This window comes from Aedes aegypti, chromosome 2 (assembly GCF_002204515.2).
Source record: "Aedes aegypti strain LVP_AGWG chromosome 2, AaegL5.0 Primary Assembly, whole genome shotgun sequence".
Taxonomy (NCBI): Eukaryota; Metazoa; Arthropoda; class Insecta; order Diptera; family Culicidae; genus Aedes; species Aedes aegypti.
The window spans coordinates 309271186-309709170 of NC_035108.1; the positions used below are offsets into that span (position 1 = coordinate 309271186).

A 437985-nucleotide genomic window follows, 5' to 3' on the forward strand; every position below is an offset into this window, starting at 1 on the left:
ATCACAGATCACAGATTTTTGGGATAAAAAAGATTTTTAATATTTTAGGATATTACCCGAGCTAAGCACCCAGTTTTGGAAGATATAAAGCAGAAAAGCCATTACTCTGTTTATTTTTTTTTTTCTCAAAAATTTAACTATTTGAACTTTAAGAAGCAATTATGCATCTTTAAATTACTACACTCAGGCAAATGGGCTATCGAAATGCATAGGGAACCACTTATGAAAATTCGCCACAATAAATCGGGTTAAAGTTCATAGCTTTGCCTTATGAAACCAAACTTTGAAAACAATAAAATGTTCTCGCGGCAACCTGGAATCGAACCAAGGACCTTGCGATCGTTAGGCCCGTTCGTACACTACGCGCCTAACAACGCATTGATGTAAGTTGATGCTAAAACGATTCAAAAAGCGTTTGTATTCCAATAACCGTTCCACTTTGCATCCTTGCATATAAGGCAAAATGTATGCATTTCGAAATTCTAGTTCACAGCATAATAATACGTTTGCAAAGGTTCTTCTCGATCTAAAAACATATATTTTGGATTTTTGCACGACACAGATTTTTACAAAGATTTGTGGAGGTTGACCTAAGATACAAAGATTTTTTCGGCCGAAATCACAGATGAGATTTGGAAAAAATGTGGCAACACTGACCGCGAGCAAGAGTTTTGCTCGCTTCGAAGAAAGAAAGGCAAACACAAAGCTCGTCGAACTTATAACTACTTGCTACGACTAGCCATTGATGGACGGATAATGTGTACGGAACAAGTGAAACAAAGCACCAGTAAAGAATTGCACACATCGCATCGCACATCAACTGACTGCAAAGCGATCACCTTTTGGATGAACGAGAACGTGGCACGAGCCCCGAATTCAGCTGCCTACCAATTGAGTGAAATGCTTCATTCATGAGTCATTCTGTCCGTCGTCGCTTCGAATCGTTGGCGAAATTTGAATGAAGATGGTATGAACGGCCTTTTTTATGCAATGGACGTAAGCTGACCAAATTTGTACCGAACGTAGCTATGACGCACTGGTCAATGCCCATGGTGTGGCGTTTGGTACAATTGGGTAGCAGAAGTAATTTAATATATTGTTATGGTCACTGATGGATGGGCGCTTTCAAACGATTAGTTTAGATTTACAGTTGGGAAATGTTCAAAGTACGGTTTGGTGTAAGTTTGTTGCATTACCAAAACGATGATTGTCCTCCTCGGACACAGTCCTGAAAAAAAACTCTGAAATGGTATCTTCTTAGATTATGGTTGTAACCACAAACAGTAGGAAAGGTGAATTGCTAAATCGTAACCTAGATCCTTCAAAAAAAAAAAAAATTAAAAAAAAAATGTGGATAACTAAATACTGAACTTCAACAAATAAGTGGTCAATACGGTTTTGCTTTCTGGGAAGTTTTATCTACCGGCAGCTTCAGTTTTTAACCACAAAGAAATATTCAAACAGCGATAATTTTTTTGTTTTCCGATATTTTTGCATCATTTTTACACAAGTCCTAAAAAACTCTTCCATATTAAGAATCTGTGTTGATATTGACCATTGGGCATCTGATTCCGGAGATATTCTTAAATTTCTTGGGGGACCGACATTTTGACATAATTTACGTAAATATCTCAGTCTACAGATGTTTCTCATGATCGTTTATTCGCTGTTCGAAACTACACTCCAATGAAGGTTTATTGTGAAAAAATGAAGCAAATTGGTGCAACCGTTTATGAGTTTACCGTACCGTTTATGAGTATGTAACTTTAATTAAAATTCAACCGATTTGTATGATTTTTGCAGGGGAGCTCCTTATAACCTGACATTGCATAGTCCACATTTTAGTTATTTGATAAATTAACTAAAAACAAAATGTCAGTCAAATAAATTTTATATGCCGAATGTCGGTCATCCAAGGAACATCTGAATATATTCAAAACCATATGACCAATGAACAATACTGATACAGATTCTAAAAATAGAAGAGGCTTGTGAAAAAATGGTGCAAAAATATCGAAAAACAAAAAAGTTATCGCTGTTTGAATATTTTTTTGTGTTAAAAAAATGAAGCTGCCGGTTCATGAGCTTAGGCACGTTTTATCGAAGTCTAAGGTTGATATATCGTGCATTACAGAGTCTTGGCAGAATCGCGCATTTTGCCTCACTTTATTTATGGTGATTCGTTTCTAGTAAATCCTGGTGCAGAAACCATAAATCAATTCCACGTAGCACTTAATTTCCAAAAGAACCTCCCTGGCTGTCCATTCCAGAAGTTTTACGCATATCGATCCTGTATGCTTATGAGATAATTTTATAGCTACGATACATAACAACTCATACATTCTATTGTAAAAACCTCATACACGGAGCTACAAATCAGCCCAACTTTGATTTCTTTTGAATCAATTCGGCTCTTCTGTGCGAGGGAGGCAAAATATCCCAACCATGTGTAGAAATTTAATGCAATTTATCCTAATTTGAGTTTAAAGAACCTGTTTTTCGGATAGTCTGATTGCTCCGTGTATACAATATATTATACTGTAATCGTATTGTTATTTAACAATATACTGTATTGTATTACCATTATTTCAAATGGAACTTTCACAATACGTTAAATTGTATTTGTATTCTATTTTTTATCCGGGATATTCAGCGATTATTTAAAGAAAAGTGGACCACATGGAGCTTTTTTGATGTAACACTTTAGAATTTTATTTGTGTTATTTAAATAAAAAAAAATAAATTTAAACAAATTAATATAGGGGGAGATCCCCCAGTGCCGGACAGCACCCAATACCGGACAAAGTCGAAACATTGAGAAATCATGGTCCAATCAAGATGGTGTATTAGTAGAAAAGAAAGCGCTTATGTAAACTAATGTTTGCGTAGAATAACACATCCTTGAAATATTCATGCCTTTTTAAAAAAGTAGAAATGTTTGAAAATCTTTAAAAAATTGACGTATCTTCTTAATTTTGAGCCTATTTCTCGATTACTTTTTCAAATCGACGTAAGTAACATCCATACGGTTTTGAGAAAATTAATTTAGAAGAATCAAAACCTATCTTCTAAAACTGTTTTAAAATGAATCACCTTTTTGACATTTTTTCGCCGTGTACATTGCTTAAATTTTGCATTCAATAAGCTCGCATTCAAAAACTAGGGAGTTCCTGTTATTTCCCACACAAATTTTATAAAAAAAAAGATAAGCCGATTTATTCAGTTACTTTCGACGTTTTTGTACCAGTGTAAAATCGACTCAAGTAGTGTTTTGTTTTGATTCGTGGTTAAGTCACTTTGTCTCTCCATACAGCGGAGCGGCGAAAGTAGTGGTTAGGTAGCGAAAGTTGAAAATCTTACTTTCGTCGTTTTGTAAATCCGGAAAGTAAACGTTCTAGAAGTGAAAAATCGAGTTGGTTTAGAGCAAAATGTGTAGAATTTGGTCTGCGGAACACGTAGAATCGATAAAGTAAGTTTGTATACTTTTTTGATTTGAGTCTGTTTGAATACGTTTTCGAGATTTAGTAATTATTTTGAATATGAAAAAATACTTTGGATACCGCAAACATGATCGAACATAACCCTAATTTGATAGTATGAATGTATTTTGTATCATAATTGAAGTAAATATGTACAAATTACCATTTTGGTTAAGCACCTCCTGTCCCTCAGTTTCGGACAGCTTGATTTGTTATATGATATCTTTGTAATTATTGCATCAGTGTCTCAAAATACTTTCATTTTTTATGGTTTCCTTCGATCATGGTATCAAACATGCAATAAAATTAAGAAGAATGAACATTCAGAACAACATCGTAAAATGTGCTATTTTTCATCATATATGAAAGAGGTTTTTGATAGGCATCCTACAAACTAAGAAAAACTCAAATTATTCTTGTAAATGTTGCAAATGCATTCAATTGGTAATTATAAACTATTCCTATAGTGTACTCATTCAATGATGTTCAAATTTACAGAATTTTAGGCATTTCCAGATCGTGTCCGGTATTGGGTGCCACCTTTCAAGATCGAACAATTTGGTACTAAAATACATCATCAAAATGCAATGTCAAAATTCATATTTATATTTTCAAATTTATTTTTGTACACTATAAAAATGATGATATTTATCATAAATGGGTAACACGAGCCCATTAAATCAATATTTTTCGAATTATGAATTTAGTGGCTTATGTGTCCGGTACTGGGGGATCTCCCCCTACTCATAAAAAATTCTGTTATACATTGCAAAAAACATTATTTGTCTGATTTTTTTTTAATCTTATATGGTCGGTATTTAGACAGACTGAACCAAATGCATTTTAAAGGTTTCAGGAAAACGACCCCAGGCATTTGAAATGCAGAAATATTGTTATCATTCGCTGTAATAATGTAACTTATCTATTTGATGAAACATCTCCATCAAAACAGCATCAAAAAAATCAAAACTGATGGAGTCCTTAACGCATATCTTTAGAACGCCAAAATATAATTTAGTCCGGTCTGTCTGAACACCGACCATATAATTATCTGATTACTTCCTAGATCGAAAAGCAGGTAACATAATGAAACCAATCTTTGAAATCACATTTTGAAATAACATTTCATTCAGAACTTACAATCATTCAATCGAAAAAGCCTCACGTGATCCCATTTTTTTTCTTCGCAACAATGAGGCTATTACTCTGGACTGGAATAGTTGTAGATAAAAATTAAGCTGCCTCCTTCCGCCGTTTTCATGAGTTATTAAGGATTTTGTAAAACACTGTTTTGGACTCTTTTTATTCAAAGTTCCATTACAGGGTGATTACTATTTCCTGTCAGTAAAATGAATGATCATAGAAAAAAGGATGCTTGCATGAATTTTAATTTCCAGTGTATATTTTGTTTTGAACATATCTAACATTTTTTTTGACTATATTTCATTTTTTACCTTATTTTCCAACGTGCACATGCATTATTTTAAATTTTTATTTTAAATTATTTCATTTTAAACAACGACCACATGCATTATTTTAAAACAGGGTTTCCCAACCGGCGGTCCGCGGGTCGCGACGACTTCTCAGGGGGTCTGCGAAGCAATGTAAGGAATCTCTCATCTGTATTGTTTTGCAAGAGATAATTGTAGGTGTAGTTCAGATTTGAAATATGAAATATATAAATAATGGCAATGAACGTATTTACTAAGAAAATAATTGCAATGCCATTCTGTTAATAGGAGATTCAGTGAATATTCCTGGAAAATTTTAGGCCTAACTCTTGGCAGATTTCGCTGGTTTTCAGGCAAGTTTCTTCTCAAACTATTGCTGAAATTTTCCCGAATCAATCAACAAGATTTTCGATGAAAGACATCCAACATGTTTTTTCGATGAGTTCCTCGCGAAATCTTCTTCCAACCTCTATGAACAGGCTTCTAAAAACCCCATTGTAATTATTATTGTCCTTATCAACGAGATTTTCTGCCCTTGGCTTGTTCGTCTCGTGTAAGAGCCCATTGGAAATGTGGTTATTAAATACTGAAAGCAGCTTGCAGCGGGAAAGCCTGGTGGATTATTCACCTATCTAAGGAAAATTTCTTGACGAGAACTCAGCGGATTCTGGTTGAACTTATGGGTATACTCAAAGAAATCTTTTGAGTATTGGTGAAAGTCTTTTGGGATGGTCCAACAATCTTCTTCGTGCTCCTAGGAATATTCTTGGCAAATTTATGCCGATAGTTTTGTTGAGAATTTAACCCTCAATTATCTGGTTTTTAGTTAGATTTTGATAGATCCGTTTTGACAGTTCCTTAACGGACTTATGGAAAAATGTTTGATAGACTCCTGTTAAGATGTACACTAGATGATGTTAAGAGAATTTTTGCATAATCTTAAGATCTATAGACGAAACTTTTGTTTGTGTCTGCCAAGGATATCTGTTTTTTCATAATCGAACCTCTTAGAAGTTTTCATAATTTTTCGTTTCGTTACCATCCACTTTCAGGGGTCCACGGTATGCTTATTAAACTTTGAAGGGGGTCGCAGCTTCAAAAAGGTTGGAATCACTGTTTTGAAAGTCAAAGTCAAAGTTGGCATACACGTTATCCAAGTCAAAGTTGACATACACGTTATCCAGAATCATATATTTTAACCACTAAAATTTTCCATATCTAGTGGCTGTTCGGATCAAAATTCAAATCTGTGAACAACGCATATGTCTAAAAGTTATGGTGAATGAAAGAAAATCTATACTGTGTCCTGTCGAACGCTATACATATAGTATACATATAAAAACAATAGTACAGTGGAAATTAAAATTTATTGAAAATCTTTTTTCAAAGACCTTTAAAAGAAATAATGGCAGGAAATTGTAATTACCATGTACTTTAGATAAAATTGATATGAGATATTATAAATTCACTTTGTTGTTGTTAAGTTTTCAAAACTTGATGACAAAATATTTCTTTATAATGTTTACACTAAAAATGGTCAGAATCAATGTTTTTTAAGAATGTTCAATTAGAAGATAAAACCGATTAAGATCAGTTACAACTTATTTAGATCAAATCCGACACTTTGTCGAAGACACTAAAGCTCTAGAATGCATACCCATACTACTAGAGGTGTTGACCATCGAAAACAGCGATCTGCCCAGTGTGAGCCGTTTGATTGGAATGGTGATATGGTGACTGATTAACAAATTGGGCTATAAGGATTTATGCCTTTGTTATCAGTGATGTTATGGTGATTGTGATTATATAGAGTAAGGTGCATACTAAATATTCAAACAAAAAATCCCAAAACAGGGTAAATGTGTATACACCCAGAATTAGCAGTTTTTTCGCAAAGCAAAGTAAAAAGTTAAATTTTAGTGATTTTTTTTCATTGGAGTAAAAGTCTTTTATTTGATTGGCGTTCGAACCACCATAACATTTATAATATTTTTTTATTAATTGAGCTAGAAATCTTAAAACAAAAATCTTGTCCCACTTTACTCTATAGATACAAATTTGCATGAACCTAGGGTATCTGATCCAGTGGTAGTGGTGGTGTCCCAATAATAGTGGTAGTGCGGTTTCAAGCGTGCTATCGGAAATTTGTATTGTTATGTTTATTTTTCTAACATTGAGCTATGTTAAGAGGATATGAAAGCGTATAAAAAAATCTTGGGAATTAGTAAGGAAATAATAGAAAACAATTAAAAACCTTAACTTTTTTGCTCTTTTGCACCAGTGAGGCGTTCCTATAATAGTGAGTTTCATTGGAAAATCAAAGCAAACCACTATTATAGGAACAGAAGTTAGCAAATACCACTTCTACTGGACCATATTCCAGTAATGGAGGAAATGCGTTTTTGAAAGATTCAATGATTATATCGTTCTAAGATTATTTTTTCTGTGTAAAAAAATAAAAAAGCGTTCGAATGACGTATTCAGATATAATAACGACCTTCCGTTATTTTCTAACGATTTTTTTATTCCTCAACTCGTTTCTATTTCTTCTATCACTGATACAGATGCGCTATTTGATTTTGATTGATCCTAGCTATCTAGGCTTCCTACAAACCTATGGGGCTCTGCACTGTTTTGATTTTGTATGCGATTTTGACGTTTACTGACCTTGTTGTTTACAAATCTTATGTAAGAGTGAAGGAGAGAAGATGATTTTTGTGCAGTGACCCATAAGCTACAAACGATAAAAGAATAGCAACCAGCTGTTCAAGAAAGTGTCCTACATCTACAGGTTGCACCATCGAAACCATTCTTGTTTTAGTGGCTCACTTCCGAGCATAAAGACATGGTCCCTGATTTCAACATCTCCCATCCAGCGGAGAAGCAAAAGAAAAGACCCACAAAAACAAAACTGCAAAATTGCCCGCCACCGCACGCCGCGCCATTGTCGTTCGGTTGAACTGCCTTCTCTTCCGACGCGTCGGTATTCGTCGACGAAAGTGTGCGGTTGGTGGCTTTTGTCTGCCCAGAGCACGCGAGCTCCAATCTCCAACCCAACCCAACGAAACGAAATCAACCACCCAGTCAGCCAGAGGCAAATCGGCCGGCCGCCATCAGATACCGATCGTCTTGCCGTCTGTTCGGACGTGTGTTCGCGCGCGCTCTCTGCAAGTATTGTATTTACCGAATGTTCAAATTCGTCGCCGTTGTCGTGTGCGGAAAGAACCTTCTTCGTCGTCGTCGTCGTCGTTGTGATCGTCAGTAGACGCGAGTGGTGCTTCCCTTTCTTTATGTTTGCGGTCTTGAATATTATTGTTTTTATAATATCTTTCGCAACGCATCGTTGACGCTTTTTTTTTGCTCTTTCTCCGATTCAGATTCCGTGTTTAGTGCTACTCGGTCTGTTTTCCTGCAACGGCAGTAATTCAGACTCTCAGTGATGGTATTGTGTATTCATCCGTTGAAAAAGTGCGTCGATAGTGACCTTTGGAGGTCTTTTACAATCCAATCCTGTTCCCTGTCAAAGTGTCCATAAGAAGAATTTATCGAGTTTTACAATCAAATCGAATCACGTTTTCGTCCACTGCGAGTTGGTGTGTGCTGAGTGTATGCAGCAGTAAGTGCACTTTTTGATTCACTTTGACCTGACCGCGCACAGACCTACATTCGCACGCGTCGTCATAGCACAGTGTTTTAATTTGTCGATTTCGTGTTTTTTTAAATACTGTAATCCGTGGAACATTGATTAGTTTTTAGGATATTTCTTGAAAAAATGCAGTTGAAAATGCAAATGTTAAAAGTTTTATATTGTTAAAACAAGTACCGGTACTATGACTTTATACTGTATTTTGTTTGCTGAGTGCTCTAGTTATGTATGAACAAATGTCAGCGTTTTCTTACGTGGATGATATGGGATGGGGCAAAACCGAATGTAAAGAATGTTCGGTTATGTTGAAAATGTCGTTACTTACTAAAATTTATTTATTTATTTATTTATTAATTCAAACTACAGTAGCACAAATAATCATCTATTGATTTTCAAAGTATACGTAAATACGTACGTAAATCATGGTCCCTTGAGCAGAATTAAAGGCCAAAACCCTACAGTTCAATTACAGTCGAATTCCGTTTGTTGCACTATCTTTAGCTTGGCTTTGTTTTAATTGGGCTCCCGTTAGGTGGGCTAAAGCACACTTAAAACGAAGACAAACGTTTGTTTTTGACAAAAAGTTTGATTATTCAATGCTGGTATCCCTGAATTTCTATTGTATTTGAAATTTTGACAGCTGAAAACTCAGCCCGATTAGTGAAAGTTGTTCACTAGGTGGGCACCTTTTTTAGTGCAACGTACTAATTGAGTTATTTTAACCTTTCGGCTGTCGCGCGAATTTTTGTAACGCGAGTAGTCGCGCGTTGTACTTTGTACAACACCCTTTTGCATGTTCAACATGAAATACCTCGCAATCTAGATTGAATATAGTTAAGGAGATCAAGGGCTGACATGAGGTGGTGATTAAGATGCGGTATTCCGCCACCAGGCGGCGCTAGTGGGCATGAAAGTTTTATTTAGTAAATATCTCAGGAACCTGACCACTTAGAAATATGCGGTTATGTTATATTTTCGTCAAACATACATTGGAAGATTTTTAACTGCTTGTTGATGTATCCTAAATTTCTACAGTATTTCTGTAGACTCAGCATTTAGCCGAATTTTACGACCTTCAGGGCACGTAAAATCTCGGAGAAGCAATTTTTAAGTTTTCTCTGATTACTAATTAAATCCTAGAAAAAAAACAGAGGGGATGGCGGTTCTGTCCCAAACCTGTAAAATTACAAATATTCGTGTTCAAACTGAGAATGTTTCAAAACCTGCAATGCCGATTTATTTTCGCCGAACTGCGTATAATAATCGCAATGTTTTCTATTGCTCCTTAATGCAATGCATCTTAATGACATCGTTAAAAACATGATAAATATTTAGGGATGAAATAGGCAGAGTGATTGAACGCTATCAGGCTAATGACGACCTTTTTATTTCACAAGGGATGACGATTTTAATCGTTATAGAAATGTTCAAATTTCGTATGGACTTTTTTAACCATTTATATTAGAAATGTAAAATCTATTCTTATTTTTAGTCCATCCACCACAGGCGTATTTTGGAAAATTTCAAACCGACTCTTTTCAACTCGTTTTGTAAGTTTATATAAAAAGGAATACTTGGAGTGGACGAGAGAAGCTAAAGTTTGCATATGTTGTTTACTCCGTTTGAATGATAGTCTAAAAATATATTTATATTTTTCCACTTTCACTACCGTTTTACCTTCCTATATGCTAGCTATCGGTAGGTAATAAAAACTTCTGTCAATAAGAGTATTTTCATGCGTTTTCATTATCGAACAAATATGCCTTATAAAACGGTAACGGTAACTTCTTCACTTCGAGAAAATGACAGTTGCGTAATCAGCAAAAACACGTTTTTCAATTTTTGATAATCGAAGTGAAAAGTTATGAACAAAAATAGTTTTAAACAAGTTATACATTTGTGCGCAAATTAAGTTGAAATTATCATAACTGCAATCCAAGACTTCCTTATTTTCTACAGAGCTGTTAAATTTTTAAAACATTTGTTTCCGTTACTGACAATTTCTTGAAGTAAAGAAGTTATTGATTGATTTGTGCATCATGAGGCTTATTTGTTTGATAGTTTTTTTATGAACACTGTTGTAGACAAAACACTTAATTGCCAAAGTGAAGATGTGTTTTTTCGCGCCATTCTGCACTGGAAGCATTGCAGACCTGCCTAAACTTATTTTAAATAGTAATTCATGAATATCTTTGTTGATAAGCGAACAAAAAATAAATGGTAAAGCATTGAGAAAAACTTTGATAAAACATTTGATTTTTAATGGTCATTCACATACAACGGTTTGTTCACATACAATATGAGGAAAATAAATCGTATCTTCGACAAAATTTATTTTTCTATAGCTATTCATATCTAGATCTATATATAGACTTCATCAAAGATATCAAATGTCTCTCTGAACAATACAAGAAAAAATCTCTCTCATTTCTAGGTTGTTTCATCACAAAGCATTTTTCATCAAAAGATTTGGTATAGCTTGATTGTTTTCAAAATAAACTGTAGTATTGGATAATACATTTGCCATTTTTTATATTTTACATGCAATATAGTCAAGTTTGGTGGGCTATGTCTTAGTTTTTTTTATGAAACGTTTTGCCTGATATTTTTTTCAATCACAAGTAATAACGATTTGAGAATTTTTTGGCGAAAAATTATAAATGAATTCTCTCGAAATATGTAGGACCTACGCAAAAAGTGTATTCAACAAAATTTTTCATCTTGGAGCTATTTCTTATTTTTTTTTATATTATATTTTCAATTTTGTCAAAATAAACGTAGTTTTAGTTATATCGTTAAGCCTGTGAACTCGTGAAAGAAAAAAAAACAGTGAAAATATATGATTAAATGAGTATACCCCATTAGGCATATATACGTTAGGCATAAAATACGTTAGGCATAAAATACGTTAAGCATAATGGACATTTGGCATAAAATAGTTACAGACTTTGAATTCAAGGAATCTAAAATTAAGCTTAGCGTTGTATGAGCACTTCCAAAGTTATTAATCAAAAAATTGCTTTACCAAAGTAGCCATTGTTTTTGCATGCTTATTCATGCACGTTACACAAACACGATTACACTTCTTCAAGGCCAAGTAAGTGAAGAAAGCAAAAAGATCATGGATCAACTAGGAAATGAACTCAGATGCCTTCAGCATGGCTTTGCTCTATGGTCGCGGAAACTACCACAAAGCTAATAAAGTCCCAGTACAACATATAATCAAGTCTTATCCTAAAAAATTACCTCAAGTTATTCACAACTTTGGGACGACTGCAAGACGATCGCTTTTCAAAAGACACATTCATGATCTCTGAAGCCCTTTACATGAATAAACAAAGTCAACTCACTTTTCATTTCAATGATTTCATTTCTCGTTCTGGAAATTATGCCTATCCATTATGCCTAACGTACATTATGCCAAACATCCATAACGCCAAACGTCTATTATGCCTTTCGTATGTATGCTTATCGCACTTATGCCTAACGTCCGTATACCTAACGTATTTTTGCCTAACGGAGTGCACTCTGTTGCAATTCACGGTACACGTATCAAAAGTGCAGTGAAAATTTCATTCAAATCGATCAATAACTTACATCTAATGCTAATCTATGGAAAATCGGAAAAGTTGCTAATGTGTTGTTCGTTCCTGTATAGGGTAAAAACACCGGTTTTGGCCAGCCTAAGAGAAAATGTCAATAAAAATTAAATGGGAAGCCTTATTTATACAACAAATATGTCAAATGCAAGCTTTCAATCCATACTATGTGTATAAAATATCAAAACTGAGCTAAAACCTTTTTTTCGTTTTGAAAATCCCGTTGGTCAGTATGGGCCAACGAAACCAGTTTCGGCCAGAAATTTATCTTTGGTTTCTAAATTGGCCAATTGCATTGATTTTTCACGAGAGTGGCCAAATTAGGTGTGGTTTATGTATGGAATCAATTTGGACGAGTAAATGTATGTAGCTCTATCATATGGATGTTATCTACTGAACACAAAGGGTTTCATGCTGATTGGCTGTGTAAAACGGTGTATAATCCACTATGGCTACAACTGGCGTATGTCCAAAACCAGTGCTTCTACCCTATCGCTAAAACGGTTCAAACGCTTTTCAAAAAGCGCACAAAATCGACAAATTGAAACACTGTGCATCATTACCGTCGTGTGGTCACCCAAGTGGGTGTAGATAGGCAGTGAGAGAGGCTGAGCCAAGCCGAAGTTCGCCAAACATGACCGCGTGTGGTTTTGCTATAGCGATAGATGTTGTCACAGTTTTCGACAGTCGTAATCCACTAACATAACCGGCTGCAGCCAGTGGCCTAAAAGCCATTCTCGCTCATCACAATCAGCCACAAACTGCGAAGGAGGTGAAAGTGGTGCATTTATCTGCTCTCCCTTTAGGGGGAATAACTAGAGTGATTGTTGCATTTTTTTTTTCGGTGGTGCATTTCAACGAAGGAAGAGACTCAACTGCACTCGCATTGTTAGTGTCGGTTTACTTATTTGGGTACATGTTTGAGAGCGCCGTAGAAAGTGTATTAAATCATCAAATATATGCACACTAAATTATTCCTAATGTCATAGTAACATATTTGCTTCTTAAGGAGTGTATCGAAATGTAGTCGCAAATATTCACAACGCACAATATATCTCAGAGCACAGTTGATCTTTTTCAAATTTTTTGTCAAGCATATCTTCATTATGTCATCAAGTTCAGAAAATAAAAGAACAAAAAAAAGTATTAGAAAACATGCCGTCCAAATTTAAATACATAAAGATTTATTCAGAATTTAAAATAAAATCAAACACAAAATGGGATTTTTAAGTGTTTTCTGAAGATTCGATGATTATATATGTACAAAATTTATATGTGTACAAAATTTATTTCAAATGAATAAAGATGGAAAGGTTATTCTATCGGCAAATATGATTACTTCATTGACCACTTAAAACGGATTAAAAAAATAAAAATCGCTCCAAAAAAGTTAATTTCTTGAAATAAGTTCTGTTTTTTAAAGTAACATCCTAACACATAGTTTAGAATCATTTCCAAACAAAACAAAATGTTGTTCTCATCCACATTTTCCCAACAATTCTCCTATGCTCGGTTTGAGCACAGCATGTTTTTTTTTTGATAGAATTATCGCACTTCTAGCAAAGCTAGCAACTCTCCCCTAACCCGGATATCTGGGGAGCACATGGGGTTAAGGCTCTGTGGTTCTCACTTAATGGTCTATTACTCAATTACTGTGCATGCACGTCTCGAGTGCGGTAACAGAGAAAAAAGGGGAAACAACCCTGTACCACGCCACTTTTCTTTGGCTTAGGCTACAAGTCCGATGACCCCCTGGAACTACCTCATGGTATTACCTCAGGAGACAGAGAACTTGTTGATGCCTCTACGCCTTTTCGTCACCTCTTGCTTTATGCGATCTGGCTGCAATTTGTCTCTTCAACGTCACTCACATTTTGGGGCCGCCTGAGCAATGTGAGACTTTTTAGATGGATGCTACTGTGTTTTGTTGGTGCGCTTGACTCCATTTTTCTGCTCATCATGCTCTACGGGCGGACCGGTTGGATGCCGAGGTCTGTCTTGCGATTCCGGTTGACGGGTGACTTCCGGTTCGCAAGCGCCCCGACGACCCAAAGCCGGCGGTTCGTCGTGATCGATACTACTCGGGTTGGTTCCCGACGGTGAAGCTAGCATACTCCGATGAAGAGTACCTCGACGGAGGAATATTTCCCGAAACCGGTAACGTTACGCGTTGTTCATACTCCGTTGTTGGCCGATAGAGTGCCGAAGTCGGTACAGAGATTCCGGTGCACTCAAGCCGATGATACGCTCGCATTACTCAGAATAGTCCCCGACGTTGGATCTATCCTACTCCGACGAAGATTTCCCCGGCGGCGGAAGATCTTCCGAACCGATGCGGCAGATGCCGAGGTCGATCCTGCGATTCCGGTGGAAGGAAACTTACGGTTCACAGGCGCCCCGACGATCATTTGCCGGTGCTGTTTCCTGATCTACTCAGCTAGTCCCCGACGGTGAACTTAGCCTACTCCGAAGCTGGCCGTGTAGATGCCGAGGTCGGTCCTGCGCTTCCAACGGAGGGAAACTTCCGGTTCACAGGTGCCTCGACGACCATTTGCCGGTGCTGTTTCGTGATTTACTCAGTTAGTCCCCGGCGGAGGATCTAGCCTACTCCGGCCAAGTGTAAGGGTCGGTTCTGCAATTCCGGTTGGAGGGTGACTTCCGGTTCACAGGCGCCTCGATGACTTATTACCGATACTACGTTACGCTCGTTCTACTCGGTCTAGTACCCGACGGAGGATCTAGCCTACTGCGATCGCGCCCGATGGTCTCCTCTCATCAACAGACTGACTTATCGAGTGCAGAGGTCGGTTCGACAATTCCAGTGGCAGGTTGGCTTCCGGTTCATCAGCGCCCCGACGACCTGACGTCAAGCTCTGCTCCCTCCGTCTCGTTTCGTTGCTCTTCTCGCCAGTTGCGCTGTAAGCCAGACATTATTTGCACCACTTTGGTGGTCATCATATTCCAAAGATCGGGATCGCTTATTATTCCGTGTGTCACACATTCTACGCAGAAGTACTCACCAAAAGCAGCCGCCACCGTGTCTCGTTCTATGTTGAACCTCGGGTAGTTGAAGACAACATGTTCTGGCGTTTCTTCAATCTTCATACGCTCAGGACAGAATCCTGAAGACGCATGACCTAATCGATGCAGATACTGCTTGAAGCAGCCGTGATCTGACAAGAACTGTGTCAGGTGGAAGTTCACTTCTCCTTGCTCCCTGTTCACCCAGGCCGATAGATTCGGGATGAGCCTGTGGGTCCACCTGCCTTTCTCGGAGGCATCCCATTCTTGCTGCCACTTAGCCAGCGAACGAATTCTTGCCAACTTCCTCGCCTGCCTAGTTTCTCTTCGCTGATAGCAGTCGATGTCTTCGGACAGGATGATGCAGATCGGGATCATCCCAGCGATTACGCATGTCGCCTCCGACGATATAGTCCTGTACGCGCTCACCACTCGCATGGTGATGACTCGGAACGTGCTGTTTAACTTATCCTGATTCCGCTTGGTCTGTAGCGCCGCGCCCCAGGCTGGCGCACCGTATCTTAGTAGCGATGTTGAAGTCTTGTGAGCGCATTGTTCGCCCTCGCCGCCTTCTCGCATGCATAATCAACGTGACTGTTGAAGTTCAACCGATCGTCTAGCATTACGCCCAGGTCTTTCAGCTGTGATGCTATGGCATACTCCCCGATGCCTCACCGTGCATGCTGCATTGTAGTTGCTAACTAGTAGCATCTTCGTTTTGTAGTGGGCTATTTTCAGCTTGACTCCCTTCATCCAATCTTCAACTAGACCAATTGCCTCCGTTGCCAGCATTTCTACTTCCTCCTGCGTCTCACCTATTACCGATAGGACGACGTCATCAATCTCGACCCCCTTGGGTAGCTCCAACGATAGGACTCCGTCGTACATCGCATTCCGCAGCGTTGGTCCCAGTATGGAACCTCGTGGGTATCAGAAGGCCGGCTTCAAAGGCACGTTCCTCACCAGTTGGGAGATTTGTGCCATCGTCATATTTGAGCCTATTTCATCATCTACCCGATGGGAGAGGAAAGGGAAGGGAAAGATGGGAGGAAATAGGAGTGGGGTCCCTTGAAGAGGGAAAATCGCATAAGCGAAATGAGAGCATGTAGCTCCATACCACAATGGGTTCAAACAGCGCCCTAAAAAGGGCACTGCAAAACGCATGAGCGTAGAGAGCCTATAGCTCATTACCACAGCGGGTTAAGAATAACAGAATGTCCTGAAGATTCGCGCTGTTGAAGTGCTGATTGCACTCTACACATAAGAGCAAATATTTCCGCCTGAAAAACGGTGCAGTTTCTACCAAGTGAGTAAAACTGATTCAGCCTTAGCTCACGAGAATATACTCCTGCACCAGCTCTACCTTCAAGAAGGGAGCCATCAGTGTAACATACTATATTGTTTGATATACTTCTTTCCAAATAGCCAGACGTCCACTCTTCCCGTGAAGGGAATTGTGTGGTAAATGTCCTGTAAGGAAAGTGACAAGCAATTGTGAGATCACTTGGAGCAAGGACAATTTTGTCCCAATTCACCAAAAGTGGAAACAACGAAGTGTGTGTAGATCTACGATTCACTGGATTTTTCTCCAGTAGATCCAGTACCCATAAACGGTAAGAGCAAGAAAGTGCTTCTTGTTTAAGATATATGTGTAGTGGTGCAACGTCGAAAATGGCCTCGAGCGCTGCTGTGGGAGTTGTAGAGAACGCATCAGACATCGCCATCAAGCACATCCTTTGGAGATGGCCCAATTTTGATTGGATTGTTCTCACTTCGCCCTTTTGCCACCACACAAGACATCCATATGCCAATATTGGTCGAACAACTGTTGTGTAAATCCATTTGATATATTTGGGTTTGAGGCCCCAAGTTTTACCAAAGGTTCGCCGGCATTGACCGAAGGCCATACAAGCTTTTTTGACTCTGAAATCAATGTGAGCTGTCCATAAAAGTTTGGAATCTAGAATGACTCCGACATACTTTACTTGATCAGTCACATTAATCTCAGTGCCAAAAAGACGTAAAGGTCGAATTCCATCGCGGTTTCGTCTTTCCGTAAAAAGAACAATAGATGTTTTATTCGGGTTAACCGAAAGGCCATATTGGCGACACCAACTCTCGGCTACCTGAAGAGCACTTTGCATCAGGTCGAATAGGGTGCTTATGCACATACCAACTATCAGAGCTAGATAGTAGTCGGCAAATCCATAAGTTGGAAAACCGCAATTATTGAGTTGCCTCAATAGCGTATCTGCTACGAGATTCCACAAAAGTGGTGACAAGACTCCCCCTTGGGGGCATCCGCAAACACTCAATTTTCGAATCGCTGCTTGACGCAATGTCGAGAAGAGATGTCGGTTTTTGAGCATTTGATGAATCCAATTGGTAATTATTGTAGGTAGCCCATGGTTTCGTGCGGCTTCCAATATGGCATCGAAAGACACGTTATCAAAGGCACCCTCAATATCCAAGAAAACACCCAAGCACGATTGCTTCTGAGCGAATGCTTTCCCGATATCGTATACAACTTTGTGTAAAAGAGTCACAGTGGACTTTCCAGATTGGTAAGTATGTTGATTCACATGAAGAGCCCAGACAACCAGAATGTACATATAACGAAAACACCTTTTACGTTATGCGATGCTTATATGCGCAAAGTTTCACGTATAAGATGTTGCGAAAAGGCCTTATACGTACAAAAGTGAAGGCGATATACGTGCATATTTTATATGATGAAAAATAACATGCAATGCGAGTGTGTAAATTTTCTTGCGAACTGGTCTGTACTCTTTTGCGATTTAATTTATCATAACAAAATTGATTTGACATCTGTTACGGATTGATCCGACTTGCTTTGTATATGTATACGGGACGAAACGAAATGTACAACTGAACTCAGAAAATAGCGTTTTATGCGAGGAAACTCTTCGATCAAACGATATAATCCACCATGTAGTGCGGGTTTGATATATTTTGTGTAAATAAACGACTTTGTTCGTAAACTGTTATGCGACTGCTGGTTGTCTGGGAGGCATATTTGCCAAATAAACATCACGGATGTGATGATCGATAATGCGTTCCAGACATTTCAGAAGAAAAGAGGTCAGACTGATTGGTCTAAAACTCTTCGCTTCCTCATACGACGCACGTCCTCCTTTTGGGATAAACTTTACAGTAATATCACGCCAGGATTTGGGAATATACCCGGTATCAAAACTGCTTACAAGTAGCTTTTTCAAAACATGTTTGATAGACTCAAATCCTTTTTGGAGCAGAACAGGATAAATCCCATCCGCTCCTGGAGATTTGAAAGGAGCAAAACTATTAAGTGCCCATTGAATCGATTCAGTAGTTACGATACTGCGAGCCGAGGCCAGAGACTCGTAACTACATGAAAAGACATTTGGTTCATCCGTAGATGCTATGTCCACACATCCGGGGAAGTGTGTATTGAATAAACATTCTATAACTTCTTCATCGGAAGAAGTAAAGTCACCATTAGGTAAGCAAATTTCGTTCACTTGGAAATCCTTAGATTTTGCAAGGATTTTGTTCAGCCGACTGACTTTACTCAAACTGGAAACATTTGTACAAAGGTTTTTCCAGCCGGATCGTTCAGCAGAACGAAGAGCCTTCTTGTAAGCCTTGCGAGCCGACTTAAACAACTCTGATCCAGCTGAACGGCGTCTGTTCCAATCCCTTCTACATTGTTTCCTGAGTCTAGTCAGATCGGAATTCCACCATGGGGTCCCTCTTGTAGTCTTTACAGACCGCAGAGGACATGTTTCTTCAAAAGCTTCCATAATGTAGGATGTTGTAGTATCAACGGCATCATCCAGATCACTTGGATTTTCAATGGACGGAGAATATCCATGAAATTTGGTCGCAACCAATTCAATATAGAGTTCCCAGTTTGTTGACCGGGGATTCCTAAAACGCAAAGTCTGCGCAGTTACATTTGAATGTTCAAAGAAGATGTAGCGATGATCAGATAATGATTCCTCATCTGATACATGCCAATTCGTCAACTCGTGACTGATTCTATTCGAGCAGAGCGTTATGTCTAACACTTCTTCTCTATTAGAAACCATGAAGGTTGGGCGATTGCCTATGTTAAGTAATCCAAGGTCTGTACTAATTAAGTATTCCATCAGACTGGAGCCTCTCAAATCGATATCCGAGCTGCCCCAGATGATGTGATGAGCATTGGCATCACTGCCCACAATCAGCGGAAGGCCTTTTGTTACGCAGTGTACGACAATTCGTTTGAAGTCATCCGTTGGGGATGGTTCATCATGTGGTAAATATACCGAACAATAGACGTATTTCCTGTTGAGGTCACCAACAGAAACATCGATTGTGACAGCACATACATCTCTGGTAGTTAACTCAGAAATGAGTGTAGCAACGATTGCTTTATTAACGAGCACGCATGCGCAGGGCATGGAGCGCGAGTTTGCCATTTCAAGTTTGCTAAAAGTAGGAAAAACTGGGTCCACAAGGTTACCTAGATAGAAGTTCCCTCTACGAAAGTAGGGTTCTTGAACTAGCGCCACTTGGGCTGCACCATTTTGCATGAGTCTGCAAAGATTGATCGTTGCTGTTCTTTTATGCTGAAGATTGATCTGAGCTAACCTAACCGTAGCCACTACCCAAACTAGGCAGGATTAAGCTTTTTGCAGTCTCAGCACGAAAAAGACCAGCAACGTAAAAACCAGATCGGTATCTATTTAAAGTCGCCAAAGGCGAAAGAGCACAGAATACACTGTGTAAAACGCATAATGCGAATCCATATAGGTGATAATTTAAATTAAATGTCAACATATTCATAATCCCACCCTTATTAAGCCTCAGGATAGAGACTGAAGAAGGGCAGTCGATTATCTCGGAGAAACACAAGGTCACCTGCACCATTGCTCCGGGTAGCACAGGAAGGACTCAATACTGTGGAGGGCGCCCTGGTACCCCACAGGCTCCGTCAGCGGTTAGGTTTTATTTAGACCCCCCTAACCATTAATTCCTAGGCACGGTACGCATCACACCATAAAATAGGGGTCACCTGTGAGGTGGACTTTTACCACCGGAACAGGCAGTCCGTAGTGTTAATTCTTAGCCAGTTTAAACAACCGCTACCGACACTACGCGGCTATCTAGGCTGCTCGGGAAAAGGAGGTTAATATTGATGATTAACTCCTGACGTGCCCAAGCAGCCGGTAAATTTCTACTTCCTCCTGCGTCTCACCTATTACCGATAGGACGACGTCATCAATCTCGACCCCCTTGGGTAGCTCCAGCGATAGGACTCCATCGTACATCGCATTCCGCAGCGTTGGTCCCAGTATGGAACCTCGTGGGACTCCAGTCGTTATTCTTAACTCCTTCGGGCCGGCGTCGGTTTCATAACTCAGCACACGGTTTTGGAAGTAGCTCTTCAAAATCTGGCACAAGTAGTCGGGAAGCCGCATTCTGTGGCAATGGCCTCCCAGCTGGCGCTGTTGAACGCTTTCTTCACATCTATCGTGACCACGATCTCCTCTACGCTTTTGTGCTTTCTCGGCCCTCTCCAGCACTGTCCAAATTGCGTCCACTGTCGACCTTCCTTTCCGGAATCCAAACAGCCTTTCTGATAGTCCGTTCTCGCTCTCTGTGCATTTCATCACCCTGCTGAGGATAACCCGATCCAAGAGTTTACCGAGTGTATCCAATAAACATATAGGCATATACTGTCCATAAATGCATGTCAGTCCCATGTTTGCTGGATTTCCTATTCACAAGGGACAATTATGCGTTTATGGCCAGTATAAGATCGTGGATCCCTGGGCATTTTTCCTGGCTTCGGCAGTTTCTGAATTTTCCATATTTCTGGGAATTGACCTTCGTCCAGGCATTTCTGCATAACCTTCCTTACCATATCTGGATACGCAAGGACCGTTGCTTTGAGTGCCACGTTGGGGATTCCGTCCGGACCCGCTTGGCTGTCACCGTCTATGTTCCCCTTGTAGCTTTCTACATGTCCATTTCTGCTGAAACTGCTTCAGCCTCTACCGTTTCATCGACCAGCAAATGTTCCTGTTGGTCATTGAGGTTGGTGTTCACTGATACGGTATTGTATGTACCGTGCGCCAAATACCGTATCTTTAAACCTTCGTATATCGTTCCGACCCATACAGTCTTGCGCTTCATCTATCACCATTGCTTCATTCCTTGCCATTTATCATAATTTTAAGTTGATTGTCCCATTTTTAATTGCTATTCAATGTCCCATTTATCTTTGTTCCAGGTTGGCAGCATTTTTCGGTGCGATTGAAATTGGAATCATTTCTCTCCGCTCCGAGTCTGAAACAGCTGTGCAGTCGAGCTCCATGTGTGACTAGCTATCTAGCTATAGGTAGGTTAGCTGCAGCTTAAATCGCGGTGATAGTGTGGTCGCTGTACCGTGGCAGCTCCGTTAAGTGCTCTGCTCACCGAAGCAATGGATTGCGCTTGAAAGGTTCGTCCATGCCAGAGAAGAGGCCAAGGAATTACGGAAAATAATAGTGAAATAAATATTCCGGCAACGGAAGCCAAGTTGTTCTGAGAGGCTTCCCGAATAGCATCTGGTAGGCTGCCGCCGTCGTCGTCTCCCTGTTGCAGTAGTTATTGTGAAAGTGTGTCTTTGAAGGTTACTCACTAGGTAGTGCGGTTTACGGTGCGCTTTTTGCGCCAGTAGTTTGTTACGGCAAAAGGTTTTTGCGGCTATTCGAAAATGAAAATGCTCCATAGAAAGTCGAAAACGGATCCATGATAAATGAAGCTATTAACCATTACAATCATATATCATGTTCCATAAATAAACTAAACCGTTCCCAAATAAAAACTCAGTGGCACTGGTAAAACAAAAAATTTTCTTAGTTGATGTTGAATCCAATTGCACGATATACAATGTAATCTATCCATAAAAAATATCAATTTTAAATAATAAACTATTGAAACTATTATCTTGACAGCAAAATTATTGTATCTTACCTTGCACCTAAATGGCTTCAGCGAAGCGTTACGCCATTGTCGGGCGTATTGTAGAGTTCCAACTTCGTTGGTCTTGGACGGTACTTCTCCAGTTGCTCCGAACGAATAGGGTCGTCAGGTCCTCTTCCAATGCATGCAGCCAGCGTATTCGTGTTGTTCCACGGAGTTGCCGACCCGTACCTGGTTCTCTGCTAAATATTATTACCGCAACTTTTTCTTCTGACATTCGCACTAAGTGACCAGCCCACCAGAGTATGTCGTATTTCAAACGCTTAATAATATTCGCATATCTGTACACTTGATACAACTCGTGATGCATGCGTCTGCGCCCACCTGCGGGCCGCAACCAGGCCGTGTCTTCTTTTGTACGGCCCGCGAAGAGTTTGAAGAATTTTCACATATCTGGCCCTTTGGCTACTCAACCAACATAGAATTAGAGTATATCAATACTAAAAGCATTAAATTTCATTCCAATATCAAGCAATCTTATTTATTTATGGAACATATCATTAATTGTAACGGTAAATAACTGCTTTTATGATGGAGCAGTTTCGATTTTCTTTGATGCATTTTCACTATTTTATTGGTGCATTAAATAGGCTGTCGTTTGTGACCACCGACGGAAAGAAGAAATATACCAAGAAGAAATAAGATCATTAATTAGTTGGTGAATTGAATGAAATCTGGCATCAGGTTTAGCTACCGGGTACCCTGAAGAAGTACGATTTGTTTCGTCTAGTACCTATATTGTAGCTGGGTGAATGTGATGCTATCAAGTGTAGTGTAGCGATTTTGTGTGAGCAGTTGTAAACATCGCTCTAGAGTATCATGTGGAACCAGTTGTGTTTGTTTACGAGAATCGCACTGGAGAGATAAATTTTGACAAGTGCTATTTTTTTGTTGCTGGTGGGCGCTAACACGCTTAGTGAGTGGCGGTTTGTTTGCAGAGTTGTACAGCGGTGTTTCATCGGTTGAAGAATCATTTTGAAGCCGAGTTGTGTTTATTGGTTACTGGATCGTTTACGAGATACCAAGGTAAGCGCAATAAACTTTTGATGTTTAAAGCAGTATCTGGCATTTTTCTGTATTGGGTTGGCAATGAGTGCAACTTTCATAAGTCGATATTTATCGAAGATGGCTTTGAATCCTTCAAATATATTTTTTTAAGGAAAGCACTCAAGAACACAATCATGCTTTCAGGTAAGGGGCATAACATTTCGCTTTCAATTTTGAATGGTGAACGCCTCACTCCATAATTTTTTTCTGGAATGGAGAAACTGCATGGTACTATATAAATCAATGCCTAATATAGGGTGAGCAATGGCATACCTCTTACGCGCTTTAAATCTTAGGTGGTTCCTGAAATGTTAAATATATTGACGAGCAATCATTATATTGAAACTAAAAGCTTCCTTCGCCAATTGATTATTATTTTTTTCATGTGTATACCGTGTGCAAGTACGTAGATAATGTATGTATGTAACTGAATAAATGATATACATCATTTCCGAAGGTTGACAAATAAGACTGATGAAATGAGTGAAGAGTAAAATTGAATTCAAAACGACTAGACTCTTTGGAACTCTGATATAAATTTTAATGGTATTTCCATCTGTTACACTCAATGCTCGCATAATCAAATTGATCAGGGTTACATTGAAAAAACGACAATGTAAATGACTATCTCTTCAAAACATCGGTTACACTCGTTTGCCTCACGAAATACATCGTCCCTTCCTGTTTTCCTGTTTTTTTTTTTCTTCCCCATAGGGGAAACAAGAGATCTCATTAGAATACGGGCGGCGGCAACATCTGTGATCCGGTGTGCTCTGGTTATTTGATCCGACCCGAAACAAATACGACTTAAACAGTCACCAAAACGTGCAATGCGCCCTCCAACCGAAAGAAGGCACATTGAGAAATATTTATGTGAAAACGACCAAACAAATGCTAAATAATAGTTTGGTTATTCATATAAATGTTGTCGCTGAATGTCTGTATTCACTTATTAAAAGAACCTTGAAACTTTGTCGTAAGAACAAGCTTTTGATCTTCAAACAAATGTATTTTTACCCTTCGTTGATGAACTTATAGAGTTTCCTAACAACATTTTTCCAATAAAAATGAGAATTAGTTTTGAAGAATAATGTAAGACATAAAATTAAAACAGCATATAATTTATTTTGGAGCTATTATTAGAAATGGAGTACAAGCACTTCACTGTTTCATTCACTTTTACAAAAAAAGAGGATTTTATGTTGAATTTTAAGGATTTGTAAAATTAATTGCCTTAGAAAAAAACATTTCAACAAAACAAAACCAATAGGGTTTTGAAAACATATTTGTGGTTATTTGTTCCATTCTGCATAAGTTATTTGAAGCAAAAATATTGTTGGTATAGTGTTCAAGTTTTAGATGCCAAGTGAGATTTACTGTGAAATGTGATAGGAAAATCGAAAAAATATGTGCCTCTTCGAAAATTGATATATTTATAAGAGTTTTGCGCATGCAAGAATGAAAAGGGCAGATGACAAACAAAAAGCATTTTGCAGTCCTTACTTTGTTCTTGCATTTTTTTTACATTGTTCTACAACTAATCAGTTAATAATAATTATCTTGTGGCACAAAAATGTAAGTTTGAAGAACAATCTCATCACAAGAAACATAAAATATAACTGTTTCGTAAAGGTTAATCTATCGGAACCCAAATAAAAGTATTTAGGATACGGTTGAACATGAACTCAGGTTTAGTCACAAAGTTCTACTTTAATTTCAGTAGATCAATGCTTTATTTTTTGAAATTCCTGTTATACTGGGAGGAGTCTTGAACAATTCTAACAAGAAGCTGATCCTAAATGGATTCTGATAAGAATCCTAGAAGCTTCTCATGAAATTCCTGAAAAATTTCTGATAAATTCCTTGGAAAGTATCTGACGAAGTCCCTGGAAGGTTTCTAACATGCTAGATAATCGTCAACGTCAAATGGAAAAAGTCTGCGACGAAACTAAAAGAAGTATTGTCACCGTCACTAAACCAGCGTCGGATGACGATTTTCCGCAAAGTTCTGATCACGTCATGACGAACAAATACGATTCCTTCGTTACGGGCGAATCTTCGTTCGCGAGCACTGAGCCGACTTAATATATGAATCGTGTCGTCGACAGATTAAGACCATTTTTTTTTAAATAAAACAATAACAAAACAACAAAACACATCTGGAATCTAACAAACGATCTCTGAATCGTCAACTCCACGCGCTTACAAATAGAGTAATTGTAGAATCATGAGGAGAGCGGGTTCATTTGCCAATACAAGCAATTATGTGATGGCATTCGTTGGTTGGTGCGAAGCAAGCGATTATACAGTAAACGCCTTCTTCTTGTGAGCAAGCGTAATAAAGAAAAATTTGCTCGTTGACGATTTTGGATTGAAGTTATTCGATGACGAGACGACGACCTGTCAGAGTTATTATACTGAATGACGATGTCTCTTTTTGATTTCGTCACCGCATGGTGACGAATCTGACGATTGTCTGCCCTGGTTTCTAATAAACATACTGGACAGTTTCTGGTGACAATACTGGAAGGTTTCTGATGAAATTCCTGGTAGATGTGTTTGGGAATCCGGAAAATATTGTAATGGAAGAATTGTGATGAAAAGAAGAGATCTCTGCAATGTTTCTGATGAGATTGCTAGATAGTTTGGATAAGAATCGTGGAAAGATTTAAAGGAAATCTTGATAAGATTATGATTAAATCTGAAGTTCGTAGACACAAAAGTCAATTTGGATGAATTGAGATGTAAAATTGTAAAAAAATAATGGAACCGTTCTGATGGGCTTCGATCCCACGACTCCCAATACTCTAGACTGGGCGCGTTAACCAACTACGCTACAGGGTTCTGAAGGAGAATATGGGGTAGTGAGGGACTTTGGTTTCAGATTGGCCGATTGCGCTGCAGAATCGTTACCCTGAAAAAAAAAAATGAGAAGAGAAGAGAGGATTCTGATTAGATTGCTGAGAGGATTTTTTTTTTAATTTCTTCCTTAGTATTATTTCAAACATTACATTCATTTCTCATACCGTTTTGATTCATATTACGGACAGCTTTTAATTCCGGACACTCTACTTTGTATGGGAAACATTTCACACGAAATGTTTCAATTTTTGCCGTTCGAAAGTTCACAATTTCGAGGCTCGTTTTAATAAGCTATTTAGATAGATATCAATGCAAATTTATAATGCACAACTGCCTTAGACGTCTCTTTAGTGGTTTAACAATTTCATTTGATGATTTAACCTTTCTATTAATGATTTTCATTAGATGTCCGGAATTCGAATCAAAGTGTCCCGAATATGAGGCAAAAGTGAGGACTCGTCCGGAATAAGAATCATCGAAAGGCTATACATTTTGATTTATTTAAAATTATTCAAGTTGCAGAAGCGTATTCTTTACCCATGATTTGAAAGTTAAGGGCTTCCGGCGCTCGATAACGCTGAGGAATCATACAGAATGATTTATTTTGAATGCTCTATGCTGTTCTATCCTTCACTGAGGCCTTAAATGTCCGTAATATGAATCAAAACGGTATCTAGGTGTTCTGTGTTATTCGACAACACTATCATCCTAATTTGGTCAAACAATTTTAAGATTTTATTAACATCTTGTTAACAACATATTACATTTAATGTACTTAACCTAAATACATGACGCATTAATCGTGGCAATAGAAGAATGTAACGATTTTTGCCTGAAATTATTTATAATTTCATTTGACATTTCAACATTGGATATTCTATGAACCTCATTGGTACTATACCAGGGAGGAAGCTTCAGAATCATTTTCAAAATTTTATTTTGAATTCTCTACAGAGCTATCATCCTGGTATTACAACAGCTAGTCCGTATTGGTTAAAAAGGGGATAGAGACATTTTACATATTTGTACATTTAGCTCAATGAGATTTTTGAAAGTTAAATTCTTATCTAGCATGAGCCCTAGATCAGTGGTTCTCAACCTTTTTGAAGCTGCGACCCCCTTCAGAGTTTTAGACCCCTAAAGTTTATGATCTCAAACAAAAGTTCATGAAAACTTTTCAAAGTTTATTCATGAATCAACAGATATCCTTGACAGACACACGGAAATTTTTTTTCTCTGGAATCAAACACAGATTATGGAAGATTTTTTCCTAGATCATTCGGAGTCTACTAAAAATCATGCCATTAATCTTTCATACATCTTTCCAAGAATACGATAGATATCTTTTAGAGGATTTTACAAAATTCTCCATTAAATCAGTAAGTTGAGAAAATTTCAACTCCAGATATTTTTTCAAAAATATGTCTAGGGGTACCAAGAATGAAGTTTATCCGAGAAACATCCTTATTATTCTAACTAGATTTGAAAGATTTCTTCGGTTATACTAAAAATTACAACAGAATCCGCAAAATTCTGTTTTTTTCTAAAAAATAATAGAATTCAATAGAATAAACATTTCTATTGAGCTTTCTAGAAACCAGGCAATAGCTGTTAATATATATCTAACTAGTGGTCCCGTCAAACTTCGTTTTGCCATCAAGTAGTCTGCCGATAAATCATATGCAATCTCCCATAAAAATCGACAGATTAGTTTGTTAAAATTCTGCCAAAAAATCATGCTTTTTGATTTTGCTGGCAGGATTTTTTATGAGATTTTCAGAACATGTTCATAGCAAAGATTCGTCAAAAAAGAAAATGCTAAACGGACATCTGACGAAATTTTTGAGACTTATCTATATAAATAAAAATGGAATCTCGAAGACTTATTCAAACAGACTCAAGTCAAAAAAGTTAGCAAACTTACTTTATCAATCCTACGTGTTTCGCAGATGAAATTCTACACGTTCCGCTCTGAAACAACTCGATATTTCACTTTTAGAACGTTTAATTTCCGGATTTACAAAACGACGAAAGTAAGATTCTCCACTTTCGCAACCTAACCACTACTTTCGCCGCTCCACTGTATGGGAGACAAAGTGACTTAACCACGAATCAAACCAAAACACTACTTGAGTCGATTATACACTGATACAAAAACGTCGTAAGTAACTGATTGAAACGGCGTATCATTTTGTCATACAATTTTTGTGGGAAATGATAGGAACTACCTAGTGTTTTAACGCGAGCTAATTGCATGCAAAATTTAAGCGATGTACACGGTAAAAAAAATGTTAAAAAGGAGATTCATTCTAAAACAGTTTTAGAAGAAAGGTTGTGATTCTTCTTAATTAACTTTCTCAAAACCGTATGAAACTTACTTACGTCGATTTGAAAAAGTAATCGAGGAATGGTGTTTGTATGTCACGAAATGGCTTAAAAGCGGGCTAATAGACTTACATGATTATTTCACTGTTGTATTGGTCAAGTGTTCCGACGTGTTTGAGTGAAGGAAACGATTTGGAAAATTCTCTGGAATAACGAAAAACAACTGGAAACTAATCTGTCGATTTTTATGGGAGATTGCAATTTTTTAAGTGAAAACAGTGAAAACTTTCATTTTTTTTCAATCCCGTGAATAGTTTGCTTAGGAACTTTTAATAAACTTTTTGGGAATCTCACTAGGTAGGTGGCAAAACATGTCAAGGATCAGTTCTGAAAATGCCAGAAATTGTCTACATACATCGCTAGGAAATATGGACATGATTGCATAACAAATATTTTTTCAGTAGCTGTGGGTGTACATGAAAAATATTGAACATAAAACTCCACTATTATGAATTCTTGCATAACAATGAAGAATTACTCACCTTTATTAATCAATACAATAATAACACTTACAATAATGACCCCCTGAGAAGTCTTCACGAATTTGGAGCATTAAGAGAAATCTTCCATCCGCAAACAAGGATTTTTGACATCCATGAGGTAACTCCCAAAATGCTGCCCCCCTGTGGTCCCAAAATGCTGCCTAGGGGAACACCAGCTCCTACAGGAAGTCTTTCAGATCTGGAGTTCTGATAATTAACCTGAAGTGTACGGTTTGACAGATAACTTTGAATTATTCTAACAATGCATGTTGGAAAATTAAAGTTTTTTTTTTAATTTTACGATCATACCTTCATGTCAAACACTGTCGAATGCTTTTTCTATATCGAGAAGAGCAAGACCAGTAGAATAGTCTTATGATTTGTTGGAACGGATCAAATATGTTACACGTAAAAGTTGATGAGTGGTCGAATGTCCATGGCGGAATCCGAACTGTTCATTGGCAAAAATTGAATTTTCGTTGATGTGGGCCATCATTCTGTTCGAAATAACCTTTTCAAAAAGTTTAGAAAAGCAAACTGATTGGACAATAGCTAGAAGCTTCTACAGGATTTTTCCCTGGTTTTAAAATTGGTACAACCTTAGCATACATTTGTCAGAAAAATGTGCCTACTGAAAACATTTGTTAAATATCAACTAAGAATGATAAGCTTAATGAGGATGTAGAAAATTCCATCATCAGTCCTGAGTAACTTGAACTAGTAAATCCTAAATTAAAATTGTGCGCTTTCAAACTGCATAGCAAGTTTCTGAGCTTTTTCGTAATTAGTTAGTAATAATCTTTCATTGCTGGTATTGGCTTCTGAAGTTTTTTTCTTTTCAAAATTTTAGATAATTTACAAAAGGGGGTGAAAGCCAGGGTCCATTTGAGAAATCTTATCTTCAAAATTTTTGTTTCTTGATTTCTTTCTGTAAATCCTGCCATATAATATTCATAGTAGGATCGCGAGTGCGTTGAAATTGCTTTCTCCTCGCGTTTTTAAGACGGATTAAGAGTTTAAGATCATCGTCTATAATCACGGATTTAAATTTTACTACACATTTTGGAATTGCAATGCTCCTGGCTTCAACAATGGAATTTGGTAAAGTTTCAAGTGCATTGTCAATATCAATTTTTGTTTGTAAATAAATGTTAACATCGAAATTACTATCGAGATATGTCTCATATATATTCCAGTCGGCTCGAAAATAATTGAAAGTGGAGCTAGGATTGAAAATCGCCTACTGTCAAACTAGTAAGGACATTCAAATTCTTTTTAGTTTTGGCCAATTTTGTCTACAACTTGTAGACTTCTTCAGTGTCGAGTGCATCAATTAAAAACTAATGATTATAAATAATCTCAGAGAACTGAATAATAAACTTACTTTTAAGAATTTTGTTTTAAAGAAAGTCGTTCTTTTTTTTTACATGACAACATAGGCAGCTTTCAAGAATCGTTTTGAAAATAAAAAAAAAACAACGTATTTAGTAGTTATTTTAATTGGATAAATTTAGATAAATCTCCATATTCGATGTTTCTGAACGATTTAATCCAAAAACTGCCCATTTCGATCACTGTATGGAGGGACGAAGAGCGCTAAAAAAAATATTTCCCCCCTTCCATTTGAGAATAATCACACCTGTGTCACCCAGCTGATGGTGGAAATTGGAACCTTGCGTTGCGAACCGGTGATAGGTAGCGTTGCACAAACACATTGCGACATTAGATATGGCACTAACTTCTCCACTAAGCTATAGTGGAAGAACCGATAGCGAGAGAGAGAGAGGATAACGTCTATTATAATATAAAAATGCGAGGGTGGTGAAAAAGGTGCAAAACAAATTATATTCACACCAGGGACATCATCATCGTTAGTTTGTGAACTTGTCATACCGACGACGGATGTTTGACTTCAGATGTCATCGATGAAGATGAGCCATTGATGAGCACATACGTCGTAACAGTAGAAGTCACACGGTACTCTATGCTGCTTTTAACAAGTTTCAAGTTCAATGCTAGGATCATCGGAACAACAACTTTCCATCGACTGACAGTAGTAACAATAAATAGGTGTATACAAATGCAGGGCAAGGGCTTCTGAAACAGTGCACATGCGAACTCAATCATTTGCAATTCTAGCGTCGTAATAAAATCGTTACACGATGGTGCACAATTGTTATTGCAAATTGATTGATTGAGGCTAATGATGGTCTGGATTGCGGAACCGGTTGAGTACACTCAATAAAGGGTTTCAAACGAAGTGTTGTTGATTTGATTTGAGTTGATATACGAATTCAGTGAAGATATTTTTTCTATTGGACAACGTTAGTTTGTGGTGTTTTCTTACAAATTGGGTGATGAAAAAATTTAAAGAAATTGACGACATTGTTAGGTTTTTCGTTTTGGTTCGTCTGTCTTGTCTACTTGAATAAGTTGTACCGTTACAGGTTGTCGACATGCCCTCTCTACGGTTTACCTGCATCAATAATGTCATGCACTTCATTGCTGAACGTCAACAAATGATCCTGAACCCTAAGCCTTGCCTAAAAAAATGTATTTCGTAACCTCGGTAAAACAGCGAGTTTACAGCAAAACTGACACAGATTAGTAAAAAGCAACTACGAGTTTGTAAAAGTTCAATTTGGCTCCGTTATGTTTTGTCGCACTTGACCCTGTGAAATAAAAGTTTAAAAACTGAGGAAAATTGATGTCGTCACATTTCCAAAGGAATATTGCTCCTTTCAAAGGCTAGCCTCAAATCATTTAAATTTTGTGGAGCCCTATGCCCAGATAGCCGTAGCGGTAAATGCTGCTGTTCAGTAAAACTATGTTGAGGGCCGATTTCTCGACTTCCCAAGGTATAGAGAATCATTTACAGGGGATAGGCAAAATGATTATGATAGGTAATATTTAGCTAAAATAATGCTAAATGATGATGATGATGATGCTCAGAACTTTTTGAAAAATGGATGCATTCGATGACAAATTGGGAGTACCAGATGGCAAATTGAGCACTCCGGAGATGTTTCGGATGTTCCGAGGTCATGACCAAATCACATTTTTTCTGTAATTTGTAATTTTATGCGTTGTGAAGTAAAGTTTTATATATTGTAATATTTTACATAGAAACTAGTACCAGTTGAAGATTGAATGCAGGATGCACTAAGATTCGTTGAAATATTGATGTTTGATACCCATATTAATATGATTCCAGACATGGACGAATCACTTCTCCCGGGACTTTTCTAACCTACTATAGAGTGGCCATAGCAGCCGGTGGTTCTAAAAAAGCTTCCGGAAGCCTCAGCTTCAAAAATCTTGACTTTTGTTACACATATTGATATAATTCTGGACATCTTTTGAATTGGAATCCCATGCGGCACTTGGAACCTACCAGAGGTTTTGGAAATACTTTAGAACGCTTAATTTTCAAAAATATTTAAATTTGTTACCCATATTGATATGGCACCTGACATGTTCCTAATTGGCCATTTCATTTTGATGATTGGAAATACAAACGCAACTTATCATATCACCCAGAACCAGTTTTACGGAAATAGTCATATCTCGGATGGTTTCCAACGAATGCGCCCAGCTGCATTCAATCTTCTATTGGTTCCAATTTTTTTTTGAAAAATATTACCATTTATAGAACTTTACGCCGCACAAAATTACGAGCGGCAGAAAAAAAAAACTGATTTGGACATGACCTTGGAAAATCCGGAACATCACCGGTGTCCGGTGGCCAATATGCATGGCCAAGCAAATTACTAAACCAAGACCAAATTTGCCATCGAATATTTCCGGATGCATCCAATTTCATCAATTTTTCAAAAAGTTATGAGCATTTAAATTTGAGGAAATTTTTGCCTATCTCAATCATATGCCCTGTACATATACTCCAAACATAAAGACTAGTTTTCAGACATTCACAACCGTTGAGCTTTCTACAGTTGCTTAATATAATGTGAATGCATTTTCACATTTCTGAATGTTTAGGTAAAGTTTTTGGGTCCACATGGGTTAACCGTGATGCTTTCTAATAATTTGATGATAAATTGCATGATCCATTTTATCTGGTATGCATGACAAGTGGTACTTTACTTCACGTCCCTTAGAACAATGATTTATTGTAGATCTTGAAGCTTTCAACTTGATAATAATTTGCATGACGCACGGTGTGCTGGAACACACATATTATCGAACTTGCATGAACCTTCGATTTTTTTCCATTGGAAGCTTGCGACATATTAAAAAATCTTTCATCGGCAAAAATTTGAAAAACGTCAATTCTTGTATTTTTGCTGTTTTTCCATACATGGGTTCATAGGAGAATATTAGAGTTACACTAATTTTGAAAAATTTCTACGGATTAAAGACCACTTCAACATTTCTTGAACATGGATGAATTATTAGATGTTTCAAATTGAGCATAATTTTCTACGTACACTCATAGAGTAGGGTCCCAGATAGCCGTAGCGGTAAACGCGCAGCTATTCAGCATGACCATGCTGAGGGTCGTGGTTTCGAATCCCGCTGGTCGAGGAGCTTTTCGTAAAGGAAATTTTCTCGATTTCCAGGGCATAGAGCATCTTCGTACCTGCCACACGATATACACATGCAAAAATGGTCAATCGGCATAGTAAGCTCTCAGTTAATAACTTTGGAAGTGCTCATAAGAACACTAATCTGAGAAGCAGGCTTTGTCCCAGTTGGGACGTAACGCCAGAAAGAAGAAGAAGAAGACTCATAGAGTATGCCCAGCCCATGGCAGTAAGTCGCATTTTATATGTTAAAAAAATACTTTTCATTTCTGAATAGCTTGCTAGTCATACTTTCTGGTAAAACTTCCCAACTTGGACAAAAACGATGACTTCCAACTCAGGATTCCACAAGCACTTTCACAATCATTCAGCATAAACTGTATCAAAGATTTTTAATAAAATGAATGCCCTTTAATTCTTTTGATTTATAGAAGCTTAAATTTGCTGTGTTTTACGTAAAAAAATGGTTTTAAAAAATAAGCTCGACAGAAGCGATAAGATGATTAAATCATCAATTGCGATGAAAATCAAAAGTTACTGAGATCATCCAACGTTCTCTGCAGTGATCACAAATTATGAAAGTTTTTTTCTATCAGGTGTCCACATTGCGGCTATAGATTTGATCATAATAGCTGAGTCGAAGCAATACTTGCATATTGACGTATGCGGCAGAGTTTTCCTATTAGAGCTTGAGCTCGCTTGAGCTTTATTGGCCGTCCGTGGATGCTACTCCAGTATCGCCAGATTAGCTGCACTAACACAAGGAAACAACCGAATGACTGCCATACATTAAGTTTGGACACTTGTGAATCGAATTTTACGTTTCTTACCTTTAGATTGTGATGCGAAACTGCTATAGCTGGCACACATGGTTATATTCTACCCACTGAAACTAAATTTGTTGCACAATTGCACAGTTTTCGTTTCTTTCAGCTTCTTCCTCCATTCTTGAAGGCATCAATTTGGCAGCGAAGTTTTCACTGTATTTTTACGCATAATTTTAAAGTAAAAATCGATCCAAATGTAATCACTACAACCGCGCACATCTAAATTTTCTATACCTTTGATTAAAATACCGAAAAAAAACCTTGCAAATCACGTTGTACTGGCTTCATTTTTCCAATTCCAATTTCACTTTTAAGCCTGATTTGCTGCTAAAAAGGAATCGCTAAAGAAATTTCTCGTCGATTCCTTGCAGAAATTTTCTACAGCGGCTCCCATTTGAACTGACATTTCTTTCCAACTGCGTACTGCGATCAGAAAAATGCAGGCCCATGACAACCATATATCGATACACAGTGTTCTTCGTAGCCAGGATGTCCCGGGCGATAAGTGAATATCGCCCACTGTCAGTTGTAAGAACTGTGAAAATAAAGACCATTGTTTTGTTTAATTGTTTGTTATGGTTTGATTATCAATTTATGATATTGTTAAATCAGCTAATAATGTGCCAAAAAGTTGAAGCACAGTCAACATTTCGATGGTTTTGGAAAGAGAGCAAACATTAAAAGGCATCCTGCAAGCCTCCAAGCAAGCAATCAGTGATTTGATTGCGACTCTTGCTCGATTATGGATCATAAACATTAAACAAAACTTCGCATTCTGATTGCACTCTCGATTCAAATTACCCAAAATTTAGTAAACACTTGGAGATGTTGACTACGCTAAAAGTCGTCCCGTGCCATGGGCCTGGAAAAATGCATTTTCTTGATCGTTTACTTGCAGGAATATCCCATGCATCAATATAGGCCAAGAAATTACTTGTCAGCAGCGAATCAGGCTTTACGGAGTGTAAATACTCGCAACGGTGACTATAAGCAGTCATGTTGTGTGGTAGTATTGGTGACTTTTCTAGCAGTGGGGCCGGAATTGTTTCTAAATAATTTATACAAATCACATATATTTGCCGTATTTCTTAGACATTGTTCTTCAAAAATTAAAACAATTTGAAGAATGTTTTTTTTTTTCATTTCAATGTATAGGAATAAATCCGGATAAAAGTCAAGTTTGAATTTTTTTTTTTTTTAAACACATTTATTGGAACTTCATTTAACTAGACGCATACACATTTTACATTTACAAACAATTTAAAACAAATTTCAACGCTTGGACAGAGAGATCGTTGTTGGTATCTAAAACAAAATTTACGTAACCGATAAATAGCTTCAGCATCCGGTATTTCCTGTCGCTGGCTACGTTTCCCAGCTCTGGTAACCGGAGATCGTTGAATCCTATCCTCCTACCTAGGGTTGCTTCCAACCGTGGTTGAAGATAATTCCACAATGCATTCGTTCGTAGGCAAGTAGTGAATTTATGTTCTAGATCTTCTACGCTGCTTGGACACTGATGGCACATAGGACTTTGTACACGGTTTTGTCGGTATAGAAGTTCAGCATGTGGAATCTTCCCATTCACTAGTAGGTAGTACGTAGATTGTTCCAGAGATGTGAGTCCTTTTGTTCGTATATTTCTCCAAATTCTCTTCCAGTTTGCTCTTGCGTATTCCTCCACTATTTTTGGCCTCCTTAATTTCTCACGGTAATAGTTGTGCAGAGCAGATGTCGAAGGATTTTCTCTAAGTTGTCCAGGCACGTAAGGGAGTTCCTTGGCGATGCTCTTCAAGCAGGGATAGAGAGCGGGGATTGCTGCTACATTTGGTGGATTTTGAAGGCAGTAATTGAAGGACCTAGCGAACGGTGTGTGTTGCTGATCTTTGATAAATCTCGTGATCAGCAAAGCCTTGCACTTATGCATTGGGAGATGCAAGTTAAGACCACCCATAGCTTTAGGCAGAGTGAGCTGTTCAATTGGAATCCTGAGAGAATATCGTTCCCAGATGAAGTTTCCTATATGCGAAGTAATGCGTGCTATAGCTTGATTCGGAATGCTGAACACAGATGCTAGAAACCATAGCTTCGATGTGACGAAAGCGTTAAGCACCACAACCTTCTGCTGTATGGTGAGATTTCTTGGCTTGAACAACCACATCAACCGAGACGTATTCCTTATGACTTCGCCCCAGTTGAAATCAATTGTTTGCTTTTGCGAGTTGAAGAAAGTTACTCCTAGTATCTTGATAGATTCACGCACTCGTGGCCATACAGCGTCATTGTTATGTTGGGTCCCGATGTTAACAGCAAAAGATTTGTCGAAATTCAGGAGCGACCCTGAACACCGGCCGAAGTCCAGAAAAGCTTGCTTAATGAGGTTCAATTTGCGCATGTCAGTTATCACGATCGATATGTCGTCAGCATACGCTACTACCAAATCTAGCGGATGATTGCATATGGTGCGTAACTTAACCAGGAGGGGATGGAGGTAAAGGACAAAAAGATGCATACTCAAAGGGTCTCCTTGCCGGACGGAGCGTTGGATGGGGAACTTGGGAGTTAGATTTCCATTGATGAGCAAGCGAGAGTTTGAAGCGGACATAATCTTCCCTAAGAGTTCAAACGAAAGTTCCGCATCACAACCAAAAGATAATCTTTACTGACGCGATCAAAAGCATGATCGAGGTCAAACGAAATCAATTTTCCGGAAACACGGCGGCAATTAAGCTCTGCAATTCGATCTTTGATCGAATGAATTGCTTCAAAAATATTATGTTCAGAATTTGAACATTTTTGACTAGGCGTAAGAAGATTATTCTCGATCATAACATTTTCCAGACGCTGTTTAAGTATTCTTGATAGTAGCTTGTAGTCATAGTTCAAGAGACTTATTGGCCTATATCCTTTTACCGTATTGTCATTTGATTTCTTTTTACACAAAACGATAACTCCCTCAACAAATTTCTCAGGGATATTTCCTCTTAAAGCTTCGTTCATGATTAGGTTGAGTTGGGGATGAATGATATCGAAAGCCTTCAAAAAGAACTCTTTGGGTATCCCATCGTTTCCGGGGGATTTTCGAGAAGCACTTTCTTTAATCGCGAAAAAAATTTCCGCGGTTGTGATTTCGTTCATCATGACAGTATTTGTATTTGAATCAGGAGGGATCACTCGATTGGTTGGAAAATTTTCACCATTATTGAGTTCTTCTGCAGAATACAGATCTTTAAAGAACTCGTACACATGAGTTTCTATTTCAGAAACATCGGTTAGACAATGTTCATGATGATGGATGGAACTGATCACAGTTTTCTTCCGATAACGTTCAGCTATTTGAAACACAGAAACTTTTTCCCCGCACACAAATCGATCATTCAAACGTTCATATGCTTTGGAAAACCGGCTTTGAACGTTTAACATTTTTGCTTTGATTTCGTTAACTTTTGTCATTCCATTCGGATTATGATACAGTTCACTATACGCATCTCGTAGTCGACGATACAACAGTTCATTTGTCGCATGAAACTCGCGGAACGATTCATTAGTTTTCCATCTGAAAAAGCTACGAATTTTTGGCTTTGTACATTCAATCCACCACGACATCCAACTGTTATAGTTTCGGCGTTCGCGCAACCAACGATTCCACTTTTGTCGAAACTCATCCAAATTTTCCTCATTGAGAACATGCGCACGGATGGACCAATATCCTCTCCCGTGTGGTTTACCCAGATTTGGAAGACAGCAACGAATCTTGTATGCTTTATGATCTGAAAAGGACGTAACAAACAATTCGGAGGTGCGGAGATGCGGAACAAGCGACCTTGAAACGTATATTCGATCTAAACGAGAGGCAGAGTTTGGGCGAACAAAACTGTAATCAATAGAGCTTCCATGGAGACAGTCCCACGTATCTGAAAGATGCAGATTATCTACTAATTGCTTAAGGGACTTGCTAAAATTGCTTGTACCTGTGGCATCCTTGGCAGCGATCACGCAGTTAAAATCACCGCCTACTATCATATGTTCAGCAGAATTTTGCAGATAAAAGGGTAGTTGTTCTCTGAATAGTTTTTCACGAGCAGAAAAGTTCTGGGTGCCGGAATGCGCATAAACATTACAGATTGTAACGGAATCAGAAACCTTAACTGTTAAGATACGGCTATTCAGACTTCTCTGGACATTGGAGTAGGGTATATGGGTTTTTAGAGCGATTGCGGTACCTCTTTTATTCTCGTCTATACTGGTGATAACGTTATAACCAGGGATACACATGTTTGCAGATTCAACCTCTTGTAGAAGAATAATGTCTAAATCCACCAAACGAACGAATGAGCGGAGCGAAGCAATTTTATTTTGGTTGGAGACAGCGTTTATATTGATCGAACCAATATTGTAGCTTCGGATAGGGTGGTTCATAATATCGTGTTACAAGACGGGGAGCCGAACATACTCGCGGCTGACTCGAGGTTAATAATTTGGATGGGATTAAGGTGCATCTGATTAGTATTTAGTTTAGGTCCATCGGATAACTTTCAGAACATCGTTAGTATTTTTAGGCAGAATCGACATACATAGGTAAAGTGACGTCCAATTTTTGCTTTTTCGGACGCCCCCTTGCACGTTTGACCTTTGTGAATGGTCCACTTTCGGTGGACGATTCGTTACTTTCGCTTTCGGAAATCATCATGGAAGTGGGATTGGATGGGATGGGATTTGTGGGAATCTTAAACGCACTCACATGACAGGGCGCAGTAACGTTGGCATCAGGGCGAGTCTGCTCATCCTGTTGGGTGGATTGATCCACCGATGAACCATCAGCAACAACGGGGACAGCAACAGCAGCAGCAACAGCATTGACATCGGGGGCAGCGGTAGCATCAGCAACAACAGCAGCAGCAGCAGTAGAAGCGGATTCGACGGTGTTTACCACGTTTACCATTTCTTCGTTCTCGTCCATTCGTTCTTGGTATTTGGAGGGTGTGGAGACGCTTGCGCTGGAGGACGCAGCAGCTTCATCAGTTACTGTTTGCGCTCGAGATGAGCGAGCGGCTTCGTTCAGTTGGTTTAGATTGGTACCAACAAACTCAGGCATAAGCGAGGCTACACTTGCCGGCTGGTGTAGCACGCTGGCGTAGCTCGACTTGTTTTGCGCTGCTTTCAGCCTGTTGTTGAGGTCGATCTTTTGTCCGAGTAACTTTTTGTTCTCGACACATGTCATCCCTGGATGTGATGGGTTCGTACAATGCTTGCACCATTGAGGCTGATTCCGGTAAGAAATAAGGGTCTCCTCGCCACAAATGGTCACAAACGATTTGATGTGACGTCGCAGGATTACTTTTGCCACTCGAACTCCGGATGACACGCCTTTGAAGGCGAAATTTTCTCCCCAAAATTGTTCCTTGATTGAAACAACGTCTCCAAATTGCGTCAGGTATGACGAAATGTCCTCATTCCGAACATTTTCGGACAAGTCGTGGATTTTTACCTCCACGCCTCCATCATCCATTGCCAAGCGAACTTTGATTTTGGTTTTGTTGACTTCGAACTCGTGTCGGTTGTTGTGACGGTCAACCACATCCTGAGCAGTTTTCAGGTCACGGCACTTAACATGCGCACAATTTTGTGCGTGGTTCATCTGCAGGCGCAGCACTTGGTCCACGGTGAGACCAATCGTCTCATGGATAAATCCATGGATTTCTTCGAAAGAAGGACGCTTCGGAAAGTTTGACAAGTCTACCTTGAAGGTATTCTCGCGGGCACGCACGGCGGTCATGGTTGCTAACGCGTTGGATAGCACAATACTTATCGCCAGAAAATCTGACGCTAGAAAACGTTCTCCGCACCGCAGTGGGAGACAAGAAGCGAGACGAAAAAAAACCGATACGGAGTAAGATTGAAAAACACGTCTGGTTGCAGCGATAGCTTGAACCTAACTGTGAATAACTTTCAAATAATTGAGAACATTCAGTATGAGCTTACCGCAACACTGCCATTAAGCTAGCTAATCAAAGCAAACTTTGACAGTTTGTTCTTATGGTGGTATTTGTAACATGAGTCTTGTTCTAACAAATACAATCACTATATGGGAAAAAGTTTACTTTACCAACACTCATGCATTTTTTATGTGGCTTCCTTTTATAATGTCCTTAACAGGCATCCTCAGTGTATAAGTGCTGGTGATCTTCTATTGTTAAGCGACAATGGTGCCTGCCACGTCAGAATACAGACCAATGTGGGGAAGGGGGAGGAAATGATGTTACATTTATACTAGCCCACTGTAGACCGGGGAGTCCGACTGCATCTACGCCAGTTCATGCGGGAAAGCATGAATTGGGGGAAAGGCATGGCAGAGAGGTTTGCTTTTGTGGTTAGCAGCCTTTGTATCAGGCGTAAGGAAAGGCATGCGCGTGGAAGAATGGAAGCGTTAGGGAAACGGTTTCTCGTCCGTCTCTGGTTCTAGCGTTTGCTATGATAGTGTGATAGATTAAGAATGGAAGACAGAAGCAAGTGAGAGATATACAACTACAAAGTACGATGAAAGGGACGCGCCTGGGATTGAACCCATGACCTTCTGCTTATGAAGCAGAAGCGGTAGCCATCAGATCACCAACCCCGTTACGGTAGAGTTTTCCTACTAGGGATGGTACACAAATTATGTCACGCTAAATTTCAACTTTTTTGACCCTTTCCCCCCCTTCTTTGTCACGTTTTTTGTATGAGTCCTCCGAAATTTTTGTAAGGCTTGTCACGCTTAGCTTGACCCCCTCCCCCCCTCGGAGCGTGACGTAATTTGTGCATGATCCCCTAGAATTAAAAATCTCTAAAATGAATACACATAGGCTACACACGGCAGTAAAGGCTTTATTCATGTGCTAATACGCAAAAGTCTTGAAAGATGGTTCACTTTAACATAATTACCTGTGAATGGCTTAGTCTAAACATGGCTTCAAGCTCATCATAATACAAGTTTTGCGCATTCAATAATCTACTGATATATTTCGCATTCCGTACATTATGTTGGGTATGGAGTCCCCGATTCGAAATAAAAGAGTAGTGAATTCACCGCAATCATTTGCAAAAAATTAAGAAAAATGAAGCGCTGATATCAAATCGATCCGACCAGCCGCACTTTTATTTACGGCTACACACTTATGGAGAGCACAGTTTGTAAAACAGACACAACAATTTCTATAACTACAGTCAACTCTCCCTGACTCGATATTTCATAACTCGATGTCGATTTTGAGAACCATAGTTATGGATTTTATGGCAACCTCGATGGCCCCTTGTACCACAGTTGCACTGGTTTTGCATTCTGTAACTTGATGCCTCACTTATTCGATGTCCTCTTCAATATCGAGTGATGGATAGTTGACTGTAACATGAAAACATAAACTTAAGTATTTGGTTTTAACACATTGTTAATGTTTTTGTAAACCAAGTTGCTGATTTTCAGTGCAGAACGCTGAAGTTGATTTTTCAAGTTTGATTCAGGTTTCTACTGAAACTCAGCAATTTGATTTGATGAAAATATCAGCTATTCAAATTTCATCGAAATATTGCTTATTTCAGCGAAACTATCTACTATTTGAAGAAAGCTTCAAGTTTAATTACGTTTAGAAACAATACCAATTATCCAGTAGAATTGGAAACATTGATTAGATTGATGAGTTATGTGATGTGAATAAGTGAAGTCGTTATAGAACGGCAAATCACCATGGGCTGGTCATATTGTGTGAGTGCAGGTAGAAATGATGCTAAATTTGAAACGATAATTCATTCGTGTTCAAGATATGTTGAATTGATCTTAATTCCGTAGAGATTCATCAAAACTAGTGGAACCATAATATTATCCTATGAACCCATACATGAAAACAGGGCAAAAATACAAAAATCGACTTTTTCCAAATTTTTGCCGATGAAAGATTTTTTAATATGTCGCAAGCTTTTTTTGACAACCGAAGCCAACATTTAGTGAACAAAGATCGGAAATTCATGCAAGTTCGATAATATGTGTGTTCCAGCACACCGTGTGACGTTAGCCGAGTGGTTAGAGTCCATGGCTACAAAGCAAAACCCGGTTGGTCCCTGATCTTTTCGTAATGGATAAAGAGTATCATCGTACCTGCCGCACGATATACGAATGCGAAAATGGCTACTGTGGCAAAGAAAGCTCTTAGTCAATAACTGTGGAAGTGCTCATAAGAACACTAAGCTGAGAAGCAGACCAGAGAATGAAGATGTTATGCCAAGAAGAAGAAGACGTCAAATAAACCATATTTATGGCGTGGAATTATGAAATTCAACGCAAATTTCTAATATAGAAGATAAAAACTTATGGAAAAATATGTGCAAAATATCTGTTGGCGCGTTAACCCGTGGCCAACTCCGGTCGGGTCGGAATGGACTGTATTTCGGATGAAAGAATTCGACACCACTGATTCACTAATCACTACACTTTATTTACTACTTCACTTTCACTGTTACACTTTACTTAGATCACTTTTCACTCGGATATAATCACGCGGTGGATAAAATATAAAACTGACTTGCTACGCGAACGGCTCGCGTATTTATAATACCGCGCACACATTCTAGAATACACGCGGAAGCTTCAAGAATTGCGTGGAAGCATCGCGATGCGCTGGCTGCTATCGTCACTGCCACTGCATGATGAACTCTCGGATGAACCATACAATGAGTGCCACGATGACGATGACGCTGATTGTGGGACACTCACTGTTAGCACTCACTCTCGATGTGGAAACTCTCTCTCTCAGTGACGTAGGCAGTGTGGGTCGTATCAAGGGCTGCAATTGAGTGAGTTTATCGTGTGATTCAGTGACGATAGAATGTGTGTCGCTGTTTTTCATGCTAGTGCGGCAGTGATTGGGGACACTCATTCCGTACGGAACAATATCGGAAAACAAGAAAGTTATAGCGATTTGAATATTTTTATAGCAAAACAATGATAATGCGCTTAGATGCGCTAAAAAACGACCAGGCTAACCACATCGTAGAAAAAATATTGTCACTGTCAATTGTCATTTGTGTACGTATAGATTTTTTTTTAAATTTTCATATAGTTTTCAAAAGTAAGCCAATGTCGGTCGTAAATAAAATATTCATGGTAAGTAGATTAACCTGAGAATTTAACAAGTTTTGAAGTGATACTTAGAACTGGATCATTTTTTTTTAGTGATAGGCACCTGAATTGGCTTATGAAATTTCCCGAGATACATGAGATCGCCAAACAGTCCCTTTCCAACGCACAACATACAGCTGTCTCAGTCTGCCATTCGATTTTCAAACCAATGTGTTACTATCGTCAACAAGATCGTAAATATTCGGCTTAATAGGAAGTTTAAGGCGAAGTAGGCCGTCATTGAAATTTTTACGCGTCGATTGATGATTGTTACTAATTCACCTCACGATTTCGAATCAAAGAAAATCAGTTGGTTTTGCACTGACACAGCTGAAAAAGTACCAGCATACTTTATGTATGTTGGCGCGTACAGTGATACTTTTTCAAGTCAATATAAGATATCAAGACTGAGTTTTATAACTTTGAAATGCAAGCTGAAAAGTCATCATTGTTGCCAAAACGAATGACGGGATACTTAGCCTTAAAGAAAATTAGATAGAATGAGAAGAGCTACTTTGGGCGTGATAGACATCGGAAATGAAAATCAAAACCATTGAGATATTGGATGTTGATAGGGAAGCTGGGCAGCCCAGTAAAGGATCCTATTTAAATATAGATAACAGCAAATAAATGATTAAAGTCAGAAAATTCTGACAGTCTAAGATTTTTATTTTTTCATTTTACCGACCATATAGTTATTGCAAAATATTACCGAAAAATCCGTAGTCCAAAAACCCAGTAAAATTGTACTGGGGACGATAATCAAAATTAGCTGCACATGAAACACTTGCAAAAGCTACGACACCTTAATGGTTGATAGAATCCACAACATTTCTAAGGTACAGACTGATTTTCATTATATCTAGTTCGCTGTTTATCATCAATCATAACGCCGATAAGCATAGCATAGCATAGCATGACTGACTGTACATGTCAATGGTTGCTACTCCGTGATTGATCGGAACTGGTAAGAATTGCACTGGGATCCAAATGAATAAGGGATGGGAGTTTCCGCTTACTCTCGAAGTGCAATTTTAGCAGATCTAATATTATTGATCAATAACGGCGCCGGCCAAGTCCTTACAGTCAGTTGGGATGGGGAAGGAATGTTAGGGTGTAATGATTGTTGCTTCTAGAGACCGAGAATACCTCTGCATCTCCACAATCACCACGGGAAGGGTGTTTATTAGTGGGGGAGGAAAAGATCTGGGAGTCACCTTTGGTCGGTGATGCGATCCATGGACAAGGGGGAAATATACGACTTACATTTAAAACTAGTTTTGTATTTTTGTCTCGAGAAGTTTTTAGTAGTAGATTCAAAAAAAAAACGTCAACATCTATAATATCGAACAATTCAAAAGAAGTTTTTATTAATTGCGAAAACTGAGAATTACATTATATATTTTAAATCATATGAAACAGCAATAATGCCGACACTTGTAGTGACGAACCATACATAGTTTGTTTGAAAATTACATATGAGTATTACTGTGCATTTTTGTCTCGAGATGGTAGAATTTTTAAAAAATACGTCAACATTCACAATGTCGAACATTTCAAAAGATATTTTTAATAATGTAAAAAAGAGAAAAATATATGTATATTGAAATTGTGTAAAACAAGCATAATGCCGACACTTATAGTGACGAACCAAACAAAGTTTGTTTTAATATTACACAAAAGTTACACTTTCAAGAAAAAATGTGTTATCATAAGCATGAAACGAACTCACCAGTTGGTAATCCATCCTCGACTGAACACAAATATCTCTTCGCAACACAGTGCGAACAGAAAAACTTCTTGGCGTCCCGAAAACAAACCGTTTTCACGAAGCACTATCCAGCAAGACGCGCGAAAACAGGGAAAAAAGAAGTTCTCCATCGACGAAAACACGCGCGAAACCGAGAACAAAACCTATCCGTCGACGCAACAACGATCCATCCTGCTTGGGCTTCACGAAGCACTACCCAGCAAGACGCTTGAAAACAGGGGAAAAAATTTTCTCCATCGACGAAAACACGCGCGAAACCGAGAACAAAACCTATCCGACGACGCAACAACGATCCATCCTGCTTGGGCTTCACGAAGCACTACCCAGCAAGACGCTTGAAAACAGGGGAAAAATTTTTCTCAGACGACGATGAAAACACGCGCGAAACCGAGAACAAAACCTATCCGACGACGCAACAACGATCCATCCTGCTTGGGCTTCACGAAGCACTACCCAGCAAGACGCTTGAAAACAGGGAAAAAAAAAAAAATTCTCCATCGACGAAAACACGCGCGAAACCGAGAACAAAACCTATCCGACGACGCAACAACGATCCATCCTGCTTGGGCTTCACGAAGCACTACCCAGCAAGACGCTTGAAAACAGGGAAAAAAAAAAATTCTCCATCGACGAAAACACGCGCGAAACCGAGAACAAAACCTATCCGACGACGCAACAACGATCCATCCTGCTTGGGCTTCACGAAGCACTACCCAGCAAGACGCTTGAAAACAGGGGAAAAAAAAATTCTCCATCGACGAAAACACGCGCGAAACCGAGAACAAAACCTATCCGACGACGCAACAACGATCCATCCTGCTTGGGCTTCACGAAGCACTACCCAGCAAGACGCTTGAAAACAGGGGAAAAATTTTTCTCAGACGACGATGAAAACACGCGCGAAACCGAGAACAAAACTTATCCGACGACGCAACAACGATCCATCCTGCTTGGGCTTCACGAAGCACTACCCAGCAAGACGCTTGAAAACAGGGGAAAAAAAAATTCTCCATCGACGAAAAAACGCGCGAAACCGAGAACAAAACCTATCCGACGACGCAACAACGATCCATCCTGCTTGGGCTTCACGAAGCACTACCCAGCAAGACGCTTGAAAACAGGGGAAAAAAAATTCTCCATCGACGAAAACACTCGCGAAACCGAGAACAAAACCTATCCGACGACGCAACAACGATCCATCCTGCTTGGGCTTCACGAAGCACTACCCAGCAAGACGCTTGAAAACAGGGGAAAAAATTTTCTCCATCGACGAAAACACGCGCGAAACCGAGAACAAAACCTATCCGACGACGCAACAACGATCCATCCTGCTTGGGCTTCACGAAGCACTACCTTTATCATCAATCATAACGCCGATAAGAAGATTAATAGAAATCACTCCTTTATTTTCAGAGAAGACAGCTCTAGAAAGCTAAACAGTGTTCTAAGCTAGACTCTTGCTTAACAAGTTACAACCAAAGAGTATCCAAATGGTCAAATTTTCAACGTAAACTATTCATTCTCCAGATTTGTGCTTTTAAAAACTCAAGTTTTTTTTTTCTTTTTCCTTTATTTGTTATAAATATATGCATTTTGTTCTCAGTCAGATCATCCCAGAAGTACTTGTAAATGCCCCTGTGTCGCTTACATCGACTCAATTTGACTTGAAGATCGATGTGTCGTATGATCATTAGATAAACATCCCTTTTCAGGGTCCAGGATATCCCTTAAGTTCTTGTAAATGGTCCTTTGTTGCATACAATTACTCACATGCATTATATTATACTTCCGGTGACAAATCTTGAAGATTGATTAGTGACATGGTTTGGTTTGTGCTGATCAAATTTTGAATCTCAATTGAAGCCCCAGGAATCCTAATGAGTTGAAACAGTCCAAATATACTAATGGTTTATGACTCAACTGCAAACACAGCAGTTTTATTTGCTCCGTGCAAAAAATATTGAAATATATCGAACAAACCCCACGGGATCACGAAAAGTTTTGAAGTTGTGAAGAATAGGTCAGAAACGCAAAAGTTAATACACATTTTTTAGCCATATAGGTAGTTCTAATTTGCGAACAGAACATATTATCGAACTCTTTTGATGTTGAGGAGTATTATCAAGCCTAACGAATACATACCCCTTTGATAACTTATTTTGGCCTTGTTTGGAAAATGTGGAACCCAGAGACCTTGAAGAAGGACATCAATCCTGCAAAGTTTATTATGCGACGCTTCAATACTCATAGTTTCTACCCGGAAGTATAATATAATGTAAAATGAGGAATCGCCTTCAGGATGTTCTGTAACGCAATTAATGTAGCATATCTTGAAAAAATCATTTTTCTGCAAGCACAACGGTATAAAACGAGACGCTTTTACAAAATCACATCAAATCGTAAATTTTTGCATAGTTTATGGTAATGCCCTAAATTTCGTAAACAATCAAGTTTGTAACTCGTTGTTTCAGAGCATTTTATTGGCAATGAAGAGAAGAAGACCATCCAGTATCTCTCAGTGTTATTGGTCTGAATGTTTCTTGATTCATTTGCTCAGTAACATGAGCTACACATTTGGTTCCAAATGGTTCTAAATTTTTCTCATAAATTATGCAAGAATTCAAGCATAATTACCTCGATCTGACTAGCAGGCTGTTACTAAGCTGCTACTATTCTAGTTCTAGTGTAGGTCATTATCAAGCTGGTAATGAAAAAACCGCGAACATCGTGGACGATATCGCAAACAGATAATGTTGCGGTTTGACACCTAGTATAAAGTGGGCACAAGTTATCTCGATGCACTTCAAACAGTGGCCAATCGGTCTGTGCGAGGGTGTGAATTCCATGATGATAACCGCAAGCGTCATTGTCATTGTATACAGCTGTAGGGTGTTGTTATCACTACTCAGCAGCTTCACTTAATGAAGGTACGGCCGTGTGTTGTTATTAATCACATGAACTTTGAATTATCATTCATAGACGTATAAAACATCAACTGTTTTCGTCATTTGAAACTAAAGTTTTTGAAACTTTAGGTGTTTCTGTTGAAACACAGCTTGGTAAATATACTTTCATAGCTGCCTATTTGCCTTTTCAATGCTCTGGTCAGCAAATTAATTTGCTCCAAACTGACTTGCGAAAATTGACTCGCAATAAGTCAAAAAATTTTGTCATTGGTGACTTTAATGCCAAACATCGGTCATGGAATAATTCTCAAAGTAATTCCAACGACAGAATTTTATTTGATGGGTGCTCTTCAGGATATTTCTCAATTCAATACCCTACATGTTTTTCCTCTTCTAGAAATCCATCTACGATTGACTTGGTCTTAACCGACTCTAGTCATCTTTGTAGCCAATTAGTTACTCATGCTGATTTTGATTCTGATCATGTCCCTGTTACATTTCAAATATCGCATGAAGCGATTCTCAATCCTATCAGCTCCACTTTCAATTATTTACGAGCCGACTGGAATATATATGAAACGTATGTTGACTCTAATCTTGATGTTAACATTTCTTCAGAAACTAAACTTGATATTGACAATGCTCTTGAAACTTTAGCAAATTCCATTGTTGAAGCCAGGAGCATTGCAATTCCAAAATGTGAAGTAAAATTTGAATCCGTGATTATAGACGATGATCTTAAACTCTTGATCCGTCTTAAAAACGTGAGGAGAAGGCAATTTCAACGCACTCGTGATCCTGCTATGAAAATTATATGGCAGGATTTGCAGAAAGAAATCAAAAAACGTTTTGCAGATTTGAGAAACAAAAATTTTGGAAATAAAATTTCTCAATAGGATCCTGGCTCTAAGCCCTTTTGGAAATTATCTAAAATCTTGAAAAAACCTCAGAAGCCAATACCGGCATTGAAAGAGAAAAACAAATTATCACTAACTAATTGCGAAAAAGCTCAAAAACTTGCTATGCTGTTTGAAAGTGAGCACAATTTTAATTTAGGACTTACTAGTCCAATTGAAAATCAAGTTACTCAGGACTTCGAAAATATTCTCAATCAAGAGAACGTTTTCGAAAATGCCTGGGAGACTGATTTGGAAGAAGTGAGAACTATTATTTGAAAATTCAAAAATATGAAAGCTCCTGGCGATGATGGAATTTTCTATATCCTCATCAAGAAACTTCCAGAAAGTAGCTTATCAGTTTTGGTTGATATATTCAACAAATGTTTTCAATTAGCACATTTTCCTGGCAAATGGAAAAATGCTAAGGTTGTTCCAATTTTAAAACCAAACAAAAATTTTGCAGAAGCTTCTAGCTATCGTCCAATTAGTTTGCTTTTTGAAAAGATTATTTTGAACAGAATGATGGCCCACATCAACGAAAATTCAATTTTTGCCAATGAACAGTTCGAATTCCGCCATGGACATTCGACCACTCATCAACTTTTACGCGTAACAAATTTGATCCGTTCCAACAAAACTGAAGGCTACTCTACTGGTCTTGCTCTTCTAGACATAGAAAAAGCATTCGACAGTGTTTGGCATGAAGGTTTGATTGTAAAATTGAAAAACTTTAATTTTGCAACATACATTGTTAGAATAATTCAAAGTTATCTGTCAAATCGTACCCTTCAGGTTAATTATCAGAACTCGAGATCTGAAAGACTTCCTGTAAGAGCTGGTGTTCCCCAAGGCAGCATTTTGGGACCAATATTATACAATATTTTCACATCTGACTTACCTAAGTTACCTCAGGGATGTCAAAAATCTTTGTTTGCGGATGACACAGGCCTCTCCGCCAAAGGACGAAGCCTGCGTGTCATCTGTAGTCGATTGCAAAAAAGTTTGGATATTTTTTCTTCATACTTGCAAAAATGGAAGATTTCTCCTAATGCTTCCAAAACTCAAGTAATAATATTCTCACATAAACCAAAAGCTCTTTATTTGAAACTTTCAAGTAGACATGTTGTCACGATGAGAGGGGTTCCAAAAAATTGGTCAGATGAAGTTAAGTATCTAGGGCTCATGCTAGATAAGAATTTAACTTTCAAAAATCACATTGAGGACATTTAAGGCAAATATAACAAATATGTAAAATGTCTCTATCCCCTTATTAATAGAAAATCAAAACTTTGTCTTAAGAACAAGCTTTTGATATACAAACAAATTTTCAGGCCAGCCATGTTGTATGCTGTACCAATATGGACTAGCTGTTGTAATACCAGGAAGAAAGCTCTGCAGAGAATTCAAAATAAAATTTTGAAAATGATTTTGAGGCTTCCTCCCTGGTATAGTACCAATGAGTTACATAGAATATCCAATGTTGAAACATTGGAACAAATGTCAAATAAAATAATCAATAACTACAGGCAAAAATCGTTACAATCTTCTATTGACACGATTAATGCGTTATATGTTTAGGTTTAGATAGGTTAAGTATATTGAAAACGTTTTTTTTCTCTTATAAGCAGGTGAAATCAACTCACCTGTAAAAAATCTGAACTGCTATGGCAAATGAAATGTAATATGTTGTTAACAAAATGTTAATAAAATCTTAGATTTGTTTTACCATATTAGGATGATAGTGTTGTCTAATAACGCAGAACACCTAGATATAAGAAAGAATGAATGTAATGTTTGGAATGATACTTATAAAGAAATTAATAAAAAAAAACATGAACATGAACTTTGTTTGATTGTTTTTAATATTGCTTCAATTGAAATGCAGATGTATATAATAACATTAAGCTCGATGTATTTTCTTGATTGATCGTTGTTGCCAGATGTTTAAATAAATTCAATCATTATTATTCAAAAAGGAACAAACTATCGTTTTTCGGTACTATTTTTGTTCATAGCTTTTATTTTGAATAGACTACTTCCTAGCATTTGGGGCATAATTTTCAAAGAACCCCTAAAATAATTAATCACGTCAAACTAACAAAGAAATACCTTTTTTTTCTGAAAATAAAACCTTTGAAAATTGTTTTAGATTTTAGCTATTCAATATCTGTAAAACAACCAAATAAGATTTTTGTAGGAACGAAATTTGTTTCCATAGGTAAATGTTTTGCTATGCATAAATGCTTATATACATTTATCTGAGAAGCAAGTTTTAAGAACAAAATATATCAATAGAAGTACTTATGAGCTATAAGTGATAATAGCTTACTATTTATTACAAATTTGAGTAGTTTCGGTTTATCGGCTCCTCACGAATTGCAAGGGTGCTAGAATGAACACTAGGGCGATTCAAAATTGAAAAATGTTTGAAAATTCAATCTCCCATATCTTGCTTATCATCCTTACCATAAAAATTATGTTCTGTGAAATTGTTAGCTTTTTCGGTGTTAATTTGAAGGATAAAGACAATATAGGTTTATATGAAAATTACTATGAAGAAATTTTGAAAAATGTTTCAAACACGTTAGTATTGTAATGTTAGTACAAACTTAATATCCCATAGTGAAATCTATCCTATTCATTACATTGGATTGAATTACCCTTTTCAGTTAATTTCTTTATTATGGTTTGATAAATGAGTTGTCACTATGGGATGATAAGATTGTACTTACATTCCAGTACAAACGTGTTTGGTTGGAACATGTTTTAAAACTTCTCCATAGTAATTTCCATATAAACCTACAACGTCTTTGAGCCACCTTTTTATCATCACCTAGAAAGCTGAAAATATCACAGAATATTTTTTTTATTTGCATTTATATGTTGATATATTGAAATTTATCAATTTTATGTAAATAACTAAAAAAATATCAAAGTTGATAAAGAAGACAAAGACAATTTACACCGTCTTCAGCCAAAGGCTGCACAGACTGAACATTACTAACATTAGACAACGGACACATGGAACGACCAGTGGACCAGTGAAGAATTTTTCGTTTGACGAAAAGTTTTCTCCGACTGGGGCGGGAATCGAACCCACACTCCGTAGCGCAATACGCCTAAACGACTGACGCCGCTAACCGCACGGCTACGAAGCCCATGATGAAATGCTTTACTCGTTCTTACACGACCAAAATAGCCCTAATCCGGTTTGAATTAACACCGACCAGTTGACCTAATTAGGAAAGAATGAACCACTTGATTTTGAGGAATTAAAAAAGAATCGCCGATCAGAAACCGGTACCATTAAGAGCAGTGAACCGATATCCCCAATGTCGTCGCCGGTAGCCTATGCGGGAGGAAAAAATCGTTTTGCCATTTAAATAAAATAACAGGAGGGTAAATTTATACATTATTTGCTTGTAAAAAGTGCCAAAAGGACAAAAAAATAATGGATTTGTTTTTGACAAAAGGACTAAGTAAAATCTAAATTTTCCAGTTTAAGAAGAAACCAACAGAGAAAGTTTGGTTAAATAAGAACTTTTAAAAACATAATCAAGTTATTAAAAACACAAAAATTGCAGAATCATTTATATTGTTGGCTGAGAACGGAGCCGTCCATAATTGATAGAGCTTTTTATGTGGAGTAGAGAGTCTTGGATCTCGGAACCATTTTTTAGATAAATAGGTTATGATAGAGGAGAGGCACGTCAACTGTTGTTCCGTTTATAAGATTGTCAACATCCCAGCAACAACGAAATTAGTTCTGATTGCAAAATTTATTTCTATTCTCAATTTGATTTGCCATTCACACGGGTACGCTGTTTGTTAGTTGTAACACACATAAAAATTTTCGCAAAAATTAACCCTACAAAAAAGGTTTACTTTCTCAAATATTTTACTGTTGCAAGTCAACTTCTTGTACTTCAGGCTCATTCGCGTTCGTGGCATTGTGTAACTTATGGATTAACGCTGCAAGAAACGGTAGCCGTCAACAAGAGTCGCTAAAATATATAAGGCGCTGGAAACCAGTTTTCGGAACTTTTTTTTTCGACCGGTTTCGGTTTCGGCGTTGCGTTCCCTCTAAAATAAATTTACACAAATTTGCCCTCACATCCACAACTCGGATAGGATTTAACTTTAAAAGTCGTTTATTTATACAAAGTACATCACAGTCGCATTACATGGCGGATGAAATCGTTTGATTGACAAGTCACCTCGCATTAAACGCTACATTCTGAGATTATTCGCCAAGATTTATAGTGTTCTGTATACAAGTCAGTCGCATCAATCCGTAGTAGCAGTAAAATCCACATTGTTATCATAAATTAAGTCGCAGAAGATAACATACTTATTCGCAATTGAATTCATACACTCTCATTGTTTACCATTCTCTATCATAAAAATTATGCACGTATTCACCTTCTTCTTGACATTACGTTCTCACTGGGACAAAGCCTGCTTCTCAGCTTAGTGTTCTTATAAACAGAACTTCCACAGTTTTTAACTGAGAGCTTTCTTTGCCAAAGTTGCCATTTTCACATATCGTGTGACAGGTACGATATACTCTATAATGCCCAGGGAAGTCAAGGAAATTTCCATTACGAAAAGATCCTGGACCAACAGAGAATCGAACGCAGACACCTTCAGCATGGCTTTGCTTTGTAGCCGCAGACTCCAACCACTCGACGTGAAACTCTGCACATGTATAAGCTTCATGATGACTGCATTTTGCGTATACGTTGGAGAACTCGATTTTGTGCGAATCGTACTCAATGTTGTGTATCTTAGTTTAAGCGTGTTAATTCGCAAGGCCAGATAGATTTACCGCCTCGGCACGGAAGACAACAATCGTGGTTACGATCTGTCGTCATGATTTTGTCGGGAAGACGCGGACAGAAGAAGGATCCGTTTACTTACCGACACTGCTTGAAGTTTGGACGTTGATTGCTCATACTACGCAAGGTCATCTGTTTCTTTGCCTGACTGGCACCAATCACGTGTCTACACGTGGGAAGGGCCGGCTTACCGGTTTGTGTTCACTTTTGTTGTGTTCCATACAGACTGAAATAGTAAGGGACCGTCCATAAATGACGTTGCATTTTTTCACTGATTTTTTACACCCCCCTCCCCCCTCGTAGCAGTTCGTCACAAATGCTGATACCCCCCCCTTGGAAAATACGTAGCATATCAAGCAACCCCCCCCCCCTACAATTTTTTTCTTTATTTTCCTTAGCAATTGGGTTAAAACAAAAAATTGGAATTCGGAAGTTCAATACAGATTTTGATATTTTTTTTGCTGACTGAACCGTAAGGATAATCAAACGAATAAATGTTTGATTTGCAGTAGCGCTCAAATGTAATTTGGAAAACAATTTAAATTAACTTTTTCCTGTTTAAGTTGTTGGCTAAATTGTATTACATTTGCTGTTGTTACCATGAAAAAATAGTTTACAGCTGACAATATAGGAAAAAGGAAAAATCTTTGATTGGATTTATGAAGCGAACAGTAACGAGTTAGGGTACAATAGATTTTATAATATGTTTATAAGACATTTAGTTATATTAGAGGATTGTTTTTTAATTATTCGTTGTTAGATTTTGATGAAAATTTATTCGTCATTATTATCCAAATTCAAATCCATTTAGCAATCAGGTGCCAGATGTAGAAAAGATTACACATATAATAATTGGAATGTTCAGAACATCTTATCGATTATTATTCAAGTTATTAAACTTTATTAATATTTCAGCTTTATTTCATTATCGTTCCCCATACTGAAATAATCTTACACAACCTACAACGAAACATTTAAATACTAAAAATAATCTTTCTTCAAATTACCGAGTTATTGAAAAAAATGAACGATAGAACAATTTCGATAACATTCAAAACTATTGTCCAGGCTTTTCCATCAAGTTTTATTCAGGCTATTCCATCAAGAGCATTGATATATCAAAACAAATCGATGAGCTGATTGGGTGGAGATCTTCTGCAATATTGAGAGCATAATTCACGGAATGAATATCTTGTTTTAATGTAATATTTGCCAAAGCGAACATATGTTTTTTAAAGATATAAGCTCTAACAGAAAATATGTATAAAACTGAAACAATGTTTTCCAAGTCGTTAAAGCCTTGATTTTTAATTATTTTTTTTATCTTTCAATTTATATATTTATAAATTAATTGATTAATACATGAATATAATGTTCACGAGATGGGGCCTTCCTTAGCCGAGTGGTTAGAGTCCGCGGCTACAAAGCAAAGCCATGCTGAAGGTGTCTGGGTTCGATTCCCGGTCGGTCCAGGATCTTTTCGTAATGGAAATTTCCTAGACTTCCCTGGGCATAGAGTATCATCGAACCTGTCACACGATATACGAATGCGAAAATGGCAACTTAGGCAAAGAAAGCTCTCAGTTAATAACTGTGGAAGAAGCTGAGAAACAGGCTCTGTCCCAGTGAGGACGTAATGCCAAGAAGAAGAAGAAGAAGAATGTTCGCATAATTATTTAAAATATGAAAAAAAAAAAATGAAATATTTCTTTTTTTTTTCAATCGTGTCATATGAATGTTTGGAAGCTGAATCATCATTTTAGAACCCAACTTTAGAAGTCAAACAAAGAAAAAATAATTTGATAAAAAAATAATTGCATGTCATTTTTTTCAGCGCCTCTCATTTTATCGACGTGATTCAAAATGCTACGTCCACTAGCTAGGACCCCTCCCTCCCCCTCGTCACACATCGTCACAAATTCGTGAAGACCCCCCTCCCCCCTAAGAAGCTACGTCATTTATGGACGACCCCTAACCGGGATGGCATTGATTTATCGTGATTGAAATGTTGGATAATGTACATTTGCGGTGGAAATGTCTGTGAGGAGTGATTTTGTCAATGTCCAGGTTTTGTGTTCCGCAATACACATTTTTTTTCTTGGCATTACGTCCTCACTGGGACAGAGCTTGCTTCTGAGCTTTGTGTTTTTATGAGCATTTCCACAGTTATTAACTGAGAACTTTCTTTGCCAAAGTTACCGTTTTCGCATTCGTATATCGATGATACTCTATGCCCAGGGAAGTCAAGAAAATGTTCATTCGGAAAAGATCCTGGACCGATCGGGAACCGAACCCAGACACCTTCAGCATGGCTTTACTCTGCCCCTATATAAATGTGCTTGGTTTCTATAGGAAATAAGGCCATACTACAAAACTGGCATATAATAAATCGATCTTCCATTTTTTGAATGAATTTTCATTTTAAAAGCTTAATCCGCTTTCAAAAGCTTAACGCGATAATGTTTTACTTTTTGATATTTTTGAACAATCTCTCGACCAGTTCTTCTATTTTTGGAATCTGTGTCGATTTTGATAATTGATTACTTCGTATTGGAGATACTGATTCCACTGGATTAGGTGTAGTTAATAAATTTTATAGCGCCGCCCATAAACTTTCGAATTGTTCCGTATTAGTCTCTGAATGCGCAGTGACATATTATTGTTTGCTGAAATCAGTATTCAGAGATGACATTTTCAGCAAACCGAATTGCTGATCTCCAGTGCAGAACGCTGATACATCAGCAGGTTTCTTCTAAAACTCTGCAATTTGAAATGCTGAAAACATCAGCATGGCAAATACTGCTGATTGATTTCTGATCAACACTCAGTACAGTTTCAGTATACTAGCTAGAGCAGCCTTTCAGTCCTTTCAGCCTTTTCGGCTCGCGGAGCATTTTTTGAAATAAAATTTGTGCGCAAAGCACCTGCTCTTCATTAACGCTCCATTTGAAATCTGGATTTTTTACACGCTTGAATCGTCCCTATAATTTCCATGAAATCCTCGAAGTAAAATTTGTGTTGTTCACTCTTTCATTTTTTTTTTACTTCTAACTTGTGTAACTAGTAACAAACTTTTATTTATATAGTTGTTCCGGTAAACGTTGTGTTGCCACGAAGTAGGCAATTTTATATTTACGCAAACGTGTCGTCACAATATTGCTGAACTGCATTAATAAGGAAATTTCACAAATTATGTTTTAGGTCGAACAACTGAACGAGTTTCAGTGGCGAAATATTTCTTTTTTAAGCTTCTAATAATGTGAATGGCTTAACCACATGTTCAAAGTCATGCAAATATTCATAATTTTAAGGAAAATCATGATACTCCTAGAGTTGTTTCACGTTATCAATATCTTGGTTATCATCACAATGTTTCCCAGATTTTTTTTTTCGACGGGGATAAGTATCCTGACAAAACATTCATGAACTGAAAGTTTCAAAAATTCTGTCTGCAAAAATTGTATTCCTTAAACTTGAAGGATTGTCTTCTATACTTACCCAGAAAACCCAAATTGTCATCTGAAACTGTCCCTGTCACTGTGACTGTGACAAAATGTGGTGGGAAATTTTCGCCAACAGAATATGTTTAACCTTCCAATCACAAAATCGAAGCCCAAATGCTGATACTTTGTAAAAGTATACGAGGTACATAGAAGTTCGATTTTAATCGAGATTCTGACACCATGGGCATGAGATAAATTTCATTACGCCGAAAATGGTAATTTTTGACACTCGTTGATCCCTTCTTAATGCTTTTTGTAAGATTATCATATTAAGTTTGTATGAACTGTAAACCCAGAAGACACCCTCCAAGTCACAATGAAAGCTGAACAGCATGAGTCTTTGCTGAACATTGACTAGTTGCAGGTGCTAATCGTTGAACACGGTAAAAGCTTAACACTAATATGAATAGAAAGGTACCTCTGGAGTTCTTCCACATTTTCTCTTTTTTTCTTTTTTTTTGAAGTGTTAGCACGTAAAAAAAAGAATTACTTCTGTGTGATCTGAAGGAGATTCCTTGGAAATCATTGAAATAATAGATGTTTCACTGTATACTTAAGTTATCGGTATCATACTGTGACGACAACAATAAATATAACAAAAAGTTAAAATAATCCATAGCATTTGCATGAATTTTCAAAACGGTGCACCTTCCAAAGCTTTTCGGAGCACCAAGTGTTCCGAGGAGCACGATTTGAAAACCGCTGAGAGGATATTCGTTGGTTGGTAAAGCACTCGTTGTGTGTCATACGGGAAATACGATCAATTTTAAGTGCTCTTTCGAATTACACATTGGTTTGGGTCCCTCCTTATTGTTCGATTACGGGCAATGAAAGAGCAAACTTGCTTGCCAAGGTGCGTCTATGGAAGATGATACTTACGAACAGCGTACTACCTTTAATGATTCTTTCCGCCAGGCAAGTCAAGATCATGAACAGTTGGCAACAGGTATCGAATATTTCAATGTATATGCGATTACGGTGAAATTAAAAGGTACAATACTCGAATAGATTTTTTTTATTCTCCTTATTTTTTTTATTCTCTTTATTGAGATTCTGCTCAGAGAGTTCGAATACCTAAAAGAGCAAGTATTATTAACAATATTTGAATTATACAACCCTCGAGAGCAATGTTGAGTAGTAAATTCGGAAGTTTGTTCTCTTGCTTCAATCTGTCTGACGCCATAAGCTTTTGCGTAGCTAGGATTTCTTTCTGGAGGGGTCCTAGGGGAGGCCTAGCAAATTCTTGTCTTACAGAAGTCGTAATTTACCATGGTTTTCACAAGTTTCATAATGTGCATAGATATGTTTTTATGTGTGTGTGATATTGTCTCATTTCGCTGCACATCAGTGATATTTGTAAATTTAGGTTTTCATATATTGTGTAATCCCGTAAAACAGACATTCAAGAATTCTTCCAAAGAACTCACGAGGAATATCCGTTGTGATTCTTCTACGAAATTTTCAGTTATTTAAACATGCGCTTCTAATAGGTTGTACTTAGAATTACCACGGAGATTCCGTCATGAATTATATCCGTACTTTTTCAGTGTTTTCTCTTAGAACTTCTTTACCAGTTTTCACTAAGTTTCTCCTGGGATTCTCACGGGAAATCATTCCCGGGTTCAGTAGTTATTATCCAACAGATTGTTCCTAATTTTTTTTAAGAATTCTGATCTTACCAGTAATTTTTTCGAAGAATCCTTATCAAATTGCTTAAAAATCTCTCGCTTTTATTATCAATCTCCGTCAGGGAATGCTTTGGATATATTTCGAAACATTTCTTCAAGAAGGTCCTTGTAAGAACGTATTGTTAGTTATTAATTCCAATTGTTAGTTTGAAACATCATCGAGTTGTTCATTCATAATTTGCTTATGATTCTCTTGAATTACTAAGGAATTCTCTATGAAACAGTACAACATTTTCTAGAAGCCACCAAAATTATCTGCAAGATCACCTAGCAAGGATTTTTTTACATTTTTTTCAAATATTCCACCAACAGTCTTGCCTTTGAAGTTCTTCCTAAAGTTTTCCTTCAGATTCCTTCAATAAATACTTTATTAAATCTCTCAGCAATTCTTCAAGGATTTCTCGGAAAATTTGCAGCAAAAATTATCCAGGACGTTTTGCACAAAAACAGCAAAAGATGCTTCCAGGTGTTTTTCTAAGGACTCCTCCTAATATCCCACACGATTTTCACTAGCAATTAAAAAGGATTCATTTGAAAAAATGTTCTTAGTGATTTCTATCTGCATTTTTTCACAGAACATTCCCTATGTTTTTCTTTAGATTTCTCTAAAAATCTCTCGAAAATATTATTTAATTTTTTTTTCCTAAGAAAATGAAAAAATTTTACTTTCCTATAAAGTTTCTAGCGAAATACGTTCAACTGTTCTAATTTTTTCTTCAAAAATACTGAAAAACTTCCCATGCAAATTTAGGGATATGTTTAGAGAATTATGCATTTAACTCTCCCTTACTCGATATTCTGTATCTTGATATTTACCCTAGCTCGATGTAATGCGCGATCCCTTCAATCTAGCATACTTTGATCCCTCTGTAAGTCGATACCTCTCTAACTCGATGTTCTCTAACTCGATGCGATATGTTTCAGTTTCCTTTACAAGTGTACCTTTCTAACACGATATTTCAATAACAATTTTCAAACATCCTCCAAATGTCAATAAATTTCATAAATTTGATAATTATGATTACAGTTATAATAAAATTAAAGTTGTCAAGATCACTCTAAAAAAATATTTTTGGAGACTATGCCAAAAGTATCACGTTGCTAAATGTACTAAAAAAAAAATTGTTTTCTCATTTAGTTTACTATTTTGAATGTACTTTGCCGAAATTATGAAAATTTAAGAACAAATTTAAAAACAAAAACTTAATTCCAGTCGGAAAATCACAGAATTCACCGAAGAATTTCTGAAGCTTCTTGATAAAACTTCTGACCACAGAAATGCTTAAGTGGTTTATGTATTATTCTTGTTCTTTTTTCTTCGTTTTTATAAAAGTCAATGAAAAGGGTTGAAACGGGTAGAATTTATTTCGAAAGTATTTGTATCTAACATCTTAGAAATGTTTTGCATGAACTTTTCAATCCATCAATATTCCTTCGAGAATTTAATTTTTTGTACTTTTTTTTTATATCTTTGGAAATAATTCAAATTATTTTTGGAATTTCTCCCAAATTCAAAACATAAAAAAATACTGTCAAAAATTGAAACAATATGAAGGAAAGAATTTCTTGCTTAAATTTAAATCTGTGGTCGATTTTGTTGGGCTTTATCACACGAATTTAATTATCTGCCATCCATTTGAACAAAACTTAGCCAGGTTGGAATTTCTTGAAATTATCTGTTATGAATTAAGCTTTATATTTTGCTACAAATTTCCACCATATACTGTATAATAAATTCGTCTATGATTTTGCCTATTTTTTCAATTAATTTTGTCTGGCATCATACGAGTTGTAGTTAACGTCTCGAGTGAATTCTCATAAGGGAAATCATCACCTGACACCTCGAGCATTGCATCCTCCAAAAATATGGGAAATCATAGAGCAGTTAATATGCTGCTTCATGCTATAACATTTTAAACATCATCGCATCCCCCCCCCCCCCTGTTCCTATGCCAGTGGTGACGCGTACACATCGTCTGCATTCAAACATTTAAATTTGATCCATCCAGCACTGCACGTATCAGCCTAATTAGTTTTACCGGAAAGCCATGTTCAGCCACAGCTTATTCATATTTCTTTCAACTGAATCGTACGCTGCCTCGAAATCATTGAATAGTCGTTGAGTCCGTAAGTTTAACTCCCAGAATTTAGGTCAAATGATTCGCGAGGTAAAAATCTGATCCGTTGTCGAGCAGCATACACTATGGCTTATCAGGTGGCCAATAATCAAAAAAGTGATGTGCCTCAAATTTCAATTCCTGTTCGCCATTTCATTGTAAACATGTCTCATAAGAAATCCCCAAAATATTAGGGCATGATTTGCATTGCACACTCAGATATGAGGTGCCAAAGTCGAGCCTATGGAGAAAAACTTGTTTTATTAACAAAAACTATGGTTTACTCAAATGAATATAACTTTTTTTCTATAATACTTACGTAAAATGTTTTTACACCATTTGAAAGCTTACAAAAAAGAAACAATAAAAAAATAAAAACAAACTTCAAAATAGTGGCTTTTATGATGTTTTTTTATAAAGCGTTTAAAAAAAAATTAATAAGCTTATAATTAACACATCGAGTACTTTTTTGTCCCAAGTTGTCCCAGGCTTAAATTCAGTTCCAAGGGTACTTTGAGATGTAAACTTAAGGATCGTGAAGAATTTAGCTGCACAAATTTGCACTTTTTTAATTTAAGGCTTTTTGAATGTTTCCTATATTTTTAACCATTTTCTATTGAAAACAGCTAAAAACTTATTCAGAAAACAACTGAATTTCGCTAAATCATTCAAATCATCATTTCTATGTTAGTTTTAATATTTATAATGGTTTGCACAACGTTAATCGCATAAATGGCTTAGATGCATTATAAGTAACAAAGTTTAATATTTCGCTATAGGCCCTATTCAAAAGTTAGTCTCGAAAACTTGTTTTTGAAAATAAAACATCAAATTTGTATCATAAAACTCATAAATACGACATGAGATGGAAAAAATATTTTTGGCCGCCAGTTTGTATGGAAACCGCCCATAGTGGCATAGTAGGATGCCGGTGCCAACGGTTGTAACATACCAGAAGATTGGACTATGGAATGAAACGTATATTTTTAGTCGAAATATTGTCTCTATCTTGGGTTTTCGCAAAAATTTAGCTCCCTTGCATCAGTAGTTTCATTGTTGCAGTAGTGGATCAACAGGTTTTTAAATAGTTAAGGAGTGTATCCAAAAGTAGTCTCAAACATGCAAATCAGAGCATTGCTGATCTTTTTAAAAGCTTTGTTCAATCAAATCTTCATCATGTCATCAAATATTGAAGAATTTATAAAAATTGAATAAAATGAGTCTTCATTTAAAAACAATAAGGTTTATAAAGCATTGAAAATTAAATCTTGCACAAAATTGCATTTTTCAATGCAAACGACGATGAAAAGGTTGTTTTATTGGAAAATATTTTTACTTCACACAACACGTAAAATATATTAAAAAAAATATATTGCTCTAAGAAAACTCAATTATTACCAAATAAAGCCACTTTTTAATAACCATCTATTGAAGCTCTTTCATATACAGCGGCAATCATAATATATTATAGAGTACCATTTTATGCTTTCGTTTCTTCATAAATATGTATAGAAACTTTTTTAATAAAAACCATTTATTTTGTTTCACTTCAATAGGTCGATATTGCCAATAACATATTGAAAAAAAAAAAATCCACTTTTTTCGATTTTGAAATTTGCTCTTAAATGCTGTTTAGCGAGAACATTATCATAAAAAATGTTACTTTATTGAAATAATATTACCATCTCATCATTTTAGGTACTGAGAGCTTTCTTTGCCAAACTTGCCATTTTCGCATTCGTATATCGTGTGGCAGGTACGATGATATACCCAGGGAAGTCAATGAAATTTCCATCACGAAAAGATCCTGGACCGACCGGGAATTGAACTCAGACACCTTCAGCATGGCTTTGCTTTGTAGCCGCGGACTCTAACCAATCGGCTAAGGAAGGCCCATGGGTTGCATGTATTGTCATGCAATAGTTTTCAAACCAGTACTGGTTTGATGTTTATCGAATTGTGTAAACATAATTTTGACAAAGTTATATAATCTTAACAAAAACAATTTTTGGAAATCAAAAAGTAAAATTTTCGATTTTGGGGTGAAGTTGATCAATTACTGCGAAAGCTTTCCAAAACTAAAGAGATATGGTGCTCACAAAATATGAGGTCACTGAATCAACTTTCAAAAATCTTACAACTTGTTATTAATTCTGTTAAATTTAGAATTAAACTTTAAGAATTATATGGCTTTGGCAATAGCCGGTTGTTTCGAGATGAGTCCTTCAACAGTTAATCAATTTTATCTAAAAAAAATTCTGTTTTTCCATAGTATATGTATTTATTTTTATTGTCAACCTAAATTGAGGAAAATCAAGAGTAGATATCAGATAATGCGACACAACAGACATTTTGATAATTGAAATCAAATTATAGCTCTCTTGACAGACTATGCATGTGGGTTCAAGAATGATCAACTTCTCCCCACTGATCAACTACACCCCGAATTACGGTACTTCTGATCTTAAAATTGTTTGTGAGTTCAACTCAATATTTTTGAGACGGTTATAAATGTTTGCGACTACTTCTCGATAGACTCCTTACTGGAGCAATAGCGCAACTACTGGAGCACGTATACAAATAGTGAGCTCAAACAATAATTCTATCGCTCTTTTTATATATTTTCCTTATAGAAGAGATTGAAATCTTCCGAAATAACCGAAGCAAACAGCTTCAGAAATTTGCTTCAATCTTTATTGCTCCTTGGTCGTATCTGTGTTGGCGTTAACAATGGTTAGAATATTTGAGGTTTCCAACCATTTTCCCGTTCATTTTAAAGTGCCATCAATCGAAGAAAATCAACGAATGATGCCATACTTAGACAAGCTCTTGAAAAAATCCCACACTGATTAACGCGAACGTACATTCGCAAAGTAGAAATTCTTTAGTTTGATTACGCTGAATGGAGTACCTCCATGGTAGCCTATAATGCCGCTTGACACAATGTCGTGAAGCCATGCAGAGCAGCAATTAGGCACAACAACAGGAGTTTTGGTACCGTAGGGAAATTATACTAATGACAAGCTACTTGAGAAGAAGTCGTTATTTATTAGAATGTATTTATTAAATTTCTTATTTGATATTATTTTGATTTCCTACATCTATATGAACTGTTTTAGGCAATTCGGTAGAAAACTTCTATCGGAATCCTGAAAAGTGACATCACTCATTGCAAAAGTGTCATCTTAAACTGTTTTCGATAACTCTCAATGATTCTGTAGCAAATTCGATTTAATTTGACAATCAAATAATCCGTTTTTTCATCCTAAGACATCGATTCAGATCAATTCCGATGACCAGGGCCATCAAACACTCCATCTCATTTCGCTTTGTTTAGAACGCTGAAATGTAAACTTTGTATCCATCCTGTCCATCATTTGCGATGAACAACGTCGAACATGTTGCAAGTTATATTACATTAAATTTAGATCTCATTTATTGCCTCATTCAGGCTCATCGTAAAAGCAGACGGAGCTGTTTCCATCGGCGAACCGCGCCATAGCTCTCGAGGAAGTTGATGGATTGCGTAGTATAGTAAAGGTTCGAGTTCTTTTCCGTCTGCCGTCCGTGCTAAACAACGTCAGCAGGCTAATGGTTAGTTTATTTACCTAGTAATTTCCAACATCACGCTAATACGTACGGGGGCTCACTTCAATCAGTTTCATTTCGCCCATCCCAGTCAGGCTCAGGACAGGAGAGGCCATCTGTAGATGATGCTGCGCCGATGCCGTTGCACAGTGGCACGCCTTTAAACAAAGGTTGGACAAAGTGCACCAAATCAATCGAAAACCAACTAGTAAGGAACGAATGACCTTCGGGTTACAGTCCCTCTAAAACAACAACAAACAACTAATCTTCATATCTAAAGTAATCTTCATAAAAATAATCTCAATTTTTAGAAGTATTTTGTCCACATAACAAAAAAAAAGAATACGCTCAACGCTGTATGTCTTAGACGGAAATTCCTAAAGAACTCCTTGATGATATTTAAGAAGGCTTGGAAAAATCTTAAAATTGAAAACAAATAATAGAAGTAAATGAAAAACTGAATTAAGTACCTACTTTACCAATTAGTTCCGCTAGAGTTCTGGTACAGTACTGAATTAAATTTTTCATTTATTTATATATTCCACTAAACAGCTTGAAGATTTATTGTAAAATTCAAAGAAATTTTCTGAGGAACTGATAGACGAATTTCTGGAAGAATTCTTGATGGATTTCCAAAATCAACCTGAAAGAATTTCTGAGAACTCATTGGATAAATTCATGGAATAGTTTCTAGAAGAACCCCTGGATTGATTCTTGAAGAAATACGTAGAGAAATCTCTGAAGGTATTTCAGGCGAAATTTGTGGATGTATCCAAAACTATTTATAAGAAATCATTCGAAAAACTCCCTGATGTTTTTTTTTTTCGAATGACTTTAGATTGGTGAACAGGAATTTAAATTTATGAGGTTTTATCCATTCAAGCGCTACTGTGTCGTAGTTCGTCTTAGGTTCCTAGTTGGGAAGTATCTTTCGTGTTGTGGCATCTTTGCCATCGATGTTTTCCAGGAAATAACAATTACTTGCCGGGTGTTATGACGTTTGCGCGGGACGAAATTACCGTCTATTTAATCAGTCTGCTCCAGTTTCTGTTGTTTTGTTTCTCCGATGCCATTCGTTGCCAGTGGAAGACATCCTCGTGATCTGACGTCGGGATGGGTTTGTGTGGCTAGATATCTGCTTTCTATTCTGTTGCAAATGGATGATGATCTAACGTGAAGCACTAATATGACGCTTTTTTCTCTCTCGGGATGTTTGCGCAAAAGTGTAAGTGGATATCCAGTTTTATTTGCATTGCTTCCGCAATAAATGTGCTTTCCACTTCTTTACACAATGTAAAATGTTCCACTGTACTATGTTATGTCATTGAACTTTAAGTTGAAGTTATTGTATTTGAAGGAGTCGAACGATAACTCGAGAATCGAGACCGTCTGCGTCTTCGGCCATTGCCATCGCCACCACGCTCATGTTGTGTACTACAAGCGTCCTTTCTTCTGGTGCGCCCGGTCGTAAGATGCATTGGATTATATGATCTTCTTAAGGAGCTTGTCGTATATCCTTGAGTGAGTGCCACACATTTACAATGCTTTAAATGGTGTACCTACCTTTATCATATGAAAATAAATAAATAAATAAAGTAATAATCGATAATTATGATCAACAAATTTGGAGTGCCTTCCTAATTAGAGTGGTTAGAGTCCGCGGCTACAATGCAAAACCATACTGAAAACGTCCGTCTGAGTTCCATTCCCGCCGGTCCAGGATCTTTTCGCAATGAAAACTTCTTTGACTTCTCTGGGCATACAGTATCATCGATATACTCTCTGTTAATAACTGTGGAAGTGCTGAGAGCTGAGAAGCAGGCTCTTTTCCGGTGAGAACGTAATGCCAAAATAAGAAGAAGAATAATGAATAAACATTTAAGATTTAAAAATAAATATGTGTTCAAAATTCTTGTATGAGTTTTGTTCAGTAGCACCAAACTCATCAAAGTATGCTGATAAAATATAAATGATTATTCAAAATGGGATATAATAGAGCTGTAACCGCTCAACCCACGCTTTTGCATAATCCTTTTAAACGGACCTCATCTTTTCATTACGCCCCTCGCCCCCAACCCCGAACACCAATCAGCTTAATTAATTAAAACGATACCTTTGCGGTTGTGAATAATTCACGGGCTGATGTCACGCCAAAGCTACAATTAATTGAATTTCTCTTTGTTATCATCAACCGAGCGGTAGATATGGCTCCGAACATGGCCGGTAGCTTTTACGTATACCTACGGCACCTTTTAGAACCAATTTAATTAATTTCGACCCACTAACTGGCTGACTGACGGAACCGGCAAACTGTCACTCAGAGTGGTTTGTTGTCGCTTTCGGTCTGGTTAGGGGTATTAGCCAGACTGTTTTCCTCATTGTTGTGCCAGTTCTGCAATCGTCGGAAGGTGGGTCAGGTTCAATACCAATTGGATTTTGAATATTTCAGATAACGAAGCAAGTGGTTTAATCGGAATTGTTCAACCCCCATAAACCTGCTTCTGTGATGGTTTCAATGCTCACATAAATGCTGTTTGATTTAGAATTCATATTTGTTTCGTATTTGTTGATTTGGGGACTGTTTGGTACGTTAGAAGTTTATTATCTATATTAACTTCCATTTCCTGATCAACCTGAAAAGCCGTGTAATAGTGCTTTTTTAAACTACTACAAGTTAGCTGCAGTGCTTACGTTCTTAATTTTTTTGCTTATGTCTGACGTTTCAGACATATGTATTGCGCTTTTTTAAGGAACACAGCTAATTTTTGAAAAAGGCATAATAAAACTGAAAGCCATAACCTCTAACACATATACATATCTGCTGTTTTCGCTGATGATCTTTCTCGTGTTGAGATTGCAAAAGCCTATTCCTGCCTATTTTGGGTAGTGGCTACGGTTAGGTTAAAGGCGGTCCATTAATTACATAAGACAATTTTCGGGCTTTTTAAAGCCTCCCTCCCCCGTGATAAGACTTTTTATATGAAATCTAAAAATAAATTATAAGGCGCGTAAGAAATCTCAGGCCCCCCTCCCCTCATAAACCCTTACGTAATTAATGGACGGTCCCTTAGCTCATATCAATCTTTAGCACGATCAATCTTTGCAGACTAATGCAAAATGATACAGCCCATGTGGCGCTAGTTCAAGAACCTTACTTTCGTGAGGGGCACTTATGGACGAAGTTTTTGCTACTTTCAGTAAACATGAAATGGTGAACTCGTGTGCGAAGCAAGGCATGCGTGCTCGTTAATAAAGCAATCGTTGTTACCCTCATTTCTGAGTTAACAATCAGAGATGTATGTGCTGCCAAAATTGATGTTTCTGTTGGTGATCACAAGAGGAAATACGTCTATTGTTCGGTTTATTTACCACATGATGAAGCATCTCCAACGGTTGATTTCAAACTAGTTTTCAAATGCTCATCACACCATCTGGTGCATCTCAGATATTAATTCGAGAGGCTCCAGTCTGATGGAATACTTAAGTAGTACGATCTTGGATTACTTAATATAGGCAATCGCCCAACCTTCATGGTATCTACCAGAGAAGAAGTGTTAGACATAATGCTCTGCTCGAACAGAATCAGTCACGAGTTGACAAATTGGTATGTATAAGATGAGGAATCATTATTTGATCATCACTAAAATTTCATTGAACATTCGAATGTAACTGCGGAACTCTTTATTATATAAATTGCTATAAAATTGCATGGATACTCTCCGTCCTTTGAAAATCCAAGTGATTTGGATGATCCCGTTGATACTACAACATCCTACATTATGGCAGCTTTTGAAGAAGCAGAAGTCATCTGCGGTCTGTGAAGACTACAAGAGGGATCCCATGGTGGAATTCCGATCTGACTAGACTCAGCAAACAATGTGTGTTCTGCTGAACGATCCGGCTGGAAAAAACCTTTGTACAAATGTTTCCAGTTTGATGAAGTCTGTCGGATGAACCTAATCCTTGTAAAATATAAGGATTTCAAAGTGAACGAAATTCGCTTACCTAATGGTGACTTAACTTCTCCTGAAGAAGAAGTTTTAGACTGTTTATCCAGAATGTATTTATGTGGAAACTTTGGTTGTATGCTGATAGGGAAGGGGAGGTTTGTTTTTGCAAACCTGGAGCGTCTGTAGTCCATGTTAGGAGCGGCTCACAATAGCGTCTGTTCCCCATTGCAGGGGCAGCTGATCATCGCCCGAGTGCCAGAGAAGGACTATAAGCTAAGCTGTGCACTATGGCCCTCCGAACATCTAGGGGGTTGGTGTCAGGCCCTGCAAGCCAGCCGTAAAAAAGTCAAGCAACGAATAATAAATGAGAGAATACGAACCTTCACAATTGGTGAAGACCACAACGACGTAAAGGGACTAGCGATTGGAAGCTCGGTACGTGGAACTGTAAATCTCTCAACTTCATCAGGAGCACACGCATACTCGCCGACGTGCTGAAGGACCGTGGATTCGGCATCGTAGCGTTACAGGAAGTGTGTTGGAAGGGATCAATGGTGCAAACGTTTAGAGGTAACCATACCATCTACCAGAGCTGCGGCGACACACACGAGCTGGGAACAGCTTTTATAGTGATGGGTGATATGCAGAGGCGCGTGATCGGGTGGTGGCCGATCAATGAGAGAATGGGCAAGTTGTGGCTCAAAGGCTGGTTCTTCAACTTCAGCATAACAAACGTGCACAGTAGACTAATGCAAGTTTTGAAATTTTTGCTCCCCCAAGCTTAAACGGTGTCAATTATGGTAAAAATCATTCTCCCAAAATTTGAAGTGATTTGGAAGAAATTTGGTTGTGCACAAACCATCTGAAGTTTATATGGAAATTATTATGCAAAAGGCAAAGCTTTTGTGTTCAGTTCTATAACTACCTGAAATAATAATCTATGGAAAAGTGAATAAAATCTTCTCATGTGAAATCTTCCAGCTTTCAGCTACAACTTTGCCGAAGACCACATTTTGATGGGGCGTAAGGATAATTTGTTATTATTGATAACAAAGTCTAAACCATGCTGAGATGATAATTCACTTACTTTCAGAGCAACACTGCTTTTTTGCTGTAGAACATAGTAGCCTGGATTACTTTGATCTATTCTACCCACCAGGAGCACCACTGTTGCCTGCCGGGCAGTTGGTTCAGCATGCAAAATGCATACACAGTTTATGATTATGAATAGCAATTTATCCTGACGTCCAATCAAAATAAGTTGTAGATGAAAGGATTTCACACGAGAAGATTGTGTTCACTTTTCCATAAAACATTATGACGAAGATGTAGAGGGCTGAACACAAAACGATGGCATTTTCCATAGTAATCTCCATATAAACTTCAAATGGCCTGTGCATTTCACAGTCAATTTTCTTCAAACTTTGGGAGGATGCTATTTGCTATAATATACATAAGTCGTTTGAGCATCTTCTTCTTCTTCTTTTTGGCGTTACGTCCCCACTGGGACAGAGCCTGCTTCTCAGCTTAGTGTTCTTATGAGCACTTCCACAGTTATTAACTGAGAGCTTACTATGCCAATGACCATTTTTGCATGTGTATATCGTGTGGCAGGTAGGAAGATACTCTATGCCCTGGGAAGTCGAGAAAATTTCCAACCCGAAAAGATCCTCGACCGGTGGGATTCGAGCCCACGACCCTCAGCTTGGTCTTGCTGAATAGCTGCGCGTTTACCGCTACGGCTATCTGAGCATAGGGGAGCCAAAATTTCAAAATTTGCATCACTCTAGTGCACAGCCCTCACTCCGGAAGTACTGATGAGGATAAAGACGCTTTTTACGCGCAGCTCGAACGCGAATACGACAGCTGCCCAAGCCATGACGTCAAAATCATCATAGGAGACCTAAACGCTCAGGTTGGCCAGGAGGAGGAGTTCAAACCGACTATTAGAATGCTCAGCACCCACCGGCGCCCAAAACTCTCCGTCATTAATAACGTACGGTACCGACGGCCGCCCGGTATGACCTAGACAGAGTTGCACAATATCGATCATATCAGCTGATGGCTGATGGACTAAAACTATCAATATCAGTTGCAAACTATCAATATCACTTGGATCTGACAACCAACAGCTGTGATGCGACATCGCATTCTAGCTCACAATCACTGTAGAATGAGTGATCACGTGGTAATTACCCACGCTATTGCAGCACTATCAAGAATATCATACTGATAATTTGCTATTTTATTTGCCTAATTTAAGGCTAAACTTGAGCCATCAGTAATATTCATAGTCTATCGCCATCAATCCACTGTGATGGAGTACACAGCATGATGTTGATGTGATATGGAATGATCCGAATTGTATCGCAGTCGGCCTGTACAAATCAGCAAATTTCACGCGTTGATAGTGACAGCCAGCAGCTCTGGACCTAGAGCGGCTCAAGCAACCGGATGTCGCAGCGGCATACACGCAGCACCTCGAGGCTGCATTACCGGAAGAGGGTGAGATAAATGAAGCCCCTTTTGAGGATTGCTGTAGAACAGTGAAGGCAACCATAAACAATGCAGCTGCGAGCAACGTCGGGTACATGGAACGTAGTCGTTGGAAAAATTGGCTCGACGAGGAATGTAGGCAGATTCTGAAGAAGGAGAATGCAGCGCGGGCGGTCATGCTGCAGAAAGGGATCCGACAGAACGTGGAACGTTATTGACGGAAACGGCAACAGCAGACCCGCCTCTTTCGGGAGAAATACCGCCGGCTGGAGGAGACGGAGTGCGAGGAAATGGAACAGCTGTGCCGGTCTCAAGAAACACGTAAGTTCTATCAGAAGCTCAACGCATTCCGCAAAGGCTTCGTGCCGCGAGCTGAGATGTGCAGGGATAAGGATGGGAGCATTTTGACAGACGACCGTGAGGTGATCAAAAGGTGGAAGCAGCACTTCGACGAGCACCTGAATGGCGCTGAGAGCACAGGAAATGAAGAACGGGACTATGGAGGAAATGCCTTCATCAGTACTGCGGACGATGGAAACCAACCAGCCCCCACTTTGAGGGAGGTTAAGGATGCTATTCACCAGCTCAAGAACAATAAAGCTGCTGGTAAGGATGGTATCGGAGCTGATATCATAAAAATGGGCCCGGAGAGGCTGGCCATTTGTCTGCACCGGCTTATAGGCACATTCTGGGAAACAGAACAGCTATCGGAGGAGTGGAAGGAAGGAGTAAGATGCCCCATCTACAAGAAAGGCGAAAAATTAGAATGTGACAACTTCCAAGCGATCAATCCGGCTTCGTTGACGGCCGATCGCCAACGGACCAGATCTTTACTGTAAGGCAAATCCTCCAAAATTGTCGTGGATACTAGGTCCCAACGCATCACCTATTCATTGATTTCAAGGCGGCATACGATAGTATCGACCGCGTAGAGGTATGAAAAATCATGGACGAGAACAGCTTTCCCGTGAAGCTCAGGAGACAGATAAGAGCAACAATGGAAGGTGTGCAAAATTGTGTGAAGGTTTCAGGCGAACACTCCAGTTCGTTTGGATCCCACCGGGGACTACGGCGAGGTGATGCAGCCAGGGTACGGTTTTCACGAGATCCAGTCAATTTGTTTGCTTCGCGGATGATATGGACATTGTCGGCCGAACATTTGAAAAGGTGGCAGACCTGTACACCCGCCTGAAACGCGAGGCAGCAAAAGTTGGACTGGTGGTGAAGGCGCCCAAGACAAAGTACATGCCAGCTGGTGCGGCCGAGCGCGCAGGGCTTGCCTAGGTAGCAGTGTTACGATAGACGGGGATACGCTTCAGATGGTCGACGAGTTCGTCTACCTTGGATCCTTGCTGACGGCTGACAGTAACGTTAGCCGTGAAATACGGAGGCGCATCATCAGTGGAAGTCGGGCCTACTATGGCCTCCAGAAGAAGCATAATGGAGCATGACTTCATAGGCTCTGAGCCACCTATTCTAATTGAGAAGTGTTGGGTAAAGCTTCAGATTAATTCTTGCACTACAACTCAGCCCAAACAAAACTGGAATAATTTGGAGTCGTGTTGTCAAACAAAATTGTACCATATTGAGCTATCTCCGGGGGTGGAAAAGTATCGAGCTGATAGTCTACAATCGTCGAAAGGTGGGTCAGGTTTCGTACCAACAAGTTTGTCAATATTTCAGATAATGAAAATCTACTTACAACCGGAATTCTCCTACCCGGTATACCTGCTTCAGTGATGAGAATGAATATGAGCTTCTGGTTGCAATGCTCACATACCAAGATGTGATTCGATTTTAAATTCAGATTAGTCGTTTCGCATTTGTTCGCCGCAAACGTTGGCTGGCCATTGGCCGGCCGTTCCAAGCAGGGATAATCCTAGTGTCAATTTGCCGTTGTTCGTTCGGTTCGTTGACGCTTTGTCACGATATTGGCGAGATGTTTGCACCACCATTCAAACTAAGCAGTTCGTGGGGGAAAATGGATACTGAATGATCGTACGGAATCGCATACAAACAGACAAACAAACAAACCATATGCTTTCTTGTGCGGTAAATATTTATCACGTCAATGATGACGGCGCTGGAGCATGACTAGGTGGCACCCAATGGATTTAGTCACACGCAAGATTATTCATCGAGCGGTACGAAGTTGGTTGAACTGGTTTGGAATGGTTTAGTCGGTCGGTTGCTAATATTATTCTTTTTGGCATTACGTCCTTACTAGGACAGAGTCTGCTTCTGAGCTTAGTGTTCTTATGAGCACTTCCACAGTTGACAGCTTTCTTTGGCAAAGTTGCTATTTTCGTATTTGTATTTCGTGTGACAGGTTCGAAGATACTCTATCGAACCCAGACACCTTCATTGCTTCATAAAGCTTCGAAAATTTTACCTTCTTATTCTAACTTTTTATTTTCATGAAGAAAACCTCATAGAAGAAAAAAAAGATAAAAAGATATGTGATCAATATTTCTCCGAGTTGTTAATGTATATCAAACATATTACCATTGTTTTTTCTAATGGCTTATCTGCATTCATTGATTTCTTTTCATCGTTGCTCTCATTCCGTTATTGCAGAAACCTGATTCTTTTTTTGTAACATATTGTTGTACTGTAAGATAAATAATCACTATATCTTGCTTCGTTAACAAGAAATTTTCATCTTATTTAGCGAAGTTGTTACTGTTTTGTTGTAATCCACTGGTAGGAATTACTTCGTTGTTCATTCAGTTCAAACTTGTTCCTCATAGAATGCGAAATTTGTTCGCATTCTGGTTGCAGGGCTGGTAGTGACTGAGTGTCCTAAAAAGAGGAACTTTAGAGTCCACGTGCCTGACAAAAGAGACTTGAATAGTAGAGACTAAACAGGAATCAAATATCCAAGAATTGCTTTTATACAAGTTATCTTATGGCCGAATACCCCATCAAAATAACAAAACACTTCTACTCAAAGGTAGTTGTGGGAAATGCAGGAGATTCTCTGGTTTTCTAGTAACAAATGCTATCCAATTAACATTGATTTCTTCCTCGGTGGAATGTACATTGAATATAAATTAAAAAAAAGCTTGAAGTCAAGCTTTAATCTATTTCAATAGTTTGTAAATGATGTGAACTTTACTAATGAAATTACTCGAGAATAGTCTGGAAGGACTGCGGGAATTATTCTTGCATGAAAAGCTCGGTTTATTTAATTTAGTGGAGTTCTTTCATGAGGACTCTATGATGCAATTTATTGAGAAAATCTTAGAACAAGTTTTTTTGGATAACCGGGATTTATGTAACTCCTAGAAGAAACTGTGGGAAAATTGTTAATGAAATTTATATGAAACTGGCTGGAACAATAACTGAAAAACCGGCGTCGAGACTCCTGGAGGATTTTTTGTTGGGTGTGTTAGAAAAATCGTTAATCGATTTTTTTTTAAATTATTTAAAATATTCAAAAATCTGAAATATACCATTGTTGATTCTTTTGAAAAAGTTTCTGTACAAACTGGAGAAATTGGTTGACAATTTACTGAAAATGATTGCAGAAAGGTCTGGAATAATCCTTTGGAAAGAGTAATTCCTGTAGAAATTATTGAAGGTCGTAATGCTAAAGAATTTCTTGTGGAAAATTCTAGAGAAATTTCTTCTAGCGTCATACTTTACATTAAGCGAATACTTTTAAGAACTATTTAAGAAATATCTCAAGATATCGCTAGAGAGATTCCTGGATGAGTACCTGATAGTCTAGAATAATCCTATGGAAAACAAAAATGCTAGAAACATTCTTGAAGCATTTCTTTGAGAAATCCGTAAAGAAATTCCTGAAAACCTGTGAAATAATCACGCAAAAATTTCTGAATGCATCTCTGGAGCCTTTATAATTTTGCACGAGGATTCATCCACGAGAATAAAAAGGAAAAAAGGGACTTCAGAGACCACTTTGGCGATAAAAAGAATCCTTCTAGACCTGCCATTAAAATAAGAGATTTTTTAGAGACTTGCATTATTTATTTATTTATTTATTTGTTTCTAACCTTCATCGGACGTAAAGTCCTTATGAAGCCTGGCAGGGAAAAGCCTATTTGAGCTGGCCACATCGTTTGACTTGCTCAAATAGGCATAAAAACCCCACATCTTTTAAAGAGAAAAAAATACAAATACAACATAAAACTAAGAACAAATAACTTACAGTACAACAAACAAATAGTTCTTAAATTCTAACAATAATCAGTTTTGTGCTATAAAAAGAATAAAAACATTGTAATTTGATGAATTTTTCGGTGTTTCGTTAATGGTTCATTCGCCGAAGCCTTCGTTTGAAACGTTCAGCAGAAGCGTTGAAGTCGAACAACTCGTACACTCCATTAAACGTTGCTGCCATAAATCTGATAGGATCATGTGAGCCATAGCCTGTGTTTCTGGATTCCAACATTAGGAAACCACGTTGTCGTAGCACCCGCGTTGGAGCATATATATTGATGCGGTTCAGTATTTTAGGAGAGTCCAACTCTCTAACAAGATTTTTGCAATGAATACACTGCCCTTCTACGCATATTTGTCCCGCGGTCCATAAGGTTTACATAGAACATGGGACAAATAGGCATAGTAGGACAGTACAGCCTGTGAATTATTCCTTCTTTGCTCAAGCGTCTCGATACCTAGCAATCTGCAGCGGTCTTCGAAACCTTGGCAGATTCGTAGGATCATGCCATGGAAGGCTACGTAGGGCGTATCTCACAAACTTTCGTTGAACAGCTTCGATCCTAGAGATCCATGTTGATTGATACGGGCACCATACAATAACATTCGATTCCAGAATAGACCGAACAAGTGCACAATACAGAGATCGTAAACACAGAGGGTCGTGAAACCCGTCAGCTATTTTAAACATAAACCCGAGCTGCCGATTAGCTCTGGAGATCATATCGTTATAATGCACCCGAAAGGTTAAGGCAGTATCTAATGTTACGCCTAAGTCACGAGCCTCGGTTACACGTGTTAGAGGTTGATCAGCGATGGAATAGTCAAAAGTGATGGGCGTTCGCTTACGATGGAACGATATTACATGACATTTTTGTAGACTCACTGTTAACAAGCTACTGTTGCACCAGTCGACGAAGTGATTAATGGACTGTTGAAGATGAAGACAGTCTTGGAGACAGTTGATAATCATGTATAACTTCACATCATCTGCATAGAACAAACGGCATCCGGGTGGTAGCACATTAGAAAGCTCGTTGATGAATATGGAGAACAGCAGAGGACCCAAGTTGCTCCCTTGTGGCACTCCGGACAAATTGAAAAACGGTTCGGATGAGTCTAATCCAATTTTAACTGTGAGTTGACGATCCGTGAGGTATGATTTGAACCAGTGAACGAGATCACGTGAGACGCCAAGTTTCTCAAGTCGAGCGAGTAGTATCCCATGGTCCACACGATCGAAGGCGGATTTCAAGTCCGTATATACTGCATCTATTTGCGACCCAGAGTCCAAGTTATATAAGCAGAATGAAACAAACTGGACAAGATTTGTGGCAGTTGATCTTTTAGGAAAAAACCCATGTTGATCTGGGGTGATGTAGTTTTTGCAAGAAGCAAACAACATGTCATTCATGATAATCTCGAAAATCTTGGAGCAGGCACACAGTGATGTTATACCGCGGTAGTTTTCAACATTGCGCTTGTCATCCTTTTTGTGCACTGGAAACATTTCAGACGACTTACAACTGGTAGGAAATTTGCCCTGCCGCAATGAGGCATTGAATATCGATGTCAACGGTTGGATCAAAGCATCGCTGCACTTCTTGAAAATGCACGACGGAATTCCGTCTGGGCTGACATAAGAGAGCTTAAGCTTCAAGATTGCAGTCTGCACATGTAGAGACCAAGATAAAATAGAGACCAAGTCTCCAAAAAGAGACTTGCTACCAGCTACAACTCCAGGTAAAACTACTAACGATACTTGAAAAAATCTAGTCAAAAAAGTCTATTTCTTGTCATACGAGTCAAAGCTTCGATGCTTTTAAATCAATAGTTCTCTTAAAAGAACAGTTAGGTGTGAAATTTTGCACCATTTTATTCCAAGTATTTTCGGTGGAACATTTTCAAATCATTGACAATGCTTCTCAATTTTTTATTTCAAAATAACTCATGTTCGGCTTCTGGGACCATGAATTAAGTTATTCACGGTGTTATACTTTCATGACACTTACCAGCTCTCATACCTAGCATTCTCAACACTGGTTATCAATGTTACCTCATATCAGCAAAATAGATTTAGATTGGCTTCTTAAATTTTAGTTTTTGTTTTTGGATTCGTTGGCGAATTGGTTGAAATTCTGAACCCTGAACTCCCAGAATTACTTAAATAATGTTCAAGTGATATTTTCAGAAATTCGGTGTTCGGCCATTTGCCCGAATGCCGTTTGGCCGAATGCCATTTGGCCGCAAGGGTCATATGGCCGAATTCCTTTTGGCCGAATCACGAACTAAAAGCTAATTAAATTGTTAAATGCTGAAGTGTATGATTTATAGGTGCGACCCAATGCCTGATCAGCTTTTTAGTTTGTAGATTTTTTTATGTTACCGTTATGTTATGTTGGTCACTGTATAAAGCACCAAGAAAAGCATAAAAGCGACATGTAAATATAGGACGAATCTTTGAATTCCGCACATGATTTCGAGACTCTTAGCTAATGGCTGGTTCTCTTAGGGTTATCAACATCGTGCTAAAGTTAATGTTTATAATTTCTTCAGATTTTTTTCCTTCTTTTAAGCATAGGCTATTCTTTTTTAACGAATTCATCACTATTGACATAAAATCGTTTATGTTTCAATTGGGCATTTTGCCTTCCTTTAGTCATTGGCAGTTCTTTGTAACCATTACTTGTATTACACTTGTTCAAGGTGAAGATTAATCGAAGCCAAACTTCAAATTTTTAAGAGCACAAATCTAAACAACTAAACATCCGTTTAAGCTTAAAACTTAATCGATTGGTTACAAGTTGGTGGTTACCAATCGATTAGGTTTTCCGCTCTAATGTGTGTTCAGTTCTCTAGATCTCTGCTCTTGAAAATTTGAGGTTTGGCTTCGATTCATCTTCACCTTAATCTTAATAAGAGATTTTTGCTTCTTTTGTTCTTGTAAATAATTATTAGAAACCTCATTTTCAAAAGAATAACCTATGATTTATTTTTTTAAATGAGGTTTCTCATAATTATTGACATTAAAGTTTATTATACGCTAATGAAGAGACCTATTCAAATATAAGGAACGAGAGGGATAAACAATTAACATTTTTGAGCCCTGGTGAAGGTCCGTTCCCGGACCGAAACGTAGGCGAAGATAACAAATCAGTCAATGTTGTCGGTAGAAATGTTAAGTTACGCAGGGATGTCATTCTTTTAGAAGACCCAAAAATTCTTTAAGGAACCTGGAAGCCTTTCAGAATAAAAAAAAATGACAAAAAATTGTTTGAAGGAAATCATGTAATTTGTAAGTAATGTAATTATTGTGATTCTTGAAATTTCTATTAAAAGTATTCTCAGAATTATTTATGGACCAGCCCTGGAGTTTCTGGAATCATTGACGGAATAATATTTAGATTATTTCTATGAAAAATATGATTTTCTTAAGAAATCCATAGAGGAATATGTCAAGAAATTTGGATGATATGCGTAGAGGAGCTCTACGTATCTGATAGAAAAAAATATCTGCTCCGAGATTTTGCGCAACAACTTAAAAATATTCTTTGTCGTTTTCTCTAGATATTGATTTTGTTCAAACCACCGTTGGGTGGAGCCAAATGTTTGACGAACTGATCGTACTGTCTGTAGGGATATTGCACGATCATCGACATCAGCATGTCAAATTGAAGCTTCGACGCGATGCAGATGGGTGGCTGAAATTCCTCCAGAGATTCCATCAGGAGATTGTACCTGGATTCTATCAGGAGTTCCTCTAGCAATTCCGTTAGAAATTCCTCCAGGGCTTCCATCAGGAGTTATTTCAGAAGTTCCGGCTGGAATTCCTCTAGGAATTCCACCAGAAGTTCCTCTAAGGATTCCATCAGGAGTTCTTCAAGGGATTTAATCAGGAGTTCCTTCAATGATTTCACCTGGAATTTCTTCAAAAAATATTTAGTAATTCCTCCACAGCTTCCATCGAACTTCAGGGATTGTATCTTGAAGAGTTCCTAAAGGGATTCCTTCAGGAGTTCTTATAGTGATTCTATCGTTCTCATGATTAAGGTTTCCATGAGAATGTTTCTGGGGATTTCATCAAGAGTACCTTTAGGGCTTCCATCAGAGTTCCTCCAGGGATTTCATCAAGAGGTTCTTCAGGAATTCCTCCTGAGATTCTATCAGAAGTTCCTCCAGAGATTATATCAGGAGTTTCTCAAGAAATTCCATCAGGATTTCTCCTATGGATATCATAAGGAGTTCCTCTAGAGATTCTATTAGGAATACAACCATGAACCTTATGAAGAATTCCTCCGGGGATCACATCGAGAGTTCCTATACGGATTCCATCAGGGATTACTCTACAGATTACATCAGAAGTTCCTTCAGAGAGGTCACCTGGAATTCCTCCAGAGATTAAATCAGGAGTTCCTCAAGGACATGCATCAGGATTTCGTTTATGGATTGCATTAGTAGTTCCTCCAGGGATTCCATCAGTAATTCCTTTAAGAATCTTATCAGTAATTTCTTCAGAAATTTCAACAGGAGTTCTTATAAATCTCCTGATGAAACAGGAGTTCATCTAATGATTACATCGGAATTTTCTTCAGAGATTCCACCTGAAGCTCCTCCAGTGTAATGACAGAAGTTCTTTTAGAGATTACAGTAGGAGTTCTTCAGGGATTTCATTACTATTTTATATACCACCTGGAATTTCTCCAGGTGTTCTATCAAAAGTCCAAATGTCAAAAGAGATCCTTCAGTGATTCCACCTTGAATTGCAACAGGGGTTCTTTCAGAAGTTTCTCTAGGGATTCCATCAGGAGTTTCTTCGGAGATTGCACTAGAATTCCTCTAGAGATAATATCAGGGGTTTCTCAAGGAATTCCATCAGGATTGCTTCTCGAGAATTCATAAAGGGCATATTATCAGGAATCTCTCCAGGAATTTCATCGAGAGTTCCTATAGGGATCCCGTCAGGAGTTCCTTCCTAGATTCCATAAGAGTTCCATCAGAAGTTCTTCTAGGGATTACAGCAGGAGTTCCTCCATGGATTCCATCAGGAGTTCGTCTAGAGATTTATCAAGACTTCCCCCAGCGTTTCTATTAGGAGTTGCTTCTGAGATTCGACCTGGAATTTCTACAAAAATTCTATCAAAAGTTTATCTCATGATTCCATTAGGAATTCCTCAAGGGATTACATCAGAAGTTCTGCCAAGGATTCTATCAAATGTTTATTTAGGGATTTCACTATTAACATTAACATTAACTTCATCGGGACTTTCTGCAGGGATTCCATCAGAAGTTCTTCCATGGATACCATATGAAATACTTCTAAGATTTCATTAAAAAATCCTCCTGGAATTCCATCATGAACACCTTTTGGGATTCCATCAGAAGTTTTGTCATGGATTCTATCAGAAATTCTTTTAAAGGTTCCATCAGGAATTCCTTTGAGGTTGTTTTGGGTTCCATCGAGCTATTTTTTACGGATTCCTCCCGGAATTTATTGGGGAACTCTACCAGATTTATTTTCCAGGGGTTTCTCCAGGAGATTCTTCATGAAATTCCTCCAGGAACTCTTCAAGGGAATCCTTCCGGAATTCCCAAAGAGATTTCTCTTGGAATTAATCAAGGGATGCATCCTGAAATTACTCAAGAAATTAATCCATAAGGAATTCCGGAATATCTCCAAGGATTCTCAAAGGTTATTAGGAATTCCTACAGATTTTGTTTTATAAAGACAATGGATCTTCGAGATGAAAAATTTTGCTCCTACACAGCTCCCGTCAAATTTTTCAGATTTCGATTTTGAAATTTCTTAATTGATTCAAATTTAAATTCTGTTGTTTAGTGAAAAGGTGTGAGAAAGTGACTAGCCTTGCTAAGAAACATCATTTTCCGGAAGGATTTGGAGTTCGCACAGGAGAAAGGATTGGGCGTTGTGTACACCAAAAAGAAGTGCAAAGTGCCCTACAGCAAAACATCCAATCACTGGCATTAAAACACAGGCGGAAGCCAATATCCAGGAGGGGATTCAAATGATGGTAGACGACTGTAATATGGTGAGATCGTTCATTATTAGTATAGTCTTATGTTAATTGTTTAGATTCATTATTGTTTTGTTAATTTTCAAAATCTCCTTCATTTATGAAAGCTGTTTCTGTTCCGATCGCTTTCTCAAGCATTTGAAAGGACTATTATTATATGAATTAAATTTTACATTAATCGATGCATCAATGCGCTGGATGCATATATTTAAATATTTATGGGCGTTGATGACCAGACCTAACAAACTATCGTAATGTTTGAATTCTATATACGATTTGCGATTATATATGTTCTGCAAATAAAAAAGGGGTGGGATAGTCAACCTTAATGTTTTCTTCTCGTTTCAGAGAGCGAGTAACGGCGCTTTAGCCAAGGCTTCCGAGCCAGGACATAAGGAAGAAATACCTGTGTCCCATCCCTGAAAGAAGAGCATCGACAACAATGGAGTGTGCATTAACATTCTTAGCAACGCCACTCCCAACAATTTGAACTTTTCCCCTGAAATGAGACGGTTGGTACGGTTGTCCCCGTTTCTTCATTAAAACAATTCAAACATTTACGTCTATCACATTATTCATAAGTGGATAATCTGATCGCCGTGAACTTTTGAGTTATCTTCAAGACCAAGTCTGCACAGTGGGCCTGGCCATTTTAATATTTGTGTAGTATCACCGATATTCCGCAAACATTAATGCTGACAAGAAAATACTAGAAGAAATTCCAGTATTTCCAGGATGCAATTCAATATTGGCTGTGCAAGCGCTTAGATTAGATTAGATTAGATTAAAGACAATGGATCTTCGAGCTATTTAGTGGAATACCTATAAATAAATAAAAAAAAACGAATTTAGCATTATGCCTTTGACACTGAAGACGGCCTCACAGTCGAGGTCGAAATACGCGTATCTGGCTAAGGAAACCAACTCTTGAGAAATCAAATGGCATAGTACTAAATTCGATTGTTCATTTATTTATTATAAGGATTTCATCACCGGAATTCATGAATAGGTTCCTCCCGGAATTCCTTAAGTAATCAATTCCGGAAATCCCCGAGGGATTCATCCGGATTTATTCAATTATTTCTTATCTTCTCGCGGAATATTTTCATGGATTCTAGAGGGTTCCCAGGGATTCCCAGCAATTTTACCATAAATTTCTTCTAAGGATTTCAGTGATTTAGGAATTCACCAGTATATCATCCAGAGAGTCTATCAGAAGCTCCTCCTGGGATTCAAAACAGGAGTTCCTTCAGGGATGAGGGAGTTCCTGAAGGAGTCTCTAAGGTTATTCCTGGTGGATTCTTCGACAAAAAATTTTCATGAAATACTGGAAGAAAATGGATTAATTCCTTTAGGAATCCTCGGAAAAATTTTTGGTAGATTCTTGCAGTAATGTCTGCATAAATCACAGGACGAATGCCTTTTAGGTTCCCTTCAGAGATACAAGGAAAAATCTTTGAAGGAAACACTGGTGGAATTGATTAATGAATTTATTGAAGATTAGAAGATATATATAGAAGAATACCGAAGGATAACCTGGGGAACCTCTCAGAAGATTGCAAGCGAAATGTCTGAAGGAATTCCTGTTGATGTACCATGTAGGAAGATTCGATGAATAATTTTTCAGTACGTCTCGTGGAATCCCTGAAGGCTTGCTGGTAGAATCCTTGTAAGAATTCTTGGTGGAATCTTTGGAGAAACGTCTTGATGAATCCTTGGCAAAATTCTAGATAGAATCGTTGTAAGAGTTCCTGCAGTAAATTTGTGCATGTACAGTATTGGACAAAACATTTGTAACTTTTTCGATTTTCCATACAAAATGACCAAATTTGGTAAGCTAGATCTCAGTTATTTATAGACCGATTTGAATGAAATTTTCACAGAACATCAGATATAACTTGAATTTTAACATATATTTTTGAGTGATTTTTCCAATCACGAGTTTATAACGGTTTATCTATAGTGTAATTTTCGACGAAAAATTCAAAACTTTTTATCTCAAAATCTGATAGCCCTACACAAAAACTGTCTTCAGCAAACTTGTTCACCTCGTTAAAATCTACAACTTTGCTGAAGATACCATGAAGCTATTCCTTCAATATGTTCAGTTATGTCATTTATAAAAGAATGTCAAAAAATTGACTTTAGTCAAACCGTTACTGCTTTTGAACTTGTGATTGGAAAAATTACTCAAAAATATATGTTAAAATTCAAGTTATGTCTGATGTTCTGCCAAAATTTCATTCAAATCGGTCTATAAATAACTGAGATATAGCTTACCAAAGTTGGTCATTTTGTATGGAAAATCGAAAAAGTTGCAAATGTTTTGTCCAATACTGTATTTCTGTTGGAATTTTTAAAGGAATTTCTAGAGAAAACCGATGAAGGATTTTCTGGAGGAATTTCTGATCGGAAATCACTAGAAGAATACTTGAAGACTTTTGTTGATAGGAGCATTTTACGGTGAAAAATCTTGGTGGAATTTTATGTTAATTGTTTTAAGCTTGTTAATTCCTTAAAATGGATTTTTTGAGCAATCTCCTAAAAAAAATCTAGAGGAATTTCTGGTGGAATCGCAAGAAAAAAAAATCCTGATAGAATATTTTAAGGAATTTCTGAAGTTTCGATGAAAGAATTCTTAAATAAATCTTTGGAGGTGTTTTTGGTAGAATTCTTGAAGGAAGCATTGGATGAATCACTGAAGAAATCCCTCGGAAAGATTCTGTATAAACCTCTGGAGGAATCTGTAGAAAAATTACTAGAATTTATCTCTGAAGAAATTTCTGGTGGAAGTTCTGAACCCACTCCTTGTGGAGTTTAAGGAGGAGTCATAGGAGAAAGCCCTGAAAAGAAGGCTGGTGTAATTCTTGGGGGTATTTCAGGTGATGAATTTCTTGATAAGTATTTGAAAGAATTCGTGATGTAATTCCTGGGTAATGTGTGATGGAATTAACTTGCAGAGGAATTCCTGAAGGAATCGTTGAAGCAATCTCTGGAGGGATTCTAGGAGGCAGCCTAGGCATAACTGGGGAAATTACTTGAGGATATTTTTGGATTCAGTGGAGAAAAACTTCAATAATTTGTAGAGAAACCTTTGAAGGAATCTCTGGAAGAATGTTACCTGAAGGTCTGCCTAAAAGATTTTCCCCGGAGGAATTTCTGGTTAAATCTATGGATAAATTTCTAGAGGATTTATTGATAAAATTGCTGATTGAATCCCAGGAAGAATTTTTGGTGGAATCCTTAGTATTACCCATAGATTCCTGGAAAAACTTCAGAGTATAATAACTAGATGAAACCACTTAAAGATTCAGGAGAAAATGTCTGAAAATATTTCCATATCTCATTTATATATTTCTCATATCGGTGACTGCTCAGAATAATCCCTTTCAGAGACCCCTCATAATTTAAGAGTTTTACCGGAAAGGAATTACAACTGGAATTCCTTATCCATAAACATTTTTTCCGGTATTTAAGTTTTGAAAGTTCTGCTCTTCCTTACTACGATTATTGTCCAAAAATGGTTGGGATATTATCCCCACAGCCAGACTTGATAGAAACTCCTCTGTTATGCAAAAATGAGGCGATTTTGACATTTTTCTGAGGAGTGAATCATGCTTCAAAAGAGCTCTTGAGTTATACGCCCGACCAAAACACGAAAAAAATCACATATTCCTCAGACTTACCGAGATTCATAACATGCGAAGTAATAAAGTGTTGCTGCAACGATCTTTGACAGTCGGTTAAACGGTTGCATCAACATGAATCGGTTTGACTAACTTGAGGGGAAAGTCAATGTTGGTCAAACCGTCTTAGCGTCTGTGGGCTGCATAATTAGCCAAGTGTGAATTGCATCTGATTTCAATCTACTAGAACTACTGAAGCCGAATCTCAAAACCAGATCGAAACCTTTTTTTAGAGCAAACTAAAAACAAATGACTTTGATTGATGTACGAAGATCGATTGTCGTTCTAAACAAAATCCGGACTGGAGGATTAGTCAAATTATCAATTTATCGATCGTAAATATTACTGTATTGGAAATGAGTTGGAAACATTCATGGAAACATTGATCTCCAAGATGAATGAAGACCATTTTTTGGATTTTCTGGCAAATATTCGCAATTATATAAAGTTTTAGAGCCAATAAGCTTCTTAGAATGTTGGCTTTCGGTAAGGTAAACAAAGATGTACTACCCTTCAAATATGGGATTCGTGAAAAACGCAGATTTCAAGATATAATCCTTATTATTGGCAAAAGAGCTGGTTATGATATTACTGATTTTTGAAACCCTGCTATGAGCATTTTTTTACGAAATATGATGGATTTCTTCAAGTCAAGTCTAGTACACGACACTGAAGAGTTGAGGTTGAGGTTGAAATACGCGTATCTGTCAAAGGATGCAAATTCTAGTGGAATTAAATGGTACACTAATAAATTCGGGCTTTCATTTATTAAATTAGATAGACATCTAGCTATATAGATGTATTTAAATTCTGAGTCGCACTATCTATTCAAAGCTCCTAGGAAGGGTGGTGAAAGCTCCCAATTTGCGCCATCGGTGCTGACATCTGCTTCTGATACAGAGGCAACGGATTGTCCCGAAGCGAGCTTTCACCACCAACTCCAGTAGCATGCAAGGGTGAACTTGAGCCTTACGATGCTTTGTTGTTGTCTTTGGCCCCGGTAAATGATAACTAAATGCGTATAAATAAATAAAAGAGAGACACCGCATTTGTGACGACTTTTACGGTTTACTTTATCGCTTCGAGTCTGTAGTAAACGAGCTTGATGAAGAGTAGCTACAAATTGATTCACTTTTTTCCCTCTCTTTTGTCATCTTTCAGATTTGTTATCAGCAGCACTCTCGGCGAGTGAGGGAGAACAATTATTTGCACAAACGGTAAGTAGTGATTTGTTCCGTTTGGGATTCAGTCCAGACTGATTCAAAGCGGTGTGGCTTACAGTCACAACAGCTTTGAAGTTGTAAGTCATGAATCAAAGATTCAACCATTACCAATTTAAATGCTGTCGTATTATTTCTGTATTGATAGGATGTTTTATATTGATCGAACTATTAATCCAAATCATTGTCTATTCAAAACCTATATCTGCACGAATTTTGTAACTGCTACGAATTGTTACAGTTACTAAAGAGATGTGCAATTATATGATTTTGATTTTCTTGCACACCGATATCATATGGTTCCTTAAAGAAATCTAATGTAATTCTCATAAAAATCCTCCGAAGTTTTCTCCAGGTCTTTCTCAACGGATTCCAGCAAAAAAAACCTGTCTAGGTTTTAACAATAATTTCTCCTGAGATGTCTTCAAAATTATTCTAGAGATTACTCCAAGTATTGCCTTTACCTATTCAAGGAACTTCGAATGATGCATCTACAAGAAACTGCGGAAGAACTTCCAAACATATTTTTTTAGCTTGTATGTCCATGAATAAAATTGAAGGAATAAAAATAAATATTATAAAGAATAAATTATTGTAAAAAATATAAAGAAAAACAGAGCATACAAAAGCAACTTTGACAATTATACAGCCATTCCATGAAAACCCGATCTAGTGGGTCTCCGAATACCGTGAAAATTTGCTATTTAGTTCCTTATCCGAAATAAGGATACACGTATTTTTGGATTTTTTGATTAGGGTGACCATTTCCGAAATAGGGTGACCAGAAAAATCGCGATTTTGCAAAATTTTATTTTTAAAAAAATTATTACTTATGAACCGTTTGACCGATTTTCAATCTTTTTGAACGAAATGAAGGCTAAAGATTTTGAAAAGTCTTTCAGGAAAAATATAAAATTTCACAAAAATTGTGTTTTTTACATGGAAAAACTCAATAGTTTCCGTGTTTTGAAGGCCTCGGGACCAAAGGGGCTATCGCTGTTCTTATTTTTTCTTGAAAGTTCAGATAATTTTACGTATACTGTCAAATTTTCAGCAATGTATGTTTTTTGGTTTTTGAGATATATTTTTTTGAAAATAAAAAATCAGTCATTTTTTATCGGCACACACTGTAGGTCTCAGCGCATTAGATTTGTAATGTTTAAAAAAAAATTATAACTTTTAAACAGCTTAAACGATTTCCAATCTTTTTGTATGGAATGAAAGCTTAAAATTTCAACTACTCAGACAAAATTGAAAAATTTGATAAAAATATGTTTAAACGTGAAAAAATATAAAAAATTCTAGTTTTTTTTTAAATTTTCATATATTTTAATGTAAAATTTGTTTTTCAAAGTTTTTTATTTTCTTTTCTCTTTTTTTATTTTCGACTTTTGCAGTCAGCTATTTTTATTTTTAGGGTAAAGGTATTCAATATCGGCAGATAGAGATATGTTTGCCAAATTAAGTGTAATTGTGGTAACATTGTGCTAAAAGATTATGTAGCCGGCGGGACTTGAACCCACAATTTCCATTCTGTACACGGACGCATTACCAATTATACTACCGCTACGCTACGGTAAACTGAAGTATTTGGCTAATGACCTTTGTAGCATCCCCAAGCCTCACAATCCTACTAGTTCAATATACCACACTTATCCCTCACCATATCTCTATCTGCCGGCATTGAATACAGTCGGTGTGAGAAAACGCAACACTATTGTACCTACATTCCCATATGATCGCACGGGTTGTCGATTCGGCTGAAGAATAGGTGCGTGGCTGCTGCCGTACACACTGACCAACGACGGCTATGATACATCCGTATCAAAGGGGTTTTTTTATTTTTTTTCTATTTTTTTGAAAAGTTGAGAGCTTAAGCTTTCATTCCATAAAAAAGATTGTAAATCGGTTGAGCTGTTCAAAAGTTATGATTTTTTTTAAACATTACAAATCTAATGCGCTGGGATCTACAGTGTGTGCCGATGAAAAATGACTGATTTTTTATTTTCAAAAAAATATATCTCAAAAACTAAAAAACATACATCGCTGAAAATTTGACAGTTTATGTAAAATTTTCTGAACTTTAAAGAAAAAATGAGAGCAGCAATAGCCCCTTTGGTCCCGAGGCCTTCAAAACACGAAAAAACGGAAACTATTGAGTTTTTTCATGTAAAAAACACAACTTTTGTGAAATTCTATATTTTTCCCGAAAAGTCAAAATCTTTAGCCTTCATTTCATCCAAAAAGATTGAAAATCGGTCAAACGATTCAAAAGTTATATTTTTTTAAAATAAAAAAAAATGCAAAATCGCGATTTTTCTGGTCACCCTATTTCGGAAATGGTCACCCTAATTAAAAAATCCAAAAATACGTGTATCCTTATTTCGGATAAGGAACAAAATAGCAAATTTGCATGGAATACGGAGACCCACTAGATCGGTTTTTCATGGAATGGCTGTATAATTAAAACTTTTTTGTGAAGCATGTATGAAGCGTACATCATAAAAAATAAGATTATTTTCAGGAGGAACTCTATAGATGTCCGTTGTCTCAGGAAATACTTATTATATTTCTTAGAAGCAGTTGCTTTAGTTTTAAGAGTGTGTTTTATGTGCTCTTAAAATAACCGTCGTAACACATATTCGCGATTTACACTGGAATTTCTGAAATTTATCTACTTGTGGTATGTTTGAGAAATCGTTATTTTATTTTTAAAAGAATAAAGTTTACTTGATTTCATGGGATAATCAACGATCTTGTCAGATCTGTGTAATTGTTTCTGGTTGAATCATCTGAGCAATCATAAACCAGCCTTGGGTGAGTAAATGAAGAAAAAAAAAAGATTTTGAAAAAGTGGAGAAAGACATTTCTGGAATTCTTGCCAATTTTCTTCAATAACTCATGAAGGTTTCTTTGGAGCAATTCCTGGAAGATTTTATGATGGAGTTTATGAGGAGTATGTTTTTAAAATTATTCCTTGGAGAATTCAAGAATGAATAACTATGAGAATGTTAGACAAAAATCTGAGGAAGTTTACTTCAGTTTATCTTTATTTGAGTGGTATGATCTTTTTGAGAGATCCTTCGATATGTCATAAACATTCCTGAGCAAAAATATATATATGTAATGTCCGTAGGGTATTCTATTGGAATTATTAATAGATGCCATTCGCCTATGTTTTTTCTTTGCATTTCGAGTCATGACAAGCACAAACTGTTAATGCAAAATCAGTGTTGTATTGATATACGTTCTCGAGTGTTCGAGGGTCATGACCGAACTAGAATAACGCCAACTTTATCATCTGAAAGTTAGCAAATAAAGAAATGGAACGAGCAAACAAACGCTAAATGTTAAACAACACCCAATACATAATCGATCAGTTAGTGGGAATCTACTGTTTTACCACTAACAAAGCACTGTAGCTATCGATTTTATGTGTCAGTGGAACATCTCTCTTTTGCCAAACCTGTCCGTTATCGATAAGGTGTTATCGTTTGGAATTGGTACTGAATGGTTAACTGGTGTTACCTTTATCATCTAACTGTCGTTGTGGTAATGATACACAAACTAGCGCGTAGCAAAGGTGGGAGCAGATCTTATCGCACTGTTACATGTAGTGAGTGTGCTCTTTTCAAACGATGAATGACGACAATGATTTGAAGTTTCTGGATGCGAATGGAAATGTAGGAGAAACTGGTTCAAAATGAACACCGCAGTCCATTAAGTTTTAGTAATCAAAACCATTTTTGAACACTCTTATTGCTTTTATTTTTTGGAGTCAAAGGAGGTATTTTATGACCAAATATAAAAAGATAAATTAATTGAGCGACCTAGTGTCCGAGTTTGGTGGAATATGATTAGTGATTTTAAAGTTCTATCTTCAGAAGAATAGTAGAGGATACCAGCATACATTTTTTTTTTCGTAAAAATGAGAATTTTTGTAACGTGAACAAAAAAAAAATAGCTTTTAACGAAATTTTGTTTTATTCTTCAATCAGAAGCATTTTGTAAGATCTTATATTTTCATAACATCGTCAAATGGTAGTTGAATCAGTGGCGTACCCACGGGAGTTTCTATTATTATTTTTCATTTATTAATTTTAACTTTGAATTTAGAAAAAAGGGGAAAGCTCCTTCGAGTGATGATCTTTTCAAATCTATTCCATTTTTTGATCTATTCAGGTGACTTATAGTCACTTGAGAGACCTTTCAAGACAACTTTGAACAAACGTTCAATTTTGTCGTCATAAGTAAAAATTTGTGCTTCTTCTCTTCAAGATGTTTGAGAAGAAGTTCGCGATCTTTAAGAGTTTCCGGCAAAACGCGACAGTTTCCTTTCTTTGCGATTTGGAAGGAAACCTTGATTCCCCTAATGGATTTCAAGATCTCCTGCCTAAATCCCCCAAATTCGGAACAACTGACCACGATAGGCGGCACTCTTTGCTTCCTCACTTGAATCAAAGAGCCTGGGCTAGAGGCTGCTTCGATTTGGTGTTCGGAACATTTGTCTAGAGCATCGAAATGATTGCGATACAATTATCAACATTCTTCATTTCGGCTTTGGGACATTTGGTCGAATGACGTTTAGTCGAATACATTTCGAGAAAAGGACATTTGGTCGAATGGACATTGGTCGAATATCGTTTAGACCATCGTTTCTCAACCGGTGGTCCGCGGACCCCTGGGGGGCCGCGGAGCCTGATCAGGGGGTCCGCGAAGCCTTTTGACGCGACCATTCCTTTTAAGCAACAAATTTTCCGCAAGATATTTCAAAAATTGAAAAAAATAATTTAAATGCACTTATAAATTTGATACAATACCATTTTTTAACAATATTTGCAAAATTTGCAGTATTCTATCCAATATTAATAAGATTTTTGCAAACCAGAAAAATTTAAAAATTCAGTTTGCAAAAAAAAACGCACATGCTATTTTTGTGTCAAACTTCATTGATAACATTTGAGGTATTCATGAGATTTTGGTAATTGAACCGGCACAGTGGCTTTGTCGTAAATGCTGTCCCGTATCCCCTTAATGAAAAAATGTCATTCACAAAACTGGCCGGTTGAGCTTTGCATTATTCGTTTTCGCTCTTTGCAAAATTCGTAGTGAAATTAACGTTTGTAATCAATTTGCTTCGTTGTATTTTAAACGTTCGCTCGAAATCCGCGGTAATTTTATCAATTCGTGTGAGTAAAACACTTTTTGATGAATTGGAACAGCTACCAGTGTTATTTATTACAGGCGCCGCAAAAATGGATAAAGTACTGTGAAGAATACTTCAAATATGGATTCACGGTTCTTACCATCAATTGAATTGACAAGCCACAATGTGTATTGTGTAATATCGTGTTAAGTGTTGAAGCACTGAAACCATCGAAACTGAACCGGCATTTGGAGACGAAACATCCCGAGCACATTCAAAAGGACACGGCATTTTTTCAACGCCATGAATCCGGCCTTATACGATCGCGATTCGGCGCCACAGGCAGCATTCAACAACAAAATACCGCTGTTCTTCAGGCGTCATATGAGGCAGCATTGGAAATTGCAAAAAACAAAAAGCCACACACAATTGGCGAAACTCTGATCAAGCCCAGCATGCTGAAAATGGTAAGTTTGGTTCTTGGCGAGGCAAGTGCTGTCAAAATGCGACAAGTATCTTTGTCAAATAGTTCTGTGCAAAGACGAATAGCTGATATGTCCGAAGACGTTAAAATTCAAATCTTGGAGGAAATCAAGCAGTCCCCTTTATTCGCAATCCAAAAGGATGAATCTACGGATGTAAGCTCATGCGCGCAGCTGTTGGTGTTCGTAAAATACGTTCACCTTGATAATTTGAAGGAAGAGTTTCTTTTCTGCAGTGATTTGGAAACTACTACTAAAAGTGATGACATTATGGCTAAGGTAAAAACCTTTTTCGATTCCAATGGTTTGCAGTGGGAGAAACTTTGCGAGGTTTGTACTGATGGTGCTCCTGCTATGCTTGGATCTAAATCAGGGTTCCAGAAAAAAAAATAAAGAACTCGCTCCACAAGCTAAAGGTTTTCATTGCATGATTCACCGATATGCCCTTGCCAGCAAGACACTGCCGAAGGATTTGCAAAAAGTGCTGGATTCCGTAATAAAAATCGTAAACCATATCAAGCCTGGAGCATTGAACACTCGTTTATTCAAAGAACTCTGTAAGGAAATGAACTCAGATCACGAAACTCTTCTTTTCCATACTGCTGTTCGATGGTTGTCGAAAGGTAATGTCCTTAATCGTGTTTTCGAATTAAAACACGAGATCAAGACATCCCTAGAAACGCTGGGAAAAACGGATCTTCTTGGTAACTTCTACGAAACCGGATGGAACAAGCGTCTCGCCCATCTGACAGACATCTTTGATCAACTCAATTCATTGAACTTGAAACTGCAAGGAAAACAAACCAATCTTATCCTTTTCCAAGACAGCCTGCAACTGGGAGAATGCAAAGTTGATTAAAAACGTCAGAAAAACATCTCACTTGAATGCATGGGAGTCCATGTATATCGCAACATCTGATCGTCCTCTAATGAATGAGGACGATGCTCCAATTGTGTCTCCACTCTTCCACCTGACTAAGCTGAAAATGCAGTAACCTTCAACACTTCTCGACGTATACTGACTACAGTACGAATACTAGTGTTAGTAAATTATGTAATCAGTCGGACATCGTCCCGTAGATGGGCAACATCGAGCCCGAAACCGGTCGACTAAAAAGGTAATTTTAACTCCTTTTAATCGTTGTAAGAACAATAAGTGTTGTGTCCTGTCTCACGTCGCGTCTTATAAGTGGTGTCGAGGTTCTTACGTTAGCACAAACCCCAAGAAATTGAGCCTGCAAGCATTTGTGGCAAATATCAAAAACTGGCGTCGAAAAGTAAAGGCTAATAATGTCGCCATGTTTGAAAGACTTTGCAGTATGCTTGATGAAGAAGCTGAAGAAATAGAAACGGAACTCAAAACAGAAATCATTGCTCATCTGGATTCACTGAACGAGCAATTCTAGCGCTATTTCCCTGAATTGACGCAAGAAGAAGCTGCTTTAGTTCGAAACCCGTTTTCTCCTTCATTGGATGTGGCAAGCCTTCCTGATAGAATTCAGTATGAATACTTGGACCTACGTAATGATTCCTCGGTTCGTGATTTGTACAACGAGAAAAACTTGAATCAGTTTTGGTGTACTATGTACAGATCGTACCCCGCAGTCTCCTTGCAAGCTCTGAAGATTCTCGTTCTATTTGCATCAACCTCTGTGAAAGCGGATTTTCATGCCTACTCCAAATCAAGACAAAAGCCAGAAATAGACTGAATGTTGAGGACGACATGAGATTGGCGCTGTCAGATACGCAACCTCGGATCACCAAACTAGTATCACAAATGCTAACTCAACAATCGCACTAAAAATGGTTCAATGATCTCAAATGTAATATTCCTTGAATTTAATTGATGTTTAAATATACGCCTAATAAAAATAAAACAGAGTAATAAATCAAAAGTGTGCTATGTACTTTTATTGAATTCTGTCTCTGAAAATTTCAGGGGTCCGCAGCTTAATTGAAAATACGTCAAGGGGTCCGCGATCGCAAAAAGGTTGAGAACCACTGGTTTAGACATTTCGTTCAATAAAATTTGGTTGAATGGAAATTCGGTCGATAACTTGTATGGAAATGGTTTATTGAGAGATCATTTGATAAATATTGTTTGCTACGTTTATGCGACGTTGACGACTTAACGTATTCTTTTTAATAATCTGAATTATCCATTGGTGTTGAATAAAAACCTGGATGGTATATGTGGCTTTAGGACATTTGGTTGAAAAACATTTGGTCGAATGACGTTTGGTCGAATGACATTTGGTCGAAAGTACATTTGGTCGAAGGGACATTTGGTCGAATGGACATTTGGTCGAATGGCTTTAGAACTGTTCCGAAAAAATATTGTTTTGGAATCGAGTGTTCTTTTGGTTCAATAGATATAAAATCAATCTAAAATGTTTGCACAATAGATGGCTTTACGGTTATTTTGAGCAAACAAACTATTTTCAGAAATCAGAATCTATCTACATAATTATTATTATAAGTGTCTATATGGGATGAATTACTCTTGTAGATGCTCTTATTCTGTAGTAAATTTTGGATTGGAAGACAGGAAAAAGTCCGAAGGTAATCAAGGTATGTTGATTTTTTATTCTTCCAAAATATCATCATTCTTTGGCAAGAAACCTCAAATTTTTTCTTCGTTATTGGTATATTAAACTTTGTTGAATTTTTTATTCTTCCAAAATGCCATCATTCTTAAACTGTGGATCTCTATTCAAAAACAACTTCCAGTGTGAGTGCTTGAATCTTTTTTTAAGTATCAAGTTTTATAGCGTACGACCGTGCGTAAGAGTTTGGAGTATCCTGATGAGCATTGAACATATTGGTCACCTTGAATTATCTGCAAATAATGCAATTTTATCCGAAGAATAAAGATACTATCAACTTTTAGTAAAAGTTTTTGATGAATTGCATCAACAGTTCCACATGTAGGATTCGTTTTCCTACTCATGATGAATTATTTTTGTGATTGTGACTTCCAGCTAAATTGAATTCATTGGGATAACATGTAGCTTTGATGGCGGAGTCGATGTAGTAAGCTAAATTGATAATTAGTTTAATCGAAATTGTTCAAAAAAGATTATTTTATTTATTATGTGTACCATGTGAGATAACACGAGTCTTAGGTAATACAAAATTAATTGCTTCCATTCCAGATTAATTTGTCGCGATTCATCCAGTTCGCAGAAAATGCCGGAATGACAAAAATGACATAATGTAACGTTAACGACGTAAGGGTTCAATCGATTTTGTGAGTGAGTTTGGGATATCAACTGGAATCTCGAAATATCGCTCGACACTTATTGAAGGCTTGAGGTTTGTTCAACAAATACCAATGTAGATTTACTGCACTTATTAATGTTGTTCTATCATATACATCCTCCAGTAATAGCACCTACAATACCTTTCCTCTTTTTCAATGACACAATTACTGTGTATGAACGTCAGAATGTCACTCTGTAAGATCATTCTATAAATCCCTATTCCACTAATTTTTCAACTAAATGTCCTTTCGACCAAATGTCATATTCATCTGAGGCAATTAAATTATTTTCGACCAAATGTCCATTCGACGAAACGTCCATTCGACCAAATGTACTTTCGACCAAATGTCATTCGACCAAACGTCATTCGACTAAATGTCTTTCGACCAAATGTCATAGATTCATCTGTATAACTTGAAATCACAAAAATATAGATGTATGATGTTTAATATTAGGATTACATAAACCGAATCTATGACATTTGGTCGAAAGACAGGGTTTTTAATGATTCATGTTGTTTTTTCGTTCAGGCATGTTCTGCGATTCGAGATAAGCTGATCCTAAATGGAAGCAAGCCAACTTTTGTTTCCTCAGTCAACTCGTCATCACTTACCCGATACATAGAATTAGCACAAATTTTTATTTTCAACAATTCCTAGCTTCAACAGCAAACTCTGTTTTTTACTCGGTCATTAGGTCATCATTTTTAGGTCATCAACACTGCCAGCAAAGCCATATATTTGCTTACTGGATGTCACAATAAGCCAATTGGCCATAAGTAGAGTGACCGACAGATAGCGTTCATTTCGTCATAAAGGTTTTCCTTAATGTATTTTTTTTCCTGCCGTTTTAATTCTGATTTCCGTATTTAAAAATCTTACCTACGTCCGTAAGCTGCAAGACCCGGAATTCAAAGAAGGATTCCGAGCACTTACTCTGAATTCTTCCATCAAATAAAGATCAGTAGTTCATTACGAAGAACGATGACAATTTAAAAGAATAATAAATAATGAAAACATTATGCTCACATCGTTGAAAAATAAAATAAAAACTTGTTGAGTATTCGAAGAATGATTATATTTTCAAAGAATAATAAATTCACTAGAGCTGAATGTTTCAGTCAATGTACAACAAACCCTATTTCTAAAAATTTAATTTAAATAACCATCGAAATCCAAGATTTTGACAAAAACTTCAAATTACAAATCAAAAGATGTATGGAATTTAAAAATAAGACTACATAAAATGTCCCTTTTTTTATTCAACAACAGTTAATGATTCAGATAACTCCAAAGAATACGTTATCACGTCTTATCAACTTTGCAAAACTAAGAAAAAAATAATCAATTTTACCAAATGATTCCGTTCAACTAAACATCATTCGACGAAAATAAATTACATATACATATATTTTGAAGTTATGCCAAAATCTAAGATTTCAATGATTATTCAAATGTACCTTTTAGTAGTTTTTTTGTCCATTTACTGAAATTTTTAGCTCAAGTGAATATATTATTCTTTTAAGATATCATAATTTTTTGAAAAACTGCTTAACAAGTTATGTTACTACTCAACGATGTGAACATAATGTTTTCTTCAATTATTATTCTTTTGAAATATCATCGTTCTTCGTAATGAAGATCAGCTCTGGTGGAAGCATTCGGAGATAGTGCTCGGATTCTTTCTTTGAATTCCGTGTTTTGCAGCTCACGGACGTGGATAAGAATTTTGAATGCGGAAATCAGAACTCTACTTATGGCCAATTGACTGATTGTGACTTCCGGCCTATGAACATTCCTCAAGCAAACATATGGCTTTGCTGACAGTGCTGATGACCTCGGGTGAATAATAGAGTTTGCAGTAGGAGCTTTCAATTATTAAAAATTAAAACTGTGGTCATTCTATGTATCGGTTAAGGGAAGACGAGTTGACAGAAGTGAAAAAAGTTGGCTTGTTTCCATTTAAGATCAGCTTATCTCGAATCTCAGAACATGCCTGAACAAAAACAGTATAAAACATAAAAAGCGTAGATGTAGATTAATACCTTGGAAGAGCATCTATGAAATTGAATATCAAAGTTTTGCTGATATAGATTGTTGGTAAAATGGCTGATATTTTTTCAATGATTCAATCTCTCTAGCATTAGTGACAAAATGCAACATACTATCAAGACACGAGCATTATTGTTTCCACGAAATGTCGGTTCGACCAAATATTAATTGCTTTCCATTTCAACTAAACCTTTTCGACCAAATGTCCATTCGACGAAATGTCCGTTCGACCAAACGTACTTTCGACCAAACGTCATTCGACTAAATGTCATTCGACCAAATGTCTTTCGACCAAATGTCATAGATTCGTACGATGATACTCTATGCCCAGGAAAGTCAAGGAAATTTTCATTACGAAAAGATCCTGGACCGACCGGGAATCGAACCCAGACACCTTCAGTATGGCTTTGCCTTGTAGCCTAACCACTCGGCTATGAAAGAGCTGTACTATAACTAATTATTGTAGCATTCACGTAACCGTCATAAAACATCAATGAACCCACACGATAGCCAAAATGTTGTTGAATTGTTACTTGGGAGCTTCAATGTTGTACTCTTATATCCTATAATAAATGATCACGTGCTCCATGGGAAAAATCTTAACCTTCGGGCTGTCGCGCTGTTGTACTTTGTACAACAGTTGTAATTTATATGCTATCATGTTGCAACAAAGAGATCTATCGACACCAAACCAAAATGTATTCCTCAAGAATCTCCTTAAGAACAATACTCGACAGTTTTTATTCACAGTATGGCCATTTATAATGCGGTAAAATAAACAAATGTACATAGAAGTCGCATAAAAATGAACGCACTATATACGGTCCGAGTAAACCACAGTTTGAAATCGGTATATCTCTAAATCCAGATAATTTATAGACTTGGGGTCTTTAGTAAAGTTGTTCTGGAGGTGAAGCGCTATCTCATGGTACCTCATTCAATTTGAAATTTGACCGCTAGGTGGCACTAGTGGGCATGTAAGTTTTACTATTGTTTTGCAGATATTTCAAGATGCTGACCATTTAGAAGGATGGCGTCTTCGGTAAAGTTGTTTAGTAAGTTAAGGGCTATCATTGTTTGAGCTAGTTGATTCAAAATTTTGCCACTAGGCGGCTCTAGGGAGCATGAAACTTTTTTTTGCAGACATCTCAAGAGTCTGACTACTTAGAAAAATAGTGTCTTCGGCAAATTTGTTCAGTAGCTCAAAGGCTATCATTATTTGAGCCAAGAAATAGGATAATTTGCCACCTGGAGTTGCTAGTAAGCATGAACTTTTTGTTTTATTATCTTCATTATTTTTATTATCGAGACTTTCAGCCTGTGGCTGGTTCGTCTCCATCATTGTGTACTTTTTGTTTTACGGATACTGCAGTATCTTGACTTTTTAGACAGGCACCTTCTGCATAGTTGTTCAGAAGCTCAGGGACTATCATTATTTTACAAAATCTCGATCTTCAAGGATTAAACAAAGAAAGAATTTGAGCTACTGAACAACTCTACCGAAGACGCCAAATTTCTAAGTGATCAGGCACTTGAGATCTTTGCGAAACAAATGTTTAATGCTCACTAGCGCCGCCAGGTGGCAAAATTTTGAAATCTTTCTAAATGGTCAGACTCTTGGGATATTCGCAAAACCCAGGGTGTTGTACAAAGTACAACGAGCGACTACTCGCGTTACACAAATTCGCGCGACGACCAAAAGGTTTAAGCGGAAATTGAAAAAGTATGATTGTTTCTGTTATAATCTTGCCGAAGATTCTATGAGATTGTGCTCATGATTATGTCAGATTTTTTTTTTTGAAAATTCTTCCCTGAACCTAGCTACAATTTTGTCCATGATTTAAAAAAAAAGATGTTCAACATTTTCATGAAAAATTTGGCATACATTTTCGGATATCAGAAATTTTTATTGGATTTTATCAGAACTTTTCAGAAATCAATTTTTTATAGGATCCTGTCACAATCTTATCTTGATAATCTTGTACAGGTTTTTGTAGAAATAATGTACTGGATTTTGTGAGAATCCTATGGAAGATTCTGTGAAAATTATCGTCAGGATTTCGTCACCCATAACTTATTTTATAAATTCTGTTCTTTAGAATCTGTAGAAGTTGGTCTTGCTCAGAATTTTGGGAATCTTTCCTAGTATTATCAGAATCGATGCTAATCATGACTTGGTTTCTGTGAAATCTTGTTATGGATTCTGTGACAATGTCGCTCGGCATTGTGTGATAATCCTACCCAAATTTATCCGTGAAATTTATGTGAGAATCATGTATTAGTCAAGCTTTAAGTCTGCCACTAGATCTGCATAACATTTATTTTAATCTTTCTCAAGCATAAAATTCATGTTCAGGACTTTGTGAGAATATACTTCATGATTCAGTAAGATTTTGTTTGGCCTTTAAGTTGTTGTCGAATGTTGTGGAAATTGACATATATTCAATTTTTTTCCATTTACTTTTTCAATTTAATTTCTTGTATTAAATTCCCATATCATTGAGTTATGTTTAAAATTAAATGATTAGTATAGAAGTAAAAATTATGGCAAAAGTGTTAACAAAAAGGGATTTTCTGATTGTACCACTATATAATAACGGCTAATATTAAGAGGAATGATAAAAAAAATTGTTTTTTGAATTATCTAGAACCTGATCAGATCATTCTTGCAATCCTCTTCGAAAAAAAAAATACAGTTGAAAATCTCGCCTCACACATGTGTCACTTTATTAGCAGTTTGCTAAAGGACACCCGTAAGGAAATTTATGTTTTCATCCGGTAAAACTACTTCAAACGATAAAGGTTTGTCGCCTAGTGAGAATAAATGAACAGATTTAACTTGTGAACAATTAAATTTTCCGTATTAAATTGAAAATGGGCTTATATCCACTGTTATAAAGAGTGTATAAGAGCCCAATTATGGAGAGACTCTGGAGGCGGTTTGTTTGCATTTTTCAATGAAATAAAAGAAGTGAAGCTATTTTACGGATAACTTCCATGACGGGATGGTCTTCAAGTTTTGTGCTAAATTACTAGGATTTTCCAGTGCGCATCGTACCTTCGTGCTGTGCGTACACGAATTCTCTCTGCTCTTGGAAGTTTTCTTAAAAACTACCTAAAGCAATAAAACAGTACTTTTCAGTGCTACATAAACAGTACTTTTCAGTGCTAAAATTAAAAAACGGTACTTTTCTGTGCTACTTAAACAGTACTTTTCAGTACTATTTTTTCTACTATTGATCCCTTTACGATCCTTGTTTGGACCCGTGCCTTCGATTTTTCGTTGGACCCGTTGGCGAAAGCTAGCGGTGGTAATCCTTCTTGGACACCGTCTTGGGAAAAAACTAAACATGGTATCAACAACTAACAAAAGGAAGGGTGAATCTCTGAATTCACTACTTCCTTCCAAAAAAGTGGGTTTAAAAACTGTCACTACACGTGGCAAGAATGGAAGAAAGGACGCTTCCCCGGAATGCAAACTTTCTTCCAAGGGTGAAATGAATAATTGTATCGAATCAGCAATCAGCAATCAGTTCGATGCTCTAGACAAATTTACCGAACACCAAATCGAAGCAGCCTCTAGCCCAGGCTCTTTGATTCAAGTGAGGAAGCAAAGAGTGCCGCCTATCGTGGTCAGTTGTTCCGAATTTGGGGGATTTAGGCAGGAGATCTTGAACTCCATTAGGGGAATCAAGGTTTCCTTCCAAATCGCAAAGAAAGGAGACTGTCGCGTTTTGCCGGCAACTCTCAAAGATCGTGAACTTCTTCTCAGACATCTTGAAGAGAAGAAGCACAATTTTTTTACTTATGACGACAAAACTGAACGTTTGTTCAAAGTTGTCTTGAAAGGTCTCTCAAGTGACTATAAGTCACCTGAAGAGATCAAAAATGGAATAAATGATGTACTTGGATTTTCCCCAGTCCAAGTAATCATTATGAAAAAGAGAACCCAATCTGGCATTGTTCGGAAAGGGCTTTCTCAAGAATATTATTTAGTTCACTTTAACAAAAAAGAACTAAATAATATTAAAGCTTTAGAAAAAGCTAAACTTATGTTCGATGTCCGTATGACGTGGGAACATTTCCAGAAACCTGGAGGAAATTACCAGAACCCCACTCAGTGCCGTTGGTGCCAAAAGTGGGGTCATGGTACAAAAAATTGTCGCATGGATGCTAAATGCATGATTTGCGGAGGTTCTTCTCACGCTAAGGACGTCTATCCTGTGAAAGAAGATACCAGAAAGTTTGAATGCGCCAATTGCAAGGGCCCTCATAAAGCTAACTTTTGGGAATGCCCTTCACGCAAAAGGGTCATTGAGGCTCGTGCCAGGCAGATGAAATATAATATCCGTTACGATAACGGTCGTTTCCGGAATTTGCCTGGTAGAGTATTGAACAGTGCTCATTTTTCAGTTAACGATCGCTCGATCATGAATCATACCCATCAGGAAGATCATAATCATGCTCATTCACAAACTAATTTTAATTCGTCGGATAGCCGTTCGAATCTTTCAATTTCGAATGTATCTACCCACGGTAAATCCTTTGCCGATATCGTAGCAGGAAATTCGAACTCCTCCCCTGTTCGATCCATGGGTACTCATTCTACTTGTTTCAAATCAAATGGAAAAAACCCTACCGCCACAGGTAACTCCGCTTCTTCGTCTACCGGAAATTCTAATGGGAAATCACATGACATGTCTGCCTCTGATTTTAATTTTCTAACTGAACAATTGAATCTAATGATTGATGCAATGTTCAAAGCCACCACTATGACTGAAGCAGTCCAAGTAGGAGTAAAATTTACAAATCAAATTGTTATTGGATTACGTTTTTCTAATGGATCCAAATAATAATTTAAATATTTTAAATTGGAATGCTCGTTCTCTGAATGGTAAAGAGGACGAGCTGTTTAATTTTCTTACGGTTAATAACGTGCATATAGCAGTTATTACCGAAACGTATTTAAAACCTGGATCTAAACTCAAAAGAGATCCTAACTTTTTTGTTTATCGTAATGATCGACTTGATGGGGCATGTGAGGAGTTGCAATCATCATTCATAGGCGTATAAAACATCAACTGTTTTCATCATTTGAAACTAAAATTTTTGAAGCTTTAGGTGTTTCTGTTAAAACACAGTTTGGTAAATTTACTTTCATAGCTGCCTATTTGCCTTTTCAATGCTCTGGACAGCAAGTTAATTTGCTCCAAACTGACTTGCGTAAATTGACTCGCAATAAGTCAAAAATTTTTGTCATTGGTGACTTTAATGCCAAACATCGGTCATGGAATAATTCTCAAAGTAATTCCAACGGCAGAATTTTATTTGATGAGTGCTCTTCAGGATATTTCTCAATTCAATACCCTGATAGCCCCACATGTTTTTCCTCTTCTAGAAATCCATCTACGATTGATTTGGTCTTAACCGATTCTAGTCACCTTTGTAGCCAACTGATTACTCATGCTGATTTTGATTCTGATCATGTCCCTGTTACATTTCAAATATCCCATGAAGCAATTCTTAATCCTATCAGCTCCACTTTCAATTATTTACAAGCCGACTGGAATATATATATATATATATAAAACGTATGTTGACTCTAATCTTGATGTTAACATTTCTTTAGAAACTAAAATTGATACTGACAATGCTCTTGAAACTTTAACAAATTCCATTGTCGAAGCTCGGAGCATTGCAATTCCAAAATGTGAAGTAAAATTTGAATCCGTGATTATAGACGATGATCTTAAACTCTTGATCCGTCTTAAAAACGTGAGGAGAAGGCAATTTCAACGCACTCGCGGTCCTGCTATGAAAATTATATGGCAGGATTTGCAGAAAGAATTCAAGAAACGTTTTGCTCAATTAAGAAACGTAAATTTTGAAAATAAAATTTCTCAATTGGACCCTGGCTCTAAGCCCTTTTGGAAATTATCTAAAATCTTGAAAAAACCTCAGAAGCCAATACCGGCATTGAAAGAGGAAAACAAATTATTACTAACTAATTGCGAAAAAGCTCTAAAAATTGCTATGCAGTTTGAAAGTGCGCACAATTTTAATTTAGGACTTACTAGTCCAATTGAAAATGAAGTTACTCAGGAGTTCGAAAATATTCTCAATCAAGAGAACGTTTTCGAAAATGCCTCGGAGACTGATTTGGAAGAAGTGAGCACTATTATTAAAAAATTCAAAAATATGAAAGCTCCTGGCGATGATGGAATTTTCTTCATCCTCATCAAGAAACTTCCAGAAAGTAGCTAATCATTTTTAGTTGATATATTTAACAAATGTTTTCAATTAGCATATTTTCCTGACAAATGGAAAAATGCTAAGGTTGTTCCAATTTTAAAACCAGACAAAAATCCTGCAGAAGCTTCTAGCTATCGTCCAATCAGTTTGCTTTCCTCCACCAGTAAACTTTTTGAAAAGGTTATTTTGAACAGAATGATGGCCCACATCAACGAAAGTTCAATTTTTGCCAATGAACAGTTCGGATCCCGCCATGGACATTCGACCACTCATCAACTTTTACGTGTAACAAATTTGATCCGTTCCAACAAATCTGAAGGCTATTCTACTGGTCTTGCTCTTCTAGGCATAGAAAAAGCATTCGACAGTGTTTGGCATGAAGGTTTGATTGTAAAATTAAAAAACTTTAATTTTCCAACATGCATTGTTAGAATAATTCAAAGTTATCTGTCAAATTGTACACTTCAGGTTAATTATCAGAACTCCAGATCTGAAAGACTTCCTGTAAGGGCTGGTGTTCCTCAAGGCAGCATTTTGGGACCAATATTATACAATATTTTCACATCTGACTTACCTGAGTTACCTCAGGGATGTCAAAAATCTTTGTTAGACATGTTGTCACGATGAGAGGGGTTCCAATAAATTGGTCAGATGAAGTTAAGTATCTAGGGCTCATGCTAGGTAAGAATTTAACTTTCAAAAATCACATTGAGGGCATTCAAGCAAAATGTAATGAATATGTAAAATGTCTCTATCCCCTTATTAATAGAAAATCAAAACTTTGTCTTAATAACAAGCTTTTGATATTCAAACAAATTTTCAGGCCAGCATACATACAACATGTTGTATGCTGTACCAATATGGACTAGCTGTTGTAATACCAGGAAGAAAGCTCTGCAGAGAATTCAAAATAAAATTTTGAAAATGATTCTGAGACTTCCTCCCTGGTATAGTACCAATGAGTTACACAGAACATCCAATGTTGAAACATTGGAACAAATGTCAAATAAAATAATAAATAATTTCAGGCAAAAATCGTTGCAATCTTCTATTGCCACGATTAATGCGTTATATGTTTAGGTTAAGTTAGGTAAATATTCATATATTATTCATATATTATTATATTATTATATATTATATTATAGGTATATTCAAAGCGTTTTTTTTTCTCCTATAAATAGGTGAAATCAACTCACCTGTAAAAAATCTGAACTGCTACGGCAAATGAAATGTAATATGTTGTTAAGAAAATGTAAATTAAATCTTAAATTTGTGTTACCAAATTAGGATGATAGTGTTGTCTAATAACACATAGATATAAGAAATGAATGTTATGTTTGGAATGACACCACAAAAAAAAACACTAGGATTTTCCAATCATATCATATGTACGTTCGCAAGTGGCGAATTTGAGGGTAGAGTGGGTTGTTTCAGCAATTCTCGATTTTGGAATGTTCGCTCTTATTACCCATAATCATGGACCGGAAAGGTAATGTGAGTTCAATAATTCTGTGTTGCATATTTTGAAATTGCACTACATTTCGATTCCTTTTCGAAAAATTTATTTGTTCCCTGAACTCATTGCAATAAATTCTATTCAATTTAATGTAATTAATATCAACAAGTCATGCTTAAGTTTTAGAAACGCGGTTAAAATCTGATTTTTATCCATACTGTTGTCTTATTGCATTCATAATTGCTACACCTATCCTTCAATAATTAAAATTATCAAGCAAATCAAGAAGATCGTAACAAATATTGTCAAGAATTTTTGAAATGAAATAACCTAGAATTAAAGAATACAAAGTTGTAGTAATTTGCCTTGGATTGTTAAAACATCATGTTGATGGAGTAGCAAAAGGGACAGATCTGAGATGGGTCTTTAAGCTCTTCGCGGGCCATACGTTGGGTAGGCCTGGCATAGAGTAAATTATATACGAATACGAAAAAAGGAACTTTGGCGAATAACGCTCTCAGAAAACTTAGGTCAGAAGCAGACTCGGTCCCAGTATGGACATAATGCCAAGAAGAACAACAATTTAGTAATTCTTCAAGGAACCCCACTTTGGTCAACCAACAACGCATATACTCTTCTACTCGGAAGTGGGTGTGCGAAGAGATAACACGATAGACAGACAAGGTGACAAGTAAATGGTGAGACTCATGTGCCTTCCTCGCACATTGCTTCCGCTCGTGTAGTTGAGCGTAATCAGATGAGTATACAACTACAATCTTCTTCGATGGTCGTCGCCGTCGATTTGGGATATCCGAGCAACTAACTGCACGGCAATGTCAACCGCAATGGGAGCCGGACTAGTATCAGTCATCAAAGTGTGGTTACTGCACTGACGTTCCCCGGCCAGAGTGACATTCGCAATGCAAATTTACGCCCGCGCGATAATCGTGCTTTGCTCGTGCGGAAAAAGCTGATCGCCCGATCGCGGTTCGGCTACCAACTTCGATTGATAGCAGACTACATTGTAAGAGTGAAGAATCGGTTGAATGGTCGGCACTTGATATTGAGTGGCGACCGACAAGCACTATCAATCGGATCGGAACCGTCCTCGATCGAGTGTGACTTCCAACTGAGTCTCTAGACCGCACTCGGACTACGGTGACTCAGCTGCCGAGGCACTCGCGCTGGATGCATTCTTTTACGACGGCTGAATGGCCGGGAGATCTCGGGAATCTCGCTCGTTGGATCCAGTCCAGGCGCGATAGCTGTGTAGCTGTATTTCTCTGTATGCAGGCAGGGCTCTCAAGTGTGTGCTGTGCACTGCGCTGCGTTCTCCTCACTGCTAAAGTGACCACCGAAAGGTGTATACACAGTTCGTCGCGGTATCGAGCGATTCTGGTTTCGGTCTTCAGCTGGCTGTAGCTGCGTGGAATTTTGACGGAAATAATCGAACGAACATAAGAAGGAAAACCTATTGTCTCAAGGCCTGCCGAATAGACTATCTATTCGTATCTGTACTAATGTGAAAATCGTCGGTTCGGAAGAACTAGTGTGCGTAAAAGTAGAACATCTAATTTTCGCCGAGGAAATCTATCTGCGAACAAAAGAATAATCAGTCGGTAGTGTTTGAGGTGATTGAAAGTTGACAATCGTTCCTTCCAGAGACGATGACTCTTCCGTCAACTCGAATGACGATCGGAACCTAATAGCTGTCGTCGTTCTCGGAACAGCGCATTCTTGGTCTGCATTGCGGAATAATTGTGCGGTTTTTGTGCTCCATACGGAACCTGTGATTCTATATCATCGCGCAGTACAAAGCCTCGGGATCAAACAGTCGGAGGGTGGGTGGTTCCTGGTGGGGTGGGGCGAAAGCAGGCGCCCGTTCGGGACATTTGCGACGTTCTCTGTTGTAGTGGTGATACTTAAGTGCGCGAGTGACGACAACGAAAACGACGACGACGACTTCGCGGCGCACATGTGCAGTGGTGACAATACTCGGTCCAGTTTAGTTTAGTGTGTGGTGGATTTGTTCACGACGGGCCCAGGATTAGTGTTGGTAAAGATCAGTTTTTCGTTTTATTTATTTTTGCGCGATCAAACACAAACGAAGGCGAGCAGTTCAGTTCAGGCAGTGTGGAATGGAGCGAGATTATGTAGAGATGGGTGGGTACTTCAAGCAGTGCTCTGGTCGTTTGGTTCAGTATGGGTTGAGTACGAATGCATAGTGTATAAGGGGAAATAAAAACAAAAACTAACATGCTGTGAAAAGTGCCTATCGCTACCAATACGAAAGTCGTAGAAACGAAAACAAACCGTCAGAACCGATCGATGGGGAGTGATTAATACCGTGATTGTGAAATGTGCAACGTCAGAGCTGTATTGTTGTTGATTCATAGTGTGGAGAGCTGCATATTCCGGGCACTTGCTTTAAATGGGCTTTTATATTGTCGCACCGCCACCAAACTGGATCGCGCCAGTGAGACTCGCGACGCGCCTCAACTCGCGACATTTCGAAATCAGTTTTCTAGTGTGGCGCTGCATTCTAGCGATTTCTATGAACACAGCGCTTTATTCACATATTAGCTGCGACGCTCAGGGCCCGAGAAAAAAAATAATTTCAAATAAATGTTGGTGTTGATTTCTACCGGATGCATAATATTTCATTGTATTATATGAAACATATTTTCAACGTTCTTTTTTCGTATATATTCATAACTTTTTTGTTCTTCTTTTAAAAATTACTCCTCCAATGAACTCTGATCTAGAATGTGTGGCTTATTTTTCGCAAGTTCTCAAAACTAAAGTTTCGTATGCTCTTCTTAATTCAAATCACATAACATGAGAAAGCTTCAGGGCCTTCTTTAGCCGAGTGGTTAGAGTCCGCGGCTACGAAGCAAAGCCATGCTAATGGTGTCTGGGTCGATTCCCGGTGGGTCCAGGATCTTATCGTAATGAAAATTTCCTTCCCTGGGCATAGAGTATAATCGTACCTGCCACAAAATATACGAATGGCAACTTTGGCAAAGGAAGATTTTAGTTAATAGCTGTGGAAGAGCTCATAAGAACACTAAGCTGAGAAGCAGGCTCTGTCCCAGTGGGGACTTAAATGCCAAGAAGAAGAAGAAAAAGAAGAAGAAGAAGAAGAAGGGAAAGCTTAAATTTTGCGACAAAAATAAGGGAACATGGTCCAATTCGGACCTAGCAACAGTTTTCTGGCCATATCTTTTCAGCACGATGGACGGCAGGAAAAGTTTTATGTTTCCGTGAAAGCCTGATTCAGCTTGCACAATTTTTGCTCAGAGAGTTTTGTGATATCTCCTACAGGACATTTGTAGACATGTTTGAACAACATTCTCCAAAAGATCTGAATTGGACCAACCCTGGTCCAATTCGGGCCCCTCATATTCTGATTCGGGCCACCCTATATTTTATCGTTGTTCTTCTGTGGTACCGTCATTTCGGGTGAAATTGATCACTTTTCATGGTTTTTCTTGTCTGATTTCTATAATATTGACAATGCCAAACAACTGAATACAGGAAAACAAGTATGAAGGTGAGCCTCATTGACTCAAGTATCGAAATTTACTAACAAATGTAATTTTAGTACTAAAAAATATGTCTAAAATAAAAAATCGGGAGATCTCATTTCGGGGTGAAATTGATCACTTATCAATGCCATTATTGTTAGTTCTCAAAACAACTTTACTTAATAAATTTGAGCTCCCTGAATCCGAATATACTTTCCAAATTCTTAACAATACAATATTTATAGAAATAATGAATGTTTAAATTTCAAGAATAACGCAGAAAACGCCTAAATGTATGCAATTTCCTAAGGAATTTCCTGATATATACCAGAAACTCAATTATTTCAACCAAATCAACGAATTAGTACGAGTTTTGGTTATGAAATCTAGTTTGGGGATATATTTTAAGTATCCTCACAAACTTTCAGGATTATACTATGTCCAAATCCTTGTCTAGAACTAGAAGCTTATTAATGTTTGTCAACACTGCACCGTACAAGATTTTGAAATTTTACATTATTTTAATAGAAATGATCATTTTTTAACGCAAAAAACTTCACAACACACAATTTGGACATACTTACGACAAACAACGTTCATTCACTGCCCAGCACATTGATATTTGTGCTCCAATAGGAAGAAATAAAATCGAGTGACACAGTGATCAATTTCACCCTACTGATCAATTTCACCCGAATTTACGGTAGTTAAAACATATAACTGTTTGGTGTCAAAGGTTGTTGAATTTCTTCTATAAGTGCAAGCATAACAAATTAACTCAATGCGTGAAAAATTTCAATTTAGTTCGAGAAACAACTAGTTCAAGTAAAATGTGAATTTCATTTAAAAAATCATGGGTGAAATTCGAAACTTGTTCAAAATGAATACTTGAGTGAATTTTCCCTAACTCGATTTTAAACTGATCATCGTGTATTTTTAAATTTTTGAGCTTTATTTTATTTTTACAAAATACATTGGAAAAAGCCATTTTTGCTTAGAATATAGTGGCACGGTAAATGACTGGGCATTGCGTACCATTGCTACGACGCGTACCTGCAGGAATAAAATAGACCCCTTTGTATGTTCCTCAGCCTCTTGCTCAGCAACTCCTATCCCTATTTCCTCGTGGCCGGGGTACGAGTAACCTTGGGGAAGATCGGGTCGTATGACAAGGACGCATTTTACGCGCAGCTCGAACGCGAGTACGACCGCTGCTCAAGCCACGACGTCAAGATCATCATAGGAGATTTGAACGCTCAGGTTGGCCAGGAGGAGGAGTTTAGACCGAAGATTGGAAAGTTCAGAGCTCACCGGCTGACGAACGAGAGCGACCTACGACTGATAGATTTTGCTGCCTCCAAGAATATGGCCATTCGTAGCACCTATTTCCAGCACAGCCTCCCGTATCGGTACACCTGGAGATCGCCTTAGCAGACAGAATCGCAAATCGACCACGTTTTGATCGATGGACGGCACTTCTCCGACAAAACTGACGTTAGAACCTATCGTGGCGGTAACATTGGCACCGACCACTACCTGATGATGGTAATACTGCGCTCAAATCTATCCGTCATCAATGATGTACGGTACGGAACCAGACAACGGTTTGAGCTGAAAACTTAATTGATTGGTAACATGCTGATGGTGGCCAATCGATTAAGTTTTCAGCTTGAACGACTATTTAGTTCTTTAGATTTGTGCTCTTGAAAATTTAAGCTTTGTCTTCGATGCATCTTTACCTTAAATTACAACTAGTATTAGTAAAAGTATTTTCTCTGTGTTTTTCTTCACAGAAAAAAAATCCATGTAAATTTCAGCGTAAAATTGTGCACATAAAGGGAATGCCAGATTTATCGCAAATTTACATGACACATCGTGTAAAAATACATCAACAGCATGTAACTTTATGCCATTTGTCGCGTAATCGATTAGAGTCCATGCTAGATTACACGATGTATGGCGGAAACTTACATGATGTTATTGTAATTTTACACAATGTGACATGTAAATTTCCGGCATTTATGGCATTCCCTTCATGTGCATGATTTTACGCTGAAATTTACATGGATTTTTCTTTCTGTGTTCTTCTTAATTATATCCCAATTTTGTTAGAAAATAACTTCGTGGAAACTGAACCGAATTGAATTCTCGTTACACGAGGGATAATTTTTGATTTTTGATTTTAAACTGTGTGAATGAAGTAAGGAAAAAGTTTTGACTTTGTTTTTCAACAAAACCTACCTAAAATTAAAACGTTTAATGAGAAGATCAAATGTAAATTGTTTGTGTTTGATATATCTACCCGAAATTATATTGTTACAATCGAAATTAGTTAGGAATCTTATTATAACTACAGTGAATCCTCCTTGAGTCGATGTTCCATGACTCGATATAGGCTCAAGGAACCATACTAAAAACAAAACTTCATGGTTACTATGATGGTCCCCTCATACAGCTTTCTGAAGCTTTTCTGTTCCATGACTCGATATTTCCATGAGTCGATGGTCCCTTCATATATCGACCCATGGAGTTTTGAATGTTTAACTAAAAAAGCTTGTATCTGGTCCCTGATAGACTAGCGATAATCGCGCATCTATTCAGCAAGACCAAGCTGAGGGTCATGGGTTTGAAACCCCGGGTTGAAGATCTTTTCGAGAAAGAAATTTTCTCTACTCCCCTACATCACGACTGTGTATGGGCTTATAAGAACATAAAGCTTACAACCACTCACATTCCCAGTTGGGGCGTAACGCTAAACCTAAACCGTAAACTAAAACCAATATTTTTTAAAATTATTAAACATCATTATTGAAACTTTTGCAGGATTGCGAAGGTGGAGAGATCCGGCCACGAACCATTTATTGTGGCGTTAAATTGTTGGTTCAGTGTTATCTGTTTAGATGTTTACTAAATAAATGAATGAGAACCTTTTGTAATCATTTGACCGAGTATAATTACTAGTTTTACGCATAATACAAACATTAAACTGCCAAAAGTTAAAAAAATGATATTTTTCATATATTGACATATATATTGAGATGTTTAAAGGTGGAAGCAGCACTACGATGAACACCTGAGTGGCGCAGAGAACACAGGCAACGAAGATCAGGACACCGAAGGCGATGGCTACGTCAGCACAGCGGACAGTGGAAACCAACCAGCTCCCACGACGGGGGAAGTTAAGGATGCCATGGTTCTCCGACATTACCCGGAAAACCATTACCCGGAATGCAATTACCCGGAAGACCATTAACCGGAAAATTATATCTCCATTTCTTGACTTTTCTGATTAACGTCCTTTTAACCGTTTTACGTTCATTCAGTTCAGTATGTTGACTTAAAAATATTTAAAATGACCAACAACGACAGGGAAGGTTCTTCCTTCAAAACACATGAGCATCGAAGAGGGGTTTAAGATATATTCATACTTGATTTTGTCAATTTGCACCATCTTCATATATTTGCATTTCATAGATGATTAACCCTTCTTTTAAAAATAAGCTATTTTTTCTACTTATCTTTTTAGCTTGTCATGGCTGAACTAGCTAAATTTGGCTACAACTATGTAATATTACTTTTAACATTCGGCCATCGGTTCTACAAGTATGCAATTGATAATAAATAAGCATGGATATAATTTTTAATACGATTGGTTTTTACTACATCAACCAACCGAATGCAAATGCCCCGTATATCCCTTTTTCTAGAATGACCCATTTCGGGTCATCTGATATTCACTCTTCTTTATTTGGTTGGTGGTTCTTTCGAGTTCCTCCGATTTTTGGCAAAATGTGCTTAGTCGAAAATGACCAAATATCTCCTGCTTTTGATTGATTATTGTTTTTTTTTCTAGTGTTTTGCCCTGGCATTGCATTCGGGATACAGACAAATAGCACAATCAGAAAAATCAAAGGAAAAGTAGATCTATTGAGTTTCAATATTTCGGAATCCAAAGATGGACGGCTGTGCCTCTGGAGCATGATTGTCCGTTGTCTGGTGTTAAGTTACAGTCTGCTAAATGATTGAAGACGGTGTCCGTGTGTTTTATAAACTCCACACAATTTTAAACATTTTTAAACATATTTCAATGCTGAGATGTTCCATTTACTCAAATGTACCCTACCATATTTGTTTTTTTTTATTTATATTGACCACGTTAATATTTGGCATCAAATATGTAAAAGGCTGATTGATACAAATATTAATTTTCTTTTATAGGGAAAATGGCGATTCAGAGGACGATTGAAAAAAGTTCAACAATTAACGTTAAATATTAAACTTAAAAAAACTTCTTTTTCATTTTATCTTTTTTGTTCGTTCCTTATATATTTTTATCTCCCCCCCTCGTACCATCCAAGTGGTATCGGACATAAAGAAAAACAATATTTGAATCAGCCTTACAAAAATAATTCTTTTCATTCTTTCTATCCTTGCCTGTAATGTTTAGTTTTATAGCCTAAATTTGAAGACATAGTTTTCTGATCTATATCAGGCGATATGGGGGGCCCAGATAGCCGTAGCGGTAAACGCGCAGCTATTCAGCAAGACCAAGCTGAGGGTCGTGGGTTCGAATCCCACCGGTCGAGGATCTTTTCGGGTTGGAAATTTTCTCGACTTCCCAGGGCATAGAGTATCTTCGTACCTGCCACACGGATATACACATGCAAAAATGGTCATTGGCATAGTAAGCTCTCAGGTAATAACTGTGGAAGTGCTCATAAGAACACTAAGCTGAGAAGCAGGCTCTGTCCCAGTGGGGACGTAACGCCAGAAAGAAGAAGAAGATCAGGCGATTCTTTTCTAATTAAATCGCCAGAAAAAAAAAAATACATGTTTAATTAAATTTTGGTATCGCAATATTCGTTCATAGCTTAAGGCCTACGTTGCGGCAAAGTGAAGCTATTCAAAAAGATCAAACAAAGGTTGGTAGAATTGAATACCGCCGGTTCAAAATTAATTCTGGTTGGAAAATTTGACGACGTTTCAGAGCTAGAGTACTTACACACTTGTCAAACTATGAACGAATGCAAAATTTAATGGCTCTCAGCTATTAACTGTAGAAATGCTCCTAGAACAGCTGAGAAGCAGTTTTTGTCCCAGTTGAGTCGTAACGCCGGCAAGACGAATTACATATTTGGTAATAGCTGTTTGGAGATGTCTTTTGAAATAGTGTTTATGGAAATCGAGGGGATCGAGAATATCCATGGTTAGCGTATAATTTGTGCTGAGCATCAATGAAATAGAATAAAAATTGTGTACAAATGTACTGATAAAGGTCGTCGAAAATGGAACATTTGGCTTTCCGGGTAATGGTGCTTTCCGGTAATTTGTGCATTCCGGTAAATGGTTTTTCCGGGTAATGGTACATTCCGGTAAATGGTCTTCCGGTAAATTGCATTCCGGGCAATGGTATTCCGGGTATTGGTATAGAATCGATGCCATACAATAGCTCAAAAACAACAAGGCTGCTGGCAAGGGTGGTATCGGAGACGAACTCATCAAGATGGGCGTGGACAGGTTGGCCGCTTGTCTGCATCGGCTGATAGTCAGAATCTGGGAAATGGAACAGCTACCGGAGGAGTGGAAGCAAGGCGTTATATGCCCTATCTACAAGAAGGGCGACAAACTGGAGTGTGAAAATTATCGTGCAATCACTATCCTAAACGCCGCCTATAAAGTGCTATCCCAGATTCTCTTCCGTCGTCTATCACCTATAGCAAACGAACTCGTGAGAAGTTACCAAGCAGGTTTCATCGACGGCCGCTCTACAACTGACCAGATCTTTTCCGTGCGGCAAATCCTCCAGAAATGCCGTGAGTACCAGGTTTCTACGCACCATCTGTTCATCGATTTCAATGCGGCACACGACAGTATTGACATGAAGAGCTATGGAAGTTCATGTACGAGAACAGCTTTCCCGGGAAGCTCATAAGATTGATTAGAGCAATAGACGGTGTGCAAAACAGCGTGAATATCTCGGGCGAACATACCAGTTCGTTCGAGTCTCGGCGGGGACTACGACAAGTTGATGGACTTTTGTGCTTGTTGTTCAATATTGGGCCTGAAGGTGTCATGCGGAGAACCGGACTTAACAGTCGAGGCACAATTTTCACGAGATTCGGACAATTTATTTACTTCGTGGACGACATGGATATTATTGGGAGAAATTTTGAAACGGTGGTAGATTTGTTCACCCGCCTCAAACGCGAAGCAATAAGAGTCGGGCTAATAGTGAATGTATCGTAAACCAAGTACATGCTGGTAGGCGGAGCTAAACGCGACAGGGCCCGCCTAGGAAGCAGTGTCATGATAGATGGGGTATCTTCGAGGTGGTGGACAAGTTCGTCTACCTTGGGTCATTGCTGGCGGCTGACAACAATGTTAGTCGGGAGATACGAAGGCGCATCATCTGTGGAAGTCGTGCCTACTGTGGGCTCCAGAAGAAACTGCGGTCAAGAAAGAATCACCCCGGCACCAAATGCACGATGCATAAGACCGGTAGTCCTTGCAAGCTCTTGGGGTTTACGAACGCCGAGTGCTAAAGACTATCTTTGGCGACGTGCAGGATAACGGCGTATGGCGGCGAACAATGAATCGCGAGAGGACCTGGTGTAGTGGTTAGAACACACGCCTCTCACGCCGAGGACCTGGGATCGAATCCCATCCCCGAGATAGTCACTGACAGGAAACTAATAGTTACGACTTCCTTCGGAAGGGAAGTAATGCCGTTGGTCCCGAGATGAACTACCCTAGGGCTAAAAATCTCGTTAATAAAGACAGAAAAAAAGAAAAAAAAAAAATGAATCACGAGCTCGCTTAACTCTATGGTGGACCCAGTATCCAGAAGGTGGCCAAGGGCTGGGCAGGCCATGTTTCAAGAATGCCGGAAAACAGCCCTGTTAAGATGGTGTTCGGCACGAATTCAGCACTGCAATACCAATCGATTTTCTTTAACTAAAAATTGTGACTTTAGTTAGCAACAATCATCAACGACGCGTAAAAATTCCAATGACGGCCTACTTCGCCTTAACCAAGAATTATTTAGGAAACAAGACTTTTTCGATTTATGACCACCTGATCCCCCATAGTGCATCCATAGCTAGATTTATATTTTCATATGTCCAGAACATTCAAACATAAAGTTTATGTCTCTCGGTATGGTCATAGAGACATATGCCATTCAAAAAGCCGCAGACCTGCCCTACAATTTTGAAGCGCGGGCCAAATTGCAGAAACAATATTGTGTGGCGGGCTATTTTTTTTAAATGCACGTATATTCGTATGAAATCAGCTTAACGTTAGTAAATGAAGCAAATTTCTTTAGGAGAATTCGACGGATATTGAGAGCGTCCCTTTCGAAATCATGCAATAATCTGGCACAGAATATTTTGGAGAGTCTACCCAAGGAATTTAAGACTCTTGGAAATTAATGTGACCAGGATTTAATAGAAATCATAGCCATAATAGGTATTTCGTACGTGAAAGTCGTGTCTAGAATCCATGGAGAATCCTGTTTAAGATTTTGCGAAAAACAAGTCTATATTTTCAAATCCTGCCAAGGATTCTGTGTTTATCACTCCCAAAAGTTAGTTCAGATCATTTTTAAGATTCTGGGAGAACATTATTCTATGATTCAGTACAATTGTGTTTGAAAATTTAGTCGTTTGGCAATAATATTTGCTCTGCCGTACTTTATCGAATGATGTTGAAGGAAGTCATAGTTAAATAATATTGTAATCAAGATTAATCTTATAAACTTTATTTTTACACAATGAACCTCAAATCTCTTGTGGATCAGTATTAGCCGGTTTTGAAACTCCAATCGACAGTTTCTGAAATTAGGATGCAAAGTATTTAAAACAAAGATTTTGAATGACTCGAAAGAATTCTAATGATTTGATAAAAAAAAATACAAGCAAATGTTTTTTGCTTCAAGCTAAATTAAAAACTAAAACAGTTGGTAAGAGTCAACGGGCCGGCTATGAGAAGTACCTACGTACGCGGGCCGTACGTTGAGCAGGCCTGAACTATGGAGTTTAGGGCTTCCTCAACTAATTTCTCTACAGTTATCTCTAGTCTGTGTATGTATAGTTTACACTTAATGATATATTATTCCCTACGATTATTTTAGGATCACATTGTACTTATTCTTCTTCGTGGCGCTACTTTCTCACAGGAACAGAGCCTGCTTATGAACACTTCCACAGTTATTAACTGATAGCTTTCTTTGCCAAAGTTGCCATTTTCGTATATCGTGTGGCAGGTACAATGATACTCTATGCCCATTGAAGTCAAGGAAATTTCCATTACGAAAAGATCCTGGACCGACCGGTAATCGAGCCCAGACACCTTCAGCAAAGCTTTGCTTCATAGCAGTGGTCTCTAACCAATAACCAGGAAGGGCTCAATACATTGTACATATTTGGTTATTAGTCTCAACATATTTTTATTAATATTTTTTTCAATTATTTTCTTTTGATTTTGTCACACAAAGCTGCTGAAAATATAACGGCTTACACTACCTAGTTTTTTTTTTCTCCAGAATATTTAATCCCAGGAAGTCTAGGAATTTTCAAGATCGAAAGTTACCCAAGGATTACTCACCGCAGCGACATTTGATTACGCTTAAGACTGTGATAAACCGGGTGTTTAATAAGAGTAGCTCAGCGAGATAATTCATTCATAGGTTCCCCTGAACAAAAAATAAAATCATAACTGTCGTAGTGACACTCGTGAGTGCCGACGACATCTCTCAGATTTTCACGCTATTCGTTGGCCATACACTGAGTGGTGTCCGTCAGTCCGAAGCTAGTATAGGCATATATGCCATTCCATAGCCCGCGAGATACGGTAAGGGTCAACACATGAGTGGAAACTCCCTAAATTGAGCGGTACTAGATTGCGCGCACGCGTACATGCATCTGCGCAGTCGGCCCGTGTCTCTTCCAGAGCCATCAACAACGACGACGAGAACAAGGGTTTTGTTTTGGTTTCAAACCCATCATTTGTCGGTCGCTTTCGTTGATGGTTTTGTAGGTTCTAATGACGGTACAATACCAGCTTAACTAAAAACGATGCGTGTGCGTGTCGGCTAAATGGTTTTCTGAGCGATGCGAACGAGGGCCATAAATTAGCTTGATTGTTTTGTTTGAGACTGGCCAGCAGCAAAACGATCGAGGAAGAGGCGCGTGTTCGTTTTGGTTAAAGCAAGAAGGGAAGATATTTAATAGAGGAAAGGCACACATTCTTGGCAAATAGTAATTTTGGGTATAAAACAAAGTCTTAAAATTGTTACTGAAACGAGAAAACAAAAGCAAATAAATATGGAAGAATCTCTGAATTCACCAAGAAACCATTATTGGAGTCACTTGAATAAATTATAAACAAGAATCTTGGAGAAATTCCTATGAACGTAGGAGATTTTTTTTTTCATTTGTGAGCGAGATTCTAATCCGTTGCTGGATTAATGAATAAAAAATCATGAAAACCTATTTTTTTTGTTCCATGATATCGTCATTGTAAATATAAAACCATGATTATTCTTAATGAATTTATGGGCATTACACAAATCTGTCACTTTTTCCATCTTTTCCAGTTTGTTCATCTCGGAACCAGCGTCTTCACTTCGTCACAACCAAGCATGCAAAACATTCACTCGATTATAGGGTGTCCCAGAAAGTATGGGCACGACTTTGATAATGAAAATCGTAATACTTTTACAAACAATCAATTTTTTTTTTAATTTTTGTATTATTCTATAGGCTATTTCAACCAGCATCTGTGATAAATTTGTTCGATTTAATAAGCGTTTACATTGAAAAATTTATTCATAGAAAATCAATTCTTATCTGGTCAGCACAGACCCTACATTTGGTTTTTGTTGTAAAATAACTAGTAAAATATGTTTTTATGAAAATCTTTTGCCGTGGTGAGTTCAAGTACATTGAATCAAGGATGTTTTACATATATTTTTGTTTGAACTTTTATTTGGCTTTGTTAGAGAACACTTGAAAAAACAAGTAAAATTCGAAAAATTTCGTATGTTTCTCTCCACATAAGACAACATCACGAATTTATAACTCTTCAGGTATTTTAAATAGTAATGAAAATAATACATTTCAGCTCTACGAAAAGAGAATCCCTATTCTCTTAGATAGTCAACTTTAATTTTTGATTTATTCATGTTTTTACGTAAATATATGGATTTGTTTTTGTTTTTTTTTTATATGAATTTGTGAATCTTATTTTCTTTGCACCGAAGTGACCCGGTTAATCGCAAAAGTTTTTGAGAGAAACTGAAAATGCTTAGTAAATGTTACATCGTGCTGAAACTCCATCAAATATTTCGCTGGAATTTCTTCAACAGTTCTACAAAAAAAAAACATCTCTCGAAATATCTCATAATCTGCTCTAAATATTTTTATGAATAACGCCACAGAATATCAGTAGGAATTTGATCAAATCATTTTTAAGAGAATCAGTTATGAACTACTACCAGGAATTTCTACGGCAATTCTGATTCAGCCAACAACTTCCGGAGTGTGTACTGAGGGAGTTCTATAGGAATTGCTTTGAAAATCTTCAATAGATTCAGTAATGATTTTATAAGACTGATCGCACGTATTAGATTAATCCATTACTTCCTTCAATAATCTTCTTATAATACTCTATAAATATTCCAAAAACTTCTCAAAAATTACTTCCAGGAATGCTCACGGGAATGCGTCCCAAATCATATACAGGCTGGGCAAAGATATTTTAAGAGACCATTAATTTATTCATTCAGAAATGCCGTAGTGGATTGCTCCATTTGTTTTCCAACGGTGCCGCAGAAGTTTCTTGTAGCATTTATTACAGTTAGTTTCTCAGGATTTTCACTATAGATATTCCCAATCGTTCTGCTCACGAGCCAGAACTTTTGGGGTTCCTCTTTTTCACCACGTGAACCACATGAACCACGTGATTATTGAGTTTAAATTGAATTCAGGTTAACTTCTGCATCCATGAGTCCTCTCGTGGTGTAGGGGTAGTGCGTCCTCTAGTGAACACGGAGTCTTGAGTTCGATTCTCATCGAGAAGACGTGTAACTTTTTCGCAAATTTCACATAGATCTGTCCATTTAATCCGATTGCAAAGTATATGTAATGTTTAGTTTTCCGGTTGGTGGTAAAATTTCCAATCTCACTTATTCCGTTACACCACACAAAACGTGTAAACCATTAGAATCGATTTCGATCTACGGATCATTTCCAATTTATCACATTCATATAAACTATAGTAGATAGGTTCCATCAACCCACCTCTTCACCTCTTCCACCTGTCACTGAACTGCTCCGATCCCTCGTTTGGCGCACCACCCACCTCGTTATGGAAACTCGAACCGACCAGAATCTGTATTAACCCGGATTTTCCTGCTTTCAGCAAGTGCCGATCCGCATCGGTCAACAACAACAAGAGCGACCAGGAGCAGCAGCAGCAGCGTTTCGCTAAGTGTGTGATTCGAGATGTGATCGTCATCTTTGCTAATGTGTGAAAATGTAAGATAAAATCAAGACGGTGCTTCTGCCGTTGACCATGATAATGATGATGATGATGATGAAGGAAAAGATGATGATGATGATAAGCAGATATTTTTAGCGTGAAGAACGCGGATGAAAAACGCGAGTGATGTGAAGCAGAACGCGTGTGGAATCGGAAGAAATCTCGAAAGTGGTGCTGTTTATTGGAGCTAAGGAGAAATTTACAGCGCGGGTGGATTCTTCTTCACGGTTGCCGTTCGGCGAGAGCATCAGTGTCATCGAAAACGAGTGGAATAAAATTTGTGATTCTGGGCAGGAAAATTGGGTCGAATGAAAAATTATGAGTGACAGTGTTATTTTTTTGGTTGGGAAAAGTGCTGTTTGAAGGAAATTGTCTCCAACGCCAAAAGTTGTGATGTGACGAATCGCAAAGTGTTTTTTTTTTGTGTGGGTTTGATATTCCGGAGGCTAAGTGGATTAGGGTTGAGTGAAGAATGAAAATTTGATTGAAGTACGTGACGGACCGTTTACACCTTGAAAGTGTTTGCCGTGTGCTCAAAATCATCGTTGTCCCTGGAGTATACACGACCTTTCCGAATATGTAAGTCCGTTTGATGAATATCAATATTTAATTGGTTCGCATTCAGCCTCAATACGCCACCGCAATCGATTCGACCTTCGATCAATTGGTGATTTCGCCGAGTCGCAAAAATATGATGCCTTTGACGATGACGATCACACGCAGGGACGTAGCGGGGAAATATCATAAGGGAGCTAGTGTATTGGAGGAGATTTCTACTGCTGCTACTTATTCACTGGTTTATGGGTGTAGTCAGGTTTTCTATCTGAGGGACGGGCGATCGCAGAAGTTTATACACGAATTCTATGCAAAATGATCATTATTCACAAGAACATTCGTCCTCCTTGTTCTTTGACCAGACTGCCCGGGCAGAAGAAAACAACTATTGAATACCAAACTAAGGTAATCCTTACCAGATAATTTCCAATACTAACAACCTGAATGAGGTATGAATGAGCCCTGCATAAGAGGTAAAATACCTCAAGTAATACCTTCTGCATATACTACAAATACCAAGCTGATAATTAGACCAGGTATTGTAGTTCAATACCTCCAGCAGTCCTCAATAGCTATCGAATACCAAAATTTAATTGTTTTAAACATTTTTTCCAATACCATTATAATACCAGAATTAGGTATTGACAACTGATGAATACATTATTATAGTATGATACCAAAATATGGTATTCATAAGTTATTGTGAATTATATTTTGCTCCCTGGCTACACCCACGGTTGGTAATTCTGCTTACGAAATGTTATGTGTGTAAAGTTCGATATTGCACATGCCGGCTGCCACCGGCGTCGCTCCTGGTCATCCATGGGTCTGTATGATTATTTGCGATCATACACACCGATGATAGACTGCGAGGCACGCTCATTGCATTGTCGGTGGCCGGTGGATCCAGCCAGTTCGATCGATCATATTAAGGAGATCCATTTGTTTTAGCGAGCAGTTTGTATTCAGGTCATCGTTTCTGCCGTCGTCGCCGACTTATTGCCACTTGTTGACAATATTTGTTTAGTCTTCGATTTCTGCTCGGTCGCTGAAATCCATATGATGGTTTCTTCTTCTGCTTGTCAGTCGATATTCTCGTCGTTTGCATGCTTGGCGTATTAGCGATGAACGTGAGAAACGATTCACATTGGGCAGAAATTTGAGCGCTTGAACATGGCATAACTGTTAATGGGATGTCATACAATTCAATACTTTTACGATAGGTTCGATCGAAATAAATAGTCATATGTTCTTTTCTATGAGTTAGGAACATAAGATTCAGTGGAATGCAAATATTTTACTCAGAAATATGTTTGAATCTAGTATCGAATTTTTGGGGCCTTCCTTATCCAAGTGGTTAGAGTGCTGAAGGTGTCTGTTTTCGATTCCTGCTCGGTGAAGGATCCTTCCGTAATGGAAATTTCCGTGACTTCCCTGGGCATAGAATATAATCGTCCCTGCCACACGATACACGAATGCAAAAATATGACTACTTTGGCAAAGAAAACTCTCAGTTAATAACTGTGGAAGTGCTCATTGGACACTAAGCTGAGAAGTAGGCTCAATCCCAGTGAGGACGTTAATGCGAAGAAGAAGCAGAATCTTCTTCTTTTTAGTTTTATGCGTTGCGTCCTGGGACAGAGCTTGCTTCTCAGTTAGAACACTTAACGAGCATATCCAAAATCCAAATCCATTCATATGATATAATTTTTGCATGCGTATACGCATATATATTAGGTCATCCCTTATTTTTCGAAAATGCGAAATGTTATAAGTTTGTCATTGTAAAGTGTTCGTTTTGCTAAGAAAAAAATCAGGTAAAAATTTGAAGTCCGTACGTAGACGCTAAGTGGTCCGCCAACGACCCTAAAGGTATTAGGTGTAGATGACCCCCATGCGCCAAATCGAGCTCGCTGCTCTAGTGTTCGTAACATGAGTACGAAAAGCCACTGTTAATAAATTTATAATCAGCATAGAATTTAAAGTAACATAATATTTTATACTGTGGATACCTCCATAACACTGCACGCTGACAATAAAATTCAGATCTACAAAGCGATCGTTCAAATATTACATTACGAATCCTTGACCGATGTGATGAAAAATACAACGAGCCATGTTAATAGCAAAATAATATCAACTTATGTTATTTTAACTGCTGTTGGAAGAGTTCTGACAAAAATTACCTCCCATGGCGTACGGTGATTAATTGTTCCAAGAGCTATCAAGAAATTATTTGCATTTACGTCATTCGTTGGTTTTTTTTATAATCTTTGCAGTAACTTAAATGTTCGACCTATACTATGATACATAGAGCGCAGAATGTAAACTGTCCAGAAAGCCAACTTGAAACAATGAATGGCGTAATCTCAAAAGCGATGACGTTCTCCTGAATCGGATAGTGTGCGTTGTGCCAGAGAACTCCCTCGGTGGTCTTTTTGCCAACTGAGGCCTACACTAAAGATGAAATTGCGATGAATTATTCCACGAATAGCCAGCGCGCTTTGAAGTCTGGAACTTCAGCAGAATTTGCTCGAATCGTTGATCGTTCACCGCACTTAATTCAGAGGCGAACACTTTCCGCAGAATTTCTCTTTCATCTTGGCTGCATTAACCCACATTTCACTAGGCGCCGGTAGCTGCGGGGCGTTGTACAAGCTGTTACCACGATGATAAATCTTCGCCGTTGTAGGAATTTGCATTTCTGCATTCCATAGTCACCGGGCTCGTGCTTTGATGCTACTGATGATGATCCCATGTTCAACACCCGGCTAGGCGCCACCGTAGGACGAGAATAGTTAACTGTCGTCGAATCACGCGCGACAGGTACAAAAATGTTGATCATGATTCGATTATAAACGGTCAGACACTGCATAGTGGGAAAATACGTATCCAAAACCTCAATTTTTAAAAGCTGTAGGTAACGCGTTTTATATACACTCGAACCTCATTTACGTAATTCCATTTCTATTTACGTAATTCCATTTTCATAGTATTAGCACATACCTAAAAATTCGGACATTTAAGCTTGTGCTGAAACGGAAAAACATCTTAAAAGTAATTACATCCTTAGCCATGATCAAAGATTTGACTTTTTGAACTCAAGCAAGAACTCTTTGGAGATTCAGATATGCAAAAGTAATCAATAAGCATCGAGAGGTTTGTTAAATTGTTATCTTGGGGCCTTCCTTAGCTGAGTGGTTTGTGTCCGCGGCTATAAAGCAAAGCTACGCTGAAGGTGTCTGGGTTCGATTCCCGGTCGGTCTAGGATCTTTTCGTAATGGAAATTTCTTTGACTTCCCTGGGCACAGAGTATAATCGTACCTACCACGCGATATACGAAAATGGCAACTTTGGCAAAGAAAGCTCTCAGTTAATAACTGTGGAAGTGCTCATTAGAACACTAAGCTGAGAAGGAGGCTCTTTCCCAGCGAGGACGTAAATATATCAGATGTGAATCAGCCCATATGTTCCATTTGTGAACTAAACAGCCATCCACCCCACCCATCAGCGCGCGATTGTCTATCTAAAGCAATGGACAAACATGCTGAGGGGAGGAGGTCAAGATGTCTGAATAAGAAATAGTTATACATAAAGGGTGACCACGATAAAATTGCCACACACAAAATTGATTCGCAAAATTCGAGTTTTCATCCGATTGCCATCAAATTTTCAGGGATTGAAAAATAACTATTAAACTTCACCATTTATCATTTTAGGGGAAGTGGTGGCAAAATGAACAGGGGTGGTAATATGAACACCGTGCGTGTTACCGAGAAAAATCAAATTTCGATTAATTTTTATCACGCACCGGCGATTTAGGGCATAAATCGGAGTGTCCAAGTTTATACGGAGGTCAATTGAAGCAAAAATATCAACGAAAACTAAGATTCTAGAAAACCACGTTTGAAAATTAGAACTGACGTAACTTTGGCTCGGAAGTCTTGAGGTTTTTGAGTGAGGTGAATATCGTTATGATATGATATCAAATCTGATACCTTTAGAATTCTTTTTGAAAGGGTTACAATTATTAATGAATACATTTTCGGAAATGCAGTGAATTTTTTTTTAATATTTGTTTTGCTCACGTTTTTTGCATGGTGTTCATTTTACCACCCACAGCTGTTCATTTTACCCACATAGTGCAGGTAAAATGAACATTTGCATCCGTTTTTGCTAGCGATAAAAATATGTGATAATTTAGCTATTTTAGTCTGAACTCGTGCCGCTGCTATAGATAACATCCCTATTTTTGATGTTGTGCGGTAGAAGTATACAAATTCCTCGTTCTATCAGAAACAAAATGAAATCGTTAAGGTGTTCATTTTACCATCCCTTCCCCTACTCGTATTTTATTTACAGTCCATACGCAAATACCCGCACCTTGGCCTTAGCCCCGGCCATAAGATTCTGCACAACCTGTGAATCAACCGTTTTTTGCATGTAAACCCATACTTTCTTCAGTTCAGCGACTGTCTTCACTACCTTAGGTCGTTTAAGAAGGTGCTGCTTCATAATCGCCCAGTACCGTAAGGACGCCATTCACCGCTCATTTAACAGCATTTCAACACATTAAATTCTGTCAAAAATCGGTTTTTCGATATTTTTCGCAACTTTTTGTGCTAGACGCAAGATAAAACTTTTGTTTTTGTAGGAAAGAAGTTGAAATGTGAACAACGTATAATGGTAGCGAATAACACATATGCCAATGATACATCTGTAGGGCGCCATTCACCGCTCATCCTAAGTATGAGGCTCTATATACACAACTAGTTGGAATTAATTTACTTTCATTAGCTGGTTGTTATCTTTGTACTATAGTACAACAACTTATTAAAGCGTGGCAGCTTAAAAGCATTTATCGATCTGCCATAATAAAATCATTGTTCAACTCATGTTTACCACCTTAAACAGCCTAAAATTATTATTTTTAAATAGTATATAATATTAAATCATATGAATTTCATTCTGACACAATCCATTCTGGTATACTAATACATGTTGATGATTTTTATTGCGAAAATTTGTTCAGATTTTTCAAAATAACTCAATGAGCGGTGAATGGAGCATGAGCGGTGAACGGTGTCCTTACGGTACTTCTCGATGGGGCGGAGCTCCGGAGTCTTGGGAGGGTTGAACATTTTCGGCACAAAATTGACCTTATTGTCCGCATACCACTTCAGCACGTCCTTGGAGTAGTGCCATGAGGCCAAGATTGTTGGGAAGTTGTGGGCCTTCAGGAGAGGAAGCAGCCGCTTATGGAGACACTTTTTCATGTACACCTGTCCGTTCATCGTGTCCTGGGTCACGAAAGGTGCACTCCGCTTCCCGCACGTGCAGATGGCTTGCCAAACCAGGAATTTCTTCGCAAATTCGGACATCTTCTGAGTGCGGACATGTTCCGGAACGCTGAACTTATCCATGGCCGTGAAAAACAGGTTGCCGGGGATCTGTTTGAAGTCGGCCTTCACATATGTTTCGTCATCCATGATGCAGCATTCAACTTTCGTCAGCATGTTGAGGTAAAACTTCCTGGCACGGGTTTTGGCGGACTTGTTCTGCTTCTCGTCGCGATTAGGGGCCTTTTGTACCTTGAACGTTCGAAGCCCAGCCTTAGTTTTGGCCTTCTGGGCAAAACTTCGGCTTAGGTGCAGGTTCTTAGCCACATCCCGAGCGGAGACGTTCGGGTTTCGGTTGAAGGCCCCAACTACGCGGTTGTGATTTTTGGTGTTGTACGGAATATTTTTTCCTTCACTTCTGGGCTTCCGATCGGTGGTGAATCGTTCCTCGAACCGCTTAATCACTCGCGACACCGTGGAATTCGCGATTCCCAACGTTTAAGCGATGGAACGATGCGAGAGATCCTTGTTCTCGTGATGAATGCGCAAGATTTTATCACGCACGAGCTGTTCTTTCGACTCCATTTCCGCGAGTTTTGATCACAGGATTGTCAAATTTGCAGGATGCAAATAATGCACTATGAACTAAATCCATCCAAATTTTCATTAAATTCTACCCAACGGTTAAAAAGTTAGAGCAATTTCATAGTGTGGCAATTTCATCGTGGACACCCTTTAGTACTGCCAATAATAGTCAAAAATAGAACTGTTTCAATTCATATCAGCCCCTCACCCATGTGCGTTGATAGCCTTAATGTCCAACATACAGGGCTGGTAGCAAGTCACTTTTTAGTGACTTGGTTACTTTTTTCGACCTGGTCACTAAAAAGTCACTATTTCCAACAAAAAGTCACTAAAGTCACTTTTTTCAGGAAAATGGTCACTAAAGTCACTTTTTCGTGATCTGATGATAAAAAAATTCAAGACTGGGTTAGCTTTTCAAACTCAAACATCAAGAAACAGATATTTGTTATTGTAAAGACAATAATAGTGTGATTTTGAAATCAAAGTGTCAAGATTCTTGACTCAAACAAAAAAGTAGAGTCCTGGCCAGTGTTGATAGACTCACACTCCAATCTCAATTCGCAAATCTCACGCTTGAGATTTTGGTGAAAATCACTCAATCAACTCAAACCGTAAAAAATAATTCAGTTGCAAAACTCGTGAAACCCGAATGTTGTTGTTTACGTTAGAAAGGATTACTATAATTCTACCAGACTAACAAGAAATTGTGGAAATATAAGACAATGAGTCAGAAAGATGAGCCAACTCATCCATGATTTTTTGACTGTTGAGTTGCGTGATTGACAACTCACGCATGAAAAATTTCAAGCGTGATTTATGAGAAATTGACTTTTTCACAACACTGCTCCTGGCTAACTATATTATTATTGAATCTTTAGTTCAGCCCGAGGCTGGTTCATCCCCGCCCTCCTGGCTAACTTTTTGGAAGAATTCAAGTGAATATTCCGACATTTCCGATGGAAAATTTGAAAATTTTCTGGGAAAAACTTTGGAGAACATTTTGGCAAAACTTAGAAAGCAACATTGAGATGAATTTGTTGTCAGGAATATTTTATTAAATTTTCGCAAAACCCAGGAGCAATATCTGATCTGAGTAATCTACGGCTATAAAAGAAACCCAAAACCAGACTCTGAAAAAAACATCATCAAAACTCCTCCGGAGGATAAGCCATAGATGGCTAGGAATAACAACCAAAATAAATTCAAAGAGTTTGTTAGAAACTCGTTCATGACTTGAAAAAAGTACTATTTTTGCTGGAAATCAGACATCAAATCAGAAATACCAACAACTAAAAATATACGTTTCCACTATCCCTTGACACTGTTTTTACAAGACTTTGGTCAACTATTACTAAAAAAAAAGTTTCTATAAGGAGAGACAGAACATTGTTGGGCGATAATAATTAATCACTAGTGTTATCAGTTGCTATTCTCTAACGTCAATTATGTGCTTTCTGTCGTTTACTATTTGATTTATTATTTAAATTTGCAAAATTAGGTATTTCAGAGTCGTAGATCAGATAGTAACGTGAGTTTACGAGTCGCCACTGAGTAATGTGATTATTTTCAATAATTCATTTATTGAAATGTTCAGTTGAAATTCTAATTCTTTATGCACGATATTCATATAATTTGATTTTTTTTCTCGATTTCGTTTAAAATCCATTGTGTTCTGCAGTTATTTTTTATTTGGATTCTTTATTTTACAGGAATTCTGCCACAAATTTAGCATAAATTTCTATTTTTCGTTTGTTTTTGATATTTGAATTCTGTCAGGATTTTTTTCAAAATGTTCTGAAATTTATTCTCGCTTTTCGCTATAATTTTGTCTACAACCAAACATTTTCCCTCGATTTATTCCACAGCTTTGTTAAGAAAAGCTTTTCATTTTGCATCCCTACTTCAAAATCTTTCCAGTAAGTTCCTTAGGTACAGGAATTTTGCTAAGAATTCTAACACGAATTTGTTTACCAACGTTCATGTATTTTATTTTATTTTTTGACGTAAATCAGAATTCTAACATAGTTACCTTATTTAAGCTAATGTTCGTCTTGTAAAAAATGATAAATTGAATCTCGAAAACGCTATTTTTTTTCCATTGTCATAATCAAGTCTTATCTCGGACAGATAACTGTTAGGAAAGATTTAACATTACTGCAGCTCTCTACATTCTAAATTCGCCTAATATGTAGAAAGGTTATATACACACAGAACGTATTTTCATTTCTAGTCATTTTGATGACTAATACTTGTAGTTTTCAAGTCACTTTTTGGTCACTTTTTTATCATTTTGGTCACTAAAGTCACTATTATTTTGCTGTCTGTCTGCTACCAGCCCTGAACATGTCGCAAATCCGTTTTCAACCCCCGTCTTGGTCGGGTGTTTTAAAAGTCGGTTTTTATTTAATTACAGTAATACCTCGATAGAATGTAACTCGAATTTTATTTTCGTTACGTTATATCGTATTACGTTGTATTGAAACAAAACATTTTTTTTTCATACTTTAATTCAACGTGTATTTTTGAAGAGAAAATGAATCTAAATTATACGTTATTTATCCGGCAGGCATTTTCAGTCTTCACTTATTTCTCAATATTTTTCCCAAGAACTATCCTTGAGGGATTTTACAAGGAAAAGTTTCTGAACAAATACCTGGTGGGGTTATCGGCGGTATTCTAGGTGAGTTTTGTGGGACATCTGGGGTACTTGATCACTTTTTGGAGGAATAACTTAATAAATTTTTGCAATAAAAAAAATCTGTAAAAAATCTCTAGACGAATAGTTGAAGAGTAACTTAGAGAACTCGCTAACAAATCATAGAGATTTTGTTTAAGAAACTCTTGATGGAATCAATAAAGGATTTCATTTAACATAGAAACAAATTGAAGAAATTTAAGTTTTTCATAGAATGGTTATTGAATAAACAGTTAGAGAAACTTCTGCAAAAATTCATAGTGAAATTGATGAAGATATTTTTGACTCGAATTATTACCAGTATCTCACCAGTGTTGTACAAAATACAACAGCGCGACGGCTTAAGAGCTCTTGGAAGGATTCATGCCCAATGCAGGAATACTTTATGAAATTATGAAGCTTCTGCAGAAACTCCGGAAAAAAATTAAGGCGAAGGTTGAATGGTTTGAGTAATTCAAAGTAGAATCCACTTTATAGCATGGAGAAATTGCATGCTGTAGTTTTCGATCATAGGAACAGTACAATTTGTTGATTTATCTTTTATAAAACCATTGCAGAAATTTTAAATCCTTGAATTCAAAATTCCTAGAATCCTCAATTCCTTCGAAACAATTCTTGGACATATTATAGAGCAATTCCGTCAGAAATATTTAAACTATTTCTTGGTGGAACTCAATGAGAATTTGCTGATTGAATTCCTCAATAAATCTTCAAGACAGGAATCCGTTAAGTCAATACTGGTCAAGTATTTCTAGGAACCATTTCTGAGGATAATCTCAGAAGTTTTTATACATAAATATCAGGAGGGCTAACTAGAGAAATTTCTGGAATTCTAGAAAAAATGGTATCAAATAAACGTTACATGGATCGGCGCACAGTGTGTTGAATGTATGGAGATGTGGGACAAAAATCAAAACTGGAAGATCAAGCCGTTTGAGCATCTAGGTACGGTAGGGAAAGTTGTTTCTGGTCAAAAGAGCTACAAATGGCATAAATGGCATTTAATATACGCATAATCGCGAAACTGTCCCAAGTGCCAATTTAATTATTTTCCAAGAAAATCCTTGCAATTTGTACTATTATTACTCAAAATGACATAAGAAGTTATTTGCAAAAATGCATCTTTTTACTCGTAGCCGCAAAAGTGACATATATGCCTTTATGTAAAAAAACACATAACGTTGCAAGATAGTTGAATTTTTTTTATCAAAAAACTTATTTTCATACTTATACTGGTTAAGGTATATATACAAAAATAAAAAATAAAATTCGCATCGATCCTCAACACATCTCAGTCTCTGTTAGACTGCATCTTGCAGTTGCCAATAGAGGATAGCTAAGATTAATTTGTATTGAAAACAGTGTTATCATAGTATGTGCTAATATAGGATTGAAACGAAAAGTGAACTATTGTGTTCTATTACGGTGAAGTTGAATTAATCGAAAATATCCTAATTACTGATTATTTGTGGTGAATTCCCGGTATCCAGATTAGGAAGCAAATAATTTGACTGCTTCTAAACCCGGATGCACACGAATATTTAGTGAAAATGGAGCTTAATTCATATCAATGAACAGTTATTTTGGAACATTAGAGAGAAGAATATGTACATATTTCTGGTAAGTTCAATCAAGAGTATTATTCGAAACCAAATCATTGAATTGTGATTCCAGGCCCTAGCATAAGATGAGTCAAGCAATTTTGCCAACACTTTCTGTACCTTTCTGGCAGCTTTAGCGTTTATCACGTTTCTAGACTTTCGTGTTAACGTGTAGCAAACTGTTTAAAATCATTAAATTAAGAGTTGTTGAATTTAACACAAAATAAGCCAATATTTAGTAAAAAAGTGTCCGGAATCCGAAGCAACATATTAATAGTTCGCTGTTTTTATTCACCATAACAAAATATTGCTTAGCTTAGCCTTTAGCTTAGACTGACTACACATATCAATGGTTGCTATTCCGTGATTGACCGAAGTCAGTGAAAATGCACAAAGAATCAACTAGAAGATCGGCTGGGATTGGCCATAATCTTCTTCAGTGTGCATAATTCAGTGCCTCTATTTATACATGGTCAATAACGGCGCCGGCCACGTCCTTGCAGTCAGGTGGGATTGGGGGAAGGAATGTTAGTGTGTAACCCTTGCTATTTGGAGACCGTGTTTGCCTCTGCATCTCCACAAAGGTTACTGGGAGGGATGTTTATTAATGGGGAGGATCGTTGGGTCACAGGATTCACTTTGATAAGCGATTAGACCATGATAAATAATTATTTGTGAGATATAAACATGCTTATATGTAAATATAAAATTTTCATTTGATATGAACAATATCTATAAAGAGAAAAATTATGCCGACACTTGAGGTGACGAACCTTTCAAAGTTTATTGAATAAAGTGAACCTTTCGCAAGTCTACACTTGTAGTGTCGAACCATTCAAATTTTGTTTTTAATTACATAAATTAAGGTAAAAAGAAGGTGTTTTGAAAAAAACACAAAATTTAGACATAAATAATTTATGAATCAGAGTTTATGTCGACACTCACAGTGACGAACCATTCATAGTTTGTTGAAAAATCATATTTACGTCTCACCGTTGTAACGATTAAAGGTGCATTCATACATGCATTTTATAGATTAGAAATAGTAGCATGAAACGAGCTCACCAATTGATCCGTCATCCTTGAGCAGCAACAATTCACTTTCAGCTTCACTCGTTTGCTCGGCTATATAAAAGCACTCAGAGAAAAAAGGCGCGCGACTCGAGAGGGAAAACAACTGACGACTGCTCGGGTTTTCTTGACGCACTGCTCAGAAGCAAGCGTCAACGTCGATAGATCAAAAAAAGACTAATCGAACGCGACACTTTTTCACTTTACTCGACCAATGTGCGACATGTTTATCTTGCCCTCATCGCCCGCCCCCACAGGAGCAAGCGTCAAGATCGAAGGATCAAACACAACTAAAGGATCACGCCACTTTTTCACTTTCACTCGACCGATGCGCGACATGTTTGATCCTGCCCTCATCGACGGCCCCCGCAGGAGCAAGCGTCAAGGTCGAAGGATCAAACACAACTCCCAAAGTTGTTGAATATAATAGTACCAAAAACTTTGTAGAACATAGTAGGCTGCTAAAATGTGTAAATAAATTACTTATGAGTGAAAAAATGATTTTCTTCATTTTTTTACATAAAAAGTTAATTATCTCAGAAAGTATAAGAGAAAGAGAAAAAGTTTGTTCTTCAAAGTTTTTTGTATTAAAATATGCTACAACTTTGCTGTATATACCAACTTGCTATCTATTAACATAAAAAAGTTGTCGTATAGGACACTATTGCGATAAGTGCAGAAAAAAATCCCTTTCGTACGAATTGTAGTACAACTAATTTCGAGACACTTCTGGGAAGCAACCTATACTCTAAAACCACAAAATGATCACAAAACTTTCTATCTGGATCATTGTGCAATGTGGACAGGTTCCATAAAAACTGCCGACCAAAATTATTTCTGCCATCTTATGTCAAAATCATTTAATCATTTGTTTTGTTATGCAAATTTCTGTTAGCAAAAAAAAAAACAAGTTTTTGGACAAACTTTTGAATAGGGTCTATAGATAAATATTGCGTTTTATTACTAATGATGCATATATACCACTTGTGCGATTAACGTTGCGAAAACCATTATAAACATTAGAACTTACATAGTTATGATGATATGAATCATTTCGCGATATTCAATTCTCCCTGAAGTAATCTTTAGTTGTTATTGTAGAAAACATGTAAAGTTTACATCTTAACTAAAGTACCCGTTAAGTAAAATTCTAGCCTGGGATAACTTAGGGCAAAAATGTAAAGGATGTGTATACATTTTATGATGAATTCAAATTTATTTCAGTGTTGTTTTTACACTCGAACTAAACTACGTAATTTAATTTACCATTTTCCAAATTATTTTTTTTAAATCTACTTGAATTTAATGTTGATTATTGTGACAAGTCTTTATAATGCTCAAATAAATAAGGATACTCGATTGCTATTGAAATTGTGCGCATTTTCACTGAATACAGTCAGTGACATAAGTTAGTAACCAAATGCTGTTTTTCCATACAAAATGCCCAAGTTTGGGGTGCTGTATCTCAGCTTCTGGTTGTCCGAATTGGCTGAAATTTGGATGACGAACTACACATAATTTGAAGTTTTACCTGTAAGGGAATTATCACATTGCAGTCATTTTACATAGAGTTTCAGAGGGTTGTTCAAAGACAAAAGTAAGTAACCGAGAGACTTTTTAATTTAATTCGAAAACCGTAAGTCGTGGAAAGTGACTGTATATTGCTTATTTTTAACATAAAACTGATTCCTTAAATAGCATGCAAAAATTTAAAAAAATGTGTTAAAGATTTTTCTTATAAACGAACTGGTAGCATTGGATGCTAATATAGCAGTCGCGATTGAGCTGTCACATCTTGTCATAGGTTATTCATAACTATCACTTACTGATAATGTTATTGAAAATATTTGTTCATTTTTGAATTGGTTTAATTGGTCCCAATCGGACATAACATTAAATTCAAATAATTGCTATTATTTTTCAGCAACACGATAATCAATAAAATTCCGATTGTTTTGCCATGTAAAATTTATATATGTATACAGTTAGTTTTTTCCCGTTTATGCCATATTATGATTATTTTTATCATAAGACAGAAATAGACAGATGTTAACGCTGTGATCTTACGGAATCTAAAAGTTGAGATTTTCGATTCGTTATTGCCCACTGTGCACTGCATCTACTACAAGCATATCGAGTTGGCTCAACTAGTTGCTTTTCCAGCGAGAAACTTAGACTTGGCCATAGTTGACCAGATCCACACTTTCCGATAGCTACGAAGCGATCGCTGCTGGGGCTGGTTGGCGCTCGTAAATTCCGATGAGTGATGAATGGAAGCGTGGAAAATTTATGGCCCAGAGACAATCGTGAGTAATTTTAATTGATCGCATTAAACTGTGTAATGAGATGCCAACTCGGCCGGATAATTAAGATGCGGGAGATTGCGAACGGGTAAATAAAGATGCTTGGCACTGCTTCTGCCATGTGACCGGTAATAGGAATGATTAGTGGAGTTAATGGTCACTAAACGTAATCGGTGCTCTGCACGGTTCAATTCTGCGCAGTTTTTATTGATTTTGAACATCGCTACTTGATCAAAAAACTGACAGAACTTCTAAATGTCTAAGGAAATAAAACAGTACTTCAATTTCTCAATTTATTTTTCTTCTTCTTTTTTTCTTCTTTTTCTTCTCCTTCTTTCTGGCGTTACGTTCCTACTGGGACACAGTCTGATTTTCAGCTTAGTATTCTTATGAGCACACTTCCACAGTCATTAACTGAGAGCTTTCTTGCCAATTGACCAATTTTTAATTTGTATATTGCGTGGCAGGTACGACGATACTCTATGCCCTGGAAGTCGAGAAAATTTCCTTTAGATTCTCGACTGGTGGGATTCGAACCCATGATCCTCAGCTTGGTCTTGCTGAATAGCTGCGCGTTTACCGCTACGGATATCTGGGCCCCAATCGCTTAATTTAGTTTAACCAAATTAGGATAACAGTAATGCGTAAAATAGAACACCTAGATAAAAGAAATGGATGTTATGTTACTAGACGAACATTTAATTGTTTATTTGATACTGTTTTTAAAGCAACTTCATAACAATTTAAAATTTTCTTCAATCTTCACACGCTCGATTGTAGAACGGAGGTTGAGTACTGGGGTTCAATCCAGTGCAAGCCTTCACTGAAGCAGATCTATCATTACTGGTCGACCGAGCTACATCCTGCACTACTTCCAAAAGTGGTATGAAGTGTGCCAAACATTTCTGAAATCCTTTGATCACTATCGATTCATGACCGTTAACTTTTTCTGTATGCACTACGTTCGCCAGACACTGCTCCACGTCAGCTTTCAGTAATTCTTCTACTCCGAATTGTGTGAACAAATTCCGCAAATCGAATCCTATCTTGGCGTTGTAGAACCCTCCTCGGACGAAGATAAAGTATAGTACTGGTGGGAAATGTGGTTCGTACAGTATGTCATTGGTAGCGTACTGAGCTGGTACGAACCAAGGAAGCTCAGCAACATTCAAGGCCATCTCAACCAGCTGCTTCAACTCGTGCGATCCAAATGGAACAAATCGCTTACTATGCAGCTTGAAATTCCCAAACTGCTGATGGTAACAAAGAAACGCTACGTAAGCCGGACTCGAGACGTCTTCAGTGGTACTCTTTCTGATGCACTCGTTAGTTCTTCTGACGTGATCACGATCATTTGGATCAATCTCGAAAAAGTTTTCAATCACATTTCTCCGCATTCCTGTGATATCGTCCCAGCAGCCTAGTAGCATCAGCGAGCAACGAACAAGTTTGTGTACCGAAGGATCATCTGGATACGAACTGCTAATGTACTGCTGCAGAAGATTTTCGGAGATCTGAAAATACTCGGCACACTCTTGGAGTGCTGTGTAGAAACTTATTCTTGTTACGTAATGTGGTGGTGGCAGTTCAACTGCTGACACGCACAGTACCGATAGAACTAGTAGAGTGGAACTGACCCACATGACTGGTTGCGACGAGTGTGGACTTTGATGAATTCAAATGCTAAACTGAAGTAGCGTCTGAGTATGAAGTTTATTTAAGTTGCACGTAGATGACATAACATAAACCAACAACTGGTTCGTCGAGGTCTGAAGTTTAGCATTTCAGTACTTTGGGTTTACCGATGTGACAATCTAAACTTGTTTCCCGGGAAAAATTCTAGAATTTAACAAATATCTCATCCAAAGATTTCACCAAAAAAACCGGGATTTCTAAGCAATTATATGGCGATTCATTTAAATACTGCTCAGGAGGTTACTCTAAGATTGTCTTCAAGTCTATTGAAAGTTCCTCTAAGATTTACTATGGATATTTTTCAAGCATTTCCACCACATATTTCCTCCAGGAATCTTTTCAAAGATTCCTCATAGGATTCTTTAGGAATTACTGAAAAAGCTTCGTTCGGGGATTCTGATTTAATCAAAGTTTATCTTGAAGCTGTATAATTCAATACAGTGATGACCCGATTTTGTCAGGCTCCGATTTTGTCTACCCCTGATTTTATCTATCCGATATTAGCACCTTTTTTGACCCGATTTTGTCTACCTCCGATTTTAGCATGCTTTTTGCCCGATTTTGTCAGCCTTAAAATTGATATTTATTTTAATCAGAGTAAACTCGTCTATACTGGTAATATTGCGTGCATAAAGTCAATTATGACCTTGGCCACGTCTATACAATCATCTAAAGACCAAAATTTTGAAATCTGAAATTTTCAATAATTATTCATAAAACTGATCAATATTACCTTGCATCACGGTAGGGTAAAAGTACCAATAGTGAAGATACTAAGCACGATCGAATTTCATTTAACCGCCTAAATTCAAGAAGCGCAAATAATGTAAATGTTAATGTTGTAACTGAAAGTAACGACCATTGACTTAATGAGAAAAATGATTTCATCGCAGTTATCCACGGCATGTCAGTGAAAAATAATACCTCCACTATTGGTACACTGTTCCTTTAGTTGCGGTATATTTTTAATTTGTGCTCCTATAGTTGCGGTATCCGTGGTTTTCTTATGGAATCCTCCACTATAGGAACACTTTACCGCAACTATTGGTACAAGCAAGAACAGTTTTAGCATTTTAGTGATATTTCATCAGTTTTAAAGCAATTTGAACGCTCTTTTCAACTATTCCGTGTATCAACAAGCCAGTACATCGATTGGCAGTGTCGGTTCTGTGGTTAATGTAATAAAATCAATAAAAGCGGCCCTACCTCAACTATAGGAACACCCACAACTAAGGGAACACTTACCCTTCATAGAAAATTGAAGTGAAAAACACAATGTTTATATTAAAACTAAGTCCTTAAGTTAAAAAAAAAAACTTGAAACCTGTCGAATTTTTTTTCCCGCTTTTAGCTCTTTTCCGATTTTGTCAACCTTAAATTCAGCATGGGGCTGACAAAATCGGGACATTACTGTATTTCTTTCAGTTCTTAAACGAGATGCTTCATGGGTTATTTTCATAAAATTTATAAAAAGATTTTGACGCAAACCCTACCAAAAAAAAATCTCGTATGATCCTTTTGTGAATTCAATTTGCGAATCAAAAAATGATTCATCCACACTTAAAATACATTTGTTTTTTTTTTTTAATATCGAAATCGTTTATTTGAACTACGAAATTATTCGTTATTTTCTGCAACTAAACAATTTCATAGCATGTATGTAACCAGCTTAGTGATAAAAATCAATCTTCAAGTTGAAAACAAACAAATGTTCTGTTGCACCAAGCATGTTGTAATTCAAATCTATTTCCCATTGAGAACGTACATTGAAACATAATGTACAGATCCTTTGTAAAAACATCGCGAACTTTTAGAGCTTTAGTGTATTTGACGAAAACGGTTTGTGCATTTTGCAAGAGATACGTTGGCTGGGATGAAATACAAAGTTTTCTACGAAATGAACGTTTTCGTTGCATTAAACAACAAATGCTTTCATTTAGCAAAGGTTCATATATTACTTTTGTTGATCTGGATACTATATTTCAGATAATAAAACTTAGAGCTGTTTAGTGGAATGTAATGAGTATAAATAAATAAACGCTGAACATAGTACTATACCAATTAATGACATTAGAGTTTGAATACTTTGACAGATCCGAGTATTTAGACCTCAACTGTTAAGCGATCTTCAGTGTCGTGTACTACACTTGACTTAGTCTCGTCTAGTAGGTACGCGACACTGAAGGCGGCCTTATAGTTGAGATCGAAATACGCGTATCTGTCAATGGATACAACTTTTTCTTCTTCTTGACATTATGTCTTTACTGGGACAGAGCCTGCTTCTCAGCTTAGTGTTTAATGAGCACTTCGACAGTTGTTAACTGAGAGTTTTCTTTGCCAAAGTTGTCATTTTCGCATTCGTATATCGTGTATATGTGTGATGACACTTTATGCTCAGGGAAGTCAAGCAAATTTCCAGTACGAAAAGATCCTGGATCGACCGGGAATCGAACCCAGACACCTTCAGCATGGCTTTGCTTTGTAGCCACGGACTCCAACCACTCGGCTAAGGAAGGCCCTTACCTGCACTGTTAAAAACAAATTTATTTCTATCATTATTGAGCTGTCGTTATACGCATAATTGTCCCATGTTACTTTTCTTGCATTTTTACTTTTTGTCATCAAACAGTTTATTTTTACGTATAGTTTTAGAAAACACTTACCTAAAATCAAATTTGTTCGGAAACTCAATGAAAAGCAAGCCAAGTCAATTTGTCCCATTGTTGAATTTCCGCGCATAACTGTTCCACTACTGTATTTCTACGCATAACTGTCACACTATACAATTCGCTGCGCTGATCTCGAACAAAATAGTCAGTAGGCAGTTTTGAATTAGCTGGTGTTTGGAAAAATCGTTTTGAACACCTTTTTACGTTGGCTTTACATTCCATGTAGAACACAACCTTTTTTATGTGTTTGTATTATCGGGATGCATTCATCATTCATGCGGGCCTGAAGTCAGATTTGATTGAAATTTTCAATATCAACATTTTATTTCCCATCCATTTTTCAATGAATTTCAGTTGAATTTCCAGGATCGATCACAAATTTTTTCTAGTTTTTAGAACCATGGGCATCGATTAAAAATTTACCGTAATTTCGGATTCATCACGGGTAATACTGAAATAATCCCACTTGAAGAATCAGTAACCACTTTAATTTCAAGTCCATGGCTTGCGACAAATGATTTAGCAAACCAAGTCTAAATAAAAATAGTTCGACCGTTTTTGGATGACTTGGCCACATTCTGGGTTGTTCCGAATACCGGTTCATTGGCTGAAGTGGCCATATTATATTGGCGAATCTAAAACCTGGCTTGCGACATATCAATTTTCATGAATTTGCAAATCAAGTCTAAAGGTGGTTCAAATGTATTTGAATGACTTGACCACATGTAAGATTGTTCCGAATTCCCGGTTCCCTGGGGGATATGGCCTCTAAACCATCGGTTCTAAAACCTAGCTGGCTATATCAAACTACATAAATTCCCAAATCAAGGCTAAATAAGGGTAATTCAAAGGTTCTTGGATAACTTGATAACATGCCAGGTTGTTTTGGATACCCTGTTCTCCAGGGAAGGTTACAATTATATTGGCGATTCTGAGACCTATCTTGCGTCATATCAAACTTGATGAAGTCAAGACGAAGTCAAAGTCAAGTCAAAAGAAGAATAGTTTAAGAGGTTTTGGGTGACTTGGCCACAAACTGGGTTATTCTGGATAATTGGTTCTTCTGTACAAGTGGCAAATATGTTGGTGGTTCTAAAGCTTCATTTGCGATGTATCAAATATCAAGATTTTGCAAATTAAGTCCAAAGAAATGTCAAATCGTGTGAAGATTTGTGTCGTGAATTTTGAGTTGAATATTTACTTCGCAGAATAACCTTGAATTCACATATGAGTTCATGTCAAGCCTGCAGCTGGAAGTAGGGACGTTCCGATATGAGTGATTTTTTGATTAAGCTGATAGGAGGTAACATTGATCACCCTTGAATACAACGTTCAGTAATATTGAAAATATATTTGCTTAATAAAATCGTGGTACCTGAAGCCGAATATGAAGACCACACTCTTACAAGTCATTTACTTTTTGAGTTATTTCAAAATTAAATACACCATGAATTGTGAAATACGCCTAAATGTAGGCAACTTCCTAAGGAATTTCTGCATTGCTTATAGTAATTTGTGAGTTATGCTTGACTGAACATATTTATGAAAGTTTTTACAACGGAAACGTTTTCAGCGATACCATTTTTAGTAAAAACTGCATTTCTTCTGCTCATATCGTTTTCAGAACTCATGTGAGGCATGATTCTTCGAGCGTTTCATCCATAATCATGAAAACCATTGTTTCCAAAAGTTGAAAAATTTACGCATGAATGCAACTCATTTTTTGCAAAAACCTTAATGAGTATTAGCTCATGAATAGAAGGAAGGGAGTCACCATTTATACATTGAAAACATTGAACTTTTTAAGAGGAGGGTCATTGCGATCAATGTTGCTACGCTGATCCATGTTACCATGGATTAGGGAATTTAAAAAAGTAGTTACCATTTGAATTGTACTATAATGTATCTCAACAGAAGATGTTTATGTGCATATCGGCCAAAATACTAATAATCTTGAGTATTCAAAGATTTTTTTTTCGAATCTTAGGAAACAAAACGGCATGTCTCTGAGCGATTTAGGAATTTCGCTTCATTCAGATATATCATATGATATTCTGATATATCGATATTTTGATTCAATATATCGGTGGTATCGATACTTTGATTCGATAATCGCATCGAATCAAAAATCGATACTTTGCAATACCGGAACGTCCCTAGCTGGAAGAGTCGATATATGAATTTATAACATCTTATAAACTCTCTAACTCACTCATCCACTCTTTCTTTCACTAACTTATACATTGTCTCACACATACAGAAAATTTTGCTTTCCATCCCAAACTGCTAAATCGTTTTTTTTTTTCACTTCCCCACACGTGGCTCCGTTTGGCACATGTCACTTGAGCCGTCATTAGGTGCCTTAACGGAGTCTTGAGGATATACGTCCTCTACCTTCGGTACAATCTATGCGTAAGAACGGTCATCTACTGCAGTATGCTTAGCACATAATTGGTCACTACCATCAGTGGGACTGTTATGCGAAGAAATTCACCAAAACCCCCGTATTTCTAGGCACAACAGTCCCACTTTGAATTTCGTAGCTAAATTTACTTTATTCCCGTAATAAAAACTCTTGACTCTAATAAACACGCTATTTTTTATACTGTTGTAAAGATTTTAATTAAATTTACCACACACCTGGACAATAACCTGCCACACGATATACGAATGCGAAAATGGCAACTTTGGCAAAGAAAGCTCTCAGTTAATAACTGTGGAAGTGCTCATAATAACACTGCGCTAAGAAGCAGGCTCTGTCCCAGTGGGGATGTTAATGCCAAGAAGAAGAAGATATTAAGAGAAAGTTCAGGCAAGTTAGCCCCTTTGCGAGCAGCATAATTTTTTACAACAAAAATATATTCACATAGCGATAACTTTTTTATTTTTCAATATTTCTGCTCCATTTTTTACAAGTTCTCCAAATACTATTTCACTAATAGAACCTGTTTCGAATTGTGTCAAAATTAAGCCTCACAAAGTTAGCGGAGCAAATGACCACTCGCATTCAATTCCAAAAGAGTTTATTACTAATTACATTTTGTTTTCTTCTTCCAGGACCATCGTAGGCTGTCACGCTGGCATCCCCGGGTAATACCGTTCCGCCCGTTCTGTGGCGTGCACGACGAAAAGCCGGTAAGCATCATTTCCCTTCCTTAGCTTTAAAGCAAACGTATTGAATGAATTTAAACCACCTTGAACTGCTATCAACTATCCCTTACAACTCATTTTTTCCACCAACTGTTACCAACACCAGTCGCCTTTACTTTACTACTTTTATACGGCAAATTGATAACATGCCACAGTGACTTTCAACATGTATATCACTAGTTATTGGTGGCGCTATCCTGATAATGTCCTCCAGCAAGTGCATTGCACAGGTACTACGTTGGGGTGGAAAATACAAAAAAAAAAATGAATAAATACAGTTGGACCTACCCTACAGACAAAGCGTGGCAGCAGATGATACGGAGCAAAAAATTTAATCAATAGGGGTAAAAACACCCGGTCCACCCACTAATCAGCTACATGGTTTCCATTCAGCTCCAAGGTCGACGCCCCTTGGCAAAGCTTTGGTCGCTGGTGGTCGGCGGCCGAGCGATTAAACGCCACGCCAAGCTTTGTTGTTGGGTAGGTACCTATCTACTGATGATACGTTGCGTTGGTCGGCTGGCTGACTGTTGGCTTCCACAGCAGAGAGACTAAATGCTTGCCGCTGCAATAATAAACTTAATGGATCTTTTTATCCTCTCGAGTGTCGGTCGGGTGTCGAGTATCGTTTCGGTGGGATGAAGCCTCCCGAGTGCACTGAGTGCGATGAGTGGTGTGGTTGCTTTCGATAGTGGTTCGAATACGTTCGTATCGGGACACTAGTTCAGTGTTTCGCCACGAGTTGGAAGCAACAATTGTTTCATGGTTCATATATTTTTCAAATTATTTTCGGTATCATTTCAAACGTTACACTTTTTTATATCAAGTTGTTTTGTAGCATAAACAGGAAAAAAATCTAACATGAGTCCTGGATACATACTACATTTGACCAATTTATTTTAACTCTCTCGTTATGACAACATGTCTTTTTCTTCTTGAGATTACGTCCTCATTGGGACTGAGCCTGCTTCTCGGCTTGGTGTTCAATGAGCACTTCCACAGTTATTAACTGAGAGTTTTTTTTGCCAAAGTTGCTATTTTCGCATTCGTATATCGTGTGGCAGGTACGATGATACTCTATGCCCAGGGAATTCAAGGAAATTTCCATTACGAAAAGATCCTGGACCGGGAATTGAACCCATCCATGCACCTCCAGCATGGCTTTGCTTGTAGCCGCGGACTCTAACCACTCGGCTAAGGAAGGCCCCAGTAAGACATTAGAACACGTTATCGATTTTTTCGTGGAAGAGAACTTTTACTTTGTTTTAAAGAAAATGTTCCTAATTTTTATCGATTGAGAGTCACTGACAAACTTCAGCTTGTCTCTCGAAGTCGAACATCTGGGCACACCGATATGGCTGATCCTGGCCTAGTCTTCCGCACTCAACCACCGCACAAAACAGCGAAGGTGAACCTTGAAACGAAACATTTCTTGACCTTTGTCTCGGTAGACACCTACATCTCTGCTGCTAGTTGAGGTCTGTCAGCCGCACTTCAACTGCGAACCAACATCATGTGTCCAATCGATAAGACTAAAAATAGTCTTTCTTCATTCACATTCACCACGCTGCGCTGCACTTGAGCGACCCGACGTCGAACAGCAGAAAACACGTGCTACCAGCAGTGCTCCTATCATCTCCACGTTGCTTCTCTGGAAATTCAAACGAATCTTGTTCCACCGGATGAAATTCTTCTGTCCTGCGAGATCGCTCTCCGGAACTGTGATGCCTGCAAACAATTGACCTGGACGCGCCAATGGTTAATGGTCCGTTGGATTTTATTTGATTATCACCACGGAGATCCGCTCTCCCGATTCTCCTCACACCATGTAGGTATTCTGCACACGCTGTGAACTGGAGTGTGCTTAGATAAAATGACATCCCGCTGACCGTTGCTGGTGATGAGATTCACTCACGGTGTTCTCCGGACTGTTATTAGCAGATAAAAATCTTCATCAAATCTCAGAGTGAACAAAAGGCTAGATGAACTAAAATTCACGTAAGTAAAGCCTTAAAAATCCATCGAATCTGTGGTCACAAGTTGTTTTCTATGGTTAAGTTGCATTCAAAAAACAAAAACTTTGGACCCATTTTGATGTTATGCCCTTTAGATAATTTAAATTTACAAATTTTAAGGAAACCAGATATTTGAAACTTATCTTCAATACTGAGCTTGAGCTTGATTGGTCGCCAATGGTTGCTCCAGAATTGTCAGATCAGCATCACTTACACTAAGAATCGTCCAGATGAATGGTTTGAACTAACAGGCACCCTCAGTGTATAAGTGCTGGTTATCTTCTATTTTTAGGCAACAATGGCGCCTGACACGTCAGAAAGCAGACTAATGTGGGAAATCGGACATTCGTGTGCATTATCTCCATTTTTAGCTCCATTTGCACTTGGGCCATAGGTGTGATGAGTATAAGATAGAGTCAAGTGAGAGATATAACTATAAAGTACAAGGAAAGCGTTGAGCCTGGGAGTGAACTCATGGCCATCTGCTTATGAAGTAGAAGTAATAATCATTAGATCACCAAGTCCACGAAAAAAATCTTCGATACCTAGTTGAGAGTTCTTCTAAGAATATCTACAAAATTTCTATTACGCCGTAAGCATGGTAAGCATTAATTGAAAATTGGAGCATTCTGATATATATTCAAAGACGTACACTGATGTGCAACAGAGTAGCCCCTCCACCTCTGACCGACGAATCAAAATCAAATAACAACTCTATTTTGTTTGAATTGTTGAAAGATAGACTATATGATTCATGTTTATGTAAGTTATCACTCTCAGCCCTTTGATTCTAACCTTCTCAACTAAAACCAGAAATATGCCGAAGACATTACCAGGAATCATTAAAAGATTTTATCAACAGTCCGTAATATATTAAGCGAGAAATTTGCCATGAACCTCTAAAGGTTTTAGCCACGCATTTAGTAAGTTATTTTTAAATTAATTTACGCAGAAGCTTTTCAAAGAATTTGTCAAGAAGTCCGATAAGGAATAACTTCACATATTTGTTAGACTTCCTTCTGAGCTATCTCTTTAAATTTTATATAGATATAGATCTTTTAATTTTATATAGTTTCTTCAAGGAATTTATTGAAACCTTTTCCAATAATTTATTCTAAAAATCATTTCAATCAGTAGGGGAAGGGGCGGTAAAATGAACACCTTAAAGAAATCATCTTGTTTCTGATAGAAAAACGTGAAATTTGAATAGTTCTATCGCACAACATCAAACATAGGGATGTTATTAAAAGTACCGACATGAATTCAGACTAAAAAAGCTAAATTTTCACATATATTTATCGCTAGCCAAAAACGATTCAAATGTTCATTTTTCCTGCACTATGTGGGTAAAATGAACAGCTGTTGGTGGTAAAATGAACATCATGTGAAATACGTGAGCAAAACATGAGCATTTCTGAAAATATATCCATAGATGGTTGTAACCCATTCAAAAAGAAATCTGAAGGTATCAGATTTGAAAATCACAAGGATTTTTTTTTCAAGACACCTTAGTTAATTTATCTTTTAAAGCTATGCATCATTAATTGTTCCAGTTATTCTACCAAAGAACATGTTGGAAAGTTTATAGGATTTCCTTCAAGTATCAATCAATTATGCACGCTTCGGAAATCCTTCTACATAATTATACGAAATTCTGTAGCATTCCTTTTTGAACTTGATCAAAAATTACACTCATAATTACGCCTTGGAAATTATATTTTTATGAACTTCCTCAAGAAATGCGTCGAGTTGTCTTCTCTTGATATCTTTAGTAATTCCTCAAGATGATTTTTAATTGATCCTGATAGCTCCCTCGGGAAACAGCCTTCAATGACTTCATAAAGGTCTTCAAAAATCCATTTTCCTAAAATATTCTCTGGAAAGCCTTGATGAAATGCAACTTGCGATTAATCGATACTTTTGTTAAATGAAAGCTTTGGGAACACCTCCAAAAAGCCTTTTGGAAATTTTACATGACTTCCATTTTCTTTTTGTGATTAGTACAGAATTTATACAGGAATTTAAATGAGATTTGCAGTAGTTTGCCTTGAGGAAAGTTAATAATGTTTTCTCAGGAATTTGAATATCTATTTCCCCAAATATTCCTTCCAGGAAGAACATTAAAACATCTTATAACGATTCTTGTAAAAATATCTCTATTCGTTTCTTTTGGATCCTACAAAGGATTTCCAAAGAACGGAAGCTATTATCTCTTATACCTCCGTTAGATTTTTTTGGGATTGACAGTGGTTCTTGATTTTTGGAGTAGTTGTTGGTATTGATTTGGAATTCCAGACTGAATTCCATAAAGATTTTCGATATAAATAATGGAAGAATTTTGACAGTTTTTCTCAGAGCTATCCATGAATGGAACTTTTGGAGAAATGAAGTCATTGAAATAATAGAATTGCTTTTTACTCATTCATCTATCTGTCACTATCTTACCCCCATTGCCTTCTCTCTTTTTCATCTTTATAAATTATAAAAATTTATAAATTTCTCATCTCTCATTTTATTATCTACTATCACTTTGTAATTGTCAGTCATTAATTCAACCACCATCACTTTCATCTCTCTCACCACTATCAATTATTTTATCTCTCTCATATTTATCTTCTTTTTTATCTCTCTCATCTCTCTCAGTTCTCTCATTTCTCTCATCTCTCCCATATCTTTCATCTCCCTCATGTCACTCCTCTCTCTTATCTTCCTGATCTCCCTCATCTCTCTCATTTCTCTCATCTCTCTCATCTCTCTCATCTCTCTCATCTCTCTCATCTCTCATCTCTCTCATCTCTCTCATCTCTCTCATCTTTCTCATCTCTCTCATCTCTCTCATCTTTCTCATCTCTCTCATCTCTCTCATCTCTCTCACATCTCTCATCTTTTTCATCTCTTTCATCTCTCTAATTTCTCTCATCTATCATCTCTCTCATTTCTCTCATCTCCTTTTCCTATCTCATCTTTCACATCTCTCATAAGCACTAACACCTCTCCTTCGAAGCAATACTGCAAGGTGGTGCCGAAGGGAAAGTCAGGTGATAGGGATCCTAGGAGAGCGATTTTAGTGGGCAGGCATACAAGTGAATCCCACCCAACGCCAATCCGTACACTGCACATTGTTCCCGAAGCCATATCTAGGAAGAAAAAAATGATTGCGCCTAAACCGTGGATTTTAGTTATATGGTGACTTCGGCAAAGTTTCTCCATATTTTTCAGATATTTATTTTCAGTTATGTGAAATTAGGGTGGCCCGCATGGTTTGCGAGATCAGCATATAAACTTTTTTGCTGACGCATTTAGGCATGTTCTACAATGTCTTAGAACAATCAATTTGGAGCAACTTTGCCGATAAACCTAAATTTCTATCTCTTATGGTTTGCGTGTCATGTAATTTTTTTTACAAATAAGTTAGGGTGGTGCTGAAAAATCAGTTTTTTACGATAATTCCACGCAAAAACATTGTTCTGAGCACTTTTAAAACTTTTGATTGCGCAACTTTCTGCCAAAGAACTACTGTTCTATCTCTTATGGTTTTCTTCGTAAAAATTGATGTTTTCAAATGCCGATATCTTTGAAAGGTGCAAACGGTTTCTCAATCTTTTGTCACCATTAGAAAGATTATTCTTTTTTTCTGTTTATGATGGAAAAAAACTCTGAGGACGGTTTTTGTTTGAAAAGATAAACAAAATTTTGAAAATATTAGAGTAAAGTGGGGAAAAAGTTCGAGTGGAGCAAGAGTTTCTTTTTTTTTCTTGAGATTTGGAAAAGGTATGGCTATTTGTTATTTTTCAACGTAAATATTGTAATTTTTGGTCAAACCTACGACGCATGGCACCAAATGAAGATAACATATTTTTCAATATTTTATGTAAGGGCGTTTCTAGAACTATCATAAGGATGTTTTGAGGTGTATTAGTTTTTGCATAAATGTTTGGAAACGATTTTTGGCCCATAGTGGTGCAAAAGTTCGAATCAGCGAAGCAAAAGTTCGACCTCTGTATAAATTCACGGGAAATTTTGCAAATATCCTAAAATCACCATAATATCATCAAATATTTCACATGAAAAGTTTCAATTTTTTTTGAGAAACATGAATAAATTACTCAAAAAAAAAAAAGAGAAATACAAGTTTACTGGTATGAAAAAAAATATATACAAAAATACAAATTATTAACGAAAAAAAAGGAAATTCCATCAGATTTGCTTTATTTTCACGTTTTTGAAAATTACCCGGGATCCCGGGATTTATTTCCCGTTTCCCGGGAAGTCAAATCCCGGGAAAATTGGAAACTCTAGAACCAATGTACACTGGCATGTGCATGAACAATACACACAATAGGCAAGTCTTTAGATGTTTTTTAAACTCTAAGATTCTTGCAAAAAAAATCTCTCTCATCTCTCTCATATCTCTCATCTCTCGCATCTCTCTTATTTTTTTTTTCAAGCATCCCTTGCAGAACTGAACATCGTGTATGGCAGAGTCCAAAAAAAAGGAATAGGAAAATATCTTATGAAACATATTAACGGTATCCCAAGTAACAAAAATATATGAAATTTGAAAAGATTCTTGGATTAATTTGGAATTAATTGCTTGAATAAACATTGACGATATCCCTGAAACAATCCCTAGGAGAACTTCGAATGTAATTCCTGAAGAAATACAATATATATCCGAAGACATGTATGAGTGGTGGCAATTTAAGAAAACAAATAGGAATCTAGTAACAATACTTGAGAAATCTTCGGAGTAGCTTTTTGAGGAATATTTGCAACAAATATTCGTTTAAATCCCATGAACTTATGCTTTTTTGTTTAAACTTTTAAAGTCGTTCGTCATATCGGCCAAATCTTTTGAAATTCGGCAGTAAAGCAAATTCGGCAGTAAAGCAAATTTTATGCTAATTGTAATAATGCAAATTTTGAGCTGAACACATTTTCTGAAAACCACCCATGATGAAGATAACAAAGCTGCCGAAAACACAACAAGTCACCTCATATAAATAAAACATGGAATGGTGTTTGTATGTCACTAGTTGGCTTCACAGCGGGTCAACGGATTTGAATAATTCTTCCATCGCTTTTGTTCAGAACTTCGACACACAGTGGCGCTGGGCCGGACAAAATCTCAATATTTTATGTTCTTAAAATTATTTGTTTATATTTTTCATAGGCTTCTGTACCATTGAGTGATGATTTCTCAAAATTTGCGATTGATCATTATTTTTTTCGATTTTTGGTAGCATCTCATAAGTAGAAAAGTCAGCAAAATTGGACTGCTATAAATTCATCAACTTCAATTTACCCAGCAAACTTCAAACAGCTAAATCCCAGCTAAATCATAATCGATTTGAGCTCAATAGGCAATTAATTCGAATTTGAATTAATTCGGTTTAATGACAACTGTTTAATTTTTACCAAAAATGTTTTTGTTTTAATATTTCTTCAAAATTTTGTTTAGTTATCAAAACTTCGCCCATTTTATGTGAAGTGTTTCGAGATAATGAGTCACCCACTTTGGGGCCTTCCTGAGTTACCCACTTTGGGGCTGAGTGGTTAGAGTCCGCGGCTACAAAGCAAAACCATGTTGAAGGTGTCTGGGTTCGAATCCCGGTCGGTCCAGGATCTTTTCGTAAAGAAAATCTCTTTGACTTCCTTGGGCATAGAGTATCATCGTACCTGCCACACGATATACGAATGCGAAAATGGCAACTTAGGCAAAGAAAGCTCTCAGTTAATAACTGTGGAAGTGCTCGTAAAAACACTACGCTGAGAAGCAGGCTCTGTCCCAGTAAGGACGTAAAAGCCAAGAAGAAGAAGAAGAAGAAGAGTCACCCACTATTAAGTGGCGAATGATCCATACTTTCAAATGTACAATAGTTTTTCTTGCTCCTTTTTGCCCCTAGAGGTAAGAATCTCGTTTTAATTTTTCCTTATAATATACCTATTTAAATATTAAAAATTATTAAAATGAAGTTGAATTTGTATAGGGTGCGGGTACCAATGGTTGTAATGTACCAGTAGATTGGACTATGGAAAACACGTACATTTTTTTGATAAAAACGACATGTGCTATTTTTGGTGGATAGATCGTCTCTAGTTTAGTCAATTTACCAAATTTCAGCTTTTATTTTATCAATTAGTCATATAAATAACTATTTTATGCAAAAAATTGGTTGCCGTCATGTTCCAGTAGTGGATCAACGGATGGAAGCACTTTTTAAAATGGATATATTGAAATGAAGAAAAGCCCCAGAGATGATCTTTATGCTTCATTCGAAAGATATTACTTGCTGTTCCGAAGGAAAAATGTTAAACCTGTGTAAAAATTTACCATTTTGTTTAAAATTCCTTGTATCATTCCCAAACTTCTACTATTGAAGCAGTAGCGCAACTACTGCAACACCAATAGTGTACCAATAGTGGCTCAAGCGATTTTATGTTAAAAAATTAGTTTCATCACTCTTTTTATTTTTCCCATATAGTAGAGGTTGAAATCTTTCTGTTAACGCCAAAAGATCTCTGTTAATACTTTTCGTGATTTTGTTATAATTTTTTATAGCTTAGGTAGTCCACTAATGGCATCGGCACCCTATCTAGTTTAGGTTTATGCACAAGTTTTTGCATTACAACCTAAATGTATGTAAAACTATGATTTCTCTAGAATTTGTTGGCTTCATAAGGGACCTTACATAGCAATTTATCAAATTCTACTTTTTTCCTAACGATAACGGTTCGGGGAGCACACCATGTCCCATTCACAGCGTTCTTTTCCTAGTCATTTACATTCACTTCCTTCTGAGTGGGATCAGGGGGGGGGGGTGGGGCGATACGGTTGACATAATGTCCTCTCCAGCCCTGCCGTAGATGTGGCAGCTCCGTGTCATGGCGTTACCGGGACTCGCGCGCTCTTGTGGATTCTGGCTTACCACTTTGGGTGTCAGATTTAACACAGTGCAATGCAAACTGTGAATATCAAATGAAATTTCCACTGCAGCGTGTCGGAGGTTAAGGCACGATAAGTTGTGGATGGGTATGGCAGTGCATGGGAATTCCGAGCATCCAGCAAGCGGTCGGATCGGGGACAAAATTTTAGTGCTCGTCAGCTGGTTTACGAGTTCAGGCTTTGTCAGAATGATAAAAATTATGATATCTATGATTTAAGGAAGGTTGTTAAACGTTTATTATAACAGGAAGCGCTTGACGCGTTTCAAGTTCGGGGAGATTTTTTTATTCGTAATTAGTATCATTCCAAACATTTATTTCATATATCTAGGTGTTCTGTGTAAGAAAACACTTTCATTCTAATTTGATAAAACAAAATTAGGCTTTTATTAAAATTTTGTTAACAACATATTACATTTCATTTGTCGTAGCAGTTCAGATTTTTTAATGATGAGTTGATTTCACCTGCTTATAAAAGAAAAAAATGCTTTCGATTAACTTAAAATAACTTAACTTAGATATACAACGATGTCTAGAAATGTTGGTTCGAAATTTATTCCAAAGTTTCAACATTGGATATTCTATTTTACTCACTACTACTATACCAGGGAGGAAGCAGCTTCAAATTCATTTTCAAAATGCTGTTTTGAATTCTTTGCAGAGCTTTCTTCCTGGTATTACAAAAGCTAGTCCATATTGGTACAGCAAACAACATGGCTGACCTGAACAATTTTTTGAATATCAAAAGCTTGTTCTTAAGACATAGTTTTGATTTTCTATTAATAAGGGGGTAGAGACTTGCAAACATGTTTGAAGAAAAAATATACAAACTTTTTTTTCAATCTACGTCACGTAGGTTTCGCCCTTTTTTGTAGAGTCCATCCGCAAACCAAAATTTTTATTATACCTGAGGCAACTCAGGTAAGTTAAACGTGAAAATTTTGTAAAATATATATCCCTATGGGCTGCCTTGAGGAACACCTGCTCTTACAGGAAGTCATTCAGACTTGGAGTTCTGGTAATTAACCTGAAGTATACGATTTGAAAAATAACTTTGGATTATGCTAACAATGTTTGTTAGAAAATGATTTTTTTAATTTACAATCAAGTCTTCGTGCTACACACTGTCGAATGCTTTTTCAATGTCTAGATGAGCAAGACCAGTAGAAAAGCCTTTTTATTTGTTGGAACAAATTAAATTTGTTAGGGTAGATGTACCAATAGTGGAGGTACTAAGCACGATTGAACTTCATTTAACCGCCTTAATTCAAGAAGCGCAATTAATGCACATGTTGATGATGTAACGGGAAGTATGAAGCAAGGGACATTGAGGTAATCGAACCACCGACACCGCTCCTCAAAATTGATTATCACCATAAGCCGCTGATTCTTCGTATGGACTTAAACGATGCTCGTATGCAGTTTGCCGAGGATTCGAGCCAACAGCGGGACTTCGATTTTCAACGCTGTGATTTTGCGGAGTTGAACGATGCTATTTCAGCCATTGACTGGGAGATAGCGTTTGACGGTAGGGGCACCGACGAGACGGTATGTATTTTTTATGACATTCTGTACGGAATTTTGGACGAGCACGTCCCTCGTAGACGACGCACGCGTTGTTCTTACAAACATCCTTGGTGGACATCCGAATTGCAACATCTTCGCAATGTTGTTCGCAAATCTCGAAGACGTTATTTTCGAGCGCGAACTGATGAAAATCGAAACAATTTACGTCTTATCGAAACCAGTTATAACGAGTGTCAAACTGCTGCATTTCGAAACTACGTCGCTCGTTTGGAGACGACCGCTAAGCACGATCCCACAGCCTTTTGGAATTTTATTCGAAATCGCAAACACACAACTCGATTTCCTGCTGAAATGATTTACAAAACAACTATCGCTAGCTGCCCTGAAGATGTTGCTAATATGTTTGCCGACTGCTTTAAGAACGTGTACAGTTCGAATCCACCAACGTTTTCATCGGACAACCTCAGAAATTGCCCAACTTACGATCTGAATTTCGCGCCTTTCGATATTTCGCGGCAAGATGTATATTCAGCTTTGAAAAATCTGGACGTTACCAAAGGGGCTGGTACTGACAATTTGCCGCCGTTAGTCTTAAAAGAATGTGCAGAATCGTTGCAAATGCCGCTGGAGATTATCTATAATAAGTCGCTTCGTAATAGCACTTGTCCGTCGATATGGAAGAAAGCCTCAATCACTCCTATCTTCAAAGCTGGTTCTTCTCATGCTGTCGAAAACTACCGTGGCGTTTCAATTTTATGCTCCGTAGCTAAAGTTTTTGAAGGTTTAGTTCACAATGTTCTCTACGCTGCATCTACCCCAATAATTTCGGAACTCCAGCACGGCTTCGTCAAAAAGCGATCAACGACAACTAACCTTATGATGTTCACTAACTTCCTATCGACAGAAATCGAAAAAAGGAGCCAAGTAGATGCCATATACTTCGATTTCTCCAAAGCGTTCGACAAAGTGCCACATGAACTAGCAATAGCGAGGCTAAGTCACTTGGGCTTTCCGGATTGGATAACGGAGTGGTTGCGATCGTATCTGACGCAACGCGTAGCATTCGTCAACATTAATGGCACACACTCTAGCGTTTTCTCTATTGCTTCTGGTGTTCCTCAGGGAAGCGTTCTAGGGCCACTGATTTTCATGTTGTTTATAAACGACCTATGCTTCCGACTGAAATCGGGAAAGTTGTTCTACACTGACGATCTAAAAATATACAGAACTATAGCATCTCATCTGGACAGCTGTGCGCTACAAGCAGATATAAAGGAACTCGAGCTGTGGTGCATGGAAAACGGCATGGAGTTGAACATCAAAAAGTGTAAGTCCGTTGTATTTTCCCGTCGACAATCGTGCATCGAATTTGTATATTCGATTGGATCAGAACCATTGGAACGCGTTGAGTCAATCCGAGACTTAGGTGTTATTCTGGACAGTAAACTGCGGTTTAATGAACACGTCAATGCTACAACTGCAAAGGCGTTTGCAGCCTTAGGATTTGTTCGACGAAATGCTAGCTGCTTCAAGGACATCTATGCTCTCAAGGCGTTATATTGCTCGCTTGTTCGTAGTATTTTGGAGTATGCTGTATGTGTATGGTCTCCACAACATACTACCCACATTATCCGGATTGAAAAGGTCCAGCGTAGCTTCATCCGCTTCGCCCTTCGGCAGCTGCCATGGTCGGATCCGTTTAACTTGCCTGATTACACGTCACGCTGCAGACTCATTGCTTTGCAAACACTTTCTTCGAGACGCAGTAACCTACAAAGGCTTTTTATGTTTGACTTGATCAGAGGAAATCTTGACTGTCCATCGCTCCTGCAAAATGTTTCGTTCTACGCACCAAACCGACATCTGCGACAACGTGATTTGCTGCTCATCAGACGGCATAGAACTTCCTATGGCTTCAACAATCCGTTATGTGTATGTTCTCGATTATTCAATAGTGTGAGTGACTTGTTTGACTTTAATGTATCCAAATCTGTGTTTAAAAATAGAATTAGAGTTTTAGAGTAAGAGACAGTCTGGGGAATCGTACTAGATTCAAGACAGTGAATAAATAAATAAATATTTTCGTAACGGGAAGTAACGACCATTGACTTAACGAGAAAAATGATTTCATCGTAGTAATCCACGGCATGTCAGTGAAAAATAATACCTCCACTATTGGTACACTGTTCCTTTAGTTGCGGTATATTTTTAATTTGTGTTCTTATAGTTGCGGTATCCGTTGTTTTTTTATGGGATCCTCCACTATAGGAACACTTTACCGCAACTATTGGTACAAGCAACAACAGTTTTAGCAATTTTAGTGATATTTCATCAGTTTTAAAGCAATTTGAACGCTCCTTTCAACTATTCCGTGTATCAATAAGCCAATACGTTGATTGGCAGAGTCGGTTCTGTGGCTCAAGCAATAAAATCAGCGAAAACGGCACTACCGCAACTATAGGAACACCCACAACTAAGGGAACACTTACCCTACACGTAAAAGTTGATGAGTGGTCGAATGTCCATGTCGGAATCCGAACAGCGGCAAAAAAATGAATTTTTTGGTGATATGGTCCATCATACTGTTCAAAATAACTTTTTCAAAAAGTTTACTGATGGAGTAAAGCAAACTGATTAGACGATAGCTAGAAGCTTCTTCAGGATTTTTTTCGGTTCTAAAATTGACACAACCTTTGCATTTTCCCATTTTTCAATAAAATTAGTCAACTGAAAACATTTATTAAACTTTATCAAACAAAAATAGTTTTCTTTGTTGTTCTATTTCATAATATCATTTAGTCTTTTCTGGGCTCCATTCTTAGCTTATCAAAGTATATCTTTTGTGTCAATATTAATAACGAGAACCGTCCAAAATGCCAGCAGCTACAAGAAAGCCATAAAATTTCGTTACACTCACTGCTTTTCTACCAGTCACGCAAAGCTCATCCTCCGATAATTGAAAGTAAAAGCTCCATCGCCCCGGAAAATAACGGTGCCTTCTGGTTAAATGGTTACCAGCACGTGAAACAAAAGCCATATATTCCTAATCCATAAGAGTCTTCCACCATCTCTCCCAGGGAGGAAATAAACCCATTAACCGAATTCTTGGCCCTGATGGACGCCCTGACACGCTACGTTGAAGTTGAAAGGAAACCGTTTGGCTTAAGGTGAATTCCTATAGGCAGGTGGCTCTGTACTGATAGGGAAGATTGGCTTTACCGTGTGTTGGGATGCGAAAAAAGGTCATGCATCCCCATTTTGGCTTTTCCTTTTCATAGGAGCAACAGCTATTTTTTGTGATTTTTCGACTTCGCTTTTAACCCTAATTCTTAACCTTCATAGCAGTAGCTTTATGGTCTATAGATGAATCTGTGTAAGGTGTAATAACCTTTGTCAAAATTAATTTATCGTGTACAATTTCTCTTTTCAAGTCTATTACAGAAAAGAAAGGTAATTTGATTATTAACATTTCGAAGCACAGAAATTATTTCTGCTTTCGAAAGTTTTTGAAACTACCTACAATAAAAAAATAAAACAGTGCTACTTTTAACACCTATTGATCCTTTTTAGATCTTTGTTTGGATCAGTGCTTTCGATTTTTCGTTGGTTGGTGGTAATTCTACTTGGACAAGGTGGAGGAAGGTGAATCTCTGAATTCACAACTTCTTTCCAAAAAAGTTGGTTTTTAAACTGCTACCAAATCTGGAGAAAATTTCCAAAACCCCACTCATATGCCATCAGTGCATATAGTGGGTTCAAAGTACCAAACATTGCCGCATGTATGCTAAAAGAATGATTTGTGGAGGTTCTTCTCACGCAAAGGACGTCTGTTTTTTGAAGGAAGATACCAAAACGATTGTCTAATTTTCGGGGTTGCCCTTCGCGCAAACGAATTGTTGAGGTTCGTACTAGGCTGAGAGACGGCAACATTTTTCGCATCCGGAATCCCCCAGACAGAATCTCCAACAATTCTCATTTTTCAGTTAACGATGGCTGGCTTAAAATCATACCCATAATGTAAATTATAATCATGAGCATTGACAAGCTAATTTTCTTACATCGGGTAACCGTTCGAATCTCTTAAATTCGAATGAAAATACCCAAGCAAATTTCTAGGCCAACGTTGTCGCAGATAATTTCAGTTCCCCTGGATTTTTCTATCTGAAACAGGCTCCATCTCTAGTTGTCTAGGAAGTGAAGGTGCAAAACTTAAGAGTGATTAAAGGAAGAAGGCGACCAACAGGTTATTTATCATGGGAATCCTTTAGGAATTCGCCCAAGGATCCCATCACGAGTTTCTAAGGAAATGCATCTGAAGATTTCTCAACAATGTCCTGCTAAAGAAATTCTAACCAAGTTCCTCCGAAGTGCCTGCAAAAATTCTTCCAAGATTTATCCGGGGATTTCTTCCAGGAATTCCTCGGGGAATTTGCTCTAAGAATCCTCGGGCAATTTGCTGTAAGAATTCTTCTAGGGAATACACTCCTTCTTCCGGGTTTTTCTTTAGAAATTCCTCCGGGAATTCCCCCAAAACCTCTTCCGGGGATTTGCAATAACACCTCCGGAGATTTCATCCAGGAATTCTTCTGGAATTGTTTGCAGAAATTCATTAAGAAATAACTCCACGGATTATCTCTAGAAATTACTTCGGGGACTTTTTCAAAGTTTTTATCCGGAGATTTTCTCCAGGGGGGATATCCCCCAAGAACACTTTCGGAAATTTTTTCCAAGAATTCCTCAGGAGATTTTTCATAACAATTTCTCTAGTGATTTCGTTCAGAAATTAATCCAACGATTTCCTTCTAAAATCCTCAGGCGATTTGCTCCAAGATTAACCAATTTTCTTCAGGAATTCCATTGCATATTTTTTCCAGAAATTCCTCCGTAGATTTTTCCAAGAATTCCTCCGAGGATTTCCCCTAATAATTCCTCCGATTAATTTCTCCAGAAATTTTTCAGAGGATTTCCAATAATAATTCCTCCGAGGATTTCCTCCAGAAAATCCTCTGCGGATTTCCTCCAGGCATTTCTCCAGGAATTGCTTTGGAGATTTCAGAGGAATACCTCCGGTTATTTCGTCCAGGAATATCTCCGAGAATTTCCTCCATAAACTCTTCTGACGATTTTCTCCAGGAATTCCTCTGGTGATTTTTCCCAGGAACTCTTCTTCCGCCAGAAATTCCTCCGGAGATTTCCTCAAAAAAAATTCCTCCGGAGATTTCCTCGAGAAAAATTCCTCCAGCAATCCCTCGGAAGTTCATCCAGATTTTTTCCAGAGTTCTCCCTTAAATGCATCTGGATTACCTCCAACGATTCCTCTAGATGTTATCCAGTAATTCCTAGAAAGTTTCTCCATCGAAAATTCTTTCGAATTTCCTCCATAGTTTCTCCGGGAATTTGTCCGGGCATTTTCCTCAATAACTCTTCCGGGTATTTTATCAAGGAATTTTTCAGGGAATTTACAGTTAATCCTCCGGAGATTTCATCCAGGAATTTCTCTGAGGATTTCGTGCAGAAATTCATTAAGAAATTACTTCGTGGATTTTCTTCAGAAATTACTTATAAAATTAAAACGATTTCCCCCAGAAACTTCTTTGGCAATTTGTTCTTGGACTAAATTCGGCAATTTCCTTCAGGAATTCCTCTGGGGACTTTTACCAGAATTGTGATTTTAGTATTTTATTTTTTGCAAAAAGTGAAGTGTTTAAGTTCAATTAGTACTACTGGAATTCTTTCAAAGCTTTTGTTGGAAATTCCTTCGGATTTCCTGCTACCAGGAGTTCTTTTGGAGTTTTTCCAGACAATCTTCAAAGTTTCTCCGAAAATTCCTCGGACTTTCTCCTGGAATTCCTTTGGAGATTCTTCTAAAATTTCTCTGGAGTTCCGTCGAGTTCCATCCATACTTCCTTTGAGAATTTCTCCGTAGTTTTTCTCAAAACATTCCGCAGTTCCTCTAGCAAATCCTTCGGGATGTCTTTAAGAGTTCCGTTTTAGATCCATAAAGAACTTCTTCAGAGTTCCTTATAGAATTTCTTCGGAGTTCTTCCGGGAATTCTTTCAGATTTCCGGCGGAAGTTCCTTTGGAGCTACACTGGGAACTACTTCATATTTCTGCCATATTTCCTTAAAGGTTTCTCCATAGCTCGGAATCCTCCAAAGATCCTACGGGAGTTTCTCAAAAGTTTCTCCTAGAGTTCCTCCGGATTTCCATTCTTGGAGTTCCATCTGGAATCCCTCTAAAGTTCCTCCAGGAATTACTTTCGTCCAGAAATTCTTCCGTAATCCCTCTGGATTTGATCCAGCAATTCCTCGGAAGTTCCTTTGGAGCACCACTGAGATTAGTCCACCAGAAAACCCTCTAGAGTTCCGCCGCAAAATCCTTCAGAGCTCCGCCGGGAATTCCTCATAAGTTACTCCGGGCATTCTTCCAAAAAACTTTCTCAGAGTACTTCCAGGATTTGCTTCAGAGTTTCTCCAGAAAAGTTTATTTAGAGCATATTGAAAAATCAACCTTTTTATAAAAAATCATAACTTTTTTGTTATTGATTTCTCCATCTTGACCCACTGTGCAAAAGACTTCATTTTTTGTCTATTTCAACATATAAAAAAAAAATCATAAATACAATTTTTGAGAAAATTGATTTTTAAGCTTTATTTTCGATATATAAAAAATTACAACATTTTTTTTTACGGAAGGCTCCAAACTGATCGGACAAACCGTTTCTAAGTTATACTACAGTGAAACCTCCATGAGTCGATATTGAAGGGACCATCGACTCATGGAAATATCGAGTCATGGAACAGCAATCCTTTGGAAAGCTGTTTGAAGGGGCCATTATAGTAACCATGAAATTTTGTTTCCAGTATGGTTCCATGAGTCGATATCGAGTCATGGAACATCGACGCATGGAGGGATCACTGTATAATGACCGAAAATAGAAAATTATATCATAATTTTGTATTAAAATCGCTGTATCTTTAAAACGGTAAAAGTTAGCCTGATTTTTCTGTATACCTTTTTTGTTGTAAATTTTACGTACTTTCGTAAAATCGAGTTGAAAAATATTTGAAAAGTTTATCATGACCATTTTCAAAAATTCACCTTTTTTCAAAAAATCATAACTTTTTTGTCCATGATTTCTCCATCTTGACCCACTGTGCAAAAGACTCCATTTTTTGTCTACTTTAACATATAAAAAAAAATCAAAAATACGATTTTTGAGAAAATTGATTTTTAAGCTTTATTTTCCAAATAAAAATAAATTACAAATTTATACTATGTATATTTTTTCCAGATAGTTCCAAAAATAACCCAAAACTTTGCGGAAGACACCAAACCGATCAGACAAATAGTATCTGAGTTTTAATTTTTTGAAAATTGTTAAGGCTTTTTTTCTTAGGCCCTTCTCAAAAGTAACGCTAGGGTAAAAATGGCGAGCAGATGATGCAAATAGGCATATTTGGGTATAAAGAAAGCATATGCCAAATTTCAGCCAAATCAAAAAATACAAAAGTAAACCGACATTCGAATTCAAATGGAACCGCTCACCAGCGAAATGAAAAAAAAAGCGAAAGAACGCGGACGAGGTAAACGTGACACAACATTCAAAACGCAGCCGCCCGCGCGCATGGCTTGCTGCGACCTCCTCCTTCAGAAAATCCTCGAAGTTTCTCCAGAAATTCCTCGGGATTCCTCCAGGTGTTCCTTTTGAGATCGTTCTAAAATTTTTCAGAGTTCCTACAAGATTTCCTCCATATTTCCTATAGGAATTTCTCCGGAGTTTCTCTAAAAACATTCCGCAGTTCCTTCAGCAAATCCTTCAGAGAACCTTCAAGAGTTTCTTTAGAGGTCCTTCGAGAACTTCTTCAGAGTTCCTCATGGAATTTCTTCGGAGTTCCTCAGTTTTCCTGCGGAAATTCCTTTGCAGCACCAATGGGATTTCCTTCGGATTTCCACCCTAGTTCCTACGGGAATTCCTCCAGGAATTCTTCATAGTTCGGAATCCTCTAAAATTCTTCCGGGAATTTCTCAAAAGTTTATCCTAGAGTTCATCCAGAATTCCTCCAGTGATTCCTTTCTTCCAGAAATTCTTCCAGAGTTCTTCCAGCAATTCCTCTGGATTTGGACCAGCAATTCATCGGGAGTTCCTTCGGAGCTCCACCGGGAATTATTTTGGATTTCCTCCATAGTATCTCCAGGAATTTCGCTCCGGAATTCCTTTACCAAATCCACTGAAGTTCCTCTAGGATTATGTTTTCAGGAATTGATTCAGAGTTCCTCCGGGAAGTTCTTTAGAACTCCACCGATAATTCTTTCAGATTTTCTTCATAGTTCCTCCAGCAATTCCTCGGGAGTTCCTCCAGGAATTCTTCAGAGGTTCCTCCAGGAGTTTCTTTAAAATTCATTCAGATTTCCTCCGGGAAATACTCCAGCTTTCCTCTGAAAATCCTTCAGAGTTCATCTGGGAATCTCTTCGGAGTTCTTCCAGGAATTCCTCTATCTCTATACATTCATCCGAAATTCTTTTGGAGCTCCACTGGGAATTTGTCAGCAATTCTTCCGAAAAAGTCTACGGAGCTTCAACGAGAATTCCTTCGGAATTCCGTCGCGATTTCCTTCGGAATTTCTCCGGGAATTTCTTTGGAGTTCATCCGAGTACTCCTTCGAAAATCTTTCGTTTGGTAAAATATTGGTTAAAATTTGGAGATATAAGAAATGAATGTAATATTTGAAATAGTACAATTGATAAAAAAATAAAATAAAATTAAGAAAAACTATTTGAACAAATGTCGTACTAGTAATGTTATGTGAATTTTATTTTGAATCTGAATCAATTTTCAAATTATATTCATTTGCCTAGAGCTTCTTAATAACAGCAAAATCTTTTATCGTACCACAGTATTACGCGTTGCAAGAAAAATTTTGATTCCTGGAAAATTCACCTACATCGAGCAGGAAATTTTCCAGGCAAAAAATCAAAGACAGCTATGCTCGTTACTAGGTTGTTAATTGTTTGTTTTGATTGATGACATTGAGAAATCTTGAGGATGATCGTTACGACTGTGTATTGCATGCTATGGGAACTGAAACATTACTATGTCTCGCATAAAAATGGCATGTTGACCCAACTACAGCAGCTGTGGAGCGCACTTATTCTGTTTGGTAAGGTCTGGAAAGGTTTGAAATAAGTACCATCCACTCATTCAGAACCGCGTCAATAGAAATTCAGCACGATGCGATTCGGTTGTTCTTCTTATCACTTAAAATTAGATACGGGGTGCCATTTATGCGAATCATGCGATGTTAACCAACGTCCCGTATCGAGGAAAATCTGTATCAACAACATTGCAAATCTTTGAAAAGTTTCGACGGCAAGTTTTCTTAAGCAATATTTATTAGAAATCCGCGACAGGAGAGGGCCCCCAGTTAAGGGGACACGGGAGACCGTGTTATTTTCCCTATCTTTCGTCTCACTCTAACAATAATCATCAAAACTTTGTAGAAGCAAATCTCGAGTTTTAGTGAACCGATGAAGCTGAAAATTTATAGGGTTGTGCACTACATATATAGAATCATAGTGATACATTTTCGCATCGATATATGGAGTGGTTCTTGAGATTTGCTTCTTGAAATGGATAGGGTGATTATGATGACGTCCCGTGCGGCCTTAATGACTAATTTCACGATAAAAAGAAACAAGTTATTATATACTTAGCTTAAGGCCTGGAAAGGTTTGGAATAAGTACCATCCACTCATTCAGAACCGCGTCCATAGAAATTCAGCACGATGCGATTCGGTTGTTCTCCTTACGCTGGAGTGAATTACTGGAAATAAGATACGGGTTGCCATTTACGCGAATTATGCGAACGTCGAGGAAACGTTCCGATGGCAATTTTTCTTAAGCAATATTTGTTGGAAATCTGCGATGTGACATGAGAGGACCCCCAGCTAATGACTAATTTGATGATGCTTCTATCAAACAGCACGCAAAGCACACTTTGTGAATTTTGTTCTGTGCGGAAATAGCCCGGTGCGCGTTACTTCCGCGAACCTATCCAAATTTTTAAATTTCCCAGCAATAATATCACTTTAGTTCATACCCTTGAAAACATTATGTGTAACAATAATTGGTTTATAAACGGTTATAGCAGAGCTGCAAATCGAATCACTGAAAGTTTTATCCAGCACGTCCCAAACGTTTCCTTGTGCCTTTAAAACAACCTGCGTCATACATCTAATCATCTCTCGCCTCGGAAAACTCCTTACGCCCATTGGCCCCGGTTGTTCACCTCTCGCTGCACGGATAATCACGTAGCCTAACGGTCCCATTGGTTGATGACTGTTTCCTAGGGTGCGGCTTATTTTACGAAAATTCCTGAAACCGAAGATTAGTGTGCTCTTCTGAATCCAAATCACATTAAAAGAGAAACCTTAAAGTTTGAGCCAAACAAATTAACATTTAGAGGTGGCGTAAACGACTTGAAGGTTTATATTCGGGCTTTAAAATGTTATCTCTAGTTAAGTTTACATGACTTTGTAATTTTTCAACAAATTTTGAATCTTCTTCTTCTTCTTCTTGGCATTTACGTCCTCACTAGAACAGAGCCTGATTCTCAGCTTAGTGTTCTTATGAGCACTTCCACAGTTTTTAACTGAGAGCTTTTTTTTGTCAAAGTTGCCATTTTTGCATTCGTATATCGTGTGTCAGGTACAATTATAGTCTATGCCCAGGGAAAGCAAGGAAGATTCCATTACGAAAACCGACAGGGTCTCGAACCCAGACACCTTCAGCATGGATTTTCTGTGTAGCCATGGACTCTTACCACTCGGTTAATGAAGGCCCCCGAATCTTTTAGCGTAATTTACTTTAAGATTTAATTTTTAAAAAGTTTGCACAACTTACATAGTTTTTTTTTTTCAAACAACAAACGTTTTAAGTTATATGTTTTATCGATTCTGCTAAAAACACTTGAACCAAAAATCAAAACCATATTAAAATACTTGGTAACTGTTGAGTATTCACGAAGTTATGGTCAAACCATGTGAATTTTTTTAGTAAAATGAGGAAAATTTTGGAGGAAAATAATTTCTACTAAAACAAGTTTTAATTTTAGACAAGTTGATATTTTACAAAACCCATAAACTACTTCTAACTATTTTTGATGAATATTGTGTTATTGAAAGAAAATATATGAACTTCACTGAACACAATATTTTATAACTTGAAAATCCACCTTCAAGTCACTAGCGCCACTTCTCAATCCCAATTTTGTTGGTTAAAACTTTGAGATTGTGTTATGAATTCAAAACAGCCAACAAACTTATGATTTTGAGATTTTTTTAAGTATAAGACGCACCCTACATTTTCCCCAACTGCCTTTGCTGCACTAAACAATATTTCTTTCCCACACTGCGTTCCGCTTCATTCACTCGGAAAAGGAAAATCTTGCGTCATCAATTAAAGCACAGGCGATGTGCTCATCGCCATACGATACGATACGGTTCAGTCCACTCGGTCAACGGGAGCCAACCTCAAGAAGTGCCGCGTTAGGTTTTTGGATCCGATTCGCCGTAACTGGACCACACAAACCGGTTGGCAAGATTCCAGAAAATATTTGCAATGACTACTGGTACCTACTGTCGTAGACGCTGACCTAAACTACACAGCTGACCAAGCGGATTGAATTGGCTATAATTTGCAGGGAAGATGGGAAGGATTAAACAGGGGCAAATGTGTTGATTGATTTTAGGAAATAAATGACAGCAAAGTGGTGGGTAAATGAAAGTGTGTTTTAAAAATTAATTGCATACAATGAGTTGAGGTTATTTTTGACTTCCTGTAACGTGGGTAGAACACCCTTTAGTGATTCGTTACGGGCTTGAGAACTACTAATGAAGCTGATCCTACAACAGACAACAACATTTGTTCATAACGAACTGTAAAATTAGACTACTATTGTGCTACAAACAAAAAAAAATTTCGAAAATTTTTGGATGGGAATTTAGGATCATCAACAATTTGATCAGGGAATTTCTAGGAGATCGTTTTCAGTATTTCTTCGTTGATTTATCCGAGTAATTCCTGATAATGGGGATTATTTATCTAAAATCTTTTAATCCCTTAATAAATTTCAACTTCAATAGCACGTGCAGTAATTTAAGCGACTATTCCAGCAGTTTTCTTCAAGAATTTGGACTTGAAATAATCTCGAGATTCTAGCTTTCTATTTTAAAATTTCTGGAAATTCCCAGTATCCGGTGATTTTTCTATTTTTTCCAGTGGTCGAAACGTTGCAAAAGAGCAAACATTTTGCTATATTCAATGATCATACTGATTCAAACATTCCAACAGCGGACAGCGGAAACCAACCAGCTCCCACGATGGGGGAAGTTAAGGATGCCATTCAACAGCTCAAGAACAACAAGGCCGCTGGCAAGGATGGTATCGGAGCCGAACTCATCAAGATGGGCCCGGACAGGTTGGCCGTTTGTCTGCTTCGGCTGATAGTCAGAATCTGGGAAACGGAACAACTACCGGAGGAGTGGAAGCAAGGCGTTATATGCCCTATCTACAAAAAGGGCGACAAACTAGAGTGTGAAAATTATCGTGCAATCACCATCCTAAATGCCGCCTACAAAGTGCTATCCCAGATTCTTTTCCGTCACCTATAGCAAACAAGTTCGTGGGAAGTTATCGAACAGGTTTCATCGACGGCCGCTCGACAACGGACCAGATGCCGTGAGTACCAGGTCCCTACGCACCATTTGTTCGTCGATTTTAAGGCGGCATACGATAGTATCGACCGCGTAGAGCTATGGAAAATCATGGACGAGAACAGCTTTCCCGGCAAGCTCACAAGATTGATCAGAGCAACGATGGACGGTGTGCAAAACTGCGTGAAGATCTCGGGCGAACACTCCAGTTCGTTCGAGTCTCGGCGGGGACTACGACAGGACGACGGACTTTCGTGTCTGTTGTTCAATATTGCGCTTGAAGGTGTCATGCGGAAAGCCGGACTTAAGGTGAAACATCTCGGAAACCAAAGATGGCCGGCACAATGGCCGACTCCCCCTACTCACGTTTTCGAAGGCACAAAACTGGAGAAATAGTTGGCAAACGTTCCTGATCTTCTTATTTTAAGCTTTCTGCTAGTGCACAAAGCCAAAATAAAAAGTGCACTGTTGTGGGATGCTTTCTTCGCGAGATTTGTGCCTTTGAAGTTTTAATGCAATCTTAGAAGTTGATTCCAAACTGTTTCACCTTAACAGTCGAGGCACGATTTTCACGAGATCCGGACAATTTGTTTGTTTCGCGGACGACATGGATATTGATCTGAGAAAATTTGAAACGGTGGCAGATTTGTTCACCCAGCTGAAACGCGAAGCAACAAGAGTCGGGCTAATGGTGAATGCGTCGAAAACAAAGTACATGCTGGTTGACGGAACTGAGCGCGACAGTGCCCACCTAGGAAGCAGTGTTACGATAGACGGGGATACCTTCGAGGTGGTGGACGAGTTCGTCTACCTCGGATCCTTGTTGACGGCTGACAACAATGTTAGTCGGGAAATACGAAGGCGCATCATCAGCGGAAGTCGTGCCTACTATGGGCTCCAGAAGAAACTGCGGTCAAGAAAGATTCACCCCCTCCCACCAAATGCACGATGTACAAAACGCTCATATGACCGGTAGTCAGGCTTGATAATTCTCCTCAACATCATCAGAGTTCGGTGACATACTCTAGAGCAGCGCGCTGCCAGTGCCTCTTTGCGAGGGAGCCAAAAAATGCTAAGCAGCGAGGCAACGAAAAATGAGCGAGGAAGATGAAGCACAAAAAAAAACCGAGTTAAATTCCATCAAAAAAGGGTGCTCTCACAACTCCCCGAGGACTGTCTGTTCGGGCGGCAGACTCGAGAGTTCGTTTGAAGTGTGAGTGATGGTGAGCATCGCAACGAGAGAGAGAGAGTGTCTGAAAAAATCCTCGCATTTTTCTGCACTCTCACTCGAATCGCTTGAGGATCTGTGTTGAAAATTTATTTTTTTCTCCTCAGAAAAACGGCAAAATCGCCTCCTCTTTGCCTCGCAGAGGAGTTTCTATCAAGCCTGCCGGTAGTTCTCTATGGGCATGAGGCGTGGATTATGCTCGAGGAAGACTTGCAAGCTCTTGGGGTTTTCGAACGCCGAGTGCAGGCGGCGTGCAGGAGAACGGCGTGTGGCAGCGAAGGATGAACCACGAGCTCGCTCAACTCTACGGCGAACCCAGTATCGTGAAGGTAGCTAAAGCTGGAAGGATACGCTGGGCAGGGCATGTTACAAGAATACCGGACAACAACCCTGTAAAGATAGTGTTCGCTACGAATCCGGTCGGAACAAGAAGGCGTGGGGCGCAGCGGGCTAGGTGGATTGACCAGGTACACCAGGACCTGGAGAGCGTGGGTCACAGTCGAGGATGGAGAGAAGCGGCCATGAACCGAGTGAATTGGCGAAATATTGTTGGCGAGGCTTTATCAAGATAATTGATGTAAAGCCAAATAAGTACTGATTCCAACATATGATGAGTATTCGGAAAAAATGTTCAGCTTTGTCAATTCATATCGAAATCCCTACTATTCCATAGGTATGTCACATATATGGTATTGACTAAAATTTGAAAATACCCCTTTTCGATGAATTACGATGTATGCGTACTACAGACAACAACATTTTGTTTTTGAAACAGTTTGATAGACAAATTTTGGTTCAAGTTTGTTGTAAATCCACAAAAACCTCAAATATGAAAAGAATTAACTCATTACGCGTGGTAGTTCATTAATTTAATAGTCATGCGGATTAGATTACCGAACATGTTAATATATGTATCAGTATACTCAAATGTGAATTGGTTTGCAACGTTCTGACCAAACACCGTCCAATTTATCTAGGATGTTGAACAGATATTGTTCATGGGATCCGTTCACAAACTCCTACAGAAATGTATCGAACATAAGTTTTGGGATTTCTTTAGGAAATTTCCTCAGCCCATTCTACCAGGAAATTTTTATAGTTATCTCTTGATATTTTTGTAGGGGTACTTCCTCTGTTTTTTTTTTAGGAGCTTTCACCAGAAACTTTTTCAGTTCAGGTCTTGGCTTCCCGAACAGTGAATAGCAACAAAATAGTATTTCAATTAAATCAAAGTTTGTTGCAGATAAAAAAAATGTTTCAGACTGATTAGAAGCGCTTTGAGTTGCATAACAAATTTTCAACGTAATATAACGAAATTGTTTTCATTAAAAAAATATAACTCTAACATTTTCCATATAAAGACTTTGAGAACAAATACTCATATATAATCAGTACGATTTCACGTTGAGAAAATAACAATGTTTGTTATAATTCAGTTAAGATAAATAACACACTAAGTTATATTGTTGCTTATATTATAACAAATTTTGTTTGACATAGAAAAGGCTTTGAAATTTTAATTACTTACTAGCTAGAATTAAAACCTAATTTGTTAGGAAAAATGTGTCAACTTTGTTACAAACTTTATTATTATTCAGTTAGAATCAAATGATCTTTTTTGTCAGGGTTTTCTATCATTTCACCAGTGTGTTTTTTGCTGTTCTTAAGAATATATTCAGAAATATTCCTAGGAAATATTTCAAGAAATTTATAACAATTGCAACGAAAATACTACCAGACATTTTTCATTAATGTTTTTCTTCATCTTATCAAGATATCAATCTGGGTGTTTCCCAGAAAATTTTTCAGGTGTTTCTCCGAAAATTCCTCTAAGTATTAACCCTCTAATACCCAACCCCACCTATAGACGGGGTACACTTTGGAATTTAAGTAGCTCGGAAATCAAAATCATTATATTTTTGGCTTAAGCCGTGGCTCATAACACGCTTATAAAGTAAGTTTTTTATGACTTTCAAAACTTTTTTTTTGTATATTTGAAAAATGTTTGAAAAATTGTATTTTTTGTGACCGAATAATGCTTGGGGCTGATTTAACGAGCAATACAAAAAATCATACCTTTTATATTTTTCTACAATCAACCTACCACAGAAGAAGAGCCTGGAGGCATTATCATAATTTCATACCTGTTTTTCCGTTAGTTACACAGAAAATAAAACATGCTCCGAAAAAAAAAAAAATAAAAATATAATATTTTCAAGAGTACTACAAAAATTTATATTTTTATTATTGCCAAAAAGAGGCTTGAGAAAAAATGAAAAAAGATAGGAAAGTTCAAAATTTTAAATATAAAAAATCAAAAACCAAAATTCAAAAATTTTCGAATTAAAATAAATTATTGTCTAAAACGTGTTTAGAACGGTTCAAGATAACGAGTAATATTTAGATCAAAAACAAAAATGTGGGTATTAGAGGGTTAATTGGGCACTTTCTTCAATTTTTTTCTCCAAGATTTCCCTCAATACTTTTGTTCAAGGTTTATCTTAGAATTTCCTTAGGAATTCCTTCATGAGTCCACAAATTTTTTAGTGAATTTTCTTCTACTCTAATTTTTACAGGCATTGTTCAATGAAGACCTCTAGGAATTTTAGTAGAAATTTCTGAAGTAGATTTTGCATGGATCTTTAGAGAGACTTTGGAACCCTTAAGGATTTACTGGTTGAATATCCGGATTTATATTTATATGCCTGAAAATCCTGTTTTTTTTCTAAAAATCCTTAAAGAATCTAAAGGAAAATATTCTTCAAGGATTTTTTTCGTTCCTGGGAGAAGCAAGCACGAATTTCTCCATCGCATTTTCAGCGATATCTCAATATATTTTTCTGGTTCCAATTTTTTACAGAAGTTTTTTTTAAACGCCTTTAAAAATCACCTTTTGAATGTTCACAAGACATGAAAAAAGTCACAAACAAGGAATTATGTACCATAAATTGTTCCAGTATCTCAAGCAAGGAACATTTTGGGAAGCTGTAGGAATTCCTCTTAGTATTAGTTTAAGATGCCACCTTCGGGGTTTGTTTCTGCAATTATTTTAAGAAAATTTCTTCAGCATTCCCTTTTGAAGTTGATTGTAAATAACACCCATAGTTACGTTTCAGGAATTATATATTTAGCAATAATTTAAAGATTTTTTTCCTTGTAAAATTTATCCAGTTTTTATTTTTGTCCATGTGTCTTCAGTAATCCCCCAGGATGATCTTGCTTTTTATGGCTCCATGAATTCATTGAAAGATCCCTTTAAAAATTGATTGTCATAAAAATTTCTCTGGAAATCCTTGATTAAGTAAAATTTGTGACATATCAAAAAGTTTGTTCAGAAAATCTTCAGAGGACTCCTCCTTGAACTCTTTTGAGTGAAATTCAAGTTCCCTTCTGGAATAAATACACAATTAACATCAAATCTGCAAATATTTCCAAGCATTACTTAAGGCCCAATGGTTTCCCAAAAAATACTGATACTATTTATCCTATAAATTTCTCCAGGCCTTCTGATGGACCTTCTTCGAAGAAGTTTGTAGATTTCTTCAGATAAAAGGAATAAGCTTTGAAGCTTTTCATAGCAATCCTTCTCGGATTATTCTAGGAACTATTCCAGGTATCACATGACAAAATCCCATATCGACTTCATCAGAGATTTTTCCAGTAAGTTTATCTAGAGATTCTCTTTAAACTTATTTGTGTATAAATTCTTGGAGTACTTTCTAAAGGAATTTCTGAAGTATATTTTGAAAAAAAAAATCCTGGAAAAACTCCTGCATGTTTTTTTACGAAAATTATGTAGAAAACATTTTGCATTTATTTCTCCAGAAACTAAACCCGAAATTTTCTAGATTATTTTTTGTCCAGACATCGAGTCAGGAATTCTTCCAGATCCACATTAAAAATGGTTCAAAGATTTTTTTATTCAGGATTCCATCGAATGCTTCCTAAGAAGGAAAATTCTCTGAGTCCTTGGAGGTTTTTCTGAAAGAAGTATTTCAGAAGAAATTTTAGATTAAACTCTTATATGTATGTTAGTTATCATTGGGATTTTTTTTTAGCAATCTCATGAAAGATTTCAGGAGGAATATTGTAACTTGTGCTCGTAGGAATTCTTAGTAGAGAAATTCATAGAGAAGTTTTTATATGAATCTAAATGACAGTTACCCGAATGACCCATTTCCCCGAAAGCAATTTCTCCGAGTGACCCGTTTCCTCGAAAAATGACGCAGTTCAAAAAGGTGAAAAAATAGTCCTTAGTGACAGGGTGCTGAACTAGAGAGAATGATAAGCAATCGAATGAATGAGATATTTAATCATCCTTGATTAAACACAACGTGCCAAAAATGCTAAGAACGGTGAAACTCGAAGAATCGCTTATCAAGTGATGAAGGATGCATATAAGATAACCGATTCGTTCACCACCTTGAAAGGCAAACAGTTATGACAATTATGAATGCTTAAAACGTTTCGGGGAAGTGGGATATTCCGGGAAAAGGGGTATTCAGGGAACTGGCATTCGAGGAACTGGCGTTCGGGGAAACGACATTCGGAGAACCGACATTTGCGGAAAAGTAGCACAACCGAATATTCGTAGGGATTTTGTAGAATTTTTAATTCTTCGAGTAGATGTCCATGTTAATTCTGAAAGAATATTTGAATGTATGTAATTGTGTTTCATCAACAAAAATTTTGAAAAAAAATTACGATCCTTCCCAAAGATATCCCTGAAAAACTTTTGGGAATATTCTTAGACGTATTCAATAGAAAAAAAAAACAAGGTAAGCCAGTGCGTGTTTTTGGGCTCCACTTTATTATTGTGAATGAAGAAGAAGAATAAATATCTTTCATAGTTTAACGTTTCATGCTAAAACGATGCAAAGTTGTATATTGTGATTGTTTTTGCGCCCTTGACGAAAATCCTGGCTGTGGCCATGCGGAAGGGTGCTCATGAAGAATTATTAAAATATCTGAAATCATCGCTAGGAAATATATCGCAAGAGGAGGTATTCCAGAGGAACTAATAAACGATAGCAATCTCTGGAAAAAGATCCTCCAGAAGTTTTTGCAAAGATTCCTGTGATAAATCTTGCAAAAACTTCATCACGGAACATTCTCATGATTTAACATCAATTCGTGCCTTTTCATTAAAATTTCTCCAAGATTCCGCACAACATTTTCTCTGACTATTTTTTTGCAAAATTTCTAATTTTCTTGAAGATAAAATATCCAAACTTTTTTGCAATCCACATCAGATGTAGACTTCGTCATTTGGCGGAGTGGCCTTTCTGCAAACATAGATTTTTGACATCCCTGAGATAACTTAAGTAATTCAGATGTGGAAATATTGTATACTATTGGTCCTTAAATGCTGCCTTGAGGAATACCAGCTCTAACAGGAAACCTTCAGAGTTCTGATTATTAAGCGAAGTTTACGATTTGACGGATAGCTTCGGATTATTAAATAACACACCTATAATTTTAAATACTGCAAAAATTTAGAACTTGTTCATACAGTCTTAAGTAAGAAAAGTGAACAAATATAATATATCGATCTTATGTGTTTCTCAGACGAAATTCAACAAGTTCCATTTTAAATGAACTCAATTTTTACTTTTAGAACGTCTAATTTCCTGATTCACAAAACGACGTAAGTAAGATTTTCAACTTTCGCAACCTAACCGCTACTCTCACCGCTCCATTGTATGGAGAGACAAATTGACTTAACCTCGAATCAAAACAAAACACTACTTGAGTCGATTTTACACTGATACAAAAACGCCGTAAGTAACTGAATAAAACGGCTTATCATTTTGTCACATTTTTTTTTTTTTGCAGGAAATAATAGAAACTACCTATTTCTTTTAACGCAATATGATTGTATGCAAAATTTATGCGATACACGGTGAAAAAAAGGTTAAAAAGTTGATTCATTTTAATATAGTTTTAGAAGACATGTTGTGATCCTTCTTAATTTTTTTTTTTTTTTAAAGCTTTATTGGCTCTTTTTTTTAAGGCACTCTGTGCTCGTGGCCACTACTGTGCCGGAATCAGTTGATCTGTAATCTGTAGCTTCTTTACCGATACAGATCTATTTTTAACTTATCTATATTTACACCTTCTTTCACTCTCTCCTACTCTTTTACTCTCACACCGAGCAAGTAGGAGAGAGCTCTGCTGTTAGTGAGGCTAGCTGCCGGCGAAGAGGGTCAGTTTGTCTCAGTCACCATCTGATACTGACGGAGGATGAATGTGCTCCCCAAAGCACAGTCCTCCGTGAGGCGTCTTCTGGTGGCTGGACGGGTTTTTTGTGGAGGGGCTGGGAATCGAATCCATGACCTTCCGCTTATGAAGCGAAAGCGTAACCTCAAGGCTACAGACCCCCCCTATGATCCTTCTTAATTAATTTTCTTCAAACCGTATGAAAGTTACTTACGTCGATTTGGAAAAGTAATCGAGAAATTTCTTTGCATTACTTCACACTGCTTTGATCTCCTAATAATTGTTTTTTTTTCTTTTCTTTGTTTCAGGTAAGTCTACGATCGTTGTTCGTCGTTGTTGGATGGTACAAGATGTGAAACTGTAACGCCAATCAACAGCACTGTTAATACATTCCTTCCCCGATGACATCGTACAAATGTATTTGCTAGATGTATATTTTGACATCATTGGGCTCCCACATACCTCCAAAAATCAGTCTCACTTCCAAACATTCACGTACAAATACCACTTCTTATGATTTTAGATGTTAATTCTTCTTTTGCTTCATCACTATTCCGAGGTACATGGTTGTACAAACATAGTTCCATTCTAATGTTGTAGCACGTAGACCATAAGCCATATCACACATGAGCTCATTCTATTCATTTGCAATCCTTCGCTCCATCGAAATGGGTTTGTTTCAACAAATGAATTAAGCATTTTTGATTTGTCTTGTCCAGAAATGTTCTCCAACAGACTGTACAGTTTTTTTTTTTGCTCATATTCTGTGGTTTTACATGCAGTATCCTACAAGAGTTCACAATCAAAAACACAGCCCTCTCATTGACATTTTCGACCGCCACTACACCGGACGATACATGTATCCTAGCCCATCCGATTTGACCGAGGTCAGAGAGAGGTGCCACAAAAAGCTACATGTTTCATCGCATTATTAGACCAGTCCGCAGTCGGGGCAGCAGCCTCAAGTCAAGCCTATCCTGCGGGTCAGTCTAATGGTGTGCCGGCGGTAGAATGTGCGTGTACCCAAACGAGTGTGTACACTGAACGAAAGCTCCTTCCTTATATTGAATGATTTGTAATACACATTACCGTAAATATTCATATTCCTTATTTTGAATGACTTTTGAAGAATATGATACATTCACCGACTACTGAACAAAAATCATCCAATTCTGAAATGACTTTTACTGTAATTCCGTATGACAATAAGTAGACAGTTGAATTAAGACACCACAAATGAGTAACATGCAATAATTGACGGATTTTATTTTCTACCATGCCTCTAATCAAAAATCATTCAACTATCGTCTGAAATATCATATGGAAAATTAACGATCCTAAACGTCAAATTACTCTTGCAATGTTTACCAAAAATATGATGGTAGCAGCGTGGTGTTTCAAGTTTTGTCTCGTGGTTTTTACAGGTAATTGCATTCTGTGAAAATTATTTCTATAGAAATTATGTTTCTTACTTTCAAGCTCGCTTCAAAGTGCACAAATCGTGAATGCCAAGGCCTTCCGTTCAAATTCTGGAGTCATATCAGCAGCCGATTTATGCAGGTGTCTGCGGCCCATGCGGCCATGGGATAAATTATATCTGGATTAATGTGATTTTCTGATGTTGATAATTAACAATAAAATAGAATGTGTATAAAACTATTAACGTTAGGTTATTATTTGAAGTCGATTTTTATATAGTTTTTATACCAAGCATGTGATGGGGGTTGTTTACATTCACGTATGAAAATCATTCAAAATCAAGCATCTTATGAAAGGATGAAAATACTTTCAAGATAGTATGATTTCCATACAGTGCGATTTGTAAACAGATGATTTCACCGAAGATGAAAATCATCATGAATGTGTCTGAAAATAGGTATGGGGCTCGGATGAGGCGAAAATCATTCAATATATGGCGGGAGATTTCGTTCAGTGTAATCACAACTGTCCGATGTTCTTGCTCTCTCCCGATCAGAAGCGAATGTTAAAATTGATACAACCCGAGATAACACAGCGTAACAGAAATGACATGCTGGAGTGTCTCAAGGATCAAATTATGTGTCTCTAAGGGATTTGGACTTGCACGTCACAATTTTTAAAACACGGTTTTCATTGATGTTTACATGTTATTTAAAGTATTATTTATCATGTTTTGCTATCGTGGATTAGAGTGCAAAATATGACTTTAATTTTTATATAATTTGGTCAATGTCAACCAGATTAAATCGATTTTTCCAAAACAATAGCAGTCTCCATACAAAATTCTTCGTTTCTCTTGTATAACAAAATTCAAGAGATTTCGAAACTATCAGGAAATAACTGTTGAGTATTATAAGTATTATAAGCTTTGATAAGTATTGTTATTCAAATGAAGATTAAATTATGTGGCTAATTAAGCGAATAAATTGCCGTACAAGCTGGCAAACTTACATGCAAGTTGACTGAAATAGTCAAATTTTGCATTTACAACATCTCGAAAGCTAGATGTAGTATGATATTTTTGAAAAAGGCAATGGATTCAGCATCCCTTAATTTAGTAAATAGCGGTGTTTTGGTGTTTGAAACAAAATCGTGTTTCGTGGTGAAATATTTCAAACGGATTTTTTATCAGATTGTGTAACAAAAATTAGTAAAAGTCCATGGAATGATATAACAATTATGAAAGGCCATGATATAGTTTCATGCGGATTGAAATAAAATTAGATTTCATAAAAACAATGGTTGTTAAGATATGTTAAATTTTGATGAGAAGTTATTCCGCGTGAAATAATATCTTAGGTATCTTGTTATAATTAAACTATAATAGTAGAGTGTTTTTTGATTTATACTGTACCTAATACCTAAATTTAACACACGTTGATATAAATAACATTTACTATTGTAATTGAGTTATTTTTCTGTAACGTCTTTTTGATCGGGTCCCTTCCTGGTTTGTAATGCTATGTGTGTGCTTGTGTGGTTTCTGGGTCCTGTCGTGTGTTGTCCGGTCACTGCCGGAAACAACCTCCGGAGGCCAGCTGCATCGGTCACAGCACAGGTTTTGTGTGGGATGTATTTTCCCAGCTGAAATTTGCATCCAATAAGCATCTGGCTGGTTGTCGGAACAATCACATCACACAACAGGAGCAGTCTTGTTTGATTGGACACCGCTGATCGAAACTTTGCGAATATTCGCTTATTCGAGTACTAACAATAATTTTGAATTCACTAATCACCACAAGTTTCCCCCCTTTTTTATGTACATACAATACGAACCATTAAAAACACAATTAGAAATACATGATAAAATTTACATTAACTACACAAAACCAATCGTAAAAGTCATATCAATTTTCAAGCCATGATGTCAAATCTAAAAAAAAAATGTGATTTGAGTGTGCATTTTTATAAAAAGGGCACACAAACTTTCAAATGGAAGAAATATTCTAAAGTTTTGAAATAAAAAAAAATATAATTATATACAAATGATAAACGTGCATTTTTTTTACTTCATGCTTTTCAATAGCAAAAAAGTTGAAAACTAAATTGCGGCTTGACAATTTTTTTTTTTTTTGCAAAGATTCTTTTCAATTTCTCTTGAAATTAAACGTCAACTTTTCGTTGGAACTGCTAAACTATACATTTTCGTTCTTCTTCTTCTTTCTGGCGTTACGTCCCCACTGGGACAGAGCCTGTTTCTCAGATTAGTGTTCTTATGAGCACTTCCACAGTTATTAACTGAGAGCTTACTATGCCAATGACCATTTTTGCATGTGTATATCGTGTGGCTACTTTATGCCCTGGGAAGTCGAGAAAATTTCCAACCCGAAAAGATCCTTGACCGGTGGGATTCGAACCCACGACCCTCAGCTTGGTCTTGCTGAATAGCTGCGCGTTTACCGCTACGGCTATCTGGGCCCCATTTTCGTTAAATGACTCAATTTGAATCAAAACAATTCATTCTTTCAAAAGTATCTTGAAACATTTGGTATGGAGTGTGCAATAATATGCATCGAATTGGTGGCCATTTGGATCAGGCGTGGATGTTCATATTCAAAACTCAAAATAAATCTAACCAAATTACAGATTTATTGTGATGCCAACTACTGAATTACCCACTTAAAAGTTCTAAATTACAGTGATTATTTTAAGTCGCGTATACAGAAAGCCGACATTCCAAAAGTTAAACTTATGCTTCAACTTGTACTAGTAATAAACAGAAATTACAACATGACAATTTCATGGAAGATTATTTTGAGATAGGGAAACATCTGACGAATTCCATCCAGAATGAGTCGAAAAAAATAAAAATCGTGCTCGATAGTCTTCGATATGGATTGAATTTTGCACATGTTTTTGGTATGGTAGAATAAGTGTTTTCCATAGAAAAATTGATCATTTTGACTCAAGGGTAACTTATGAAAATGGCCTATAAATTTTTGCCTAAAACTTATTTGAAAAATTCTAACTCCGAAACTGTTGATTTTAGAGAAAAATGTTCTATGAAGAAGTTGTAGTGAACCATTTGGACTATAAGAAAAAAATATACACTGAAAAAATATTTTATTCATTTTCATAGAAAAATCAAAAATAAAACTTACATTTTAAATTCCACAAAAACCCCATTTTTAATATTTTTCAAATTTTCACCATAGAATCTAAATAGTAAAAAGATGTTTGGGACAAAGTTTCATGATGGAATAATTTTTAATAAAAAAGTTTTTCTTAGAAAAACTTTTGGTCGATTTTAAAAATTTTGATTTTTTGTCAAAATAAATACGTTCTGATGATACAGTAAGCATCTTGAAATGATTCTAAGCCATAATGATCATATGAATAATTTCTCTGGAAGTAGCCATTTTCGAATTATATCGAGTTTAATGCAAAAATATTGTTTAAATATTAAAATAGGCCATTTTTATTAGTTATTCGTGATTCTTCAATATAAGAAATAATGAATGTAATGTTTGGAATGATACTAATAAAGAAAAAAAAAAAAAAAAAAAAAAGTCAAATGCTTTTTCTATGTCTAGAAGAGCAAGACCAGTAGAGAAGCCTTCAGATTTGTTGGAACGGATCAAATTTGTTACACGTAAAAGTTGATGAGTGGTCGAATGTCCATGGCGGAATCCGAACTGTTCATTGGCAAAAATTGAATTCTCGTTGATGTGGGCCATCATTCTGTTCAAAATAACCTTTTCAAAAAGTTTACTGATGGAGGAAAGCAAACTGATTGGACGATAGCTAGAAGCTTCTGCAGGATTTTTGTCTGGTTTTAAAATTGGAACAACCTTAGCATTTTTCCATTTGTCAGGAAAATATGCTAATTGAAAACATTTGTTAAATGTATCAACTAAAAATGATAAGCTACTTTCTGGAAGTTTCTTGATGAGGATGTAGAAAATTCCATCATCGCCAGGAGCTCTCATATTTTTGAATTTTTTAATAATAGTTCTCACTTCTTCCAAATCAGTCTCCCAGGCATTTTCGAAAACGTTCTCTTGATTGAGAATATTTTCGAACTCCTGAGTAACTTCATTTTCAATTGGACTAGTAAGTCCTAAATTAAAATTGTGCGCACTTTCAAACTGCATAGCAAGTTTTTGAGCTTTTTCGCAATTAGATAGTAATAATTTGTTTTCCTCTTTCAATGCCGGTATTGGCTTCTGAGGTTTTTTCAAGATTTTCGATAATTTCCAAAAGGGCTTAGAGCCGGGGTCCAATTGAGAAATTTTATTTTCAAAATTTTTGTTTCTTAAATCTGCAAAACGTTTCTTGATTTCTTTCTGCAAATCCTGCCATATAATTTTCATAGCAGGATCACGAGTGCGTTGAAATTGCCTTCTCCTCACGTTTTTAAGACGGATCAAGAGTTTAAGATCATCGTCTATAATCACGGATTCAAATTTTACTTCACATTTAGGAATTGCAATGTTTCTGGCTTCAACAATGGAATTTGTTAAAGTTTCAAGAGCATTGTCAATATCAAGTTTAGTTTCTAAAGAAATGTTAACATCAAGATTAGAGTCAACATACGTTTCATATATATTCCAGTCGGCTCGTAAATAATTGAAAGTGGAGCTGATAGGATTGAGAATCGCTTCTTGCGATATTTGAAATGTAACAGGGACATGATCAGAATCAAAATCAGCATGAGTAACTAATTGGCTACAAAGATGACTAGAGTCGGTTAAGACCAAGTCAATCGTAGATGGATTTCTAGAAGAGGAAAAACATGTAGGGCTATCAGGGTATTGAATTGAGAAATATCCTGAAGAGCACTCATCAAATAAAATTCTGCCGTTGGAATTACTTTGAGAATTATTCCATGACCGATGTTTGGCATTAAAGTCACCAATGACAAAAAATTTTGACTTATTGCGAGTCAATTTTCGCAAGTCAGTTTGAAGCCAATTAACTTGCTGTCCAGAGCATTGAAAAGGCAAATAGGCAGCTATGAAAGTATATTTACCAAACTGTGTTTCAACAGAAACACCTAAAGTTTCAAAAACTTTAGTTTCAAATGACGAAAACAGTTGATGTTTTATACGCCTATGAATGATGATTGCAACTCCCCCACATGCCCCATCAAGTCGATCATTACGATAAACAAAAAAGTTAGGATCTTTTTTAAATTTGGATCCAGGTTTTAAATAAGTTTCGGTAATAACTGCTATATGCACGTTAATAGCTGTAAGAAAATTAAACAGCTCGTCCTCTTTACCATTCAGAGAACGAGCATTCCAATTTAAAATATTTAAATTATTATTTGGATGATTATGATCTTCCTGATGGGTATGATTCATGATCAAGCGATCGTTAACTGAAAAATGAGCATTGTTCGATACTCTACCAGGCAAATTCCGGAAACGACCGTTATCGTAACGGATATTATCCTTCATCTGCTTGGCACGAGCCTCAACGACTCTTTTGCGTGAAATGCATTCCCAAAAGTTAGCTTTGTGAGGGCCCTTGCAATTGGCGCATTTAAATTTTCTGGTATCTTCTTTCACAGGACAGTCGTCCTTAGCGTGAGAAGAACCTCCGCAAATCATGCATTTAGCATCCATGCGACAATTTTTTGTACCATGACCCCATTTTTGGCACCGACGGCACTGAGTGGGGTTCTGGTAATTTCCTCCAGGTTTCTGGAAATGTTCCCACGTCACACGGACATCGAACATAAGTTTAGCTTTTTCTTTTTTGTTAAAGTGAACTAAATAATATTCTTGAGAAAGCCCTTTCCGAACAATGCCAGATTGGGTTCTCTTTTTCATAATGATTACTTGGACTGGGGAAAATCAAAGTAAATCATTTATTCCATTTTTGATCTCTTCAGGTGACTTATAGTCACTTGAGAGACCTTTCAAGACGACTTTGAACAAACGTTCAGTTTTGTCGTCATAAGTAAAAAATTTGTGCTTCTTCTCTTCAAGATATCTGAGAAGAAGTTCGCGATCTTTAAGAGTTTCCGGCAAAACGCGACAGTCTCCTTTCTTTGCGATTTGGAAGGAAACCTTGATTCCCCTAATGGAGTTCAAGATCTCCTGCCTAAATCCCCAAAATTCGGAACAACTGACCACGATAGGCGGCACTCTTTGCTTCCTCACTTGAATCAAAGAGCCTGGGCTAGAGGCTGCTTCGATTTGGTGTTCGGAAAATTTGTCTAGAGCATCGAACTGATTGCTCATTTCAATACAATTATTCATTTCACCCTTGGAAGAAACTTCGCATTCCGGGGAAGCGTCCTTTCTTCCATTCTTGCCACGTGTAGTGACAGTTTTAAAACCCACTTTTTTGGAAGGAAGAGATTCACCCTTCCTTTTGTTAGTTGTTGATACCATGTTTAGTTAATAAACGAGAAAGACGTGACCTTCGAGAGGTTTTTTCCCTAGACGGTGTCCAAGAAGGATTACCACCGCTAGCTTTCGCCAACGGGTCCAACGAAAAATCGAAGGCACGGGTCCAAACAAGGATCGTAAAGGGATCAATAGTAGAAAAAATAGTACTGAAAAGTACTGTTTAAGTAGCACTGAAAAGTACCGTTTTTAATTTTAGCACTGAAAAGTACTGTTTGTGTAGCACTGAAAAGTACTGTTTTATTGCTTTAGGTAGTTTTTAAGAAAACTTCCAAGAGCAGAGAGAATTCTTGTACGCACAGCACGAAGGTACGATGCGCACTGAGCATTCGACAGTGTTTGGCATGAAGGTTTGATTGTAAAATTGAAAAATTTTAATATTCCAACATACATTGTTAGAATAATTAAAAGTTATCTGTCAAATCGTACACTTCAGGTTAATTATCAGAACTCCAGATCTGAAAGATTTCCTGTAAGAGCTGGTGTTCCCCAAGGCAGCATTTTGGGACCAATATTATACAATATTTTCACATCTGACTTACCTGAGTTACCTCAGGGATGTCAAAAATCTTTGTTTGCGGATGACACAGGCCTCTCCGCCAAAGGACGAAGCCTGCGTGTCATCTGTAGTCGATTGCAAAAAAGTTTGGATATTTTTTCTTCATACTTGCAAAAATGGAAGATTTCTCCTAATGCTTCCAAAACTCAACTAATAATATTCCCACATAAACCAAAAGCTCTTTATTTGAAACCTTCAAGTAGACATGTTGTCACGATGAGAGGGGTTCCAATAAATTGGTCAGATGAAGTTAAATATCTAGGGCTCATGCTAGATAAGAATTTAACTTTCAAAAATCACATTGAGGGCATTCAAGCCAAATTTAATATATATGTAAAATGTCTCTATCCCCTTATTAATAGAAAATGAAAACTTTGTCTTAAGAACAAGCTTTTGATATTCAAACAAATTTTCAGGCCAGCCATGTTGTATGCTGTACCAATATGGACTAGCTGTTGTAATACCAGGAAGAAAGCTCTGCAGAGAATTCAAAATAAAATTTTGAAAATGATTCTGAGGCTTCCTCCCTGGTATAGTACCAATGAGTTACATAGGATATCCAATGTTGAAACATTGGAACAAATGTCAAATAAAATAATCAATAATTTCAGGCAAAAATTGTTACAATCTTCTATTGCCACGATTAATCCGTTATATGTTTAGGTTAAGTTAGGTTAAGTATATTAAAAACTTTTTTTTTCTCTTATAAGCAGGTGAAATCAACTCACCTGTAAAAAATCTGAACTGCTACGGCAAATGAAATGTAGGGTAGGTGTACCAATTATGGATGCAATATGTCAACAGTAGTAATAAAAATCAAATTGTAACCGCGTTTCTAAAACGCAAGCATGACTTGTTGGTGTCAATTACTAGTTTAAAGCCTTGCGAATCTGTTGATTTAAACAGTTTTAGTACTAAATTGACTTTAAACGTCTAAACATGGATTTTAAAAAGCGTTGTCTTTGTACCAATTATGGCAATAGCGTTCCTAGCATTCGACATAAAAGTGTACCAATTATGGACTATCGAATATTTGCACGAAATGAGCTCAAACGCTATGAAGAGCGAATGATAATGCAACGCTTATATGTAATGAAGATATCGCTCATAAAATTTTCCAAAAATTTTGGGTTAAATATATGTTAAATCAATTTTTTGCAATGGGTTCATGGGAGAAAATTAATTTTCGAAAAAGAAGTCAAAATGTAGTGTAAATGCAAATTATGATACAAAACAGCATTAATGATCTCACATTACCTTTCCAGTGCCAATTTTTAACGAAAAAAGAGGGAAAATTCAAAAATCGAGTGTCGCTGAAAACCCCTCTCTATCATGAAATTAGCATCTTCCGCTCGCGAACGTTTTCGAACGTGTGATTGAAAAATCTTAGTAATTGAGTACAAAACATGAAGATAATGCCTTACCGAACCGTCCCGTCGTGGAAGTCACCAGTAAAATAGCTTTACTTCTTTTATTTTACTGATCAAAAAATGTAAACAAACCGCCTCCAGAGTATTGCCATAATTGGGCTCTCATACACTCTTTGTACCAGTTATCGACATAGTGGAAATAACACGATTTCCAACTTAAAACAGTAGAATTGATTGCATACCAGCTAAATTTATTCATTTGTTCTCACTAGGTAACATACATTCATCGGTTGAAACAGTTTATCCGGATGAAAACATACATTTCGTAACGGAGGTCCCTTAGCCAACTGCTAAGAAGGTGACATATATGTGAGGCAAAATTTTCAAATGTTCATTTTTCGAAGCTTATTGCACGAATGTTCTTTTCAAGGTTTAGTTACCATCAAAAACAAATTGTTTAATCATTCCTGTGAATATAAGCCATTATAGTCTAGTGAAACAATAAGAAAAATCTCTTTTTGTTCCCACTATTGCCATAATTGGTACTATAGCCATAATTGGTACTTCTACCCTAATATGTTGTTAACAAAATGTTAATAAAATCTTAGATTTGTTTTACCAAATTAGGATGATAGTGTTGTCTAATAACACAGAACACCTAGATATAAGAAATAATGAATGTAATGTTTGGAATGATACTAATAAAGAAATTAAAAAAAAAAAAAAATAAATCAATCTGTCTGATTCCTCGGCGCTATCGAGTCTTCAAAACACTTAACTTTCGAATGTTGAGAGAATATTTTGTTTCTGATACATGAATAATTTTAAATAAATAGAAATGTGTGGACTTTTAATGATTCTTATTCCGGACGCTTCCTTACTTTTGCCCCATACTCCGGACACTTTGATTCAAATTCCGGACAGCTCTTTCTGTTTGCAAGTATGAATAAAAAATATCCAAACATTTTTGCAATCTACTACAGTTGACACGCAGGCTTCGTCCTTTAGCGGAGAGGCCTGTGTTAACCGCAAACAAATATGTTTGACATCCCTGAGGTAACACAGGTAAGCCAGATGTGAAAATATTGTACAGTGAAACCATGAATCGATATTGATGGGAGCATCGACTCATGGAAATATCGAGTCATGGAACAGCAATCCTTTGGAAGGCTGCTTCTAGGGACCGTCATAGTAACCATGAAATTTTGTTTTCAGTATGGTTCCATGAGTCGATATTTCATGGAACATCGACTCATGGAGGTATCACTGTATAATATTGGTCCCAAAAATGCTGCCTTGAGGAACACCAATAGAAATATAAGTAGTTGAACGCTAGTGGCGCAGTTATCACAAAATAGAATTATATTATTAACTAGTTGTCCCGGCAAACTTCGTCTTGCCACCAAATCATCAAGTAGTCTGGTGATAAATGTCATGGTATCTCTTATACTAAATGACGTATTAGTCTCCCCCGTTTTACCAAATTTTCCGATAACTTCCCTAAACTTTTTCGTCACACGAACACGTCGGAGCCCTTCAAAAAGACAACAACGAAAGAATTGTGTAAATCGGATGTCCTGTTCTCAAGTGATTTCGTGACATACAAACACCACTCCATTTTTATTTATATAGATACCTACTATTGATGTTTTTGATTGTTTGTTTAGTGCTATGTTGTAGAGAATGTTTTATTATGGTTGAAAAATTTGATTTGACACTTATTGACCCGGTACTCAGACTATCAGAGCGTGGCACACTAGATGTTGGTCACACGAACAGTCGCGACATTGGCCTTCTACGACTAATGCTTCTACTGGAACACCAGTCCTTACAGGAAGTCTCTCAGTGATGGAGTGTACGATTTGACAGATAACTTTGAATTATTCTAACAATGTATGTTGGAAAATTTAAGTTTTCAAATTTTACAATCAAGCCTTTAAGCCAAACACTGTCGAATGCTTTTTCTTTATCTGGAAGAGCAAGACCAGTAGAATAGCCTTCGGATTTGTTGGAACGAATGAAATATGTTACACGCAAAAGTTGATGAATGGTCGAGTGTCCACGTCGGAATCCGAACTGTTCATTGGCAAAAAATGAATTTTCGTTGATGTGGACCATCATTCTGTTCGAAACGACCTTTTCAAAAAGTTTACTGATAGAGGAAAGCAAACTGATTGATCGAAAGCTGGAAAGATCCGCAGGATTATTGTCCGGTTTTAAAATCGATACAACTTTGTCATTTTTCCATTTGTTAGGAAAATATGCCTACTTAAAACATTTGTTGAATATATCAACTAAGAATGATGAGCTTCTCTCTGGATGTTCTTTGATGAGTAAGTAAAAACTTCCATCATCACTAGGGGCTTTCACATTTTTGAATTTTCTATACTACTAACTAAAGAAACGTAACGTAAAAAAAATGATGATGCATTCGAATCACACAGGCCAACAGACAAGTTTTTCATTGGCTCCCAAAACCATGGGAACGCCAGGTCCTTCATATGTTTCCACCACACAGCATGGTTCCACAAAATCCCCCAGTAGCCAACAGCCAGCATGTGCCATTTAATATGTGGCTCCAACGAACAAAGAGCAAATAACCTTCTCAGCTGCCATGCTCTCGCTGTTTCTCACAGCTTCAGCAGCAACCCTTCACTGTTTGTGAGTCAGTAGTGCGGAAAACCCTCCCACCGCGCACCGGCAGTCACAAGGAATGCCGCTGAAAGTGAAACGCGGCCCACTCAGATGTTCCGATCAGATGTTTTGCCGAACGTAAACAGAGAGAATATCCACTTCAGCTGGTCTCCATCGCGGTGTGGAGAGTGCTTCCTCTCTGAAAATGAACACCGAGCGGGTCCCCATGTGAGCTCTGGGGGAGAGTGAACGATGAATGTGGAGCAGCTGCTTTTGGCACAAGCAAAATCATGTTTACAAGACTTTTCCCGTACCTCAATCGATTTTGGTGAGAGTTCTCAATGCGGTTTGACGACGGAGCGTCAAATTGATTTTTTAATTCAGTTGGTGAATAAAGACTGTCACAAACTGAGCTTGAATAAATTCAACGTCCCGTATCCGTTTTATTAGCTTTACTTTCACCCTTCAAATGTTATTGAAGTTTGGGAATATGCTTCAAAATTATTGTACTATGATTGAAAGTTACTTGCACTTATTTTTTTCATTTTTGACAAAACATCATACAAACTCTGCCTTGAGATTCGAAGTATGATTATGTGACATCATGTTCATGGTACAATACATACAAATTTCTCAAACTTTCAGTTTCTCTTTGCGAAATCTCTGTCAATGAGCTGAAAATATGCAATAATAGAGTCGTGCTTCTCTATCTACGTATTTTTTCTATCTTTATTAACGAGATGTTTAGCCCTGGGCTAGTTCATCTTGGTACCAACGGCTTTACTCCCCCTCCGGAGGAAGTCATCACTGAAATTTTTAGAGACTATGTCGGGGATGGGATTCGATCCCAGATCCTCGGCGTGAGAGGCGTGTGTTTTAACGACTACACCAGGTTCGTTCCCAGGGACGTTCATGTTATGAGCACGAACTAAATTTACTAGCTTTTCAGTGAAAAAAAAAACGAATTTAGTACTATGCCATTTAATTTCACTAGAGATGGTATCTTTTGACAGATACGCGTATTTCGACCTCAACTGTAAGGCCGTCTTCAGGTATACCGCTAAACAGCTCGAAAATTTATTATTGTCTTTTCATGAAAATAATCAACTTTAAAATACTATTTCTCATTCGTTTTCCAACGAATGATCAGCGTTGATCACGAAATTCTCACAAAATTGTTGGAACCGCGGTCATGGATTCAAAAATTCTGGGTTTATCATGGAGGAAAGAGTCAGTAATCACTTTAATTAAACATGGCTCGCTGCATATCAATCTTCTTGGTTTGGAAGTCTTAAGAGGAATAGTTCAAGCTTGCTTGGATGACTTGGCCACATGCTGGTTTTTTTTCGAACACTCGGTTCTCTGGCGAAAGTGGCCATTTGAGTGATGCAAATTTTGGAATTTTGGCTGCCCTATGTTTAAACGACTTATATTATGGTAAATAGCATCCTCCCAAAGTTTGAAATGAATCGGAAGAAATTTGACTGTGCATAGGCCATTTGAAGTTTATATGAAGATTACTATGGAAAACGCCATCTTTTTGTGTTCAGCCCTCTATCTCTTCGTCATAATATTATATGGAAAAATGAACAACCTCTGCTTATGTGAAATCTTTTCAGCTACAACTTTACTGAAGACCACATTTTGATTTTGACCACTAATGATCTAGTAAAGTTCAAAGAAGATCTAATCTTGTGAAGATCTGTGTCGTGCATTCTGAGTTAAATATTTACTCCGCAGAAGAACCTTGAAATCGCAAATGAATTTCTGTCACGCATGCAGGAAGAGTCGATACTGCAATTTATCACCTTTACTCAGTCTTATAAACTCTCTAACATACTCATTGACTTTTTTTTCACTAACTCATACTTTTTCTCATTAGGGTAACGTGTATAACTTGAACAAGCATATAATTTGGACAGGCTTGTCGTTGTATGCTCATTTCCTATGAGATGGTTGCGTACCATCGAATGCCATTTTGTTCAATATTATGAAATCTCACATTTGTGGAAACAAATTTTTATCCTTAACCGATGATGAACAAGTGAAGATTTGTAATGTTTAGATATTGTTTAATCAAGTTTTCTGGCGTTACGTCCCAATTGGAACAAAGCCTGCTTCTCAGATTAGTGTTCTTATGAGCACTTCCACAGTTATTAACTGAGAGCTGTCTTTGCCGATTGACCATTTTTGCATATGTATATCGTGTGGCAGGTACGAAGATACTCTATGCCCTGGGAATCGAGAAAATTTCCTTTACGAAAAGATCCTCGACCAGCGGGATTTGAACCCACAACCCTCAGCATGGTCATGCTGAATAGCTGCGCGTTTACCGTTACGGTTATCTGGGCCCACTAAGGGCGTAAGTAACATTATCTTTTTCTCTTCACTCGCAGTTGTGCAAGTTAATTGGCAGTTTTTCATCTCAAGACGCAAGATTATATCTTTGCCAAGCGTCCTGAACCTGCTTGAAATTAATAATAAAGTTTCAAATATCGGCAATATGCATAAAAAATAAGTCTGCAACTACAAAATGTGAAGGATTGTGACTGTCTTTACCTTTTTCTTCGTTTTCAGCACTAGCTTACTTTGTCCCACTTCGCTATATAATCTGATTTTTTTTTTCCGAAGTTAAATCGTTGTTGATTTATCCATTCATGATTAAAACTAAGTGGTTTCAAACATTTTAAATCATCGTTTCCAAACACCTGTTTTAAAATTCAATTTGTGGCTTGGTTTAGTAAACATGTTTCACATAACGTATATTCATGAAAATAGTTGAGATATATAAGAAAATTGGTAGAAATATATGAAACTGGTGTTCTGGGGAGCATGATAAAAAAAACACAGCTCTAGATAGTTAAAACCAATCTCAAATTAGGCTCTACCCATTTCAGATCTTACAGTTTCCCTAATCTTTCAGAACCTTTTCTGTGGCCTCTACAGTATGTTCATCAAGTGTGGACCAATGCACGAGTTCACTAATTTGACGTTTGAGCGGTGCCGAATTCACTTGTTTCCATGGTCACAATGGATTCACAATGGAGATACAGTGAGCTTCTTTGAAGAAAGTGTTCAACGAATCGATTTACTGCTATAGGATAAGTGTTCCCTTAGTTGTGGGTGTTCCTATAGTTCCGATAGGGCCGTTTCCACTGATTTAATTACATTAGCCACAGAACCGACACTGCCAATCAACGTATTGGCTTGTTGATACACGGAATAGTTGAAAATATCGTTCAAATTGCTTTAAAACTGATGAATTATTACTAAAATTGCTGAAACTTTTCTTGCTTGTACCAATAGTTGCGGTAAAGTGTTCCTATAGTGGAGGATCCCATAAGAAAATAACGGATACCGCAACTATAGGAACACAAATTAAAAATATACCGCAGCTAAAAGAATAGTGTACCAATAGTGGAGGTATTATTTTTCACTGACATGCCGTGGATTACTGCGATGAAATCATTTTTCTCATTAAGTCAATGGTCGTTACTTCCCGTTACAACATCAACATGTGCCTTAATTGCGCTTCTTGAATTATGGCGGTTAAATGAAGTTCAATCGTGCTTAGTACCTCCACTATTGGTACATCTACCCTACTCAAGCAACGGGCAGAGTTCAGTACACAAAGAGGAGAACCTCACCTAAGTGAACCCTTGAGTCAAGAAAATATGTTCTGAATAAGATTCTTTATGATAATATGTTCAAACTTTAACTCCAATAACTGTGAACAATACTTAACTTATCTCTTGAAAGAACAGCCTATGATCAAAAGCAACAAAAATCTCCTATGAAAATTTATGCAAGTGTAATGCTTATAATCGTGTATCAGTATAACTGCATAGAACTGCCGATGATTTAAAAAAGGTAGAATTTCTTATTGAAATATAAGCTCAATTATTGCCGATAGAAATTAAACTATTTTAACTCGGAAGATTATCCTATGTGTAAGAGATAACAAAATTTCTGATGAAATCATTAAAAACACTTGAAACACTATTACACCGCTGGTTATTTTTTATTCCAAAATCAAAATTTTAAAATCGATTTTCTCCAGAAACGCAGTTTCGATTTTTTTTTTTATTTTTGGATATGTTTTAGGGGACAACTTATGTGATTTATTGCACAATGTTTCAAAATGGAAGAATTATGGACAAAAAAGTTATGATGTTTTAAAAAATTACAGATTTTGAAAAAAAAAAAATCGAAAAAGAGGAAAACAATATTTTTTTATGTGATTATTTGAAAGTACAGAAAAATTGCAAACGAAAAGTACATATTTTTAGGGTAAAGGTATTCAATATCGGCAGACACGGACGCATTACCAATTATACTACAGCTACGCTACGGTAAACTGAAGTATTTGGCTAATGACCTTTGTAGCATCCCCAAGCCCCACAATCCTACTAGTCCAATATACCACACTTTTGCCTGTGTTAGTAGGTGGAAATTGTGGGTTCAAGTCCCGCCGGCTACATAATCTTTTAGCACAATGTTACCACAATTACACTTAATTTGGCAAACATATCTCTATCTGCCGATATTGAATACCTTTACCCTAAAAATAAAAATAGCTGACTGCAAAAGTCGAAAATAAAAAAGAGAAGAGAAAAGTACATAAGTAAATTTTTTCTAGGTTGCATCAATTTTGAGATATACTCATATTTATATAAAATTTTCAAATAAAAATAAATAGAATAGGCCCTTTTCAAACATATTTCGTGTTTCTCCATTCCAGAAATATTTTATTTTGATTGAGTGAATCGTATCTGAATTGTTTATTGTTTGATCAAAACCTATATACTAAAGTATTTAAAAAAGTCTGCACGGCAAAAAAAAAATATGAACGAAATTTTCAAATGAAAATTTGAAGTTCATTGTTCTTCTTCTTTCTGCCGTTACGTCCCAACTGGGACAAAGCCTGCTTCTCAGATTAGTGTTCTTATGAGCACTTCCACAGTTATTAACTGAGAGCTTTCTTTGCCGATTGACCATTTTTGCATGCGTATATCGTGTGGCAGGTACGAAGATACTCTATGCCCTGGGAATCGAGAAAATTTCCATTACGAAAAGTTCCTCGACCAGCGGGATTCGAACCCACGAACCCTCAGCATGGTCATGCTGAATAGCTGTGCGTTTACCGCTACGGCTATCTGGGCCCCCATTGTTCTTATAAACCGCAAAATTGATGTTTCTAATTTTTGGATATGTTTTGCAGCATATTGTTCTTAATTTCTTGCACAATGCCTCAAAACGGAAAATTTTTGGATAAAAAATAAATTATTTAAAAAAATAAATAAAACGAATTTATGTAATGTGGCATTGTGATTCTATCACAACGGTGTACCTTTGGTCCCCAGGACTAAGCCCGGCTAATGGGTAAAGCCCTCTCATCGCGGCAAGATCGTACAACCATGGAGAAGGAGTTTGTTTTTGTTTTTTTTTTATATATATACTGCAATATTATTTCTTAATTATATCAACTACTTTCTTGTTATCGTCACAGCTCGAAAATTGTCTAACTTCAATTTGTGTTTCAGAGATAGGGATAAACGAGTGATATTTCTGATTGCCTTGAACTATTTTTAACAGTTTTAAACGAAAAAAACACAAATTTTAAGCTTACTATTTAATTTACACACTTAAACAGAGTGTGCGAGTTCGGTAAATAAAATCACCGAAACAAATCGGTAATTCACGATATTACCGATGTTTCGGTAATCAAGCAGTTTTTGACAGCGTGCCAAAAACAAAATTACCGAACTACGGTGAACTGTGGAAGATCTGTCAAAAAAATTACCGACAGATCTGTGAATCGGTAATATTACCGAAACCTGTAAAACATTTTACTGAAATTTCGGTAAACGGACTATTAGGCTACCGAATTCTGTAATTTGGCTGAATGACAGCATGAATTCATCTTGTATAGTTGTTTCCCCGTTGCAACGAATCTCTGTGGTGTATCTAAACGATTATTTTTATCATCCGATAGATTTTAGGGACACTTCGTTATGTTTGAGGTGAGTAATATGAACAGAATATTTTATCCATCATTTAGCATCATTTCTTGCAGTCCAGCCATCACCTTCCGCTGCTCTCTCGTTGTTCTCGGCGCATCGAACTTTGTGGAAACTGAAAATGTGACACCGCACCCGACGTTATTTTTTTCTCACATCTTACGCCGGATTATGATTATGCTGGATCCGGGAACATATTCCTCAATATTTATAGAACCCAATTACTTAGTAATAAAATTGCAATGAACTAAAAACAACGTTGATATTGTTCTTTTTTGTCTAAAAATTGGGTTCCGACGAACAAAAAATCGGTTCACCGTGTTTACAGTTCTTCGGTAAACGATTACCGATCATTCGGTTGTTTTGACAACTGGGATCGAAAATGCGAATTACCGAATGGTCCGTAATTTATTCGTTTACCGAACCGATTACCGACCATTCAGCTGTTGAGATTTCGGTAAATGGATTACCGAATTCGGTGATTTGATCTAAGTGTGTATTCTGTTCAGCAAATCCCAACAAAACCAATTTCTGAATATTATCTTCCGTAAGATTTCGACAATGTTTAGAACAACTTTGTTTGAACACAAGTCAAGTTAACACAAGATGTATTAGAACTTATATAACTCATTGCGAAAAAATGATAATTGTACAGCTTCACGCACAACAAAAATAAATACCTCTGTAAAACGCCTCCTTAATCCAATTATAATACTGTATCTTCTTTTGTAGCACGTCAATTTCACAGGCAAATAAACGTCATCTTCAATCACTGAACAATCACTGTTGATACAACACTAATGCTCTCACGGTTTCAGACTTACCTTATATACTACATAGGTACTTCACACCACGAAGTTTTTGTAACGCATTTTTTTCAATGATGATTGCTACAGTGATAAAACTTGACAACATAGCGCATTATTTTTGTGCCCATGAAGTACGTTAAAAAAAAGCATCGTTTTTCTTTTATTCATTTACCATGTCCAAATGTATGGGTATGGGAAAAACGTGTTTGTTCATCATACCTACTAACACAGGCAAAAGTGATGAAAACCCTTGTGAAGCCTGTTAAGTAGAATGCCTGCAAATATACAAAAAGATGAGTAGTACTGTTCCTTTTAATTCTACTATTGTATCCTTCGACAGATACGCGTATTTCAACCTCAACTGTAAAGCCGTCTTCAGTGTTGTGTACTTGACTTGACTTGGTTTGTGTTGTTGAAATCGAAATAAAATTTTCCGGAATGGAGAAACACGAAATATTCTTGAAAAGGGCCAATTTTTCTTTTTTTTATTTGAAAATTTTAATATAAGTATGAGTACATCTCGAAATTGATGCAACCTAGTAAAATTTTACTTAAGTACGATTTTTTTCAAAATTTGTAATACAGTATAAAATTATAACTTTTTTGTCCATAATTCTTCCATTATGAAACATTGTGCAATAAATCACACAAGTTGTCCCCTAAAACATGTCCAAAAATAATAAACATCACAGATGCATTTTCATAGAAAATCGATTTTAATTATTTTTATTAAAAAAATCTGTCATTATTTTTTTCCAAATAGTCCTAAACAATACCTACAACAACCGCAAAATATATCCAAAAATTTAAAACATCAATGTTGCAGTTTTTAAGAACTATTAGCTTAAAATTTTCATTTGAAAATATCGTTTATATTTTTTACCGTGCACTTTTTTTTCAATACTTAAGCATAAATGTTTTGATCAAACGATAAACGATTTAGCTACGATTCGCTCAATCAAAATAATTTTTTTCTGGAATGGAGAAACATGAAATATGCTTGAAAAGGGCCTATTTTTCTTTATTTATTTGAAAATTTTATATAAATATGAGTATAACTCAAAATTGATGCAACCTAGAAAAAATTTACTTAGGTACTTTTCGATTGCAATTTTTCTGTACTTTCAAATAATCACATAAAAAATTATTGTTTTCCTCTATTTCGATTTTGTTTTAAAATTTGTAATTTTTTAAAAAATCATAAATTTTTCGTCCATTATTCTTCCATTTTGAAACATTGTGCAATTAATCACATAAGTTGTCCCCTAAAACATATCCAAAAATAAAAAAAAAAAATCAAAACTGCGTTTCTGGAGAAAATCGATTTTAAAATTTTGTTTTTGAAAAAAAAAATTATCTGTATTTTTTTTTTACCGTGCATATTTTTCTCCATATAGTCCTAAGCAATACCTACAACTTTGTAGAAGATCTCAAATTGATCGGACAAACCGTTTTCGAGTTACAGTTTTTTAAAGATTTGCCATGCATTTTCCAATACGCCCTTCTCAAAAATAAGGCGAGGTTCAAAATGGCGGTCTGAAAGTGCATAATGGCATTTTTGGCCATAAAGAATCTGTGTGCAAATTAACAGGCGATTCAAAAAAAAAAAATAATCGGGTTTGCGAAACGGCGTGGAACCGCTCACAGGTGAGTTGATTTCACCTGCTTATAAGAGAAATGAAATCAAGCATTATTTTACTGTAACTCAAGGGCTATTATGTTCGAGAAAGTTGATTCAATATTATGCCACCAGGTGGCGCTAGTGAGCATGAAATTTTTGTTTTACAAATATCTCAGGAGCCTAACAACTTAGAAAGATGACGTCTTCGACAAAGTTGTTCAGTAGCTATCTTCATTTTAGTCAATTTTAAATTTTAAGGCTTAAATAAAGATAGCTTTAGAGCTACTGAACAACTCATTCGAAGACTCTTTCTAAGTGATCGGCATGCTGAGATATTTGCAAAACAAATGTTCATGCTCATTGGCGTCATCTGATGGAAAACATTTGAAACAACTTACTCGATCAATAATTGCCCTTGGCTTACTTAATAACTTTACCAAAGACCCTATCTTTCGAAGTGGTGAGGCTCCTGAGATATCTGAAAAACAAAAGTTTCATACTCACTAGCGCTGCCTGGTGACAAAATTTCAAGTCAACTGCATGTAACAATGCATTGTCAATGACAGTCCTTAATCTACTGAACAACTTTTCCGAAGACGCTATCTTTCTAAGCGGTCAGGTTCCTGAAATATTAGCAAAACAATGCTCTCATGCACACCAGCAGCGCCTGGTGGCAGAATTTCGAAACTGAATAATTACCACATGTCATCCCTTTTCATGTTAAAAAGAAAAAAACAAGGGCGTTAGAAAAAAATGCGTGACAACCGAGTGGTTAATTTGAGGCTATATGATTCGCATCCTGATCATGTATCTTTTGATACCTCCCACTATCAGAACTCCTTCCTATAATGTGAACACCATGGAGATGCAGAGATGACCTCGGTCTCTTGTAACAATGGACGTCACACTAACATTTGTTTCCCTCCCCTATGTTCATTAGGACGTGGCCGGCACCGTTATTTACATTACTGAATTTGGAGTCCTCGAAATTGTACATTGAAGATGTATGCTACACCCCAGCTACTTCTGTGTAATTTTGATTATTTCAGTCAATCACGGAGTAGCACGAATTGTACGGTCATCACAGCCTCTAATCATCATTTAAGAGCCTTTGGTTGTATACTAGCTGTTCGTAACCCTCACTGCTTACTCGCTGCTTGCTCTAACATTTTAGTCTGTTGTTTTCATTTAGCCTTGAAAAACAGGTTAAAACTATGGCAACTGTTCCAACAAATTGTATTATCGTGGAAGTAAGAGAAGGAAACATTTCATTATATATCCCATTCACATGCCTATTTCTACTTAAAAAAAATAAATCTATCTTACCTTAATATGCATTCATAATTCGCTGTCATTCATGAAATAATAATTGTTGATGGTTTTCCGTTTTTTCACGAACAAATCTCTTTTTGAAAATGTTACCTGAAAACACTTCGATCGAAAACATTTGATTAAAAAAAAACTCTGGTTTGCGTAACGCTTCAAGTTCCCAAATTTGTTAATTGATTCATTATTTGCCATATTTCAATCATGAACTCATGCATAAGTGTCATGGCTATCATGATATCATAAAACCTAAAATTGTATGGTTTCATGGCTTTTTTGCCGGATTAATCGCAACTGATTTTTTTCCGTGTAGTGTTGGACACTGAGTACTGTCACTGTTATTAACTGAGAGCTTTCTTTGGCAAAGTTGCCATATTCGTTTTCGTAGATTATATGCCTCTATGCACAAGGAAGTCAAGTAAATTTCCATTACGAAAAGATCCAAGACCGATCGGGAATCAAACCAAGACCGTTTCAGCATGGATATTCTTTGTAGTTGTTGCAGTCATATTTAAACAACCAAGTAATTTGCCTGGCTAGACTCCGATAACGAGTCATTTGATGTAGTCATGTCATGTTACGGGATTTTGAGAGTTAAGAAAAACTAAAACCAAAATAAATTATTTTTGGGGAGGGAAAAGAATCGAAAAGATGTAAGGAAAATTAAAATATCGGAATAAACTACTGGAGCCATATAATCTTAAGAACATTGAAAAATAAGATAATAACAAAGACAAGACTAAATACTGCTCCGTCGGTGTTGCTCTAAAATCCCCCGGTTCACCGATGGGCATTTGCTTGTCTCCACGCTCTCCCGGTCGGTACTGTGCCATATTTTGCTGGTCTGGTTCTCACAAAATGCGAGCCGAACCGGCGACATGCGGCTAGTAGATATCCATTCCGTCCGCTTCGAGTACAACGACTACGACTACGACGACAACGCCGACGACTACGGACGGATCATCATTCCTCAGTCGAGCTCAGTTTGGTTCATTCGGTGCTCGGAAGCGGCAGTGCGGTCCCAACGTTCAACGGCAAGGGCGCTTTATTTCGCGAACGTCTAGCTGCCAATTCGGTCGTCGGTTGCGCGTATACGGTTCTGCGGTGTCTGCGTGCGTTCAACAACTCATCCTCCGGTGTCTGTCCGGTCGTCTGGATTCAGTTTTTTTTGGGGGATGAGATGTTCGGTGTTTGCAGTTTCTGTCCATTGTTATTGGGGGGGATGCGATTGAAAAAAACAGTTCGCGGCTGCTGTTCAACAGCTGATGGAAGAGGATTGCGTTGAACTCGCGTTGTGTGAGTCTTTTGTAATGAAATTACGAGTGTTGATGTTGTACTTCGCTGCACTCCAAAGGCCCGGTCCCTAGAATGTGCTCAGGACGAATACACGATTTCGTAGCAGTGACTTGTGATGATGATGATGTTGTTTCAGCCGCTGCTGGCTGTGGTGAAACAATCAAAAATTAGCCAGGAGCTCACCGGGTAACGCTCTTCGGTTGGATGCTGCGGCGGTAGCAGGAATCAGAATTGTAGCACGTTCCGCACGTTGTCGGTTCAGCTCAACCGCCGCGCCGCGCTACGCCACTAGACTGCGCTGCTAGTGAGGGTGAAATTAAGTGATGTATTCTTTCTTCGTGCCGTTTCGAAGAAGAATGTACACACGGTGTCGTCTGGCGGTGAATTTGTGATAAAATTAAATGATACCGCGCACACAGTCTTGCAGTTGCTGCTACCGTTGTCGACCGTACTGCGAACTGTAGTGGCTATCAAGTACGGGAAAATTTATGTTCGCTTCAAAGCCGGCGATCCTCGGGAGATACGAGAAAATTCAAGTTCCATTTTTCGGTCGCCTCATTACCCGACAAGATGGAAGGAACAAGATAATAACAGAATGTGTTGCTCTGATATGTTTTTTTATTATTCTACCAGTTGTAGCATTAGTAGTAAAAATAACAAACTTGCAATTGCAGCGTCGAAAACATAGCAAATGTTGTAATATATCTGTTCCAAAAATGAAACTATCTAAGAACAAAGCACTTTTGATAACAACATTATGTCAACTTTTGTTATTTCTCCCGATGTTTTTAGAAAAGCGTGTAATAATCTTGTTATGTGATTCTGGTCGGGTAGACCATGAGCAGCTAACACAGTCTCTTCGGATTGTGAGAAGTGTAAACTAACAAATTGAGTTTGCATTGGTATTTGAATGTCGCCAGTTGCTACACTGGTGGTGGTGGTGATTGTGTGTTGATTCACGTATGATTAGCGCCTTCACGGTTCGAATGGACTAGACCAACGCTGGATGTGTCGTTGAGCATTATCTAACCGTTTCGTGGGGGATTATTCCCCGACTCTTATCGTTTGTTGTGATGATCAGCGTTTTGTCTGGTCAGGAACTAAGATACTGGAAAGGCTTCAATGTTGTTTCGAAAGTAACATTTCGAAAGAGATAGCATATGATTATCATTCGTGCATGGTGTTGTTTTGGAATATTTTGGCAATATAGACCAGTTATAGCAATGAGGAAAAAGAAGTGTAAAATGAGCTTAATTAGTAGTTTGCAAGCTGAATGATTTCTTTATAGGAAGTTATTATCCATAACCGGTCAGACTTAGGATAGAGCCTACTTCTTAGCATAGTGTTCATATCCGCACACGAATAAAAATTTGATTCCCAAATTATCATTTACCCATCCAATGATTCCCATGATACCAAATCGTAATGTATTTTCATAAGATTAAAACACACTGGAATCATGATGTCGGGATGGATAATCATTAGTGCCTTCGATTTTTTGTTGAACCCGTAGCGAAAGCTAGCGGTGGTTATCCTCCTTGGACATCGCATTGGGAAAAACGTCACAACAAAAACTGAATTCACAACTTTCTTCCAAAAAAGTGGGCTTCAAAACTGTCTTTGAACGTGGCAAAAATGGAAGAACAAACGTTTCTCTGGAATGCGCGCTTTCTTTCAAGGGTTAAATGTTTGATTTTGGTTGAAATGAGCAATCAGTTCGATGCTCTAGATAAATTTTCCGAACATCAAATCAAAGCAACCTCTACCCCAGGCTCTTTGATTCAAGTAAGGAAGCAAAGAGTGTCGCCTATCGTGGTCAGTTGTTCCGAATTTCTAGGATTTTGAACTCCATTAATTCCCCTAAGGCAAAACGTAACGCCAGAATCTTTTAAAGATCGCGAATTTCTTCTTAATCATCTTGAAGAAAAGAAGCACATTTTTTTTACCTACGTCGACAAAACTGAACGTTTGTTCAAGGTCGACTTGAAAGGTCACTCAAGTGACTATAAGTCACCTGAAGAGATCAAAAATGGAATCAATGATTTACTTGGATTTTCCCCAGTCCTAGTAATCATTATAAAAAAAAAGAACCAAATCTGGCATTCGTCGAAATCTTCAAGACTATTCTCAAGGCTTTTTCAAGAATATTATTCAGTTCACTTGAACAAAGATGATCTAAATAATATCAAAACTTAAGACATAGGAACAATTCCAGAAACCTTGAGAAAACATACAGAACCCCATTCAGTGCCGTTGATGCCAGAAGTGGGTCATGATACCAACATTGTCGCATAGATGCTAAATGCATGACTAGCGGAGGTACTTCTCACTCTTAGGATGCTGTCCTGTGAAGGAAGACACCAAAAAGTTTGTATGCAAAAAAATGCAGGGGCATTCATAAGTTGAATTTTTGGGATTGCCCTTCGCGCAAACGAATCGTTGAGACTTACCAAACAGTTGAACGGCAACAGTTTTTCGTAGCCAGAATTCCCCAGGCAGAGTCTCCTCATTTTTCAGTTGACGATTGCTTGTTGAATAATCATACCCATCAGATAATTGTAGTCCTGCTCATTCACAAGCAAATTTTCTTTCGTCGAGTAAGTTTATTCTAACTGACATGCGAAAATTTACTCGGAATAAGTAAAAAATGTGTAATTGGTGACTTTCACCTTCCTAATTCATTGAGAAAAAGTTACACATTGTGCATTAAGGGTAAAAAATGACCCATGACTTTTAAATGCTCTCAAATATCAATATTTGATCCGATTTTGGTTCTTTAGAATTAAACTCCAGATATTTTTTGTGAGTATGGCCATTATGGTGCGGCTTATTTTCCAAAAGTTCTCTAGCTTAGCTTAGCTTAGACTGACTACACATATCAATGGTTGCTATTCCGTGATTGACCGAAGTCAGTGAAAACGCACAAAGAATCAACTAGAAGTTCGGCTGGGATTGGCCATAATCTTCTTCAGTGTGCATAATTCAGTGCCTCTATTTACACAGAGTCAATAACGGCGCCGGCCACGTCCTTGTAGTCAGGTGGGATTGGGGGAAGGAATGTTAGTGTGTAACCTTTGCTATTTGGAGACCGTGTTTGCCTCTGCATCTCCACAAAGGTTACTGGGAAGGATGTTTGTTAATGGGGAGGATCGTTGGGTCAAAGGATTCACTTTGATAAGTGATTAGACCATGATAAATAGTTTTCTGTCAAATATAAATATGCTTTTATGAAAATATTACATTTTCATTTGATATGAACAATTTCTATGTAAAGGAAAATTATGCCGACACTTGAGGTGACGAACCATTCAAAGTTTGTTGAACAAATATCTAAATGTAACATTCCTACAGCTGTCAGGACGAAAGCATGTGTTATTACATTTTACCTATTTGAAAAGAAACAAAAACTCGATTGGCTGGAACATCATAGAACACTCTTATTCTTATGCCGACACTTACAGTGGCGAACCATCCAAAGTTTGTTGAATAAAGTGAACCTTTCGCAAGTCTACACTTGTAGTGTCGAACCATTCAAAGTTTTTTTTTTTTATAATTACAAAAATAAAGATAAAAAGAAAGGGGTGTTTTGAAAACAAACAAATGTTAAACATAAATAATTCATGAATTAGAGTTTATGTCGACACTCACAGTGACGAACCATTCATAGTTTGTTTGAAAAATCATATTTACGTCCTACCGTTGTATCGATTAAATGTGCAGTCATACATATTTTATAGATTAGAAATAGTAGCATGGAACGAGCTCACCAATTGATCCGTCATCCTTGACTGAGCAGCAACAATCCACATTCAGCTTAACTCGTTTGCTCGGCTATATAAAAGCACTCAGAGAAAATAGGCGCACGTCCCGAAAGGGAAAACAACTGACGACTGCTCGGGCTTTCTTGACGCACTGCCAAGGAGCAATCGTCAAGGTCGAAGATCAAACAGAACTAATCGATCGCGGCACTTTTTCACTTTACTCGACCGACGCGCGACATGTTTGATCCTGCCCTCGTCACCCGCTCCCGCAGAAGCAAGCGTCAAGGTCGGAAGATCGATGCGGCTTATTTTCCAAAAGTTCTCTAAACCAAAAATTCATGAGCTCTTTATGAATTCATATCCCATTAAAATACAAACCTCAAAGTTTGAGTTAAAAATATTAAGATTTTGAGGTGGCGCAAGCGTCTTGAAGGTGAATTTTCAAGTTATAAAAAATGGCCTTCAGTAAAGTCATCGTAATTTAGTTATTTCCTTACCAATTTTCAAACTTTCAGCGCCATTATCTTCAAAACTAAATTTACAAAAAACTTCATAGAACACCAAATTTGTATAAAATCAAAGCTAGTTTAAATTAAAAGTGTTTTACTCCAATTTTTTCCTCATATAACTGAAAATTTTAGCTCTGTGTGATCATAATTTCATGAATACTCAACCGATTCCAAATCATTTTGTATGCTTTCGAAGCTAATTTAATTGTTTTCAAACAATTAATACAACACATTTTTCTGAAGAAAACGTTCTGACAAAGTTATTCAACAAAAACTGCACAAAAATATGATTTTTGAAGAAAAACGTCAGACGTTTGTTATTTTTTCAAATTTTGCCAGTTTGCCAGTTAAACGATATTTCTATAGCTGAAACTGGGTTTTCTAATTTGTTAAACCTTTGAAAAGGACCTTGCAACAATTTTTTAAATAAATTAGAAACAACAATATTTTTGCACATGTTAAAAATTATATGCACTATTCAACTCGTTTTTAAAACAAGATGCTTTATAAACTTAAGTTTAAAAGAAAAAATGCAATTTCTGACGAAAAAACTTAAATTATCAAAAAAAAAATATTAATATTTTTCATTTAAAAAAACCGTTTATTTGGGAAGTTTTTGTCAAATAATTTAGTCAAAACTATTTTTAAGAAAAATGTGTTATATGAACAGTTTAAAACAACTAAATTTTCTTCCAAAATGTCAAAAAATTTAGAATTGATTAAGTATCTATAAAGTTATGCTCAAACAAAGATGTTTTTTTAGTAAAATGAGGAAAAATTTGGAGAAAACTATTTTGAAATAAGACTTGTTTCGATTCAAGACAGATTTGACGTTCTACAAAGTTTTCATAAATTTAATTTTGAAGATAATGGTGCTAAAAGTTTAAAAATTGATTAGAAAATAACGAAGTAATGGTGACTTTACTGAAGACATTGCTTTATAACGTGAAAATTCAGCTTAAAGACGTTTGCATCACATCTAAATCTTGATATTTTTAGCTCAAACCTTAAGGTTTCTCTTTGAATTTGATTTGAATTTATATAAGCACACGATTTTTTTGGTTTTGAGAATTTATGAAAAATAAGCCGCACCCTAATGGCCATTCTGGACACCACAGCACTAGGGCACCTGGAACATATTTCAGAATATTTCATTTGCAGCAGTTCACAAGCATGTAAGGTACGACGATTCGAATTCCATGCGGTTTTATTCCGATTTACAAGAACATCAAGAAGACCAACAATTAGATTTGGCTTGATTTCGCCAGATACCTCCGGAATCGGTCCCAAAGGATGTCATGTGGACATTTTCAGACCATCATATAGTTCTATCATGCGACAGCTCAAACGCCATGATGTTTGAACAAGATCTAAATAAACACCATGCACATAAAATTGTTCTTCTCATATCTGACATTACGTCCCAACTGGGATACAGCCTGTTTCTCAACTTATTGTTCTTATGAAAACTTCTACAGTTACTTACTGAGAGCTTCCTTGGATAAATGTACATTCTTCCATGTATATATTATGTCGAGAACATTTTCAATGCAAAAAGATCCTCGACCGGTGAAATTCGAACAGCGTTTACAGTTACGATTATATGGGCCTCCCAAGTATAATTCTTTATATCCGAATATCATATCCGTTACGACCAAATTAGAAGAAAAGTAATAATATAAGGAATAGACAGCATTGTATGGGGCTGTCCATTAATTACGTAAGACAATTTTCGGGGTTTTTCAACCCCCCCTCCCCCCATGGTAAGATTTTTTGTATGAAAATGAAAAATAAATTGTATGGCAAGTAAGAAATCTCAGACAATGACGCTTTCTAATCCCAGAATCTGTCTGTCAGTAACGCTCTGAATTGTTTCACAGAAAAGCTTCATTGTGCGCTACAACAGCAATTTAAGAGTACTACAACAGTCTATTTGAATGTTAGAACATTAGAATTTCAAATTGTAGAACACTACAACAGCTATTTTACAGAATATTCTAGAGTTTTGTAGAACATTGTTTTTTTTTTCTAATTCGTAGAATATTTTCAAGCGCTCAATCATTTTCGTTTTTATTTATATTGGTTGGTGGTCAAAACGTAAACAAGCCAATTGTAGTTCGATCGAACATGAATCGGGTTGTGGTCAGAGTTGCTCGCTGTCACTATCAACGCTTAAAATTTGCTGATTTGTACAGGCCGACTGCGAAACAATTCGAATCAATCTACATCATATCAACATCACGCTGTCTACTCCATCACAAGTGCATTGATGGCGATAGACTCTGGATATCATTGATGGGTTAAGTTTAGCCTTAAATTAAGCAGTTAAAATGGCTATTTATCAGTACGATAATTTTGACAGTGTTGCAGATAGGTTGAAACTATTTGTTAGTCACTGAAAAACAGTAAGAGCATGGATAATTACCACGTGATCACTCATTCCGCAGTGATTATGATCTAGAGTGCGATGTAGTATCACTGCTGTTGGTTGTCAAATCAAAGTGATATTGATAGTTCGCAAGTGATAGTGATAGTTTTAGACCATCAGCCATCAGCTGATATGATTGACATTAAGCAACTCTGGTTGTGGGGACGGACCTGGTGTAGTGGTTAGAACACTCGCCTCTCACGCCGAGGACCTGGGATCGAATCCCATCCCCAACATAGTCACTTATGACGTAAAAAGTTATAGTGACGACTTCCTTCGGAAGGGAAGTAAAGCCGTTGGTCCCGAGATGAACTAGCCCAGGGCTAAAAATCTCGTTAATAAAGTCAAATCAATCAATCAATCAACTCTGGTTGTGGTTGCATATGTGATTCAGAACGGATTTCGCCAGTTCCACTCAGGTTCATAAATGAACTCGACCTATGCAAGAGCAAGATTGTTCGTCAAATATTCTTCTTCTTCTACTTGGCATTAACGTCCCCACTGGGATAGAGCCGGCTACTCAGCGTTGTGCTCTAAAAGCACTTTCACAGTTATCAACTGATAGCTTCCTTTGCCTAAATTTCTTGGGGACATGGCTAGTGACGTATGGTTTGCTAGTTTCTGATAAAATTCCTAGAAGAAATGTCAGGACTACCTGAGGAAATTCTGGAGAAATTAATAGAGAAATATCAAAAATAATCTTTGAAGAAACTGAAAATCTCTGCAATAATTCCTGGAAAATTTCCCTGAGGAAACATTGCAGAAATTCCTGGAGAAACCACAGTGATGATTCTACTGGAGGAATCACTAGTAGAGTCCCTGCGAAAATTCTTGGAATAATCTTTCGAGGAGTCCCTGAAGGAACTCCTGGTAAAAACCCTGAAAGATATTAGATTTCCCTGAAAGGTATTTATTGAGACCTATCGGAATCGGTCTAGAAAATCTGGTAGCGAACAAAAGTTATTCCTGGAGGAATCTCTGGCAAAACTGCTAGTGAAGTCCCCGGAGGAATTGCTGCAGCGATTAGAGAAGTTGGAGAAGTTTCTGGTAAAATTCTTGGAGTAATCTTCAAAAGAATTTCAGGAGAAATCTCAGGAAGAGTCTTTGAAGATATTTCGAGAGGAATGCTTGAAGACATCTCTGGAGGTTTTCCTGTAATCTATTTGAACTGGTCTCAAAATTTCGAAGGACGAAGCCTGCGTGTCATCTGTAGTAGATTGCAAAAAAAAATTGGAATTTTTACTTCGTACTTGCAAAAAATGGAAGAGTTCTCCTAATGCTTTTTAAATCAAACTTTCCTTTATCTTTTTCGCAATTTTTCTTTTGAATCAAAGAGATAAGAAATTTAAAGAAAAAAACATCAGTCAGTATCACAATAAATGATCGAAGTCCAAGGAAATTGTTCTTGCAAGTTCATCAGCCCTCCACGCAAATTCAACCGCCAGACGATTTAAGCTCATTATATTTCCATCACCGGCAGCCCCGTAGTCATCGTCGTCGTTGCTGACCGAAAACTTTTTTCTCCCCCCCCCTCCGGATATCGTGCGTACGGTCGTCGAGCTCCGCTGTGACGTCAGCTCCGCTCCAGTGCAATCGGAAGCTATTCTCCTGTTCCCCGAAAAAGAATAAAAAAAAAACTTGTGGTGCCATCCTATGACCGCACGCCCGGAAGCAACTGTTGACTGGAATCATCGTCGTGGACCTGAAGTGTGGTGACCAGTACCAGGATTTGGTGGAAGTGCCCCCGGTGAAGTGTGTAATATAGCAAACGGAAAGAAGATTACTGGGGAAGAAGATTGGCGCCCAAAGCGCGGGTGTTGTGAGCAGGAATCAACTAGGAGAAACTAGAAGAAGAAAACGTGAAGAAGTTATTGGGGTTGTGACCGACGTCGACGGCTACGCGACGTCGTCAGAGCTGGCGAGTGCTTAGCGTGTGTTCGTTGTTATCAGCGACAAATATCCTAAGGCAAAATTGGAAGAGTTGGGTTGGGAAGAAGATGTGTTTGACGCGAAAGAAGAAAGAAGCGAAAATGTGGTCATGACGGATAGCCGACGAAGAGATAATATGGAAATTGTGGCAGGGAAAATTCATCCAACGGTTTCGATGAACTGTGGGAAAACAATGACGTTAAATGGCTAAAGTTCAATCATTTCTGGTTCTTGCTCGGTTTCATTTGATTTATAATAACTGTGGTTATTTTTTTATGTATAGTATTAGATTTATCTCAATTATTTCTATGTTACTCTTTTAATTTTTGCAGACAAATTATGTCTACAAACATCAAAATTTTTTTATCAAGTTATCATTTATGTTTTGAGATCAGTTCAAACATAACTCCAGGACTTCCTTCAGGAAAACCACCAGAGATTCCATCAAGAGTTCCTTCCGAAATATCTCCAATGTTTCCACTAGACATTTCTAGAGACTCGCTTCCAGAGATTTCTCCAGGAATTCATTCAAAAATTCCTTTAGGGATTGTACCAGAAATTCTTCCTATATAATCTGTTTCGTAATATCTACAGCGATTTTTCCGAAAATTCCTCAAGGAAATTCTTTTGATCGTTATAAGATTTTTAGACCTATTTCGACAAGGCTCTAGAAATACATTAAATTCCTCCGGGAATTTTGTCAGAGAATCCTAGGGATTCTAGGGATTCCTCCAAATATTATTCAAGTAATTTCTGCCGGAAAATCTTTACAAGGATTCTCATATAGATTTTGTGAGTAATTCCTTCATAGGTTTCTCCAGTATAATCCTACTGAGATTTCCCTCGAGGAGCTTTTCAAGCAATTATTGGAATCCCTGGAGATTTATTCAATAATTATTCAAAAGGATTTCACCTGATACTCCTATAGAGCTTTCTCCAGAAATCTCTGCGTCCAAAGATTCCACCATGAAAATCGCTACAAAAGTTCTTGGCTTTAACCAGGAATTTCTCCAGAAATCTTAAAGAATTCTTCTTCTTCTTTTCTGGCGTTACGTCCCCACTGGGACAGAGCCTGCTTCTCAGCTTAGTTTTCTTATGAGCACTTCCACAGTTATTAACTGAGAGCTTACTATGCCAATGACCATTTTTGCATGCGTATATCGTGTGGCAGGTACGAAGATACTCTATGCCCTGGGAAGTCGAGAAAATTTCCAACCCGAAAAGATCCTCGACCGGTGGGATTCGAACCCACGACCCTCAGCTTGGTCTTGCTGAATAGCTGCGCGTTTACAGCTACGGCTATTTGGGCCCCATCTTAAAGAATTACTCCTGTTATTTCTCCAGTGATTTCAGCAGAAAGATAGGCCTCTCAAGAATCCTCCAGGAATTATACCGGAGATTTTTCAGGGATTCCACCAGGAATTTCTTCAGAGGTTCCGCCAGGGATTCTACAAGAAATTGCTACAAGATTTACGTTCAAGTATTTTCTCAGGAATGTCTCCAAGAAAATCGTTAAATTAATCACTCCAAAGATTTTTACAAGTAATCCTCAAAAAATTCCCCGCGAATAGTTTCCAGCGATTCGTTTTCGGCCTCCGAACATTTTGTACAAATTCCTCTAGAGATGCTCTTAAACATTCCTCCAAGGATATAATCAGAAATTACTTGAAAGTGCCTCCAGGTATTCCTCCGATAATTTTTCTACAAATTGTCTGAAGACTCCTTTACGGAAGAAGTTTTTGAAAAGCTCCTGGATAAATTCCTGGAGGAATCGCTGGAAAAACTCTTTGAGCCATTCCTGGAGGAACCACTATCAAAATTTCTTGAAATTTTAAAAAGTAATCCCAAGATATCCGTGAATGATCTTATCTAGAAAAATATATGGAGAAATCTCTGTACTATAAAATAAAAGAACCCTCAGACTAATTTCCAGAAGAAAATCTGGGAGAATTCTTAGAACAATCCTTGTCCAATCCCAGGAAGATTCTTTAAGGAATCCTTTGAAAAAAATCTTGCAGGTGTATTTTCAGATCAAATTCCTGGTGGATGATTCCATGATTAATGTTTGAAGAAATTTTTAGATGAATTCTTGAATGTTCCCCGGAGGAATTTTTAAAACTCTGAAGAAATTTCTGAGGTAATCCATAGAAGGTTACCTGAAAATTTCTAGGAGTAGTTCACGTAGTGATTTTTCAGGGGTATTCCTTAAGGAAACCCTGGAGAAATATCTCAAAAAATTCGTGAAGTAAAGAGTCCCTGGAGGAATTCCTGATGGAACCCCTGGACGAATCCATGGAGCCCTGAAGAGGATTACCCTGCAAGTATCCTTGGAGGAACCCATGGATGAATTTCTGATGAAATATCTGGAGTTATGCTTGAAGAGATTGTGATAGTGTAATCCCTGGAGAAAGACTTGAAGGCATCTCTGCAAGGTTTCGTTTAGAGTTTTTCCTGGATAAATCCTTGAATGCGTCTCTGGAGGAATCTCTTAAAGTATTTCAGAATAAATCGCTTGGACATCCTAGAGAAAGTAGGTTGCACATAAATGCCAATTTGTATCATTCGTATTTTTGTGAATACTAATTGGAATTTGGAATTTTGCAAAATTCTAAGCTGTTTGGTCACATTGTTGCTATCCCAGTAAACACACGATCCTTATGATAACATATAAGAGTTTGTACGTGAAGACGACATATGTACATTTGTACATGTACATTTAGAAAGAAGATTCTTCTTTTCCTGTGGGTTTCGCGTAAGTGTCTCTGCTCATAGGTCCGCTACCCTCTTTTGGCCCCTAATACAACGGTATTATGAAATCACATTGATTATGAAAATCGACCACTGAAACCGCATGCAGAGCATACGTACAGTCTTTCACGATTTTACGTTTGTTGGGTTAATTCGAATGTAACCAAATTTGAACAAATATTTATGAAGATCTTCTTTTACTTCTTTTTGGCATTATGTTCCTACTAAGAGCTTTTTTTTTTTGTATTTGTGAATAATGTGTGAATAAAGGCCAGAAACCGAGTTATTTTTTCTAAAGTTTTATATATTTTCATAAAAACAGTTGATACATTGTGCAACAAAATAACGTTTTCTTAAAATTTTCATAAATCAACTACTTTGTTTATACATTTTATTATAATTAAATCCATGAAACTAAATCTTCAAGTTGATTAAGTCTTAGAATCATGTTAAGGCCGAGGTCTAAATTTAGTATATTTTCTAGATATTTTTAGAATTTTCGGCTATATTTTTCTCTGTTTTCTTTATTTTTTTAATTTTTCCAAAATCCATTGATGTTATATTTTACCTTTGCCTTTAAATGCATCTTACTGCGAAATTTCAAACGATTCTTCTTGAAACTATACCTTTACTATAAATAAATGACATATATTTGCCGTTGAATTTTGAATCAATCCTTAGTAGTAGTTGAATGCGGATAGGTAGTTCAAGTTATGATTTTTTGTTGGAATTATCTGGGAAGCCAACGATACTTCGTCCATCTGATAAATTATTAAGGGGCCAAACTGCTTTGTTCCCGCATCAAATTTTGCGCTTATTGTTTTGTGATATTTAATAAAACAACTATGGATTCAGTGCATTAATTTAAGTACATAGCGGTATTTTGGTGCTTGAGAGAAAACTTGTTCTGCTGTCACCGAACAGTTCAGCAGATGCAATTCGGTAAATTACACCATTATGTATAAAATGTGCTAAGTTTGTGTATTATATGCACTAGGAGAATCGTACATTGATAGAACAATTTCAGGTTTTAAATCAGTTTTTGAACCATGACAAAACAAGTGTTTAATTGAGTAATATCGTATCTTATTCCGTTTTTAGCTTTATTTTATTGCTTTTTGTCTTAGCTCGTCGTATCGCAGTTTTGTATAAAATATTGCTTTTCGTATGATCCTGCATACGATATAAAATTCTGAAAAGTGAACCAATAATTGCTCAAAAACCATCATTCATATAATTAATGGCCTTTTATCGTCATTTTTTCCCACTGTGCAGTCGCAACTGTCAATGCTCAATAGTGGATATAACACAGAACCTAGGAGAAAACGAGTGTAGCAACTGCATCTTCAACAGTGAACCAAAAGGCGCGAAGAATACCAGCGTGGTGTGGGGACCGCTGATGTGACATCTCGTTCCCGCAACAATTGTCGTCGGGCCAAGAAACAACTCAGTCGATCCGTTTGGTCTAGTGTTTTCCGTGTTGTTTTTTGCTTCTCCGTTGCTGTAAGTTGTGATACGCGCCCCGCTAGAGTGGATAAATAAATTAATGGTGGCGACGGCAATCGATTTGTCTTCTGGTTGTCGGACGGTTGTTCGCAGGACGACGACGAGGACTTTGGAACCTGAATCCTTTCAAGCGGTAAATTAAGATATTGATTTTTTTTCTGTTTTTGCGAGGAACAACGGATATATATTGGAAGTCGGTGGTCACGGTGGGAGTTCACATTTCTTCATTATGAGTTTGGGGTATTTTTAGAAGTAGTGCCAAAAATAAAAGCAACAAGTGGTGCGATTGGCGGTCTACACACCAAAAATTTGGTTTGCCTTCCAGCAAAACAAATTGCTGAACGCCTATCAGCAAAATAAATATTGCTGGAAATTCAGTTATTCATAGTTCGTTTGCTGGTAATTCAGTAAACTATCATAGTTACTGGATCAACCAGCAAAAGAACTGTCAAACACTTAATGTATTTACAATTTTCCGGACAGTTGTTTATAGGCCGCTGTTGAAACGTTGAAATTTCAACAAAAAAAAACAACGAGAGTTCCAGATGTTCATTACTAGTAAGTAATTTTAGTTTATAATTAATGTTGTAATCAATCTGATAATGTTTCTTTATAGTAAATGACGAAGATGTTCCAGCACTGGAGGTACTTCTATGACGATGGAGGAGGAGGATGGCTCAACATGGGACTCCAAAATTCAGTCAGTTTGTTGTGCTTTCATAACAGAAAAAGTGTTACTCTTTATTTAAAGATATAAATATAGTTTTAAACATCAAACGTCGTTTGCTAATTCAGTAATTATGATAATAAAAATGATTAAAATTATATTGCTGATCTTTCAGCAAAACGCACCTGGAAATCGTAACCAAGATTGCTGAAAATCCAGCAAAACAACTGTCAAAATGTATTGCTGGAAATTCAGCAATTTTTATTTTGCTGGAAGGTTTGCTGGATGTTCAGCACAAAAAAAATCAGCAAAATTTTGCTGGTTAGCAGCAATAAAATTTTGGTGTGTAGGATTAGACTCATGAATTGCTTCTATTGGTGAAAATACCCCGTAACAGAGATACAGAACTTCCAATAATATGTTTTTTGGTAGTGTTAACAGCATGTGGTGAATCTTTTTGGATGAGAAATCGGGCTTAATATGGACCACATCATGGGAAAACTGTCCTGAGCAATTCAACTTGCTGACAAATGAATCAAAAAACGTATAGTTAATTATTGACTGAACTTATAAAATGCTTTCAAAACTATGAAGTATTCAAGACAATCAGAATGTACGTATTACGAAAGTTTGGGTTCACCCCCTAAAAAACATACAAAAGTGTTTTGTCCATATCCCCAATTGTAACTCTCTATGGTGCTTTCGAAAGGCAATTCTTACTTCGTAGGTATTTTTCCAAAAACAATTGTTCGAAAACGCATTAAAAAAACATGGCTGATTTCCTCAGCATTGGATCGACAAAAATTTAAAATCAATGTGTAATTAGAGTCGTAATCTTATATTATTTGAAGAGCACTTTGGCGAAAAAATCTGAAAATCATTTAAAATCAATGAGACAATCATTCAAGTCATCGTGCAAAAGTTTGGATTCACCTCTTAGTATGACGTATGAATCGTGCAAAAGTTTGGATTCATTTTAAAACTCAAGGTTTATCCAGAACTTTTGAGGGTTGATTGAAATAAACACGCCTCAAAATGACTTGAAGTTTTCGAACAGATTTACCAGCAGTTCTAACAGGAAAGACTGTATTGTCAGCAACTTAGTTGTTTTAAAATACTGGCCATTTGAGTATGCAATGTGGATATTCCTTCTTCAAATTGTCTAAAAATGTTTTTGTTGAAATAAGTTCCTTGAATCTCGCAGATTCAAACCTTGAGAAATACTACAGCCAAGATACTGTAAGAAATTTCAATCTTTGCTCATTATGTTCCACTGTTGACAAATCAATCGTAAACCATCAATTGCCTCGGTACTTGCCTCCAAAAGGCACGGGAGGTGGTTTCCATCAGCTTGTGATAGATAGATGCAGAGATAGATTACCGCCCGAAGGGGGAACGATAACAGTATGTAAACATCAAACAAGACGTCTCCGTACGTCTTTTGCTGCCATTACCTACCTACACACATTCCTCGGTGTCAATCATCGTGTGTTGCTGCTGCCACCTACAAATGCATATCTGCAGCCGCACTGTGCAACGGAGAACGTGACACGGAGCGGGAGTGCAGTGGGGATCCACAAAGGTCCAGATTTAGTGAAAATCAGGGCAAAATTCCATATCTGAAATATTACACTATTGTTATTCATCCAAAGTGTTTTTGAACATGATTTAGGGTGGAAGACCCTATTTTGGGTAGAGTCACAATTTTTTGGTTCATGGCGCACAAAATTCTAACAAAATTACTGTTTTTATTACATTTTGTGATTCTTTACCTAAAAAAAACTTACATTTAGGCAAACTTAGGCAAGAGGAATGTTCTTATATTGATTCTTTAGTCTTGGAAGCGCTTTTGACCAAAATATTGCTCGGTATAAAACTTTTGACCGTCAATTATATGACCAGGCTTGACATTGGGCGGTATGAATAAAATGTAGTAAAGTGAAGTTTACTACATTCTGGGTAGTAAATGCTGTATGTCCAACACGAGTGGAACAAGTTTGTGTAATTTTATTTCATTACACCTTTCGAACAAACTACAAACAACGCATTGGTATGAATAAAAGTAGCATTTACTACAAAGCTACTGATAGTTAGTAGAGATGGTCGGGTCTCGGGTTTTCAAACCCGAAACCCGACCCGAACCCGAACCCGACAGGTTCGGGTCGGGTTTGAAGGCTACAAAATTATCGGGTACGGTTCGGGTTCGGGCTTACAAAAAGTCGGGTTTGAGTCGGGTTTAGGTCGGGTTTGGTGAGAATTGTGAACAGAGTGAAAACCTAAAAGCTTACCAATGCATCAGAAACGATTAATTTAATGAATTTTCAATCGCGGGTTTTATTCGGGTTTTTCTTACAAAAAAATTTCGGGTTTCGGGTCGGGTTCGGGTTTACACAGCAAACATTTTTCGGGTTCGGGTCGGGTCCGGGTTTGCTTTTCAATTATTGTCTCGGGTTCGGGTCGGGTCCGGGTTTGAAGATATAAAATAAGTCGGGTACGGGTCGGGTTCGGGTTTGAAAAATGTGAAACCCGACCATCTCTAATAGTTAGCTTCAAAGGTTGCTACTCATGCTTTGAGATTGTTAGATTGATTGGAATAACTGAAATTTGAGTAAAAGTCATGTGAAAATAATGTAATAATGTCAGCTTTGGAAAGATGTTTCGAGATCCTCGTAAACAATCTAAGATGTTAAAAAGAATTCTGAGATTCCGGTAAAGTTGGAATTTTAAATTTTCACGTGAATTTTGGCATTTCGATAATTATGTTGTTTCTAAGAAAACCTTGGATGTCTGTGGGAACTCAGGTATTTATAAAGTAATATTGAACTCTACATGAGGCATGTGTTATCCAACATTTTCGAATTTCTTTTGGAATTACAAAATTCGTGAAGAAATTCTGGGATTCCGTTAGACATTCTAGATTTGTTATAATAATTCTGGAATTCTTGTTAAAATATGAAAAATTTGGTATTCGATTCGATTATTGATCTATTGAAATTATTTTGGTTTCTTTAAGAAGGTATTTCTGTAAGAATCTATGAGATTTTCTATTTTTACATCAAAATCTCAGTACTGATATCTAACAAATTTTAAAATTCTATAATTTTATGTAATCTCAAGATCTCTTCATGAGATACAGATTTCTAGCTAAAATTTCAAAATTTTCAGAAAAATCTTCGATGTCAAATCATTTTTAAATTTACATGCACATAAAGGAAATGTCAGATTTATTTCAAATTTATTCTACAAATCGTGTAAAATAACATAGCTTACATGAATTTGTGTCCATGCTCGATTACGCGATGTATAGCGTGAATGTAGTTATATTCGTATTTTAACATGATTTGTCGTGTGAATAAGCGACAAATTTTGCATTCCACTTACTTGCATAACTTTATTAATTTAACGCTGCACTCTGAATGGATTTTTCTTAACGTGCAGCATCACTCTACACTCTGAATGGATTTTTTTTAAATGCAGCATCAGTTACTGCTCATGTTTGCAAGTAGTATGTACTACATGTTCGAAAGGTTTTTTTATTCATACCCAAAGTCAAGTAAACTTTGTGGATTTTGTTTTCGAGTAAATGCTACATGTAGTGAAGTTAAGCAATTTTTTATTCATACCACCCATTATCTCATCTGCGCTGCAAAAATGAGGCGATTTTGACGTTTTTCTGGGGAACTCTATTGAACCCAAAATGCTCAACACAGATCCTCAAATGATTCGAGTGAGAGTGCAAGAAAATACGAGGATTTTTCTGGTACTCTTTCTCTCTTCTTGCTATACTCGCCTTTACTCACATTTTAAAGTAACTCTTGAGTGACCCGCCCGAACAAAACAGTCCTCGCGGAGTTGTGATAGCACTCTTTTCTTAATGGAGTTTTGCTCTGTTGTGTTTTATGCTGCATCATCCTCGCCCATTTTTCGTTGCCTTTCTGATTAGTTTTTCGCTTCCTCGTAAAGATGCGAAGGCATCACACTGCTCTAGAATTTGTCACCGAACTCAGGTGATGTTGAGAAGTATTACCAAGCCTGACTATAACAAGTGTAAAAAACCCTCTAAGCCCCGAGAAAGACCCTATATTTGCAATCGACTGGTGCTCAGAAATAAATAATTTTAATGAAATGCGTTTTTCACTATGATCGATGGGTGAGTCTTCCTGCGAGTAGGGCTTTCAAACCAGAAGTTCAGGTCTGCACATGTTTTTCAACCGGAAAATGTGTTTCCCGGTCACATTTTTTACATCTTTAGCAACGAAACCAATATTAAACAATAGGGTTTAGTCATTTTTAGACTTTAACCTATTAATATGCCCAGTGATCTATTTTGAGATTAAAAATCTCGAACGTTCTGTGATCTATTCAGAGATGAATTACTTTTGTGAATACAGTTATTTTTAACACAAAATTAAAGGATGCTATCTTCGACAAAGGCGTGAAACAACTCAAAGGCAGTCTAACGACAGGTTTTTTGCAATTCATATTTATTCCACTAGGTTGCGCTGTAAGCATAAAATATTTGATTTTTGTGTGTGTGTTTTTTTAGTTGCTTTTTGGCATCACCACGCTCATTTCTTCTTACAATAAATGCATCCTGAGGTTGCAGTGTGGATCTCGGGATTCCAGTGTGGATTTGAGGGCTCCAATGCACATTGTATCTCTTATGGTTCGCGAGTTATGATTTTTCTAAACAAATGAGTTAGGGTGGTCCTGAAATATCAGCTTTTTCTTGATAACTTTGTACATGACAATTTCATACAAAAACTTTGTTTCGAGCACTTTTAGAACTTTGGATTGCCGAAGAAACTACTGTTCTATCTCTTGGGGTTGCCGTGTTATCAGAGATTTTTTTTGCAAAAAATGGTTGTTTTCAAATTTTGATATCTCTGAAACGCACAAACGGATCCTCATGCTTTTGTCGCCACTAGGAAGATAATCTTTTTCTCTGTTCATGGTCAAAAAAACTTTTAGGACGTTTTTTCTTTGAAGTGATAAACAATATTTTGAAAATAATCGAGATGGCTCTTTGATAGTTTCAGCAAAAATGTGCAAAATTTAAAGTACAAAGAATTCATAACAAATCAACGCTTTGAGATATATTTACCATAAACCAAAATGTCTATGGTAAAGAAAGCGAAAAAAGAGACATTTGCTAGAACAACCGAAATAACTGTATGTAGAGTTATTGAAAATTGAATTTACGTGTTTCAATATTATATCGATCCACAGTAAGCGGAATCTAAGAAGTTCTAAGGAGGAAAATTATTTGCTGAAGCAAAAAGTTGCACAATCAAAAGTACTAAAAGCGCTCAGAACAAAATTTTTACGAGAAATTATCATATAAAAAGTTACCGAGAAAAAATGATTTTTCAGGATCACCCTAACTTATTTGTTTAAAAAAACCCATAACTCGCGAACCATAAGAGATAGAAATTTGGGTTCTTCGGCAAAGTTGCTCCATATCGGTTATTCCAAAACATTGTAAAAAAAAAGTTTATATTCTGATCTCACAAACCATGCAGGCCACCCTAATTTCACATCTCTGAAAAAATGTATAAAAAATATGGAGCAACTTTGCCGAAGACACTATGTCTCTAAAATTGACGGTTAGGCGCAATCATTTCAGTGTTCTTCCTAAGATTGTACGTAGTGTGTAATGTAGTGGTTCAAAAAATTTCAATGTGGAACATGGGATACTAATGTTGATCGTAGGATTCTAGTGTAGATTAAGGAACTTCAGTGTAAATCCCGGGAATGCAATATGGATCGTAGAATTTCGGTAAAGTTCCTGGGATTGTAGTGTGGATCCCAGAACTCTAGTGTGGATTCTCGTATTTCAATGTGGATCCCTTTATTCCAGTGTGCACCCAAGGATTAATATGTAGATCGTAGGATTTCATAGTGGATCCTAGGACTTTGATTTGGATCGTAGGATGACAGTGTTAATATTGGGATTCCAGTGTAGGTCTTGGTATTCCAGTGTGAATCTTGGGATCTCCGTGTAGATCGTGGGATTACAATCTGTATATTAGGATTAATGTGTGGATTCTGAGATTTCACTCTGTATTCTGGTATTGAGGTGATGATCCTTTAATAACATTGTTATTTTTGAGATTACAGTATGTATCTTAGGACTTCAATGCGAATTACCAGTGTGGATCTTGGGATTCCAGTGTGGATCCAGAGATTGTAGCGTGGATCGTAGGATTTTGATCCGGCGATTGTAACGTGAATTGCAGAATTTCAGTGGTTGTCGGCATGGGCATCCTTGGTTTTCAGTGTGGACCCATAGATTCACGTGTAGGTCGTGGTATTATGGATTCTGGGTTTCCAGTGTGGTTTCTGAGGTTTTAGTGTGGATCCTGGTGTTGCAGTGTTGATATTGAGGTTAAAGCGTAGATCATGGAATTGTAGTGTGGATCTTGGGATCCCAGTACAGGTCCTTGAATTACAGTACCGACCCTTGATTTCCAGTGTGGATCCTGAGATTGAAGTGGTGATACTGGAATTCCAGTGTGGATCCTGGAAATTAATTTTGCATCCTGGAACTCAAGTGGGGAACTTGGGATCCCAGTATGGATCTTGAAAGTCCACTATGTATCTTGCGATTTCAGAGTAGATCATATGATCCTATGTTTCATAGGTCCTTGGTTTCCAAGGTGATTTCAGTGAACAGAACCCTGGGATTTCAGTGTAAATCCTAGGATTTCCGGTATGGATCCAAATATTCCAGTGTGGATTTTGGGATTCTAGTATGAATCTCGGTATTTCAGTGTGGATCCTGAGATTTTAACGTTAATCGTGGAATTCGAGTGTTAAACTTGAAATTTCAGTGTGGATCTTGCAATTTAAGTGTGAATCCTTAGATAGGAACATGGGGCCTTGGTTTCCAAGGTCAATCCTGGGATTTATGGATCATAGAATTTCCGGTGTGGATACTACGATTTCAGTGTAAATATTTGGATTCAAGGGAGAATTTTGAGTTTCCAATGCACAATGGTCCAAATTCACAATATAGCAGGAAAAAAGTGTTTTCTCTGTTCTCGTTCATTTTAGACGTTCGATGTCCTCAAATTAGAGTTTTGCATCTTCTAAAAAAAATGTGAATAGGGTGGCCCTTATTGAGGTTAAAAATTTGGCTCAAACTTTTTTTTTATGGAATTTTTGGCTGTGCTCTTCTGCAAACTTTTAGAAAATGGGATTTTGAACAACTTTGTCGACGACACTTTTGATTTAAATCTTCATTTGAGCTAAGTTAATTGATTCTGAAAATTTCAACTTAGGGTGGACCCGAAAAATCAGTTATTTTGGTGTAACTTTTTTTGTTTACAGTTTTACGTGAATGTTCACACAACAGAGTTCATGATAAGAAACTAGGTGTGTAGGTTCATTCAGAATTCCTCCGAGAATACTGTTTCAATAATAAATCTTTTTTTTTTTCAAAAATGTTTAAAAAATAATTTCATAAATTGTTTTAGAAACATATTGGAAACACTGCAGGGGGCTTTCGTCTAAATTAAAGTTTTTTCATGCATTTACTCTTGAACTCGACCACAACTACACTCAAAATTTCTATAGAAGTATTTTTTTTTTTTATTTGAGGAATGACTTCAATAATTATCTTCTTTTACTCCTTGTTAAATTCTTTCATTTTCTTTTCTTCAGTATGTTTTGAGATATTCCTTCAAAATTTGCTTCTTAAAGTTTTATTGAGATTGTGTCTACAATAACTTCATAAACTCTTTCAAAGTCCTTTCAAAAATAAGTTTTGTTGAAGCTTTCTAAGGATATTCTTGAGGATACCTTGGATTCATAAAAATATATTTTCCTATAATTCCAATATTCCTATTTAAACTGTTTTAAAGATTCCTTCAGAAATATGTTTTTAAATTTCTGTGCTCTATCGACGGATTCCTAGAGGAATTATTTTACGAGATTTTTAGTAATTTGACCAGAAATTTCACCAAGAACATTTTGATGCATTGATTTATCCCATAGGTAAAGGAATAATTTCTGATATTTATTCACGACTTTATGTAATGAAATTTATGTACACTTCTGCGCTAATATTTTTACATACATTCTAGGCCAATACCTTAAAAAATGCGTTTTAAAAAAAAGTTTAGGAAAATTTATGTGGAAATCTCCAGATAAAATCATCTTTGAATAAAACTTAATGGAATTCCCAGTAGAGCTTCGATGTATTTATTTAAGGTATTTGAAGTAGTTTCTAGTTTGCATAGGATTAAGTGGATATCTTGCATAGTTTTATGTTTCAAAATACAAAAAGGGTGCATAGGTAGTGTATAATGATCGTTTTGGCGTGAAAATCGTGAATGAAGTGTTAAGAATCGATATTTCCCATAATAAGGGGAGGGGCCTGATAGAAAAATCCTGGCTACGCCCATGTGCATCGCCCCCTTAAAAGTCCATGTAACCTTGTTAAACGTCAAAATTTGAAAAACAGGAATGACCCGATTTTGTTAGGTTCCCCATTTTGTCAGCATAAAATTCATCGAGGGGTTGACAAAATCGGGTCCTCACTGTATTCCTAAGGGAATCCTAAGGGAAATTATTTGGGAGTAAAAATCCCATAAGATCCATGTCCATGTGAGAATTCTCTTAAGAGTTTGTGCGTAACCTTAAGGAATTGTGTGGGAATCGGGAGAATCTTATGGAAATCCCGCTTGGCTTTATGAGTGTTCTGGGAGAAATTCGGATGGAAGTTATGTCGAAATCTGGTGAATATTCTATGATAATCCTGTGGGAATATTGTGGGAGTACTTTTGGATTCCTAGATGAATTCTGTTAGAAACCTTCAAAAGTCCTATGGGAATTGTACAATAATACCCTAGGAGTCCAGCTGAACACTTAGTGGTTTTAATTCGACAAAATATTACAATATTCGTGAAAATTGAATGTATCACGTGAAAATAAGTACAGGGGATAGGTAAAATGATTGAGATATGCAAAATTTAGCCCAAATTAAAATGCTTAGGTCTTGTTTCAGTAATTCACTTAGCCACCGGACACTGGAGATGTTCCGGATTTTCTGGGGTCATGTTCCAATCATATTTTTTGTCGCTTGTAATTTTGTGCGGTGTGAAGTTCCAATTGAACCAATTGAAGATTGGCTGCTATGGCCATTCTATAGTTGGTTCGAGGAGGATGTGGAAAATTCAAAACATGTCCAGAAACATATCATACCCCACTTATTACCATTTTGGTTTGAAACTCTGCTCGCAGAAAGATTAAATTATCCCATTGATCATAATGAAAATCGCATTTCATTAAACTTATTTTTGACTGATCACAAGTTGATTGAAAACATAAGATCTGTCCCGGGGCTTTGATGAGATTTACAGCACTTGAAAATAAATTTGCATTCAGGAATGCTGAATCTAGGTAAGAAACTCGAAACACCGAATTGAATTGATGAAACACAGCTCGAAGATTTATTATCATATTGTAACCCTAATTTGCACAGGTTTTGGTGAAAATGAAGTAATCGAGTCGTGCACAAATTACGTCACGCTCCAAGGGGGGGGGGGGTCGATCCAAGCGTGACAAGCCTTACAAAATTTACGGAGGACTCATACAAAAAGTGTGACTTAGGGGGGGAGGGGGTCAAAAATGTAGAAAATTAGCATGACATAATTTGTGCACCATCCTTAAGCAAAAAATATGGTTTCTAGACACGTGCTGCTATTTAGCGTCCAAACAAGATGAAAAATGTATTTCTTTTTGAATTCTCGTATGTATTCTTAACCCTCTAATACCCAAATTTTTATTTTCGATCTAAATATCATTTTTCGTTATCTAAAATCGTTCTAAACACGTTTTGGGCAATGATTTCTTTTTATTCGCAAATTTGTGAATTTTGATTTTTGAACATCCCTATCCTTTTTCACTTTTTCTTGAAGCCTCTTCTGGTTACTGATTTTTAGCAATAATAAAAATTTAAGTTTTCACAATACTTTTAAAAATATTTAATTTCTAATTTTTTTCTGTAATATTTTGTATTTTTCGTGTAATTAACGGAAAAAAATAGGTTTGAAATTATTTTAATACCACCAAGCTCTTCTTCTGTGATAGGTTGATCGTAGAAAAATATAAAAGGTTCAATTTTTTATAAAGCACGTTATATGAACCCCAGGCATTTGTAGGTTATATAGAAATACTATTTTTAAAACAATTTTCAAAAATAGTAAGTAGTTTCAAAAGTCTTTAAAATGCATGTTATGAGTCTAGGTTAAAGCCACAAAATTCCAAAGTGTACCCCTTCTAAAGGCGGGGTTGGGTATTAAAGGGTTAACTATCTGGAATTTTAGATAAATGTTTGACTTTGTTTTTCAACTATTCAACAAGCTATGTGCGGAAATTGGATATTTTCCAGCTTTTTGAAAAACAGTACCACTGTGGAACCATTCCTTCCACACGGAATGCGACGGAGTGTGAGTGGGTTGGTCCTGATAAGTCGGCAGCACGTGTTTGGTGCTTCAAAGTAAAACCACAGATAGTGCCTGGGTTGCATTTACAAAACCCTATATGCAGTGCTATCTAGTTTTAGTAAGTACATGTGGTGGCAGAGGAAGGCAGTAAACGTACGCGTGGGAGAGGCGAGCTTTGAGAAGACTGTCGCAACGGGAAAGGCAAAGGAGCTACTGCTGCAGTTTGCGGTAGTTTTATGGTTTCGAGCGTGTTCCGATCAATGGCAGAAAATGATGCAAGACTGTTTCAGCGTATTTCGGTGTATGGCTGCAGCATGTAAGCCGACTCATTTTGGTCTGTCAGAATGGCAGGAAATCTGCAGACAACGTTCTGAAAAGTTTTCCACAGTTTGAAAAGAATCGGGACTGATGAAAATTGATGCTCGACTTTTGGCGCCCTCGGGAATGGAAAATGCATTAAAAGGTAATTAGTGTAATTTCGCTGGCAGATAATTGATTCGGAGAAATTTTTTTCTCAAATTATGAACAGTATCCTGGAAGATGAACAAGAATTCATAAAAGTTTATCAGCTCGCGGAATTGTTGCTCGTGAGCAAAACTAACGTTGCTAATAGTTTCTAGGTGTACGATTAGTCGTTACATTCTATACAGCGCAGATACTCGGTAAAACCATGTAGTGAACCATGTTTTACCAGTCGAGAATCTTTTCGGTTTGGAAATCTTCAAGGCATCCTAACGTTGGTGATGATTACTATCAAAATTAATCATCGATTTCCAATAAATCGAGAACCAAGCCAACAAAGTATCATGACATCCATCTAACCATATCATAAATCATATCTCCAAATCACCCGAATAACAACAATGATAATCCCAGATTACCACAAATTACACGTGTAAGCACATCTCAAAGGTACGGTGACGTGTCGTGATCATATTGAACAAAGCTTCCCAGCGTCTTTCTGCTGAATGGCAGAACCTGTGGAGGATTAACTCACACGAAAGCATCTGCGAGACAAAAAATCTTCCTACAATGTAATGAACCTCGAAGGGAAGATGAAGTGAAATGTCGTACGTCAAAGCATGTATCTAAGTAAATCTTGTTAATGTGGACGATTAGGGGTTTGTTTCATCTTGAAACATTTATCGATTCTACTAGAATTATGGAGCAATCGGTAGAATGCTATAGCTACAGGTTGCCTTCGTACCAACTGTGTCAAGTTACGCACGAGGAAAGTAAGTTTATCTTACGTTCATGCTCGTAAAGTATTAGATGTAAATTGACTGGATTCAACTCAAACTTTGCGTGGGCAAATACCTACCACAGAGAAGAACTTTTTTGAACATCCTCCCCTTCCTAGTTACATATTTACATCCTTGTAAACTGTGGTAGCGTTTAACTTGGTCTTGGTCTTCGTTGTCGTTTCTTCTTCGCAGATATCACGTCTGTTCAAGCTAGGCACATGACTACCGTAACGATGCAAACTTTGATCAGTGACAAAAATACAACGTCTCAATGTGATAGGTTTTGAATCATGTGCAGCTAGAGGATTTGGCCGCACAGTGCAAAAACTAAAGCAAAAACCCATATAAACAAAACACTCCAAACATAAACATCTAAAACTACCAATAATTTGAATTGCGAATCTTGACGGTACAGAGCTAAGAAGGCCAAACGAGCGGAACCCTTGCGGATGATTCCTACTGCGTGGATGGAAACGCATAGTGTAAGCAGGGGCAAACTTTGCCACAAAAGTTCGACCTTAGTAGAATAATCAACATTTCCACAAAAAAAAAAACAATAATAATAGAAATGAAATAAATAAATACCGCACAGTGAACCTTGACATAGTTTGCAGAACAATCTTGTGTCTAAATATGTATAACAATTTTAAAATTGATTGTCTTGAAAGAAACTGACACAAAAGTTCACTGACTGAATCATTGAATTTTGCATTGGGAGTACTATATACCTGCTAAGAAATTATGTTTTATTACAAATACACACTAAAGCAATCCAACTTGTTTTAGGTAGGAGTATTTTACTTCGAACCGCTATAACAATCATAACATTTGTTTTGATTGTTTCTTTTTTAAATCATGGAAAGATACTTTTGCCCCACTTTACCCTTCATCGGGGATGGGGATGATTGACTCTACGTCTCGAGCGCTACTGTCGGGCTCCTTGGGTGATCAGAAGTTCCGAGAAATGTAACAGACAATCGTCCCGGAAAAGATAGATGGATACATACATGTGTGTTTCCCGTACATTTGAGGAATTGGTAAGATGTAAACAAATTAGCGCGCGTGGTTGGCGAAAAAAAAAATTCCTGTGACTTAGACGAAATTTGCACAAACATATGTTTAGTCGAGTGTGTCATCGTGTTACGACGAATCGTGATGAATTTAAGCCGATTTAAGCGTTTTTTTTAGAAACAGTTGCGTTGTATGACTTGTTTATAAAAGGCTATGCATCGAATTCATGACTATCAGCTTATGAAGTGGAAGTGGTTGGGATGTGATTATAGAAAAACAAAAATATATTACGGTGAGTTTCAAACGATAATAGATGAAATTGATTTACAGATCGATATCATGGAAATTGACGTGGTAATGCTCATAATTAGGCAAATTTTCAGGAAAGTTCCTAGAATCAGCCTCTTTTTTTAAACATAATCAGTAATGAACGATGCTTATCCATCATCATCGCTCTCACCCGCTCACTCTCATTGACTGTGTCAGTGTGCTGTCGACTCCGGGCCGCTCCATATGTCTATTCGTTTATTATCATTTATAATTTATATCGCTAATTGGATTACACGTTGCAAGTAGCAGCTTTACGAGATTAAAGCCAATAAATAACTGTACACCGCAGTAGGTACACCGTTGATGCACACATGTTTGCCCGAACCAAGCCGAAGAAAGTGCGCCCACACGCTGACGCAGTATAGGTGCAGCGACTGCCGGTGGTAGATGCACACACTTAAAATGCTATCGAGCGGCATGACGATGTCAGGGCTGGTAACAGATCTCTTTTTAGAAGCTTGGTCACTATTTTAATGCAAGTCCCAACAAAGTCTCTACTTTACTGGAAGATCTCTAAAACATCTATTTTGACCAAAATGGTCTCTTAAGTTGCTTCCTTATTCTACTTGTAGTGAATCCTGGAGCAAAATTCAATTCAATTCTATTCTAAGTGCTTGAACAGCCAATATTGAAAAGCATCCTGGAAATACCGGACTTATTCGAGTATTTTCTTGTCAGCATCAATATTTGCAGCATATCAAAGATATGTCATTAATATTAAAAAGGCCAGGCCCACTGTGCAGACTTGGGTTTCGGGGCCAACCGTATCAACCGTTTCATTTCAGGGAAATAGATCTAATCGTTAGGAGTGGCGTTGCCAAAAATGTTAATGTACACTCCATGTGTTGCTTCTCCTTCTCTTGGGATGGGTCACAAATATTTCTCCCTTGTGCACTGGCTCAAGAGCCTTGGCTTAAGCGCCTTTCTTAGATATTTAGAAAGAGACCAAACCGCTCCCGCTATGCCATAATCATACATAAGTAATGAAAGTTCATTAACTCCTGTCCTCGACTACAAAACACATTTGAAAAGTGAATATATCGGAACGAACTCACCGAATTCTTGAAGTTAACTTTGCTATTTAATAATATAGTAGTTGTTTCAATTTTAATTTTGTTTCACTTCTTCTTCCAAAATTATTATATCACAAATGTTCACGTTCAAAACAATTATGATTTTAATTTTGTTTTTCACTTTCATCAACCGAACTCCACCGTGAAATTTCGAATATCTTTTTCACCAATCACTTTTCGACCATGGAACTGCAGCGTTAGGTATAATTGTGAAAAATAGTTATCTCCGTTAAAACGGAGATGAGACAAGTCGTGACAGCTGGTTTGAAACACTTCCAATCGCGCGCGCGGCTTCCCGCGATTTCCCGAATCCTGGAGCAAAATTCGATTATCAGAAACTATGATGCGACTATTCCACAGGTTCTTATCAGATTCTTCGAGGAAAAACATCAGAGATGTGTCTAGGGATTTCTCCAGAAATTTCTACTGGAGTACTTTCAGGAATGGCACTCCTCCAATGATCCCTCCAGAAATTTCTTCCTTTGCCAAGTTGCCCAGGAATTCTTACTATAATTTTCAAGAGAATTTATGCAGAATTCACTCCAGGGAATCTTCCAACACTACTACACCCAAACACTGACTATAAGATTTCTATGGAATTCTGCATGAGAACCATACAAAAATTGTATAATACAGTATTTTTATTCAAATCTTAAATTTTTCGTAAGAAATCCATACATATCCTCTAGATGCAACGATATTTTACAATTTTTTTTGTTAGCCTTGTTGTACCTTCAGTAATTTACACAGGTTTTTTCCAGATACGTTTCCACTAATTGTTTCTCTAATTTATTATGGAATTTTCCAAGGAACCCTTGTAGAATTTCTACATAGATTTTTTAGTTATTCTTTAGGATAATTTTCACATGTATTTCTATAAGAATTTATCTACGTTCAATTTCAGGGACTGCTCCAAAAATTCCTCCTGAATTAAAGGAGAAATACTATGAAGTACTTTCCCAGGAATCCTTGGATAAATTAGAGCTAGCATTCCATACGATTTCCTCAGGATTTTTTTTTCAGATCAGCCTCCAAAATTTAATCCAAGGTTTACTCCTGCAGTTTTCCGAACATTTCTTGAGTAATTTATCGAATAAGAGAATCAAAAAAGTAAGTTTGAGTGTTGTATTTTTTGATTCTATCCTAATTGCTTATACGAATACCACTTGTAGTCATCTCAATTGTCAGTTACTTGTAGAAGACTATCAGTGGTAGTCCAAATACGCATCATCTGTCAAAAGGTAGTCCATAAGTGCGGTAGTATCATTTAATACTTGAATCTATTTTTTTCATTCTCTATATTGAGATGCTACTCAGATTGAACCCTCTCTTTTAAGAATTTGTCAAGTAAAATCTCCATGGATTGTTTAAAAATTCATTTGAAATTTCACCACAACATTTATTCCAGTAACTCCATTCTATCAATCATACCTTCAGAAAATCCTGCGGAATTCATTTTATTTTTCAATTGGAGGGCCCAAACACAAAATACTTTGTAAAAAAATTGTACTACGTTGTGATTCCTTCTTATTTGATTTTGATAAGATAAGTTAATTTAGATAATTTTTTTCTTGTTATAGGAGCATCCAAGCAAAAAACTTTTTTTTTTGCAATGTTATTCATTGAGGCATTTTTGAGATTTTTTTTTCCAAAGACACTTATGCCCTATCACTGAAGGAGTGGCGCAGTTTGAAATTTTATCAAAAACAGCCAACCAAATCGACTTTGCACATTTTTCCTTATTTTTTTATTTTGTCATTGTATTTTAAAACTTTAAAGTTTTTTAACAAAATAAATTTACATCGTTTAGTGGCAAAATTGTAAGGTTTTAGGATACGTTTAGTTAGAAAAATCAAAACAAACGTGTTTTTAAAAATCTTAAATAACTCTTGAGGAGGCATTTCATTTGTTGTCTATAAATAGTCAAGAACATTAGCTTAATTGTCCCGAAGACGGAACAGTGGCAGCGCTTGGAGCTTATTTGCTAGAACAATTTTAGATTCAGAAAGTTGTTTCAATATGTGATGTAAAATGAGAAATTTATCATCAAATCTCAAATAATAGAGAATGATAGATTGGCCGAGTGGTTAGAGTCCACGGCTACAAAGCAAAGCATGGCTTTGTACATAGGTGTCTGGGTTCGATTCCCAGTCGGTCCAGGATCTTTTCGTAATGGAAATTTCCTTGACTTCCCTGGGCATACAGTATCATCGTACCTGCCACACGATATACGAATGCGAAAATGGCAACTTTGGCAAAGAAAGCACTCAGTTAATAACTGTGGAAGTGCTCATAAGAACACTAAGCTGAGAAGCAGGCTCTGTCCCAGTGAGGACGTTAATGGCAAGAAGAAATAGAAGATTTAGAAACAAAATTTATGAACAACACAATTATCTCAATAAAAAGTGAACGGCATAGATACATATATGGAAAATATTATATTCAGTAATGATTTCTTGTTAACAATTATTCAACATTCAACATGCATTTTTTTGATAATACAAATTCATGAAAATTTAATGGGATACAAGTATTTCAACATATTTTGATCTATAGTTGAATCGGTTACAACAAAAAAAGCCCTTCGCGGCCCCATGTTTCTTTCTTCCGTACAATGTTCTTGACTAGAAGTAGACAAAACATTAGCTGCCGCTTCATAATTTATTCAAAATTTTATAGAATACTGTCTTCTTCTTGGCATTACGTCCTTACTGGGACAGAGCCTGCTTCTCAGCTTAGTTTTCTTATGAGCACTTCCATAGTTATAAACTGAGAGCTTTCTTTGCCAAAGTTGTCATTTTCGCATTCGTATATCGTGTGGCAGGTACGATGATACTCTATGCCCACGGAAGTCAAGAAAATTTCAATTTCAAAAAGATCCTGAACCGACAGGGAATCGAACCCAGACACCTTCAGCATGGCTTTGCTTGGTCGCCGCGGACTCTAACCACTCGGCTAAGGAAGGTCTTTATTTTAATTGATGTTTACATGAAATTTATCTATATTTAATCGATTCACTAAACTTGTTAGTGATTCAATTCATCAAGTATGCTAAATAGGACATAATCTTTCGTTATAGTTTGCTTTTAATTGCACGATAACATTTCCGTTTAATCGAGTATATCAACTTGCCATGCATTCTCCATACAAAATTTTTCGTTTTTATGTGGCAAGAAACACTATTTTTCTAAAACATGAACAAACTTTTGAGTATCGTAAGTGTTAAGATCTTTTTTGATAAGTATTTTTTTACACATTTACAAGTTTAAATTTTGTGGTAAAGTTTGCAAAAAATCTCTATACAAGCTGGTAAACTTAAACGCATGTTGACTTAAATTACCAAATACTGTATTTCCAACAGTAAATATCTCAAAAACAAGAAGTTATATGATTTTTATTTTTTAAGAACGAGCGGTGTTTTGGTGCTTAACAAAATATGTTCTTCTTGCTGGAAAATGTCATTGTCCCTGGAAGAATACTTGAACAAATTATTTTAAGACTTCCTTGGGAGATTATTCAAAGAATTTATGGGAAAAAATCCTACCTGGACAAATTTTTGAAGAAATTTTTAGAGAATTTCATGAATGAAATATTTAAAATTTCATGAAATTCATGATTGAAATACTGAATGATAGTTCTGTCGAGAATTCTAAGGAACAAGTGGAGGTGTCTCTGAAGAAATAACTGGATGAGTTCGAGAAAATATTATAAATGGGAATCTAGTAGGAGGTGCTAGGGAATTCAATGGAAAAAATCTAATGATAAATCCCAGACTAAGCCTGCTTGACTTTTTTGAAAAATTTCTGAAAGTATCTATTTTTCCAAGAGTTGGTGTCAATTTTGTTCAGACAAGAATTCTCTTAAGTTACTTTTTCAAAGACATTCAGTCGTTACCAGCCCTGCGTTGTAGTTATCAATAACATCGTCACCGTTTAGGATCGACATCAATTCTGTAGCATTCAACTAGCGTAAAAATCCTCCACTAGAGACCAACATAGCAACGTCGAAACACGATTAGTAGACCTGGCAGATGACGCTACCGATCTATGAGTAGGTACCTACCTAGCAGCACAGAGTGCCATCAGATATAAAACTATGCAAGCGTATCGCACTCCCAACATGCCTAATCCCATCTCCTGAAGGTAGGGTAGATAGGTAAAAGCATCGACTTCAACAACGACGAAGCCACCGCTGGCAGCGGCGCGTATCCCGATCAGAAAGGAATATTGAGATTACAACAACCAAAGATATTACTCTAAATGGGTTTTATAACCAAATAAGTTAACCGGTTCAGTGTTAAATATCTAAATTTTCTACAGTTCGATCATGACTCAAACAAACATTTCTATAATAAAAGCAAAGGAGGTTACCAATTAGATATTATATTTTGATGTAAAGTTGCACTTCTTATCTTGGTAACATACTTCGTAATAATCATGATAAAAAAATTTAAAGTTTCTAAGATTGATACTCAGCAAAATATAAGCATGAGTATGAGCATAGATGACCGTACAATCCGTGATTGACCAGAACAATCGAAGTTGCATAGAGATTTCATGAATGGGGCTTGGGATTAACTTACCATTCTAAATGTGTACAAAACGAGAGCTCAAAATTTAAAAGTCAATAACGGCGCCGGCCACGTCCTTACAGTCATTGAGGAAGGGAAGGAATGTTAGTGTAACTATCGTTGTTACTAGAGACCGAGATCACCTCTGCATCTCCACAGTTGTCATGGAAAGGATATTGGGTTAGTGGGACAAGGAATTGATCTGAGAGTCACCAATGCTGGTGATGATATGATTACGCCTAACCGAATCCGCGAAATTATTCAGTAATCGCATTGTATGCCGAACAAGTGTTCATGGCTCGCCCACGCAAGAGCAAGCGACACGATCAATAGATCAAACATAACTAAGCGATCGCGGCTCTTTTTCACTTTTACTCGAAGGACGCGCGACATGTTTGATCCTGCCCTCGTCACCCGCTCCCGCAGGTGTAAGCGTCATGGTTGAAGGATCAAACACAAATCGGATTTGTACTCAGCAAAATATATAAAAAAATATAACATAAAAAAATTATATAAATATCAAAAGAGATATAAATATAATTCGTTTTTTTTTTGTTTTCAATTCTGATCGGGACACAATATCGAGTCGGGTTGTTGCACTATCACGACGAAGGTGCAACACCACGAACATGAGCTGAGGCAAGAAGCCGGCCGCTAATCGCATCTCGTGAGCTGCTGCTGCTGCAGTCAAGCAATATGACAGACAGACGGGGCATGTTAATTATACCATTAGTGTTTGCATTCATTTTGATAAACATTCCGACATGCCCGGTCCAAGTCTGGTCAGAGCGAGTGGTGTGAGGGAAGTGAAGGGAAGAGAGTGGAGTGGACATCTTGAGGGTGGTAGCCTAGATATGTACTTGTAATGGAGAGCGAAAAGCATTATGGAGCTAGTCTACGCACGGTTGAAAACATGTCGTTGATGAGCATGGTAAGTCCTTTGATAGTGTGACAAAAAACACTGTAAGTTTACAGTGTTGAATTTCAGTTTTAGTGAAAATTATGCTGACCCAAAAGAGGCAAAAATTGCATTTGACAAGCCTTGTTTGTTTATCTCAAATGGCCAACAAACGAATGAAAACCGATCGGAAATTAAAACACCAAACATGTCGTCAATGTGACAACATGACAGCTCCGTAAACCGCATGACTTCGGTGACCTTTAACTTGATGTCCAAACAAAAACAAGCTATTCAAAAACATATCTATAATTTTGCATGATATTTCAATAAATTGGAAACAATTTACCATACCAAGCCTGATCAGTCGCTCATTCAGCTCATCCGATTCCCGATCACATTTTAAATGCAAATGTAAGCAAACACTCCAGTGCTTTGCTCCCCGCGTTTCTGAAGCAAAAACACATCTAGCTAATAGAAAATCTGTGGGATTCCCTGGCTTTGCGAATGGTGACCAACTTCGGGGATGCGGTCGACCTCATCGGTGACACACAAATGGAATACTTTTTCACCAAAATTGCCATCTGAGTTCAGATTCATTCGCTCGAGTGGGCACATGTATGGGCAGAGATAAAATCGGTCTATATGAAAAAGCCATTTCAATGTTATCAAGAGAGAATGAGAATTTTCGGACAATAACAAGCCCGACGTCTAGCAAGTGGGGAACTTTTCCGATGCAGTGCTGATCTCTCGGAGTCAAATGGAATGAAAAACCAACATCCCTCTGGCTGGGTGAGTGTACCGGTGAATCATGGGTTGCATCGTTGTGATTTTGCTCATCAGAATTAATTTATTTATTTTTCCGACCAGATTTAAAAATAGCATATTGTTTTCTTCGTTGGGGCAGTGTTCACAAAAAAGAGACATGCCGAAAAATATACTGAAACGTAAAAATATACGTATCATCTGATGTTTGCTGTATGCTCAAGTGGGAAGTATTTCAAAAAGACGTGAGTCAATGATGTGCTTTCCAATTGGATTCAGACAGTTTGCAGACAATTCAATCGAAGAAAGGGCTTGCAAAAATATCATCAACTAACTTTTGAAAAGATAGAAAAGTTTTGAAATATATTTTATCGATTAGTTAATAATGAAACCTTGACATCATGATTGAAATACCACATTCATTTCCCATATCTAGGTGTTTTAAGTTGGATGACCTTAAAGGCTATTTTTTCATTTATTTATTAGTATCATTCTAAACATGACATTCATTCCTCATATCTAAGTGTCCTGTGTTAGAAAACACTATCAAACTAATTTGGTATAACAAAATTATGATTTCGTTAACATTTGTTAACAACATATCACATATGATTTGCGCGAGCAGTTCAGATTTTTTACAGATGAGTTGATTTCACCTGATAATAAGAAAATAAAAACGCTTTTCATTAACATAACCTAGATATATAACACATTTCTCGTGGCAACAGAAGATTGCGACGATTTTTGTCTATAATTAATATAAATTATTTTCGACATTTGTTCCAATGTTTCAACTTTGGATATTCCATGTAACTCAATAGTACTATATCAGGGAGGGAGCTTCGGAATCATTTTCAAAATTTTATTTTGGATTCTCTGCAGAGCTTTCTTCCTGGTATTACAACAGCTAGTCCATATTGGTTCAGCATACAACATGGCTGGCGTTCCAAAATGCTGCCTTGAGGAACACCAGCTCTTACAGGAAGTCTTTCAGACCTGGAGTTCTGATAATTAACTTGAAGTGTGCGATTTGACAGATAACTTTGAATTATTCTAACAATGTATGTTGTTTTTTTTTAAATTGTACGATCAAACCTTCATGCCAAACATTGTCGAATGCTTTTTCTATATCTAGAAGAGCAAGACCAGTAGAGTAGACGCCAGATTTGTTGGAACGGATCAAATTTGTTACACGTAACAGTTGATGAGTGGTCGAATGTCCATGGCGGAATCCGAACTGTTCATTGGCAAAAATTGAAAATTTCGTTGATGTGGACCATTATTTTGTTCAAAACGACCTTTTCAAAAAGTTTACTGATGGGGGAAAGCAAACTGATTGGATGCCTGCTTGTGCAGGATTTTTGTCTGGATTCAAAATTGATAAAACCTCAGCATTTTTCCATTTGTCAGGAAAATATGCTAATTGAAAACATTTGTTAAATATATCAACTAAGAATGATAAGCTACTTTCTGGAAGTTTCTTGATGAGGATGTAGAAAATTCCAGCATCGCCAGGAGCTTTCATATTTTTGATTTTTTAATAATAGTTCTCACTTCTTCCAAATACGTCTCCCAGGAATTTTCGAAAACGTTCTCTTGATTGAGAATATTTTCCTAAGTAACTTGATTTTCAATTGGACTAGTAAGTCCTAAATTGAAATGGTGCGCGCTTTCAAACTATATAGCAAGTTTTTGAGCTTTTTTGCAATTAGTTAGTAATAATTTATTTTCCTCTTTCAATGCCGGTATTGACTTCTGAGTTTTTTTTTCTATTTTAGATTATTTCCAAAAGAGCTTAGAGCCAGAGTCCAATTGAGAAAATTTATTTGCTAAATTTTTGTTTCTAAATTGTGAAAGACGTTTTTTGATTTCTTTCTGCAAAACCTGCCATATAATTTCCATAGCAGGATCGCGAGTGCATTGAAATTGCCTTCTTCTCATGTTTTTAAGACGGATCAAGAGTTTAAGATCATCGTCGTTAATCACGGATTCAAATTTTACTTCACATTTTGGAATTGCAATGCTCCTGGCTTAAACAATGGAATTTGTTAAAGTTTCAAGAGCATTGTCAATATCAAGTTTCGTTTGTAAAGGAATATTAACATCAAGATTAGAGTCAATAAATGTTTCATATATGTTCCATTCGGCTCGAAAATAATTGAAAGGATTGAGAATCGCTTCATGGTATATTTGAAATTTAACAGGGACATGATCAAAAACAAAATCAGCATGAGTAACTAATTGGCTACAAAAATGATTAGAGTCGGTTAAGACCAAATCAATCGTAGAAGGATTTGTTGAAGAGGAAAAACACGTAGGGCTATCAGAGTATTGAACTGAGAAATATCCTGAAGAGTACTCATCAAATAAAATTGTGCCGTTGGAATTATTTTGAGAATTATTCCATGACCGATGTTCTGCATTAAAGTCACCAATGACAAAAATTGTTGACTTATTACAGAATGGCCCATAAAAAAATGCGAAAATCGTCATATCATGCTTAATGGTAGTTTTTACATAGAAAATGTGAATGAAACATAAATTTTATTCATTACTTGTATTGTTTAATCTATTTAGACTCAGTTTTTCGCTTTGTACATGATTTTAATCTGTTACTTTCACCTCTCCAGAGAGGAATTGGAAGCATACCTTCAAATTTTATCATGCGGACGTCGAGTTCAATATCTGTGTGATGAAAGCTTTTAAAACATCCACGATGGCGTGAGATTCTTCACAAGCCTTGTCTCCAGCATACGCCCATATTAAATGATAGAATTGATTCATACCTGGGTCATTGGAGACTTTAACATATTTTCGAAAAAAAAAACGGCTCATTTTGGAGAGCTTCGATTGAACCTTCATATAAGTGTGATAAGCGGCTCCGTTTTGCTCAAAACTTATGAGCTAGTATTGATATAAGTTGTCTCTAACCAAAGGTACAAATTTCATCCTCAAAAATCTGTTATAGGCCTCCGTATTTAATTTTTATTCAACTTAAACAAAAAATAAAGGCATATCAAACCTATAAGACGCAAATGCCTTCAAAACTATGACCCTGGCAAAATATCCTCTGAAGCCAAACAAACTAAAGTTTACAACAATAAAGTGTGATATTTGAAGGTGGAAAGTTTATCACCAGAGTATACGACAATCAGACGCTGTTTCTAGCTTTGTGCGGAAAAAACCTTTGAAGTCAGTTTGGAGCAAATTAACTTGATGTCCAGAGCATTGAAAAGGCAAATGGGCAGCTATGAAAGTATATTTACCAAGTTGTGTGTCAACTGAAACACCTAAAGTTTCAAAAACTTTAGTTTCAAATGACGAAAACAGTTGATATTTTATTCGCCTATGAATGATGATTGCAACTCCCCCACATGCCCCATCAAGTCGATCGTTACGGTAAACAAAGAAGTTAGGATCTTTTAAAGTTTGGATCCAGGTTTTATATGCACGTTATTAGCTGTAAGAAAATTAAACAGCTCGTCTTCTTTACCATTCAAGAAACGAACATTCCAATTTAAAATATTGAAGTTATTATATATTGGAACCATTGGAAAAACGTAATTCAATTTGATAAGTAAATTTTACACCGACTTGGACTGCTTCAGTCATAGTGGTGGCTTTGAACATTGCATCAATCATCAGATTCCATTGTTCAGTTAGAAAATTAAAATCTGAGGAAGACATATCGTTTGAAGTGGATACTTTATCCGTTGATTTCCCGTTAGAATTTTCGGTAGACGAAGAGGCGGAGTAGAAGATTCCTGTGGCGGCTGGGTTTTTTTTTCAATTAGAACGGGTACTCGTAGTATGAAAAAAAAGAGGGGTACTAATTACCTGATACGATATCGGCAAAGGATTTTCCTTGGGTAGATACATTCGAAATTAAAAGATTCGGACGGCTATCCAATGGATTAAAATTAGTTTGTGAATGAGCATGATTCCCTGATGGGTATGACTCTTTATCAAGCGATCGTTAACTGGAAAATGAGCATTGTTCGATACTCTACCAGGGAAATTCCGGAAACGACCGTTATCGTAACGGACATTATCTTTCATCTACCTGGCACGAGTCTCGACGACTCCCCTTCGCGAAGGGCAAGCCCAAAAATTTGACTTATGTTTGCCCCCGCAATTCGCGCATATGAACTTATCGGTATCTTCCTTCACTGGACAGACGTCCTTAGCGTGAGAAGAATCTCCGCAAATCATGCATTTAGCATCCATGCGACAATTTTGTGTACCTTGACCCCACTTTTAGCACCGACGGCACTGAGTGGGGATCTGGCAAATTCCTCCAGGTTACTGGAAATGTTCCCACGTCACACGGACATCGAACATAAGTTTAGCTTTTTCTAAAGCTTTAATATTATTTAGTTCTTTTTTGTTAAAGTGAACTAAATAATATTCTTGAGAAAGCCCTTTCCGAACAATGCCAGATTGGGTTCTCTTTTTCATAATGATTACTTGGACTGGGGGAAAACCAAGTAAATAATTTATTCCATTTTTGATCTCTTCAGGTGACTTATACTCACTTGAGAGACCTTTCAAGACGACTTTGAACAAACGTTCAGTTTTGTCGTCATAAGCAGTGCTGCAAACATTCGATACTTTGTGCGACTTTCGTTTCGTTGCCATGGTCAGCAGTCACAGCACAAGCGGTAAAATGAACGTCGACAAACACAAAAAAGTGTCAATTGAATGTCGTCTGATACGATGAAATTTGTATAAATCATAAGTTTTGCAAATAGTTCAGACATGGATAGTTTGATCCTGTCTGTTATGTCGAATTTGACACACATACAGTGAAAGCAGAACAAAAACAAACAAAACCATAACGCTTCCAAGCGAAGCTATCGTGGTCGTGGCATTCAATTGACATTTTTCTTTTCGACATTCGTTTGATCGCTCGTGTTGTGAATGTTTAAGAGAAGCGCTGCCGAATATCAACGAAAACGTGTCGACTACCTTGATTGCTTACAACACTAGTCATAAGTAAAAAAGTGCTTCTTCTCTTTAATATGTTTGAGAAGAAGTTTGTGATCTTTAAGAGTTTCCGGCAAAACACGAAAGTCTCCGTCCTTTGCGATTTGGAAGGAGACATTGATTCCCCTAATGGAGTTCAAGATCTCCTGCCTAAATCCCCTAAATTCAGAACAACTGACCACGATAAGCAGCACTCATTGCTTCCTCACTTGAATCAAAGAGCCTGGGCTAGAGACTGCTTCGATTTGGTATTCGGAAAATTCGTCTAGAGCATCGAACTTATTGCTTATTTCGATGTAATTATCAACATTATCTATTTCACCCTTGGAAGAAAGTTCGCATTCCGGAGAAAAGCCCGTTCTTCCATGCTTGTCACGTTTAGTGACAGTTTTAAATCCCACTTTTTTGGAAGGAAGTTGTGAATTCAGAGATTCATCCTTCCTTTTGTTTGTAGTTGCAACCATGTTTAGTGAATAAACGAGATAAGACGAGACCTCCTAAGAGCTTCCGCCAACGGGTCCAACGAAAAATCGAAGGCACGGGTACAAACTAGGATCGTAAAGGGATCAATAGTAGAAAAAATAGTACTGAAAAGTACTGTTTTAGCAGCACTGAAAAGTACCGTTTTAAATGTTAGCACTGAGAAGTACTGTTTTATTGCTTTAGGTAGTTTTTAAAAAAACTTCCAAAAGCAGAGAGAATTTGTGTACGCACAGCACGAAGGTACGATGCGCACTGGTTGAGACGAAAAAAGTTGATGTTTTATACACCTATATATGATGATAGCAATTCCAACACATGCTGCATCCATGCAATTATTTCGAAAAACAGAAAAGTTTTGGATTTTGTTTTTTGTTTTGATCCAAGTATCGAATAGGTTTCAAATATAACTGATATTTGTAAGCTAATGAATCAGCTTGGCGTTTTTCAGTTAAAATAAACTAAAATTGAATTTGGTTAGTTAATTTTATCAATCGTTTGTCACAATTGTTTAGATAAGAAATTATAATCAGGGCTAAATCGTTAACATAAATAGGTACATTTCGTGGATTTATCTTTTAGGACGTGACATATTTGAGATTATACATACCCACAGCAACAGGTAGCTTACATACGGTCGAAATTTTCTCTGTAATTTATAATATATATAATAAAATTGTGCTCCGAATTTGTCGAACATTTCTATTTGTACGGAAAACGCGTTTAATAATGCCAAATTATTGCACTGATTCCCACCCCTGCCACCTACTCTAGCTTCTTAGAGCCGTCGCCGCCCCAAATCAACAATCACCTCTCCGAGATGTTTCCAATTTAAAATCGATTCACAAGACGATTGCCGGCTCCTCCACCCTCTCCCGCAGTTCGGTTGGATGCTTGTTATCGTTATTATCGGTTTCGACGATTGTTTTCAGCACGGTTCCGCCCAATTACCCAATCGACAAACCGTTTGCTCCGTTTTAGCGCCGGAACCGACTTCGAGGGTCCCAGATAGTTGGAGCGGTACACGCACAGCTTTTCGGCAAGACCAAGCTGAGGGTCGTGGGTTCGAATCCCGCCGGTCTCAACTTTGTGCTTGTCATACAATATACGAATGCAAGAAAAGGTCAATTGGAAAAGAAAGCTCTCAGTGAACAACTGTGGAAGCGCTCATAAGAACACTTAGCTGAGAAGCAGGCCCTGTCCCAGTTGAGACGTAACGCCAGAAAGAAGCAGGAGCCGGTGAGCGAGATTCGGTTCGTAGCTGCCAATAGTGTTTTGAAAACGACTCGAAGAATGAAAGAAGTAGGTACAGCAGCGTTGATTGCTCGCGAAAATTTGCTGCAGATGTTGATGCCGATAGGTCAAAGCCGCCCGTTCGTTAGCCAATTTACACGGATTGAGTCCAATCATTTGGCAATTACGTATTGTTAATCGGAGAGGGGCGGCGGCTCCCCTGTTTGAAGTTTTCGGGAATTCGAATTGATATGAATTTTAAGTTTTTTGTTAGACGAAATTGCGAGTTGAAAGGCGAAATGTTTACGACCTATTTTCGTTTTACTATGCAAAACATAAGCATCTTCAATTTGGTTTCATATCGATCCTACCTACGTATATCGAATGCTCAATATCAGCATCCATGCAAACAATAACTATTTCGATTTTGCTTGCAGATTACCTATTCTAGTGAGGTTGTTCGTTTGTTTTTTGTTATTGGACAGCATCCAACTATAGAAATTGGAGAAAATCCTTACATTCATTGAGCTTGTTTCTTCGGCATCATTTTCCGTCTACAGATATCCGTCTATTGGAAAGATAAACCCAATAATCTGGTATCTTTTACGAATGCTATTTGTGGAATATGTCAGGTCCTAAATATAAACGTATGCTCAAATACGTAGAGCTAAGCCATGAAGAGGCTTTGCAAAAGCTCAATTTGGTCGAACAAATACCTCTCTGCATCCACACTGACCCTGCATTCGATTGTGTGTCCAATCGATTGCATGTTATTTGGAATGGCTTTCGAAGCTACAAAAAGGAGGTGCCTATCATCTATTGGCTTTTTGGTGTCTGTGTTTCGGATATCCCAATGGTGACCATTTGTGGGTTTGGTATTTGATTGACTCACTATACTCGGGAAATGAATTGTACAATTGGTTGTTTGGATTTCAATTTGTTTTCAAAAGTGGATATTCATTCGGATCAATCTTATCACTTTTGATGGCAGCAGTGATATACAGCTAGTGGCCTTGTGATTACTATAATTTGAGTAACGATGGTGTTTTTTTTTCCTGTAACGACTACGGCTAGAAAAAGAGTGTTTCTGAAGTTCAAACCCTTCTGGCTTTACAATTTCTAGGTCTACCTTAGGAATACTCTATCACCACGTCAGCAACATGACATACGAAAAAAAAATATTATATCATCAATTTTCGAAACAGTCGCTAGAATTCCACCAAGCATTATTTTTTTTAAATATATTTCCAAGAAACCTGTAAGCAAACTCATCTCGGGATTCATTCAAAGATTCCCATATTATTTTTTCAGGTGGTTCTCCAGATATTTGGAACTCTTCCAAGAATTGTTTAACGAAAACTTAAAAATATTCTAGCGAAAATATTGCTGGAAAACTGAATTAATCACTTCAAGAGTTTCTTTGTTACTTTTAGCTAACATTCCTTTATTAACTACAGCATGAAATTCTCAGGAAATCTTCATGAAATTGATGAAATTGATGGAAATTTCTCATCATATTTAGACTTTTTTTTTATTTTTTTCTCAGGAATCACACCCGTGATTATTCTGGGAATTGTTTCAGGATAACCTCCAAACAACTTCAAGGTTGCCGCCATGGTTCTCTGTTCAGAAGAATTTCTCTGGAGATTCTTGATGAAATTCAGAGATTCAATCGAAAGTGCCTCCAGCGATAACTCTGAGAAAATTTCTAAGGCTCTATTTCTTAATCTTGTCGTAAGTCGTAAGCCACGTTTAACTATATGGTTAAGCTAGGTTCATAGCCTAAACGGTGGTGAAGAAAGCCCTTGTAAGAGTTCTTTCAGGCATACCCTATTGGATTCATCCTATATCAACACTAACTACTATTCCATAATTCTAAAGCTTTTTTCAAACAAAAAAAGAGGTGCATCGAAGATTACTTTATAAATTCCTCCACAATATAAACAGTAAATAACTTTTTTATTTCTTAAATTGTTCCGATCAAAAACACATTGGGTAAAAGTACCGGTTTTGGCCAGCTTAAGATTAAATATTTCTGAAACATATACGGAAAACCCTATGTGTACTGCAAACACGCCAAATGAAAGCTATGAATATGAATTATTCTGCATGAAAAATATCTAAACTGAGCAGACAACTTGTTTCGCAATGATAAACGCGTTGGTCAATATAGGCCACCAGAATCAGTTTCAGGCACATTTTTAGGTTTGGTTTCTGAATTGGCCAATCTCATTGATTTCTTATGAGAGTGGGTAAAATAGGAATACCCTGGCCAAATCAGGTGTATAGAAGCTTAAGTTGTAAGGAAAATGAATTATTTCGTTTACATTTATGAGCACATTTGGATTGCTTTATCATGTGAATGTGGTCTAATTAACACAAAAAGATTCATGCTGAATTGTATTGTGAAACTGTGGATAATCTACTCTGGCTACAGCGTGTGTATGGCCAAAAACGGTACTTCTAACCTAACAGAATTAAAAAAAAAAACAGTTATATCAACTGTTGATATTTAATATCAAGGTTTGTTTTATTCAGATAAGTTAATGAAAGTTGTTCTGCAAACATTACCATCTATCTAAATAAAAAAATGGAATGGTGTTTGTATGTCACGAAATGGCTTGCGAACAGGTCAACGGATCTGAATGATTCTTTCTCAGTTTTGTTCGTCAAGGGTTCCGACGTATTTGTGTGTATAAAAATCCCAGGATATTCGCCGGGAAAGTCGGACAAACGAGCGTGAACGGAACTGTCATTTTGTATGGGACGATCAACAGCCTACTTGATGGCAAGACGAAGTTTGCCGGGCCCACTAGTAAAAATATAATCAGAAAAAAAAAATCAAGTTATTATACATTTTCAATTGATGTCGCAGGGCTCTTAAAATGTATAGCTTCAATCGACATAGGTTGGATTTCTCCAACATTATGACAAATTTTGAAAACTTCGTCCGTTTTATGTGAAGTGTTTCGAGAAAACAAGTCACTCACTATGAAGCAGCAAATCATTCGTACTTTCTGACGTGCAATAGTTTTTCTTGCCTCTCTCTGCCCGTTGCGGTGAAAATTCCATTCTCATATTCCATTATAATTGATCTATTTCATCATTTATATCAGTATAATGTGTCAGAACTTGTTTCAAAATCTACGGAAATTACTACAAGAAACAAAAGTATTTATCTCTAGTTTATGATTATACACAAATTTCAGTATAACAACATTTTTTCATAATGAATAGGCTATAATAGGTCATTTTATTCGATTGGATAAAAAAAACTTAATTTGGGCAAATTTCACTAGAAAATCTAATCTTTAATTTGACAGTTATTTCCAACGGAATGATATCAGGTATCCAATATAGTTAATAGATTACCATAATCAAGCGATTTGGGACGTATTTGAGGTTTTGTCCGACCTGTGTATGAAAGCCCACCACTGTGCGGTGTACAGACATGCTGAGAAGAGGAGGTAAGGATGTCTGCATCGGAAATAGTTGTAAAATGTAGAACTGTTTCGATTCATATCAGCTCCTCAATCATGTGCGTTGATGGTCTTAATTGTAGAAGCAGTGTCGGACCAGTAGCAGATCTGAGTACAGTTCCCGTCTTAGTCAGGTTTTTTTAACCTGAATTATGATACTTTCAAATATAAGTAATCACAAAAGATTTAAAATTTTATTTCTTTTTTGCTCCTCTGATCGGGATGCTTCATGAATTCGTCAAAAATCCTACACGCAGAGAAATATATTGTAAATATAAATAAATTATGAATAGATTCAACAAATTTTATTATTGACTCACGGCTTACCAGTGGGTGCAGGTCGTTAGGCCGAATGCTATTTGGCTGAATATCGTTAGGCCGAATACCATTAGGCCGAAAGGGACGTTAGGCCGAAATAACTATTGATCATTTACTTCTATTTGAAATGGCTAACACGTTCATAAGTGTCTTTTCCTTCTTTTAATCAAGAGTTGTTCTTTCTAGTTGTTATTCACAGCGGAAATTGTGCGCTTCTTGGTAAACACAAATTATCCTGATCGAACAACTTACAATCTATTCGACCTAGAAATTCATTCGACGGCTTCTAGGTTATGTAAATTATCCTAACCTATCTCTGTTAGTAACCGATTTGACCTCTCGGTTCATTAGAACTATCGGCCATTTTCGGCCTAATGACCCTTCGGCCTAACAACCCTTTCGGTTTAACGACATTCGGCATAACGGCATTTGGCCAAACGGGATAGAACCCTTACCAGTGACATATTTAGATTTGATAATTGTAGTTATTTCTTTCAACAAAAGCATTTGTTAAAACTAAAAATGCTAAATATTAGTCAACTGTCATGAACAAAAAGAAATATTATTGATTTAAAAAAATCATTTGATGAATCTATAAATATCGTACATTGATATAACTCAAGTGATTTTATTGAATCTACAAACGGTAATTGTTGTTTCAATAATATCATATATAACCTCCAAAATATGCAAACCATTGAATTAAAACTCAGTAGTTTGTTATTGTTAAGTAATAAATAATATTGTCATTCAATTTTATTCATTTCACGTTCTACGCTTTGAGTTTCTTGGCTTTTACAGAAAATGTTGTAGCGGAATGCTTCTTTTTTACATTCAGATGTTCATTCACCATCGAATCACCTGATCTGGGAAACAAGGTCAAGAATAACTTGTTTTATAATTAATTTTAATGGCATTTTATATGCTGCTTTCGTCATGGATCGTACCATTTAATAAAAAAAAATCGCTGAACATTCGTCCTATACTGAATTGTTAATAAATGATCAGTATAGGAAATTCTACGAAAATCCAGAGTTGAAAACAATTTTGCAGAATTCAAAACTTTTATTAATTCTATGATTTTTTACATATTATTCGTAACGTTTGTTTTATGGAGTTTGCAATTATTCTTCACGCTGTTCGATCGTTCAATGGACAACTACAATATGGCGATCAAATTTGAATCGAAAAACAATATGCCTTTTGATTCTTTAAAGCTGTTATGTAGAACCAAAACAGTTATTTTCAATATTTAGTTAAATTGTATAATTTGTTGTTTTAAAAAATATGGCTGTATAAAATTGAATCAATGGATGAATTGATTTGATGCATACCGAAGTTGTTGATTTAAATCATTAAATCAATAAAGTTTTCAGGTTCAACCCAGCTATATTACTCTGCGTGTACTAAAAATTTGTTTACAATTTCTTTCAGAATCACTCTAGAAATATTTCCAATAACTCTTATAAGGATTTGTCCTGGAATTGTTCTAAGAACATCTCTTACCTACACCGTTTTCTTTTCTTAATTTTTCATGAAATGATTGATAATTTTCTTGGAGATTCTTTAGGTATATTACATAGCGTTACAATGCACCATACACATTGGTAAACTGCAAACTTGCATGCAAGTTGAAATAGCTATTTAATGCCTTTACAACAGCCAATATCTCAAAATCTAGACGGGCTTTGTAATTTTTGAAAACGACAATGGTTCCGTAGTGTTGTTCAAGGTATCTTCGAACAACTTTCAGTAATGAAACCTAAAAGAATCAATTCCTGGAAAAACTTAATGTTTTACAATGAAATTTTTGATTAAACTTTTCAAGAAATCCTGAAAAAAATATCAGAGGAGTTCTAAGGAAAAATCGCCTAAATTGTTCCGCATAAAAATGATTCACAGTATTTCAAACAAGCTACGATAGTATGGCTACAGGAAATCAAGAAATACTAGTTGGACGAGAACATTAAGTGTATCTCCTTTTTAAATTTGTGGATTTTTTTTATTTCAAATGAACTTTCGTAATTTATTTCTGGGAATTGCTTTTCCATCTCCAGAGAACAATATCAGATAAAATAGTTGAACAAATCTCTGGAAATTTCTGGGTGATTTCAGCTGAATGTTTTATGTTTGCAGCAAAATTCAGGAATTGTTGAAGTCACAATATAAATGGGCCGTTCTAGTGACACACACAATATTAATTATACTCCAGTTTATTTTCGAGGTAATTCTACATCAGGATAGCCGCAATCAGTCATAACTGCCTTTTACCACTGAAAAAACTGTATATTTAGAAATAAATAAGGCAAAACTGACACTTTCAAACAATTTCGGTGAATGAAACTATCCTCATTCGATTCCTTGATGTTTATGTGGAATTTATGTTCTACTTTTACCCGGATGTCGGTTCCCCGAATAACCCATTTTCCCCGAAAAGTATTTGGCACTCATAAGTGACATAACTTCATACCTTTCAAGGTGATGAACGAACCGGTCATCTGATGTGCACCTTTCTTTATTTGATTGGTGAGTCCCATCGACCTCGACAATATTCGTTTAGTCAAGTATGACCGAATATCTTCATCTTCTGATTGCTTATCGTTTTTACTAGTTCACCACCCTGTTACTGAAAATTATGTTGTACTTATTGGAACTGCATCACTTTTCGGAAAAACGGGTAATTCGGGGGAATGGCATTTGGGGAAAATGTCATCCGGGAAAACGTCATTCGGGGAAAAAACACAATCGGAATTTAGTGGTCTTCTTCAACCACAATTATCCGTATGAACTTGAAATTTTTTATCACTTTTCATTTGCGATACCATGTCGCGCCAAATGATTGTAGAAACTGGTAGAACTTTTTTAACTTTTTGGATATGTAGTAGACCTTGACTAAATAAGTCATTTTATATACTTAGTTATTCAAAATTTAAGCAGACTATCTTTGGAAAACGGCCAAACTCTTAAACCAATTACCGTCGTTGGGGGTGACAATGGGTCAAAAAGGGATATGTAGGATTTATTTATTGAATGACTATCGCAATTTAACTCCAATAAACTTCAAATTTGATGTGTATGTACTTTGATGGTACATTAACAACTGTTCAAAACATTGAAGAAAAATATTTATTCACAGCTGCACCACAAGTGAATGAAAAATGACCCAATCTCACCCCATAGAGGGGTTGACATTGGGTCACTGTAATTGAAATAACTTGTTTTTGATAATATGATTGCAAAACCATTCACAGCTGAAGAATATTGATGAAATACGATGCAAACAAGATGATAAAATATCTAAGATGTTTCACAAGTATGATAAGCCCACTTAAAAGAACGATTATACAAAAAAATTAAAGAGCTATGAGAAAAAATATGTAAACACAACATTCATCGTCAAGTTTACATAAATTTTCTATTTTTCCCACTCGAATTGTCTTCAAAGTCCCCTCCCCATTGCCATGAAGCCTATTCAGTTTCCCCAAAGGCGTACTGAAACAGTGATTATTTTAATACTTCGCAAATAGTTAAATTTCAGAGCGACATTCTACGATCAACACATTTCAGGCAAATGTTGACGTCATAATCACGATATTTCAGTGTTCCAACTCATTTGTGACTTCCAGGAGATGTTTCTATAATATGAACACTAATAAATAATTAAATTAAAAAAAAAACAATCCATTTGATAAAATTTTACGATGTTTCTGCGCACGAAACACAGTTGCTGGATTGACAAGTTGTCAAAATGCGTTGCATTGTTATTCAATGCACGGAATCCTCAAGAAGACTAGTTTGATGTTTTAGAGGTGCTGTATTTTGAAAGAATAAACACATCTTGATGAAAAAGAGAACTACCGGCACCGTAAAATGTCAAAAAAAGACTTGCAATTTAATTTACTGTCGTTCTTGCTTGACCCAATCTCACCCCCATTTTTGATGTTTTAGACACCGTACCGAAAAACATGAATTTTTTGTTGAAAAATCAAATAGATTCCGGAAAATACGTTTGACGTGTAATGGAAAGACTTTAAACCTTCTACTAATATAACGATAGAGTTGAAAGTACATGCGTAATACTTTGCACAGGAGAAATATAATGTTGTAAATTTTATCTTATTTCAACATACAAGTTTATAGATATAGTAAACAAAAACTACTATTTCTAAAAATGTACATTGTGATGGTTTATATGTAAAAATATGTTCCCTCAAATATGAATTATTAATATAAGTAATATCAACGTTATAAGCTGAAATATTTCATAAATAATATTTTTCCGTTTTGACCCAATCTCACCCTCCAGACCCATTGTCACCCCCATCGACGGTACTAAAAGAAATATGTTTCTACGAAATGTGTTTTCGCGTTTTTGGATATTGTTCAAGAGCACTGTGTGGTCTTTTGATTTCAGTGCATGTTTCTGTGGAGTGAGCTACAGAATCAAGATCAATCGTGTCCGGTTTGTATTGTGCGATTGATAAAATATATTCGTAAACAGTTGAGGATGGATTGCCTACTGATGAGCAACTTTAATGCTTATGATAACACATTTTTATCGTGGCAACATTACGCTTACGTAATCTAGAAACAAATTATGGGTGGTTCATCACGGGACAGAAATGCAAAACTAATTTTAAGTAAGAGTCTTATTTTTCCTCTTTATCCATGGATCGCATCACCGACCAAAGGTGACTCCCAGATCTGTTTCCTCTCTCACTAATCAACACCACCCTCCTCGTGGTGATTGTTTAGATTCAGAGGTATTCTTGGTCTCTAGAAGCAAAAATCACAACACTAACAATCCTTCTTCATCCCAACTGACTGTGAGGACTTGGCCGGCGCCGTTATTGATAATAATATGAGAGCTAATAAAATGTCCACGATGAGAGGAAGCGGAAAGTCTCATCCCTTACTCATTTTGATCGAAGGGCAATTCTCACAAGTTCCGATCAATCACGGAGTAGCAATGCGTATGCCATGGTATTCTGTTTTCAGTGAAATATTCCCCATATACAATTGAACTAACAAACGATGCACAAGCAAAACGGCCATCAGCAGCGAGCAATGATTATTGGAAATTCAATCATTGATTTGTCCCGGAAAGCAAAAGCAAATCATATCGTGAAACCACTGCAATGGGGGATCTCACTTCAAACGTAAGATAACGCAATCATGGCAGGACTGTTTCTGATATAACTGGATATTAAAACGGAATAAACTGCATTCCTACTATGTAGGATGGAATCGATTCTACGAATCCTTTGTCTGGCTCGTGTATGCAATTCCTTTTGAAGCGTCACGATTTGTTGGGAGAGGAGGATCAAATGAACTTAGGAGGGTAAGATGGCTCTGCTGGAAACTGATTCTCAGGATTTTATCAATACTATTATCTATAAATCTATTTCAAGACAATGAGACCTTAAAGTATCCTTCTAAAGATTAAATTATGGAAACACATTTACATTTTTAGTAACTACGCATCACTATTTTTTCTTATTTGACAGAAAGCTATGGAAAAGATTGTAGTTTGAAATAGTTCTTTAATTTCGGTATACAGCTATTCAGACAGAATCTTTAAATTTTTGCGATTCGCATGTTGACGTTAACTACGTCTTACGGCAATATACTGGGTGTCAATTTAAAATCTAAAATGTTGCGACCGTCACGAAATTATGTAAGATTTTGAATGGTAATAACTCAGCCATTTATCGGTAGATTTTCAATATTTTTACACCAATCAGTCGGAAATTTATACAACATTTTACTCAAATGGAGAAATTTTTTGATTTTGACGATAGACTGTCGTAAGTTGGGAAAATATCGACCCCTTTCTTACGCAACCAAACTCGTTCATATTGTCTTCCACGTTCTTTTGGGTTGGCTAGTGCACTATAAAAGCAGACCAATTTCTGCTTCTTCGCGCATTCTTCTTTTGACGTTAACTACGTCTTACGGCAATATACTGGGTGTCAATTGAAAATCTAAAATGTTGCGACCGTCACGATATTATGTTAGAGTTTGAACTAAAGGAAGGCTGCAACTATGACAATCGACTAAAATTCAAATGCAAAAAATCACTTGGCGTAGTTAACGTCATGCGGTCGTGTTCTGTACACAACCCCCTCTGATTTTTTTTAAACAATTTGGTTTTGAAAATAATACATTTTAATGGATAATTTGTTCAACAAACAACATTCTCTTACCAACTTAATAATCATGTTGAAAGGTATATGTTGTTAATTTAAAAAAAAGATTATCAGAATTACGATTACATAGAAAATTCTGTCAACAAAACATTTAAATTTTCATCAAGTTTTAGAATTTTGATCATGTTTTTGAATTGCCTAGGCTAGCGTTATTCTGTTCGTTACTGCAGTCACTATTAACCCCTTTCATTAATTTCGATCGGAATGAAAATCAAATGGAAGTAAATTGTTGGCATAGCATCTTTATCCACTTTTCCTCTACGAGTATTGAATGCACCAATGACAACAAGCGAGAAGGCGCAGATACTGGATAGGTATTGAAGTTAGCTTTGATGTCACACAGAAGACATTTATATGTGGTTGCAGAGTATGCAGATCCGTTGGATCTGGTCAAGACTGAAATTGATGTTGTTACTAATAGAATGAGGAAAATGGTACTATGTTCTGATGTATTTAATAATTATGCTCAGCATGATGGAGTATCTTCGATAATTGGTAATCAAATTTTGAACACACTTGTTTATTATTTCTACATAACTCATTATCATAATCATCTCTTAAAATAACACATGAAGTCGTCACCAGCTTTTAGTCATCCGTAAACTCTCTTTATCGTTATCAACGTCACTTGTCCTATTTCCGTTTCCGTCATCGGGCTCTCCATTGAGGCTCCTTCGAATGTTTAACACTTATTCGTGTAACACGCAACCCTCTCCCAGCTTCCGATGTACTCAAATCCTTTCTGTCCTTGTCCGCCTGTCTTTCCGTGCGATTTCCACACTCTGGTACACTCTCAGTGGACTGCATTCCACCTATGAGATCCTATGGTGCTGCATGTTCCATTAGACTGGTTCAAGTTTGGGTCGTGGATCATTAATTTTGAAAAAAAATCTTCTCTGCAATATTCGATAATATTTCACTAGAGTGCCGGTGCCAAAAGTGGATTACCTAAGCAAAAGAATTCATAACATAATAACGAAAACCCTTAAATAGATCTTTTTACATCAGTTGAAAAATTTCAACCTCTACTCTAAGAGAAAAAAAGTTCAAGTCATGATAATAAATAAAATTGGTGCACCTCTTTGAAATAATCATCATGAAGTAATGAAATCATAGCATTGGTAACGCCCATGCCGTTTAGAAATGTAAAAATATAGAAAACAATTAATTTAGTAATTTTTAGATTTATTGTAGACAACCCAACCATTTTGCGTGATTTTTTTAGATGCCCTTAGGGTCGAAACATCTCAACATTGCCATCATTAGATTCGTCACAATGCAATACATTGGTCACGTCCTTACACGCGTTTTTAAAGGCGCCAATCTCAAAAAAATAGTGAGTGAGCAAAACTGATTTTCTTTGCCATAAACTTTCTACTATTGCATAAGACCAACATTACAATTAAACTACTGTCTGTGGCTTCCTTCGCCCTTATAGTTTCGGTACAATATTGATGTTGGATTCTTAGATGTTTCATCTTAATACCTGGAATGCATTACTGTTAGATAGACTAAAACGAAGAAAATTTATATGGAGAGTTATGGTCTCCCAAGAATTATCAGAATATCTCCAAAACTAGGTGATCAATGGTTTAAATCGACAAATATTCTGGAAGCTAAGAGTTTTTCTCAAGAACTTTCGCAAGAACGGTGCACACATATCAATTATAAAGGAGGGTCTTAGGGTGTAACGCTGCCCCTGGACGATATTAATATATTGATGGATTAATGTAACTCTTCAATTTATTGATGTCCTCTTGGTGTGACATCAATATGTTGAGACAACCATTGAGATGAAATCAGGAAATTTTGATATGAATTTCCCCTCATTTCCCCTCTCATTTTAATCTCGGCAGCCGATAGCAGCCGAGGTGAAGTATATTTTGAGTTCGTCGGGTTTTTTGTTTTAATCGAATTCATAAAAATTAACGAGTTTTGTGCAGAGCCATCCCACGTGGCTGACTTAAACTAAAGCTTGAATAGTGAAGAAAAGTATTGACATTAAAAATATGTGTTATCTAGGGTCTGCCTAAAATTCATTCCTTGTCTTACACAACTCTCAACAAAATTGTGATTGATGACAAAAAAAAAAACAAATTATTTTTTTTATACTTTGAACCAGTCTACTCCTCAGCTTTTTTATCTCATTGCAGTTCATGTGTCGTTTCTATGGTTCCTTCCATTCCACACATCCGATCGGCTTTGGGGAATGATTTTCTGTGTAATTCCAACATTCCTTTTCTCATCTACTCTCACCGCATGCCCTATACCAAAGTGCATGTATGCATGTGTGTATGTGGTTGACCAGAGACTATTTTATAATTAGATTTCCTCAAGCTTTCCAAAAGAGCACCATCCGTCCCGTCGTCACCGCAAATAAGAGCGAACCACAGAGAGTTCTTTTTCCGTATTTCGTACGTCTCCCCGTTTGTGTACTTCTAGATTCGCAACGCAAGCATCGGAAGGCGGGCCAAGACGAAGACCTGCTGCTGCAGGTTCAGGATCAGCCCAGCACTTCTTCCGCTGGTGGCGCTTCAGGAGGAGGCGGAGGCCATTACCAGTCGGCAGCGTACCGGCAGCACCACTTTTACTATCACACTTTGCAGCAGCACCGGCTTTGGAGGACGCATGACGCGGTCACACTGCTCGGCTCCAATTGGAAGGCTGCTCAAAAACTAGGTAATGGTCGGTGGGAAGGAAATCGAATCAGATCGTTGTCGGATGTCAGCATTCGAAAATCGAGAGGGATTTTGGGTTGCGGTTTACCGATAATGATGGGGTGGATAGTATTCAAGTTTTGGGCAGAACTGTACAGTTTATCTACAATTAGATATCGAAGGTGCAGAATGAATTGCCTTAAACATTCCATTGTCGTTTAAAGGGAAGATGCAGGGAAGCCAAGCCTCGAATTTTGAAAACCACTAATCTGAAGAACCAGACAACTGTTTTGGCTGATGATTTTATCGATTGGTCACTTCTGATGCTGACCAATGGATTCAATTTTCAGCCCGAACGGATTTCTGGTTCTCTGGATTAGTATTCTTTAGAATTCGATGTTTGGCATCGATGTATCTTCACCTTAAAGAAAACTTGTTACTCAATATCGTAGTAGGGTAAGTATACCAATTATGGATGCAATGTGTCAACATAATAATTTAAAATCATACTTTGGTTGTGTTTCTAAAACGAAAACTCCCAGAGGGTAGCTGAAAGGGACTATTGCCCTCCACTCCGCCCTTGGCTGACAGGAAAAAAAAACAATATTACCTGCTTGTTTTTAATTATGAATCGTGGTTTGACGGCTAACCAGCCGAGTGGAAGTTTAACAACTACCGAAAGCTAAACATTACATATATTTTGCAATTGGATTAAATGGACAAATTGATGTGAAGTTTTGCAAAAAAGTTACACGTCTTCTCAGTGAGAATCGAACTCACGACTCCCTGATCTCTAGTTAGGGCGCGTTACCCCTACGCCATGAGAGGACTTATGAACGCAGAAGTTAACCTGAATTAGATTTCAGCTCAATAATCAAGTGGTCCTTTTTCGCAAAATGCACCTCTTTCGGAAGAATTAGATGCCCATCCAAACACAACGCTTTCTACATATATCCAATGCCTAGCCCGAGAGCGCATTGTTTTTTAGGTATAGGAATAGCACACTACACTAGCCAGCAACTGCGCTGGCTGAGGTTTCTATTGTGTGTTAAACTTCCGATCGGCTGGTAAGCCGTAAACCACGATTCATAATTAAAAACAAGCAATGATAGAGTAAAGTGGGGCAAAAGTTCGAGTGGGGTAAGAGTTTCTTTTTAAGATTTCTAGCTCAATTCAAAACAAATCTTATAAATGTCATTGTGGTTCGAATGCGATTCAAGTAAGAGACTTTTACTCCAAATATCATAGAAATCGATTGAGATTTGGAAAAGCTATTTGTTGTTTTTCGACGTGAATATTGTAATTTTTGGTCAAATTTTCATAGCATGGAATCAAATGAAGATAAAATCTTTTTCAATATTTTATGTAAGGGCGTTTCTAGGCCTATCATAAGGTTGCTTTGAAGTGTATTAGATTTTGCATAAATGCTTGAAAACAATTTTGGCCCATAGTGGGGCAAAAGTTCGAATCAGCGCACAGTGGTTCGATCTAGAACAAATGTCGGACAAAACCTAAAACTCTCTTTAATATAGCTGAAATCATATATTTGGCATATATTTTGCAATATTTAACTATTATGGACTTTTGTTTTCGATTTTTTCTTGTTTTGGACTGATAATTAGAATATTCAGGTTTGGACAATACATATTCAACTTTTTCAATTTCCCATACAAAATGGTCAACTTGGGTCGGGTAGTTCTCAGTTATTTATTGATGGATTGAAATGACATTTTCACAGCATGTCAGGCATTACTTGAATTTCAACATATATTTGTGAGTAATTTTTCCTTGCTCAACTCCAATAAAAAAAAAACAACTAGACTAAAGTGAAATTTTTGACAAAAAAAAAAACTATTCATCTAAAGATATGGAAGCTCTACACAAAAACCCTCATAAGTAAACATGTTCACTTCGTCTAAATGTCCATCTTATATATTTAATACGCCAATTTTTCAAATTTGTCAAATAAAACACTGCAATGAACTCGTTTGGATAAATCACTCAAAAATATATGTTGAAATTTATGTGATGTCTGAAAAAAATAAGTGAAAATTTCATGCATATTTGTCCATAAATATCTCAGATCTAACCCTGCCTTGATGCAAGTATCATCCATTTAATCAATTTCAGCATGATTGTCATGTCTAAAGCTTCAGTCTGTTATCATATTTGTTTTAACAGCAAAATCAAGTCCACGTAAGGAATGATTTTTCAAAATTTGTTTCATTTTATCTGGAGGCTGCATGTCGAAGGAAATAGCTTCATTCAACCATCCAAATAAGCCGACATAATTAGCAAATTTGTTATATTATTAAGTGACAGTTCTAATTTAAATTAAAAGTACCGTAATCCGGGGTAACATTGATCATATTTTTGAATATTTCTTAAATATTTTGTTTGAAAATGCAAATGTTGCAAGTTTTATATTTTTAAAATAAGTACTGACACCCATAGCTCGTGACTATATACTGCATTTTGTTTTTTGAAAGATTTAAGTATGTTTAAAAAAATGTTTTAAGTGATTTTTTGATTTAGCTGATATGGGGTAACATTGATCACCTATGTAAATAACGTTCGGTAATATTGAAAACATCGTTACTTACTTAAATCATGGTCCCCGCAGCCGAATATGAAAGCCAAACGCTTACAAGCCATTTACTTTTTGAGTCATATTAAAATTAAAAACAACTCGAACCACGGAATACGCTTAAAGGTAGGCAATTTCCTAAGGGAGTTCTATATTCTTTACAGTAATTCGTTAATGTTGCTCAATTGAGCATATTTATGAAAGTTTTGACAACGGAATCGTTTTCAGCGATGCCATTTTTAGTAAGAACCGCATTTTACTTGCTCATATCGTTTGCAGAACTTATGTGAGATATGAATCTTCGGTAGTGTCATCCTTACCCATTGAAATCATTGTTTCGAAAAGTTGACAAATTTACGGATAATGTAAACGGAATTTTCGCAAAAATCCCCACTTACATTAGCTAATGAATATAAGAAAGAGAAGCACCATTCGTGATTTGGAAATGTTCCATCAATATAGGATGATACGAACTCTTTACGAGATGAGTCATTCCGATCAATGTTACCCCGCTGATCAATGGTACCCCGGATTACGGTACTTCAATACCCTAATAATATCAAATATAGCTGTGGAAAATATTCAATTAACCAAAATATTGTACAATAGGAGCCCAGAGTCCTAGCGGTATACGCGCAGATATTCAGCTAGACCAACCTGAGAATCGTGGATTTGAATCCCACCAGTCGAGGATCTTTTGTTAAAGTAAATTTTCTCGACTTTCCAGAGCATAAAGTATCAATGTTCCTGCCACACGATATACACATGCAAAAATGGTCAATCGGCAAAGAAAGTCCTCAGTTAAAAACTGCGGAAGTGCTCATAAGAACACCTGCCTGTTTAGAAGCAGATTTTGTCTCAGTTGGGACGTAACGCCAGAAAGAAGATAGGAGCGAGTTTTTCGTTCCTTCTCGGGATGCAATTTATAGCTACTGCGATTGCAATGCACGTACTAGCGTATCACAGGATTATTATTATTTAATTAGATTGCACTCCGTACACCTTCAAACGCGTTGAAAGTGGTATATCGCAAGTTTTCGCAGAATAATTTGTACCTTACTTGAAATCTCTTATTTTTAGCTTTCGAATGAACTTATTCTCATCGCGGGCATTCGCGGGCTACTAATGTCTTAAGGTACTTTTATATAAAAATATATGTTTTTTGAACAATTTTTTCTGTAATTCACTTTGTATGAATTTAATGAAAATTTGTATTCAACTCAGGTGTACTTTATGTTTACACAAACAACTTCTCTGAAGATACCATTGCGGCTTGAGCTCTCTTTTAATTCATAAATGCCTTGTGGGAATGGATCGCAAATATAAATTTTCTTGAAAAATCATGTCCACGGTCCACTCAAGGAGCTGTAAAAAATTCAAAATCCAATGAATCTGCTTCATACTTTGGATTTGAACCACAGAAGTGTTAAGAAAGCCGGGAAAAATATTACTGTTCGGATAAAACAACTTTGATTTTTAAGGTTTTGGCTGCCTTCGGACCATTGTGCAGCGGGGCAAAAGTTTGACCCATGTATAAAATAACGGAAAAAATCCACATATTATCTTCAAATGTAGTTAAATTTGTCTGATCGTGTGAGAACTGTCACCAAAATTTTACATTTCCACTTAGTTTTGCGAAAAACTGCTATTTTTGAGTATATTACAATTAACCCGGTTTTGGGCAATTTTTTGATGACAATTTAGTGTGTATTTTTCGGCAAACTTAAGTTCACAGCTGGTGTAAAGTATGCCTGTCATAAAAGGATCGATATTTTGTGTTTTACCCTGCGAACTTTTGCCCCACACTAGATTCGAACTCTTGCCCCACCGGTGGGGCAAAAGTTCGAATAAGACAATCAATTTTGAAACTGATATAACTAAAAATGGGTAAATATTTTGACACAAGTTTGTTAAGCAAAATTATAGCTAGTATGTTGAAGGTTCACTGTATGGTATTTGTTTTGTTTCAACTGCTATTGTTTTCCTGGAAACTTTGATTATACCACTAAGGTCGAAGTTTTGCCGCACCTTACTCTATGTATTTTTTTAATAATTTGCCTTTAGATGTCTAGTGAACATGTTTGAGCAAGAATTGAAGTTTAGATTACACTCAAAATTTATTTTACTTTAAAAACTAGGAAACATCAAATTATTTAAACTCTTTTTACCTTAAATCAAAGCTCAAAGCGATAACATGTTTTTTTTTCGACCTAAGTTTGTTTGCATAACATGTTTATACAGAAATAAAACAATTGACGAGTGATCGCATTAAAGTTTGGTTTAACAACAACTAGTTAGAATATGCTCTCTCGTAATTCCAGTAAAATATCTCCAAGTATAATAAAAATTTTCTATTTACAACCAGCAACTTTCAATGAACTTTTATAAGCTTATTGATATGATAAAAATTACAAGTCTTTGTTTTATTTATTTAATTGGATAACATCAACAGGAAAAACGGATTCAAGTGATGAATAACTCATTCTAGTTTAACAATTATTACCAGTTACTAACTAAAGCACAATTCATGACAAAAATACAAATATTATTCGCCAAGAAATAAAATAAAAATAGCTTCAAAATTTCTCCGGATCGTTTGTCGGTGAACGTGGAAGTCGAATAAATTGTTTTTTAATTTTTGATTTGCGATTTTGTAGTTTTTGGCCTAAAATAAAGTTTGAATGCACTCAAAAATTTTATTTTCTATTCAAACATGTTCACCAGACTTCTATAATAAAATTTGTAGCGACAAAACAAGATGTCATCGTATAAAATTTTGATTTATTGGAAAATAGTATAACAAATGGAATATTCGTAAATTTTAAAATTTAAATCAATTTAGAGTGTAATCAAAAACATATATTTCTGCATAAATATATTCAATAGACTTCAGCAGTCTTGCTTCAGTCGCGAAATCCACCAGTTATTTCTTTAAGTTTGCCTTTATAGGCAAACAGTGTAAAAACATTAAATTCTTTATCGTTTTCAATTAACTGATATCTTGAGTGTAATCAAAAATTTATATTTGTGCCCAAAAATGTTTGCTGGGATTCTGCAATCAAATTCATGTAGCAAATCACTACATGTCACAGGGTCGAATTTTGATTTACAGGTAAAAAGATTTAACAACAGGGGTAAACAATTCGAGTGTAATCAAAAATTTATATTTCTACTTAAACATGTGAACTGTGGTTCCGGGACTTATTTTCATCAAGGAAACCATAATTTACCGCCTTAAATATTGTTAAATTGCTTAATTTGTGCCACAAATCCATACCAAATAACACTAAGAAGAACATTTTGTTAAAAAAAAAACTTTGGGTATACTATCTTTTTAAACATATTTTAAATTGTTATTGAAGTCGAAAAGTGGCTAATTCCATTGCTGCAAAATAAATTGAAAATCGCTTAGAAAACGACGGAGATATGCATTGTCAAATTTGGACTTTTAACTTTTTCTGGACCCCTTGTTGTAAGCGTAAGTTTTCTCCCCCGTGGTAGTAAAAGAGTTGAACGTTTACAACCGAAAATATTTTTTTCAACGCTTACTGTTACTAAAGGTAACTGGCATTAATTTTGTCTTAATAGGAAGCAAAATTAATGCTATAAAGCTATTACATATCGACGACACACTTTTAAGATTTTTTTTGGATCCTCACCAAGTGCAATCACTTTCCAACCAACATCGTGCAACTTTCAGAAAAAAAACCGTTAATTGTTATGGATGATTTGTGACAAAATAATATTTTTCGCTCCATAAAAAATGGTTTCGCCATCGTTTTTGTTGCTACAGAACACAAACTGTGAACTATACGAACGACATTGCAACAAATTACTCCTCTGTATGTTACCCTTGGGTGCCACAGAGAATGTTCTAAAGCTATTACACCAATCGCTTAACTTTATAATAGTTATAGCTTAGTTCAACGACTCTCATGTTCCGCCCCATGGTTTTCCTTCTCACTTGCACATGACAGGGCAGCCCATCAGTGTAATTTAAACAAGTGGGCAAATTCCCAAGAAACCGATTTTCATTTCCCTACGAGTGTATCACGGTGTAACACACATAATTCGAGTGCCATTCCTTTTTGGCGACAACTAGAGGGGAGGAACTTGCTTCCAGCTTCTTCCACTGCAGCACTTGTCCTTCTAAGTTGGCAAGCTGCATCACTTGGAAATTGAATTAAACGCACCAGCAGGAATAAGTTTTGGAATTTGGGGCGGTGGAATGATGTTATAGCTATCGTTGCCGTCGTTTTGAGGGCGAAGAAAGTTATTTAACTTGGAATGGCATTTGAAACGACTAGATCCATTTATAGAGTGATAAATTTAGAAGTTAATAGGGTTCCTAGCTTTTATTTATACACAGATTAGTCTTCAGCTAGCAGGAAGTGTAACACATTCTTCAATGTCATTACTAACTGCTTGCCAACCGTTTCATCTCGGAACAGTGTTGTAATAGGGGGCTTGACTGGTTGACGCTGGACTCGCTGTAATGGCACAGGGAGCGTTAGTTGAACTCCCGGAATCGCCATTTCCACAAAAGGGCTCTAATCCGAGTAGTTGTCTGGACACACTCTGCGTCAGCTCCAATGTGCGCGTGATACCCACAAGACAATTCCGGAATATTCGGTACACTTGATCTTTGTCGTCGGCTTCACATGGTAGCGAGTTAACCGCAGCTTCAATGCACTGTTCCGTCTGGGGAGACAAAAGCTCCGGATTGCCGAACTGAATGTAGAGATGTTGGGGCACTATGCGATCCTGGTAGAAACCAACTCGAACGTATAGGGTGTAAAGGACCGCTGGAAACTCCTTATTATCTAGAATATTTCCTTCACTGAATTGAACCAATGCTTCCTGTGACACCTCAGTGATCGATAGCACAGAAATCATCAACTGGTCCGATTCTTCGTCGGTAAAGGGAAGGAATTGCTCGGTTTCGTTCAGATTGCCATACTGCCGATAGTAGCATATGAACGCATCGTAAGCTCGAGTCTGAACATCGCGATCTCCCCCCGGAAGCTGCCGGGATCTCTCGATACAATCTCGCGTTCGGTTCAGATAGCACGTGTCCTCCGGTGTGGGATTGAAGTAACTGTTCATGACCTGCTCCTGGACTCCGGTGGTGTCGTTCCAGCTGCGAACATTGATGAGGGCGCAGCGTATCAGCCTTCGAACATCCGGTTCATTTGGGTAGGATTCCTGAACGATTCGGTTTAACGAACAGTTGGATAGTTCGTAGTACTGGGCACATTCTGCCAGTGCAGAGGGAAAACTCTTATAGATTGTGTAATGAGGAAGGTGGGGTTGTGCGTCTTCTGAGGAAACGATGGATATCATAGCTAGTAAAACTACTACGGTGGAATGCATTTTGAATGAGGAATGAGTACTGGAAATGGATGTTATTTGTCAGGTGTATTTAAGACAGATAGTAGACGCGTTTTATGATGTAATACTGTCTAAGTGAGAAGCAAAATATTTTCATAATTAACATAAACGATATGGCTGCTTCATGGAAGCCACTTCAGAGGGGTGCTGTGTCGTGACGCGCGTCTTCCAAATAGTCAACATAGTACAAGCGATGCGTTTTTTTGTTCATACCATTCAAAAGCTTTTGGTGTGCACGTTTGATAAACTTTCACATCATTTCTGAACATGTTGCTCAATTGTCTTCAGAGTATGAATGAACATGTTGTTGCCAGGGAGATTCTTGATTTATGAATGAAGATCTAAACTTACTCAACTTTTGATTTTACATCTTAAAAAAAACAGTGGAACTTGTGTGCTTTCAAAAAGAAGCAAACTTATTTGTGACTCGGGTGCCGCCGTGTTAGCGGATATTCTTACGCTCTAATGACGGAATTCTTTTGTTTACTTTTCAATATGCGCATTTGCGGTGGGATAACTATTTAGGCATCTTGTTCTGTGCACTCATTATAGATCTTATCTAGATTCTTAAAGAACTCATATTTCTTATTCATCGGTTTTATCGTCCGTTAGCGCATATGTTAACCTTCATTCCCAACGTAAAGATTCGGTCCCTCACCGGTATCAAACAAATTGCTCGTTTCATTCCGGCCCAGTCGACCCAGTTATTGTGGCTGAAGTCTGCCGTCAGGTTCACTGGAGACCAGTAACCTTAAACCTGTTTTTTTTCGCATTCTCTCAATTAAATGGCGTCGGCGGATTTAGTCTACTTCATCGGAGAGATTACACAAAGCTTGTCACTACGATTGTATGACTAGGTGCCGTGGCCAGTTAAAGCCATTAAATAAAGATAGAAAAAAATAATGCAAGCCTTAGCTAAGTCGGCAAACAAATTTCATGAGATCTCAGCAAATGAGAGCTGAGTATTAGTTAACCCTCAAAGCCCCGGGACCTTTTACTTTCAATCGACTGGTGCTCAAGAACAAATAAGATTAATGAAATGCGGTTTTCACTATGATCGATGGGATGAGTTAGACTTCCTGCGAGAGGGGTTTTGAAACCGGAAGTACAAGTCTGGACTTTTTTTTAACCGGAAATAAGTGCTCACTAGTCACATTTTTTACAACTTCAACAACAAAACCAATTTTTAACGATAGTTTTTAGACGTTATTCACCGGACCAAGGCTAGAATACATCATTCGGTTTATTTTCTCGCATGGGACGAAAGCGGAAAACTGGTTCCAAAGGTACTTTCCGGGTAGGAGCCGAGGTCAAGGAACACATGGAAATTTGGTTGTAGGGTCACTTCCGGTAAACCAGAAGACAAATATGGATGAAGGTCAAAACTAGGCATGAGACTGCTCAAAAGCGTCTATGTCTATGCGTTGCTGTAAGAATATGATTCTTGCCTATACGGACATTTCGACCAGATTGCCAAACATTGAATGGATTTTGAAATAACTTCCGGTGAATCACGTACAAACATATATAATTGGCAAAACTAGGCATGCGACCATTCACACTTCATGAAATAACCTTAGCGTTGCTGCAAGAACATGCCTTTATACCTGCCATTGTCTGTTCATCAGGCCGCAGTATCAATTCAAACAGAAATCAATACAAGCATAAGAACATGTATGTTCACGAAATTTGAGCGGTCGCTTGCGTAGTTTTGTCAATTATATATGTTTGTACCTGATTCACCGGAAGTGAGTTCAAAATCTGGTCATTGTCTGGTCACATGTCCGAAGCATCGGCACAGGCAAAAAGCATGTGCTTAAAGCTACGCTGAGGTTATTTCATGAAGTCTGAGCAGTCACATGTCTAGTTTTACCTGTTATTTATGTTTGTCTCCAGATTCACCGGAAGTGACCTCAGAATCCTGACCATGTTTGGAAGCTCCTACCCGGAGAGTACTTTCGGAACCATTTTTCGTCTTTTGTCCCATGCAGGGAAATAAACCGAATGATGTATTCTGAACTTGGTCCGTTGAATAATGTCTAAAAATGGCTAACACCTATCGGTAAACATTGGTTTTGTTGTTAAAGTTGTAAAAAATGTGACCAGGGAACATTTATTTCCGGTTGAAAAACATATCTAGACCCGAATTTCGTTAAACTTATTTATTTCTGAGCACCAGTCGATTGAAAATAAAAGATCTGTCCCGGGGCTTTGAGGGTTGAAAAGAACGAACTCTTTCTTTTCTCCTATTGTATCTTATTCGTATCTCGGATTTATAGGCCTAGAATAATTATAGCTGAGAAAAGTAGATTATGTATGAGCATTGACAAGCATTCGAATGACAAGGTCATCAACTTCTCCTAGACTTTTATAACGCTTGACACGTGCCTTGCTTTGCACGCCACTCCACACATGCAAGTAAATTTTGCTGCTGCTCCTTGCTCTCAGCGCTCTCAGCATAGACAGACAAATTTGCCCCGCGCACTCACATTACAGGCAAACAAAAAAAAAGAGAGTGAGAGCGAGTTTCTGGGAAAGAATGTACGGAGAATGCCGAGGCAAAAGATCGTACAACACATGGCGCGTGAGTCGTGCAACATTGAATGGACCGTTGAATCCGTTCGTTCGGTTCAGTTCGCTCTTCCTTTACGAGCCGCTGAGCCACTGAACCGTCCGTGTTGCCAGCTACATGTGTATCAGTGGATTGCAAAGCGTGCAACATCAAGGACTTCAAATTTGGCTAGCAATTTAGAAAATAACGATTTTCATACAGGCCTTCCAACCTTTTTGAATCGCGTGCTTAATTTGAGAAAAGTAGTGTACGGTGGGTCGAACTTTTCAAAAATATCAATATTTTCATTAAAACGAACGAACGTGAATCATTTAAGTTATGTTTGCAGGAGATTTTAAATAAAGGTTATTGCTACAAAGCATCTTGCTCAGGATTATGTGACAGTCCTTCCCTGGATTTATAGATTATCTTGCCCAGGATTCGGTTTTCTTTATTGCATTAGGATCCAACATGATACATAATCCTCGAGCTGTTTAGTGGAATACATATAAATAAACGAAAAACCGAATTTAGTACTATACCATTTAATTCCGCTAAGTTAGTATCCTTTGACAAGTCGAGTCTAGCCCACGACACTGAACACGGCCTTACAGTTGAGGTCGAAATACGCGTATCGGTCAAAGGATACAAACTCTAGCGAAATTAAATGATATAGTACTAAATTCGATTTTCGTTTGTTTATTAGAATCCAGTACAAAATTGTTATTTAAATACAGCCATGATAATCATGTCCAACATTAAATATGAGTAAGTTCCAGGCTTCTGTCAAAAACTTGACAGGGATTCTGTAAAAATTCAAATCTGGTACGAGAGAATCCTGCCTTAGATTTTGCGAGGAGCCTGCCAAAGGGATTTATGAGAACTTCAACAGAATCACTCTGGCAGAACTCTGTCCGAAATTGTGTGAGCATTATGTCCCAGATTAGATGATTAGCATGGCTAGGATTATGTGGAATCATGCTCAAGATTACATGAAAAAGTTGTTGAAATTTCCGACAAAAATCTTGTTTAAGATTGTGTAAGAGTTCTTTACAATACTTTATGAAAGATTCATGTTAAATCGCTCTTAGGATCGTGTTTAATTCATGCCCGGTATTCAGTTAAAATCCAGGATATTATTCAATGAGACTGTGGTTGATGAAAACAATGGAATAAAAATTGTTCTTGTAATTCTTATAGAATTAAACTAATCATTGAAACAGCTTAGTTTGTTCCGTACATAAAACAGATCTTCGCAAACTAGACTTACAATTCTTGAAGTAAATAGCATTAATATATTTGAGTTTCAAGTCGGCAGAAAAGTCAACGGGCCAGATGTGAGAAGATTCTCCAAGCTCATCGCGGGCCGTACGTTGGGCAGCTCTGTTTTAATGGTTCTCTAATGTTGGAACCTTAAGAGTATTGAATGGTACCGAGTAATGTGTGGTCTTTCGATTGCTTTGCATGCTCCTGTAGTGTGAGCGACGGAATCAAGACTAATTGTGTTTGGCCCGCGTTGTACGAGTGCGAAAAAGAATTGCGTTTCTCAGTTAGGGCCGATTTCTTCACCCCCGCTTAGGCCTTAAACCTAGTTTAATCATATGGGTAAACGTGGTTTACGGCTTAAGTGAAGGTGAAGAAATCGGCCCTTGGTCTGTATGCTTTAAGTGAAACTGAAAGTGGATTGTGGCTGCTCAATCAAGGATGAAGGATCAATTGGTGAGCTTCATGCCTTTTTTTAAATCTGTAAAATATGTATGACTGCACATTTAGTCGTTAGTGTCAGTGTGAGTGTCGGCATAAACTCTTATTAATTATTTATGTTTTACATGTATCTTTTCATGACACCCCTTTACTTTTATCTTTATTTTCGTAATTAAAAAAACATTGAATGGTTCGACGCTAAAAGTATATGATAGCAAAACGTTCACTTCATTCAATAAACTGTGAGTGTCAGCATAAGATTGTTCTGTGCAGGTCCAAACAATCGAGTTTTTTTTCTTATCATATGAGTAAAATTTGACAATACATGCTTTCGTCCTGATAGCAGCAGGAATGTTGCGTTTATCTATTTTCTCAACAAACTTTGAACGGTTCGTCATTTTAAGTATCGACATTATTCTCTTTTACTTGGAAATTGATATGATACAATTGAAAATATTATATATAAGCATGTTCACATCTCACAAATAATTGTTTATCATGGTCTAATCGCTTATCAAACTGAATCCTGTGATCCAACGATCCTCCCCAGTAACAAACATCCCTCCCAGTAACATATGTGGAGATGCCGAGGTAAACGCGGTTTACAAATAGCAAAGGTTACACACTAACATTCCTTCCCACCTGAATGCAAAGACGTGGCCGGTGCCGTTATTTACCCTGTTTAAATAGAGGTACTGAATTATGCACACTGAAGAAAATTATGGATAATCCCAGCCGAACTTCTAGTTGATTCTTTGTGCAACTTCTATGACAGTAACCATTGATATGTGTAGTCAGCTAAGCTAAGCTAAGCTTAAGGATATTTAATGGTACCTTTAAAACTTCCATGTTATAGGCTCTTTTGATGGTAATCGTTCACTGTTGCCAGAATTTCATATCATGCTAGCTATAAGGCCATGCTTCAACATTGCTTAATATGTAGGATTTGTTTTTTGCCATCTAGTCTTTGCATTTTTTTGTAAACGTAGTTCAAGCTTAATTTCTCGCTACAATTGATTCTTTTTAAATGTAATCTCATGCAAAGGTCTAATCGTGAAGTTATCATTTGGATTGTTTTATTCGCAGCTTAACTAATCAGAACAAATATCCACCCGTCCTAAAAGGAGCAATAAAACAAACACCATAGCAATATGTATACCAAAGCACAACGCCCAAATTAATTTGCTCGTCATCCACCGAAAGCTTCCAAAATCCGGATAAATCGTTTTTATCGACCAGATTCGCAGACGCCTTAGCTCAGTTAATTATCGCAGATTTGTCTTTCGCGAAAACTCCAATGACTCGTTGTAACACAGCTCTCGTACAATCGAGCATCATCACTTCTCCTCCAGACAAGGTCTGTTTGCGAGATTTATCAACAATTCAATCAGAAGCGAAATGTTTCGACGAAAAGAGCAATCTACGGCCGGAATGGTGATTCCCTACTCCCGCAGAAAAGTATCCATAGACACAAACTGCTTGCGGCTAGTTTGGCTTGATTTACGCCTTCGATTTGTCGGAAACAAAATTTCCTCTTAATTTGTGTGGTGGTGATATCTTCGAATCGTAGCTTACAAGATGGTGCAAAAGCAGTCCATTATTTTGAATAAGGCCCTGATTCTAATGCTTACAACAATATGTATTCTTCCTAGAAAGATTAATTACACTGTGTTGATAGAATGCAATACAACCCAAACTTCTAAATATTTGCAACTAAAAAATAAACAATCAACAACTTGGTAACTGAAAGCGACATATCGGTCCCGGTCATAACTGAATGTTAGCAATGCAAAGTGGCCCCGTTATCACACGTTTTTCAACCTATCAGAACTATTTTAATTTCGGCAGTTTTGTTTAAGTACGCACTCAGTTTCCTTTTTTACCCCTCGACAGAACGGTGGCTTGGAAATCAAATCGTCACCATGTGGATCTCCGCAGCTTGTCTTATTCTGGCGTTGAGCTTCACCTCAACATCGCACGTGTTGGGCCTGGATCATTACTTCTCATACAAAGAGTTCGATTCCTACTTCCACGAGTGCGGTGAATACTTTGAGGTGCCCAATTGTACCTTAGACGAATACACCGCCAATGCTTTCCCTGACGACCCGGAAGTTCGGAGGCTGATACACTGCACTATGGTAATTTTCAAAGGATGGCAGGACGGATTGGGTGTCGTAGAGTCCGTCATGTCCGACTTCTTCAATCCTGCTCCGGAAGACACCTGCTACGCTGACAGGACTCGAGATTGCATTCAAAACTCCCAAGCACCATGTGACAGTAATTCAACGCTTGCCTACAAGGCCTTCCAATGTTACTTCCGTCAGTACGGAAACCTTAACCAGAGCCGTCAGTTCATGCCATACACTCTCCGCGAAGAGCAGGTGTTGATCGAGACTGCGATCGCCATCGTTAACGTACCAAAGGACGAACTAGTGAACTACAGCAACGGAATTCTACTAGATCAACCACACTTTGCGGATGTGATCTACGTAGTTTTCGTCCGAGGGGGTTTCTATGATGTTGTCCAAGGACTTTCCCTTGACAATCTCTACACGCAGTGTGGAAAGCCTGAGCTGCTGACCGCAGAAACTCAACAATGCGTGGACGCAGCTACGTCCGCTTGGGATGGTAAAAGTCGAAAGGATTTGGTTTATGCTTACTTCGTGAACTGCCTGCAAAATGTTATAACGTTTGCACAACGGATCCAGGAGGTGGCGACCTATTTGGTGGCGGTTCCACCATCACCTTGCCCTCCAGCACCGAGCACCCCATGTCCAACGACTACGACGACTACCACCACAACTCCACCACCTCCCAGTACGGTTCCCCCGTGCTACAATGTAAGAAACTGAGCCGTTGGTGTTCTGACGTTTAAATATTTTTAAATAAATATGGATAATTGAAATTGAAATGAGACATTATTGATTTTAAAAGCATGTGTGGTAAAATAAGGCTACTTAAATAGTTTTAAATAGTCGTGGGGCCTTCCTTAGCCGAGTGGTTAGAGTCCGCGGCTACAAAGCAAAGCCATGCTGAAGGTGTCTGGGTTCGATTCCCGGTCGGTGCAGGATCTTTTCGCAATGGAAACTTCCTTGATTTCCCCGGGCATAGAGTATCATCGTACTTGGCACGCGATATACGAATGCGAAAAATAGCAACATTGGTAAAGAAAGATCTCAGTAAATAACTATGGAAGTACTCATCAGAACACTAAGCTGAGCAGCCGGCTCTGTCCCAGTAGGGACGTTATTGCCAAGAAGTAGAAGAAGAAATGGTTTTTGTAGAGGCAAATTGTAATATTTTCGAACACCGTCTTGAAAATTATCATTTTAGGGGAATTTACGTATTCTCGACAGTATATGCCGATGTTGCGCTTCTTTTGTAAATTTATCAGGCATAAGCAAACAAATTACATGCTTGTTTTCATTTATGCACTGTTCAATCCTTTATCGATTCACACCGACAGACTTAAAATTAAAATAATTGAAAACATTCTTATAACGCTTCGATCATCTGATGTCAGTGTGGATATAATAGGCAGCCTCGTTTTCTTCAGCAGCCTCATAATCTGCTCTGCAGCTCCCAATAAGCCGCATTTTGAGGCGTATTCATTTGAATTGATGACATCTCTTTCGAAATTATGTGTTCAGTCTCGTAAATCTCAACAGCAAGAAGCTGATAAAATAGACAATCATCCGAATGTTTTTATTGGCGTGTTTTGGTAGAAAAGACTGTCAATTTGGCGTTCTAATTTTGATTGCCGATAATAGTCGAATGGTGCCAAAGCCGTAAATTACCCTATATATTTAAAACAAGAACTGATATCTTGGCCATGAATTTGAGTTACAGGCGGTTATCAGCTTATTTCCTTAGGTCCTCTGCTCTTTTTATTGCCCAGATAACCAGAACTTATAACGAAATCATCTTTTGCCTTGAACAATGGTTATATGTGCAATGATTCCGTATTAAATTTCGTCAAACATCTACATATGTCATAGGCGTCGCGTGCCCGAATTCACCACCTTTTCAACATGAAATATTTTGAACATTGCTTATTCAAACAGTTAATTTGTGATTAACCAGCTATAAAACTTATCAGAAATAACAAAATGTGTCAACGTGTGTTAAGGGGCTGTCCATTAAGTTCGTGGTCATTTTTTTTTTCAAAGCATTTTGCCTTCTGTAGTGTGAATCTCAGAAGTTTTCCTAACTCTGATTTTGACCTCAACTATATGTCCGTCTATAGTGTCGTGTACTAGACTCTTATTTATTTTTAAACTGTTTTCCCTATATTCAAATACATTTTTCTCATTCCCCAAGCATTGCAACTAATATTTATGAATATGTAGTGTACTGTGCGCTTGGAAAAATTAGGAATACAGTGCCATATTTCAAACAAGATTACAAATCAAAGCAAGTTCGAGTGAACAATAACCCTTTAAAGACCTTTGCGTAGCTTCTGTTTATATTCCTCCAAGAGTTTCAATAAACCGCCGTCATCTCTGGAATGCAGTCTCCATGCTCTCATCTCCAGTTTTAATACTGGGTGATATGAACTCACATGGTACTGGATGGGGCGAATCTTATGACGATTATAGAGCGGCTATTTTCTATGACTTATGCGACGATTTCAACTTGAACATTTTGAACACAGGTGAAGTGACACGTATTTCATCCGACGGCAAAGAAAGCCGCCTTGACCTGTCTTTGGGATCAAGTTCACTATCATTCGATTGCATGTGGAAGGTTATCGATGATCCCCATGGTAGTGATCACTTGCCCATAATAACCTCTATCAGAACTAATTGTGAAAGGTCAGAACAGTCAATTCAGGTTCCTTTTGACCTCACTAGGAATATCGATTGGCAAAAATTTGCATCAGCGGTAACCTTTGGTATCGAATCATTCAACACTCTCCCACCGTTGGATGAGTATCGATTCCTAACAGAATTGATTTATAAAAGTGCATTAGAATCCCAAAAGCAACGAGTTCCAAGTGCATCCTTCAAAAGACGACCAGCCACACCTGGTTGGGATGATGAATGCACTCAGTTGTATCGAGAAAAATCTAATGCCTTTAAAGCTTTTCGTAGATATGGTACCTCAGAACTTTATTTAGAGTACTCGAAGCTCGAAAAAAGACTGAAGAATCTTATTAAAGCGAAGAAGCGCAGCTATTGGCGACGTTTCATCGATGGCCTCTCACGAGAAACTTCAATGACGACGCTTTGGAGAGTGGCTCGCAACATGCGAAACCGCTCATCCTCAAATGAGAGTGACGAATACTCCAATCGTTGGATATTCAACTTCGCGAAAAAGGTCTGTCCAGACTCAGTTCCAGCTCAACCGCCATTCTGGGAAACCCAGAGAGACGATGCGTTGGACAGTCCATTCACTATGCTGGAATTTTCTATGGCTCTTCTTTCATCAAACAACTCCTCTCCGGGACGCGATATGATTAAGTTCAATCTTCTTAAAAATCTCCCTGATATCGCTAAAAGACGGTTGCTTGACCTGTTCAACTTATTCATGGAGCACAACATTGTTCCACCTGAATGGAGACAGGTCAAAGTAATAGCTATTCAAAAGCCTGGGAAACCAGCGTCTGATCATAATTCGTACCGCCCGATCGCTATGTTATCATGTTTAAGGAAATTGTTAGAAAAAATGATCCTATCCCGACTCGATCACTGGGTCGAATCAAACAACATGCTTTCCAGTACACAATTTGGCTTTCGCAAGGGCAAAGGAACAAACGATTGTCTAGCGTTGCTTTCATCAGATATTCAACTAGCCTTTGCGGACAAGGAGCAATTGGCTTCGGTTTTCTTGGATATTAAGGGCGCTTTTGATTCAGTTTCCATAGAAATATTGTCAGAAAGCCTGCACAATAGTGGATTACCTGGAATATTGAATAATTTCTTGTACAATCTGTTGTCAGAAAAACACATGAGCTTCACTCTCGGTCAACTGACAACTTCCAGAATTAGCTATATGGGCCTTCCCCAAGGCTCATGTCTGAGTCCCTTGCTTTATAATTTTTATGTTAAAGATAGTGACAACTGTTTGGAAGAACCATGCACGCTAAGACAACTTGCAGATGATGCTGTGGTTTCTATGAAGGGCCCACGAGCGGAAATCTTGCAAAGACCATTGCAAAATTCCCTTGATAATCTATCCACTTGGGCTAGAAATTTAGGGATCGAGTTTGCTCCGCAAAAAACTCAACTGGTCGTATTTTCAAGGAAGCGGAATCCTGCCCAACTAAAGCTTAAGCTTTTGGGAACAGACATCGACCAGTCTTTGACTTCAAAATACCTTGGGGTCTGGTTTGATTCAAAAGGCACTTGGCGAACTCATATTAGGTATTTAACGGAAAAATGCCAACAAAGGATCAATTTTCTACGAACAATTACCGGAACATGGTGGGGTGCTCACCCGGAAGACCTCATAAAACTCTATAAAACAACCATTCTCTCTCTTCTAGAGTATGGCTCTTTCTGTTTTCTCTCAGCAGCAAACTGCCACTTGATTAAATTGGAACGAATTCAATATCGTTGTTTGCGTATCGCCTTAGGGTGTATGCACTCGACACATAATGCGAGCCTAGAGGTTCTGGCAGGGGTTTTACCGCTACAAAACCGATTCTGGGAGCTCTCGCTAAGAATACTTATTAAGTGTGGAGTGAGCAACACACTCGTCATCGAAAACTTCGAAGAATTGCTCAAACTGAACACTCAGTCAAAATTCATGAGAGTTTATCTCTTCTACATGTCATCTGACATTAGCCTTCCATGTTATAACCCTCCACGTGTACGCTTCACCAATGACAGTTCCTCTGTTGAATATGATCTGTCCATGAAACAAGCTATTCATGGAATTCCAGATCAACTTCGATGTATAACTATTCCACGTATTTTCAATGCAATGTTCCAGAATGTCGATTCCTACAGGAGATATTTCACTGACGGGTCACGTATAAATGGATCCACTGGCTTCGGTGTCTTCAATGAAAACTCTTCCGCCTTCCGAAAACTTCAGGAACCTTGCACGGTTTATGTTGCTGAGCTGGCAGCAATCAACTTCGCTTTGGGGATGATCTCAAACATGCCCGCAGACCACTTCTTCATCTTCTCGGATAGCCTCAGTTCTATTGAGGCACTTCGATCGATGAAACCTGTAAAGCATGCATCTTACTTTCTTACAAAAATAAGAGAGCAGATGTGTGCACTGGTCGAAAGATCATATAAGATTACCTTTGTATGGGTCCCCTCACATTGCTTAATTTATGGCAATGAGAAGGCGGACTCTCTCGCAAAGGTGGGCGCTGAGGAAGGTGAGATATATGATAGAAGAATTTCACACGATGAATTGTTTCATTTAGTACGTCAAAGTTCTCTTCACGGTTGGCAAAGCGACTGGCTAAATGACCAACTGGGACGGTGGTTACATTCCATAATCCCTAGAGTTTCCTTGCGAGCGTGGTGGAAAGGTTGGGATGTAAGTCGAGATTTCATTCGCGTGATGTCAAGACTTATGTCCAACCATTACTCGCTAGACGCACATTTGCACAGGATCAACCTCGCGCTGAGCAATATATGTAATAGGTGTGGTTCCGGTTATGATGACATCGATCACGTAGTTTGGCAGTGCCCGGATATGGACGCCTCCAGAGCACAACTTATGGATACCCTTGTGGCCCGAGGTAGACAACCCTATGTTTCAGTTAGAGATGTGTTGGGCTCCCGCGATCTCGTCTACATGTTGTCGATTTACGATTATCTTCGCTTGTGTTGTATAAAAGTTTGATTCTCTTGTGTTCTCTTCCCCAGTTTTTTTTTCTCTCTGTGTTATGTCCCATTTGTGTTGGATTGATGTTCCTGGCCATCCGGCAATCGAAAACCCACATGAAGTTGGTATACGCCATGATACGACAAACGAGCAACCATGAAATACCACCCGGATGAGCTGCAAAGAACCCTGTAACCCAATCCCAACCTAGCCCTTCCTAAAAATATTTGTGACCACTAACCTCGAGCTGCCACGAGTACCCTGGCTCCAACCCGGACTAAACTTGGTACTTAAGAAGTTAAACAATTGTAAAAAAGTACAAAAATGAATCTCGGCTCCGTAAAGCGTTAAACGCGATAGAGCCTTAAATAAATGAATTGGTAAAAAAAAAAGAACAATAACCCTTTTCTAATGAACAATATAGATCTCTCAATAATTTATAGAGAGAACAAATAAAAAGGAAATAAATATTATACTAAAATGTTGATCGGAGCAGTGTACGAAGAAATAAACTATTGCCCTACCCTATTTAATTTCATTGAACTATAGGTATTTTTCCTGAGCTTTTATCATCTTCCTCAGTCTGTTCAAGCGGCTGCTTGAACGTGTTGAGAGAAACGAGAGAAGCCGACGTCGTATTGCATGAAAGTTTGCATCATCTTTGTATGATTTTCACTCTAACAAGTTTCCTTATTGGCTGTGCTAACTTCGCCAAAGTCCAGTATTTGCTAGTCTTACATTGGATGAATAAAATTTAGATGTATATAGTATGCCTCAAAGGCACCATCCACAAATTACATGACACTCTAGGGGGAGGACATTATTGCGGTGGGAGAGGAAAGGGTTGAAAATTGTCAATTTTCCATCATTTTGATTTTGATTATTATAACTTTGCAAACTATAAGATGGATATCCTTCTAAGTTAATTAACAAATACTCAATCTGTTTCGAACAAAATATAAACATAATAAAATATTAGGAATCTTTTTAGCGTGCACGAATCTGACGAAAAAGTGATACCTGTTCATTTTTTTCGTAGAACACGTTGACTCCACACATGTATGCTACAGAGCGTATACGTATCACTGAGCTGTGAATGTATATGGAAGCTTAGTTATGCGAGGAAACTCGTCAATTAAATGATTTCGTTCACCGTGTAATCCGAGTGTAATCCACCAACAAAATACTGGTTGGCTTGGCATCAGAGCAATTTATACATTGATGGAGGAAGTTTATGCAGAATCAGATAATGTTATATGACATATAATATTGAATTTAAAGAAAAAAAAACATGTGTGAATGAGAGACGAATAATCCTGCGATAATAGAGCAAATGAAATTATATGAGAATGTGATTTTTGAAGGAAAATAGAACAAAAACTTTTAAAAAAATATTTATATACAGCCATATCAATCGCTTCTCACGTTTTGATATTGATTTCAGTTTTATTCAATCTGATTTGCAGCTGAAAAAACATAGGGCGTCTGTGCCAATGATAGATTACTGTTGCAAAGGACCAAAAAAGCTAAGGTTTTTATTTGTTTTCTACTGTTGCCTTACTAATTTCCAAGATATTTTTTTACACATGTTAGAAAAATACACACACAAATAAAAATCGCCTATAACACGCTTAAAACCGCACTACCACTATTATTGGGACACACACTACCATTGAATCAGTCACCCTATATTGAACAAATTAATTGGTAATGCATCGTGATATGAACTTATAGCATACCTTTAGGCGTTAAGAGTATGAAAATATCTAACTTTAAAGTTAAAACACAAAACCGGTCAAAAAATTGTTGTGATAGATGATATATTTGACAAACGCCAGAAAAAAAAAATGTTCATTTTAAGACATTTACATCTAATACCGTTATTTTGTCAAAATTGATGACGAACTCTCCATAACATGATGCAATCAAAACTAAAACCGTAGGGCAGATTAATTTACTATAATACGATTGTTTACAATCACTTGCATAAAAAGCTTCGAATGTTTTTTATTTCAGTTGCATTCGGATATGAAGCGTTAAACTTCAGAAAAGAATAGTTTACTTTAGCTTATTGACAAGTAACGTTAGTGTTTTTTAAGTCTAAATAGTGTTCATAATGTTCATTATCACGCTACCCGACCAGTGAATAACAACAGAGTTGTAACAGATTTTGTTACTCAGTTAGCGCGTTTTTTCTATCAAAATAATGTTATAATTAAGTTGAAATAGCAAACAAAAATGACACAGTTTCCTCTACAATAAACAAAATTTAAACAAAATATGTTATAATTTTAACAAAAATATAATTCATTATGATTTAAATAAATCAAAATTATAACTCATTTTGTTTTTTTTTTGCATAAGTGAATTATAACAATATTTCTTATAAGCAATAACCTTCGATTTTTTGTAGCAAATTTTTGTTATAATTAAGTTTTCAATTGAAACAAATTTGAAACAGCCTTTGTTTTTATTTCTGATTTTGTTTTAGTTATGTTATAATTTCCTCCATCAACTCAAAGTGCTTCTAACAAAAATGAAACAAAATTTGTTATTTGTAACAAATCTTGATATGAATGTGCTATAATTTTGTTGTAATCCACTGGTCGGGTACTTACCCTAACATTGAAACGTAATCAACTTTGGCTTATATTTTACAAGGAGAAAGTATTCAATCAAATGAGATACTGCAGGGTGTCCTTAAATTATCCGAACAACAAAATATGTGGAAGATTATTAAAAACCATTTAGGTATCTTCATTAATAAATCTACAGTATCGGACATATAAAATGCACCAAAGCCGTTTTCTCATACAAAATGATCAACTTCAGAGAGCTTATCTCAGCCGTTTCTCAACCGATTCTTTTCATTTTTTTTTCTTTGACGAACTACAAATTTCCTCGATTTTCGAAAACTATTCTAAAAGTTGTGTGAAAACTGTTGATTTGAAAGTTACAGATAGGTTGTATTTTGACATGAAAAATGCACCAAGACACAAAGTGATGTAGCAGAAAAACTACGCGTCGTAGCATCTTAGTGTCTTCAGCGCATTTATTTATTGCGTGATAAGGACCAAATGCGTTGAAGACACCGAAAGGATACGACGCATAGTTTGTCTGATACATTACTTTTCGTCTCAGTGCATTTTTTATGTCAAAATTCAACCTATCTGTAGCTTTTAAACCCATAGTTTTTACACAAACTGTTCAATAGTTATCAAACATTGAGGTAATTTGTAGTTCGTCACAGAAAAAAATGAGAAAAATTGGTAGAGAAACGGCGGAGATATAGCTCTCTGAAGTGGACCATTTTGTATGGGAAAACGGCTTTGGTGCATTTTATATGTCTGATACTGTATATGTTAACACAAAATAGAATTTCTTAATATTTTTAAGTAATAGTTCTAACGGAGACATTATCCCTAAGGGCAGAGATATTTCCTTCCGATATTCTAGAAGATATAAATCTTAATCATCTATTAATGATAGAGATTATCTACAGGATACATTTTTTTGAAGACACCGACATTCGATATTATGTAGGGCCTTCCTTAGCCGAATAGTTAGAGTCCGCGGCTACAAATCAAAGCCATGCTGAAGGTGTCTGGGTTCGATTGCCGTCAGGTCAAGGGTCTTTTCGTAATGATAATTTCCTTGACTTCCTTGGGCATAGAGTATCATCGTACCTGCCACACGATATACGAATGCAAAAATAGCACCTTGATCAAAGAAAGCTCTCCGTTAATAACTGTGGAAGTGCTCATTGAACACTGCTGAGTCCAGTTTTAAAGTATCCTAGCAAAAAGTGGCAAAAATTTAAATTTTAACGATGATCTGGTTTTTGCTAAAATTACTCTGTGTAATCGCTGGAGTTATTGCTGGTAGAATACTTTGAAAAATACTTAGATGATTTTTTTTAAGGAAATCATGAAGCAATCTTTGTTTCATATCCTGAAGCAATCCTCGAAAAATCTATCGATAAATTCCGGGAAAACATCGAATACATGTTTGGAGGAACACCTGAAAGACTATCTGGAACAGTTCATGGCAAAACTCGTGAAGGTTTGGTCCTCGGCAAGGAACCCACTCCACTATGGGCCAGGGACGCAATCTGGCGGGACAAAATTAATAACTCAGTAACGAAGCGTTTCCGGTATTTGGTGTCTTCGGCAAAGTTTTTTGTATCAACGAGGACCATCTACTGACATAAATGGATAGTTCGTAAATCGTCCGCATAGGTGGCGCCACAATCTAACTTTTTACAATTAAACTTTTTAAATTTAAAAATCTCAAAAACACCAAAATATACCTCTCTGGAATTTTGACATCCGTTTCATCAAGTATTGCTCTATGTTGCCTGAAAATTTGAGCTTGCGTTTTTTTGCGCTTTTGGAGATATTAAGGTTCAAAAATTGCTCTATTTTTCAAGTTTTTTCATGATTTCTTAAGTTTAATGCGTCGTATTATTAAAATTTTTCCACCAGAGCTTGCGTTTGTTATATATTTATCAGCAACTTACTTACTTACTTATTTGGCTTTACATCAATTATCTTGATAAAGCCTCGCCAACAATATTTCGCCAATTCCCTCGGTTCATGGCCGCTTCTCTCCATCCTCGACTGTGACCCACGCTCTCCAGGTCCTGGTGTACCTGGTCCATCCACCTAGCTCGCTGCGCCCCACGCCTTCTTGTTCCGACCGGATTCGTGGCGAACACCATCTTTACAGGGTTGTTGTCCGGCATTCTTGCAACATGCCCTGCCCAGCGTATCCTTCCAGCTTTAGCTACCTTTACGATACTGGGTTCGCCGTAGAGTTGAGCGAGCTCGTGGTTCATCCTTCGCCGCCACACGCCGTTCTCCTGCACGCCGCCGAAGATCGTCCTTAGCACTCGGCGTTCGAAAACCCCAAGAGCTTGCAAGTCCTCCTCGAGCATAGTCCACGCCTCATGCCCATAGAGGACTACCGGTCTTATGAGCGTTTTGTACATCGTGCATTTGGTGCGGGGGTGAATCTTTCTTGACCGCAGTTTCTTCTGGAGCCCATAGTAGGCACGACTTCCGCTGATGATGCGCCTTCGTATTTCCCGACTAACATTGTTGTCAGCCGTCAACAAGGATCCGAGGTAGACGAACTCGTCCACCACCTCGAAGGTATCCCCGTCTATCGTAACACTGCTTCCTAGGCGGGCCCTGTCGCGCTCAGTTCCGCCAACCAGCATGTACTTTGTTTTCGACGCATTCACCATTAGCCCGACTCTTGTTGCTTCGCGTTTCAGGCGGGTGAACAAATCTGTCACCGTTTCAAATTTTCTCCCAATAATATCCATGTCGTCCGCGAAGCAAACAAATTGTCCGGATCTCGTGAAAATTGTGCCTCGACTGTTAAGTCCGGCTCTCCGCATGACACCTTCAAGCGCAATATTGAACAACAGGCACGAAAGTCCGTCGCCCTGTCGTAGTCCCCGCCGAGACTCGAACGAACTGGAGTGTTCGCCCGAGATCTTCACGCAGTTTTGCACACCGTCCATCGTTGCTCTGATCAATCTTGTGAGCTTCCCGGGAAAGCTGTTCTCGTCCATGATTTTCCATAGCTCTATGCGGTCGATACTATCGTATGCCGCCTTGAAATCGATGAACAAATGGTGCGTAGGGACCTGGTACTCACGGCATTTCTGGAGGATTTGCCGCACGGAAAAGATCTGGTCCGTTGTCGAGCGGCCGTCGATGAAACCTGCCTGATAACTTCCCACGAACTCGTTTGCTATAGGTGATAGACGACGGAAGAGAATCTGGGATAGCACTTTATAGGCGGCGTTTAGGATGGTGATTGCACGATAATTTTCACACTCCAGTTTGTCGCCCTTTTTGTAGATAGGGCATATAACGCCTTGCTTCCACTCCTCCGGTAGCTGTTCCGTTTCCCAGATTCTGACTATCAGCCGATGCAGACAAGCGGCCAACCTGTCCGGGCCCATCTTGATGAGTTCGGCTCCGATACCATCCTTGCCAGCGGCCTTGTTGTTCTTGAGCTGTTGAATGGCATCCTTAACTTCCCCCATCGTGGGAGATGGTTGATTTCCGCTGTCCGCTGTGCTGACGTAGCCATCGCCTTCGCTGTCCTGACCTTCTGTGCCTGTGTTCTCTGCGCCATTCAGGTGTTCATCGTAGTGCTGCTTCCACCTTTCGATCACCTCGCGTCCGTCCGTCAAGATGCTCCCATCCTTATCCCGGCACATCTCAGCTCGCGGCCCGAAGCCTTTGCGGGATGTGTTGAGCTTCTGATAGAACTTCCGCGTTTCTTGAGAACGGTACAGCAACTCCATCTCTTGGCATTCCACCTCTTCCAGGCGGCGCTTTTTGTCCCGGAATAGGCGGGTTTGCTGTTTCCGCTTCAGTCTGTATCGTTCCACGTTTTGCCGCGTACCATGCTGCAGCATTGCAGCCCGCGCTGCATTCTTCTCCTCTAAAACCTCCTGGCACTCCTCGTCGAACCAATCGTTTCTTGAGCTCCGTTCCACATATCCGACAACGCTTTCGGCAGCGTCGTTAATGGCTGCTTTGACTGTCCTCCAGCAGTCCTCAAGAGGGGCCCTATCGAGCTCGCCCTCATCCGGCAACGCTGCCTCAAGATGCTGCGCGTACGCATTGGCGACATCCGGTTGTTTCAGCCGCTCGAGATTGTACCGGGGCGGGCGTCGGTACCGTACATTGTTGATGACGGATAGTTTTGGGCGCAGTTTCACCATCACCAGGTAGTGGTCGGAGTCAATGTTGGCGCCACGATAGGTTCTGACGTCGGTTATGTCGGAGAAGTGCCGTCCATCGATCAAAACGTGGTCGATTTGCGATTCTGTCTGCTGAGGTGATCTCCAGGTGTACCGATACGGGAGGCTGTGCTGGAAATAGGTGCTACGAATGGCCATGTTCTTGGAGGCGGCAAAATCTATCAGTCGTAGGCCGTTCTCGTTCGTCAGCCGGTGGGCGCTGAACTTTCCAATCGTCGGTCTGAACTCCTCCTCCTGGCCAACCTGAGCGTTCAAATCTCCTATGATGATCTTGACGTCGTGGCTTGGGCAGCGGTCGTACTCGCGTTCGAGCTGCGCGTAAAATGCGTCCTTGTCATCATCAGTGCTTCCGGAGTGTGGGCTATGCACGTTGATTATGCTGAAGTTAAAGAATCGGCCTTTGATTCTTAACTTGCACATTCGTTCATTGATCGGCCACCACCCGATCACGCGCCTTTGCATAACACCCATCACTATGAAAGCTGTTCCCAGCTCGCGTGTGTTGCCGCAGCTCTGGTAGATGGTATGATTACCTCTAAACGTTCGCACCAATGCTCCTGTCCAGCACACCTCCTGCAGCGCTACGATGTCGAAACCGCGGGTCTTCAGTACATCGGAGAGTATGCGAGTACTTCCAATGAAGTTGAGAGATTTGCAGTTCCACGTACCGAGTTTCCAATCGCTAGTCCATTTTCGTCGCTGTGGTCTTTGCCGATTGTTCCGGTCCGTATTCTCTCGTTGACGTTCCTGTGCTGATGTGTTTTTACGGTTGGCTTGCAGGGCCTGACACCAACCCCCTAGATTTCCGGAGGACCATTCCCCCTAAATGTTCGGAGGGCCATAGTGCGCAGTTTAGCTTAGAGTCCTTGTCTGGCACACGGACGATGATCAGCCGCCCCTGACATGGGGAACAGACGCTGTTGTGAGCCGCTCCTAACGTGGAGTACAGACGCTCCAGGTTTGCAGAAGCAAACCCCCCCTTCCCTGTCAGCATACGACCAAAGTTCCCACCGGGGGTTGGTTACCCGATCTTCCCCAAGGTTACTCGTACCCCGGCCAGTACCACGAGGAGGTAGGGATAGGAGTTGCTGGGCAAGAGGCTAAGGACCGCACAAAGGGGTCTATTTTATTCCTGCAGGTACGCGAGGTACCAATGGTACGCCATGCCCAGCCATTTACCGCGCCATATTTATCAGCAAAAAATATTATATGACATGATTCTTAGGAAAAATGTCAAAATCGGAGAAAAAAATCGTTTATTCATTATTTTTTTCTAAATTTGCCAATAACTCGAAAACAGTAGGCTGTGGAATTTTGACGTCTTCGAGAGAGTTGTTTATTTTATCAAAATGAACAACTTTGTCGAACATGTCAAGTCTCTAGAACGTCACTGTAAAAAGTTAGATTGTGGCGCCACCTATGCGGACGATTTACGAACTATCCGTTTATGTCAGTAGATGGTCCTCGTTGTTACAAAAAACTTTGCCGAAGACACCAAATACCGGAAACGCTTCGTTACCGAGTTATCAATTATGTCCCGTCAGATTGCGTCCCTGGCCCATAGTGCACTCTAGTCATGGTGAAAAATCTATCAAACGATAGTACTAAGTATTATGGTCAATCAGAATCGGTCTCAGAATATTCGGATTCCACCAATCGCAATTTTATACAGGGTAAAAACGTTTCTGCTGTGGTTTTAAATAAAATGTAATGTTGAACCGGCAGGACTATTAGATGCAAATGCTATTCCGTATGTACCATGTTCTGGGTTAACTTTGAAATAGACTATATACGTCAAATTGAGTAATTATTAGTAAGTTTTATATGTTTAAAAAAGTTTCGCAAAGAAATCATGCTTCAAAATCAAGAAGTTCCGTAGGTCCATTTGAAATCCATTCATGGAGATGCAACAATAGCTCTTAAAAGTGTTTTTTTTATGACCCATTCGTGTTGTTTCTTGCTTAAAATCGTGTACAATTGTTCCTGTTACTTTATTTTTAAGCATTTATTTTCACAGATGTTAGAAATATATGAAATAATATGTGGAGTAAAATTCCACCCAAACGGCTTGTGATCAGACAGTCTTCATCTTTCAATTTTTAATACAGGGTGTCCGCAAATTATCCGTACAAACTTTGAAGACAGGGTTCTATACAATCAAGCATAATAAATTCAATATTCTTGCATGGTTTCAAACATTGACTTATTATATTCTTAAAAAGTAAGTTTGACACATTTCCGATTTCAAATAATTGCATAACCAACCCAAATGTATTGAGGTATCTCAAAGGGAGCTGTTTTCCGAGCTTTATGACGGAAGGAAAATGTCTATAGAACTCACTGGATCTGAACCGTACAATTTTCTATTTCCAGTCTAACTTGAAGCCACTAACCTGTAGATTACTTAAAATAATAATAGGACATTTGGATTCATCTCTTTTAGGTTTAAGAGATAACACATCTCCAGTATGACTAGCGGCCCTCAGGAAAAACGTCTCCGAAAAATTAAAATTTGTCTGTCTCAGTAACAAGCTATCATTTCGAAATTTTGTAAAGTTGTATTTTGTGTTAACATATAGATGTGTTATAAAAGGAACATGGACATTGATTTTTCATTGTTTTCATTTCGAGATTATCTTTCCAATATTTTGCTGTTCGGATAATTTGCGGACACCCTGTATTGTAGCACGGTGGAATCGTACTGGGAGGTGGTGGAGTGGTGGTGGTAGTTGTTGTGGTCGTTGTACATGGGGTGGCCGGAGGCGGACAAGGTGGAGGTGGTACCGTCACCAACGAGGTGGCCACCTGCTGGATCAACTGCAACCAAGGAGTGATCTTCTGCAAGCAGTTTACCAAATAGGCGTACACTAAATCCCTTTGGTTTTTACCATCCCACGCGGCAGTTGCCGCATCTACGCACTGTTGCGTTTCCGGAGTCATCAGCTCTGGGTGTCCGAACTGAGTGTAGAGGTTTTTCAGGAGAAGTCCTTGACCGGGATAGTAATAACCGCCTCGTAAGAAGATAACGTAAATCAGCTCCGCGAAGTGCGGTTGATCCAGTTCAACCCCGTTGCTGTAGTTCACCAACTCATCATTTGGTACGTTAACTGCAGCAATCGAAGCCTCAATCAAGACTTGCAGCTCTCGCGCGGAATTGGGAATGAACTGAAGACATTGGTTGAGATTTCCGTACTGACGATAATAGCACTGGAAAGCTTTGTAGGCAAGTGTCACGTTGCTGTCACAGGGTTGCTGTGAGTTTTGTATGCACTCTCGGGTACGGTCTGCGTAGCACGTGTCCTCGGGGCCAGGATTGAAGAAGTTGGACATGACGTACTCCACAACACCGATTCCTCCCTCCCAACCTCCAAAGCTAACCAAAGCACAGTGGATCAGCTTTCGCACTTCGGGTTCATCCGGATACGCATTGACAACGTATTCGTCTAGGGTGCAGTTGGGAACTTCGAAGTATTCGCCGCACTCGCGGAAGTAGGTATCAAAGTTCTTGTATACCACATAGTGTTGTAGGTTGTTTTGGGCGAGTGATGCAGATATCGCACAAAGAGTGAAAATAAGGCCAGTGGTGATGATTCGCATGGTGGTGGAATATGGCTTCGCCAAAGGTGTGAATGGACGTACTGACTGTGTGTTTTTTGGTAGGTCCGTATTTAAACCTTACCCAATGAGAACAGTTCAAGGTGAATGTGAGACGTGCGTTAGTAGCATGCTCCTTTCGTTTAGCCAAAATTGCCGGTAATGTTATGAGAACGGATGTGGTTTTAACAAAAACATAAGTGTAATGTAATCGCATACTTTTGGTAATGTATGACATAACATTGTTCAAACAAGACTCACACCTTTGGTTTCATTCCAAATTATACTTTCCTCACCTATGAGAACCTTGGGTAGTTCGTTAATCTATAATCAATGGTCGAGCTTATTTGCATATTTCATATTTTATTTAAGGATATTGCATTGAAAACAATAAATAACAAGTGTAAAGGGGCACACCTATGAAACAAAATTGATCATGCTCTCTAGCTATTAGCTTCTGATATTGTAGCACGGCGGAAGTGTACTGGGTGGCGGTAGAGTGGTAGTTGTAGTCGTCGTAGTGGTTGTGGTTGTAGTTCTCGGTGGTGGGCAAGGGGGTGGTGGAACCGTTACCAAAGAGGTCGCTACCTGCTGGATAAGTTGCAGCCAAGGAACGATCTTTTGCAGGCAGTTCACGAAGTAGGCATAAACCAAATCCCGTTGTCTTTTGCCATCCCATGCCGCAGTAGCTGAATTGACGCATTGTTGAGTTTCCGGAGTTTGAAGCTCGGGGTTACCGAACTGGGTATAGAGATTGTTCAGAGCGAGAGTCTTATCGTCTGTGTAATAAAAGCCCCCGCGAATGAAGATTACGTAGAGGAGTTCCGCAAAGTGTGGTTGATTCAGTTGAACCCCATTGCTGTAGTTAACCAGCTCGTCCTTAGGTACGTTTACCATAATGATTGAAGTGTTTATTAAGACTTGTAGCTCACGGTCCGTGCAAGGCATATACTGGGAACTTTCATTGAGGTTTCCGTATTGGCGGTAATAGCATTGGAAAGCTTTGTAGGCCAGCGTTATATTACTGTCACAAGGTACTTGGGAACTCAGAATACATTCCCGGGTTCGGTCAGCATAGCAGGTATCTTCCGGACCAGGATTGAAGAAGTTAGCCATGACGGACTCAATGACACCCGATCCATCGTGCCATGATCTAGATCCTACCAAAGTGCAATGAATCAAATTGCGAACTTCCGGCTCATCTGGATAGGCATTGACGGCATATTCGTCCAAGGTACAGTTTGGCACTTCAAAGTATTCACCACACTCGCGGAAGTAGGTATCGAAGCTCTTGTATCCGATGTAATGATCCAGGCCGAGCACGTTAGACGGGGATATGGCACACAGTGTGAACACTATACAAATTATGGTGTTTCGCATGGTGAATTTACTAGAGTAATGTTCCATTGAAGGATGAAAACTGGATTCATATGTAAGGAGCAGGCGGTATTTAAACCCATAAAAAAATGACCATTATAAAACTAGCTGTGTGTAATTGCAGCATGCTTTACAGCTAAAACTGCCGGCCATGTTTTGAAAACGAATGTGGTCTAAACTAAAATAACTGGGTTATGTAATTTGAATGAAAAAATGGGGTGGGTAATGTCTGTTACATTACCACGGGGTTGACGTAGGACTACTATAAACATAATTTCGAACTATTCTGGGTCAGACCGTAACAACAGTGCGGTAGCTTTTTGCAGATGATAGGATGTTCGATTATAGATGATAGGTGCTGTGATTGTGAGTATTCAATTACGTTATGGTTTTAATAGAGATCTGGCATTTGGTTTGGAATTTTTTTCAGAGTTTCGGATTTCAAAGTTAAATACTTTAAAAAACCAGTCAGGGTTGTGTACAAGACATCAGTCATCAATATCGTCATCGCCACCAGAAATTTCTATTTGCCGTATTGTCAGTTCTTCTTCTTCTTCTTGTCATAACGTTCTCACTGGAACAGAGCCTGCTTCTCAGCTTCAATGCTTCACATTGAACATTACCAGCACTTCCATAGTTATTAACTGAGATCTTTTTTTTGCCAAAGTTGCCATTTTCGCATTCGTACATCGTGTGGCAGGTGCGATGAGACTTTATGCCCAGGAAAGTCAAGGAAATTCCAATTACGAAAAGATACTGGACCGAATGGGAATCGAACTCTGACACCTTCAGCATGGGTTTGATTTGTAGCCGCGGACTCTAACCACTAGGCTAAGGAGGGTCTCTACTGGCAATTGTCAATTATACATAACAAATCAGATATTTTACGATGCTACGAGAAGAAGCTCTATCCCATTTGGCATAAAGCCATTTGGCATAAAGCCATTTGGCATAATAAAAAAATATTGTATTTTTCTTTCACATTTCAAAACGTTAATTTTAATGCTTGAAATGTTTGTCTAAGACAAGTGAAGTTAACTGGAAGAAAGAAAACATTGGTAGAGCCATGAGAAGAATTGAGAAATGAGATTATAGCAAGTATGTGGTAAAAACATAAGGAAATATCACACAAACTCTTTAGTACACATTTGTTGGCCCTGAAAAGGGCCGATTGAATTGTTGAATCCGAGTAACACGGACACATTTTGACGGCTCACAGGTTGAAATCCTTCACGCCCAATGAGGTTTGCGGTGCCGGTCTTTGAAACTTGGTGCATTTTTGCTTAGGACCTGCTTTCTTTTTCTCCTCCTCCTTCTCGGATGCCAGCCACAGTTTCCCGGGATTTCACTTAACTCGTGCAAATCTTGCCGACATCGGCCGATGTATTTCTCGATCACCTGCAGGGAGGACCTGTTCCATTCGTTTAGGGCTGCGATGACGGCCATAACCATCTCGTTCTCCTGTGGACTGCTTCCTCTTCCTCTTCTTCTTCTTCTTCTTCTTCTTCTTCTTCTTTTTCTTCTTCTCCTTCTTCTTCATGACGGCGGTAGCGGTGATGGCTTTGGCTTCGGACGGCATCTTCTCTCAGTCGGCCGACGCTCAGTTTGATTTGAGCCAAGCAAGACAAACGGGGGCGTCCTTCGCTATCGATGTCTGTGCCAGAGAAGCACGCCCGGTCAGAGCAAGCCAATCTGTTCCCTGCTGAGATGCGATCCCAGCGGAGAGTGAAAAGCAAATGACGCCAACTTTTCTCCAGAACCCCTATTTATAGATTGGCTCAAAATCAACGTTCTCTTTTGAAACAGTTTTTAAACTATTTGGACAGGTATTGGTAACGCTCTTGGTTTTGAAATTCCAATTTCACTCCTGTATAGAGAAAAAAGACGTAGAGTAGTGTTTGATCCTTCGACCTTGACACTTGCTCCTGCGGGAGCGGGTGATGAGGGCAGGATCAAACATGTCGCACGTCGGTAGTGAAGCGGTGGAAAAGTGATCGGTTCGTTAGTAGTGTTTGATCCTTCGACCTTGACACTTGCTCCTGCTGGGGCGGGTGATGAGGGCAGGATCAAACATGTCGCGCGTCGGTAGTGAAGCGGTGGAAAAGTGATCGGTTCGTTAGTAGTGTTTGATCCTTCGACCTTGACGCTTGCTCCTGCTGGGGCGGGTGATGAGGGCAGGATCAAACATGTCGCGCGTCGGTAGTGAAGCGGTGGAAAAGTGATCGGTTCGTTAGTAGTGTTTGATCCTTCGACCTTGACACTTGCTCCTGCGGGAGCGGGTGATGAGGGCAGGATCAAACATGTCGCGCGTCGGTAGTGAAGCGGTGGAAAAGTGATCTGTTCGTTAGTAGTGTTTGATCCTTCGACCTTGACACTTGCTCCTGCTGGGGCGGGTGATGAGGGCAGGATCAAACATGTCGCGCGTCGGTAGTGAAGCGGTGGAAAAGTGATCGGTTCGTTAGTAGTGTTTGATCCTTCGACCTTGACACTTGCTCCTGCGGGAGCGGGTGATGAGGGCAGGATCAAACATGTCGCGCGTCGGTAGTGAAGCGGTGGAAAAGTGATCGGTTCGTTAGTAGTGTTTGATCCTTCGACCTTGACACTTGCTCCTGCTGGGGCGGGTGATGAGGGCAGGATCAAACATGTCGCGCGTCGGTAGTGAAGCGGTGAAAAAGTGATCGGTTCGTTAGTAGTGTTTGATCCTTCGACCTTGACACTTGCTCCTGCGGGAGCGGGTGATGAGGGCAGGATCAAACATGTCGCGCGTCGGTAGTGAAGCGGTGGAAAAGTGATCGGTTCGTTAGTAGTGTTTGATCCTTCGACCTTGACACTTGCTCCTGCTGGGGCGGGTGATGAGGGCAGGATCAAACATGTCGCGCGTCGGTAGTGAAGCGGTGGAAAAGTGATCGGTTCGTTAGTAGTGTTTGATCCTTCGACCTTGACATTTGCTCCTGCGGGAGCGGGTGATGAGGGCAGGATCAAACATGTCGCGCGTCGGTAGTGAAGCGGTGGAAAAGTGATCGGTTCGTTAGTAGTGTTTGATCCTTCGACCTTGACACTTGCTCCTGCTGGGGCGGGTGATGAGGGCAGGATCAAACATGTCGCGCGTCGGTAGTGAAGCGGTGGAAAAGTGATCGGTTCGTTAGTAGTGTTTGATCCTTCGACCTTGACATTTGCTCCTGCGGGAGCGGGTGATGAGGGCAGGATCAAACATGTCGCGCGTCGGTAGTGAAGCGGTGGAAAAGTGATCGGTTCGTTAGTAGTGTTTGATCCTTCGACCTTGACACTTGCTCCTGCTGGGGCGGGTGATGAGGGCAGGATCAAACATGTCGCGCGTCGGTAGTGAAGCGGTGAAAAAGTGATCGGTTCGTTAGTAGTGTTTGATCCTTCGACCTTGACACTTGCTCCTGCGGGAGCGGGTGATGAGGGCAGGATCAAACATGTCGCGCGTCGGTAGTGAAGCGGTGGAAAAGTGATCGGTTCGTTAGTAGTGTTTGATCCTTCGACCTTGACACTTGCTCCTGCTGGGGCGGGTGATGAGGGCAGGATCAAACATGTCGCGCGTCGGTAGTGAAGCGGTGGAAAAGTGATCGGTTCGTTAGTAGTGTTTGATCCTTCGACCTTGACATTTGCTCCTGCGGGAGCGGGTGATGAGGGCAGGATCAAACATGTCGCGCGTCGGTAGTGAAGCGGTGGAAAAGTGATCGGTTCGTTAGTAGTGTTTGATCCTTCGACCTTGACACTTGCTCCTGCTGGGGCGGGTGATGAGGGCAGGATCAAACATGTCGCGCGTCGGTAGTGAAGCGGTGGAAAAGTGATCGGTTCGTTAGTAGTGTTTGATCCTTCGACCTTGACACTTGCTCCTGCTGGGGCGGGTGATGAGGGCAGGATCAAACATGTCGCGCGTCGGTAGTGAAGCGGTGGAAAAGTGATCGGTTCGTTAGTAGTGTTTGATCCTTCGACCTTGACACTTGCTCCTGCGGGAGCGGGTGATGAGGGCAGGATCAAACATGTCGCGCGTCGGTAGTGAAGCGGTGGAAAAGTGATCGGTTCGTTAGTAGTGTTTGATCCTTCGACCTTGACACTTGCTCCTGCTGGGGCGGGTGATGAGGGCAGGATCAAACATGTCGCGCGTCGGTAGTGAAGCGGTGAAAAAGTGATCGGTTCGTTAGTAGTGTTTGATCCTTCGACCTTGACACTTGCTCCTGCGGGAGCGGGTGATGAGGGCAGGATCAAACATGTCGCGCGTCGGTAGTGAAGCGGTGGAAAAGTGATCGGTTCGTTAGTAGTGTTTGATCCTTCGACCTTGACACTTGCTCCTGCTGGGGCGGGTGATGAGGGCAGGATCAAACATGTCGCGCGTCGGTAGTGAAGCGGTGGAAAAGTGATCGGTTCGTTAGTAGTGTTTGATCCTTCGACCTTGACACTTGCTCCTGCTGGGGCGGGTGATGAGGGCAGGATCAAACATGTCGCGCGTCGGTAGTGAAGCGGTGGAAAAGTGATCGGTTCGTTAGTAGTGTTTGATCCTTCGACCTTGACACTTGCTCCTGCGGGGCGGGTGATGAGGGCAGGATCAAACATGTCGCGCGTCGGTAGTGAAGCGGTGGAAAAGTGATCGGTTCGTTAGTAGTGTTTGATCCTTCGACCTTGACACTTGCTCCTGCTGGGGCGGGTGATGAGGGCAGGATCAAACATGTCGCGCGTCGGTAGTGAAGCGGTGGAAAAGTGATCGGTTCGTTAGTAGTGTTTGATCCTTCGACCTTGACACTTGCTCCTGCGGGAGCGGGTGATGAGGGCAGGATCAAACATGTCGCGCGTCGGTAGTGAAGCGGTGGAAAAGTGATCGGTTCGTTAGTAGTGTTTGATCCTTCGACCTTGACGCTTGCTCCTGCTGGGGCGGGTGATGAGGGCAGGATCAAACATGTCGCGCGTCGGTAGTGAAGCGGTGGAAAAGTGATCGGTTCGTTAGTAGTGTTTGATCCTTCGACCTTGACACTTGCTCCTGCTGGGGCGGGTGATGAGGGCAGGATCAAACATGTCGCGCGTCGGTAGTGAAGCGGTGGAAAAAGTGATCGGTTCGTTAGTAGTGTTTGATCCTTCGACCTTGACACTTGCTCCTGCGGGGCGGGTGATGAGGGCAGGATCAAACATGTCGCGCGTCGGTAGTGAAGCGGTGGAAAAGTGATCGGTTCGTTAGTAGTGTTTGATCCTTCGACCTTGACACTTGCTCCTGCTGGGGCGGGTGATGAGGGCAGGATCAAACATGTCGCGCGTCGGTAGTGAAGCGGTGAAAAAGTGATCGGTTCGTTAGTAGTGTTTGATCCTTCGACCTTGACACTTGCTCCTGCGGGGCGGGTGATGAGGGCAGGATCAAACATGTCGCGCGTCGGTAGTGAAGCGGTGGAAAAGTGATCGGTTCGTTAGTAGTGTTTGATCCTTCGACCTTGACGCTTGCTCCTGCTGGGGCGGGTGATGAGGGCAGGATCAAACATGTCGCGCGTCGGTAGTGAAGCGGTGGAAAAGTGATCGGTTCGTTAGTAGTGTTTGATCCTTCGACCTTGACACTTGCTCCTGCTGGGGCGGGTGATGAGGGCAGGATCAAACATGTCGCGCGTCGGTAGTGAAGCGGTGAAAAAGTGATCGGTTCGTTAGTAGTGTTTGATCCTTCGACCTTGACACTTGCTCCTGCGGGAGCGGGTGATGAGGGCAGGATCAAACATGTCGCGCGTCGGTAGTGAAGCGGTGGAAAAGTGATCGGTTCGTTAGTAGTGTTTGATCCTTCGACCTTGACACTTGCTCCTGCTGGGGCGGGTGATGAGGGCAGGATCAAACATGTCGCGCGTCGGTAGTGAAGCGGTGAAAAAGTGATCGGTTCGTTAGTAGTGTTTGATCCTTCGACCTTGACACTTGCTCCTGCGGGAGCGGGTGATGAGGGCAGGATCAAACATGTCGCGCGTCGGTAGTGAAGCGGTGGAAAAGTGATCGGTTCGTTAGTAGTGTTTGATCCTTCGACCTTGACGCTTGCTCCTGCTGGGGCGGGTGATGAGGGCAGGATCAAACATGTCGCGCGTCGGTAGTGAAGCGGTGGAAAAGTGATCGGTTCGTTAGTAGTGTTTGATCCTTCGACCTTGACACTTGCTCCTGCTGGGGCGGGTGATGAGGGCAGGATCAAACATGTCGCGCGTCGGTAGTGAAGCGGTGAAAAAGTGATCGGTTCGTTAGTAGTGTTTGATCCTTCGACCTTGACACTTGCTCCTGCGGGAGCGGGTGATGAGGGCAGGATCAAACATGTCGCGCGTCGGTAGTGAAGCGGTGGAAAAGTGATCGGTTCGTTAGTAGTGTTTGATCCTTCGACCTTGACACTTGCTCCTGCGGGAGCGGGTGATGAGGGCAGGATCAAACATGTCGCACGTCGGTAGTGAAGCGGTGGAAAAGTGATCGGTTCGTTAGTAGTGTTTGATCCTTCGACCTTGACGCTTGCTCCTGCTGGGGCGGGTGATGAGGGCAGGATCAAACATGTCGCGCGTCGGTAGTGAAGCGGTGGAAAAGTGATCGGTTCGTTAGTAGTGTTTGATCCTTCGACCTTGACACTTGCTCCTGCGGGAGCGGGTGATGAGGGCAGGATCAAACATGTCGCGCGTCGGTAGTGAAGCGGTGGAAAAGTGATCTGTTCGTTAGTAGTGTTTGATCCTTCGACCTTGACACTTGCTCCTGCTGGGGCGGGTGATGAGGGCAGGATCAAACATGTCGCGCGTCGGTAGTGAAGCGGTGGAAAAGTGATCGGTTCGTTAGTAGTGTTTGATCCTTCGACCTTGACACTTGCTCCTGCTGGGGCGGGTGATGAGGGCAGGATCAAACATGTCGCGCGTCGGTAGTGAAGCGGTGAAAAAGTGATCGGTTCGTTAGTAGTGTTTGATCCTTCGACCTTGACACTTGCTCCTGCGGGAGCGGGTGATGAGGGCAGGATCAAACATGTCGCGCGTCGGTAGTGAAGCGGTGGAAAAGTGATCGGTTCGTTAGTAGTGTTTGATCCTTCGACCTTGACACTTGCTCCTGCGGGAGCGGGTGATGAGGGCAGGATCAAACATGTCGCGCGTCGGTAGTGAAGCGGTGGAAAAGTGATCGGTTCGTTAGTAGTGTTTGATCCTTCGACCTTGACACTTGCTCCTGCTGGGGCGGGTGATGAGGGCAGGATCAAACATGTCGCGCGTCGGTAGTGAAGCGGTGGAAAAGTGATCGGTTCGTTAGTAGTGTTTGATCCTTCGACCTTGACACTTGCTCCTGCGGGAGCGGGTGATGAGGGCAGGATCAAACATGTCGCGCGTCGGTAGTGAAGCGGTGGAAAAGTGATCGGTTCGTTAGTAGTGTTTGATCCTTCGACCTTGACACTTGCTCCTGCGGGAGCGGGTGATGAGGGCAGGATCAAACATGTCGCGCGTCGGTAGTGAAGCGGTGGAAAAGTGATCGGTTCGTTAGTAGTGTTTGATCCTTCGACCTTGACACTTGCTCCTGCTGGGGCGGGTGATGAGGGCAGGATCAAACATGTCGCGCGTCGGTAGTGAAGCGGTGGAAAAGTGATCGGTTCGTTAGTAGTGTTTGATCCTTCGACCTTGACACTTGCTCCTGCGGGAGCGGGTGATGAGGGCAGGATCAAACATGTCGCGCGTCGGTAGTGAAGCGGTGGAAAAGTGATCTGTTCGTTAGTAGTGTTTGATCCTTCGACCTTGACACTTGCTCCTGCGGGAGCGGGTGATGAGGGCAGGATCAAACATGTCGCGCGTCGGTAGTGAAGCGGTGGAAAAGTGATCGGTTCGTTAGTAGTGTTTGATCCTTCGACCTTGACACTTGCTCCTGCTGGGGCGGGTGATGAGGGCAGGATCAAACATGTCGCGCGTCGGTAGTGAAGCGGTGGAAAAGTGATCGGTTCGTTAGTAGTGTTTGATCCTTCGACCTTGACACTTGCTCCTGCGGGAGCGGGTGATGAGGGCAGGATCAAACATGTCGCGCGTCGGTAGTGAAGCGGTGGAAAAGTGATCGGTTCGTTAGTAGTGTTTGATCCTTCGACCTTGACACTTGCTCCTGCTGGGGCGGGTGATGAGGGCAGGATCAAACATGTCGCGCGTCGGTAGTGAAGCGGTGAAAAAGTGATCGGTTCGTTAGTAGTGTTTGATCCTTCGACCTTGACACTTGCTCCTGCTGGGGCGGGTGATGAGGGCAGGATCAAACATGTCGCGCGTCGGTAGTGAAGCGGTGGAAAAGTGATCGGTTCGTTAGTAGTGTTTGATCCTTCGACCTTGACACTTGCTCCTGCGGGAGCGGGTGATGAGGGCAGGATCAAACATGTCGCGCGTCGGTAGTGAAGCGGTGGAAAAGTGATCGGTTCGTTAGTAGTGTTTGATCCTTCGACCTTGACACTTGCTCCTGCTGGGGCGGGTGATGAGGGCAGGATCAAACATGTCGCGCGTCGGTAGTGAAGCGGTGAAAAAGTGATCGGTTCGTTAGTAGTGTTTGATCCTTCGACCTTGACACTTGCTCCTGCGGGAGTGGGTGATGAGGGCAGGATCAAACATGTCGCGCGTCGGTAGTGAAGCGGTGGAAAAGTGATCGGTTCGTTAGTAGTGTTTGATCCTTCGACCTTGACACTTGCTCCTGCGGGGCGGGTGATGAGGGCAGGATCAAACATGTCGCGCGTCGGTAGTGAAGCGGTGGAAAAGTGATCGGTTCGTTAGTAGTGTTTGATCCTTCGACCTTGACACTTGCTCCTGCGGGAGCGGGTGATGAGGGCAGGATCAAACATGTCGCGCGTCGGTAGTGAAGCGGTGGAAAAGTGATCGGTTCGTTAGTAGTGTTTGATCCTTCGACCTTGACACTTGCTCCTGCTGGGGCGGGTGATGAGGGCAGGATCAAACATGTCGCACGTCGGTAGTGAAGCGGTGGAAAAGTGATCGGTTCGTTAGTAGTGTTTGATCCTTCGACCTTGACACTTGCTCCTGCGGGAGCGGGTGATGAGGGCAGGATCAAACATGTCGCGCGTCGGTAGTGAAGCGGTGGAAAAGTGATCGGTTCGTTAGTAGTGTTTGATCCTTCGACCTTGACACTTGCTCCTGCTGGGGCGGGTGATGAGGGCAGGATCAAACATGTCGCGCGTCGGTAGTGAAGCGGTGGAAAAGTGATCGGTTCGTTAGTAGTGTTTGATCCTTCGACCTTGACACTTGCTCCTGCTGGGGCGGGTGATGAGGGCAGGATCAAACATGTCGCGCGTCGGTAGTGAAGCGGTGGAAAAGTGATCGGTTCGTTAGTAGTGTTTGATCCTTCGACCTTGACACTTGCTCCTGCGGGAGCGGGTGATGAGGGCAGGATCAAACATGTCGCGCGTCGGTAGTGAAGCGGTGGAAAAGTGATCGGTTCGTTAGTAGTGTTTGATCCTTCGACCTTGACACTTGCTCCTGCTGGGGCGGGTGATGAGGGCAGGATCAAACATGTCGCGCGTCGGTAGTGAAGCGGTGAAAAAGTGATCGGTTCGTTAGTAGTGTTTGATCCTTCGACCTTGACACTTGCTCCTGCGGGAGTGGGTGATGAGGGCAGGATCAAACATGTCGCGCGTCGGTAGTGAAGCGGTGGAAAAGTGATCGGTTCGTTAGTAGTGTTTGATCCTTCGACCTTGACGCTTGCTCCTGCTGGGGCGGGTGATGAGGGCAGGATCAAACATGTCGCACGTCGGTAGTGAAGCGGTGGAAAAGTGATCGGTTCGTTAGTAGTGTTTGATCCTTCGACCTTGACACTTGCTCCTGCTGGGGCGGGTGATGAGGGCAGGATCAAACATGTCGCGCGTCGGTAGTGAAGCGGTGAAAAAGTGATCGGTTCGTTAGTAGTGTTTGATCCTTCGACCTTGACACTTGCTCCTGCGGGAGCGGGTGATGAGGGCAGGATCAAACATGTCGCGCGTCGGTAGTGAAGCGGTGGAAAAGTGATCGGTTCGTTAGTAGTGTTTGATCCTTCGACCTTGACACTTGCTCCTGCGGGAGCGGGTGATGAGGGCAGGATCAAACATGTCGCACGTCGGTAGTGAAGCGGTGGAAAAGTGATCGGTTCGTTAGTAGTGTTTGATCCTTCGACCTTGACGCTTGCTCCTGCTGGGGCGGGTGATGAGGGCAGGATCAAACATGTCGCGCGTCGGTAGTGAAGCGGTGGAAAAGTGATCGGTTCGTTAGTAGTGTTTGATCCTTCGACCTTGACACTTGCTCCTGCGGGAGCGGGTGATGAGGGCAGGATCAAACATGTCGCGCGTCGGTAGTGAAGCGGTGGAAAAGTGATCTGTTCGTTAGTAGTGTTTGATCCTTCGACCTTGACACTTGCTCCTGCTGGGGCGGGTGATGAGGGCAGGATCAAACATGTCGCGCGTCGGTAGTGAAGCGGTGGAAAAGTGATCGGTTCGTTAGTAGTGTTTGATCCTTCGACCTTGACACTTGCTCCTGCTGGGGCGGGTGATGAGGGCAGGATCAAACATGTCGCGCGTCGGTAGTGAAGCGGTGGAAAAGTGATCGGTTCGTTAGTAGTGTTTGATCCTTCGACCTTGACATTTGCTCCTGCGGGAGCGGGTGATGAGGGCAGGATCAAACATGTCGCGCGTCGGTAGTGAAGCGGTGGAAAAGTGATCTGTTCGTTAGTAGTGTTTGATCCTTCGACCTTGACACTTGCTCCTGCTGGGGCGGGTGATGAGGGCAGGATCAAACATGTCGCGCGTCGGTAGTGAAGCGGTGGAAAAGTGATCGGTTCGTTAGTAGTGTTTGATCCTTCGACCTTGACACTTGCTCCTGCTGGGGCGGGTGATGAGGGCAGGATCAAACATGTCGCGCGTCGGTAGTGAAGCGGTGAAAAAGTGATCGGTTCGTTAGTAGTGTTTGATCCTTCGACCTTGACATTTGCTCCTGCGGGAGCGGGTGATGAGGGCAGGATCAAACATGTCGCGCGTCGGTAGTGAAGCGGTGGAAAAGTGATCGGTTCGTTAGTAGTGTTTGATCCTTCGACCTTGACACTTGCTCCTGCGGGAGCGGGTGATGAGGGCAGGATCAAACATGTCGCGCGTCGGTAGTGAAGCGGTGGAAAAGTGATCTGTTCGTTAGTAGTGTTTGATCCTTCGACCTTGACACTTGCTCCTGCTGGGGCGGGTGATGAGGGCAGGATCAAACATGTCGCGCGTCGGTAGTGAAGCGGTGGAAAAGTGATCGGTTCGTTAGTAGTGTTTGATCCTTCGACCTTGACACTTGCTCCTGCTGGGGCGGGTGATGAGGGCAGGATCAAACATGTCGCGCGTCGGTAGTGAAGCGGTGGAAAAGTGATCTGTTCGTTAGTAGTGTTTGATCCTTCGACCTTGACGCTTGCTCCTGCTGGGGCGGGTGATGAGGGCAGGATCAAACATGTCGCGCGTCGGTAGTGAAGCGGTGAAAAAGTGATCGGTTCGTTAGTAGTGTTTGATCCTTCGACCTTGACATTTGCTCCTGCGGGAGCGGGTGATGAGGGCAGGATCAAACATGTCGCACGTCGGTAGTGAAGCGGTGGAAAAGTGATCGGTTCGTTAGTAGTGTTTGATCCTTCGACCTTGACGCTTGCTCCTGCTGGGGCGGGTGATGAGGGCAGGATCAAACATGTCGCGCGTCGGTAGTGAAGCGGTGAAAAAGTGATCGGTTCGTTAGTAGTGTTTGATCCTTCGACCTTGACATTTGCTCCTGCGGGAGCGGGTGATGAGGGCAGGATCAAACATGTCGCGCGTCGGTAGTGAAGCGGTGAAAAGTGATCGGTTCGTTAGTAGTGTTTGATCCTTCGACCTTGACACTTGCTCCTGCGGGAGCGGGTGATGAGGGCAGGATCAAACATGTCGCGCGTCGGTAGTGAAGCGGTGGAAAAGTGATCGGTTCGTTAGTAGTGTTTGATCCTTCGACCTTGACACTTGCTCCTGCTGGGGCGGGTGATGAGGGCAGGATCAAACATGTCGCGCGTCGGTAGTGAAGCGGTGGAAAAGTGATCGGTTCGTTAGTAGTGTTTGATCCTTCGACCTTGACACTTGCTCCTGCGGGAGCGGGTGATGAGGGCAGGATCAAACATGTCGCGCGTCGGTAGTGAAGCGGTGGAAAAGTGATCGGTTCGTTAGTAGTGTTTGATCCTTCGACCTTGACACTTGCTCCTGCGGGAGCGGGTGATGAGGGCAGGATCAAACATGTCGCGCGTCGGTAGTGAAGCGGTGGAAAAGTGATCGGTTCATTAGTAGTGTTTGATCCTTCGACCTTGACACTTGCTCCTGCGGGAGCGGGTGATGAGGGCAGGATCAAACATGTCGCGCGTCGGTAGTGAAGCGGTGGAAAAGTGATCGGTTCGTTAGTAGTGTTTGATCCTTCGACCTTGACGCTTGCTCCTGCTGGGGCGGGTGATGAGGGCAGGATCAAACATGTCGCGCGTCGGTAGTGAAGCGGTGGAAAAGTGATCGGTTCGTTAGTAGTGTTTGATCCTTCGACCTTGACACTTGCTCCTGCGGGAGCGGGTGATGAGGGCAGGATCAAACATGTCACGCGTCGGTAGTGAAGCGGTGGAAAAGTGATCGGTTCGTTAGTAGTGTTTGATCCTTTGACCTTGACACATGCTCTTGCGGGAGCGGGTGATGAGGGCAGGATCAAACATGTCGCGCGTTGGTAGTGAAGCGGTGGAAAAGTGATCGGTTCGTTAGTAGTGTTTGATCCTTCGACCTTGACACTTGCTCCTGCGGGAGTGGGTGATGAGGGCAGGATCAAACATGTCGCGCGTCGGTAGTGAAGCGGTGGAAAAGTGATCGGTTCGTTAGTAGTGTTTGATCCTTCGACCTTGACACTTGCTCCTGCGGGAGCGGGTGATGAGGGCAGGATCAAACATGTCGCGCGTCGGTAGTGAAGCGGTGGAAAAGTGATCGGTTCGTTAGTAGTGTTTGATCCTTCGACCTTGACACTTGCTCCTGCGGGAGCGGGTGATGGGGGCAGGATCAAACATGTCGCGCGTCGGTAATGAAGCGGTGGAAAAGTGATCGGTTCGTTAGTAGTGTTTGATCCTTCGACCTTGACACTTGCTCCTGCGGGAGCGGGTGATGAGGGCAGGATCAAACATGTCGCGCGTCGGTAGTGAAGCGGTGAAAAAGTGATCGGTTCATTAGTAGTGTTTGATCCTTCGACCTTGACACTTGCTCCTGCGGGAGCGGGTGATGAGGGCAGGATCAAACATTTCGCGCGTCGGTAGTGAAGCGGTGGAAAAGTGATCGGTTCGTTAGTAGTGTTTGATCCTTCGACCTTGACACTTGCTCCTGCGGGAGCGGGTGATGAGGGCAGGATCAAACATGTCGCGCGTCGGTAGTGAAGCGGTGGAAAAGTGATCGGTTCGTTAGTAGTGTTTGATCCTTCGACCTTGACACTTGCTCCTGCGGGAGCGGGTGATGAGGGCAGGATCAAACATGTCGCGCGTCGGTAGTGAAGCGGTGGAAAAGTGATCGGTTCGTTAGTAGTGTTTGATCCTTCGACCTTGACACTTGCTCCTGCGGGAGCGGGTGATGAGGGCAGGATCAAACATGTCGCGCGTCGGTAGTGAAGCGGTGGAAAAGTGATCGGTTCGTTAGTAGTGTTTGATCCTTCGACCTTGACGCTTGCTCCTGCTGGGGCGGGTGATGAGGGCAGGATCAAACATGTCGCGCGTCGGTAGTGAAGCGGTGAAAAAGTGATCGGTTCGTTAGTAGTGTTTGATCCTTCGACCTTGACACTTGCTCCTACGGGAGCGGGTGATGAGGGCAGGATCAAACATGTCGCGCGTCGGTAGTGAAGCGGTGGAAAAGTGATCGGTTCGTTAGTAGTGTTTGATCCTTCGACCTTGACACTTGCTCCTGCGGGAGCGGGTGATGAGGGCAGGATCAAACATGTCGCGCGTCGGTAGTGAAGCGGTGGAAAAGTGATCGGTTCATTAGTAGTGTTTGATCCTTCGACCTTGACACTTGCTCCTGCGGGAGCGGGTGATGAGGGCAGGATCAAACATTTCGCGCGTCGGTAGTGAAGCGGTGGAAAAGTGATCGGTTCGTTAGTAGTGTTTGATCCTTCGACCTTGACACTTGCTCCTGCGGGAGCGGGTGATGAGGGCAGGATCAAACATGTCACGCGTCGGTAGTGAAGCGGTGGAAAAGTGATCGGTTCGTTAGTAGTGTTTGATCCTTTGACCTTGACACATGCTCTTGCGGGAGCGGGTGATGAGGGCAGGATCAAACATGTCGCGCGTTGGTAGTGAAGCGGTGGAAAAGTGATCGGTTCGTTAGTAGTGTTTGATCCTTCGACCTTGACACTTGCTCCTGCGGGAGTGGGTGATGAGGGCAGGATCAAACATGTCGCGCGTCGGTAGTGAAGCGGTGGAAAAGTGATCGGTTCGTTAGTAGTGTTTGATCCTTCGACCTTGACACTTGCTCCTGCGGGAGCGGGTGATGAGGGCAGGATCAAACATGTCGCGCGTTGGTAGTGAAGCGGTGGAAAAGTGATCGGTTCATTAGTAGTGTTTGATCCTTCGACCTTGACACTTGCTCCTGCGGGAGTGGGTGATGAGGGCAGGATCAAACATGTCGCGCGTCGGTAGTGAAGCGGTGGAAAAGTGATCGGTTCGTTAGTAGTGTTTGATCCTTCGACCTTGACACTTGCTCCTGCGGGAGCGGGTGATGGGGGCAGGATCAAACATGTCGCGCGTCGGTAGTGAAGCGGTGAAAAAGTGATCGGTTCGTTAGTAGTGTTTGATCCTTCGACCTTGACGCTTGCTCCTGCGGGGGCGGGCGATGGGGGCAGGATCAAACTTGTCGCGCGTCGTTCGCTCAGAGAAATGAAAAAGCGCCGTGGATCGCTAGTAGTGTTTGATCTATTGATCGCGTCGCTTGCTCTTGCGTGGGCGAGTGACGAACACTTGTTCGGCGTTTAATGCGATTATCGAATTATTTCGCGAATCCGGTTAGGCGTGATTATATCATGGATCGCATCACCAAACATTGGTGACTCCCAGATCTTTACCTTATCCCACTAACCCAATATCCTCTCCATGACAACCGTGGAGATGCAGAGGTGATCTCGGTCTCTAGTAACAACGGTAGTCACACTACCGTTCCCTCCCTTCCCCGATGACCGTAAGGACGTGGCCGGCGCCGTTATTGACTTTTAAATTTGAGCTCTCGATTTGTGCACATTGAAGAATGGTAAGCTAATCCCAAGCCCCATTCATTAATTCCCTGTGCAACTTCGATTGTTCTGGTCAATCACGGAGTAGCAACTACGAATTGTACGGTCATCTATGCTTATGCTTATGCTTATGCTTATGTATAGAGAAGAAAGACGTAGTCCTACGTCAAAAAAAAAAAACTGTCAAGGCGCTTTTCGTACATCATGAATCGATGATTCACAGCGCCGCAGTAGTTATAAAAAAATATGTATTAGTTCCCAATGTGTTCGCAGTTACCAAAAGTTTTCAAGGGTTTATTTGAGTCTCCCAAAAAGAATCCTGGTTGTTTACAAGTGATTTTCAATGATTAGCAAACGGTTTTTATCAGTTCCCAAAAGGTTTTCTGTGATAATAAGACATTTTTCAAACGTTTCCAAGACTTCTCAAGAAGGCTTCCATTGTTTTCTAGAAGAATTACTGAATGGTTCCAATAGATCTCACGGAAGTTTCAAGTGGTTGGGAATTTTGGAATTTCTTGGAAAACTCTTGTAACACCGTGGTAATCCGCTTGAAGACATCCAAGTATCTTTTGAATATCTCAAAGATTCCCTGGGAAACCGCTGTGATATTCTTGAGAACCTCACATTACCAATGGAAACTATTTGGGAACTCCTTGAATATCGCTAGTAATGTATTAGAAATGATTGTAGACTAACATGTGACAATCACGAAACCACCTTCTCACGTGGATTTAAAGCATATTTCAACTAATTCTGTGGTAAGCTCACCAAAGTTCAGGAGAAAAGTCAGAAATAGTATTGGAAAAGTTTCGAGTTGCAAAGGTATTTCCGGCATTTCACATGTTAATCTAGAATTTTAAATCTCCTGAGAAACGTTGGGAACTCATAAGGAACACCGGAGAAATTCTTGGAAACCCCTTGATCACAACTATGAACATTTTGGATACGTTGAAAATCATGCAAAAACCTCTGGAGATCATTCGGGAAATTCTCGTAATCTCTTGAAAGTTGTTTTTAATGAAAGCAATTGACTTGTCAACGCTCCTGAATTGAAATAGCGCTATCTTTTTTTACGCTCCTTATTGAAAACAACGCGTCTTTTTTAAGGATTTTCTTTTTCACACACCTGAGAGCAGCCTTCAAAAATTGTTTTAGTGTTACCTATTGCAATAAAAATCTTAGAGAAGTTTTTAGCATCTCATTCTTATTTACTGTAAATGTGCACTGCATTCAATTTTGTGAACCATGGTAATTTTTTACTTCCTTTTCAAATATGACGCGGTGTCTTTTGACTCTAGCAATCTTGTCCTTTGAATTAGATTCACAATTTAGATTAACTTTTCAATTACTTTCTGCAACGAAATCAAACGCTACGTATCGCTTAAACACGTGATAACCTCATTTTTCACATTTACTTCTCAGAATACATTCATAACAATAAATAACATTGGATATCGCATTACATACAAATCGCGCTCACTTTCCATAGATTCGTCAGTTCCCAACATTATAGCATGGTTGAACCGCACTGGGAGTGGTACTTGTCGTAGTACTCGATGTTGAGCATGGTGCGTTCGAACCCCTCACCAAACCAGTCGCCACGTCCTGAATCAGCTGCATCCAAGGGGTGATCCTGCGCAGGCAGTTCACGAAGTACGCATGTACCAAATCTTTTTGCCTTTGACCGTTCCATGCGGCGGTAGCAGCATCTACGCATTGCTGCGTTTCCGGAGTCAACAGCTCCGGATTTCCAAACTGGGTGTGGAGATTGGCCAGGAAGAGACCCTGTCCGGTAAAATAGAAGCCCCCGCGAAGGATGATTACGTAGATTAACTCCGCGAAATTCGGTTGATCTAGCACAGCTCCATTGCTATAGTTCACCAACTCGGCCTGAGACACGTTCACAATAGCGATCGAAGTCTTGATCAGAACTTGTAGCTCTTGTGGAGAGCAAGGCATAAACTGCTCACTGTGATTGAGGTTTCCGTACTGACGATAGTAGCAGTGAAAAGCTTTGTATGCAAGCGTCACATTGTTACCACCTGGCACTCGAGAGTTTCGAATGCAATCTCGTGTTCGGTCAGCATAACAGGTGTCTTCCGGACCGGGATTGAAAAAGTTGGAAATGACGTGTTCGACGACACCTGATCCATCATGCCAGGACTTTGAGCCTACCAGCGTGCAGTGTATCAGGTTTCGAACTTCAGGCTCGTCAGGGAATGCATTGGCAACGTATTCGTCCAGGATGCAATTGGGCACTTGAAAGTATACACCGCACTCTCGAAAAATGGTATCAAAGCGTTTGTGTCCTACGTAGTGATCGAGAAAGGCGTAAGCTGAGGTGCACAGCGTAAAAATTAAAAGCGTTAAGAATAGTTGCATGCTGGTTTCACACTGGAAGCACGTTTCGACGAGAGAATGAAAAGAAGACTGAAAGATGGCCTTTTGACAAATCCGTATTTAAATCTCATGTTCCTGAAAGAGTCATATTTAAAAATGGGATGTGCTACTAACTCAAACAGCTGCGAGTTGCACATCAACGTGTTGATGCTATTTTTCTTTGTGACGTAAGCTTAAGACAAATAAAAGCATTTTTTTTATTGCTCATACATCATTTCAAGGGAAGATTCAAATATGACGTCCATCGCTTTTCAGAACTTCTAGCCTCTACTCTCTCCCCTCTATCACGCTTTTTCCAATTCCTACTCATGCACTGCCACACTTTCGTAGATCCCTCCCCCCTTCTCCCTAATATGAGTGTCATTTTGGAATGATCCTCAACTACTGTTTATGGGTGGATTGTGAAATGACTTCCTACCACCCGAGTCACAGTTTGCGATAACCTAAGCTGTTCCTCGGAGACGGAAGCCCAAACTTGATTGACTTTGCTAAAAGATTATTACGATACGAGACCGGAAACCCAAAATAATAACGCCTGGGTACATTCATCCCACGCCTTGCTTGCAGATCTGGAGACAAATTTGATCAACATTTTGGCTTCAAGACCACTGCTGGATTTTTTTTCTTCACGCCGATGTAGAAATGATTTCTATTCTAAAGCTTTAACTTTCCATGTTTTACATGGCAGGGTTGTGAACTAAAAAGAACGATTAGCAATCAGAAGAAGGAGGTATTGGGTCATACTCGGCCTGGACGAGATTTTTGGCTTGTTTTCAAGAAATGTTTGAAAAGATCTTCACGAATTCTTACTGAGATCCTTGGTAGATTGCTAAGGTTTCTTCGACGAATATCGGAAGAAATTTTAAGGACTGTTCGATTTTATAAAGTTAACACCTTGTTTATGCTATAACTTTTTTATTCATTGATAAAATCGTAATCTGTTTTCTGTGCATCGTTCAACTATTATTCTCCAATGCTAGAAAAATATCACAAAATACTTTTGGTTGAAGATATAAATAGTATTTCCAAAAACTCCTAGGAAAAACTCTTCATCAGAGTTAAGTACTATTTTCCGCATAACAAAAATCCTTATTTTTATTAACAAATTGTGTGTTAGTATTTAAAATATATATATTCGAATATAGGGAACGGGAAAATTTTGAGATTCTTTTGTAAAATACTTTGATGTACTACTGGGAATTTCCAAGAATTCATTAAAAAAGGAATATGATTCCTGATGTAAAATTCATGAGGAATTTCTTGGCATACTCATGGTGTCTTTTTTCCAGTAGTTTTACAGAAATTTCCAAAAATATATGTCAACATATTTTCTTCAGATTCAACAAATATCTGTAAGCACTGCTTAAGGTGAAGATAAATCGAAGCCAAAGTTCAAATTTTCAAGAGCACGGATCTGGAGAGCCAAACATCCGTTTGAGCTGAAAACCTAATTGATTGGTCACCACCAGCTAGTAACTAATCGACTAAGTTTTCAGCTTAAACGGATGTTTGGTTCTCCAGATCCCTGCTCTTGAAAATGAGATTCTTTGTAGTCTACTCTAGAAGTTGCTCAAGAAACTCTTTTCGAGATTCTTACATTAGGTTGTGAATATGCTTTCCCCAGAAATATTTTCTGAGATTCTTTATTTAACTGCTCAAGGAATATCTTCCTTGATTGTTCAAGAAATTTTTCAGGGATTTCTCTCATATTCCTCCAGGATAACTACAAGCGAATGCTCCATGAGCTAATTTAGAGATAATTCCAGAAAATACTCCAAAGATTCTTTCAGAAAACTGCACGGGAGTTCTTATAAATTCAAATCTCAAGTAGTTGATTCAATTGAGGTAGATTGATTATTAATTGATTAAATAGCCATAACTCCGTTGAAAAGCCTAAATTGTGTTACTGGGATGGATTCCTGCTGAAACTACTACAGTGATTTTTGATTTTATTCAGATATTTTTACCTTTTTCTTCTGTTATTGCTTCTCGTGATTCTTCCTACAAATCTCTAGGAATTCCTCGAGAAAATTCAACTCGTATTCCTGCAGAAAAAAATAAAGCGTGTTGCTCAAGAAATTCCTACAGATTTTCTCTCTGACATTTTTTCCATGTGATTCTACAGAAACTTCTGAAGGCATTCCATAGGATTTGAATAAAAGTTCATCCGTTAATACCTGCTTATTTCTGAATGGTCCAGAAATTTCTAAAATTATTCAAAAATTACTGTAGCCATTCCTTACAGAATATAGGATTTGAAGATACATAATATTCACCAAGAACTTTTTGATTGGGTTTTACAGTTCCAATCCTAATTTTTTTTTCTTCAAATTCTTCAGTATTTATGATTTAGCTTGAACTTGATTGGTCGCCCGTGGTTCCTACTCCAGTATCGCCTGAACAGCTGCACTTACACAAGGAACCAACCACATAGGTCATTTGGCATGAAGTCGTTTGGCATCAATCCGTTTAACATAAAGTCGTTTGGCATAATGATCATTTGGCATAAAGTCGTTTGGCATAATGACCAAGAATTTCTTAAAATGATATTTGTTTTTACGTTTCTGTTGAATCTTTCTGATGACATCAGGCTTGTTTTGGAGTCAATTGATACAAAATTACACTTTGTTCAACAATCATATGCTCTGCAATAAACTAAAGCATATTAGGAAAGTTTTGGAATAAGCCAATAGTATTTTATTATTTATCCAGAAATTCTTTCGAATATTAATTCTTCTTTTGAGTTCCGCTATTGGCATATTTTTTGCACTGAAGTGTTCTATGTTTTTTTTCCAAATATGATGTAACCATAATTATAGGTATAAAAACTGTTGATTTAAAATTTAAATAAATTTCACCCTCTTTTATACAAAAACTGTTCTTTGGAGTTTTTTTGTTTCCAACTGACGAAAGGGCGGCAATCTATAACAATGATCTGCTCAAGTTATCAGCGAAAAGAAAAATCGATTACTGCAGTTTCTTCGATGGGTTGTGCTACTATTCCTCGAATGCCAGTTCACCGAATATCCCGTTTCCCCGATTAGCCCACTTAGCCGAAAAGTTTTTAGCACTCATAATTGAAGTAACTTTATACATTTCAGGGTGGTGAACGAACTGGCCGTCTAATATACACCCTTCTTTATTTAATTGGCGGTTCTTTCGAGTTTTAACCTCATCAGCATTTTTGCCAACATGTGTATAGCCGAGAATGACAGAATACCTCCTTCTTTTGATTGATTATCGTTCTTTCTCTTTCACTATCCAGCCACTGAAGACTATTATAGCACCTATTTAACACCTGCAACACTTTTCGTGGAAACGGGTCATGCGGGAAAATGGCATTCGGCGAAAAGGGTCGTTCGGGAAACTGGCATTCAAGGAACTGACATTTGGACATTCGGGAAAAATTAGCACAATCACTTCGATGATTCTGAACGCATTTTTATATATCTTTTCGTTTTATTCTGCCGCAATAATTTCTGTCGTCTAATATTCTATTGGTTTAATGATAAATTTTGCCTTCTTTATATTTATACTGTTTTAAATTTTATTCTTTTGTAAAGCTAAATGCTTAACATCTTTATATTTTGCTGTTTTATCAATTCTTGAAAAACGTGCTGTTAGAATGATAATAACTTTAAAACCTGCCAATATCCTACATTTTTTTTTGCAAACGCATGATCTCTTTCCGAGTTATTTTGGACAAAATATTATTTCAATCATTTTTTTTTCTTCTTTCGATAATAGACGGTATTTTTAAGTACACTTCCAAAATCAAAACTTATGTTGAACCGTTGAAAAGTTTAGCCAAAATAGTTTCTTATAAAAAAGTGTTGTTCATTTGAGTTACGCTGTGAGAAGATTTGTTTGCGTTAGAGCCTTAAACATTCTAAACAAAAATAAATCTGCTCTATTATATGGGCTATTTTTGCATTATCCTGCATTAATAGATCTTTGGATTAGAGCTTTCACTATTTTCCCTTATTTTATCAAGTAATTTTCATCATAACACCAAACTGGGACAGAGCTTGATCTGCAGCGAAATATTCTATGAGCGTTCCCTTTATTCATAACTGCGAATTTTCTTTGCCCATTTACTATTTTCAAAAATGTATACCGCAACAAGCTCAAAGATACTTTATGTTCTGGGAAGTAGAGAAACTTATTATTCCGAAAAGATTTTCCACCCACTACGAGTTTTATTTAGTAATGCTCTCTACTGTTCCAACAATTTTTGACATTCATAGCTTACAAAATCTCCAAATGAGTACCACGCTTGTTGAGAACCTACCAAAAATTTTTGCTATGGGCTCGGTGGTGTTGATCTCGGTTAAAGCATCAAAAATGACGATATTCATTCTAAGTCAATCATTATTCCAAATGACCATTATGCAAAGACCGGATTTACCCCTGTATCTAAGCCAAATCATGCGGGAAGGCGTAGGGCTGGTAATTTTATGGCATAGTGTCTTGCGATTGAACCCATGACCTTCTGCTTATGAAGCAGAAGCGGCAGACATTTCGCTAATAGTTGTGAAAATACTATTAGAACACAAAACTGGGGAACAACCTGAATCTATGAAAAACAAAAAGTCGAAAGACAGAAGAACAAATGATCTAAGAACAAAAAATAGTGGTCAAAAGTTCGAGACATTTTTTCTATTAGGAAAAAAATCCCACCAAGAAATTCGACAATTTTTGACCTTTTGTCCTTTTGGCGTTTTTTCCTTTAATCGATCTTTTGTCAATAAAGCTTAAACATGAATAAAGCTGAGCCAAGGAGCCAACAATACCCGCCACCTTGTAATGCAGTAAACAGATAAAGATAATTTAAAATTTTTAAATGGAAGTGTGTGTCTTTCTTCTTGGCAAAGCACACACATTGTTCGATGTAAGACACAGGCACGAAGCACAATACGCCGAGTGGGTGGTCGCCGAATCGTTTAGTTTTATGTCTTATTGCTTTCTGAACTGTTACGGCAGTGCTATCGATTGAACGCCATTTGGAGAACCGATTCATGCTGCCCATAGAGTTTATCGTGCTGCGAATGCGTAACGAGCACTTGCAGATTATCGTATCAGAAGCCATTGAATGGATTGAGGGGATCAGATAGCCGTAGCGATAAACCGCAGCTATTCAGCAAGACTAAGGCGAGAGTCGTGGGTTCGAATCTTATCGACGGGGGATCTGTTCGTAAAGGAAGTTTTCTCGACTGCAAACGCAAAAATGATAAATTGGCAAAACAGGTCTCAGTAAATAACTGTGGAAGTGCTCATAAGAAAGCTGGCTTTTTTTCTAGTTGGGACGTTAAGCCAGAAGGAACAAGACTCCATTGAATGAATGAAGGCAACGATTTTTCCATCTCAGAACGTTAAGGATGTTTGTCTACTGAAATTTAATTTTCTTTAGCCTGAGCGCCAAACTGACTATAATTCAAATTTCGGAATAACGAAAAATGTGCTCCTATGAGCGAAAAACGTCTTCCACTAACGATCCACTCCCGGACGACAGTTTTGACAACCAGGTGGAGATCTTTTTTTCCAGCAAACAGTGCCCTCCAGCAGCACATTGCTATTTATGTACAAATCATTACCGGTACAACAATTCCCCAACTAGCATAGCGGCGTGAGTAATTACCTTTCTGCAACAATCTGTTAAAAGTCATAAAACTTTCGGCAGAAGCCCCCATCAGCGCACATGAGTTGAGTTTTTATTTCGCTTGTTCAACCAGCATCCTGCTGCAGCAGTCGCTACAGGAAGGTATCGTACTTTACGGGCGGATAGAAAGTTTACGATTTTTGCGCCATTTCCTTTCGACGGAGCCGAGCCAGGAGGAAGGATTTCGTTAGAAACAGGCTCCATAACCCCCGCCTTTAACATTAGCAAGCAGCAGCAGAAACAACTCGGAACAGCAGCATCACACAGGTGGAAAATGAAACATGTATGTTGCGGGCATCTGCCGGAAAAAGAATGGAAAACTTTTGTTACTCAGGATGGCGCACAATAGCTGCCAGATGCTGGATAGAACGAATCCTTTCGCCTTCGTCAACCGTTCGTTCAGGTGGGAAGTGAATGTCGCTGGCAGCAAAAGTTATCTTCAGACAGGCTGCTGCTGTGGGGGAGCTTTTATGTGCCTGTCGGACACGTTGCTATTTGCCGTACCGGATCCGGAAGTGGAAAAGTTTTGATCCATTCTATTTGCGGGGCGCGCTAATGCTGTCAGTTCCATTCGGTCTCCAATCGTTAGTGTGGTTTGATTCGGGATTATTCTTCAGTCTTTGGAGGTTTGTTGTTATTTACTTACGATTCTAGATTCTAGACATATAGACACATTGACAATTTCTTCTTATGTTGCTCCTCACTCTTGCCAAATTGGTCTGCTTACCTAACTTGAAGTGATCCACACCTGAATCTGAAGCAAACGCCATATATAAAGGTGAAGATGAATCGAAGACAAACCTCGAATTTTCGAGGGCACAAATCTGAAAAACCCGACATTCAATCACGCTGAAAATTTGATCTATTGGTCACTACCTGTGAGTGACCAATCGAGCAAGTTTTCAGCTTGGAAATATAACTGGGTCTCCAGATTTGTGCTCTTGAAAATTTGGAGTGTGGCTTCGATTCATCTTCACCTGAAGGTCGGCTGTCCGGAATTCTTGAAACATGCTCTGTCCACCGTTCGCCAGAAGATTTGGGCAAGCATGTGATTTATCCTTCGTCGTTACACGTTGTTCTCCTATACTACTCCTAAGATGGTCCTGAATACAAGAGGTCCCAAAAAGGAAGGAACGAACTTACTAAGATACTCTTGTTGTCCAGGAAGAATACTGAAAAGAATGAGTATGTTTGAACACTTGTTTTGAGCAATTCTTGTAGAAATACTGGAAGAAGTTCATGGATTAATTTTTGTGGACATTTCTTAACTGACTATACGCTGCATATCTAATTAATTCTCAAAGCCTTGTGACGGACCTTTAATTTACAATTAACTGGTGCTCAGAAATAATTAAAATCAATGAAATGCGGGTTTCACTATGAATGATGGGATTAGTTAGACTTCCTGCGAGAGGGGTTTTCAAACCGGAAGTTCAGGTTTGGACATGTTTCTCAACCGGAAATAAGTGTCCCCAAGCCACATATTTTAATTTTTTTGCATTAAAGCCAATATTTAACGATAGGTTTCTGTCATTTTTAGACTTTAATTAACGGACCAATGCATGAATACAATATTTGGTTTATTTTCTAGCATGGAGCGAAAGCCGGAACCTGGTTCCGAAAGTACGTTCCGGGAGCCTATGTAACCTTGTCCCGAAGCAACAATGCGGCTACTTGAACATCATGAAATTATCTTAAAACTCAATCCAAGACATCAACTCTCAATATTGTAAGTTTTAGCATATGGCTAGGGCTGGGTTGATGAGTCACTTCCGGTGAACCAGGAGACAAACATGAATAAAGCCCAAAACTAGGCATGCAACTGCTCAAACTACATAAAACAATCTCAGCATTGCTGTAAAACATTATTCTTGTCTGTATCGACTCTTGGAATAGATAACCAGACTATGACCGGATTCTGAGATTATTTTCACTATCACTAGTGAAATTCTTAAGAAAGACCTAGAACAGTCCTTGAAGGATTTACCTTGGAAAAGTTCATGAAAAAATACCTAATAAAGCTCCAGTAGGAATCTTTGACGGAATTCCAGAAGAAATCTTTGGATCAATACTTTCCGGAGGAATTACGAAATATACTCTAGTGATAGAAGAAACTGGTGGAATCCAAGGAGAAATTTCTAAATAATTCAATGGACGCATATTTTATGCATTTCTTTGATTTTTTTTAAAGAATCTCAGGACAAATTTCCTAAGAAAACTTATTGACATTTTTCTGATAATTTTCTTTAAAGAATTCATGAGTAGTAATTAAAGAAAATCAAACAAACCTAGAAATCAATTAACAAAATAAGGGGAGAAACCAAGATAAGCTATTGGAGAAAGTTTAAGAAAGAAGAATAAGGAGGAAACATTTTTGAATAAATCTTTTACAGATCTTTCGAAAACTTTTAACAGTATTGTTGAAGAAAAATTAATAAATTAATCCTTGAAAAATTTTAATTCTTGGATAAATCTTTGGACAAATTTCTGCAAAATAATCCTAATCAAATTCCTGCATACATAACAAAATCTCTCGAAGATTTTTTCAGATTTTCAAAATAGTTCTTGATGGAGTTTTTAGAAAAAAAAAAAATCGTGAATAATTCTTGGAAAAATCTGAATTTACTTTTAAATTTTAATGATTAATTTCGCAACAAATTTTATATGTAGCTTTTTTGTTATTTATCCGGATAGTATTTTCAGCAACCAAAATAATTTTGCATTATTCACCTCGTATGACGTTAAACCAGTATGGGATTTGATTTCATTCAACAGGTTTTAACCTTCAATTTGACGTCTTGCAGGGGGATCGGGATTAGATAATTCATGCTCTAGTACCACTCCGTTTATAGGCCATTTTGCTGAACAACACGGTAGTTGTTTCGAAATCCATACATAACTTATGCTCAATGCACTCAAATTTCAATTGTAAAATTCCAACTAGATTACTCAAATTATTCACTGATTGATCAATTAACTTTACATAGAGTAGATGTACCAACTATGATTGCAGTAAGTCAACAATACGGATAACAATTAGATTTTAACTGTTTTTCTAAAATGTAAGCATGATTTATTGATGTTGATTACTGTTGGTTACAAACATTTTTAGTACTGAATTGCCTTAGAGCAGGGTTTCTCAACCGGTGGTCCGCGGACCCCCAGAGGGTCGTGACGACTTTCCAGGGGGTCCGCGAAGCCATTGTAAATGTGTGCCGTGCTCTTCGATCGATGAATAGATGTTAACTTGTTTTACTAGAGTTCATTATAATATTTTGGTGCGTCCTTTAACGTCCGTTTAAGCCAGGTATTCCCTTACCTGCGTTGCTTGAATGAAACTTAGATCATTCCTGGAGGTATCTTTGGAAGGTTTCTGGAATATTTTTTTTATTCTTTTCTAGATTTGAACAAAAATCTATCTTTATCACTAACTTCATGGCCATAAATCATTCACTTTTCCCACTCCAAAAATTGGCGGAATCTTCTTAAATCTATCAGTAGGATTTTTTATTAAATTTTTCAATGATATCTACAGTTGTTGCAAAATTTTGTAGTAGTTTCTGGTGAAATTAATAATTGTCGATGGTGTACTCAGAAAAAATATCTTTTTTCCTAAAGCATAAATAGCAGCTTCCGGAGCTGATTTTAAGGGTTACCTATTTTTTTTAATTCCTTGAAAGGTATTCTTGGATTACTGGACAAACCTTGGAAAATATCCAAGAAAATATTGAAATATTTTCGAAAATCTTCTAAGAAGAAATGAAGAAAGAAAGTTCCATCGAATACCATTGAAAAGTTCTGTTGGAAATATACGATTATTTTCATATTTGTGAAATACATTTTGCAGGTTAATTATTGGTCGTTGTTCACACAACAATCGTCAAAATGAGAGGTTTATGATTACTTAAAACTTCGTAATAATTACTTAAACTTCGATTTACTTAAAACTTTGAACACCGAGATCCAGGTCTCCAATTCGTATTTTGTTCAGTCCAGAACTGTACTTGGTAGACTCCTGGCTAACTTTCTACTGAAGTTTCCCTCAGGATCATAGCCAAATTCTTGCATTACAGTGCAATGTTTGGGATTGTTTGCCAAGTATATCTATTGATTTACTCTGACATCTATGGTAGTTTTCCACTAATCTAATATTGTGAACAGGATCGAATTGGTATTTTTGGTGCTTAACAAGATCATTCGCGAAAATCCCGCAAGATAGGTTGCGTCGCAAGATCTTAGCTATTACAGTCATTCTGTTTGGTTCTCAATTTGAACATTGTTCATTTGAGTTACACTATGGGCAAATCTTTCGTTTTCATAAGCATCGGTTTCCAGATCATCTATTCCCAGGGGTCCGCAAGGTGTTTGTAGACCTTCTAAGGGGGCCGCAACTTCAAAAAGGTTGAGAACCACTGCCTTAGAGCTTCTAAAATTGGTTTCGAAAAGCTTTGCCTTTGTACCAATTATGGCAATAGTATTCCTAGCATTCGTCATTATAGTGTACCAATTATGGACTATCGATTATTTACCGGGAATGAAGTCGATGGCATTTGACTGACTGATGAACGAATGATAATTAGGATGTCTCAAAATTTTGTAAGATAACTTGGGGGGTCAACCTCCAAATGGTAGCTAAAGTTATAACAATTAAACTTTTGTTTGGAGGCAACTATAAGAAATGTCGTTTAGAGGTTGCCCCATCGAGATTTTTGAAAAAAAAAAAGATTTTCGTAAATTTTTCAATACATTTTTTCATATCGCCGAAAGTGGGTATCAAACTGACGCTTGTATAATTCTTAATTAACGGAAAGATGGGAAATTTTGTAAAGAAAACCTTTCTGGAAGACATCATACCCCTAATTTTGCGCGTTTTAGGGATTTTTTGCGCGTTTGCAAGATTTCACATATAATTGTTTTTATGTAAGGCTGGGTTTATAACTTGGTGGAAATGTTTTAGCTATTTAATATCGTACAAGAACAGACTGTTGTTTTAATTTAACAGCCATCTCTTTTACTTCATGTAAAACGTCCATCACATTTGAATGGTAATCTGTTAAAAATACCAAAATGTCGCATTTTTGCCAGCAGTTTATCTCGAATAACTACAAAACTCATTAAATTAGGGGCATGATATTTTAAACGAAGTTTTTCCTTATTAAATTTCTCATCTTGAAATAATAATGAAAGAATAATTCTAGCGTAAAGTTTGATACATACTTTTGATGATATAAAGTAAGAATGTACTGAAAAAATCATGATTTTCGAACATTCAAAAAATCAGTGTGCAAAATCATCGTGCAAAACATACAGTGAATGATTTCTACCAGATAGTTTGGACTCTATGGGATCTGCAAATAAAAAACTATGGGTTTTGCGAAATTTTGTTGCACTAGAAATATGTGTTTAACATAACCAACCTCTAAACGTTATTTCTCAGAGTTTGATTGAAACACTTTTGCTACTATTTGGTCGTTGAGCCCACGAGTTATCTGACAAAGTGAAATTTTGGGACACCCTAAGGATAATGCAGCACTAATAAGTAATAAAGTGATTGCTTATAGAATTTTTCAAATATGTGGTCATAAATTGATACAAATCAATTTATTGCAATGGAGTCATAGCAATAAATAAATTTTCGGGAAAGAGTTGAAATCAAGTAGCACGCGAAACATCATCCAAAGAGATGCTTTTCAAAAATGGTTTCAATCGCGTATCATTAAAAGCATCCGTAACTTACATAGTTCTAATTCGGTTGCATATCAATATCAGAGCTCATAATGTTTCATTGCTGTTCCTATGAGCATGCATTTCACTTCTTGTTTGACGTTCAACATTTTTGAAACGACAAGATTTGCTGCAAATCTTCTTCTTCTTCTTCTTGGCATTAACGTCCCCACTGGGACAGAGCCGGCTACTCAGCTTAGTGTTCTTATGAGCACTTCCACAGTTATTAACTGAGAGCTTTCTTTGCCTAAATTGCCATTTTTGCATTCGTATCTCGTGTGGCAGGTACGATGATACTCTATGCCCAGGGAAGTCAAGGAAATTTCCATTACGAAAAGATCCTGGACCGACCGGGAATCGAACCCAGACACCTTCAGCATGGCTTTGCTTTGTAGCCGCGGACGCTAACCACTCGGCTAAGGAAGGCCCGCTATTTGCTGCAAATGTCCTTTGCAAATAACAATGAAGTCAAGTTTATCAAGATGTTTTTAACAATTTTTCAAACAAACTCTTGAAGCTTCTCCCAAAATGCCGGTTTTAATGTTATGTTCAAATTACTTTCATTTAACGCATCCGCAACTTGTATTCAATTTTCGTTCCCATACCCACAACTCAAGAAGAGTTATCCCAGTTGCGAGAAAGTTGCACTAAACTACGTGTATGACAGCTAGAAGTTTGTTTGTTTCAATCCAGTTGCAATATGGTTGAGTTGCATCTTACGTACCATCTTACAACGAAAACATGGTCTAGCAATAGTTTGTTTGTTTAAAATATGTTTTTCATGTGTTGCGCAGAAGTTTTTGTGAAAAGTTTAGATTATTTCAGGCGTGGCCTAATTTCACCAGTAATGAACTTGTACTCCGAAGGATGCAGTAAAGCTATAAGCAACAAGCTTTGATTAATGGGCCATGTGGTCACTTTTATAGTGCTATGGCGAAGAAATTGTCCGAAGGGTTGGTGGAGTGAGTAGAGGAGAAGATTGGTGATCTTGAGATTGTATGTTTGTTTCTCGTTCATATTTTTGTTTTAATTTTTTTCTTTTATATTTTTTTTTTTGCAACATATAAGCAATTTTGATATAACTTAAATATGTTGCAAACAGACTCCGCCTCTTGCGCTTTTTGCGTTGCTATTCAGTGCAATTGTAAGTCTTTCTTTCATCAATTGAACACTCTGATTAGTTTCATGAGATAATTTTATTCTTGAGTTGAAATAAACAGTGCTGCCCGGGAATGTATTGAAAATTCAGAATATGATACAAAACAGCAGAGTGAAAAATTCAAAAATCGAGGATCGCGTGCGAGCATTTTTGATCGTATGATTGAAAAATCCTAGTAATTGAACACAAATCTTGAAGATAATGCCTTACCGAAATGTCCTGTTAACCCTTCAGTCGTCGCGCTGTTGTATTTTATACAACACTGCTGAAAAAACCTCGCTTTTTGTTCACAACAGCAGCAGTTCTGACGGTGGCAAACCGCGCGACGACTGGAAGGCTGAAGAAGTCATCCGAAAAATAGTTTTGCTTCTTAAATTTCACTGAACAAAACATGTAAACAAATTGCCTCTAGAGTATCGCCATCTTCTTCTTCTTCTTCTTAGCATTTACGTCCTCACTGGGACAGAGCCTACTTCTCAGCTTAGTGTTCTTATGAGTACTTTCACAGTTATTGACTGAGTGCTTTCTTTGCCAAATTTGCCATTTTCGCATTGTGGTAGGTACGATTATACTCTATGCCCAGGGAAGTCAAGGAAATTTTCTTTACGAAAAGATCATGGACCGACCGGGATTCGAACCCAGCATGGCTTTGCTTTGTAGCCGTGGACTCTAACCTCTCGGCTAAGGAAGTATCGTCATAATTGGGTTCTAATACACCCTGTGTACCAGTTAAAGCCATAGTGGATTTAACATGATTTTCAACTTAAAACGGTAAATTTGATTGCTCCCCAGCTAAATTTGTCCTTTTTTTTTACTAGGCAATATACATTTATCGTTTGAAAAAGCTTTACCGCATTAAGAAGATTTCAAACGGGTGTTTTTTTACTTAACTACTAAGAAGTTGACATATGTATAAGACAAGATTTTCAACTGTTCATTTTTCGAAGCGCAGACCTTTATAAGTAGGACTAGTTATCATCGAAAATGATTAATTTTATTATTCCTGTTAATATCAGGCCTTATATTCTAGTCAGTGGAACAATAAGAAAAATCTCTTTTTGCTCCCACTATTACCATAATTGGAACTGTCGAAGCGCGTTCTAACGACATCGCAAGGGACCGTCGCAATAGAGAAAAGTTGTTATAGAGAATAGATATAACATTGAATTATTTTTCAAGGGACCAAACAATGTCGCTATAGAGAGCGTTTGTCGTTATAAAAGTTGTCGTTATAACGAGCTTCGACTGTATTTTGAAAAGATTGAGAAAAAAAGAATTAAAAAAAGTGTATTACTCCAGATTGCAATAGCTCAGAGGATTCGAATATGTAGAAAAAAACACATTTCAAACCGATAAGGCCATAGCAACAAAGAGTGGATTTCAATGATGCCACTAATGATGTTCAGAATTGTTGTAACTTAAAATGATCTATCGACAGTAGCATCCCCATTACTAAACTTTCAAACAAGCAAATACCTCGTATTCTTTTCAATTTGAAGCTGCGGAATAAACTTACTCAGTAATCGAAAAGTGGGAAATTGAAAAACTTACGGATTCCAACACTTAATTGTTTCTACGATGACAAGTGTTCCATGACGGACAAGTTGTACAGTAATTGACATTGACAAAGTTTTTCTTCCTCGTAAGCCCTTGAAACCCTGCGCAAAAAAAAAACATCATCTCTGCCACCAGAAATGATTATTCATGGCAACGCAGTACAATTTTCCCGGGGTAAACTTTTCACTTTTGTCTGTGCACAATGTGGTTGCCTTTTCTGGTAGGTTCCAAGATCCGACAAGACCGCAACAAAAAAGGAACTAACCACAGCGTGACCAATGTTGCAAGAAGCTTCGAAGCTTCGTCCTTGCTGTAGAAGTACTTTTCATCATTATCTCTCCTACCATTACTGGTTGTGAGGCAAAGTTAGTTCAGTTTGGAAACTCGATGCCAAAGTGACTTTACCCATCATCACCCGTTTACACTATGGGCCGGTTTCATATGGGCTGGTGGCCAAACATTTTTGACCTCTCGTGTCATATTTATGAGTGTTGTGTTCCAAATTTATGGTTTAGTTCGTCAAAAACGAGTTTTCGAGACAAACGTTTGAATATGACTCATGATTTATTACTGAGTTTTGCGAAAACTTTAAACATTAGAATTTATGTAGTTATGCAGCCATTCCATGAAAAACCGATCTAGTGGGTCACCGAATTCCGTGAAAATTTGCTATTTCGTTCCTAATCCGAAATAAGGATACACATGGTTTTGGATTTTTTAATTAGAGTGACCATTTCCGAAACAGGGTGACCAGAAAAAGACCGATTTTCAATCTTTTTGGACGAAATTTAAGCTAAAAACTTTGAATTTCCAGGAAAAATATTATATTCTACAAAAAATGTTTTTTTTTACATAAAAAGAAAATCAAAAATTTCCTTTTTATCGGGGTTTGAAGGCCTCGGGATCAAAGAGGCTATTGCTGTTCTCATTTTTTCTTGAAAGTTCAGAAAATTTTACGTTTACTGTCAAATTTTCAGCGATGCATGTTTTTTAGTTTTTGAGAATTTTTTTGTAAATAAAAAATCAGTCATTTTTCATCGGCACAAAAAAGTTGAAATCTCAAGCTTTCATTCCATAAAAAAAAAGATTGGAAATCGGTTGAGCTGTTCGAAAGTTATGATTTTTTTTTAAATAAAAAATCTAATGCACTGAGACCTACAGTGTGTGCCGAAGAAAAATGACTGATTTTTTATTTTCAAAAAAATATATCTCAAAAACTAAAAAAACATACATCGCTGAAAACTTAATAGCAAACGTAAAATTTTCTGAAATTTCAAGAAAAAATGAGAACAGCAATTGCCCCTTTGGTCCCGAGGCCTCCAAAACACGAAAAAACAGGAACTATTGAGGTTTTTTATGTAAAAAAACATTTTTTGTGAAATTTTATATTTTTCCTGAGAAGTCAAAATCTTTAGCTTTCATTTCGTTCAAAAATATTGAAAATCGGTCGAACGGTTCAAAAGTTATAATTTTTTTTTAAAATAACAATTTTGTAAAATCGCGATTTTTCTGGTCACCCTATTTCGGAAATGGCCACCTTAATCAAAAAATCCAAAAACATGTGTATCCTTATTTCGGATTAGGAACAAAATAGCACATTTTCCCTGAATTCGGTGACCCACTAGATCGGTTTTTCATGGAATGGCTGTATGACAATATGATTCCTTTCACGATATTCAATTTCAGTTTTTGAAGAAACATTCTTGTAAACCTTGTTTTTGCATTGATTCTTCTTTAAACTTTAACTTTGACATACTGTATCATTCAAACTACAAAAGATTTTGCTCTGATATTCCAGGAATGACTTAATAGAAGTGTTCACAATGGAATGATGTACAAGTAAAACCAATCAAATCAAGTAATTTTTTTTTCGAATATTAGCCTCCAGATCGCCCATAGTAGTTCAATGGCAGGCGTGTGGCGAATCTTGCATCGCATAGCTTTCCTTCTGCTAGGCATCTCGAGTCGAGAACCGACAAAATTGACGGCAGCCAAGAATGGGTTTAAGAAAATGAGTTTTCACTTTGAAAGTTGCCTCCAACCGAAACAGCATCGCGTTCGCTAAGGATGTAAGGGAATGCGATATGCAATATTTTAATGTATGTCAATACGAAACGAAAAAAAAACAATACTTAAGATCTTTCTTTAAGGTTTATAAACAATAATCGTAACAATATAAGTTCGGAAGTATACTATATGAGTTTTACGATCATTCAAGGTTGTATAAGAACTATTTTGAGTATAGGCCTTCACTGCCCATAACTGCATATTTGTAACATTCGACAAAGGTAGGCATTGAGTAAATGAAATACCAAGTGTGCATTTTATGGCAGTATGAGAGGTAACTAAAATTTGTAAAAATCACCAGGAACTTAAAAGTGCTTATTTGAGGCTGATATTTTGTACAATTCATATCGCATACTAAGTGAACAGAGTAGTGTTTGATCCTTTGCTCGCGTTGCTTGCTCCTGCGGGGGTGGGTGATGTGAGCAGGATCAATCGTGTTGCGCGTCGCTCGCGCGGCATGAATAAAGAGTGGCGTGATTCGCGGATAGGGTCAGTAGTGTTTGATCCTTTGCTCGCGTCGCTTGCTCCTGCGAGGGCGGGTGATGTGAGCAGGATCAATCGTGTTGCGCGTCGCTCGCGCGGCATGAATAAATAGTGGCGTGATTCGCGGATAGGGTCAGTAGTGTTTGATCCTTTGCTCGCGTTGCTTGCTCCTGCGGGGGCGGGTGATGTGAGCAGGATCAATCGTGTTGCGCATCGCTCGCGCGGCATGAATAAAGAAAGGCGTGATTCGCGGATAGGGTCAGTAGTGTTTGATCCTTTGCTCGCGTTGCTTGCTCCTGCGGGGGTGGGTGATGTGAGCAGGATCAATCGTGTTGCGCGTCGCTCGCGCGGCATGAATAAAGAGTGGCGTGATTCGCGGATAGGGTCAGTAGTGTTTGATCCTTTGCTCGCGTCGCTTGCTCCTGCGGGGGCGGGTGATGTGAGCAGGATCAATCGTGTTGCGCGTCGCTCGCGCGGCATGAATAAATAGTGGCGTGATTCGCGGATAGGGTCAGTAGTGTTTGATCCTTTGCTCGCGTTGCTTGCTCCTGCGGGGGCGGGTGATGTGAGCAGGATCAATCGTGTTGCGCGTCGCTCGCGCGGCACGAATAAATAGTGGCGTGATTCGCGGATAGGGTCAGTAGTGTTTGATTCTTTTGCTCGCGTTGCTTGCTCCTGCGGGGGCGGGTGATGTGAGCAGGATCAATCGTGTTGCGCGTCGCTCGCGCGGCACGAATAAATAGTGGCGTGATTCGCGGATAGGGTCAGTAGTGTTTGATCCTTTGCTCGCGTTGCTTGCTCCTGCAGGGGGCGGGTGATGTGAGCAGGATCAATCGTGTTGCGCATCGCTCGCGCGGCATGAATAAAGAAAGGCGTGATTCGCGGATAGGGTCAGTAGTGTTTGATCCTTTGCTCGCGTTGCTTGCTCCTGCGGGGGCGGGTGATGTGAGCAGGATCAATCGTGTTGCGCGTCGCTCGCGCGGCATGAATAAACAGTGGCGTTAAACGGGTTAGGCGTGAATGTATCATGGATCGCATCACCAATCGCTGGTGACTCCCAGATCTTTACCTTATCCCACTAACCCAATATCCTTTCCATGACAACTGTGGAGATGCAGAAGATTCTTCGGTCTCTAGTAACAACGGTTGTCTAGCTAACATTCCTTCCCTTCCCCGATGACCGTAAGGACGTGGCCGGCGCCGTTATTGACTTTTAAAATTTGAGCTCTCGATTTGTGCACATTGAAGAATGGTTAGCTAATCCCAAGCCCCATTCATTGATTCCCTGTGCAACTTCGATTGCTCTAGTCAATCACGGAGTAGCAACTACGAATTGTACGGTCATATATGCTCATGCTCATGCTCATGCTCATATCGCATACTAAGTGAACAGTCAGAAAAAATTTCTGATAGAAATATTATTGCTATGACATTACGAGGCTGGTTTATAATCTCAATGTGACTGTTATGCGGTTATAATTACCAATGTGACAAAACAACTTGGTATTTTTTTCGAATTTTCTAGAACAATCTCACAGATTTCAGTAAGTTGATCAAAAGTATAAACTCCAATTTATCAAAAATGTCGAATGTGACTGTTATGCAGTTATGGGCAGTTCAGATCTACCTTAAATAGGATATAACCTATGTTTAGGTCTATTTAAAATCGTAAATTTTGCCATATTGAGTTCTATGGAATTTCTCGGACATTCGTTTCCAACGTCATTTGATGTAATCATTAAAAATTTCTCATACCCTTACTAAGGAGAGGAAGTTTTCTCTCATCCTGGGAGGTAAACAAGAGCACACTTCACAAGACTGGGTAATATACGCTCCAAGACAAGACGATAAACAAGCTTGGCTTATCGCCGCCCTTCGTTTCGTCAGGCGCATAGCCGTCAAAGGCGAAAGGAGAAGACGATCGACGATGCCTTCTGGAAAAAGTTTGCCGCTTCGTCGTCTCCAAAGGATATGAAGCCTTGCATGTTTCAACTCGATTTGCATGAAATTATGAAAAGTCGTTTCATCTGGCACTACTCCCGGGTTTCTCTCTCTCTATCTCAGCAGCAGACCACAAGAGATAATGGGAGTTGCGAACAAGTTTCGTTCGATTCAGAAGGTACTTTTGAGGAGCAGCTTAGAAGACACTTCGACTAAGCGGGACTTCGGGAATCAATCCAGCAAGCAGTATTTGCGGTTATATTCAATGGCTGCTATCACGAGCTAGGAAGGTATATATTGCACTTCAAACGGAAGCGTGTGCATAGAGTAATGTGGGGCAAACATTTGTTTTTAAAGATTTTTAGCTCAATTCAGAACGAATGTGATAAATATCATAGTGGTTCGACTGATATTCAAGTGAAAGACTTTCACTCAAACTATTATAGAAGTCAATTGAGGTTTGGAAAAAGTTATGGCAGTTCGTTAGTTTTATTCTTGAAAATTGTAATTTCCCGTCGATTGTTCATTGCATAGAACAAAATAAAAATGAAATATTTTCAATTTCTTTGTAAGGGCGTTTCTAGGTATATTAGTTTTTGCATGCATACTTGGGATCATTGCTAAGCGAGAGCAATGGCGCTTAAACCTAGGACATTCATCCCGGACAAAAGGTGGAAATATCTTTATCCCTTCTCAGATAATCAGGAACAATGGAGAGACATGAACTTTCTTAGCCACGTCACTTCCAATGATAATGCATAACCTCTGAATCTGAAAGGTTTTTTTTTCGATTGACCCCGTTTCTGCTTTTATAAGATACAAAAACCCAACTCTGCACAGCGTGTCTGGCCCTATTTTTTAATATTTGCGTCATATTTCTTACACGCTGTAAATATTTATGATGACAAGAAAAATAATAAAAGTAGTCGATTCTATCATTTTCCATGACTATTTCAAGTACTGGTATTCTTCTAAAGTCAAACTTTTGCCCCACCCTACCCTATGTATGTGAGCCGGAAAACACGTGCCACTCCATGTCGAAACGTGGGCCTTCGCTTGAAATGCAGATAAACATCGTTAGTCGCAAATTGAAACTAGAGTGCCATCATCGTATACGACTGAAGAAAGTAGCCCATGGGTAACTTGCTGTTGTTGATGGCTTGAATTTAATGATTGTTTTCTTATATTTGTTTACTGGTATCCCAAGTAACAATTTCAGTGCTTTTTGATCTTAGATGTTATTTATGGAGGTTTTATTAGAGATGTATTCATTCCTAACAGATTTAATAAAGCATTGCAAAGTGCCAAACGTTCTTTTCGGTAAAACCCACTATTAAATGCTTTGTAGATATCTACAAGAGCTCCCGTTAAACTTATTTGCTGGCCACATTTGTTAATAATAAATTGTATTTTGAAGGAGCTGTGTAGTGTCTATTAAAACCTATATTTAAAACCTCATCTTGCTTGTCTTGTCAAGGCATAATTAAAACTTCTAAGACTATGATAAGTCATGTTAAAGCCTTCTTAAATCTCAACTGTCTGTTGCATGTTATTGGAATGCAGTCTGGGTGTGGTTATCAATATCATTATGTTGATAATGACCCAAACATAAAAAATGACAAATATTCCTCTCGAAGGATTAACAGACTATCGCATACTTTTACCATACCTGCCTGAACTTCCCGTTCTAGTGGGACAACTATGCTGCACACAACAGCTGAGCTACACAAAAAAAGCTTTCATTTTTCAGACACTTGTCACTTACCGTTTTCTGCATCAGTACAACCGATCAAGCACGACGAGCTTTATTAAAACAATTATTCCTATAAAACAGCTAGATACATAACGGCAGGAATTTAATTAAAAGGAATTGCATCACAAAATTGAATCTTCCGATTTGTTTACCTTTTTGACAGCACCAGCTTTCCTGAGTGCATTAAGTTTAAGTCAAGGCTCCCAAAAAAGCCAATTTAGCCAATGAGGGTTTTGCGCACGGGCTTTTAAGATCAAATGCGTTTATGAATGATTATATTGTTCGGAATAATCACCAATTGATCATAAACCATCCCAGACAAGACCACCAAGATTTAACTGGATGGAATCCATTTTTATTGTCGCCGTTTCGGATTCATAATTACAATATGCGTGGGAAATTTCATTTTATGATTGAGATGAGCATGAAATCATTCTAAAAATGGAATGGAGTAAAATATTGGATAGCCAATAATGATGTCGTAATTGTGGCGCGTTGCTGTAAATCGAAAAATTTTATGTCATTCCACAGGAAATTTTTATTGGTAGGAATTTCACGCGATCGTAAGGAAATTTTCTGCCACGCAAAAAATGATTATATTAATTGATTATTATGAGTCGGCAGACATCATGATGATTTCAAAACCAAAAAAAGGTTATGGTTTATAAACAAATTATTGGTTGATGTTTGTTCAATCATAAGCTCTAAACATTGGTTTTATTCCGTGTATAAGGATATCGTAAAAGATTTAATACCGCAAGTTGAGCTCAATAGGGCTATACAATAGCTCTTATGAATGTTTTAAAGTATACTACAAGGGTAGATGTATTCATACGATACAAAACTAAGAAGGTTTGAAACGGTTTCAAGGTATAGTCTTAACAACCTCCTGTAGTGTGGGCCTTTTCGGGCTTAACGAAGTTTTATCAGAATTTTATTAAGGTTATTAAGACTAATAAGTTCTAAAAAGAGTTTTAACGATATGGTGGTAACAACAGCTTGTAGTAAACGAAAAAACTAAAAATGTTACTTGGGATATGCATGGTGTGATTGTAAGAACTTTTTCATGCCTATTAGCTGAGCAAAACGAAAATTGGTACTTTTTGAACCCCGCTTCATCAGCTTAGACTTTCATAGATCAACAATAACAACGATGTCATTAGACGTAAAAAAACACGACCCACAAAAATTTTGAAAAACAATATCCTGAAATTGTTTTTGACAGATTGAAAAAAAAAAATCTTTGACATTGTCGTCATATATGTTTATTTTCAATTCCCTAATTTAATATCGATGTTCTGTCGAATGAGAAATTTTTATTTCCCAAAAAACCGACTCCACCGAGTTTGTCCACCATGTTGCACTTCAAAACACAAAACTTCCCCTTTTTATTCATAAATTGATCGAATAACACCAATGTTTCGAGCAATATCAGCAGATCTCTTTTTTTTTTCAATTGAATAGTAAAAGAGGTACCAAACTAAGAAATGAAATCAAAATAATAGTAATTTCATTATATGTTTAAATGTAATGAGGTGAGTGTTGGTGAAATAGGATTTCTGGAAACATTGCACTTAAAAGTTTTGTTGAATCTTTTATGTATTTTAATAACGACTAATTCTCATATCGATCATGCCATACCAAGTGCTCTTAAAAAGTACAAACGTGTAATCGATCATCACTACATTTTGATCACATGTTCATTAACTGCTTCAATAAATAAGTAAATCCTAAAAAATGGGAAAATTAATGAAGTCAAATGTTAAAGCCGATCGGAGCACCCCTCGGCCCATGCGAAAACTCCCCACGGTTGCAAATTTGAGAAAAAACCGACGATTTTGCTTACATTTCTATATTTATATTTTCTAAACTATGGGACTCTGCATTGTTTTGATTTTGCATGGGACTTTGAATTTTAATGGCCTTGTTGTTTACAAATTTTATGGAAGAGTGAAAGAGAGAGGAAGATTATTGTGCAGAGCCCCACACACTGGGGCAGATTGCTGTTTTCGACGGCCAAAACCTCTAGTACTCGGGATATGCATCCCAGAGGTTTGGTGTTTTCGACAAAGTATTTTAGAATAACTTGTACTACATTTTGACTCATTCAGATTTGATCTAGATAAGTGAAAACAGATCTAGATCAGTTTTATCTCTAGATAGGAGCGTCCTAGAAAAAACTTTTTACAGCAAAGTTGTTCATTGAGGCATTTTTGACATTTCTTCCGAAGACACTTACATTCTATCACTGACGTGAATGGCGATATATGACAATTCAGTGAAAATAGTCAAAAAATCGATTTTGACCATTTTTTCGTACGAAAAAATATATTGTCATCAAGTCTTAGAAGCTTAACTATAACACAGTAAATTTACATAATTTTAGATTCAATAATGTTTTTAGTAAAAACAGTCTAAAAATAGTGTTTTCCAAAATCCAGGATAGCTCATTAAGCGGTAGATGACGGCAGCTAAATTTTGTGTACGACTAATCAAGAACATTAGTTTTATTGTCGTAAAGAAAGAAAATTGGGGCCACCTGTTTTTTTTTTTTTGTTGTGGTGGTTTGAAAACATGTTAAAAAATGCTTATATTTGATAAAATTTTCATGAATTTTTATTTTTCAAATGTATTTCAGAAACATATTGCATGTAGACAAAGTGTTTTGATGGAGTCATCTCTGGTGTTCTAATAAACATTCAAATGGAATTCAAGATAATTAGTTTCATATGTGTATCTACCTATCTATCTCCACGATGAAATTTCCACACACAAAATTGATGCGCAAAATGCGAGTTTTCGTCCGATTGCCATCAAATTTTCAGGGATTGAAAAATAACCATTAAACTTTATTTTACCATTTTATTCGTATTTTATTTACAGTCCATACGCAAATGCCCGCACCTTGGCCTTAACCCCGGCCATAAGATTCTGCACAACCTGTGAATCAACCTTTTTTTTTTGCATGTAAACCTATACTTTCTTCAGTTCCTCGACTGTCTTCACTACCTTAGGTCGTTTCAGGAGGTGCTGCTTCATAATCGCCCAGTACTTCTCGATGGGCCGGAGCTCCGGAGTGTTGAGAGGGTTGAACATTTTCGGCACGAAATTGACCTTATTGTCCGCAAACCACTTCAGCACGTCCTTGGAGAAATGGCATGAGGCCAAATCCGGCCAGAAGATTGTTGGGACGTTGTGGGCCTTCAGGAGAGGAAGCAGCCGCTTATGGAGGCACTCTTTCATGTACACCTGTCCGTTCATCGTGTCCTAGGTCACGAAAGGTGCACTCCGCTTTCCGCACGTGCAGATGGCTTGCCAAACCAGGAATTTCTTCGCAAATTTGGACATCTTCTGAGTGCGGACATGCTCCAGAACGCTGATTTTCCTGACCGTGAAAAACAATCCTTGGCAGCTGAATCCTTGGCCGTGAAAAACAGGTTGCCGGGGATCTGTTTGAAGTTGGCCTTCATCCATGATGCAGCATTCAACTTTCGTCAGCATGTTGAGGTACAACTTCCTGGCACGGGTTTTGGCGGATTTGTTCTGCTTCTCGTCGCGATTAGGGGCCTTTTGTACCTTGAACGTTCGAAGCCCAGCCTTAGTTTTGGCTTTTTGGACAAAACTTCGGTTTGTATGCAGGTTCTTAGCCACATCCCGAACGGAGGCATTTGGGTTTCGGTTGAAGGCCCCAACTACGCGGTTGTGATTTTGGTGTTGTACGGAATACTTTTTCCTTCACTTCTGGGCTTCCGATCGGTGGTCAATCGCTCCTCGAACCGCTTAATCACTCGCGACACCGTGGAATTCGTGATTCCCAACGTTTTAGCGATGGAACGATGCGAGAGATCCTTGTTCTCGTGATGAATGCGCAAGATTTTATCACGCACGAGCTGTTCTTTCGACACCATTTCCGCGAATTTTGATCACAGGACTTTGACACTTGCTAGATGTAAATAATGCACTATGAACTAAATCCACCCAAATTTTCATTAAATTCTACCAAACGGTTAAAAAGTTAGAGCAATCTCATAGTGTGGCAATTTCATCGTGGACACTCTTTATTCTCTAGATATGAAAGCAGATCCCATTTAAAATCACATACTGATATAACTGTTTTTTTTTTTATCCCTTAAACTTATGTTCTTGACTAGTTGTGGAAAAGCCCATAAAGCTCACTGGATTTGAACCGTATATTTTTTTATTTCTAGCTGATCTTGAAGCCAATGACCGGTAGATTTCTTCAAATAATAATAGGACATTTGGATTCATCTGTTTTAGATTTTGGAGAGAAAATAGTTCCGGTATGGCTAGCGACCCTCAGAAATATTGTCTCCAAAAAATTTAAATTTGCCTGTCTCAGTAAGAAGCAATTATTTTAAAAGTATTTAACATTCTAATTTGTGTGTTCATATAGATGTATTGAAAATGGCACATGGATATTGAGTTTATATTGTATTCAATGTGAGGTCATCTTTCCAATATTTGGTTGTTCGGATAATTTGCGGACACCCTGTAGAGGTTTTGGCCGTCGAAAACAGCGATCTGCCCCAGTGTGCCCCATTGCACATAGCGGAAAATGACCAGTGTCACCAAATATATTTATTTCCAATTCATCAACTCTAAATTGATTGGCATTTTTTATTCTATAGTATTTATTAGGCATTTAACAGTCGAAAACACTAAACTACTCGAAGTGTTTTGAGCAAAGTTTAAAATCTTGTATTTTGAAGTTAAAAAGTCCGAAATATTGGATTCACACAAAAAATTAATGCAATATTAGGCTATTATAGGCTGATCAAGCACTAAACAAATAATATAAATTTAAAAAAAAATGACAACAGTGTTGTAGTTCATCCATTTTAACAATTTTAATATTTTATTTAAACAAAAATGGAATGATGTTTGTCACGAAATGGCTTGAGAACGAGTCAACGGATATGAATGATTCATTTTCCGTCTTAATTGTCATGTTTTCCGACGTATTCGTGTTAACAAGAAGAATTTAAAAGTCGAGAAACAGTCAACTCTCTCTAACTGGATATTGAAGGGACCATCGAGTTAGAGAGGTATCGACTTACAGAATACAAAACCAGTGCAACTGGTTTACAAAACGACAGTAAAACGTTTGCTGGGCCAACTAGTTTTTGATAAATAAAAACGGATTGGTGTTTGTATGTCACTAATTAGCTGGAGAACGGGTTGACGGATATACCTGATTATTTTACAGTTGAAATTGCAAAGGGCTGCGAAGTGTTCGTGGGATGGAAAGTTTATTAAATTCTTCAGAATAGCAAAAAAAAACGAAAGCAAGCTTAAGTGTTATTTTGTACAGGTGTTTTTCATAACGTTTTCAATAGCCTAATTGAAGGCAAGATAAATTTCGCCTGAACCACTTGTTTTTAATATATTTTTCAAACCTGTTTTTAATATACTTTTCAACTCTAACGAGACATGAGATGGCGGTGTAGCCAAATTTACTTTATTTTTTCAATAATAAACGGGTGTTTTATCTCTTCAGACAAAAAATGAATTATATATTGTAATTTTTTACTTTTCAATCATTTGTTAAATTTTAAACGTCCCAGACTGTTTTAATTTAGCATTCGGCAATACATTTTACGTCGAAATACAGAATTGATTGGTGCTTTATATGAAAAATTTAGACTTTTTAACATACGAACGCAATTTCTCAAGGTTGACACAAAACAACTAAGAGAGTGAAAGGTTCATGACATTAAAATATTTAATATATAGTCGATGGCATCCAAATAACAAAAATATTTTTAAAATCTTAACTTTTATGGCTCCAAATTCGTGGTTTGGCTTTTCATGTGATTAAAATTCAGAAGAGCATACAAATTTTTGATTTTAAGAACTTTTGAAAAATAAGCCGCACCTTTTTCTACATGCTTTAATATTAAGAACATTTGACCAAAATTTGTTTAAAATCAGTGATAGTCGATTAAAATACATTGAAAATACTATGGGTATCTGTTTCCATTTCTTACTGTTTAATGCTTGTATAGTTCTTGAACATTTTAGAATCTTCACTATCAACAATCAAACATCATAAAATTAAAATGATGAATTTTTAATAGAGTTTAGGGGAAACATTTGAAGTATGTATATTTTTGTTATTCTTATTTTTGTCTTCTCCTATGATTTAGGAATACTGAATTTAAACATGTAGGTAATTTTGTTTCATTAGGCATTTCAGTATTGAGCATGCATTCTGTGTTCGATATAATTCTAACAATCTATGCTATCACGGTTTGCTCATATCACCTCATTACCTAAACGAAACTCTGACTACCCCTATGTTGGTATTCAGCTAATACTTAAGAGCAGCGGAATTCGTTCTCAATTAAATACGAAGCACGATCAAAGCAAGCGAAGAAAAACATCGCATCTGTTTCGGTCCATGGTCGGCAATGTTACACAAGTTGTATTTAACAAGCTTGATGAATTGCAGCAGCAAATGAGAGCCCTAAGGAGAACGATGGTAAAACCCATTTTTCTCTCTTATTTACCATTAAGGGTAGGTGTTCTACTTTACTGGCATGATATACAATCCTCGTTCATTCGATAGCAATGGTGTCCCTCAGGTTAGAAGCTTGTTAAGATAGGTTTTTTCATGCACTGTTATCCGTCCTATGTAATCAGAGCTGTACTAGTAGACGATAAACAGACTCTTATGATGTGTTGCGAATCATGATTCTTACAGAGAGCGATAAGTGAAAGTAACTCTCAATTTTCTCAGAATTAAACCCCTGCTCAAGAGTGGTCATCATGACTTGGTAATCATTTTATTGTTGGGAAAAACCTATTATTATAGATAATAGATAATTATAGATAATAGATAATATATTATTATCAAAGTTTGAAAAAGTAGCCATCTTCTTCGAAGTCATGCAACTGTTATACTTATCAGCCTTTGTTCTTGGAAGAGGACTGATAACAACTTTACTATGCCAAAAGAAAAGCCCATTTTCATATTTATCAGCGGTAAGAAACTCCCTTTTCCCAATCCAATTCAATCATATATCCTTCAACCTAGAGGTTCTTCAAAAATGCACAACTCACTCGGATACAGAAACATTAGAACATCCCTGTTCCAAATACAAACCTTCCAATATTAGATTCCTTTATTCCGTGAAAAATTCAACTCTTCTGATACAGCACGTTTTCTTCCGGGAATCGAAATGCTTTGCTGCGAAAATACTTTACGAGTGCTGCTGCTACCAGCGCAAAAATATCTTCTCACAAAAAAAAAATCATCAAATTGAAATCCATCACCGAGAAAAGCGCGCGATTCAGGATGAAAGTAACAAAGGTCCCCGGTCCCGGAGAACAAAATCCAACCCATTCTTTTCCCTGTCAATCCGGTCGTGACGAAGCAAAGTGAGTTGCGAAAACTGCTTTCGTCACCACTCGAGGACGACACTCCGAGCCAAAGTCAGTGCACGGACAAACGGACGTGACACTGACGAAATTTACATCGACTATAACTGATAACGATCATTTCAATTCGGTATGTTTCCAACGGTAGCCTATTTTCCTATCTTTCTGTCTTCCTATCTTTCTATCTTCCTATTTTCTTATCTTCCTATTTTCCTATTTTCCTATCTTCCTCTTTTATTTCCTTATTTTTCATATTTTTCTATTTTCTTATCTTTCTATCTTTCTTTGTCCTTATTTTTTTTATTTTCATATCTTCCTACCTTCTGAGAACTAGGCGGTAGATTTTAATGGATGTTGATTCTGTATGCTACGTCTGTTTGTCTATGCTCAATCCTTCCCCAGTGTTCCGCTGCACAGATCTCCGGTAGTGGAGCCACATGGCAGGAATCAAATTTCCTTCTGAGCTGCAACCCGATAGCGCTCGGCGACTGCAGCTGCTGGAGATTAAACGAATTTTTCACTGGAAAACGAGCGCTTAGTGGGATTTGTTTGCGCTGGAATAGAAACGTTTCCCTTCGTTTGTTCCCTAAGGACGCATGCGGGTACGGTCTCTCCCTTGGGGGGATCCTTTGTTGCTTGAGAGATGATTGTGACTTTTGGGGAGTTCTGAAGATACTATCACATTTCCCCGAGTACCATTCGACCGAATTTCAATCGCCCGAATCAAATTCGCCAGACTAGATCATTCTCCCGAAAAGACTATTTTAGCACGTTTTAGAATCAAGTTTTCAGAAATTACAATGATAAAAACAAGTTCAAATATTAACAACTACTATTACAGAACTATTTACTTTTGAAGGAAATTATTTAAGGAATCTATAATAAAAGTCTTTTAGTTGGATACAGTGTTGCCGAACACAATTATTTACAATTTCAAAACTTCAAATCAATTTTCTGAGACATTTTACAGTTGAAAACACTTAACTTTTCGAGGTGTTTTGAGATAATATAGAAAATTACGTTTTCAAGAAAAAATAGACCGAATTTTCCATAAATTCCAGTTTATTGTTCAAATGCAAATTTAAGGTATTCTGGGCTGATTAAAAACTATCCGATAAGCAATGAAAAAATTAAGCCAAACCCATGGAACACACATGTTATAATTGATGCAGATTACCTCTTATAAGACTATATTTAGTCATATATCAGTTGACATGCCTTAATTACAACATGTGTGAAGGCACTACTTTTGATCGTCTTGATAATTGTCAGGTCTTGGGGTTTAAATCTATCGTTCTTCACTCTTAAGACAGAGATACTCACTAGGCAGTTTAAACCACTCGATCTTTTGCCCCACTATTGACCAAAAAAAGGCTTCCAATCATTTATACAGAAACTAATACCCTTCAATGCATACGATAGGCCTGTCTACACCTCTGCAAAACAAATGGACAAGATGTTTTTGTTCTAAGCAATGGCCAATTGACCGATAGTTACAATGTTCACGTCTAGAATCAAAAAATTGCCACAACTTTTCCAAATATTAATCGATTTCTTTCTTATTTAGAGTGAGAGTTTCTTATTTTAATAGTATTCAAACCGCCATGACATTCATCACATTCGTTTAGCATTGAACTACAAATCTGAAAAAGAAACTTCTGCTCTACCTTACTTTAATGGATACTTCCTGGCACCTTACATTGAACGAATTAAAATGTGCTCTGGCGCTAGCTCATAGCAATATTTTTCAGGGCCTTTTTTTACATTCGGAGGTTTAGAATTCTAAAAGTTATGGCTTATTGTTGTTTTTAGATATGAAAATTATATTTTTTGCTCAAACTTTCATTGTATGGAACAAAACCAAAACAAAATCTTATTCATTTTTTATGCAACGGAGTACTGCCTATCGTTAGGATGCTTAGACGTGTTTTAGCTTTTGCATGAATGCTTGGAAACCATTTAAGATCCATTCGCCATTATAAATAAGAGTAATTTTTCTTGATTTATGAATCTCTTACCACGCTTATTTTGCAAATTATTAGCATGCACAGCACAAAATAAATCAATAACGACTGACATAATACTTGATTATGTATCAATAATGGGACAATGGGGCCCAGATAGCCGTAGCGGTAAACGCGCAGCTATTCAGCATGACCATGCTGAGGGTCGCGGGTTCGAATCCCGCTGGTCGAGGATCTTTTCGTAAAGGAAATTTTCTCGATTCCCAGGGCATAGAGTGTCATCGTACCTGCCACACGATATACACATGCAAAAATGGTCAATCGGCAAAGAAAGCTCTCAGTTAATAACTGTGGAAGTGCTCATAAGAACACTAATCTGAGAAGCAGGCTTTGTCCCAGTTGGGACGTAACGCCAGAAAGAAGAAGAAGAAGAAGATCAATAATGGAACGTAAGCAAACTCGATCACATAACTTTACATCAATATTACGCTCAAAACGCAATCGGTTCGATCAAAGAAAATGCCAAGGAATCCATTGCGAATAACAACACAAAATTGTAGCTAATTGTTTTTTTTTTTGTTTAGTGAAGTAGATGAGTGGTATTGTGCGTAATTCTTACTCACAAGACAACGGTTCGAATCTCTTTCAAACTTTTGCATCTTTTTTGATAACTTCTAAAACCGGTTCTATCGACTGCTACACCCCAATGTTTAGCAGTCATCGGCTGATTTTATACGTTTAATAAATTATATTTGCGACTGAACTTATGTGCAGCTAAAATGTTGCGATATTACAATTTGTTTTTTGCTATGTGGATCAGATTTTTATTATTTCGAATGTTCTAGAAATTTAATTGATTTAGTTTTTGTTATCCACACAATTACTGATAAAATACTTTGTGACGTCATCCTGTGTATAAGCAGTACAATATCATAATTTTCCTAAGCGACTGCATTTTTTTTTCAGCGTAAACTTGAAAACATCCTTCCTAGAAGCATCTTCAGTCAACATTTTGGTTGGTATAACTTTTGATTTACATCATTCTATATGAATCAATTCAATCGTATAGAATGCATGAAAAGGCTATATACCTACCAAAGTGGAGGCTATATGCGTACTTGGCACGACTTTTTCAGACTTTCTATGATCAGACTTGCACCCTTAAGATTGAAGGTTCAAGTCTGAGTTAGGCGGAAACTTTTATTTAACCTTTTTTATCATTTCAAATCAAAACATGCAACGTTGAATTCACAGGATGTATTTTTACCAAGATTAAACGATATTCAAATACAAGTGCAGATCTATTGATATCATGGTGCTCATTTTTTACCGTGTATGAGAAGACACATTTTCAATTTTGAATGCTATTTTCTCAATGTCTACTTTTTTATGGGGCATTTATGCTTTTATGGGCATTGACGGGGTCGGTGGTTTGATGGCTGCCACTTCTGCTTTATAAGCAGAAGGTCATGGGTTCAATCGCAGATCCATCCCCTTCCTAGTACTTTGTTGTTGTATCTGGCAGGGAGGTCTTGCACCAGTTAAGGAATATTTGCCAGAATGAGGGCCAAACAACATGCAAGTAATGTTTCGAAACACGAATCTAGTTGGTTTCTGTCCTCCCTTCGTGGCACAATGGGGCAGATCGCTGTTTTCGACGGCCAAAACCTCTAGTACTCTGCATATGTATCCTAGAGGTTTGGTGACTTCGACAATGTATTTTGAAACAGTTTGTACAACATTTTGCTTCTTCCGAATTTCATCTAGATAAGTTAAAACTGATCTAGATCATTTTTGTCTTTCGATAGGAGCCTCCAACAGTGCGTTGAATGTATGGAGATGCAGGAAAAAAATCAAAACTGGGAGGTCAAGCAATGTGAGCTCCTATGTATGGAAGAGAAAGTTGTTTCTGACCAAAAGAGCTAAAATTAGCATAAATGACATATAATATTCGCAAAACTGTCCCAAGCGCCAATTTAATTATTTTTCAAGAAGAAAATTACAATTTGCAATTTTATTGCTTGTAATGATGTAAAAATTTTTTTCGAATATTTCTCTTCCCATTCGTAGATGTTTTTTATTTCTCAGTTTTAAATAAAAAAAACTGAATAAATCTTTGAAACTACATATATTTAAAACATATGTTTAAAGCATAAACTTATTCTGGTGTAATTTCTGGTTGAGGCAAGACCGCTGTTTAAGGAGTGCACCTACAAAAAGTAAAAAAAATCTGTAAAAAAAGCTCTCCGCAGCCCACTTTTCTTTCTTCGCTACAATGAAGCTACTGGTCTCATCTAGTCGTAGACAAAAAAATTGCTGCCGCTATCTGCCGCTTCATGAGTTATTCTAGAGTTTGTAAAACACTGTTTTTGGACTTTTATTTTTTAAAGACACGGACACCGTCTTCAGCCATTTAGCTGCACAGACTGCAACTTAACACTAGACAACGGACAAGCATGCTCCAGCGGCACAGCCGAGAAACATTCCTGACGAATAGTTTCAATGGCTGCAGCGGGAATCGAACCCACACCCCATGACACGATACGCTTAATTGCCTGACGACACTAACCGTTCGCGGCCACGAGGCCCACAACTCAAAGTATCATCAAAAGTAACTTACTAAAAGTATCATAAAATCTAAGAATGTTACTGTTAGATGATGTAAATTTACTTTGTTATTGTTAAGCTTTAAGAATAACATATTTTTAACATTTTTTTTTTTTTTTTGTACGAAAATACTTATGGTCAAAATTAATATTTGGGCTGTTTTCAATACAGTGCCATCCACGTCAGTGATAGAGCATAAGTGTCTTTGGAAGAAATGTCAAAAATGTCTCAATAAACAACTTTGCAGAGGAAAGTTTTTTGCCAAAACGCTCCTATCAAAAGATAAATAGGTTCTAGATTAGTTCGAACTTATCTAGCTCTAATACGAAGGAGTCAAAATGTAGTATAAATAATTCCAAAATACTTTGTCGAAGACACTCAACCTCTGGCATGCATATCCAGAGTACTTGAGGTTTTGGTCGTTAAAAACAGTCTTTTGTCCGTACGCTGGTAAAGAATTCAAATCACATAACTTTCATGATTGTAGGTTATTTCGCCAAATCATCTCATCAACAGCTAACCTGGTAGGGGAAGTGGTGGCAAAAGGGGTGGTAAAATGAACACCATGCCATTTACCAAAAAAAAAAAACAAATTTGATTGAATTTTTTTCACGCACGGACGATTCAGAGCATACTTCGGAGTGTGCGTGTTGATAGGAAGGTCAATTGAAGTGAAAATATCAACGATTTTAGAAAACCACGTTTGAAAATTAGAACTGACGTAACTTTTCGCTCGGGAGTCTTGAGGTTTTTCAGTGGAGTGAATCTCGTTATGATATGATGCCAAATCTGCTACCTTTAAATTTATTTTTGAATTGGTTCTTCTTCTTTCTGGCGTTACGTCCCCACTGGGACAGAGCCTGCTTCTCAGCTCGTGTGGCAGGTACGAAGATACTCTATGCCCTGGGAAGTCGAGAAAATTTCCAACCCGAAAAGATCCTCGACCGGTGGGATTCGAACCCACGACCCTCAGCTTGGTCATGCTGAATAGCTGCGCGTTTACCGCTACGGCTATCTGGGCCCTGGAATTGGTTACAAGCATTAATAGATATATTTTCGGGAATGCAATGAAAATTTTCAAAAATATTTGTTCTGCTCACGTTTTTTGCTTGATGTTCATTTTACCAACAATCGCTGTTCATTTTACCCACATAGTGCAGATAAAATGAACATTTGAATCGCTTTTTGCTAGAAATAAAAGTATGTAAAACTTTAGCTATTTTAGTCTGAATTCTTGTCGCTGCTATAGGTAACATCCCTATTTTGGAAGCTGTGCGATAGAATTCTACAAATTCCTCGTTTTTCTATCAGAAACTAGATGATATCCTTAAGGTGTTCATTTTACCACCCTTTCCCCTATCTACCAATCTGTCCCATGACTAAAGATTGTAAAAAAAATCAATTCATCACTCTCAAAATAACAAGCGAAGTGATCGAGAAAGGTACATCAGAATTGTGCTCTTTGAAATTAGAGTTCTATATTCTTGTTTAGGTTATCAAAATGTATAAAATCATCAGGGTATCCACAGTTTGAAACATTTCATCAACTGTTTAGTACTTTTTAATCATAACTGGTTTATTTCAGAGAAATAGACGAGGTTCGTTTTGCCCTGACTGTGTATATTACCCCAGGAACCCTACTTGTTTCTATCTTCTTCTCTTAATATAGCTCACGAATAGTTTGTAGCATTTGCTAGAACCAGAGACGGACAAAAAAAAAACTGGTTCCCTACGCTTCCATTATTTGATCCTTATAGCACGCCTTTCCTTACGCTTGATACATAGGCAGTCTGCTAACCAAGAGCCAGCCTTGCTGCCATGAAAAAGACCTTACCCCTATATCATCCCGCATGAACTGGCGTAGAGGCAGGGAAGCATCATCAATTCCTCCCCCTTCTCCTTATTGGGCTGCACGTGGCAGGTACCATTGTTGCCCAAAAAATAGAAGATCATCAGCACTTATTTACTGAGGGTTAGGCCATCCCTAATTTTTCCAAAATACGAAATGTTATAAGTCGATCATTCCCAGTAAACACACCATCGTATATGAAGAGATATAAGAGTACAAATGTGGCGGCGATATACGTACATTTTGCATGCAGCCTTATGGCGTATGTACGTATATCGCCTCCACATTTGTACTCTTATGCGCTATCGTATACGACTTTGTGTTTACTGGGTTGTAAAGTGCTCATTTTGGACGCTAAGTGGCCACCAATGGCTCTGATGTTATAAGGTGAAGATTACCCCCTTACGCAATATCGAGGTAGCTGCTGTAGTGCACGCAACATGAGTACGAAAAGCCACTAGTAACAAATTATTTTGAGCGCGTCGATAGTCAGTTTATTTGCTTTTTAATTATGAATCTTATGTCGACTAGCTTTCTCCAAACCATGTCATCGGAGCATTATGCAATACAAATACTGAATAAGAACTTTGTAATTTCTTTATTTTGAACGATATTAGGCATCATCCATTTATAACGTAACGCTAGAATTGGAAATTGGTTAACGCCATCCCCGTCCTCCGTAACGCTTTTTGTATGGACATTTTCGTAACGCTTGAGCCTACCCCCCACCCTTAGAGCGTTACGTAATTTATGGTCGCTGCCTTATCTTCTTCTTCTTTTTGGCATTACGTCCTCACTGGGACAAAGCCTGCTTCTCAGCGTAGTGTTCTTATGAGCACTTCCACAGTTATTAACTGAGATTTCTTTGCCAAAGTTGCCATTTTCGCATTCGTATTTCATGTAGCAGGTACGATGAAACTTTATGCCCAGGGAAGTCAAGGAAATTTCCATTACGAAAAGATCCTGGACCGACCGGGATTCGAACCCAGACACCTTCAGCATGGCTTTGCTTTGTAGCCGCGGACTCTAACCACTCGGCTAAGGAAGGCCTCAACTGCCTTATACAATACTTGTATGGTTTTCATACAGAATTGTATTGAAATCTTACAGTCACTGATTGGGTGCACAATAGGGTCCTAAAGGCCTGTTTAGTTTAGGCTAAAAACACATGTTTACTCAATTTTTCAATGTTTTTCTTTTGTTAAAGTCCAAAAAACATTTTTCTAGATTTTGTCATACTCCTTGGCTTCAACTCAAATTTTGGGTGTACATATTTTGCTTTTCGTGTCCCTTCCAAAATGTCAGATAGGAACCCGGATAAAAAATACAATACAAAAACAATATAACGTATTGTAACAGTATCATTCAATATATTGGAAATACAATACAGTATATTGAAAAATGACAATACAATTACAGTACAATATATTGTTTTGAACAGTTCACAGAATGGTATATAAGATTTTTGAAATATAATGTATGGGTGGTTAAGTATCGTAACAATACAAATATAGATATTTTCTCATACAAACATTTTGAAAATATAATACGATGTATTGTTCATGTATTGTCTTGATTAGCAATTCGTGTATTGTTTTACAATACAAAAACAATTCAATATCATGGTTGCATTCGTCGTTACAGCTAATGTCAAGTGACTTCTAAAAAACTACTTATTTTTACTTTTTGAATATTTTTCACCCAACATTTCTTGCTTTCTGAACTTGTTTTGTTTATTTCTTTCAGCAAAGCTACATAGAAAATAGCAACAGTTGTTTTACGCGAAAATAGGAATTTGACCAAAATTGTAAGGTATAAAACCAATTAAAAACAATACAATGTTCTGTTACAATATATTATATTGTTTTTGAATTGTATATCCAAACAAGATTAATATTGCTTCGACATTCAATTACAATACGCTGTATTGTATCCAATACGTTATATTGTACATTAATGGTTTATTCCATTCACTGAATGATACGTTTTTATCCGGGAACAACCCCAGTGTTAAAACTAAAACCCCTGTGGTGTTTTTGTCGATTAAGCGAACGTCAAACATGATCAAAAGTGTCAAGGTTCATTTATGTACCCAATTTTTAAATTAAAGTTTAAATATATTAGAGCCGTTATTTGAGCGGGAAAAATTGCTAAAATAGTTGCAGCAATATGCTCTTTCGTATCATTAAACAAAAACAAGATTTCATCAAACATTTTAGGACCCAGTTGACATATTGCACCGTTTCAACTTACACGGACTAAAAGATTTCTGGGAAATCGGACGAATGATTTTCGGGGAGATGTGATAGCATCCTTCTGAGGGATGGAGCGGTCTCGTTGATTCGATTTAGATAAGTTTGAGACAAAGGTCAAATGTCAACCGGCGATTGCAAACGGTGAGTATTTTTGGACCGGCGCCTAATTCATTGCTGAAATGAAAATTTGCTTCGTGGAAATATCCTCTACCGATCCATTTTCAAGAAGTTTTAGGGGTGGTCCATTAATTACGTAAGAGTTTATGGGGGGATGGGGGGTCTGAGATTTCTTACGCGCCATTCAATTTATTTTTGATTTTCATACAAAAAAATCTTACCATGGGGGGAGGGGGGTTGAAAAAAACCCCGAAAAATGTCTTACGTAATAAATGGACAGCCCCCTACAGCATCAGCCACTGAATACCCCGCAGCATCGCATGTTCCTGATTGAAAACACAAATCGCGTTTAACGTCATCGTAGCTACGCTTTTTTATTGCGCTTGAAACTATATTTTGATGCAATTTGCGTCGCATTTCCAATCAATCGCACGGAAAAAATAATAATTTTTTATAGCTTCTAGTCAAACGAAGATTGGCCTTTGCCAGACAACAGCAAGCTATACCGGCGGTGCGTTGCGTTGTCAGTCACTTCCAAGCCGTTGCGCTTTCCGACGGAGATGCGACTTGTGCAGTTCGAAATGCAATTGCAAACATCGTCCACCTCGTCGAAACGGCGCTGCCATAATGTGTACGGTTTTAAATTTTATGCTCACCCCACTCAATTTGACACATAAATGTGTTTACGGGCAGAGCCTTCTTCCTTTTGGAGTACCATCAAACGTGCAACGGACGACTGAGATTATTGGGGCACTCGGCACTTAAGGGAAAATGTTTTACAAAACCACTTTTGCCAGACCAGATTGAATCCCTCGGTGGTACATTCTGCTGGAATAATAGGATCCATGTCATGAATGCTAAAGAGGACTGAAGTGGCAGAAGGGTTTACCCCAGACCATGTTACTGTGGGAATATTTCCTGTCGATGATTTATACGGGCATCGGTGATTTATGATCTGTGCCGCCAAATGGGGCACACACACGTGGCAGCAGATGTTTGAAAAGGATAAAGTTTATGTTTTGCTGTGGCGTTCTTTTCAGTGAGCTTGGAGTGGTTTGAATCATTCGGTGACATGGTTTGGAGAAAGATTGATGGACTTTCGTGCTTTGAATAACTTGCTAACTTAAGGGCAATCGAATGCCCTTTCTCTTTTCTATCTGCTATCTTCCTCTTTCTATATCTTACGATCTTCCTATCTTCATATTTTTCTTTTTTATCTTTCTATCTTCCTATCTTCCTATTTTTTCTGATCTTCTTATCTTCCTATTTTTTATCATCCTATCTTTCTATCTTTTTATTTTCTTATACCCATATCTTCCTATTTTTCTATCTTTCTATTCCCTAATTTCCATCTTTATTCTTCAAGCGTCTATTTTTCTATCTGTATTTACGTTTAACTGTAGTATCAAGTCATATTTTGTATTCATTCAATTTCAATTTTCACCAATACTGATGACAACCAAGCCCACCGCAAGCGCCATCACGTACTCGCTCGACGACAACTGGTGGCAACTTGCTGTGAATATTCAATGGGGTAACGACTTTGCTTTACGATTTCAATTATCATCCACGTTTATGAAAAATTAATTGAGTCTCTGTTTTATGGTTCCCCTTTTTTTGTTTCAACTCAGTCGTAACATAATATTTCGGAATGCCGTTGGGACGACTTTTACGGTTACGCACAAACTGCTATCATCGTCGACCAGTGACTTTTTGGTTGGCATCGATATCGTGAGGGGTCCTTACCGGTGCCCGAACCGAATGGGCGGGAAAGCAAATGGCTGATTCATGTTACACCCTTAATGGTTGGCATTGCATTTTTTTACGGATCGTCTGCCAAAATTGTTTAATTGCTTTGTTTATGATCGGTCTGCACAAATCGAGAGTGAAATATCGATTAAGAAATTGGACCCGTAGTAATTGTTATGGGATGTTTAGTGTACTATTGTTTTTTTATTGGAAATTATTGAAATTTTTCTAATTGTCGAAATGGATCATTATTGTTGTACTGATTATATTCACACACAGAAAATTATTTCATATCCCAACAAAAAACATTATAAAACTCTTGGAATGGACCTCCTACATTGCATGATCAAACTACAAGTTACAAATGAGAAGTGCAACATGACACACCCATTCTTAACTATGCGTGTTTCTGGGATGCAAATACTTTCCACACTGAATTAAAAACAAATTCAATTCCCTATTGGTGGCACCATTATTGATGATCTACATCTCTCCCCAAGTGCAATGACGGTGCCCGCGAAAATTCAATCTGATCCAAATCCGATAACTTCTTCCAAAACAGCAGCGGGTCATCGTTGTCAATATGGATGTCATCCCACATACTCTACCTACTCTTGTTGATTGGAAAACTTTCTGCCAAAGCTTTTTCACGAAAGCTGCTACTTGCTGTTGCCCGCGAGCGAGGTTTGCGTTGTCATTCTAACATTGTCAGTTCAGCACATGGAGGTAGCCAGAATTTTAGAAGGATTGTTTTCAGAATGCTTGTTTATGTAAAACTGCGACATGATAAACTTTTTTCATAAATCTTGGAGTCCAAATTAAAATCAGACTTCTGTCATGGAACATACCAGACATCATTGCGTGGGATCTGCCAGTAATCTGATAAGAAGCTCAAAAAGTTTTTGCCAATTATCTGTTGACTTATCTTGAAAAAAATGCATCCAGGAAATTCAGAAAATTAGTCAAGGGGGTAATAGGAGATAAATCAACGTATTTGCTTAGAATCTCTCCTGTAACTCCTTTTAATTTTCCACTGAACATTTTTCTTTGGATTGTTCAAATAGTTTCTATAATAACCATTTCAATATTTTATTGGGAGTGACGGGGCCAAGAAAGTTGACCTCACTTCATTGATGCGGAGCTCTTTGAGCTATGAAAATGGTATTTCCACCTTTTTCTCTGGCTGAATAGCCTAGGCTAAAGCGCCATCACTTATTTATTTCACCGGAAAATGTTTATGAAATATCTACAAATATTTCATTGTTCTCGTGATTGAATGTGATTACATTCTAACATAACTATGCTATATCATACAATTTCTGTCATATTTATTTTTGATTAACCTTCTTCTTCTTCTTCTTGGCATTAACGTCCCCAATGGGACAGAGCCGACTTCTCAGCTTAGTGTTCATATGAGCACTTCCATAGTTATTGAACTTACCATTTTCGCATTCGTATATCGTGTGGCAGGTACGATGATACTCTATGCCCAGGGAAGTCAAGGAAATTTCCATTACGAAAAGATCCTGGACCTACCGGGATTCGAACCTTTGGTTTCGCTTTGTAGCCGCGGACTCTAACCACTCGGCTTAGGAAGGCCCCGTTTGATTAAACTGAATAATGTAATATTGTATGAAAGGTTGAAGGTTTTGTTCTCTAAGAATCAGAAAAAGCGTTTGGTTGTCCCATACTCTAGTGATAAATTTGCCACTTTCGAAAATCACACTAAATTTTTGAATATATTACTTTTCTTGTATCAGAAGATATGGAAGGCCCTTCAGAACGTTGTTTTTATGGTCACTATAGAATATTTTTCTAGGGTAATGATTTTGGGAGCTCTTGCGTCGTATGGGTTTGTTGTGCTTTTATTGTTTGTTAAACTGCATTAGAAAATGAATACATGGTCTGTACATTTTTTTGAGGAAGAAGTTTATTCCATAGATATTGAACTCGATGACTGTACGATAAAGTTTGGAGGTATGCTACCAATTCTTCTCAAGTAAGAAGAAAGTAACAGATGAAAATAATATCCAAATCTCAAAACATAGTTTGAACACATCAAACATTACAAATCATAAATGTTTGTTGCTTCGTTTTCGTTTTCCCCATGAAAACTATCTTTAAATAAAGATACGACGATTTTCGCATTTTTTATGGGCAGTAGGGATTTCTCAAAATATCAGCCTAAAATTTTAGCTTCTGGAATTATTCTAAATATTTGTTAAGAAATTCATTCATGCATTTCCCATCTCACTTGACCACTAAGTCCAAACCCATAATGAAGTTTGAGGATTATTTTAGGAATCACCAATCTTTCGTTTCTTATAAAATTCGTCCAGTTTTTCAAATATCTTTAGTATTCTTCTTTCTTTCTGGCATTACGTCCCCACTGGGACAAAGCCTGCTTCTCAGCTTAGTGTTCTTATGAGCACTTCCACAGTTATTAACTGAGAGCTTACTGTACCAATGACCATTTTTGCATGTATATATCGTGTGACAGGTACGAAGATACTCTATGCCCTGGGAAGTCGAGAAAATTTCCAACCCGAAAAGATCCTCGACCGGTGGGATTCGAACCCACGACCCTCAGCTTGGTCTTGCTGAATAGCTGAGCGTTTACCGCTACGGCTATCTGGGCCCCTCTTTAGTATCCTTCAGTATTCCTCCAAGATATTTTTCAAGTAATAGATCGTGGCTACTCTTTCGGGATTTTACCTTGAATTACTCCATGAAGTCTTTCAAAAATCCATTTTGTTAAAATTTGCTCCGGTTAATCTTTGAAGAAAACTGTGAGAACTCGTTCAAGAACTTTTTTTTAATTCTTCAATAAAATTCATTTCCATTCTGGAATTAACCTATAACTTACACCAAACCAGGAATTTCACTGAGAACTTCTAAAAGCATTGTCTTAGGCAGAGATTAATGAAGAATTTCTTTTGATATGTGGTGCCTTAAGTGGTTTTCAGACACCATCCTAGTAATTTTGATACTCTTATGAAATCCTCTTTTGATCATCCTAGTAATGCTGATTAGGCATAGGCTTCTTCAAGGAAGTTTGAAAGCTTCCTCAGATTTGGGAAGGAAATTTTCCCTGTATATTTTTTCCAAGCATTCCTTCTCTGATTATTTTACGAATAACTCCAGTTATCACAAAATGCAGATCATATAACGGTCTCTGTCGGAATTTATTTAGGCATTTCTATGGGATCCTATCAGGGATTTTTTAACAATTTTCTCTTGAAATCCTTGTTGCTCAAAAATTGATTCAGAGGTTTACAGTATTGGACATGTAAAATGCACCAAAGTCGTTTTCTCATACAAAATAGTCAAATTCAGAAAGCTATATCTCCGCCATTTTTCAACAGATTCTTTTAATTTTTCTACCACGAACTACAAATTACCTTCATTTTTTTTATAACTATTAACAAAAATGTCTGAAAACTATTTGATTCAAATGTTACAGATTGGTTGAACTTAAACAAAAAAATGCACCAAACCACAAAATGGTGTAGCAGAAAAACAACGCGTCGAATCATTTTGGTGTCTTCAGCGGATTTGTTCATTGAGTGATAAGGACCAAATGCGCTAGAGACACTAAAATGATACAACGTGTAGTTTTTTTTTTGCTACCTAAATTTTTGTCCTGGTGCATTTTTTTTGTCAATGTTTAACCTATCTGTATGTTTTGAACCTATCTGAATCTTTTAAATTACCCTCACAGGAATGCTAAAAATTGCTACAGAGAAAAAAATTGTTAGAAGATTCTTTGAAAAATCTGCAGAGCAGCTTTTAATTGAACTTCTGTAGGAATTTCGGTGGTCTAAATGTTATTTTTGATTCTTGGAGTAGTGGTTAGTGTTATTTTTGAAAGTAGCCTTAAAATATGCCAGGAAGAACTTCATAGAAAATTTATGAATTTTCACAATACTATTTTTGTTTCTTGGAATATCGTTAAAACATTTTTTTATACATTTTTTTTTCTAGAACAAGTATGGCATAATATCCCAGAATTTCATCATGGATTCTGCAATCGATCCCTTTGAAGTAATTCCATTAAAAGTTTTATTAAAATACATCCAAAATTTTTTTCAACAGTTCTCTTAATGCTTTCTTTGAGAGAGCATCCCCATCAAAGATATCATTGAGAGAACTCTTTGAGCAATCCTCAGATGAATTTTAATAAAGGTCTTCGATGAAATTCCTTCAAAGAGATGGATGCCAGAACCCTTGATAAAATTTTGAAACATGTAATACTAGGAGTAATGTATAAAAGAATCCCATTAAAATATAAATAGATTAAATTTTGAAAAAAATCTTGAAATAATTTTGCATTGATTCCTGAAATAATCATTGACTGTATCCCTGAAACAATCCCTAGAGGAATACTGTGTGTAATTGCTGATGGATTCAAGAAGAAATCTCGCATTCAGTATCATAAGGGCGTAACTGCAGTGATCAATTTCTCTTCATCGATTTTCTCTTTGGATAATTACTTGGCCGGGAGAAAGTTTTCGGCCAATATTGTTGATTCAATAGGAAGTGCTCATCGTCCTACGTCATTCTGCATCGTTAAATGTTCCGAAAATCGATCGAATTTCCAATACTAATCCAAAGAGAAAGTCGATGAAGAGAAATCGATCACTGCAGATACGTCTATATGGTACTCAACGCGAGAAATACTCAAAGAAATATTTTAAGAAATTGAATTAATTATTTATGTGTCAGTGAATCATCGATTTGTTTTCGGCGAGAATTAACGTACAAATAAATTGCCAGATTGTCCGGACGTTTCGGTCGTTTTACTGGCCTAAGACCATCTTCTGCGGACTCTAAAATATATTTTTTAACATTTAGAACACATCAAAAACATAAAATTAACACCTTACAATCTTCTAGCCGTTTGTTTACAGTTGGACGGCCATAACTTTTACAAACATCATAATACATAAATTTCTACATACAACATACATACAAATATCTTCTGGTCATGTGTTGGTAATAGATTTAAGCTTAGTTATAATAGAGTTGTACGCCGTCTTAAAATTGGCAGAGTCTTTCTGTTTGTTTACAACATTATCATCGCCTCGTATCTTAATGTGAAAAGTTTCTGTTATTAATCTAGTGTAGCTATTTGTAACTTTGTCAAGTATTTTTGTCTTGTCAAAGTCGAAAATATGTCCTTCTTCTATAGTGTGTAGTGACAATCCTGTACCAGATATGTTTTTTGTTTTAACATTATACTTATGTTGACTTAGACGTTTACACAAAAATTGACTTGTTTCACCAACGTACGATTTTTCACATGCACCACAAGGAATCTCATATACTACATTTATGTTTTTGTCTTTAGATATTTTGTCTTTAGTTTTTGTAAATAGTACATCCTTAATTTTGTCAACTGGTTTATAAGCCACCTTAACACTTGTCCGCCTAAGATATTCGTCACTTACACGGACGACGAAGCCTCAAAATCAGTTGGAACGCTAAATTCAACCCACTATATCTCGGCTGTTCTAAGCCCGATTTACAAAATTTTGGCACCTACAGAAATGTATGGGCTTCTAGATTCATGTCAGATTTTTGAAATATTTTTGGGAACTACTGTTTGATTTGTAGTACTTAAAACACCGGAGCAAGTCCTAAAAAAATTTCTAACCAGGCGGTAATTGGTAGATAACTTAGAATTTATCGCGATAACCTATAGATTTTTTTATTGTATGATGATCATATTAGTGTAATCTAACAATTGGCATTGAATTTTCGATTGTTAGCCGTTCAAAGAACTACAATATATTCACAAAACTGCGTAGAATACAGAAAAAAATACATTTTCAATTATAACTTGAAATTCATCGCGATGACCCAAACGTTTTATGATCTTAAAATATACTCATACTTAAGGCCATCACATTCGCAGAACACTGATAATGAATTTCTGTTGGGTGAGCTACAATATTTTCACAAAATAGTGAAAAATACAGGAAAATACAGGTTTTCTACAGTAATTTCATACATATCGCAATGAGTCATCAGTTTTATAATTTTAATCTCATTGTTTGTTCATGAGAATCAAATTTTCTGAACATTTTTGATCGCTGTTTGTTCAAAGAACTACAATATATTCACAAAACTGCGTAGAATACAGAAAAAAATACATTTTCAACTATAACTTGAAATTTATCGCGATGACCCAAACATTTTATGATCTTAAAATATACTGATATTTAAGGCCATCACATTCGCAGAACACTGACAATGAATTTCTGTTGGGTAAGCTACAATATTTTCACAAAATAGTGAAAAATACAGGAAAATACAGGTTTTCTGCAGTAATTTCATATATATCGCAATGAATCATCAGTTTTATAATTTTAAACTCTTTGTTTGTTCATGAGAAACAAGTTTACTGAGCATCGTTGATCGCTGTTTGTTCAAAGAACTACAATATATTCACAAAACTGAGTAGAATACAGGAAAAAAATACGTTTTCAACTATAACTTGAAATTAATCGCTATGACCCAAATGTTTTATGATCTTAAAATATAATCATATTTAAGGCCATCAAATTTGCAGAACACTGATAATGAATTTCTGTTGGAAAATGCAGAAAAATGCTGGTTTTCTACAATAATTTCATATTTATCGCAATGACACATCAGTTTTATAATTTTGATCTCTTTGTATGTTCATGAGAAACAAATTTTCTGAACATCGTTGATAGCTGTTTGTTCGAAGAACTACAATGCTTTCAAAAAATCTTGTATTGTAATTTTCTGTATTAAATTCTGAAATTTCTTCTACAATTTATTGGTTGTCTCTAAACCTTATCAATTTAAAGACAATGCTTCAATGGTGAGATATAAAAATAAACATATTTTAAAACGTTTTTGACGTTTTTCAAAGAACGACAACTTTTTCGCAAAACTGTGAATAATGCAGGAAAAATACGATCTTAACAACAGTTTGATTTTTTTGCAATGATCCATGGGTGTTTTGATTTTAAAATATTCTCATATTTAGGGTTGTCAAGTTTGCACAAAATAATAGATGAAATTTTATTGAAAGAACTACAATATTTTCACAAATTACCGTATAATACAAAAATATTCTGTTGCTACCGAAGTTTGAACATTTTATCATCTGTATAATTTTCTAAATTGTTGTAAATTTTCAAGAAAAATAAATGTGCTCGAAAACCATGTATAATACAGAAACATTCAAAATTTCTCCTGTAATTTCAAAATTGCTGCATTTTCTTATAATCTCCACGGTTTAGAATTTTTCAGATTCATATATAAATTGATAGAACACAACAACAAACGTTGAATGTCAAAACGTCGAAAGGAATAACACATCGAAAAGAAAAAAAATATCGAATTATTTATTCTTTCGGAAGAGAATAATTCTTCCAAAATCATTTCGTTCTCTTCCAATTCCCACCTTTCGACGTTTTGTCAGGCAAATGCAAATAACTGATTGCCTCCAGACCATATAATTTTAAGAGTTTGGAGCATAATTATATATAAAAGTAAATATATCTACAGAACATTTTTAGTGATTTCTGAAGAACTAAAACATTTACACAAAACTGTGGAAAATACCAGAAAAGTTAGATCGTAATAAAAACCTGAAATTGACCACAATGTTCCATGGATTTTATGATTTGTTAATGTTAAATAAAATGTTTTCGTTTAGAGTTGGTAAGCTTGTATAAATTAACCGATGAAATTTCGTTAGAAAATTTCAATATTTTCATAAAATACCATGTAATACAAGAATATACTATTGCTTTTCTTGTTTCATATTATTCAAGATGACTAATTGATTTTATTATTCGAAACCGTTATTAAGTTTTGAAAAAAAAAAACAAACTTTCTCAACAATTATAATGGCTATTTGCTCTAAGAACTATCAATATTTTCACAAAATCACGAATAATACAGAACAGTTTCTGACTATGGTTGCGTTTTCATAATAGTTGTGTTTACGATTTGAAATATTCTCAACGTAATAAATATAAAAAATAGAGCAGTTATTATTTCTGTTTTCAAAGCACGACAAACAGTTTACAAAATTGGTAATATAACAATTTCTATTTATTGATAATATTTGCACAATATTGTATTATTATTTATTATAACAGAAATGGGGCCCAAATAGCTGTAGCGGTAAACGCGCAGCTATTCAGCAAGACCAAGCTGAGGGTCGTGGGTTCGAATCCCACCGGTCGAGGATCTTTTCGGGTTGGAAATTTTCTCGACATCCCAGGGCATAGAGTATCTTCGTACCTGCCACATGATATCCACATGCAAAAATGGTCAATTGGCATTAGTTAATAACTTTGGAAGTGCTCATAAGAACACTAAGCTGAGAAGCAGGCTTTGTCCCAGTTGGGATGTAACGCCAGAAAGAAGAATAAGAAGAAGAACAGCAGTATATCAGATTTCCGTTGCAATATAATAATTGTGGCAAGGAGTTATCATTTTAATGATTTTATTATATTTTTTCATATTATAAACCATAAATTAACAGAGCAAATTTTATAGTTTCTCCAAAGCATTAAACCATTCTCAAAAAAATGTAAATAATACAGAAAAATACCTTCAACAATCTTACTTCATATTCACCGCAACGACCCATAGATTTTGTGGTTTTAAACTATTCTCATATTTGAGACTTACAACTACAAATTGTAGCTAATCTATTATTGTCGTAATGACATCATTTTTTAATTTACTTATAATAACGCAATTAATGATATTTTACTTACATGGATGACGGTGTTAAAAAAAAGTTGATCGCTTCAACCCTAGTTTGTCCTTATTTGTAGATTCATGTGCGGTTATAGAAATGTGCTTGGAATCTATTGTTTGATTTGTAGTACTACAAACACTGGAGCTAGTCTATAAAAATTTAGCGTTTGTTTGTACCAAACATTTTTCATTGTAATTTGTACATTTAACGAATTACAACATATATATTAAACTGCGTAGCATATGGCAGAAAAAAAAGTTTCAGCAATAGTTTAAAATAATCGCTATTACCCATGAATTTTACAATTTATAAATTTTCTCATATCTAGTGTAGTTTGATATTCATTGCGATGAAGCATTGATTTTATTAATTCAAACCATTTTCATGTTCACGAGAAAAGAATATAAATGAAAATTGATACGTGTTAGTTCAAAGAACTAACATATTTTCATTAAATAATTTATTCAAAACTAAGGACTCTTTTGTAATTTAATAATTTCACGCAATGACCTATATTTTATGGTTCAAAACTTTCTCATAAAAAAACAAGAACATATTTGATGCCATCTATCTAATAACCTATAATAAGAATTAAGAATAAAAATATAAAGGTAAGTATTTCAAATATGCAGTTACCCTAATCACTGTCTCAGCTAGGGCTTAATTGAAAACCCATTTTCATGTCACTTTTTCAGATCCATTTTTATTTTGTACTAATAGCATATACTTTTAACTACCATGTAGTAAGTTAAATAGTAAGAATCGATTCAACCAGCTTTACTCTAATAATATTTGAACATGACACATCTTAAAAAATCTGCTTCAAAATACTATCATTTTATTCTTAAAAGAACTACAATCACAATAGAATGTTGAACGCAATAAAATACTTTCGTTTACCTATTGCTATGGAAAACTTACAGATATTTTAATGTTTAACCACATCGTACTGTTTACTATCACCGTAGTTTTCCTATTTCGCAGGGAAAAGAAATAGAGTGTCATCTGTGCACCATATTCCCCTCATTTAAGGGAAGTAAGGTGTTCAAAGGTTAATTTTAAAATAACTATTGAGTCGATCAATACTTTTTTTATGTTACAATGTAGCTCCAAGTATAGATGATCAGCGTTAATATAGAAATTATTTTAAAAACATTCATAAAACATATTTAATTGAAACTGTTACTGCATCTAAGTGTTCCTATTCCGCTCACGGTAAACAGATTTCGTGACGAACATACTGGATAAAAAGCATTACATAATTAGAATTTCGTTATTTATCGTGCTATTTTGTATGGTCAAATTATACCTACTTCAGCAAAAAGAATTAGTATACATGATAATTTTTGAATGAGCGATTATTGAAACATAAAAAATACCTACTGATCCAATAGCCGCTCAAGGTGTCTTGTGTTTTTAATATATAGAATAATTTTACCACATAAAAATAAAGTCAGACGACTTCATTTGAAAGTTGTCAATATTGCTAGAATATATCACGCTATGTCTAAATCAGCAGATTATGCAAATCGAATGTACCTCGGATTTATTTCCGCTACAATTCAGTAATTGGGTAATGTTTTCATAATTAGAAAGTTTTACAATATTCCAAAGGAACAAACAAACAAACAGCTTCTAATAATTTTGAGCACATTTATTTTTATTGAAAATACACAACGATTTAGAAAAATATATAGATGATCAAATTTTCAAACTTTGGTAGCAACAGAATATTTTTGTATTATATGGTAATTTGTGAAAACTTGATAACCCTAAATATGACAATATTTTAAAATCACAAAATACATGTATCATTGCAATGAATTTCAAACTGTTGTTAGGATCGTAATTTCCCTATATTATTCATAGTTTTGTGAAATTGTTGTAGTTCTTTAAAAAACATCAAAAATGTTCTGTAAATATATTTATTTTCATAACTAAAAAAACTTCAAATCTTTTAATTGCTCTAGAGGCAATCAATATATTGCAGCAGAAATTTAAGATTTTTCTGTATTATACAAGATTTTGTGAATATATTGTAGTTCTTTGAACAAACAGCGATCAACGATGTTTAGGAAATTTGTTTCTCATGAACACACAAAGAGTTTAAAATTATAAAACTGGTGAGTCATTGCGATATATATGAAATTACTGTAGAAAACCTGTATTTTCCTGTATTTTTCACTATTTTGTGAAAATATTGTAGTTTTTCCAACAGAACTTTATTATCAGTGTTCTACAAATTTGATGGCCTTAAATATGAGGATATTCTAAGATCATAAAACGTTTGAGTCATCGCGATAAATTTCAAGTTCTAGTTGAAAATGTATATTTTTCTGTATTCTACGCAGATTTGTGAATATATTGTAGTTCTTTGAACAAACAGCGATCAACGTTGTTCAGAAAATTTGTTTCTCATGAACAAACAAAGAGATTAAAATTATAAAACTGATGACTCATTGCGATACATATGAAATTACCGTAGAAAACCTGTATTTTCCTGTATTTTTTACTATTTTGTGAAAATATTGTAGTTTTTCCAACAGAAATTTATTATCAGTGTTCTTCAAATTTGATGGCCTTCAATATGAGTGCATATTTAGGTTATAAAACGTTTGGGTCATCGCGATAAATTTCAAGTTATAGTTGAAAATGTATATTTTTCTGTATTCTACGCAGTTTTGTGAATGTATTGTAGTTCTTTGAACAAACAGCAATCAACGGTTTTCAGGAAATTTGTTTCTCATGAATGAACAAAGAGATTAAAATTATAAAACTGATGATTCATTGCGATAAATATGAAATTATTGTAGAAAACCTGTATTTTCCTGTATTTTTCACTATTTTGTGAAAATATTGTAGTTTTCACAACAGAAATTTATTATCAGTGTTCTGCAAATTTGATGGCCTTACATATGAGTATATTTTAAGATCATAAAATGTTTGGGTCATCGCGATGAATTTCAAGTTATAATTGAAAATGTATTTTTTCTGTATTCTACGCAGTTTTGTGAATATATTGTAGTTCTTTGAACGGCTAACAATCAAAAATTCAATGCCAATTGTTAGATTACACTAAAACGATCATTATACTATAAAAAAATCTATAGGCTATCGCGATAAATTCTAAGTTATCTACAAATTTCCGCCGGTTAGAAATTTTTTTAGGACTTGTTCCGGTGTTTTAAGTACTATAAATCAAACAGTAGTTCCCAAAAATATTTCAAAAATCTGACATAAATCTAGAAGCCCATACATTTCTGTAGGTGCCAAAATTTTGTAAATCGGGCTTAGGACAGCCGAGATATAGTGGGTTGAATTTAGCGTTCCAACTGATTTTGAGGCTTCGTCCTCGGTGTGTTAAAGTCGTGTTGTCTTAGATATCTAGATAGCTTTTCACCTAGTCCTTCAATATATGGTATCGTTATAAAATTGTTCGTAGCGTTTTCCTTGTCTTGTAGTGTATTTTACATTTTGTGTAGTCTTTCCCTAATAACTTTTTCTACAAAGAAACACGGGTAGTTGTTTCCTGTGAGAATTTGTTTAACCGTTTTCAATGTGTTTACCCGATACTTAGCATGAGTTAACTTTAAGGCTCTATCTACTAGTGTTATTATTGTATTATTTTTGTGTATGAAAGGACTAACAGAGGTAAAGTCTAAATATCTACCGTCTGCATCTTTCGGGAACCACTCCGTTGTGATCGTGTTGTCTTCGCGCCGCAGAATCATGTCCAGAAATTTCAGTTTTCCTTCTAGGGGGACATGGGGCAAGAAGGACACCCGGGGCAAGAGTGCCACCTCTAATTTTACGTAGTTCAAATCAATTTTTTTTATGTTTAACGCAGGATAAGTATAAATTGAGTACTAATTGAGGGTTGTGTAAATATTACAGTTAAAAATGTTTAGTACAAAAAATTAGAAAAATGTCTTTAACTCACCAACGCAAAATATGCGAAATATTATAAGAATGTAAGGCTGGAAAACAAGGTTTGACTCCCAATCAATACAAAACATATTGATTTTTCCGCACAGTATTGATGATTTTCAATTGTTTAATATAGCTGTGAGGATTTTTTTTCGAAAAAGTCCTTTTGACATTAAATTTTACATATATAATAACAGTATGTCTTATGGGGCAAGAGGGACACCGCAATTTTCTCATATAAAATCAAATGAACTTTTATTTTTCTTGTTTAATATTGCATTCTATCAATGTTTCCTACTGAATAAAATCAAAATCAACCAACTTGGTCATTCAAAATGGTTTCTGAAATTTTTTACTATTATTGTTACATTCAAATAAGATGAAAACTAAATTAATTTTGTAAAATTACTTATTAACTATAAGTCAACTTTTATCCCTCAGTTTTTATCTTTACTTACTCTACAATTTATCCTTTAGGCGGGGAAATAATAATATACAAAATTTGTGGCATTTTGCTCTAGTGGTCTTCTTGCCCCATACGAGTGGCACTCTTGCCCCGTGCCTAGTTTAAAAACCTCATAAGAAGGGACATTTTCAAAAATCTCAAATCATCATGTGTTTCTTATATTTTTGAAATCTATCGATAACATCATTTAGAAAAAGAGCTGAGCTTGCCCATACACTGGAATAATCTTCAAAAATTGTGCTAATCAACCATGATTTGAACCTATATATCTTAGGGTGTCCTTCTTGCCCCCAGCCCCCCTACTTCTAATTTAACAGTGAACTGCAGCCGTTGATGGAAGCCATTGAATTCGTTCAAAATTGCCTCCACTTCCTCCTTTCGCGCACACAACAAACAATCATCCACGTACCGCTTGAAGAAACACTACAAGACAAGGAAAACGCTACGAACAATTTTATAACGATACCATATATTGAAGGACTAGGTGAAAAGCTATCTAGATATCTAAGACAACACGACTTTAAGGTGGCTTATAAACCAGTTGACAAAATTAAGGATGTACTATTTACAAAAACTAAAGACAAAATATCTAAAGACAAAAACATAAATGTAGTATATGAGATTCCTTGTGGTGCATGTGAAAAATCGTACGTTGGTGAAACAAGTCAATTTTTGTGTAAACGTCTAAGTCAACATAAGTATAATGTAAAAACAAAAAACATATCTGGTACAGGATTGTCACAACACACTATAGAAGAAGGACATATTTTCGACTTTGACAAGACAAAAATACTTGACAAAGTTACAAATAGCTACACTAGATTAATAACAGAAACTTTTCACATTAAGATACGAGGCGATGATAATGTTGTAAACAAACAGAAAGACTCTGCCAATTTTAAGACGGCGTACAACTCTATTATAACTAAGCTTAAATCTATTACCAACACATGACCAGAAGATATTTGTATGTATGTTGTATATAGAAATTTATGTATTATGATGTTTGTAAAAGTTATGGCCGTCCAACTGTAAACGAACGGCTAGAAGATTGTAAGGTGTTAATTTTATGTTTTTGATGTGTTCTAAATGTTAAAAAATATATTTTAGAGTCCGCAGAAGGTGGTCGTAGGCCAGTAAAACGACCGAAACGTCCGGACAATCTGGCAATTTATTTGTACGTTAATTCTCGCCGAAAACAAATCGATGATTCACTGACACATCAAGTCGCGGCGATTGAACCATTGATATCAATTAATTATTTAGTGAATTGAACTAATTATTTAGGTTAATTCTTGTGGGGTTCATTGTTTAATGGAACTGTTAAAATTCTTGGAAGAATCCAAAGAAAAATTACTTAAGTAATCTTTGGAGTGATTTACGGAGGAATATTTGAAACAAATGTAAGTAAGGTGACGTGCCAATTTCCATCGTATAATGCTGTTATCAGTAAGAACTGTCTATTTTTATAGTGAAAGAAGCTGATACAACCCAATTTCAGACAATTAGTTCCCAAGATGGCTGTCGCATTGTGAAATGCTGTTTTGATTAATCTTGATCATGTATGAATATAATGCAATTACTTATCGTTGCGTATATCCGTCGTATCCATTTTAATTTCCGTCACAATCAGTTTTTATTCGTCTTGTAACTTAGGGTACACTGTAATATAGTGAGTGTTCAAAATAAAACACTTCGTCGCTGTTATAAAATATTTTACTAGAATGTTCAGATGTACGGGTATCTCATTCTTACAACATGATGAAAAATGTGGATTTCCTTTAAAATTTATTGGCGCTATCAAAATACAGCTCCATTATACAAGCAGAATTTTGTTTGACTTTAGGCGGCATCCACAAATTACGTAACGCTCTAGGGGGAAAGTGGGAGTAAGCTTAAGCGTTACGGCTCATATGAAAATTTAAAATTTTTCATACAAAAAGCGTTACGAAGGGGGGGGAGGTGGTCAAAAATTTCCAATTTCAGCGTTACGTAATAAATGGATGTTGCCTTATGACAGCTGCTCACCTTTTTTGACAGCTACTCATAGTGCAGTGGAAATTTCACACCGCAATCAAAGGAATCATATTCTGTGCCGAACATTACACAAATTGATGCCAAATAAGTTTTTTCTTAGTCGTGACAATGAGAACCTTTGTTTACGTTCTCAGTTACATGCCGTCGTGGAAGATATTTATTACAATTTCGTAGTTATAGGCAGCCTCATTTTTTACCGCCAATTTTTTTCAGATTTCCTCAAGAATATTTAACCGATTTGTATGTTTTTTTTCAGAGCAGCTCCCTATTATCTGGCATTGTATAGTACACATTTTATGTTTTTGATAAATTGACCTGAAACAAAATGGTTGCCAGACATTTTATATGGATAATGTCGGTCCCCCAAGGAACATCGGAATATCTTAAACTAGAAAAGTTTTTTGAGGTCTTGTGAAAAAATGGAGCAAACATATCGAGAAACAAAAAAGTTATTGCGGTTTGAATATCTTTTTAGCGGTAAAAAATGAGGCTGCCGGTAGATGGGTTAAAGGCGTGCAAATGGATTGAAATCCTTCAGTGTAGATTCACAAAGGTGTCTCATATTATAAATAAATGCCCGATGAATCAAGTTACACAGGAGTGTGGGGAAAAATTGTTTTCACGGTACGTCTTCGTCCATGCGACTTCGGTAAAAAAATGCAAAGTGGATCATTGAACTGCTTGAGTTTTTAATTATTGTTAAAATACATTGGTTCAATTGGATTTTTGGTGTACAAGAATAAATCATAACAGCTCCCACAAAATTAAACTTGGAAAACAAATCTATATGGTAGGTAGTTCAAATATCCGACGTATTGGAAAATTATAAGTTTGATACGACGGGAATTAGAGCTTTCGCTGAAGTAGATTAAAACTTTATAATATTTATTACCCTTTACCTTTCGAACTTATTCCAATATGGAATATTCTAAGCATCCTATGGACATATTATTTGGAAAACAAATTGATTCAAGACGGTTTTTAACTCTACTTTGCTAACTGCGAACGAAAAAAGAATGTGAGTGTTCTTCATAACACAGCGTAAAAAAAAATGAGAATCAAATTATGTGTCTCCAGTAGATTTGAGGTTACTGGATTTGAAGCCGTTCTCAGAAGTTTTTCAGCATGTCACAATTTTAAGTAACAGACCACCAGAGTTGTATAAAACACTGAGTTCATCAATGTTTACATGAAATTTAAGGTATGATTTATCAAATGTTTTAATAATCTAAAGCTCCAAGCATGCAAAAAACGACTTCAAATATCATTGAAGATATAATTTATTTTAATTTCACGTTCAAATTTAGACTTAATCAATCTTTTCAACATGCTTGAAGTCTCCAAACAAAATTCTTTGTTTCTCTTATGTGGTATTAGACAATGCTTCTAAATGTTCAAAAAACAACTTTTGAACATCGAAAATATTATGATGAGTATTATTAAGCATATAAAGTTCTGTGGCAAATTGAGCAAATAAATTGCCCTACAAGCTGATATACTTGCATGCATATTGGCTGAAATTGTCAAATTCTGCATTTTCAACAGCCAATATCTCAAAAACTAGACGTGCTATGACATTTTTGAAAACGACAATGGATTCAGCCACCTAAAATTTAATTAATAGCAGTATTATGATGCGTGGGACAAAACAGTGTTCCACAGTGTAATTCAAAGTTTTATGCAAAAAGGATGCAGTGGTTATAAGTAATGATCGTTTTGGCGTAGAATTCGTTAAATTCGTAAGTAATTGTTGGCTCCCATGTCCCCTGACGGAAATCCTGGCTACGCCCATGGTTCACCGTCCTGCTGAGACAGTATAACAGATCTCCGTGCGGTTCCTACCGGTCGGAAGTTGGGTGGAGCAAAAGTTTATCTTTTCCAATGGTACCTACATGGTACGCGCGGGACACTTTTAGGGCTTCTCAATGGCAGCACATGAACACATAAGAGTGTAATAGAGTAAAAGTTGGATAGGTTATGTGATTGCTAAATCTTGTGGAAATTTATGAATTTATAGAGCATGGGAAGGTTATTGGCGATACACTCAGAGGACATTGCTGCCATAGAAGAGTGGGCAAATGATGAGCGTTGTGTGTATTCTGACTGGATTGAAACTCCCAAAAATTTTGTTTAATCAAAAATTTTCAAGAAGCTTTCGACAAATGTATCTATTGTAGTAAAAAGTTAATTTCGGATTAGAAACTTTCCCAATATCCGTAACAATGTTCATATTCTTAGTTTCTAGTTTGTTACACACAAAACTAATGAGATGTCAGCAAATAAAGCCAAATATCAATATCTCAATTAAAATGGAAAAGTCTAGATTTGCACAACTGAGCTCGTGTATATCGTGTGGCAGGTAAGATGATACTCTATGCCCTGGGAAGTAAAGGAAATTTCCATTACGAGAAAATCGAACCCAGACACCTTCAGCATGGCTTTGCTTTGTAGCCGCGGACTTAAACCACTCGGCAAAGGAAGGCCGATGTCTTGTCCATTCGATATTTTTCGTTCAACTTTTTATCCATTCGACGTCTTGTTTAATGGACCATTTGTCCATTCGGCCTAATGTCCATCCAAATGTCTGTTCATTCTGGCTTTTGTTCATTCGCCGTTTCGTCTATTCAAGCTTTTGCACATTCGACTTTTCGTCTATTCGGCCTTTTGTCCTTCGGCTGCTACCTTTATAATTCCTAAATTTCTGCTCTAATTCTACGAACGGAACGAACTTCTTTTTTTTCTCGAGTCATCGAACGGAATGAACTTCGACAACATCATCAAACTGTCTGCAAATGACGGTGAAACGGTGCAAATTGCCAACAGGGTGCCCTTCCTTTGCTATTTATTTCGTGCAATTAGTGCTTCCCATAAATCATTAAAATTAACTGCGACATGATGCAGTTATGCTCCTGCCCAGCGCACAATTTGTGTACTATGCTCTGTAAGAACGGTCTCCGTTTCCCTGTGGTGACGTTGTATATGGCTTCTGACTGGCAAAAGGCTTTGTATGAAGTAACGAGCTGTGGCGAAAATAAGCTGGAAAATATTTAATAGCCTCATGAGAAGTTAAGGGCCTTCCTTAGCCTAGTGGTTAGAGTCGGTGGCTACAAAGCAAAGCAATGCTGAAGGTGTCTGGGTGCGATTCCCGGTCGTTCCAGGAACCTTTCATAAAGGAAAATTCCTTGACTTCCCTGGATATAGAGTATCATCGTTGGCTGCTACACGATATAGGAATGTGAAAATGGCAACTTTGACAAAGAAAGCTCTCAGTTAATAACTGTGGAAATGCTCATAAGAGCACTAAGCTGAGGAGCATGCTCTGTCCCAGTGGGATAGAGTGCCAAGAACAAGAAGAAGATGAGTTGATTTTACATATATTCTAATAATTCTAAACGCTGTATATTAGTGTTGTTAAAAAATACAGTAAAATTATATTTATTGGCTTTGTAATTTCTTTTATGTTTTGTCAATTTTTGTTGAAATCATTGCCTTTTTGTAGAAATAACTAACCCCTCAATACCCATGTTTTTGATCCAAATATCATTTCTCGCTTCCCTTACAATCTAAGAAGTTTTGAACATATATACAGTTTTGGACAAAACATTTGCAACTTTTTAGATTTTCCATACAAAATGACCAACTTTGGTAAGCTATATCTCAGATATTTATGGACCGATTTGAATGAAATTTTGGCAGAACATCAGGCATAACTTGAATTTTAACATATATTTTTGAGTGAATTTTCCAATCACAAGGTCAAAAGCAGTAACGGTTTGACTAAAGTGAATTTTTTGACGATTTTTTATAAATGACATAACTAATCGTTTTGAAGAAATAGGTTCATGGTATCTTCAGCAAAGTTGTAGCTGTTAACGAGATGAACAAGTTTGTTGAAGACAATTTGTGTGTGGAGCTATTAGATTTTGAGATAAATTGTTTTGAATTTTTCGTTGAAAATTACACTTCAGTTAAACCGTTATAACTTATAAACTCGTGATTGGAAAAATTATACAAAAATATTTGTTAAAATTTAAGTTATATTTGATGTTCTGTGAAAATTTCATTCAAATTGGTCCATACACAATTGAGATCTAGCTTACCAAAATCGAAAGAGTTGCAAATGTTTTGTCCAATACTGTACATATATTATATTAGTGAACTTTTGAATTTTAGTTTTTGAAATTTGAAAAAAATCATTCCGGTACAAACTTTGCAGTAATGCAAATAACCTTATAAGAAATAGCCAGAAGATATTTGATCGAATTCTTTAAGGGGGCAGGATCCGTCATTAATTTCGGAATTTTCAAAAGCAGTTTTTTTGTTCAAAACCAAGAAATTTTACAGGAAAATGTGTTCAGTGTATTCTGCTCTCCAACTGAAACACAGTGAACACATTTTCATCGAATAATTTTTAGTTTTGAACAGAAAAACTGCTTTTCAAGTTTCGATGGTGACGATGATTACGATGACGGAGCGTTGATCGTTAAGGGATTTCATCAAAGAACCCCCTAAAGAGAAGATGAAGATTCCTTCATAAACTCTTTCAAGAATTCATCTATTAATTCCTTCAGTGATTTGTCAAGAGATTGCTTGTGGAATTACTCCACAATTCTCTGCAGGAAATCTATGAGCTCTCCAATGCATCTACATCCAGAAATTTCCACAGGAGTTACTCTGAACAATTTTGCACGAACTATGCCAGGATTCCTTGCAGTGATTTTACCAGTAGTTCTTCCACCGGTTAATTCAGTTGCCACTATAGAAGATCTTTAAAACATTCATAGAGGAGTTCAATTTCAGAGTTTCTAAAGGATTTTTTCAGAAAATCCTACAAAACTTCTATCAGAGTTTCTTTATTTTGAGATTTTTTTTCATGGAATCTATCAGATGTTTTCCAAGGAAGGAGATGTTTTCAGGGTTTAGATTGATTAAATATTCAGCTTATTTTTGGACAGATAACTTGGTTTGATAAATAAGTTCGGAACTTGATGTGGCACAGAGAGTTGGAGAACTTATATAAATCCTTTAAGATTTCTTCACGGATCCAAAAATGCTTCCAAGCATCCTTACAAAAGTTCATCAAGAATTTCAACGGAAGTTCCATCAGAGATTACTTAAAGATTTCTTTTACAAATAGTTCCCAGGTTCTTCAGAACGAATTTCTTCAATAATTTCTTTGCAATGCGGATAAATCTGAATGCATTACTGGAGAATTCGCTGAAGACTTTCTTGGAAAAAATCAGAGAATTACTGGAGAAATTCCTGAAGGAATATTAGAAAGAATCTCAGGACTAACTTTTGAAGGTATCCAAATAACCATCAAGTATTTAACGCTCCAAATCGGCGATATAGTGCTAGTGCCGGACTTATAACTCATTCAATAGTTCCACATTATCACTATTTGCTGGTTTTGGTGAAATATAGGACTTTGCCTTAATATTTTCTGTCAATTTGACGTAATATCTTTTCCAACGTTATTTTTGATCTATTGCCACATAGAACAAAGCTAAAGAGTGTTCTGCTGTTTGGCTTTTTTTTGAGACTTTTGCTCATTAAACAGAATGAGTCTGAAGTCCTTAGATGCATTAATTTTAAAGTTATCATTGTTTGAATTTTACAAATTAAGTTCGTCACAGTCCCTACCATTTTCTGCTTACGTTGCTTTATAATTATGTATAGAATGTTTTTTCTTTGTTTCGTTTCTTTCGGTCTATTGACATTAATGTATATTTAGAGAAAATCTTTCAAATGCCTTTCAATATTTTTTTGGTAAAATTTTGTAAATTTTGTCACGAGACAAATGCTATATCATAAGAATTTTGCTAAAGAATATATTAGGACAGACATCGAATATTTTATCCTCAAGTTTAACACATTTTTTAACATTTCATTTTTTTAGAGGTGTGCCAGATTTTCTTCGCAAGATTTTCAATCATCATACAAAAATCCTTTTTATTGCAATTATATCACCACTACATTATAAGATATTTCTAATCATACAGCCATTCCGTGAAAAACCGATCTAGTGGGTCACGGAATCCCGTGAAAATTTGCTACTTTGTTCCTCATCCGAAATACACGTGTTTTTGGATTTTTTGATTAGGGTGACCATTTCCGAAAAAGGGAGACCAGAAAAAACGCGACTTTGGAAAATTTTTATTTCCTAAAAAATCATAACTTTTGAACCGCTCAATTTTCTCAGACGAAATGAAAGCTAAAGGTTTTGACTTAACAAGAAAAATATAAGATTTCACAAAAATTGTTTTATTGCATGAGAAAATAATAAAAAAAAAATCCGTTTTTTCGTGTTTTGAAGGTTTTGGGACCAAAGGGGCTATTGCTGTTCTCATTTTTTCTTGAAAGTTCAGAAGATTTTACGTTTAATGTCAAATTTTCTAAAAATGTATTTTTTCTAGTTTTTTGAGATATATTTTTTTTTTGAAAATAAAAAATCAGTTATTTTTTATCGACACACACTGTAGGTCTCAGCGCATTAAATTTTTTGTTTAAAAAAAAAAAACATTATTTTTGTACAGCTCAACCGATTTCCAATCTTTTTTATGGAATGAATGCTTAGGATTTCAACTTTCCAGAAAAAATATAAAAATATAAAAAAATATATAGCCCCTTTGGTCCCAAGGCCTTCAAACCACGAAAAACGGAAATTTTTGATTATTTGTTCACGCAAAAAAAAAAACAATTATGGTGAAATATTATATTTTTCACGAAAAGTCAAAATCTTTAGCTTTCATTTCATCTAAGAAAATTGAAAATAGGTCACACAGTTCAAAATTTAATTAAAAAAAACCTTTTGCAAAGTCGCGTTTTTTTCTGGTCACCTTCTTTCGGAAATGATCATCCTAATTAAAAAAATCCAAAATCACGTGTATCCTTATTTCGGATAAGGAACAAAATAGCAAATTTTCACGGAATTCAGTGACTCACTAGATCGGGTTTTCATGGAATGGCTGCATAATGAGTTCATATCAATAATTAGCCATCAACCTAAAATCTGCTTTATTCCATTGGAATCCGCTAAGAAATTGCGGTTGGACGAAAAACAAATTCCATGTCAAATTGGTCAGTCACAGAACTCGATCATCTTCGATTTGCAGTAAATTTTGCACATGTTTTTGGTATGTTACAATAAGTGTTTTCCATTGAAAAATCGATCATTTTCACTCGAGAATAACTTTTATAAATCGCTTATATTTTTTTACATGCAACTTGATGGTTTTAGATAAAAATGTTCTTCGAAGATGTTGTAGTGAACTACAAGTAAAAAATATACACTCAAAAAATATTTTATGTTTTTTCTTGAAAATTTCAAAAATAAAACTTACATTTCAAATTACAAAAAAAAAAACATGTTTAATATTTTTTAAACTTTCGCCATAGAATCTTAATAGTGAACAGATGTTTAGGACAAAGCTTCATGATGGAGAAATGTTTATTTTTTTTCTAAAACCAACTTTTGGTCGATTTTTAAATTATGTTTTTTTTTGTCAAAATTAATACGTTCTGATGATACAATAAGAATCTTGAAATGATTCTTAATTATAATGATTATATGAATAACTTCTCTAGCAGTAACCATTTTCGAATTATATCAATTTTAATGCAAAAAATATTATTGAACTATTAAAATAGGCCATTTTTATTCGTTTTTCTCAACTTTATTTATTTCCACTCATTTATTTTCCTTGATGGAGAATCACGAATTATAAATGAATATGGGCCAATTTATAATTTAATTTATTTATTTTTTGCATTTAACTTTAAATAATTCGGAAATGGCTACTTCTAGAATAACTTCAAAATTCTTATTGTATCATAAAAACGTATTTATTTTGACAAAAAATCAAAATTTTGAAAATCGGCCAAAAGTAGTTGGCCTTGTCCGAAACATTTGTTTACTATGATGATGGGGTTTTTGTGTAATTTAAAATTTGAATTTTATTTTTGAATTTTTCATCACAAAACCAAAAAATATTTTTCATTGTATATTTTTTCTCATAGATTAAAGGTCAACTACAATTTCTTCGTATAACATTTTCTCTTAAATCAACAGTTTCGGAGTTAGAATTTTTCAAATACGTTGCATGCAAAAATATATAGGCCATTTTCAAAAAATATTCTTGAGTCAAAATGATCATTTTTTCTACGGATCACACTTATTCTAGCATACCAAAAACATGTGCAAAATTTAATCCAAATCGAAGATTATCGAACACAATTTTTTATATTTTTTCGGCTCATTCTGGTTTTCTTTTTGGAGGCCGTATTATTTATACTTTTGCCCAGCATTACTATAATGTTCCAGTTTCAAACATGCCAGTCAACAACCTTTTTGAAAGACGTAAAAGAAACCTCATAAATTGTCATCATAAATCAAGAACGATACCTGTTGACGCCAACGATATCTATATTAAACGAACCGTTCGTGGGTGTGGGTGTGGAAAACCGTGGAAGGTTTTATTTTCCATCCAAAATTGATTCATTATAAGGTCAAACGTCCGAATTAATCAGGATTGGACTTCCTGGAATAAAATCCACTTAATTGGCCGGAAGCTGTCTCTACAAACCGTTCCACCGACTTCCAATTACATTGCTGACATGCTTTGCTAACGTTCTAAATTTAGTGTTATAATTTCTCAAAAGCAGTAAAAATGGAAAGTGAACAATTGAAAAAACCAGGTGCTCTGCAAATTCATTACTAGTGGAGTTCAAACAGGATAAAATCTAAAACGAAACGAAAGACAAAGTGCTCAAATGGAAAGAGATCTGCCACGTGGCAATACGGGTGGAAGCAACAGCCACCAGTGGGAGTAATATGAACAGCTGATCCCTCGTCAGCTGCCGGCAATGGTGGGAAAAATGAGCTGCCCCCTCTTCGGCTTCCCACCCATCGTTTTCCTACTGCCGGAACCGGATGTGTTGAACATTGTGACTTTATTGTGGTAAGGTAGCCGCCGCCGAAGAGACGACGACGACGAAGCTATGCAGCTGTGTAGGAGTTGGAGTTTTACCGAACACGACCGGAGATTGCCTCGAACAACGGTTTGGTTGCTAAAGTTAGACGTAGGTGAAACTCAGATATGGTGGAACGTCACCGTTGATAGAAGTGGACTTAGTGGTGGTGGTATGTAGTTTGTAGTGAACCCCTTTTGGCGAGAGCTGGTCTCCGAATGAAATAAATCAACGCCGGAAGTTTGCCGAATCGGAAGTGGACTCTTACATTAGCAACGCTACCGAAGGCCCTGATGGGCCAGAGTGCTAGCATGTGTCGCTTCAATGGTTGCCGTTACAAGAAAAACAAGCAAGGTAATTATGAGCGAGATGTTAGGTTGGAGAATATTTGAAATTAGGCATTCACATAGTCAAATTCAAAAGTATGCAAAATTATCTGGAATCAGTTGAGTAGAGTTTGATTTTAGTAAAATTATTAATGTTCCCTTGAATGTTTCATTCACAATAAATTCTGAATAGTGGATCTGTTAGAGCACAAATATTTGATAAATAATTCAAGCTGGGTACAATTAAAGACCTCAATAGCAATTTCAAATATTTGATCAGCTCTTGAATTGTTATGACTATATCAAAGTCCACTTCAGATTTTTAAACAGATCCCCATTTAAACACTTGTCCGTCCAATTTTAATTACCGATCGTGTCCAGCATTCCATCGACAATGGAACTGATTTCCATCGCATTCTAATTAATCTCCACTCTGACAAAGTCAAATTGTATCCGACCAAAACTATTCCAATATGTAAATAGAGCTTAAATTATTGGCGGTATTTACCGCTCGGTCTGCTCTCATTCCCTTTTCGAATTCACATTCCGAAAAGTGTTGGGGGCACGTGTCCCACAATGGACCGCAACCACGCGATAAAATACCATGGTAGGTTCGAATTTCGAATATGTTCCAAAATTCACTTTTCCATATATATTTTTAACAATCATTATTAAACTTATACCTATTGAAGAATTGAAGAATAAATTTTTACTTTGGCATGATAAATTTTAAACTACATTACAGAACAAACTTTTTCAAAAAATCATTCGATATCCGTATGAACTTACTATGACTTTGAGACAGAAAATGTTAAAAATTTCACAGACCATTATTTTTTTCATAAGGATTGTACGGAAGATATAGGAAATTGTATTGTCACACATTTTCTGCAACTTGATCCACCCTAATCCCACAGTCTCTATTTCAGTTGCCGATTGGTTTTGAAATTTAATTAATGTTTGCCTGTTTTTTTTCTTGTTCCATCCGTTTCGGTAGGCCTGCACTTGCGCAGTATAGAGGAGCCTCAGAGCAGAATGCCCGCCGAGCAGGGGGGCACAGTGGGGCTCGATACTTCGTTGGGCTCTCGTTCTGGTGTCCCCCTGCCACTTCAGCTACAGCCAGCTCCAAACAGCACCTCCGGCCAAAATCACCACCAGCTGGGCCTAAACAGTCATCATCACCCGCATCATCATCACCATCACCATGTGCACCATCAGCATCATTTGGGCAGCAGTGGGAACAGCGGTGGCACCAGTGGAGCCGGTGCTATGTCCGTAAGCGCTGGAACAAATGCTAGCTACGATGCCGAATTCGCGCGGATGGAGTCCTGGCTGGACGAGAATCCGGAGTTCATGCAGGATTACTTCATACGGAAGGCCACCCGGAACATGGTTGATGGGTGGTTGGTTTCGCATGCCACACCGGTGACAACAGCTGGCGGGAGCAATATGGATTCTCCTACGCATGGTGCCGGGGGTCAAACCAGTTCCTCACGAGCAGGCTCCGGAGCGACTACTCCAGTGAGGTAAGTTTACCCGTAACTAGGAATCACCTTGAGATGTAATCCTGACTTGTCAACCTTAACCCAATGGTATCCTTACGCATCAGTAACCAGTTATTATTCCGGTTATAATTCGCAACGAAGTATTTCGGCAAAACTTTAAAATTATAAGGGATCTCTATCGGCGATTATTTTGAGGAGTCATAGATATGGGAATGGCTATGGGATTTTTTGTCAAACATTCTATCCTGAATCTTTTAGTGGTTTCCTCTAGTTATTCTACTTCGAAGTTTTCCCAGGAATCCATGGGTTATACTAGAGATTCCATCAAAAATTATTCCTGTGATTTTACCAGGAATTTTATCAATAATTCCTCTAGAAATTTATCCACAGATTCAACCAGAAATTCCTTCGAGGAACCAGAACCAGAAATTCCTTCAGGTGGCATTCTTCTAGAGATTACTTCAAAGATTCCTCCACAAATTATGCAGGATTTTCTTTGCTGAGTTTTTTGAAGATCAGATTCTATCAGGATTTTTTTCCTGTGATTTCACAAGAAATTTCTATAGATATTCTTAAAGAGATTGCTCAAAAAAATCCTCCCAAGAAATTAATACAGGAATTCCATTGAAAATTCCATCAAGTACTTCCATCTGGAATTGCTCCTATTAAAAACCTTCCAGTGATTCCTCTAGCAACTCCCCTAGTAATTCCTCTACAGAATACTCCAGAAAATCGTTCACCGATATTCTTTCGAAATTGCTTAAAAAATTCTTACAGAAATACAGGCAGAGGATTGCTCCAGGAACTCTTGTAATGATTCTATCCAGTATTTCTTCAAGAATTCATCGAAGAGTTTTTTCACGGATTCCATCAAGAATTCCTTCAAGGGTTCCACCAGGAAGCCTTCAGGGATTCCACGAGAAATGTTGCTGAATTCATCACAACATCCTACACGTGATGCCACCAGGAATTCCTTTAAAGATTCCGCTTGCAATCTTTTGAGAGGTTCCCCCAGATTATCCTATTATTTATTATTATAAATTCTTTTGTAAATTCCACCAATGTTTCCTTCAAACATTGTTCCTTGTATCTATGAAGGGACCCTGCGAGGCATTCGTCCAGGGATTTATGCGGGAATTAGTTCAAGAATCGACCAGAAAATTCCCGAGGATTTCTAAAGGAATCTATTCGGGTGAAATTCTGGTATACTTTTCTTGTTTCTAGCGAAGCTCTGGTGATACTCCCAGTGTTAACCCTAGAAGAACTCCTGGTGAAATTTCTTAAAAAGTCATCTCTCGACAAATTATTGGTTAAATTATTAGGGAAAATACTGGTGAAGTCTCTGCAGGAATTACTGGTGGAATCTTTATAGGAAATTGTGGTCAAATCTCATAAGAAATTCGTAATGGATCTAGGTGGAATCCTTGGATGATTTTTCCAGAATATTTTGGAAGAACCTCAAGATGATTTATTCTTAATTCCCGGTTAAATCATCGGAAGAATATTGATGAAGTTGCTGAGAGAATTTCTAGTGAAATCCCCATGAGAATTTCAGCTGGAATCCTTGGAGGTTTTCCTGATGGAAATCCTGCAAAATTACCCAGGTGATTTCCAGATGAAATTCATGGAGGAACTTCTGATGGAATCCTTTAGAGAATTTGTTTTGATTCTCTGGAGAAACTCCTGATAGACACACTGGATGGTGTACTAGTGGATTTTCAAACTACTGAGATCCTCATAAAAAATGTCTGGTGTAATCTTTGTAAGAAATTTCTGGTAAAATTGCTAGAGGAATTCCTTTAAACTCTCAAAAATCCCTGAAGATATTCTGCGAGAAATTACTAGGAAAAACCAGGGAGAATCCTTTGAGGATTTCAGAGATTGGTTTCTGATTAAATGCCGGGAGGAATCCATTGATGATTTCCGCGAGGAGGCCTTTGAGAAATTCCGGAAGGAATCTCTTGAGTAATTCCGGTAATAGTATCCTTAAAATAAATTTCTGGTAAAATCCCTGGAGGAATTGCTGATAATCCTCGAGAATCCTTGGAGATATTCTGGGAGGAATTTTTCAAGGATTTATTCATTGAGAAATTGTAGGGAGGAATCCCTTGATTTATTTCCGGGAGAAATCTCTTCAAGAATTCTGGGAGGAATCCCTTAAGGAATTCAAGAGTTCCTGAAGGAATCTCTTGAAGAATTCCCTGGATAAACCCCTCGAAGAGCATTCTGGTAGAATCCCTTAATAAATTCAGCAAGGAATCCGTAATAAAAAGCTTGATGGAGTCCAATATAATCCTAGAGGAACTCCTGAAGGAACCTTTAGAAGAATTTCTGACAGAATCCCTGACAGAACGTCTGATCGTGATGGAATGCCAGGAGGATTTAATAATGAAATCTTAAAAGTATTTCTAATGAAATTCGCTGAGGAACTTTTGATGGAATTCCTGCAGATATTCACTATGAAATCCACTGAAAAACACTGAAAAACTCCTGATAAAATCTCTAGAGAAACTTCTGATAGAATTCTTGGAAAAACTTCTAATGTAATCCCTGGGAGAAATCCTAATGGAATCATACGAGAATCTTTTGATAGAATTCTAGATAGAAACTCTGAAGGAATTTTTAATTGAAATCATGGAGAAACTTCTGATAAAATCCCTCGAAGTATTTCTGATAAAATCCCTGGAGGAACTCCAGCTGTAATCCTTAGAAGGGTTTGCTGATATTATGCCTTAACTTCTTAATCCCAAAGATAAATCCTGATGTAATTCCCAAGAGAAACCCCCGGGAGAAAATTCTGGTAGAATGTTTAATTAAATTCCAGGAGGAATCCGTAATAAATAACCTTATGGAACTCAGAAGAACCCTAGAGGGACTCTTGGAGAAACCTCTAGAACATAGTTTCCCAAACTGTGGGTCGCGACCCCCAGGGGGGTCGTGGGCTCATCTCTGGTGGGTCGCGAAAAAATTTTGTTCTTATTTATTTTGTAGGTTTCTTAGTGTCCTCTCGATTTTTAGCAACTGGTTTTTAACAGTTCTCATTTATATTTTGGTTAATACTTTTGATCAAGATTGAATTGATCATTTTACTTGAAATGATTTGTAACTTTAATATCTGATTTTGGATTTTTCAGCAATACGACCAAGAGAAATAGATTTTTATCAAGAGAATCGGCTATTTATTTGAAAAACTCTGCAAAAATATGTTGTTTCTTAAAGATACAGTTAGAATTTTCACACATGATAACTTTGAAAAATAATTCAATTAATATCATCACAAAGGTTCATCGGATTTCAACGAACTATCTGCACTCCTTGTGCTGAAAATTTTCGCGTGGCAAATAACTAACGAAAAAGCGTAGTTAAAGACGAAATTACATGTATTGTAGAGCTACGTTCGGAACAAGTTAACTAATTTCAAATAAGGTCGCCATTAAAGCCAATTTTTCTACTGTAAGTCTTAAACCTAAGAAGCCAAAAATACTGAAACGAGCTTTCCGAAAAATGTTGGAACTGAACTTTTATCTTGGAAGTTTGCTTTTTCCGAGAAAACTAAATATGTTATCTTTATTTTATGATAACGATTGTATTTTTCATAATTAAATGATTTTATTAAATGCATTTAATTATTTAGGAAAAATCAATTTAATGTAAGTAAAGTTGATAAGTTGTGAATATTGAAAACATCGCGCACCTTGAAATTTTATGTGGAGTTTGTCTATATCAACTTTCGATCGATACTGATCGATAACGAAGTTACGAATGATCTTGAATGTTTAAAGTAAAAATCTCACACTTTCTGGTGGGTCGCAAAAAATATGCCTAATCGCTAGGTGGGTCGTGCACTAGAAAAGTTTGGGAACCTATGCTCTAGAAGAATTCCTCATAGAGTCTCTGACAGAACTTTAGATGGAATCCCAGAAGGTGCTCATGGATGAATCCTAAAAGGAGTTTATAATCCCTGCAGAAACGCCCAAATAAATCTATTTAAGAACTCCTGATGAAATCCATAGAGAAACTTCTAATGAAATCCTTGGAAGAATTTCTGATGTAATCCCTGAAGGTATTTATGATGGAATTATTAGAAAAACTCTTGATAGAATTTCTGTAGGAATTCCTGGTAGAATTTCTGTAGGAACTCCTAATGGAAACATTGGAGGAATTCCTTATAAAATCCATAGAATAACTCCTGATGGAATACCTGCAGAAATTCCTGCTGTCATTTCTAGAAAAACTTCTGATGTAGCCTCTGAGGGAACTCCTGACGGGATCTCTATTTCTTATGTAATCCCTAGAGGGATTCCTAGTAAAATGCCTAGTGGAACTCCTTCTAAACCCCCAAGAAGAAATCCTGATGGAATTCCTTGAGGAAACCCTGATAAAATCTCCAGAGAAATTCCAGGTGCAATCTCCGAAAGAGCTCCTGATGGAATCCCTAGAGAAACTTCTGAAAGAACTCCTGTAGGAATTCCAGGTGGAATTTCTAGAGGAGTTCTTGATAGAATCACTTGAGGAACTACTGATGTGGAAGAACTTCTGTTGTTGTTCCTTTAGGAATTAATTGAAACTCTATTAAGAATTCCTGGTGGAATCCCTCAGGAACTCCTGATAAAATGCTAACTAAAACTCTTGTTGAAAGACTTAGGAGAACTCCTGATGGAATCCCTACATAAACTTTTGATAGAATCCTTGGAGGAATGCCAGATGGAATATTAAAAAAAGGTAATTAAATATTTAAAGGAACTCCTGATGTAATCCCCAAAAGAACTCCTGATGTTATCCCTAGAAGAACTTCTTATGTAATCCCTGGAGGAGTTTCAGGCGCAATCTCTGAAGGAGCTTCTGATGTAATCTCTAGGTCTAGAGAAACTCCTGAAGGAATCTCTATATGAACTCCTGACAAAGTATCTGAAAAAATTACTGATAAGATTCCTAAATAAATTCCTGATAGAATCTGCCTTTTATGTGGAAAAAAACTCCGTATTTTGGCTGTAGTTTGAACCACTATCGGCTGGTTGGATATATCAAGGCTGCACTTGAGGTAAACTATGCGTTTATATACATATTTTTCATTATGCTACGTACAAGAGAACATGACAATCTTATAAATGTGATTCAAAGAGGGAAAAAACAGTTTTTTTTTTTAATAATTCACATTATAAAACCACTGTACGGATTTTGATTCCAAAGTGTCCGGATTTAATAACAAAGATTTCTTCAGATGTCCGGATTTAAGGACAAGACATGCCATTGTATTTTAATGATTTTCATAGCATAATTGTGATTTTTACCATTTATTTATTTATTAACACAATAATCTGGTTTAGAACTGTTGGAAACATAAGGTGACTTTATTTAAATCCAAAGCAAACATCTTTAAACTGAAGTTTGAACAATTGTCTCTGGTTAAGCGTCCGGGTATTGATGCAGCACGGTAGTTCGGGTGTGATCGTATTTGTATAAACAAAAGACTTTTTGTGAACTATTATGCGATTTCTGGTTGTTTTGGTTCAATAAACGAACTTATTCATAAATAGCCCATTTTGCACATTAAAAGTAATGTTAGAAGTGCGGGATTATGAATAAAAGGACGTAATCCCTATCGGCATGGTATCTCCATCGCACTCGTTCAAGCATAAGATGGCGAATAAGTTCGGTAATGGCACCAAACTTATCTGACGTAATCTCACGCTAGTTGGCAATGCAATGTATAGTACTCCGCTAGAAGGGAGACACAGATATTGTCTGTTTCATTGACAACAACACGCGCCGCCATTTTTCAAACAGACCGAAAAAATCATCGCCAGCAAACAAATCAAAGAAAGTCATTTACCGTTATGTTGGTAAGACTGGTGAAACGTCAAATTAGCAGCGGTTTATTAGCTGGAGACAATTTTGGCGATGATTCCACCAGCGACGATTACAAATCGTCGCGTTCGGTAAGGTGTAAAATTTACAATACTACACACGAAATATAAATCAAAACTATTCCAAATTGCAAGATAACTGCCGCTCACAAACGACAATCAAGGCAGGCTTGGAAAAAATCGCTAATATTCTTTTGCTGTGTTCCTTCGACCTTTCTCGACAAACATGCAAAAAGGGCCATAGTATTTTGTGTATTTAATTTTCATTTTGATCGGAAAAGAGTAAAACGATGCGTGTTTCAATACTTAATATTCGATCAAATCAAAAGGTGCTCTCGTGGCATTGCTATTGTGGCATTGCTCTTGAGTGTGCAGAAATTGATTGATGGCAGCTTTGACAAATTGCTAAAATATGTTTTGATAAGTGTCTGCATATTTTAATAAACAGTCAACAACGCCGACACTCAGTAGGATCTGTCATTGTTGAGTTCTGGAGGATCTCCATATGCAATTCCTAAAAGAAATCCTGATGTTTTTCCTTGAGGAACTCCTCATATAATCTCTGAAGGAACTCCTGGTGGAATCTCTGAAGGAACTTCCGATGAAAATTCTGGAGGAACTCCTGATGGAATCCCTGGAGGAATTCCTGATAAGATTCCTGATGGCACTCCTGATAGAATCTCTAGAGGAATTCCTTATCCTTATCCCTAGAAGAAATCCTGATGGAAATCCTCGAGGAACTCCTGATATAGTCTCTGGGGGAACTCCTACTCGAATCTCTTAGAGGAATGCTAGGTGGAATCTCTGAAAGAGCTCTAGGTGGAATCCCTGGAGAAACTCCTGATGAAATCTCCAGAAGAACTCTGATGGAAGCCCTAAAGGTACTCCTGATAGAATCCTTGGATGAACTCCTTATGCAATTCATAAAAGAAATCCTGTTGCATTTTCTTGAGGAACCATTTCCTTGTTATAAGGAAGGAATGTAGGAATTTCAAATGGAATCTCTGAAAGAACTTCTGATGAAATCTCTAGATGAACTCCTGATGGAATCCCTATAGGAACCCTTGATCAAATCTCTGGAGGAATTCCTGATAAGACTCTTGATGGCACTCCTGATAGAATCTCTGGAGGAGTTCTTTATGATATTCCTAGAAGAAATCCTGATGGAGTTCCTCGAAGAACTCCCGATATAATATCTGGAGGAACTTCTGATAGAGTCTCTGGAGACATGCCAGGTGGAATCTCTGGAAGATCAACTGATGGAATCCCTGAAGGAACTCCTAATGAAATCTCCAGAAGAACTCTGATGGAAGCCCTAAAGGAACTCTTGATAGAATCTATAGGAACTCCTGATAGAATCCCTGGAGGAAATCTTGATGGAATCCTTGGAGGAACTCCTTATGCAACCCCAAAAAAAATCCTGATGCATTTTCTTGAGGAACTCCTGCTGGAATCCTTGTAGGACTTCCAGATTGAATCTCTGAAGGAATTCCTGAAGAAATTCCTAAAAGAACATCTGATTGAATCCCCACGAGAACTTTTGATGGAATTCTTAGAAGAACTTCTGATGGAATCCCTAGATGAGCTTCCGATGGAATTCCTAGAGAAACTTCCCATGGAATCCCTAGATGCACACCTGATGAAAGCTCTGAAGGAACTTCTCATGGAATCCTTATTGGAATTCATGATCAATTCTTTAGAAGTACTCCTGATTAAATTCCTGGACGAACTCATATTTAATTTCCTAGATAAAATTCTGATCCCTAGAGGAACTACTGATGGAATCCTTGGAGGACATTTTCATGCAGTTCCTGGTGGAATCTTCACAATAACTTCTGATGGAAACTTTTGAAGTTCTCCTGATGGACTCCTCGAAGCTCTTTTTAGCAATTCCTAGATCATCCCCTGGTGGAATCCCTTAAGTAGTTCCTGGTGGAATCCCATAAGGAATTTGAGGGGAAATTACAGAAGGAATTTCCAAAAGAATTCTTACAGGAATTCCTTGCTAAATCACTGGATAAAATCTTGATGAAATTTCTGAAGGAACTTCTGGTGTTATCATGAAGGAATTACCGATTAATTCTATAGAGGAATTTTGGTAGAATTCCTAAAGGAATACCTGCATATTTAACGGGAGAAATTACTGTAGGAATCCCTTATTAAAGTAATTAACTCATTACGCGTGGTAAAGATGGACAAATTATGGGTGAAATTATGAAAAAAATCCACGTGCTCGGCTGGGATTTGAACCCAGGACTCTTGTATGCTAGACGAGCGCTTACCAACTAAGCTACCGAGCCACTTGGTGACCCAAAAACTGAGTTGGTTACAAGTGTAGAATTCAGATCCCTACAGACCACGCGGACCTCTTTCATAACCCATATCCATCCATCTCATGCGAGAAGAGCGAGTGCGATTTATTTAGTGTTGAAACTGTTTGCCTATCGTACCTACATCGCTTCCACAACAACTGTATTGTGGAAGAGTAAACATGTGGGAAGGCTATCAACGTGTCGTTCTCACTCAAGTGACGACATGACTACTACAGATAGGCAGTAACACTCTTATTAAGCTTTTGTTACAATCAAAGCTAGAACTGCTGGTGGAATTTCTAAATAAATAGGTTAAAGATTGTAGGAAATCGCTAGTGGAATATATAAAAAAGGGGGTAACTCGAAAACCTGATAGTTTTTAGTTTATTATCTGGTTTGATTGTTATTTATATCACATGAATCATGGAAGGATTTCCACTTAACTTATCGAACACATTTACTTCACAAAATTCTCCAAAATGAGTTAGAAATTTAAATAGCAAAACTACATTAAAATTGCTCTCGTGAGCGCTCTGTCATGACGACGTGACGAATGAGTACATGAAATATAGCTTCGTCTAGTGACAGTGAATTGACTCATCTCGTCAGTGTCGTAAGTCGGTCATGATTCTTAACACCCCTGCACAATGGTCAAAAAAAAAAACGAAGTATTGCCAAAACTAGGTTTATCGCCTTAACCGATGAAATATGTAATCTAAATGTGTTATTTGGCATTTTTTATTGTTTCAGAAGGGGTTATTCACATATTACGTAACTTTTTTATATATTTTTTTCATTAAAAATGCAATCAAATTTGGCTGAAAGCACAAATTTTGTTCGTATTTTACCGAGTTTGATCAAAATATGTATAAAGAGTGGTTGAATATATTTTAAATTAATTTTGTATGAAAAATATCGTCAAAATGTATGAAAATATTGAATTATTTAAATTGCTCTAACTTGAAAATCAACAAATTTCTGAAAATTTTTTAACCTTTTTTGTGAGATCAAAGGATGCTTTTTGATGTGCAATATTCGAAATGGCGGCGACATGACGCGACAAGAGTTGTTTTCCATGTTCAAAATCATTAAAATTACTAAAGTGTAATATTAAATATTACTAAAACTTTAACCAAATATTTTTTTCCATCCTCATGCTCGATAAAAGTGTTGAACCATAAGCTTTCAGGTAGTGTGTAACTTTGGGAAAATATTGCATTCCTTAAATAGAAATTTTGTACTTTATTTCATTGTTACATTTTTTAATATATTGACTTTAGCCAATTTGACGTCATAAACGTCAAATTAATTTAAATTTAAGTTCAATTTCAGTTAAGGATCATAATATTACATGAGGTATATTTAAAAATGATAAAAACCATAAAAATCTCAAAAACATTTTTGGTGGTTTAGGCAGCTCCTTTATATGGAGCCCGACCATTGTGCCCTGGACGCGTGTCGTGCAACAGGGAGTGAACCGCTCTTCATCCATTAACTAGGTTCATTTCGCTCATTCCTTGCGCTGAGCCAATGAACTGTTCGAAAGATCCGGATCATTAAAATTAGTGTTTCGGAGCTGTATTTGTTCGAAATCATCCGTTGGGGATGGTCCATCATGTAATAACACACCGAAAAATAGACGTATTTCCTATAGAGGTCACCGACAGAAACATCAATTGTTACAGCACATACATCTGCACATGCACAAGGCATGACCATTTCATGTTTACTGAAAGAAACAAAAACTAGGTCCACAAGGTTTACAGACATAAGCTCCTCTCACGAAAGTCAGGTTCTTGTACTAGCGCCAATTGAGTTCTCATGAATTATTTGAATAAAGTCTTAAAATATCAAAATAATTTCATATATTACTGTGATGGCGATGTTTGTTATTCTTTAGATATTTAATGTTTTTTTAGTATTTTGCACAAATAACAAATTTTACCATGAAGTATATTTTGTTATTGATTAGTTATTACATGACTTTCAAGAAAAACAGTTCAATGACAAATTTTGCTATAATTGTATATTTTGCTATTGATGAGATATTTAATGTCATATATTAATAACATAATAATGGTTGAACTAGATATGATTACAAAATTTGTTTTTATTTTACCATTATTTTGTTATTCACCTCTATCCGGGAAGGCAGCCGATTATCTCGGATTACAAGGTCGCCTGTACCATTGCTCTGAGTAGCACAGGAAGTGCACACTACTGTGGAGGTTACCATGGACTCCACAGGCTCCGTTTGCGATTAGGTTTTATGTAGACACCCCTAACTATTTACTCCTAGGCACGGTAACATTAAGCCGCATGTCACCTGTGAAGTAAACTTTTACCATCGGAACAGGCAGTCAGTACTGTCAATTCTTAGACAAATAAAAAATTCACTATCGTCCTACGTGACTGATCGAAAAAAAAAAGTCAATATTGATGAATACCTCTTGACGACCCCATCAAGCAACCTGACTCCGATGTTACCTTGAGATGTAATCCTGTCCCCCTACTCAACCTTGACCCATTGGGTTCCTTACGCATCAGTAATCATCGGTAATGGTCTGGTGTCGCGACAGGCACTCGAGACCTTCCGTCGTCAGACGGGCAAACGGTCATACGCAAAATGAATATTCATCACCTTTCGACATGATAATGATTCTCGCAATGCCAAACCCGAACGAAGAACGCTTACACACTGACTGCAGAGTTTCAATGGCCAAATGGCCAATTCCGTTTCTTTGTCCCGCCAATCTAGCCATCGCAAAAAGAACTTTGCCCAAATAACAATCCAGCCTGCCAGACAGTGCCGTTCCTTTATGATAGTGTCGAAGCATTATAGTCGGACTGCCGAATATGTGCAGCACTGAGAATCGCAATATGCCCCATTTGTATGATTACACGACATGTATTCGGTATAATCGTACGGGCATGAAAACGACCGAAGATACAGAATGGATGCTGAACACACGTTGGCTTTCAGGGGCACATCCCTTTGTCGGTGCTTTTGGGTAGTTTCCGTAACGACCTTTAGGAGAAATAAACTTCATTATCTATTTTATTTTCCAATTATTTCCACCCTAATGACTATCGTTTCATAGTCGATAACAGGGTTTTGTCTATCCTGTATCATCTCGGCGATTGTTTGGAGAGAGAGACTTAAACCTGTTGGTTATTCATCTCTTATGGCAGAAATAAAAAAAATAAAGGCGCATCAAAACGCATCAGTGAAAGCAGAGTCCTTAGCTGCTTACCACAACGGATTAAGAACACAAAAATGTCCTGAAGATTCAGGTTTCTTAAATGGTTGAATGAATGCTGAAAATTCAGAGTAAGTAATTCAATATTTATCCTTCGTAAGTGTCTCATAAATAGGACTCAAATAAAATAATTCAAGTCATTTGATTGTCCTTCAAATGCAGAGCAGTCTCTTCACACATTGATCCTGCTTACAATCGGAATACATTTGATGACACTCCAATTCAAATTAAGTGCATGAGTATCATGCATTACCGTACTTAAAGGAATTAGCATCCGGCAAACATTGGATTGTGGCATTTCAATGCCACAAACATACAGATTCCCACAAAACCACGCATACATTGCTAATCGTTTTCCCCCGTGTCTATTTCTGTATCACGTTTTCCAGGAAAATCTCGGCTCACGAGTTCGAGCGAGGAGGCCTGCTGAAGCCCATCGTGAACACCATCGACGGGACGCCCACCTTTCTCAGCATCGGGCTGCAGAACGAGTGTCTGCTGTCCGGCGGAGGTCCCAGCCATCAGAACGGAGGTGCTCTGGGGTTGCCGAGCGGAAGTCAACGACCCCAGCGGTTATCGCGGAATGAACTGCGACAGCTGGACGAACGGGAGCTGATATTCGAGCTGGTAAGTGTGTAGCGCATCAGGTGCAGAGGTTCTATCATATTTTCCCGAAGGCCAAACGCCTGAAAGTCATTCATGTAATGAACACCAGAAACGCTAGTAGCATACCATAGCATAGTAGCATAGAGACTGACTGTACATGTCAATGCTACTCCGTGATTGATCAGAACAAGTAAGGATTGCACTTCGATACAAATGAATAAGCATAATTCCGCTAATACTCTCGAAATGTACATTTAAGTAGCTCTCTTATTATTGGAAACTGCATAAACGTTACTTCGCAAGTATAAATATTGGTTATTATAATCATGAAATGAGCTCACTATTTGGCAAACTGTTTTGTGAACACTACAGAATCAACGGAATATATTATTTAAATATTTCCAATTATATTATATTATCCGAACATTTTATTTAAATATTTCCAATTCAACAAAAAACATGCCATGTGTACTTACAGTATTTTTATCATATTTATTTCAGAAATTATGGTTCCAAAATATGGTAATGAACTTTTCGGGAGAATAGTCTATTCAGGTGCATGGTTTTCGGGAAAATGTGATTGAATCAATGCAAAATGGTGATTAATGTATCCAGCAATAATTCAATTTTGTGTATCTCTACCCCTTACTCCCACACAAATAGGTGAAGGACATCTGCAACGACCTGGACGTGCGGTCGTTGTGTCACAAAATTCTGCAAAACGTGTCAATTCTACTGAATGCGGACCGGGGGTCGCTATTTCTGGTCCAAGGCAAGAGTACCTGTGGCAGTGATAATACCAAAAAGTAAGTACGTACCATTCGTTCATTATCGTTTGGGATTTTCACGAGCTAGCCATAAATCAGCTCGAGGCGTAGACCCTGATTACCAGGCAGGCTAATGATGACGAACAATGCATCGTGTTGTGCACTTCCTGCGAAGTAGATCCCTTTCATCATTCAATGTAGGCGCCCGGTGCACAGTGGTTCAAAGGTGACAAAAACCTAAAAAAATTAAATAGTTTTCTCCAATCAGTATTATGTTTCTCGTCTTTCCTTACATTTTCTGATTTAAATCCAAAGTTTGATGCAAATTCATCGAGTTTAAAAAATTATTTTCCTTTTTTTAATCTGCTAATCAAAGGAAAGTGCTTTCTTCGGAATGCATTATATTTAATAAAAATATTTTAGAGTCCGCGGCTACAAAGCAAAGCCATGCTGAAGGTGTCTGGGTTCGATATCCGGTTGGTCCGGAATCTTTTCAAAATGGAAACTTCCTTGACTTCCATGGGCATTGAGTATTATCGAACCTACCACACGATATACGAATGCAAAAATTGCAACTTTTGCAAAGAAAGCTCTGAGTTAATAACTGTGGAAGTGCTCATAAGAACGCTAAGCTGAGGAGCAGGCTCTGTCCCAGTGGGGACGTAATGCCAAGACAAAGAAGAACTTTTGTGAGAAAGGATGTATATTCCAACTAACAAAATTTAAGTGTGAACAATAATATTTACTTATACTAATATTCAGTTCACATCAAGAAATATCCTTAGTGCTTGAATATAGCAAAAAATGTCTAATGTATAAATACAACAATATTGCCTAATAAATTGAGATTTTGACCAACAATCGTTCTAGACCGAACCACTGTGCAATGGGTAGATGTGATGAATTTAATTCTGTGGCACCGTCATTTCGTCGGAAGCCACTGGAGACGGATGTGAACCATTTCGCCAACGTCCGCAGCGTATAATTGAAATAGGACATTTGCTATGAGACATCCAATGACGAGAGCATTATATGTAGTGTGAATGCCCACAAGGGGTGATTAGTTCATGATGTGCATCTGAAAACACAAAGCAGGCATTAGGTGCTCTTCAATGGCTTTATTGATTGATGGAATCAAATGGATGGTTCTGGGAACCGAGCACAGTGTCAATCGAATCAGCGGTGTACATCCCGTCTAGCGATATCATATATTCAAAGCGATTGATATAGGTCGAAAGATGGGCAAAACTTCCGGTTTATCAAGTGCAGCACCGTTGGTTCAAAGATATCGTGAGCAAGTGAGCCATGAATTGATTAGGAAGGTACACTCTCCAACAAAATTTCACAGCAGAATGGAACTGTTAACTTTGCTGTAGAGCATTTGCAGCTCAACATGCAAATGAAACTGTTATTGTCAGACCAAACAGTTCTAACGAAAATAAATCTTCGAGGGAAAAAGGAACCGATTAACCTATCCCAGTTTTTAAATTTACTTTAATCTGTTATGTTTGTTGTGTTATGAGATGAGCTAGAATATGTGGCACACGTTTCTTCTAATCAAAGACTTTATGATTTACTCTATTCCAGGGTTTTTATTCCAACGTGCACAGAGTACACATAACACATAACTATGTCGTTTCAGACGCACAACATGAGCAACCATGCGTCTCCATGCAATCAGAAAATTAACGTCGATAGGGGCAGTATGGGCCAAATAAGTGAAAGGTTTTGAAAAGCATTTATGTTTGAAATGTCTCCCTTCTTATCACGATTGCATTTTGTATAAAAAAAAACTTGGAATTGGAAAAAAATATTGATTTAATTTATTTATTTATTTATTTTAACAAAAATTTTGGAAGAGGGAAAAACCCCTTTGAGTGATTTCGTACCGAAATCTTTCTCAAAGAGGCACAAAACCTCTTCATCTTTTTATACAACATTACAAAACAAGTTAAACATGAACTTAAAACTAAAGGCTCATACGGCAAAAATATGACCATAGCAGAGCCACAAACTGCAACATGAATCCATTGTTAAATGAAGTATGGGTTGACTTCCAAAACAGGATGAGGGAGGGGGTCTGCCAAAAAAGAATCCATCTTCATATCTGAAAATAAAAATAAAAAAACACACACAAAGCACGAGTATCAAGCAATATATGAGATTTCATTCAAAAAACCAAATAAGAGTTTAAGTATATGATAACATCTTGTACCCAGTATATCCCGAATAGATACAGGAATTGGATGACCATAATTTATTATATTATTAAATAGTTTATTTCTCGGTAGAATGAACCTAGAACATTGAAGTACAATATGAGCAATGTCTTCATAAGATTCACCACATACACAGAAATTTGAATCTACCATATTGATACGATATAAATGATTGTTACAAATATAATGATTTGAAATCAATCGCGAAAATGTACAAATAAAATTTCTGGATCCTGGTATATTTCTAAACCAAGGAAAATGATTGACTTTTGGACAAATTGAATGACACCATCTTCCTTTATTACTGGAGTTCCAGCAAGTTTGCCAATTATCAAGGGAATGTATTTTTAATTTAGTATAATGTTCAGAAGGAAAAATATCACGATCATAAGTTATACCCCGATCAACACCAAGTTTAGCCAATGAATCAGCCTGCTCATTACCGTATATTCTACAATGAGCAGGAATCCACACAAATTTAATGATAAATCCTTGACTATGCAAATTGAATAATATTTTTTTCATCATTAATAAAATATGATGAGTTTTGAAATTGAAAGAGATGGAACTCAAAGCACGAAGACAACTCAAGCTATCAGAACATACAATGTTAACATTTGGTGGGCAATCCTTTATCAAGTTACAGGTAAAGTATAATGCAATCAATTCTGCAATGAATATGGAGCAAGGAGATTTTAATTTGAAAAAATGAGCCAAAAATTCATTGTATACTCCAAAACCCGCGATACCTTGAGCTAAAGATCCATCAGTGAAAAAAAATTGTGAAGAAGTAATTCCATCAAATTTACGCATAAATAAAATATTGGCAAAAGAAGAATAAAGATGGTTTGGATTTTGTTTCAGTTCATGGAATAGAGAAAAATCAATCAAAGGTTGAAAAGTGTGAATATTAATTTCAAAATTATAAAAACTATTATATGAAATTGGTACAATATTTTCAGATGAGCAATGAATGTAAGATTCCAATATTTTGCTCGTTGGGTTAATCTCAAATAAGGACTTCAAAATATTGATAATTGGATGATTATTTGATAAACAATTCATCAAAAATTTACAATTCAGTTCTTGAAATCGAATTTTAAGTGGTACAACACCAGTCAATATTTCTGTTGATTGAGTATGAGTTGAATTCATAAGTTTCAAACAAATTCTCAAACAACGAATTTGTATTTTTTCAAGTTTGATAAAATGTGTTTGTGCAGCACTTCCAAAAGTGAAACAACCATATTCCATTACTGAACGAATGGTAGTTTTGTAAAGTGTAATCAAATCAGATGGATTAGCACGCCACCAAGTACCTGTAATAGTACGGAGAAAATTGATTCGTTTCGAACATGTTTTTTGAATTTGTTTAATTTGAAAGTTCCAATTTAATTTAGAATCAAACCATATGCCAAGGTATTTAAATTCATCAACTTGTTCAATTTCGATTCCATTTAGATATAAATTAATGGAAATGTTCGAATGTTTTCTCGAAAAGATTATATATTTAGTTTTTTGAACAGAAAACGAAAATCCGTTCTCATGAGCCCATGAATCAATATTATTCAAGGCACATTGCATAAAATGACTAATGACTTCTCTACTTTTGCCGCTGATAGAAATAACATTATCATCAGCAAATTGAAGCAAATAACAGCCATTAGGAATTGTTGATGCCATATCGCTGGTAAACAAATTTTATAAAAATGGACTTAAACATGATCCTTGTGGAAGTCCAAAATAACTATATCTTAATAATTTTGAGTCTCCATTATGGAAAAAAATCATAATTTTGAAAGAAAATAAATTATATAAGAAATTAGAAAACATACTGGGAATTTTGAAATTATTCATCTTTTCAAACAATAAGTCAATTAGAACAGAATCATAGGCTCCAGAAACATCAAGAAAAGTGGAAACTAAGTCCTGTTTTTTATTAAATGAAAGTTGAATTTGTGAAGCTAAAAGTGAAACACAATCGCGAGTACCACGACCTCTCCTAAATCCAAATTGAGATGATGAAAAAATGTTATTGTTTTCAGCCCACAATTCAAGACGATTCAAAATCATTCTTTCCAAAAGTTTACGCAAACAAGATAATAAACTAATAGGTCTTCTGCTATCAGCTGAAGATGGATCTCTGCCAGGCTTTAGGATACTGATAACTTTGATAAAGCGCCATTCATTAGGAATGATATTTTGAGATAGGAAAGTATTATATATTGAAAGTAAACGAATTTTTCCATCATCAGGTAAATTTTTTAACACAATAAATTTAATGTTATCAATACCTGGGGCAGTATTTTAAGTAATTGATAATGCTAAATTGAACTCGGGTAATGAAAATGGACAACAAAGCTCAGGAAAATAATTTAGTGAACTATTTTTAAATTTAATGGAACTTGGGGCAAAATCAGGACAAATTTTTGAAGCAAACTCATGTATCCATTCTTCTGAATATTCTAAAACAGTAGGAACGGCGGGATCATAATTTCTTAGATTTCTGGCAACAGTCCACAAGGTAGATAAAGAAGTTTCTCTATCTAAATTTTGAACAAAATTTTTCCAATAATTTCTCTTTTTGGATTTAGTTAGTCTTATGAATTGTGCTTCAGTTTTACGATATGCAAAATAATGATTTCTGGAGCCTGATTTACGAAATAATTTAAAAGCATCAGATTTAGTTTTCAAAGCAATGGAACATTCATTATCCCACCAGAAAGAAGGGCGATTTTTTTTAATAAATCGCGAAACATTTTTTTTATTTTGTGATTTGAGTAAACAATCAATTATTAATTTTGAAAAATTATTGTAATTGTCAATTGGAGATACCGAATCAATAAGATGAATTAATGAAAAGGATACAAGATCAGTAAATTTCGTCCAATTGACATTGTTACATATATCAGGAAGATTAGAGTCATTAACTAATTTACCACGAACAGGATTTTGAATTTCAATTAAAATTGGTAAGTGATCACTACCATTAGGATCGTCAATAGTTTTCCAAAAAGATTTAAAAGATAAACTATTAGAGCATAAAGACAAGTCAATGCATGAATGATGATTTGGTGGTACAACAATCCTAGTAAAAGATCCATCATTTAGGATATGCAAATTTAAATCATCGATTAAATCCATAATCAATGAACCTCTACCGTCCGTCTTGTTACTACCCCAAGCAAAATTATGTGCGTTAAAATCGCCTAATATATAAAATGGAGGAGGAACTTCATTCAATATATTTTTGATTTGCGATAAAGAAAACGTAGAATTTGGAGGAATATAAAAGCAAATAATTGAAAATTCACACTTTTCTTTTTTAATAGAAATAGCAACATATTCAACTTGTGAATGCATTGATAATTCTAAATATTTGAATTCTATATCATCACGAATTCCAATAAGAACTCCTCCATATGAAGAATCTCTATCTTTTCGAATTATATTAAATTTTGAAACATGAAAGAATTTGGCTGAATCTAACCAGGTTTCCTTTAAACAAAACAAATCTATATTATAACTGCAAATCAAAGCTTTTAATCTATCAAATTTTGGAATAATGCTACGGCAATTCCATTGTAAAATGTTCATATTATTTAAATTAATCGAAGCCATTACAGAGAGAAAAATGAAGATAAAAGAGGACCAAAAGAATTCAATTTATTTAAAAAGGTAGCCAAAATAGGTAAAAATAATTTAATTTTTTTTTTTCCAAAAATCGTTCAATCCCAAAAAATCTACTATTTCTTCTAAAATGCTCAAAATAGAATTATCAGTATCCTCTTTTGCTTTCTCTTCCGATAAATTGTTTGTATTTTGATTTTTACTGTTAGATGTAGGATCTGTCTCTATTTTATGAAATCCGGGAATGTTTTTAGAAGAATTAGTACCATTTAAAGGAGGAAAACTAACATCGAAAGAAGTAGACGGTTGAGGTTCAAAAAATTGATTATGATTGTTAGAAGTTTTATTGTTCGATCTTTTTCTTTTGCTAGGAGGTTTGTAAACATAATTGCCAAAATTTTCTTGGTTAGCAACACCGTCATCATCTGACAAAATTTCAAAAGTATTTGCGGAAGTAATGTTATCTGTCGATTTCATTACTTCTGCATAAGATAGAAGATTTTTATTTTTAATTTTTTGATTGAATTTTGATTGATTTTCAATGTAAACAGCACATTCTTTCAAAGAATTGTGTTTCTGTTTACAATAAATACACAAATTAGATAGGTTTTTACAAGTGGATGAAGAATGAAATTCACCACACTTTGAACATTTTTGTTTATTTGAACAAAAATTTGAAGTGTGACCAAAAAGAAGGCATCGGTCACAATGCATGAGCTTTGGGTAATAAAGTCTCACGCGAAAAATTACATTATCAACATTTACGTAATCTGGAAGTACAGATCCAGAAAACGTAATCTTTATGCAATTAGAGTGTACATATTTGGAATTATTACCATCAATAAATAATTTCGATAAACGGACGCAATCCAAAATCTCGACAGGAGAAATAGATTTGTTCCGAAAAAAACCTGAACCATGATTCCTAATGTCATCACAATTCAATGATTCGTCATATATAATTCCATTTATTTCGCATGAATCGCAAGGCGCATACACACGATAGGAATTAAAAAACAATTTGGATTCCAAGAGAGCATTAGCTTCATCTCGTGATCCAAAAACTATTCTCAATTTATCTAAAGAAAGTTTTTTGATTTCCTTCACAGATTTATACTTTTTATAAATCTCCGAGGAAATCAGTAAAACATTAATGGGTTTCTCCTTTTTTCGGAAATATACGACAAAAGGCCCAGAAAAACTAGAGGGATAAACTTTTACACGAAAAGGCTTGGTCAAGGAAGTGGATTCTGAACAATCAGTATTTTCTTTAGGGTCCCCCTCATCCCCGTCAGTTTCCATAATGAAAACTGATCACAGAAATTAAAAACTATGTCTAACGAGAAATACAAGAAAAGGAAAAGAAATAAATAAATAAGATAAAACTATACTCAAGGTTTTGCAGCGAACGAAACTCCAACAGCAAAAGTAACGAAAACTTGAAATCCAAATCCTTGGTTTACAACTCTTGAGCGGCAAATTCGGATAAGGCTTCAAATAACTTCGGCAACACCAGTAAAAAAAAAAAAAAAAAATATTGATACAAAAGACAATTTTATGCAAAGGTTTTTTATTATAAATTCTTATTAGATTTTCGTAGTAGCGACAAATTTTCATATTATCGTGAATATATGAAGCATAAAACCAGGATTAAACACAAAAGATCTTAAGATTCTTGAGGTTAAAATCAATTTTTCTAGCGCAAATAAAAGGTTGCCCATATTGCCCGTCTACCCCATCTTTACATCATCATCGTTATTATGCAAACTTTCCGAAAGTTTGAGTCAAATTATGTAATAATTGACATATTTAATGTATGCAATAGCCAACAGCCATGTACAAAAAAACATGCAAAAAAAACGTAAATATTGATTGTCAGTATAGAATATGATTTTTCAAACACATTCGCATAAGTTGTCCAAGAATATTTTACTTGCCTACATAAAGGATCATAAAAGAAATGGTTTGGAATTTGTTGCTTTGAGTACAAAATTTTTATGTCGGTATGTTCTATTACTCGATAATTCTACAAGTCGGTGGTCCCTCCAACATAAAGTAATCGATAGTCTACTTTAGATGATTTTAGGTGATGTTTTTTATGCACAATATATTGTATGTTGAGCACTCTCTAGTATGGTTGAAACTGCTGAGCTGTTTAGATTAAACGATTTTACCGAAATTTAGTAAATTACCTGTCAAAAACACCAACAAAGTTCTTCATGCCACGTGGAGTCCAAAGCATATCCAACTCAAATTAGCTGATGCAAATTTATTTATTTCGCCGAGATTCATCTGGCGATTTGATCTCCGTACCGTATCATCACCAATCATGTGCTTTCAATATATTTTCCACGTTTGCTGCAATCGCAACATCTACTTACGAAACGGGTAAAACTTTTGGTAATCTACTGACAATACACTGTCAATATGCAGCCATTCGATGCAGCCACGACGATCTAGTGGGTCTCCGATCTAGTGGGTCTCCGAATTCCGTACAAATTTGCTATTTTGTTCCTTATCCGAAATAAGGATACACGTATTTTTGGATTTTTTGATTAGGGTGACCATTTCCGAAATAGGGTGACCAGAAAAATCGCGATTTTGCAAAATTTTTATTTTTAAAAAAATTATAACTTATGAATCGTTCGACCGATTTTCAATCTTTTTGGACGAAATGAAGGCTAAAGATTTTGACTTTTCGGGAAAAATATAAAATTTCACAAAAATTGTGTTTCTTACATGAAAAAACTCAATAGTTTCCGTTTTTTCGTGTTTTGAAGGCCTCGGGACCAAAGGGGCTATCGCTGTTCTCATTTTTTCTTGAAAGTTCAGAAAATTTTAGAAAAATTTTTTCAGAAAAAATAGAAAAAAAATAGAAAATTTTGAAAAAAAAAAAATTCACATTGAAATATATGAAAATTTCTAAAAAAAAACTAGAAGTTTTTATATTTTTTCACGTTTAAACATATTTTTATCAGATTTTTCAATTTTGTCTGAATAGTTGAAATTTTAAGCTTTCATTCCATACAAAAAAAAAAATCGGAAATCGGTTAAGCTGTTCAAAAGTTATATTTTTTTTTAAACATTACAAATCTAATGCGCTGAGACCTACAGTGTGCGCCGATAAAAAATTACAGATTTTTTATTTTCAAAAAAATATATTTCAAAAACTCAAAAACATACATCGCTGAAAATTTGACAGTATACGTAAAATTTTCTGCACTTTCAAGAAAAAATGAGAACAGCAATAGCACTTTTGGTCCCAAGGCCTTCAAAACACGAAAAAACGGAAACTATTGAGTTTTTTCATGTAAAAACATAATTTTTGTGAAATTTTATATTTTTCCTGAAAATTCAAAATCTTTAGCCTTCATTTCGTCCAAAAAGATTGAAAATCGGTCGAACGGTTCAAAAGTTATAATTTTTTTAAAAATAAAAATTTTGCAAAATCACGATTTTTCTGGTCACTCTGTTTCGGAAATGGTCACCCTAATCAAAAAATCCAAAAATACGTGTATCCTTATTTCGGATAAGGAACAAAATAGCAAATTTGCACGGAATTCGGAGACCCACTAGATCGGTTATTCATGGAATAGCTGTATGTAGATGATGTAACATTTCATAGATGCACCTCAACTTTGCGCAAATCGCGCACCAGTTATTGAGAGACTTTGTTTTATCAAATTTGTGGTAGGGGCGGTTCATAAATTACGTGAGACAATTTTGAGTAATTTTCAACCCCCCTCCCCCCAAGGTAAGACTTTTTGTATGAACATTGAGCTTGAGCTTGAGCTTGAGCTTGATTGGCCGCCCGTGGATGCACTCCAGTATCGCCAGATCAGCTGCACCTACACAAGGAACCAACCGAATGACTGCTTGGGACTAACAGGCATCCTCAGTGTATAAGTGCTGGTGATCTTCTATTTTTAGGCAACAATGGCACCTGCCACGTCAGAATGCAGACCAATGAGGGGAAGGGGGAGGAATTGATGATGCATTGAACTGACTCCCACGTAGACCGTATATGCCACTGCATCCACGTCAGTTCATGCGAGAGTGTATGGATTGGGGGAAAGGCATGGCAGAGAGGTTTGCTTTTGTGGTTAGCAGACTGCCTATGTATTAGGCGTAAGAAAGGCGTGCGCGTGGAAGTAGGAAGCGTTAGGAAACGGTTTCTTGTCCGTCTCTGGTTCTAGCGTTTGCTATGAACGAATAGTTTGAGTGTGATATATTTAGAATGGAAGATAGAAGCAAGTGAGAGATATACAACTACAAAGTACGAGGAAAGGGACGGGCCTGGGATTGAACCCATGACCTTCTGCATATGAAGCAGAAGCGGTAGCCATCAGACCACCAACCCCGTCTGTAAGACTTTTTGTATGAACATTAAAAATAAAGTGTATGCTGCGTAAAAATCTCAAACTCTCCCTCCCCCCATAAACCCTTACGTAATTAATGGACGGCCCCTAGGACAGAAATAGCGTAAAATAAAAATCGGAAAAGTATATTTATCAGTGCCGAAACGATTATTTATCAAACACTCACTTATTCAAACTTGAATGTTGAACGTATGTATATGAAATCTGAACAGCCACAAAAAAATCTCATTTCAGCTGCGGTCGGTTTAAAAATGCTCAAAAGCAAATCTTAATATTTTGCTTTAAATACGCATTAATAACAACATTTGTAATCTATCTTAGCGTATAAGGATTTGACTTAAATGGCTATGGGATGTGTTATTTTTGTTCCCTTGGAAAATAGCAGAAAAGTAAAAACTTCGTTAAGTATCGTATATAGAGGGAAGAACTTTTTTTTTTAATTTTACTTTTATTTCAAAAGTTCTCTCGGGCAAATCTGGCTCTTTGAACCAACACCAAATTTGTGTTATTTTTACACATGCTAAAAAAATGCTCATATGCCGTTTTTTTTTTTTTTGAAAAAGACAAAGAAGAAACCATCACAAGAGATATTTTTCAGCAGGTGTAAAAATTGCACAAATTTTATGTTGGTCCGGTAGGGCCCGGTTTTGTGTGAATTGTACTTGTTTCTGAGTTATTTTTAGTGTGTACTGCCATCCAGTTTCCGGTTGGCCAAACACAGCATTGGGCGTAAATGTTCAAGAGTTTCTGGAAAATTATCTCGAGAAATAACTTATGAAACTGTTAAAGTTTTCTGAAATGGTCGCAACTAGAGTAATTTTAAGACCATTTCTTAGCAGCATTCCTGGATGATATCTTGAATGTATTCTTAAAAACTCTTGAATGAGGTTTTGGAAAAAAAATCTTAAATGAATCCCTTCCCAAATTTTATTCAAAAAAAAAAACTAGGACAACCTGAACAAAAGAGTGCATATTATTTTTCAAGAGTTCTAAAAATCAAAAGTTTTTGTGTTTTTCTGATTTCAAATCAAATAAAAATGGAGCCTCAAATTAAGAGCCAAAAACATTAGGGGTTTAGAGGTCGATGAAGCGACTTGAAAATGATTTTACATGTTATAAATATGACCTTAGGTAAAATATGCATAAGTTTGTATTTTTTCAACCAAACCAGACAATTTTCTCAAAAAAGAGATTATGTAAAGTTTGTACAACATCAAGTTTGTCTTACTAACTTAAAACAGTTTGCCCTAAAAAAATAACTTTGATTGACCATAGCTTTATGAATATTCAATAGTTCTGAATATTTTAGCTTATTTATTGAGCATGAGCATAAATGATCGTACAATTCGTAGTTGCTACTCCGTGATTGACCAGAACAATCGACATTGCATAATGAACCAACAGACGGGGCTTAGCAGTAGCTTACCATCTTCAGTATACATTTTCGAGACTTACAAACCTCACAAAGTCAATAACGGCGCCGGCAACGTCCTTACGGTCATCGGTAAGAGTTTACGTTAGTGAGAAGGATTCAAACACTACACAATCTGGATTCACTTTGGTAAGTGATGCGATTCATGTAGCCTCAACTGAAAAAGTTATCTATTGACATAGAAAACGACTAAATATCAGGGTTGTTAACGTTGATCAACGGTTAACGCCGTTTCGTTGATTCGTTGACGTTAATTGTAACGATCAACAAATTTTGCGTTGATTTTTCGGAGCCGTTAATCAACGTTAACGTTAACGCTTGGCGTTGATTTAACGTTAACGGTCAACGTTAGTTTTTTGCGTTAATTATGAACTTTGTACTCCAAATTTTCAGCAAATTCCAGAGTTTGTTTCAAGAAACATATGTAATGTAGCGAGAGGCAAGAAATAAAACAGCAAAAAAGTTAGAAATAAATTTTCGGTTCATTTATCTGTTGTGCTCAGACTTTAATAAAAAACATGTAGTTTATTGCATTTTTTTTTTCATAATGAGTGAACTTTTTTTTTTTAATTCAGTCAAAGACAACAGCTTGTATCCTGTTTTTCCGTACAAAATTAGCAACTTTGAGGCACTGTATCTCAGTTTAGTTCGAATTGCCATGAAATAAGAGTGATAAACTATAAATAACCGGTTTTATTTTTAGTGAATTTATCACATTGCAGTCATTTTTGAAGAGTTTCAGAGGATTGTTCAAAGACAAAAGTAAGGAGCTGAGATTTTTTAATTCGATTACAAACGGTAAGGAGCCGGATCCTATTCTTGGCACTTCAGATTCACTTCAGCAGTAGATTTTTGGAAACTACTGAGCTCATATTTGGCCACAATATGAGTCGTATTGAATTGCTTCCTATTGCAAAGTTTCAGACGATTCGGCCGAGAAAAAAAAAACCATGCCAAAGTGGTTCATGGAAGTGCCCAAGTGGTATGTTCTGCAAATTTACGTAACTTCTGAATGTGAACAACTTCGGTGAACTTTGGAGATCAACCACCCAGAACATATCGTTTTTGAATTAGGTAAAAGAATCTCTCAGTTGCTTTTGTCTTTGATCAACCCTCTGGAACTCTTTGGTAAATGACTGCAATGCAATATAAGGAATTCGCTATAGATAAAACTTCAGGTCATTTGTAGTTCGGCATTCAAATTACAGTCTATTCGAACTACCAGAAGTTGAGATACAGGTCCCAAAACATAGGCATTTTGTATGGAAAAATAGTATTTGGTTACTTACTTTTGCCACTGACTAGATGAACTTATTTTGCAGGAAATAGCTTCGTGACCACCAGATGATTTTCCACATGTGTATGTTCAAGCCTATGTAACACAATTTTCAATTGCTTAGGTCTGGGATGTGAGCGGCAATAATTTTCATTTGTCCTTATCCATGCAGTCATTCAACCATAACATTTATGATTTGAAAACGCCTTTACTTCCCGGAAACCAGTGTCAAGTATTTTAAAATTTCCTCGGCGAAAGGACCACTTGGTCACATGAATTGGTAGATCTCAATTTTTCCCCCTTTCATCGTCATTGACTTGCAACACGTCCGGATTTCTCTTCCACTCGTACAAAATTGATCTTGACCTTTGCTGCTTGCATCCTTTTATACCCGTAAACAAGGTTTTATTTTCAATTTCCTTGGTTACGGTATTTGCATGGAGACAACTTGTTTATCACCGTATCGAAAATTTTCATTGCATTTACACAGGTCACCCAGTAGGGTCGATGTACCAATAGCCGCATAGCTAAGAACAAATATTCGTATAAAATCGAAAAATAAAGCCTGCGGGATTATTTTTAGATCATCTGAAAGCTTTTTATCTTGGCTTTGTGGAAAAATTATGAAACATAAGAAAACTCATGTTTTTGTATTTACTATCGCCTGTGCCACTATAGGAACACATGTGCCTATAGTAGCACTATTCCTAATTTCTGTTCCTATAGTAGCACTAGTCTCACGGAATAGGCAAAACACAAATCAAAATCGTATTTTTACAAAACTTTTATATTTTTCCTTTGAAGTGTGGATCAAAAGCGTTCGATTGATGTAAAAAAGTTTCTAATTTATCAACTATTTTGTTTAATAACAAAATAGTTTCTCTTAGCAGTGCTACTATAGGAACAATAGGTTAACTATAGGTGCAAGGGAGCTAAAATTTTAAGCAAAACTATTTATTTCGATCATTTTTTGAACAAAATCGATCTGTGTGTCAATGGTACTTAGATAAATAGCTACTGATCTTCATGTCAAAAAATATTTTGCTACGATTACCAGTGAAACGGCCGTAAAACGCCACTAGTGCGACTATAGGGGACCGTCCACTAAGGGAACACCGACCCTAATCAACGATAAGATTAACCCGCAAAGTGCCGGGACGAACCCAAAATTTTCAAAATGCTCGTTCTCAGCAATGCTCCAACCGATTTTCAAGATTTTTGGCTTTTAGTGAAGGGGAATAGTTGTACTAACTTTCACCGTTGGTGCCGCCCCGCCGAAACCCTCCCCGTTTCTTGGAGATGCAAATATGTCTGTGTTTTTTCCCGTTTTTCACGCTAAGCTGACCAAACAGCTTAGGTTTTTAATGGATTCGTCGGCCAGTTACCCAAATCTTTTCAGAGAGGTGCCATTCAGTGAGGGGATGGTTACACACATCTCGGGAATAACCTGGCTCCGATGGTAAACAACCTGGTTCTCCGGAACATCCGGAATATCCGTGAAAACGGTCAATTCATGAAAGTCGTCCTAGACAGCTGCGGTTTTTTTTTGCAAATTCATCGGAATTCATTATCAAAGAACGTAATAGATGATTGGATTGCTTCTCCGCATGGGTGGCCACTATAACGGCCACCGGAAGATCCGGAACATCCTTAAAAATGGTCATCTGGTGAAAATCATCCTAAACCACCGCGATTTTTTCCAATGATATCAGAATTCATAATTATAGAGCATAATGGATAATATTGATTGTTCACGGACATATGTGTCCACTATATTGGCCCCTGGAAGATCCGGAACACCCGTAAAAATGGTAATTTCGTGAAAATCATCCTAGATCACCGGGATCTTCCGGAGCCCAATATAGTGGACACATATATCCGTGAACAATCAATATCATCTGTTATGTTCTATAATTATGAATTCTGTTATCATTGCAAAAAATCGCGTTGGATTAGGATAATTTTCACCAGCTGACCATTTTTACCGATGTTCCGGATCTTCCGAAGGCCGTTGCAGTGGTCACTTATGTCCATGAGCAATCCAAATCATCCATTATGTTCTACGATTATGAATTCTGATATCATTGGAAAAAATCCCGATGATCTAGGATGATTTTCACGATATGACCATTTTTACGGATGTTCCGGATCTTCCGGAGGCCAATATAGTGGACACATATGTCCGTGAACAATCAATATCATGCGTTATGTTCTATAACTAGGAATCCTGATATCATTGGAAAAAATCGCGATGGTTTAGGATAATTTTCACCACATGACCATTTTTACGGACGATCCGGATCTTCCGGTGGCCGTTATAGTGGCCACTTTTGTCGATAAGCAATATAATCATCTATTACGTTCTTTGATAATGAATTCCGATGAATTTGCTAAAACCGCAGCTGTCGACTTTAACGAATTGACCATTTTCACGGATATTCCGGATGTTCCGGAGAACCAGGTTGTTTACCATCGGAGCCAAGTTATTCCCAAGATGTGTGTAACCATCCCCTCACTGAATGACACCTATCTGAAAAGATTTGGGTAACTGGCCGACGAACCCATTAAAAAAACCTGAGCTGTTTGGTCAGCTTAGCGTGAAAAACGTGAAAAAACACAGACATATTTGCATCTCCAAAAGACGGGGAGGGTTTCGGCGGGGCGGCACCAACGGTGAAAGTTAGTACAACTATTCCCCTTCACTAAAAGCCAAAAATCTTGAAAATCGGTTGGATCATTGCTGAGAACGAGCATTTTGAATATTTTAGGTTCGTCCCGGCACTTTGCGGGTTAACGATGTTCGTTGACGTTAATTCAACGCAACCCGTTGACGCTAACTTAGCTTAGCTTAGCTTAGCTTAGACTGACTACACATATCAATGGTTGCTATTCCGTGATTGACCGAAGTCAGTGAAAATGCACAAAGAATCAACTAGAAGTTCGGCTGGGATTGGCCATAATCTTCTTCAGTGTGCATAATTCAGTGCTTCTATTTATACAGGGTCAATAACGGCGCCGGCCACGTCCTTGCAGTCAGGTGGGATTGGAGGAAGGAATGTTAGTGTGTAACCTTTGCTATATGGAGACCGTGTTTACCTCTGCATCTCCACAAAGGTTACTGGGAGGGATGTTTGTTAATGGGGAGGATTGTTGGGTCACAGGATTCACTTTGATAAGCGATTAGACCATGATAAATTATTAAGGATCGAACACTACCAACCTGCTTCGCGAACCGCGCCACTAATAAATCATGCCACGCGAGCGACGCGCGACACGATTGATCCTGCTCACATCACCCGCCCACGCGAGAGCAAGCGACGCGAGCAAAGGATCAAACACAACTAACCTGCTTCGCGAACCGCGCCACTAATAAATCATGCCACGCGAGCGACGCGCAACACGATTGATCCTGCTCACATCACCCGCCCCCGCAGGAGCAAGTGACGCGAGCAAAGGATCAAACACTACTAAATAAGTCCGCGAATCACGCCACTTTTCTACACTCCCCCCCCCCCACTGCACTGCGCGCGAGACATGATTAATCCTGCTTGACCGCTTCACCCGCCCCCGCAGGAGCAAGCGTCACGGTCAAAGGATCACACACTACTAAATAATCCCGCGAATCACGCCACTTTTCTCCCCCACACTGCACTGCGCGCGAAACACGATTAATCCTGCATAACCGCTCCACCCGCTCCCGCAGGAGCAAGCGTCACAGTCAAAGGATCACACACTACTCACAACGCAACCCGTTGACGCTAACGTTAACAAACATAAAAATCAACGAAACGCCGTTAACGTTGATCACGAGAAAAACTAACGTTAACGGTGTTAATCGTTGATTAACGTTAACAACCCTGCTAAATATAAAATATGTCGACACCTATGATGAAGAACCATTCAAAGATTTTGTAAATACAGAAACAGACACGTGTGTTGTGTTTTCATGGTCGTTACATGAAGAAAAAAATGTTTGTGATTTCTATTATTATTAGAGACCGAGTATACCTCTGCATCTCCATGATAATCTCAGATAAAGACTTCTTTTAGTAGGGAGAGGATTCACAAAAAAAACATCATATTGTTTTAAAAGATAGCCCTCTATCAATACTCAAAAAAATCATCGACACTCTTTGTATCGCAAATTTCAAAGTTTCTTTTTTTTATTTCAAAAACAAAGGTAAGGGTACGTTTGTTTCAAGTAGTGGCGAACTAACCAATATTTTTGATAAATGTAAAAAGGTTAAATTAAAACCGTTGTCACAAAAAGATCTGTGTTTACGTATATAACTTAATTGAAATAAAAGAATAAAACGAGCTCACCAATGTATAATCCATCGATGTTAGAGCAGTTGCAAAGCACTTTCAATTCCATCACCAGCACTGCCCAGCAAATCGCGAAACCCAAAAAAAACTCTGCGGCGGTGAAAACAAAGCAACTCGTTTGCATGGGTTTCCGAAGCTTACTGCCTCTGAATACTTAAGCTTATTTATTCAACAAAAACTTCTCAGAAAACCTCATTTTAATGCAAACATCAATTTAGAGGATAACACCGGATATTTTGCTTTGTTCAAGTACACAAAAAGTCCAACATTTTTAACTTGTTTTAAGATACAACCATGGACATGATGAAAAATATATTCATTTTATTCAATTTAATTTATGTACCGTCGTTGGGGGTGACAATGGGTCAAAAAGGGATATGTGCGATTTATTTTTTAAATAACTATCGCAATTTAACTCCAATAAACTTCAAATTTGGTGTGTATGTACTTTGATGGTACATTAACAACTGTTCGAAAAATTAAAGACAAATATTTATTCACAGCGGAACCACAAGTGAATGAAAAATGACCCAATCTCACCCCATAGAGGGGGTGACATTGGGTCACTGTAATTGAAATAACTTGTTTTTGAGAATATGATTTCAAAACCATTCACAACTGAAAAATATTGACAAAAAAACGATGCAAACAAGACAAAAAGATATCTAAGATGTTTCACAAGTATGATAAACCCACTTAAAAAAAGATTATACTGAAAATTGAAGAGCTATGAGAAAAAATAATTAAACCCAACATTTATCGTCAAGTATACATAAATTTTCTTGGTTTTTCCCTCAAATTGTCTTCAAAGTCTCATCCATATTGCTATAAAGCCCAGTCAGTTTTCCCAAAGGTGTACTGAAACAGTGATTATTTTAAACCTTCGCAAATAGTTAAATTTCGGTGCGACATTCCACGATCAATAAATTTCAGGCAGAAGTTGACGTCATAATCCCAGTATTTCAGCGATTCAACTCATTTGTACTTCCGTGAGATGTTTCTATAATATGAAAACACTAATAAATAATCAAATTTAGAAAAAAACACCCTTTTGATAAACATTTACGATGTTGCTGCGCACGAAACACAGTTGCTGATTTGAGAAGTTATCAAAATGCGTTGTATTGTTATTTAATGCATGGAATAATTAAGTAGACTTGTTTGATGTTTCAGAGATGCTGTATTTAGAAAGAATAAACACATCTTAATGAAAAAGAGAACTACCGGCACCGTAAAATGTCAAAAAAGTGGACTTGCAATTTAATTTACTGTCGTTCTTGCTTGACCCAATCTCACCCCCATTTTTGATGCTTTAGACACCGTACCGAATAAAATAAAATTTTTGTTGAAAAATCAAATACATTCTGGAGAATACGTGTGAAGTGTAATGAAAAGACTTTAAACCTTCTACTAATATAACGGTAGAGGTTAAAGTTTATGCGTGATACTTTGCACAGGAGAAATTTAATGTTGTAAATTTTATCTAATTTCAACATACAAGTTTATTGATATAGTAAACAAAAACTACTATTTCTAAAAATGTATATTGTGATGAATTATGTGTAATAATATGTTTCCTAACATATCAATTATTAATTTTAGTAATATCACCGTTATTAGCTGAAATATTTCATAAATTATATTTTTCCGTTTTGACCCAATCTCACCCCCCAGACCCATTGTCACCCCCATCGACGGTAGTTATAATTATACAAATGTTTAAACTCGACCCGTATCCAATCAAGTTGAGATTTTTCTTTTTTTCTAATTGGTATTGTGAATGTTCAGTTCAACAAATTTAGATGCGGATTTCACTACATGCAATCGAAAGGCTTTTAGTTTCATATGCAGGTAAAAGTGGACAAATTTATTCCCGATGGTCGGTCTAGTCAGGTCGAGTAAAAATTCGAACAACTTTTTTTCCTAACATTTAATCACCTCAGTATTAACAGGTCACCTTAAAGTCCTCTGGAAGATCTGCAACATCCGTAAAAGTGGACATATTTACCTAGAGAGCTGGGAGTAATTTTTACGACTTATACGACATTTACGACTTGTATTGATGAGCTTTCAATTAGTTTAATATTGTTCCCTCGGTATTATCGGTATCATGGGCATTTTGCGGATTTTCCGAAGTAACACAAAGTTGCCATTAATGGTCATTCAAGATCTTACCGAGGTACCTCGTAGCCAATCACTGCAAGATGTCTGGAAAAAATGGGACTCCCCATGCCAATTTTCAAGAAATGCTCATTTTTCCTGATGTTCCGGACCTTCCGAAGGACGCACAAGGGGATTTTTTTTATTTCCGTACGGGTTTGGGCCGAAGGGTCCCAGATTTTCATGAAACTTTTTCCACAGGCAGGGCTCATCAATATGTGAATAAAAATAATTGAGAAAAATTCAGGGTCGCCTATTTTCCCGGAAAACTCAGTTGGAAATTTTTTGTTTTCCCCTGACACTACTTACTTTGAAAAATCATAACTCAAGAACGAAGCATCATAGAAACAAAGTTTTTTTTTATGAAAATGAAAGCAAATTTTCTCAAGAATAAAAAAAAATATTAACTGGAACAAGTTTTCCACAAACTTTTCCACCGTTGAGAAAATTCGTAAAGAAAAGCCGGAAAAAACTATGCTCCAATCCGTGGAAAATTTTCAAAAAAAATATTTTTGAGAAGATAATATCATAAGCTTTAATCGCTGATAATTTTTGAAATGTACTTTTTTTTCGTTTTTGGGTTATGGCCAATTTTGTGGAAAATTACCATATAAGCCTTTTCTTTGAATACCCATATTTCAATCGAAGCATCGGAAAAACAAAGATTTTTTATCAAAGCAATTGCAAATTTTCTAAAACATCTGAAAAAAAGATATGGGATTGGTTTTAATGAAGCATAAGTCGGAATGGATGATATTTTTCATGACAAATTACACCGCTAAGAAAAACTGAAAAAAACTGTTTCTGCCTCAATTTTTCATTATACTGAAAAGGGATTCCTTCTTTTCTATGGTACAAATAACATTATTATTATTTTTTTTAATTTTGTTTATTCAATTATTCAGTATATAACTTACATTTTCATCTTAATACTATCTATTTTTTCAACCGGGAAGATTGTCTTTGGTTGCTAACACCAGAAGATTTTCGTTTCTTTGTATTTTTAAGAACAAAGCATGCTGTATTTTCTTGGTTTTCATGTGCATCTGGGAATTCACTAGCAAAAATGTCAGTTCGTCTTTTGGTATAAATGAATGATATTTTTTTGTTCCAGGAATTGGATCTTTCCTGAAGAAATTTTTCAGCCTCTGAATAGTCATTTTTTGTTGCATAGATAAATTTCCAATCTTTTTTAAATTGGTCTTTCGCCTTTTGCGACACAGCCAAGTCGAAAAATTGTTTGGCGTTATTATTTTCTGCTTAACCTTCATAACTTTCTGCGATTAAAGCTTATGAAATTATCTTCTCAAACATATTTTTTTGAAAATTTTCCACGAGTTGGAGCATAGGTTTTCCGGCTTTTCTTTGCGAATTTTCTCAACGATGGAAATTTTTTCCAGTTTATATTTTTTTTTTATTCCTGAGAAAATTTGCTTTCATTTTCATAAAAAAAACTTTGTTTCTATGATGTTTCGTTCTTGAGTTATGATTTTTCAAAGTAAGTAGTGTCAGGGGAAAACCAAAAAAAATCCAACTGAGTTTTCCGGGAATATAGGCGACCCTGAATTTTTCTCAATTTTTTTTTTTATTCATATATTGATGAGCCCTGCCTGTAGAAAAAGTTTCATGAAAATCTGAGACCCTTCGGCCCACTTTGTACGGAAATAAAAAAAAAATCCCCATAATGAACATTAATGATCCTACGATGGCTATTACATTGATACGATGCTACAACAACGAATGCAATTTGTTTGGAATAAATTATAGCTCTCTAGATCAACTGTCCACTTGACCAAACCGTGATTATTAAGGTTCCTCAAAACTAACTTAGTACGTGAGGAAAAAAATAAATTTGTAAATCAAATCCAATGAATTCAGCTTCGTAATGCCTGAGGGTGCCTGAGTCTACTTAATAAATGTTTAAGAAAAAAAAAATCATTTGAAGCGCAGCCCTCAATGCCAATTAAAAAATAAAACTACTCTTCCGGATGACCCGGATCTTCAGGAGGACGACAAAATTGCCATTCAATACCAAACATTAATTAAATTCTGAAATCACGCATGCAAATTGTTTGTAAGAAATTGTAGCTCTGTGGGCCATTTGTCAGCATATGTTCATTTTACGGATCTTCCAGATTTTTCAGAAGACCAAGAAATGGCCATTCGAGATCATACCACGGCAACAGTGGTACCGTAAAATCGGGTGTAATTGATCAGAAGGGTGAAATTGATCATCGTATCACACGATTTTATTTATTCGTAATGTAGCACAAATATCAATGTAAGCTGCAGTAAATGAACGTTGCTTGTCGTAACTATTGTCGAATTGTGTGTTGTGAAGTTTTTTTGCGTTAAAGAATGTTTATTACTGTGAAAATAACGTAAAATTTCAAAATCATGCACGGTGCAGTATTGACAAACACCTATGAACTTCTATTTATAAGCAAGGATTTGAACATGTTATAAACCTGAAAATTTGTGAGGATGCTTGAGATATATCCCTAAACCAGATTTCATCACCAAAACTCGTACCAATTAGCTCATATGGTTGAAATAATTGAATTTCTGTTAAATATAATTGAATTTCTTAGAAAATTGCATACATTTAGGCGTTTTCGGCGTTATTCTTGAAATTTACTATTCGTTATTTATATAAATATTGCATTGTTAAGAATTTTACAAGCATATTCGGATTCAGGGAGCTCAAGTTTATGATATAAAGTTGTTTTGGAAACTAACAATAATGGCATTGACCAGTGATCAATTTCACCCCGAAATAAGATTCTCTGATTTTTTATTTTAGAGCATTTTGTTAACACTAAAATGACATTTGTTAGAAAATTTTGGTACATAAGTCGATGAGGCTCACCTTCGTACTTGTTTTCCTGCATTTAGTTGTTTACCATTGTTCTTCTTCTTCTTTCTGGCGTTACGTCCCCACTGGGACAGAGCCTGTTTCTCAGCTTAGTGTTCTTATGAGCACTTCTACAGTTATTCACTGAGAGCTTTCTATGCCAATGACCATTTTTGCATGTGTATATCGTGTGGCAGGTACGAAGATACTCTATGCCCTGGGAAGTCGAGAAAATTTCCAACCCGAAAAGATCCTCGACCGGTGGGATTCGAACCGACGACCCTCAGCTTGGTCATGCTGAATAGCAGCGCGTTTACCACTACGGCTATCTGGGCCCCCTATCTGGCATTGTTAACATTATAGAAAACAGACTAGAAAAACCATGAAAAATTATCAATTTCACCCGAAATTACGGTATACTGATTTGAAGCTCATCATTGCGAGTGGTTTGAAAAACCTTGTTGGTCATCTTTGGATTCCGAGATGTTTCACCTTAAGTTGATAGCTTCACATGTAAGATGTCCACGAAAAGTATTATACTTGCAAAAGTAAAAACCATATAATTGTGTTTTGAATGGTAAAATTCGTAAAAATATTCAGAATGAAACAAAACTCACAATTAAAACTCTGGTTCCCTGGAATTTTGAAAATTATCGAACATGTTGAAAAAGATTTTTTTCCTGCGTTGAAACAAATATTATAAACTAGTTGATCCGACAAACCTTGTTTTGTCCCAAAGTAGGCTTTGAATTTGAAACAAAATTCTATTGAATAAACAGTTGCCTAGTCCCGTTTTTCTTAATTTTCTCATAAAGATCTTTGATTATTTGTACACACTAGCACGTCGGAACACTTCAAGAACCTAACTTTAAAAGAAACAGGTAAATCCGTTAAATCGTTTTCAAGTTATTTCGTGACATACAAAAACCATTCCATTTTTAATAATATAGAATAATATCGAAAAAGCATTAAAGTTGTTATGCAGATTAACAGTGCCGTATAATTACAGAGGGGCTTTGGGTAAAAATGTATGCAATAATAAAAAAAATGCTTGACATGGTGACTTCTGTATTTTTTAACCTATTTTTATCACCTATTTGAAGCACTATCTACCGAAAGGCTAGACAATATTTCTCATATGCGATAAGTCTGCCACTCGCAGTTCCAACACAAAGCTTACTCAGCCACATGGCAACTCAATCGAATTATCGTATGACATCCGTCACTTTCGCATCCTGAAGCGGTTTGTTTTCCACCTACGATGTGTAGGCACTCACGCACATGTTAAGAGTAACTTCCTTTCTGTATAGAGTCTCTAATGGAAATTGATGATACTGGTTGCCCCTTTTCCTCTGACTGCCGGTCGGGATGGATCAGTGGTTCCCAACAGGAGACCGCGGAACCGTTACACATGTATTGTTTTTTTAATCTTCTTCGTAGATTACGGAAATCAGTTGTCTGGTTTTTAAATTCATATTTGTTGCAAACATAACATGAATCAGCTTGTTTCCAATCAAGCTTTTTCTCAGTAATGATTTTCCAAGAAGGTTTGCAATGTCAAGAACATTTGTTAAGGATACCTCAATTTAGCGAGTTCCCATTACTATTTCAAATTGATTCTTGCCTCTTATCATTCTTTGCACGTACAGATTCATAACGTTATCCATATTGGTGTAATGATATGAGCCATCTAGGATTTCTAACAACGACTAGAAGCACTTCTGACAAGAACCCGATCTCCTGACATGATGTTTTGGTTTTCCTTTGGTTTTTGGCTACAAAGTTCTCATAGGACTCCTGGCAGAATCCTCTTTGATAAGACGAGTATAGTTTGCAGGCACCTGGTACCATGTCCAATCATTTTGAGTTTTATATTGTATCTACTCAGCTTAATTCTTATAATTTAGACAAGTTCTACGTTTCCAACAGTTTTTTATTTGGTTTTGAAAACTTTAGAAGTCACTTCTTCTAGGGGCAACATAATATTTGTAGAATTCTAAATAAAAGGGTCGCAAATCCGCAAAATTAGAGAACCACTTGCATAGACAGTTCTCGGGCAACAAAACACCATTGAGGCGTAGATATAGGAAGGCATCCTGACAACGGTAACATGTTGATGCTAACATCGCTCTCGGGCAGTACCTAAGCATGTTTGTGCACTGGATGTCCATATCGATGCTCATCGGGAGTTTCTGCGATCCATTGAATTCAATGGAGAACATACCTACTTTGTCCCCGTATGAAACTTTGAACAAAGCGCCCGTGAGGGACATTTCAGTTTAGAAAACTTAGTGAACGAGTAAGTTGCTAGCGATAGCACAGACCAACACGCAGGTCAGTTTAAATGGGAAGGAGATGGGGTTTCATTTCGCACTGGTGCACGCTAACAGTAATGCACACAAGGCTTACTTCAAATTCGAACAGGAATATAAAAAAAATCTTTCATGCCTCACAATCTCTTAGTCTACAGGAATACTATTTTAGGGAAAAAAATCTGAAAGCTTTTGGATTTTGTTAGTTATAATTTGAGTACATTAGTTTCAAGGTGGGAAATCCTACTACGAACAGGGCTGGTAGCGAGTCACTTTTCAGCGACTTGGTCACTTTTTTATAGCCATATCACCAGTTTTTGCTACACTGAAAATATATATTGTTTTATATTACGAAATCTTTCGTTTGAACTACGAAAATATTCATTGTTTTCTGCAACGAAACAGTTTCGTAAAATGTATGCAACCAGCTTTGTAATATAATTCAAGCTCGAAATCAAAACAAACAATGATTGTTATAATGTACAAAACATTTCGTAATTGAAATTCGTTTGTTTCGTATTTAGAACGAACATTTATACGCGCTTCTTTTTACCTCCATCGGCTGCGGTCGTATCATGTTGTATTTTACGAAATGTGTCTACGAAACTTTTCGTTGCAGAAAACAACGAATGATTTCGTAGATTAAACGATCAGTTTCGTGATACTAAACAATTCGTATTACAAACAACACGATAACGCACATCTACGAATTGTATATCGTACATCTTACGATTATTTCGTAAAGTCACTGAATCGCGAAATTCAGTCAAGTACAAATAATTCGTACAATGAATGAAAATAGCGTTATATGTACGAAATCTTGTTTTACGAAATGAATTTTGGATAAAATACGAAGAGATGATTTCAGTGTACCAGCCCTGCTCAAACGCAGAGGCTCCGTTCTTGGATGTCGCGAATGAAGCAAACACCGGCAAAAAAAGAAGTGCGATGTTCAGTCAGGATGAGCTCTTTTTTTGTGGTGCTGATTGGGGATTCAACTCGATGGTTACGTGAAAACACATGGTTACACGTTATCAGAATCCCTCGAAAGCGACGCCGGTTCGATGCGGAGGCACAAACGATAGACGAAACCCGGCGAGATGAATAAATTTTCATTAGCTAAATTGAGTTGGATTAGCGTTTTTACTCAGCGGGCCATGAACAACAATGTTCTCATTTTTCACATGGAATTATGCGAACAACCCGTATTAGTTACAATCAAAGCACTTTCCCTGAAATTTTGGGATGGTTTTATGCAACGTGGCAGCGCTAAATCTATTTTAGCTGTACGGATGAATTTCTTCGAATATGATATGCTGCCTTTTTGTATGTTGTTCCAAATGTTCAAAACTGTTATCAACATTGAAAAGACATTCAAAAATTCTCACAGCGAAAGCTTGACATATGAAAATATGTGAGAAAAAAAAAATAAAAACACATTCCGTAAAACGACGCGAATGAACAGTTTGATACTATTATAACCTCTTGGAGCAACAATTGGACTGAAGAAGCAAAGGACATGGTGCTTTTATTTCACATTTTCCAGTTGTAATGTATTGCCTAATGATAAGCTTGTCCGTTTACCATTTTGAAGGTAGAGGTTTTGATGCCAGTCGTCAACCGTTTTTTATTCTTCGCCTGACATATAGCGAAAAATTCGGATAGTAAATTTGTTCGTCAATCATTAAACATGCCAGTTATTATTTTGATCTTATAATATCTTAACAATACACTGTTCAATACTTCTCCACACTTTTTTGCTATTATTTCTTCTATCTCTTATCTCCAACAAACCAACAGCTATAATTAGCAGTTATTTACTTCAGAAAAAAAAAAGATCTTGTGCAGATTTTCAATTTGCTCGGGTATTATAACATAGGTGAAGGTTACATAGTCGAAACAGAAATCAACCACCTTCCTTTTGACCTTGCTCATATCCAAACGCTCAACAAAAAAAGCCCTCTATCTAAGCAATTAGAGTGTCGAAACAGAATCCTTTGTAAGGAAGAAAAAAGTGCCGGATCAACAACAGCGTTGAAAACTCATCTCAGCTTTAACGGAACGTGTCAGCCAAACCACCATCCCAAAAATATCCATGCTCCGTTTGTCGGCGCTCGGGTTCTGCGTAGGCTGGTAATTGAAATCGAAAAGACTCACTTTTTGACCGGACTAATTTATTTCGGTCAACAAGTCGCTGGCTGCGCCTGGAGCGCGTTTGAGAAGGGAAATGTAATCTGCCAAAGCCACCCAAAGAACACGTTTCGCGAATGTTTAACGGACGCAGGCAGGTCCCAGTCTGCACGTGAGCTTCAAATGACATCGAGTTACAAATTGGAGGAATGATCCGTCTATGCTATTTTGGGTGGTTTGTGAGCAGGGTCGTGCAGGAAACTTAATTGGAAGGATTGTCAGAGTTTTAAAGATTAAATACAGTGGTCAATTTAAGATTAACTTTAGAGGGATTCCAACAAATGTCCATGAATTAGATTCAACGCTGTCAGATAGATTTGTTTTTTTTTAATTCTTTATTAGTATCATTCCAAACATTATATCCTTTTTGTATATATTCTGTGTAAGAAAGCACTATCATCCTAATTTGGTCAAACTAAATTTAGCTTCTATTAACAATTTGTTATCAACATATTATATTTCATTTGCCATAGCAGTTCAGAATTACAGGTTAGCTGATTACACCTGCTTATAAAAAAATAAAACACTTTCAAATAACTTAACCTAACTTAACCTAAAATTATTAATTATTTTATTCGACATTTGTTCTAATGTTTCAACATTGGATTTTCTTTGGTAAAGAGTTATATACCGTGGAGGAAGCTTCAAAATCATTTTCAAAATTAAATCCTCTGCAGAGCTTTCTTTCTGGTATTACAACAGCTTGTCTAATTTGTAAGAGCATACAACATGGCTGGCCTGAAAATTTGTTTGAAGATCAAAAGCTTGTTCTTAAGACAAAGTTTCGATTTTTTGTAAATAAGTGGGACAAACATTTCTATCTATCTTTATTAACGAGATTTTTAGTCCTGGGCTAGTTCATCTCGGGACCAACGGCTTTACTTCCCTTGCGAAGGAAGTCGTCACTGAAGTTTTTAGTGACTATCTCGGGGATGGGATTCGATCCCAGGTCCTCGGCGAGAGAGGCGTTGTATGGAAACTTTTTTTTTGCACGGCCGTGTAGAAAAAATCCGTGCAAAAACAGAATCGTTTGTATTGTATAATATTGGTCCAAAAAGCTGCATTGAGAAACACCAGCTCTTTAAGGAAGTCTTTCAGACCTGGAGTTCTGATAGTTAACCTGAAGTGTACGATTTGACAGATAACTTTGGATTATTCTAACAGTGTATGTTGGATAACTTAAGTTTTTAATTCAATACTCAAGTCTTCATGCCAAACACTGTCGAATGCTTTTTCTATGTCTAGAAGAGCAAGACCAGTAGAATAGCCTTCAGATTTGTTGGAACGGATCAAATTTGTTACACGTAAAAGTTGATGAGTGGTCGAATGTCCATTGCGGAATCCGAACTGTTCATTGGCAAAAATTGAATTTTCGTTGATGTGGACCATCATTTCGTTCAAAATAACCGTTCCAAAAAGTTTACTGATGGAAGAAAGCAAACTGATTGGACGATAGTTAAAAGCTTCAGCAGGTTTTTTATTTGGTTTTAAAATTGGTATAACCTTGGCATTTTTCTATTTGTCAGAAAAATATGCTAATTGAAAACATTTGTTAAATATATCAACTAAAAATGATAAGCTACTTTCTGGAAGTTTCTTGATGATAAGGTAAAATAATTCCATCATTGCCGGGGGCTCTCATATTTTTGATTTTTTTATAATAGTTCTCATTTCTTCCAAATCAGTCTCCCAGGAATTATCGAAAACGTTCTCTTGATTGCGAATATTTCCGATGTCCTGAGTAACTTGCTTTTCAATTGGACTAGTGAGTCCTAAATTAATTATGTGCGCTTTCAAACTGCTTAGGCAGCTGCAAATAGGCAAATAGGCAGCTATGTAAGTAACCCAAGTAGTTCTCATTTCTTCCAAATCAGTCTCCCAGGAATTATCGAAAACGTTCTCTTGATTGCGAATATTTCCGATGTCCTGAGTAACTTGATTTTCAATTGGACTAGTGAGTCCTAAAAAATTATGCGCGCTTTCAAACTGCTTAGGCAGCTGCAAATAGGCAAATAGGCAGCTATGTAAGTAACCCAAGTAACACAACTTGTTTTATAAATGTATAAAGTACTTGTTTCAGACATATCGGTATGTTTTGTGATGAACACGGATAACCTAATTTCGTTCACTTATATCACCGAAACAGTGTAAAAAAATGGCGGCTTTTTAAACATCTATCATGTCTTAAAAGATGTTTCCCAATACATCATTAGAACATATAATTATGTGTACACATGTTTTACATAACATCACCAACACTAACTTGTTATATTAAAGTTAAGAAAATGTATTGATTTACAAACAACATATATTTTTATTTTGACAGCGTCAGTCCAAAACAAAAACGAAATTATGGAAGTGATTGTTTTTTTTTCATCGCGAATGAATAGAATATTTTGATAATTATCGATTATTAATTAATTGCCCTTCTGTTGATTCAAGTAGTATACTCAAAGCATGTCTGCTGCTTAAGATTTATTGTGAAAAGCTTAATTTCATGCATCGTCAATTCATGCGCCTTACATGAGATGTAAAAATATAACAAAATATCCTAAAAATGTGTGCGCCGTAATTTAATTTGTCAGCGGATCAATTCCCAATTTCAGGAACGCAATATGGCGTCTTCTTTACGAAGCCAACAGTGCCGACAAAAATTGTTCGGATGTTTACCGCCAAATATTCTAAACATATTATCGAAGACAACTTAGTAAATAATATCCACAGTTATGTCAACCGAACTACCCTAAATAACACACTACTTGTAGATAATCTTAATGTGTATACAGGGTGTCCTTAAATTATCCAAACAGCAAAATATGGGAGAGATGATCTCGTATTGAAAACAATAAAAAATCAATGTCCATGTGCCTTTTTAAATACATCTATATGTTAAAACAATATACACCTTTAAATAATTTGGAAATGGTTGCTTCTTACTGAGATGTGCAAATTTGAATGTTTCGGGTGCGTTTTTTCTGAGGGCCACCAAACATACTAGAGATGTTTTGTACATAAAATCTAAAAGAGATGAATCCAAATGTCCCATTACTATTTGAAGCAACCTACAGTTTAGTGGTTTCAAGTTAGACTGGAAATAGAAAATTATACGGTTCAAATCCAATGAATTCTGTGGACATTTCTCTTCCGTCATAAAGCTCGAAAAACAGCTCCCTTTAAGACACCTCAACACATATACCTTGGTTTAACCAATATTTAAAATCGGAAATGTGTCAAACTTACTACCTAATAATAAAATAGGTGTATGTTTTAAACCATGCAAAAATACTGAATTTATTCTGCTTGATTGCATACAGCCATGCCTTCAAAGTTTGTACGGATAATTTGCGGACACCCTGTAGTTTGTTTTTTGAATTAATATTTGAATAGCATGGAATTAAACAGCTGTATACACTTTGGCGTGGATCTTTTCTTTTGACCGTCAATGTTGTAAACGGTAAATCTTTACTTTGTATTCGAGACTCTGAAGCGCTTGTATATTTTGTCTGATCAACGTACTATAGACGTAAGAATAACATGCATAATTCTCAAACCATCAAGTTGGCACAAACATGTGTTTATAAATGTGCTACAGATGTTTTACAGAACATCTCATTTTGAAAAAAGTTAATGAAGTCACATAATTGTGAAATCAACGTATTCGTAACTTGAATTTTTAAACTTTACAATGACTGTTTTCCAACACAAGATGATTTTTAAACGGGATTTTAATACTGTTGTAACACATAATATATCAATCCCGCATAGTATCGAATGAAATCGCAGTAGCGTGTCAAAAATTACCACCCAAGCTTGGTATCTGATGATGACCGACTTCGATGAAGCAAAGCCAGTGTCACTGTATAGGAAGGTTGCATTTATGTTGGCAAACAATCTTACTCCGATTATGAATTACTTGATGGTGTAGTGTTGCGGTGTCGGACTGTGAATCCGAAGGTCGCGTGTTCGAATTTTTTTTTATTTTCATAATTTTTTGTGACATTGTATTTCTGAGTGCAAAAGTCGGGGAAAATCGTGCGATGTACGTTAATAGCCTCTACCTTGCTTCAAAACTTAAATTTAAGTATTTCGTCAGCATACGGAAGTGGGTTCAAATGGTCTGAGTCAATATGAAGTTTGATTATAATTGCCGAAATAAATGTAAAATGTAAAACCAAAAAATAAAAAAACGGAAATGGTTTAACCAGAAATTGTTTCATCTTACAAGTAAGAAGCAGGCATGTTACCACTAAATCAGTTTTCACAAATGATTAGTATTGTGAACAAACTGAATCAAAAAGAGCTCATGCCTGCCTTAGTGGCTGTCAAGTGGTGTCACAAAAAAAGGGGAAATGTTGATTACTGAATTATTGGTTGCTATTTTACGTTAGTATGCAATTTCTTGGGATATTCTGATAACAAATGCACCTCACGATAGGTAATCTATTCTTAATGAGTACCTATCAAAATCTTTGGAAATCGCAAATAACATTATTATTACATTTTTCACAGACTTCGACATAGGATCCTGATAAACCGACTAGCTCATGTAAGACCACTTACATGTCAGTGTCCAACTGTCAGTGTATTACTGCTAAGAGTTCATTAGACCAACCAGCCCATATAAACATAACAGACACATTAATTTTCCGTAGTTATATCTTTGTTGAAATCAAATGTTACTGGATTGCATTACTCATTGCTTTATCAAATGGAGCAAAGAATTAAATCCTTATCAAGCATCTTCTCGAACCTATAATAATTATTATATAATGAACCAGATGTGTGGAATAGAAAAAAAATAGTATTTATATGGTGCACATCCTCATGTGCTTGTTTAATGATCGTTAACATTCCAAATTCATATATAAAAATGATGCCAATATTCTTCGGAAATGGTGCACGTTTCCCTGAAGCGATCTAGTGCTAAAAAATATTGATTTGACTAATTCAATGGTTGAATAATTGATTTTGAAAATATATTAATATTTTGCTTATTACGCTTTTTTAGCATAGCATAGCATAGACTGACTGTACATGTCAATGGTTGCTTACTCCGTGATTGATCGGAACTGGTAAGAATTGCACTACGATCCAAATGAATAAGGGATGGGAGTTTCCGCTTACTCTCGAAATGCAATTTTAGCAGATCTAATATTATTGATCAATAACGGCGCCGGCCAAGTCCTTACAGTCCGTTGGGATGGGGAAGGAATGTTAGGGTGTAATGATTGTTGCTTCTAGAGACCGAGAATACCTCTGCATCTCCACAATCACCACGGGAAGGGTGTTTATTAGTGAGGGAGGAAAAGATCTGGGAATCACCTCTGGTCGGTGATGCGATCCACGGACAAGGGGGAAAAATACTACTTGTATTTAAAGCTAGTTTTGTATTTTTGTCTCGAGAAGTTTTTGGAAAAAATAAGTCAACATCTATAATGTCGAACAATTCAAAAGACGTTTTTATTAATGACGAAAACTGAAAATTGCATGTATATATTTTAACTTGTATGAAACAGGAATAATGCTGACACTTGTAGTGACGAACCATACATTGTTTGATTGAAAATTACATATGAGTATTACTGTGCATTTTGTCTCGATATGGTAGAAGTTTTAGAAAATACGTCAACATTCACAATGTCGAACAATTCAAGAGATAATTTTTAATAATGTCAAAAAGAGAAAGATAGGGTGCCGGTACCAATGGTTGTATTGTACCAGTAGATTAGACTATGGAAATAAACGTACATTTTTCGATAAAAACGAAATGTGTTAATTTTGGTGGATAGATCGCCTCTAGTTTAGTCGATTTGCCAAATTTCAGCTTTTTATTCTATCAAAAAGTCATATAAATGGAAAAAATTTGCTCCCTTGCACCAATAGTTGCCGTCGTGTTCCAGTAGTGGATCAACGGTTGGAAGCAGTTTTTAAAATGGATGTATAAAAATGAAGAAAAGTACCAGAGATGATCTCTATGCTTCATTCGAAAGATATTACTTGCTGTCCCGAGGGAAAAATGTTAAACCTATGTAAAAATCTATCATTTTGTTTAAAATTCCTTGTATCACTCCCGAACGTCTACTACTGGAACACTAGCGCAACTATTGGAACACGTGTACCAATAGTGGCTCAAGCAATTTTATGCTCAAAACAAAATTTTATCACTCTTTTTATATTTTTCCCATATAGTAGAGGTTTAAATCTTCCTGTTGACGCCAAAAGATCTCTGTTAAGGCTTTTCGTAATTTTGTTATGAAGTTTTATAGCTTAGGTAGTCCACTAATGGCACCGGCACCCTATATGTATATTGAAATTGTATAAGAAAAAAGCATAATGCCGACACTTATAGTGACGAACCATACAAAGTTTGTTTTAATATTACATAAAAGTTACGCTTTCAAGAAAAAATGTGTTATCATAAGCATGAAACGAACTCACCAGTTGGTAATCCATTCTCGACTGAACACAAAACTGACAGCAAAACTTCTTGGCGTCCCGAAAACAAACCGTCTTGCTTGGGCCTTCCCAAATATGTACCCAGCAAGACGCTCCAAAACAGGGAAAAAAATTCTCCGGCGACGAAAACACGCGCGAATCCGTCAGCAAAATCAATCGGACGACGCAAAACCGAACCGTCCTGCTTGGGCTTCACGAAGCACTACCCAGCAAGACGCTCCAAAACAGGGGAAAAAAATTCGAAAACGAAACGAAACACGCGCGAATCCGTCAGCAAAATCAATCGGACGACGCAAAACCGAACTGTCCTGCTTGGGCTTTACGAAGCACTACCCAGCAAGACGCTCCAAAACAGGGGAAAAAATTCTCCGGCGACGAAAACACGCGCGAATCCGTCAGCAAAATCAATCGGATCTATTTTGCTTATTACGCTTTTTTTTGATAAAAAAGGCAAAATTTTCAAACCTTTTCAAAAAATAATCCAAAGGTGCTGCAAATCATTTGAAAACGGCCTCTTTCTACACTTTTCTTGCACTTCAAGATCCATATAAACGCGTCCCTGATCCATCCAAAAAAAAAAAATTGTCGAGCAGTGTTATTATGTTCGATCTCTACGGTTAGATAATTGAAACGGTTTAGAATCCAACTAATCTATAGTCGGTTCTTTAGGGCATTAAGCCCAAGTTGCCACATCCAGCCCCATCCACATTATAAACAGCGCTTACCTCTTCATTTATAATGTTGAATATCAGATCCTAATGATTTACGCAAAATATAATTATTACCATTGCAAATAAATGAAGACAACTTGGTGTGTCTCAAAAAACAGCCCTTTTTTACCCGACCTGACCCTGTGACCCACCAAAATATCTTCGACCACAAGAAATTTCCAAGATCCCTTGTCCACTTTTAGGAACTAGATATGAGGGCCAGTATACTGACAAAACATAATTTAAATCCGTTAAGTATTCGCTGAGCGGTGAGGGTTTTAGTATTTTTGCTTTCACTCAGGCCTATACTGCCCATACTCATTATTTTATTACAAAAATATTGAAACAAATCTACTCCCGTCAGGATTTCTAGACTTTTGCATTATGATTTTCATTCCTACAAAAGAAGAAAAAGTACAATAACGGGGATAGAAATGATTTATAAATAACAACATTACTTATTCTTATGTATTTTAATGCCATCTTCACTGAAGGGGTAGATTTTGTTCTTGCCAGCATCAACTATAGCAAAATTAATTAAATATATACATTTTCTCTGAGTCCGCAGACTATCTATTGCCCTCTGATCCATAATCAACTTACTCGCTGGCAGGATCACCATCTAACGGTATGTAGTGACAGCTTTTTCGGACGTCGCAGAATTTTGAATTGTTTGTGATGTAATGGGACTGGTATGCGGGTATTTTTGCATTTGACTAAAGAAATACTCGGATAACGAGTCCCATTTGATTTAATTCCCTTATTTGGCTTTTAAAAACCAATGATTCAATTTATTTTAGTTGTTAACTATTGTTTTCTATTGCATTGAAAACATGTTCAGCAATGTCACTAATTTCAACTTCTACAAGTAGCGACAAAAGATGAAAATGGCACTCATGTTTAAATGCTTTTTTCTCGACACGATGATTTTCATGATGGGACTGTATTGCGAGTATGGTTAAAGTTTTGCATTCTAATTTACCCTCATTTGTTTTCTCTTCTATTGCAGATGTTTAGTATCTAAATTATTCGACGTCTGCTCGAGCAGTACGCTAGAGGAAATGGAGCAGCAGGACGAGGTGAAGGTGGCGTGGGGCATGGGAATCGCAGGTCACGTGGCCGAGAGCGGGGAACCCGTCAACATACCGGATGCGTATCAGGTAGGTATCACACACCGCATGCAGCATCATTCCACCATATCCTTCCATATGTACCATGAACGGGAGGCCTTCTATAGTCTTGTGGTAACGTCCACGGCTACAAAACAAAGCCATGTTGAAGATATCTGAATTCGATTCCCGGTCGGTCGAGAATTTTTTCGTAATTTTCGACTTCCTTGATTCCCTGAATACCTGCAAGATATATGTACAATTATGCGAAAAATGGCAACTTTGACAAAGAAAAATCTCAGTTAAAAACTATGCAACTGCTTGAAAGAGGACTCAACTAAGAAACAGGCTCTGTCTCATTGGGAACGTAATACCAAAAAGAAGAAGAAGACATACCATCATTGGTTGCGGAGGACGTACGGTAATGAACGGAACTGGCATGTGTGCCTTGTGATTGATGTAACAAAAGCTGTTGAATATTCTAGTATTTTGAGTGAAGAGTGTTGATGAGCATTCGGGGTGTTATTTCTAGGCAGACACCCTAATGGATTGATAAATGAAGATGCTTCCAGGGACTACATACCGCCCATTCATTTTGAAATCAGAAGCAGCTTTATTTGATGAAGGTGGGAAGCGGTGTAATGACAACATACGCCATCCATTATGTGTGGCTAAGAGTGCTTTTGACTGGAGCAATGAGTCTTTAAGTACGTTGATAACAGATAGGTAGAAAATGACGTTGAATGCTGCTGAAAGATACTGATAGTCAGTCTTTTTAACGTTACCGATGAATTGATTTTTGAAGGCCATAATTCACAAGGACTTCCTAGCATCTGATTTGTCAAATAGACCTTGACTGATTATGATCATACAGAGTTAGGAGGACTTCTTGATGTTATTTTAAAAAGGTTCGAATATCAATCTAAATGAGTCCAGTGGTACAAAAACTAAATGTTAATTGACTTAACGCTTCTTCCAGCTTCGAACATACGTATTTGTTGGAAAACATGTTCATTGAGTGTATCCTTTATACCTCTGAAAACTTCACTATTTGCGAGTTTTAAGAGCAGGATGCAGGGAAAAGCAATGGGAAATGCAGCATTTAACGAAATTAAAAACTTTAAGCTGTAAGCCGGATTAGCTGTCAACTTCGTAATATAGATCCTGTGAGATTGTGGGATCCAGAGTGCGAATGGAAATGAGTGTGTTTCTGATGTTCGCACTTGGTTGAACGAGAACACAACTTCCATTAGCACTAAATTTGCCTACATCCCTTAATAACTTTAGTTTGGAGAGAACATAATTTATCACGTTAGGCTTTGGGATTTGTGTATTGTAGTGTCAGTGAAGTTGAAACGTGGGTGTTTTGTTTTGTCTGACAAATTACGAAGCAAATTCGTTATTTTATCAGTACGGGTCTGCTTTGATTGTATGACCATCGCATTTTACCCTTTTGGTAGTGTATGTTGTTCAACAGTTAATGATTAATGCCCTTGTATGTTTAAAATGTCAAAAACAGAAACATACCACGTCACCTCATCATGGAAGCGTTTTGATGTGCGTTGAATTTCTTCTAATGACAATGACGGACTCTGAACCAATATAAGCAACAATGACAATGTTTTCATCTGTACTGTTTAGAAAATTCTACTTCTTTTTTTCCCAACTGAAACATAATTTGCTTGTCAGTAATTAACTGAGAGCTTTCTTTGCCAAAGTTTCCATTTTCGCATTCTTATATCGTAGGTGGCAGGTGCAATGACACTCTATGTCAAGGGATGTCAAGAAAATTGTCAATACGATAAAATCCAGGAACTTCTGGGAATTGAACACACACACTTTTAGCATAGCTTTACTTTGTTGCCAAGGACGTTACCATAAGACAAAGAAAGACCCCATTTGGGATAATCACATTCTGCGAAACACATTGTCTATACTTGAACAGAACAGGAAAATGGTCGTACAGAGTAGAACAATGTGCACGTGTGGAACATCAATGTTCGCATTGAAATTATTAAGTGATGCGTTGCGAAATTTTCTGTTTTTTTTTCTAATTTGTGATTGAACTAAAAAGGTACTCAAAAGAATTGATTCAAGGGTGTACACACATAGAAATGTTTTTTTATTTATGCAGTGTTACACTTCAAGAGCATAGAAGAATTAACATATTTGTGAAGTGTGTGATTTTTACCATAACATTCATTGCCATTCATCACAAATGTTTACATTCCCCTATTGTTAATAAATACATTAGTTCTAACATGCATTTTCTTTCACAACCAACAGGACGAGCGATTCAACCGGGAAATTGATGTACAAACTGGCTACCGTACGAAGGCACTGCTCTGCATGCCCATCAAGGACGGCTCCGGCGATGTGGTTGGAGTAGCACAGGTTATCAATAAGCATGGAGACCAGTGCTTCACAGCTGCCGATGAGAAGGTAAGGTTTATTGGGTAAAAAATAATACACTTTCCATACTTCAATATTCAGGGGACGACTTATAGAATTATCGAGTTGTAGAATATACAGACACGAAATATCACTTCTGTCAGAAAGCAATATATTATTTTGTTGATAGTATTTTACAAACTGGATGTATGGAAATAAATTTACCTCTCACGTGACATCTACTTGTGGAGATATCGAATTATAGAAATATATATTTCTGGAAAGCACGATGTATGGAAATTTTAAAGGAACGAAAAATTCAGAGAGTAATAGAATATCGAGTTGTGGAGAGTCGACTGCATTTTAAGAAGAGTTACACACATTTGTAATAGTTCAAGTAAGTTCCCCAGGAAATCCAAAGTTCTTTCTTATCGTTTCACAATATTTTTTTTCTGTTCGGGATGAACCACTGCGACCAGTTTTCTTTGATCTTTTGTGGTATACCCGTGTCCTTTGTTTAGTGCATGTCGTTCTACTCCATTACTATTGAGAAATAATGAAGTAGTCGTTTTTTATACAAATATCATTCTTTAACATTTTGCATAGAGCCTCTTTAGAAAAAGATACCGCTATTTATACCTTTTGGAGAAAATAGTTTGTCACCATTAAACTCTCAAAAGCGCGCCCCTTAATCAGGTTCGGCCACTAAGCTGGTTGAATGATACTGATTTTGACCATGCATCGGTACTCTAGCGTATCAAATTATTGCTTCTACTTATAAGGTTCAAAGTCGTTTTTTGAAACTGTGAACAGGTTTCATCGCATGAGACATTTAGATTCCTTGAAACAAAAAGCTTTTTTTTTAGAAGTTAAGAGGTCTGCTACTCCACTGATTCGGAATCGTTTCCCTTCTAGATATCGAAAGATAAACTCTTGAACTTGGAAAGAAATTGTCTCATGCGTTGAAACCAACCTCAGATGCTGATTGAGCCATTTTTCCACTTCGACCTCCTCATCATCTAGGACAAATGGGTGGGTCTTAGTGGCTTGTTACTCTCTTATACTCTTCCGACCGTAACTTATAAGTATTCACAAGAACAGATACAGCAAGAGTGCAATTTGGTAGATCTTACCCCGTAATGCACCTCGAAAAGGTGATCTACCCGCGTTACGGGTAACACTGCATGTTACTGTATATCTTTCAGAATTGTTGAAATCCTTAAAAAAAATTAAGTTAAACAAAATTTGTTGCGAAGACGTAGATTAGATTTTCTTTAAAAAAAATGGAATTTCAATAAAATTTGTGGAATAATTATGGCAATGGCTAAATGAGACATTTTGAGAAATACACTAAAGGACATTAATTTTTGACTTTTAAATATTGTTTGTAGAATAATTGAGAAAACAAACATAGATATTTTGAAACATATTTTTGGGAAATTTAAGAATTTTTTTTATAAAAAAAAACATATTGAAAATGCTTAAAAATAGCCAAGAGCAATTCTCGCTGAAACCAGGCCGCCATCGGCACTAATCGTTAGAATACCAAGTTTTTGTCACTGATTGCTAGTATATGCTAAAACTGAATTCTGTTTAATAATGAGATATGTCAACTTACTTACTTTACTTATGATGGCGCTACGTCCTTCAAGACATGACCTGCACCACAATGTTATGCCAACTAACTCGATCCATGGCTGCTAACCTCCAGTTTCTCCACTTCCAAGATACTGCTCCTCTTGGTCAAATCACCTAGCTCGTAACGCTCCTTTACTCCTTCTTTGTACCGGCCAGATTCGAGGTGAACACCATTTGTTGTTCAGCATTCTCATAACGTGTACCGCCCATCGTACCCTTCCAGCTTTGGCGACTTTCTGGATACTGGGTTCACCGTAGAGTTGCGCAAGCTTGTGGTTCTTTCTTTTTCTCACATACTTCGCCAAAGATCGTCCTAAACATACGTCGTTCAAAAACTCCTAGTACTTGCAGATCCTCTTTCAGCATTGTTCAAGTCTCATGCCCGTAGAGGACTACGGTCTTATCAGCGTCTCGTACATGGTACACTTAGTACGGAGGTTGAGTCTTCCAGACCACAAGGAGTCCGTAGTAAGCACGACTTCCGGCAATGATACGTCTTAGAATTTCTCTGCTGAGCGGTTCCACGCCGTTTCGCAAACCTGATTATTTTTGTATTTTTTGAATCGCCTGAAAATGTGCATACAGATTCTTTATGACCAAAAATGCCATTATGCACTTTCAGACCGCCATTTTGAACCTCGCCTTATTTTTGAGAAGGGCGTATCGGAAAATGCAAGGCAAACCTTTAAAAAACAGTAACTCGAAAACGGTTTGTCCGGTCGATTTGAGATCTTCTACAAAGTTGTAGGTATGCTTATGGAGAAAAATATGCACGGTAAAAAAAAGTAGCAGATTTTTTTTTTATTTCAAAAACAAAATTTTAAAATCGATTTTCTCCAGAAACGCAGTTTTGATTTTTTTTATATTTGGATATGTTTTAGGGGACAACTTATGTGATTTATTGCACAATGTTTCAAAGTGGAAGAATTATGGACAAAAAAGTTATGATTTTTAAAAATATTACAGATTTTGAAAAAAAAAAACGAAATAGAGGAAAACAATATTTATTCATGTGATTATTTGAAAGTACAGAAAAATTGCAATTGAAAAGTGCTTAAGTAATATTTAATATTATTTTCTATAATATTAACAATGCCAAACAACTAAATGCAGGAAAACAAGTACGAAGGTGAGCCTCATCGACTTATGTACCGAAATTTTCTAACAAATATCATTTTAGTGTTAACAAACATCTCTAAAATGAAAAAAATCAGAGGATCTCATTTCGGGGTGAAATTGTTCACTTGTCAATGCCATTATTGTTAATTTTCAAAAAAAACTCTACATAATAAATTTGAACTCCCTGAAACCGAATATGCTTGTCAAATTCTTAATAATGCAATATTTATATAAATAATGAATAGTTGAATTTCTAGAATTTCGCGGAAAACGCCTAAATGTATGCAATTTCCTAATAAAATTGCGATAATATCTAGCAGAAATTTAATTATTTTAACCATATGAGCTAATTGGTACAAGTTTTGGTGATGAAATCTGGTTTGGAGATATATCTCAAGCATCCTCACAAACTTTCAGGTTTATACCATGTTCAAATCCTTGCTTATAAATAGAAGTTTATAGGTGTTTGTCAATACTGCACCGTGCATGATTTTGAAATTGATAGTAATAAACATTCTTTAACGCAAAAAACTTCACAACACACAATTCGACAATAGTTACGACAAACAACGTTCATTTACTGCAGCTTACATTGATATTTGTGCTCCATTACGAATGAATGAAATCGTGTGATACGATGATCAATTTCACCCTTCTGATCAATTGCACCCGATTTTACGGTACTCCAGGTGCCGTGTACAATAGTTGTATAGTTGTGTATTACAAAAAAAAAAATCATACAATCAATTCTTATTTTAAATATTGAATGACTAAACATACAGTTCAACAAGTATTTGATTACACTAGTCTTCTAATATCATAGATTCAATTCTCAAACACTGCGAAATATTATGCAATCCTGCTGGAGTTCTTCAGTTTATTTTTCGCTTTTCTTCCAGAACATGCATTCTTCTGGAAATCTTTCTGATATGCTATCGGGCATTCCTATGTAATTTTTTCATATACCTCCATAAATTTATTTGGGATTCCTCCGGCAATTCATCGAAAATCGTTCCGAAAATACTCCTAGAAATCATCAAGAAAACCCTCGAAGATACTTCCGGATATCCTTTAGAAATTCTTCCGGCAATATTTCTGGAAATCTTCTAGAGAAACTTCGGGTATTCTCCTGAAAATGGTTCTAAGGTTGTTCCGGATATCATTTGAAGATTCTTCCGGAAATTCCATTGGGGTTTTACCGGAAAATAGTTCTTGGTATTTTCCCAAAATCTATCTGGTATTCATCTAGAAATCAATTGAGAAGAATCCCTGAAGATAGTCGGAAGAATCGATGTAGGATTTCCGGAAAATTTCCAGATGGATTTTTGAAAGAATCCAGGAGAGATTTCTGGCAGAATCCCAGAAGAATTTTCTGAATCTCCGTATATATTCCACATCAATTTTAAGAAGAGTCCCTTTTTTGAGATCAAAAGTCTTAGAGAGAACGTTGATTAGTTGATTAGTTAGGGAGGAAAAAGATCTGGGTTTCACCTTTGGTCGTTGGTGCGATCCATGGATAAGGAGGAAAATATAACTTCTACTTATTCAAAGGTTATTTTAGTAATGACGAAAAAATGCAGGTATCGATATCAAATGAAACAAGAATCGACACACGTACCGTTTTCACTCATATTACGAACACATAAGGCCAACAGTGGCTTCAAATCTGATAAGCAGAAATTATTGTATATTGTATATTATTTTTTAACGAAAAAGTACGGAACAACATTTTGATTCAAATGCCATTCAAATTCATTCAGTCTCATATTCCGAACAGCACAAATAAATCGTATTCAAATGCATAATTTCACAAGTGAATTTATCTGAGTTAGTTTTACTGGCCTTGAACAAGAGAATCATCACTACTCTTAAAGTATAAAATAGATAAAAATACGTTAATAATGGTTTTATTTTCAGGTACATTGATGACATATTTCAATGAAACCTTTCAACTAAATCGACATACAAAAACCCCGTGCTCGGAATATGAGCCGGTTCGAAATTTGGGACAAAACACCAACAATTTACCAAGAAATATTTTCTAGTTTACTGCATTTGGCGTTTGTTGTAACAATCTCAATCAAGTTAGGGATGCATCCTTTTATACCTTTAACCTTTTCAGTTTTTCAACGTTACGCAGAAATTATTGAATCAAATTTCATAAGCTTTTACCATTCAATTTGGATAGCGCGTGCTTAAAAGTCGACAACATCATTTATTATCATTCCGCTAACCGGATATTCGCGTGATGGAATTCATTTCACGGCAGCCATGTATGCGTTGTTCTGGGAATTAAATTTCCCCCGGGGAGAACCAGAAGCTGTACAAATTGATCTATTTTAAAAGGGCTTTTATACGCTTTTATGTTCGCTTTACGGTGAAATTGATGGAAACCAAATTAATGGTGCAACTCATACCACCCGGTATCATAGAATGTAACATAAGCTATCCAACAGGTATCCGATTGCAAGAACAACGTTTTCATTTTAGCCTCTCTTTTTTTCTTGTCTATTTCTCCGAATTCACAGGTATTTTCATCGTATCTGCAGTTCTGTGGTATTGGGCTTCGAAACGCTCAACTGTACGAAAAATCACAACTGGAGGTGAAACGCAACCAGGTTCTGCTCGATTTGGCCCGGATGATTTTTGAGGAGCAGAGCACAATCGAGCATATGGTGTTTCGGATACTGACCCACATGCAGAGCTTAATACAATGCCAAAGAGTTCAAGTGAGTATCAGTGAAATGGGGTGGATGGAAGCTACTGGTTTCAAATTCATTTATAATTGGATACAACACGGCATCAAATAGTGCAATCAGTTGCATGTGGAGTCGCATGGTAGTTTACTATTTTATGGAGAGTCCAAATTAAATTGAAAGTCCTTCTGCTGCCTATAGGCTTTTGCCAAAACGGTTTAATGATTAAATTTATCAAGTTGGGCATCGTGAATATTAACGACTAGGGAAAGTAGGCCGGTTATTGCCGCAGTGGTTCCATATTTGGCCATATATGAAATTTCGATAACTTTCACATTTTTAACCTTCCAGTCGTCACCACCGTCAGATCTACCACGCTGCTGTTGTGATCGTCAAGCGAAGTTTTTTCACCAGTGTTGTACATAATACAGCAGCGCGACGACTGAAGTGTTAAACTGTTTTGGAATGTTTTAACATCAAGATATATTCTATATCTTACTGTTAAAGTACACGAAACCTTTCAGAATGTGGAGACATTCAAGTTATCATGAATAACTAAATAGAGAACCAATATGACCATAGCTGGCACACCTACCCTATATTGTATCACTAATTTTTTTTTATAGAAATGTAGACTTAATAAATACCTTAAAACTGTTCAACTATTCGAGAGTTTAAGTGACCTTCCTCATTTATTGGCGTCATTTTGTTCAATCGCCACAGTAAAGAAGCTTTAACTTCATAGCAAACAGAGCTATAACTCGCGTTCATTATCTTAAGGGTGTGTCTGCGGTGACAAATTTCTCTTCTTCGATTTTCACTTGAATTACTGACGGTTTTGAACTGCTTTTTTAGGTTCAGTAGAAAGTGATTATCGTCTTTTGTCATGCTATATCATTGAATGTTACAAACACTAATGTATAATAATATAAAGAGAAATCGATCACTACAGATAGGCCTATATTGTACTAAACATTAGAGATATCTGTAATATTCTGCCTTTTCATAATTTGCATGGGCGTTTGAAAAGAGGAGCCAAATAGTATCAGACACAATGAATAGCAGGATTTTTTGACAAAAAAAAACAAGTCTTAAATCAAAACAGATCTATTCAAATAATTTAAACATGGTTAAGTTTTTTTTTTCAAATCGATGGAAAAAATCAACCTGTTGTTGTGCCCAACAAAATTGACCTTGGTTTGTTTTATTCCAGCATAAATTCATCTTGATTTTGATCATTTTTTAAGTAACTTCACACAAATAAACTTATTATTTAAACTGGAAACTACATTTTTCCAAGGGAACTTATTGTGTTTTGAATTCTTAAGAAATCCCAAAAAATATTTGATTGATTTCCAAACATTTCTAGCAACATCTAGATATTCATTTATTGTGACGAATTGTAAAAAAAAAATGTTTAGAAAAAGTTTTATCAATTATTGGCAGAATCCATATTTTTAGTGAATTCTTGTGGAATTCCAGGGCGGAATTCCTAGAGGCTTTCTGCCAGAATTCTGGAGAATCATGAAGATAAGGAAAAAATTATGCTACAATTTAAGGATAATTTTTACTACAAGATTCTGATGGAACTTCTCGAGATTTTATTTTTAATTTTTTAGATATATTAAAATTATCCTGCAATCATTTATAAAAAATTACTTATCTTAAGTGGTTCTTATGTCCATCTCTTGTTTCAATCTGCTTCAACGTTTTGTTGTTTCTCTTTCCATTGCACGAGACGCTTTCTTGAGGACTTTCGTACAAAAATCGTTTCATGTTTCAAAAAGTAATACTTTTAAAAATGTTGTACTTAATCCTACAAAAAAACGCTTAAACTTTTCTTTGAAGTATATCGTCAGGAAATTCGTCAAAAAGTTTCAGAAATTGTATGGTCAATTCTTGAATTTTCCGATAGGAATTTAACAAATTCTTCCAAATATTATTTGATCTGAAATTTTCCAACTAGTTTCTTTAGAAGTTCTATTGTATGTATTACTCTAGAGATGTGATATAAAATTAATAGGTTTATGGAGTGATTTCTATAGTACAGTTTTTGCTCACAAAGTCGAAATTTTCAGTTGTCAAAAACGGAACCGTGCCAAAATAGGAACCTTTTTTTCTCGTTCTCAATTTTTTAATAATTATTTTTTAAATTTCATTAGGATGGTGTTACATGATCCTTACGTAACCGTTTGACCGTGAAACATCAGAAAAGGCAGATTTCCGTAGGTTAGGACTATGCTATGTATCTATTGACTCGTAATATTAATTTTTACAGGCGTTCCAGTTATGTCGTTTAAACGTTGTTTTTGTCCCTTAAATAAAGGCTTGCAATGTTTTTAAGCTTCATGTATACTATTTGTATGCATGGGCCATGTTGAAATATTAATCGTATACGTTACCTTTATTCCATAACTGGACATTTCCTTAAAACTGCGTAACAATACAGGAATACAATAAATTCATTCATTAGAGTCAACTTGGAGAAAATTCGCAAACAAAGAATTGCTCTTCTCAATTTTGTCTCTTGCAAAGTTGAGCCTCTCATACCGATCGATTGCTTCACACAACAATTAAAGTATTTTTCGTAACTGAACCGCATAAGATCCGCATGATCTATAAATGCGGCCCGTCATTTCATAGAACACATAAATAGGCTTCATATGATTTGAATTTGATACGAGTTTCTATTGTGTTTTAGAAGTTTAGATTGATGTTTTGATAGTGTCCGATATGAATCTTCTGGTGCTCGTTAGGAATCCACAGTAACCCACTGGGACGCTGAACAATCTCCATAGCATTTCACAGAAGCCCGCCTAGATTGGTCAGGATCTCGCTTCGGATCCCGATGGAAATTTACATATGCCCAAGAGCTCGCTAGGAATTGCGAGGATATCGCTAAAAGATTTTAAAATAGTCTAATCTTCAATGGGAACTCTCAAAAGTCTGTTAGCATATCCTAGGCTACTGCTAGCTATCCTAAAATTTACTGGACACCCATTTAAATATTTTGCAAAAAATAATCAAAATCCACAGTATTCCGATACAAAAGTAACCACCAGAATCACGCTCAGTATACTCAAGAATCCACTCAAAAGATTTAGAATCCCTTAAAAATTCTCTAGAATCCTGTTTGGAAACCACTCGGCTCAGCTAAAGATTCCCAACATTTTTATATTGTCTTTATTGTTTTATGCGGTTCGTATCCTTGATTAAAAATCTTGATATAACACGCAGTATATCCTAGCCTGCAAACGTTGTTCCAAATATGACTGAAAAGTGAAAGAATGATTTTGATTAAGTGTATCAATTGCTGGCAGACTCAAATAGGCTGGTTACGCAGTATGAGTGCTTGAGAAAAAAAATGTTGGAACTAAAGTTGAAATACTCATAGATGCTAATGACTTCATGAAATGTTGCGAACACAAGACCGCGTACGGGATCCCTTATAATTGGATTTTATGAAATATTGACCGAGTTTTGAAATGCGATCAACGTGATGCTGACCTGCTGTTCCAATGACTATAACAGAAACGATTTACAAAATAAATATTTATTTTGACGGAATTTTAAAATGTTGCCAAAAACGGAGCATGCCAAAAACGGAATCCCACTGTAATTTGAATTAGTAGATATGTTTTTCCTTAGTAAGTTTCTTTCAAAAAGCTCCAGAACAAACGTTCAAAAAAATTCGCTGGAAATTACTTGGAAACTTCCTGGAAACGTTTAAAATATTTCAAATTTTCTCAGGTTTAATAAGATAATTATTTCTTGAATTTTTTTCACAAAAATGTTGAGAAAAATTACAATATAATTTTCGACATAGAATGATTGATGTGAGAAATTTAGAGATCGATCCGCGCAGAACTTCTCTGAGAAATTACTATAAGCATTTTTCCAATTGAATCCTATTTAATTGCTTATGAAGCTCTTGGAGAATATTTCCAGATATCCTGTAAGAATCATTTGATATTTTGTACAGAATGTCCTAGATATGTTTTGCTGCGAATAGTTCAAGTAATCCTTTAAAATTTCCAAGAGATTTTTTGAATAATTTGTAGAAGGAATCTTAGAGAAATTTTAGGAAAACCCTCTTAGGCAAAGTTGGAAAAACTGTTGGTGAACTCTCTAAATAATTAATGGAAACAATCATTGAATGATGATTTTAAAGACAACTTCGGTGGGACTCCGAAACTAAACCTTTTTCTTAGAGAAACCCTTAGTAATTCCAGATAATCCTAAGCAAATTATTGATGAAAAACTGGATAATGTTTTAAATCAACAATCGGAATTCATATGTAATAAGTACGTAGGAGAATGGTTTCTCATGAGAATCCCATAAGGAACCAACTAGATGACTGCTTGGGACTAACAGGCATCCTCAATGTGTAGGGACTGGTCATTAGAGCAGTTCAAAATTGAAAAACAAGTTTGAAAATCTAATCTCCCATATCTTCCTTGCCTTTGTTACCATCCTTACCATAAAAATAATGTTGTGTAAAATTTTCAGCTTTTACGGTGGTGATTTAAGGGTGGCCCAAAGACAATGTAGGTTTTTATGGAAATTACTATGTTGAAATATTGAAATTTCATAATACACGTTAAAACTGGAATATTAGTACAAACTCATCATCCCATAGTGAATACTCATTCTTCAAACCATAACTCAGAAATTCCCTGAAGAGTGCAAATCAATCTGACGGATAGGAGAAGAGATATTCATGAGTTTGTATGCTACTTTGTAGCTTCATATGGGATTGTAGCCCTGCAAACATCCACAAAAATCCAAAACAAAATTAGCTCAAAGGGATTTGTTTTTTCGGCAACATCCTTTATTAAGATTTTAAGAATGAGTTTTCACTATGGGATGATAAGTGTATGCTTACATTGTAGTACTAACATGATTGGAACATTTTTCAAAATTTCTTCTTACAAGGGACGGTCACGATGGTGTTACACGGGGTTTTCAACCGGACTATTTTTGTTAGATTCTACATGTCTAAATATGAAAAACCTCAAAGCCTTTCGGGTGATGGACCAGTGGTGTAGCCAGGAGGGGCTCTAAAAGTCGCAATTTTGTACGTATATTATATTATTAGGCTAATTGGAAATTTCACAAAAATATTTTTTTAGCATTTATTGTGATGGTAGAGAACAGAATTGACATTAATGTATGTTTAAAATGTATTTTATCCATGCCATAGGCGCAATTGGGATGGTTTTTTTTTTATTGGTATACTATTCTAATAAAACCAAATTTGCTTTGGTGTCCATATTCCATGTTACTCAAGCCAATGGCATAAAAATACATTATAAACATACATTAATGTCAGTTCTATTTATACTATCGTACTAAATACTGAGAAAAATCTTCTTGACAAATTTTAAATCGACTCAATAATATTATATTCGTACAAAATCGACCCTTCCTGGCTATACCACTGGTCCATCACCCGAAAGGCTTTGGGGTTTTTCATGTTTCGACATGTAGAATCTAATAAAAATAGTCCGGTTGAAAACTCCGTGTAACACCATCGTGACCTTCCCTTGTTAGTAATTTCTATATATACCTATGTTGGCTTTGGGCTACTTTTAAATCACCACCGAAAAAGCTGAAAATTTCACAGAACATTTTTTTATAGTAAGGATGGTAAGGAAGATATGGGAGATTGGATTTTCAAACATTTTTAAATTTTGAACTGCCCTACTGGTCATCTAATTTAGGCAACAAAGACGCCTACCACGTCAGAAAGCTTACCAATGAAGGAAAGATGGAGGAATTTATGTTGCATTAAAGTGACTCCCACAGTCGACCGGATGTACCCCTGCATCTACGCCAGTTTCTACGGGAAGATGTAGGGGTAGTAAATTTATGGCAGAGTGGCTTGCTGTTTGGTTAGCTGACTGAGGTGTAAGGGAAGGAGTGCTATAATGATGGTAGAATTGAAGCGTAGGGAAACGTTTTTTTTCGTCTCTTGTTCTAACAAATACTATGAACTGTTATAGATCAACTGTGATATATTAGGAGTAGAAGATAGATGCAAGTGAAAGATACCACTACAAAGTACGAGGAAAGGGACGAGCCTGGGTTTGAACCCACGACCTGCTACTTATGAAGCAGAAGCAGTAGTCATTAGATCACCAACACTGAATCCCAGGAGCAATGAGAAAGGAATTTCTTAAAATAAAATTGTTGAATGCCTGTCCAGTAACTAATCCAAACAATTGACTAATGATTCCTTCATGTTCATGAGGATTCCTTCATCCTCATTGAATAACTTGTCCAATGTTTTTCGTAAATTTCTCCAACGATTTAAAAAATGTTGGAAAAGAACTTCACGGATTTCTCCTTTAATCGCTTATTTGACTTATTCTACAATTTCTCTATAAGAAAAACTCTTCAACTTTTTTCACGCATTACTTGCCTCAAAAGTTCCTGCTGCATTTTTTTTAGGACTTCCATCTAAAATTCTTCATAGATTTCTTTACAAATTCTGCAAGGAACTACTCAAGAGATTCCAAAAAAAAATCATCTCAGTTTTTGCAAGAGTTCTTTTAGGAATTCTTCCAAAGAAATTCTTTGAGAAATCAATGACAAAATCCCTAGAAAAAATCCTACATTTACTGTGAGTACTCCTGAAGGAATTTCAGGGGAAACTTCTGACAGAATCCCAGAAATAACTTTCAGATTATTCTATGCACCGATCTATGAATGGACATCTGGAGTAATGTCTGGCAAAATGGCTACAGGCATCCCTGAAAGGATTCAGAAGTTCCTATTTTTATAACTAGAGAAACCTATCAATCTGTAAAATACGTTTAACGAAATTATGAAAGAATAACAGGACAAGTTCCTGGAGAAGTACTGGAAGGAATCTTGGGCTGATTCTGAAGAAATATCTGATAGAATTCCTGATAGAACCCTTCGAAAAAACTCTGTAAACTCTGTAAGGAACGTCAGGAAGAATCTCTGGAGAAAGTCTTGCATGGTTTCTAAAGATTACCCTGGATGGTATTAATTTTTTTTTAAAGATTCTCTGGAGAAATTTCTGAAGAAATAATTGGATTAACTCTTGGAGGGATTCCTATGGAAACTACTGGAATTTATGAAAAAGTACCAGAAAAAGGAACTGGAGGAATCCCTTGTTGCTACGTCATTTATGTCAGTAAGCTGTCTCTTTTCTCGCAGATTAAAATCATCTGGAAATCAAGACCAAACATCCAAAAGCCCGATGGAGAACTGATTGTCAAAGATCATTCTAACAGAATTTCAGAAAGATTTGAAGGATTTCTTCCAATTAATTTGTTCTACCGAAATCCTTCAACAAATTATCCAAAAATAGGATGGGTTTCTACCAAGCTTCATATCTGCAAGCTTCTTTGAATATAAAAAACATGTTATTGAACCTTTTGGGAGGCAACTATCGGCTGATGATAGAAATCGATAAAAATTTCGCCTGGAACTCTTCAAAACAATTGTCCGATATCCAACAAGGATCATCGCAGAAAATTTAATCTAGGAAATATTTGTACTTCATATATTAGACGATATTTGATTGAAATCTTGCCTCTGAATTCGAAACAATTCTTATAATGGTTTAAAATAAAACAGTGCAAAATTTTGATTTAAAATTCTTAATAAAGAAACATATAGAAAATCTCGCGAAAAAGCTGGTGAAATCTTCCATGTATTCATCCGCAAATATACCAGAAGTAAACGTAGAAGTTCCGCTGGATTCTTCTAGGAACAAAGTGAGTTAAATTTTCTAGTTTTCGCTAGAAAAATTTGCTTCCGATAAGGAAAATTATGCTATTATATTGCTTATTGACAGGATGACGTTGCCAAGTATTTTATCAGTAATTGTGTAGATAAAGAAAAAAACAAATCAATTAATTTTAAAGGATATTCGAAATACAAAAAATCTAAACACTGCTTACATTGATCCTTTGCAAAACAAGGGTGGTAAGATATTTCTCACATTTATTCATAAATCAAGAACAATTTCCCGTATTTATAATGGCTTCGAGGACCCCCTAAGAAGCTGTCACGATTCCTTAGGGGTCCGCGGACTACCGGTTGGGAATCACTGAACTAGAAGAATGTGTGCAAGAATCACGGAAGACATTCCTGGATAACTGCAAGAATTTTATGAGAAATTCCAAGACAAATTCCTTGATAAATCCACGGTGGAAGTACTAGTGAATCATGTGAGCAGAAGCTTCTACTATTCCTGGCAAAATATAGAAAGAATCTGATAATAAGACTAGAGAAATCATTGGAAGAAATCTCTAAAGACATAACTGAAAAAAATACATGAGAAATTCCTGGTGCAATTGTTGTTGGAATCTCGGGTATAATTCCTGATAAAATTTCATGTGGGACTGCTAGAGTATGCTCTTGAAAACTTTTCGTCAAATTTATTGTAATGTCTGGGAAAATACCTAAAGAAATAATTGGTAAATTTCTTGGAGTATTTTCTGGTGCAATTTCTGCAGGAATTTTTGGAGAAATACATTGAAGAATCTTAAGTAGAATTCCTAGAGACATCTTGAGAAATTCCTGATGGTGTTCACAAGGAAATCCCAGGGGCAATTCTACAAGTAATCACTGGTGGAATCTCTGGTGGAACAGCTAGTAGAGTTCTTGGGGGAATCTGTAGTGGAATTCTTGGTTGAATTCCGGAAGGAATCCCTGGGGAAAATCCCTCCAGGAATTCAACAAAAGGATTTCTTCATGAATCCCTGGTGAAGTTTCTAGAGGGATTCTTGGTGGTATTCAGAAAGTGTCGCAACTTCTGGTAGAAATCTTTGGTAAAATACTCGAGAATATCCATGATGAATCCATAATCTGGTGAAACTCAACTGTAGGAACTTCTGTAGGAATCTCTGGACGGATTCCTGATGGCATCTATGGTGAAATAACGAGCAATTCACTGATGAAATCCAAGGTGAAATTACTGGTTGAATTGAAGGTTAAATTTCTGGAGGAATTCCTGTTTAAATTCATGGAGGAAATAAGATGGATTATGATCAAATCTATTTTTCCATGACTTGAAGTTCGTGTAAATCGGAATAAAAAATTATAAAATTCGTGTCATCAAACAAGACAATTTTAAAGGGGCTGTCCATAAACCACGGGTTTTTTTTTCAAATTTTGGACGCGGTCTTTGCCAGGCCACCTCTCCCTTTCGTAAGGCTTTCGATTTAGCTCAAGAGCATAAATGCATGGAATATTCTCATTTCAGATCCTACTGGTGCACGAAGCTTCTAAGGGAAGCTTCTCACGGGTGTTCGACTTTGAAGCAAATGATCTCAGCGAGGACGAGGGTGATGCGCGGACCAGCCCATTTGAATCCCGGTTTCCCATCAATATTGGCATTACCGGTTATGTGGCCACTACCGGAGAGGTGTGTAGTCCGGCACTTGACAAATCTACTGTTAACTTCTATTGGTATCTTCGATTTCAGACTGTGAATATCGGAAACGCGTACGAGGACGATCGATTCGATCCCAGCGTGGACGAGGGGCAGAGCTTCCGGCACAAAACCATCCTCTGTATGGCGATTAAGAATTCTCTAGGTCAAATTATAGGTGTAATACAGTTGATTAACAAGTTCGACGAACTTGTAAGTATCACTGCTAGAAACATGAACCAAAAGCGTGTCTGGAATTTTCATTCTTTTAGACTTTTACCAAAAACGATGAAAACTTCGTAGAAGCCTTCGCCATCTTCTGCGGAATGGGCATTCACAATACACACATGTACGAAAAAGCAATCGTAGCGATGGCCAAGCAAAGCGTCACACTGGAGGTGCTCAGCTATCACGCTTCGGCCACCATCGACGACGCCGTCCGGTTACGGGTAAGTTCGATAGTGTTGGATCCTCCATAACTTTCTGTTTGAATATAATGATCCCATACTTGCAGCAACTCAAAGTTCCATCCGCAGCGTACTATCAGCTGCACGACTTCAAGTTTGACGATCTGTCCATGGGGGATGACGACACGTTGAAGGCGTGCCTGCGAATGTTCCTAGATCTGGACCTGGTCGAGCGGTTTCACATCGACTACGAAGTGCTCTGCCGGTGGTTGTGCTCGGTCAAAAAGAACTATCGGCACGTGACCTACCACAACTGGCGGCACGCGTTCAACGTGACGCAGATGATGTTTGCTATCCTGACGTCTACGCAGTGGTGGAAAATCTTCGGCGAGATCGAGTGCCTTGCGCTGATCATCGCTTGCCTCTGTCACGATCTGGACCACCGTGGGACCAACAATTCCTTCCAAATCAAGTTTGTTACACTGCTCAGCAATTGAACAATTTGTGCTGGACTTCAATTCCGTTTACTGTCTCCTATTCACAGAGCTTCATCGCCTCTCGCTCAACTGTATTCTACGTCAACGATGGAGCACCACCACTTCGACCAGTGTTTGATGATCATCAACAGCCCCGGAAACCAGATCCTTTTGAACATGTCCTCCGAGGATTACAGCCGCGTAATCAAAGTTCTAGAGGATGCCATCCTGTCCACGGACCTGGCGGTGTACTTTAGGTAACTGGTCACAATTCAAGTTCCAGTTTTTCGATCATTGATCATTTTCCCCCTAATATAGGAAACGGGGTCCCTTTCTGAATCTAGTGAAACCAAATACGCAGATGGGGCTGTGGCAGGCGGAAGAACCTCGGTCGCTGTTGCGGGCGATGAGTATGACCGTTTGCGATCTGGCCGCCATCACCAAGCCGTGGGAGATCGAAAAGCGGGTGGCCGAACTGGTGAGCTCAGAGTTCTTCGAACAGGGCGACATGGAGCGGCAGGAACTGAACATCACGCCGATTGTACGTTACAATGAGCGATGTGTGGGGGTGATGCTCTCTCATGTGGAATTTTATTTATTCGTTTTAGGACATCATGAACCGTGAGAAGGAGGACCAGTTACCAATGATGCAGGTTGGCTTCATTGATTCGATTTGCCTGCCGATCTATGAGGTGAGTAAGATGGAGAACACATCGTTTTAGAAGATTGATGAGGTATCTATCATCAATATATGAAAATTCAGAAAATTACACCTGTTTGATATTGCAAGAAGTGTTAATGTAGATTATTAGATTTTGATTAAAAAAAAACAACTAGCTACATACTTCGTTACCATTGCTTATAGAGCGAGATAATAATTTAAGCGATAAGTGAGTTACAAAAAAACGGCATATTTGAAACTAAACATCCAAGGTACGATAGATCTGTAGCCTTTTCAAAAGCAAAAGTTAGATGAGTTTGAAGGAATCTGTGTCGATTAGTCGTTCCGTTTTAAAGATTTTCTGATATTCCTTGGAGACCGACAGTTCTTAAGTTCGTTTTATGGCTAGAGTACTACCAGAGACCTAAATGCTCGTTACTCTAAAACAGTTACACAAATTCGATTAATTTTTTCACAACATACTCTCATGAAAGTATTGTTTCGAACACGAATAATTCGCAGGGGACATGGGGTAAAATGAACACCCTAAGCAATTTTTATATGTTCTTGTTTATGAAGTTGTCAGGATATTTGTGTCATGTACCAAGTTGGATAATTGTGATGGAACTAGAATGTTATCATCATTGTTTCAAATGAACATGTAACGGGGATAATATGAACATATACTTGGGAGCAGAGTTACTCAATATAAGTCATATCAGCTGATGGTCGATGCACTAAAACAATGAATATCACTAAAACTGAATATTAGGGCGGTTCAAAATTAAAAAAAAAAAATGAAAGTCCCATCTCCCATATCTTTATAAAAATAATCCTAAAAATTGTGGGCTTCGTGGCCGTGCGGTTAGTGTTACCAAGCATTTAGCCGCATCAAGTCAAGTAGTGTGGGTTCGATTCCCGCTTAAGTCCGGAAAAGTTTTCGTCAGGAAAGTTTTTCGACTGTGCCACTGGGTGTTGCATGCTAGTCCGTTATCTAGTGTGGTGCTTCCTTCAAAGGACATATTCGTCCACTGGAAGCATTAACGTGTCGGTGTCTTTTTCAAAATAGTGTTCTGTGAAATGTTCCGAACACGCTTGTACTGTAATGTAATTACAAACTTATCGTCCCATAGTGAAAACTTTTTCTTCAAACCATAATTAAGAAGTTTGCTGAAGAGAGCAATTCAATCCGACGGATAGTAGAAGAAATATGCATTAGTTTGTTTGCTATTATTTAGCTTCATATGGGATTATAGCCCTGCAAACATCTACAAAAACCCCAAACTAAATTAGTTCAAAAGGGATTTATTTCATCAGCAACAACCTTCATTAAAGTTTGAAGAATGAGTTTTCACTATGGGATGTTAAATTTGTACTTACCAACGTGTTTGGAACATTTTTCAAAATTTCTCCATAGTAATTTCCATATAAACCAACATTATCTTTGGACTACCTTGAAATCACCACCGGAAATCCTGAAAATTTCACAGAACACTATTTTTATGGTGAGGATGGTAAGGAAGGTGTATGGGAGATTGGATTTTCAAACATTTTTAAAATCTGAATCGCCCTAATGAATATATTATATGGGTTATATGAACAGATGCTGAGGGTTAAAATGAAGATGCCGTGGAGGACAAATGAAAACCATTCAAATGGAACGGGTTTCGGTAAAATTCTCAGAATCTTGTACATGATCAAGGCAGATTACACAGACATTCCTCAATCGACGGCACGTTTAACCGCGGCCCTCTGGATGTCAGCCTTTGTATTTTTCTCCGGTAAACTCAAGGCATCTGAAATACAATTCGGTAGTATTCGTCCTGCTTCAGTGTTCATATTAACTCCATCTTAAGAGGTTCATTTTTCCCTCGAAGAACCAACATCTACACATCATTTGTTGTTGAAAATTAACTTCAAATAAGAAAACGAAGACACGTACTTTGCTTTTGTTTACTTTTTCTAGCTCGAGTTGCTCAAATTTTTCCTGATTCTGAGTATCAGGGATGGTGCTATGCTCATTTTAACCCTTCCTCCTTTTACCCACACTTTCCCTATTCGTTTCTGGTGCTGCTAGTAGAGGGATTAATGGTCGTTTATAAATGGGAATATTAAACATAATATATTGCATTTATCAATTAGATCGAGCATACAAGGCTTTAAAACTAGGGAAATAGATTTAATAATATCATGTTCTGCATTGCAGGCATTCGCATCCCTCTCGGACAAGTTGTCCCCCCTGGTGGAAGGCGTGAAGGACAACAAAAGCCACTGGATCGATTTAGCACAAAGTTCCAAAGAAAAGTTTGCCAACAACAACAACAGCATTACCAGTCAAAATAAGAACAACAGCAGCATTACCACCGCGACTACCGAAGAATCCGGTGAAGAAAAATCCAACGATCTCAACAGACGGTCTTCGCTGGGATCGTCCAATAGTAACGTCCAATGCAGCAGTCCCAACCACGCGGTTGACACTGACACCGATACCCATAGTACGGGTAGTCATGAAACCAACAGTACTAGCAACATTGCGGAAAAGATCGTCGGACGACTCGGAGTTGACCTAACTACGACTACGGCCGCCTTCGCCGAGGTGCCATCCTATCTGATCGCCAAGAAAGAGAACGGCTGGTTGCACTCGGCGGGCAACGAAAAGATTAGACTCCTGCGGATATCCTCAGTGGAAGGGAAATCCACTAGCAGCGAGCCACCACTTTTGGACCAATGAACCCATTCGGGTTACCCTCATATAAGGAGAAAACCGAGAAGCACAAGCAGACTATTTACGACCACATAAAACAAGTATTCTACCACAAGCACACACGAATTTAATCTTAGACCGATTCTTCCGATAAGTGATTTCCATTACCTGCATGGTCTGACTCGTGAGGACAGTTTTCAGTTTTACTTACGTAGTGTTTCGATTTATTGTGTTAAATACAGTATAGGGTTTTTGATGCCATAATGCTCTCTCGCTCTGTGAATTGTTATACACGCTTTATGTATTGGAAGTTGGCGTCCAGCCACGTAAGAATAATTCCTCAATCTTACACTTAAAAAGTTTGAAATCAATCATTTTTGTTTTTAAATTGCGAGCATTAATTTCATCAATGTCTAAGTTCCGCTTTAAATTTACGTACATAAGTCAGATAAGCAAACAAGGGAGCAATCATCCGTTTAGATTTGATAAAAAATAGAACACCCACAAGAACCTATTCGACAATTAAGTTACACTGAAGTGGAGAAGAAGAAATATCAAATCAAGCAGCACTAGTCAGCAGGTTAATAATCTAATTTCTAAGTCCATTCGTACTATTTAAGAAGAAAACTATCATGTAGGTTAGTGTTATCTGAGAGTCCCCGATGTGCGTGTGATTGAGTGGCAGTCTAGTGACTGCTTTGAATGGCGAAAGCGAATCGAAAACAATAAAAAAGCAAAAGAATCCTAAAACCAAGAAACAACCACATGTGTTATAATGATGTATAATATATATGGAGCTGTTGATTGACGTTTCCTGGGATAGTTTAAATTCTGATTCTTGTGATAGGATTTCTGTAACGCAAGAGTTGATCAGTCCTAAATTAAATATTTCCTATATTTAAAGAGTAAATTTTGATGTGTATTCAATTGAGAACTTCAAAAGAAAAATCTGTCTCCGTGACTCTATACTTCTATAGTTTATTCTAAAATGTCCTTGATTCACTCGCTTATAGATCTTATTTAACGTATTTACGCAATCGGAAATGATTTTTTCCCATTTTTTTCAATAATAATAATACCATTATAATACCAAAGTGAGGTGTTGAATACTGAACAATACATAATTATGGTATAATACCAATATATCGTATAAATAGATTATTGCGAGTTTTTTTTGTTCTTCACGGGAGGTCTGTCAAATCAACCATGCGTCTCCACTGTTCGCCTATTCTGCACAGGAAAGCTTTTCAACTCAACTGCTCGCTGTCATTCCTAAATGCTTTAGCTCAAACGAAAGCAAAAGCTTCGCACTGCTCCGGATGCGGCGTCACAGAGGCAATGCGCATGTCCACCCCCAATTGCCATTATCATCAGGTTCGTCTGCCTGATAACTTGTTGATTGAGTCGTCATGGTATTGCCACCGCCTGCATCTCATGTGACTCGTCTCAATGAATGGAGCTTTGTCGCCACGGAAAAGGGAGTCGATGCAGTTGATTGCAGTTTGAAGCCCACCCATGGTGTTTGCTGAGAAACGACACGACGATGCTCTTGCTCTCTCAGTGATGTTTTCTCATTGTTTGAGTAAGATGTCTAACTGTGACAATAAACAAATTTTGGAGAAGTGAGAGCATATCTTGACGCCTACGCAGTATTTTGGGTTCGATGTTGTTTGCGGTTCACGTGTTCCTTCTAGTGCATTAACATACACAGGACCGACAAACATTAACCAGCTGCCTGTGGGCTGAAGCAGCTCTGTAACATTTGTATTAAAGAAAATAGTTCAAAAAATATCCTGGCAAAATAATATACAGCCGAGTCTTTTTTACGTGTTTTCTTTTACACATTTTTTTACACTGTCCGTTTAAGAAACAAAAATCAAGTAGTCATATTTTTTTATGATTTGTTGAAACTACCGTTTTTTACGCGGTATGTAAACGCCCGAGAAGTGAAATACAGTGAAACACAAGTCAAAGAATTATTTTTTACATTAATTATTTTAAAATTTAAAACACCTGTGTGATACGATATCTAACAGAGATATTATGATATGAGACTGTTATTTTATAAATAGTAGTAAATTTCATATGATTTTCTGATTGTGAATTTTTCAGTTTCAATGAAAATTCTTCTATTCGCTAATGATAACCATCAAGGGTATTTCAATAACTTTGAAACTCTTATCGGGATAACATACAACAAATTATCACAACTCTCTGGAGAGATACTGTCAACATTACTGTGCTCTATGTCCTGGAATGATCTTAAAAAGATGAAGATGTAATACATACTTTTGCATGATTTTATCATCACGATACTGAAACTACCATTCTATCGAACATATCGGAAATTTTACAGGAAATTCGATACTTCCATATTCCACCGTACTCATTTCCGTTTGTGCCAGATTTTTATAATTTTGGATTAGTATTTTCATGGTTCGGTTTGAATATTGTTATTTTTGCTAACAGCTTAGTATTTACCATAATTTTAACCCAGGTCTACAGAATTAAAAAACAATAATATTTTCCTCGATCTCTGAATTACTAGCCCAAGTGAGTAGATTATCAGGGTAATTTGCTATGGTCTTGGCAAGATTTCTGCTTGAGGGCTGTTAACAGAGACTAGACTATAGATACAGACATCATCTTCAAGTTATCTAAGCGTGCATTGTTCTTCTGTTGTCAATACCTGGAACATTAACATTATATGCGTGAGCGAACACTTGTTCGGCGTACAATGCAATAATCGAATTATTTCGCGAATCCGGTTAGGCGTGATTGTATCATGGATCGCATTACCAATCATTGGTGACTCCCAGATCTTTACCTTATCCCACTAACTTAATATCCTTTCCATGACAACTGTGGAGAATCAGAGGTATACTTGGACTTTAGTAACAACGGTTGTCTAACTAATATTCCTTCCCTTCCCCGATGACCGTAAGGACGTGGCCGGCGCCGTTATTGACTTTTGATATTTTAGCTCTCAATTTGTGCACATTGAAGAATGGTAAGTTAATCCCAAGCCCCATTCATCAATTCCCTGTGCAACTTCGATTTTTCTGGTCAATCACGGAGTAGCAACTACGAATTGTACGGTCATCTATGCTCATGCTCATGTTCATATGTTTGTGTGTATGTTTGTTTGGGTTGTGTTATTTTTTCCAGAATGTCATTTTCAAGAATGTCAATTCCCAGAACACCAGTTCCTCGAATGCCAGTTCCCGGAATGTCTCAATTCCCCGAATAACCACTTCCCCGAAAAGTGTTTGGCACTCAGAATTGTCAAACTTTATACATTCCTGGGTGATGAACATATTGGTCATCTAATGTGCCCCCTTCTTAATTTGATTAAGATTTTTACCGCGCTCAGCATTTTTGGAAACATGTGTATAGCTGAGAATAACCTCCTTCTTTGATTGCTTATTGCTCTTCCTGGTTCACCACCTTGCCACCGAAAACCTGCGTCACGTCACAATGTTACGCCAACTAACTCGATCCATGGCTGCTAACCTCCAGTTTCTCGATCGCCCTACACTTCCAAGATCCTGGTCCACTTGGTCAAACCACCTAGGTCGTTGCGCTCCTCTTCGTCTTGTACCGGCCGGATTCGAGGTGAACACCATTTTTGCAGGATTGCTGATGCATATATCATACGTCATTTATTTTAATTACAGCTATTTTGACCAACAACAACTTTACCTTCTGTATCAAGGTACTCAAATGGCTAGATCTTTCAGTTTGTTACGTATCGCCATACATTCATTCAACGCACTGTGCGTCAGTACAAAATCATTTCCATTTCATTTATCCATAAATAGTTCATACAAAACAAAAAAAAATGTTCTGGATCCCCGACCGATTTTTTTTTTTGATTTAAGTCGCAAAAATTTTTTTAGTGCAAAATTTCAGACAAATCTAATTTTTGTAATAAAGTTCCTCAAAAAAGACACCGCAGACCCCTCTGTGCGATAAATAGCTCAACATTTAGGGGGAATGGTCCTCCGGATATCTGGGGAGTTGGTGTCAGGCCCTGCAAGCCAGTCGTAAAAAAATCAAGCAACGAATTATCAACTAGGGAAGACGAACCGGGACAATCGGCGAAAAACACAGCGACGTAAAGGGACTAGCGATTGGAAGCTCGGTACGTGGAACTGCAAATCTCTCAACTTTATCGGGAGCACACGCATACTCGCCGACGTGCTGAAAGATCGCGGTTTCGGCATCGTAGCGTTGCAAGAAGTGTGTTGGAAGGGATCAATGGTGCGAACGTTAAGAGGTAATCATACCATCAACCAGAGCTGCGGCAACACATATGAGCTAGAAAACAGATTTTATAGTGATGGGTGATATGTAGAGACGCGTGATCGGGTGGTGGCCGATAAATGAGAGAATGTGCAAGTTTGATTCTCAATGATAAAGAAACTTTTTACGCGCAGCTTGAACGCAAGTAGGACAGCTGCTCAAGCCACGACGTCAAAATCATCATAGGACGCTCAGGATGGCCAGGAGGAGGAATTCAGACCGACTATTGGAAAGTTCAGCGCCCATCGGCTGACGAACGAAAACGGCCTACGACTACTTGATTTCCCCGCCTCCAAGAATATGGCCATTCGTAGCACCTACTTCCAGCACAGCCTTCCATACCGATACACCTGGAGATCACCACAGCAGACAGAATCACAAATCGACCACGTTCTAACATCAACTTTGACTACTATCTGGTGATGGTGAAACTGCGCCCAAAACCGACGACCACCCCAGTATGACCTAAGGCGGCTTAAGCAACCGGATGTCGCAACTACGTACGCGCAGCACCTTGAGGTTGCATTACCGAAAGAGGGTAAGCTGAATGAAGCCCCTCTTAAGGACTGCTGGAGAACAGTGAAAGCAGTCATCAAAAATGCAGCTGAGAGCAACGTTGGGTACGTGGGACGGAGTCGACGGAACGGTTGGTTCGACGAGGAATGTAGGTAGATTCTGAAGGAGAAGAATGCATCACGGGTGGTCATGCTGCAGCAAGAGACCCGGATGAAAGTGGAACGTTTTAGATGGAAATCCACCTCTTTCGGGAGAGAAAACGCTGCCTGGAGGAGACGGGGTGCGAGGAGATGAAACAGGTGTGCTGAACTCAAGAAATGCGTAAGTTCTATCAGAAGCTCAACCCATCCTGCAACGGCTTCGTGCCACGAGCAGAGATGTGCAGGGATAAGGATGGGAGCATATTGACGGACGAGCGTGAGGTGATCGAAAGGTGGACGCAGCACTTCGACGAACACCTGAATGGCGCTGAGAGCACAGGCAATGTAGGACGGGACAACGTAGGAAATGCCTTTGTCAGTACTGCGGGCGATGGAAACTGATCAGCCACCACTTTGAGGGAGGTTAAGGATGCCATTCACCAGCTCAGGACCATCAAAGCAGCTGGTAAGGATGGTATAGGATCTAAACTCATAAAGATGGACCCGGAGAGGCTGGCCATTTGTCTGCACCGGCTGATAGGCACAATCTGGAAAACAGAACAACTACCGGAGGAGTTGAAGTAAGGGGTGATATGCCCCATCTACAAGAAAGGGGACAAGTTAGATTGTGAGAACTTTCGACCGATCATAATTCTAAATGCGGCCTTCAAAGTATTATCCCAGATCATCTTCCGTCGTCTGTCACCTGTAGTAAACGAGTTCGTTGGAAGTTACCAAGCCAGTTGACGGCCGATCGATAACGGACCAGATCTTTACTGTACGGCAAACGACACACAAAATGTATTTTTTTTAATCATTAATTGCTTTGTTCGAATTTTTATACATCAA

The 437985-nt window shown here is 37.5% G+C and overlaps 3 protein-coding genes across 15 annotated transcripts; 2 read left to right on the forward strand and 1 right to left on the reverse strand.

The window, feature by feature from the left end:
- The first annotated feature begins 8048 nt into the window (after nucleotides 1-8048).
- LOC5564986 (dual 3',5'-cyclic-AMP and -GMP phosphodiesterase 11) lies at nucleotides 8049-433085 on the forward strand. 13 transcript variants are annotated; one of them, XM_021845676.1, is made up of 20 exons: nucleotides 8049-8204; nucleotides 8308-8546; nucleotides 21477-21869; nucleotides 22801-23236; nucleotides 86326-86381; nucleotides 141673-141750; nucleotides 362298-362826; nucleotides 374634-374871; nucleotides 375514-375656; nucleotides 410571-410721; nucleotides 412957-413112; nucleotides 418347-418547; nucleotides 427760-427921; nucleotides 427982-428140; nucleotides 428200-428376; nucleotides 428442-428806; nucleotides 428879-429067; nucleotides 429129-429351; nucleotides 429419-429502; nucleotides 431678-433085. In XM_021845676.1, the coding sequence occupies exons 7-20, from the start codon at nucleotides 362336-362338 to the stop codon at nucleotides 432200-432202; spliced, it is 3264 nt and encodes a 1087-aa protein (XP_021701368.1). In that variant the 5' UTR covers nucleotides 8049-8204; nucleotides 8308-8546; nucleotides 21477-21869; nucleotides 22801-23236; nucleotides 86326-86381; nucleotides 141673-141750; nucleotides 362298-362335; the 3' UTR covers nucleotides 432203-433085. The 13 variants fall into 13 exon arrangements, with proteins under 13 accessions (XP_021701368.1, XP_021701367.1, XP_021701366.1 ...); XM_021845675.1 differs by having other exon boundaries at nucleotides 8049-8187; XM_021845674.1 differs by having other exon boundaries at nucleotides 8049-8546; nucleotides 21477-21584.
- LOC5568834 lies at nucleotides 195471-264284 on the forward strand. Its single transcript, XM_001658150.2, has 3 exons — nucleotides 195471-195618; nucleotides 248926-249162; nucleotides 263267-264284. Exons 1-3 carry the CDS (start codon nucleotides 195471-195473, stop codon nucleotides 264223-264225), a joined length of 1344 nt encoding a protein of 447 aa, XP_001658200.2. The 3' UTR covers nucleotides 264226-264284.
- On the reverse strand, nucleotides 297629-298516 carry LOC5564992 (general odorant-binding protein 69). Its single transcript, XM_001649295.1, has one exon. It carries the CDS (start codon nucleotides 298514-298516, stop codon nucleotides 297629-297631), a length of 888 nt encoding a protein of 295 aa, XP_001649345.1.
- Nucleotides 433086-437985: the final 4900 nt, after the last annotated feature.

Coding starts and splice junctions, on each gene's coding strand:
- LOC5564986 (XM_021845667.1), top strand. CDS start 361,268: ATGGGCCAGAGTGCTAGCATGTGTCGCTTCAATGGTTGCCGTTACAAG. Junction 374,872..375,513: donor GGGAGCTGATATTCGAGCTG/GTAAGTGTGTAG, acceptor CCACACAAATAG/GTGAAGGACATCTGCAACGA. Junction 418,548..427,759: donor TACAATGCCAAAGAGTTCAA/GTGAGTATCAGT, acceptor TTCTCATTTCAG/ATCCTACTGGTGCACGAAGC.
- LOC5564992 (XM_001649295.1), bottom strand. CDS start 298,516: ATGCAACTATTCTTAACGCTTTTAATTTTTACGCTGTGCACCTCAGCT.
- LOC5568834 (XM_001658150.2), top strand. CDS start 195,471: ATGCGGCTAGTAGATATCCATTCCGTCCGCTTCGAGTACAACGACTAC. Junction 195,619..248,925: donor AGCGGCAGTGCGGTCCCAAC/GTTCAACGGCAA, acceptor GTGTACTTCTAG/ATTCGCAACGCAAGCATCGG. Junction 249,163..263,266: donor GAAGGCTGCTCAAAAACTAG/GTAATGGTCGGT, acceptor ACCCCTCGACAG/AACGGTGGCTTGGAAATCAA.